Consider the following 576,716-nt stretch of genomic DNA (forward strand, 5'->3'; position numbering starts at 1 on the left):
AGTTATAAAATGTGTGGTCCGCAGAGAGCAAAGCGAGTTTATAGTAGAGTCCCTAAGGGCCCCCTCCCCCCAAGAAAACCCTGAGTTCACCCAGTCACCTTGTCTTAGCTTTATAAACACGAAGCCCTATATAAATGACATTGAAGAAATGCAAAGACATGGTGGCATTAGAGCTACTTTGTAGTAAGCACAAAAGTAACATTTTAATGAGACTTATTTTCTAAGGGGGCAGGAAGGGCTGATGGTTTTTGCAACATATCTCAGCTGATGCCTCCAAGCGAAAACAGAAAAGTCAAATTTCACCACCTTCATCTGAATTGCTTGGAAGGCTGAATTATTTGTGCTTAAAGTAATAGTTTGCTTGCCTAAGAATGGAGTGCATACACCAGCTAGAATAACTAAGGTGCCTTTCCAATAACAACAATCTTAGTCTAGCCTTAAGGAGCAGAAGCTGGATAACAGATTATTTTAAGTAGACAATGGGCTAAAATCTTTAACATCTTTTCTCTTATGCTTTTAATTAGAACGTGTGGAGATCATTCTTTCCCTCAAAATCTAGTTGTAACCAGTTACCAGGAGGCCCTATCTACTATCAAGACTTGTGATGAAGTCAGAGTAACTGAGACGGTGTGGTTTGGGTTCAGGGAGAGGCCTACTGATCGATGTGACAGGGCAGAGGGCCCAGTGGCATCCCCTGTGCAGCAGGTAACCTTGCCACTTTGAAGACACATACAGATTCACTCAGAATGGAATTGTCTATAATAACAAAAAATGAAACAGCTGAAAATGTTTCTGAACAAGAGAATGAATAAATAAATAAATGTATTTCTAATAACATACATTGTGGAACAATTCACAATGAATGGGCTACAGTGACTTAAAACCACAAACAAATTTTAGGAACATAATAGTGACAAAGTGCAAGAGATTACATGTAACATGATGACATTTTTATAAAACTCAAATACCAGGGAAACTAAGCATTGTATCCTGTTGGTTCAAGAATGCGCATATAAGATAAAACCTTTTTTTTTTTTTTTTAAGCAAGAGAATGATAAACACAGCATTCCAATCATGGTTTCCTTCAGGAAGGAGATGGAGCAAACAGGTAGATGCTATAATACACTGATTTTTCAGTTGAGTGGTGAGTTTTATGATTATGTTTCAAAGTTTATCTACGTGCCATAGCTTCTCTTTCATGTACCAGATATTTCATCATCATCATCATCGTCGTCATCAAAAATCCTACAGCTTTTAGAGATGTGGTCTCCCTTTCTGAGAATTAGACCACAACACTTTCACAGAAAGCTCACGCTCCTTCCATTCTTTTTCTCAGCATCTCCCACTCCAGAATGTCTCCTTCCCACCAGTTTCCTGCTGCTCCCCTTCTCTCTGAGCCCCCGCACTTGGACTTTTGGCCCAAGCAGTCCTGGAAGGCTCAGGAACACCCATAAGCACCCACACTCAGACCTGTCCTCCTAAGATCACAGCCTCAATGTGAGCCCCAGGTCCCACTGGCCTGGCAGCGCAGTCTGGACAGCAGACCGGGAGCATGACCGGACCTAGAGAAGCCACAGCAGAGAGGCCAGGCACACAGTTCTGATGCCCAGGCAAAGGGAACGCCGTGGACCTTGTGTTCGGTAAACCCTTTGAGCTAGTTAGTCCAAGAGTATGTACCTTATGTAGCCCAGGCTTGAGTTGATTCTGGACCAGTAGGGATAAAATTGATAAAATTCTATTGTCACATACTCCATTGACTGAACTTGAATTCGTTGTGCCAGGGTTCCGTGAATTATTTAAAAGATTAAACCTTTTATGACAAGCTCCCGAGCTGCCTGTCACACATGCGTCCCGGGAGATTGGATCATGAGTTCCATTTCATCGTTCTTCCCCGTATCCACAGCTTTTGCCGCGTGACTTCTTCACACTTCTTCCCGCCTGAGATGGAGGGGCAATCCCTACCCTTGTGCTGGGGGGACAGGCATGTGACTCGATGCGGGGGCTCTGCCCATGGCAGCCTGCGCACCCCAGACGAGAGCTCCGCAGAGTCGACCCCATCGGAACCGCCCGCAGGCTGGAGCCAAACCCCAGTGAGAGCAGCAGAGCCGCCCCGCCCACCTGCACCTGCGGCGATCGGACAAAGGCTTCTGATCCTTTGTCACTGAGTTTTGAGCGGTTGACATAGCATTGTTTTGTCAAAAGGTGACTGAGACAGTGGTCTCAGGATTACCATGGTTTTCCAAGGAGTATCAAGTGCCACAAGGTCACACTCTTCATCACCCCCACCTTCATCGTCCCTTATCATTATTATTAGAAAAGCGTCATTGCTATGAGCTCTGACGCAGAGTCTGTGAGTTCGATTCTGCGCTTCGCTTCGCTTCTCAAGAACTCTTTAATTCTGGGCAAGTTCTTGCTGTCAGCGCCAGTTTTTGGTTTGATTGTTTAATTTATTTTCCAATTACAGTTGACATACAATTCTACATTAGTTTCAGATGTGCAACATAGTGGTTAGACATTTATAGACCGTATGAAGTGATGACCCCAATAAGTTGAGTACCCATCTGATACCACCATATATCGTTCTTACAGTATTGCTAACTATATCCCCTGGGCTGTGCTTCACAACCCCGTGACTGTTTTCATAACTGACAGTCTGAACTTCCTCATCTGCAGTTGTGTTATCTGCTTACTAGGGAACCTCCCTCCTGGGGGTTCCCAGTGCTCGTTAACACGTTCAATGATCTCAGAAGTTCTGTAGTTAAGAAAGCTTTACATTTCTTTCATCCGATTTTCTCCCAAGTCGTTTATCCATGCAATCCTCTTATTCTCAGAAAACCATTTACTATCTCATGGGACACATATCACTTGGACATGAGAACAGGGTTTTAAGTGTGGCTTAGTGGCCAGAAATGTCGTCAAATGCCCTCCACGCGGGGAAGTCTTTGCCTGGTTCTAACATATTTCTTTTCTAGCAACAATAAAACTTTACTGCCCTTTTCTCATTTTCTGCTTAATGTAATAATGGCCAGCAAGGCCTTGCTTTAATGCTCTAACTTTAAGCATCACGTCTTTGGAAAACTACTCAAATCTGAGACAGAATCCCACCCGTTGAAAAGTGGATTAAAATCAAATTTTTACTGTCTCCATAACTACCAATTTCCCTTCGTTTTTGCAGGTCTATATTCACTGTTTCAAAAGCCAAAGCTTCTTCTCTGAGCCTTTGCCAAACTACCCGATTCAGATGTTCATACTCCTGTTAAATGTTTTTACCAGGCCCGGGAACTCAGGGCGTCCAGAATTAAAATAACCATCAAGTTGAAACTGTTCTTCCTAGTTTCTTCTGTGTGGTTAGTTATAACGCCACTTGGCTGGGACCTGGGCTAGAAATCCCAGGGTTATTGGTCCTTTGTCTCATTCACTTTATCTGTCCAAGCCCAAGCAGTTCCTGGGTCATATAGATTTGACCCTGCCTTGTCCTTTACCTCAGTCACCTATTTAAATATTTTTATACTTCTGAATCTCAGGGTCAGGTTGGCAGACTTTTTTTTTATGTAAAGGGGCAGATAATGGATGTTTTAGATTGTGCAGGGTCATGCGGTCTCTATTGCAACCACTCATCTCTGCCATTGTAGCTGGAAAGAAGCCATAGATAAGAGCAATATATATATATTGTTATATATATAATATATATAATATATATATTATATATATATTGCTATATAATATATATATAAAATAAAGCTAAATGAATGTTCAGGCTGTGTTCCAATAACACTTTATTTACAAAAACAGACCAACTTAACATGGTGGAAGGCTGTAGCTTGCTGGTCCCTGCTCTAGACCAGCCTTATTTTGTCTTTACAACTAAAACTTGCATTTGTTCAGGAACTTACATCTGTGTGTGTGTGCACGCACGTGCACATGCGTGCGTGTGTGAGGCTTTGCAAGCACCCAGCCATGTCACCTAGCTAATACTATCTTGGCTGAAAGAAGAGGAAATTGAACTGCAGGGAATAAGTGACTTCTGAAGATCCCTTAGGTAAGTGGCAGAGCCGGGATTTAAATCCAAGTTTTGTACCAGAAAATCTAATGCTTTGCCCGTGACCACTGGCTCGTCAATGACCTCCCAATCTTCTGCCTCCACCTGCAACATTTGTCCTCACGAATGACCACGTCCATTTCCTAAACGGCAGCCTGCTTGAGGTCATATCTTTGATCAAAGACTTCAAAGGCTCTTGTCTCTCAACTGTGTATAACTCTTTACCTAGTCTTCAACGCCCTCCACAGCGGAGTCACAAATGCCTTTCCAACAATAACTGCATCATTATTGTCCTATTGAAATCATACTTGTCACCCAATTGCTACTTTTTACGCCAAGTTTCCTGTGAAGAGTTTTTAGGTCAACTGTCATGGGTTGCATTCTCTGGGTTGCAATCTCTGAGCCAGAGTGTAGCATGGCGGAGGTTCATTCACAAGTGCCTTTGGGGTCAACACCTGTGGAAGGGAGGGGACAAAAGCAGGAGCTTACCTGAAGCCTCAACGACAGATTTAGCCAACACATAGAGGGGGAATGGTCCCTAAGAGTTCCCCCACATTGAGAGAAGGTGACCAAGCTATTCCATCCATGTCAACCAGTCATTGGATATGAACTTCTCAGAAAGGATATGACTTTGGACAAGGTGGCTCTCTGCAGATGGAACAATCCCTGAAGGGGCTGGTAGCTAAAGATTCTATGTCACCTGTAGCCCCAGAAGTTGGGACAACGAGCATGCCACTGAAAGGAGATTACCCTAGTGTCTACATTACTCATTACACACTTGTTGTGAATTAAAGTTTTGTATATCTTTGCATTTCCATATTTCCTTCTGTTATCCCCTTCTCTGCCAGTTAAAGGGTGCAATGTGAGCTCAGAGGCAAATATAAGTGGCTTGAATCTCAGCTTTGCCTCTTACTCACTGTGTGACCTGAAAAACTCCTGAACTTGATCGGGCTCCTGTTTCCTGCTGTGCGAAGTGATAGTGCCTACCTCATGGCGTTGTCATGAGAATAGCACGGAATGACAAAGTCAGTATGCTTAGCAATCGGAGTGTTTGATAAATATTAGTTTCTCCCCTTATGAGGAATGAAACTCATTTCGGTGCCCACCAAAGCAATTGCCACAGTGCTATAAACGTATAAAGCACTGAATATATCTTTGCTGAATTGAGTCTTTGAAAGCTCCTTTAAATGCATTCCTACTATGATATAAATTGCTCCTTTATAGATGGCCTATTTGTGTTGGGTCTAACCTGGAAACCTTGGAAAAAGGAGATAAAGGAACTTTTGAAGTTTCTTTGTTTATGCGTGAGGCTACTGGGACCACTGGGTAAACATTTCATGAGTGCGTCTGGTTGGAAACCCATCGTTTAAAAACCATCTGTCTTAAGAACCATAGGGCAGCAACAGAATCACAAAGACTTAACCAAGGCCTTTGTTCTCATAGTTGGCAGTGCTAATGACAGTTCTGGCCCTCTCCTTGAGGCTATAATCTCTGTTGCAGCAAACAGCAGTAAATGTCAACTCTGAAAGCCACCCAGCTTGACAACAAATGATTTAAGCACTAAGGGTGACAAGAAGACCATATTTTATTGAGCCATTGGGCTGGCTTTGAAAACTTCCTTGCTGGCATTTTATATCAGATGGGCAAAACCGCCTACAACAGCAAGCAGATGGGAAGTGTCAGCCTGGGCGTTTGTATATATTTTTTTTAAATCTCAGCTTGCAACAGACATCTTTGCAAAGGACAGACACTAGAGCTGATTTTCTACATTAAAAAAAAAAAAGTGAGAATTGTGGACATTCTCAAGGTCCATATCCATCTAAGTATAAAATTGGCTATTACAGCGAGAGATACTATCTCAGTTCTAATTAGAAGCTAATCATGCTTCTTGGATGATATCACTCATAGCTTCTCAAACAAACCCTGAGATTGGGAGCAACTTTTTGATTTATCTGAAAAGTCATTATTTCTATCGAATTTTGCACAGCATGAATCTTACTAACATATCGTGCTTTTTTTTTTTTTTTTAATCACCATTGTTGCCTTGAGTGCAAAACCATAGCAACACAGTTGTGCAAGGCTGTACCTGCAACAAAGGTGCCCAGCCGGGTGGATGAATGAGGCTTGAGCCCACGTTCAGAAACAAGGTCTGGGTGCATCCGCCGCTGGGCTGCATCCGGGAACACATTTCTCTAAAGGCTGACATTCTTGCATTGAATGAAAATAATTTTTTATAATTATATTTTCTTTTATTGTGCAGAAAAGATAAAACATTTTTCAAGAAAATTAGGTGCCCTTTGGTGAAGGAAGAAGGAACGAGGCTGGTATGATTATAAAAGAGGAACACGGCCCTGGCCGGTTGGCTCAGCAGTAGAGCGTCGGCCTGGCGTGTAGGAGTACCGGGTTCGATTCCCGGCCAGGGCACACAGGAGAGGCGCCCATTTGCTTCTCCACCCCACCCCCTCTCCTTCCTCTCTGTCTCTCTCTTCCCCTCCCGCAGCCAAGGCTGCATTGGAGCAAAGATGGCCCAGGCGCTGGGGATGGCTCTGTGGCCTCTGCCTCAGGCACTAGAATGGCTCTGGACGCAACAGAGCGACGCCCCAGAGGGGCAAAGCATCACCCCCTGGTGGGCATGCCAGGCGCATGCGGGAGTCTGTCTGACTGCCTCCCCGTTTCTAGCTTCGGGAAAAAAAAAAAAAGAGGAACACGAGGGATCCTTGTAGTGTTGGAGCGGTTCTGTATCTTGACTATGGTGGTGGACACCCAAATAGGGACATGTGATAAAATTGAACGGGACTTACACATACAGACATGATACTCACATACTAATGAGTACCTGGTAATGAGAGGAAATCTGGCTAATATAAATGTAAATCATCTGGTTGAAAGATATTGTTCTATACTTTTTAAAGATGTTGTTATTGGGGACAACTGGATACAGGGCACATAGGATCTCTATCATTTCTTACAAATGTATGTTATTCTGCAGTTATCTCCAAATAAAACAGTTTAATTGAAAAAAAATAAATAAATACTCCAGACTTCACAACAGGCTATGTCTTCTACAGGGTGGTCTTCTTCTTACTCATGGCAAAGCTTCAACTTGTTCAGTTAGTGAGAAAAGATGAATTGGCTTACCCTGTTTTATTAATAATAACATGTCTTGGCCAGAACTGGAAAGAAATGATTCTTGATCACTGTCTGTGTGCATTACAATAACCTTATCACAGAGATTCTTCCCATTGACATTTAAGAGAGAAATTAAATATGGGTGTGTGTGTTTTAAGCAAGCCCCAAGAGGCAGGAGCTCGAGATTACAAATCTCCCGAAGTGTTTTAATAGTCTGTCAAACTCACTTGACAATGTTTTATCAATTATGGAAGCTATTTCCATAATGATAAAATTAATGGTTCAGAAGGAGACAAAGAATTTCCCTGACATCTAAGCACAGAAGTCCTGGGGGGGGAGGGGGAGGTTGCAGATAAATCAAACCCAGCACTTGCTCTGTGAATGAAAAGAACCCATGTCAAGAGCATACTTTAGTTCCAGAAACATCATTAGCAGAAGAGAAAAACGCAGGGGAAAAGCTCCTGGATGTCAGTTAAAAGGCTGTGCGGACAAAGGAAATAGTAAGTAGTAACGAAAACAAAGTCAGACACCACAGAAAACATGCCCCACTGTGGTTATGTATGACCATGGTTTTCACGCTCTGTAGAGTTTCATTTTGCAAAAACGACGTTCGGGGCCGAGAGAGACACCCCAGAACCGAGAGGAGTATTATCTTGTCTCCTTTCTCCCTGCTTCCTCAACTCCACACTCGGCCCACTTTTTTTTTTTTCTGAAAAAATAAAATCACAGGCACGTAAACCATAAGCACTCTGAAAGAGTATTAAGAAACTGGGGGAGGGGGGAGGGCGGTTGTATTTTTAAAATTACAGTTAACATTCAATATTATTTTGTGTTAATTTTAGGTGCACACGCAGTGGTTAGATATCTGTGTAATTTACAAGTGAGCCCCCATAAGTCCAGTTCCCACCTGGCACCGTGCCTAGGTATTAAAACATTATTGACTGTATACTCTATGCCTAGGCTGTACTTTCATAGGGAACAAAGTACTGTAGCTAGTGACTATCTTGTAACTAACAATTGTACTTCTTCCTTCACCTTTTCCACCCAGCCTCCCAACCCCCTCTCATGGATAAACCATCAGTTTGTTCTCTGTGTCTCTGTGTCTGTTAGAAACCATTGTTAAATGTTTTCCTGTACCACAATATTTCCCTCTTTTCACTGCCTCGTTCTGCCTCCTTTTCTTCCATGCCCATTACCTCTTTCAGATTTATTTAGCTAATGTTTCACCAATGCTGGAGGAAAGTTAAGGATGAGCCCTTGTATCCCTTAAATAGCGTTAATGTTGAGTCAATAAATACACATTAAACAAGTCTGACACAAAATAACATACTTTATTTTCCCAAGCAATTTCAAAGAGGAATAGATCCCCTACACACACACACACACACACACACACACACACACACACAGAGAGAGAGAGAGAGAGAGAGAGAGAGAGTGTGTGAAGGCGCTAAGTGCCCTTGTGCTTCCGGAAGAAAATCAATGGTTTCATTTATTACTGTTAATGCTGGCAATGGGCTTGGCCAGTGGGTGTGTCCAGATCAACCAACCCCAGAGCCTTTCATTACAAACCTCAAGAGGCAGATGGCAGGTGAGCTCTTCCCCATCTGCCATGTTAGAATCACGGAAAACAAATTTTAATCAAAGAAAATGTTTCCTTGCTATTTGAGAATAGTAGGGTTGATTTGGGATTATCTAGGGATCCACTGATTTTGATCAGAAAGATAGTTCAGCAAAGCTGTTTTTGTGAATAGATTTCATTCTTTTGGAGCCTTTGGCCAGGAATCATTGATGTTTCTACCGTGTAGGTTTTCATTTCTGTAGCAAATGGGAGGTTCTGGATGTAAGATCCTCTGAAGGCAGGGACTATTTATCCTCGTATCTGTTGTAAGAACAAATCCTCGAGTCTGAACTGGTCCCAGCTGAATTTCTACACAGTGTGGTTGTGTTTCTCGCTCCCACCCTCTTCTTTTCCTGCTCTCCCTACTCTCTAACCCTGTGATGGTGAACCTTTTTATGAAAACCGCCTACTTTTACAGTTCTGGTCACCCTCCGCCCACGAGTGGGCAGTCCAGCTTTCGTGGTGGGCAGGTAGCAGAGCAACCAAACGGCGCCGCGATTAGCCTACCATGAAAGCTGGACTGCCCACTCGTGGGCGGAGGGTGACCAGACTGCAAAAGTGGGCGGTTTTTATAAAAAGGTTTGCCATCGGGCTCTAACCCTTTCCGCGGATCCTCGTGGCTCTTCAGATCTCACCCAGTCCTTGGTGTCACTTTCCGGGCCTGGCACCCTACGCCCTTACCTTCCACTGCAGCACACCGGCCTCTCGCTTTCCTCGACCACATCCCGCCCTTCCTCCCTACAGGAGGGCCTTCACATCCTTACAGTTTTCCCTGAGCCCCGTGACCAGGTCTTCCCTCAGGAGAGACATATGCGGCACTCACATCCCTCTTGGAAGCCCCCCATCAAGTGGCAATTTTCTATCTATTTGAGAGTTTTGGAAATCAATTCCTGGCTTCTCCACTGGACCACACTCTTCTGGGGGGCAGAGACTGTTTCTCTTTCTTGCTTTGCCCTTAAATCCTCAGCTCCTAGCATTGTGCCTAATATATATATACACAGTGAGTATCCAAGAACTGTGTGTTGACCAAATGCAAGATACAAAAATATATTATTGATGGCCAAGTTTGGGAGTGGGGTGGGATGGTGGGGGAGAGAAGGAGTAGAGAAAATACGGGAACAGAAGAGAGAGAGAGAGAGAGAGAGAGAGAGAGAGAGAGAGAGCATAGGGTGTATCTACATAGTTCCCAAAGGCAAGGAAAGTTCATGTAATTCCAAACACAAGAGAATTGTTCAATGTAAACCAGACTCCTCATGTAAATATGCAAGTATGATTTCATTGTTCATTCATTAAAAATAATAATAATAATAATAATAATAATATATAATATATATATATATATTATATATATATATTTCTTGCCCTGGCTGGGTAGCTTAGTTGGTGAGCATCATCCCAGTACGCCAAGGTTGCAGGTTCTACCTCAGGTCAGGGCACACACAAGAATCAGCCAGTGAATGCGTAAATAAGTGGAACAACAAAGTGATGTTTTTCTGTCTCGGGACTGTTCTCATCTCTCCCTTTATGCCTGACTGCAGAAGTGTGCTTGCCTTCCTGGGACTGTGACACTCACCCCGGGGCAGCCAGGCTGGCCTGATCTGGAGTCGGGTTCTCTGTGGCACTGGCTCCCTCTCAGGGGCACTCCCCCGGACTCTGTTAGGTTCCTGGAGCAGAACCAGCTTGGGTTGGCCATCAGCAGTGCTTCCCAACGTGTTATCTGATAGACTTGCAGTGTTAGGTCCCCAGAAGAAACTTCAAAGTCAAAGTGTTGAGAAATTTTCCGACCCAAAGGCATGCTTCTTCTAAGGATAAGGATGCAATGGAGGTAAAAGTTTGTCTTTGCTTAGCACAATGAAGTTACATCCCTGATATAGTCTCTACATTATTAGGACATTGAACTTAACTAGCAATGTCACTGGCAGTCTTCCATCTCCTGGGAGATGTCATTCAAGGTCCTTGGTGACTCCCCGGGTCTGTTTTAGATGACATGCTTGCAAGAAAAGGTACAGAAGACGAACACCACCACACCACCCTCAGCTATGTACCTCATCGCTCAGTGCCTGTTCTGGAATCTCACTGGTGGCTTCCTGTCTTTCCTCTAGAATGAGACGAATGTTTGTGTTTCTCTTAAGAAGACCCATTAAATCTCAAGACACATAAAAGAACATGCAGTTCCGTGGTAGTCTGGCTTTTAACAAATAAAATAAAAATTTCTAAGTGATGGGAAGGATTGTAACAATGGTGTAAATAGATAAAAGGAAGAAGCCACTGTGCTTTATTATTGCTCTAACATGCTACTAAAAGAAACTCTAATATTGGAATGAAAAGAAATATATAATATTGCCTTCTTCTAAGCTTAAATAAGACAGAAGGAATTCTTTTAAACTCTGAAAGGTTATTATAAGATCCAGTTGATAAGCATCGCTATTAAAGTCCAGGTAAGCAGTTTATTTCAGGCACACATAGGATGCAAGAGTACATTCAAGAACAGCATCCTCTCATAACCTTTTTGCTAGCTATTTTATACAGTCCATGGTTAGCAGTCATTAATTATCAAGTTCTTGACAGAAAACGCCTCTTTTAACATTTATTTGTTCAACTTAATAGTTGGTTATTTGAACACTAGTTTCTGCTTATGGGACTTACTACTAAATCAAACCAGTATTTATTAAGCCTTGGCAAATGATATGCTACACTGATGTCTCTTCTTTTATTCACATCTCTAATTTGTCCTATTGAAAATAGAGCATTTAGAGAGTAAGAGCCTTTTAATAGGACATACACTTGCTATTTAACTCAAGACAGTGGTGACTATTAATGACTGCACATACCTTCTGATGAACACACATAAACACAGAGAGTATGCCAGTAACTTCAATAACAGAAGTCCCACAGTTATGCCTTCGGATTATGATTACTTTAATTTATAAAATGAATGAATATGCTTTAAAAACCCAAAATACAGATGGCTTGCACTTTGTGGTGGACATTCCCTCATCTCTGGCTGCCCTTTCTGCTGGCATTCCAGTTTCCTTTGGAGGAATTACGACATCTAGAGGCAAGTCTCCCTGGAGATGTGGTGTAAGACGTTTTTTTGGCTTAAATTTGCCAAAAAGAGTTTCTTTTGCTTTTAGCCAAGAATTTTAACTGATGTACTTCATGAAGAACAAGAAAAAGAAGCAAATAACTAGTGGTCATAATTTCAGATATATTCACTAACTATTGAAAAACTAAAATAATAATAATAATAATAACAACAACAACAACAACAGCTGTGGTCTATCTTCTGTGATCCAATGGGGGGGAACTTCACTCTTAGGTATATTCGACTTAGGCACCACATTATCTTCCTCTCAGCACTAACTTTTTCTTTAGTTTCTTCTCTAGAAATAGCAGAGAAGAGAACACCATTCCTTCAGGTCAACGACCATGGTGGTGGGAATCAGTGGGTTAATACACTTCATCCTCAGTGTGTTGGATGGAAGGGCTTCGTCAGGACAGCAGGAGGTTGCTACTGGCTGCCCACTGGGGTAGAGGAGGGGAAAAATCAATAGCCACCAGTTTGCCTGGTCAACAGAGTTTTCTAAGCCTTATGGAGTCTGGCCTGAGTTATTTCACTTTTTTTAAATTGAGAGGCATGAACAAAACATTAGCATAAAGTAGTATGCTTCTAACATTAAAGCCACTGCTTCCTATTTATCCCACTCTATTATCTATTCCTGCAAACCCTGCATGCGCAGCCTCTCTCTGACCAGGAGGGTGTGGTTTAGGGTCCTTCCTGTGCCGTTACCATTAGCATCATCTTTAGCATAGGTAGCGAGGCGGAATAACCTGGTACCTGGGAGCCCCCCCCCCCACATATTTAAATTTTGCACAAAAGCACCTTCTCCATGGGCTAGTGATACAATGAGCCATGTCCTCCAAGTATTATTTATTCACGATATGTATGTTGCAGGTCACTGGTTTAACCCTGTCATATTTTAGAGGAGAGAACAGAAGCTAATCCAAAATAATACAGTTAATGTGGATGTGGGACAGAAGACTGGATTTTTATCTCTAGACCTGACTTTCATCTTTTCATCAAAGCCGCTGAACTTGTCCCCCCGGAAATCATTCTGTGACATGGTGCTGTGTACTAGAGATTTAGTTGCTTAATCCTCCAGGCAACACCGCCCAACTGAACCTCTGACCCTGATGGACGTGGTCCCTGTCAGCACTGCTGATGCGGCTAGTGGGCCCTTGCAATGTGGCTAGTGTGACCGAGAAACTGAGTTTTCTCGAACTTTGTTCTGTGCAAATCCAGAGAGTTCCTGCACAGCCTTCCCTCCTTACATGTGTCTGCCTCAGCGCCGTCCTGTTTGCTCCCTGCAGGCTTTGTGCAGCTGTCAGCAGGTCCCCACAGCGGCTGGCCAACCGCGGCTCGCAAGCCACATGCGGCTCAATCAGATTGAGGACGTTTTTTTAAGCAAAGGCCAGCTTAGGAGTACCCTAATTAATTAAGTTAATAACAATGTACCTACCTATATAGTTTAAGTGTAAAAAATTTGGCTCTCAAAAGAAATTTCATCCGTTGTACTGTTGCTATTTGGCTCTGCTGACTAACGAGGCTGGCGACCGCTGCACTGTCTTCTTTCTTGTTCCAGGATCCAATCCAGGATCCCGCGTCGCATTTACTCACAGCGTCTTCTTCCTCTTGAAAAACTGAATATTCAATTCAATTTAATTTCCATTTCAGTGGCCACATGAGGCGAGCAGCTGCTGTCAGGGACAGTGCCGCTGTGGGGCGGACCAGACATGCTCACATCCACTCATCCACTGCCTTCTTTAATTCTGACAACAAACAGCCCAGCGAGGAGCCATGATTCCCTCCTAGTTATGGAGGGGGAACAGGAGGCCCACAGAACTTGTGTCTTATTCTTGTCACATCGCTTGTGAGTGGCGAAGTGGTTGAAAGCTTCCAGAGTTTTCTGACCCTCAGCTGCACAGCTGCTTCCCCGCAGTGACACGTGTGACTTAAAACTCACAGGAGACTCTGATGTAACATTTATTACTAAGATATGTGGGAAAATCTATATGTGTCCAGACATCTTTTTAAAAGCAAACAGCCCTTGGGAGTGGAAAAGGTCTCGGTACTCTGGAAGGATGGCTCCCCTTCTCTCTGACCTCTAGATAGATGTTGGGTCCCAGACCCCAGTCTAGGACCTCGTCTGTATTTACACTCTTTTCCTAAGTGATCTCATTCCGTTCCTTGACTTTAAATAATATTTATAAACTGATGGGCCCCAAATTTATATCTGCAGGCCAAACCTTCTCTTGAAACTCCACCTGCTTCTCTCCCCTAGTCCCGTAAATGTCTAATGGCATCTATAACTGAGAATTCTTGACATTGCACCCTAATGCCCCTGGTCCAGGCTTCTCTAAGCCTTCCCAACTCTGTAGATGGCACTGCTGGTCAGTTACTCAGGCTGAAGCCCTAGTTGTTCTTGATTCCTTTCTTTCTTGTTATCATTTGCAACACCCAAACCATCTGCAAAGGCTGTTTCCCCATGGTAGATCTCTGACCATCCATCTCCTTGAGCCCTACTCTTTTCTCACCTGGGCTGCTGCCACAGCTCCCTACGAGTCGGTCTCCATTCAAATCTTAATAGCTTCTCTACTTAGAACCACCTGAGAGCTTTCCATTGCCCTTAGAATGAAACCCAACCACCAGAGGATCCCTTATCTGCTCCTCTGATTTCATTATCTGTATTCTTCATTCACAACACTCCGGCCAAACCAGACTTCTGTCAAACTGAAATCCTAAACCCACCCCGGAAGAACTTGTCCACCTCAGGGCTTTGCAGCTACTATTCCCTCTGTCGTGAAGTTGCATCTCCAGGTCTTTGCATGGCTAGTTCATGTCAGTTTAACTGTCACCGCCTCACAGAAGTCTTCCCTGACTGTCCACTCGCTCTCTGCCACCTGCTCCCAGTTCTTTTCCTGGTAGCAGTTACCCACTCTCTGAAAGGACCTCACTTGTTCTCTTTGTTCCCTTGGTTATCCGCACCTAGAACATCAGCTCGTGAGACCAGAGATGCCTTTCTATCTTGGGCACTGTCTCTCCAGTGACTGTTAAGTGTTTGGTACATGGTAGAAGCTCAATAAATATCGCAGAGTGAGTGAAGGAGAGAGGCCTCCCACACCAGTATTTATGTGTCGGGCTCTCAGTAGCAATGAAATCCATCCTCATTGCCTGCTAATGATTTTCTGAGTGTCACTTCAGGGTCAGCCCATTACTGGGTCTCTCTCTCTCTGGTGAGGTTAACAAAGTGGTCAGCCACACCTCCCTGGGCCTTACACTCACGTGGACAGCAGGATGACTACGAGAAGTCAGGGTCATGGAATTAGATAAGCTGGGCTAGGCAACACTGCAGTAACAAATACCCCAACACCTCAATGGTTTAGTACAATGAAAATGTTTACCCACATGAACTCCAGTGTGGCCGAGGCTCTCGGTCACCTCTTCTTCATGTGGTACGTCAGCAATCTCGACTGTTTTGATATTATGAATATTAAGATGCTGCCATCACAATAAATAGCTTCCTGGTCTCTCCCCACAGGTGAAGGGAGAGCTGGCGGATCACACCAGCTTCTAAGTGGTTTCACCCAGAAGTGACAAACACCGACTGACCATGGCCCATTAGCCAGAATGGCCCGTTAAGACTGGCTAATTGCAAGGGGCTTGCAACTTGGAGGGAAAATAATTAGCCAGCGGGAAAGGTCTCTGCAACGGCCCAGCCCTGAACACACACAACACGGCGTTCCTCCAGGGGAACGATTCCAATTCCCATCTGAGTCACGGCACCCAGTTAGTTCTAAGTCCAGCATCCCCAGGGGTTATGGCCCCCGTAACATCTGCATCAGGTAAGGATGAACGTCATCATGGTCCAGAGACCTGTGAACTAAAATGAAAAGTGATCCGCCCTTCTCCACTCCCCCACCAAACGCAGTAGACAGAGGATACAGGGACAGGGCAACCACAATACTTTCGGGAAAGAGACGATTGTGAGAGACACACAGCAGTCTCTGGGCAACAATAGAGTCTGGAGTTTCCTACGGCCTTTTTCATTGTCTGCCTTGGTCAAATAGGACATGAGTGATGGGGAACATGCCCATCTAGAGAGTTGCATGCTGTTCTCAGACCATTCGCTGCTTGCAAAGTATGAAGTCTTAAACGGTGTCTCTCAAACCAACAAAAGCTTTCTCCTTGGGTCAGTTCTCTGAGCCAGAAACCAGGCCCCAAGTCCTTTCAGAGAAAGGGTCTAGTCTTTATTTCCCTGCTCTCTGGCCTCCACAGTGCTCCATGCCTCTACTTCGTGGTCCTGTCTGCTTTGGTGGGAAAACCACTTCTCTCAGAGGGTCCTACCCTACATCTTTCACCCACCTGCAAGGTGTTACTGAGCCCCACACCAGCAGCCTGCATTTTCTTCCCCCTGGAGTTGCTTCGGGTCTTGGCTGTGCAGATGTTTTCCCAGCACTATCAGGAACCAGGAAGCGGTCCCTTGGCCAACCGTCTCAGGTCTCCAATTTCCGGCATGCACTTCCTACCTTTCCTGCTTGCAAGCGGTCAGATCTTTCCTGAGCTCGTCCCTTCCTTCTAACACCTGGTCACACGCAGCCTAAAGTGACCTCTTCCCTGGCCCCTCCATGGTTGTTTTCTATCTTGTGGGCAATAGACTACATGCCATGGAGTACCACTTTCCCCCATGTTTGATATTAACGTTGTCACTGTCCATGGCTAAACCGCTGAGGCCACATCACATATCTCTGTTCTGAGTCCTCTTGTAATGGCAGCAGCCCTGGACTAGGTGATGGCCAAGGTCCCTTCAAACCGTCCTGTCCCATGAGTCCTAGATGATACACTCGGGGTGCCCCCAGAGTAAAATCCTGCAGCCGGCACACTGGTGTTGAAAGCATGCGCATTACCCCCATAAAGAAATCCGTGTACAAAGTAAATACTGGCGTCTGTTTTCCTCTTATACCTGCTCGTAAATACAGAGCAGAAGGAGACTCAGGAGGCAGTAGCCCGATCTTCAGTGGGAAGTCTTCGTATTTTTGGTGTAATGGTACCACACCGATTCAGTCCAAGGAGAACAACGAGCAGAGGGCACCGGAAAAGCAGAAGGAGGGAGGGAGGGAGGGAGGGGCCAAGTGCTGACCAGCTTCACGGAGCGGAAACGTTCCTATCGTCAGAGAGGGTGTGGTGGGCAGAGGCAGGGGCTCCTCCTATTCGAGTCTGGCAGTTGCTCAAGCAGGAGTTTATGGCAAGTCTCAGCACATGACTCAGAAAAGGAAGCAGGGTTAGCAGGCAGAGCTCAGGGCTTTAGAGAGCGCTGGAAATGCCAGGCTACCATGACTTTCTTTAGGGGTGTTTGAAATCCGGTTAATCCTGGGCTTTGGAGGCGCCGGAGCCCCATTAAGGGATGGGACTCATGTAGGAACTGGTGGTACAAGTAGAACAGCAATGCCCAGGGGCTATTTGACTTTAGGTAAAGTTACTTGAGCCTTCTGAGGGTCACTCTGTTCATCTGTAAAGTAGGGGTAATAAAAATACTTAGGTTGTGGGGAGAAGTGAATAATATACACCGATAGTATACAGTAAGTGCTCGTAGGTTGCTGGCGCTGGTAATGATGATGCTGATACTAATATGCCCCCGGAGAAGTAACAGAGGTTTCAGTCTCTCTGTACACTGTATGCACCTAGGAGCTTTTAACAACCCAGTACCTGAAAGGCATGTATGTCCCCCTTTAAGTCTGAACGGCGGGGGGCGAGTCAGGTTATCCCACTCTAATATCCCCAATGTGCAGTCCACGTGGAGAGCCATTGGTTAAAGGTCACAGTCTGGGGGAACAGAAATGACTTATTAGAATCAAATACCTCTAAAAGCATTGTACATCACTCAGGCAAAATTCTAAGAGATCGCATTCTAATGTGATGAAGAATGGTCCACAGGCTTCCTGGGTTTGGAACCATCCATGCATAAGATTGTTCAGCAAATATTTACTCATCCCTTTGTTTACTTCCCCCCGGCAAGTGCTGGGGGTTCGTAGACGAACAAGAGGGGAGCTGTTCTTGGGGAGCTGATGGTCCAGTGCAGGGCTAGGCAAGAAATCAACCCCAAACTTGAACAGCCATGGTGTCTGTGGAAGGTGGGTGACAGGAATCTCAGCCATTTTTATCATAGCCAATTTTTTTTGAAAGAAAATACTGAAATTAATGCATCAAAGAGTTGTCCAATTTGGGTTGTATGTGGATATTTGTTGTATTTTTTTTGCACTTTTCTCTGTATTTGAAATATTTTGTTAATGAAGAAGATACTACCTTTTGCTGAGTGCTCTGACAGGCATAAGCTTAGGACCACCCATGAACTAGCCCAGAGTGGGTGTGGGCGAGTGGGAGAGAGGATCACGGAAAACTTTCAAGAAACCATCGACATGCCATGAAGGTATCACAGGAGGATCGCATTTTAGAAAGTTGAATGGGAGATAGCAGAGATTTGCAGGCAGGCATATCATTAGAAGACCATTTGCCCCCGGTGTGAAATCTGTAAGGACTAGACTAAGTCATCTGCAGTGGGCTGTGGAGGAGGCGCATCCAGGGACGCTCTGCAATGAACTAATAAAACTTAGTTCAGGGGTCTCAAACTCGCGGCCCACGGGCCGCATGTGGCCCGCCGAGCAATTTTGTGCGGCCCGCAGACTAATCCACGAAGTTCAAAATATTTTGGATAAAATTAAGTAAGCCTAGGGGCCTACTTGTATTTTTCATTTCTCTAGCATCCTAACTAGATATTAGCTTAGTTAACAGCAGTTGTGATGCGAACTACAGTTTCTGGTCGTTTTGTGACACTGAGTAAACTGCATGTACGATTGTGCTTGTTGTACTGATTTTTTTTTGTTTTCAACTGCGGTGAGAAAAGTGTTGCATAACAGTTGCCTTTTGTAGACCTAGTGCGGCCCGCCGAACAGCTGTGATCTTGCTCTGTGGCCCACATGCTGAGTTGAGTTTGAGACCCCTGACTTAGTTCATACCCATGGGGTGTGCAAGGTAAGCAAGAGGAAGTCTGGAACGCCCCTTGAGTTCCTGGTGTGGGCTTCTGGGTGGACATCGTTCTTGACGCCATTAACTCAGGTAAAGCTGTCAGGACTTTCAGGATGAGCAACAGATTAGAAGTGAGAGGAAGAAGATGCTGAGGTCTTTTGGTGAAATGGTGATCAGGGTATCCCCAAGTCTCGACAGCTACAGAATACATGGGTGCAAGAGGGAGGTCCAGGCTGGAGCCAGAGACATGGGGTCATCAGTGCATCCGGTTCTGCTCTTGGGGACAAGGAACAGGTTCAGACAACAAGGCAACTAATACAGAACCCTTGAATACACCTGCTCTGTAATCATGAGGTTTGGGGCAAAAGAAAATTCTCCCAAAGAGGGCTGAGAGGAAGCGACAGACGAACAGGAGGTAAAATGAGGAAAGAGTTCATACTGAATCCAAGGGAAGAAATGAACGGCGAGCAGAAAATCACCCCAAAGTTTCAAAACCACACAGAAGTCAGTAAGATGATGCCCTTGGAAGTTATCACTGTATATAGCAATCAGTTTGCAGGCTAGTGGTGACTACAGAAGTTAATTCAGGACGCCAGGTCATAGAGGGTGGGCTTAACGCATGCAAGGAACTCATTACCCATTTGTTGAATTGAAATGCACTGGGTTACTGCCATCCAGGACTAGGCTGGAGCCTTGAGGAAGGAGTAGAAGATGCTGGCACAGGAAAAGAGGTCTTTCATTAGGCTTTCCGGTTTGGCCAAGGACCAGTGGTTCCGCTGATAAATCTAGAGAGGAGTCTCCCTTTTCTCCGACTGGCTGAGGTAGCTTTTGCCAACATTCTCCTGTTCGGATCCACACTCAGTAAGTGTCACACCTTTGCCATATATAGAAACAGCGAGCGAAAATAACATGCAGCGTGCGGGTGAATGACTCAGGATGTTTGGCAACGGGATACACAAGCATGTTACCTTTACCGGTGATGGATTAAGGGCCCTCAAGGCAAAGACTGCTGTCTGGTTCTTCCCATTGGCCCCTCCTCCTCCTAGACCTTTGAATAGCTCCAAGCATCCACCAGTATCCACAAACAAATTAAAGCTAGTTTGGGGGCCAGGTTTGGAATGTCCAAAGTTGCCCTGTAGAACTGGGTATGCATGTGTGAGAGAGTTTCACAAACCATTACAGCCAGTGCCTCTCACTCACCCAACTCACTTAATAGCAGGTACTCATGCCCAAATAAGGGAAGAGTCCTTATTTGTCAGCTCTGTGCCTTGTGCCCCAAGAAAATATCTATTGACTGACAGTTGAGAGGGATTGGGGTAGAATCTACTGGCACTCTGAATTTCCTTGAAATATTTTCTGATTTGGTCATGTGAGTTATATCAGTTAGGGTTCAACCAGAGACACAGAATATCCATCCATCATCTATCTATCTATCATCTATCTATCTAATATTCTCTCTTTCCACATATATATCCATTTCTCCTTTCTCTCCCCTCCTTTGGGAAGTCTCAGCTGGGCTTTTAAGGGCTTCCACCCAAATTATCCAGTATAATTTCTCTTACTTAATGTCAATTGAATAGTGACTTTAATGACATCTGCAAAACTCCTTCAAGATTAATGTCTGATGGAAGGACTGGGGACTTCAGCTTAGCCAGGCTGACATCAAAAAGTCTTATGTTGGAGACCTGTGGATGAGTAAAACACTTAGGTATGCGTGCGTGATTGCGTGTGTGCGTGTGTGTAGAGGGATGGGGATCGGGGTGCAGGTGGCTGGAAGTCCTCTGACCTTCTTGGTCTCCCTTTGAATTTGGAGTCTCACAAAATTGTGTTCGGACAAGTTCACTGGTGTCTAATATATTGTCCAGGGAAAGCATGGCCTCAGGCCTGTGACCCTGACACTCTGAGGAACTGCCAGTCTCGTGCTTTAGATGGGTTGCGGGTCGCCAGAACCCGTGGGCAGCCAGAACCAGCAGCCCACCTGAACCCGCAGCACACCCTGCTTCTTCAGTGCTTTGCTGCTGCTCTGTTTCTTCCTCCACGGCTCCCGGCGCGGGTGAATTTCTCCAGAGCGGCGCCAGAGGGCGCCCGAGCTGAGGAAAACACCGCAGGACTTCAGAAGGAGCTAAGCAGGTGCTGCGACAGCGACTCTGGCCGCGGACCCGTGCCCCTAGGGTCCTCCTCTTCCCCAGGCCCCACCTATCAAGGCTGCCACCCTGATGTGCACATTTCAGACGTGGGCAGACGGGACTTCTGGGAGCAAAGAGCTAGTCGATTCGCGCTCTTTAGTAAGGGATGGGAGGGGGCGTGTGCTGGGGAGGGAGGGGACGACCCTGGACGCGGGCGGAGAGACCACCGGGGATGTCTTGCCTCCCTTTCCATACTGTTGGCCTCTACCTCCTGCTCTTGAGACCCATGGACAACTTGTCTCTGTGCTCAGGACGTAGGAAGGCCCGCTGTCCCGGAAGGAAGTCACCTGGAGTCTGCCCCTCGCCCCCGCAGCCTTTCTGAGACCCCCGTGGGCGCGCACAGAGGGGCCCGGCCGCAGGAGAGGTGCCATGGGTCGCGTCAGACTGCAGCAGAGTCTGCAGCCAGGATCCGCATTTGGCCCCCACTTAGCAGCCCTCTCTCATCACTAGTCCGACCCCCTAAAAGTCAGGGGCCCAAACCAAAGAGGCAGGTCTTTTCTTGTAGTTTTTTTTAATCCATAGATTAATAAAGGATGTCTGTTGCAGTTGACTAATGTACCCATCTCTCCTTCCTCCCCCTCCTTAAAAATGCAGGGTCTTAATGAAATGCTTTTAAAAGCAATATAGATTCTGAGGGGAAGAAAAATCACCAGAGGACTTCAACCAAGGTTTTAATACAATGACATTATTAAAAATAATAATGGGCTTGGCTTTTTGCAATACTCAGAGGTGGGCGGTGAACAAGGAGAAGAGAGTAGATCGGACCATTGGAAATGACAAAGAATGGCTGCTTCTCTCCTGACTTGCACAATAGGGACATTTAAACATTCATTGAGCCTGAGCAATAAACACATTTCTCACTCAAACGTAACCGAGGTCAGGGAGGGAAGCCCTGTTCTTCTTTTCTTGTCTGATGTAGGCACCTCGCGGCCTCGGCTTATGTGTGGTTTTGGAGAACACTGACAGGAATGAGGGTCTGGGAGACTTCTCAGTTGTCAAGAAGCTTCTTATATTTCCTACAGAAACTCAACCTCGATTCATTAAGTCACAGAGCAAAGAGAATTAAATGTTGTTGTTTTTTTAAAAAAAACTGCAACTAATCCTGAAACTTAAATGTGGGGGAAAGAATCTCACATATGAAAAGTCTGTGAAATTTTTACTGGAAATGTGCAAAGATGTTGTGTTTAAATATTCTCAGATGAGGAAAAATTGGGATTCCCCACCTCCCCCCCCAAAATAAACCCCAAATAATTTTCATCCATCTATTCCCAGACCTCTCCTCATAGACTTCAATTAAATAAAATAACATCTTTTTTTTTTTGAGTCACTTAGGAAAATATTTATGTATCAGTGAAAGCAAGGCGATTCTTTGAAAGATGTTGCTAATGTATATTTGAGTAAAGCCAAACCTTTATTTATGCTAGTGGTTTTTTTTTCATTGAATCTGTAGGCTCATATTAAGGATTTTTCCTTCCTTTATAAACATCAGCACAGTGCCATAACTTCCTTTATTTGCAATCAGTATATCCCATGGTTAACAAAGAACTTTTTAAAGAAAAAATGTGCCCTAATGAAATTCAGTACTTCTTTATAAAAAGAAAAAAGGATCTTTTATATGCATTTTATATGCACTAAATATATAAGCATAGTTTGTACCTGGTAAAGTTGATTTCTGCTGACGGGGTAACCCAGGTAAATCAACACAGAGTCCATAGCACATTATAGGGTAGACTTTATTGGGTTTTACCTTCAGGTAAAGACTTCTATTAAGAGCGTACAAGTGCCCGCATACCTAACCTGCCTTGTTTTCCACAGTGCTGTATACATAATCTCTTTTAAAATTTTTTTAATCAAAGCTTGCTATATTGAATACATTTAATTGGAATCCAGTGGTTAAAAAATATAAACATTTACTGCGGCTGAAAAGTTTTGATTAGTACTTTCCATTAGCAAGTATTCTCACGTAAACCCTCTAACAGTCTATTTGCATTCAGACAAGAACTGACTTAGCAAAACAGGTGATGCTTTCAACTGTACAAATATATTATTTCCCATAAATATTCCTAATGAAAGAAGTGGTCTGTTTCAGAGGAAGTCACTACAATGAAGACTTTTAAATAATTGGAAAGAATTCGTTCCCAACCTTGATAAGTATAGGCGTGGAGGCTTGAAGGGTGAGTTATTAGGTGTGGAAAGGTAAAGTCTAGAAAACCTCTCCTGTGCACGTTTTCTGTAATGGTCAGATTGAATATTCTTTATTTTTAAAACTCTATGCACGTACATTTTAAAGTAAACTGTCCTAAAGCGTGGCCAAAAGCATCTGTGAAACATTGCCATTCTCTTATGTCAGAATCTTACCCCTCCCCCCCCCCCCCAGCCAATAAAAAATAACTCAAAATACAAAGAAAGGGTGTTTTACCCTAATGAAACGTTTCAGGGAGATGAGAGTTTATGCTGGAATTCCTTGACTTGATTATATGAAAATTTTTAAATAAATGAAAGAAACACACACACTAATATTAATACTTTTAAACAAAATTAAAAGGTAAAAAACATTTAGTTCTCAGAATTTTTGGATTAATTTTCATCCAATGTTTAGCTATTAACTTGGACATTGTTGGTTGACAAAAATAAAAATAAAGACTCAAGATTTGAAAGGGACTTTTTGTTCTTTCTTTCCCACTTATGATTCTTTAATTCAAGAAGGGTGACGTTTTTCTTCAATTGTTTATATTGAAATCTGGAATCAAGATGGGAATATTATACCACTGGCTGTCTCCTAAGGAATGAGTCAGGGCTCGGTGTTTCATAGGTGACAGACCTCTGACCTCCCACACAGTGAAGGATCCCCTGTTAGGGAGCAGCTAGAAGTCAAACTTGAGACTTGTACCAATAGTTTCAGCCTCTTCTCAGAATGAAGTGTGGTGAATGTCTTCATTTTTATTACTGTTGTTAGAGTTTCATAAATTTCTAGCCATCATAACGTTGTGTGTGCTTGCGTGCTTGTGAGTGCATGTGTACATGTGTACGCATGTGCACGTGTGCTGGTGAGAGCTGGGAAGGGGCCACAGGAAGGCAGGACAGCAGGAAAAGAGAGAGGAAGAACTGGGGACCCAGAGAGCCTCTGCTCTGGGACATCGCATGCCCTCCTTCTCTACTGTCTTATTCACAATGGATTTAAAGAAGAGTATTATTTAGGGAAGTAAATGTCCCCTTCTTTCTTTTTCAGAATTGCTCACAGTTATAGGCCACTCTCCATTCTGTTTTGTTATCATTCAGATGTAGTGGTCCTACTCTATGGCTGTCTCTGTGTGCATGAAACATGCACACGACTTTTCTTTCTCTTTGAATATCATTCCTGTTGTCTGACAATGAAATTATGAATAACATCTCTCATTCTTTGTTGCATCCCAAGTGTTCTTTCTTTGCAAAGTTAATACCTCTACATAATGAGTGTAATTCAATGACAACAGCAAACAATACTAATTACAGTGCTATGCATGAGAAGAATATTATACCATAGGAATGCTTCGCAAAACAAAAAAATAAGTGACGCTTCCTGTTAGAATTTTTTGATTTGATTACAGTGAAAAGAAAATGTTCATGTAGTCTAATCAAATAGTAAGCAGTCAAAAGAAGCAAAATACGGAAAAGAATCTCATTTTTGAGGTGAAATATATTTGATTACTATTCATTAAACATTCTACTACCATTTTAAATTTCATCAATTAAATCTAAAAATGACATAACCTGTTACTCTTGTAGGTTAATCAAGGAAAAATAATTAATTCAAACTCTGAAAAGAATACAGTTGTATTACCTTTTGGTATAAAAAGAATTTTTTTCACAGTGTTACTTCCAAGTGGGTTTGGCTGAATTATTATCAATAACTTTCCTTTGTAAGAAATTGCTTCTGTGCATATAAGAAATGTGCTATTACATGCATTGTGATAAGATAATAAACTGTATATTATAATAATAACTTTAAAAAAACCATTTTGTTAAGCAGCTATGATCTGTCTGGCAGTGCACAGAGCAGGTTTACATGTTATCAATAAGAAAGAGGCAGTTTGTCCTCTAAGGCCCAGAGTAGTGGCTCTTTTAAAAGTTCAACTGGCTTCCATGTAATTCAGCTTCCCTATTGTTTTCTTTTAGTGAGAGAGCGGGGCAGTCAGACAGGAAGGGAGAGAGATGAGAAGAATTAACTCATTGTTGCATCACCTTAGTTGTTCACTGATTGCTTTCTCATGTGTGCCTTGACCAGGGGGGGCTATAGCAGAGCAAGTAACCCCTGCTTAAGCCAGCGACCTTGGGCTCAAGCCAGTGATCTTGGGTTTCAAGCCAGCAACTTTTGGGCTCAAGCCAGTGACCATGGGGTCATGGTCGTGTCTATGATCCCACGCTCAAGCCAACGATTCCACACTCAAGCTGGTGAGCCTCGCTCAAGCCGGTGACCTCATGGTTTCAAACCTGGGTCCTCAGCATCCCGGCTGATGCTCTATCCACTGCACCACTGCTTGGTCAGGCTACTTATTATTTTTTTTTAATAAATGGCTTTCAAAAAAAGTGTTCACTCAGCTCCAAAAGACTTTTCACAATTTCTGAATTTGTGAGTTTGAATTAATAGAAGGTTTCCAGAACACTTCCAAATACTCTTTCAGGTGAGTATGTTTGGGCATGTGGTCTTGTCCTTCCTTGTCCCCTTCATGTCGTGAACCTGTCTTTGTCATCTGTACTGATTTTTTGCTCTGTCTTCTCCTGTGAAAGTGTCTTTGAGGACAGACATCTTTCTAGCCACCCCAACATCTCCATCTCATCCCACGGGGTCTGGGAGGAACAGCAGAGCTGCTTTCCTGGGCTTTACCCTTTCTGCTCATTTCCTGTCACAGGAGATGTGATTCTTCCGTGGCAATCTCCGCGGTCACTCACCTATGGCCGCTGGATCGAGAGACTGACATTATTTGGACATCTGTGAAGCAAAAGTCATCCAAGACCCACTCCCTGAAGACTGTTTGCCAAAGAAGCCACAAAAAAAAAAAAAAAGGAAAGGAAAGTGGGACTCTCTGATCATAGCTCTGTTCACTGTGGACAGAGGTTCTGGGAAGAACAGGCGCGCTTCTGAGAGTCCCTGATTGAACAGAGGCTAGTGCTGCCAAGGAATGTTCTTACTTCTTTGACATCTCCAGTGACAGGCTAGATTAAAACCCTTGGTCTTAAATGAAAATCCAACCTTCTGAGAGTGGGTTTGGGTCAGGATTAGGGAGCTCTCTGCTTTGCTGCTTTCTGTCAGCCATCATCCTTCCGGCCAACAAGCCGCCTGGTACATAAGCCACGCTTGGCTTCCTATCATGAGCGTTATGGCTATAGCCCAGGGTCGCCCGAACAATAACTTTCTCTGTCTTTTTTTTTTTTTTTTTTTGATAGTTCTCTTCTGTTTTTCTAACGCAGATGAGGAAGGGTGAGCCTCTGGGGGGAAGTTGCTGTTTCTTTCCTGAGATGCTCAGTAAGGACGATGAATGTGGGCCAGGGTGGGGCAAGGACCCGGCTGAAATCTTGGCAAGAGCCCGCGAGTGGACCCCACCTAAAAGCTGACAGAACACGAGGTCCTGGTCCAAGCTGTTCCGCAGATGTAAGCTGTTGCCTCTCAGCTCCAGCTGATCTGGCTTCGGGGATGAAATGGCATCTTTCCCCGAGGAGTCTCCATTCCTGAAATTTCACCCAGGAGATATGCTGCCGGTGATAACAGCATGTCAGAGCACACAGCCTTTTACACCCAGTCCTTGGGTGACCTCATCACGGGAGACATACCCACAATTCTTCTCGGTTTGTGGCGAGAAGGCTCCTGAGAGGGCGAGATGCTCTTTTCGCTCATGGTGACCACTCTGTGCCCCCCACACATACGGTGATTGGTCTGAGGAGCCTGGCCGTGTGACCTCAGGAGTGTGCGGGGAAGAACTGATGGAGCTATTTATTATTTCACTGGATTACTGCTGAGTGACAAGGGCTCCTTGCATCCTAGCAGGCTGGCATCCATGGAGCATATTTTTAACATGAATTGCAAAAGAAATAACAAAAATATGAAATGGCTAATTAGAGAGCCATTTCGCAAAGGTCCTGCCTGATGACAAGTGTCCTGGTCAGTCTCGCCATTTGCTAATTTGCAAGTGGCATGAACTCAGACTCCATGAATCCAGGGCTCCAGGCTGGGGCGGGGGGCTGGGTGGGGGCAGGGAAGAAAGAAATGGGGCCGAACTACTCACTGTACCTTACGGCATTCATAATGGATTGGGTGAGTTCATTGCATTTTGGAAAGCTCTGGGGGCCGCCTCAGTTTTCGGTGGGAGGTGTGAGCCCATAGTCACATAGCAAGTGATTCTAGCCAACTCTGCTGTTTCTAAGGCTAAAATATTCCCTGCTTAATGTAAAACTCAGTGCCCTTAGCAGATTTTTTTTTCCCTCTTTCATATTAACCGAGCATAAAAACTTGAGTGACTCTTTCCCTACAGTGCAATGAAATATTACATTGTTCTCTGGGAGACTTTAAAAGCCTTCTGAGCAGGTAATCATGCTCCGGAGGTCACATGAGTGATGAAGACCTGAAGTCTATTAATCTGTGTGTGAGTCTACCTTTGGAGTTCACAGCAAAGATGAAAAATGGACAAAAGTGTTTTTTTCCATTACTTGACAGGCTAACACTTAAATAACTTACTGGTTGGGCACCCGGAAGATAACAGCCTAGTAGCCTCCATAACTTCCACAAAAGATCTTTCAAACATTAGGAGGGAATATTATGAATTGCTTTGTTGTTTGCCTTTGACCTACAGAAAAGGGAGAAGATTAGTTCCAGAAACGGAATGGAACGGCACACAAAATAGAAAAGAACACAAAAGGGAGGTGGGTTTCTCTTTTATCTCGACGTGTATGGGCTCGCAAGATGACATCCTAAGTCCTTTTAGGATTCCGTTTTCCTTGGCATCATATACAGACCTTAAGACCTCCGTGTCTTGGTGTTTTATGGAAGAAACTAGTCCAGAGCTGAATGGCTGAAACCAACCATTCTGTCTTGCTAACAGTTGTGTGGGTCAGGCATTCAGGAACGGGTTGTTTGGGCAGCTCACCTCTGATCCATGGGAAGTCAGCCGGGGCTCGAGGAGCCTTTCCAAGATGGCGTCTTCATTCATGCCTCTGGCACCTCTCTGCTCTGTGGTGGTCAGTGGTAGCTGTTGTCCTCTCCTCCTCCTTCTTTCTCCCTTACTCTCTTCTCTGTGTGGCATCTCATCTTCCCAGGTCCCACCACATGGCAGCTGCTTCTTCTTCTTCTTCTTCTTCTTCTTCTTCTTCTTCTTCTTCTTCTTCTTTTTCTTCTTCCTCCTCCTCCTCCTCCTCTTCCTCCTTCTCCGTCTCTCCTTCTTCTTCTCCTTCTTCTTCTTCTTCTTCTTCTTCTTCTTCTTCTTCTTCTTCTTCTTCTTCTTCTTCTTCTTCTTCTTCTTCTTCTTCTTCTTCCTCTTCTTCAATAGCACAGTGGTCTCAGGGCAGGTGGCTTTCAAGAGACAAGAAGTAAAAGCAGCCATGCCACTAAAGAATAATCTCGGTGTCACTTCCATGCAATTCTACTGGTACAAAGTAGTCACAGAGCCCACCCAACATTCAAAGGATATAGACTCTGCCTCTTCTTAACGGGAGATGGCCGAGGTCACCCTTCAGAAGGGTATGGAAGATGGGAGACACTGTTGTCAGGTTTAGAATACGATCTGTTACAATAATAAACAGTCTAAAAGCTGTACTTCAGGATGTTTTGTTGTTATTAAGACTTAACCTATAGAACCTTTGTTTTCCACTGTGATCTCCAAAGTTGCATTTCTATAATAAATCCTGCTTCTTTGGAATCTGTTCCCACTGGGAATCTCCAAGCAAGTCACCTCTGCGCAAGCGTCCCCTCCCCTGTGACACCCATCAGGCACATCCATCATGCCTCTTCCTGTTATGTCACCTGTCAGCCTGCTCTGGGCCCCTCCCCCTCATTCCCATGGAGGGGCTGTGAGTTGAGGCAGAAGCTGTGTCTCACTCATCTCTGTCATTTATAACTGAGCTGTTCTTTCTTTTACTTTCACTCAGTTGAACAGTATTAATTGACTTAGGAAGTATAGAAATGTCACCCTGATCCCAGGAGCTCAGCCCAGTGTGCCCGTTGGCGTTGGTTCAGAAGAGAGAGTACAAGCTGGAAAGAGAAGGGTGGTGTGATCTGTGGGAGTGTTTTGTTCCACGGAGGCCGGTGTTTTCAGACAGAGGTGGGTGAAGAGGCTACAGAGCGGGGAGACCAGCTTTAGCTGTCCCTCTTTACCACCATTCTTACCACACTGATTCCTGGTGGCAGCTCCTAATAGATGCGGCCGCAGTTCAAAATGGACCCACATGGGTTCCTTCTATTAATCAGATGACTGCTATGTGTGGCTCCTCAAATCTTCTTGAGTTGAACTAGACTAAGCATTTGCTGCCTCTGGAGTATCTAGCAGACTTAAATGTAATGAGATATGTGTGTGTGTGTGTGTGTGTGTGTATGTGTTATACATATTTGGATATAGATATACATGCACACATATATACAAGAGACATGTATGTGTGTGTCTATATGAATATAAATATAACCCACACACACACAGAAAAGCTGCTTAAAACATGGAATTACTCCAATACTCCTCAAGTATTGAGAATAGTTAAATGTAATGATATATATGTTTATGCGTGTATGTTACTTCAATATTTCTCAAGTCTAGGTTATCTTATACAGCATTTTACTCAGATATTTTTTTTTCTAAATACATTTTGCCAATAAAAGAATCGTCTAAGGATAAGCCAAAAAGGTTTTTTTTTTCTACTTGAAACTGGGAGCGAACTGAACCCACACCTTCTTCAACTGATAACATCACCGCTGGGAGAGAAGCCGGGGCGTGGTGGATGGCAGATAACTGGCCTATTTCTTTCCAGCAACTAGGGCTTAGTTAAACATTCTCTTCGATGGCTCTTACCAGTCAGAGGATTAGAACCGATCTGGCTGCCAAACACAATCTCTCAGGAGGAAATGATCTGAAAGAAAAATAATTTTCTCCACCTTAAGATAGGAGGCGGGAAATTAGGGAAACAAATTGTTTTGGTCTTATAATTAGTCATTTTTAAATTTCCTATTCAGCACTCCAATGTCTGTTTCTTTCCTTTCGGCTGAATGGGATTTTTTTTTTTTTCCTCAGAGGATTTTAATGTAATTTTTTAGTGTTCTAATCACCTTTGAGATTTGCCAGCTGTCTATAGAATGGAGAGTTTACTTGCGGAATTGAGGGAAATATCGACAAAAGTTGGTACTTGCCAGACAGGAAGCAGATAGGAATGGCCCAGACTGGCAGGGTGAGTGGGCGATCTGCTCTGAGTGGGGTGCCCTGCCGCGGGCTCCCGTGGGCTCCCAGGAGGGTCCGATCCACTAGGAGATTTAGGAAGCGCCTCCTAACTTCAGCACCGTGTCACGTGCCTATCTGGTAAAGATGGCTGACACCAAAGCCAACTGTCAGAAAATGGTTGTTCTGGAGCCCTGGCCAGGTAGCTCAGTTGGTCAGAGTGCCATCCAGACGTGTCAAAGCAGCAGGTTGATCCCCAGGTCAGGCCACATATATATAAGAATCAACCAATGAATGCCTAAGTAAGTAGAACAACAACTCAGTGTTTCTCTCTCTTTCTCTCTCTCTCCCTTCTTCATTCTCTAAAATCAATCATCAATAAAAAGTTTTTTTTTAAAATAAGAAAAAAATTAAGGTTGACTTGGGGGAAAGTGACCCACCCAATCCAAAGGATGGCTGTAGAACCCCTAGAGCTGAACGCAAAGCAGGGAGCCCAACCCGATTGCCTGCGGGAGCACATGGGTGGGGTCTGAGGCTGGCGAGCTCTGCTGGGCTCCCGCGTCGATGGCTCTTCCAGCGCACACTCAGTACCCATCACCATGGGCATGGTCAGGGGCTGTGCTGTGCCGTGCATTTAAATCTATGCTTGCTTTTCAGGGAGTTCGTAAGGTACGTGTTTGTTACACGACTGTTCTACTAATGTAAGAGAAAAGGGAAGACGACAGGCTGCTATCTCTACAAAATATTCTCATGTGTGGGCATCAGAGCCCTTAGGCAGGATTTTTATTTCGAGTGGAGGCTAATTGTGTATGTATGGGTGTGTGTGTGTGTATCTCTGATGTTGTTATAGAGGTTAGTAGCAAACACCTGAGCCCATTTCTGAGCCCTTTCTTAGTGCTCAGCTGTGTGCTAAGCCATATGGGGTTAGAGTAATGAGTGAGCTACAATGCTGATCCCCTAGATGCCAAAATCTGGTGGGGGAGGGGCAAAGACATACAAATATTGATACGAAGCACCATCGATGTCGTAATCTAATGATAATCTAGTGATATGTACATTGATATGAAGCGTGTTGTGATGCGCAGTGAGAGGCTGTGGTTAAAGCACCGTGAGAGTCGAGGGGTAGATCAGTAGATACATTTTAACTGGCAATATCTTGAAAAGAGTTTGTGGAAGAACAGGCTGTGGGCCTGGGCTTGGAGGATGAGTGGGCTTCACAGGCTCACTTGGGGTGGAGGAGTCAGTGGAAAGACTCCCGGCAGAGGAAACTCTGTGAGCAGCACCCAGGGCGAAGGTGCCGGCCATGTATGGGGAAAGGCACCCCTGGGCTGGGGCAGAACGTGAGGGTGGGGAGAAGATGGAGACGATGGACAAGAAAGGTAGTTTGGAGTGATACTAGAGGCCTCGAGTTCCTAAGCTGGGGACATGGTAGAGAGCCACTGAAGATGTCTGAGTGTGTATGCATGAGCATGTGTGTGCATGAGAAAGGGAGAGAGAGAGAAGCAGGGAGGGATAGAGGGATCTGAGCTTTAAAAAGACACTAGGTTGGCAATTAGTGAGACACAGGACATAAGTGGAGGCAAAGAAACCAGTAAGCAGGGTATTGCAGTAACCCAGCTGGAGATAATGAGATTCTTTTTTTTTTTTTTTTCTGAAGCTGGAAACGGGGAGAGACAGTCAGACAGACTCCCGCATGCGCCCGACTGGGATCCACCCGGCACGCCCACCAGATCCTTGCTCCAATGGAGCCCTGGCTGCGGGAGGGGAAGAGAGAGACAGAGAGGAAGGAGGGGGTGGGGGTGGAGAAGCAAATAGACGCCTCTCCCATGTGCCCTGGCCAGGAATCGAACCCGGGTCCCCCGCACGCCAGGCCGACACTCTACCGCTGAGCCAACCGGCCAGGGCTCTGATAATGAGATTCTATGAAAAAAAAGTGGCCATCATTAAGAGAAGGAGGCAGAATCAAGTTTTGTTAAGAAGGCTAAATTGACAGGGTTTGCTAACTAATTAGAATCAGGGGTTAAAGAAGGGGTGAAGGTGTGGGCAACATGTACATAGGCACCATGGCCCCAAGCTAGCCTGAGATGGGGAATGAGAAGAAGGAACAAATTTGCATATTCATGTATTCACTTCTGAATGCACATCGCAAATTCAAGGGTGGGATTCAGCTGGTTCACACTGGTTCAGCTGAAAGGATACCTAATTTTTTTGTTGAGTTCTGTACAACAGTTGTTAAAATGGCACTTGTAATTAGGGTTCTCTCTAAGGTGGGCGCCTGGGCAGCTGCCCAATATGGAAATCACAAATTGACATTCCTTACTCTTTTTTAACATTCACCTGCACAACAGCGTATTCTGAGCGCCCATAGTAACGTCCATTCCATCCACAGATGAAAAAAATTGCAAGTGAGGATGCCAATCAAGAAGCAATATGGAAATATTTTAAATAACAATCTTGTTGGGTTTTTTTTGTCAGGTATTATTTAACATTTTTTCATTAATATTTTAAAACTCTTATAATCTAGTTTTGTGTACCTCTTTTATTGTTCTTATTTAAATATTAAATGCATGAAACAATAAACTACCTTTTGGTATATCAGTGTTTATACTTAGAATGGTCATTAGGGCAGGGAACCGGTTGTCAAATTATTTGAATCTCGCCACTGAGCAAATTGGTATTGAGCATGTGCGGGCACAGAGCTAGGGTCGGGGATACAATTGAAGACTAAGTCAAATATGGCGCGCCAGTGGCACTGGGGAACTGGGGTCAGGAAACTGAGAGGAATCAGGTTTTGCGTTACAGACTTGGGAGTTGTCCTTTTAGAAGCAATCAGTGAATCCAGAGGGTTGAATGGCTCATTAAAGAGGAAGTTCATCAGTGGGAAGAGCTCATAAAATTACCTGATCTTCCAATCCTCAAAATTTCCTTTAGTGTGACTTACAGTTCTTTTACTGAGAAAAAAAACACTAATAAAAAAAAAAAGACTAATTGTTTCAGGACTTATATTTCCCCAGTAAAGAAAAATATAAGAGTAAGCACCTGCATATACATACATATATGTATATATATTATATATACATGTTAATACATATATATACATATACATATAGATTATATATTACCTCTGCCCTACATTCAATGCTACCTGACTTTTCTTCTGATTTCAATGCTACAGATACAAACATTTAATTTTTAAGTATAGTCACCTAGATTTAGTGTCTGTCTCTTGAACGTAAAGTAATAAGAGACAATTAAATGTACCACAGCTTTTTTATCCAGTCATCTACTGAGGGGCACTTGGGCCACTACTTCTCAATCCTGGCTATTATAAACAATGCTGCAGTGAACATAGGGGTGCCAATATTCTTTCTAATCAGTGTTTTGGGTTTCTTTGCATATATTCCCAGAAAAGGAATTTCTGGGTCATAAGGCAGTTCTATTGTTAATAATTTGAGGTAACTCCATACTGTTTTCCACAGTGGCTGCTCCAGTCTGCATTCCCACCAGCAGTGCAGGAGGGTTCCCTCTTCTCCACACCCTCGCCAGCACTTGTCAGAACAAAGGGGGGTGTGGGCAAAGGTAAAGGGATTAAGTGAAAAAGAAACACTCGTTGACACAGACAATGGTGTGGGGATTACAAGAAGGAAAGGGGGTGGGGCGAGATAGAAGAGGGTAAAGGGGGGTAAATGGTGATGAAGGAGACTTGACTTGGGGTGCTGAACATACAGTGCAATATACAGAGTGATGTCCTATAGAATTGTATACCTGACACCTATATAATTTTATTAACCAATGTCACTCCAATAAATTCAATTAAAAATAAAAGAAAATAATTGGTTTTTTAAAAAAAGAGAAGGTTAGACACTACTCTTTTATGGATTCTTGCTGTATTGGCCAAGAGTTTGCTTAAAGGTTTTTATTACTGTAAAAAAAAAAAAATAGAAGACTGGATAAAGAAGATGTGGCACATATACACCATGGTATACTATTCAGCCATAAGAAATGATGACATCGGATCACTTACAACAAAATGGTGGGATCTTGATAACATTATATGGAGTGAAATAAGTAAATCAGAAAAAAACAAGAACTGCAGGATTCCACACATTGGTGGGACATAAAAACGAGACTAAGAAACATGGACAAGAGTGTGGTGGTTAGGGGGGGGGCGGGGGGAGGGAAGGAGGGAGAGGGGGAGGGGGAGGGGCACAAAGAAAACTAGATAGAAGGTGACGGAGGGCAATCTGACTTTGGGTGATGAGTATGCAACATAATTGAATAACAAGATAACCTGGACATGTTTTCTTTGAATATATGTACCCTGATTTATTGATGTCACCCCATTAAAATTAATAAAAATGTGTTTATTTAAAAAAAAAAAGAGAAGGTTAAGTTACAGGATTGCTTTTCAAAAAGCATATGGGCTGACCTGTGGTGGCGCAGTGGATAAAGTGTCAACCTGGAAACTCTGAGGTTGCTGGTTCAAAACCCTGGGCTTGCCTGGTCAAGGCACATATGGGAGTTGATGCTTTCTGCTCCTCCCCCTTCTCTCTCTCTCTCTCTCTCCCCTCTCTATAATGAATAAATAAAATCTTAAAAAACAAACAAACAAACAAAAAAAAACTTCTGTGCAAAAAGCATATGGGGCATCAGGGCTTTGAGCTCGTCAGAGTCCACAGCTTCGGAATCTCTCCTCGCACATCTATCTGCGCGGCAGCCATGGCTAGATTGTTTCCCAGTCCTTGGAGATTGGCCTGATCAGGTTCGCTAATGGTTGGACTTTTCTTGGTATTTGCTTACATAACACTATCAGGACACATGTCTTAAATATTTTATTAGGTTTAAAGGGTAGTTTTTATAACATGGCATTGTACGGCCTGCAGAACGGACTAGGAGAGAGCAAGAAGGGTCTTGGTGTGTACTAAGCGACATAAGTTTCATACACATTCTGATATTAAAAATTTGATTAACTTGATAGCAAGCCTGCAGGTATTAAGACATGGGCTTTCCCTGCGTCGTAAAGACAGCCATTAAAGCGCAGTGCACTTTACTTAAGTGCATCTCCCTCAGCCGGTATAATCGACTGCTGGACATAAAATCACGCAGCCCTGACCTGTGTCTCTGCTGCCCCCTGGCTCTGGAGAAACCGGCACGGGCTAATTGCATGATTTGGCTGTTTGCATACCAAGATGGAGTTAGTTCAAAGGCTTCTTATGATAAGTGAACGCTCGGAAGGGGAGTGGAAATCTATCCATTAGCTGAAAGAGCTGCGTGCACTGTAGGGTGCCGGAGAGCCACTCTATTTGATTATTAAGTGTTTTTTAATCTGAAACTCTTAAGTTAACAAGAATAAAATGAAACGACCCGGGTGCAGAACGTTTTCTTAAACCTTAAAAGGAGAAAAGCAACACCACCGGAGAAACCGGCAGCGTCTCGTCAGATCTTCTCTAGGCGGCTAGCTGGTTATAGAACAGTGTCTGCTTTGAAAGAAAATCTTCTTACATAAATGAGTATTTCAACATTTCTGACCAATTAAAATCACCCTAGGACTCAGGTGTTTCTACAGACTCTTTGAACAATGGGATTCCTCAAGTTTTCCCTTTGACTAAACTGGCTCTGGGGATGAGAGACATGAATCAAGTTGGAAATAATTGCTGTGAGCCTGCTTTAGTTTTGTTTTGTTTTGTTTTTTTCCTGTGAAAGCTCCTTGCTCCCTTGGCCTGGCCTGTCTTTCTGATGAGTCAATCTGTTCTGAAATTAAGTCAGTCATTTAAAAAAATTGAGCGGGAGTCAGAATCACTGGACGGGCTTGTGAAGACACGGATCGCTGGGCCCTTAACTCCCGGAGTTTCTGGTTTAAAAAGTCTGAGGTGGGCGGGGCTTAGATTCTGCACTGCCTACAGGTTCCCAGGTGACCCTGCGGTTGGTCCCAGGATCACACTCGGAGAACCACTGGATTCGGTGATCTCTAAGATCCCTTGGCAGCTAGCTCTAAACAATCTAACACGCTTCATGGAGATATTTCTCTCATCATAACTGATCAACGCAAAATAATGAAACCTCTTCCCATTGTTTATGAATCAGGAAACTATGATCTCTACTAGAAAGCAGATTTTCTTCAAGTCCATTTCCATAGAGTAAATGGCTTCACGGGAGTGCGCCTCGCGAGACTTGTGCACCTGAAACGTTCTTACTGCTTTGTTCATTCACCATCTGTATTTTCATTGTCCCTGATGAGTGTGCTCTATACTTTGCTGTTCAGAAGAACTTTTTTAACATCATTAAGAAAATAAATAAAACTAAGTGACTTTGGGCACTTGGTTTTGGAAACTCTGTTATGTGAATCTCTATTCTAATCTCTTCTTAGTTAATCCTATTTTGGGTCAGTCGAGAAGTGGCCCAGGTACAATTCAGTGAGTCTTATCACCCCATCATTAATGTTTAATGCACAGTGTTTGGATTTAGCGACTATTGTGGAGGTAACCGGATCTCCCGACGCAAAGGGCCTGGGATCGGAGAGGCAGGCTGCCTACCCAGACACAAAAATTAGGCCACGTAACTGGGACAAGGTTGGAAGATTGGAAGGTTTTCATGTGAATGAACTAAAAAAAAAAAAAAAAAAAAAAAAAAAAAAAAAAAGATCAATGTGTAATCAGTGTTAATTTACCTTTGAGGTCCAGTTAAATGTCCTCTGCTTTTCCTGTTTTATTATAAAAATGCATTTTCTTTAAAAGAGAATTTCCTTATTTTGCTTTTTGTATGGACTCAATTTAGAGGAAAATAATATATTCAATTCCTAGGAAAAACAAAACAAAACACAAAACTTTGGCCTCAAAATCAGGATACCTGGTGTCCAGTTTCAGCTGCGTGACCTTGAGTGAGTCATTTAACCGTATTGGGCTTCTGATTCTTTACGGCGGAATGAGAACGTTGAACCAGCTGCTCTCGGAAGGCTCCTCCAGCTCTAAGTCCTACTTTGCTATTACTGCTAATTCCTGTTAGACAAAAGCACAAAAGCAAATGTGCCTGCCTCCCCACCTCCTCCCTCTTTTACTTTCCTTCTTCCTTCCTTCTTTCCTTTTTTTCCTTCCTTCCTTTTGCATTAAGTCACACTGGATTAACGGCTACTAGAAACAAAATTCTCGCTGGGTTATCAAAGTGTAAGTTTACTTCTTGTTCTTGCAAACTATAGCATGGCTGTTTCTGGCCTCTCCTGGGCATCTGTGTGTTCTACATGCTGTGACTCAGAGATCCAGCCAACTTTCAAATGATGCCTCTTCATCCTCCAGGGCCTCAGAATCTCCTGTAAAAGCCTTGTCCGGGGAGTGAAGAGAGAGTCTGGGAGCTCTCACAGAGGTCTTGGGGGCCAGAGCCCTTTCCCTGAGCCATAACTTGCCACGTGGTTTCATCTGGACACGGTGGGCCTGGGAACGGTGCTCCCCTGAGGCTGCCCAGGAGGAAAATGAAAATGCTTGGTGAATGCATGGGATCATCTCATCCGCAGTTCACAGTTCATTCGTTCCACTAAATATTTACTAAGTGGCCACTATGTGCCAAGTGCTATAGTTGACGCCAGGACATGATAAACTACCCTTTTCTTACGAATCTGAATTCTAGTGGGGGAAAATATATACGCATGCATGTGTGTGTGCACAAAATATGCACAAATGTAATACCTATGTGGAATATCTATTTGTAGTAATAATTCTGAGATTAAAAAAATACTATCACAAGGCAATAATAAGTAAATATTTTGAGAACTTATATATCAAATATAATTCTAAAGATAAATATATAGTCACATATTTTTTTCATTTAATCCTTGCAGTGACCCTATGAAGCAGATGCTACTATTATTGTGCCCATTTTGCATATAAGAAAACTGAGGCACAGAAATGGTAAAGACCTTGCCCAAGGTAGGGCCAGAGAAAGTGGCAGACAGGTTGGGGCCAGGGTGCATGTGCTGTACTGCTACTCTGAACAGAGAGATAGATGTTCCTGTAGTGTAGCTGAAACTTTCTTAGAACCCATTCATAACTAATTTGCTGAAGACTAAGGGACACGTGAATGGGAAGACATCATAACATAACTTATTTCTCAGACCACACTTGGCTTCAAAACCTTGATGGTTTCCTGTTGTCTGTAGCTTATGGTTTAAGTTCCTTAGACCCTGGCCACCTTCCTTCAGTTTTCTTCACTCCTCGTCATGCCTGGCCACACAAGACACACCACCTTCCCATGGTGTGACGACCCAGGACATGTATGGCCTTTTGACTATCCAGTTTGACTCACCATTGTCCTGCATCCGAAGCCAGCACTAAGCTAAAGCACCTCTGTGCCCTCTGGAGCACACAATAAATGCTAATTAAATGCTTGACAAATTAAATCAAAGATAGTAAAGTGAGGGCAAGGGAGAGCCATAGATTCTACAGAATTTAAGGGGATCAAGGACTTACCCTAAATAAATGCAATACGATCATGTTTAGATATTCACAACAATTTTCTTGCAAGATGATGTAGTCTAGACTTGTGCACTTGCAACCCTATATAATTTTGTTAATTAATGTCACCCCAAGTAAATTCAATAAAACATTAAAAATAAATAAAGTTATTAACATAAAAAAGCATATTAAAAATGAGAACATGTGAATGCAGGATCTTTCCTTTTTTATTTATTTAAAGGAACATGTGGGCAGATCCTTTTCTGTGAAAGTACAAGTGCCTTACGGGAGACCTTTGAGAACCCCTTGGGTCTATGTTGTAATAATGCTGGTTTCCATATATGAAAGATTCTTAACAATGGCTGTGACTCAGCCTCCCATTGGTGCAAGGAAATGCGATGTGAGTGAAGGCACAGTATCTGACAACATTGAAGATGAAACTTAGTGCTTACAAAAAGCTTTATGACTTAATCCCCAAGTTTAAATAGAACTATTTTCGATGATGATGATGATGATGATGTTTTGTTAGGTCTAACTAGCTAAAAGACTATTTTTCAAATATTGTAATTCATCCAGACATCAACAATTGCCAAAAGGCAGTAGCTTCTAGAGAGTGCAAATCTAAACCCAGACTCTCTGTATTTTTACAATCAGTATGTTTTCTTCTCTGTTGCAGCCCGATTTTCCTGCCTGTTTTGATGAAGTCAGCATTACTGCCATGGGAACAGGTCTCTCACAGTCTCTTGTATTCAATTACTTTAAAAGGGGGCCCATCGCGCTCCAGAGTTTTATGATCTCATAATGAAGATACTTAAATCCCAAACCACAAAGCAGGTTATCTTGATACAAAACTATTTTTATTGGCTAAGAAAATATTTAATATAAAATTAAAATGTGATCCAGTAAGCAGCCAATAACCAACCACAACAGCAAGTGTCAGATAAAAGGACACGTGAAGCCCCAGAGACTCACAAGGGATGATGAAAATTGGGGAAGGATTACAGATGTCTATCTTCAAACTATAACTGTGGGATCATAACAATTTTTTTTTAAACCAATAGTAATGGCTTTGACATTGCAAATGAGTGTGGGATGGGCATTAGAAAGACTCTCTTGGGGACTATGAGTGTACTGAGTGGTCTGAACGTAAATGGAGCAGATGGGGTTGCCATTAGAACAACAATCGTTTCCAGCCTCCACCCCAAATTGTTGTTTCTGTCCCAATTCCAAATATCCTGTCTGATTGTCAGGTTGCGTGTCAGATGACATGTCCGGGTACTTGGTTATAAAATATGACTGTTATGGCCACAAGACCGGGGGGGGGGGGATAGAATGGAGTGTTTTGAGAACAAAGAATAGAACAGAAAGGCAACGACAGAGCATCCTTTCCACAAATGTTTATTGTGCGCCCGTTGTGCGTCCACTGTTCTAGTTCTTGGGTCACAAGGGTGAACAAAATAGAAAATGCCCTTGCTCCTGTGGAGCTTACATTCTACTTGGGGGAAAACAGACAGGCAAACATAACAACTACATATAAATTATGTTAGATGGTGGTGAATGCTATAGAAAACCTAGTCTGGGCAAAACAGATGAGAAAGAAGAGCGAGGGTGATATCATTTCATCTAAGATGGTCAGAAAAGGTTTGACTTGGAGGGAGACAGATGAGCTGTACTGACATTGGTGGGGGAAGGGGGGGTTATTCTGGAATAAATAATGCGTGAAAAGGCATTCCTATGGATGGTGCAAGGGGTGTCGGGAACCTCAAAGGTATTCATGGAGCTGGAGAGGTGTGTGTGGGGGGAGGAAAGTGGTGGGAGATAAGCCCAGGGAATTGACATGGTGGGGCAGTCAGCTTGATAGTAGGCAGTCTGCTTTTGCCCTGAATGAGGGAAGAAGTCCTTGTGGGGTTTAGCAGTGGAGGGGCATGGTCTGACGTTCATTTTCACAGTCTCCCTCTGGCTGTCCGTTAGGGAGAATACGGCAGTAATTCAGGTGAGAGGTGCTGGTAGTTTGGACAGAGCTATAACAGTAGAATAGGTGAAAAATGATGGCTGCAGTCCGGCTGTGCTAATGAATCAGCTATTTAGTGTAAGAGAAAGAGGAGAGTGATTGAAAAACAATTATATAAGAACAAAGAAGAGGAAAGAAGAAAGGAGGAGGAAGGAAAGTAGGTAGATGTCTAGAAACATGCATGCACAGAGGGCTAAGACTATCCTTAGGACTTCTCAGGGGGATGTCCCGCTCTGGGGTCAGGCAAAGGGCTCCAGAATTTGATTGCTTTGAGTAGCAGCCTGTAATTCTTGGTTCCTAAACATAACTTGAAGGTAATTTTATGCTGGCTGCATTTCCTGACTGTTAAAATCTACTAATGCCTAAATGTAGTTTTGTTGTACAGCCAACCCACTGTGCGTGGGACAGGTGAGTAGCCTCAGTTGGGAAATTGGATGGAAGAGAAAGTGGGAATGTCATGAAGGTCTGGGAAGAAGAAAATCTCTCCTTCTTTTGTCCCTAGAGAATGATGACCTTGAAAGAGTAAGTCTTGGCTTACAAGGCATGACTGAGACCATGTGTAGAATAGATATCATTATTCCCAAACCCAAATTTCATCATACAAAGGTTACGTATATTATTTGCATTTGAGTGCTTTATTATATTGGAATTGCAGTGATATTATTAACATTTGTACAAATGCACAAAATCTTGTCTCTTCTTGCTAGAAAGAGATGTAAAAATCTGACCTAGTTGAACAGTCTTAATGAACTCATTGTCCATTGGTAACAATAATGTGTTCACTATGCAACAAAAAGCTTAACATAAAATTAAACATATTAAATGCTGCAGCAAATATTTACAGGTATGTACCCCCAAATTTTTTTCTCCTTCCAGTAAGGAAGGTGGTTGCTTTACAAATAGACAAACAAACACAAAATCTTTGCTGTTTACAATTACAAACAACCCCCCAGTCCAGAACTTAAAGTGACAGCACCTTTTTTTTTTGCGGGGGGGGGGGCTTCCTTAGTTAACACTTACTTTGTACAATGATAAACCTTTCTCTTTTAGTTCTATGTTTGGACAATATTTATATTCCAGTTGTCCTGGAACATTGTGTTTGAATAGAGCCATTTTTCTGGCCCTTTCCAGAAGATCCCAAACCCCATGTCCTCTCCAGGGAGAACATTTCAAAGCTTATCTTTTGTTCTAGACAAACCTCAAAGGCAGAACTCCTCTCTCTGTGAGGCAGGTGTGACTGAGAAGAAGTAGAAGGAAAGAGGGTAAGTAGGTCTTTCGCTTTGTTTTGTTTTCCTGGTTGGCTGGTGGGAAAAGGTCCTTTTTCTTGAACCCTCCCCACTTAACGCACTGTGATACCTTTCATGGCCTTTCCTGGCCTCCTGTAGTGTCTGGCGCATTGTAAGGGGCAAACTTAGTCTAGTGAGCTGAGTGTGTCTCAGATTCTAATGACGTATTTAAAGCTACTTTATTCAGTTCCACATTCTCTGTCCTGAGGCTAATATGATCCTGTAAAAAAAAAAATTCTACCAAGTTCTGTAATATGAAATTCAATGTAAACAAATCTTAAATGGCTTAAGATGAACTTTCTAAATCCCAGCTTCTAGTGAGTTAAATACTGTACGTTGGTCTAAATATAATAATTGATAATTATTGATCCCCCTCAGATGATAAGCTTGGAAAGGTATCAGAGTGCCACTTAAGGACATTAAGCTTTTAACACATGCTGGCAATTTGGCCTCTCCCCCTCCCCCCACCCTTCAACTTATGGTTAAATATTTTTATTTAAAAATAGACAATTTATACGGAAAAAAATATATAAACACTCTTTAAGCAATTTGGCTATAAGCAGTACATCACTGAAAAACTCCACAAGAAATAGTAAAATATTTTGAATGGACATACAATTTTTTTTTTAGTTTCACAACACAATGAGCTAAGAGGTGTTTTTTTTTCTTTTCATTTCTTTGTTTTGGAGTTTACTTGTAAGTTTATTGCTTCAGTGTCTTCTTGTCCTTTCTTAGATTATAATTGTAAAATAGAGGCGCCGTCCTTAATTAGGTTACAAAGCAACATTGTATTTTTGAGATGTGGGAATGAACGAGTTAGGACCACTGTTACTTCAGCAGAGACCACGGCTCGGACCGTAGTCCATCGTGCACCAAAGATGCACAAAAGAGTACGTCTCCTGACTCATTCAGGACACTTTGGTTCGGAGGATGAGATAGGAAGCTTCTTAAGTGTAGCTTAGCTGCTGCCTCACATCTGTTGCATCATATAACATTAAAAAAAAAACAACCCCAAAAACATGCTATGGCAAAAAAGGGTAGAATATAAACTCGCTCTCCTGGGCGTTTTTGTAGCAGGCTTCAACTAGGCAGATGTGAGAAACACACCTTCGCTAGGCTACTAAGGACCGCTCTCAAACGTACCTGGTGCAAATATCCAGTCAAGTCTTGAAAATGACACGGCTCAGAGCCTTGGAGGAAGGGAGGGTGGGTCCGGAGAAGGGGGAGAGGGAAGGCAGATTTGAGGACAGGCAGGAGGTTCAGAAGAGAACCAGAGAAAGGGATCAGAAGAGCTAAAGTGCAATTGTAAAATATAAATTATTTTAAGCAGAAGAGAGGTTCTAAACGGCTACTGTTCGCATAGGCACGGTTTTATTCAAATTTAAACGGGTCGTTTGGTTTTCCTTCTCAGATAAGACTGCATCATGGAGCTTGAATGGCTTAACGCGACAGCGCATTGTTGGAGAAGGGACAGAAAGGGCACTGGAGAAGCTGAATAGTGCAAAGCATTCTAGGAAATTGGGGCGGGGTGGAGAGAAGCAGAGATGAAGTTGTTTTTACACTTTTTACAAGAAAGTGTTCCAGTTACAGTTACGGGTTCCCTTTAACTGAACTCCGCTCCCTAACAGCTTACTTTAAACATGGGAAAAGAAAAAAAAAATGTTAAAAAAAAAACAGAACACAGATTAAAAATATAACTCACAGAGCAAGAAAAATCCTTGAAATTTCTATGCAAAGAGATCTCAGCAAACATTTCCACCGAATGATGGAGAACAGCCCTCTGCAACAGGAAGATACACACGACTAGAGTAGTTTATTATGGACTAATACTTTATAAACAAGTAGATCCTACAGAAGAATACTGTCCAAATGGAATGTTTAAAAATAACATTTATTAATAAATATCTTATAAAATTCTAAATTAATAGATTCCTGCTCAAATTTTACTTTGGTCCTTGAATTCCACTGTATACACACATACATACATATATATTTTTTTTCGTAGATGATTTTTATTAACCAGAAAGAAGCATATTCTATCCTAACTGGATGGCTAGTTTTATAGCAGTTACTGTAGTTACTGTAGCTTAACCTCCCCCCCCCCCCCTCTCCCCAGCCAAAGGCTGGTCTTTTACCGCAGCTGGTTTGATTTCAATGCCGAACTCAACTAACACACTAAAATTGACTTCACTAAGAGGCAACAATCGCCTGGACATTCACCCCTGACGCCTCTCTATTTGGAACTTGAGCTGAGTTTGAGTTCACTGACTGGATAAGCTCCAAAGAGCCTTTGCTCCGACTAAGTCACCCTCATTCCAACAATGCATGCAACGACAGCAGGCACTGGCTCCCACGGCTGCGCTGAGGCAATAACTTGCAAACACGGACGCAGAGGTGGGAGCGGGATGGGTGGGAGGGGGGAGGGGAGACTTCCAACCTAACACCTGGGTCTGACATGAGTGCAATTATCTGTGGCTAGGATTTTCATGATTCCTGTCCCCCCCTCCCCCACCTACATTGGGAAATGTCTTAAGGAGAAACAATTAAGCTGTGAATGCCTCGGTTTAGGGGAGGATTCACCTGGTAGAAACGCTATCGGGTGTACCTATCTAAATTGTTAACTCCCATCGCAGAAGGCAGGAGAGAAGAAGCAGGATTCCCAGGTGGGTTGGCAGTGACTTCAGAGGCAGATGCTGCCAATAAAGTTACCCCACAGGGAAGGGAAGGGCCGCCCTGCAGAGAGAGCCCTCTGCTCCCCGGAGTGGATGCTCCGGAGGTCATCACCACTGATTCATGAAACCATGGATGGGTGACCCAGTCATTCAGTGGGAGACAAAAATGGGATAGAAAGATGTTAATCCAGATTGGCAAAAAGTATCGAGCAAGAGGGAGGACTGATTATTCCCCAGTCTGGAGAAAGCTAGGCCTTTAAGGGAAATCACTTAATATTGATAAGCCCAGGGTTGGATCTGACCAGTGAGCCTTTCTGTTTGGGATTTCAAGCTCTGAGAACTAGCTGGCGTCTTCCATTGACTGCGTTTCCACACTGTTAATGAATACACCTAAAGGCCCTGAGTATAACAAGAAGACAGTTTATTCTAATTATATGTTGAGGCCCTCTTGCTAACGTGTGTGGTTGGTTTGCCTACTTAGCATAAAGAACAGACATAATTGAGCTATATATAATGCACATCAGTCAAACTGTCAAGTTGCTGAATTAAGAAAACTCAGGCAAGTTCTTAACTGCAGAGGCTTTTGGTTTAACAACTAAATATTTCAATCAGGAGGTGGAACGGCAGTAAAGTAAACCATAATTTTAGTGACAGCCCACTCCCTGGGCATTCTGGTATTACCAGTGGATTTTTTAAAAATCCATTTCATTAAGTGCTATGCATGCAGTAAAGAAAGAAAGTTTTTGTTTACTTAAAGCAACAAATAAAGTTAAAAAAACATTTCAATTAGCTCATCTTCCTTTTTAGGGGGGACACATAGATAATCCTAGGCTGGAGTGATGAAAACATTATCTTCCATTTTAATATAGAGATAGAATGTTAACTTCTTTTTTTTTAGTTCCGTTTTAAACGTTTCTTAGGAAACCAGTGAGGTTAAACCATTCAGCTGTTACTGCTGGGATTCAAAGCAAAACAAGACAACACAACTTTGAATTCAGTATTTAAAATACTTAAAAATGATATGTTTGTCTAAAATATAATAGAAAATCCTTTTGTTTGCATTTTTTCTTTTTTCTTTTTTTTTTTTTTCATTTTTGCTTTTGTTTTGATTTTTAGACCATATATCCATTGAGTTTTCTGGATACTCAAAACTTTCTTTTGAAAGCACTGAATACATGAAAAGATTGTTGATAAATATTGATTTAAAAAGTAAGTTAGTAGATAAAACTGAAACTAGTTATAAAAATCATGCTTCACAACCCTCATATTTTCTTTTTTTCTCCAAAATAGATTCTTACACTATAGTGAGAGAAAAAAAAACCACCCTTTTTCTGAACTCTTATAAAAGCTACACCTTTTGTAAAATACTATTTCTTTAAATCCCATGAACACACACACATACACACACACACACTCACACACACATACACACACACTCATGTTAGGCGGTCAAGCATTCAAATGGAGATGAAACATCAGCACCTGTCTAGACTGCTAAAGAGAAACATTAGCCTGGTTATTTGTGAGATGTGATATTAAAACATTAGCACAGTAGAATGGCTTGTTTCAAGGAGGCACAACTGTGGTTTGGAACTATCTTTTTAGAATGGGCAAGTCCACGAAAGTTGTTGAAAATGTAAATCAGAGTTGTTCAGGGGAGTGGAGCAGCCAAATCCATGGGGTCCTGTCTTTAACTGACGTGGGAGGGCGGGAAGTGCCCCACATGGAACGTTAGGCTTTTCCCTCTTTGTTCCTCCACTGGTCCATCTACTTTCACCCACCAGAATAGCAAAGCTGGTTCCACAGACTTCAGAAAAACAAAATAACAGTCGATCTTAGGCTATTAGCAGCTGATGACTGAACAATGTAATCTGTGTAGTGAATAGAGCCCTTCTGAATTATTATATAGTCCATGGATTTTCGACATTATAGACAGGCCATAGAAAACCGGTTGTAATTTGAGGGTGTGATATTATAGCCTCGCGTCCTCATTTGGACTTTCTCAGCAGAGGCTTACACGGACCCTTCCCTAGTGTCCCCACAGCTGGCGTTCAACAGTGCTTCCACCTATGGCTAAGCCACCTTTTATTTGCTCTGATTATTAAAAACCTTAAATCAGGCACATTACACATCTCCTGGTTAGTGTTTTTTTGTAAAACACAAGAGTTGAATGAACTCCAGCTGCAGGTCAAGGGCAAGGGAAGCCATGGCCAGGTCCACATTTCTGAGGTCTGCTTTTATTTTTTCTTTACACATTATTTTCTTCTTTATATGCAATGCTAAAGGGGGGGGGGAAATAAAACAGATGAAAGTAAGAATGAAGAGTAAATAGGGAGCCCAGGAAAGAGTAGAAATGGAGAGGGCCATTGGGCATTTGAGGAAGTGGACCAGGAGAAGCAGGAGGGGGGGGGGAGAAGATGCCTTGTGGTTTTATTTGGACATCAATGGACTGACAACATTTTATAGTAAGAGAAACAAAGTTGTGGAAAAGGCTCTGTGTTTATCTGGGATTCTGATGACATCACAGCACACACTTGACATGCGTGATGATGTCATTGGACTTCTCACCCAGTCACCTTGCATCTGTTGACGTCTAAATATGCCTCGTTTTGGCTAAAAGCTGCGGTTTAACAAGATTCAATGTCTCAGGCAAAGGGTTGAACTGAGAAGAATGAACCCATGGCTATATACAGAAAGAGTTCAGTTTACAAACGAGTAACTGGTACCAGAAAACTGGAGAAAGCACCAAAGCATTTCCCAAGCTGATAGATATTAATTGCATAACTCCCTTTTTTTTTTCTTATATAACTAAGTATAAAAGACAACATTTCCATAGTAACTATAAAAAATGAAAGCCAGTCTTTGAAGAACTGAGGAGTTTTCCAGGTCTGAGTTAATTCTAAAAATGCCCTTAAAAGAAAGGACGCAGGGTACACGGCAGCTCTTCTTGGAGGCAAGGTCTGACCCCTGGTTCTTAAAGAATCGGATTCAGGTCTGTTCGGTGAGTGGTGAGCTGGCTGAGGGTGGAGCTTCCCACCACCTCGCTGACGGCGGAGGACGTGGTGATGGTGTTATGCTGGATGACCTGCTGCTGAGAGCAAGCGGGGACAGGGCTCGCTGGAGGGCTGCTCTCCGGACCTAGGAGAAAACACACACACACACACCAATATAGCTCTTTCATGGGTGACCTCGTGGACTGCTCAGAAAAATACTACTAGACGTTTACGAGAAACAGAAGAGTGTTCACACATATTGTCCTGGGGGTTCATTTTAAAACTTTAAAATGTTAACACAAAGCTATGCCTTCCCAGTTTATAGCTACAAGCAAAGCCAAGCCATGCTTTCTACATCAGCAAAATGATTTGATGTGTTTGCCTCTTGGTATGTGAACTTCCCCATCTTATAGTTTCAAATAGCCATCCATATATCAAATGTGGAAAAATACTCACATGTGGTGGGAGAATCTGTGTTGCTCAATCTAAAAAATTATTTGAAAATAAATTGACCTTTAGCCATGAGTCCTTGCTCCTCCCACCAACCCCTACTCAACTAACATTTAACCAACCTATTGACATTCCAGGTGCAGAAATAGGGTTCTAAAAAAAAAATAAAAGACCCATTTTATGTACTGACAAACTGAGACTAAGTTACTAGTTGTTTGGCCCAGTGAATAATATGCAACATGTCCTGTGGCATTGGATGGGATTCACTCAATGATTCTTTCCCGCCCACAGATTTCTCTGAAAGACCACTGGTCATCGGGCTCTAGCACACCACTTTTCTACTGGCTGCAGAATTGGAATTTGACAGGGTTTTACCATGTGAAATGCCAGGGGAAGTTCAGCCAGAGATGATCAGGAGGTGGTGGGCGTGGCGATGGGTGAGGGTAGGAAAAGACGCTTCCCCCAGTGGAATAATATGGCAGCCATCCAGAATTCTAGTATGATGTCTGCCTGGGTGTAGGATCCAGACTTTACTTTGCTCTTTCAGTATAATCAAATGCAAAATTAGGAGGCAAAAAAAAAACTGAACACTAAATTAAAAAAAAAAAAAGCCAAAAAATAAAAAGTCAGTGACTTACTTAGATATCCTTGCGATTCTTTCTGCATGGCTGTTATTGGGCAGTCTTTATGCGTTAACAACAACTGCTTCAGCTGTGCCACCTCGTTTTTCAACATGGACACTTCATTCTGGGAAGAGACGTATCAAAGGCATATTGAGAAGACCGGTGAATACAAACTTAAGGCCCTGCACACTTTCAGCAATGAGATTGGCAAACTTTCCTTTTATGTCTGAATGACATTAGGAATGTCATTTAACAAGATTTGTATGAAAAAGTGTAGCTTTGCCTTCAATTTCGCCCTCACATTTACCAGGGACTTTCTGAAGAGAGTAGGTTTTAACTCAAGAGCCGGATCATATGAAAAGTGCAGAGCGGAGCATTTAGGTGTGCTGGGACCATGTTACTTGGGTGGGATTCTCCACTCTCCACTTGCTGAGTTACTCTAGCAGGTAACGTAACCCAGCTGAGTTCCAGCGATATTGTTTATAAGATGGGGATAAAACAAGTACAAAGTTCTTTGAGTTGTTGTGAGGATTAAATGAGGTAGCAGATGTAAAACGCTATGACCAATGGCTCGCACATAGTCAATACTCAATCAAGTTTAGCTCTGATGATATCACCTTTACACTGTCTGACAAACTCAGGTTGACATTCAACAGGGGACGGTGAATATGGGGCAACGGAAAGGACTGTGGGGCTTCACCCTGAAATGGCCTCAGAATAAGCGGACTAATCTACCATCAGATATCCCAAAAGTTCCACGTGGGCTAGATAGTTCAACAGAGCACGGCCTGCCGGCCTGACGCCCACTTAGCAGAAGGCACAGAAGCGTAAGGCACGAATGCTGGTCCTCTACGTGAGGGATGAGGTCAGCCCAGGGAAGCAAGGGACAATGAAGTTTTGGGCTATGATAGTTCTGTGGTTTCATTCACTATGTAGTTTGGCTAATTTCAGCCTAGAAACATTTTCCTTTCTCAGTAGCAGGTGTTGTGGACTGTGTGCATGTGCATTTTTCTTAGTCACTTAAATAAGTGTCTCAAATCTCCACTGAATGTAGTAATTCACAAAGACAGGTTCATGGCTTTGTAGGATAAAGTGCTTGGCACCACTGTCTACAAATATAAACTTAGAATAGATGGTTGGTTCCAAGGTGCTTCCACTTGATAAAAGTAAACTATAAACATAGCACTATCTCAAATAAGCCATTTTACAGTTGCGATACATAATACCCTCTCTGGCTAGTGCTCACTTGAGGCTGCCAGGCATTATGCTCGTAGGAGACTTTAAAGAAACAGGCACACAGAAAAGGGTGTTTTAACATTGCTGTCATTAAGTTTTATCTACACTTTCAATATGAACTTGGCTTTTCAGGCATGTATTTATCACCTACAAAAGTGAGTTTGGGATTCCAGAAGTTAATTAAAAATTTTTTTCAAACTTGTTTTAAACAATACATCCCATTTCCGCATCCATTTGCAAAATACATTATAAGCAATTAAACGTTGAGTTAGCATAAAAAACAGAATAAGAAAATTCTCATTTCCAGAGTTTTTCTCTTCTTTCTTCCAAAGTTTACAAAATAATAATAAAAAACTATTTGAGAAATTAGCATTATTAATGAATAAATCACTTAATTGCACAGGGAAATTGCTCTTAAATCTTAGAACGGTTAGGAAGGTGAATGGTACTTCCCACCTCCAAACGGGTATAATTGATAAAGGACCCTGTCAAAGTCAAAATGACCCTTAATTCTGATGTCCGTGGGACAACTTTATTTATAGGACAATTTATTTTAGCCTTAAACACTAATTCTTCCCTCTCTAATTTCAAGCCCATTTAAATGCAGATAGCCATCCCTGCTTAAAACAGCATGTGTAAAGCAAGTTACTTTTAAACCATGATATAGAAGGCAACCCCAGGTTAAAAACAAACAAAAACAAAACTAAAAAGAAGAAAAAGAAAACTAAGGTGTGTGACTATAGATACTTTTTGGCCACAAAATCAAATGTCACATGATTTATATCTGGACTATAGAAATGACACCTCTGAAGTTACAAGTGCTGGACACCTGCCCCCTAAGACACTCTCAGCTGCAGATAATGCAGATGACAGTGCTTAAAAAATAGACTCAAGCTCCAATTTTTAGCGAATCCAGCCACATTTTTCTTCTGTGATCTAGGAAAACAACCAATAAGGAAAGTATTTCAAACAAAACTAAAACAAGCCGGCCTTGCTTGCTTTCTTATGCTTTGGGAACAAAGGGAAAAAAAATCCGCTTTGTGGCCACCTTGGAAAGGTTGATTTTGGTCTCCATTTCTTCCCCTACGACATCCTGGGCAGTCACCTTTTCTAGGCAGTGTTCGACTTCCAGGCACGACGTGTTCTTTGCCCCTTCCTTAGGAAAACACTTGGAATTCCGTTCTTAGGGTTTCTGCAGTTGCAAAGAGCTCACTGGCCACAATACTTGGCACACTCCAGACCATTTCACAATCAACCTTTTGCTTCCACGAGAGGCCACAAGAAAACAGCACCCATCGCCACTATGAACAGCATATGTGGTGTACCAGCCTAGGTTCCAAGCCCCTACAGAGCAGATGACTTCAGTGGCGTTTTTGTCTATGAACAGCAAAGCACTTTATCAATAAATCAACAGATAGTAAGTATAGGAACGGAGGCCCTAGGAATTGTGAGGGTCTGTAAAAATGTGAAAACCTGAAAAGTTCCATGACAACTGGCCATCATTTAAAGATAATATGTGATACAGATATATTCCTTAATGTAATATGTGAGTAATTATGTCATTTAGCTGTGCTATAGTTAGGAAATTAATGCCAATTAATATTCTCAGTAGAGAAAAATAATCAGTCTCTTGTTTAGCTTATATACACATAATTATAATAATGATAAGGGCTAAATAATAATCTAATGGCCACAGAATTGACAGAAATTCATGAGGCAAGTGCCCAGCAGATAAAGGAACTCTCAGCTGAGCGTTGAGAATAATCGAGTTTGGCTTCTCAAGTTGCCTCACCAACCACGTGTAAGATAAGATGGCTGGGCTAGTTCTCTAGTCCTTTATTCTACGAGTGTTTCTGTGTTACCTTCTATTGAGAAAGTTAATGACCTAATAAGCCAATGAAGGACTCAGTCTTGATTTTTTTTTTTTTAATTCATTCGTTAACTACTTTTGGCATAGTCAAATATGCTGATGTTTTAAGTCTCGTATTTTTCTTAAGGGAGCCAGTGCTAGCACCTCCGATGCTTCCAAATCTCATCGGGGCGGATTCCAAAGCAACATTTATAGTTTCACTAAGTGCAAAATTTGGTGTCCATGTGTGTGTCCATACTGTGGAGGGTGTCTAGAGCCTTCATCGAATTCCATTTGGGTTAAGAAATGTCAAGGACTGTGGTCCTGGAGAAAGCAGAGGGAATGGTGTGCTGTGCACATGCATAATCAGCCCGAAGATTCCATCCTGATAGACTGACTGATGTAGGAAATGCACAAATACCAGACTGTATTTTAAATAAAAATCCTTTTCAAGGTAACATAAGTAGAATCACCTTGAATTCATTTGGGAAGAGAACAACCAGATAGCAAATGTTTCAAAATGCATGAAAGAAATGAAATGTGGCCTGCAGCTCTAGCAGGAGAATAACAACCAGGACTCTTGGAGACATTTTCCTTCTCTGAATTATCTGGCTTTATGAATTGAGGCAAATTACCAATTTTTTTTTTTAACTTCCCTGTGAAGGATAAAATAATGGTTTGAGGTTTTCATATAAAAGTGCTTTGAGAAAGCAAAATAGTCATAATCAGTAGTGGTTCTGCTGCTGAAATCGGCCCTTCATTTTTTTAAGCTAGTTTGGGGTTGCCGCCGCTAACAGAGCAGTTAGCCATTTAAGTAGAGTGTTGAGGGCAGAGGGATGCCCTTGGATTCATCTGTCCTTGAATGCCTAGGGTTGCCTGGGGATGAAGTAGTGCCTTCTATAGAGACATTCAATACTACAGTCATGTACTTTAAGCACTCCATGAAGTCCCTCAAAGCTGCACTTAACAGTTTTTGGTTTGGGACATGTCGTTTTGTTAATATGATAAACCCAGAATGCTTTTTTGATGCAAGCAACAGTCCGTTCAAAAAAACAAAACAAAACCCCATCAAAACGGGCCCCGCAGTAGAGTCCTTCCCCCACCTCTGTTTGTAGATTAGCTGAGGCCAGGTTTGGTTCATTCCGAAACAAAGGACTTTCAATTTGTCAAGCAACAGTTCCCATCTGGCCTATTCGCTTGCCAAGTCCCAAACCTGGGCTCATGTGTCTAAAATTTCAGCAGCGACTTAGGCCATGTGTCTTTGTACTAAAAAAGAAAAGCAATTATTTCTGTGGGTGACCAGATGATTTCCATATCATCTATGGAACACAAACAGTCCACTCCCTGAGCCCCCACGAGCAGTTGCTGAATTCAGGGCTGTTCTTAGCTACTCTGTCAGAGAAAAGGATGTGGATTTCTTTAGTTTAAGAACTTTCTAGAACGAAAGGTCACAGGACAAGAGGGTGAGGTCAAGAGAAGACTTGCTTGGGTCCTCATCCTGCTCCTTGCTGGTTGTGTGACTTCGGGGATGTCCTCCTCACGTCCCCCGAGCCTTGGTATATCTCCCTCTATAAAATGGCAGACTGGGTGGTTTCCACTATCTCCCCCATTTCTTCTACCTGCGCTGACCTCCTGGGCGGAGGTGTGTTCCGAGACAAGGACACGGAGTCTGGGAGTTTGGTTTTGTTTGCTTCGGTCTGCTTTTTTCCCATCTGAAACTCTGCAACCCTAACTAGAAGGTTCTATGCTGGAAAACAAATCAAAAGGGGCGGCCGGCCATCTAGACCTTGGCTATTCCATTTGGCTGGAGTTTGTTTGCTTCGCACCTTCCACTTCTGTTGACTTAAAATTTGACTCACGGAACCGGCCTCAGGAGAGACACCTTTCCTTTTTGACAAAGGTCCAGTGAGAGGGGAAGGGTCACGCAGAGGTGGCAGAATCTGCTCCCCTATCGGGCATCCCACAGGGTGCCCCAGTGTGCTCGCCGTCACAGGCACCGACCGGGCAGTGGCTGCAGTTTCTGTCCCTCGGAAGCAAAGCAGTGGTTGGAAAACAGCAACAATTTGTTCTCTTCAGAAACTGTCCCTTCCTCAGGCATGGCTTTAACAACTCCAAATATTGGTGCCTGTTGAATGACTCTAATAGGACCATTTTTTTCCCCCTGGTTTTCAGGAGCTGGAATTCTAGTATTTCCTTTTCATTAGCCATTCTGACCCTAAAGAAATTAAAAAATTCATGGATTTGGGTCTCGTAAAAGGTAAATTTACCTTGTGTGTTTTCTAAAAGCAATAATACACGTGCCTATTGCCAAGTCGTGAACACATCTGACCTCAAAGTCAAACCAGCGCCTCTACTCCACCTGGCTCTCTGCCGTGACCCCTCCGTGTTTTCCTGCACTAGGACCACAGTCAGTGTGCTGGAGCCATTCTGCAAGGACACTTTGGAGTGGAAACTGACTTAAACATCTGTTGGCATCTAATACATGCCAGCTGGCCCCTCCATCTAAGGCAGTGGTTTTCAACCAGGGATGATTTTGCCCCCACAGAGGACATTTGGCAATATCTGGAGACTTCGGTTGTCACAGATCAGGGTGGGATAGTGGCTGCTATTGACACTTAGTGGGTAGAAGTCAAGGATACTGCTAACTGCATGCAACAAACAGCACACAACCAAGAAGTATCGAGCCCACAGGTCAACAGTGCCAAAACAGAGAAAACTTGCACATTTTTGTGGTCTTCTGCAGACCTTAGAACCTGTAGAAATTTGAAGGGTTCCTACCCATCCATCAGCGCAGAACTAAGGCTGTAATATTTGCTAGGTCCACATACAACAAAGCCTTTCTTGACTTAACGTGTCTGCGCAGATAAACTCATTCTGTACTGATTTTACCTCTCCTTACCAATAAGAGTTGTGAAATGGAAGGTCTGATGTTCTAATGACATTTTTTTAATACACATAAAAGTAAAAAGGAGTACTATGAATATTAAAAGTGTTTATCCATGTTCCACCTAAAAGCTCCGCACATACTGCTGCGCCTGCCAGATTCTAGAAGTACAGGCTTTCACGATGCGGTGACTTCCGAGGTGTTTCAGCCCAGCCATCTCATTGTGGCTTGACTCCCTTCAAACACCTTCCTGCCAAGTGGTCAGGCAGCCAGTTCTTGGGACACTCCAGAGATGGGGAACTCATTCATTTATTGGATGGGTACTGAGTGCAGACACTCATAACTCAGCATGCTAACCAGACACTATACTAGAAATAGAAATAGGGGGGTAGCTAGTAGGGGGAGAAGGTAATGAGATACAGCCCCCACCTTCATTGTAGCATATATGCTACTAGAAAGAATTGTTTACTATCTTATTTTTCTTCATATCTGCTATATATATATATATTTCTCAGTATTTTTCTTATGTCTATCACAAATAGAACAATCAATGTAGGGAGAAAAGTAAACACCATTAATTATAATATTCAGTCCACGTATCATCCAAACTTTCTTTGTATATTTTCAGTTTGGATACTGAATGTCCCAAGGTCATTTCTATTAATGGAACTGAATATGCAAAGGCATGGGGGCGGGGGGGGGTTGGTACCCTAATTGCTCCTTTCTAAGGATGCACAGAAGACCAGGTGTGGGAAGGCAAATGTGACCTACAGACTATTGAGAAGCAGCCCTTCCCTGCTTGGGGCTTCACGCCTCTCCTCTGGCCAGTCTCTCCGCCCTGGGATGCACTGGGCCACAGAACCCCCGGCTCTATCCTGGGCTGCCTAGCACATACCTAGCTAGTGCTTTTGCCCCCTACTGACGCATAGTACACTCCTTTTCCGTGTTAGGACAAATGCCCAAACGGCAGCATTTCTACAGCTGGAGAAGCCCCAGGTCCTGGAGTTGCTGCCTCTTCTTTCAAAACACTCCTCCAAGTGGCCTTTATAAAATGTCCCCAGTGGAGCCACCCATGGAAAGCACAAATCACACCAGATTCAAATCTCAGGTTTGAAAATGAGATAGAAACATGCCTCTTCTACTAGAGCAAAACACTAAGCACGAACCTTCCTTTTCTCCATTAAACAAAAATACTGCCTCCTGTAAGCTGAAGCGGCCCTCACCCAGAGGCTATATAGAGCTGCCTTTCAGCTCAAAATTTATTATGTGCCAGGCACTGGGCAAACCGCTTTGCACACATTAGTTCATTTATTCCTCCCAACAACTCTATGGGGTGATTATTCCCATTTTATAGGAGAGGAAACTGAGAGCTGGAGAGGGTAAACACGGCCCGTCATCTCTGAACCCGAGCGTGAGCCTCCGGAGCCCGTGCTCTGGAATAATTTGGGCAGGGTCCCCTCCTCAGAGCTGTGCAGGCACACTGATGTCAGACTGAATGGCTTGTTTTGTTTGGTACCGCGTCCCAGAACGGATAACCCTGGAGGACTGAGCCCGCAGCTGCTCTGGGGCTGATGTGCAGGGTCTCCCTTTAGGTCACCAGCGCCTGCGGGGATGGGACCGGGGCAGGGGGCGGGGATAGGCCCGGGGCATGCCGGCTGCACACAGGGCCTTTGAGTCCCGGGGAAAGAGACAGCGGCCTGCACCTGAAGCTGCATGTTTGTCTGGGTGAGTTCTTCAGCTTTCTTTTCCAGTGACATCACCCAGACCTTCCTCTTCTGTCTGCAGCGGGTGGCTGCTGCCCGGTTCCGTTCCAGAAATTTCCGCCTCCTTTCATCGGGGTCCTCGTCCACCACCCTCCGCCGGCGCCCCCCTGTGGGCTGGGGCGGCTGGATGGTCTGGGTTGGCTGCATCTGCTGTGTCGCTGGTGAAACCTGCCAGGAACGAGAAGGAGGGTGACAGGTTGGGAGGGAGCGCATGGGGGGAGGAAAGAAACCCCGGCCCGTGTTGAAATACCAAGCACAGAAGCATGGGTTGCTTTAGCGAGCATCTCAGACTTGTTTTCTAAGAATAAGTAAACAATGACGTCACAGGAGCTTACGGAAAAAGCAGGGCCGAGCTATCTCCCATGATATTTTGGTGAGATAGAGAAATGATGTGTGAAAAGAGAAGCAAATAGAATTTTCCCTACAGGCATCAGCCAAATCCTGGCAGAGGAAACTTTTTTTTTTTTTTTTGCCTTCAGATGTTAAAAATGGTTTATTTAAGGTACGCTTTAAAAATGGAAAGTGTCAGTATATGGTTGCAGGTAAGAAGGGCGGGGTCACTGTCTTCTGTCATCAGCAGAAAACTTCGCCTGGGGAGGCTGTGAGTGCCTGTCATTCTCATAGTGCGGAAACTGTGTTCCTACAACACGCGTGTGGAGTGTCCTCGCCGCTGTAACTCCCACCAGAAGAACCCTGGCCAGCCCAGAAAGCAGTTAAAATCCTATTTCCACTGTGTCGCGGTTTGAATAAGGTGGAGGGAGTCAGGGGAGGCCTGTCCAGGTGATTAAAAGTAGGCAGGCGATGCTCCAAGCGGCACTGGGCCGCGTTAGACACCGTGCAGGGGTGACAGGGAGGACTGCTGTGCTTCCCGGTTGCTGAAGGAAATCCTAGGAGTGGCAAAGCACTTTATTAAAAAGTTTTACTGTGCTTATAGATTCCTTGTGAGGTTTGCATGGGCTCGCAACATCTAAGGTTTGGGAGAGCCCCACACACCTAGCTTTATTTCCCTCCATGAGGCAGACACACAGCACCTAGTGAAATTTCTACGACGGGCTCTTTATGTGTCTGGACACCGAATGCTTTCGTTAATGCACTGCCTCCTCCCCCTTCTTCCTTCTCAGTAAAGGGTGCTTTCTTTTTTTCTTCTCTCTCTCATTTCTCAGTCACTCAGGCTTATGGCTGTAATACCTATAAAGTTGTTTTTTCAAGAGACATTTAACCTGCTGAAAATAACAGGCAAAAACATCTTAAAACTGAAGTCCAGCAACCTTTTCTACCATATTCCAACCCTGTGATCGAAATCCATCAGAATGGCTGTAATTGCCCTAATAATGGCTACTGGTTGACATCAGCAGACTGCCGGTGATATATTTTAATCCTAAACTCTATCAAACCTTATATGACTAACTGGAAAAGCATCAGGTGCAGGCTTGAGGTTGGGCTGTCTCTCAGTAATTTTATTTCAAGCAAAGACATTTTCTAAAACTCTTTATCGGCCATTCCTTTCCTCCCCACCACAGAGGAATAACAAAATAAACTGCCCAGGGTCTTACCTAAGTGGATACAAAGACGTAACTCTTGTTACTGGAAAAGGTTTAGCTCTTGTCCTTTCAGATGCTAACTTCTGAGCAACCCCTCATCGCAAAGCAAGAGATTAGGAGGGAACTTGCTAACTTGGCTATATCTGTGTTGACCATTTCATTTTGTGAATTAGTGACCTCAAATTGCCATCCCCAGACAGGACTCTCAGGTGGAGGGAGAGTCTGCTCTCTCCAACGCATTCTACAAAACTTGATCTAAGCTCCATTGCAGGGGTCTCCTGTCACTACTGTCTTCTCCCACTCTAACTTTAACCGGTCTTTATCCTCTGTTTCACCCAAAGGGGTAAGTTATATGGTGGCTTCAGATTCAGTCCAAGTTCAGGGTTCAAGGTGTGCTATAATTAAGAGAAATTCCTCGTGTCCACGAAGTGACACAGGACTCTAATATCACATCCTTCTATGCAAAAGAATTCCAAGAAGCCAGGAGAACTGGCAAATGCAACCCCAAGACCACAATGTGTGTCCCTGGTAATTATTGTTACTTATCATTTTATTTTAAAATGGAATTCTGTTGGTATAGATGCTCTGAAAATGTTGACCAAGAAGAGAATGAATTGTGATTTCAAAAAGACAGAATTTATCCCAAATCATCTTCAAATCTCAGAGTCGGGAGGCCCTTAACAAATGTCTTTTCATACTATTCTGATAATTATACAATTAAGCAATATGACAAGCTCTCAGTAATCAGCCAAATTAATACAGTTTAAGAGCATTTTCAGTACTGCAAAAATGATTTTGTTCAAATTTTAACAAGACCAACCTGGACTCTTTCTTTTTCATATAGGATAGAAAAAAAAAATACAACTGTTCTGTGCAGCTAATTATAATAGCAATGAGCTAATTGCATATACAATTGGCCGCTTACTTGAAATGGAGGGAAATTGGCTAACTGGTAATTAGTTAATGAATGTCTTTTATAGTCGAAGAACTGTTAAACTTGTCTGTGAAGCAACTTGTATACCAAGGCAACCAAAACTTGATGTTATCCTTTTCCTTAAAAAATAAGTGCACATGAGAATCCGTTTGCCTGGCTTTGACCTTGAAGCTTTTTTCTCCTCTCTAAATATGTGTCCCACTATGGCATTTGACTGTAAAAGTATTCTGGATAGCAGTTTATTGCTACACTCCTGCTAAACTTCATTGCATACCTTGGATTAGAATTAATCATGTCCAACATGTAATGAAGACTGTGCCAAGGGCCTTACAGATACTTTCTTAGTTCATGTACTCCCAAGACTCTGTAAGCTTAGTCTATTATTACCCCATTCTGCAGATGGGAAGACTGAGGCTTAGGGAAGGTAATCTGACCACAGTCATGCAGGAGGAAATAAGGTGGGAAAAGAATGAAGCCTGCACTGTTATTCACTGTATGGAACACCTCTTAAGAACCTTTGCAAAAGTAAGCTTATCTAGCAAATAAGCTTATCTCCTGAATAGGTTCTCTATTAAGAGTTGCTTGTGGACGATCTGTTTTGTGGCTGGCTGTCCAGGTCTGGAGTGTACATATTAAGGTAGGGGGTTCAAGAACCTAAGAAGCTGCCCAGTGTGAGGTCCAGAGGCAGAAGATGACTAAGTGTCATTTGGTGGCCCCAGATTTCAGACACCGTTCTGACCCAGCTGGCTGGAAGCTGGTGGTGTAGAATGGGTGGAGGGCACTGCCGAAGGTCACCCTGCTTGAAGATCCAGAGTGTCTAGGGCTAGCCATGCTCCCAAACATGCCCTTCATCCACTTACTAAAGCTCTCTCGGGTACACAGACCTGCCTCTCTTCTTGGGCTGGGTGACATAACGTCTGCCTGGTCCCCCAACCCTCTTTCAGCTCTAAATGCTGGCTTTCTTTCTAGCCACTCCTGGTGACTCCCCACCCCTGGGATTTGGCCTCTCGCTTGAACTGATGATCTACAGAGCTTGGCTCTTGTCTGCTCCCTCCAACGCATTTCACATTGAGTGGATGAGTCACCTCTCTTTGCCGTTTACACAGCACCTTATGCCCTGACATCCATTACCGAGCCCCTTTGTCTGTCTCGAATTGTTACTCTTTAGATTTTTAACATCTAATGTTACTTAGAGTATTGCCCATTCTATTTAACTTCCATTTTACCGGAGACAAAATTGAGCCTCTATGGTGTTACGAAGCATCGTAGCTAGACTCACAGTCACCATTCACCTAGTTTCATCCTTTCTTCACATCTTCCTTCATATGCTTAAATTCTCTTTACTCTTCACACTGATCTTTTTTTTTTTTTTTTTTTTTTTTTTTTAGGATTAACTTTGTAATGTACTGCAAAAATACATTTTGGAGAATTTTACATTTACATTTGTCCCTAGAGAGACTAGACCTGAAATTGACTGTATCACTTGCAGAAACTACGATCTGTTGGATCTTATGGGTAACCAGGACCTCCGAGCAAATAATCAGAGCTCCCTAGAGTGTCCGATGGCCCCGTGGGCGTGGGCTGGTTGAACAAGGCTGCCAACGACCCCCCATGAGAGCGTGCACGGTTAATAACAGGATGGGGACAGAGATAACAGAAAGGGTCTCACCTGTGCTTGGTTGCTGGAGTGCAGGGGCGGGTGTGGCGAGGTCTGGTGATGTGCCGGGTGCGCATGCAGGTGGGAGTGGGAGTGATGATGGGGGTGGTTCTGCTGGTGATGGGGCTGCGGATGGGGGTGGTGTGCCGGGTGCTGGTGCTGGTGCGGGTAGGGGTGATGGGCCGGCAGCGTCTGGTGCTGATGCGGGTGCGAGTGCATGTGGTGGTGCGGCGTCTGGTCCTGCCGGGAGCCCATCATTTCCATCATGTGGCCCATGGTGTTCATGTTCCCATTGGACATGGCGGCAGGGTGGTGAGTCAACGCGGCCTTCAACCTCTGGAACAACAACACAAGAGGGGAGCCTGAGGTCAGTCAGGTACACCGTGGAGACTCTGAATTAATTTTTTTTATTATTTTATTTTATTTTATTTTATTTTTACAGGGACAGAGAGAGAGTCAGAGAGAGGGATAGATAGGGACAGACAGGAACAGAGAGAGATGAGAAGCATCAATCATCAGTTTTTCTTTGCGACACCTTAGTTGTTCATTGATTGCTTTCTCATATGTGCCTTGACCATGGGCCTTCAGCAGACCAAGTAACCCCTTGCTTGAGCCAGCGACCTTGGGTCCAAGCTGGCGAGCTTTTTGCTCAAGCCAGATGAGCCCGCGCTCAAACTGGCAACCTCGGGGTCTTGAACCTGGGTCCTCCACATCCTAGTCTGACGATCTATCCACTGCGCCACCGCCTGGTCAGGCAAGAGATTCTGAATTAAAATCATGTGTTTTCAATTCTGTAATATTTTATGGTGCTACTGTTAACATTTTTTTTTTTTTACAAATGTAAGTTTTTAAAAAATAGTGGTAGCTGTATCACTTTTATATTAATTTCCTATTTTCATATGTATTATGGTAGGTACAATAGTCAATGCCAGCCATAGATGTTCCTTAATTCAAGCGTTATAGCAAATGAGCAGGATGCCCTATCAAGATTTAGACATTGTACTAAAAGGTACTTCCTGTTGTCTAATTATTTATCATATCCTATTGATAACTGAAGACAAAGTAAAAATTAAATAAAACCATTCAGCATGAGAATGCCACTGAGCAAAGGGCCCGTCTGATATGTTTTGCAAAAGTCAAAAGAATAAAATGTTTTGGCTTTTCAAAAGCTTTCTCAGACACAGAGGGAAGTGACTACACATTTTGAAATACAGGAACTACTAACATTATGTAAGGGCTTCAAATTAGGTTATAATCCATAACTTTAGGATGCAATACATAGGTCTTTTCCATTTGTTCCCATGATGTGACTCATAGTCCCTCCTTATAATCTAATTTTTCTCAACAGTAACTTTCTTCTGACTTTGGGAAGGAAGTCGGGAAAGTGGAAGAATACGGCTTCTCTAATGGCTACACCAGCAGCCATTAGATTATAGTTAGTATGTTTTTTTAAAAATCTGACATATGGGATAACATTAATAGACTTTCTAAACGAGTCTTAGTCATTTTATTGTTAGAAAAACATACAGCTGCATAGTAAAAATAAAAAAGCAAACAGACTCATACACAAGTAAGCCAGGGTCGGCAAATTTTTTCTAAAAAGAGTCAGTAAGCAAATATATTTGTCATTATGCCTTATGGTCTCCTGTCAGGACAACTCAACTCTGCCGTTCGAGTGCAAAGCACTGTAGGGGGTATGTGAACACATGGTCATGCAGTGTCCCAGTACGACTTTCTTTCAGGACAGCACATCTTCATTTCAAATAATTTTCACATGACCTAAGATGCTATTCTACTTTTGATTTTTAAAAATGCAAAAACGATCGCTAGCTTCTGAGCTGTGCAAATTAGGTCCCAGAACAGATTTGGCCCATGGACCAGCACTTCCTGGCCTTGATTTGAAAAAATATCAGTTGGTAATCATCTTAGTTGCAGTTTCTTCAAAATCGTTTTTTCTTGTACAGAGATAGTTATCATCATATCCTGAAGGGCTTTATGTGCTAAGTACTGTACAATACAGTTCCTCCTCGGAAATGTATCTTCTGCAGAGATGATAGCCTAGTTGGCAAGCTCATGTTGGCTTCATGAAGTATTTATTAGGGAGCTAAAGCCGTCTCCTGATTTGTGTTCCTATCTGATTGATGACAGTGCTGTGTAATCAAAAGGAAGGGTTGTGTTTAAATGATCAAAGCCACCGATGCTCAGCCCTGTACAAAATTAATGATTCTCAACCAGTCAGAATAAATGATTGATAAATACCAACTTTATTCATCAAAAGCTTTAGTTAAACATAAAGAGCCACCACCTGTAAAATAAAAAATGGAGGAAGCGTGGCAGACCTATATGTTAGTATCAGATAGTTACTGAAAACCATTCCTGCATCCTGATCCAGGAACCACTGGGTCCACTTGCCTTCTCTCTCATGAGCAACAGCTACTGACCTTCACCACGATCATCCTGAAGAAGCTGTCTCCTGAATTCCTAGGAAAGATTAGATGCTGGCTATTGTGTATACTACTGATGAACTAAGAGCATACTCCTCACCTCCAATTTTTAGAAATGACTTCATTGTTTTTATAAAAATGCTCATTATAAAACATTTAAGCAATGCTTAAAAGTGCAGTGAAGTCAGCAACAAGTAAACCAAACGCACTGTTTATATTTGGTGAGAGAAGAGCAGTCCAGACAACTCTCTGAATGCACATATAGAGATGGAGGAACAAGGAGACTCATTTCACAACAGTGGGATCATAATAGCACGTGACTTTAAAAGCTTTGGTCAAACACAAATCAGCAAAAGAAGCGAAAATCAAAAGACTCGCTGGGTTTCAGATGTATGGCTTTTTACCTCCAGAAAAGTTTCTAAATGATAGCTCCAAACTTAACAGTGGATAAAATGATGAAAAAAGATTATAGTTAGTATGTTTTTTTTTTAAATTTGACATATGGGATAACATTAATAGACATTCTAAACGAGTCTTTGTAATTTTATTGTTAGAAAAACATACAGCTGCATAGTAAAAATAAAAAAATCAACTACTCTAAGAGTATGAAGTGACAAAGTGAAGGGCCTCCCTCCTGTTCTCTCTCTAAGCTGTAGTCCCATTACTCAGGTGTAACCACCATGTATTCACAGACCTTCCTTTAGCATTTCTAACAGTGCACTTGGGCAAGCCCTTCTTATGATATGTATTTATCATTTCGTATCTTCTGTTTTTTCACTTGAACCACACGCCTTTCACACCTATCTGTATCGGCAAAGGCTAATAGTCATGGCTGGCATTAACTGAGCACTCATTGCGTGCCACTCCTCTTTCTGTGTTTTACAAGTATTAACTCACCTAATCCTCAGAACAACCCTGCGAGGCTAATAGAGAGGCTTAGCCATGTGCCAAGCTCACACCACTGGAGAGGAGAGAAGGTGCCAGAAGGCGTACTGTGCACACTGTGCCAAAAACAGGAATAAACGGTGCTACGCCACCTCCCCATCATCAAAAGGAAAGGCAGAAATAAGAGAAGGGGCGAGGAAAGTGGCCGCGACGAGGTGCCTTTGCCGCATGGTCTAGCGGTAGGCTGTGCGTGTGTTCCCGGCAAGCAGACTGAGATCCAGAAACAGTCTTTCTGAAACTTGGCAGAGGGCAGGTGGATGGTAAGAATTTCCAGGAAGCTCAAATGCAGCAAAGTATCATCTAGGGCTTAGCATGATCACGTCCCTTGTTACAGCTGTAAAGAATGAGTGGATACTTACATTGCCCACCCCACCAACCACAGATCTAATGAGGTCCCTTCTCCTTGCCCTGATGTTTAACTCTTGGATATATGAATGACCCTTCTATGTCTTTCTGATGCTCCTGGGATGAAGGTCGAAGCCTGTGATGCGATCTACGCACAGGCACTGCAGTGTGTGGCTCTTTTTTCCCATCAGCCCTTGCTTTCCCCACGTAAGCCTTTGCGTTTGATCGTCTGCCTGCCAGGAACACTCTTTCCCTTTCTTCGGACACGCTATAGCTTTCAGCTCCAGACTCCTCCTCAGTAAACGTCCCCCTGGTCTCCTGGTGTAACTCAGTCGCTGTTGTTTCATGGTCCTGGTAGAGCCATATCCCTCCTTTTAAAATTCCAGTTGTAGTGATGATTTTTTTTTAAGAATGATTATTTAATTAATATCCACCAACCAGCCAGATTGTAAGCTTCATGAGGGCAGAAACCACAGTGGAGTCTGCTCAGTGCTAAATTCTCAGCTTTAGCACAGAGCCTGATGCGTACTGGGCCCTGAATTCATATTTTTGGCATGTATAAATGAATGGATGTCTGAGTGAATGAATGGGTGAATGCTTGAACAAATGGATGAATGAATGGAACTGCTATCTGAGGCTTATGATGAGGATGCTGCATTTTCGTGTTGGAGCACTGCAGGTGGGATTTGCGTGGGAGGACGATTTTATTAGTCAACCCAGGTAAGCAGAATCAACTACCAAAGTCGCACAGGCAGCTGAGCCATAAATGTTCACTGTCAAAGAGCTCCCCGCTGCACACCCTGCCTGCCGCTAAAAAAAAAAATGATAACAACAACGAAGAAAACATAAACAAACGAAAGGAATGCACATTCACTTCATCTCGATGTGTTTTCTCTGAACAAGTGGCATGGAAAATTGGAAAGATGTTTAGGAGCGGGTCACTATGTCATCCCTTGAATGCTACAAACAACTTTTCCACCTTTAATTAGGAGCAAACGGAGTCTGACAAATAAATGCTCTGTACCAGATTTTCATCTCTCGGATAATTAGCGCTCTGTTAAGGGAAATGACTTGATTGCCTCAAGTCTATTCTTGCATGTTTCACGCCAAGACAATAATCCCAGTCAGGCTTATAACATTCCATTTAACTATTCACTCAACAAATATTTACTGGGCATTGACTTAGGCATATCATTATTTATTTGCCCACTGCATGAAGGAAATGGGAGACGCATAAAACCAAAGCTTTTTCCAAGCAAAGGAGAGGGGAAAAAAAAAATACACACTGAAGTGTTCAAATGACGATTTTTTTTTTTCAAGCACCCCTCAGAGAATCTCAGGACTTTGGGTCGAGTCCAGTCTCCAAGCACCAGCCTACATCATCTCTGAAGGAAGGTGGTGAAGATGAATGGTAGCCGGACTGTTCTGCACATGCCTCATGTGATACATTGGGTCTTCTCCATAGGCTTTCTAAACAGTTTGGGGCACTTCTCAGAGTCCCCAAGAGCCTACGGCTTCCCTGGGCCCTGTTGCCAACAAGAGTTACTGCACTGTAAATCATTCAAATATAGATATTTGTACCCAACTCTCTTACAGATGATAAATGAACAGTAAATGAGTCCAAGCTGTATTTTGCAGAATGATTTTTCTTTTTGAAGCTGAACTGTGTGTCTTGTTTTAAATAACATTCTACCCAACGCCAAGAAAAAGGCAAGGGGGAGAGAGAGAGGGAAATTAATGAGCAAATAAACATATATATATATATATATATTTTTTTTTTTTCAGCTATAAAAACCAGGGCTATTACCGAGGTGTGACTGCAAGAAAGAAAAAAAAAAAAAAAGATTGTTTACTTTCTATCGTCCTCTACCACGTCCATTTATTTGAGAGAGCAAATCAGGAAAGACAGCGAGAAGCCCTGCACAGCTGGTTTCAGTCAGTGGGGGTCATTTCCATCCTTTCTGTGTATTTTACAAGCTCCTTGTTCCCGGCTCCCAATGGGAGGGTGGGCCTGCTGCCGGGGATCTGAGCCCTGCTAGGGAACCAGCCATCCACCCCATCCCAGACCGGGCCTGGCCCCCGCCTTGACGGCCCAGCCTCAGCCACAGCCCCTTCTTAATGGCCAGCTTAGCTCGGTTCTGCAGCACAGCACGTGGTGGGGAGCCTAGGTACACACTTACGCCATCGCCGCCACATGGGTCCATGCATGTGGGCCTGCGTGAGCGCCCACGCATGTGACACGCCCACCCGCATCCGCCCGCGGCAGTTTATCTTCCATTAACAACTTGGTCTCGCCAATTAGAAACATTTGTGGAGCTGCAAAGACGTCTCTCAGTCTTCAGTGCGGCCAATTGCTTATTATGCATTACAGACCCTGAGCAAGCCGAGCTGAATTCAACGTGATTTGAAACTCAGTGGGACTGGGGGTAGGAGAGGTCGGAGCAGTCTTTCTACAAAGGTTTTAATTAAAAACAGCTGTTGGATTTTTTTTCCAAAAAAAAAAAAAAAAAAAATGGGTTAATGTCAAAATGTAGTGCTGCTGAGTTGACCACAAGTAAGAAGCTGTCCATATATATATGGACAAAACCTGGATTCGTATTTCCTTTTGAATACAATATAATTGCTATCAGTGGTCTCCCCAAGGTTTTGCTGTAATGTGATTTCTTCTTTCTTTCTTCCACCCCGTCCCCCCAACATAGGTGATCAGCGAGGTGGTCAACAGAGGCTTCCAAATGGTCCAGATGCTCAAGGTTGTGAAACGGGCAGCCTTCTCTAAAGATGTGTTGCCAATATCAATGACGACTGACACACTCTAGGTATCAGGGAGTTCTGAAAATATGTCTCTGAATTAGATTTTAAAAATTACTGATACTTATCCACTGAATATTATAATTACGTCTGGCCAGTGTGGGTCCCCAAGTGCTTCCCAAACTTGAGTCAAGATAGTGACAGGCAGAAAGAGAACAGTCACATGGTGCTATGGGACAGTCATATACATGTGGAGCTGAAGATTGCCAAGGCCAGAATAGTTGTAATGCCCAGATGCACACTTAGGCTTCAGGGTGTCCATTGAGAATGATCGTGTAACTCTGACAACGTGGTGGATCTTATTTGTATTTATTTTAGGATCATTATTAAGATAATTAACTAAAATCATATCTGGTTTAATTCCTTGGAATAAAATATGCTCCTTTCAAAACTTTCATGAAGGAACTCAGCTCGGATGGTTTCACAACTTAAGTACAGTCACGCGCCACTTACCGTAACGGTGTGTGTTATGTTCTGAGAAATGTGTCGTGCGGTGATTGCACTGTGAGAACACCACAGAGTGCACTCGCACCAATCTAGACAGTACAGCCTTCTACACACCTAGGCGTCGCGGTCCCGCCTATTGCTGCTAGGCTAAAAACCTGTACAGCAAGCAACTTACTGTGCTGAATACTGTAGCAATGACACACAATGGTAAGTATTTCTATATCTCAACATAAAAATGGTACAGTAAAAATATGGTATAAAAGATATACAATGGTACAAACTGTAGAGGGCTCATGCCATCCATGGGGAATGTGACGAAAAAAGGGTTTTTAAGATCTTAATTTTTTATTTCTCATAAAAAGCTGGTATTACCCTCTGGCTACACAACAACTCCACTCTCCCCCACTAATTAGTCTGTATAGCCTTCTGGTTTATAAAGTCTCTTATCCCGTTCTGCTTCCTCACTTGTGGAGGAGGAATTGACTTCAAGGTGGTCGAGCCAGGCTTCTAAACCAAGGCTCCTCACTCCAAGTCTCCTCCTGTTCTTCTGAAGTTCTCTGAAACGGTGACCTCTCCTTTTTTATTTTAGACATCCTTACAACTCACTTCTCCAATAGATTCCTACCTCTTAGCGGAGGTCAGCTCAGATCTTATCCACGGTGGAACCCAGAGCTCAGAAGCATGCCCTTAGGTAGATGGAGGCACATAGAGCCAAGTGGTTTACTTACCCAAGGACCTAAAGCTGCCTTATCGTAGAATCAACTCGCTCCTGCTCTCAGAACTACAGTTTGTTCCAAAATTCACTAAAATGTACAGCCTCTTAAAATGCTCACCGTCCTGCCGTATTATGAAAGACAGTCCCTGAGTTGAAGAGATGCAGGGAAGGAGTATCTGAAATAAAACAACTCTCTAAGTGGGCATCCGTACTTGAAGGCTCACTTTTGCAGAACTGTAATGCATAGATGCCTTACATATTAATATGGAAGCGGTTGGCAGAGAAATTGCTAAGGTTTGTTTGTAGGGTTTGTTTTGCTTTTACCGCCAAAGTTGAATGCATCGCCTAGGACTTGGGTCTGCTTTATCTCACTTTAGCAGCTATACCTGCAGGTGGACAATGGGAGAGTGAATCAAACACTGAATTCTTTTCCTGGCTTCACTTACAACTGTCGGGGTTCCAGTTATCTTACAACTCTTTCATCTCGCTGCTGGCTTAGAACTAAAGGGAAAATGCAGAAGATGTAGCCATCCACTTGGATGATACATAGTCAGCAGAGAGTGTTAAAAGCCCTGGGTAAAGACTCAGTCTCCAGAAAGATCCTGGCAGATTCGTGTCAAGGGATCTAAGAAGAGAAATTTAATGGGGACCCGTGTAACATCTTATGCTTGGATAACAAGCAACACACACAACACACACAACAACACAACAAACACCGGTACTTCCAAAGGAAGCTTAGTGGAGATGGAGTTTGGCCATTAGGTTCCTAACAGAGGATGCAGGGGTTTCATGTGACTTCGTAAAGCACCATGTGTGATTGAATCACATGTCCAAACAACTGGTGTGGCTTGCAGCCACATCAATAAAACTAGACTAGAGAACTTAACGCATAAGAGTGAGAGTCCTGTTCACCTCTGCATGGGCCATGATGTGCGCCACGCAAGTCCCTCCCCCCGCGTTCCTGCCTCCCAGCCCAGAGACGTCACCATCATGTCTAATAGCTATGAGACTTTCTCCACACTTGATCTTAGCCAAAAGGCCGAGAAGGGATTATTATTAGACTTTCTCTTGGGAAGCATCCAAGCATCCCAACTCTCAATCGATGGACATACATGCTATTCCCACTTTTCCCCTCTGTAATCACACCGGAATGAGCATCCTGTTTTCACACATGTCGGCATGTTTACCTGACTGGTTTTGTTTTAATTGAATTCATTGGGGTGGCATTGGTTCACAAAATCATACAGGTTTCAAGTATACAACTCATCAAAACACCATCTGCCCACGTACACCCCCCACCCCAAGCAAAGTCTCTTTCTTTCCCCATTCCCCCACTTCCCCCTCGGACCCCTCTTCCCTCTGGCTTTCACACTGTCATCGGTGTCTATGTGTTTATATATATATATGTTTTTTGCTTAATCCCTTCACTTTCTTTTGTCCAGCCCCCAACCCCCTCCCCTACTAAGCTGTTCTATGGATCTATGCCTCTGTTTCTATGTTGTTTATTAAATTATTTTGTTCATTAGGTTATACATATGAGTGAGACCATATGGCATTTGTCTTTCTCTGCCTGGCTTATTTCACTTAGCATAATGCTCTCTAGGTCCATCCATGCTGTCACAAAAGGTGACATCTTCTTTTTTTTTTATGGCCAAGTACTATTCCATTGTGCACATGTGCCACAGCTTTTATTATCCACTCTTCTACTGATGGGTCCTTGGGCTGTTTCCAGATCTTGGCTATTGTGAATAACGCTGCAATAAAAATAGAAGTGCACATAGCCTTTTGAATTACTGTTCTGGGTTTATTTGGATATATTCCCAGTGGTGGGATTGCTGGTCAAAGACAGACTACTTTAAAAAAGTATTCATATTTTTTTTAAAAATTGATAAATCAATCCATCCAGTGGGTTCCGTTGATGGTGGTGATAGTAGTGAGTGTGTGTATGTGTGTGTGTGTGCGCGCACACACACGGAGGTGGGCATGGGAGTGGGAGCTGGGCTTCTGCTACATGAGATCTAAAAGGAAAAAATTGGGGTGGTGGCACCATCAAGTGTCAGCTTTCCGTGAAAGAGCCTTTGGTTACGTCTCCTTTTCTTATTCTATCCACACCTCCATACCCAGGGGGGATAGTGCCCCAGTCACAGGTTAGGGTCCCCTGTCCCTTTCTGGTCACTGAGCTGCCTCGCCTCTCTGGGATGCCCTCAGTACCAACTTGGCCCTCGCAGATCTTATATCCTTCTGGCTGGCTTCCCTGGCAGTTTTAAAGGTGCTGAATACACAGTGGCTCAGAATAAATATTTGTTGATTGCCTGCCTGCCTGCCGCCTGCAAGTCTCCAGGAGCGGTGCCTGTCCGTGGAATGTCTTTGAAGCACAGGCCTATAATTTTCTCCACAGAAAGCACAGCTTCTGGTGGTGGCTGCCGGCAGAGTAATGCCCTTTGTCTTGCTGGCAAATGCTACTCACCCCCCCCCAAAACCCAGCACCTGCAAGCCTGGGTAATTTTAGGTGAGGGCTGATTTCCAGCTTTTTATAGAAGAAGAAAGTTCTATTGGAAAAAAAAGTAATCCTTTGTTATTTTATTTTGGACGAGCTTTTAATCAGAAACATAGGCGGTAACATATGTTAGAAAAATACATACGAAACATAGAATTCTACATTTATAACTCACTATGGAAAATCCATGCTAATGCAACACTGAGTTTGGGATTTTGATTGCACAGAAGTCAGGAAATTCAGAGTTCAAGTTCCCATAGCACACCCTGCTCCTCATGTGCATCCCAGGACCCTTCCCGAGTCGGGTGACCTAAGTAGTTGGCAAAAAGCGGAGCAAGAAACAGTGAGGGCAAGGATGGCTCCTCACGGCTCCAGTTCCCGTCGTCCCAAGCAAGGTGAATGGCGGTCAACTTTAGCTGCAGAAATTGTACCCTTTTTAATACACAGCAGCCCTTGGTGACCATCGTAGTGGACAATGTCACTGTAATAATACCTGGGCCAGGAAGGAGGTCCAAGGGTTGGCAGTGGCCTGCACAGTGGAGTGGTCAGTTACCATCATCTCCCTGGGTCCTCCGGCAGGTCCCTGCCCAGACATTCCGGCAGCAGCTGTGTGCACTGGGCCCTCCCCCCGCCCCCTCCCTCTCCATCCCAGTAAGTCCCAACTCAGATGCTCAAACTTCTGGATCTCAAAGTCTGACTACGAGGCCCTCGGGGGGTTGGAAGGAGGACTTTCCTGGACACACCTCTGTCTTGTCCGGGGAGACCTGGCCAAGGCAGCTGCTCCATGCGGTCGTCTTCCAGCTTTGTTCAGGTTGTTGGGAGACTGCAAATGTGTGTCAGTGTGTCTGCTAGAGACATCAGGTGTCTGGCCAAGGGGGCCTCAAGCTTATTAAAGGAAAAGAAAATCTCCAGGTGTTTCTCTCCGACTGTGGGGAGCAGACTGTATGAAGTGTGAGCTGTCCTGCCCCGTGGTAGCTATATCCCAGTCTACCTAGCCTGCCTTATGTGTGTTCAGTTCTGGGTGTTTGTTTGTTTTTTTTGGTAAGATCGTAATAGTACCTTCTGCTTCCCCATGGTCTCCTTTTCTTCTGCATCTGGCTCCTGCCTGAACCCCCCCCCCCCACAAAGTGTATTGACACTGATTGGGAGGGGGAGAAGTAGGAGGGGCTTTGGGGGTGGGAGAGAGAGAGAGATTGTCATAAACTCTAATTCTTCAATCTTTTTTTTTTTTTTTTCTGAAGCTGGAAACGGGGAGAGATAGTCAGACAGACTCCCGCATGCGCCCGACCGGGATCCACCCGGCACGCCCACCAGGGGCGACACTCTGCCCACCAGGGGGCGATGCTCTGCCCCTCCGGGGCGTCGCTCTGCCGCAACCAGAGCCACTCTAGCGCCTGGGGCAGAGGCCAAGGAGCCATCCCCAGCGCCCGGGCCATCTTTGCTCCAATGGAGCCTTGGCTGTGGGAGGGGAAGAGAGAGACAGAGAGGAAGGAGAGGGGGAGGGGTGGAGATGCAGATGGGTGCTTCTCCTATGTGCCCTGGCCGGGAATCGAACCCGGGTCCCCGCACGCCAGGCCGACACTCTACCACTGAGCCAACCGGCCAGGGCCATAAACTCTAATTCTTAAATGCCACTTAACCTCCCATGAGGGCTGGCTGGTGTCAGTGGCCCCAGGTGATCGGACTGATAGCCAAACCAACTGGCTGGGACAACTGTACCGTCCCGTTAAAGAAGAGTTCCATGTCCGTCTGTGAACGGTCTGGATTATACGGCGTTCAGTGCAGCAGCTCCGTGACAATGACGACAGTGCGTCTAGATGGTCCCCGGGCTCAGCACGGGGAGAGTCCGCACGGGGAGAGTCCCCAACACCACTTGTGACCTGTCTGGTGTGACTGAGCAGGAAAAACCTGTGAGGGACCCAGGAAGGACGCACATCCTCATTAGGAAAAGCTTCTACCAGCAGCACGGTCTGGGATTTTAGGCAAACCATTACACAGGAAGAATAAAGCTATGCTTGGGGAGGCCAGAGCAAAACCTTTTTTTCTTTCTTTAAATCCTGATGTCTACTTTGAAGACATTTCCAAGAGGCCGTGTATGATTTGTGAAGAATCTGGAAGCCCGAGTACAGAAAGGGGAGCTTTCTCTAGATGATGGTGCAGTCTTTTCAATCCAAGAGTGAGGAACAACTTCTCTTTGAGCTGATGTCCATCCAAACCACGTCGAATACGCATTTTAAAAATTCTGTTAATAACTGGGCACTGAAGAATATCAAGTATTTTCTCCTCTTGTCTAGTTACAGAGTTTTCTTTGAAGTTTTTCATTTTTGTTTCAGGAGGCATAACCAACCAAATACATTAACTACATATATGACACATTTTTCCAGAGTGCTAAACTATCTTTTAACCTCTCAGCTTCAATTGTCACCATGGTGTACAATTCAATAAACCAGAGATCTAAATCTCTGGTTTTACTGCCAACAATGCAAGTAATGGGGTGTGTGTGTGTGTGTGTGCAACCATCTCTTTAAATCACATTGTCACAACCAAGTACCATTCTAAAGATGCCAAACAGAAAGCTTTCTGGTTGATTTATTAATTGAAAATGGCCTGTCTTAAGAATTTACTTTCTAACAAGCTTAAAACATCGTTTTCGTGAGCTGTCTCTTTTTCCAGCTCAAGCAATTTTTTTTTCTGTGTCCAGATAAGCAGCTGCTCACCAGGAACAGACAGGAATACAGTAGCCACATCAGTACCTGCCTTCTAGAGAGAGCAAAGCGCTTGGCAGAGAGTGAGCCTCTGGACGAAGACCATTCCCCATGTTTCGGAGATGCAGGAATTTCCGGTGCAGAAATGCTGTCACCTGCTTGGGAGCCAGTGGGGAAAGGGGACGTGAGCCCGACATTGCCGGTGGTGCAGTCTGACAGCTTGCTTGATTGGGACAAAGATCACAAGTAATGACGAGCATGGTGGAGAAGGCAAGCAGGAAGGAAAAGGGCAAAGGGACAGAGGGAAGGAAAAGAAGACATTCCGGACAGTTGCAAGAGTCGGGAAAACAAGTCAGTTCTAGCCAGAGGTGGACACCACGCTCCACCCATGGGCTCAGATAGTTGTGCTTATTCACGAATAATGAATGGTCAGGTTCATTGTAAAAGAGAAGTGAATACGAGATTGAGTCAAAGCATTCCAAACTCAAAAAAAAAAAAAAAAAAAAAGCTCAATTCCCTTTTTTTAGAGAATGGTCCACCCCACCCTGGTTTCCAGATAAATTCATCACCGAAGTCTATTATCAAGTGGTTTCTTCCTTTCACCAGAGGGCAGCAAGACAAAGTCTGGATGTGGTGTGACAGATAAGGAAGGGATTGAATCCTGTAGGCTTGTTATTTTTTGTTGTTCTTTTTGCTTTTTTTTTTTTTTTTACATGAATAACCTTGTGTATAGGCACCATCCCACTTCTGTAAGGTTTTTAAACCATGCGTGGTTAACCAGAGGCTAACAAAATGGTTAACCAAATGTGTCAGCTGCTAAGCCAAGTGGAAATAGTGATGGCAGAGCAAGCAATGGGGAGTCGTTCTCCCTTTTCTGTGACACACATGACCAGCAGCCAGCCTGACTTTCAGAACGACATCATGTTTAAGGAGCATAGTCAAGGCTGCCGACTCCATGTGGGGAAAGCCCCGCCCTGCTGACCAGGGGAGGGGCCACCTGCATTCATAGACTGCTTCTCCTGCAGAGCACAAGCTGCATCTCTGGGTTCAGATTGAGACATTTTCTCCAATGCGCCCACATTAAATGAGCTCACCATTCAGCTGTGGTCTGAGTAACTGATGGGACCAAGCCCACTGAGGGGGGAGGGTTCTTTTTTAGGGGAAGATGGGTTGTTTTGCTATTTTCCTCTCTTTCTTTTCTTCTGCTCAAAAGTACCTTTTGAGTTTATTCCAAAATGGGAAGTATATCATTATTACGCTTCCTAGGTGGAACACCACATGTTGTCTGCTTTGCCAAAGAGGCCAACTGCCAGTAGACAATTTAGTACAGTTGGGTAAATATACTATTTAGGGAGGACAGTATTTTTAAATGCACTGCATTGATTCCTATTATTTAATAGCTCAAAATTCTTTCTATAAGTAGGAGGGATATATAATAAAATTCAATGTAAACAAACAAATAAATACTATAACTCCTTCAATCAACTCTATTTTCCCTAAAGGGAAAAAAGTCTTTAAATCGGATTCCAACAACAGAAAACATATCTAAGTTTGCTTTTGTTCAACCAATTCAAAGTCTAAAATTCAGTCTGGGTACACAACACTGCTTTCCTTGGTTTCCTTAGATCAGGAGTCGGGAAACTTTTTTGGCTAAGAGAGCCATGGACGCCACATATTTTAACATGTAATTCCGTGAGAGCCATATGACGACCTGTGTACATTACACATTATCCAATAAAAATTTGGTGTTGTCCCAGAGGACAGCTGTGATTGGCTCTAGCCACCCGCAAACATGAACATGAGCGGTAGGAAATGAATGGATTGTAATACATGAGAATGTTTTATATTTTTAACGTTATTATTTTTTTTATTAAAGATTTGTCTGCGAGCCAGATGCAGCCACCAAAAGAGCCACACCTGGCTCGCGAGCCATAGGTTCCCGACCCCTGCCTTAGATGGAAGAATGGGAGACGTGGGCAGAGGGAAAGCGGGTGGAAGGAGACATGTCTTTATTCTTTTAAATCTCTTTTTTCTATCATGCTAGGTCTTCAAATTTTTTTAAAGGAGTCTCAGTTTTTCGCTTAAAGATAGAGTCTGTATCACAGAATAAAATTTAGGGACTCTTGGAGTACATATTCATGGTCCATGCTAATTATGTTACTTGGTACTTATTATTGTAATAAATTGACCTTCAGAAATAACAGTTACTCTTCTCGCTGAGGCCTAATTTGGGGCTTTGGTTTCACATGCAGAGATGGTGAGCCCTCTAAATACACTCTCTTTCCACTCCACATCTCTTTGCTCAGCTTCGATCTTAAGACAGAATTCAGATCTCTGTACCATCAGTTGTCAAGTAAGTGAGTATATTTTCTCTGTAAGGATACCATGACAGAGAACATTCTACTTGGTGCTAATAAAAGGTACTGTGTTTCCAAAGCACTTGTCATTCAAATCCAGTGAATGATCCTGTTGGGAAAACTGATCTATTTTAAAAATGAGACACCACCGGTGAAGTGTGGAGACGGGGTTGGAAGATCATCAGCCTCGTTGATTTCCTTCTAAACGACCAGGTAAGAGGCAAACACCCTTATGTTAAGTCTACTGTGATCTATTTAAACTTTAATGGTTACCAAATAATATCAACTGAAATCCACAAATCTCATGAATCAGACCTACTGATTGCATTAAATAATTCATGAATTTCAACTTAATATTTTTCTGAGTTTCAAACTAATCCGAAGAACACTCCTAAAACATCAAATGAAAAAAACCCAAAAAACAACAACTCAGTGCTCATGTTGCTAGTGACAGATATAGGTGGATTCTGTTTATTCCAAAAAAACAAGGTCGTCAGGACAACTGAGCCAGACACTTCAAAAGCACGTTAAAGTCATACTCTTTAAGTACATTAAGAAAAACAGTGAGGCTACCATTTAGAGAGATTAACATGTCAGAAGCACATCTGAGATTTCAACATCCCGTGCTGCCAAAATATATGCCAACTTAGAAAAACAGAAGACTTAAAGTAACTGAATCTTTCCCTCCTATAAGCTCTTGGGGAGCACGGGTGATGTACAGCTTGGGCTCTGATGCACTAAGGCTGGTTATTAAATGTTCCATGACATTTTATTTTAACCAGAAGAGGGTTTGAACCTGGCTCCACTTCAGCTAGGCTAATGGCAGCCACCCTCCCAAAAGATTCCTTCTACCCTTCCAGCTGGCAAACCTCTGCTTCATTTCCTCCGGTAGGATCAAGATTATCTAAAATGACTGGCTGAGCACAGCAGCTCCTTATTCTGCACTCCCTGGCGTTTGGGGGGAGCTGTTCATTGTTTCGTCGTACATCCGCCGAACATCTACTCTGTGCCTAATAAGACATACAAAGACGATGCTGCTTATTTCCAAAGAGCTTGCTATCCAGTAGATCGCATTGCCTGCAAGGTGCTGTTATGTTACAGATTAAACGGGCTACTTCTAGTGGGATCTTTAGAGCAAGATGAAAGTACTCTCACCTGAATTAGATACTGCTGGGGCTTTGAGATGAACTAGATTTTTAGATTGCAACATAGCAACTATCTGTAGTTAACTCCGGCCTAAACTGGGATATTTGGTCATGGCTCAAGTCAGTGGTTCGCAACAGAGGATGATATTGACCTCCAGGGGACATCTGGCAATATCTGGAGACATTTTGACTGTCACAACTTGGAGGGTGTGCTACTAGATTCTAGGGGTAGAGCCTGGAGTTTCTGCCACACGTCCTACAATGCACGGGACAGCCCCTCACAACAAAAATTTACGCAGCTCAAAATGCCAATAATGCCAAGCTTGAGAACCTCTGCCTTACCCTGATGGTCAGATTAATGAAACCATGACTAAATGGCATTTATCAATCAATTATTTATTTTCATTACTTTGAAAGGGACACCACAATACTGTTGTAATATAGGTATTAAAATGGGCTGGTATCAAAATCTAAGTAAATAGCAAATTTTTTCCCCTATCCTTAATAAAATTCATCAACTCACTCTGGCTTACCACTGGCAGGGGTATTAACAACAACACTGAGCCTGACCAGGTGGTGGCGCAGTGGATAGAGCGTCGGACTGGGATGCGGAAGACCCAGGTTCGAGACCCCAAGGTCGCCAGCTTGCGCATGAGCTCATCTGGTTTGAGCAAAAATTCACCAGCTTGGACCCAAGGTCGCTGGCTTGAGCAGGGGGTTACTGGGTTTGCTGAAGGCCCATGGTCAAGGCACATATGAGAAAGCAATCAATGAACAACTAAGGTGTCGCAATGCACAACGAAAAACTAATGATTGATGCTTCTCATCTCTCCATTCCTGTCTGTCTGTCCCTGTCTATCCCTCACTCTGACTCTCTCTCTGTCTCTGTAAAAAAATAAAAATAAATAAAATAAATAAAAGCAACAACACTGAGAATTTATTTTTTAAAACAATTAGCTCTAATAACTGGAAGTGTTTTTGAGCCCAGTTGGACAAAAATACAGGATAAAATTTCTTTTTTTAAGATTTATTTCATAGACTAAAACAACAACAAAAACTCAGGGTCAGCGAGATTAAAGGCCATTGTGACCAAGTGACAAGTTCAATGTTGAAAGTGAATTAGAGTCTGTGGCTCCTCCTTGCCAGTCCAGGCTCCTCAGCTCCCCAGAAACTACTGCAGGGCTCAGCTGCATCTGGAACATTAAACAAGGAACAGAGATGACATCTGAACGTGCTAGCAGCCCGCATGCTGTGTATTTTCCATTGTGTTGAGTCGGTGTGCTCTGCGGCCGGGCTACTTCTTGTCAGGAGCCACAGTGGCAGTGGCAGCCACTGTGCCACGGGGCAATCAAGGGACAGAGTTTGTTACACACCCAGGCATCTCTGGAGGTGGGTGCTTCTGGGAGCATCTGCCAACCGAGAAGGCAAGGACAAATCCCAGACCTTTGGGGGAGCGTTGACAAGGACATACTGTCCTTGACCGATGGAAGCTGGGGTATTTCTCCCAGTTCTCTTCTCCTGGTTTCCTAAAATGGTCACTGAATTGTATTCTGTTACCTTTCATACACTTCCAGTCCTGGGAAGGTATTTAAAGGGACCTAGGTAGGGACCCAGGTACAGCTTCAGCCCTGACAGTCTCTTCTCAGTAACTTCCTAGATTTGCACATGGAATTTAGCCTGTCCACAGAGAACAGGTATATACTCCGCTTGTCTGCAGGAAAGTAGTGCTGGTGGAATGCACATTAGGTGGTGAATTTAACATTTATACAGTGGTACCTTGAGATATGAACAAACCAACATACGAATTTTTTTTTAAGATATGAGCTGCGACTCAGTCCGTATTTTTGTTTGAGATCCGAACGAAATTCCAAGATCCGAGTCGTGATTCGGGAAGCTGCCGCTCGCTAGTTGGCGCGTTGGTACACGAGTCCAGTATCGGCAGTTTGATATACGAGTTGACTGACTTATGAGCTCGGTCACAGAACAAATTAAATTTGTATTTCAAGGTACCACTATACTTTCAAATCATCAACCCCAATCCAGAGATCCCAATTAATATTCTCATAAAGCAGTTTAGTAGAGAGACTCAACATCTATTTAGTCAAAAAGGGTGGGGAGGGGGACTTTTCTCCCACTCCGATTCTACCTTCCATCTATAAAGAATTTCTATAAAGAGGGGAGCCTGAAAATATGGAAATCAAAGGATCTATATAACTTCCCCTTACTTCTTTTTCCCACTGAAATCTTCTGTAAAATAAATACAAGTTTATGTCATAGAAAAACTTAAGAGTAAATTTTTGGTTTGATGGTACATTACTCACTTTCTTTGAAAGGGCTGGGGAAAGGAGTGTAAAATGGGTGATTGTGAAGCTTCATGCAAGTCGGTTGTCTCCCCTTTCTGTCTTCTGACACTGTTATTAATAGTCTCCTTAAAACTATCACCACCTGTCTCCCTACACCATCGGATCTGCCTCGTGACCAAGGAAATGGAACAAAGCATGAGGCCACTGCTGTGCATGTGTGCGTGTGCGTGTGCGTGTGCGTGTAGGATAAAGACAGGGGAGAGGGCCTGACCAGGCGGTGGCGCAGTGGATAGAGCATTTGACCGGGACGCGGAGGACCCAGGTTCAGAACCCTGAGGTTGCTGGCTTGAGTGCGGGCTCATCAGCTTGCATGCGGGGTCGCTGGCTTGAGCATGGGATCATGGATATGACCCCAAGGTCTCTGGCTTGAGCCCAAAGGTCACTGGCTCAGCTAGAACCCCCTGGTCAAAGCACATATGAGAAAGCAATCAATGAACAACTAAGGTGCCGCAACAAAGAATTGATGCTTCTCATCTCTCTCCCTTCCTGTCTGTCTGTCCCTATCTGTCCTTCTTACTCTCTCTGTCAAAAAAAAAAAAAAAAAAAAAAAAAAGAAGAGGGAAAGGAAAGGGAGGAAGGAACCAGGGCATATAACCAGGTCCCAGAAATAATGCAGAAGTCTGCTCTGAGATTTTCCTATGGCCCTTTAAACAGGATCCTTGTTGGAATTTCTGGATCCTGTCCCGTGGAGTTCAAGTGCATTCTTCAGGGCAGCCAGTTACTGTTCCACAGAGGTGTGAAGGTCTTGGAGTCTCACAAGCACAATACTTCACATTGTGGGCTCAGAATTACTCTAATTCCTCTTTCCACCGTCCCGCCCCCACCCACATTAAGAAGCTGTTGGATCCGCAGAGAGGCCTAGCGCAGCCAGGACTGAGAAGGCCAAGGAAAGTAGCAGAAAGACCTGCACTCAACATTCCAGTGTAAGAATATAATCAAATAGTAACAAGAAGCACCCGTCCCCATTTTTGCCTTGATAATGGTCAAGGTCCGACTTTACCAGTTATTACATGAAGTTTAGCCAAAGAGCTCTGCTTTCCTGAAAGATGAATAAAGTAGCCATGAAGGTACCCCACTTCCAAGCAGCCCCATCTAAAGGTAGTGGATTAAGGTTCCGCTCTGTCTAGGCAGAAAAACACTTCTCGGAAGTGGAAGTATTCGGTGGTAGCGCACGAATCAAACAGATCAAGAACCCCAGCATTTACCCTGCCTACATCTGCGGCCGGTTCCAGATTGTTCCTTGTGAATGATTTGTACATTATCACACAACGCAACGTCCTACAACGAAAGCACTCCTGAGAGAATGACGGTGTTCAGCTGGGATCTTCAACCCAGATGCCGCCCAGCTCTGGTGAACCACCCACGACAAAGCGAGACCACACAGAGAAACCTAACGTCTGCCCGTGGGCTTATCCTGACGGCGACCGTTTAGTTTTCTGGCTTTGAGAAACGGCACTGGGGACCAGCAGAAAGGTGAATGATGAGCAGTCTTCTTAAACTGTCCGGGCCTTTCATAGGTTACCCGATTCTGCGGAACAACCCTGAATACTTTTTTTTTTTTTGTATTTTTCTGAAGCCGGAAACAGGGAGAGACAGTCAGACAGACTCCCGCATGCGCCTGACCGGGATCCACCCGGCACACCCACCAGAGGGCGACGCTGTACCCACCAGGGGGCAATGCTCTGCCCCTCCGGGGTGTTGCTCCGTTGCGACCAGAGCCACTCTAGCGCCTGGGGCAGAGGCCAAGGAGCCATCCCCAGCGCCCGGGCCATCCCTGCTCCAATGGAGCCTCGGCTGCAGGAGGAGAAGAGAGAGACAGAGAGGAAGGAGAGGGGGAGGGGTGGAGAAGTAGATGGGCGCTTCTCCTGTGTGCAGCCAGTGTTTCTCCTGGCCGGGAATCGAACCCGGGACTTCTGCACCCCAGGCCGACGCTCTACCACTGAGCCAACCGGCCAGGGCCTACCCTGAATACTTTTAACGAGAGTGGCTTGCTATCAGGTCTGGGGCTACAAGGGCCAGACACTGAAGAAGAATGCTGCTAAGGGGTCAGGATGGGTGGAAAGTGGACCAGTGCATCAGGCTGCCACTTTCCCTCCCCGAGACTCTGCTAAGCATTCATTCCAGAAAGGCCCCAAAGCTGTTTGGCATTAGAGGTGGGGCAAAAATAGAGCAGGCATCATAACACTTCATTCGTGAACCACATCACACCCTCCAACCTTAATGAGAATCCTGTGGGCTGAAGCCACAGTCTCTGAGCCCAGCCTGCCCTGCCAGGGCAGCACACAGATCTTGCGTTCCCACAGGCCGGCATGGAATTTTAGCATCCCACCACGGCTCTGGGGCTTAAGGATCGTCACCAGGGCAGCCAAATACATTTCTCCACCCACAGCAACTCCATCCTGGACCTCGGCCAAAGCAAGAAGACCAGAGAGGGGAAAAAAATCCTATAGCTAAGCAAACGGAGCAGGAGGGTTGGGAGCAGCGAGAAAGGGCTGAAGTGGCTAATTTGTCCACTTTCCTCCCGCTGCGGTTAAAGCAGTGACAGATAATTTATCACACGTTTTGATTGCACGCCAGCTGGCTGTAAAAAAAAAAAAATAAGAAAGTTGTTTATTAATTCAATTAGCTGGCTTATTTATCAGGGCTGGGTTAGCAGGGGCGGTGAGAAGGCCAAAGGATGCCCGTGTCAAGCTGTATCCAGCAGCCCCTGCAGGCAAGTGGAGACACGCATTCTTGCCCCCCAAGGCTTGGAGGGTCCCTCTCGCTCTGTTTACCCTGAAAGCCTGGTAGGTGAGGAGCTAGCCCATCAATTGTAATGAAATACTAGGGTGGGAAGATGCTCTGAACAGGACAAAGTCATCTGAGTGATGACAGTCATTAGTGTTTATCACCCATTCAAGGGGCCACTTTCAGAGACGATACAGCATCCTTTCGGGATTCACTTTGGTTGTTGCTTTTGCTGTCTTTGTATTTGTTGGTGGTTACTTACACACAAGGCTGCCAGTGTTATCAGCGCTCTGTCCAGGCCAGCGTTGCCCAGGGTCAGAGAAATCATTCATTCCGTAAGGGGTTTATGTAAGAAAATCCACGAAAGGTTTATTAACTGCTGCTTGGTGCCAAGCTCTGTTTGCAGAGCTTTTACTGATGGGACTGTTTGCACTGGATTCTCAGGTGATGGATAAGATTTGCTCTTTTTACCATGAGCCACCTAAGGTCACCCCCAAGCCTCTGAAACCAGGTGTCTCTTGAGGCCTCCTCTTTTCACTGAAGTTGTCCCCCCAACCCTGCTCTTGGTTGGTCTCAGCCAAATATCTACTTGGTGACCCAGACTACACACTTTCTGCTAATCCAGTGTTGGCCAGTAGGAAAGAAGGGGGAGAAAGGAGATGTCTACAATGTTATTATATTATTTTAAAATACCCTAATCGTAAGAATGCACTGTAACGCATACATTTAATTTTGTTTTTATTCAGAATATAAAATTTTCCCTCATTAGCCTTACCAATAAAATGTTTTATCAACTTGAAGGAAGACAGCGTTTGGAGCAATGTATAAGCACACTGACTTTCACATGTAATTCAGAAACAAGTGATATTGCAGATAAAACATGGCAGAAAATAATCTTACTGAATGTGATAAATCTTCTGTTTAATCAAGCAATAAGTGTGATATGCAGATGGTGCCAATGATAAGACCAATGTGGGCACTTTCGTGGGGTCATCGCATCATAAGGGGAAATGTGATTCATGAGCCTCATACCGGGGCTGGGTCTAGGGAGAGGTGAGGGAGACGCCTGTGTATCCTAGTGAATGTCGGGACTCTGGAGGTACAGGATGCTAACTTCTCCACATCATGCTAAGTAAGAGTCAGAGCCTCTTCACTGGTCCACACTAATCACTGATTAGATGGGGGCAAGGGTTTTCCCCACTTTCTGGGACTGTCAATCATCTTTCTCTTCTCTTTCCCCTTCCTTCTCTTCCTTCCTTCTCCCAGGCATGCAGCACCAAGTTTGAGAATGGAGCCAGACCTCAGGCACACAGGCCAATGCACGTAGAAGGGCTCAGAGCAGTGCCACCTCGCCGGGACGCCTTCGGTCTGTCTGCTCCGTGCAACCTGTGGGAGTGCCTAGATTGTCCCTCTTTCTTCACCATTGTCTAACTCAGGCTTCGGCTTGGTGAACTTTGCTTCTCCCTTGACATTTTGTTTGTTTGGTTTTTTTTGTTGTGTGTGTTTTTTTTGTTTTGTTTTTTTTGTGTGTGTGTTTTTTTTACAGAGACAGAGCAAGAGTCAGAGAGAGAGAGAGAGAGAGAGAGAGAGAGAGAGATAGGGCCAGACAGACAGGAATGGAGAGATGAGAAGCATCAATCATCAGTTTTTCATTGCGGCTCCTTAGTGGTTCATTGATTGCTTTCTCATATGTGCCTTGACCGTGGGGCTACAGCAAACTGGGTAACCCCTTGCTCCAGCCAGCAACCTTGGGTCCAAACTGGTGAGCTTTTTGCTCAAGCCAGATGAGCCCGCGCTCAAGCTGGCAACCTCGAGGTCTCGAACCTGGGTCCTCCACATCCCAGTCCAACGCTCTATCCACTGTGCCACTGCCTGGTCAGGCTCCCTTGATATTTTGTTAATTTCTAAAATGCCACATCCTTAATGTGAGCTCTTCTTAATAATACTTCCAACACCTGCTTCCCTCACCTAGAAAACATCTACTGAGCTGAATAAAATCAAATGGGATTAAATCCCATTTTCTTATGAACATTTTTTGCCTCATTAGTTGTGACTGGTTGGGAGTTTCTGCCTTCAAAAATGGGAAGGGAGTTATATGTGGTGACATACTAGTACTTATTTCATTTCTTCTTTTTATTTTCAGATCAACTTAAGTAAAAAAAAAATTTTTTTAACTGATATATTTCACCTCCCTGTAGGTTTTCTCTTATTTTTCATATGTGTTCAAAATTTCCACTTAAGTATGTGGCTTACATTCTGCTGCTGATGGTGTTTCGGCATGGGGCTATGCCAATTTTGTGTGACAATTGTATCTAAAGAGGGCAAGGCCAATATAATGATTATAGTAGCATTTCTTTAACTTTTTATACCTTTAAAATTTTTCTTCAGCAGTCTTGTGTCTAAAGCATTTTCACTGTATTTTCACCAAAATAAAAGACAGATAAAAGTGTCTACGTACACATCTATTTTTGATTAGCAAGTTTATTCACACATAGGAAAAACTGCTGAATTTAAAATCTCACACTGTTGAAACCAAATATTTTTTTTTAATTCAGCAACATCTCTAGTCAAAGTCTAGCTTTTAAACTTCATTTTCAATTTTAAAAAGGTAGAAAGGTCCAAACCCTCTTCCCCAGCAGTCTAAGCACAAGATATATTTTTAGGAAAAAAAAAAAAATCAATTTTTACGCAAAACAATAGACTACTTGATTGATGGGGAATTTCACAAAATAATTCATACCTTCTCTTTGTAATTATCACGTCCAACCCCTCTATTTATTTCAAATGATAAATTACACTTTTAAAAGTAAGAGAAATATTCTAGAAAGTGAGGGAAATACCCTTATATTATGTGGACGTAGGCTTAATGCTGCAGGGCTGGCTTCTCAACGTTTGGCAGGAAAGATTGTGATTCCTCCCTGCACATTGTTTCACCTTCCATATATGTACTTCTTAGATCGACTTCTGGGGTTTGTTTCCAGAAGGTTCTTATGCCTGAACACAGGATTTACACTCTGAACCTGATTCCTTTGGAAATGAAAACAGTGCCCGATAATTACACCCATGCAGATTTGTTAAGACCACATATCAACAGTTTAAAGAGTCATAATTTTTTTTAATTAGAGTCTACTGAATAGCCTTGTGCAAATATAGACTTATAATTTTCATATAAATTAGGCAAATTGGGGTTTTCTCAGAATTTCTCTTCCATTTTCCCTAGAGAAATGCCATCTGCTTTGCTGAATGCGGGATAATTGAAGGGCACTGATCTCTCCAAATGGCTTCATTCATTACTGTCTCAGGGTTCTCCAGGGCGTCTGCCCCTCGGAAGGTCACCCAACTGCACTCCAGCCTCCTATACATTACCGCAAAGCTGACCTATGCCGACTTTAGGATGGAGAATATTTGGAGACACACTGGCAAGAACAAATATTTCTCCCCTTCAGAGTTCAATGTTACAGAAAGAGCATAATTCTATCTCTCAAGCTCCAATTTAATCTGCATTCAGAACGTGGCATTATTTTGGCTAAGAGAGTTTTAATATATTTTACTACTCTGCCATCATAAACATAAACTCTAGTGCCAAGGGGGAAAAGCGGGCTGCAGCTATGGAATGCTGAAAGAAGAGGGGTAAGAAAAGCATTGTTTTGGAAGTTGGCTATACGCGTCATTGTATAGTATTTCAGCGAAGAACAGTCGAAAGGACCACTAGAATCGAAGGACGGGTGATCTAAACAGATTTAATTTAGAATAATTTTCATACAGTATTAATCATGCTTTGGATTGTGGAATGCCTTTCCTATTACTTAGTTCAAGGCTATTTGCTCTGTTGAGAATGGGAAATTCGTGTTTTGTGTGGTGTGGACAGGTACACTAATTTCGGCAGGGAATTGTTTGGATAGTTTAGATCAGTGGTCGGCAAACCGCGGCTCGCGAGCCACATGCAGCTCTTTGGCCCCTTGAGTGCAGCTCTTTGGCAGCTTCCAGAGTCCCCTAATTAAGTTAATAACAATGCACCTACCTATATAGTTTAAGTTTAAAAAACTTGGCTCTCAAAAGACATTTCAATTGTTGTACTGTTGATACTTGGCTCTGCTGACTAATGAGTTTGCCCACCACTGGTTAGGTGATATTCAGCTTCTTCGCCTCTTCGGTTTAGTGGAATAAGTGTCACAATGCAGAGTGAAGTTCCCTTGCCCAAGATGTTGGGAACAATCATATGGGCTGAGAGTCAAATGGGCTGAGGGTAGGACAGCTCCTACCCTCAGGAAACTTCCTGTCTAGTTTAAGGAATAAAAAGTATACACAACAGAGGTGAATAGTCACAAGCCCCAAATTAGTGGAAGGGACAGAAAGTGTCAGAGGAGACAGAGCTGGACAGCATCAAGGGTGGCCAGGAAGCTGAGTCACAGCTAGACGGCGTTCAGCTGGATCTTCCAGGACAGTTTGAGGGGGACAAAGTCCAAGTTTCTAACAAGGCCCGGAGACCTGGCCCAGGTAGCAATCCGAGCTTCTCCTCTTCCGCTGTTGGCTGCCAAGACTCACTATTTACTCACAGTGACCCCAGATGATTACCTGTGTAGGCCTACCCTTCTCTTTCACTAACCAAAACCAGGTTATGCCTTTGGTCGATTTCATCTGTAAAAAGAAAAACATGGTCACTGCCACCAACTGATGGCAGTTGGGGCAAGCGGACCTGGATGAGAGAGTCAGCGTAATTCAGAAAGATGCATTATTTGTGCTCGAAGAATACTTCCCTTCTTCGGCTCAGAGGAGCTACGCAGGAACAAATCATTGTAGTTAATAAATACCCCGGGATAACAAGTCCATTGATCCCATTTCTTTAATTTTTAAACCCTGGTTTTCTTGGTGTCACCACCCCCCTCTCTTCCCCTCTGAAGCTGAGCTGCGAATAGCAGGCTGCGTTCCAAGACGGTGCCCTTTACTCTTCTTCCAGGAAAGAACTTTTCAGATGAGGTCCTAAATGCTCACACAGTATTTAGTGAGCACACACACACCTACACATGGCTGCTTCTTGCCAGCTCCCGACATGGGAATTCTCAGAAGCACACCAAAGTCTCTGTTTGATTGAAATTTATTTTTAATCACATAAAATCCAATTTGGAAAACTGATGCATGGGATTTTCTGAGTCACCAGAAGCTCTTTATGAGATTGCAAATGCATTGAGAAGGAAGAGATCTGTCTTAGCCTGGCTGGTGTCTCACGACAACGGTAAAAGCGATTGGTTTCCTCGGTTTAGAATGAATGAGATGAGTTTTTAAATCTATAAGAAAAAATACGTTATTAAATCCTAACCTAAAGTCAAAATATATTTGATAGATCTGACTCATGCGGAAAAAGCAGAGGAAAAAAGTAGTCAGTATTTTGAAGTAAGTTTATTTTGTTAACTTTCTTTTTCAGTCTCATTTAATTACTCAAATAATATTTATTATTCTGGATCATATTAATTAATTATAACAGTGATCTTTACGCCCAGTCATTTTTGTTGAGTTTGGCAACACATTAGGACATTTTCCATTTCCTTAAGGAGTTTCCAGAAATGATAATGATAAATGTAATTTGAATTCATCTTATACTCATACTCCCCATTACTTGCATGTGATGGAAATAGTCCCTGCTTCTGTAAATGAATTTCATGAGGGAAAACCTGAAGATTAAAAAAAAAAACAAAAAAAAAACTAACCAGTGTTATCTCTCCGACATGATCGGAACCACAGACTTATAACAATAATCAGGTCTAATGACAACTGATAGTCAAATCTTAAAAGATGGAGGAATAATTTCTTATCCCTACATATTTAAAGTGCCCAAAGTCCCCTAAAGGGTTATTTGGCCTCTTTCTATGTATGTACAGTTACTGTAATCCTCTGCTTTTAGGTCAAAACTCTTTGCCTTGTCACTGTTAGAGTCAAATATGACACAACTTTTTATTAATTGGACATTAAATTATAATACAACTGGAAAATTTCTATTTACCAGAAGATGTTTTTCTAGTTCCTACAAATTCTCAGTATTTTCTTATGAAATTTTCTTGTTTCCCATTCTTTCCATGGGAAAAGTAGGTAGGTTTTGTGTGTCCGGGCCATTTTTCCCACCATTATGTGAATACAAGTTAAAGGTATTCACAATTCAGTGTGGAAACATCAACAAACAATACAGAAAAGATCAATAAACTGTCCTCCTTCAGGGGATGGTCCCATAAATCACGCTATATTTATATAAAGACATGTCATTCACCCAGAGAAATTATATTTTTTAAAGACTATTTATGCTTAGAGAAAAGGCCAAAAGAAAATATTCTATTGACAGTAGTCACCATTAAGTAATTGGGTTACAGGTTACTTACTTTTACTTCTCTTTATTTCCATCTATCTTTTCTCTGTATTTCCTAATATTTTTTTAAAAATTTATATTATCTTTCAATCAGATAGAAAATAAATCAGAAGAAAATATAATTTTTAAAATTAACCAAGTATCAAAAAAAGTAAAAGAAACAGTGTGAAGGTTCATATTTGTGCAATAAAAAAAAAGCCTCCAAAACAGAGATGATTCATAAGCCCCAGAATTTGGAGATGGACAAACATCTAAATGCAGGTTAATTTGTCCTCGTTCTGATTGTTTTGCAAAGGTGCTTACCAGTTGTCACACTGTCTTCTTTGTCCCTTTCATTCAACTATGACTCACCTATGCTGTTCTACAATGTGTTACAAGAAAAATTCTACATTTTTAAACCAGGGCTATTATTCTGCTAATTTTTTAAATACCAGAATCATTTAAGTTTGGCAGATAAAATAAACATGGGAGGGAAATTACCAGAAGGCTTTCTCATTACAGTGAAACTATATCAAATTCAGGTTAATGTGCAAATGCAACCTGGAATACGATGATTTCAGTCACAAATCAAAGAGCAAGAATGAAATTGTTAGAGAAATATAAGAGCAGTGCTACCCGGGGAACGGTACAGTTAGTGACGACATTGTTTTAAAATTCAGAGCCCCAAAAAATAAAAAAGAAAGAAAATAGACAAAGTAAAAAATAAAAATAAAGAAAATTCAGAACATGAAATTGGGGACCATAATGATTACAATTAAGCTAGGAACGTCTTTGGAATGTCGACTTCCTTATAAGAATCTACTTACATAAAACAGGGCAGCTGCTTTGGGAAACAGTATGGCAGCACTTCAGAAATGTAAACATAGAGATATCGTATAATCCAGAGATTCTACTCACAGGTAGCAAACCAAAAGAAGCGAGAACACGCACGTCCACAAAAGGTTCAAAGCAGCATTCTTCATAATGGCCAAAAAGTGAAACGAGCAAGTGTCCATCAGTTGATGAACAAAGGAAAAAAATGTGTTCTAGCCACAGAATGGAATATTATTTGACAATAAAAAGGAACAAAGGGTTGATACATAACAAAACATGGATAAACCTTGGAAACATTACATAAGTGAAAGAAGCCAGACACAAAAAGCCACAATACTGTATGGTGCCACCGATATGAAATAACCAACACAAACAAATCCATCGAGACAAAAAGTAGATCATTGCTCGCCAGGGACCAAAGAGGGGCGAGAGGAGTGACTGCGAAGGGATTACTTTTAGGGGTGATAAAAATGTCCTGAATTTGCAGTGTTCATGGTTACGTAAGTTTGGAAATACACTAACACCACTGAACTGTACATTTTTCAAAGGTAAATTTTACGATATAAAAATTATATCTCAGTTTTTAAAAATTGGTTTCAATTCTATCATCAGCCCCCCTATTCTGAAGTATAGTTCCTCCAAGTGAAAAAGCAGAGCTCATACAGTTTTAAATTTTTTTGCAAAATATTTCAATTTATGGGCTAAAATATTTAGAGTTTTATGAATACACTTAGATTAAAAAAGAGAGAGAGAGAAATTAAAAAGAAAAATTCTGGTCATCCCTTGTAAATGAGAAGTGGTTTTTAAGAAAGCGCTGCTTAGCTTCCCAGCTAAGAGAATCAAAAGATGGAACTTAGAAGTTGTGCTCAAAGGACAGTGACATAGAGTCAGCCCCCTCATCTGTGAAAAGGTGGTAACACTTGTTGGCACTCCTAGAGGGATTCAACTGAAAAGGACAAACGTCTACGGATCACCTATTGGGCTCGCACGATGCTAGAAGGCAGAGCAGCACATATCAAGGTGAGCAAAGTGTGGCCTCTCCCCAGGGAGAACGATACAGGCAAGTGCTCTTAAGATACAAGAGGAGTGTCATAATAGTGATTGGGAATAAATTTTACGAGCTCAGATGAAAACACCTGCAACGGTGCACCAACAAAATAAGAAGTAAATGGTGATGACGGAATCCCATTAGCAGTGGAAATTAACGAACTATGAGAATCAAAATGAAAAATCTGATAAACATAAATGTGAGCACCCTAAAAAATCAGGTTTAGGCCTGACCTGTGGTGGCGTAGTGGGTAAAAACGTCGATCTGGAAATACTGAGGTCGCTGGTTCAAAACCCTGGGCTTGCCTGGTCAAGGCATATATGGGAGTTGATGCTTCCAGCTCCTCCCCCCCTTCTCTCTCTCCTCCTCTGTCTCTCCCTCTCCTCTCTAAAATGAATAAATAAATTTTAAGAATTAATTTAAAAAAAATCAGGTTTAGGATACATACAACATAAAAACGTGTATAAAGCTTAAAATATACTAAATTACTACATATTATTAAAACTGTATATGTTCCCTAATATTATATGTCCCTTAATATTTACATATTATATATTTATCTATATTTATGCATTATATATATACATGTATATATATAATTTCCATATGGAAATAATAAATACCAAAATCAGATAATGGTTCTTCTACTTCTCAGAGTCTTCTGAACTACAGGCTGTAGGCAAGTTGGCGACTACTGTATTATTTTTTATACAGTTTTGTATCTATTAAACACTGCATAATAATTTTTCAAAATTAGACTAGAGGAAAATTAGGTCAATATCTATTGGGCGTGGCGGGGAGATAAGGGAAGACTTCCAGGAGGAGGTGCCTGAGCGGGGCTTTAAAGATGCATGATTTTGACAGGCAGAGGGGAGGGGGAAGGCATTGTGGGTGAAGGGAAAAGTATAAGCAAAGAAAAAAAACAACAAGGCTTTAGCATTAGAGACCACAAGGTTTCTTTAAGCCACACGAAGTATTTCAGACCTCAGCTCCTTACAGATTTTTAAAACCACAGAAGACAAAGGACAACATTTTTAGGAACCATGGTGCCAAAAGCCTGATTCGTGCAAAACAAAACACAAGCAGAATCTCAGGCTGTGCTGGGAGGGTCGCAAGCTTGTTTTTCCTTTTTCATAGTGAGAACAAATTGGGACCCCTGGACTATACCACTTGGGAGATGGTGGGAGAATAATTTTATCCACAAGTATTAAGTTGTTGCCTGAGGACAGCTGAGTAAACAGTTTGCTAAAGTCTGTTTTAGGACTGCCAGCTAGTTACACCCATAATTTCATCTCTATTAACAAAAACAACTCGTCCTGTCACAGCGCCCTGCTTTGGCTACCCCGCGGTTCGCAGTATTTGAGTTATGGAGTGTCACTTGAGGAACATTCTATAGCAGTGGGGGCTGTGTTTTGACGTGCTTTCACTACCCGCCCCCACTCCGCTGATTTATGGCATACCGCGCAGAGACCTAAATCAGAAGTAGAAAATACGTGTGAAATAATGCAAAACAGAGTCGCAGGGCTGGCGATTCCATAATTACACCTACAGGGAAAATAGTTATGTAATCCCGTATGGCGGAGCGTAGGTCTTAGCATCACAGATGCCCATAGTGAGCGCGGAATTCTGGGAAGAACACGCAGGGTCTTTGAAGAGGAGCCAAGGGAAAGGTGGCCCTTTCAGAAGGACCCAGAGACAACTTTGAATGGCATTTGGCTTCTAATAATACTGTTTATAGTCTAGGAAATGGAGGCCTGAGGGAACGAAGTGACATGGCCCTGACGAAACGAAGGCCAAAAATTGGACAGAACTCGAGTTATTTACTGTTTCGGCTTAGTCGCGGCTACTACCTGCAACGGCCCTTGGTTTTACCATCAGTTAAAACTCTAAACATGTGAAAGCAACTTATTGATAAAAAACAGAAAACTCTCCAAGTCTTGACAGCAACTCTGAAATGGAAACTAAGTCAACATTTAAAAAACAACAACAAAAAACCCTCATACTGAAGACCATTCATTTAAAAAAAAAAAAAAAAAAAAGATGAAAGAATTCCTCAGTAGTCAAGAATATAAAAATCTCTCCTGCAAGTCTATCAGTTAATGAACAACCTCTAAGTAGAGGGAAATATGAGATAAATGACCTGGGCAGTATTCCAGCTTAAATCTCCATGTTGGAAAACATTCTCCATCCACCTCTATATTGTAAAGCCCTGGCATGGGAACTGAAATGAAAGACGCTAGGAAAAGATTAGGTGACTAAGGTTCTTATAGGCTGACTTCCCTCATTAAAAATTAGCTCTGAATGTAAGTGTTCCCTAAGTCCCTCAAGTCCCTCACCTGGGAGGAGCCAGGCTAGATGAAACAGTGTGAGCTCAAGGGAATGGGGTGTCAATGAAAATAACTCTAAACAATGAAGTCAGGGAAAGATATAGGTTTCTTTAAGACATGGGATGACAAACTACAGCCCTTGGGCCAAAGATGGCCTGCTGCCTGACTTTGCAAATAAAGTTTTATTAGAACGCAATGAATACACGGCCCGTTCATTCATGTATTGTCTATAGCTGCTTTTGAGATACAATGGCAAACTTGAGTACAGTAAGTTACATACACCGTATGGCCCACAAAGCCTAAATATTGATTGTTTTGTTTTTTAGAAACAGTTTGTCTACCTCTGCTTTAGTTTACCAGTTATCTGGAATAGCTTCAGTTGTTAAAAAACTTTTTAGAGTAATAATTAATAAGAATAGCTATCTAACTGGGCACAATCTTTGAGTATTTATGCTTCAACTTTAGAATAAAAACTGACTTCGTGGGTTCTTTTTGGTTATTTTACTCTTCTAATTCAGGGTAAATATATAGTACACATTCAATGAGGCTATAACATTTGAAATTAGGTTCTAACTTTTTTTGTTCAGAATGAATGAATGACAGTAATGATAGGTCTTAAGATGATTTCTTTTTGGAAACTAAGCTGTTATGGAAAATATTAATAAGATATTACAAAGACAATGCCAGAATGTGGGCTTATAGGAGGAATTTGCATGCTTGAAAAGAATAGTAAAAATTTCTAAAGTTCTTTAAACATTGTCTTGTAGTAAGCCATTTAATCCTTACAATAACTTGCACATTAGATATTACATGGTTCATTTTATAATGATGAAATTGAGATCAATGATGTTGAAAATGCTTCCTGTGATCACTAACTAGCAAAATAGTAGACCAGAGCCAATTACCAGGGTCACCTTTAAATCCAAATGCTTCCCGTATTCTACTATACTCTGCAATGACTCATAGAAGAAGGAGACTTGCTTAGGAAAGCCAAGTTCTCTCATCTTAAACTTGAGTGACAAGTCTTAAACTTGGACAAGTCTTTTAGTCTCTCCAGCTATTAGTTAATTTATAAAGAAATAAAAAATAAATGATCACCTTCTACAAAGGCTTTATTGCTTTGCTCTACGAAACTTATAATTGAGAATTTTACTAAATTTAGTTTGAAAGTGTCTTTAAAGGAGAGTTTATCTTCCTGTGTTTCCTTTGTTCATAGCAGTTCTTGCTCCTTTCAAGTGTTTGGTGGGATGATCAGTAGTTTCACGTACGGGCTAAACTCTGTGGTGGAGACACCTGCTTCCGAGGAGACAAGGCTCGGTGATCCTGAGCTCGTAGCCCCTGCTAGTGGCTTTGGCTTCACCCTTACCATGGCCCCTCACGGCCACCCTGCTCCCCACTGATTTCTGACCCAGCTTCCAGCACCTCACGGCTGGCAAGTTAAGCATTTTCTACACCTGAGCCCACAGGTCCTAGTAGTAATTAGCTATCTGAAGTGGAGTAAGTATCTCTAAGGAGAGATTCTGCCAAATTCAGGAAACTTCACCAGCGCCTGCTTTCTGAGGAAGTGCATTTTATAAGTGAAACTACCCCACGACTCTGAAAGTCTAGCCTGGGCAGACAAGGTAGTTGGTTGCCGAAGAAAGTGGGCGAGTTTCGGAATGAGAACTAACCTTTGCTGTCTAGTTTTTACCAGGCTAGGGAGAAAACAGCGGCCTGCCTCTCGTGAGAAATTCTATTGCCAGGGAAACAGACACTCACACACCAGCCAGGCCGAGAAGGCCGAAGAGGTTCTATGACTCCATGAGGCATAGCCACTCGACCTTTATTTTAAATGCCCAGAGAAGAACGTTGTAAGCCAGCAAAATGTCTTCTGCTGAGAGACTGGACCCCACCCTCCCACTCACGCCCCCACCCACAGGGAACCATAAATCAGATATTACCGGCATGGCAAATTGGCAGCCGAAGCTTTTAAACATTACGAAGTGCCAGGTCTGAGCCTCAATACAGATCCTGTTTTGTTTTAGGCATTTGCCATTTAAAAATACACTTGGAAGTTTATGGAAGGGTGAGAGCTATAGATGAAGTGCCCACACAAAGAGACCGGGACATGAGAAGGGCCGTGCTGCTTCCCACATGTGCGAGGAGCCTGACGGAAACCATTTCATGGCTTCACCCAATGGCTCTCTGGGGGGGGGGGGCAGCATCTCCCCATTGAGGATGGGAAGGGGCCCCAATAGGAGGAAGGACTTGCCAAGGCTCAGTTGTGAGTAGCGTCCCCAAGATGGGCTCCCTGGGTAAGTCAACACTCACGGACTGCATATTTCCCTTGAACACACGTGGGGGTGTGAACACAGACTCTGAAGTTCCGTGTCCCCCCCCTCTCCGCACAGGAAGAGCCACCTCTTCCTTCTGCTTACAGAACCACTGGGGCCTCCGAGATCAGTGCATTCGAACGCCCTCTCAGCGCAAAGACGAAAAGTCAGGCAGAGAGGAGGGTAATTCACTCATAAAGAGAAACTAATTTGTAACAAAGCTCTTCTTTTTGGCCCTGCTACTATTCCATGTTTTCTTAAAATTCTTACTTTTATATATTTATTTTTTTAGGTTTTGGCTTTAAATATATATATATTTTTCAATTACGGTTGGCATACAACATTATATTAGCTATAGGTGTACAATCCAGTGATTAGACATTATATAACTTAATAAGTGATTATCCTGATAAATCTCATACCTATCTGACACCGTATGTAGTTATTACAATATTGCCCAGCAAAGCTAAAGGAGTTCATCACCACCAAACCAGGATGACATGAAATGTTAAAGGGTCTTGAAGAAGAAGAAGAAGGAGGAGGAGGAGGAGGAGGAGGAGGAGGAGGAGGAGAAGAAGAAGAAGAAGAAGAAGAAGAAGAAGAAGAAGAAGAAGAAGAAGAAGAAGAAGAAGAAGAAGAGGAGGAGGAGGAAGAAGAAGTTGTTCAAAAATATGAAGAGTAAAATGGCAATAAATAACTACCTATCAACAATTGAATTTAAAAAACAAAATAAATGAACAAACCAAACAGACTCATAGATAAAGCGAACATTTGGATGAATGGCAGATGGAGGGGGGCGGTGAGGGGCTGGGTGAAAAAGGTGAAGGAATTAAGTATAAATTGGTAGTTACTGAATAGTCACAGGAAAGTAAACTATGCATAATTTTTTTTTCCTTTTCTAATGTAAGAGGAAACATCCCAGTTAGTGGGAGAAAGAAAAAAAGTACTGCTGATGTTGCAACTCAAAGTTTAAAGCCTGCCTACATTTTTTGCCCACTGGCCAAAAAAAAAAAAAGAAAAAGAAAAAAAATCAGTAAATTATCAACTCAAAGTATCATCATCGATGTGACTGTTTTCACAAACACTGGGTTTTCTCTCCTTTTTCTTAGAGATTTTTCTGGTTATGGAAACCAAAACAGTAAGTAGACTTATGAATGGAAAAAAAAATGATCATAATGAAAGATCTAAAATACCCAACAAAATGCCCGACACCCGATTCCCTCTTGTGCTTCATTCAGGAAGGTGGGCTAATGGAGAGGCCCTGGGCAGGACTGAAAGAGGACGTGCAAATGCTCTGGGGTTTGTTGCTTCTCTTTCCCCTCTCCCGACTTTGGTGGTGGGATTAACTTCGCCAGCAACTAGAAGCAGGTGCCCTAGGACACCAGACACAGGGTCTCCATAGCTGCCCCAGAGAGCAGAGCAAGGGTTTGTGCCTCTAAGTGGCCACAGTTCTGCTCTCCCCGGCAAGACCGTCAACCAAGTGACAGCTTGAACCCTCATCATAGTTACTCTGCTCCCCTCCCCTTCTCTTCACCAGGTCCCCTCTCTCACAGCTCACTGTTTCACAACTCGCCCCTCCTTTACAAAATTGTCCATCCGAGGCCCCAAATAAGGCGGTTGGGAGAGGTTGTTGCGGGAGCCCTGCTGCAGTCTGAGCTCACGTCCACCTGTCCCAGGCCAGCGAGAGCTCGCTCTAAGCACAACTGTACAAAACCACGGCCCTACTGTCAATGTCTGGCCTAATCTCACCACTGGCAATAATCCCCCTCTTTTGCAGTAATGAAGATGCTTGATTTTAAAGCTGGAAGACTGTTCCGGTGATCCTATTCATATTCTAAACCTGATGATCCCAATTTCCAGCTTCCCAATTGCCTTACCGGACCAAATAATGGACCTCTTCTTTTTGGCTTAATCAGACTCCAGTTGTCTCCATGGGGTCCAAGAAATCACATTTCAGTGTCCAAGGAACCTTCCCAAGCCCTCCTTAATAAGGAGTTAGTTCTCTTCCAAGCCCAACTGCACCATGCACTTGCGTGTATAGTTACTCTGTAGCGGTACAGGACAGGTGCACTGAGACTCCAGAGCATGGCATTTACATGCATGGGAGGTCTGTCAGCCACCAAGGTGCCCACAGAATGAGGCTACGGCTGCTGGCCTGGTCAAAACAGGACTAATTCATCCGACTGAGTTTCAGTAAAAGAAAAGAAAGAAGAAGATAAATGCCTTTTCTTTTTCTTTTTTTTTTTTTTTTACTACTTTACTAACTCCTTCATGGTTGAGATCAAGGATAGATGTGTGTGTGTTTTAGACGACCAGAGAACTGAATTTACAACCAAGCACTTATGGGTAGAGGTCAGCACTTATTGAGAGGCGGGGTCTTCTGAACGGTCTGGAGGAGAGGTCTTGCTTCGCCCATAAGGCTGCTGAGGAGAGGGATGAGACTGATGGAAGTCCAGCCTGGGGGAGAGCTTCTCAACTCAGATCTTATCAACTGGTTGAAACGGTCTCCCTCTGAGACGCCGGCCAGCATGAGGAGCTCATCTGGGTGGGAGGAATTTCTGTGTGATGTCATAAATGATGAGACTAGATTGGAGCGCAGAACCAAATTTCAATGTTTGTAGGATTCTCCTGACCCTTGTCCAAAAGTGACTGCTTAAAACTTAAACTTATTCATAGAAGAACTAAAGCTAGAGATTTTATGAAGGAATCCCTCTCCCCCAAACAGACACACAGTATCCTCAGAAGGTTTCCATTTTACCCTCTGTTCTGCAGAACCTCACTGACTATACAGCAATCTGTTTCACCCTGAGGTAAGATCTGTCTTCTTGCAACTCTAATTCCGTTCTCACACTGCAGATTTTCAAATACTGAAGGTCATTGCTACGACTCAGATTCGATGTTGGGATTCTTTTACTCCTCCTTCATGCAATAGTTTTTAAATTCTTTACCCATTCTGGGGGGACCTGGAAGTCTCCCAAGAATGGGGGGACTAACGCATGGGATATTGAGTGCTTCCAACTGACACCAGTCAGCTTTAAACTTCTCCATCTCCACAACCTCTTACTTCCCTCAAGAATCTTTATTTGCTAACTTTTCGTCCTTCCCTCTGAGGACAGGGAACAAGTGTGCTTCCCCTCCCACAAAAAAACTTCGTGCCCCCCCAATTCCAGAATGTGCCCCTCAAACTCTTCCTCCCAACCCCACTCCTCCACACAATGGAGCCAACTCAAACTTAATTCTACATTTTTACCTAATAAATCTACTATGTGCAAAATCCCAAGATTGCAGAAAGGAGAGTTTTGCTTTTTTTTTTTTATGCTTATGAGAATCTTTTTCAACTGACCAACTCTCAAATACTTTAAGGATATTGGATAGTTTTACCTAAAGGATCTTTCTTCAAATTTTTTCTGTTTTGACAATGAGATTAAACTTTAATGTATTTGTAGCCCACTTGAATGGATGCAAAATCCCTTAAGTAGAGATTAAATTTTAGACGGGTCATAAAAGGATTGATCTTTAGGGAGCTGCTGTCGGTTGAAGAGACTTTAGGCAACACGTTTGCTTCTGTCCTCTCATTGGCAGCACTGAAGCAGGAGCTGGACGGTGTAGATGCTTTGCAGTTTCATCATTTTGAAAGTAACTTCCTTTTCCACGGGAAAAGCCACAGAGATACAGTTCAGGGTGGTGCAAAGGGTGTTTGCCCATTCTCAGTGTGCCTCTCCCCTCACCCCGGGGTTAAAGGTCAGAGACATTCATCAGTCTGTGCCATGTCTGTCCTGATCCCTCTGGGAAATTCAGTCTTTAGGGCCATGCTGAACTGAATGGTTATTTTGCAACATCTCTAGACAGAACCACTGCCAAGTTCAAAATGAACCCAGGTTTGTTGCGATATTGACTAATAGGAAGATTCCCGAGGAGAGAGCAAAGCTCAAACAAAGAAAATAAGGGTATGAATACAGCAATCAAAGACAGCCTGGCCAATCCACCTCTGAATTCCTGTTCTCTGTCTCTCTCTCATGCTCTATGACTTCTCAGTGACATACTGCTTACAGCTAAGACTGGTTCACATAATCACAATGAAAATAAATTAAAAATTCATATATGAGGGGGAGGAAGAATTTAAAAATGGGCTAAGTTACTTGGGTACATAAATCCTGAGTTGTCATTTTAATTTTATACAAATTAAGTCCTGAAGTGAAGACAAAACCTAGGATCCCGGGCAGCTGCCCTTCCAGAATGTTTCTCCCCGCATGCAGTTTAAAACCAAGTGTGCATTACTCTTTGTTACAACAAACACACAAATAAAAGAAGCAGAACTCGACTTCAGTCCAGAAATAGTGTTCAAGCTCTGTGTTTAAACTAGTGCACAAATGACTTGTATTTTCTGCATACTTCATAAGAGATTTAAAGCATGATCATCACCCTGTCTCAGAGCTAGCGTGCCAATGAAACGTTTCATTGGTGAGGAGGCATGGTTGCCCCGCCATTTGCCAGTGGAACGTAATAGGTGAGGAGACCGAAAAGTCTAGAAAATTTCTGATGTCTGGCTGACCTGAAGCCTGACGGAGGGTCTCCCTTGCTCTGATTTAAGGCGTAGGTACCCCTGAAAGCCCTTCCTAGGTCTCCACTTGAACGTTCCCACTCCTCTTTTCTCAGATGTTAGCCATGCTAGACAATTCAACTTCTGAGCTTTGCAGAGGAAACGAGACAGCCATTAGAGAGGGTTCGAGCGATCTCTTTAAACCCCTTACCGAAAACCAAGTGAGAAAACAACAAAAATCCTGGCTGCGAAGTGTCGCTTTTTCTTCTTTTCATTAGACCGTGTTTAATTTCTCATTTATTTAGCCAAATGGTTTTGAAGTCACTTTAAAGAGATGGTTTATAATAACATACAGAAATTGAGTGTAGTAGCTCAACTAATAATATTTGCATTCTTATTATGCACTAGGCATGTGCTAATGAACCTACAAATATTATCACATGTATTTCTTTATTTAGTGTGTATTAAGACTTCCAGTTTACACTCTGGAACACCGGAGCTCCAGGCCTAAGTAACTCATTGAAGGTGTTAAACTCACCTTAGTCTGATTTTAAAGTCCTTGCTTTTTCCCGCTGTGCCACCCAAAGAAAACTGTGATTAAAGTCAGTGAGGACTACCAGTTCATTCTCAAACGGACCTGCACACAGCAATCTGCCACCACTGAGCGGAGAGAGAGCCTACAGCAGGGTGGTGGTCCTGGTGGGCAACATGCTGTATCTGTTACCTTATTTACTCTCTAGCGGCACCTTACTGCGAGCACGCCCACCATAAATACCGCTAGGTTTGAGATCCGGTGCAATTTACGAGAAACAGTTTCTGCTCAAGCCATTCGCATCTTAACCAATATTTTCCTCCCTTTTGATTGCTCGTGCCGACTGGCTTTTTTTCTGGTTGCTATTGTTTTTGTTTCTTCCTCCTTCCCTGTCGACTCATGCCAGGGCCCCACGGGAGACACAAATATAAATGTCTACACAAAGACATGGCGAGGGCAAACGTGATTTTGTGGCATCTGGTTTAATTGAGAGTCGACTACCAAAGGAAGAAACCATGGTTAAATATATATTTAACTGCACATCTGAAATGCATTCGTGTTGCTTTCAATGAAATGTTGGTAAAAAAATAATAATAATAATAGTAATCTTGCATAAAAATTCTCTTCTTTTAAAGTGCTGGATTTGTAAAAGGGTAAACACACTCTTATATTCCTGACCTTTAATAAAAAAAACAAAAAACTCAGATTGTGTTCAAGAAAATGAGACCAGTTGGGTAATGTAAACACGTCCATAGTTGTCTCCACTCTTTACAGTTTCTATCATGACACAAGTGACTACCACCAATAAAACAGCCAAAGGCTAATTCATAATAAATCTGTTTTGGGACCCTTTCAAATATTTTATAATTCAAAATAATGAAAACATCACTCACGTAATTAACAGTGAAATAATCAACTCATCCCTCTCACTATTTTAATAACCAATATTTTAGATTTTTCATGGCTATAATAAGTGGAGAATTTGACTATAAACTTCATAATAGACACATCTTTGAATGACTATGTGAAGGCAAAATTGTGTTTGGGCAGATAGGACACTGGAGTGACTAAAGATGATTTGTGTGACATCAACAGAGTGTACGTGACCCTTCTAAATCTCATTATCCTCAGAAATAAATTATCGACAATAGAAACAGAAGTTACTATCAACACTTACACCTAGACACTAGGAAAAATAATCAAAGAAATCCTCAGTTATTTCTTAAAACATGTAAAATAAGGTTAAAAATCTCATAGTCTATCCATTGAGAGAAACATTTATTTCTAAGGAAAACTGCAGCATTACCAATAAGTAATATTGGCAAAGAGTTTTAAAAAGTGGAAAAGCATACTCTGAAAATAGAAAACAAATAAATTATAGCTCAGACTTTCTTTTAACACACTGGAATCAAACGGTCCAGACCATCCAAAAGGAATATTTGCACTAAGCTAATATTTATACATATAAACCCTCTCGTTTTAGTTTTGATCTTTCTCTTAAACATCATGAATTTTACAGCTTGGCAAAGTGTTGTATTTGCCATCCAAAACCCAACTGACTAATGGTAGACAAAAAGCGTAAACTTCTAGGTCAATTTTCTTAAAAGTTCATCAGGACCTTCCTTGTTTTTCTGCTCCCGCTTGTGTGTAACATTGTGGAATTTCTTATAATGTTAACAGCATCTTATTTATAGTTTTGTTGGAATAAAAGATTTTTTTTTGACAGACGAGAAGGGAGAGTTGAGAAGCACCAAGTCATTGCTGTATCACTTTCATTGTTCACTGATTGCTTCTCATAGGGGCCTTGATTGAGGGCTCTGGCAGGGTCAGTGACCCCTTGCTCAAGCCAGTGACCTTGGGCTTCAAGCCAGCAATATTTGGGCTCAAGCTAACAACCATGGCATCATGTCTATGATCCCACACTTAAGCCAGCAGCTCCATGCTCAAACTGGAGAGCCTGTGCTCAAGCTGGCGACCTGGAATTTCAAATCTTGGTCCTCAGTGTCCTAGGTCGATACCCTATCCACTGCACCACTACCAGTCAGGCTGGTTGAAATTTTTTAAAACAATGCATGACATAAGAAAATATTAGTAAACTTAGGGGTAAATGCAAGTCATTTAGAAAAATGGTTCTATGTCCATTGAATGGATACTGAAGGACACATCTTTAGCACTATGAATTGTATTTCGATACTACCCTTGCCAAGTAAAATAATTATATCATTCCCTTATAAATAAGAAAAAACTTCAGGAAATCATTTCTAATAAAAATGTCTGTTATCCACAATACAGAGTACAGAGATGTGTTGTAGAATTGGGCACCTGAAACCCATATAATTATATTAACCAATGCCACCCCAGTAAATTCAATTTTAAAAAAGTTCATTATTAATTACCAAAACCCCAGAATAAAAGCAGAATAATTTATAGGAATACTGAGAATCCACTGAAACTATATTCAAGGGCCTTTCTTATAAATATTTTCGGGCTTGTGCTGTGGAGTGGCCAGGCTCTGAAGGAAAGTGATACCTTAGAACAGGACCAGCTTTTCAAAGTTCAAGTGTTGTAGGATAATGGAGGAATGGGGGTAGAGGGTGTTTAACTGCATGGGAAACTTCACAGGTTTGACAATATTAAAGCAACAAGCCCAAGATTCTCGTATTACTGAAGACTAAAATTTTCTCCCCATCCCAAGCTCCTAAGAAATAACAGCCTGTCTTGAAAAGCAAATTCTAGAAAGAAAAGAGCCCTCCCTTTGAAGTAGCTCTCACTGCACTCCCCCATGGAGCAGATCTGTCCATATAACGCAGACACATCTCAGAACTTGAACACCTGTCAACTAAGCACAAAGGATGCCGAGGTCCACGTCAAGGATTTTCATGGTTGTGAGAACAAGTATGTTTTTGTATTAAAGAGCAGAAGAGATCATCGGGAAAAGCTCACAGGACCAAAAAGGGAATTTCTGGTGTGGAAGCTCGGGTTGATGAAGACACACAAGCAAAGTAAGGACTCTTTCTGTTACAATTCTCACTCTGTTTGTAGCCCCTGACAACCTGTGTCTTCTCCGGGTAAACTGAGAAGACCACAAACAAGCCCCATATTTACGGTGAACGCTTTTATAAATAAGGTCCTTTGGGATTCTGTATTTATACTAATTAGTGATTACAGCCAAGCATCTCTAACGGGTTGATGACGTCTCTTAGCTCTAACGCAAAATGGAACACTAAAGCTGTAGGAGGAAACAGACAAACGAACAAAAATGTACTGTCTCAGTTTCATACTGTGTCCAGGTCATCTGAGAGTCTCAAAAAGAAAAGGAAATGGTTGAGTGGAAGTTCAGAACAGATAACTACTTCGTTTAAGGGAAGAAAAGTATACTTAGGATTACCACATTTTTTTTTCTTTTGTGTTGATTAGGAGGGAAGTTTCAAGGCACAGAAGGTCCTCAATTCTGGATGCACAGTTATACAGAAATAAAACAGTTGTCAATAAAACGGTCACTGACATTATGTCACATCATTATTTTGCTTTAAGTTCTGTAGCATTAGTTGTTTCAATGGGACATTTGCATTTAATGTGTATAAAATTTCAAGTCCTTGTCAACAACCATAACAAATAAATAGTGAATAGATGTTTTCCAGAAAATTTAAACCACCAAACACAATGTATTGAGAACTCTCAACATTACAAGTGAGTTCATCTATGTGACCTGAAAATTTGAGCACATCATTTTGACATCTACATCTGTAAAATTCTATTCATACAAAATTTGTTTTTGTAAAATAATTGCAAATTATCTAAGGGTTTTCTGTGAAATGGGAGGTGTTTAAGTTAACCAGCCCGCACTGACAATCAAAATAATAGTTTATACCAAATGTGGCAACCAAGTTTAAAAAATACCAATAAATTTGGATTGCATGATTGCAATTCTGCATGGATATTTAGGGAGATCTATAAAGCTTTAATATAAATGACATGGCTGGCAGGGTTACTTTTTTCCCCACTACAAACTTTCTTCCTCAAGAAGTTTAAGAATAAGGTCAGTTTTGCCCTCAACCAGTAATGTTATAGTTTAGGTTCCCATGTTTCATGCTACTTTATATTTTTAAAAGAATGTCTTCTTTATTAAGTGCCCAAGTGTGTTCAGTGCTCCACAGATTGCATTCAGACACATCTGGGGGAGAAACAACTATGGGTGATGCTGGGTTCACAACTCTGAGACCACGTGGCTGGGCCTCACTTAGATTACCCCCAATGCTCCACGCGGTCTGGAGTAACTTACTGGGTGCATACTTATAACACACAAAAATGATAATAGGTAGTATCTTTTATGTAGGGTCACACTATATTATCTTTGTCACAAATTCATTTCTAAAAATTAATTATTCTGCTTCCAAAACCAACCAGAATCACACTATGTATTTTTTAAAATGATTTAATGACTCAAGGAATCATCAAAAATTTCACAAATCTTGGCACGTGTAATTGGCTTATTTTCCTGAACAGATTATTCCCGAACTAAAAGAAATTAACCTTACTCCATACACAAATATTTCCATAAGATAAAATACACACACACACCCCTCACATGTTTAAAGTGGCAATATATAGGAAAAGATATGAACTCTCTCCCAGACTTACAAAATGTTAACTATCAGACTTTCTCCAGCTGAAAAGCCCGTACCTTATTTGCATTTGTGATATTAGTATAATACCATGAGAGAGAGAGAGATCTTTAATTAAGGATTGAGTTTAAATTTAATTAGATCCATATACCGTGTGGCGATTTATACCACGGCCCCCTGTCAGCAGCTAACGAGGTACCCGCTCAAAGTACATTCTGCTGAGACCCCCCTGAAGAATGGGGATGTGCCTGCTGACTCGCCATGTGCCTTGAGCGGAGCCCAGTGACTCTGAGGACAAGAGGGGCCGTAGAGATCTTGTCCGACACTCACGACTTCCCAGGCGAGGTGAGTGGGGTGCAGAGCAGTTAAGAGCCTGCCTGAGGGCTCTCCACTGCTGAACAGCCAATGTGGAAGCCCCTCCACAGTCTCATCCACGCTTTCCCCTGCTCCAGGGAGACCATTTCAAACCTCGCTAAACAACACTATGTGGACATATGTTTCTTTTCATCTTAATTTTTTTCTCCTCTTGAACTTGAGATCATCAGGCATACATACCTGGATGTCCTTTGAATTTATGGGTATTAGAATCCATTTCTTTTGTCTCTCTTTCTAACTCTGTCCATCTTACGCCGTTCCGTGTGCCGTGTCACAGCTCCCCACGTGACCATGTTAGCTTTGGTATAATGTGGGGGAAGCAGGAGGATGTGGACAAAGACAGAGTCTCTAAGGGTCTTCCTGTGAGGTGAGCATCCTGTATGTGATCTATTCTAAGCACAGGGAGACTATACATTCCTGCTACTCGGAAATATTAGGGAAGATTAATTTGTTAGCATTTGCAAAGAGCTTTGAAAATGAAGAGCACTATTATTACACCTAATTAAATTTCTCTCTTACATATTCAGCAACAATTTCATTTGTATTTGTTTCTGTGCCAAGAAAATGGCTTGTAGGCTCACAGAGGTATTAATATGGAAGCTAGTCGTATGTCAGTTTTGCCTCTTTCTTCTTTTCAAAAAACAATCTATTATTTTTTTTTAACCACTTTTTCTTGTCTTTAGACATGGGTCTGCCCCCAAATGAGCACCTTATTCATAAGTCCATGTTCCAGTTTGGAGTGAAATGCTTTTTAATAAATAGTTTGGTTGCACATGGCCAAACAGTCTACCGACAAGGTAAATGCTGATTCACAAAGAGACAGCCACAAATGATAATACGTGCCCTACATAAGTCGTGGCAAGACTGCCCATCAGATGAACACAAACACGCAGAGGCAGCACTGGTGAAAGCAAACCCTTCGGCAGGTCTGAATCACTCCCTCGGATCTTCAAGGTGGTATCATTAATAGGACCTTGTAAACATCTCTCAGCGCTGGTTAGGCTGCTGTCTTAACCTGCAGTAATGCGCAGAGGTGCAGAATAATTCAGTTGGTCTGGCTTTGCTGCCACTTGCAGATGCCAACGGAGTCGCCAGGGAGAGGAGAGAGAGGTGTGTGTGGAAACCCAATCTGATTTAGGAATCAACTCTCCTGTAGGTAATGTTGTGTTCTAATAAAGACCTGGAAATACAGACTCAGAGGGTGTAATTAACAGAGTTGGGAAATCAAAAAGGCGGAAAACTGTTGATAGAGAAGTATTTCTATTGTTCAAGACATGTTTTGTGCGTTAAGGAAACAAAACCAAATTCTTTCTCTTGGCATCCATCCTGAAAAGCACATCAGCTAATGAAGAGGGGCAACAGGGTTGACATCATGGCACAACCAGCAGCCTGAAACTATTCGTATGCGGTTAGGAGCTCGACTCTAGCTTGCTGCTGATGTCATTAGCCAAACTCGCATCAGTGATGTGGATTGGCAAGCCTTCCGCTTCTCCCACATAATAAACAATCGTGGCATACCACAGACAAACACAAACCTGAGCACGTCATGCATTCTGAAAGGTGGCATGGTATCTACGTTCTGAACCGTTCCCACTGCCGGAGCTGCAGAAGCGGAGACAAGCTGGGGTGACGACACATGACCCCCCCCTCCCTGGTTTGGTATTCTCTATCTGAATGCAAGTGAGCTCTCCACCCATCCTGAGCACCAATGAATGGAAATGGTTTTGAAACAAACTTACTTAGCTAGAAATGCTGGCAGCCAGTGCTCTACTGGGTAAACTCTACAGGAAATAAAGAAAATTAAGCCCTCACTTAAAGAATACGGTTTGCTCTGCATAAATGTGATACATTGTTAAAGTCTAATTATGCATCTCTAATTTCTGCAGGAAGGCACGTATCTACTGTAAGAACCACAGAAGTATATTGCATATCGGCTCCGGCTATTGAAAGTCGGAGACAGCATTCTTCAAATACATTATTCTAAGAAATCCCATGTAAGTATAAATAACCAAAGTCAGACTGTACATGTCCGGCAAAAGCAAATGTCAAAATTGGGTAAATTGATATTTTATTGCTTCTTCTCTTTCTTTTGGAGGGATTTTCTTTCTACCTGGAAAGATACACAGTATACCCTTGCCCAAACTCAGCTGCGTCTCCCAATACAATTTTCGTGGCATCTATGTGTTAACAGAAGTATCCTGGGTAGGTATTCCACAAACTCAATTAATCTTTATTTATTGTCAAGCTTGTTTTATTTAAGGAAGAAGAAAAAAATTGTGTGTGTGCCTGTGCGTGTGCACTCACACACAAATAGATGTGTCCATGGTCTGAGTAATCTTCAGAAGTTTCTCTGGCAGTCTTTCCTGCGAGAGAAGCAGTTGACTGAAGCAGCCCCAGGAGAAAGGAGGGGTGCTCGGGACCGAGCCGACAGCTCTTCCGCTGGCCTCCTGACAGTGTGTGCTTTTCATTAATGCTCGGTGGAATTACTGACGTCTCACTTTAAATACACTTTTCTGTAAGTCAACCAACAAAACTAATTAGGAACTGTGAAAGGCTATATTGATAGAGTAAAACTATATAAAACAGTTCTGACAATCCTCCTGGAGGACGCCATATATCATGGGACTTCGTGCTCAACTTTGGGCTCTTTTTGGCTAGAATATAAATAAACTAAAGTAAAATCTCAGGTTTTAAAATGACTTTAAAGAACCACACATTTCCTGAAAGAACCATTTTCAAAGTACATGTAAACATGTTTAATCAGTCTTTACTGCTCTAAGTGGCAGGGCGGGGGGGTGTCGTGGGGGGGCAGGGTTTCACAGGGGCCTGACTCAGTCACCTACAGACGGTGGCTCAGACCCCAGGGGTGTCTCCAGGAGGCTACTGGGTTGATCTGTCTCCCTGAACTGACAAGTTAGTTCAGTCACAACTAAGTTGACTAGCTTTTCCCTTCTCTTCACAGACCTGCCCTCACACTCCGCAGCTACACCCCAGCAAACTGGTAGCTTGAACATGACAGATTCAACCAAGGATAACAACCACAACAAAACCATTCAAGCCCCACAGAAGTTAAGGCGGTCTCGCCAAACCAATGGCCATGCTATCGTTGGCACGGACGCACCTCCGCTGTGACTCCTACGGCCACAGAAACAGCTATTTTCTTGTGTTCATCCTGAGCGCTAGCGAAGGACTCAAGTACGCGGGGGCACAGGTCCTGTGCTGACACTGACTAGCTATTAGGCCTCCCTTAAGCCTCAATATCTTCATTTCTGACAGGGACGGCAGCACAGCGATGACTGCTACTGCTGCTACTACCACTAATGCCGCAACGCCGCGCTCCTCCAACCCCAGGAGCCGCGCTCCTCCAACCCCAGGACAACAACTACTGCTATCCCTGCTGCTGCTCCCAGCACTGCAGTGCTACAGGACCCCAGCAATGCTGCCATGACAGCTACTGTCGCTGCTGCTGCTGCTGCTGCTGCTGCTGTTGCCATGCTAATGCTACTGTAACCCTACACCTACCACACTCCTCCTCCTAGTACTACCACCACCACTGACCCCCACGACTGCCACTATCCTCTGTACCAGGGGTCCCCAAACTCTTTACACAGGGGGCCAGTTCACTGTCCCTCAGACCATTGGAGGGCCGGACTATAAAAAAACTATGAACAAATCCCTATGCACACTGCACATACCTTATTTTAAAGTAAAAAAACAAAACGGGAACAAATACAATATTTAAAATAAAGAACAAGTAAATTTAAATCAACAAACTGACCAGTATTTCAATGGGAACTATGCTCCTCTCACTGACCACCAATGAAAGAGGTGCCCCTTCCAGAAGTGTGGCAGGGGCCGGATAAATGGCCTCAGGGGGCTGCATGCGGCCCACGGGTCATAGTTTGGGGACCCCTGCTCTGTACGTTCCTGACCTTGTACTGCTGCCTATGGTTGTGACAATGACGTAGCAGACGCAGGCATGAGCGCTAGCAATAAAACTCCTGGGTTTAACGTCAGTTCTGCTACTTATTAGCTGCGGGCTTTTACGTAAGCTGTTTCCCCTTTCTGTGCCTCAGTTTCCTCCTCTATAAAACAAGTACGGTGTTAAAATATCCCGTAAGATTGTTGTAACCATTTTAGTGTGCTAATAGCTAAAAAGTATTTAGAACAGTGCCTGGCTTAAGGAAAACATTAAATAACAGTATGCTAAAAAAAATTAGCATGGCTAACTGATAACTGGCAATAATGCAACGTGATGGGTATTAACTGTGTTTAACATGGTACCTGTAAACAACTTATTGCAGACTGTCAAAATTCATTTCTTAACAGTTGATTATACAATCTTAGAAAGCTAAGTGCCTGAACCAATTATCTATAAAACTGTGTATTGAATTCTTGCAACCAGCAATTTAAACATAATGCAAGGAAAGTCAGTTGACCTCTCTCTCTCTCTCTGAAAACTGCTGTCAACTCCCAACAAACATCTCTGAACATCAGTTAGGGCTCTTGCCAAGTTCAAAGTGTATGGCTGTGGCCAATACTAATAACCAACACGGTGCTTGAGGAGAAGCCACTGTGGAGAACACGGGGGAGGGGGCGGTCATGCGGTTAGCAAAGTTTGGGTTCTAAATTAAAATTTCTGGAAAAGAATTCTTTCTAAGTGCCAAATAAGCAGGTCTCCATCCCACTGAAACACAGGGCTACCGAGGCGCAGTTCGGTTTTATTAACAGAAAGGAAGGTGCAGGCCTATCCTGTGACCGTGACCTGCCATTCTATCTCACATCTTATGTGCAGTGTCATAGGGTAACTGACCACGTGCAAGACCAGTAAGTGCTTACCAACAGGCAGATGCATGGCTCAAGGTAAAAGGGGTTTGCACACAGTTGTACTAGATACACTATAACTTTTGGGCTTCTGCACCTCCCTATGCCCTGTACAAAAAGAATCTATAGCAATTAAATGCAAGTTCTTTTCTTTTTGTATTTTTCTGAAGTGAGAAGTAGAGGGAGGGGGCAGATTCCCACATGCGCCCAACTGGGATCCACCCGGCATGCCCACCAGGGGGCGATGCTCTGCCTATCTGGGACATTGTTCTGTTAGTGCCAGAGCCATTCTAGCGCCTGAGGCAGAGGCCATGGAGCCATCCTCAGTGCCTGGGCCAACTTGGCTCCAATTGAGCCTTGACTGCAAGAGAGAAAGAGAGAGATAGAGAGAAAGGAGAGGGGGAAGGGTGGAGAAGCAGATGGGTGCTTCTCCTGTGTGCCCTGGCTGGGAATCAAACCCAGGACTTCCACAGGCCGGGCTGACGCTCTACCGCTGAGCCAACCGGCCAGGGTAGATGTAAGTTCTTTGAGAAGTCAGATGTGTTTATGTTTTTTATGCTGCCAGGGACTGCCAAGGTGCCCAGTGCCCAGTAGGTTTGACTGAATGTTTGCTAAATGAATGAATGAATGAATGGACCGGAAGATCTCTGGAATGCTACATTCAGAAAGACATTCTAGCCGTGAGACTGACAGAAGTGAGATGCTACCTGAGTGATGGCCGGGTCACTGGCGGGCAGCATTCATTTCCTTCTGTTTCACAGTGAGCAGCTGTCAGGACGAGAGTTCTGTAGCCATCAGCAGAAAAGAGCCAAGTTCATCGTGTAATTACGTGAAACACTGCCCAAAGTGGAATTTGTAATATTCCTAATTTAGTGGGCCTGTTTTTTTTTTTTTCTTGTTATTAGCTGATATGTGCTTCTTGCACATCTCTGCCAGATTCGTCTTCCGAAAATAATATTTCATCGTGTCCCTCCTTACGCATAACCCTCAGTGACTCATTACAGCCTCAGAGATAATGACCATTCCCTCAGGCTGGCATTGCAGCGCCGCCACCGTCTGGCCCGCACCCAGTGTGCCCTGCCAATTGGACCTCCCGTCTTTCTCACACGGATCGGCCTCAGCTCAACAGATCGGTCTATCACCAATCCCTGGACACAGACCTGTCACCTGTCATTTGATTCATCTATTCGAGACTTTCTATCTTGAGCAGCTGTTATAGTACAAACAGGGCATCCCCACCTCTCTCTTTATACCATTATCCTCGACTGAAGAGGCCAGAGTGCTTTTCTCCTTCAATGACCCGTTCATTTCCTGCTTCCCTACAGGGGTCGTCAAACTTTTTATAAAAACCCGCCCACTTTTGCAGTGCTGGTCAACCTGGTCCCTACCATGCAACCAAACAGCGCAGCGATTGGCCCATCATGAAAGCTGGAACGCCCACTAGTGGACGGTAGGGACCAGGTCTATCAGCACTGCAAAAGTGGGCGGTTTTTATAAAAAGTTTGACGACCCCTGCTAGCAGGTCGTCTCTCCAAGTCCCCAAACCCGGAAGCACGTTTTCTTCCCCCAAATTTCCATAGTGCTTCCTCTTTATAGCATGCATGTAGCACATTGGTCACCAACTGCTTTGCATTATTAAACATCCTGCTCCCCCACTTAGTGGGGCTATAAACTTCTCCAGGGCGTGGGTCATGTAACCCCGACCACCCTTCCAATACATAACCAAAGTCAACCGTGAGCTTTCATTCTCCCCCAAAATGACTCCTGAAATGTAATCTACAGGAAAGGTAATCTACACAAGATGTGGCCACTTGCAGAATCCATCTTACCTATTCCTACAGTTTAGGGGGGAGGGGGGGGGGCTGGCCTTTTTATGTAATGGTGGTTTATAAGGTCAGACCTCAGGTGAGACAGTTTTCTTGGATTGCTTTTTAAAAGCTGGTGTTATTCTTGGTATCGCAGCACCTATGAGGCAGATACAAGCAAAGGCATGGTGTCCGGATCTTTTTTTTTTTTTTCCTGTATTTTTCTGAAGCCGGAAACGGGAAGAGACAGTCAGACAGACTCTCGCATGCGCCCGACCGGGATCCACCCGGCACGCCCACCAGGGGGCGACGCTCTGCCCACCAGGGGGCGATGCTCTGCCCCTCCGGGGCGTCACTTTGCTGCGACCAGAGCCACTCGAGCGCCTGGGGCAGAGGCCAAGGAGCCATCCCCAGTGCCCGGGCCATCTTTGCTCCAATGGAGCCTCGGCTGCGGGAGGGGAAGAGAGAGACAGAGAGGAAGGAGAGGGGGAGGGGTGGAGAAGCAGATGGGCGCTTCTCCTGTGTGCCCTGGCCAGGAATCGAACCCAGGACTTCTGCACGCCAGGCCCACGCTCTACCACTGAGCCAACCGGCCAGGGCCGGTGTCCAGATCTTTAAAGTATCTTATTATTTAAACTGGAAGCTGCCTGATACCAAGTGGAGAATGAAGGATCCCTCTCCATTGTAGAGCAGGAGGTAAGAAGCTTGGAGAGCTCATTGGGAAAATAAAAAGGGGAGTGTTTCTTCCAACTTCTCACGGCTCTAATAAAGATGGGGTTGGCAAGGGGCTCCTTGCCAGCGTGCTCTTGGCACCCGACTTATTCCTGTAGGTAGAATGTGAACCGACATGTGTCTTCACCCAGTCTTCTGGTGACTCAGCTCGGGGACGTCAGCCTGTGGGGCTTGGGAGGGAGACACCTCGCAGTGGGACAGCATAGGTGCGGCAGTGACCCCACCTGGACCTGTGACTGAGCAGCGAGGAGACGGGAGGCACGATCATTCCCTGTGAGAGCAGGTGACAGAAAGGGCGCGTGCCCGTGGACCTAGCCACATGCTCCTCCTTGTACCTCCGGCTCTCTCCTGGAACACTTGAATCATTCACGACCCCCGGTGCGTCACTCCACACGGGCAAGGGGAGCTGGCGCTGCAGTCCGCGCAGGCACACTGAGTCTGTGGTGTGAGCGCAGCAGCCCTGTGGCTTTAAGAAAGAGCCGGTGCACCCTGCCGCAGAGAAGCCTGTAGACTCAGCTGTGTTCTTACCTCACTTTCCCTTCTGCAGTGACCTCACCCCGCCACAATGCCGCTATTCATGCAGCTGCAGTGGAACGCTGCACACAAAAGTTTCATTTAGTCACATAAACATGAGTATTTAGCCTGTTTGATTAAAAATGAAAGCGAGATAGATATTTCGCCTTCTGCAATTTGATGGGACTTAGTTTTGTTTTTTAATAAGTTCATTTTTAAAGACTAACTTTGAAAAGAATAAGAGAAAAAAACATCTCCCCCTACCTTTTTCTTTCTGAAAAACTGTGTCCCCTGGTAGGGTTAAGCTTCTCTTCTCTTATTTTATATTACAGTTCGTAGATCCCATAGATTTGCTATTTACTCTTAGCAAGTTAATCACAGAAAACCTAGACATTGATTGCTCTTTTTCTTTTCAAAATACAGATCTAATATTAAAAACTTCATTTTATTTACCAACCAGTTCATTATGACTCTATCTGAATTTCTGTGTGTGTGCATATGTATTCACATAAATATTTAGGATAAACTCAGAGAGTGCATGTTTTTTAGTTTCTTTTTTATTATTTTTTATTGATTTTAGATAGAGAGGAAGGGGGAGAGAGAGAAAGAGAGAGAGAGGGAGAGATATGCAGGAACACCAATCTGTTCTGTATGTGCCCTGACCAGGGATCGAACCAGCAACCTCTGCACTTCAGGACAATGCTCTAACCAACTGAGCTATCTGGACAGGGCTCTTTTAGTAGCTTTGAAGGTTGTAACCTATGCTAGGTTGAGAAAAGAATTGGAAAAGAGGTTTCAAAGAATCCATCTCCCTTCAGAACACCTGTGGAATAACTGCTAATTTTAACTTCTCAAAAAAATATTTTTCATGTCAATAGAAGAAGCCTAGAGTTAATAAATAAATAAAAGAAGAAATTACATATAATACGACTGTAACATCTAGTGATAACTTTCTGATGTATTCCTACCAATTCTGTATGTGTGTAAGTGAGAGAGAAAGAGAGAGATTAGGCACATATTATGTAGATAGTTCTATTTCTATTTTTTAAAAACATATATATTATTGTGATCACCTGAGCATTTTCTTATGACATTACTTATTGTTGAAAAACATGATTTTAATTGTTGGAGCCCATCTATTTATTGTATTTCCTTATTGTTGGGCATTTATATTATTTCTAATTTCCCAAGTTGCTCCCTCAACTCTTTATAATAGGACTGCTGTGAATATCTTTGAACAGAAATCCCTGCCTAGGTCTGCAATTATTTTCTTAGCACAGTTACTTTTGGGTGGAACTGAAGGATATAGACATCGTCCATGCTAATGCTGTCCCAGGGCTTGGTACAAATTGTTTTCCAGAAAGCGTAATCATACACATGGCACATAGTGGACATCCTCTCAGCCTATCTACTTTGGCATTAAGTATGTTATATTGTAGAACAGCATCTCTTAAAACATTTTCCACCAAAAAATATTTTTTTCCTAACCTTCTAACTATTTCTGACAATAAATAAATAAAATTCCTTTCGAACAGGACAAAGTGAAAGATAAGCTCTAGTTTCTTCTTTCAGTGACCTGCCAGATATGAGAAATTCTTATTTCTCTAACTGTATAGGAGTTGAGAATATATTCATGCATTATTAGAGAAGACATATGTTATCTTAAAAGAAGACAGTGTACTAGACATTGCCTCAAAAAGTTATATAAACATCAGCATTTATTAGACTAGTTATATTTCAAGTGTGCTAGAACTGAGATTGCTACTTACAATAAAATCCTGGGGTGAATCCTTTGAAAAAGTGAAGCATTCCTTTGCTAATGGAGGAAATTACATCAGAATTTATTTCACAAGTTCAGATTTCTATGTAAAGATTTTTTTAAAAAATAGGGTGTACCTTAGTCTCAAATTATTCTCCCTAGATATAATTTAAAAGGAAAGACAAGAACTTGACAGTGAATACACCTCACAGATGTCACCCTAACCAAGTAGTCAAGGTTAACATCACCAGCAGTAAGGTTTATCCTTATCCTGTAACCCCTCACATGAGACACTAGAAACAGCACAATGTCACCTCTGGGGTGTTCCTCTAACACATGCATAACTGCAATACTCTTGAGAAAACATCAGGCAAATCCAAATTAGGGGACATGTTATAAAATAACTGACAGTTTAAAAATGTCAAGATCATAAAAGACTGAGAAGCTCTCAAAGATATGATGTGACTAAGGAGATACGAAAACTGAATAAGTGAGTGCTGGAATGGAAACATTTACACATAAGTGAGGAAAATGGGAAATCTGAATAAAGTCTGCAGGTTTGCTGATGCTGTTGCACCCATGTTATTGTCCTGGTTTTGATCACGACTATGGTTATAGAAGATGCTGATGTTATGAAGAGCTGGGTGATGGGTACGGGGGCACTCTGCACTATTTTTGCAACTTTTCTGTAAGTCTAAAATGATTCCAAAATAAAAACTTAAAAATTAAAAAAGATTACAATGGTAATAATGAAAAGAAAAAAATAAGATGTATTTATTAGATACTGAAATTTCACATAAAGGAGGCAAGTTCTATCTGGAAGGCACTAGATCCTTCCAGATCCTTCCAGATCCTTCCAGATCACAGGTACCTCCATGACTGAGTAGAAGATCACTGTGTACAAAATGATAATCATGGCAACACTTCAAACAGCATCATGGCTTTTGTAGAATGCTGAGAAAGGCGTCCTAGTGAATCCATACACACAGAGGAGAAGGGACGCGTCTCGTGTCCACCCCGTCCCCACTGGCCCCGGCTCAGTCGGTTTGGACTGCCTAAGGCTTCCCAGGCTTATGAGCAAACCTAGCAGCTTCCTTCGCTGGCTAATGAGAAAGGGAAAAAAATTTCCTTGGTATTTGTGAGATGCCTAGAGAATCTAAACCAAAACCTTTCATCCAGGGGTATAGCATTTAAATTTTGATGAGATCATCAACTATTCCATTTCTACCCCTAAAAAGTTTTGAGATCTGTATGCCACCAGATGGATAATTGAAAGAGTCCATAGGGACAATTAGGCCCATGTTTGGCACAGTCCTGAAAATTGGTGGAAAGCTGAAATTTCATTACCTGATAAATTCATTCCGTAAAAATTAGATTTCAACTCGTGACACTTCAATTACATCGTTAAAATGAGTATTTAATTTGATAATTATTACATGTTAATTAGGTGTAACTGTATCACGGAAAATATATCTTCCCTGGGTTTAATTACCATATTGCAGAAACATCAAAATGAGATTTAATTCATATGCTTTAATCATCTTTTACTAATTAAAATATAATAAGCATTTCCAACTTGAATAAGAAAGAATGACATATCTCGCATTAAGGCTCAAAATGTATTTCTACATATTTCTTATTTTCTTGTACATCAGATATAGATGATATGGTTTAAAACGGTTAACACGCAGCTATTCTAGTCTTTAAAATGAAATTCAGGAGTTTTCTTGTCAGAATTGTGGAATGGAAAAAGCAAGCCCAGACAACTCCAAACAGGATGCTATTTCATACAAAGCTTAAAACAAGCAAAATGAAACAATATATTGTGGGTTTTTAAAAAAAAACAACAAAAAAAACTCATAAATGCATTATAAAACAATTTTTTAAATGTTAAGAAATCATGAGCACCAATTTCAGGATAGTGGTGACTTCCAAGGGGAAGCAGAAAGATGGACTATGGAAGAACACACAGGTAGTTAGAGAGGACTGCTGTCTAGTTCTGGGGCTGAGTAGTGGGTTCATAGGTATTTGTTATATTTTGGTGCTCTATGGCATACAGTATATGTACGCTACATATATTCTCATTTTTAAAATTTGAAGGGCAAAAAAGAAAAAGGTGTTTATTTCCAGTTGAAGTGCTGTCTATTGCTATAGCCAACAGTTAGGAAATATAACCGCTCGCTTGCATATACTGATTTATTATTAAAAGTTACATTTTGGGTCTAATATCATATCTAGAAAAGATATAGTATACTTTTTAATATTGTGCATATTTAAAAAAAATTAGTTGCCAAGAATGATGTCAAATTTCAACTTAGCCAACTTCTTGGCCAATTGGATTCTACTTCTGAGACATGTAAAACTATTTATCTTGCACAAAAATCTGGCAACTGCATTTAACATTTCTTCTACTTATACTGATGTATTAGGTGCCCCTAGCAACCTAATAAACAGAAAATAACCTTGAAGATTGCCTTGAAAAATCAGCTGATTTCATCATTATGAATATTGTTATAATGAGACCTATAAAATGCAGATGGCATTCGATAGAACTCAAAACAATAAAGACTGATTTAAAACCAGCATCTATGGTCTTTTGTTTTAATAAAGGCAACATATAATGAACAGATGGAAACTGATAGAATTTGGCCAGTGTACAAACTGCCTCATAATTTGCAGTATCCAACGATTTCTTGTGTAAGAATAATTTCCTCCAAATTAGTTGTGTTCGAACCATTTCTTTTAACGGCCCCCTTTAAGCAGATGGACCCTCCGACAGGTAGGGCTTGAAGTGGAGGAGGCAAGAGAGACTCAGATCGGAAGAGCACCTTATAAATCAGCCTCACGCAGCACTGAGACATCCATCAGGGCGGTGTGCCCTTTCTCCACTCTGGCAGTCATGAAGTCATGGGCCTGCCATGGGGCTAACATATTATTAAAATAAATCACTGGCCTGAAGATTTGAGTTTAAATGCCAATTAACTCATAAGTAAACGGAAAAGAGCTGACTTGTCTCACCCAGAATGCTGTTCGAAGAGGTTGCTGAAATTACCACTCTGTATTGAGCCATTGGCTTTCACAGGTGCTGAAATACCCAAGGATAAGGACCTAGAGCAGATGCCTTACAAGGCCAGGTGTGGATTCTGCTCATAAACTCCCCAGCCTGATTTTCTTCCTCAAGGATAGTTGTCATTGGCTTAAGGTAGCTTCAGTAGAAATGTGGTAAACTTTTAAGAGCATTAAATCCTCACTGTGAGATGAAACAATAAAACAAAAAACACAAAAAACACAGCCACCTGCTCTGTGGTTACTTTCTCTGTCCCTGCACAAAAGCAGCTGTGACACTAGAAGAAAAACTGCATTGAGATTTTCTTCCCTTCTTTCATTCAGTTCCTTTCCAGGAAGACTCTCGAGAGATGTATAAACTCACTGGCCAGAGGGCCAAGATCTACGAAGTGTTCTAAACTCCTAGTCTCAGGCGAGGTCACAGGCAGGCTCACCCTCCTGGCCTGCACACCGTAGTGAGTCTAGTCTCCATGAGCAGAGGCTTCCTTGCTCAGCAGGCGGCTCCAATGCCAAGTTCTAGCTTCGTTTGTTCCGTGAGATAATGAAGTCTCACTTCTCAAGCACAAAGTGGCTTCCACAAAACCTTCAAAGACTCAGGTCATTTGAAGACGCTTCTCTGGAACTCAGATCCCTCCTGTTTCACAACACTGAGCTCTGATAGCATCCTCCTTGGCTAGGATGCCTTCGCTTTAGTGCCACAGGGTCACACTCAGAAGACAGCCTCTGCCCTCACGATTGCCAAGGCTGGCTTCGAGGGAGGATTTTTCCCTACCTGGGCACTGTTTGTCCTCATGATGACAAACAGAGTTTATAATTTGAATGTTAAAGGAGCCCCACACATCTGTTTGCTTGCCTCATTCATAAAAACCCAAGATGCTCACAGACCTAGGGATTTACCAGGACCTTTGGCTTGCAGAAGTTTGGATTTGCATAGACTTCCATGAAGGCAACCCCGGCCTTGCCTGTAGGAAAACCAAACACTAGACTTCAGCTATTCACTGTCCTGTTCCAAGTGACCTACAGACATGTTATTAAAACATGGTCTATTAAGTCATTATTTTTTATCCAATGCCATCAGGTAACAAACCATAGTCTGAAGCCAGGCGCATGGACACAGGCCCAACTGGAATCCATTCACTGACGCTGTCATTCTGTTCTGGCTTTTTTCCCTATGGGGACAGACACCGCACCACGTGTGAACAGTGATTCTAGAGGGGCCTCTCATATCCGCTGAGCGAGCTTGCTCCTTCAAGGAGGGGTGCTGCTAACAAGCCACGGGGCAAAACTGGGAAACAGAGGCTGTTCTCGCCGTCCATTACAGGCTAGCAGGCTTTGATCTTTGTGTCTGCAAAGTAGGGTCAGGCTCGGCCTCTCCATCATTTACAGGGCAGGCCACGAGCAGTGCGTCGGCCGGACCAGCCCAGCAGTGTCTGAACCACATCAGAGGGAGAACCTGGGGGGGGAAATGCACTGGGGCCGGTCCTCCTGGCCTGGGTGTCCAGCTTCACGTTAGGGCTCAAGCGTGTATTTTCTGCACACTCGGCCTGGGAAGCAGGAAGGTGAGTCCCTTCCCCATGGCAGGTTGCGGCCAGCGGCCAGCAGACCTGCAGGACACTGCTTCCTGGCTTACAGGGAATCCGGAGTGACTCGTTTCGGGCAGAACTCTGCCTCGCTGCACAGAACCACCTGGGTGCTGAGCCGCTCTGCAGTTCTACATGCTCCTTTCTCATTATGGGATTCCTTCTGGCTCGGCCTTAATGAGGAGTGATTGATGTATTCACAAATTATTATAGAAATGCTGCTGCTGAGAATACTTAAAATACAGATGATAAAAGACCATAGAAAGAAAGAAAGAAAGAAAGAAAGAAAGAAAGAAAGAAAGAAAGAAAGAAAGAAAGAAAGAAAGAAAGAAAGAAAGAAAGAAAGAAAGAAAGAAAGAAAGAAATAAATAGAGGGAGGGAGGAAGGGAAGGAGGGGGGAAGGAAGGAAGGAAGGAAGGAAGGAAGGAAGGAAGGAAGGAAGGAAGGAAGGAAGGAAGGAAGGAAGGAAGGAAGGATGGAAGGAAGGGAGGAAGTTTCGCTGAGTCACCGACCAGGACCCCATGAGGGGATGTGCGTGTGGCCCCTTTCTTACTTCCTCTCCGTCTGTCCTTCCTGCTCACATACAATTACACCCGTTTGGCAGCCCTCATAGTAATTCACGGCCGAAGTAAGGACTTCCCCAACTACCCAGGAATAAAGAAGTCTTGCTTCTAAGATGGAAAATGATTGAGAAGATAGGGCTCAGAAAAGAAGGTATAAACAAGTCTTTTTTTAGGTTTGTTTGTTTGTTTTTTGAGAATAAAATGGACTCAATTAGAACTGAAACTCTTTCCTACACACAGGAGCTGGGAGCTGAAGTCCCCACCCCCACTCCTACCCTAGAATCCTCAGAACCGTCTGTGAACCAGCAACGCGTTTTCTCTGGGGATTTCATTACTGAAAGGGCTCATTAGGAAAGACATTAAAATACGAATTACCTCATAAACTATTTAGTTGTGTACCCAGTGGGAGTGTGTACTTACTAGGGCCTGAGCTTTTCACAAATAGAGCTAATCAATTAAGCTTCATTAGAAAACTGAAGGGGTTTTAAAAAGATTGGATAAGTCAGGGACAGCTACAAAAGGACTTGACAGGAAAAAAAACCGGTCTTCTGTAACACAACTGCTAAAGCTAATTAGCAGCTTTTGGGTAGAGCGGGTCATGCAAATGTCCCCGTCTTGGGCCATATCCCTGCAGGTTCGGTACAAGTGCCCAGACCAGAGCTCCTGACAACTTAAACGTGCCTATGAATCACCCAAAGGTCTTATTCCAGTACAGGCTTAGATTGAGGAAGTCTGGGGCAGGACCCGAGAGCCTGCATCTCCCATGAGCTCCCCGCGGTGCTGATGCTGCAGGTTCAGGGGACCCCGCTGCGAGCAGCAAGGTGTCAGGTTATGTAATTTAGCTACAAGACACAATTCCAGAAGACTTCAGGAAGTTAGAATGGGTGGCCACAGACCAATGCCACACCGATTATAAATCTTGCTGCTCTCCATGGTGTGATAGAATGAAAAAGTTACAGGCAGACTGCCCATATAATTTATAACTAAGCTTCCTTTCCCCCCTCGTGTAGCTAGAGAATTTATTTTTGCTAATATTAATGGGGAAACTTTCATGTAACACTATAAAAAGGGGCCCATTGTAAAATTAGCTTTGTGTCTCCGTAGAGACCGACTTCTAAAGGAAATTCTAAGGCACATTTTTAACAGCCGGATGGAAGGGTAGAGATGGTTTTATTTTCCCTCTCAGAACAAGGAAATATTCAGTCGGGCTCTACAATTTCACCTCAAGGGGCTGAGCTAGCGTGGAGCTGGATCCCATACAGGGGGCTCATGCAGAATCTCAGACGAAGGAATGTTCCTGGGCAAGAGGAGGAACCGAAAGTGTCCTGTGCCACACGAAAATGTTAACCCTGAAAGCCCAGACTGAACTGTCCCCGCCGGCCTTTTAGAAAACAGCAGACAGTTCATTATTCACTGACCATGCTACCCTACCCGAAGGAAAACAGCAGCACTGCATCAACATCAGGTCGATCGCTGTGGGGGGTAAGAAGGAACCGTCTCTCTAGTCTAGACAGCTCCGAGCCAACTGCGAGAGCAGCGGCTAGCTGGTGGCGTGGAGCCCTCTGCTCCGGGCCGTGAGCCTCTGTTCTTCCACAGCAGACGGGTCCAAGGTCACAGCAGAGGGACAGCCCAGCAGGGATGAGGGTTTGCCTGTTCTTTCTCAGCTCTCGGAATACAGCTGGGCACTTTGCGGAGGGTCATGGCACTGACACAACACCAAAGACCTCAGCCTATGCCCAGCCATGGCATAGCTCACATGGAGGGGCAGTGGCCCCTCCCCCAGCTCCATGCTGTTCTTTAGGCCTACGAGCTGGTGGCTGAGAACATGACCAAACAAGAGTAAGCATCCCGTTGGGATAGAAATGTAGAGATAAGGCACATGGACCTCAGAATCTATTCCTGGTTCAGGGACTGTGGCTAACAACAAGTTAGGGACTCAGGAGCCCCCCTCCCCACCATCCCCACTACCCATTAACACTCTCCTATTAACAATCACACTTCCGGTCTACTTCAGAGAATAATTAAACACTAGGTATTTGCCAGAACACGGTTGGAAGAGCCATGCAGATTATGACAAACGGACAGCTTTTATCTCCCTCTGAAGTGATGGCACTGGGGTGAGGCAGAGAGGTGCCCAGGGGACAGGACTTTAGGGGACACATTCTAAGATACCTGCAAATGCATTGGTGCAAAGTCATCACCTGCAGGACCCTGAGAGTGGTGCTTTCTTTTATTTTTTAGACTTATTTATTTATTTACTCATTTTTAGAGAGAGAGGAGAGAAAGAGGAGAGAGAAAGAGAAAGGTAAGAAGGGACAGGAAGCATCAACTCCCATAAGTGCCTTTACCAGGCAAGCCTAGGGTTTCGAACCGGCGACCTCGGCGTTCCAGGTCGATGCTTTATCCACTGCGCCAGCACAGGTCAGGCCCGAGTGCTGTCTTAAATTTGTACCCTGGTACCTCTCTTGCCTCACCCTGGTCTTAGCCCTGTCGGGAGCCGATCTCACTCGATTTCGCCGACGCCGTCTCTTCCTGTGGGACCCCTGGATCCCCCCCCGGGGCTGGACCCTGGCATAGTCCCGCCTACAGGATTCGGAAATGAGCCAGTCTGCACGTTGCTGCGTGTGCCGAGGGAGAGCTCTGCATCAGAGGCCAGCCCGGCCCTGCCTGTGGTGCTTTCCAGATCCCCGCAGAACTTCCGCTGCAGTTCAAGGTTTGGTTTTGCAAAGGCAAAATGGTCCAGGTCAGGGTTTTGGTTCAGATTGTATATTTAAATAATTTTCATATTACTATATACTTTTGAAAACTATTATGGGCTGAATCCTCACCTCACCCCTGGCCAATTCATGTTGAAGTCCTAACCCCTAGTACCTATAACTGTGGCTGTATTTGGAGATAGGACCTTTAAAAAAAAAGGTAATTAAGTCATATGGGTAGACTCTAATCCAATGTGACTCTTCCCCTTATAAGAAATGGAAATTAGGACACAGACTCACAGAGAAAGACCCTGTGAAGACACGGGCAGAAGGTGGCCATCAGCGAACCAAGGAGAGAGGCCTGGAACAGAGACTTCCCCCTCAGTTCTCTAAGGGAACCACCTCTGCTGACACCTTGACCTTGGCCTTCCAGCCCTCGTATTGTAAGACAATAAATTTCTGTTGTTTAGGCCACCCAGTCTGTGGTGCTTTGTTGTGGAAGCTCTAACCAGCCAAAACAGAAACAGATAGTTCCCTAAGTGTTCTCATGTCCACTTCCTTGGGTTTGTTTGTTTCTAATTTCTTTTTCTTCCAGAAATTGCCTCGATCACCATGGACACCTAGTCCTAGTACCTTAGGGTCTACACACCATCATCCAAGTCTCAAACAGTGAAAGCAAAGCAAGAAAGAGCAATAGTTAGTGATAGAGGTTGAAAATTTCTCAAGTATATCATTAGAGACGGATGAAGGTGGAAGGCGTAGTAACATGTTTTAAGGAACCAGAGACACCGCTTCTAGGTGGCCAGAGAGTTGTTAGAAAACGTTGGTGTTTTAACGACGAGGAGGAGATGAAGGCTTGTTCTCTATGATGAAGTGAGCATACGACTCGCATAGATTAGCTCAGCACTTGCAGGAGGAAGGTTTCATCTCTCTCTAGGTCATCTCTGTCACTCCTGTCTGGTTTCAATGCTAAAAAGAATCAATCAATCAATTGCTCCGGCATCAAAAAATCGCAATGTATCAATCGAATGTGAGAACAGCAGGCTATAGCTATTTTTAAAGAGCTACGAAGACGTCCATGTCTTACGCCGGCAGAGATGCGTGCCTTTGCTCATGACGAATCCCAGGGACATTGATTTCTATGGTCATATGATCATCATTCCTCTGGTCTCTAAATCCTGTAATGACATGGAACGGCCACAGTGGAGCTCACAGTAATAAAAGAAGAGAGTTCAAAACAATCTTAACTGCAGAAGTATGGAGCTGTCTTTTTGAAAAGTGATACAACTTGACGGGTAACAAAGGCCGTACCAGGGATGTGCTCCCCTCGGAGAGCAATGCGTGTCCTGTTCTTCTCCCTGAAGCCCAGGTGGCTGCCTCCATAGCAAATGAAAAGCATTGACCTCAGGGATTGTGGGTGGGAGGGGGCCCCGGGTGGGAGGGGGCCCCTGTCCCGGACCACTCATTCTTCTCTGAACACATGTAGACGAACTCTTTCAGATACATCGTGGAATAAAAGGCTTTTGTGGGCAGCCCTGGGAAAGTACCCATCTCTGACCTTTCTTGCAAGGAAAACTGTGTTTTGAGTTCTGAATGACTGACTTTTAAACACTCTTTGGGAACACCACTCCCGTGTGAGAGCCAGGCTTGCTGGTAAGAGAATTGTTTGCAGAGGACGCACCTTGGGGTTCCTCCGGAAACCCTCTGGGCCGTGCTCAACCCCACAGCACTTGGGGTAACGCCACAACCTTTAGTCAAGTGGACATCAGTTCCTTTAGCATGGGTGCAGAAAATCCACTGTGTGACCAGGTACTATGTTCATAATGTGTTCTTGGTCTTGAGAAGCACGAAGCATGAAGTCCAGATAGAACGTTGTCCTTTTGAATTCCTTCTGCCTGAATAAATATCACACTACATTTAACTAAATTTTGGAAATTCCATACCAAGTGATAGTGGGGGGGGGGGGGAATCCTCCTTTTCCCCGAATGCCACGCCCTCTTTCCAACTGCCATTTTTAGTTTTTAGAGTTAGATGTATATAAGGTTTTTCCATTGGAAAAAATTGAAGAAGCAAACATGGGTTACCCCATTATAGAGGGGATTTTAAATAATAATCTGCAAAACTGCTTTTCCTTTAGTGTCACTCATCGCTTCACACCGTTTCTAAAGCCCTGATCTCGCCTCGAGTCTCAGCACACCACAGAGCAGGTGCTGTCAGGGGACCTTTCTCTGTCCCTCCCCCAGCTCCTCTTCCAGGAAGAATTCCTTCAGACAGAAGTCTGTGGTTGCCACTTCCCGACCAACAAAGTACATCAGAATCCTAGACATGAAGCCCAGGTGGCTTCTGTGATAAGCAGGACCTCAACAGCACTTGGCAGACAGGGCCAGCAGAGGAGAAACACCAAACAGAAAAGGGGAGTGTCACCATCTGGACCTTCAGGGAACAGCTGCCAGGAATGAGTTATATACGGGTGGATTGTACAATTCAGAGAATAAACATCATACATGTCTATACTCCTTTAGTAGCATTTTCATGGGCTCTGCCAAAGTCATCGGCCCCATAACTCGCCTAGAACTGCTTCAGATCCCCTCACCTATGGGCTTTTAAAAGCTGCTTTTATAGAAGAATCCAGTTTCCAGCCCACTTATCAGCCAGTGATTTGCATAATCCTTAATAACCCCCTCCCCAATCCTTTTTTCAGCCACCTAATGCAAACAAGATCTGGCTCAAGCTTCCCTCAACTAATCCATGCTAAAACCATTTAGGAGGGAGGCTATTCCATGTAAGTTGGCACAGCGGAATAAGCTCCCCATTGTATAAACGCCAGTCTAAGTAGAACGACATTCACGACGATGCCAGTGAAGAGAGCCCCCAGCTTTTCAGTTGCTTGCTGGGCCCTAACTCGGGAAGAACTTGGTGAAACTTCTTCTTTTTATTTATTTATTTATTTTTTAATTCATTTTAGAGAGGAGAGGGAGAGACAGAGAGAGAGAAGGGGGGAGGAGCTGGAAGCATCAACTCCCATATGTGCCTTGACCAGGCAAGCCCAGGGTTTTGAACCGGCGACCTCAGCATTTCCAAGTTGACGCTTTATCCACTGTGCCACCACAGGTCAGGCTTCTTTTTTTTTTTTTTTTTAACCATGGTAAGGAATCTAACTCCACCTCCTTGCCTGAAGACCCAGACCACAAGCAACTTCATAAAGACTGAAAACTGGCTGATTCTACGACCCTCTTCCCAACACCCAATAATCGGGCTCTCCTCTGCACTCACAATATCATTTCTCGGTAATTTTTATGACTCGTACCTTGCCATGTAAGTGCAAGTTATTTAGGGGTTGATACCATGTCTTAGGCATCTTTGCAAAATCTACCACTGCAGCATAAACAATAAATGCTTCTTGAATACATACATACAAATATGTTTTAAAAATAAATTATTAAGCTTTCCTCTTTTTTTTTAACTCTTAATTTTATTTTAGTGAGAAGGGAGAGAGAGAAAGGGGGAAAGGGGCAGGGAGCATTAACTTCCATATGTACCTTGACCAGGAAGCCTAGGGCCTCGAACCGGCGACCTCAGCGTTCCAGGTCGATGCTGCATCCACTTTGGCAAGCTATCCTTTTAATGTGATTTCTTCCCCTGCATCTCCAGGCTTGCTCTGTTTATTCCCCCAGGAAAGCCCTCCTCTCCCGTCCTTCTAATCTGCTTAGGCCAATGTTGTTGAATAAAAATTTCTGTGAGGGCCTGACCTGTGGTGGCGCAGTGGATAAAGCGTCGACCTGGAATGCTGAGGCCGCCGGTTCGAAACCCTGGGCTTGCCTGGTCAAGGCACATATGGGAGTTGATGCTTCCAGCTCCTCCCCCCTTCTCTCTCTCTGTCTCTCTCTCCTCTCTCTCCCTCTCTCTCTGTCTCTATCTCCTCTCTAAAAATGAATAAAATAAAAAAAATTAAAAAAAAAAATTTCTGTGAGGATGAGAATGTTCCTTATCTCTGCTGTCCAATATGGTGGCCACTGACCCCAGAGAGCTACTGAATACTCCAAATGTGGCTAGTGCAACTCAGAACTTAATTTTAAGTTGTATTTTATGTTAACAAACTTAAATTTTAAATGGCCACAAGTAGGTCGTAGCTACTACTGTGTTGGAGTGCGTAAGAGCTTGACTCATCTAAGACTTTTCCCTGAAGGGAACTTGGGAGATCGCATCACCATGATGACCATGAAGGCAGATGGGGACCATACTTTGTGTCTGTCTTTATCATAACATTTATCACAACACACTTAATTGTCTATTTATTTATCTGATTCCCTCCCCAGACTATAAGATCCTAAAGGCTTGAGTTACGCACAGTTTTATCTCCCCAAACCAATATAACATTGGCATTTTAGAAGCACTTGAAGAAGCGTTTCTGAATGAAAGAATGAATAAATGAACGGATGGCTTGGGGGACTGGTGGAATCACATTCCTCCCTGTGTAATAAATCTACAAAGAGCTCTTTTGGAACCAAGTGAGTGGGAACTAACAGATTAACGGTGGTGATGTGACAAACTATCTTTGTCTAAGGAGCATGCGTGGCTCTTTAGCTTATCTCTCCTTCCAAATGCAGGCTCCCTCTCTGTGCGCAACTGGGACTTAGGAACAGCTCACTTAGAGACCCCTGGTCATTAAGCCATGACTCTGTCCAGACTTGCTCTTTAAGAAAATTCCCAGGAGATAAAGTTCACTGCAATGATGGAGTGAGATAAACATGCTTTTGCTGTGATCCCATGTTCTCACATACCCCATACTGGTCTGCAGAACAGCTGGACTCATTCATCAGATCTGAAAATAATCAGGTCTTCACACTCCGTTATCACGGGTATGGCTGTTCCGAAGGGTATGTTGGCAAAGAGCCTTCTTTACCGGGTCTCAGAAACAACCACCTCCGTCCAAGGTCCCGGGGAGCACCTTCCTCCTTCACTGGCGTTTCTTCCAAGCCCACTTGCAGAGCATAAGGAAAGCTCTCATTGAAACTAATAATGATCCTGGGTGTTTTGGAAAAAAAATAAATGCCAAATGTTGGCATGGCCCTGCTAGTGTCATTTTAGGGTACATATTTGAGTCTCATGGCTAGACATAGTCCAAATATTTGTATAATTTAAAGTAATTTGTACAGACATAGTAAAAAGTCTATTTTTAGGCAATGGAATTTAATATATATTCCTTGGTGAGCCTTTGGTCCTTTGTGTAATTTTTTTAACATGAAAATGTTTCATGTTATAAAATGTTTTCATATTTATATGTTTGTGAACAAAGTGTGAAACAGGAACAAGAATTTTAAATTCTAAAATACGCTGCACTGAACTGTATTTTTGAAAGTGCGTTTCTTAATTCTTTAAAACCTTTTTTAAAAGTCATTTTTATTTTCACGTATTTCAGTGAATTGGTGAATTCAAAGCAACAGCTGTATAACTCCCATGGGTCTCTATATCCAAGTCTTTATAAAAAAGCACAGTCATTTAGGGCATTAATCAAAAGTAGGAGCTGAATTCTAAAACTGAGTTTACCACACTTTGCTGAATGATCAAAGGTGAGGTCCTTAATCTCTCTTAGTCTCAGTTTTCTCTTCTATGTATGAGACTATGAACTTTGTACAAGTGTGTTCTTTCTAATGGGTATAAGTGACCATACAATATTCTATTAGTTTTAGGTGATTCAACCTTTAAATACCCTATGACATGATCACCATGGTAAGTCTAGTAACCATCTGTCATCATACAAAGTTATTACAATATTATTTACTACATTCCTTATGCTGCCCATTACATCCATATAGGTACGTTTTAAACATCATGTATTAAACCAGTAAAAGAAAGAGAAGTATACCTGAAAGTAGCAAAAAAAAAAATTTTTTTTAATTTATATATATATATATGGACCAAGCCAGGTACTATGCCAAATGATTTTCCTATTATTACCTCATTTGATCCTCAGAATAAGTCTTTAAGAGAGGCCCTGTTATTATGTCCCTATATCCCTTTTATAGATCCTGGGGTATATTTCCACTACATGGAAATCACAGTGCCACGTGGCCCAGGACCAGCACTCAATGCATGTTTGATTTTATCATATAATTAATTACTTATTTTCATTCATTTGACAAGGTAATATTTTGTGTCAACTGTGTGCAATGATTCACATTTCTCCCCTCAGGGAGCCTAGGTTCTAGTAAGCAGGGGGCAGTTAACAGAAGACTCACTGGACCTTAAAATAATATTCCATTAAAGACACATCATGAGAAGGCAGGGCTCTTTGGAAAAGCCAATAATGCTGGAAAAACAGCAGGCAGCAGGAAGAGAGGAAGGACATAGATGGGACGGACTGACTCCAGAAAAGAAGCCATAGGCATGAGTCTACAGGAGCCGAGCAGGGCTGTTGAAAACAGGACACGGTGGATGTTGTGCATACACTGGGTCACAGCACATTAACAACAACATCACCCCTGGGACTTAAGCTGTTTCACAGTTCCTGTTTAACTGTCTCGCTTGAGAATGGACTCAGCAACATTTAACCACCAATAATGACAAGTTTAATCAATATAAGTCTGTATACTTACAGAGTGACTGGTGACATAAAAAGAGTCAGGGCTGAGTTCTCATAAACGGGGTAAGAGCAGGGTCCATGAAATCCTACCTCAGGGAATGGTGAAAGACTCACACAAAAACCATGGCTGTGGTTTATTTAGACACTCCGGTATAGATTTAAATAGACAACGGCTAGGTTAGGGAAACACAGAAAATGTAGAACAGCCACATATATACTCCTTGAGCAGCTCCTATTTTTGAAATAAATAAATTGAATAACTATAAAAAATCAAAAAGTTTAAGGAAAGTTTTTTTTTAAAACCCTCAAAACACTGTGCTTCTAAATGAAAGTCATGCAAACAAAATCAAGTAAAAAACTAAAGACCTAAATTATTTTAAGGTCTGAATTAGTCCTAAAAGCAAACCATACAATGAGTAAAGTGAGGTAGTAAAGCCAGCTAATTAATAAGAATTTGGAAAATGCAGTAGAGGAGAAAACAATCTGCTCTTATCATTTTAACCCTGGATTCCAATACTAACCCCAATTAAGAGAAATTTCCTTAGAGTACATAAATGTATCAAAGAAAAAAATTAAGTGGCCAAGAAATATAGAAAAAGATGTGCACATTACCCACAACTTAAGAAACTCAAATAAAAATTGGCAAAAATTTTGTTTAAAAAATGATAATGCTTAATACTTCAGCAAATGCTAGAAGATATCTTTCTATATTACAGGCAGGAACAAAAATTAGTATAAATTTTGAAAAATTTGGAAGAATATATACAAAGTCTTTAAAATGTTTATTCTCTTTGAACTAATAATTCTAATCCTAGGAATCTATCCTAAAGGAAATAATGAAAGATATAGTTTAAAAATTTTAGATCAGTTTTTTTTGTTTATTTTTATAATCAATGCATTATTTCTAGTATAGAAAATTTAAATATCAATAAATAGAAATAAAGAGTTAAATTTCTATGTGACACTATAGGACAAATTATACAATTACTAAAATGTTTTCAAAAGATACTTAATGATAATGGGAAAATGCTAATATCATCACATGAAATTTTTAAGAAGCAGGATATAAATCATATATTTATTACAAACCTAACCTTTATATCATATATTACATATATAAACAACAAAAAGGGCAAAGAATATTTTCATTTTATCATATCCCCCAAAGTTTGCCACTATACAGTTGACCTTTGAATGCATAAGTCTGAATTGTGTGGGATCACTTATGCACAATATTTTTTTAATAAATAGAGAGTCAACTCTCCATATCTCTGGGTTTTGCATTCACGGGTTCAACAAACCCCAGTCAAAACCAGTATTTTCCATCATGGTTTAGAATCCACCAATGTTGGAGGGCCCACTTAAGTTACATACGACTTTTACACTGCATGAAGGGGTCAGTACTCCTAATCCCTGCCTTGTTCAAGGGTCAACTGTGTATTAATTTTGAACCAAAAACTACATTGGAATCTTGGGTTTATGTATGTTTTAAAAAGTACTAAAGTCTTGGGTCTGCATCACGGGGAATTCATATTGAAGTCTCAAAATACCTTCATATAAAACCATTTCACCTTCAGGTGATGCCAGACCATGGACCCAGAGGTCGCAGGCAGGCTTCTCTGCAGAGCTAGAGCTCCATGTGGCTGGGGCTGGCAGTGGGCAGATTCAGGAAACTGTGGGCAGGAGTCTCACCTGCTCAAATGTCTCTCTCCCACCCACCCACGGGTCCTGAAATTCTACCACTGGTGAATCAATCATCTGACTTAGATTCTACCTTGTCCCTGAAACTTCAAAACAAAACAAAACAAAACAGCCCACAGTGAGGGGGAGGGGGGTTTGACATATTAAGTCTCAGTAACATCTCCATCTAAATTAGTTTATCAGACTTTCCTTCCTTCCTTCTATGAATGTGCTGGAGAGAACCAACCTTAGGGACATGGACTGAATCAAACTAGCTTCTGTTCTCCAGGGGTCCGCAGGCTAGCAGCGAGGCGCGTTCACAGACAGAGGAATTTAATAAAGATACAAGGAAGAGATAAACAAGGTGCAAATGGAGTCTAACCTAGTAGAAGGCGTGGCTCCTAACTAAGGAAGTTGATAAGACTTCACAGGAGAGGTGCATTCGGTGAGTCTGGAAAAAAAGAGGCCCTGGCTGGTTGGCTCAGCGGTAGAGCGTCGGCCTGGCGTGCAGGGGGACCCGGATTCGATTCCCGGCCAGGGCACATAGGAGAAGCGCCCATTTGCTTCTCCACCCCCACCCCCCCTCCTTCCTCTCTGTCTCTCTCTTTTCTTCCCCTCCCGCAGCCAAGGCTCCAATGGAGCAAAGATGGCCCGGGCGCTGGGGATGGCTCCTGGCCTCTGCCCCGGGCACTAGAGTGGCTCTGGTCACGGCAGAGCGACGCCCCGGAGGGGCAGAGCATCCCCCTCTGGTGGAAAAGAAGTGTAGTTTGCAGAGGCAAAGGAAATAGGATAGGACAGTCAAGGCAGCCAGGAGGAGCCCTTCGGAGGGTGCTGGGCTCAGGGAGTGACCACGGTGTGCAGAGCTGAGTGGAGCGGAAAAGGCTGGCAGCGACACCAGGCCGAACTGAAGCCTTGAGGACCCTGGAAACATGGACACGTTCTCGTGCAGAGATGCCAAAAGGGCAGAGGACGTTCCAGGAAAGGGTGCAAGTGACACGCTCGCCAGCTCTGAACTTCTACCCGAGGGTGGTCCTGCTTGCCGTTGAACCTCAGATCCCAGCTCTCTGTTGCTATCAAGTCACCGCCTCGCCTTCCTGGTTGCATTTTAACTCTCTAGGCTCCAAGGCCACAGCTGGATAAAAATCTTGTCTTCCTCAAACACATCTCTTCTGGTGACTCAAAATATTGTTTCGAAATAAAAAATTCTTGGTGTTTATTTTTATTGTTCGGGACTTAGCTATTCTGAGAACCTAATGATTCATCTTATTCATACTAAGGCAAATACACAACCTAGCTTTCCCAACTAACAGGAGAGAGAGAGAGAAAAAAAGTCAATTTTAAGAGGCTACCAAGGGGAAAGATAGTCTTCCTTACTGTTGGACTTGAAGATTGGATTCCCCTTTTACTTTTTAAGAAAAAGAATTTCAATCTTTAGGAAACCTTTGCCTTCTCTGTGTATTCCAGCACCCCACCCCCTGCCCCCCTCAAGGCGCAAGCTTTCTGACAGACCTTCTGTACTCCCACATAAAAGACCAAATCAAGGCAGAGCCATCATCGCCAAGCGCAGAGCAAACTTTCATTATTAGTTGTGCTGGCAAAAATCTTGGAAAGTGAAAACTACACTGAATTCCAAGAAAAAGACTGAAATATATCTCCTCTCCAAAGCAGAGCTCCCTGTCACTAGATTTGTGAATTTTCTTTTCTTTTCCTGCCTGTTCCGACACAAGCTGAGCTTATTTGCACAGTGTTCCAAAGCAGACCGGGCCACACGTGCGCGCACACGTCCTGTCTGAGGGGCTGTTCCGAACCCAGACCACGGGCAGCGTCCTTGCCCAAATACAGCCGAGTTCAGGCTTGGGAACACCAAGCAAACACAAAAACAGGACACAGCAATGCACGTGCTGGGCCGGATGACAGAGGCAGCAGGCAAATATTGGGATTGTATTTCACCTGTTGCCATGGTTACCAAAACAGGGCGGATACTGGCAGAAAGAGAAAGAACTGAATCTGGGGAGACAATGAGTCCCGGGGGAAGGACTGAATGTGTGTAAGAGGACCCGCTAATGCGGGCAGAGCGAGGACAGCCAAGAAGAGAGACCCGGTGGATGGCAAGGGACAGGCCGATACCCCGGTGTGTGTGCGTACAGAGAGCTCAGTTACCGCTCCACGCTAGCACAGCACAGGTCTCCCAAAGCCCACGTAAGATCCTGGCTGCCCCCAAAATAAACAGCGATGAGACACGGGAAGTCTAGTTTTGCTTGGTGGCGAGCAAAAATCAAGGCAACTTGTGTCAGGTGCCAAGAGATAAAATACTTAGCGTGTACCCGCTCTCTGGGTGACGAATACAGATCGCTTAGTGGTCTTACGTCAAGATCCCCGAGTCTTAAGACAAATTATAGAGAATTTGCTCATTCCTTTGGGCAGTCTGATAAGATTAGTTTCAATTCTCAGTTTGTGTGAAAGTGGGAGGGGGGGAGCTGATTGACTCACTTCTCCCCCAGGGACTTTGCCTCTCTAACCAAACCCTGCAGAAAAATGCTTCAGGAAATACCCCCTTTAGAAAGTTCACTATCACGGCGACTGACAGATGACTTTCCTGTCAATTCCGGACTTAGCACACGAAGAGTGAAAGCTGTATAAACCTGAAACTCAGAATCTGGGCTCTAATCCCCCTTCTTCTGCTAATTAGCTATGTGACCTTGGACAAGTTATTAACTCGAGCTTCAGGACTTTGTTTCATAAAGGAAAGAGGATTTGGCTAAAATAATCCCCAAGCTCCTTCCCTGCCTACGAATTGCCCATGAATCACCTTTGGAATTTGGTGATTCATGGGCAATTGATAATCTCTTAAATTCTCATTTTCAAAACAAATAGATTAAATGTATCATTCCACGTATGCGGGGTTCTGATCCACACCTGGAATATAAATTCTGTTGAAATTTATTCTGTTCTATAGATAGAGAGACAAAGAGCTGCTAGTTCTGGTTAATGATCTCACAAGCTAATCAGTTACATTTTATTTAAAAAGTGGCATAATATAATTCTAAGTTGAATTTTCTCCAGTTTAGATGGGCAAAGAGGCAATGGCATATGGAAGCTAATTCTTCCAACCAACACACGGGAGCTGGGGCTTCTATTCGCTCTTAGAGAAGTGCTGTCACTTTAGTTCTTTAATAACGATAGCTAACCTCAAATTCATCACTTGTCTTGGCCAGACAGCAATATGGACCAGGCTTCTGTCCAGTGTTTAGTTGATAAGGACCGGGGAATATAATAGGCACAGGCTAATAGATGGCTGGGCCTGGGCTATTACTTTGAGGCTCAAAACTTGCTTTTGTTCAGAGTAAATTACCATGCGGACAGCAGGGACAGCATGATACACTAGAAACAGGGCAAGAATTAAAGAAGACCTGGGCTCAGGGCCTGGTTATGCCACTAGGTGATGTTGGAAACGTCACTGACCCTCTCTGCGTCTACAAAATGAGAACGGGAATATTTCCCCGTCAACCCTACTGGGTTGCTAATAAGGCCACCATGAGACGAGGTATGTGGAAGAGCTCTGAGATTTGGAAAGTGCTCTGCTAATACAAATTTAAAGAGTCATCAGCCCCATTGCTGGCAAAACATTGTGTTTTAGGGCCAGGACCAAGGGCCCCTGCCTGGGTTCACACTGCAGCACCGTATTTCATCAGCTCGTATTTTCTTCACAAATTACCCAACCTCTCAGTTGACTCATTTGTAAAATGAGATTAAGAATAGCATTTCTCTCATTGGATTGTTGAGGATTAAATAAGATGATATATTATAAGATGCTTAACACGGTTTCTGCTACATGCACAGTTATTTGATTAATGTTAACAATCACTGTTTCTACTACAGTGTTTTAAAGATCCATTGTATATATATTAGTGAGAATGTAGATTTTTACTGTTGTCATGGAATCTTACATAATTCCTACTTATCTGGATGTTGGAGAGTGTTTTTTCATAGCAGTGAGGTAGGAAAGTTCTGGAACAAAGGGGTCACCTCAGTTCAGTCCATCATTGTGTTTTCATCACTGCTCTAGGGACACATGACTACTGGCACAATTCTGAGCATCATCCTGATACACCAAGGTTGTGGGTTTGACTCCCGGTCAGGGCACATACAAGAATCAACCAATGAATGCATAAATAAGTAAAACAAAAAATCAATGTTTCTCTTTCTGTTTGTTTCTCTCTCTTTCTCCTTCCCTCTTTCTCTCTCTCTCAAATGAATAAATAAAAAATTTAAGAAGGTTAATGAGAGCTTCTTTTTTTTTTTTTTTTTGTATTTTTCTGAAGCTGGAAACAGGGAGAGACAGTCAGACAGACTCCCACATGCGCCCGAGCGGGATCCACCCGGCACGCCCACCAGGGGGCGACGCTCTGCTGCGACCAGAGCCACTCTAGCGCCTGGGGCAGAGGCCAAGGAGCCATCCCCAGCGCCCAGGCCATCTTTGCTCCAATGGAGCCTTGGCTGTGGGAGGGGAAGAGAGAGACAGAGAGGAAGGAGGGGGGATGGAGAAGCAGATGGGCGCTTCTCCTATGTGCCCTGGCCGGGAATCGAACCCGGGTCCCCCGCACGCCAGGCCGACGCTCTACCACTGAGCCAACCGGCCAGGGCCTAATGAGAGCTTCTTTAAAGTCAACAGTATTTTCTGCTTCACCACAAAGCTCCTGAGAAGCAGACAGACGGTTCATTCCCCTCCTTTATCCTCCTACACCTTTAGGAAAGTGAGGCTGGGATGCTTAAAGCAAATAGCCAGCTCGAAGAAGTGCATTTCTCAAGAGCGCCAGAGAGATGTTACCTGGAGACTGTCTCTTCATGTGTATAAACTTCCCAGGCAACTCCATATGGAGCCAGGCTTCTCTGTGATTTATCTGTCGGACAGTGGGTGGCCAAGGGGCACTGTAGGCAAACAGTTATCCAGCCCGATAATTAGGGAGGGGAAAGGCAAACACAAACACACCCAGGTTGACATTCAAAACAAAGTGGAGATTTAACCGTGATTGCTCACTCTACCACCCCAGTTCTTGTCTGCCAACCTGCCAGGGGGGAACCAGAGCCAAGAAGAGAAGTGCTGGTAGTCACTTATCGGTACAACTGCTTTGGAAAAAACATAATTCTGAGAACGAGAATGAAGGCCTGCACTGGAACCAGTTTTGCGTTTAAGTGATGGCTTGATCTCCCTCAGTCTTTACCAGGCTGTGCTGTCCTCGCTTGTAGAATGAAGAATTTGCTCCAGGTCTTTACTCAGTACCCTCCAGTTCTAAAACTCCTTGACTCCAATCTTTTCGGTTTATTTCATTCATTCATTAATACATATATTTATGTGTGCATTCAGCAAACTGTAAACCTAACTGCGGACGAGGTATTGACAGCTGATGGCCCACAGACAGCAAAGCCCGTCCGTGACAGTGGGAGAACCAGCATCCTGACTGCTCTCCTTTCCCAGGAGAGCAGTGCTGTCCTACTGCTGTTTTCTCAGGGACGGACATAGTGCTCTTCTCTCAAGGATCTTTCAAAGAAAATGAATGTAGTCCGCTACTCCTTACGTGCTAATTACTTAGCTGAGCGTTTACCTACTTTTCTTCTCTCCTTCTCAGCCCCCCTCATTGCTCCCTGCCCGCTCCATCCTACCCCCATTTCCACGGCTAGGGCTTGGTTCCTTCCCATAATTTTAATCCAACTCAACTCAATTAAATTCAGTTCTCATTCATGGGGGCCTTTCTCGGTACATGGAGCTTACACAATGCAAGAATGACCCTTCAGGGAGTTTCTAATCAGTCATGTGGAAATAAGAAATGTCAAGATAAAAATGTGTTTGGAGAAAGAATCAGAGAAGCTGGACCAGTCAGCGAGGCCACAGAGCTCTGGTTAAACCAAGGGGGGAGTCCCATGCTACCCACCGCTCCTCATCCTTCCCAGGTTATTTGCAGGGCGGCACCACCCTTCCCGTTCTCGTCTCCCATTTGTCTGTACATATATATATATATAAAACCCCAAAGGATGTGGTTTCCTCGCTGGTTACTGATATCTAGAAGCTATATGATGTATTTTTTTAGATTTTATTTATTCATTTTAGAGAGGAAAGAGCGAGAGAGAAAGAAGTGGGGGACAGATGAGCAGGAAGCATCAACTCCCATATGTGCCTTGACCAGGCAAGCCCAGGGTTTTGAACCGGTGACCTCAGCATTCCAGGTTGACGCTTTATATACTGTGTCATCACAGGTCAGGCCTAGAAGCTATATGATATTTTTATCTAAAGGATAAATGTTGTGATTAAAAAGCTTTGTCATTGGCATCTGAGACATTAGCCTGTGCTAAGTGATGTGTTGTGGGGTGAGTATTTGAACTGCTAGGCCTCAGTCATCTCAGCTGTAAGATGGGGGTGACACCCACGCCCTGGTGCCATTCTGAGGATAAAACCAGGCCACAGCAGCTATACACACTTCTCCCTAGGCTTCCAAACTTAAGGTAAAATCTGGCCAGAGTGGCAGAATCCTCTCTGAATAGTTGTGTATGTGCTATCCTTCATTTTAGTAAGTTTCAGAATGGTTAATAGTCAGCTCATCATGAATGAGACACAAGCCATGTATATGGACAAGTTCCTCCCACCTCCTTTTTAGCTTCTAACCCTATTATGGTTTTCTTAAAAAAATAAAATAAAAGACAAGGAAAACTTTCCCCAAAGCCAGCTAGAACTGGTATAATTCACACAAATAGAAAGAAATACAAATCTACATAATTCCAGAACTCCCTGCACCCAGCAGAGGCTGGAAATGCGTCCCAGTCTGGTTTTCACTTTCCCTGCCCGTTCTGTGTCCTCTTTCTCTTCTTTCTTCATTTCTCTATGCTCACCCCCGTCTTTTCCTCCCTTTCCCGTCTGGATGTCCAAGATGCCCGCCAGGTCTCCTGTGGACTTCCTTTCTAACAGGCCCCGTGTCGATAGAAGGCACTCGCTGATCCCAGGAGTCCGCGAGGAAGAGCCTGTTGTTTTGGATGGTTGGAAAGGGGGAGAGGCTCGCACAAATTTCAGTCTGCTCTGACCCCCCAAACAAAATCCAGTATGCATGTATTCACTAGTGTCATTACGAAGCCATATGTCTGTTGGCTTAATTCTTCAGAACAACCATCCATAAAACTAAATGATAATCTGCCAGAATATGATAAAACCAGCTTGGGCAGATGTGAGTACAGTACATTGAAGTCCCTGCTTGGTACTAATGGACATTAAGTCAGAAGAAGAACACATGTGCTTGATTTAGTCTGTCTCGGGTTAATGTACTGTAGAGTTTATTGGAGACACCGATTTTTATCTCTCCCCCAATAGAAATGGCCGATTTCAGGTAAGGAAAATGGATATATTCTACCAAGCAATCACTAGTCAGGGAGCTTCTAACAAAAGCTGTGCATTTGAAGCAATCCTGTCTTAAGCTCTTGTCTACCTCCAGGACCTCCAGGTTTCACCAGAGATTCAAGATGATGGCTTTTGTCAGTGGCCAAACAGGGAGTGTGAAATGGACACCACTGTCTGCAGCAGAATAGGCCTGCCGTGCTGGGATGTGGGTGACACCTCTCTGGTTTCTCCTGTGCTCTGAGAACACACCCCACAGAGTGCATTCATCACAATAGCCCATGTGTGACCTTTGGAAAAGTCCTTGAAAACAGTGAAACAAGAGTCGTGGTTGAAATCTGGAATTCATTCCCGTCTTACACAGGAAGAAAATTAGGCATGTAACAACAAAGCCCGGAGTTCTCAGAAACCTGGGGAGGCTCTGGCTGACATTAAAATCATAGATTCTTTTTTTTTTTTTTTTCCTTCACTACTTTGTGTTTCATAAAAGCTTTTCTTCTAAGAAACCCAAAGCTGTTAGAAAATACTGTACAGTGAGTAGATGGCAATCGCTGGTTTCTCCAGTGAACAATGCAGGCAGAATAAGAATAGAGATGCTGAGTAATGTATTCAAAGTCACTTACTTCACACTTTTGCAAGCTATTAAGTAAACGCTATTCTTCCAAAATACAAGTGGCCAACACTACCATTTTCCGCTTCGGGTACGTATGGGCTATAAGGGGGTTAGGTGTGGAAGTGTGGGGTGGAGCTGAAGAGCCATGTTCCCTAAGCCGCAGCTCCATCACAGAGTTCATTTGCCTAGATATCATGGGTCTGGAAATATTTATTCACCGAGAACATGAATCAGCAGAGTAGTGTGCTTGCTCAGTAAATTTAACTCAACAAACATTTGTGGGGTAACACTGTTTTCATAAGTGCAGACCAATTCCTTTTAGTCGCCAACTGATCTTATTCCCTGTTTGCCATACCATGTGTTTTTATTTCATATACATATATCATTAGAAACCCATACTCCCTTTGGAAGCGTTTTTCCTTCTCCGCCAGCAAGAAGAAGGACAGGACACTTTGAGTCAAGTGGTAGCATAAAACCCAGTGAAAATCAGTTGGCAGGGAAATGTGGTTTGGAACTGAGTTTTAGAATCCACCTCCAGTTTGTCTGGGAGGTCCCCCCTAAGGGGATACAGACCCCCAACCCAACAGGAGGATTTAGAATAACCCAGCGGGCGGAGTGACATCGGATGCTCAGACCCACAACACTTACTCATGCACATGAATAACTTAATTTTGTTTTTTTCTTAAGTGCCTTCACAGTTCATTTTTTATTTTCCTTAAAAAAAAAAAGTAAATGGCATTACTCTGGTCTCCAAAACAGATGCCAGTTTGAACTCTACTCTGCCAGCAAGTATTTGGTTTGGCTCTGCAGGGCTTGAGTTGAAAAAATATTTGCCAATTCCAAAAAGATTTAACGAGCTTTGCTGAAGATGTCTGTGCCATTTGGCATGTCACAGGGACTGTGGCACAGCAAAGAGAACTCTCTCGACCACAGATTTTATTTGCCGAAGGTAGCCAACACTGGGGGTTCAGTCGCTTCCTTGGGTCAAGAAGCTGCAAGTCAAATGAACAAAGTTTCCAAGAGAAAGTGATCAAAGCAGACGTTAAAAAAAAAAAAAAGCTTGCTGCCATTGAAAATGAACTCCCTTGGTTTTGATGGCTAGTTTCAGAACTGTCAAGAAATCCTCCCACCAGCCATCAAACACGGCCCCTAATGCTGTCAGTCAGCAAACCAAATAAACCTCCAACTTCTAGCCAAAGCGATCTTTCAGTAGCAGATAGCAAAACCTTTGCTGCGATGTATTCTGCTTACTAATCGTGGCGTTAGAATTTAACTATATGAAAATTGAACGACCTACTTCAAGCAACCTCACTACAGGTAACCAGGAAATCCACTTTATATTGCCAAGTTGGACATGCATTGCTTTTTATTAATATTTAGTAGAACATAAATGCATGAATCTATCTATGACTGCGACTGGAATGACGAACCTTACTGCACATAAATGTCCCACGTTAAAAGTCACTCAAGGCTGTCACCTGAAATCCTGTGCCTTCGGTTACCTTGCAAGAAACAAGGCTCTGATCCTTTCCAAACGACGTCAAATCCGACAACTGTAACAAATCAACTCCAAATATTTCCATACTAGTGTGTTTGAAAATCATAAGTACGTTTTCATAGATATAGGGACAGAAAAAGTGGCACTGAAACTGTGACCAACTTGAAGAAGAGAAACTCCGAATTATTTTAAATTTCAAGTTATAAGAATACTTGGGTGTATCCCACCTTAACCCCTATGGAGCACCGGGAACTTCTCCATGTCCCTTTTCCTTAAGGCTATGTGCTGATCCAATGCTCATTACATGATCATCTACTTTAAGGCTCGGTAACAAACATCCTCAAAGAAAGGCCAAGCTCTGCACACGGCCTTTCCACAGAAAGACCTATTCACCAAAACAAAGACGGAGCCGTCTACCCGACTTGAACGAAATGTGGAAGTCAGAGTCGAAATCAAAAGAAAAAAGTCATGAAATAACAAAAGGGTGATTATAAGTGTTATTTACCATTTTGGCTTCTGAATGCATCGGCTGGACCTGGGGAGAGGCACAGGGGTTGCTGAGATTTGGGCCTTGCATTCCCAGGAGATTGGAGTTCACTGACATTTGTCTCTCCATCTAAGAGAAAGGAAAGCAACGGAGTCAGAAGTCTGAGAAAGGCAGTCTAGGTCGGAGACAAAGCTGCATTTCTCTTTCAGATGAATCATGTAGAATTTCTTTGAATAACTGCAGAGAAAGCATGTGGTTTGGTGCAGGGTAAGCAATGCACTCCTGTGCCTTGAACCCAACCACATCAAAGAATCACCCAAACTCACGCGTTCTACAGAAGATGCCTGGAGCCAAGAGAACTACATTGACATGTAGATCATTTCCAAACAAAAGTATGGAATATTTCCACTTTTGCAAACACTCCAGCTACCACGAATTATGTTGATTTTTATAGCTAAAAAAGAATAACATATGCATAGAAAAATGCTGGAAGGATACACACACACACACACACACACACACACACACACACACAATATACTGAATAGTTATCTTAGGTTCTCTGTGTCTTCCCCCCATCCCTAAATTTTATACAGAAACATGAGTCATTTTAGCAATAAGAAAAAATAAAATTAATTTTAAAACCATCGCCACTGGGTCTGCTGTCGTTCTGACTCATAAACACAACTGAAATGATCCAGCCCGGGTACCTGACCCTCGGCCTCTGGTACAGGTCTTCCTCCCTCTTAACCCTGACGTGACTCAACACAGCGGCAGCTTCAGGCCTCACAGTGGGTCCAGGACTTTGGGTAGGTGGAGAAGGCAGCTGAGAGTTTGTATGACATGATCAACTGGTCCCACATCGTCCTGTTGACTTGCCACCGTGTCTAGAATTAACATCATTCAGATACCTGCATTGAAGACCCTGACTGAACAGCTCAGTTGGTGAGAGCATCGTCTCAATACACCAAAGTTGCAGGTTCTATCCCCGGTCAGGGCACATACAAGAATCAACCAATGAATACATAAATTAGTGGGACAACAAATTGATGTCTCTCTCTCTCTCTCTCTCTCTCTCTCTTTCCTCTTTCTTTCTTTCTGAAAATCAATTTTTAAAAAGTGAAAAAAAAAAAGGCTACATTGGGTTCTGGCCTTTATGTTTCCAGGGTGTCCCTGTTAAAAAGTAAATATGTACTGTACAGAAAAATCTCTGTTTCAGTCACGGAAGAATGTGTCAAATGAATATTTTCTGTTCAGTAGAAAATCAGCCCTTCCCAAAGCACTTTCAAAATAAAGCAAATCTACAGGGTGGGGCAAAACTGTGCTTACAGGCCCTGGCCGGTTGGCTTAGTGGTAGAGCGTCGGCCTGGCGTGTAGAAGTCCCGGGTTCGATTCCCGGCCAGGGCACACAGGAGAAGCGCCCATCTGCTTCTCCACCTCTCCCCCTCTCCTTCCTCTCTGTCTCTGTCTTCCCCTCCCGCAGCCGAGGCTCCATTGGAGCAAAGATGGCCCGGGCGCTGGGGATGGCTCCTTGGCCTTTGCCCCAGGCGCTAGAGTGGCTCTGGTCGCAACAGAGCGATGCCCCGGAGGGGCAGAGCATCGCCCCCTGGTGGGCAGAGTGTAGCTCCCTGGTGGGCATGCCGGGTGGATCCCGGTCGGGCGCATACGGGAGTCTGTCTGACTGTCTCTCCCTGTTTCCAGCTTCAGAGAAATACAAAAACAAAACAACAACAACAAAAAAAAACTGTGCTTACAGTTGTTTGTATGAAAAATAATATAATAATTAACAAATAATAATACAAGAATAAACTGTTTGGTGTACTCACAACCGTAAGCCTACTTCTGCCCCACCCTGCACTTTAGACTGAAATGGCACAGAAAACTGAGGTGTTCCTAGGCGGATTCTTCAATGCAAGGGTTTTTCCGTTTGTCAGAAGATGGAAATGGAAACAATGGTCGGAAAGTGTAGGGACCCAGGTTGCTGCTCAGAGTTAGCCTAGGTAGTCTTGGAAAATACAGAGTTCTTTATCACTGAGGGAAAGCTCAGAGCAGCCAGCTGAGAGTGATAGTTAAACTGAATGACCCTTTAATGTCCTTTCCATTGTTTGAGATTCTGTGACTGCCATTCCTGCTGTGCCCACCCCAGAGGCAGGGCGTGATGACCAGGCTGACCTGGGACTTAGCAGAGGGGCCGCTGGAAGCCTTGTCCTGAGCGGCTGGTGGAGGTGCCCTCAGGCCCTATTATCGCAAAACAACCTCAGCCTTAACTTTACTCTGTCTGAATTAATTTATCTGTTCTCTGCAGTGCCTGGATGTGTCAAACTGTTTCAAAGGGAGCTATTGTAAAAATTTTCTACCCATTTTAGGCACTCCTGACAAAACTTCTGATGCATTCCCAATCCAGCAAAATAGAGTATTTACAGTCATATTCCCCCAAATCTCCAGGCAGCCTAGAAACTTTAATTTTTAAAAATTAATTTTTAAATCATTGGTAAAATATACATAAGATTTACCACTATAACAATTTATTTTTTTAATTGAGAGGTGGGGAAGCAGAGAGACAGACACCTGCATGTGCCCCAGTGGGGATCCACTCGGCAAGCCCCTAGGGGTGATGCACTGCCCATCTGGGCTTGCCGCTCTGTTGCTTGGCAATCGAGCTATTTTAGCACCTGGTGAAGCCATGGAACTATCCTCAGCACCCAGGGCCAACTTGCTCAAACCATTCAAGCCATGGCTGCATGAGGGGAAGAGAGAGAAAGAGAGAAAGAGAGAGAGAAAAGTCATGAAGATTGCTCTGAAAAATGCTTATTATTTACTGATAACTCCCACTTTCAAAAGCTGGGGGATAGAACAGTTAGAGCAGCATTTGACCCTTTCTTCTAACTGATGACCTTCTCCTAGAGGGAAATCAAGTCCAAGGGAGCAATTGCTGTCAGTTTTCCAAAGGACAATCGCTCGTTCCGAAGCACAGATTGTCGGGAGGTCCCAAGCTACCAGCCACCATGCAGTACAGAACGTGTGAGCAGCCACTTGCAGTCTCTGGATCCACGGTGGGTCGTGCTTCCCACTTTTTTGGAAAAATTACAGTCCATGACTATTTCCACCCCATGACTCACAAATTAAACAGAATATTGAAAACAGCCTGACTTCTCTATCTGAAAAAAATTGCATATTTCCCTCTAAATGATTATAGGGGTCAGCAAGAGCCTCTTCAAAACAACTATGTGGTGCTTTATTAATAAGGTTCTGTACTGTGCATGTGGCTTTGCTGAGTTGACTCGAATAAAGGGTTAGAAGATGTGGGTGGCTTTGCTGAGCATAAAGCAACATTTAGCACTGCAGGAAAACATCCAGGTAACGGAGTTCACCTTTTGGGGGGGTCTTCTTCTTTTCCCCGGAAACGAACTGGAGAACAGGAGCTAAAATGTCTGCACCTCATTGTAATAACAAATAGATGTTCATATTCCCGAATTATTGAAGCATTTACCTCTTAAGACAGCATATCACAACCCAGTGAACTCCTTAAAGGCAACACCTGCCTTGTCCTTCACCACATCCCAGCATCTAGCAGAGGTGTTGGCCCAGAAAAGGTGCTCAACAAAAGTTCGTGGAATGAATGAATGAACAAATACGTCTCTTTGTTTCAGACCTCACGCCTTGTGGAACACGTGGCACAACAGCACGCACTATACATCAGCTAAGAACCTTACCTTCACCTGCAAACACAGACGTTCTTTCGTACCCAGGGATTCCCGGTTTCCTGGGGCAGGGACTCTGGAAGGCCATGCCCGAAATGCCAGAGTTCTAGAACGCACAGGAGTTGGTGACTTGATACTAAGGAAGAAAAGACCCAGATCTCTAGGGCCTCTGAATTTTAGGATATGCTTTTTAGAGATTCGATATGAATCTTCATTCGTTACACCAGTGTCACTCTGGACCTCGGCTTCTCAACCTCGGGCACTATGGACAATTTGGGCAAAACAGTTCCTTGTTGTGGGGCCGTCCTGTGCATTGTAGAATGTGGAGCAGCATCCCAGGCCTCTACCCACAAGATGCCAGTTGCACTTTCCCCCAGTTGTGACAACCAACAGCGTCTCCAGAGACTGCCCCATATCCCCTGGGAGCCAAAATCACCCCTGGCTGAGAATCACCGGTCGAACCGACACTACCGCTGGTAGCAGGTGTATGAATGAATTCCTGATACAGGGCTGGGACCAGCTGTGCGGAAGCATCCTGACTTTTTATCTAACTGGCTCTGGACTGTGCACCTGGTCCTGGTCCTTTGTTTCTATTCTGAAGCATCAACAGGAGGTCCAGTTGTATGACAAAGAGGAGCAGGTAACAAGTGCCAGGTACATGTTCTCTGGGCCCTTTCAGCCCAAGTGGCTCATTTTTGTCCTTGGGCTTGGTACACAGTTTAGTCAAATATCACTGCAGTGATATTTTTCTGAACAATGCAGAGAATTTCTGAAAGGAGACTAATTTTGAACAAAATGAGTTTAGAGCCTAGACGAAGACAGCTTGTAGTGGAAGTCTTCATGCAATTCGTGGGGCTGCATAAAACCTAGAGGAATGACACTGATGTTACTGTTTTCCTCCATCAAAAGGTAAGTTTACGTTGAGCCTCGCAAGTGAGATCCGCCGCTCGCCTGGCCCAGTTTTGCAAAGACTGTTTCTAGCCTCAACTGCCCAGTATTTACAGTGGGCACATCCATTTCTCTAAGCTAGGGCCACCAAGCTCTTCCCCATTCTCTTGCCTCTACTTAGATGAATGAGCAAACTGCGTCCCCTGCTATAACCTGAGCTGCTCAATGTGAGTTTAAATGGGGGTTCCAGTCACAACTCTTTGCTCACAAACAGTGTGACATCGGACAATCTCTTCAACGTCTTACTCTTCAGCTTTGTATCTGCAAGATGATTAGGTCAATCATTATGGCTTCCATATTCCCTCAAGATTTCTATGATAACAAAATAACGAAGGTAGGTGCTTCCTTAAAATGCTAAAATACTCTGCAAGGCACTGTTGATATTGTCACGAGAGGGTTTCTAATAGAATTGTCATACCGTCTCTCGGGTTTCTGAGGCCTCTTGTGGCCCTGTGAATAACACATGCCACCAAATGTCCACCAATGCACAATGCCAGGGAGGATGAAGCCCGGGCACAGGCCGGGAATCCCATGAAAGGGAGCACAGTGTGCCCTGGAATAATCTCTCTCTCCCTTCTGTGCCCATCTGTTGTTTTCAGAGGAGCAGGTTAACATAATAGTGATGAGTGTAGACTCGGGAGTCAGACTACCTGGATTTCAATCCTGACTCCGTCACCTGCTAACTCTGTGACCTCAGCCAAGTCACTCAGTTTCCTCATCTGTAAAATGGGGGTAAGAACATGCATACCTGGCAGGGTTGTTGTGAGAAAGGAGGGAATGTATGTATCATGCAGAGTGTGGGAGAGGGAGCTCTCGAGCCAGAATGCCTGGGTTCAAAACTCAGCTGTACTGCTGCTCAGATGAGCAAGTGACTTGTCTTACTTTGCCCATCCAAAAAATGGGGTCCTATATTAGCACCTACCTGCTAGGGTCATTTCATGTGTTGAAAAAGTACCTGGAGACTGACTAGCATGTGAGAAGCACTCAACAAACGCTGTCAGAATAATTAATAGAACACAATATGCATAAATACGTTCGAGTTATATATACCATCATTATTATTGTTGTTGATTATTACTCTGAGCCCTGGCTAGACCACTCACTGTCGGTTTAAGGACACTCTGTAAATAGCCCAAGTGTAGACATTGGACTAGTCATAAAATTGTGTCCCTGAACAAATTCCGTTCCCTGGGTGTGGCAAGTTCACTTGTCACCAGCAGGAAGATGAGCCCATGCCTCACCAGGGAAGCACTGAAGGGCAGGAAAGCCAGCAAGATGCCTACGGGCGGACAACTGGGCACCCACAGCCACCTGGCACACAGCACGGCTCTCCATCTGGAAGCCACTTTCTTCCCAGTCAGCCGAAAGCTCAGCTTCTCCTTTACTTTTGCAAATGGGGCAAGACTCAGAGGAAGTAAGGAGCACTTACTGGCATCAGGACGGCGGAAGATCCAGGCATCGTGGGGTTGGGCAGGGTCCCGGGCATGGAGGCTGGCATGGGCTGTCTCTGTCTGTTGTGGATGTGTAGCAGAGAAGATAGAGAGCCTGGGACAGGCCTGGGGACAAAGCAAATAAACAAATGTTACTCCTGGTGCCCTGAGCTGGGGTTCACTGCCTGTTTCTCGTGACCAGAACCAGCCGGGACAACACCATTATATGCACAGCAGATCCGATCCTCTGATGGGAACTGCGTAATTGCGGATATTAGGGAAATAATAACAAATAAAACACAAGTCTGGCTTCCTTTGCTGCTTCCTAGTTAATACATCAAATTCCACTTCATTTCCTGACCTCTGTTTTATCTAACTGATGTTCAATAGACAACAAGCCGATAAATTTTCTAAAAACCCCACATCTTAGCCAAGGGACTTACTGGCGAAAGCCTGTGATGACTGGGAAGTCTGCTCTCGGGAGCACCTTAGAGTCTGAAATGTGTGTACGTGTGTTTTATCCACACTCTCCCACACCTCTGCCTGGAAGCCCTCCTGGCTTTGCTCCGAATACATTCTCACTGTCTGGATTTGTAGAGCCAGTTTCATTCATGGATTCCCAATAGAAATCAATTTTGACTTTTTCACTGTTCTCCATGAGTGGGGAGAAAAACAAAAACGAAAGCCAGAATAGAAACAGAAGCAGCCGGCTGCATTGACAGCACTGTAGCCGCCTTTCTCCGGGCAGGTCTGGAGCGCAGCCCCCAATTTCCAATCTCTCGTTTCATAATAACTCGAGGTGTTAGGCTGTTTGACAGAAACTGATTTTGGCCTGACCTGCAGGACTTGGGGAACATGCGTTTCTCGGGGGAGTTACATAGTTTGAGCTTTTGCTTCAATTTGCCAGGAAAGAAAAAAAATTTAAGGGCCTTAAATTGATTTAATGAGCCAGGGAATATGGGGCTGAGGGAAAAAGGGAATTATTTGTGTTTATTAAAAATGGCAAACAAGTGACCTCTTTGGCTAAATTCTCAATCTCCTGAAGCTTTTGCTCCAGGGAGCTGTATAAATGTCAAACCATTAAGTTAAAGACTTAACAACAAACAAGACAAAATAAACAAGTAAACAAACACACTCCGGGACCTCCGAACTGGTATGTTAACACATTCTATCCTGAATGCCATGGGAGAAACTATTGCTAATAAAATTAATGCATTTTCTTTTTTTGTTTGTTGGTTTTAATTGATTTTTAGAGAGAGAGGAAGACACAGACCGAGAGAGAGGGAGAGAGAGAGAGAAACACCAATTTGTTATTCCACATATTTATACATTCATTGGTTGATTCTTATATGTGTTCTGACCAGGGTTGAACCCACAATCTTGATGAATTGGGGCAATGCTCTAACCCACTGAGCTAGCAGTTCAGGGCTTAATGCATTTTCTTAAAAAATAATAATAAACTCCTCATATTAAGGCTGCAGGCAGAGATGCTCTGTGCAGGCCAACGCCTCCCTGCGCTTCAGGGAAAGACAGCCCCGCCCTGCCCCGAGCCCCATCCGCACACGCAGCACGGGATGTCTCTCCTCCAGGGCTCATTGGCCCCCCAGGTGACTCATGGAGAAGTGGGGGATGGACACGGGGAAGGAGGCCTATACACTCTTGCTTGCAAGGCTGTTATAATTCCAAAGATGATTAAGTTTTCCACTTTTTGCCTGACACCTCCTTTGGAAATACAGCTAGTTACCAGAGTCACACACATCATAAAAGGATTAGTCATAAATTAGTCAATATTTATATGTTTAGGAAGCTGTGTACGTGAAAATGTGAAAGAATAGAAAGCCTTCACATAGTTTGTGTAGATATACACAAATCCTACCCAGTTTGTAAAATAGAATATGCGTATGAGTAGTTACACAGACGGGCAAATGTAAGTAGCTTGTAACAATGAGATGAGTATTTTCAGAACAGCAGATGAAGTACTTGGTTATTTCTTGACATGTGCCCCAGAGACCTTTGGAGTATGATTAATAAGGACTTGGAGGGCCTCTGAAGGCCCTTCAGTTTTTATAGTTCTAGGGAACTCCTGATTTCAAGTGTTCCAGAATTCTATAACAGGTTGTAGCTTCACTGAGTCTGAAGTCTCAACTCATTCAGAGGTAGATACCTCGAGTCGAACAGGTATACCAGGTGGCTCAGTCAACAAACAAGGTTCATTTTATAGTCTCCAGCCTTAATGTTTTTTGGAGGGACATTTACTGAAAATATGATAAAATAGCTGTAAATAAACTATGTCATGCTTAATAATTTTCAGTTCCTCTAAAGACAAGACTAACAATCTGAACTCCCCAGTTTAACAATGAGAGAGATTCATTGAGAGTATCCCTACATATATACATACATATATAATACATATAAATACATAAACCTATACATACATTACATACATATATATAGCCTTCTGCCATGTGTTTGTTTCCCTAGTTACAATGAGACATAATATACTTCCATTACAGAGAGTTAGGAACAAGCAAATTTTTTTACTATGTTGATTGGCAATATCATCCTCATGAACAAAGGGCAACATATTATCATCATTTACATTTTTGTTTCCAACGTGACATATTAATAAAAATATGATTATAAGATTTAATCGATGGGTTTTTTTAAAAAAGGAAATCAATTAAACACTTAATAGTGATGCAAATGGAGATGCTAAAGTAATTAAATTTAAAATGAGTTCTCATTTTTCCTAAGACAGTGGAAGACTCCCAGTGGTATAGAATAATTGGGGAATGGTATGTTTCATTTAATTCAATGTTCTTATTAGGTCAATTATTTCCACACGTGCATAAATCTACTACATTTTAAAATACCAAGTATTCCTTCATTAATTAAGAAAGGCTTTCAAGGTACTGGGTTCCCTTGGGATTATAATAATAATTACCTAATGATGCCAATCAGGCCAATTAGTAATGTATAGTTGAAGAGGAAAAATGGTTATTTGAGAATTCTGTATGTTTGGATTCGAAATAATTTTGAATTATTGTTTTACACAGATTCTGTTTATAATTTCCCCAACCCCACCTAGAAGACTGATGGAGTTTTCTAGGCTTCTTGCTTGAGCTTTTAAAACCACAAAAACTGAAAGAAAAAGAGAATCTATGTCTATCCATCACAGGATAGACAAAGGACTAGACCGAAGTAATTATGTAGCTTGGCCCAGGAAATAATCATTTGTCCAGAACAGTCAGATCACTGAAGCAAGAGGGGTATGGGAATAATTGCACTAATTAATTCCCCTTGTGTATATAGAAATAATTATTATTTAATGTCTTGCACTTGCATAAAACTTTTTATATCGCCCTCATAAACTGCTTCATATTTTTTCAAAATATTTTCACCTCCACGTGACTTGAAACAATGCAATGTGGTAGGTGGGGTCTATTACTCCCATTTTACTCAGAGGGAAGCTGAACTCGAAGCTGTTTAAATTTGACCAAGGTCAGATGGGTCATGAAAGGAAGCACAACTTCTACCCAACTTGCAGCCGAGTTTTCCCCATCACACCTCGATGGATCCCATAAATAAGTTATTATTGAATTTTTACACTAAAATAAATTCACAGCTCATTTCCTTTGATATTCACACTGCTCCCTGGACTATCCAATGAAGTAGTAAAATTCTGCAATACTGCTAATATGAGAAGTCACTCATCCATGAGAAATTATGTTTTCTTCCTTTAAAAAAAAAGAAAACAACAACTTCCCAAACAACACATCAGTTAGACTCTGAAAATAAGATGGCAAATTGCAGTAAAGTTGGGAAAACAGAGAGCCGACAGTCTTTCTCCAGTGCAGGCTTGTTGCCATGAGCTAATAATTCCAGACTTGGAGCAAGCCAAGCCCCTTTTTAATAACCGTATGCCTCTAGGTAAAGTATTCCTGCTAAAAATTATTGAGGCATGGAACAAGGTAAGATGTGTGAGCTCATGTTGGATTGTTCAGTTACTAAACAGAGTCCCATAGCATTAAGAGTTTTCCAACTTGACAGATTATTCCTCTTTATACACTTGTATAAACATACTGCTTACGGCTGAAATCTATGTAAGCTTTTCTTTCAATTAAAATGTCAAGGATGACAGACTGTGTTTTCACTGTCCTTAACAGAATGCAAGGTACCCCAGCAAGCGATTTCATGTCCTCATCCCCCACCCTACCCCCAAAGGATGTTTTCCAGGCTAGGGGTGTCTGCAAAGCGAGGGCCCTGTCTGCCAGTCTTCCTTTGCCCTGGGACGAGCCCATTATCTCTAAGAAGTTAAGGGGGCAATGCTTCCGTGTGGAAGATCTCAGGAGGGTCACTGCAGGCTGCTCTCCTTCCCAGATCTCCGTAAGATCCATGACAACCATTACACTCTCAGGACAGACAAACCTGCCAAGTGTGTGGTCAGGCAAAGGGAAGATGCAAATGATATATATATATATAAAAAAAAAAGGTCAGAAAATGAGAAGATCAACATCAGCATCGAAATCAGACAAAAGACATTTGAGAAACCCTGAGCAAATGAAACACAACAACAAAAGAACGAGGGGGGGGGGGGGACGGCGTAAAGAACGCTTCAAAGAGGTCCCTTGGAAAGAAGTGTGGGCAGGGAGCAGGGGTCCAGAGGCCACTGCTATTAGAGTTTGTCACGCTGGGGCAGGAACTTCCTCAACTCCAGGGCTCCCCATTTCCTCCTCTGTTTAATGAGTGGCTGAGGCTATGGGCCATCTGGAAATCTCTTGAAATTCTAAAATTCAGATTCTAGGCCTTGAAAGGAAAATGAGATGTTCTTAAACAAGCCAGGCGATTGTTCCGTGCTGATAAAGGTTGTCTTCACTGCTCACTGACACTTCCTTAGTGGTCTACCCAGCACCTTGCTCATAGTAGGTGGTCAGTGTCTCTATATTCAACAGAATAGCACTTACTTCCTCACGTCAAGAAAACATTTGAGATGGGAATAAATCCCACGTGGAAGGTGTCCCTAAGAGGTGAGCCATGTTGGGGAAAAAGTATTCTATCCATGTCAGGGACCCACCCCTCTTTTCTCGATCCAAAACAACATAATTTCAGGCACAGACTAGAGAATGCTTTAGGCCCACCACCTTTGTATTTGCTAATGAAAGGAACTGTGTGCTTCCTCTGCTCCTTCCTCCATGAAGTGTGTGTGTGGTGCTCTAACCTGGAAAACTAGTTTGTCTGGGATGGGGAGACCAAAAGGCCAAAGAGGGGAACACAAACTCTTCAATCTTAACAGACAGCAGCTTGGAATGAGAAGTGCTTATTTCCTCATTCTTCTCCTAAGTGAAATTTTAAAATTCTTAGTTTTGTAAAGGAAGCAGATTGTCAGGACAATCCAGTAGAATGTGAAATAAAAAGACAACAGAGCTCATTGTTCCCCTGGATCATAAGTACCTTGTAAAATAGGGTAGTGAAGAGCATAGGCTCAGGAAATAATCTGCCACAGTGGAGTCCCAGCTCTGCCACTTACTAGCTGTGTGACCTTGGGCAAGTTACTTGGCCTCTCTGTGCCTCAGTTTCTTCAGCTGTAAAATGGGGTAATACAGCTGATTACCTCATGCCATTATGAGTGACCACATGTTAAATATATTGAATAAGTTTAATAAAATTAGTTATTATTCCAAAACATTGATCAAATAGCAGATTAATCACTGAACTGCAAACAAGAAACTGGCTTAGGATGGGGCCCTACAGAACACCAATCCTTAGCTTTAATTAAAGAACTACAACTGAATCAATAGAAAAATGTCCTAAATTCCTTGCAAATAGATGATATTTCTTTTAAAACCCTTCCATTTTTGCTTCCACGGAGGCAAATGGGTTCTTCTCAGCCACAATTTTATAAAATCTCAAAAACAGTTTCACATTATTTCTCAGAAAGGATCCTTGAAAATATTTCCTCAAAATGGAACAAAACTAGTTCCAAGGCGATCAGTTCTCCGTCTCTTTCTTTACCTGAAAACAGTGACAAAATTTCAACAGAAGCAATAATTGGGAAAATGAGAAAGCTGCCTGGCCCGTATTTTAAAAGACATCCTACCACCTGTCCCTTTTTCTGAGTGAGCTCACACACTGCACAGCCTCCCTGCCAACTTCCTGAAGCTGGATGGCAAATACAGTACTTCCCCTTTTAATAAATAAGGAATTTACGGTAAAAAAAAAAAAAAAAAAAAAAAAGGTAGAAATATGTAGCCTGAGAAAACGCACCAAAATACCAGCAGAATTCAATTTAAAGGTGTGTTTTCCCTTTTAAAGCGTTCTTATGCTCAAGGGAGGGCCCCCTGCAAAAAAGATCTGGAGTCTTCCTGCGATGACTGCCCCGCCCCCTTTTCCTGTGGTGACACAGATGTTTAGGTGTGCTGAAAGAGAATTTGGCTTTTGTATCTGCTGCCTAACCTCTGCCTCATCCTCTAGGTCCCATCCTGTCTTAAAAAAAAAAACTAGTGAAACTGCCAACAACACACAGCAAACGCTCCAGCTCATGAGAGATCCCAGTAGGGCCATGGCCATCTCCTTGTGACAGAACTTGACACTGCTCCAAGGCCTGGCACCGTCAGACCCCTGGCAGCCTCCCCAGCTCGAGGCCTGGGCTCCTTACACGTGCCACAGTGACTCTCTCCTCGCTTCTCCCTTCCAGCCACAGAGCTCTGACCCTAAGTCATCTCACCGTCTTCTCTGGGCCACCACACTAGGACAGGGCCTTTTTGGGGGTGCTCTCAATGCACCCTGTACTTTTCCCCAGTCATGTTTATCGCCATTTAGTCAATCGATAAGTCAATGAATCCATGTTCGTTAGGTGACCTGGACACCTAATATGGTCATGGGTCAGGCTCAGCACACTGGCATTTCTGAGTGGAAAACTGTTTGGCAACTTAGGCCAATTGCATAACATTTACAAACATTCAATCGGTTGACACTGTGATGATGAACAAAATAGATGTGTTTCATGGTCTCTTAGAGTTTATCATCTCAGCTTCTTAATTATAATTACTCAATTATTTTCAGTGATTTAAAAAAATGGTGTCTGGCCCTGGCCGGTTGGCTCAGTGGTAGAGCGTCGGCCTGGCGTGCAGAAGTCCCGGGTTTGATTCCTGGCCAGGGCACACAGGAGAAGTGCCCATCTGCTTCTCCACCCCTCCCCTTCTCCTTCCTCTCTGTCTCTCTCTTCCCCTCCCGCAGCCAAGGCTCCATTGGAGCAAAGATGGCCCGGGCACTGGGGATGGCTCCTTGGCCTCTGCCCCAGGTGCTAGAGTGGCTCTGGTTGCGACAGAGCGATGCCCCGGAGGGGCAGAGCATCGCCCCCTGGTGGGCAGAGCGTCGCCCCTGGTGGGTGTGCCGGGTGGATCCCGGTCGGGCGCATGTGGGAGTCTGTCTGACTGTCTCTCCCCGTTTCCAGCTTCAGAAATATATATATATATATATATATGGTGTCTGTGCCTTGTTGGCCAATACAGATATTTCTAAAACTTAAGAAAGTGCATGACACCTACTCCATGTTTAATGACTATTTTCTGAATTAATAAAAACATAGATATCAAGGATCTCTTCAACCCCCAACGGACATGGCAAGAACAGTGATTAACAAATTATCTTTGCTAATTAATGAGACAGACTGAATTGATTTACAAGTCATAAGTGAAACTCCAATTTACCTTAACAGTCTGAAATAACCCATTTCTGTTCTTGAAAAGCGTAAGTGGTTAACCCCCCTCCCCCCCCCAAGGTAATCTCTGCTTTTTAAAGTGCCCTGTCAATCAATTAAACTCAAGCTTTCTGGTAAGTTCTGGACCCATTTGTTTTTGCATCAATTAAATTAATTTCCATTTGAAATTCAGTTTTAGGCATTTCATATGAAAAGACCAAGAATAATTCAGGCACGCTCATCTGTCTCCAATCTATACAATGTTTTAACAATTGGACGCCTGCCCTGCAATCAGGTTGCACTTGAAAGTGTTCAGAGCTCTGGGCTCAGAGGCACCAGTTACACCCACACTAAAGTCAGCTAAACATCTCGTTTTTTTTGCTTTGCACTGACTTATCGGTATCGACGAGAACACTTTTGGAATCGTTATCACCAGGGGTGTCAGAGATTTAATTTACCACAGAAGATAAATTTGAGTCTCTTTTTAAATCAATTTTGGACTACTGACGCCTTTGTTTTTTTTTTCAGATGCAGCGTCTGATATCTTGGAAATGGAACTTCTCTCTCTTTAAAGGCAAGCCGGCCTGCAGGAGGGCCGAGGGTAGTAAGCAAACGTCACCCAGCTAAGCAGGGCTGTGTCCTGCCGGAGCCTTGGCTGGGTTTGGGAGCATAGAGGCTGCGCTGCACCTCGTCAGGCACAGGAGACGTTCCCTCATGCTTTCGAGTGCTTTACACAGAGAGGGCAGTAGTAGGAGAGGAGATGTGAATTCATGGCCATTCTGTTAACACTATAAAATCAATCTCTCTCTCTCTTTTTTTTTATTATTTTTAATGACTAATTACTGTACCATTAATTGAATTCATCATGCAGTCAGCCTGATTTGTTTAAATTAACCTGAAACATGGTTGGATTGGTTTCTGATGTATACTACACTACTGTTAGGAAAAGAATCTGTCTTCAAAATCTGATATTTCTTCCTCATAAAGAGCTAAAAAGGGCTCTTTATAAAGGCCCTTTATAAAAGACCCTAAATGCCTGAAGAGTTTGGCTTGAGCCATGGGTCAGACTTAAAGACATGAAGAGATGGTTTTACAATTAGCCAATAACTTCTCAGTTGCATCAATTATTCATAAAGCTACCCTTAGAAAAAGGAAAGTAAATGCAGATCAAGAGGCATACAATAAAAGATGATTTTGAATGTAGGCTGGAATAAATGATTTACATCTGGCTACACGTAAATAAAAAGTTCTTTATAGAGACCTATCTCTAAGTAAAATTTCTTCCTGTGTGTGAGTTGCTAATAAGCTTCCTCCTTGCTTCATGGGGACAAATAAGTAGCCCTCTGATTATGAGCCTTGTCATTTACATGCGATTGCTGCTTGCATTCATCCCCCGTGGATGAATAATTCATGACCACGTTCACTAACACACTGGCCTGGATGTTCCTCAGAGGCAGGGAGCTTACAGACACAACCCCCCTAACTCTAAGTCAGCAGTTCTAGTTTGGTTTCTCCTGGACTTTCAGCCTGTCAGTTATCAAATTTTGACGAGTAATTCATGGTGGAATCCACACCTAACACAATCCCCCAAGACCCATGTTCCAAATATACAGCTTAACTTTGGAGTTCTAACTGCGAAAGACTTCAGCGCCAACGGCAGAGGAGTAAGAGAGGGGGCAGTCTTTCCTTCGATATGAACAATGATCTTTTTAATTAGCATGAAATAAAGATTTCGCTCTTTTGTGCTCTAGGAGTTAGTCATTTGTTATTAAACAGAACAACATCTTTCAGGAGAGGTAGTTCAGGTCCCCTGAATAAGCAGTTGTGTCTTTTTAAGTAGAGGCGTCATCAGCCCCATTAGGACTGGGTCTACACTGAGCGTTCTGAGAATAACAGAACTCCTCCAAATCAGTGAGCTGCCAGGAAAAACATTTTCACTACGGAGTAGTAAATGCCACCTGACCCTACCTGCTAGAGAGCTAAGATAACATTCCCTAAGTGCCTGTGTTGAGCGCTTACGGATGGTCCTGTCGGTGGAGCCTGGGATGGTTAATTTCACATGTCAGGTTGTCCGGGCCACGGGATGCCCGGGTCACCCAGGCAACCTCGACTCATCCTGTGCGTTCTGCCAGGCTCCCGCCAGGCCACCCTCACTCATGCCTTTATCTAGCCCCTTGTTGAATCTCCAGGCAGGCTCCCTTAGGCAGTTATCAAATCCCTCTCCCGGGAGCCCAAATTTATGACTCTCTCCATCCAGCCACTCAGCAGTATTATTTCAGCTCTTTAGGGGGTGGCACTAGGAATTATTAGCTCCACAGATACACTGGCAGAAGAAGGATGTATCAGTGCACGGAAGGGGCGGCTGTGGGCCGCTGTGACGACATGCACGGACTATGCAACCTTAGGCTGCTCAAAGCCCAATTTCACATTTTGTTCTTAATGATAAAGCAACAGACATGCTGACAGGGTAACTTGTACTCCCTGGAAACACAGACCAGGCTTGGCAAGCTCCTCACTCGGTTACAACCTAACAGAGAACTGCAAACCATGGCTGTAACCAAAACCACCCAAAACCAGAGGATGGGGTGTGAAATCCTTAAGAAACCCTAGCTGGGCAAGGGCAGCACATCATGGGGGAAGGGGAGGGGCGTGTACGGAGAAGCTGAGGAGGTTCCAAAGACGCAGAGGAAAAGACTCGAAGGGCAGACGGGAAGACCTCCGCGGAAAAGGGAAAGGAGCAAGAAGACTGGGAGATGGTGATAACGACCTTCAAGCTTTCAAATTACCTTCTTCGGAGGACGGTGACCAGTCACCTTCAAGCACAACTGAAGCGGAATAGTAACAATAACAACACAGCAGCACATGGGATTTCAGTTAGAAGAAAGAATAGCTCCCCAGAACGAATAGTATATGAAACAATTAAATGGCTTACTGAGGTTTTGGAATTTCCTCTTATTAGGCTCTGAAAAAATGGATTCATCCCCGTCTGGCTTGGTTTTCAAGCAGGAGGAGGCGAAACTGGCAGACCTCTCGTAGTCCTGAATTAGGGTCAATGATTTTTCCTTATTCCAATCACAGTGGCTGACGGCAGTGATGGAGATCATGCCGGCCGCCTCCGTTAACCAGCAGAAGGCAGCCTCGTGTGGCTGCTGGGGTGTAGGCTTTGGGCGGCCCAGTGGCCCTGCCATGAACCAAGATTGTGTGATCTGAGCAAGTGATTTAACTTCTCTGATTTCTCATTGGCAAACACAGGGCTATAATATCTACTTTGTAGGTCTGACGGGAGAATGGTCTGATAATCATGAAGGAGATAATATTTCATGAGTGCTTGGCCCTTGGACCATGATTAATTTATATTCTTTTCAAGAGACAACCTATGTGAGAAAATAAAATTGTTGCTAGTGTCATTTTAAAATTCAAAGTAAAGTTATATTGTTCTGAATTTTAGGGTGAAGCGACTTGGGGAGAAGGCCCCAAACACGAACCCTCTCAGAGAGTGTCTTTTCCGGTACTGACAGCCTGGTGTCTTCTCAGGTATCATCTTCTCGGGGAAATCTGCTCTGCTTTCTTTAAGCCAGGCTTGTCCACACTCGGAGAGGTTTGTTGAATGACTTAATGAGGTTGCCTCACTGTCCACGGAATTTCCTGGCACAGTATGCCCATAACGCATCTAAGACAGGCCTCTTTATAAGGGTCACGATAACTTGAAATATTATCCTGAAGGGACACTCAACTTGTAACTGACTTCAGCAAGGGTGTGGGGGGGGAGGGGCGGAGTTTCTAGGAAACTCGTGTGCCCTCTTGTGCAACCTTTCTGGAGCTACTTTTCAAGTTCTCCCACTTTGCAGGAGCACTTATCCTGAAACTAAATTGATATTCATCTGAAACACTTAATAAAATAATAGCAATAAAGCTCATAATAATGATACTTGGCATTTACTAGGTACTTCGCATCCAGATCTCAAAGGGCTTTTTCCACTTGGCTTTCCTATTTTCAAGGCAACTCATGGTCTGGACACACGAGCAAAGCCACTGAGTTTAGCTACGCTGTGGATTGAATTGGTTCTTAGGAGAGGTAGTTCCGGTCCCCAAAGAAGCAGTTCAGAGAGAGATGGTGGCCACACTATGTGCAGAAATACATCCACTACACACAAGCACCCACATCTACGTGCTAAAAGGCAGAAAGTCACATAAAGGCTTTTGGTTCTAAACTTACTTTGCCTGCATTAACTGACTCAGACCTTGAGACCTAGGTTTTCAATTTAATAGATCTGTTCACTCTTCAATCCCCTTCTCAGTGTATTTATAAGTACAACAGGAGCATCTACATCTGTTCTTTGAAGGCATGACGTTTGAAAGGGCTTAGTTTTCCTTTAAGTTCATTCTGTAGGAAATTTTGTTTAGGCTTAAGTGATTAGTTAAAAGCCACATTGGGGTTTATATACAAAACATCTCTTCTAAGGCACTTTCCCTTCCCTGGTGGCCTTGCATTTTGCCAAAGAGAGTGACTTGCTTAGTTTCCCGTATTATTCCCCAGACAGCCCTATTCCTACTCCCAAACAAATGTGGTATTTGGGGGTTTCAAATTTAAAATGTCATTTGGTATCATTTCAGATGTCTTCCTACAGCTTATAAACATCTTCCCCCAGAGGGACTTGGGGTCTGATTTTAATTTGTGGTAGGGTTATGGTCACAGTAAATGTCAATTTTAGCTATTGACAACAAGTCTCTGGTAGAATAGAGGTGGCAGGTGCCTGACAGTACATGGAAAGGACATGTGCACATTATGCGTTGCTCACAGGAGCTGACTAGTCCCTGAGAAACCCCTTCCCTGATCTCTGATGACAGTTTGGTTTCCCCTCGACCCCTGAAACTCAGTCGCTTACCAGAAGGGAAGGACGGAGTGTCCTTTCTCAGGATGTGTTGATCTGAAGATCGATGGTAAAAAGATACAGGGGGCCCTGGCCGGTTGGCTCAGCGGTAGAGCGTCGGCCTGGCGTGCGGGGGACCCGGGTTCGATTCCCGGCCAAGGCACATAGGAGAAGCGCCCATTTGCTTCTCCACCCCCCCCTCCTTCCTCTCTGTCTCTCTCTTCCCCTCCCGCAGCCAAGGCTCCATTGGAGCAAAGATGGCCCGGGCGCTGGGGATGGCTCCTTGGCCTCTGCCCCAGGCGCTAGAGTGGCTCTGGTTGTGGCAGAGCGACACCCCAGAGGGGCAGAGCATCACCTACTGGTGGGCAGAGCATCACCCCTGGTGGGTGTGCCGGGTGGATCCCGGTCGGGCGCATGCGGGAGTCTGTCTGACTGTCTCTCCCCGTTTCCAGCTTCAGAAAAATACAAAAAAAATAAAAATAAAATAAAATAAAAAAAGATATAGGGAAGTAACTGAGCCCTTCGATGTCTGGCTTTGAATTTGAATACCCCCACCAGCACATCACAGCCTCAGACATGGGTTTGCCTGGTGATCTTGGGCCCTGGCCCTCGAGACCTCCCAGCTTCCGTTTCTTCATGTGTCAAGATAAAGTGGCTGAGCCAACACATTTCAGGGACATTTCCAACCCTAAAGTTATATAATTAGATATGATCAAGAATAAGTAACTGACTTATGGAGAGGCTAAGACTACTTATTTTGGGGAAGCAGCGTATCGGTAGTGAGCTTCCCAAAGCTGGGGGCGAAGGGGTAATTCGTCACCGGCCTCCCCTCGAGGTCCCCTTTCCTTGAACAAAGGCAAGCCGCACAGGTCCCAGAGGGCAGGTAAGTTTAGCAAAGCAGGGTAAGAACCTGTAGTCCTGAGGGGTAGGGGGGAAGGCAGTTTCTTTTCCTATATGAACAATACCCTTTTAATTAGCATGAAATAAAGATTTCACTCTTTTGTGCTCTATAGTCTTTTTTTTTTTTTTTAATTTTTGTATTTTTCTGAAGCTGGAAACGGGGAGAGACAGTCAGACAGACTCCCACATGCGCCCGACCGGGATCCACCCGGCACACCCACCAGGGGCGACGCTCTGCCCACCAGGGGGAGATGCTCTGCCCCTCCGGGGCGTTGCTCTGTTGCGACCAGAGCCACTCTAGCGCCTGGGGCAGAGGCCAAGGAGCCATCCCCAGCGCCGGGGCCATCTTTGCTCCAATGGAGCCTCAGCTGCGGGAGGGGAAGAGAGAGAGACAGAGAGGAAGGAGAGGGGGAGGGGTGGAGAAGCAGATGGGCGCTTCTCCTGTGTGCCCTGGCCGGGAATCAAACCTGGGACTTCTGCACACCAGGCCGACGCTCTACCACTGAGCCAACCGGCCAGGGCCAAGTGCTCTATAGTCTTTTGTTATTAAATGGCATAACATTTTTTAGGAGAGGTAGTTCTGGTCCCCAAATAAGCAGTCTGTCATTTCAGAATGTGCCATTGGCCTTACTGGGCCTGGGGGTTCTGAAAATGATAGAACTTCTCCAAATCAGTGAGTTGCCAGGAAAAACATTTTCACTAGTGAGGAGTAAATTCCACCTGACTCTACTGTTTAAGAGCTAAGATAACATTCCTTAAGTGCCTATGTTGAGCTCTATGGATGGTCCTATCTGTGGTACCTGGGATGGTTCATTTCATGTGTCAATTTGCTGGGCCACAGGATGCCCAGGTATCTGGTGAAACATCATTTCTAGGTATGTCTGTGAGGATGCTTCTGGAACAGATTAGCCTCAGATCTGGTGAACTGAGTAAAGCAGACTGCCTTCCTCAAGGTGTGTGGATATCACCCAACCTGTTGAGGTCCTGAATAGAACAAAAGGGGGAGGAAGATTGAATTCTCTCTCTCTGTCTGACTGAGTGAACTGAGGTATCAGTCTTCTGCCCGTAGACTGGGGCTTACATCCCAGTGCTCCTGGCTCACAGGCCTTTGGGCACAGACTGAAATCTGCACCACGAGCTTTCCTAGGTCTCCAGCTGGTAAACAGAAGGTCATGAGATTCCTCAGCCTCCATCCTTGTTGTGAGCCAATTCTTTATAATAAATCATAGATGTGATAGAAGTGCATTAGTGGAATTCAGGCATTAACTTTGATGTCCTTCATCCTCTACTGCCAATCATTGACCAAGTTCTAACCATTCCGTCCCAAAATAGACCTGGAATCCATCCACTTGGCTCTACCCTCACTGCCAAGACCCTGGTCCAAAACACGATCTTCTCTCACTTGGATCTCCCGACAGTTTCTATCTCCAGTTTTGCTCCTCTCCAATCCAACCTCTGCACTGCAGCCAGAATGATCGTCCCGAATCAACAATCTCATCGTGACATTTCGCTGCTCAACATTCTTCCATGGTTTTCCTTAGTATTGAGCATGTAATAAAATCATCCTTTACATGTTCTACCTCTTTAATGTCTATAGTACCACTTCCTCAACTGACTGAATATGTTTCATCCACCCGGCTTTCATTCATTTCTTAGCATGTACCAAGCTCTTTCATACCCCAGGGCCTTAATACATGCCATTGACTTTGCCTGAAATACCATCTACTTTTCTTTTTTTTTTTTTAATTTTATTTTATTTTATTTTTAGAGAGGAGAGAGACAGAGGAGAGAGAGACAGAGAGAGAGAAGGGGGGAGGAGCTGGAAGCACCAACTCCCATATGTGCCTTGACCAGGCAGGCCCAGGGTTTCGAACCGGTGACCTCAGCATTTCCAGGTCAACGCTTTATCCACTGCACCACCAGAGGTCAGGCCCCATCTACTTTTCTGTTGACCAACTCTCATCTTTTTTTTTTTTTTTTTTTTTTTCTGAAGCTGGAAACGGGGAGAGACAGTCAGACAGACTCCCGCATGCGCCCGACCGGGATCCACCTGGAACGCCCACCAGGGGCGACGCTCTGCCCACCAGGGGGCGATGCCCTGCCCCTCCGGGGCGTCGCTCTGCCGCAACCAGAGCCACTCTAGCGCCTGGGGCAGAGGCCAAGGAGCCATCCCCAGCGCCCGGGCCATCTTTGCTCCAATGGAGCCTTGGCTGCGGGAGGGGAAGAGAGAGACAGAGAGGAAGGAGGGGGGGGTGGAGAAGCAAATGGGTGCTTCTCCTATGTGCCCTGGCCGGGAATCGAACCCGGGTCCCCCGCACGCCAGGCCGACGTTCTACAGCTGAGCCAACCGGCCAGGGCCAACTCTCATCTTTTAAGTCTCAGTCTAATATCACTTTCTTAAAATTTTCTCTGACTCCCAAATTAGAGTTGTATCTAAATGTAAAGGGTTGTGTAGCTTCATGTACTTTTCCTTCATGCTATTTCTAATGATATGTTTATAGATATAATTATTTATTGTCAGTGTCTCCCATTAAACTCAGATCACCCTGATGAGAAAGGGTCTATTTATCTTCTGACCGCTAGAGCTCAGATTATTTGGATTTCTTTTGGGCATTGGGAAAGTCTGTGCTTACTTTCCAGAATGTTCTAATCCATTTGGAAGGAGGAGAGTGAAGAATACCATACTATAGCTGGAAGGCTTTCTAGATGTTAAGAGGATCAATCCAAAATAAGTCCCAGCGTATTTGCCTACATGCTATTAGTAATAGAGCTGCCTTTCTGAAGCCTGAAGTTATTTTTTTTTTTGATGAGAACAAAAGCAAAAATGCCAAGTGGAAACATTCATTTCAGGATTTATCATTTTTGTTTTAAGCTCATGCTAAAACACTCAATTGTTCTTACGGTAGTTAACTAATTACCGTTTGTTGTTTTTTTTTGCCCATAGTTTCAATGGCTGAAGCTCTCCAGAGGGTCAAAAATGATAACTTTGATGTAAGATTTCCAAGCATCAAATATATATATATATGCCAAGCAAACCTCTTTAGTTAAAATAGGGTCTTAGGAGCAAGAACTCATCAAGTGCCTTAGATGACTTTCCTTATAAGGCAGAAAATGGAAAAAAGACCTTCTGGTTTTTCACTCAAAAACAAAAGTAAACAAAATCAATGATTTCGAAGTTGACTGAGAGAATTCATTTTCTTAATATGGAATGGGCTCAGGAGAGGCGGGGCCGAGAGGACGTACAAGAATAACTGTCTGCTGCAGACTTCTGGCAAACTCTGGGGCCTATTGGTCCTCAGCCAGTGTTTTTCTTCATAAATGAATTCCACATCTTTATTAAGTTAAGTATTTTTCTCTCTTTTTTTTTTTTATTATTTGAAACATACTTTAAATATTTTGTTTTATGACGTCCTGGAAATTGATACAATTCCTTCCAGATCAAGGAAAATGGAAAAATCAATTATTATTATTATTATTATTTTTGTACATTGAGAGCAATTACACAAAAATTATGCCCCAATTTATCCATTCCTGTGAATATCATTTGACATCATCTGTGAATAACTCAAGACAGCCAGAATTTAAAGGTGTCCTTCTAATGAAAGGAATCAGTTATTTTTCACCAAAGAGCTCTAAATGATTATTAAATAGAACGACACGCCTCGTGTGAGTTGATTTGTAGAAGACTATCTAGTAAAAATGATAGATTTTAAGTTACAATTAGCCTTTCATAGGGAAAATCCTGGCAAGAGCAAACTAAATAAAACACATCAAAAGCCCTAAGTGAGTTTCTAATGTCAGATCTTTACACACACACATTACAGTTTATAATTCAGAGAATGAATCATCTTCTTTTTTTTTTAAGGGTCAAGAAGCTTTTTTAATAGAATGAATCTTCTTAAGGTGAATTTTATCTGACATGGATGGCATGTCAAAGTTGGCCCATTTACAGATGAGTTCATTGGCTTGAACCAAAAAAATGGAGGAATGTGTAGAGCCCTTTAAGTCACAAGTATAGTTGTTGCTGAACAGAGAAAGGCTAGGAAAAGAAGCAAAGCCCAGCCCTTAGCAGAAACCAGAGTTGCCTTCCCCGCTCTTCAAAACCAAGTTCTCAAAACGTCCTAATGGGTTTCACTGTTTTCTTTCCAGTGCTTATCATAATCAGGGAACCATACATTTGCATCCCTAATGGACCCTTTTCAAAAGTGTGTTGACATTTCAGTAGGTTTTGAATAGCTCTTAATGCTTCTCTCAATTTGGGCGGGTGCCCACCCATCTCCTTATATGGGTCTCAACGTATAGACTGTCTGCTTTACGCACGGTAATTTTTTTTTTTTTAATCCCTGAGAACCTATCTTAATTATACTCTTAAAAAAGTGAAAACTCAGAAGTCAGATGACTCAGAAAATAAGCATCTAGCTAGTGATCCACACGCAGGGCAGCATGTTAACTATATCTTTGAGCTCAGGCACGAGTCAAAAGTACCATCCCTTGTGTGGTAAATTCACTTCTTCGAGCTCCTATTTTTATCAAGAGGAAATAGATATAAATAAGACCATTGAGATAAACATAGGTTAGGGGAGAAAGTTGAAATCAAGCAGGGAACTCATCTGAGCAGAACTTCACTGCATTTCCTACGAGGACCAGGGACCTGAAGGGCACTTTGGAAGGGTGATTTCGGTCCCACCTACATTCTGTGGCTTCAATCAAATTTCAATCCAACAGAAACACAACTGAAATTGTTTTTTAAGTTTATATTTTAAAACATTTACTCAGCTCCTGCTATGTTTCAGGAACTGTGCTGGGAGCCTGGAGTGAATAAAAAAGATCATCTCTGGCCTCAAAAAATTCATGATCTATTATTCAGGGAAACAGACAAGTACCCCCCCCCCCACGCAGTCCCCAGGAGGTTTCAGGGGAGGGGTCCTAGAAGAGGAGACACTGAACTGCTCCAGGAAGGATGAGAAGACAGATAGCCCTGCACTGTGTGTGCTCATGTGTGTTCATGTATGTGTGTGTGAGTGTGAGGGAAAGAGGATTTGGTGGTAAGGGCTCCCACTGCACGAGGCAAAGTTGTGAAAGTACCTGAAATACTTTCCGAGAATCTTCTTAAAGAAGATTCTTCTTATTAAATAGTTGCTGTTGTACATTATCTAACACGAGATGAAAACAATCTCTTTGAATGATAACACTCCCAATCCTGAAATCCATGCTCTGTGGCGCGCATCCATTCATGTCAATCCCCGTAGAGATGCCAGAGTGGGAACTGCATCCGTTGAGACTTTGAAAACTCATTTTCCAGTGTTTCCGGTAGATGACTGAGTTACAAACTCAGAGAACCATTTGATAGACTCTACTGCATGAATTTGATCCTTTTTGACTTACAGGGTGTTGGAAAAAGAGAGAGAGGTGCAGGTAAGTGGGCGGGAGGCATTGGGAGCCCTGGGCAGGGGCTCAGCATTTTTCAGAATCAAAGGAGCTCTTTGGGTCCTATTATCCTATGTTAAGCTACGTTGGAAAAGGGAAGAATGGGGGCCAGAATTTGCTCCTACTTTTTCTGATTCTAAAGTCTTTTCCAAGACAGAAAGTTGTATAACTGTGTTTTCTCTCCAGTATTTCTAGTTTTTATTTATTTCTTACTTTGAGCTCAGTAGATTTACATAAGCATGAGATGAGGGCAGGGGTCTATTTTAACTGTCACTGTTACGTAGTATTTTCATTGGAGGTGCTGAAAGTAGTAGTTTTCTGTATTTCTTGTGACTTTCATGCTCCCCCTTTGGGTACTCCTTTTGCAAGAAATTAATTATGGCTCCTGGAAAGTCCCGTCTCAAAGCCTTATGTGAGATGCTGCACTAACACGATAAGAAGCAGATTTCCCTACTACTTTCTAGCACAGAGTAGAAACAGATAGATTTAAAGATAGCTTTCTTTTTTGATCTACATCGACTTTTGCAAAATATATTGTTGTCTCCTCGTTTCTAGCTCGATATATCGGCACTCACCGAGTACAACCTTTCTCTCAGAGGAAAAGAAAAAAAGAAAGGAAGGAAGGAAGGAAGGAAGCAGGCAAGCAAACCTTGGTCATCCTGGCTTCAATATGAAAATGAAACAGGGGACATGAGACAAGGTAGAGTCACAAAGCAAATGGCTCAGCCCAACCCTCATCCCCAACCCTCATCCCCAACCCTCATCCCCAACCCTCATCCGGGCTCTTTCCCTTACTTGCTGTGTGCCGCTAGCTCAAAACCCCCGCCTCCTTGCTTTTGCATATGAAAAATGGAGCTGTAAATGTGTCAGCAGGCTTTTGTCAGCGATAGGTAGTAAATGCTCATTGGAAGGCACTTAGCACATAACATACCCAACTTTCAAAAGATAACCAGTCCCTGTGTCCTTACGATGTCACTCCTGGTTTCCCCATGCCAGCAAAAACTCTAAAAGTATGGAGAAGTTCTAATACCGCTTATGAATAAAAAGCTACAGCAGAATTCAAGTTTCCAAGACTATTCCCAGCAACTTGAAAACCTCAGGCCATACCTTGCCTCTATAATATATAGCATTTCCACACTGTGGCTGACTTAATAAACCAATGGATATTTCCCTCCAATCTGTTTGCTTTTAGTGGACATTTTTTTTTCCATCTCCAAAGAAGCTGGCATTGTAATATCAAACAACCGACTAGAATAACTGTGCATTGCTCTAGACATCAATGAATAAAATATAGCAAATACTGCATATCCCCAGAGTGTATTATTCCACTTAGAAAAATGGTATAATTGACTTTGGGTAGTATAGGGGAGAAAATCCAAGTATTTTTAAGTTGTGGGTTATTTTCTGGTAATTGCTTGACTTGAAACTAGTTTGTCAATCAGACAGTTCTCTTAGCCCTATAAATGGTTTTCTTTGGGGGGGGGGTAGTTATGGAAGGAGAATTGAGAAAATGGCTAAGCCCTGTAGACCTTTCTTCTTGTCATAAAATTGTTGTCAAAAAGATTCGCTATTATGTCTGGGATGGGTGAACTCCGTGGCATTTTGTGTTCAGTAGAAATGTCTCAACCCATTTTTCAAACATTTTGAGGTTTGGCAAAAACCTGAAATCCATCTAGCCAAGCACTTTCCCCCCTTAATTCTTAAACCCATGTGTCTTTCAAGGGAAATTTAATCCGTATGTTTCTGATTCATTTACACTTAACTCATCAAAATGGTGTTTTGTAAGAGCTATTTGATGTTCAAGAGGTCTTATGAGCTTCTCTTTTTCTAAGTCTAAAAAGCCTTTCTTTCTGAGAACCAGAAAATTGTATTTTACCAGCTGTAAGCCAAATGATTTGGGCTATGTTGAAAATCAAGAACCTGCTGAATTTAGGAGGCAGGAAAATAGCAGATACAATGACATAAATAAACGTCCTCACATGGCTGCCGGTTCATGCTCCCACCCAAGGCCTTTCAAACTCCTCTCTCTGAAGGTGCCTATCCCAGGAAGCCTGAGAAGCAGCCAGGCAGCCGAGAACTGTGGTCTTAGAGCAAAGATTCCCAGGGATTCTGGAGATTCCCAAGTGCGAATTCTAGCTCAGAGTCAAAGGGACTGAAACCTGATGTGTTTCATTAGATAAATCTATAACCTAGAGAAATAAATAATCCTCAATTGCCCAAACTAGAAGGGACTTGTGAAATTTCGAGTTTAGTAATTTTTGGATTGTTTCAAAGTCTCCTGGGAGGGAGGGAGATAGGGAGGGAGGGAGGGAGGGAAGACTGTTAAGGAAAGACCCATGGGCCAGTCAGGACTCTGTTTTTCCATATATATGACGATTTTAAAGAAAGTACACTGAGGGTAAACTCAGTTGGAAAACAAATTATTTTCACTCTATATGGGCATGCTAGGGTCTGGGGAAGGAATCTGAGCATTGGGGAAAGAGCTGGCAATATGACCCGGTCTCCTGCCCCTTGTCCAGCATCCCAGTGACCTTTCTACCATGCTGGTGTTTTTCGCACTCTGGCTGCCATTCACTGGTGGGTATCACAGAGAGAAATCAGGGAAATCGGCTTAAACTGACATGACTGGTAGTTTAGAACAGGGGTCCCCAAACTACGGCCCGTGGGCCGCATGCAGCCCCCTGAGGCCATTTATCCAGCCCCCCCGCTGCACTTCCGGAAGGGGCACCTCTTTCATTGGTGGTCAGTGAGAGGAGCATAGTTCTCATTGAGATACTCATCAGTTTGTTGATTTAAATTTACTTGTTCTTTATTTAAAATATTGTATTTGTTCCCGTTTTGTATTTTTTTCTTTAAAATAAGATATGTGCAGTGTGCATAGGGATTTGTTCATAGTTTTTTTTTATAGTCCGGCCCTCCAATGGTCTGAGGGACAGTGAACTGGCCCCCTGTGTAAAAGGTTTGGGGACCCCTGGTTTAGAAAAATGAATGGAATGTAAAATATTGAAGAATGTCATCCACAGTGCAGACTAAGTATTGTTTCATCAAACTGTGCACATACATGTAAACATACACATGTGAGTATATTGGACCGTGACGTACAATATATTTCTTACTGTACTTCATATCAAAAAAAAATTTTTTTTCACTATTTTACTATACAGAAAACTATGTTTCTTTCCCTTTCCCTGGTAGTTCAGCCAATAGCCGTTTTCAATATGCCCCCTTAAAGGGTACATGGGCGCAAAGAGTCAACACGACTCTCCTCCCATCGTGGGGAAAATCTTACAAATCACTGGCCTATTTACCAAAGGTGGCTTCATCCACAGACTGGGAGAAATGGACAAAGAACCAATGTGAGCCAGGCAGAGAAAGGGGAATGGTGACAGATTCCTGGTTGAGAAAGAGTCACGCTCATCTTAATAGGGTTTACAAATGGCAGGAATGATTTCCGACGGGCAGAGTGTGCCACTGTCCCGTGGAAGACCCAGATGTATTAGCACCCGCATCTTTCCAAAGTGCATTTTCCAAGCACTTAACAATCATTAATTAAGTAGAAATATCCTTTCAAGGTCAGGAGGCACGGTAGTTTATCTCTACACAGCGAAGCTTTGGCGACCTTGGGGACACCGAGTGGCCCAGCACCTGGACAATTCCTGTGGGGGGACGAAGCGGATAAGCTGGCTGGGAAGGATCTTGTGATCAAGCCCTGGGATATCAGAGTCGGCTGGCGTCCTTTCAGGGCTGAAAGCCGTCTCTGTGTGAAAGGAGGCAGAGTCCTTAAAACCTCTATGAATTACCCTTGGCTCTCTTTTTTCAGAATCGTAATGAAGTGACAAGTTTTCTGTGGTCACAAAGTGCCTGAGTCTCTTTGGGATTAAAGTGTAAAGTTGGGCTGTGTTAGGAATTGTGGTCTAAAACCGTTCCCTAGGTAGGGAGGAAGAGGGAGGAAGCAGCGAGTTTCAGAGCCCAGAGGTCACATCCTGCAGGTGGGTGGGTGCTGGATCTGGGGTGGCTTCCAAGCTCTGTCCTCATCGGACACAGACACACACTTGGTGCACGGAGGGCTGGTGCGGGGAGAGGGAGGAACGGGGAGGCTGGTGGGGAGCAGAGAGAGCCTGCCTCCTGGCCCTAACCCCCACCTCACTTACGGCCCCTCCCACTAACCAGACACCAGGGACCTGCAGGCTGCAGGCAGCAAGCAGTCTGGTTGGTCTCCCCACTCCTCCCTTCAGACCAGAGGGTGGAGTCTCGCCCAGCACAGTCTTTGAATGACATCAGCTTCTCAGAGTTTGCTGGTCACTGCTCTCAGCCCCTGCACTTCCAAGTCTTTCTCTGTACTATCCCGAACCTCACTGTCCCCAAGAGCCAGACCTCGGAAGAGAACTGGGAAGCATAAGCTGGAGCTTATGGAGTTCCTAGCACCAGGAAGCCCCACCATCAGGCAGAGCGGACGGGTGCTTCTCACTGCATCAGAACCAGGTTCTGGCCCGGCCACCAAACAGCTTTCCAATGCCGGATAACTTGTCACAGCGTTGGGTGACCTCAGCCTCTGAGTCTGAGTCTGTGCGGTGAATGGGTTGGGCTAAAGGCTCCCTAAGGCACCTGCTTATCCATGCATTTAGAACTATAGGATTATTATTCTCCTGCTAAAGGAAGCCCAGGATGGTGAGAGTGAAGCCAAAGCCAGTGACGTTCCCTGTGACCCCTACACTGGGGCTTCCTCTTCGCCCTGGATGGGAGGAAATGGCAAAAAAAAAAAGCAGCCGTGCACTGAGCGAGGGCAAGAGCTGAATGGAGAACAATAATTTGGCTAGGGAGAGGCCCCTGTGTAAACCGTTTTAAGGTGGATGCCGGTGAGAGCCAAACTAAAGGTGAAAACACAACGCAAGAGTAATTTACATCCACATCTGTACTAAGTGAGTTTATTATAATTGCTGCTATTATGATTAATCCCAGAAGAATGAAAAGGGATCAGCCCTGTATTGCAGAGTGTTGCTGAGCTTGCTGAATTGTCATGATAAATAAGGAGGTCGAGAACAGGCAGATGCAAAAGAAACATTGTTTTACGCCATAGAAAGAAGAAATCTTTATTTGACTGAAATGAGTGGGGTGGGGGGGCAAAAAAAAAAAAAGACCTGGCTCTTGTTGGCACTAAAATAAACTGCTTTAGAGTGAGATCTTAAATCTCGTTTTCCGGCCAGTGACGAGATGGTCACATGGGATAGAGCCAGGATTATTATGATTGTTACCTCACCTCTCCTCCTGCTCACGGTCTCACCCTCATTCTGTGACTCGGTTTACCTTTTTGGGAAGGAACCGCTAAACCAGGGGTCCCCAAACTTTTTACACAGGGGGCCAGTTCTCTGTCCCTCAGACCATTGGAGGGCTGGACTATAAAAAAAACTATGAACAAATCCCTATGCACACTGCACATATCTTATTTTTAAGTAAAAAAACAAAACGGGAACAAACACAATATTTAAAATAAAGAACAAGTAAATTTAAATCAACAAACTGACCAGTATTTCAATGGGAACTATGGGCCTGCTTTTGGCTAATGAGATGGTCAATGTGCTCCTCTCACTGACCACCAATGAAAGAGGTGCCCCTTCCAGAAGTGCAGTGGGGGCCGGATAAATGGCCTCAGGGGGCCGCATGTGGCCCGCGGGCCATAGTTTGGGGACCCCTGCGCTAAATGATAGTATGTCTCTCTACATTACTGATACCCAAAATTTCCCCCCAAAGTCAACTGGTCACCATTATTAAATAACTAACATTTACTGTGCCTTCCAGCCCTTATCTCGGGGGTCTGCTTCACAGGGGACGTAACTGAGACTTAGAACCTGCCCACAGACTCAAAAATCACACCCAAAAAGCTAGCAAGTGGCAGAGCCACCGTGTGAACACAGCTCCGTCCGGCTCCGCGATGATTCACAGGGCAGAGTCACACAGGCCATACTGATTTCAGATACCCAGACACCAGTTTTGTTAAGAAGCCTGCTGGGCAGACCTTCCCTTAGCAGGGCCACAGTGCCACAGGCCCGAGGAGGCAGAGGGGCTGGAGACAAGCGGGGGGCCTGGCCCACACGCCTACGGGAGGCCCGGCTCGCCTCTGCCCCGTCTGCACATGTGTCCACTTGAAATGACCTCAATTCTTTTTCTTTTTCTTTCTTTTTTTTTTTTTACCATTTCTTTCTTTCTTTTATTTATTTATTTATTTATTTATTTATTTATTTATATTTTTTTGCATTTTTCTGAAGCTGGAAACGGGGAGAGACAGTCAGACAGACTCCCGCATGCGCCCGACAGGGGGTGAAGCTCTGCCCACCAGGGGGCGATGCTCTGTCCCTCCGGGGCGTTGCTCTGCCACGACCAGAGCCACTCTAGCGCCTGGGGCAGAGGCCAAGGAGCCATCCCCAGCGCCCGGGCCATCTTTGCTCCAATGGAGCCTTGGCTGCAGGAGGGGAAGAGAGAGACAGAGAGGAAGGGGGGGGGGGGTTTGAAGCAAATGGGAGCTTCTCCTGTGTGCCCTGGCCGGGAATTGAACCCGGGTCCCCCACACGCCAGGCCGACGCTCTACCGCTGAGCCAACCGGCCAGGGCTTCTTTTATTTTTTAAAAAAATTTACTTAGAAAATTAAATTTAAATTTAATAGGTGACACTGATCTATAGAGTACATAGGTTTCAGGTGAACAACTCCACAGCGTTTGAACTGCTGATTGTGTTGTGTGCCCATCACCCAAAGTCAAATCATTCTCAAGTCTTGACAGTTCTTTAAAGATCCTTGATTTCCAAGGGAAAATAAAAGTCCCTAGGCCCCTAAAACAAAGTAACTTGTGGTCGCCATTCCAGCTTATACAACACAGCCTCTTGGCCCCATTTTCCACCTCCCCTGAAGGTAGGTGATTGAGCCTATGCATTAATAGATACCTTGGCACTCATATGGAGCCTTTTTATTGTTTTGGTTTTTGGGTGTTTTTTTTTTCAGGCTATGCTTTTTGGACACATCCAATTCTATTTCAGTCATTCTAGACAACAAGAAAAGAACAGAACAATCATAAGGCAGAGTTCAATTTCTGGTCTCATGCGGAGGGCGGGAGTACCACTGATAGCTCAATGAGTCTTGGCTATTGTATAACTGCTGTCGCATTCTCCACAGCGATTTGAACTATTGATTAATTTTTCTTGGGTGCAGCGGTGCTTCATCAATCATTAAATAAGCTCTCCTGCCAGGGTAGGTACAGGAAGGAAAGATGTATGGGCCTGTTATAAAGTGGATGTGTACTGCGCAGTGGACTTTGGAGTGCGAAGACAAGTCAATTTCTGTTTTCAAGGATGGAGAGTCCGGGGCAGGCGCTGTTGCAACCCAGACTCATGAAATACATGCGTCGAAGAGCGCCAGCGCTTACAGCAGGCGTTGTCAACAGCCTAGCGATTCTGTTGAAAAGTCCCGCGTTTCCATGCGGACCCCAGAATTTCCCTTGACCCGGGCCGCATGGATCAGTGCCACCCGTTCTCCTTCCGCCTCTCGGCTAGTCCTGCCTCCCTGCGCCGGAACCGCTCCCTCGGGTCTTTGCACAAACATCTTTTCTGCAATTCAATGCAAAAGGAGCCCCTTGCGAAGGTCAGAAGCCCATGAGAATGAAATAAAAGGAGAGCAGAAAGGAGAAGCCCGTGTGTCAACCCACTGTTTTTTTTTAATGCGGTTCCAGATTTGCCCCCCACCCCCTACTTTCTGTCCGGCACGCGACAGTGTCTCAAGTGCCCACGAATGTCTTCCTCTTCGTTCTGCCTTCCTGGCCAATGAGCACCAAGTCAAACCCGAGACAACATTCTCACCAGCCGCTGGAGACAGCCTCGCGCCCATTTCCAGCGCCGACGCGGTGAGCCCAGAGTGGAACACTTGGTGGACGTCCTGGGCCCACCGCTGTTATATCATTCCACCAACTTCACCATCATAACACTTGCCCACTTGCCCCTCTGGAAAGCCTCATCTCTAAAACACCAATTTTGCCACCAGAAGAGATGTGGGAGACGAAGCAGCAAGCTTAAAAGGTAGCTTTACCCAACGACAGATACTTGTTACACACACACACACACACACGCACGCACGCACGCACATGCACACACTATCCCAAACATAAACCTCCCCCAGTCAAGCTGGGAATGGAATCCAGTTCTCACGACTGAACTCACTCATCTCCATTTCACTGTATTTTCCCATTCACAAAGCCGCAGCGGAGCATGAATGGGACGCAAGGGTCTTTTTTTTCCTCCTACATTGTCGGCGTCTCTCCCTCCACTCAGGTCGCTGGAAATCTGGCAGGTTTGTATTAGTACCGGTTCTCACTTCACTTTAATCAGAGCGGTACTTTGACTTCTGCTTCTGGTACCTGATGTAACCCCAGACCTGCTGGATTTTCTGAATAAAAAGAAGGCATAAGGGGAGAAGGGCTGGGGACAGCAAACAGAAGCCCGAGTGATGCTGGGAACCAGGTGGCCTGTTCGAGTCTGACGTCAGTCACCAGCAGCGGAGACTCCTGCCAGGAGGGCCCTGTCCTGTCATCCCCATGAGGGCAGCAGCAAAGACTTAGTTCCTGTGACCTCACTGTGTGCCCTGCACCTTAAAATGTATTTCTGCCCCTCACAGCTCCACGTGGTAAGCACGGTTATCCTCACGTGACAAAGATAGAAACTATGGCAGAGGAGTTAAGTGGCTTGCCAAAGCCACACAAGTAAGCAGGAGAGTAATTTCAACCATGGCCTTTTGACCCCAAAAGTCATGATCCTCTTTTCTGGAGACCCCACATTCTTATCTGATCAATTGGTGCCTGTTTTCCTGCTGTCATTCCTTTCTTCATGTCACTGTTGTGTCCGCCAGAGAAAGAATGAGGGGGGGGGGCAAGAGGAGGAGTGCTGAGGTCAGCACTGGTTGTGGTTAAGCACAGGCATGGCCGCTGACATTCCTCTGCTCTGTGAGTGGCACACGGAGGGAGTGGTTAGTGTCCCTTCTGCCTTGCCATCAAAGCTTTGCCTCCCCTTCACCTGCTAACAAGTGGAGACCCCTATGGAAAGCAACGCTGCCCACTCAGGCCAGGCCCCTGGGGGTTACAGAACACAGACAATGTCACAGAGATGTCCCGCTGACATCGTGACGCTGCTGGAGAGCCCGTCGGTGATGGAGAGCTAGACCTAGCGTGGACCGGACTCACAGGGTCAGAGCCCATGTGAACGAGGGCGAGTCTGAGCCTTCGCTTTCACACTGATGAAAACAGCACACACACAAATAAGTACGAACAGAGCCGGGGAAGGACGTGTGAGAGCAGTGGGTTGTATCACCGGCGGTACAGTGGTTGTGATATCCTAAGGTAGTTCTGCAAGCGGTCGCCATCGGGGGAAAGTGGGTCAAGGGTACACGCGATCTCTCCGTCGTATTTCTTATAAACCGCACGTAAGTCTGCAGTTATGTCAATTCAAGACCAACAAAAACAAAAACCTCCAAACAAAACAAAACAATCAGCAAATAGTGGAGCTGATGATCCTCACCCCGTCCCCCCACCCCCACCCCCACCCGGGGTTACCGTGGGGATGAAGTGAGGTGAGAGAAGTCTGACTCAGGATCACGGCAGGGCTCCTGCCCGGCCTGCCTCTGTCAGTCACATGCAGGACATTTCTGACTATGGGGAGCAAGTTGGAGTCAAGGCCACATAAATCGTAATGCTCTAAAAAAAGACACCGTGCAGTCTTTATTCCTGAAAAGTCCCAAGCATACATTTAGCACTCATCAAACTTTGCCCAAGGACTAATAACCTTCACTTGTTTTGTTTCAGCTCTGGGTAACCACCCCCACCCCCACCCCCAAAGGCATAGCTGGGGTCCTTCTCTATACACAATTAAGCGGGGTCCATAAATAAATACTTTACAATAAGGCTACCACCCTGGAATTTGGCTGGAGAAGAATAGAGATGTTGTTTGGAAAACATCTTTCCAATAAAGCCCATGTAATTGTGCCTTTCATGGTCTTGGAAGGTTTTAAAATGTCACCTTTAATTTCACTTTAAAAATCGACTTTATGTTACTATTATAGAAACGTATCAAGCAGTTATGCAACCTTTGGGGGACTAAATTCATTACAAATTAACAGTTCTGCATCATATAAGCAAATGAAGCATACACGTCCCCCCCGTATTTTTGGCACTATTTTATACCTCTGAGGGACGAGTGGGGTCTTTCAGAAAAGCTTTCTGGTAAGTGAATAAAACGAACCCTTCATTCTGGCACTCTTAACAGACTCACCTAGGTCATGATCTCTCAGTGGGGACCCTTTGAAAGGTAACATTTGATAACTATAAATTTCACCCCAAGAAAAATCTTCAGGCCAAAAAGCCAAACCAAACTCCAACCCAGCAAACTGGGGAAGGACATGTCCCTTTTCACACTGCCCAGTCATTTGCTTGACACTAATTCACCTTGATTTCAAATGTACTGTTCTCTGAAAACCAGTAACAAATACCTTTTAGCGAGACTTGCCTAGAACACGGACACAAACACAGAACTCTCAGGCTGAAAGGGACTTTGGAGATCACATCAGACTGGTCCCACACGTGGGGGAGGGGTTGACAGCCCACCTTGTCTGCTCCTTCACTTTCAGACAGAGCCCAGGTCATTTCAGTGACTGCCCAAGGTCATCAGGATTGACACTCAAGCCTCTTAACCTCCACCAGATCATGCTGTGTCTTCCAAAAAGTACCTCTGGCTACTCGCCCCCCACCCCTTCCATCTCTTCCCAAAACAAGAGGGGAAAAGATCCATCAGAAGTCATGATTAATTATATCCCAAGCATGCATTAAATAAAAAAATAAATAAACACCTTTCTGGTATGCGCCCCATGCCTTAGTATGCATCCAGCTGTATGATGATCAAGACTAAATGAGCCCCAGAAGTTTTGGAGTCACCACAAGTCAGGGGTCTCGCTCCCTGATTGCAGAGGGCTTCAGTTTCTATCTATCTAATAATGCTGAAATGTTTCCGAAAGCACCCAGCCCAGCCAGTATACCCCAGTACCAAATACATTTCATGAAACACACAGAAATGCGGTGATAATTTTCAAAATGTAAACGTCTCTCTCTCTCTCTCTCTCTGGGTCCACTAGGTCCTTAAAGCATCAAGAACAGCATCATCTGCTCCTCTCTCCATTTATTCCATATCAATTTCTTATTCACGATATTAACTTACTGTTTCTAGACAAATCAACCAAGAAGTGTTCATCATCCCTGCTACAACTGCGGCAGATCATTTCAAAATTAATTCGAGAACAGAGAAGTTTGAAAGACAGCCCTGGATTCAGTTGACTGTCGTAAGATACCACAGAAAGTTAATATTCTCAAGCGAATTGCACTGTCACTGTTAACAGCTGAAATGATAAGTGAAAAACTGCAGCAACTTCTGAGAATCATCACATGTTACTTTAAAAACCTACAGTCTATTCTGAGTAATCAGGGCACCAGCCCAACTCCTCATACTCAGCACAACACACCAAACAGTTTTCCAGGCATTTGCAATTCACCGGCTACACTCAAAAAGCCACCCCCACCTCCCACCGTCAATTCGCTTTGACCTTTTATGAAAAGGCAACCGTTTTAAGCTATATAAGACAGAGAGAGAGAGAGAGAGAGAGAGAGAGAGAGAGGAGAGAGAAAGAGAATCCTGGTGGAAAATAATACACAGCTGTGATAATATCATCATATCATTTTTAAAATATCCTAATATAGTTTTACTTTTAATAATAAAAGATAAAAAAGGGGCGTCTGTGAATAATTAGAGATTGCAGTCTGAAGCCAGTTACAGTCACTGCAATTGATAATAAACTGAAAACCCCTTGAGAGCAGGTAAATGCTTTGCAACCCTGACCCCCTTGCTCTCACATTACTTAACAACCCTGCGGTTCTTGCATTACATCACCATTCAAGCGATTGGTCCCTGCATTTTAACTCTCTCCCTGTCTCCTCTGATTAGGCGCGACACCGCAGCACAGAAACTTCGCCCGAGTTTGCTCTCTCTCGCTCCGCTTTTTATTTGTGGCCTTTCTGCTGCTGTCGCTCTGCCTGGCTCTGCCCCGTTTTCCCCCCCTCAGCCCGGCCTCGGCTCAACTCATTCAGGTCGCCGTACTGGAACAAAAACTCTTATCAAAGTGAAAAGAAATGCCTCCTCGGGACGAGGCGAGGAGCGGAGGGGCTGGGGAAAGAGGAGAAGGAAGAAGAGGAGGAACAAAGACGGGCAGAGAGGGGAGAAGGCAGAGGAGGAGGAGGAGGACGAAGACTCAAGACCAGAAGGCGGTCGGGGCCAAAAAAAAAAAAAATGTATAAAATCAGAAAAAAAGAAAATAAAATTAAAAACAAACCTCATGGACATCACTGAGGCTGAATTCCCTCCTGAGGTGCAGAACATGAGAGCTCTGGAATGAGTGTGTGTAGAATTTGAGCCAAAGCTTAACTAGCCTGAGTGAGTCATATCCTTCCCACTTGATTCCAGGCCAAGCGATGATGTAATGCGCTGGCCCTTCTCTAGCACCGAGCCCTGGCTCTCTCCTCCGCTCACTCTCTCGCTCACTCACTCGCTCGCTCGCTCGCTCTCTCTTTCTCCTGGGCTCGCCCTCCCACCCCCTCCCTTTTAGCTCAGTGCTGGTGAAGTCACCATTTAAATCTGGCAGAACTGAGGCAAAAACTTCAATGTAACCAAAACAGCCCCAGGCCGAGTTCCAGGCTCGGAGAGCCTTCCCGGCGCGATTGCCCTTAGAAACGCGTAAATAGAGGGGGAAACAGTGCCGCCTGGGGTTGGCCCGGCAGCTGCCTCGCGCACAGACGGGGACCTGCGGTCCTCTGGCAGGGGTCCCCGGGTCCCGATAAAATTTTTTTAAAAATTACTGGTTAAGAAAAAGAAAGAAAAAAAAATGCCCGTGTGTTTGGAGAAGGGGAACCAGCCACAGAGACGCACACAGAGATGAGGGAAAGACAGCAGGTTGGAGACCCAGAGGGAACAGACCACTGAGACAGGTGACCTGCCCGGGCTTTGCCTGTAACAAGGTTTCCGTGGCCAGGCGCTGGCTTTTTATTTTTTTCATTTTTTTTATTTTTTTATTTTTTTCCTGGAGCTGGATAGGATTTTCTGTTGCTGCATACCAACCACCAGGCCTCCAGGGATTTCTCGCATCTGACCCCCCTGTCAACAAGGGCAAACCCATTTCTGAGCCAAACATACCGAGAGCTGGGGGATCAGAGTCACTTCTCTGCCCGCCGGCCCTCGTTGGCGCGGAAGGCAAAAAGGATCCGCGTTGGCGCGGAAGGCAAAAAGGACCCCCGTTGCCAAACACAAAGTTTGTCTTTCTGAGATTAGCGCTCCAGCTCGCAGGTGAGCTGTCCACAGAAGAGGGAATGACACCCTGTTCCCCCGTCACACGAAGACCGGCTCTCTGTCCCTGCACTTGCTGAGGGGGGTGGGGGCGGCGGCGTGGGGGGGGGGGGGCAGGTACTGCCTCTGTGTGGCTGGCTGGGAGTTTAAAAGGATGCAGGGAGAACAAACAGTATATGTGTCTCTTTTTAAATTACAGGGTGAGAAAAAACAGCCGGGGGTGTTGGGGGCGGGCAGTCAAACATCACCCCTCACAAATGACAGTGAAGTTCTTTTAATTGTGGAATTCTACCCCTCACTTCACACCTCCTCCGCTCAGGACGCCCCCTGGAACGGCCCAGACACCTGGCTCTTTTTCAGTCTTGCTTTTTAACTCTCTTTTCTCTTCCCCTCACCCTTCATGCCTCCTCCACAAAGAAAAAAAAATTAATTTAAAAAAAAATGAGAAGTTCACTAGAATTTTTTTTTCAAATACCACAAAAGCAGAAGAGAGGCAGGGGGTTGCAATGCCTTTATTTATTTTTAAGTAACCCTAGCCTCTTGCCACCGTCTGGTGCCTCCCCTTGCTTTCGGGACCAGCTGCAGCCAGTAGGTGATTCAAACATTTGTCTCTCTGCACACCGCCAGGCAGGGACAATCCGCCCTCCTCAACTGTGCTCGCAGAGAAATCTCTGAGTTTATCAAAGATGTCTGCTGCTAGGGGACAGGGCTGTTAATCTGCGTCCCTTGGAATTTAAATCACAACTTCAGGGACTATCAACAGTCAAGGTGAAGAGTTAAGCATCGAGGTTTGCCCAACAGCCTGCCTGACCCTGGGACCTGGGGCTGGGACGAGCCTTCTCCAGCAGTCTTCCCTGGAGCACGACATCCCCAATTGATGCTAATGCCCCAGTTTCGCCAGTGACACCTCTGTCCAGGCAGGCAGCTCTGAATTAGAGGTGATCAGCCGTAATTATAGCCGGCGCCACGGACGCCTGTGGCCTGACAGCGGCAAATGCGGTGGTTAGAACGCTGGGTCCACCATGTCAGTGGCCTGTATAACTCACTTACGGCTGACTCGCCAAGCAGCTATCGATTCTTCTCCCGATGCAGGGAATAAATAAAACAAAATCTCCACTCACTCCTGCGAGCCTTCGCACTGCCAGGCAGGTTGACACGGTTTTATACAAACGACCTTCTCCTTTCTGTGAGAGCCTCCCAACCCGACCCGCCTCGATGAATGTACGGCTAAGGGCTCTCACTCTCCCTTCTCCACTCCCCACAGCCTGCCCCAGTTTTCATATTTAAATGTTTTCTTGATAGCATTCTTTGAGGCCTATCCAAATGGATACTACGAGGTAGAGTTTTTCCAATTGACATCCATCGGTCCTGTCATCTCAAAGGGACATGTTCTCTCTAGGAGTTCTCTTAGACCCTGTTGCAGGGGCTGGGCTAAACTGCTCCATAGTACGTCACCCCCAACCCCCCCCACTTTTTCGCTCTATGAAGTAGGTTAAAGGGACCTTGTGCTGTCACTGAAGGCCATGTATAGGTGTCCTGTATAGGTCACCCCCAACCCCCCCACTTTTTCGCTCTATAAAGTAGGTTAAAGGGACCTTGTGCTATCACTGAAGGCCATGTATAGGTGTCCTGGGCCTTCCTTGCAGAATAAACAAGAAGATGACAGCTCTGACCAGAGCCAGGCACAGATGGCTCGTGAGACACACCAGTGTCCAGGCTCCTGTCAGAGGGAGGAAGGGAGGGAGGGAGGGAGGGAGGGGATGAGTGGTTCCAAGGTGGTAGATGTGCCTCTGATCAGGAAGTGAAGTGGTCGGTGGGTCTGGTGTTTCTAGAACCCAGCCAACCCCCCAGGGCCCTGCACCCGGTGATGACGCCATTAAGCCAGCAATGTGCCGAGACACCTTGACATTTCCAATAGAACTTCTCTGGAGCGCTGGTCCGCATTAGGATCCATTTCAGAGTTCAAAGGGGTCTGAGTATTTACAGTTGCATTTGCCGGTCCGCCATTCCCCATCGGGCCTTGTCTCCGGCCGCCCGGGCTTCTCCCCACTTGAAAAGAAACCCTGCTCTCTTCCATTTTCCTTCCTGCGAGCAGCTAATGATAGAGAATATCCTGTTCCCCAAAGGAAATTCCCCTCCGACTCAAGAGCTTCCTTTTCACCCCTCTGGCTCTCTCCTCTTGTCACCTCTGCTCCCTAAAGCCCCCCTCCAAGTCCTCACTGCTCTTCTGAAGAAGGAGGGCTTTGCAGATAGGAGCTGTGAGATGCTGTAATTCCCACGGGGTCCTTCCTAGAAGCAGCCCCCAGCCAGTGGGCCAGGCCTCCAGATTAGCTGGCTTGCTCAGGAATGCTTACAACACACTCCTTTCAGAACGTGTTGCCCCTGGGGAGAGGGTGGTGGGTACCGCGCAGCTGTTCCCTCTAACTCGCTCACAGACTCCCAGCTCCCGATGAAATGTTCGGCTCCAAAGAAGTGGAAACCTCTGAGATTTGAGCTCAGAGTTCAGAACGTGTTTGGACTGTCTCCAAAACAACCCACTAGAAAAGGCACAACTTGAGCCGCAGGACTGAGGGGCTCAAGAGCTGACTAAAGTAAACTTTGTGTGCCTGGGTGAATTTCTGAGCTCAAACATTATGGAAACACACAGCAAATATAAGGAATGATAACCAGTCTTCCTAGAGAGAGCTTTTTCTTTTTCTTTTTCTTTTTCTTTTTTTCTTTTTTTTCCTTTTTGGATTTGAATTTATTCTCCTCAAGGAAAAGCATATCATCTTCTTTCAGACATTCTTTTTAAAATTTAACCCGTGATTCCCACAGTCCCAGCGGAGTTTGAGGGCCTAGATAATTTCAGAGTTAAATAAGCTGTAATGACTATCATATGTACCCAGTCATAAACCCAGTATTAAAAATTATTCAGAAAAAAAAGTGGCATCTCTTCCTTTTTTAATTTACAATAACCAGCCAGGTGGTTTTCGAAGGCCTCCTCAGCAAATTGCTTCCAGGGAACCTTCCGGTCACAGACCGCTGCACACCCACGTGCTGTCGCTCAGCATTCCTTTCGACTTGGGTGTCCCGTGTTCTCACAGTGGACAGGGGCCGAGGGGCTGTCTGTGAACCTGCGAGGCAAATACCCTGAACTGTGCGGGATTAGCCGGTTCAGATGGTCGGGCCTGCCGAGAGCGGCTCTCGGCCACCGCTCCCGGGGCGTCATCAAGGGAGTGTCAGCCCTTGGTTACTTCTATTTTGTACCTACTGCAGCTCCCAGCATCCCAGCCCTGGCACCAAGTACCCTCAGGCAGCTTACTGGCCTTTCCAATGTCAAAACCTATTTGTCATGATCTGAAGTGGTGATGCTGAATGTGATTCAGACAAAGGAATGAATTTCTAATGATGGAGGCAGCAAGAAACCTTAGGGGTGGGTGTTGGGAAGTTAGAAGAGCCTTTTTGATCAGCCCTAAAACATCATCGTTGATTCTGTCTGCCATAGAAGCTTTTTCCTCTAACTTCTCCTTCTTTAAAAATGTGTATATCGCCTGACCTGTGGTGGCGCAGTGGGATAAAGCGTCGACCTGGAATGCTGAGGTTGCTGGTTCGAAACCTTGGGCTTGCCCGGTCAAGGCACATATGGGAGTTGATGCTTCCTGCTCCTCCCCTTGCTCTCTCTCTCTCTATCTCTCCCCCCTCTAAAAATTAATAAATAAAAATAAATAAATAAAAATGTGTATATCATTGTATCACTCAAATCTATCACAGTGTCTGAAAGGCAGGTGATGTTTGATAAATATTTGCTGAATAAATGACTCCACCCCTCAGCTCAGGCATTGCCTTCTCCATGAAGGCCTTGCTGGACTGCCAGGCTGGGTAGCAGTGTCATTTCTCGGGACTCCCGTGGCACCCTGGACCAGATTCTACCCCAGCAATGAGCCAACAATGGAAGTACCTACTGTATTTTTGCTCCATAAGATGCATTTTCCCCCCAAAAAAGTGGAGGGGAAAATGGCCGTGTGTCTTATGGAGCTTAAAAATATAGTATTTTATTAAATATTTTAATACACCATTTGGTTCAAAAAATTTTTTTTCTTATTTTCCTCCTTAAAACCCTAGGTGTGTCTTATGGTTAGGTGCGAAAAATAAGGTATGTCTGTGCCTCTCCTTGTGGAGCGAAAAATACTGTATTTCTGTGCCTCTCTTGCTCAGGAGTCTTTAGCTTCTTTGGGGCAGAGACTGAGCTTATCCATCTCAGCATCCTTTGTACCTGGCAAGTGCCTAACTCACACACAGTAGGTACTCAAGAAATGTGGCTGACCCTGGAGTGGTAGCAACACAGGCTGCTGAGTCTTCTCTGCATATTTCTTCTCCTAAACGTTCTTTTCTCCCTCTTGCATTCTTATTCACACTATTTCTATGGCTTCCTTAAGATCTGGAGCGTCTAGAAGGGCTGGAATAGGAAGAAAAACCCCTGGTTGGCCTTCTCTGTCTCTGCTCCATGCCACATCTTCTCGAAGGGCCGTAGGTTCCCCTGTCCTCTCTTCCCTGGGTCCCGGGGGCAGACAGAAGCACCCTGCAGTTCTCCGAGCAGCTGACACTAGATGATCCTCACCAGTTTCCCACATAAAGCATTCGGGGGATTGAAACTTGAGGTGCGAAGAGCGGACATCCCATTGGTTGAGGTGCTTGTCGCATCCCATTGGTTGAGGACATCCCATTGGTTGAGACACTCAAAGGGGAGGGAGGCTGCCACCAGGACCTATTCATCCCCCCAAACAATGCCTGGGTCAGTTTTAACCCGCAGTTTCTACAGCTCAGGGTGGGGCCTACAGGAAGAAGGCAACAGCAATAGCGGAGGACAGGAGGCGCCAACCTTTGTAGGGTAGAAGCAGATACAGGATCGGAGCCTAACGGTATGGCCAGACTGCACCGGACTCATGTTCCGCTGCTGAGTGGAGCCAGGACATAGCACAGTATTGAACAGGACTGAGTGAGGAGCAATTCTGCTCGGGAGAGGCCGCCCACTGATGAAGCGAGAGAAAGAGCCGTTACCGCAGGCTCTGCGGATGACGTGGTTGAGAGGTGATCTACCAGATTCCCGCTGTTCCTTTAGACAAACTGTGGACACTGGACTCATCAAGGGTCAAAGAAATGGGAGCTTAGGATGCAAAACTGTATGCACCTTTAGGGGCATACAATTACACGACCCTGAAAGTGGGAGCCTCCTTAGCTGTTGAGCTGTAAGAGCCCACCTTCCTGCCCTGGTCAGGCCCTGAGCTGGGTCTTGAGGGCTTACTATTCACTGTGTACTCACCAGCACCCACAGGACTGGTAAAATAACAGCGAGAGAGGCTCTGGGCCTACCTGGCCAGGGGGGAAGGAGGTGAGGCCTGAACTGGACTTTCCTTTGGAAGTATCATGTTCCTCAATCTTTCCATCTCAATTTCATGTCCTTTAGCTGGCCGGCCTGTTTCCCCCTTTATGTTTGTTACTTGTGTGAAACATCAAGATCATGGCCTTCTCTATCCCCTGTGTTAGAATTTGTGGATATTGATTTTTTTCCCCATGTTTTGAAGATATCATAATGATCTCATTGACATATATAATAATGCATACATACAAACACACATATATATATTCACAAATACATATGAATATATGTATACATATACATATACATATACATATGTGAATATATATATACATGTGTGTACATATGCCAATATTTTTCAACATTAGCTCAGCATTTATTGAGCGCATATTCTGTGTGCTGCATTGTGTTAGGTGTCCCACAAATTCTTTTAATCTTTTTAGTAACACTGTAAAATAGGCACTTTCCTTAGCGCCATTCCATGGATAAGGAAACTGACTCCGGGGATTGGGTAACCTGCCTACAGGTCCCAGTGGAGCTGCGACTTGAAGTAAAAGCTGTCTAAGACCGCCTGACCTGTGGTGGCGCAGTGGATAAAGCGTCGACCTGGAAATGCTGAGGTCGCCGGTTCAAAACCCTGGGTTTGCCTGGTCAAGGCACATATGGGAGTTGATGCTTCCAGCTCCTCCCCCCTGTCTCTCTCTCCTCTCTCTCTCTCTGTCTCTCTCCTCTCTAAAATGAATAAATAAAATAAAAATTTAAAAAAAAAAAAAAAAAAAAAAAAAAAAAAAAAAAGCTGTCTAAGACCAAAGTCAAGGATGTGACTGCATCACCTCACTATCCTGTATCAGTGCACTAGCACCTTCCGTCGTCTGGCTGTTCCTGGTGACCTGGTTTGATCTGTGTGTCTAGGAGCAAGCAGTGTCCTGGGCCCTGGAAGTCAGGATGGACCATGTGAGTCTAAGGAGATTCTTGATTCTGATCAGAGAGGTTTTTCCAAAGGAGGAGGGCTGGAGTCAGAGCAGAGGAAAAACAGAGCCCTTTTATGGCATAACATCAAAAAAATAAGAAACGCAGGCATTCCTTCAGGGGACAAGATGGCGGCGTTGCCTGCCTCACACCACTCACCTGGGCTGCACCGCCTTGCAATCCGGTCAGGAGCCACACCATGGGTCAACATGGCCATGTCCAGCCCTGGGGCCCTGCTGGGGCCCTCAGGTGGCTGGTTTCCCCACTTCTCAGGGAGAAGAGCGTGCACCTGTCAGATCCTGACCACCACTCGCCGAGGATTCACATCTGGATTGCTAATCGCTTTGCACATCATAAATTCAAACCACTGGGTGTCTCTGTTCTGAATGCCCCCCCTATCTTTAGCACTGGCACAGAAACGCTCTCTGAAAAAGAGCACTTATGTATTTGGATGAGATAGCCCTCAAAAGATACTCTACTGGCTGTTTTCACTGTTACACATTTTCAAATTTAAACAAACTACAAAAGTAAGAATGAATTTGAAGAGGTTTTGAGGGCATTAGAAATAAAAAGGAAGGCTTACACTCAGGAATTACTTTTGTGGTTTCTTTTCTTATTACAAAGAGCCCAGCTGCAGGACCTTGTGTGAGTTTAAGATTGACCTCCCTTTCCTCTGAGCAGAGAAGTTCACCAGCACTGACTTATCCACGGGTTCTGCATGGAGAATGAGCCCTCCGACACTTTATGCCTGGAGGGGATGAGAGGAATCGAGAAAAAAAATAGACCCCAACACGAAGCTCTCGGGCCTTCCAAATGAAATTATCCATGTTTTTATTAACAGAGCCCCTGAGTTAAAAAGTTGGTTTTGATAAGAGAGAATAAATGAAAGAGAAAACTGCTGACATAATATTTTGGTTTCCAAACTCACTTCCACATTCTACTGTCCCTCTCAGGCCTGTACATGACTGACTGTCTGTACTTACTCTGGAATCTCAGCAGGAAAGGTGCAGTTAATCCTGCCTGATGCTGAAAGTCAGCTCGAAGTGTTAAAAAAAAGAAACCAAAACTGATCACAATGACACTTTTCTACACCCTGGCGTATGTTTCTGTCTTTCTAGCAGTGCAGTACTGCATGATTTATAAATACCTCCCCATTCCTATGAGAGAGAGAATAGATATTATGCTCTACCAGGGGTCTTCCAGCTTGGGAGTGAATGCTCCTAAATTTCTCGTTCTTCGTCAGCTTTAGAACGCCTCCGACCCTGCTGCCAGCGGAACGAACGTGAGAGTCAAGCACATCTGCGCCTGTCCGAGCGTAGTCACCGCCCCGGCCGAAACGCACGCTTTTTTTTCATTTTTCCGAAGCTGGAAACAGGGAGGCAGTCAGACAGACTCCCGCATGCGCCCAACCGGGATCCACCCGGCATGCCCACCAGGGGGCGATGCTCTGCCCATCTTGGGGTGTCGCTCTGTTGCATCCAGAACCATTCTAGCGCCTGAGGCAGAGGCCACAGAGCCATCCTCAGTGCCCGGGCCATCTTTGCTCCAATGGAGCCTCGGCTGCGGGAGGGGAAGAGAGAGACAGAGAGGAAGGAGAGGGGGAGGGGTGGAGAAGCAGATGGGTGCTTCTCCTGTGTGCCCTGGCTGGGAATCGAACCCAGGACTCCTGCATGCCAGGTCGACGCTCTACCGCTGAGCCAACCGGCCAGGGCCTGAACCATCCTTTTAACTGTGAGCAACCCTCCCCCCCCAAAAAAAAATCCTCAAGAAAAAACAAAACAAAAAACAAATAAAACATGTTCGCTTTGTATTAAACTTCAAGTTGTGGTCTTTTATGGGTCAAGAGAAGCAGGCACACCCCTGGCCCGGCACTACAGCCAGCAGACCTGGGAATTTTTCCCTAGCTCGGTGGTTTTCAGACGTGATGATATCCCTAAGGATCTCCAGAGGACCGATCAAAATGCAGAGTTCCAGGTACTACCACCAAGACTGTCACTGTCAAAAGGTGGCCTAAGTATACTTACTTTTAAGCACAACTCCCTAGAGATTTTGATGCTAGTGATGTACAGACCACACTTCCAGAAAGACAGAATCCATCTGGTCCTCCTGTGGTCACAGAAATATCACAAACAGATTAAACAGGAAAAAGAAAACAGATACAACATACATGGTTCTGGTTGTTTTTTTCCTTGCAGCTCAGGATCGAACAGAGCTGTGATTTGCTTTCACCTCTTCTTTTTTAAGGTAAAAAGTGAAATTATCTGCCCTAAGATGATCAAACCTTTAAAAATGGGCTATAGCAGCTTTTCCAAAACAGGATATCTACAGTGGATGGAAATAAAACATATGTGTTCACAGTAACAGAACATCATTGAAACAGTCTATGGAATCATGGTCCTCAGGACCCCTGATAAGATAGAGTTTCCTGACCTGTGCCTGGGGTAGCCAGGCATCTCTCTTCTGTGTTTACTATCAATGCCTCCAGATGTTTACTTTGCAATATTCCCAGTCTCCCACTGAGAGGGCCACAGGGAGGGTGCGTCGGGGAGGGGACAGGACTATTAGTGGTAACTGAAGAGTGAATTGCATGGGGCCAGCCCACTACACCTTTGGCATGAAACTTGGTTATCATCTAGAACTTTAGTTAAACATCAGACAGTGGTCTTGGTTCTGCACGATACAGAATGCTAGAGAATTGTACACAGGGTCCCCTTCTGCGGTGTTCTTATACCCATTGCTTTCTCCAAAGAACGCAATGAAAGTTTTTCAGAAGTCTTTTACTTTCCATATTGTAAAGTGCCACAGACACTTGGGAGGAGAGAGAGGGACAGTCCAGCCACAGACCCACAAGCAAGAGTGACCGGTGAAGGGGAATGAGGCCCATGGCCTGTGAGTCATCGAGGGCTGCGTCTGCTACGTGGGAATTAAGTGTCTGAATTACAATGATAGTCCTTGTATAATTTCTGTTTGACCAACCCTCTGTCATACTAATACTGTCACAGAACCACTGACACAGCCATTGAAACCGACACCACACGCACGCCCAGGGAACAGACAAAGGGAGAAACCTTGGTAGGCGCCGAACGTCTGGGGAAACAGGACCGCAGGAGGCAGCTATGTTCTGAGAGATAAAGGGCAGCGCGAGTATGAAAAACAACGATGGGAACGACCGAAGCAGAGAGGCCTCTTGGAGCACGTCTTCCGTCACTGTCTACCCTTCTCGTCCGGGGCCATCGAGCCTCTTCTATAGTGACACTTGTTGAAGACTGTACATCTCTCTTCACTCAGAGAAGGTCTGTGTTGACAAGGAGACGAAAGCGTCCAAGATTTGGAGCATGAAGAGACATTGATCGTTATTGATGACTCTAATCTTTGAAAAAAGTTGGGGGGGGGAGCAATTCTTTTTCAAGTCCTGGCTACGTTCAGAAACAAATCATCTATAATTGCTAGCAAATTGTCTTTTCCATTTGGTGAGAAAGGGAAGTTGGCTCCCCTCTAAGCAAGCCATAGTCTTTCGCTGTCTCAAATTTGAGATGCCACAGTGCGCACGAGCCCACGTGCACCTTGTCCCAAACGGAAACAGTGTCCGTGATGCACGGTGGCACAGGGTGGCACAATTTTGCAAGGTTAGATGTGTTTGAGTATAGAAGGCCCCATGACCCAGTCTAGGGCAGCTCCATTTTAAAATATCTGGTCAAAGTTTCAGTTATTTCAACAAAGGCTATTTGGTGTGACATGCTATCTCTTGGCCTGGCCAAAAACCTCAGCCAAACGGACATCTTTTTGTTTTCTCTTGTCTCCCCTTTCAGCATCTCTCTATGTTTCCTGATGCTCTTTTGTTCGTAAGTGGTTCCAAGTTATCTGGCAAAAGATTTTAGCTGATAAAGGCACACTTGCTCCCCTGTAAAAGCAGAGAACTCAAGGAAACGGAAAGCGATAAGGTCTCGTGGTGGTGGTGGTATTGTTGACGCCGGGACAGGAGACAGGAGGGAAATGGTTGGGGTAAGCGTGCCGCTGAACTTCTGGTTCTAGGTTTTGGAGAAACGGCAAGAGACAAAACTTACAAAGCCTCAGACCTCAGAAAACCAGCATGCTGATGGGTAGAAAGGGACGATAAATAAGTAAACGATCAAATAAATCATCATCGACACTGATAACCGCTACGAAGACAATAAAACACAAGGGTGAGATGGAGTGTCGGTGTGGCCAAGTCTTGTAGATAAGGTGTTCAGGGACGCCCTCTCCACGGAGACGACATTTTACCTGGGAACCCAATAATGGTTCAGAGGCCTAAGTGTAGGTTTGGAGGAAGGGGTGCGTCGAGGGCACAGCCTGCATGAACGCCCTGAGACAGGAAAGAACTTAGTGTGGAGTGTGCTCCCTGCCTGGAAAGACAGCTATGGATGGAAGGAGAAAGAGACAGGAAAGAGCTAGCCTGGGAAGGAGGGAGGGGTCTTGCAGACCACAACCAAGAGTTTCTATTTTATTCCATCCAAGGCAAAGAGAAGCCACGGGAAGATCTAAAGAAGGGACTGACATCACCTGATTTTTATTTTAAAGACTTTGTATGAACTGTCGTATGGGAAATGGATTGTCGGGGAGTAGGAGTGCAAGTTTGGGGAAGAGCTAAGATTTTGCAATAGTCTCGATTGAGGCCTGTGCTAGGCTGGTAGCAGACAGTGTGGGTGAGAGGAGGTCTGAGCCACGACAGACTGCCGTAAAGCCAGGGGCACGACCTGCTCTGTCCACAGGAACAAGGAGAGGTAACCCGAGAGGACCCTGCAGTGTGGACCCAATCAAGTGGGTAAATGCTGTTGCTATAAACTGCAACGAAGAAGGCGGGGCTTGGGGAGCGGATCAAGAGTTTTGCTCTGGACAAATCAACTCGGAGATGCTGAGTCACATGCAGTTGGAGACATCCAAACGGCACAGGGGCAGGGCCATCTGAGCTCAGTACGGGGGTCAGAGCTGGAGATACGCATAGGGAATCGATTTTGATTGACTGTCTTCAAAGCCACAGACTGGGGGAGTCTCAGAACTGAGTCATGCAGGACATTTCCAGTAAGAAGTGGGCAGAGGGAAGAGGATTAGCTAATGAGGTGTGAGAAAAACCAGGAAGGAGGCAGGGGAGAGTCTTGGAAGTCAGTGTAAGTCCAGCAGTCACTTCGGATGACTGAGAAGTACGCATTTGTTAAGAATCACCTATTCAGTCATTCCTGTAGCTGTGCTGTGCCCAGGGAGAGATTAAAGGGCAAGGCGGAGGCGGCGGAATGAGGGAATGGGCCCTTCGCCTCCCTACCACCTTCCTGCTGACACTCCGCTCCGTTCCCCCGGGGCTGTAAATAACAAGAAATAAATTACTGCAATGCAGAAAATTTGAAGACTTTATTTGCAAGCAATAAAAGATAAGGCACTTAAAAAAAAATTCTACTTGGGGCCAAAAGCTTTTCGATACGCTCTGCCTGGCCACCTTTTCCTTCAACAACTGCTGTTTGTCGAGTGATTTAAATGTGGCTCTAACACCCCGATAAATATATATATATATATATATATAGTTTTTATTAGCAAGAGATAAACTGCCTGTCAATAAGGACTTCTGCTATATTTGTTAGCAATTTGGGGATTGAAAAGAAATAATACAATTGAAATTACCCATGGACATTAGTTTGGAGACTTTCATTTGTGTCAAAGGCTAGGGAGCAAAATTGAAAAGAAAATCCTACATCATGTTTTTTATATTATACAATCAACTTTACGAATGCATGTGATGTTAATGGCGCTAGGACATTTCCCACTTTGAGGTGGACTCAGGATAGTTGGGGAATGTGGGCGGCTCCACTGATTAGAAGAGCTGTCTCTTAGCAGATGCCTTCTAGAGAAATCAGTTGTCCTGGGACAGGTTTTAAAACGGGAAGGTCCTTTCGGAATGTGGATGCTATCCATTGTATAAAACCTGGGAGGCCCTGGATTAAGGAAGAAAAATTTTAAAAAAGGAGAGACGGGAAATGCACTGCCCCCAATTTGAAAAACTAAATAATATATTTTATAATTCAAAGCAAAATTGTGGATGTTTTTAATGAAAATCCTCATATTGTTCTAGGTAAATCCAAATTTTCCTAAACAATAGTGGCATTGGGACTAATTGAGTTTGTCCCTTCCCTGCAGATGGCTTCTACTAACTTAGAAAGGGCAATGGAAGGGAGGTATGGGGTTGGGTGGGTGACGGGGTGCAGAGGGCCAGGGAGGTGAAGCCAAGCGCTGTGATGACTATTTTACATTTGAGGGGACAAGCAGAAAAATATCTTAAAATTTTCAAAGCATTTTCTTCACACAACTTCATAGAGTATTAGGCAATGAAGATTTAAAAATATCCCTTTCCTGATTTTACAGGCGAGAACACTGAGTTACTGAAAAGTTGCCACGTGCTTAAAATCACCCCAACTCCCCCCTTGTACCTGCTCCAGAGCCCCTTCTTGTTACACACTCGGGAGGCCTGCTATCTCTGGATTGTAGACAGTCTCATTCAGCGACTTTCCGGAATTCCTTCTTGGCTTTGGTCTCTTGGGGGTAGAGGCTGCGCCCTGAACAAGATGTCAGCCAAGGGGCATGGAAATGGACCACTGAACTGCAGCTGGGCCCAGGGCATTTCCCCTCCGCGGAGTCAAGACAGCCAGTCTCTGCCAATCAGAGTTGGTCAGAGCCTATTTCCTAGGACATTATTAAATGCCCTGATGTTTTTGTAACCAAATAAATGCATTATGAACAGGACACTTTTCCTATAACATCCTGGATCTGTTCTTAAAAGTGGATTAAAAGCAGTAGGAATTCTGGACACAAGAATGCCAATTTATATGTGATATAAAGCAATCCTTTACCTCATTTAATTCTCCTAGAACTTTTCCCAAGGAGAAAGTGGAGGTCAGGAAGGTGTAATGACTTGGCCGAGAACACAGAGTTATTAACTAGATCCCAGGTTTCTGAACATCCTTTAGCCAGTGGCTTTTCCAAATTATAACTTTTCTTTTCTTTTGGTCTCCTGAATGTGTGCTGTTTTATTTTGAAAACTGATTTTAGTATTTGGTTGGCTGGGGCAGTGAGAACTCTTTTTACCATTTCTATCGTAAAATATATACAACATAAGATTTACCATTTTAACTTTGTTCAAGTGTATAGATCAGTGGTATGAGGTACATGGTTGAATTCTTGAGGTAGCAAAGAATAGCGAGTGTACTAATAATTATTATAAAATAAAAGCTAATTATTAAGTCCTTACTAAATGCCAAGCAATGTGCTAATAGCTCATCGGCAATATCTCCCTAAATTTTACAAGCAAATCTGACTGCAGTTCTTATCCTTCTTTTACAGATGAGGAAACAAAAGTTCAGAGAGGTTAAGTAACTTGCTCAAGGTCACACAGCTGGCAGCCAGCAGAGAGTCCTGTCACAAACCAAGGCAATTTGACTGACACATTCATACACTAATCCACCACACCTCCTTGCTCTTCCTCTGGGCTGCTGTTCAACAAAACAAAGAAGAACTGAAAGGCTCAATTCTTCTTTCTTGGGTTCCCTGGCTGACTTGAGCCCTCACATGTTGACTGGCCTCTGAGCAACTCAAGTGCTATCAGCATGTGAGAAGGAGCACTTGAGACAGGGGAAAAGGCCAAAGCTTCTCGCTTCTCCCCTGACAGTCTGCAAGATTATAATTGCTCTCTTCTAATTGCATCTGGCAACATCTAAGATTGGCCCAGGGTATCCAAATCATGCTTACGCTAAAGCAAATGGCAAGCGAACTTCAGCTTTTCGAGAAGGGATCACGGAGAGCAGGAAACATATTTCTAAATAGGAAGTGTCTGAATTCATTTCGCAACAAATGTCACTAAATGACTCAAGCAATCTCATACACATCTTTGGATAATAGATTGTTGTAGAGAATGTAATTATAATTTCATCAACAAAGCAGGCTGCTATAGACTGGTGGAAAGAGTTCATGCACACCATATAAAAATGAGCCCATATTTCTATATTAGTGAACTTCTATTGTTTGGACTGGTATTGATCTGTGCCCTCAGACTTTTTAGATGGCACATGGGAGATACATAAAATTAAAAACAATGACTTCACATAAGCTATGTATTTTCTCATGTTCTGATCTTTGTATACAAGTATTCATGGGCAAAATAATTTTATATTGTTTGGGGATAAACTGTCCGCTTTTCTTAGTCTGCATTAATGACTATAGAAAACATTTCCAATGACAGAAACACAATAGTCCCTACAACCCCAAACTCAGGTACATGGTTAATGAAGAGATACATTTAAAATTGCCTATTAAAAGGCAGTGAACTTAATAAGCACTTTCCAAATGATGTGCCAATGGTCTTAAATGTCTTACTTTCTACTCATGTATCAGAGAACATTCAGGAAGCTATTAGGATGGAAGAGGATGGCGGGAGAACTCGTAAAGACAGCAAGATGATTGAATAAGAAGGTGTGTTCCATATATGCAATAGAATAATACTCAGGCACTAGAAAAGATGAAATACTGCCATTTGTGACAACGTGGATGGATCTTGAGAATATTGTGCTAAGCAAAATAAATCAGACAGAGAAAGTCAAGAACCATATGATTTCACTCATACGTGGGATATAAAACTGAAAGTAACAAATACAAACAAGAAAAACAAAACAACAACTCACAGACACAGACAACAGTATGGTGGTTACCAGAGGGAAGGGGGTGATGGGGTAGTTTAAGGTAAAGGGGGTCAAATATATGGTGGTAGAAGAAGATTTTACTTTGAGTGGGAACACACCATGCAATATACAGATGATGTGAGACAGAACTGTACACTTGAACCCTAAATAATGTTATTAACCAATGTCCCCCCAGTAAACTTAATAAAAAATATTTCAAAAGGAAAAAAGCAAGAAAAGTAGCCCCAGGGAGCTGGACTCCACATCATCCCCAATGCGTGGGTCCCAGAGCAGCCCCCAGCTCCAGAGAAGAGGTCCATCTTCACCGCCGGCACAGGAAGCAGACCCTCGGGGCAGGTGAAATTACAGAAGCAATGATTTTTGACACAGGACACTGACTTCCAGAGCTCACAGCGAAACAACAAATGATCCTGGAGCTGGGCTTGTCGCCACAGCCAAACCATTCCTCAATGCCCCCGATAGGAGTGTCCTGTGTTGCAGAGAAAAGTCCCATAGTGGTGTTTTGTTACTGTTTCTTTTTATCTTGAAATCATTTCTGATTTTCAGAAGAGTTGGAAAGATAGTACAGAGCCTTCCCGTACGCCCCTCACGGAACTTCTCTTCATGTTCACATCTTAATTTCACCTTGGCATGTTTATCAAAGCTAAGAAACTGACATGGGTGTATTAACCAAACTATAGACTTCATCAGTTTTTTTTCACTAACTTCTTATCCAGGATACTATCATAATGGAGCTGTATGTATGTATGTATGTCTGTATGTATTGAGAAAGAGAGAGAAAGAAACATCAATTTGTTGTTCCACTTATTCATGCATTTTCTGGCTAATCCTCGTATGTGCCCAGTCCGGGGGATCAGACCCACAGCCTTGCTATGTAGGGACGACGCTCTAACCAGTAGGGATAACTGAGCTACCCAGCCAGAGCTCATAATGGGGCTTTTATAATTTTACTCCCTTGATCAAAAACAAGCTCTCAATAGCTAATCTAAGTAAATGTTCTTCCATTATTCGGTTGCATGCTCTATTTTCAGAATCATCTGTCCCTACTCACCGCATGTGTGTCTTAGGCAGTTTGGCTAGCTAGAGCCTCACCAGACGTGTTTGTTTTCTCTGAGTACATCCTGATCTGTGCTACACTTACAACTCAACTCCACACCGTTCCCTCTACCTGTAATACCTTCCAGGGTTCACGGTTCTATCCTTTCCTTCAGGCTCAGATCATGCCTTTTCTACTTCAAGAAAGCGCTCCTAGTTACTTACAGGAGTCAGACGTGTTCTTTCTTGCCTGAGAAGCTCTGTTGCACAGTATTGGAGTATTGGTGCATTTCTTGTGTTGCATACTGGGAAGGGCACTGCCAAATAGACAAAGGACCAGGGCAGAGTGGGAGGACACGGCCGGGCTGCTGAAGGTCAGGAAGAAAAAAGGTCCTGACCCCTGGAAAAGTGAGGTAACAGGAGTCCCTGGACCTAGTGATTTTGAAAAGAAACTTCACACTCTCATCCACTGGTAAAACCCAATGCCTTAGAATGCTTGAGGCATAACAATATACCGTATTTCCCCATGTATAAGACACATCTTAATTTTGGGGCCCTGAAATTTGAAAAAAAAAAAAGTATTACATAAAGTTATTAAACTCAAGTTTTAATCATCATAAAATTCATACAGCTCCTCAAGAGGGAAATGCAAGTAAAAAAATCTACAATGACCGTATAAGATGCACCCAAGTTTTTAGACCTCAAATTTTTCGAAAAAGAGGTGTGTCTTATACATGAGGAAATACGGTAACTTGATTCTGATATACAGTAGATTGAAATCCTATTATAAAAAAATATATACAAAAAGAGTGTCGTCTGGCCTGGGGTGGCACAGTGGACAGAGCATCATCCTGGAGTGCTGAGGTCGCCAATTTGAAACCCTGGGATTGCCTAGTAAAGGCACATACAACAAGCAATCAATGAACCACTAAAGGGAAGCAATTATGAGTTAATACTTCTCATTCCCCACACCTCTCTCTCTCCTCTCTCTGTAAAGTCAATAAATAAAATCTTTAATGTATATATTTACATAAAGAGTGCATTATTTCCTACCTGTAGCATTCTCAGAAGCAGATTTAACAGCGGGCACACCAGTCACAGGGCCTGGGCCTCGACTTCTAAAGGGCCCCGCAAAATCCCAACTTGACACTTTTTTCTCATGTAAGGGGCCCAGTATTTTCTTCTGTGTCTGGGGCCTCAACTGCCTCTGAGCATTCTATTACTTTAATTAAAATAAAACCTGATTTCACCCAAACTATATTTAAAGAAAAACTGGACTCTTTGCAAATGTTTCTGTTTTGATTTTTGTGGGTTTTTTCCCCTCCTTTCCTTGCTATATTAAAGATTATAATAAGTATATATTTTTTTTCTTTTTTTAGGGGAAAACGTGTATGTATCACTGTCTATAGGAATTGCTTTGTACATTTATAATTATGTGTTCATATCTGCATGACTACAATAGATGTTTGGATACTTACAGATAGATAATAGAAATGATTATGAAAAAAGGAATAAAGTTTGACATTCAGAGATGTTTTCAAAATCCAGACAATGAAAAGGAATGTATGACGTGGCCCCTCATATTAGCATGCAGAACGCTGATTTATTTTTCTGCAAATAAAAAGATGTGATATGCTTTTTATTAGTTTTCTTCTATATCTTTTAGCATTCAGTTAGCAAAGAAATTTAATAAAAACTGAGATCAGTATAAAGTGAGATCATGCATTAGACTGAGAAAGGGAAACTTGATGGATTTTCTTTACACATACTTACAATAAATTCTGAAACAAGTCGACTGTAACAAAGATTAAAATGTGAAAAACAAAACAAAAAAAAATGTGTTACAACCTGGCTAGAGAAAATTTTATGAAGAAACTTGATTTCTGTATGTGACTATATTCAAGGCTGGGGAAATTATGCAGGATGATATGTGATTAACAGTATAACTAAAAGGCAGGCATACAGTCTTTAAACCTTTAATTATCTTATACACTGTAACTGTTTTTCTTTTCAATGGTAAAGCAAAAGTTTAGAAAAAACTATTAATAAGAGCCGAATATTTACCACTTGTAGGTTTTTAAAAGCCCAACACATACCTCAGATAAAAGTATAAACATGGACTAATTTCAAGTCCATTGAAGAGATATTTGTTTTTGTTTCCTGGCTTTGTCATTTTAGGGAGATGGGTTGGGTATAACTTCAAAAATAATTGTATGGAAAAATGTTTATTTTATTTGCAAACTTAGAAATATCTTACAAGTTTACAAATAAACAGAACAAATTCTTCTTTTATGTAACAGTGAGGGTTTTTTTTTTAACTGTTTCATCTTTTTTTCTTTTCTTTTTAACATCATCCAATGGGATTTACTTAAAAAATAATTCTAATCCCAAAGAAAATATTTAGGCTGATTTATTCAAATCTTTGGTTTAATATGAATAGAAGCAGTCTAAGCATATTTCATTGAAGAAAGGAAATATGTCCACAGTTCCTTTTGCATATTAAAAAGTGCTTTTTACTCCCAAACCTCAAAACATTCATATCTTTAAGAATTCGAACACCCTCAAAACAGCAGTGTCTAGAGAGGAGCACAGTAGTATCAAAGCCAACAAACAAAATTTGACGGCGACATTGAGCAGACAGGAAGGCAGAGTAAGTGTTTACAAGAACACACAATAAGGACTAAGACCCTTGATGGCTCCGGTGGGCCTTGCAGGGCTTTCCCTAGGATTGAATGGGTCCACCCAGTGACACAGGCATGTGACGAGATTTCAATGGGGTCATGCACCTCTTCTGGACTTATTCAGAGGTGGCTATTCAGGGGCAAGTCAGAACTGTCTATGGGATCCCCAAAGCATCGATTCTTGTGTCACTCTTCATATGAAATATGAAAGCAGATCCCCAAATCCCATCACTGATGATCCAGTCCAAGAAAAACTTGTGATATCCCAGCCCCAATACAGTGGAAGAATTGGGGGCATGGTTGTGAGAGTTCCCGGAACTGGAATTTGGCCTGCATCGGATCAGGACTCTCCAGTTTCTGCTGTTCCCTTCCTGCTCCCCTTCCCTTTCACTGGCCCACCCTCTCCACCCCACCCCCCCACTTCTCACTTTTATTTTAAATTAAAAAAAAAAATTTTTTTTTTAAAGCAAATAGGCTTTGGACTGATTCTCGAATAAGCTGCACCTGCATATATAAAGGAACCGTTAACACCAGGAAAAGAGAGTGATTTGGGACTGACTCAAGGCAGGGTCCTACCCAGTGACTCATCGCTGACACCTCCAGGGTTTCTCTGGAGGTCTCCCGTAAGAACGCTGACCCAGCCCAGCCCTGTTCGGCTTATGAGAACTCAGGCAGAAGGTGGTATGGCCGCCAGCCATATTACTCATTGGGGATATTGAGTCATATACATTTATAAGGGGTGGGCACCGAACATTAAATACCCCTGAGGTGTTTTGAAGCTGGAATGATGCTGCTGCCGAGAGAGTGATGGAGCCCCATGTCTAATTATGGGTCTAACATGCGAGTTTCCTCCTCATAGCATGCGTCTCTTGTTTGTTACATCAAGTTCTGGCAATCACCCCTTGTAACAACATTTACACATTTCCAAATAATAATAAAAAAAAAAAGTTTATTATTTTTTTTGAGAGATGGGAATGAAAAATAAAAAAAATAAAAAAGAAGCAAAAAGTAGATTTCCTTCCACAGTTGAGCCCGTTTGATCCACCACACATATGGGATTTTGTATATGTTTAAGGTGTGCTTGAGACTGGCCTCTGAATTCTACTTGGGCAAGTTAACCTCAGGAGTTAGGTTCTGCCCACGGTAACATGCGTGGCATTCCTTCAGACACTTCTGTCTTGCTTTCCGTTCAGGCTGAACACAAGCTTCAAATAATGGCTTTGCAAGGAGAGGAAGGGATCTTCTATTTGTTATCTCAACCCCTATTTCTTAAGACATTGATTCAGCCATTTCCCCTCCTGCCCCTAGAGGCTTCCCAAATTTCTCTTTCTTACTAAAAGAAAAAAAACAACTGATAGAGCTCGGCTTGTCTGTTTTTTAACCCCCTACCTTCTTTATAAAGTTCCTAAATACGTTCTTTTAAGTTTCATTTAAACTGGGGCATTTGGTAAGTTGATAGTTATAGCATGCTCACAGCTGTGGGAAAAGTGACATAAAAAATAACCAGCTCAGAAAAAATGGTCCATGCACAACATCTTTGAGTTTTTTATGTTTTATTAGCAATTTGGACTCATTACTGTTTGGGGGAGGAAGGAAGGGAGGTAGATGTTTCTGCAACTTGTTTCTTTAATGTATTAAGCAGAGTTTTCCAATCAGGTTTAATGCAACTTTGCCCAGTCCTTTCAGCTGGCTCCAGGAGAGCCAGGAAATGTGGACTGCGGGCCCCCATTTCCACCCCCACGCCCCCCACCCCAATACCTCCTCACTCCTCCCCCAGGACCCTTCTCCGAAATTCATTATCCAGCAGGAGGGGTCAAGCTGAGTATTTCACAGAAGCTTCCCTAGAAAAATGAGATAACCACTTTATCTTAACCTAGTATGCTCTCTGATATTTCCCAGCTTTTGTCTTCTTCTTAGTCTTTGGGCAAAGGCAAGATTACCATTTGCAGCCACCACAGTGTCGCTGTAGTTTTGAAATATGACAGCTAGGAAGAGCTGGATAATATTTAATAGCCTGAGATCACAGACTTCCCTGACATAATATGTAGCCAGGTCTGTCTTTCCTTCATAACTCTCATTATGTGTGCATGGTCTATGACTTCTGGAGAGGATATACTATCTATAAAATTCTCCCCACCACCTGAAAGGGCTGTCCATTTTGTGATGGAAGAGCGTTGATGTAGATGGAAAGAGTTCTGTTCCTAATCTTTCATGCCTCTTGGTGAATCTTTGGAATACAAAAACAAACTGCATGCTGAAATAGCTTTCTGTGGCGAGCCTCAAGAAAATCACCAATTATCACATTTGAGAAAATGTTAAATACACAGGCATCATGTTTTCCAACTCAACTGCTCCTCTTTCCCTGGGAACGCAGGAGTGAGGATGATGGAAAAATGGCAGACATGAGGCACTGGAAGAATAAAATAGGAAAATGCATTTACTTATATCCTCACCCTCTGAGGAGGAAAAAAAAAAAGAAGGAAGAAAGGGAGTAAGGGAGGGAAAAGAGGGAGGGAGGAAAAGAGGGAGGGAAGGAGGAAAGAAAAAAGAGAGGGAGGGAGAAAAGAAGGAAGGAATACAATTGACAGTAGTTTTCATCTTTCCATAGACAACACTATTTTTAAAACTCCTATAAGGAACTTAAACTAGAAAGGATTTGAAATCTGAAATCTTAAATCAGACTTGCAGAATGAGCCGAATGCTCTTTGATTTGATACAGAGCAGGGAGACAAGAATGCTAGTTCCACCTCTACGTACAAGATGACTGGTTCAGCTTTTTTTTTTTTTTCATGACTAGGTTGATAGACCTCAGAAAAAAAGATAGGAAAAGCTAAGTAAGCAGAGAAGTCCTGTGCAGTACCACGAGTTTCTAGGACAATACAGCTCTTCATCGAGGTCCCAGGACCAGCAGCATCGGTGTCACCGGGGAACTTGTTAGAAATGCAAACTCGGGGGGCCCCCCTCTAGACCTGCAAAGCAGCATCTCTGAGGGGGACACCCAGGCATCTGTGTGATTGCCTTATGGTCCTTCTGCTGACTAAGTGTGAGCAATACTGTAGACACTCTTTCCCCCAAAGACTGTAGGCTGAATTCGAGGAGGCAGCGTGATTACCAAGCCCTCGTTCAATGAAATAGCAGTCGTCTACAGCACAAGAAGGAACACAAGACAAGGTGTAGACGGCACATTTATTACAAGCAAATGAGAGAAGAAAGTGGAATAACTGAACACTCGTAGGAACAGAGAAGATTAGAATCATGCCATTTCTAGAAGAAAAATAAATACCGGAAATACATGGGGAAGTTAAGTCACCATTTGACAACAGGCTTTCGGTCTCTGATTTCTCCGTCTAAAACCCAGAAATGGTTCCTATTGAAAAATATAAAAATGGAATCTTAAGCAAAGATTTATGGTCCCACCGTGCCTCCGAGAGCCATTTAGGTTTCACATGCAAGAAAAGAGAGATTCCTTCAGATAACGTCACGTCCACTGTACGGACACGTATAAGAAGCAGATTTAAGTAACAGAGGAGATTGTCATGGTTCAACTAGACTGCTGCCCTCACTTCTGTCTTCCTCTGCAGCAGTCAGGAGGATTAAAATAGTAAGCCTATGGGGTAGGCAAAATCAGCAGATAATGGCCAAGTCATCAAGCGAAGACTCTCTCATCCCTGCATGACCCTCCCAGAGAGAAACAGAAACAGAGCCCGTCCACGGCCGGAAGCTGCAGAAAAGCTTTCTAACACATCTCACAGCATCTGCACTGGCCAGCTGATCGGGGCTGGTGTGTGTGTGTGTGTGTGTGTATCGTTTGTGTGTGCGGGGAGGTGTGGAAGGGTCATCATTTGAAGGTAAGTGCTTAAATCAAACTTCAGAGCGAGATGACAAGTCAGCTTTATGGTTTGGCCCCCAAAGACTTACTGTGGGGAGCGAAAATCAACAACCCCGCGCTGCACAGGCTCGGCGGGCCAAGTGTAACCACGGCCGTTTCCTGCCGGGGCCAGCACGGGAGCCCTCAGCCCACACGGAGCTGGGAGCTCCTCTCTGCGAAGTGAAATCCCGAGCTGCGGAGCTGCGGCGAAGCCACCTGGTGAAGTCACCCACCATGAGAGCTTTTTTAGGGACTCAAGAGGTCACTGCTTCCTTAAAGGCCCAGGTGTCTTGGATGTCTCGTCCAAACCAGGCTGGGTTTATTTCTCACCTTTTCAATCAAGGTTGGTGGCTGACCGGGAGCCACCGGGCACCGTTTGTACTCACTAGGCCCTCAGAAGGATGGCCTGGCTTTCTCCTGCTTGCTCGCTCTTGTCTCCCAGGGCAGTGAGTTTATACTACGTTCTCTCGATGGTCAGGAGGTCTGTGCAGCTGGACGGGCAGCAGGCTTTCCTGCTGTTGTCCCTGGGGGCTGGCATGCGCAGACCTAATGCGAAACACACTCATAGGAAACGGATCCAAACCAGGAAGTCCTTCCCCATGACACGGTGCTTCTGCTCAAGTATAGCATGTCAGTTTCCTTCACACCTGGTGTGTTTGCCGATTGTTACAGGAAAAGCAGTGGTCGTTTATACTGTTTACGATTCGTCTTCAACTTTCATAGTAAATCTTCATGATCTTCCCCTTAAAAAACAATCCATGGCCTGACCTGTGGTGGCGCAGTGGATAAAGCGTTGACCTGGAAATGCTGAGGTCGCCGGTTCGAAACCCTGGGCTTGCCTGGTCAAGGCACATATGGGAGTTGATGCTTCCAGCTCCTCCCCCCTTCTCTCTCTCTGTCTCTCTCTCCTCTCTCTCCCTCTCCCTCTCTGTCTCTCTCTCTCCCTCTCTCTCTCCTCTCTAAAAATGAATAAAACAAAAAACAAAAACAATCCATTAGATTTCAAAAGTTGTGTCAAGGCAGGGGAAGACAGTGGACCAAGCAGGATCCCCACTACAGGGACAGGTGAAGGAGTGTGCCTTAAAGCTAAAACGAGAACGATCTTGAAAATCCAGTCCACTGTTGATACTTAAGAGAAAAAGAAAACTCGGGAAAATACCAGCGCTTTAATGAATTTTGTGACTCTTTCAATAAAGACAGGGAGTTTTATTCATGAAGTTTTGTCTCTCCAAATCTAGCAAGTAATTTATGCTGGCAGATGTACAAACAGCCATGAGAAAAGAGAGTTGAGAAAATTCTGCTTTCATGCAGAAAGAGGGAGAAGGAGTTTCCAAGAACATGGGTTCCATGAGAGCCAGGGGGTGAGGAGGAAGGGCGGGGCACCCAAGGAGAGAATATTTATGGGGAAATCATTATCCGCATTCAGTATATTAATTCAAGAAACTCTGAATGCCCGGTGAAAGTGATACGTATAAGTCATCACAGTTGTGATATAATACACACTATGGAAGCATGGTATGCTATGTTGGAGGACCTCTGAGAAGGTGGAGGAGTTGAGGAGGAAGGAAGCAGTAACGAAGACTGACTGGGGATGCAGCATCTGAAATGAGGTTTGGAAGTTAGGGAGGAAAATACCAGAAGCAGGAGACAATAAGATCCTTAAAAAAAAGGGTTGTTTTCTTCTTCCATGCCCCTAACCCACCCCCATCCCTAACCCCCAGGTTTAGCCTATAGCAAAGGCTCAACTGGTGCTCAGTGAATGAGTGTTGAAAGGCATTCGGACAGAGTCAACACCACCAAAGGAGACAAGGAGTTGCCAAAACGGTTGGCATGTTGAAGGCCTGGCAAGCAACGGAGAATGGCCAAAGGGCAAGGTCTGTGGAGAGAAAAGAGGAGGGAAAGTAAGCTGAAGTCAGACTGTAAAAAGCTTTGTAGGCAGTGACGAGGAGGATGGCCTTTTCCTCTGGAATCCGGAACTTTCCAGTTTGTGTGGTGGGGGAACGAGTTTCACAATTTATTGAAGAATAAGAATGAGAAGAAAATGAGGAGGGGAGAAGGAAAAGAAGAGATATGATTATTTAAATGCATTTAGGAAACATTACGTTAAATGAAGTTATCCACAAATTTTGCTGTGAGGTTTCTCCGTCTTTAATGAAATATTTTATATGCAAGTCAGTGTGGGCAGTACCAGACGGTGGAAGTTATACCTCTTTATAATTATGCATTTCTCTCTACTAATTCAATTAGATGATAAGTTACAGCAGGACAAGGACTAACTTTGTGTTTTGCTCACCATTATATCTCCTGTGTATCACAGAATGCCTAACACATAGTAGGCACTCAAAAAAAATTGTTAAATGGTAGTTTGGCTGGGTATGGAATTTCAGGTTTGAAATAATTTTTCCTCAATGTTCTTTTTAAGGAAAATGGTTCTTTTCTCCCTAGTAACTAGTGCTGCTGACGAAAAATTCCAGGGCACTCTGAATCCCATTCTTCTATTGGTAACCAGGACTTTTTATCCTTCCTCCAAAAACATAAAATTTTCTCTTTATTTTTATAGATAAGCTATAAGTCCCAATAGCTATGTTCTTCTATGCATAGCACATTCTTGATGTTATCAGAAGAACAAAAAACACCATTGATGGAGGAGAAGAAAAAGACCCAACAATCTCAACTCATTAGTATGCAGTTCTTTAATAAGTGTTTGTCCCAAGGCCACCCCTGATCTTTGGAATTGCTGACTTGAAGTATGGAGCATGGTTGAGGGACCCTGGGCATCAGTTTCCTCTATTTTTTCTCCTATGTTCTGATCATATCTTCTAGAATATCTTCAAAATTTCTGACCCAATTGGAGTACCATTTTTCATTTCCCAGTACTCTTATAGTTTTATTGGTATATTCATATATACTTCCCTTATTTCAAAGAGAGGTAGGTATATACATTTGATTTGCCATCTTGAACCACTGTAGCTGTATTTTAATTTTGTATTTTAAACTCACCACTTATTAGAGATATCAAAATCATACTGAAATTTAATTCAGTTCAGTCTAATCCATATTGAAGTAGATTTCTTGTGTAAGTAAATTAGGAGGCAGCCTAACAACTAAAAATAATGGCAAAATATGGTGTCATAAAATGGCATGTATTTATATAACTTGGTTTCTAGCTCCTTCTGCCAAAGAATACCATGAGGATTAACCATTATGATGTTTGGTCACAGGCTTTCGGCTCTTTGCATGCAAGTCATATCTGGCTTCAGGACAGTGTCACAGTGTATTGAAAGAAGAATTAAGAGGCTTCTAAAATGCATTTAGGGAACGTGTTCTGCAGCTGACACCTAAACTTCCACCCTAGTGGCAGAAGTGCCTGTTGCCTCCTTTGGAGCCCGGTCTGCCTTTATTTTGCATAACGCATCCAACATCCTATCGGGTTTTCAAATCTGAACACCATTTCCATCTTGTGAAGTGCCACAGGAACCGATTCCAGCTGCTGAGGGGACTTTCCAGAAACGAAATAATTGTCTGCAAAGGCTTTGCTCATGCGTGCCTAATAAACAGGAAAAATCCCATCCGCCGGGACACTTATTGAGTAGGTTGTTGAAAACATTGACTCTCTTGCACATTTGTGAAAGGAATGAGTCCGTAGGTCAGTGTTTTTTTTTTGGGGGGGGAGGGCAGAATACCAATAAAATGTTCACTCTCATTTTGGAGATCCCTCCACATGAAGACTCATTATAAATGATGACATCTATATCATATTTAGTGCATGTATATGCATATTTAGTGCATATTTAGACTTCAAGGTTAGAGACCTAGCCAATAGAAGGACTATTGAGAAAGCATTCACTTAGTGCAGATAGCCTACAGCATATCTTTGGGCTGTTCTTTTTCCCTTACAACAGGAGGCTCCTATCTCTACCCTGTTTTTCTCCAGTTGTGCAGCAGCTGTCAGCCCTTTCCTTACTCCCCTCCCTGAACTAGAGACTCAACATGGCCTTCCCATCACTCCTTGCTTTAATCAGCTCAGAGCCTGAGAAAGCCAGCCTGCGTCCTCCTGGGAACAGCACGAACTTGCTGGTGGGCCACTTGGCCAGACCTCAGCGAGCTGTCTATTTGATAGTGTCTCTCACATTTCTGTGTGCATGAGTGCAGGCGTGCTTTATTCAAGGATGCCTGAGCTCCCCGGTGCAGCTGCAACGGCTGGCTTCTCTTGCAATGAAGATAATTGCTGTAGGAACAGAACAGAAAACTCTTGCCCCTTCCACCACTGCTAAGTTTCTCTGTCCAATATGAAACTCCAAATAAAAACCAATCCAAATGAAAGGAGCCGTTAACAAAACAAACACTCAAATCAGGTCATGAGCAGAGGTAGAGAGGAGCTTATTGTTTTGACCACAATCCTGTTTCTTTCTGGGTTCATGCAACCACAGAGTTGATTGTGAAATGAGTTTTACTCCTTGACATTGAAATTTTTACCCTTAATCTTTGCAAAACAAAAGTCTGGGGCATACGTGAGAGAGATGGCTCCAGAAAGCAATTAAAAATTCATCCTATCATTTGTCTGGAGCCATAATTATCCCTGGTGTGCAAGTCATGCTCCACCCTTATCAGTGCATTTATTTGTATTGCACGCTCTGCATTAAATAGGACAAAGGTGTGGCGTGAATGATGCTCACAGTCACTAACATATTATTTACGCAAGAGTAACCTGAAATAGACTATAATGTGCCTGCTCAGTGAACAGGCAAGAAATGGAACCTGCAGCTCATCATTTTGTTCAGTCCGTGTTCTGTGTGCAAACAAAGAGATTTATACACACAATAAAGCAATAAAAACATCCTTCAGGATACTTCTATGAATGAGTTTATGACTGTACTCTAATGAGCCATGCTGGCATATATCTAAGCAGCTGGCTTAGGATAGCTGATTGGTTCCACTACCTTACAAAGGAGACACACTGACTAGAATAGAGAGCTTCGGAGCAATTATTTTAAAGTGCAGGCCCAGGGGTGGGGTGGGGGTTGGTGGGTGAGGAGTAGGATTGTAGAGACAAAGGAGACTAAGGATCAACCCGGCTGTAATGCCACCACAGAGAGTTGTCAAAGCAGGCTCTGGCTTGTGCCTGAATTCCTCCTGACCTGACACGTTATATTTGGAAACCGATAGTCCAGAGACATCTCCATGGAACTTTGAACTGGCCACCTACTTCTTCAATATGTGGCACAAAACATTTTTACAACCCCATTCACCACACACTTAAATATGGCAGGTGCAGGCAATGGGGTTGGAGCCTCACAGATGGGGCAGGTGTGTTCTCAGAAGGGATTGTGTGTGCTTGAGATCGTGTCTGCATGGAAATGTATTCTATGCATCCCATGATTCAGAATTCTCTGGAAAAGCTCCTTTTCCCCTATTTTAATTCCCTCCACAGGAGTCTCATGTCATCCACAAGTTGGCTGTCTTACAATACTTAAAAAAAAAAAAAAGAGAGAGAGGATACTAAAAGAGGAGCTAAAATCACCTTATTATGCAAACATACCAGGTCAGAAAATGGGTTGTGGCACCCCCAGGAGGAGGGAAAGCGCTGACCGGACAGAGACGCACTTTCCTAGAGAGGTCTCCTCAGCGCCTCACTCCGGCCGCTCTACCCAGGACGGAGCGTCAGGAGTCTATAGTAACAACCTCTGAAGGTACTTGCAGTGCAAATTCCAATCCGCTTGACTGTGATGTTGGTATCCCCAGTTTTATACAGAGTTTGGATCATTTATACACCATGCTGCTCTGAGTATCGTCTGATTTTAACTCAGAATATTGCCTTTCTTACAGCAAAGGAAGAAATCATTAGATGCCAATAAATGAGCGTGATTTCTTTTTAGTGGTTTATAAGAATCCAGGGCCCAAACCTTAGTACCATATTGACTCTGGAAATGAGGAATGTTATGCCGGACGCCGCCCCGTGCCTCTACACCGTTGGCAGCCTACCACGGGTGACACCATTCTCCAAATGTACAAAACAAAGCACTACAGCGAAGGCAAATGAATGATCCAGAGTCACATGACATCTCAGAGTGGAATGGAGAAGAAAACAGCACGGATGGCTCCCCCCCCCCCCCCCCGCGACTCCCACCAGCCCTGACGCTGTGGTGCTCCCTTGCTTCATAATATATTTATAAGTGCTCCACAATATGTAATAAATCATTATCTATTGATTTAAACAGTGCCATTTGCAAGGCTCCAAGCGCTTTGCTGTATTACATACATAAAGGAATTAAATCACTCCGCCAGCCACTGACGGGCAGGCAGCAGTTAGAAGCCAGGACCATTAGCATGGTGTCAGCAAAACCCCCGCAGCAGGTTGAGGGCTGGGAGAGAAGCGAGTCTCATCGACTCCTGCGAGCAGCCAGTCTGTGCTAATTGCTGGGGAAAGACGTGCTCATGTCGTCTTCGATTTTTAACTCTTTGGATAGAGAGAGAATCTTTTATTTGTATGAATCAATGTTTTTATTAGAGGTCTATTGTGTCTGAATTTCACAGGTGTCATGGATATTGGCTACTACTGCAAAAGGAAAGACAGCTTTAAACGAGGCAGGCACAGCCAGCAAATGGGGGGAAAAATCTACAGGCTCCTCCAGTGACAGGCACCTGTCAGTTTCATCTCTGAGCCAGAAGAAATTCAATATGGTCAGGGCTTGAGATGTTAAAACTCGCTCTAAGGGCTGTGGTGTGCTGAAGCCAGTTGTAACAGCTCTGTGAGCGCCAACGTTAAGTATTCAGGAATCCGGTGAGCACCGCAATGGATCATGGGAGGAGCACAAAAGTGGGTGAGCCCTGCAGACCGGGACTCGACCCAACAGAGAGTGGGTTCACCAGCACACCACGGCTTCTGCACCTCCTCCGGGTGCTTGAGTTTGCACTGGAATCTGCTTTTCACTGCATGCTGAGAAAGGCCCTTTGAACAGCCTACGGTCCACTCACAGGTAGTTGTTATGGAAAAACATCTCTGTACCTGCCTGGCAAATCATGTGAGGCGATGTTCATCGTGTTCTCTTGGAGGAGCGGGAAACTCATATTTTCCCAAACTGTAAATCAAATCAGGAAATGGCTGTGATGGAAATAGCTACTTCTAAAGAAATAAAATAAATGTATAATGAATGTTTTCGCCCGTGTTCAGTCAGGCTAAATAAAACACTACTTGGCTTCACGCTAGAAATTGGAAAGGGCAGGCCATGTCAACACACTGACAAGTTACAGAATTACTTCTGTTCCCAAGAAAATCAATGGCACCTCAGAATCCCATCATCCCGAAGTGCCTCAAAGGGAAAAATGGCACATGTTCACAGACGTAAAAATACCCAGTTCTTCTTTTCAAATGGTAACTCTATTTATGGATGACTCCTCCAGGATAAGAGTCGTTGTTACAGTGGTGCCTTCACATCTTTTGCTTAAAAGAAACATTTTCTATTTGATGTTAACATTTTGCATGGAAATGATCCAACATAATTACCCCGACTCCTGCCAAATCAAACACCTTGGACTACTTATTTTACTATTTTAGTTGCCTCCTAGTTCTAGTTGCATTCATGTCTGGGGGTATATAGAGCTCAATGCCATACCACATCTCATATCGACAAAGATTTTCATAGAAGAAACGAGATTGAATTGGGAATATTCATCATCATATTCTTTACTCTTTGGGTATATGTGCAAAGGCAGCTGGACACCAGTCATCTGCTATCGAGTCAGATTTTCCCTATATTTTTGTGACAGCCTGCAGTGAAACGATGTCTTTGGATAACGTATAGGAGTCCATTCTGTTCATCCCGTTAGCAACAGGCGCCTAAGCCCAAGAGAGTTCATTTTGAGAGAGATGTGGATGTGGGGACAGTTATGGGATAACAGTGTGTTGAGCATCTAATCTGTGTACAAGGCACCTTAAATACATTCTCTCTAACCCTTACAACATTACTGCAAGACATTATTATTCCCCATTTTATAAATGGGGAAACAAGGGCTCAAAGAAAACAGAGGGACCAGACAGAAAATATAGGAGACAGAATAGCCTCTTTCTACTGTATCACCTGTCTCAATATAATGCTACCTTGACTAGATCACAAAACAATACTCTCCCTTCCATGGCTGCTTTCTATAAATAGCCATGTTTCTGACATTTATAAAGTTAGAACCCTTAAGAGTTTAGGTTATTAGAATAAATTTTATTAAAACCATAATTTGAAAACATATCCATTATAGCCTTAAAACAACTTGAAAATGGGAGCTTTCCCATTAGGAATAAAATTATGAATTATGAAATGTTATCCCTAACTCTAACTGTAATAACTATTTTTTTTTAATTTTTTTTTATTTTATTTATTCATTTTTAAAGAGGAGAGAGAGACAGAGAGAGAAGGGGGGAGGAGCCGGAAGCATCAACACCCATATGTGCCTTGACCAGGCAAGCCCAGGGTTTCGAACCGGCGACCTCAGCATTTCCAGGTTGACACTTTATCCACTGCGCCACCACAGGTCAGGCCAATAACTATTATTAAGGTTGGAAAAGTTATTATTTAAAACATTAGATATGAGAAATTAATATAAAATTTGAAATATGATTTGCTCTAAGTTTACCTTTAAGATAAACTTGTTTATTAACTACAGGTATTTCAGAAGCAAGAGATTATTCCATAGCCAAAGTACATAATTTACTTACTCATACCAATTTGTATAACAATAATGTCAATGTATAAAGGATCAGAGGAAGAACTGGAATCCAGCTTATGTGATTCTCATACAGTACTTTCTCTACCGTACCACATAGAACAGTGAGTTTTAAAAGTCTGTAAGCACAAAAGCACAAGAGACAGTTGTAGCACTCTGATAAAAGAACAGAAAATTCCAGATCATTATGTGACCTGCACGGCTCATAATGAAATCAGCACGTTGAATAGGTAAGTTTTGATGGGAGGAAAGAAAAGCTCAGCAAAAGCTTAGATCTGGCACAGGTTGGTACTCATGCCTGGTGAATGAAAGAAGAGCAGAAAGTATTGAAACAAATAGAGAGACCCAGAAGTCTTCCTAAACAGCGGTTCAAGTTCAGTTAGGGCTTATTCCATACAGTTGTCCTTTGGAATGCTCGAGGTATTGGTTCCAAGATCCCACGGGATACCAAAATCCATGGACCCTCAAATCCTTTCTAATTAAAAGGGTGTAATATTTACATAGGGCCTACTTACATTCTCCTGTGCATTTTAAATCATCTTTAGATTACTTATAACACCCAATACAATGTAAACACAATGTAACTGATTGTCATATTATATTGCTTAGAAAATAATGACAAGAAGAAAACGTCTGTACATGCTCAGCATGGACAAAACTGGCCCCAACTACACAGCATTCAACAGCAACGATATAACATTTCTTCCCAAATGTTTTCTGCCCACGGTTGGGTTGTGTGAATCTGTGGATGTGAAGCCCATAGGTCTAGAGCGCCGACTGCATGTTGCTACACATACACTCCTATGATATTGAGAAGGCATTTCAGGAGGCCACTCTTTGAATGTACTCACCAGAAACACTCTTTCTCTGGCTTGGCCCATGTCCCCAAGAATGCGGTTACTGTCTATTGCGTTAGTTTTAGCATAATCTCCACCACGTTCTAAAAAGACGACAACAGGAGTATTCTTCTACATCAACTTTTAGTCACCACTGTGATTTTCAATAAAATTTACCTGGCCCCCATGCTAAACTATAGTTGTTAAAACATATGCTTGTTTTGTAGGTTAGTTTGCCAGGAAGAGTAACTCTGCTTCTCCTACTAATTGAAACAAACAGTAAAAGCAAAATCATGTCTTCCAGCAATAAGCGGTCCCTACGTTCCCGTTCTCGCGTTCCCACCGCGGCTGCTCTGGGTTGCGGCCACTACTGAAAATAACCTGTAAAAGGGGTTTTGTTCCCATTTAGCTCAGGATTTTGCTTTCTGCCATCTTCATGCGAACCAAGTAAACATAACAGAAGACTTTAGACCAAAATATGCCGGCACCCAATAATAAAAGATAATTACAGTCACCACATTTTCTCTTTTTAAAAAGATAATTGAACTTGAGATCTAAAAAGCCATCTGCTACCAAAGGTGTTTATCAGTCTCGGCAAATGCATGCTTAGCTTGGAAAACAATTGGTGATAGTCTTTACTTCGTTACTTAGACATATGTGTTCCAAGAATTTCTAATTTATTTTGTATTGTTGAACAAAACAGCCTTCTGATGATTGTTTTTCTATTAATCTTAACATTAATTTCCTGTAAAAAAAAAAAAAAAAAAACAACAACACTAGGCTAATGCTTCAGAATTCAGAGCCTAGTGCTCTGATATTCAGCTTTCCACTTGAAGGGTTTGAGGCAACGTGAATCTCCGTGATCGAAACAGCATGACTGGGGCCTGGCAGGAGCCATCAGCTCAGGCAGCTAAGTGATGTGTAAATGGAAATGGCCATGCAATTGATTTGACCAAGGGAATCGATACTGCTTAGGAAGAGAGCAGGAGAGTGGATCAGCAGGGTTGTGGTCCCACTCCGTGGCTGGCTGCAAGTAGATACAACTTAACAAAGAACATGTGTGCCAGAGAACCTTGGTCCGGAGAATCGGGGTTTCTGGGTGTGTGCGAAATGTCCAAGTCAACACCTGGCTTGGAGAAGGTATTTGGCAAATGTTACTTTTTCTCCCCACTTTATTCTGGTCACAGAATTGTCCGAGTGTTTAACTGGATTATGCAGTTGCAGTATGGAGCACAACTTCCCTAGGCAGATATTGGGGGCTATTGGTATGTACACCACTCAGCTGGTAGAGACAGACATAAATGGAGCCAAAGAGAGTTACCTACTGGCTTGGCACACTGTGGACGGGTCAATTCAAAAGGAAACGATTGGATGGTTTTCAATTAAGAGAGATCCTTCTGTTACACTTCACTGTTCTTAATAGTATCCTAAGGTTTTCCAGTAACTAGCTGACTAATTAGCTCATTACTTATGACAAGTATTATAATTCTGATATTTTATAGAAAACAATAATGTAAAGGTAAGTAATTTGTTTAAGAACTCACCCTAACACCCATCTATCTATCTATCATCTATCTATCTATCTATCTATCTATCTATTAATTCCTTCTTTCATTCATTTAATCATTTATCCAATAACTATTGATCACCCTCTGTTCATAAGGCACCACAGAGGATATAAGAGATAAACACTATCTAGTCTCCAAAAAGACTATAGGCTAGTGAGAGGATGGTGAAAAAAGTCGCAAATGAAAAGGCAAAACTACCCTTTCTGAGCGGAGCCTAATACATTCCAAGTGGGTTGAATACTCTCAAGTGGCTTGAAGGTTGACCTACACTTGTGCCGTCGCCAAGCTCAGGAGTTGACAAACTTTTTCAGTAAAGTGACATTTTTGCAAACATATGGTCATATGGTCTTTACCGCAACTCCCCTACTAGGCAGCCATAGACAATGTGTCAATGAATGGGTATACCTCTGTTCTAAAAAAACTTTATCTGTGGACACTGACTGAATTTCATGTAAATTTTACATGTCACAATATATCATTCTTCTTTTGATTTTTCCAGTTATATAAAAAGGTACAAGCTGTTCTTAGTTCGTGAGCCATACAAAAATAGGCAGCAGGTTGTCCTAGGTTAAAGGAAGACATGTTGGTGGCTTCGTTTCCCTGGAAAATCTTACTGGTGGTCATAAATTATCAAAGTTTCAGCCACCTGCTGTGCATATAGTTCACCTTTGGACATGTATGTGAAGCCACCCTTACAGTCCACATCTTCCAGGGCAAGCTCTGTGGTCATTCTGCACACTTACTGAAAACAAGCCCATTTCTCTCTGGCGGTTGCAACTGCTTGATGTTGCTAGTCATCTAGCAGTGTTCTCTTTAGACTCCCAAAGCGTGGACACTTCGTTGGTACAGCAAAAGTCTTCAAGGTACAGCATTGATTAGAAGGAGAGCAAAAAAAGAGAAACATCAGGCCTCTTTCTTCTTCTTCTTCTTCTTCTTCTTCTTCTTCTTCTTCTCCTCCTCCTCCTCCTCCTCCTCCTCCTCCTCCTTCTTCTTCTTCTTCTCCTTCTTCTTCTCCTTCTTCTTCTTCTCCTTCTTCTTCTTCTTCTTCTTCTTCTTCTTCTTCTTCTTCTTCTTCTTCTTCTTCTTCTTCTTCTTCTTCTTCCTCCTCCTCCTCCTCCTCCTCTTCTTCTTCTCCTTCTTCTTCTTCTCCTTCTTCTTCCTCTTTTTCCTCTTCTTCTTCCTCTTCTTCTTCCTCTTCCTCTCCTTCTTTCTCCTTTTCCTCCTTCTCCTTCTTCCTTTTCTTTCTTCCTTCTTCTTCTTCTTTCTTCTCCTTTTTCTCCTCCTCCTCCTTCTTCTTTTAAATAAAATGATCCTTAGGTATATTAGAGGCATTCACAGCAATAGTTTAGCAACTCTTGACAACCAAATATTAAATAGGATTTCTTCAAAGCTATCATCTTATTTTTCTTATACTTCAAGAGATCCAGCCCCGAGGGCAACATGGCTTACTCCTTGTCCTTGTTATGGAACTGAGTCAGACTCTCCTTTTCTAAGGTCACATCTCATCGTCTTTCTCTCTCCTCTTCAAATGAAATACTAGTAAGAGAAATGCCATATTTTGGTGCTAACCTACGGTCCTTTCTCACTCTTTGTGATCCTGTCTTTTATCTTCCCACTGAGAATGACCTTCTCTGTATCCTCTCCTGCCCCCTCTCACCAGGTAAAACCTAATTATCTTGAACTCAAAATATTTTATGTTAAAACAGCAAACTTCAAGCTTGCTATGGAATCTCAAATATCTCTTTCAGTTCTGTACTACGAGGGTATGATTTTCATAAGATTTCACCCAGATCTGCTGTATCCAACATCTCTGCTAGCTTACATGGAGCCATTTGTTTCTAAATTTAAATTGGGTAACATTAAATAAAATCAAAAGTCAGTTCCTTGGTCTCACTAACCACACTTCAATTGCTCAACAGTCACATTTCCATCACTGCAGGAACTTTAACTGGACTGCACTGGTCTAGATGGAAGGACATGAAGACGAGCGGTTATGACTGTCCATTTCTTGACTTACTTATAGCAGCCGAGTTATCCTGACCAACTTAGTTCTTTATTTCTCCAGAATAAAATTATAGCTTTTTTTTGAATGATAAACACTCACAAATGTATTAGAAAATATTGCCCTCTGATAATAGGCCAGGATGCTTTTCTCTTTAGGATCAGGAATTAATACAATAATTTTAATCATATCACCTATGGTTAATATATGCTATTTTAGGGAGGTATCCAGCATCCAATCTACCTTTCTCTTTTTTGGAGAATTCTCATTGAATAAGGTCTCAGTGGAGCACACCACGCAGGCTTGGTCAATCACATGTTCCACCCCAGCCTGTGGTTCGTGGTTCTGGGGCAGGTAAAGCCGAGCAAGGGCAGACTGAATCACATGTTCTATGCTGGTGACAGTGTCCAGTAGTGATGGTGGGCAGTGTCCGGTGGCAGCAGCTGTGGAATCCTGGCCAGACTGTGTCTGCTGCAAGCTTTCTAGGCGATGTGGAGCTACTCTGTTCTCTGCCCACTTTATAAAACTGATACCCTTCAGCCTCTGGCTAATTCTGGGAGCCCAGATAGCCTTTGACTAAATTCTTTTATTTATAATTAAGATAATAAGAGTGAGCTTTCTTTTCTCACCACCAAGAATCTCTACTAACACATCACCTATATTGTTTCCACACTCTATAAACAACCTTTACAGGCTAATCTATGTACTTTTTGTCCAAAAAAATAAACCCAGAAGCAACGAATATTGTTATTGTTACCACTGTATCTGGGTTCCTTTAAAAAAAATTATTATCTCTTATTAATTGTAAAATAAATAATATGGCAGCCCAATTAAAAAAATATCTTGTCTGCAAAAGGGTTATTTCAGCCTACAAAGAGAGACAGGCAAACATACAGAAATCACGCATATCAAATGGTTAGCGGTCTTTCCACTCTGCCCTCTGGGTTTCTGTGTCAAAAACACCCTTGCCTCCCTCAAAGATCCCTTTCTTCTAAGTTTGAAAGCTTTGTTCTCTGTTATCCTTGGGTCACACTATCGCGGTAACTGGCACTATCTCTCTTTAAAACACACGAAACAATCCTGATGCGACAGTCACGGGGGGGAGGGGGGGGTGGCCTTTGCCCTGTGAACACAGGCATACCAGAGTCGGTGCAAGCGGGGACGGCTTTGAAAGGTACAGGATGTATCGCCTCCAATGGTTACTTTGAATGCTGCGGGAGATGACAGCCCTGGGCCTTTCCAGGAAGGTGCAACCGATGCTTCTCTTCTCCACTCCTCGCCCTTTCCTTGAGATCTCTGGACTGAAATGCTGCTCACAGAGAACCCAGCTTGGAAGGAAGGATTTTTTTCATTCAAAAGCGAATTCCACGGTGTTTTGGTGTTTTGTTTTTTTTTAGCTCCCTGGCAAAGATATTTTCCCCCCGAACAGAAGCAGCTTCGTTTGCACGTATGCTTGTTTCCTGGCACATATCAACATCACAGAGCCCCTGATTGTGTGGCATCTCAGTCCCCCCTCTGACCACCAGCACACAGACCTCTAAGCATCATAACATATAAGTGAATATTCTCACCAAGACGTGGAAGCAACCACAGTGTCCTGCAGTAGACGGTTGGATAAAAAGGATGTGGTACTAGAGACAGTGGAACAATACCACACAGCCGTAGGAAAATATGAAATACGACCCTTTGCGACAACATAGATGTAGCTTGAGAATATCGTGCTAAGTTATGAAAAAGAACCGTATGATTTTACTCATATGTGGGATCCAAAACTGAAAGCAACAAATAAACAAAAAACAGACAGAAACTCACAGACACAGACAGCAGTGTGGTGGCTACCAGGGAAAGAGGCAACGGGGAGACCAGTAAAGGGTAAAGGGGGTCAAATACATCAGTGGTCCCCAACACCCGGGCTGCAGACCGGTACCGTGGGCCATTTGGTACCGGTCCGCAGAGAAAGAATAAATAACTTACATTATTTCCGTTTCATTTATATTTAAGTCTGAACGATGTTTTATTTTTTAAAAAATGACCAGATTCCCTCTGTTACATCCATCCAAGACTCACTCTTGACGCTTGTCTCGGTCACGTGATACATTTATCAGTCCCACCCTAAAGGCCGGTCTGTGAAAATATTTTCTGACATTAAACCGGTCCGTGGCCCAATAAAGGTTGGGGACCACTGAAATATATGGTGACAGAAGATCTATCTGACTTTGGATTGTGGGAATCAATGCAATAGAAAGATAATATATCTTAGAATTATACACTGGAAACCTATATAATCTTAAGCATTGTAACCCCAATAAATTTAATTTTAAAAAGGATTCGCTCTCTTTCTTCTTTCTCCCCCCCCCCCCCAGGCCTCTCTCTCCGCACATTTCCATATTGTATAATCAATCTAGCTCAGGCACTTACGAACCTGGGATACACATGGCACAGATTCTTGGCTCAGAATAATCTACCAGATTTGCCACAGTATTCTATCACACTAACAACCAGCTTTATCAGAAACCCACAAGCAGCCTGCACACTCCATAAAGGGTTCCCAGAAAAAACAGCTAGAGTTTCATGCTAGCATCCAGGGAGATCACATTTTTAGCCATTTCTTCTCCTTTCTGAAGCTTCAGAGGTAATTAGGATTTTACTGAAGCAGTCATCATACTATCAAGAGACTTATAGTTTGTAGGATAAGGTGAGACAATTATTCTTAGAGCCACCCACCTTTCCATGACTCAACTCCTTGTACTCTTTATTCCTTACATGAAGGCCAGGCCAAAGCCTAGTTTCATGATTCAAGCTGGGTAGAGAGTGGGTAGAAGCAGAACTTGACCTGGAGACTCCCATCTTTGAAAAGTGCACTGGAGGCCCTGGTCGGTTGGCTCAGTGGTAGAGCGTCGGCCTGGCGTGTGGAGGTCCCGGGTTCGATTCCCGGCCAGGGCACACAGGAGAAGCGCCCATCTGCTTCTCCACCCCTCCCCCTCTCCTTCCTCTCTGTCTCTCTCTTCCCCTCCCTCAGCGAGGCTCCATTGGAGCAAAGATGGCCCGGGCGCTGGGGATGGCTCCTTGGCCTCTGCCCCAGGTGCTAGAGTGGCTCTGGTCGTGACAGAGCGACGCCCCGGAGGGGCAGAGCATCGCCCCCTGGTAGGCAGAGCATCGCCCCCTGGTGGGCGTGCCGGCTGGATCCCGGTCGGGCGCATGCAGGAGTCTGTCTGACTGTCTCTCCCCGTTTCCAGCTTCAGAAAAATACAAAAAAAAAAAAAAAAAAAAAATTAAAAAATTAAAAAAAAATGCACTGGACATCTTCCATGTGAAAATAAAGTGTTGGCCACGGACTACTGGAAGAGCCTCCTCCCACGCCCCTTCACGTGCCTGTGTCCTAATAAGCATAAACACTCCCGAGATTCTGCTTGTTAAATGGAACTGGTCATCATTCACACACAAAAAAAGAGTCATCCAGAAAAACTAGTTCAAAGGTAATACTGGTGGGACTGCAATACTAACTAAGACTTTGGAGGAAAAAACTAATAATGAGGATTGGTAGGCACCCTTAATCTTAACCAGGGGTCTCAAACTCGCGGCCCGTGAGCCGCATGCGGCCCGCCAAACAATTTTGTGCGGCCCGCAGACTGTTTTCAACTGCAGTGAGAAAAGTGTTGCGTAACAGTTGCCTTTTGTAGACCTAGTGCGGCCCGCCAAATGGCTGTGATCTTGCTCTGTGGCCCACATGCTGAGTTGAGTTTGAGACCCCTGATAGGTACGCTAGAATCCCTCTGGCCTTTATTTGCCTTTTCTTTTTAATCATCAGTAATATCTGCCAACTAAATTTCAATTGGATCATAATCTTTAGTCTTTTGATTCGCCCTCCCTCCTCCCCTCCCTCCCTAGGTTCATTCCTATGTGATGTCTTTTGTTTCTTAGTTGGCATCAGGGTGAAATGTGTGGGGAATAGGGAGAGAATCGATTGCATTGATGAAGTCTGGTGCCCCAACATGAGCTCGCATCTGAATAACACTCAATTCCCACTGGTGAGCTGCAAATACTTCCTCGGGTGGTATTCTAGAAAGCCTGCGGCAAAGCACTCATGAAAGGGTTTCTATCTTTTGAAGAAAGATGAGCAGCCATCGTTCAGCCCAAGGCTGCGTGTGAGACACATCTACCACCAATACTATTTTTATTACCAAGACCTTCACTGCATTGCGTGGGCTGCTTTCTTACGAAGATTTGCCTCTAGCTTAGTGTAATGATGATGACGGTAAATCCTGATACTTCCTGAATTCTTACCATATGCTAGACGCGTTCCAGCCTCACTGTTTGTACTATCCCATTTAGTCTCTTAACACCTGTTAAGTAGGTACTTTATCCTCCATTACAGATACACAAAGACAGAGAGGACTTAACTAACCTTTCTAAGGTCATTACGGTTCCATTCAATTTAGACAGAATGTGTGCCTGAGGATGTGTGTGTGGGCGGTGGGGAGTGGGGTGGCTGATGGTCACTGTGACAATCAGGCAGACACTATAAATGAATGGAAAATGAAACACGTAGAATGGACCAGGAGGGCCGAATACATGAGAACACCTAGAAATTCAATCCAGGTGCTCCAGCCCATTCAGTGACCCTGGACAAATACGCCATAAAATTAGTTGGAAGATTCCCTTTGGGAGTTTGTAAAGTGCTTTTAGATATCCTCAGGAAAGCTGGTTCCAGGGGGGCAGATCTGTGACACTGCTGGACTCTACAACATAGTCACATCATTACGTAAACCAGGTGACAGGAACAGTTCACGAAGTCTGAAAGTTCAACGCAGTTGCTACTGCAAGCCTTCACAACTTGACATTTGAGAACCGAAGCTTGAAGAATGGGCTTCCTCATAAGGTGTCTAGATCTTTGGGGGCCAGTCAGACCAGGATGAGTGCGTGTGCATGTGCGTGTATGTGTGTGTGAAAAAGCAGGAAGTCAACCCCTCAACAGTAGTGCGCCAACATGAAAAATAAGGGTTAATATCTGCTCCCTTTCCTGTCTCTTTCTGGCAAATATTGAACAAGGTTTTTTTGGGGGGGTTTTCCCCCAAGGCTTAGGCATGCTTCCTTTCAGACTCCCCAACAAAGATGCTACTTATTATATATGCACCCATTTCTATTCTGACTGCATACAAAACCTCGCGAAAAACAGTTCAGTCAGCTAGAACTACAAATCTCTTTCCTAACAGAATTGGGATGAGACTAACACATGAGCCTTCAATTAGACCATTTTCAGCAGAGGGAGTCAAGTTCACATCTAAACTGTACCAGGTAGTCCTAATAAGTATGGTCCCATTGTTGGCCAACATGTCTACTCCTTGACAAATATTAACAGGCTGATTGGCAAACCATATTAAAGTACTTAACGTGGAGAAAAGGCCCTTGTATGTGAAATAGCAAAATAAAGTTCAGCTTGAACGATTTAAAAAAAAAAAAAATGAAGTTGGTAAATGCATGATTCTGTTGCACTAAATAGTTATGTTAGTATTAGTAACAGCTTCTCACTTTCTGGAGTTTTAATTATGTCTCTCGGGACTGGGAGAAGGGTGAGGGCGGGGGATGCAGATTTTAACAGTTTATTTGGTTGCTGTCCCTACCTTTACTGCTGTTGAACTAAAAAAACCTCCACAGGCTAAAATTCTTTACATTGCAAATAAAATAGTTTTTCCCTGGTTTTTATCAGCAGAAGTCCCACAAGGAACCGACAGCCGGTTTATGTCAATGAACAAGACTTATTGTTTTCAGATTTATTTTTTTTTTACAGCAAAAAAAAAAAAAAAAGTTGGTGTTGAGCTTAAAACAAAAAGGCAACAAAGAACAATGAAGACTCTAATTTGGGGTTCCAGCGCAATTGCTGGGTTGAACAGAGGCCGTCGTGTATCCGGCTATTTGTGGGACAACTTGTTAATTTGGGCGTTCTTCTGGAGCTGGCTTCGCGCTGTGACATGTACACCCAGAAACACATACATGCACGTGCACACGTGTGCTTTCTTTTTTACCCGATGGGCAGAGGTGTTTGCTGTGTGTGTGTGTGTGTGTGTGTGTGTGTGTGTGTGTGTGTTTCTGGTTTCTATGATCCAGCCACGAAAACTTTTGGGATACGAATTAGAGGTCAGATAAGCAGAAGGTAAAAAACAAAAACAAAAGAGAAATCTTAAAAGACTTAAGATATTTTATCAGGGACAAAAACAAGGAGGTGACAATACTCCTTGCTAAGCTGCATTTATTAAAGCTTTTCTTATTTTAGTCTAATTCATCACTTCCTTTCTCCTAGAGAAAATGTTGTAGCTAGGAATGTGGGAGACCCAAAGCACATTTATTTTACCAGAAATAAGTGTCTGTACTCCTCCACTTCTGCCATGGCTGGGGATAAGTCCCTTCTGGTAAAGTGGAAAGAGTATGGGTTAGAATCAAGGGACCTGTGTACTGTTCTGGCCCACAGGGAAGTTTCTACGATAGCTAATCCCTCAACTCCTTTGAGAGTAACGGACTGGTGAGGGGACTGCCAGAGTGCAGGATTCCTGGATTCACGGTCTTCTCTTTGAAATTTGAGCCCCATCTTCCATACCCAAAGATGTGTCTCCAGCCATCACCTGATGAGGGAGGGTCGTTTGTCATGACCCTTCACACCCAGTTTCTGGATTGTTCCCTTAGAACTCATTTATCGTCAGGTCCTGAGTTCTACGGGAGTAACCAGGGACACGTCATCTCCTTCAGGGCGTTAACCTGCATTAACCCAAGGTCGTCTGCTTCCAGGAACACTGCATTTCCACTGGGGAGTCTCACGGTCTGACTGCGCCTTATCTCAGAATGGAATTTCAGCCCTGGTCTCGATGTGAGGGTGAAGGCGTAGTTTTGGGTGATGGCTTTCAGAATGGCACTCATCGATCATCTGGGAAAAGCCAATATTCTGAAAGGGACTTCAAGCTGTGCCAAAGATTTAGAATCCTGACAAGTAACCAAATATGCTTGAGAATAAGCCTTGATTTTAATGCATTGTCAGTGAGGCTCTGAGGAAAAACAGAACTAGATATGAACACTAGTTAATATGTTAATAACTAGTGTTACTATCTCAGGGCTACCCTGCTACAGTGATCAATGAACTGAATGTGAGGAACTAATTTTCTCTCTGTACAGCGTGGAAGGAGGTCTTGCTCTGGGGAGCTAGGTAGGAATTATCAGCTTAAAGAAGAGGAGACATGAGTTTCAGGTATTTACAAGAGGCATATAATTTTAAAATGCTGCACTGTCACATTCCCAAATTCAGGGCTCATTTTCTTCCAGCCTGTGGTCAGCTCATATTTCATCATCTCTTTTAATTATGGAGCTTACGGTACGAAAGTTTCTTCCACAGTTCTACCTTATGATCACCATAAAAATTTTTAAAAAGTGTTCTCAGTCTAATTTTTCTCAATCTAATTGTGTTGCAGCTAATCATTTGATAGAAATAATATAAAAGAAGCATTTCCCCCCCCTAAATGATGAAACAAACAGCAACATATCTGTAGTTTGGGGTAATTGTTGAAATTATGTCTGCGTTGTTGCTGTTTTGAGAGATGTTTGGTAAACTCTTCACCAATACCACAGTGTTTGGCATTCTTTTTTAGTCCATAGGTGATCGAAGTCAAAATACCCCAGAGGTACTGTCACTGAGCTCACGCGGTAAAAATGGAACACTTGTGGGTAGCACCAGGCGGAGGCCGGCTGCTCCTCTCCTGTGGGGGCACAGCTGGTGCAGAACCCGGCCCTGTGGCTCCGGCTCCTGATTTACCATCTAGAACCCCACCATCGGGGCTGAGCTCCCCAGCAGGACATCACGCTCACTTGCCCGGAATGCTCGAGCCAGGGTCATTACTGAGGTTAACATTTTCAACCAAATTCTTCCCAGAGCTGACACTGTGAGGCTAGGTTTTATCCAGAGTAAAAAAGAATGCAAAATTCAGGGGGAGGATGCTTCACTTTTATGGCGTGTGTGTGTGTGTGTGTGTGTGTGTGTGTGTGTGTGTGTGTGTGTGTATTCTCAAATGTTTGCAGCGGGGAATGCACAGAGGACCCTGTAACCAGCCCTGGGCTCCCTGTGGTCCCCAGCAGGACGGAGAGGAGCGTGCTTTGATTCCCCAGCACTGTTGCTGACCTCAGGGCAAAGTGCTTTCAAGTGTCAAAAGAACCTTGTTTATCACAAACTTGTTTCTGCGTGAGTTCAAACTTGGTGGAGAACGAGGTTCTCTGACACAGCAGATGAGACAGGCAAGAGTCCTTGTCATCTGCTCTTGCTGAGCGTCAGATAAGGCTCTGTGTGGTCCTGGAGTCCCCGTCGAACGCCCAGCCCGCGCTAGTCAAGTTCCAGAGACAAGCGCCAGACAGGAATGATGGATGCTTTTCTTTCAACGCGCTCACATGCTATGAAAAATTGAAATATGGATCTCTGTTATTGAATTTAGGTACATGTTTATTGCCCATTGCTCATTTTTGAGAAATTAAAGTTATGTAGTTGAGGTAGAACGTAATAAATACCACAAAAGTCCGTATTACTCTTTCTTAGTTCATCTCTCTCGGGACACAAAAATTAAACCTACTGAAATGCTTACTCCCTTTCCAAGAGCTAAAAGGTCAGTCATCGTTTTAACTCAGCACATTTGTTTCAGGGAATTTTGTTTTGTTGTATTCTGATTTGTTTTGAGAAGACACCCATGTTTGCATCAGAAAATTGGACTTATTCGAGAAATGTGAATGAGCAAACAGAGATAAGATGAAGGCCAAGAAACTTGTCAGAAACGCGCTGAGTATCAAGAGAAACTGGACTCATTCTTGCTCAAGTCCAGAGGAGCGTGCTCGGAAGCAGTCACGAAGCACAGCGCGGACACTACCGGGCTAGGTGTGGCCACTACGTGTGCCCAGCTCAATGCATTTATTTAAAGTGTTTTTCAAAAAGTGTGGCCAAATGGACTTCACATAAATAGATGTGCTAATTTTCCTCTTATACAACACACAACCCGGGCAAAAAATAAACGGACACAGACATTTTACTTGTCTGAATTTTGGGAAAGAGTAAGCAAAGTATTCTCTACCTATGGTCTACGCTCCATCTCAGAGGAGACAAGCGCCCACGTTTTGTTTGTAGACTTGTGATATGAGTGGAAAATGTTGACAGGTTATCAGCTTTAGGTCATTCCTAAATAAAATAGACTAATTTCTAAAGGCTATGTGGAGTATATTATTATGAATAGAAGTTATAATCATATAATCAAATTACAGTAGTGTCTTCTCTCTTATTTAAGATTAAGAAAGAATATCTACGCTCCTAGCAACCAGCTCTGCATATATATGTCACCTACATAATCTATATTTCATATATATGTATCTATAGTTCTGTAGTTATAGATGTGTATGTATGATGTGGTTCTTTAAGACAGAAAAGAGAACTCTTTCATCCCACTATCCCTTCCGGGCCAGTGCTTTCCTTCTGCATCCTCACATGAGTAGCTCTTTCTGATTCTTGGGGTATCACCTGAAATGTCACTTTTCAGGAAAGTGTTTCTACTTCACCCTTCTAGATCATCTCTCCCCCCTCCCTTTGCCTTCCACCATTAGTCTTCATTTTAGCATCCTACCTGTTTCCTTCCTAAGGACAGACATCATGACTTGTAATTACATAGTTAAGTGTTTTATCCTTGTTTATTATCGGTCTTACTTGCTAGTCTATAAGCTTCTTGAGAGCAAACTATTAGATCGGTCTCGACATAGGAGGCCCATCATACAGTGCCTAGCAAATGGTAGCCTCTTAAGAGCCATTTCTGGAGTGACTGAATGAATAGAAGTATAGGGCACCACTGAAGCTTGAGATATTCTAGGCTATAACGCATCATGTGATCAAATCTGCATTTGAGAGAAGTCACGAGGGCTGTGGGACTACAGGTGTTAGAGGATAGAGACCACTTGGGAGACTGGAGAAAGGGTGATGAGGAGCTGAACTGAGACAGTGGAGGAGTGAAGATGGATGGACAAGCATGAGACTTTCAAAGTAAGGAAATTATATATAGAATACGAACTGCCAGGTTGTAGGTTATGGAAGTCTGTAGGTATGTAGGTTTGGAAGAGCAGAATCGAGGAAGTCTATGGTAATTTATTCATTCAAAAAATAATTGGGGATATAACTGGCAGGCATAACACCTGTCATCATGGAGTTTATAGTCTAGGAGAAGAGACATTAAACAAATAAGTGTAGCTAAACAATTTATTTCAGCATAGCAGAAGGAAGTGCTACACAGCAGAAAGGCTGACCAGGTGTGTGGCGTTGCCTTCACTGAGGCAGGGAGTACAGAAGGAAAAGCAAATCAGAGGGAGATGGTAAAATCGTCAGTAACGCGGTGTTAATAATCCTTGCCAATCCTTCCATATGTGATGATGATCACATGGGAAAATGCTCTAAACACATTCCATAGATGAAAGCTACTACTTTTCTCCTCTGTGTCCCCCGTTCCCCAAGCAGACTCAGTCCCTCAGAGGAGCAGAGAGCATGAGCTAGAAGCACAAACATGGCTCTGGCCACTAGCTAGCTGTGCAATTTTGCCCTTCATTTTCCTATTATGTCTAATGAAGTGTATTGTGTGAATTTATTTTCCCATTTAAAAAGGTTAAAATATGAGCCTGACCAGGAGGTGGCACAGTGGATAGAGCGTCAGACTGGGATGCAGAGGACCCAGATTCGAGACCCCAAGGTCGCCAGCTTGAGCGCGAGCTCATCTAGTTTGAGCAAAGCTCACCAGCTTGGAAATTAAGTCACTAGCTCGAGCAAGGGGTTACTCGGTCTGCTGTAGCCCCACGTCAAGGCACATATGAGAAAGCAATCAATGAACAACTAAGGTGTTGCAATGAAAAACTAATGATTGATGCTTCTCATTTCTGTCCATTCCTGTCTGTCTGTCCCTATCTATCCCTCTCTTTGACTCTCTCTGTCTCTGAAGAGAAAAAAAAAGGTTAAAATATGAAAGTAAAAAGCCAACACATTAAACTATTTTTTTAAAGGAAGAAATCAGAAGAGATTTCTAAGAAATGATCTCTAAGGTTTCATCCAGTTCTGCAATCTTGTTTTTGTTGCTCAATAACTCTTTGTTGATTTGAGTTGGCTCCTTTGGCATGCTCAGATGATGAGCTGCTGGACACACTTTGTTCATCTCTTCAGAAAGTTTGGCTCCCAGGTCTGAGTTACCTGCAACAATGGCATGGCTTTGGAGCAGTTCACAATTCTCAGGGGAGGTGCCAAGGTACAGGAGGCACCATGTTAACTGGCACATGCCATTTGGCAATGTGACCGGGTCCAGAAAACAACATAAATAAACAAATTTAAACATTAACAGAGACCCTGGAGAGTGGAAAACTGAAATAGACGGGTCCAAAAATAAGCAACCGTAAACTAAGACCAAGATAAACGTAGGTGGATGGTAGATAGATAGATAGATAGAAACATACATACATACATATATACACACACACACACATACATGGATGAAGAAGCACAGATGTATGAAGATGTGATACTGTTGAGTACATTGGGGAGTTTAGGATTTTAAAATGGCTAACCTGTCTTGCTTCTGCAGCTTGTCAGCTGAGCCAAATTTTCTAGTAACCTTTTCATGATGACAAAAAAGACAGAAAGCTCCATCAAAACTAGTCTCCTTATTCAAGTACATGTTAAGTGTTTCTTGCTCCATGAAAACAAAAAACCCCTTTTTGTGTGTTTTTTTTCTTAACTTGCATGCAAATGCATTTCTAACTGATAGAGTGCTTTACTCTATGTTGAAAAGGCAATAGTAATATGCATAAAAGATGAAAAAAATTAAAATATAAAGTTAAAAGGAAGATATTAGAGATATACGCTAAATTCCTCTAAGAGTTCAGGACAAAAAAATGAACCAGAGTTAGGAAGTCAGGGAAGAGCACAAAGCTGGTGGGTGAGTAGTAGAGGGATTTGGTTCATGGGAAAACGAGAGCAGAACCTCATCCTGAAGCTCTAGACATGAGTCACTGAGGGGAACCAGGTTGACAACCGAGGCAATAAGGCAAGATATACTGGAGAGGGCTTGGAAGGTCCTTACCAGTCAGGCCATAGGAAATCGGGTCCATCTAAGGATTTGGAGTAATGAATGATATGATGAACATGGAATTTTATGATGCGGGGCTCATAATAATTTTTAAATAAAAAAACTGTCAAAATGATGTAATGATATATGCTTTAAAATATTTTTCCTTAAGAAGAGAATGAAGCATTTAATGGGGATATATGGATGTCTTTTTGCCCTTCTTATTATAAAAATATCAGTTTAATTTAATTCATGAATATGTTTTCTTATCTACTCAATAGGTCTGAAAGGGAAATTATATGATGAAAGCTTTAGGTAAAAATAGTTTCATATTAGAAAGAAAAAAAAAGCTCCCTTTGGAGTCAAGAGATGCCAGTAGCTGTTCCAGGACAGGCCAGATGGTTAGATAAAAGCTCAAATAAAATTTGCGTGGATTTGTCTGTCACTTAAAAGGCCACCATGAGAAACACCAAGATCACACTTAAAAAAACACTGTCAATCTCAGAAAAAGAGGAGGCTCAAAATGTTATCAATTACCTTCAGTTTAGTTTTTATTCTGGGAATCTTAACTGATCAGACAGCCAAGAAGACAAGCTCAAGTTACAGACTCATTGATTTTCTTTTCACTCTTTTATTTAAGAGCCAGACTCCTGGCTTCAGATAACAGTGACTTAGAGATTTGGTCTCATTTTATAGTCAGCACAGAATTTGTCTTGATCAATAACCAGAGACAAGTTAGATTCTTATCTTTTAGACTTGAAGATGCATGATTATGGGAACCCAAAGAGAGACATATGGCTGCTGCTTCTGTATTTCTTTGGACAAGCTCACGAAGCCCATACATTCATAATCCTTCCTCACACCTTCTGCCAGGAGTCCTCACTATTGTCACTACCATAGTTAAACTCAGAGCTAACCACACACCAAGTGGCCAGCAAATCAAAGGATGCCAGGAACTTCCTGACTCACTCTTTACTTTTTCTTCAGGTGTCCTCAGAAGTATTTTTCTACATGTGAGATAGAGACAGAAGCAAATTTAACTCCTGACAATTCAAGAGTTCGGGTTAAAAGTACATTCAGTAAGGGATTTTGTACATTTCTTTTCTTTACACACACACACACACACACACACATGCACTCACACATGCGTGCACGCACACATGATACTGAATCCTGAGGTTAAATTAATCAAGCTTCTCATTTGTGGGAAACAGCTTTGTTATAGAAGAGTTTTATTATTTTGCTTTTGTATCATCAATATATATTTTTGGAACAGGAACCTATTTTAAAAAATATCAGTGTAGGAAATTAAAATATAGATTGTAGAGCCAGACAGTCTGAGTTTAAATCCTAGTTCTTATACATATTAGTTGGGCAAATTACTTCATTTCTCTGTGCCTTAATTTACTCATATGCAAACAGAAATAATACCAATGCATGCTTCATATGTTTATTATAAGGATTAAATAAACATGTGTAAAGTGCTTGGAGAAGAGTTTAGAAATTGATGAGTGCTGTGGATGTGTTAGCTGTCATTCCTATAATTTGATCTATTGGTACATTCACCACTCAGCCATAGACTACCCATCCTATGATAGATATCATTCTAAAAACTGGGGACACAGGGTGAACAGGACATTATGAACACCTTGAATTTAGGGAGCTTACATTGTGATGGGGGAGGTCGATAATATACAAAGAAATAAACATCATTTCAGAGAAAGAAAACTTGTGAGGAAAACGACTATGGGTGATATCATAGGTGACTGGGGTCAGGGGTTCGCTAACCTTCAAGAAGCTAGACAGAAAACCTTCTCTTGATAACACTGTTGCCGAGACCACAGTTACGTCCCCTGTTTAAGAGACACTAAGCAGAAAGTAGGTCACGACATTCCTCAGTCTCTAAAGATGAGGGGATCACAATAGGTGGTTCTTGCTTTAGCATTTCCAGTGTTCTTTACAAACCAGAGCTATAGTTAAAGATGGTAAACAAAACATTTAAAGATCCTAATATTTGAAAAGTGGAATCTCAGCTCCACTGATGGTTACCCCCAAATCAAGTCAGTAACAGGAGAGGGAATGAAGAATCAGAGAAGGACCCATGTTGCTCCTTTTCCAACATCTCATCCCAGCTCGAGTCAGGCAGTTCGACTCCAGACATCCATGTCCTGTCATCAGTCAACTTCAGGAAATTTTTAGAAATTGTTGCCCAATCTCCAAGGACAGGAGGTGGAGGAAATGGAAAAGTGAGAGAGGGAGGAAGTTCTGCTCCTTGGTAGCTGATGGAAATCAAGGAAAACATTACCGCTTGTGTTTGTTCAGTTCAGACACCTAAAATTTTGGTGAGGGGGATAAAGGCTGTTATCTTGTGGAAATGGAACAAACTTCACTGGGTTGGAATGTTAGCCTTGACTCATATGGGAAGAATATGGTCCAAGCTGTATTTTACAAGTGGCCAATGCCATTTTTCATTAACAATAGTTTTTTTTTTTAAACCTGTGTTTTAGCCTATTTTAGTTGACAATGTGTCCTTATGTGCGCATATATAAATATATATATATAAAATAAATTTTAATTTAACCCTATTTACAAGCCCAGAGACCTAATAATGTCATTTCTAAGGCTGAAATTCTCTCTGCTCTTTACTTGTCAGATGTCACCTCATCTTTTGGACACAGTGTCCTCTGAGAGACTCTCCCTGTCCACTTACCTAAGCAAGGGCTCCCACCCACTCAACTTCCCAAGATAGATCTTTCATTGCTTTCAGAATTCTTATCCCAACTTGCGATTTTATATGTGTTTTCTTAATTCTTGTCTACCTCCCCCACTTGACTGTAGGCTTTATAGAAAGGCAGGGCCTATGTTTATTTTATCTATCAACAGACATCTGAAGCTTCACCAAGTGCACAAACCAGATGATCAACATTTATTGAGTAAAAGAATCCTTCCCACAAACCTGGGAGGTGGTCTTCTTTTAATATATAAATGAAGAAACTAAATCCCAAGGGGTTGAGTGCCTGGCTCAGGGTCACAAGGCTCACGTCTGGTGGAGCTGGGACTCAGGGATTCTGATGCTTGGTTTTTAGGACATAGCACATAGAAAGTGATTCACAAATGACTGTCAAGGGCACTAAAGAGAGATGTGAGGTTTTCAAGTATCCCAATGGGAGTCTGTGATATTGGGACTTACAGTAAGAAATATATATTTGGTGTCTGTTTCTGTTTCTGACAGAGCTTCTAAAATCCTTCAAGTTTCTAAAGTAGGTTTTTTATTTAATTAATTAATTTATTTATTTATTGGTCAATTTAATGAAATGACTTTTGGACTCCCTCTAGGATGAAGCTGGTTGCCAGGAGAACCAGCCATATGTGAGAGGGTTGGGACTTCCAGTCATACCCCTGACCTCTGGGGAAGGGAGAGGAGCAGGAGGTTGAACCAATTACCAATGGCCAATGATCTAATCAGCTGAGCCTATGTAATGAAGTTCCATAAAACCAAATAGGAGGGGTTTAGCGAGCTTCCTGGTTGGTGACCACAAGGAAGTCCCAGGAGAATGGGGCACATGGAGAGGACGTGGAGGGTCTGTGCCCTTCCCCCCAGCATGTCCTATGCAACTCTTCCACTTGGCAGTTTCTGAGTTATATTCTTTTAGAATAAACCAGTAATCTAGTCATTAAAATGTTTTTCTGAGTTCTGGGAGCCACTCGAGCAAATTAATAAGGGTCCTCTTGGAATTTCTGATCTAGATCTAGTTGATCAGAAGCATAGGTATATGTAGTGGTGGTGGAGGGGGTGCAGTCAGCTGGTCCTGAGCCCTTCACCTGTGGAACCTGACACTGTCTCCAGGTAAATAGTGTCAGAAGTAAGTTAAATGGTTGTGCGCCTATGTGGTGTCGCAGAATTGCTTTGGATGTATGAGGGGAAACCCTACACACATTGGAATTGGGGGTGTAGTATTTTTAGAGACAGATAGAAGCAATGACCTCTGGAATCAGCACCCAGAAATCCTTACCATAAAGAATAAGAATCAACAGTCCTACCCAAGACACACCCAGCCAGCTTGAGCTAAGTTGGAAGGTTTCCCTATATCCCTGTGTCTCACTGTTGGTGCTGAATGGTAGTTGAAATTATGTAATTTGGGGCCAGTTTTCTGGCCCTAACCCCAGCATGACCACTGTTGGGCAAATAAATTTGTAAAATTTGATTTTGCTCACTTTTATTGTTAAAAATGGCAGCTTGGCCCTGGCCGGTTGGCTCAGTGGTAGAGCGTCGGCCTGGCATGCAAGGGGTCTCGGGTTCGATTCCTGGCCAGGGCACACAGGAAGCACCCATCTGCTTCTCCACCCCTCCCCCTCTCCTTCCTCTCTGTCTCTCTCTTCCCCTCCCGCAGCGAGGCTCCACTGGAGCAAAGATGGCCCGGGCGCTGGGGATGGCTCCTTGGCCTCTGCCCCAGGTGCTAGAGTGGCTCTGGTCGCAACAGAGCGACGCCCTGGAGGGGCAGAGCATCGCCCCCTGGTGGGCAGAGCGTCGCCCCCTGGTGGGCGTGCCGGGTGGATCCTGGTTGGGCACATGCGGGAGTCTGTCTGACTGTCTCTCCCCGTTTCCAGCTTCGGAAAAATACAAAAAAAAAAAAAAAAAAAAAGGCAGCTGCCCATGGAAACAGCTAATTACCTTCCTGCTTGGGAAGGGACTTTGTTATGCTAAAGTGTGATAGAGGAGGGGTTTTGTGCCAAAAAGTTTTAAGAAGAAGAAGGAGGAGGAGGGAAGAAGGAGGCCATGTTTTAGCAGAGTGCTGAAGAAACAGCCAAGATGGCGGGGTGCTGAAGGAGAAACCAGTTTGTGCAGAGTTTGTGCAGAGAGAAGGAGACGGGGAACTAGAGGTGACTAAGCTAGTAGGGCCATTTGATTGGAGGAAAACCCAGATGTGTCAGTAGCTGTGTGAGTGCTGAATGAGTGGGTTTTGGAGCCCTCTGTGTGTTTGTGTTTACTCGCCAACCAGGTGCGAGGCTAGAATAAAGGAATGCTCCACCAGTTTTTGGCTCCGCAGTTTCATTACCACCTGTCTAAAGCCAATGTGCACCTGCATGCGCATGGACTGGCTCTTGGCTGTGATGGCACAACTCCTGGCCATACAACCACTTACTGGCTGTGTAAATGATCAATGTTTGTGCTCAGTTTTCTCTTCTGCAAAATAGAGGAGATGGTCAACCAGACCTTACTGTGCTGATACCACACAAAGTTTGTGTAGAATACAAGGGAGGTGCTTCATAAATATTGAATCAATACTAAAGGAACCTATAGACGTATCTCTTCTGTGCACAAACATTTACTCTAAGCTAGCAGGGTGGTGATTAAGGCAAAAAAATGGTTGAAAATACATTTGGAATTTTTTAAGACTCTTAGCCATACTATTGTCCTTTTAGATGATAATCCATTTAATCCAGTGATTGCAATCCCCAAGTCATAAACCAAACGGCTTTATGCATTGACCCTTTTGCTTCTCCATGTATCCCTGTATCACTATAGTTTAGAGTGGCTACATTTTTGCAAAGTTTTCAGCTGCTGCATACCCAGCATGTTGCCGTAAGATGCAATATGTCAGGTGAAAATGAAAAACACATGTTTTTTCAGCACTTGGTTTCAAGTATTCTTGGGTTTCCAAAAACCACAGATTTGAGAATTAGATTTTCAAACCAACTGGACAGAAATATAGTTGAAGCTGCAATAAGGAACGGGTAATGAATCAGCTGGTTTTAAAAGTGAGCATCATTTGTTACTTTCACAGATTTGGTGGTACTAGAAAATCAAGACCAAAATAAAATGTTATCAAACTGTGATGTTTGGTCTGATAAAGAGAAAATTGAAGAGAACTAAGATATCTAGCATTTGGGAGAAGGGATACATGAGCTTTATGTTATATCAAATGAGTAAAACTAAATCTTATGTGTAGAAATTCCCCCCCCCCCTCAAAAAGTAATTGATTCCACAGAGGTATTACCTTTTAACAATTCAAGCTGTCCAAGTAGCCATCACAGACACAGAGTGCTGTAGGAATTAGCGAGGTCAAGGTATCACAGAATGGCTTGGGCAGAAGCTGGGAAGACACCTTTCAGGACTTTCTGTAAGTTATCCTTCGGATGGGAAGGTTGGATTGGGAGACCTCTGAGGAGCCTTCTAAACCTAGGAGTCTGAGTGTTCTGAACACATTGTAGAAGTCCGTCTTTTGAAAACTGGGTACCTGGGTCCATCACCGATCCAAAGTTCTATGTTTACAGAAGCATAGTCAACACTGAAGCTTCTCTGAGTGCACATGAAGATTCAATAGAGCAAAGAGCCTTGCACGTGAAGAAGGTCTCTGATAAAGATTAACTTTGGCAATTTATAAGACACAATCCCTCATCCAAAGCGGAGACAACTCTTCAGAATACCTGAATCAGGGAGAGTCAAAGCTTTGAGAAGGCTTGTGACTCCTAAGAATCAAAGGTTGTCTCAAAAGGAGAACGTCGTGGTCCTGTGTGTAAGGGCCCTTCCTAACTCTAGAAGGCCAATGAGTTTTCTGAAAGCAGTGCGATCCGTTCAACCCCGGACTGTGTCCTGCTATCTTTTGGAGCAAAAGTACTCCCTGCTTGCCAGCTGCTTGTTCAACTGCAAATGCAGTTATTTACTGGCTTCCCCGAATCCTCTCTGCTCTGTCTAGAGAGGCCAGAAGGAGCGTTCAGGAACCAACAGCCGCTGAGCAGCTTGGCTGACCCGTACGCCGAGTGCGAGGTTCCAGACAGCTCTCCGAGGGAAGGGAGGAGGTGGAAGGAGGATGGGGCAAGAAATTCGTCATTTGGACTTCCCTCCGGGGCCTGCCCCTGTGTGTGCGTCCTCGGCCACTCTTTCTTAACACACTCCGGTAGACTGATACGAGTCACCCAACCTTTGTGGAACGTGTACTCTGTGTTCACCACTTCTGGAAGGACTTTGCAGGGGTTATCTCAGTTAATCCCTTTATCAATTGATCGGTCTCAGTTTAACTCAACAACCTGTGAGTATTTTTATTATGCCAATTTTTAAAGAAGTAAACTGAGGTATCATTTAGCTTTAGCCCGTGATCGCAGCACAGGTTGAAAGTGATGAACCCACCACTTAAACACAAAGTCTCACTTAGAAGTCTGGGCTCCTAACCATTATCCACTCGTTGGGAAGGAAAGGAGGAGCAGGAGAAAGAAGAAGAATCAGAAGTTAGGCTTTTTTTTTTAATTTGACTGTTTTTAATGTATTTAATCTATCAATGTTCAATGCCTGGTAATGATCCTCCCCCCCCTCCACTCCCCACACACACATACACACACACCAGACTGTATTCCATCAGTCAGGACTGTTCTTCCTGCCTCTCAGCCATTAGTAGAGAGCCTGGCCAATGAGAGGTACTACATCAATGTTTGCTGAGTGAATGAACCCAGCAGAAGAAGCGCCTAAAAGAGTTTTCCTAGGAAAGTCAAAGAAGTGTTATATTAAAAGCACTCATATACAGCGCATTGCCTCTAATTTCTCAGGTGCTACTGTTTGACCCCATGAGTCTGTTCCTTGACCACCACATCCCCTGATCGCCAGGCTACCCAGCCACCCTCCTGCAGGACATGATGTTCTCTGAGTTCACACTGTCCCCTGTCCAGTCCTGTCACCTCTGGCCGCCCACACAGAAGCCGCCGACTTTCTCTACAGTTGTCTCCTTTTTCTCTTGCCCCTTGAGATGCATGAATCCTGGCCATGTCCCTTGGCATCCCAGAGGAGCCTGTTTCTTTCCCTTGGATGCTGAGACATCCTCAGCAAGGTTCTGAGGACAAAGTTGCTTGAGAGATGCGAATCAGAACGATGCGAGGCGGCCAGACCGGAGAGAGACCATGAGCAGACGCGGTGGGTCGCCGTATCAGCCCTGCTAGTAACAGGTTTCGGTAAAGCAACAGGGAAGCTTAGGAAGTCTACGTGACCCTATTGCCTGTCCCGTGAGTGCAGACCACAAAAGTCCCCCTAAATGTCTTTAGGGTCTTACAGATGAGGATATAGGAGAGCCATCCTTACTGACAAGTTGGTGGTGCTGACCGATATCATCGTAATAATAGTTAAAATGAGAGCCATTTCCTTCTCTGAAGCGGGAAGAGTTTCCAGGTCCCTGGGAGGAAAAGGAGTCATTGCCATGTGGTAACAGGTAGGCGGAGAGCTGCATCCATGCCGTTTACTCTGTAAACAAGCTGCTTGGTAAGCGTCGGTGTATCACGTTACAGATGAGGAAGCCGCTCACCTCCCAACGCTCACAGCCACAGTAGCACTTCACACGGAGCCACAACAAACTCTGATTTTTTTAAAAAATTCTTCTCTTTTTTTTATTTTATTTTACTTTATTTTATTTTATTTATTCATTTTAGAGAGGAGAGAGAAAGGAAGAGAGAGACAGGGAGGGAGAGAGAGAGGAGAGAGACAGAGAGAGAAGGTGGGGAGGAGCTGGAAGCATCAACTCCCATATGTGCCTTGACCAGGCAAGCCCAGGGTTTCGAACCGGCGACCTCAGCATTTCCAGGTCGACGCTTTATCCACTGCGCCACCACAGGTCAAACTCTGATTTCTTAAACAGCAGTGTGTGTTAGGCCCTGTCGCGAAAATAATGTCTGGTGATTACTCTAGGTTGCCTTGAGCTGGAGATAAGCGGAGACATCTCAGCCATGAAACACTTTGGACACTTGTAAAGGATGCGGCCAGAGGAGGAGGCCCAGGATGTTGGACGGGGCGGGGGGGGGGGGGGGGGGTTGGAGCCGGACAGGGATGGCATTGCAAATGTGCCATGAACTTCATCCTCTCTCTGTCATTTGGGTGTAACCATAACTAGATAGAAAAAAATATATATATATATATCCTTTTTCCCATTTCTAGAGCATGGGAACTGTAATTGGCCATTTAAATGAATTTTATGTATTTCGGAGCCAAGGCCTTTCAGGGTCTCGGTATTCAGATTTAAGCCAAAAGATTAAATTAGCCCAGTGTTTCTCAACCATGACCTCACGTTTAAAAAAATGCTGATGCCTGGGCTCCACCCCAGAAGAAATGATTCAGACTTTCTGGAGGTGGGCCCAAGCACTGGTGGTTGTTTTTTTTTAAAGCTCCCCAAGTAAGAGCCGCTGGGAGCCATGGGAAAGCCACTTTTTAAATTAATGATGTGAGTACCACTCCATCGAATGCACAGAGTTAAAGCTCAAGAGGACCTGAAAATGCAAGGTGGTCGCACATCCTCTCCATCGGAAGTGGGCTATCAGAATCTCCAGGCTGACAAGAACAAGGCCACTGTGAGGGAGGTTTAGAAACCAATGTGGCCCAGCAGCCAGGGTAAGCAAAAGACAGGGTAAGGAAGATTATTCAAACCATCATGCTAATTATAGAAAGCCAGATGCCCTGGCAGGAGGCCAGGGGCGTGGCAGAAGGAACAGGGGTGGGGGACAGGAGAAATTTTAGGGAATCAGGAATTTAAATAACTTTGGCCGTCAAGGGCTGCAACTGGATGCTGAATTGCTCCTATCTTACGGGAGCCGTGAGCGCACGAACAGTTGAGGACAGAAACCCCCGCCTCCATGCCGGCTGCTTTAGTTTCTCCAGCACAGGGACAGAGAGGAAATGAAGCCTTCCTGGGGCTCTTCTCCCCGAATCCGGTGAAGGGCCCCCCAGGCTCCCTTTCTGAACACCAGGGGGAGTAAGACATATTCAGCCTCATTCTCCAGGCCTCTCAATAGAGCCCGAGAAAGAACAAATTCTTGCTTATAGTTTAGATGCCTTCTTAAATAGGCTCTGCCTTCTTTCTCTGGCTAAAGGTTACAACAACCTATTTTTACTCATTTAAAAGAGTGAATGTCCTTTAAAAGCAATGAAATGATTCTATTCAATCCTACACAGTTAAAAGTGGCACAAAAGGGGAGGGGGGGGCGGTTAAGAGAGCAGATGCTGGCCCAGCTCCGTGGGTTTGAATCCCAGAAACAGCACTTAGTAGCCATGTCACCAAGGGCAGGTTACTTAACCTTTCACGCCTTGGTTTTCCTGTTCGTAAAATCTGGAGTAATAACAGTAATGCACCTCGCAGGAGGGTTGTACTGATTGATGGATTAACACAAAGAAAGATTGGAAAAAGGTCTGGCGCATAGTATGCAGTCAGAGTATTAGCTAGGGCAATTGTCAGAGAATACTAGGACATTTTTACTTGAAATTTTTTTTTTCTTTTTTTTTTTTTTTTTTAATTTTTCTTTTCTAATTTTAATTTTATTTTTATTTATTCATTTTAGAGAGGAGAGAGAGAGGGGGAGAGAGAGGAGAGAGAGACAGGGAGGAGGAGCTGGAAGCATCAACTCCCATATGTGCCTTGACCAGGCAAGCCCAGGGTTTCGAACCAGCGACCTCAGCATTTCCAGGTCGACGCTTTATCCACTGCGCCACCACAGGTCAGGCCTTTACTTGAAATTTGAACTCATCCATACTTCAATCATTCTAAATATTTTTTTTTAATTTTAAAGTTTTATTTATTGATTTTAGAAAGAGAGAAAAGGAAAGTGAGGCAGAGAGAGAGAAACACTGATTTGTAGTTCCCCTTATTTATGCATTCATTGGTTAAATTCTTGTATGTGTCCTGACCAGGGATCCAACCACCAACCTTGGCGTATCAGGAGAATGCTATAACCAACAGAATTACCTGGTCAGGACATGAAATATTTTCTTTTATTAAAAATGATACAACTCAAATAACAGTGTAGGGTATGGCAAATAGTAATTTAAATGACTTTTGTTGTGTATGAGAAATGACACTTGTTTTGCCTTAAGATATTACTATTTGCCATACCCTACACTGTTATCTTAAGGCAAAACAAGTGTCATTTCTCATACACAACAAAAGTCATTTAATCTAGTCATCCTTAATAGGACTCTACAGAAAATAATAAATTATGCTATCATAAAATGGCTAATATATAGTTTAAATGTAAGATAATGAACCCTCAAACAAGGAGCAGGCCATAAAGAAGAGAGACAACGTAATCTGTTAGGATATCATTATCATAAACTTTCCCCAGAGGATATAAGAAATTAGGTGAAGAAAAGCAGCATATGCTACTTAATGATGACTACTTATAAACATTTTTAGTCTGACAACAGCTCAAAAGACTGGAACAGTAGTTACTTCTCTAGAATGCATGAACTTTTATAATGCCACAAGACTGTTTTGATGGAAATAGATTATCCTCGACGATGCTGACATCATTTTGAGAGAGCGAGCAGCCAGGGAGCCAGCCCTGGGTCGGCCTTCCCCGCGCGAGGACCGATGGCACATTTTCCATGGTCGGAGACCACGGAATAAACACTGCTGTAGCGAACATTCCTGGCGACGAGGGAGCACGCCGCCTGCGTGTTTTTCTGTACGAGTGCACATAACTTTTTTCCCCTGTGGACCTTCAGCGAGGCAAGGCAGTTGCCTCGGCCGTATGGAATTCAGCAAACAGAAATACATGACCAGTGACCGCACACTCACATCTGGGAGGTTTTGGCTGACTGTGCTTTGGGGATTTTAACTCCAGCCACTAACAAGGATCTCCTTCTTTTTGACTATATAAGTCAACTCTGAGAGCCACAGGGTAAAGTGAATGTGTTTTTCTTTCTTTCTTGTAGTTCTCTGTCCATGTCCACCAAGCACTGAGAGTGTAAGTAGCAGAGATGGGCTCTCTTGTACCTCTCGTAATTGGAGCTACCCAAGTCGGGCAGGAAATCGGAATGATGGGGGAGGGAGCTGTCTTAAGGAGTGGAGTGGAACTCATCCTTTTCCACTGTCCTGTCACCATGCGTGAAGAAAATGGATAAAGATGTCTGACAGAGAGACAGATCAAAAGATGGCTTGGGCCTGAGCTTGAGTCCAGCTCCACACCTCCTGGCCCTGTGACTTGGCTTCGGCTGCTTAATCTCCCCCATCTGTAAAATGGGGGTAACAACTCTACTTTACAAGGTGGCCATGAGACCAGGAGACTGTGGTGCCCATGAAATGCTTTCTGCTACACTGTATGTGTAAATCCTCCCTAACTCCTGTGAGGTGGATACTAGTGTACTCGTTTTGCTGATGGGCAAGTGAGACTCAGAGCCATTCTGTAACTGGCCCACAGTCGCCCAGCAGGTAAGTGGGGGAAGCTAGGCACGGGCCCTAAAGCTGGTGCTCCTCACCACTGCTCTTTGCACTCATTGGCTCATACCACGAAGTCCCAGAATGTTAGGGCTAGAAGGCTCTCAGGGTATCTGGGCCAGCCCTTCCCTTCCTAGGGGAGAAATAGAATTAAAATTGTTCAAAGCAGATTAGGTCAAACTAAATGACAGTAAGCAAACTCAAGGGTGGGAAGTGGGTACAAGAAATCGGTTCTTTAGATCCTTAGCCCACTGGCTGTTCTTCTGTTGGCTCATATCCCAGCAAAGAAGAGCAAAGAGGAAACTGACAAAAGTTCTCAACTTAAACTCTGAAATAACAAGACTATTGACTGGGGTAAGGCAGAGTAGAGCAGTAAAGAAGGGATCGGGTAGATCCTCTATTCTGTACAAAGTCTGTTGGTTTAGCATCTAAAAATGGTGGTATGAATTACAACCCTTTGAAACTGCAAAAAATTTGAGATTCCTAGGTCTTTCATTATTTACTAATTGTTCATTACATATCTGTTAGCAAAAAATAATAGGTCTTTGTCAAACTAAAGAACAATTAGCTTTTATAAACGTAAATAGAAAAGTGGTCCACAAATTCCCAGATGTTCTTCCTGGTTTCTGACACTGACCTCAACTATACATACATATTCAAAAACTAAAAAGAGTAAATCGAAATAAATGAGTTCCTAAATTCTGCTTTTTTGTCTGGCTTTAGAATTCACAGAAATTGGGTCTGCAAAGTATAAAGGTCATACTTCTCTAACCGGTCTCAGTATTCAATTCACATTTATGTATTGGTCTGTGTATTTGAGAATGCCTTATTGATATGAATTTAATACAAATCTGGTTTAGATTGAATACCTGTAGAGGGCAGCATGCCATATTTATTTAATGGATAGATCGAGAATCTCTACTAATGGTGGTGGATCACCACCACCACCACCACCACCACCATTATCATCATCGTTGTCACTCTTATCAGATTCCTGGAGTTTGAGCTTAAAGAAAATTTCTTTTGCAAAGTTTCAAGGTAGGCAACAGGTAATAATCTTTCTCCCCTTTATGAATGTGAATCATGTTCATTTTTTTCTGACTTACCATTTTACTTACTCATTTGACTGTCCCACTCACACACCACAAAACTCCTTATTATGTAAGATTACTGGCATTAAATTCTGCCATTCTGCTTCTTTATAAGTAATGCAACACATCTGAACACAACGTGCAAAGACCTATCACTGACAGAGAGCCGTGGGCAAGGAAATCGAAGGGAAAGAAAGCTCCTCACCACGATATGTTTCCACTCGCACTGGGGTGTGGTCAGAAACAAACACTCCCTGTGGAATCTGTTTCTTTAAGATTCTAAAAATAAATTGATCTGTAAGTGACTTTGCTGTAATACATACAGTGAGTCAGATCAAGGAGTGAGAGCCATTTATAGAATGTGAACTAAACACTGGCCCGAGACAAGCATTTAACCCTCACCAAACAGAAGTGCCATTTCAGATTGTGCAGAGTTGGATCTAGAAAGCTATTTTGAAACTTAAAGATTCTTTTATTATAACTCCGGCTAAAAATATCAGCACATGACCAGAGGCTACCATAAAGTCAAAACATTTGGTAATAGAACCACCAGTGCGGGAGCGTGTATGTCCATCTGGGGGTGTACGCTTGGCCCGAACATGCCCACACTCACATGCATGTAAGTAGGGACCGTATTTGATGCCAAGTAACAAGTTGTCATTCCATACATTCTTCTAGAACAGGGGTCCCCAAACTACGGCCCGCGGACCACATGCGGTCCCCTGAGGCCATTTATCCGGCCCCCGCTGCACTTCCGGAAGGGGCACCTCTTTCATTGGTGGTCAATGAAAGGAGCACATTGACCATCTCATTAGCCAAAAGCAGGCCCATAGTTCCCATTGAAATACTGGTCAGTTTCTTGATTTAAATTTACTTGTTTTTTATTTTAAATATTGTATTTGCTCCCGTTTTGTTTTTTTACTTAAAATAAGATAGGTGCAGTGTGCATAGGGATTTGTTCATAGTTTTTTTTATAGTCCGGTCCTCCAACAGTCTGAGGGACAGTGAACTGGCCCCCTGTGTAAAAAGTTTGGGGACCCCTGTTCTAGAATGAAGTAGGTGAGAGTGTTTTGACTTATACTGCACAGTGGGATAGAGTGGATTTGTGTGACCCTAAGTATGTCACTCAACATCGCTGAGCCTCCGTTTCCTCATTTGTAAAATGGACATACATAAATATAGTCCCTACCTCAGGAGGTTGATGTGAGGACTGAATAAGATAATGCATAGAAAGCACTCAGACCACATAATAAAGTTTTTAAGAAACATCAGCCACAATTCTGTTCCCTGCAGCCCCGCTAGTCATAGGATGGTGCAACTTCCTCCCCTGAGGGTGCCCCTTTATAGCTGGAGAATGTCTTCAGTCTTGTAAGAAGTTGCCCTGGCATGTCTGATGGCTATAGGTTGGTTAGATTGTCTTTCCCCTCCTGCATGCTCAATGTAATAAATATCTTTTAGGGCAGTGGTCCCCAACCTTTTTTAGGGCCACGGACTGGTTTAATGTCAGAAGATATTTTCACGGACCAGCCTTTAGGGTGGGATGGATAAATGCACAAAATAAAATTGTGTGACTAGCGTAAAAACTGTGGTATTTTTAAATATAATTGTCAAACTTACGAGACAAGCGTCAAGAGTGAGTCTTAGACAAATGTAACAGAGAGAATCTGGTCATTTTTTAAAAATAAAAAATCGTTCAGACTTAAATATAAATAAAATAGAAATAATGTAAGTTATTTTTTCTTTCTCTGTGGACCGATACCAAATGGCCCACGAAGCGGTACCGGTCTACGGCCCAGGGGTTGGGGACCACTGTTTTAGGGACATATGAATGGAGAGATGAAGGGTGTGTGTGTGTGCACGCGTGCGTATGCACATATGTGAGAGAGAGACTGTATGTACATGTACAAGAATTCACGCTGTGACAAGAGGAATTTGCCACTCTTTTTACCTGAGTTTCACTCACAGGCAAACATGTCAACATTGCGTGCACACAGATCTCAAACCTGGCACACTGTAAGGACTGCATTGCAAGGAATATGACTTCATATCACAATGTTCATCACTGACCTCCGCCCTGGTAACAAGAGCTTTTTGGCCCTTGTACAATTAGAATCCACCTGAGACTTCCTAAGCATCTACTTGATTGCACGTTGGCAGCCAGTATTAGAAAACTCCATGTCGGTGTTCAGATGAGTCTTTTCCATTGATAAAGTTTGTTTGGATTACAGGTTCTTCCTCAATTAAAACAGTAATTCAGCCCTTTTAGTTTCCTGTTCACCTCTGGATACTTGTCCTTTATACGTTCAGTTGCAGTCAGAATGTGGGCTGGTATGACGACACCATCCTGTCCTCCAGGTGCGGTTTCAGGGTCACACAGAGCCCCCTGCGTCTGGAAGGCTGACTTCACAGCACACTGTGGACACATTCTGCGTCTCAGGGGGGTGACATCATGGGGCTGGCATGAATTTATCGCTCTTTTAAATGAATGGAACTGGGTTCAATCTACTGACCTTGATCGGGAGGCTAGTGATACAGGCTGTGTAAAAACAAAATAAGACCAAGTAAACAAGGGAAAACCACAGCCTATGCGGCCACTTTGTTCCCAAGGTGACACTACTGAATTTGGTCTGTGAAGGTCTTGTCACATGAATGTCTAGAAATAGCTATGACTTAAACATGGGGGTAGGAGACGACCCATTTAGAAATAAATGGACACATGCCATTGTGGTTGTATAGCGGTTAAAATCTATTTTGGGACAAAAGGGATATTGTAAATATTTTCCTTTATTCATGACGATCACAACTCAAACTTTCTGGGCTCTCAAGTTTTTCAGGAATCCTGCATGCCAACAATATTTCACACACCACCTGACCAGGCAAACATTATTCTATCAGGGGGGAAGAATTCCCTGTGACGCTCTGAGTCCCCAGGGCCAGCCAAGTCCAGATTGTACCTCAAGATAGCCCTGGTCTGGACATCTCCAGGGGCTTCCCCGGGCTCACTGCGCACTTCTAAGGCCACTCGGTTCTTAGGGCCCTCGGGAGATGCTGCCGTATTAGGCATGTGGAAATGTCTGTGTCACTCTTAAATTATTTTGGAAGTAGAGATTTAACATAATTTTTTTTTTGATCAGCATTCAATTCCAAATTTGGGACTAGGTTTAAGTGAAATTCATTTTAGGGACTTCTCACTGGTTTTGTAAAAATGTTAACGCCAGCAAGCATTCCTTTATCTTCAATACCAATGGGATCACAGGCTGCTGCTGCTTTTTTTTTTTTTTCCATTTGATTCTCCCTTTGGGAACAGCATTTCTGTGGCAGAGGACATGACCTCTTGACTCTAAAGTGGTTGGCTGGATAGGCTAATTATTGAATTCAGTCTATAGCCTCCCTCCTCTTGACCACAATGGCTCAGAAGGTCAAAATGAGAGGAGCCTGGGCCAGGTATGGAAAAGTGAAGGGTATAGGCATTTCTCTGGATCTATGGTTCCTAGTATCTTTTTAAGACCAAATACAATTTTTCTCCAGGAATTAATTACCCATGGAACAACTTCATCACCTATGAAAATTCTTCCCGGAGACAACAATACTCTTACATCAGGCACAAGGCCCGAAGGAAGACTTGGAGATATCGAGACACAGCTCTGGTGGATGTGACCTCACAGGAACAGTGGTCTCTAGAAGGCTCCCTTTAATAATGGAAGTCCATCGTAACAGCATTCACTGAGATACTAGGTATAAATGAGACTGCCTTTTCCAAGTGGCTTCAATTATTGAAGAAACAACAGGAATTCTTAACAAGGCAGCTTTTCTCATCAGATGGTTCAAAATCAAAGAACTCAGTATCAGCATAAAGGGCTCTGGACTAGTTATTTTTGGCATTTTCAAAGAGTAGGTTCCTTCTATTTCCGCTACCTCAACAACAGAGAATAAATCAGAGATTTGGCACTGACTACTTCACTGAGCTATTAATTTTTAAGCCTGTCACTGATTGGGTTCCAACTATATGTTTGATGAAAACACTTTCATTTATTATTTATATCAAACAATAATTTAAGAAAATCCATCATTTCAGGGATATCATATCATAATCTGTTTGTTATTGAGTAGGATTTAGTTTAAGATGGAGACTTCTTAGAGATCCAAGTTGGGATTAGTGAAACCATCTTAGCCTACAAATGGCATAAGAAAAACAACTCTCTGGGAACTCACCTAGTAAGGTCCTCTGGTCTTGTTAACAATTAAGTTGTATAAAATAATTTAGCATGTTAATGCTTTTTATCTTCCTATCCAATTATTTCTTATTAACCACTCTCTTATTTAACCATTATCAAAAGATCATTAACTAATGTTATATCTAATTCAAAAATAAACTATTAGGCTTACTCATTGGTCTTAAAAACTGACCAATTCTGTGAGGATGATCTGAATAGCCATATTGGATCATGTTTTTTTCCAATAATTAGAATCAGGGTCAGACCTTTCCAATTATCAGAACCATTTTAAAAATTCTTATTTTATTGTTGTAAGAACACATAACATGACAGCTATACTCTTAACAAAATTTAAGTGTATTATTATACTTTATTAGATATTATTATATATTATATTCCACTTGATTGCCCATTATCATTGTCTAGACATACAATGCTGTACAGATCTAGATCTCTGGTGTTTATTCATCTTGCTTGACTGATGGTTGTGCCTGTTGTTTAGTAACTCCTCATTTCCCTCCCTAGCCCTGGCAGCCACCACTATTGATTCTATCAATTCTACTATTTTAAATACCTCATATAAATATAATCAGCAGTGACTGGGCTTATGTCACTTACCATAATGTCCTCATGGCCAACAGGTATATGAAAAAATCTCCGTGTCTCTAACCATCAGAGAAATGCAAATCAGAACCACAATGAGATATCACTTCACACCTGTCAGATGGCTAGTACTTAAAAGAAAAAAAGAAAGCAAGTGTCGGAGAGGCTGTGGAGCAATTGGAATCCTTGTATATTGTTCATGAAAACACAGCTTAATAGAAAACAATATAGATGTTCCTCAAAAAAAATAAAACTGCCGCCCTGGCCGTTTGGCTCAGTGGTAGAGCGTCGGCCTGGCGTGCAGAAGTCCCGGGTTCGATTCCCGGCCAGGGCACACAGGAGAAGTGCCCATCTGCTTCTCCACTCTTCCCCCTCTCCTTCCTCTCTGTCTCTTTCTTCCCCTCCCGCAGTCGAGGCTCCATTGGAGCAAAGATGGCCTGGGCGCTGGGGATGGCTCCTTGGCCTCTGCCCCAGGTGGTAGAGAGGCTCTGGTCGCAACAGAGGGATGCCCCGGAGGGGCAGAGCATCGCCCCCTGGTGGGCAGAGCGTCGCCCCCTGGTGGGCATGCCAGGTGGATCCCGGTCGGGCGCATACGGGAGTCTGTCTGACAGTCTCTCCCCGTTTCCAGCTTTTGAAAAACACAAAAAATTAATTAATTAATTAATTAAATAAATAAAATAAAACTGCCATAGAATTCAGGAATCCCACTACTGGGTATTTATTCTTTTAAAAAATAGAAATCAGGATCTCAAAGAGATCTTATCACCCCTATGTTTGTGGAAGCATTATTTACAGTAGCCAAGATATGAAAATAACTTAACTGTCCATCAACAGATGAATAACAAAAATGTAGTCTCTACATGGAATGGAATATTATTCAGCCATAAAGAAGAAATTCTCTGATACACAACAAAGAATAAAGTTCTTTTTTCCCGAAAAGCTAACAATATTGCCAAATTGTTTCTTTTCTCTATATAGATTAAATAATATCTCTGACACAAATTATAAGGAATAAGTTATTATACCATCTTAAAAGTTATTACTCTGAGAATCTTGGCTAAATCAAGTCCATTTTATTGTGATGATGCCCAAATGATGGAGAAGTTTAGAAGCTGTTGTCCAATCTCATTTTCAAAAAGTATCTTGCAGGCCCTGGCCCCTTGGCTCAACAGAGCATCGGCCCGGCATGTGGAAGTCCCGGGTTCGATTCTCGACCAGGGCATATTGGAGAAGCGCCCATCTGCTTCTCCACCCTTCCCCCCTCTCCTTTCTCTCTGTCTCTCTCTTCCCCTCCTGCAGCCAAGTCTCCATTGGAGCAAAGTTGGCTCAGGCAAGGAGGATGGCTCCATGGCCTCCACCTCAGGTGCTAGAATAGCTCCGGTTGAAATGGAGCAGCAGCCCAGATGGGCAGAACATTGCCCCCTGGTGGGTATGCCGGGTGGATCCCTGTCGGGCACATGCGGGAGTCTGTCTGCCTGCCTTCCCCACCCCCCATTCTCACTTTGGAAAAATACCAAAAAAAAAAAAAAAAAAAAAAAAAAGCCTCTTGTATTGAGGCCCAAGGATGATCTTTGACAAAAGCAACCACTGGCAAGAAACTCAAAGGACAATACAGTAAACCATTACATTTGTATGGCATGTCACAGAGTTCAGAGTAATTTTTAGAAGCTTTGTAACATGAGATAGGCAGAAGAGTCACTATTTAATACAGCTAAGGCTCAGAGAGGTACCACGACTAGCCCGAGATCACGACTTTAGCACGAACTACAATCCAGGGCTTCCACCACTGTGTTCAGTGCTGTTTCCTTACGATCCTCTGATCCCCACAAAACTTGGAAAAGCCCTCTTGTCCCCAAGGTTTGCTTCATTGTCATCCTGGAGTGACTTGGGCAGGTTTAGATGTGTGGTTTTCTCCCTGAAGAGGACGGTGTCTGTCTAGTATAAAATGGTGAGAAAATAAACAGGCACCAAACAATCTTTTCCTCAATAGCTCTCTTAAAAATCGACCGCCATTCTAGCAGGCAATGAGAGAAAAGTCACTTGCCCAGAAGAGACATTTATCACTGGGAACATTCCTCGTCACAGCCAAGCATTCTCTTGGCTTGGTATATGCTAGAATTGGACCATTCCATACAACTGTGAAGCCACACTGGCTGAAATTAAATCCCACCTCTACGATTTATAAGCCGCAGACCTTCCAGCAAGTTCTATAACTTTTCTGTCCCTGTTTTCCAAATGGTGATGACAATGATCTACCTCACAGGACAATTTAGGGGCTTTAATGAGATAAATGTAAAGTGCTTAGAATAGGACTTGGCAACGTGCCCAATGACAGCAGTTATTTTTATTATCTTAACAAATGAGCCCTTCGATTTCTTTATCTATGAAGTAAAAATAATGGAAAGCCCTGTAAAAGAATACTTGGCCATAAGGAAAAATGAAATACTGCCATTAGCAACAACGTGGATGGGTCTTGAGAGTATCATGCTAAGCAAAGTCAGTCAGACAGCACAAAACAAGAACCATATGATCTCACTCATCTGTGGGGCGTAAAACAGGAAGCAACAAATGAACAGACAAAACAAACAAACAAAACAACTCAAACACAGACAATGATATGGTGGTTATGAGGGTGGGGGGAGGGGAGAGAAGATAGAAGAAGTTAAAGGAGGTCGAATATGTGGTAAAGGAAGGAGATTTGACTTTGGGTGGTGAACACACAATGCAATATACAGATGATGTATTATGGAATTGTACACCTGAAACATATAATCTTATTAACCAATGTCACCCCAATAAATTTAGTAAAATTTAAAAACAAAATAAAATATTTTAAAAAGAATTAGATTAGATCCTGTTTCTAAAAATTCTTTATAAATCATAAAATTCTCTTTAAAAAAATGCCTGCCGTTGTCCTGAACAGAAAGTTGTAATGTCTGAATCATACCCACCTTCTATTGCAAGGAATGTCTCCCTTCTCATCAAATCAAATGAGAAAGAACATCATTTATATGTTGATCCCTAGGCGAACCCCATCAGTAGCTTGTTAGGCAGGAGATAAGGGGTGGGAGGTGCTGTTCGCTAGGTGTGGGAGCTTTACCTAAGGCCTGGTGGGCCTCCACCTGTCAGGATGGGAGGCCTGTCCCAGGTGCGTGTGGCTGTATCTATGGATAGATCTAGAATCAATCTAGATCTATCAGCCCTGCAGGCTTACCTAGGCAAAGCCACAGGCCGCTTGGAGCTCTGAAAAATGGCACAACCACTCATCGTGTGGGTGGTTACTTAGGGGAGCCTGGGGTGACACCAGCCCCCAAATCAGAGCTTCAGCTGAGAGAGAGGCACATGTGTTGATGCAAGGTGAAAAAGCAGAATGAAACCGATTGCTACGGAGTTTGAGATGGCATGCTCTTTCTGACAATGCGGTTGATACAAATGAGAAAAACTTTGAAAATATCTCTTTCTTTAGCATCATGGTCTCACTTGGAGACACACACATGGACTGCACACTCTAATGCAGGGGTCTCAAACTCGCGGCCCGCGGGCCTCATGCGGCCCGCCGAACAATTTTGTGCAACCCGCAGACTGTTTTCAACTGCAGTGAGAAAAGTGTTGCGTAACAGTTGCCTTTTGTAGACCTAGTGCGGCCCGCCGAATGGCTGTGATCTTGCTCTGCGGCCCACATGCTGAGTTGAGTTTGAGACCCCTGCCTAATGCCTCTAAGGAGGACACAGACAGGGATGCCCAGTGGGCCGGCTGTTCCTGGGCCCTCTCCCAGCTCACTGTGTGCCCTGATGCCCCCTCCCTGCTTGCTTCTCCGGCGGAATTTCCATCCAATTCTTCATGGTCAACTCCAACGCCATCTCCTTCCCTGAGCGGTCTCTCCCTCCTCCACCCAGAACTCGTCTCTTCCTGCCTGATCCGCACGAAACTTCCACATACCCAGTTTTAGGGCTATCACAGTCGGCCTGGTTTCATCAGGACTTGTGCAAACTGTCTCTGCCCTACCAGCGTGTAAGGAACCGCTTCTTGTCATCTCTGTGTCACGGTGACACCTCTATCACATGCCGCTCAAAGGAGCCACTCAATCCATATTCATCGGGTGAATAAATAACTATTTGTTGGTGATAATTAAACTGAACTGAGAACTTCATGGCTGCAGGAAAGGCTCAGGATTTGTTAAATGGAGCATTGCTCCCCCCTGTTACTCTCAGGGATGTTTCATAACCTCTCCTGCCAGGAACTGCTCCTATTGTTAAATTATGAAGAGCCAGGGGAGCAGCCGCACCTTCCGTGATTCAGTACCGGGTGAGACTGGGTTCAGGGGAAGCCCCCATTTGCTCCTAGTATCAGAGGCAAGAACTCTCAACTCTGTTTCCCTGCTGCCTCTGTCACGAGCCACTGGGATCCAAATGGTGGATCTGGGAATGGTGTTCTCCTGTTTTCTTCCCCCCGCTCATCCCCTCGACCTGAGTCACTTTTAATTCCCGTACCCAGAGTGGAATATGAGGCTCTGTAATGAGCAAGCAGAACCCACGTTTCTCATTTGGAGCCTGGGACCCGGCTGAAACCAGACTTCACGCTTCTAACCTATGTTCATTCGTCAGTCGTCTGGGCAGAAGGGGAAACCGGGGCTCCGTGGGGGAGGAGTCTGGAAGTAGATCATTGATGGTATTTCTCCTCTGTAATCCGAGGTTAACTTCAGCATGGAGACAATTAGTGCCCTTCAGATGTTCTTCTGAACTGCCTTCCCCTCTCAGAGAGCACCCCGGAAGGAGACAGGCAGAGAGCCGGAGCCTCCTGACAGAAGAGCCGCACGTTGCCCATGAAGCACTCTTGCCAAAACACTGAACCTGTTTCTAAACTGAGTCTAGAAAGGCTGTAATTACTAATTTACAGTAAATACAAGAAACAGAGAAACCTGTTTAATTGGCACTATGGAAATGGAATCAACAATATTTAGATCGTATGAAACTCTACAGGCTCATCAACAAGTCAATTGCATGGAAAAATGTAATTGCGCGTGGCGGGGAAGAGCATGGATCTGTGACTTAAAGGAAGATGTGACATATACAAGAGAATGTTACTCGTTGCTAAAAAAAAAAAAAAAAAAAAAAAAAAAAAAAAATGAAATTTTGCCATGTGTGATAACACAGATGGACCTAGAGGGTATTATGTTAAGTGAAATAACGACATATACTGCAGTTTCACTTTTATGTACAATCTAAAAAAACCCAAACCAAAACATACTCACAGAAACAAACCAAATTGATGGCTGACAGAGGTCGGGGTGTGGAGGGACAGGTGAAAAACACGGTAAGGAATCAAGTCGACAGAGTTCTGATAAATTTGCATGGTGACAGATGACTTCTCCTGGGAACGCACGATATCACTGACTTAGCTTCGGCCTCACTATCTGGACTGTGGGTGACAACAGCAGCCTAGCCTCCGTATGTTTGAACTAACTTATAACCGGGCATTGTAAAACCATATATTCTTCAATGTAACCAAAAGATCATTCCGGAACCATGAGATCAAATCCCCAACGGAGAGCACAAATGACTGCTACTTGAACAAGCTGTAAAATGCCATCCCCCCCCCCCCCAGATGCGGCATTCCTAAGGTAGATCCCAGTGCTCTGGGGTGGCAGGAAGCCCCTCGGGACTGCCGTTGCCCCTGAAAGGATGCGCTGACTTGCCCCTTGGAAAGGTCACCTGTGGCTCCAGGCCACCCCAATACCATTTGTAAGTTACCACTGGGTTCACTACTAAAACTGAGATTTAACGATCTGAAGAAAGAAAAATGTCCACAAATATCTAATGCGCTTGTGCAGATATTCACCGGTAAGATCCTGTCGTGAAATAAAATATGTCATCAGATATGAGCTTCCAAAAGGGACTCAAAGCAGGTAACGACCAGGAAGCAATGAGTTAAAGCACAGCACATGGAGGGACCCAAGCTTACCTCTCGCTCTGTCCTTCAAAACCCCAAGTCCAATGGAGTGATCGTTCTTCATTCAGTTCACATCAGATCAGAATGATCTTTCCTTCTGGGAGTAATGGCTTGGTGACCTGACACCCATGAGTCATAAGAGGCCCTTTGCAAAGGGCCCAGGACAACACGTCAGCCCACATTTCCACCTCAGTGGTGTTTCACACTCTGTCCCCACTAGTCCTCCATCGTCTAGGACAGGCTCTGGGACCTGGCTCCATCAGTGTCCTCCGTGTCAGACCCAATACATTGCAAGGAACCTTAAAAAAATGTCTTAGATGGTCACACATTTGCAACGAGACCTTTCTTCAAGGGGAAAAAATATTTTTAGTTACTTGGCCAAAAGGATCAAAATGCTCAAAACAGTGCGGCCACCACTATTTCATCGATGCTTTGCTGGGGCGCCAGATGAAGACACTTTTCCTTGGGGCCCCAGCGAGCAGGCCCGCATTCCCAAGCCAGGGCGCTCCTCACAACGATGTCTAATAAGGCACACCGACCCCCGGGGCAATTCCAAATTCCTGCACGGAAAGAGGTTGGCTTCTTTTCCCATAATGACCGCATTTGAGGAATGAACTAAATAGCCAAATTTTTCAATACATCTATGAGAAGGGTTAAGCACAAAAAATCCCGTTAAACAATAATGGAATTTGTGTGTGAAACATTACACTCTTTGAACATTTTTGAGAAAGTTACTCTCCTCTTTCCCCTCCGACTAATAACAATTCAACATTATTTAACATAATCCTACTGACAGGTAATTTCTGACGTGAAATTTATTACTGGCTTGCCCTTTGAGGGCATGTTTCGCTATTAATGTTTCCTTTTAAAAGCTACAGCATACATTAGATTCTCATACAGCGTTTCCCCGTGTTTTCCTTGGAAACCCCTACTTTCTGTGGTATTTTACATTGCCCAAGTCTGCTTTAACTCTGTATCCTTACACACACACACACACACACACACACACACACACACACACACCCTCTCCCAATGTCCAGAAATACACTTAACATGGAAGCATTTTCTTCTACCATTATTAAGTTTACCTATAACTGAATAAGCGACAGCATTAGCAGAGCACGCATTTAAATACGTTTCTCTTGTACCTAACCGGGCGCGTGACGGAGTGAGCTACGGGGCTTGCATTGAACATGATCGTGCTGGGAAATGAGACAGCAGCAGGCTGAGGAAATGCCCATATAGGGCCGGCAAAACCTGCAAGCTGACGGCCTGATTGGGGCTTAGAGCCTTTCCCGGGGCAGGACACATGAGACTGCTCAGAACAGGGTTGTGATTCTGACTCATTCAGAGAAATGCCTTTTTTTTTTTTTTTTTTTTTTTACCTGGTGAGTCAGCACGGAGCCAGGTATTTCCCTACCTGTGCTAACCATACAAGGGCATTGCCACCTGCAGGGTCAGCTCCGCTGCCCCAGAAGGAAGCGCACACCAGCGCTGCTTTTTCTGGGGCTGATTTACTGGCATCATGAGCTCATAGGTAGGGTTGATTACGTGGTGTCCTTCCTTGGAAAGGGAGGCATCATCCAATTGGTTCAGTGGCTGGCAAAGCCCCAAGGGGAAAAGTGAAAGAAATATTGATTGATCGATTGATCGATCAATTGAAATAGAATCAGATGTAAACAGTTCCATGACCTCAAAAGACTTCCCCACCCCCTGTTAGTAATTAACCCCTCTCTTCACCTACCATATTTATTTAAAAATAATATTCCGATGATTTATAACAAACACATGAATTCACATGCAGGTTGATTTATGGACATCCTTGTAATTTATCCTTCACATAGTGGCAAGATATATTGGTAAGGAGCTTTGGGGACCCTCAATCCCACCAGAAGTGGGGGAGAGATGTTGCCTGACATCTTCCCTAATGGAGAACCTGTCTGCAGAGACACACACAGAAGAGTAATTCCACCGGGTAGACGCCTGGCTCCTAACTCTTCCTCTGAGTTGAAGAGGAAGATGTCTATCTGCCTCTCAGTGTAAGGAGAAGACCATGTGCCCTTCAGTCTCTCACCTCAACCGAATGCTGAGAAAAGCTCAGACACACTCTTCCCTCCTTGACCCATAGACTCACACACGCGTACCACTTTCTTTTACACACACACACACACACACACACACATACACGAAACAGAGGCAACACAAAAATAGCCAGGACAGTCTGTCCTCCGAGGCGGCTGTTAAATGTCCAGGGCCACCATGGGCCCTCCAGGCCCGGAACTGTGCAGAAACCTGGGTGCAGACCCCGTCCCGAGACTCTGGGCTGACCTGAGGCCCCCGCACGCCAGGGAGGAGCCCAAGTCCTCGGTTACGGGGCCATTAGCAGCTCAGCTGTCCATTTTTCATCTGAAGGAACCTTTCTAAAGGTTGAATTCTTATCTTCGGGAGGCCTGTAAATGCAGTTCTTGTGTTTTCATTGGGTTTATTCAGCCTGGGGGATTTAGGTCCCTCTGTTTAGGCAGTAAATTTTCCCCTTTGTGTGACTGTATGTGGTTAATATACTTAAAAATCCATCAGGCAAGGCTAACAAAAATGCAACCGCCTTCACACAGCAGTTTTTTGGCAAGAATAGAGTCACTCAGGATGGCTGTGCGGCGCTTATAATTGAATTGTGGTCACTAAGCTGAATGCTATCAACTTCTGTGCAAAACCGAAGCCAGATACCCCCGAGTGTGCTTTCACCACCTCCCTGGCCCCTCCCCCAGCTGCCAGCTCCCCCCGTCCACTCGGCTGGCGGAGTGGGACCCAGAAGGAAACCCCGAACTAGTACCCCGGAGACTGCGCTACAGCATCGAACACATACCCCGGAGCGACTCCGGGGTCTGGAAGGACAGAGCCAGGGACCTGACAGCATGAGGTCCAGCCCTGGGAGGCCAGCGAAGGACAGGCCGCCCGAGAAGCAGAAAACTACACAGGTCCTCTAAGACGGCCCTGGACGGCTTCCAACCCAACTCTCGGTTGAGAACAATGCTAACATTTAGCCATTCCAACCAACACTGTCTGACCACCGGGGCCTGGGTTTCAGCGCCCCCTCCACAGACCCCTGCTCGGTGGTCAGCTCAGACAATCCATGGTTCGGGAGCTGACCTTCCCTCCTTCTTCCTCTGACCCCATGTCCCCACTTCTCCGCCATCTCCCTCCCTGGCCCTTGTGCCCGAACCCTGCCAACCACAGGCTGGTGGGCGAGACAGCCGTGGGCTTCCACCAACAAGCACGCAGCCTCACAACTCAGCAACCACTGCTGCCGGCAGGAGACCAAACCACTGCGCCACACACCATCGGCCACTGAACGCAACGAGGTGGCCTTGGTTCGTGGCCTTGGCCCCTGATCGGTCTGAAACAGAAGGAGAAAACCAGCTTAGTAAATGGAGGAGAGACAGAAGAAAAGAAAAAACCCTGCTATACAACTCTTCCTAACCCAAAGACAAAACGAAGACCAAACACACACACACACACACACACACACACACACACACACACACACACACACACACACAAAACCCCACACATACAAGAGAAGTGCTCTATTCAAAAACTACCTGTTTCATTAGGCTGAGGGAGAGCAATATAGTTTCTAACCCTCCCAGGCATTGCACTCACCCAGCAAATACTATATTCTACATGGGCACTTGCTGCACGTAACTATAGTGCCTGGGCTCTTTCTGCGCATAAGCCCGCACCATATGTCATGCAAAGGATAAAAACAAAACAAAACAGAAAAACACTTTAGACTCAACCATCACCCAAAGCAAATTCTCCTGAAAACGTACTCCTGGTGCTCGGGGGCCTGGAAGCAGGTGCCGCAGGGCTTAGAAATTCAACAAGCCCAAAGGCCTCAACGCAAGGGACAAACTGCCCTACAGTCCTGTCACTGAAGAGAAACTAAGCCTTGACTAAAAAGCATGCGTGAAGGAGAAGAGCATGTAGTTCCCAAAAACTGCCGTATTTTTCGGTCCATAAGATGCACTTTTCCCCCCAAAAGTGGAGGGGAAAATGCCCGTGCGTCATATGGAGCAAAAAATACAGTATTTTATTAAATATTTTTAACACACCATTTGGTTCAGAATATTTTTTTTCTTATTTTCCTCCTTAAAGTCCTAGGGTGTCTTAGGGTCAGGTGCGTCTTATGGAGCGAAAAATACGGTAAACGCAGAACTTACTACTCAAGAATTATTGCGCCAGTTTAAAGCACTGCTGCTTACCTCTAACGGTGGTTGCACAACTATCTCAGGCCTCCATTTTTAGAAAAAAATGTATCTGGAAGAAGTTGTACCTCTGACATCCCGTTTTAGAGGGTAAGGTCCAAGAGGAGTTATATGCTTTCCTCATTATAACAGCAGACACAGCATAAAATACAAGGAGGTCATAGATTATGAATAAACTCTAATGATTACAGTAATTGCTATTGATGTTTATGCTAATCATGACAACCTCCCCTTCCCCATTTGAAATGCAGGTAGGTAATTTAAGACAAAATGCAGAGATCCTATTCTTCTCATATTTGAGCCAGGTAACACTTAAATTGACATCTTCCCGCCAGTCCGTATCATTGACCTTGACTGACCTAAAGAGCACTCGTGTCTCACACATGTCAGCCCATCAGGCTGCCTCACACTCTGAGGAACCTCCGAAAAGTAGTCATGATTTCTAAAAAGGAGTGAGCAATGAAATCTGATTTTCCGAAATAGTTTCAGGGTCACCAGGGTAGGTCCCTGTGCCCTCCCTGGAGCTGAGCCTGTCCACCTCGCTGTGGGGAGGGAGGAGGCAGAAAGCCTGGAGTGGATGTGATAGACAGAGGTTTCAGAGCAGCGTCCAGGACGACCAGACTCTGCCTGGCTTGACCACAGGCTAAGTCCGCAGTGTCACATGCTACTTCCCCTTTAACATCCCCCTATTTGTTTGAAATAATAAAGAGAACAATAATTGTTTTTTTTGTTAGTGCCAAAAAGATCTTTCTGGAAATTTACTGCTGATGTCCTATCTTTCTATCTATGCTCCCCTATCCCCACAGCTATAAAAAAAAAAAATCACAACCCAAAGAAAACAGCGAAGTGTAAAATCTGTGAACACACACAAGGAGAGAGGACATTCCTTGTCCTGCCTCCTCTGAGTGAGAAAAGCAACACACGGAACTGAAACACGAAAGGAGTTTGAGCGTGAGTGTCCTTGTGTGTGGGAGAGAGAGAGAGAAATCTGGATGGTGCAGGAGGAAGCCGTACAAGATCTCTTGCTGCCCTAATGTCACGATTAATAAACAGAGCTCACAGCCAGTGACATTACCCAGGAAATACAATGTCCTGTGCTGTTCGGTGTTTGTTTCAAAGGGCCAAGTCTGGAGGAAAACAAAGGAAGCAGAGGGAGGAAGAGAATTCAGTCGTGCTGGACTGCTGTGAGCCCTAAAAGCAAGCCAAACTTCAAGTCGGGCCTTTCTATTCTGTTAGAATATCTTTTCAAGTACGCACATGAGAAAGAAAACCCTATGGGCACGGGTCTCCCTTTGGGTAACTCAGGGGCCTTTATCATTTTATGGTTTTGTAAATAAAAAGACATCAAACCACTTCCTTTCCAATGCATCATAGTTCCAGAGCTTGGTCCTATAACTAACTTAGCACCGTGCACTGTGTTAAAACGCTGAGGCCTGCTGTGGTTTAAGGTTTTTTTTGGATCTATGAGCGGCAGTTGAATTGGGTACAATATTCTCATCAGGCAGCAAAGTGAATCCAGGGAAATGGATTGGATCTTCCCGGCGATGAGTGTGTTGGAGACGCGTGTGCACTTTCCAGTCCCGGAAGGCCTCCTTTGCCTCCAGTGCACGTGTATCTATGAGCAGAGTTGAATTGGGTACAATATTCTCATCAGGCAGCAAAGTGAATCCAGTCTGTTACTATGGATTCAATCCTCCTGGCGATGAGTGTGTTGGAGACACGGTGTGGAGACATTTTACCCATTTGTAAATTAGTTTTATCCTAAAACTCTGACACTAATTCATTCTCTCTATCTGTGAGTTAATTTTCTAGATTCTACATATGAGTGATGCCATACAGCACTGGTCTTCTCCTGCCTGGCTTATTGCACGTAGGGTAATGCCTTCAAGTTCATCAATATTGTTGCAAATGGCAGGATTTTCTGCGTTGCTATAGCTGAACAGTATTCCACTGTGTGTTGATGCCACCTCTCCTTTATCTCACCTGTCAGTGGTCACTTACATTGTTTCCACCTCTTGACTACTGTAAATAATGCTTCAATGCGCATGAAGGTGTAGCTATCCTTTTGAAGCTCAAATATTTTAAATACTAGTTAAAAAGTTACTATTGAGCTAGAATCTGTCTGAAATAGGTCCTAAAAGATAATCAGAAAAATCACAACTTTTCTATTAGTCTCTAAAGCCTAACTAGAAAAATCACAATCTAGTTTTTCAAAGATATTATTATTTTCATTACCAGACAAATCTGTTTCTGACCACCTTATATGAGTAACATAAGATGGCATTCTTGAGACAATTTAAAAAACAGGGACAGAAAAGGGCACACAGACAAGGGACAGCGACACTGCATCCATCTAACAAAGTTTGCAAAGGCTTAACAGGAACCAATCCTGATTAGGAGCATTTTGTAATCAAGAAGCAGAGGGCAAATGAATATGAGCCATTTCCATCTGCTCAGGGACATTTTCTGGGGCTCAGTGGCTGTTCCCACACCACAGCTGGCAGGCACGCCAAAGGTGTCTGCCAGGAAGCTCATACAAAGGGGTGTCATTAGAATCAAGAAAACATGGGGGTAACTCATTGGGGAATTATTTGCACTTTCTTCGTAGGACAACAATCAAATTAGTATGTAAATTTAATTTTACATATTAATTATTAATCGATGTTGTTAAGTCAAAATTATAGCCCTACCTACAGGTATGGAATATCTTAAAAAACAGAATGTAAACATCTCTGATTAAGTAGAACAACCCTGCTTTGTGAGACAAATGGTCTTTCAGTGGGGTAGCATGGACAGTTTAATCTTATGAAATGTATAAGAGGGGGTGTTGTTATCAAAATATTGTCCCAAAATATTGTCAATCCTTTAAACTGAAGACGAGATTAAAGGACAAGGAGGGAGTTGGCAGTAATGCTTTCAAATTGTATTCTAATCACAATTTTAAAAGAAACAACTCTATTGAGATATATATTACGTCATAAAATTTTTCCATTTCAAGTATACTGTCATTGAGTTTTAACAAGTGTCTACCCCTGTGTCACCACCAGCACAATCAAAATATAAGACATTTTCATCCACCAGAAAATTCTCTCATGTCTCCCCTTCCCCTGCCCTCCCCACCCTGAGCCTCCACTGACTTTGCTCTCTGTCTATACAAAGCATTTTGCCTGATCTAGAATTTCATGAATGTGCAATCATCGCAAATGAGTTCTTTTGTATCTGGCATCTCCGATTTCAATTTGCCAAACCCACCATTTTGCTCAGAGCCCTGTGCCCCTCACACGTGTGTCTCGTGGTTAGGAAAGCAGCTTCGACTCTGATAACAAGCCCAGAGACGGAGGAGTGTGCCATCTTTGAGAAAGTCGCTAAAATAGCAGGAAACAAGGAGCAGGAAGCAGCAAGGGTCAATTCCAGTTCATTTCCTTTTGGGGTATTAATTTTAGCACATTGTTTGGGTTTCCCCCAAAAAGATATTTTTGGAATAAGGGAATTCCAAGCATGAAGGCCAAAAATAGAAAAGAAGAAGACCCTTTGGATGCTCTTTCCCATACATGCCTTGAAGTGCTATGTCTTTGAGCAAACAGATAAATGCATGACTTTAAATGAGGGGGGACAGAAGGGTTTTCTCATGATATTGAAAAGAATTTGTGCAAAACACGGAAGTACAAAGCAATATAGATTACTTATTTCTGAATCTACCAATATTTTTTCACTTAAAGGAGAATTTTCTTCAACTTTGTATGTTAGAAATTTTCACTTGCTACTACTTCACACCAAACATGAATACTTTCTTCCCCTTGTTGGGACCAGGCAAGGGCACTTTCGGCTTTGTGATATCCAGTTGTTTAGGGACCTGATACTTTCTACACAAACTATCCCAGTGTTAGAAGAATCCACATTATCAAAATTATTAGGCTAGTCTGTTTCCTGATGTCCTTTCAGACCTTCCTGGGTGACTCAACGCTTTTTTTTTTTAAATGAGGAAAAGTATAAATTATTCTGTGTCCTAAGTCTTCATATAAACATCAGCTCCTGGTTCTATTTTCCTTCAAGCTGCTGTCACATAATGATTGGAAGAGAATATATTAATTCTACCAGGGCCCTGGGGTATAATGAAAGTAATAAATCAATTTACATCATTTTTTTTTAAATAAAGCAAAGGGATAAATTAGTTTAAAATAATTTATTTAAGAGTAATATTCATCATAATGGCCCCAAAGATAGGATTATTTAAATCTATAGTTCTCAAATAGATGGTGGGGGGGGGGGGAGAAGAAAGAAAAACTAAGGCACAAAACAAGGAACAACCAACACGCACGACGTATGTTGAGAAGAACAGCAGAGACGGCTGGGCTGTGACTCCTGTCATCTCATTATTTATTGTGGTATCATTCAAGGAGATATGATTTGCTGGATTCTGGCCTTACACAGAGCAATAATAGCTCCTTGATTGGAAAGATTATCTGACCAGTAAAAGAACTAATGAGTAGATTAATTAAAACAGTAGAGTAGAATGAATATTTAAAAGAAGAAAGTTTTGATTTCTCTGAATGGGAAGACACTACATAGTCGATAGTCTTGCCTTATATATTATCTAATTCTAACCCCAAAAAATGCTTTGTAAATCAACTTTCTAACGTTCAAGAGATCAATGGCCATCAAAATGACCCCTTCACTGACATTTCTCAGTGCTAATTCTTTACCACCCACACATGTGTCTAATGTCAGAAAAGAAACCCAGATCCCACCATAAACATAAACTGTTCCAAATATCTAAAGTCAATGTAAAAGAGAAATTGGATTGATCAGATTTCTTTGGTCTCAGGGGTGCAGGCAGGGGCAATGAGTGCTAGTGTGAAGAACACCCAGTAAAAATTGTATAACTCCTCCTTGATTCCTCGTTTCTTGTGGTGGGGGCTTCCGAAAAGACATAAACCTTCTAGTCTTTTTTTGTTTAAAAAATGTAGGCGGTGGGTGTTTTCCCACCCTACCTGGATTTAAATAACAAAAAGAGTCACATGGAATGCTTTGAAAACTGTGTGTCACAAAAGTGCAGAGGATGACCACCTGTTTATGCACGTCAGCTCTCAAAACACTCTACACTGCGCGTATCCTGTAAGCGCCGCCCTTAAACTTGTGAAACAATCTAGCTCTCAGCCACAGGTCTCCCGAGGAAATGTTTTTCCTTACACCAACAATGCTTAGACCTCTGTGAACACATTTACAAATTACCTAAAGGCCCTTCAATCCACAGCAAAACCTTCCACATTCTGTTTCTTACTTAACCTAAAAGCACAGCTGGCTGTAACTTACCAGCTAACTAAGCAACTAACCAACTAACTAAAACATAGGGGCATAAAGCAGCATGTTCATTAAGTTTACCGGGTTTTGAACCAGAATGGAAAAAGAAATCCAAAATATGGTCAAAAAAGGGTTCCAGACAAATCAGTTATTATTCCTTAAAACCATCACACTCCTTGGAAGATCTACAAGCTAAATACAAACTCCCACACCAGGATGTCACACACATCCAGACTGCAGTCATTGCTCATTAGCGGCCACTGCCAACAAAGACCTTCTTTGAGACAGCTCCCACCTGGTTGGGGCGCCCGAGTTCTGAACAGTCTGCGGTGTGCCCAGGGCACCTCCTCCCCGCTTGCCATCTGGCTGAGATAGGAAGGTCACAGGAACAGTGATAAGGGTGCTGGTACTACATGGAACACGGATTCAAATGAGTGACTGCCCAGTGCCTCTATCAATGTGATCCAAAGGTCTCAAAAGATAGGCAGCAATAAAAAACAAAACAAAATAAAAAAAACATAGTGGGTCATTTGGGCTAAGTTCTCCAAGGCTGTGGAAAAATCATTCTGCATGCTTTTTAGAGCTCACCAAATGACACATAAAGGTTTCTGTCATTGACCCTTCATCAAGTAGCAATGGAATACAGCGGATTTCTGAATGCAGGGGAAGATGCAATTGCTCACACTCAAAGAGCAGTCAGTCTGTCGGTTTTTTCATTGATTATCACGAGTGCCTGAAAGGAACTTACATTATCTTGTCGTGGTCAGATTGTGAAAAACAACTACGTTAAAATCCAATTAGAAATAAACCTCTCTATGATTTTTCAATTTTTTATTTTGAAATAATTATGGATTCACAGGAAGTTTCATGAAAATGTATAGAGAGGTTTTGTCTACTCTTCATCCAATTTCCTCCCATGCTAACATCTTGCTGAACGGTAATAACATATCAAAACCAGAACGTGGACATCGACAGAATCCACAGGGCTTATGCCATCAGTTGCACATGCAGTCATTGTGTAGGTGAATGCATGTGTGTGTAGGTGTTTAAATTTTTTCCATTCTGGTTCAAACCCTATGAAATTTAATGCATGTGTAGATTTGTGTGGTCACTACTGCAATCAAGATATATAACTGTTTCATCACCGTAAGGACACTTGTGACACCCCGTGATGGCTATCTCCAGTTTCTCTGCCAACCCCAAATCCTGGCAACGACCACCTGGCTCTCCAATTGTATAGTTTTGTCATTTCCAGAATGTTACATTAATGGAATTATATAATATGCAATCTTTTGAGATTAGCTTTTTCCATTAACTATACTTTTTCTGAGATCTATCCAAGTTATTGCTCATATCACTTATTCATTATTTACTGCTGACTAATATTCCACAATATGGATATACCACATTTTGGTTAACCATTCACCCTCTGAAAGACATTTGGAAAGACACCCTTATTTTTAAATAGTCCAAATTTGTGAATTCTGACACATATCAAATTAGTAGTATAAAAAGAAAAGATTTTATTCTTAGTGGAAGAAAATATGCTATACCATATCTATTCACAAATTGATTATATAAGAATATTATACATTCACTTTATGGCTTTTAACTTTTGGTGAACATACAGAGTTGTCAAAAACATATCCTAAATTTATTGTATTTAAGAAAGAAAAAACTCTGCTTAAACATATCTTTTCTTGTTTGAGAGTTTTACTTGGTAATTTAACTATAGTAAATGCTTCATACAGGGCCTTCATACGGCCCAGGATTTTAATAGAGGTCTATTTTTCCAGATAGAAGAATTAACCATCTCCGAGACTGCTGAGTGGTTTAGATCTAGCTAGCCTAACTTTTCAGCCATATTATACACTGAAATACTTCCATTACAATTAGAAGGTCTAAGCGTAATCTTTTCTTGTCTGTCATTTTAAGCTCTTAAGACACCATAGATAACAGCGAACATATGGTAAGCACTTGCCATGTGCCCAGTGCTTGTGGGTTAACTCCTCTGTACATTATAAATATCCTTTGAAATTGCCTCTATTATTATTCCCATTCCACAGATGAGAAAACTGAGGCCCAGAGTGGTTGAGTTGCCTTTCTCCTGGTCCCACATTTGGCAAATGGTATGCTCAGGATTCAAACTCACAGGGTCTGGTTCTAGCACCTGTGCCTTTAACCCTATGCTCCCACTACTTCCTCTCCTTCAAAGAGTGCACCCCTGCTGGTCCAGCTGGCTAAATGCTCTTTTCACGTGCAGTCCCCTCCTGCCATGTTTGTTTTACATTGCTCCTATTGTCATGGTTTTTTTCTTGTTATCCTCTATGTTTCTAGAACAATTATGTTACACAACCACCCCCCAAACACACACTAAAATAAAAAGTATTATTAATATGTAGAGCCAGGCATCACCCGCTTCCCCTCAAAGAAAGAGAGAGACATGAAGGAAAGTCCAAAGATCTCCCAAGATGAAGTCCAACATGGCGGTTATCTGAAGGGAGATAATTCATTCCCAGGGATTTTACATGTTCCCTTCCTTTGGTTCCCTTGTTTTGAACCGAATACTCTCAACTAGAAATTGGATAGAGGGAAAGGAAAGAACGTGAAACTCGTATTGGTTAAGGACGACCTTTCACAGAAACTCTAGCAGCACGAAGTGGCTGTTACACCTCCTGGCTGAAACATGTTCATCTGGGTTGAGCTACTTCTTGGTCTGTGTGGTTACTGAGGCCCACAGTTCCTCTGGAGGGGAGCACATACTGGAAGGCCCGAGCATACACACTGAAAACATGTTTTTCCATAGCTCCCCTTTCTGTCCCTCACACCTTTGGCTTTTACACAACATGGACAGCGCTGGTGGTGCAATTCTTCTGCGGTAGCATGTAAATAATCTGCGAAGCCTGCCTCTGCCTCCCCACCAAATCTTGAGGCAAACGAAAAGCTTCAGAAGACATCTGGCCTGCACGATGGCCTCTCTCACATAAACTGTGCGTCAGCCATCTTCTCCTCTGCGTCCCCGTGCCACCGCTCTTTGTTCTCATTTAATTAAATTAAACAGACACAGGCATTCGCCTGCGATAGTGAGTTTTATCACAAAAGGGATTCTTAGGAAAACCATGCTAAGAAAACTCTGCATATAGGAAACTCTCAGCAGGCCCACGTCTCATCCTCACCGGCTGCTTAGGTTGATGTGAATGAAGCACTGTGCCCAGGCCCTTGGCAGGCATGCTGAGGGTATGTCAAGATGGTTTTCCTCCCCTGCTTCTCTGCTTCCTGTTCAGCAGCTCTTGGATTCAAATAGCATTTTCTTTCCAAACCACCAACACAAGTTCGGGAGGTTAGGGAGAGACGAGTGCTACGGAATAGAGGATACAAGGCAAGTCTAGGGACACAGGGATGTGAGAGATGAAGGTGTGGAACTGGAGGTGGCAAAAAAGGAAGAAGGAGGTGGAGTCACCACCCTGTGTGTGCTACTGTCACCCCTCACCAAAGCCCCGCTCCTGCACACAGACTTTTCCCCGTAAACACCGCAGGCCCTACCCTCTCTATGTGGCATGTTTCCTATCAATCAATCAATTATTGATCTCCTGTGAACTTCACAAGAAGTGGAAATGAAACCACAGGTGGCATTTCTATAAAGGCAGGTCAAGTCACAAAAGAATAAACAGTAGACATCTGAAAGATCAGTATGTAATTCTCGTATCTAGACACTGACTAAATATTCTTGACCTGGTAGTTGGCTTACAAGGACAATATGATGATCAAGAAATAAAGTCCTAGGTAAAATAATTTAAAAACAAAAACAAAACGAAACAAAACAAAAAATCCCCGACCTGTTCTAGAACTTTAAGAACCAAAGTTTCTTATTTACAAGCTAGAAATAGATTTTAGAATTTTACTAATTTTCAATAGTGCAGAGCAATGGACACCTGCCATATGCACTTAGGGATTCATCATTTCTAGATGCTGTGCTGGGAAATGGGGTCTGCTTTGGCTAAATGAGGTGTCTCTACAAGAACGTGTGAACGTATTGTCCCCTCTCCCCAATATGCAGTCTCATATTAATAACAGACCAAAATTCTTGTGAATATAATCTTGTAAAATTATTTTAGTATTTCCAGACACTCTAATAGATTAACTTTTAGTTAGTGGGTAATGGTAAAATCCCAGAATATGTATTTATGGGCTTATTTTCATGTTTTTAAAATTAGCATTATTTGAGAAAGAAAATCCCCCCCCCAAAATCTGGGATAATATAACTTATTTGTTACAGTCTCTCTCTCTCTCTCTCTCCCTCTCTCTCTCTCTCTCTCTGTCATCTTTCCTGTGTATACTTCAAATGAACTTAAAATGAAACTTGGAGACTTAAGCTATAGTAATTTAGTTCAAAGCTGGAGCTTCAATCACCTCCTACAGATCAAATTGCCAACACAATTTGAAGAAAAGGGTATGTTTCTAATCTCATGTAATTTACTGTACAAAAGCAAGCATCCTTTTCTTACAGAAAATTCTCATCAAAATCTGTCCACAAAACAGGAGGAGGCTGGGGCTGTATATCAGACATACTGAATCAGAAAAGCTATGAGTTTCAATTTGCCTTTTCTAGGTTGCTTAAGGTAGCAACAAAAGAAAAAAAGAAAGACAGTCAGATAGAAAGAGAGAAAGAGGGAGGGAGGGAAGGAGGGAGGGAGGGAGGGAGGGAGGGAGGAAGGAGAGGTAACCCTTACTTATAAAAAAAAATAATGAAAATTCTTTTCATTAAAATATACCATAGAGATCAAAAATGATCTTGACCCACTTTAAACTAAGACCCACTCTATACTCTTTAGGAAAAACTCACCAATGAACCTACTCTGAGCTTCTAAACACTATCAGGTCACCCACACAGAATGCAAAGTGAGCAAGGCCAATTCAACAGAGCAGTATTCAGATAAAGTAATGATGGATAGAGTGAGGGAAAGAAGGAGTTTGGCCCACAAGATGTTCAATCACTAGTTCTGGGTTAGGGGTGAGTGATATTACACTAGCTTAATGCACTTGCCAGTGCTAATTAACCCAGACACAAGGAATGGCCAAATGCATCAGGAGAAGTTGTTATAATTCTTCAATTAAGTCTAATGATCACAGAAATAATTCACAGGCCAAGTGTTCGATGATGCTTGAGGGTAGCTTTAAAAATATTCCACTACACACAAAAGATCCTTTCAACCCTTAGAGTGGTTACTCATCCTTTTCACACATCTTCTCCTCTTAAATGAGGTGGCTCATTAAAGTGTCAAGTTCATGAATAAATAAGTCTTAGTTCTACCTCCCTTTCTTGTCTTTTCCTTTGATAAGAAATCAACATTTGTTTGCCAGAAATGTATCACTCCAGGTCCATATTCCACTTTCTTAGAATTAAAGTGTCGCGAACAAGTATTGTCTTTTTTTCCCTCCCGTCGGTAGGAAGCAGCTTGATTGGCCTGTTGTTCCTTCCTGTTTTGTTCTTCCTCGCCTTGAAGACCATCCTTCCTCCCATGCAGGCTGGAATCCTCCTCAAGCAGAACCAGAGAGGTTCAGCTAACCCGTGGCTCATCAGGTCCCAACGTCGGAAGTCTGAAGAGGCTCCAGAGTGGAGGCAGAAGTTGATGAGGTCCTAGGATGGGACTAAGGACAGGTTATCCCCTCCCCCTCAACATGGTCCAACACCAAATTCAACGAAGCATCCAAACTGACACTGGATCCTCTCAAGGATTATTTGCACAGAATATGACTTGCACTTAGGCCAGACCTTCCAGGTCCACTGTTTATCTTTTCTGATCCGGAATCAAGTCTCTGTACATTCCCGAGGGCATTGTCGCCATACTTTATTGGTGGAAAGTACACTGAAAATGCCATATTATCCGGAGTCCTCAATGGACATCGGAAAACCGTTGTAGTAGAGTAAGCAGGACGAAAAGATCAGCTTTCCGTTTGCAAAGAGGTGTGCTCTGCTCCTGCACTGCTCCTGAGAGAATGCCCGTTTCTGGTGGCCAAATGTCTATGCTTCATCAGAAAGCAATAACCGAGGATCAAGTGGAAGGCCTCGTGCAACTTGTACTTATCCAACCCTTGGGATCCTGGATTGTCCTGTCAACATGCGTTTCGTAGCTGGGAAAGTGAAGGAGCTGCCCTGCTTACCCTGCCAAGAAGATAATGGAGCCAGTAATTTCAGCGTTTACTCGGGAAGGTTTAACTATCCATTAGCCACATTCTTGACTTCAAGCTAGAACACCAACGCATTTCAGGTTTTAGGCTAAAATCATGGGCTTGGTCCCAGTGCAAAGTTAAGCAGTTGAGTGCGTTGGGACCAGCATCATATGGTCCTATTTTGGCCCCAAGGCTCCCAAGTCATTAGATAAACTGGGATCCTTTCCACTCTGGAAAATCACTATCATGTGCTAGTAACAACAGCAATAATCACAGCTAATACTTTTGCATCGTTAAAGGAACGCAATGCTAAACACTTTACATATGTATTATCTCATTTATTTCTGATGACAGCTGTGCGAATTGATTGCTATTATCCCCACTTTTGGAATGATGTAACTGAGGCAAGACAAGGTAAGCATTCCAAGGTCACACTGCAATTGGGCTGGGCCATCGCAGACGGCGGGGCCGGGACTTGGACCCAGGTCTATCTGGCTACAAGTTCATGCCCTTAACCCATGCAAAAGAGTTCACATATGGCAAAAGGAGCTTGTTTTATTGGATAGGAAAATCGAAAGAGACAATTCTAGTACATTCTCCTTTCAATAATTTAATATGAACTGTTCAAAATGAGCAATTGAGATGCTTCTAAGCATCGGTGACTCAATTCTTTTGGAGCCCAGAGTGCTGTTACGGAAATAAGTTGCAGTATAGATCATACTTTTCCTCTAATATATGCAATGTAAAAAAAAAAAATCAGTTCTGAGATATTTGTGGTGGTTGGCCCCCCCTTTCTTTGTCCTTTAGAAAGAGTAAAGTTTCAGTTTGTTTTATTCAGAGCATCTTTGACTTTGAAGTAATTAACCTTTGTCTGGGTCCCCACTGGCCTGGCTGCTCAAATATTCAGTAAAAGTGATTTTGGGGAGTACTCATGCATTATGTTTAAGGGAATATTCACTCCTGGTATTTCTATGGAGCTGCCACATACCCCAAAGTCTCATAAAAACTGTACCATCTCATCTCTGAGAGGAATCTTCCAGTCAGAAAGATTTGGGGAGGGCTCACTGAACTCCCTACATTTGGGTCCGTGGGGTAGAAGGGTTGCATGACGTTGTGATTTAGGAGGTCTTGGCCTAAAGCGCTGTGGTAGGCATGATGAAAGTGAGGTCAAGGATCAGATTTCCCGAGGAACCCAGAACACCATACCAGAGGTAGGCGTATGATATCCGTCTGCTGAACTTGTGACGCCAGAGAACCAACTGGAGTCACATGAAGACTGGCCTGGCCCTCCGATTTCAAAAGCATCGGTGCCTATCCCCTTTGCTTTGATGGTGTGCAAAATGGGTCTGAAATGCGATCTCTAAATTATTCCCAAAGTTGCTGCTGCCAAAAGAAAGAGCCATAAGCCAGACCCTTTTCCATGTTCAATCTTCATCACCAGCTTTGAAATTAACACCATGTTGGTGGGAAGGGTTGAAAAGGAGAAAGAAGGAGGCCTCTTTTTTGCTCAGACTTTGGCTAAAGTTAAAAGTGATTTATCCCTTCTCGCACAGCTGGGTGCTTGCTATTATATAGAGTGTGAGACAGAAACAGGACCCACCAGAGAAAGTGGGTATACCATGGGGCTTAAGGTATGAGCAGAAAGAAATGTTGGGACTATTTAAACTTTATTTTAAATTAGATCGTTGATTGGATAGACCTATAGAGCCAACACCATCCTTAAAGTTAGAGTGATACCTCCATCTTCCAAAATGTCTCTGAAAATCTTTCCTGACCTTTGTAACAAAGTCAAGCTCCTCTCCGGGATGCATTTCATAGCAACAGGCATGAAGGGTTACAACTTTATCGGTATTTGTATAAATAGTCAATTAATGTCCATCACCCTCACTAAAGTGTGTGTTCCATAATCATGTCTGTTCCTCTCTCCGCTTTTTTTCAGAGCCCAGCAAATACCCAGCACATAATATAGAAATGATTATTTATTATTTACTTATACATAAAAATATATGAAATATGTATAACTTAAAATAGATTTAAAATACATATTTTTTCATGGAGGAGACCACAGACATTGGCTTGTGAGGGAGTTGGCGGGTGGGGGTGCTCAAAAGATATTTATTACATGAGCAGAGTTAGAAATAACTGATGGATGTTTAGGGACTAAACTAGGATATCACAGATCTCTGGCGACTCGCGTGTCCTGAACCATATGAAATTCACAGAATGTTGTGGCCCTGTGTAGCTACAGTGGCTTGTAGAGGCTGCTGAACAGAAATTTTAAATTGTAGCCGAGAACACATACTTAAGGAGGAAAAATTAAACTCTGGAAGTCAAGGCATTTGGTTGCCTGGGCCTCATATATATGAAGGACCCTGTCACAGGTCGGGTCCTCTGAAAGCAGATGCTGAGATAGAGTTTGATATGAAAAATTCTTTATTAGAGAGAAGATGAATTTTTATCCTCAACGTTAATCGAGGTCCTGGACTGCCTTGTTCCATTCACCATGTACTCTCCGATAATTATTTAGCTCCGGTCTGCTGAGCTCCGGGCACACGATGTGCTCAGACTAGCTGGGTGGGTGACACACTGAAAGTCACCTAGGCATGCCACAGAAGGAGGGCAGAGTTGACCCGGGGGGATCAGGACCTGAACACTTTTCTAGAAGGTTAATTATAACTAGACCAATAACTTGAGGAATGTTTAGGAGGCTAGGCAGCCTGTGTTTACCCAGCCTTAAAGAGAGTTAAGTGGGCTGTAATCCTTGAAGCCAGAGTTGTAGCTGGGGGGGTGGGGGGGGGTGGGGAGTAACTAGATTTCTCTTACCTTGAAGTCAAACAGACAGCATATTCATCAAGCGTGTCTGAATCCACTTCTCCCCCTAATAACAGAACCGGGGCTGTGAAAGGAGTTACCTAGCCTATGATACGGTAATTAACCATTTGACTTCATCTATGAGGTTAAGAAGACGAAACCAGGGATACACTTTACTTTTTATTTATACTTTATATTTTAAGTTTCATTCTGGAGCATCTAGTAGGCACCATCGGTAATAGTTTTCATTTTGTAAGGAGAGAGGAGGCATGTTTCTCATATTCTGGAAAGGAGTGTCTGCCAAAACCAGGCAGATGATCCGGGCCTTGCCCGCAGAGGAGACTGACAAGCTGGCTTCCCACTGCTCCGGCAGGAACAGCATTTGGGACTCAGCAGAGTGCCTCTGCCCACCAGCGGTTCTTTGGCTCCCTGCTGCTGGTGATAACCTTTCAGGAGTTCGCAAATAAAGTTTCTTCCTGTAGTTTTCCTCTTTCCCACTTGGCAGGCTTTCTGTCGCTAATGGATCTGAAATCAATGGGTCCTCTCTCCCTTACTCCTTTGGATCTCTGACAAAGTCAGCACATTCTGGGAAGCGCGGCGGGCCGTTAGTTATCACCTACGGCACATCTCACGAGGCTGAGCCCAGGCCGCCACCATCACACCCGCGCCTCTCCCGTCAAGAGCCTGGAGGTACGTGGAAATCAGTTCAATGCACGTTCACCATCTCCTTGAGATTTATTCATAGAAATGTCTCCATCCATGGATGCTGGGGCACACCAACCATTCTTCTGGAGGCATCTTCTCTGTGTGTATAAAATTTAACACAACTAACATAAATGGAGCAAGTATTGTGGCGCACATACTGCAACTGTGGTAAGTAAGCCTGGGTGTGGTTATCACCATCGTTTCTCTCCTGGAGTTCCTAACAGGCTGGGTTGAAGCTTATGCCGTTTGCTCTCCTTATCAGCAGGTGGATTTGCCTTTGAATTGTTAAACCTGCCTTAGTGGTATATGGTGCTTGTGCTGAAGCTAGTCATACCAGAACACCTGGGTTGGAATCCTGGTCCCGCCCTTTATTACCTATGTGACTTCGGGAAAGTAATATAACTTCTCTGTGCTTTTAGTCTCTTCATCTGTAAAATAGGAATCATAATTATATCCCCATTTTACAGATAAGAAAACGGAGGCACCAAGGGCTTCGGTGACTGGGTTAGGTATGTGGCACTGAGTGCACCTGGTACATAGCACACGCCATCTGATCACCATTGTCTCAGCTTCTCATTCTGGGTCACCCCTGGTAGACACGTGGGCCGTTCAGGCTATGGCCCTCAGATCTGGCTTGCCTTCCCCCTCCCCACCTCTCCCAGTGTAAGGCTACGTGACCCGTGCAGGATTGAACTCTTGACCTTGGTAGGCTTAGCACTGGGCCCTTGCCCACGGAGCTAACTGCCTTAGACAGCAGGGGGAAGGCAGAGCTCCTAACTACCACGGTATCAGTTCTAAAGGATGTCAACCCCCTTTACTCCCTCGTCTAAAATCCCTTCAAGATTTAAGTACACCTTCCAAGTTAATCTGTTTCAAACATTTGCTTAAGAAATAAAAGAAGTCAAAGTGCCTGCTGCTACACTCGAAGTTGAAAGTGGGGATACCTGTCTATCCCCCCACTGGTCCTGCATTCTCTTCCCCCCAAGTTCTTTGCAAGGCAAAAAAAAAAAAAAAATTATGTTGGCCACAGTTGCAATCAGCTTTAATTCATTCTTTATTGCTGCTCTGGTTTTGTGTTATTTGAGCTGGTTTAACTGTTAAAAGCGTTTCAAATGTTCACATGGTCTGCATTAGGTTACCGAATTAAAACAGGAACAGCCCACCAAATGTAGCTTTCTGAAATGCAAACCACATGAGTTTGATTTCTTTGTGGTATAACTTTAATTGGGTTCAGAGGTCTCTGAGACTTACCTGTCTATCTGCTCTGCGATGGCCTGCTCTGATAAGACTAACTGAAAGGGGCGGAGGGACCCGCGTTGCTTCCCCTCGGGTTTCAGAGCCGAGGCTGACCACCCTATAGCTTTACCCCACTTATGACCATCCAAACTCAAGTCAGTTGGAAGTCGCCGCGTACCCCGTGGGGCCCCTTCGTGCGCTGTTCCAGCAAGTGTCTGGCACGGTCGGCGCGCCCGGGTCCGCAGCACAAAGTTCAGGGAAACCGCTAACATGTTAGCGACGTGTCCGAGTCGCCACGTCCTCACTCCTTACGCCTCCCGGTGAGCTGTGCCTAGCACGCTTTCTTTTCTGACTCGCTAGAAAAGGGGCTTCAGGCTCAGGTGGTCATTTTTTTGCTCTTCCAATGGCGCTCTGTAGCCGGTCTCCATTGGACCCTGTCCGTCTTCTGGGACAGCTTCCATAGCTTCTAACTTTCCCTAAACCCATCTCCCTTATCACTGCTGAAGGCAAGTCACCATGGACTAGCTTCCTAGAAGAGCTGGACTTCCCTCGTGTGGGTTTCTAAGAAATAGTCCCATGACCTAAGCAAATCGACAAATGTTTTCTGAGTCTTAGAAGCAGGGTACCATGTAAACTGCCATGAACCATGAGGCTTGGGAGGAAAAGAGTGGGGGGGGTCAACTGAATCCGTGACTGATCTAAGCTGGAGGCCAACGCACAGGAGAAGCCAAGAAGACGCCTACATTTTAAGCCAGCCGCTTGCAGAAATGGTATTGTGTCTGAGCAAAAAGGAAACCACAATTTTTATGACTTTAAGCTACAAATGAGGTCCTGGGACAATGTGAAGGAAACACGATGTCCTTTGTCTATGGCTGTTCTTTTACTAAGGCATTAACTCCAGGGGCACAAAACAGAGATATTGCGAGGAAAACCCAATGCTTTGTCTGTTAGGACTAAAAGTAGACATCTCAGATGCGACTAGACAGTGCTCGTTTTCATTAAAACGGTCGAAAAAATACATTTGCACTCTTTCCTCAAAAATTCATCGATCACACAAAATATTCACTTTGGTAATCTGAAAAATGTTAGAGTCTTTCTAAATTGATTGTTCACACATACACACTCACCTCTAACCAGAAACTGAGGTGGTATTTAGGTGGTAATCATGCTAATAGCGGGTGTCATTGAAAATGTATTACATGTCAGAAAATTCTCATCCATTTTCTTACTGAAGCATCACAACCTTATATGATAACAGTATCCTCATTTTAACAGCTGAGGAAACAGAGGCTCTGAGTGATGGAAAGCAGAACTTGCCCAAGGTCAATGTAACACCGGACTGAATTTAGGCTCTATGACGCCAAAGCTGTGTCTCTCATCACCACATACAGCACCTCTCCTACTGTTGCAGCAAGAAGGGACTTTGGACAAGTCAGAGGAGCTGTACACAGAGAGGGCAGGAGGAGCTAATGTAGTCTGTTCACAAAGTGAGGCTTTCCCTGTGCAAACCTCCCCTGCTCCTGCCCCTCTCTGTTCCTTCCTGAGCAGAAAAGATATCAACAGGTAGAGAATCAAGTTCTGTGAATACTTACCGCCTCCTCAATATGCTCACCTTGGTATCGCAAAATCTTTTTCATCATCATGGTTAGTTACTAATAATAAGAAAGGCTCAAAAAGAAAATGATATCCCACATGAAAGGTGGCCATAGATGTACGTGAAATCTGTACATTTCACTCTTTATAAATTGCAACAACAAAAAAGAACCTTAAACACATAATGAGCAGGCAGTGGCACAGTGGATAGAGCGTCCGACTGGGATGCGGAGGACCCAGGTTCGAGACCTCGAGGTCGCCAGCTTGAGCGCGGGCTCATCTGGTTTGAGCAAAAGCTCACCAGCTTGGACCCAAGGTCGCTGGCTTGAGCAAGGGGTTACTCGGTCTGCTGAAGCCCCACAGTCAAGGCACATATGAGAAAGCAATCAATGAACAACTAAGGTGTCTCAAGGAAAAACTAATGATTGATGCTTCTCATCTCTCTCTGTTCCTGTTCGTCTGTCCCTATCTATCCCTCTCTCTGTCTCTGTAAAAAAAACAAAACACATAATGAACTCTATTTAATGACACAGATGCCGAAGGGGTTGGGGGCAGAGCTACTGATGTCTGCAACTTACTTTGAGATGCATGAAAGAATAAGATGGACTGATGTATGGATGGAGGAACAAATACGTGTAAATAGAGAACGAAACGAATACAACAAAATGTTCTTTGTAGAATTCAGGTGATAAGTAAGCAATTCTTCAAGCTTCTTATGTGTTTGCAAATTTTCAGAACAGAACGTCAGGGGGAAAAGTGGCCAGACAGGGAGACTCACATCTCTAGGCTGCTCGTTTCCGGACGCCACTCCTGCGTTAGTTAGAAAGCTGGGCAGGCAGGTGAGGAGAAGTGACATTCCCAGGAAGAAGGCCAGCCTCAGCCTCTTTCCGGGGAAAACGGAGGCTTGGAAAACAACTCCTGGACTGCCTCTAGCCCAGATCCACCATCTTGGGAAAGACTCATGCCAAGGAAAAACAAAAGTCGAAAGAATCAGTAAGGAAACAGTGGAAGTAGAGCATCAGCCTGGCGTGCAGAAGTCCAGGGTTCGATTCCCGGCCAGGGCACACAGGAGAAGCGCCCATCTGCTTCTCCACCCCCCCCCCTTCCTCTCTGTCTCTCTTTTCCCCTCCTGCAGCCGAAGCTCCATTGGAGCAAAGATGGCCCGGGCGCTGGGGATGGCTCCTTGGCCTCTGCCCCAGGCGCTAGAGTGGCTCTGGTCACAACAAAGCAACGCCAGAGGGGCAGAGCATCGCCCCCTGGTGGGCGTGCCGGGTAGATCCCAGTCGGGCACATGCGGGAGTCTGTCTGACTGTCTCTCCTGGTTTCTAGCTTCAGAAAAATACAAAAAAAAAAAAAAAAGAAAAGAAAAGAAAACAGTGGAAATAAGGAGATGCCAGATGTCGATGCCACTGCTCATTGTGTCACAGGCAGAGCTGGAAACAAAAGCTAGAGCTATAAACGGTCCTTTCTGGTTTTGCAACCTAGACCTGGAAGGCTTATGTATCCTCAGGGGAGGGGGAAAACAGATGCTTGCTGAATGAATGAATGAATGAATGACCGAATAAATGATGAATATTTTGTTGAATGGTAGTGAAGAAGGAAAAGAACACGTATGAAACATTCTCTCTCCTACTAATCTCTTACTGTTTAAAATTAAGGAACTGGGCATATGCATAAATTCTTTTGGATAATCTATCCCTACATATACATATAAGCACACCTTCATTCATATTATGCAACGTGTTGGGTGTTGCAGGAGATACAGAAATGAATACAGCACAATCTTTGCTTTAAGGACCTAAGGCCTGGAGGGAGAGACCAACACCAGGTGACTGTCATACAAGGTCTGACCTAGCAAGTTCCGTGACCAACAGAGAGTCCATCTAGTTTTGTTCAAGTCTGACTTTACAATCTACCATAGTTCTTACGTACTATATTCGAGTCACCAAAAACATTACTGCTCCATGTAGGAAATGGCCACATGCTAGAGAAGGCGTGATCCAGGACATCAGAGGCTAAACTTAGAACTCTGTCCAGCACATCAGAGCCCCCGGGAGGGCCTGAGGTGGGTTCTCTATTTTAACAAGCAGGGAGGAATTTTCCCCTTGTGTCAAGAACCTGAGACTTCACAGAGGGGTCAGAGGCCTGCCCCAGAGAACCCTGGAATTCTGGTGTGGAGCGAAGAGGCCCTGTGGCATCTCTCAGTATATACTAATGCGTGCCTGGCCTTGTGCTGGTGAAGGCGGGTGATGGCAAAGTCGTCGGGGAACTGGATGGGGGGAAAAACTCAATGCGGGCCCACGAAGAAATCCTAGGTATTGAAAAGGCGGTAATGTTTTCCACCAAAGGGCACCCAGTTGGAGACTGGTCTGAGCTGGCTCTCGTTTTATAACCTCTCGACACATGTGCGCAGTCAAGGCTGAATTTAAAACCTATACTGTGAACCTTAGGAAAATAAACCACATTAAACAAGCACAAATTGAAAATATTACACAAGAGATTTCACAGGAAATTGGTCCAAATTTAGCCTCGCTCTTTATGTATTTAAGCCTCTTATTCGTCGCTTAGAACTTTATATCAGGATTTTAATATGAGTCTGCCCCCTCCCCCCGCGTGCGCCCCCTTGTCACACCCCCACCGGTCCACCTTCACAATGGCCTGCTTAGTTTTACAAAACCTTTTTTTTTTTTTTTTGTAACTCTCCAAGAATCCTGCTACCTTTGGCCTGCTCCTTCAGCGGTCACTAACACGTGTCCCCAAACAGGACGCTGATGACGCTCTGCGTCCACGGTTAGGTGAGGTTGGCCGTGGACCTGGAAACCCGCTGCAGACCAGAGTCAAGCTCCGTTTCTCCCCTGAAAGCCTGGGACTCCTGCAGGACATTCTCTGTCTGCGTCAGCAGACTCAGCCTCGAGTTGGGCGGATTAAATGACAGCGATCGGGCGGGGCCAATGTCATGAGCAGACAGACAGACAGACCGCTCTCAGCATCCTCTGGTCTCATCTAGAATGCTCTCACACTGCTTCCCTTCCTTCCATAAATTTTTCTTTTTTTTTAATGTTGCGTTTTACTTTCTGTACTGCTCCTCTAATCCTTGTTCGGGAATAAAGCCAAGTGCAGATAAATAACCGAACTAGCCAAAACCCTGTGGAGGTAACGATTCCCCTTTCACAGTCACATCTGAGGCGCTCTTCTGTTGTTGTTATTTGGTCACGGAGCCAGAGGCCGCCAGCCGGGAGCAACGGCTGGACCACACTCTCCACCTCACGTCTGGTTTGTGCCCTCAGACGCGCCCTGGGCTGCTGCCAGGGCACTCTAGCCTGCAGCCCTTCCGAGCCGGGCAGTCGCCAGGTAGGGAAAGTGATCCCAACCCAGAAGGTGGTTTTGTGGGATGGACAAACATGCCGGGACGTCACGCTGGGGTGTCCCCTTCTTTCACACTTCTCGCTACCAGCTGGAATGTGATTATTACCGACGCTCGCTGGCAAACCACTTTTCAGAAGTCTTCATTAAATTAAAACTTGTTTTGTGTTTTGTTTTTTTTTGTTTTTTTTTTGTATTTTTCTGAAGCTGGAAACAGGGAGAGACAGTCAGACAGACTCCCGCATGCACCTGACTGGGATCCACCCGGCACGCCCACCAGGGGCGACGCTCTGCCCACCAGGGGGCGATGCTCTGCCCACCAGGGGGCCACGTTCTGCCCACCAGGGGCGATGCTCTGCCCCTCCGGGGCGTCTGCTCTGTTGCGACCAGAGCCACTCTAGCGCCTGAGGCAGAGGCCAAGGAGCCATCCCCAGCGCCCGGGCCATCTTTGCTCCAATGGAGCCTTGGCTGCGGGAGGGGAAGAGAGAGACAGAGAGGAAGGAGGGGGGGAGGGGTGGAGAAGCAAATGGGCGCTTCTCCTGTGTGCCCTGGCCGGGAATTGAACCCGGGTCCCCCTCATGCCAGGCCGACGCTCTACCGCTGAGCCAACTGGCCAGGGCTTGTTTTGTATTTTGATTGGAACTTCTTAATCATTTCAAAGTCTGAGGCGCATGGTTCATTTTGTCACGCCAAAGGAAAACGCTTGCTATGACCGTGTGAGGGGAGCCCTTGCCGTCATCCTTCTCGGCCTCCACTTCCGGTGGGGGTTACAAAGCTGGGGAAGAGGAGAGTAAGCCATGCGGAGACTTCGACGTAACACCCCAGCTGGGAAGAGGCAGGGGCTGGCAGAAGGCTGGAAGGCGCAATCTCCCTATTGCTTTTACGGGGTTGTACTGCAGGGAATGTCTTTCCAGTTTTAACTATGTCAGGAAGGTTATGAGAACATCCTGCTCCCTCCCAGAGCTCTGAGCTGTTCTGGGGAACCCTCTGCTTCCTCCCCTCGTCCGGCTGCCGCTGCCGCAGCGCCCTGTGCTTTCCTACGGGGCCTTCATCGGGGCTCCAGAGAAGTCCCTGCGTTTGGAAAACACCCAACCAGAAGTCCTGACCAGGAAGGCTGGCGGCCACAAAGAGCGTGAGCGGTGGGAGGTTTCACTTCACATCAACTCAGCGGTTTGGCCGGGGGGGGGGGGGGGGGGGGGGGATGCTTCCCTTCTCTGGTTCCCTTAAAATATTAAGGGAATCAAGGGGATGCGATGCTTTGAGGAGCCCATTGATAAAAGAAAACTTAGGATCACTCTGGAGCCAAAATGCTCACGGTTCCTAAGATAGGATTATTCAAACTAAGGGGCTGGGGGGGGGGGGGGAGGTGCAATAAAAAACCCTTCGTATCTCTTGGATCTGAAGGGTGAACACACTTCCCTGAGTGGAAGTAGGAAGTTTTCTCCTGTTTGAGTAGGGCTCAGTTTAGTCCCACCTCCACAGGGTTGAGCAGCCTACAAACCGTTCCTCAGGGGTGGCTTCACACAGGTCATGTCAGCTGGCTCTTGTCACCCGAGCGGGCCCTCGCTCTGGGTGGCCATCTCGGAGCCCCGCGCCCCCCAACACAATTCTGGTGGTGGGCTTTATGGGGTTTCCCAGAGCATTAGGTTTCTCAGAGCCTGTAAACTCCAGGGCCTTTCCTTTAAATCACTCAGAGCCAGAAAAGGAGGCAGAAGGATGCTTCAAAAAGAATTAAGAGAAGTTAACAGATCAAAAGAACAGTGCTACCACATAAGTAAGCTACTTCCTTGTTCCAAACGTGTATTAGGAGAACAGCAGCTCCAGCCCTGATCAGTCATGAAAATGAGCACCAGGCCGCAGGCGGAGGGACTGAAAGGAATTAGGCACCACCGAAAAGTAATCTCTTGGTGATTAAGTTCAGGGTCTGAAGAAACACACACACACACACACACACACTCACACACACTCACACATGCACACACACATGGCAAAACCAAATGAAAAGCCATCCCCTGGACTGTCCTTACTCAGACCAGTTGCTGGCGCCCTGGCCTTCAATGTTCAGGAAATGTCCTTAGCTGCTAAAAACCTTCTGGAAGGCTGAGGTCAAGAGCTCCCCTACCGACATGCGGTGCTGATCCTGCATTCGCCGTAGATTATAGGTTAGACAGCTTCCCCAACAAAAAACCGCGCGCTGTAGAACCCAGCGGACACCAGCGAGCAGAGCCCGCCTGGCTGAAAAGCCATGCTCTCCCCCGTTCGCCCCCAAGTGGGTTTTTATGGCAGTCTAGGTTTTCAGACCAGGTAAACCTCTAACAACACCTTTCATCCGAAGGCAGATGTGTTGACCTAGAGCCGGCGCCTCTTTGCCTCCTTTCTCTACCAATGCAGAATGAGGGGTAACCCAGCAAACGGTTCCCAACTCCAACAAGATAGCCGTTCTCCAAAGAGTAGTTGTATTTTTATTCTTAGTTAACTTTTTTTCTCTTTAATGTTTTAATCTGCCTTTCTGTTCCAGTTGAATAAAAGGAGAATGGAGTAATAGTTGTATGGGGTTTTTTTTTAATCAATCACAATTAAAATTAATTCCCTAATTATATGAAGACACGTGTATTAGCTTCCTAGGACTGTCATAACTAATTGCCACAAACTGACTGATTGAAAAACAACAGAAATTTATTGTCTCCAAGTTCTGGATGTTAGAAGTCTGAAAGCGAGGTGCTGGCAGGGTGGTTCCTTCTGGAAGCTCTGAGGAGGGACCCCACCCCCGACCCCCGGCTCTGGGCGGGTGCTGGTGAACCTTGTCTTTCCTTGGCTTGAAGATGCACCACTCCAACCTCTGTCTTTGCCATCGCCTGGCCTTCTCGGAAGGACACCGATCATTGGGTGTAAGGTCCGCCCTTATCCAGTATGACCTCATTCCGATTCCAAGCAAGGTAACATTCAGAGGTAGCAGGGTTGTGACTTCAGCATATTTTTTTGGGGGGTGCAATTCGACTCCCAACAACATCGTACAGTAGTTGAAGATGGAAACCCCTGAGTCTTGCCTGTAAGACAGGACCTGCCGAGGCTGGGAAGGAGGAAGGAGCGAGGGGCTGTCCCCGGGGCTTCGCGCTGGGGAGGAGGCTTCCGAGGAAGCAGGCACACCGTCCCTCCAGGTGTGCGTGCAGAGAGGCAGCGTTCGGGCTGGACTGTGGGAGGGGAGACACTGTAAAGAGAGAGACAAACAGTAGCGAAATCTGGAGAGCTAACCAAACCGAGAGAGGAAGACTGCAGACCGAAGGGGCGGGGGGCTACGGCGCCAGGATTCTCAGTCTGAGGACGCTGCCCCCTGGCCCGCCTGGGTCTCGGGGCCTCCGGCCCGGGAGCAGAAGTGTCAGTGGATCGTGTCCATGGAGTGAACGGAAACCACACACTACCCTCTGCGCTTGCTTTCTACTTTTCCCCGGGAGATGAAAACGCAGATTTCCGTGCAGTCCTGACGTCTCTCGTCTTTCTCTTTACAATTTTCTCCCCTCCCACTCCCCTGCTAAAAGTCCTCGCAGGTGTTCGTCCCCAGAAACGCCCGTCACTTCGGAAACCTCAGCTCAGCTCGCGTTGCCGAGCGCATTTCCCGGCCGCCGCCACCGCGGTGACGGCGTCGCTGTCGCTGGCTCAGCGGGAAGCGGGTCTTCCAGATGGCGCCTCCCTGAGCCTGCCCGAGAGTTCAGTGTTTCCCTCACAGTCCGTGGACAGGAAAGCAGCTCCTGACTCTGAGGTTTGCAAACGTTTCCCTCGCTGGAGAACTCTTTCTTCGAAGAAATGCTTATGTGGAAACTCAATGAAATCAAGTCGTGCTCTGGGGGAGGCCAAGCTGGCGGACAGGCTGCCCTGCGGCCCGGTCCCCACGTGGCCCCCACGCAGGCTCTGCGGAGGCCAGGTTAGCGGGCTCGACCTGTCCTCGCTCTAACGGTCCGTCTGTGTAGCATGGCACATGCGCACCACCCTGTCACGTGCTGGGGTCTACCTGCTCGTCTCTGACACCAGGCGGTCGGGACTTTCCTGCGCAGCTGAGAAAATAACTGCTTCCCCAGTGTTGTCATCTGCCAGACTGTGATGTCACTGCTCCTCCCTTAAGCTCTGCCATCTGATGTGACTCTGGGCCCTGACAGTACCCAGTTCCGCGGGGCAGCTCCTCCCAAACTCACCACACACACCTCATTCCGGGACAATTCACAGAATTTGCCAGCTCTTTTCATGGCTTGACAACAGGAAAAAAGGCCTAAAATTAAGTCAATTAATGGAGAGACAGCTTTTAATAGAAGAAACATCAGGCCCATCACTATAGAAACCAATATACCAATTAGACTTTGGAAAACCCGCAGCTCTCCAGAGCAATCCGTTATGGAAACGTGAAGGATCAAGTGCTTTCTATAGAAGTACCATTAAAACAAACACTTCCTATCGGTAGACGAAAAATGACTCAGGACAACAGGATCTCTGGATGAGAAAGGGAACAGTGATGGTTAGGGACTGCAATGAACGATCCACCCCACAGGGCTTTCTGCAAACATGCTTCCTTGCGAAGGTTACCATGGAAAATGAACAAATTAAGGTTCCACCTTTCTTAAATGACATGGCGATAGAGGCCATCTCCTTGGCCTGTCCCTTATGTCCCTAGAACAAGTGGAAGATGAAAAGACACAGTTCTGTGCTCACACAGTCTTGCCGGAAGACAGGCTCCTCCATATCCCACCCCGGACCACAGATTCCTGGAAACCGCTACAGTGAAACTTTCGCTTGTTTCTTATTTATTTATACAGGGCCTTCACCCAAGGAGCCCGTTTAATGATAGTGTAATAGTAAAAGAAGTCACTTTTCAATGATCTTTGTTGCCCACCCTATCTGGACATCACACCTGGGAGAAGGTGTGTACATAGCTGCCTCCATTCCATGTTTGTCACACAGACACGGGGTCTCCCTTCAGACCCGGCAATGGCACATGGGTTGCGCTGACCCTGTCTAGAATCTCACTGGCTTTGGGATGGAGGACAGATTGGGTGTCTGTGGACACAAAATTGACATTCACTGTGCTGGGTCTGAATGCGCCCACTGCAAGCTGTTGGGTCTTTCCTTTCCTTCTTCTGATTCAGCAGCTTTTACTACAAACACCCATCCCGGGAGGAAGAGGTTAAGGGGAGGGGACAGACACCCACACTTAAGGGTGTGTGCTCTTCTGTTTAAGCACCCACAGGCTTAAACTGGTACAGCGACTGGTACAGCCCTTGGCAAGGAGCCAACGAAGTCTTATGGGAACAATAATACATCTGGGAAGACTACCCTGTCGTGCTCTCTTCCCTGTAATGACTCGGTGAGCCTTTTTGCCAGGCCCAGCTTCTGCCGCAAGCACTCCACGGTTCAAGACACCTGGCCGCATTCTACCTGAGGTCCCCAATAAGGGTGTGGGGCTGCCTGTGCGGTTACTTCAAAGTGACAAGGCAAAGAGGAGAAGAAACCATGCAGAATCTGGAGCCTGGAGAGGCCCTGTGTGTGCAAGGAAGCAAGTGAGCCAGGAAATCATAAAGTTACAGTTGCAAATAGTCTCCCTTCTGAATAACCCCACCGCTACAGTTGCAAATAGTCTGAATAACCTCACAGCTCGGCCACAAAATACTCCTCCTGTTCTCCAGCTCCCTCTCCTGCCCTTTCAAGCCCAGCCTCTCACTCAAGACCCACCTTGTTATTTATTTCTCTATTTTTAATTAAAGGAACGCAGCAGCATGAAAAGAACTCTCATCTCCAGACTGAGAAAAGCTAAGAATGCCGGCATCCAATCAGAAAAGCCCTCCAAGCGCCAGCGCTCATTCATGCTGGTTTTGTATCTGATGAACCTTTCATTCAGCTTGAAGCTCAGTGTGTAGGAAACCCAAGGCAGTGAACCAAGAGGGGATGTCGTCCAAACATGTTGAAGCACTTGAGGGTGAGTGCTCGGTCCTTTGTGTTCCGCGGCTCCTGTGAGAAGCCTCTGTCTCAGGCAGGCTCCAAACTGCCAACTAAACGAGGCAAATAATAATTATTCCTAATGGCAATAATAATTATGGAATGCGGTGGACCCAATATAAGGTTGGCTGTCTGTGGCTTCAGTGGGACAGCCAAAGTTTCACACACATTTTTTTTTTAAGCTCTTTCTCTCCCCCACAGAAACACACAGAAACACACATATTTACCAGGAGAGATCTGGACAAACTCACTCCTCTGGTTCCCTGCAAAGAGCATGACTACAGAGGTAAATTAAATAAATAGCAACTATCCGTACAATGAGAGGGATTGGGACATGTATAGTAACTGACACCACACACACACAGACACATACACAGAGACACACACACACACATACACACACACTCACTCATACACACACCCACCTCTCATGTTCTTTTTAGTTAAAAGTTTCATACTTTCTCCAATTCCAGACTTTTAGCCAGAGCCATGGCAAAATGACAGACATGAATAATTTGACGCATTCCTCCCTTCTTTCTCGGAGAGATAGAAAGAAAAGAGAGAGGGAAGGAGGGACAAAGGAAGGACAGAAAGTCAGATGAGTGCCCTCCCACCCTTATTCCACTGCAGCTGTCAATCAAGATTTCCCAGGACATCAAAGCCTCCCTTGGTAAAGTCCCAAGCTGGCAGCCGGTGTCACATCAGGGATCATCTTCTCTGAAATAGTCACCCTCCACCTGAGCCGCTGCCCCTCCCCCACTCCAGGATTTGGCTGTCGCCACCCTCCAGGGACATCAGCATTAGCACTTAGATATCTCCCCTCACATACCAATGATGCCAAAGTGTCAGAGAAATAAAAAGTAGCTCCTTCTGAAAACGTCATCCATCAACCAAATGGTCATTTTCTAGATAATGAGGAATTACTTCAATTTTATGAAAATTGAAGGGGCTAATTTCATTAGGGGGCTAATCTGAATCTACAAGAGTTAAGAGTTTTTTTTGCTTTGTTTTGTTTGTTTTGTTTTTAACCTTTTTATGCTTGTCGGTCAATACAACTGTTCTTTAAAAGTGGTTCCCAGGTGCTGGTATAGTTTATTGTCATGTAAGAGGGAAATTATAAGGGACATTCAGGGCATTATGAAAACCATGCTATGTAGAATGCATCTGGAAAAATTCTTCAAGAGTTTTGAATAAGGTTATATACATGTCAAATGGCCTAAATCATGTTTTAGTAACGCAAAATATTATGAAATGCGCGCGCGCGCGTACACACACACACACACACACACACACACGGGACAATTTTCATTTGGATGCTGATGTTAAAATTCTCCAGTCTTCTTTAACAGTACACAGTTTAGTTTGGATCGCTTTTTTAAATTCATTCTTTCAGTGTTTTAGAGAACCTATAATTTGGAATGTGCATTTCTAAAGCTGCATTTTTTTATTAGTTTTGTCATTAACAATATAGCCTGACTCAACACAGGCTAGAGAAAAACGTTAGAGTTAGACTTCGGTTTCACCAAGTTTGCAGTTGCATCAAAATGGCTACGCTCTTGCTACTCAAAAAATACTAAAGTGGAAGCAGCCTCTATTTTCCATTAATCAAATACTCTACTGCTTCTCCAGGTACGAAATTGAGCAAGATGTTGGGAAAAGTGAGGGAAACATCACACTACGCAGGGATCCCCAGGAGTCTGCCACAGGCTTGGGCTCCAGCCCAGACAAGTTCTGAGAATCACATTTTGTGTTTGACAAGTGTTCATTAGCTTGGTAACTTGGGGGAGCATGTTTGTTGTTGCCGTTATCGTTATGATTATCTGTGTAGAACATGTTTACGGCTTCTACGGACTGAAAAGAACCGACTGGAGGTCAGTTGTTAAGTGCTGTGCCTTTGGCTTGTGAATGACCATATCTGAACCAGTATCTGATGGGTATATGGTTATTCAGGAAGTCATTTCTGGTATTTCAAAGATGCTTGGAGCCATCTGTTCTCTGCAAAGATCTGCACCCCTGCAAAAGCAACTCAAGCACATTCCGGCCTGTCTCTACCCCACACTCACAAGGGTCCTATCATTTTACAGACTTTACCGGCCTATTCACCAGCCAAAATACACTTTGCCAAAGGGGGGAAAACCATAAAACTCCAAATTCTTTTAAATGTGTCTGGTGCCATTAAGAATGTTTATTACTCTACAAGAATTTTATGTTGATCTTTACCAAAAGCACAACATACTTGGCAAATAGATTACTGGATATCCTGCTGAATGTGAATATATCTGTTTTATGGAATTTCTTCTTCTATAATTCATATCAGCCTAGCATAGCAGTGTGTGGTGAGTCACGAATATGAAACAACTTTGTCCCTAAAGCTACAAGAGGGCACTGACTCAATAATCTATTATAGTTTCACTCTTTCTTTTTCTAAGAGGGGAAAGTAGGGCCCCGTTGGGTCAAAGGGCCTGTTTAAAGTCCCAGAGCTTTGGAGTGGCCGAGACAGAATCTCCAGCCATAACTTTACATCTCTCAGTCAGTGGCTTTGCACTGCTTCATTGAAACTGGGTTCCCTGATCAAGGATTGCCTTTACATCCCAAATGCAAGACCAGATTGATGGTGCATGTGCTATTCTCACCCAACCAAAGGTAAAATAGAGTTCTGTCCATAGAGTTTGTATAACCTTCAACTAAATCCTCATAAGAGAGAATATAAAAAGTGATGGTACAGAAGAAAATCCATTTGGTCTAATATAATTGAAAAGCACATGAGAGAACCTGTTGAATCAATGATCTATGACTCCCAAAATGTCCAGTTATATGAATACATGGCGTATGGAACGGGCACCATGGCCCATCTGCAAATTCCTAAAACAGCCCTTCTCACTTAACGCAAAACCTACTTGTCAATCAGGTCATACAGAGTTATTTACATTTTATGAGACATACAGCCTTTAAGACAATGGAAGCTACAGATGATCAGAAATGCCCACTGGGATACTGCTGTGTTACTTAAACATTCTCAGTCTTCAAAAGAGCAAAGGGTACTCCCTGTTCCAAAGGACCAGCTCAGCTGTGTCAAGTTCATTTCTCCAGACACGCTCACCTTGCAGAGCACTGAACGCACTAATCATTTTTCCATGTTAATACCACTCTTGGCATTCTTTAAGAAATGGTTACACTTAGTCCTGGGACTCTCTCTCTCAAAACACCATGCTGTGAGCCATGTAAACCTACATTGGTGAGCCAGCAGCTAGGCATTTATGCTTGTGTCCTCGAAATGTGTCCTTAGAAACAGAAGTTACTGAGCCAATCCCCATGCAGGAACTATGACAAGTACAGAAAGGTGCGATTAATTACTGCACTTTGTATTATGGGAAATGTATACTCTCAGCCCTCAGTGTTTAATTCTATGGCACCTTTTCCAAGGCTTAACCCTAGGAAAACACTAAATATTGATGTAAGCTAAAGTTCTGTGTTTCTGGTCTTCCACAAAGTAACCCCAATAATAATGATGATGATGAGGATGAGGATGAGGATGATGATGATGCCAGGATAGAAGACAGTGAACTGCATGTCCCCATGGAGTTGTCTGGCAAGATCATTGTCCACATTCCTTGCACTGGACTTATTTTGCATCTTTTACTATTGTGCTCCTGTTTCCGGTGTTTTTGTAGTTACATCCCCAACAAAAGCCACTGTGGGCAAAGTGAGCATCAAAGAAATATTTCTTGGTGAGATCAGTCAAAGGAGGGAACTATATGGGGTCACGCGTGCAGAACTGAGCCCACAAAGACCTCGTCTCACCAAGCAGTTTTCAGAATTAAACTTTTTATGAAAATTTCTAGCTTTTTAGTGCTGGATAGGACTTGGAGGATCTTGTGGAGCTACCTCTCATTTCACAGGTGAGGAGACCAAAACTCGGGGAAGTCACATTCATTTAGACGCGTGAGAGAATGTGGTGTTAATGGCCTGGCTTCTAGTTCTGGCTCATACCATTATCATTATGACCCAGGGCAAGGCACTTGCCTCTGAACCTCACTTTACTCAACTGTAAAATGGGTATGTTCCACAGAATTATGAAGTTGTTGATATACACAGAGGAGCTGAGCCTGGAAGTCAGGTCTCTCTGGCTTCTATGTGGGGACCCCTCTCTGACTGGCTTCGTTTTCCCCAGCATTCCCAACCCCTGCGCTGTCCCATCCACTGGGGAGGCGAACACATTCTGGAGCCCAGATCATCTAGAAACTCCTACAAAACTCAGCTCTTGGGAGAAAACAAACCAAAAGAGAAAATAAACCTGAGACAGAAAAAAAAAAGATCTAATGAGGATTCTATTGCTGGGACGGACTTGTGATCAGCTAGTGAACCCTTTCGTGTATAGATAAAGGAACGGAGGCCTAGACAAGTTGAGTACTTGACCCTACGTTATAAACCTTTTAAATGACAGAGCCTGGACTAACCTAAACCCATGACCTCTATTTTTTCCAAGACGCTGCTCTGACCTGACATGGTTTGGCTCTGAGTAAGCTCTTGTTTTCCGGGTGTGTTTTTTCAATATGCTTCAGAGAAGAATCAGTGTCAAGATTTACAATAAGCACAAACTAAATAAGCATGGGCTGTCTGCTCTAGAAGCAGACCCTCATCTGTGCTTATCTGTTCTAAAGTCCGTGTGGAAGGTTATGTACAGAAACACTTGTATGGAAGATTCTGGAACTTTATAAGCAGGACTTGTGTTTCTAAGATAAAATCTTCCTCCAAGAGGAGATCACAGGCAGAGTTGCCTACCCAGAGTATGAATAAGTCTAGAAGTCACACTTCACCTGGCAGGGCACAGGGGTCCTTGTGCAAACCAAGAAGCCAAATGTGGAGCAGAGAGGGCACTCACTCTCTGCTGTGACTCTGGTTTTCTCAAAAATGAGAGAATCTGGCCAGAAGATCTCCCAGGTGCAGGTGCACTCTCTGTATTCACATGCTCAAGACAGCCCCGAGCTCCCTTCTGAGGGCCAGGGAGCTCGGATATATTTCTCCTGAAGGACTGAGGCAGCTGCTGGCAACTCAGAGTGTCCACCTCTGCCCTTGACCACCCCACAGGTGTGTGACAGCCAGACGCTCTCGCACTGTAACCAGATACATGGAGCATTAGCCAGCTCCTGTGCGCAGATGATCCTCCCGAGTGGCCAGACATGCTCACGTGTCTTCCATGGCACTGGCGTGGCTGTGGGCAGGAGCACAGGGAAAACATGTGCTTTGGAGTCCTACAGCCCTGTGTTCAACACTCAGACAGAATGACTTCGAAAAAGCCACTTCCCTTCTTTGGGCAATAAAACAAGTATATAATGTCTGCCTTTCTAGGCTCTTGGAGAATTGCAGGAAACAACATGCAAAACTAGATCAGTGCCTGGTATGTAGTCGATGTTGGAAAAGTGTTCGTTTCCTTCCTTCCTTCCCTTCAGTATCAGCCTGCTAATCAAGGAATTTTTTCTAACAAAAAGTTTGAGCCATTGGGAAATGACCTCCAGTTTTCTCTCCCAAGCAGACTAGCTGTTAGGGAGTGAATGTTTGTGTGCCCCTCCCACCTAACTCATAGGCTGAAGCCCTAAGCCCCATGTGATGGTATTAGAAGGGGGGGGGGGGGGGGCTTTGGAAAGTAATTAGGTTTAGATGAGGTCATGAGGGTGGAGCTCCCATAATGGGATTAGTGTCCTTGTAAGAAGAGGAACAGACACCAGAGCACATATATAAATATTTATTCTCGCTTTACACACACACACACACACACAATTAGGTGAGCACACACACAAGGAGAGAACAGCCATCTATAAGGGAGGACGAGGTTCCACACCAAATACTGAATCTGCCAGCACCTCAACCTTGGACTTTCCGGCCATCAGAACTGTGAGAAATAGATGTCTGCTGTTGAAGCCACCGGGTCTGGGGCATTTTTTTTCTAGCAGACCGAGCTGACTAAGACACCAGCCGGCTGCGCTGCAGGTGCGGGAGGGGCCGGGATGCCTCGACCCAGGCTTGGGAGACCCGAGGCCCCCAGCCCGGCTCTGGCTCCGCCCAGAGCAGCCGCGCGTTCCTGCTCCCCGGAGCGCGCGCCCAGCTAGGCTCTGCTGTGCGGCTCTGCCCCCTTCATCTGGCCGCAATACCATGTGGTATTACAACTTTTGAATGTTAAGAAACCCTATATTTCCTCAAGTATCAGTACTTAATGTTTCGTTCCACACATAAAACTCTGTGAGTGGAAGGCTGCTGGCCCCCTTGTCAGAGGTAATTTCTCAGGGCTCTGCATGGGATTTAACGGGAGCCATATGGTTAAATCCATCAACCCTCCCAGAAAGCATCTCCCCCGAAGGGCCCTCGTAAATGTTCTCAGGGCTGTGAAAGCTCCAGCAACTTTCTAACAATAAAGCAATGTTCATAGCCGTGATATTCAGCAAAACACAAAGCAGGAAATAATGGCTTCTGGTCTGAATTACTCCAGGGGGGGCCTCCAGGCTGTCCTGGGGAAGGGGAAGGGCCCGTGATAACCTGAGACCCGCTGGCCTGCTGCCTCTGCGGGGGAGGGGGGGGAGGTGGCCTGGATGTCCCTTGCATCAGCTTGCGGGGGACAGTGACAGCTGTCCTATGGTAGGCAGTCTTAATCATGCTCGGTTGGCTTGGAGAGTGTAAGAAAACTCTTAATCATGGACTTACACAGCTATGCGCTCACAGAGCAAGCGCATTCCTCCACTCTGCACTGCTTAGTATCATTTAAGTCTTCTGTAAACTGTGGTGGCCTCACTGGCTGACTTCTCTCCATTCTTTCGGTTGTTTGTTTGTTTGTATTTTCAGAGCAACAATGACACAGCAGCCCTTGAACCAATGAACCTCCCCATCTTGATGGACACTTCAAGCAGCAACACTACCTCGTGCAACAAAGCCGCACCACTCTCGGTGGTAGGAAAGGGGCCGCTGCTTTCAACACCAGCAAGTTCTAAGATGTAGTAAGTTTTTCATTATTATTATTATTATTGTTATTATTATTACTCCTATTCCCCTTGGTCATGTCCATTGAGCTCCACCTGGTATCTGTGTGGCCGACGAGGTCAGGGATTGCGAAGAGGAAAGACAGAAGGGGGCAGAGAAAGGGTGAGAGAAGGTACAATTTATGACGAGTATCTGCTCCTTTTTATTTTTATTTTTTTCATAAAACAAGATTTGCTTCTACAATATTTTATAGAAACTTTTGGCTAAGTATCAACTCTATAGGGTCTAGCTACAGCCCCACGCGAAAAGAGCTTACGACCACAGAGCTAATGCGCCCACACACCCCATGGCCATGCCTGTCCCAGGAAACCCGGTATAAAATCAGGGAGGTTTCCAGGCATACATGGCTTCACATATGCATGCTGTTGAACATATTTCCCAGTTTCCCGGCATGTTAACTAGACTATTCCACAATGGGCCAGATATCTTTTTTCCAAGAATCAGTCTCCGTAAGAAACATTTGTATATCCCAGTGTTAGACGAATCACGCTCCCATTGTAAACAATTGCTGCCAACTAATTTTCACCAATAAGCTAACCAGCTTATATATATATGTATTTGTTCGATGTGTACAGATGATTACATTTTTAGATGTTAAATCCAGAGAGAAACTCTGTGACGTATCTTGGCAGTGCCTCCCCGACCCTGTCAGAACTTGGTGATGACATCTACTCTTGCAGAACTCCACACCCCATATTAACCTCAGCGCCCTCCCGAAGAATTACTGGTCATGAATTATCCACTATCGTTTACTCCAAAAGAGAAAAAGACGTCTTCAGGAAAGCTGAGATTTATCAAGATCATAGCCACCATCTCAACTGATTACTGGCTCCTACAAAAATGTCTCATGTGAGAGGAGACAGTGACACAGGGAGAGGGGGCGGGAGGGGGAGGGAGTTCACGCTATCACTACCTGCTCATCAGCTCCCCAGGCTTTGCCGGCTTGATCTGGAATTAATGAGCCTGTTACATGATATCTAATACAAATGACTAGAGTAGAGATTTTGGAATCTGCCACATATTTGGTCCAAGGCTGAATCGATTTCATCTATATTTAACACATGCTTGTTTTCTGTCTCACTTGTCTCCCACAGCCCATGCCTCACTCTTTATTTTATTTTTTTTTTATTTCCATCTGGAAAACTTATCTCCGAAAATGCTACCATCAATCAGCCCCAAGACACCCTTCCCGACAGAGCGTCTGCCAGTTCGACGACATACAAGTAGTCACTAGTTTGGGGATGCCTCCCACACTCTCCAGTGCTGTGTGTTTTTCTAGCCTGCCTAACCACACAAGTGCAATTTGGGATATTTATACTCACCTCCCGTTTCTGTGGGGATCACAGCGCCCCTTGGACAGAACTGGGCACAGGGCACACATGGCGGAGTGTGGAAGGGCGGGACAAGAGTGGCCCGTGTTGCTTATCTACCTGTCAACCCTAGTTCTTTGGATTTTTTTTTTTTTTTTTTTTTTGCATTTCCACCTATTTTTGTTCGGTGCCTGCTCAGAAAGTATGAAAATCGGATGCTCACCAGGAGGCAGACTTTGCCCCTCGTGTTTTCCCTGAGAACCGACACTGCTCCCATTTCCCAGACCCTTGTGTCTTCCAGCCTTTGAGCTGAGGCACGGCGTGAAGGAGGGACAGGGAGGGGGGCAGCAGAAGCCAGCACTGGAAGCAGGGGAGGGGAGGGGAGAGGGGGAGGGGGAGACAGGCGGCCCCTCCCGCTCCACACGGCTCCAGTCGTGAGCGCACCCACTCGCCACAGCAAAAGAGCTCTGTGCGTGGGCACAGGTGGGTCCCAGCCCCTCTGGCTGGATGCAGCTTCAGCGCCAAGCCTGAATGAAGACTTTCATTGCTGTTTGCTGTTTTTGTTGGCCAGTTGCCATGGCAAACATTTGCAGGTGGCTTGGCCAGATTTTGACACTTAAATATTTGAGGTTGTGATAAAAATCAGAATATTACTACAATATGGTTCTGTGCAGCCTCAAAAAAAAAAAAAAAATACAAACTAAAAAAAACCTATCTGCAATTTCAAATGCTCATTTAAAGACACAGTCTCCAGAGGGAACTCATGTTTTAAAATAAGTACTCATTTCCTCTTTGCTGAGAGAAATAAAAGAGTCAACCATCCCCAAATGTTACCACCTAGAGTTTCGCTCTGAATCCACTGGCGAGATGGGTCGGGTTGTTCCTTGCTGAGCCCCCACGATCATCCGGGCAAAGTTTTGAATGGGTCACATGGAGAAAACGGAGATGACAGGATGTGTGGGTTGAAATCAACATGGTAAACACGACAGGGAAGGATCTGAAGAAAAGAAGCCGCCTCCCCCAAGTCTGGCAATGGCACAGAGTCCTAAAAGTGACAATTATGTCCTAGAACACACCAGGAAAGAAGACACACAACACCCCAGGACTGGGAATAAATGTGAAAATGAATTGGGTCAGGAGGTCACAACTTCCAGGGAGATATCCCCACCCACCCAGGGATAGTGACACAGCCCAGAAATGTCACCCAAGTATACAGCCCTGGGCCAGCTGGGTAAATTATTGACAGAGTCAACACCCATCTTAGAATTTAGTGCTAACCCTTAAAAGATTGTTTCACAGAAACCGGCATTGCAGTAACAATGGCCAAACGCTCAGGGCCTCCGAGAGGGTAGCTGGGGGCTGCTGGGGAGAGGCAGGAGAACTCCAGGGGAGAAGGAATGCTGTAAAACTGCTAGTAAACTCGAGCACATTTTATGTTTTTTCCCCTTGAAAGAAAAATAAAATAATTATAATTAGCCGGCCTGACTGTGAATTGTCCGCCCAAAGCCAAGGCCCTCGAGCGAAGGAGCCCCTGGAGATGTGGGTGCTGTCTGTCTCTGACAAAGCCGCCCCGCCCTCTCTCACTGTATTATAGGTTCCTGCTGCAGGCTTGTTCTCCCACAGTCGTCTGAGAAGAAAAGGAATTTTTAACAGAGACACTTGCTAATTTAGTGCTGGCTTCTTCAAACAAAGCCGAGCATTCAATTGGCCGGATTAATTTTCTGTTTCTTGAATGGGAAACCAGACGGACCCACGGCAAACCCACAGCATTGTCATTGCCCACAGCTCTCATTTGCTGAGATGGGTCTTCTTCACAAGTCACCACCCAGCCCGACAGGTCGAGAAGCGTGAGACAAGGTCCCCCTTCCAGAGCATTTGAAGGAGGACAGCCTCCGCTATCCCCAGCGCTCACTCTCGGTGTGTGCATCTTACAGGCATTACAAACAAAGGGGGAAAGACGGACTAACACACCGTGCTACAGCTTTTCATTCTTCTTAACTCGTCACACACGATATTTAACTGAATATCCAAACCAAACTTGGATGCATATCCCAAACCCAGCAGGCTCCCTTTCCTGCTTCAAACAAAGAACCCTGGGAACACAGCGCAACCAGTTTTCAGCATCCAGCTACGGTAGACATTTATCATAGCTCTTTGGCTTAAGTTGTTACCTTTTCTTCCTAAGAACCTGAGTGCTCTTAAATCTTTTTATTTCCTCTTCACTCTGCTCTTGGAGGGTGGAAAGAAGAGACACCATCCTCATTCTGGAGATGAGGAAGTTGGGCCAAAGATTCTGCATTTCTAAGAAACTCCTGGGTAACTCCCACGCTGCCGCTCCTCCGACCACACTGAGTAGCAAGGGGCTTGAGCTATCTATCACACAACAACTCTCAGAAGTGAGAACTCTTTCCATCCCATAATACAGAGTGTCTGCGACTATCCTACCAATTCTACCAATGCCTCAGCATTACCTTCTTACCGAAATGAGAGAGCAAGGGCCAGCTTCCTTCGTTTTTTTTTTTGTTTGTTTTTTTTTTGAAAACTCCAAGAAGGAATATGGACTAGCAAGAAAGGGGGAAGAAACTTCTTTTCAATTCCTCAAGGATTTGTCTCGAGAACAATGCTGTGGTTGTCATAACACCCATGGAGTTTCCTCCAGTCATCTCACAACTCACACATCTTGTTTGAAGTAAGTCACAACAACACAGAATGACTTAACTTTCCCCCTGTCCCCAAAGTCCAAAGTCAGGGTCAAACAGCACCCACCAGCGAATCTCTCTCTCCCTCCTCCCATCAAAAACATCGCGCCAGCCAGGAACACCAACTTCGGTCTCATTCAATCCAACCACTAAAAACAAGAAGAACATCCAGAAGTCCCCTGAGTTCCAGCCAGGCCCCCGAGACGGTCGAGGGGGTCCCTTACCCAATCTGGCGGTTGGTGGAAGGTGCTTGTGTGATGACAGAGCTGGACTGGGGTGACGGCATGGCTTGCTGAATCACAACGCTGGTGTCGTGGTTGGGCATCCGGGTGCTGCCAAGCTGGTGAGCTCCGGGCCCCGCCATGGCCCCACCAACCGTATTATGCATCGAGATGTTCTGCCCAGAGAAAAGAGAGGGGAAAGGTCAGAAAAAGTCAATGTCAATGTTTTATCCTACTCTGAAGCTCTCAAAGGCCAAAATTGGGAACATGGTCATGTCAACTAAATAGAGAGTTATGGCTTTTGGCAAGCCATCGGCTCATTCATCTTGTTATAACTTACAACCCTGAGAAGATGAAAAATAACTATTCACCCTAAGAGGAAAAGCGCAGAAGAAAATACCTTGAAGTTCACTAATCACTCTGCCGCCACCCTGATGGGAGGTTTACATCAGGGACATCCAGTGACTCGGTATGATATATACGGCATTTGAAAATGATTTCTGTGGTATGTGTACAATACTGTGATTTAGTGACAAGCCGCTGGGCATTCTGCTTGGAAGAAGCACACTGGGTTATTTTTTCTTTTTCAGTCCTTTAAGAGAAGCCAGCCTCTATTTTTTCCCCCCCAGGAAACTACTACTTTTCCAAATCATAATCTGGATACTCATGACCCAAGCCCAACAGCCTGGGGAGTATGGGGGACTAGAATAGACAATGGGGTGACACAAGAGCAGGAGTCACAACTTCTGCTGTGTTTCCAGACAATCAATCCATAACAATTTTAGGAAATCACAGAATACAGACCAATGATTGAATATCTCTGTTTGTTTGTTCACTGTCTTTGCCTCTAGAGCAGCGGTTCTCAACCTGTGGGTCGCGACCCCGGCGGGGGTCGAACGACCAAAACACAGGGGTCCCCTAAAGCCATCGGAAATACATACCAAAACACAGGGGTCGCCTAAAGCCATTGGAAATACATACCAAAACACAGGGGTCGCCTAAAGCCATCGGAAAATACATATTTATTATACAATACATTTTTAAATAAAATATGTATTTCTGATGGTTTTAGGCGACCCCTGTGTTTTGGTCGTTCGACCCCTGCCGGGGTCGCGACCCACAGGTTGAGAACCGCTGCTCTAGAGAATGTAGAATGTTTGTGTCCACAATGCTGTCCCATGGTGCTAGAGCACAGTAGGCGTCGAGTCAACGATACGTTGAGTGAACAAACTAGTAAAGGAAAATAAAAATGAGACTACTCAAGTTGCTTCAGGGACCTAACATTTATTTCTGATGACCTGAATACAAGTTTCTTTGTTTAACATTGAAAAGTAAGGTAAAATAGGCAAGCTAAAGGCTGGCTTAAAAGGTGACTTCTCCTAGAAAAGAATGTCACCAGGACAAGAGAGGCGTCATAGAGGCCGAGAAGGGCTGATCCACATGGTGGGGCCAAAATGGAAACATTCAGAACCTAGAACAGAAAGAGGAAGTTCAGGGCAAAGCAGACTAAGTAAGTGGCCTCTGTAAACTGCTCTTCAACCTAAGAGAGCTGGGCAATTTGAGTGGTCAGCTGGACAAGGGGTTTAGGATGGCAGGAAAGAAATGAAGTGCCACTAGCGGTTTTACTGGAGGAAAGTGTGTGTGTGTGTGTGTGTGTGTGTGTGTGTGTGTGTGTCTGTGCTCAGGGTTAGCAAAGAAAAAAGTAGATGTTACCCAGGAGAACTAGAAGTGGTTCTTTGAAGTTCTTCTGCAAAGAACAGGATTTCCTGCACTATGTGTTAAACGATGGTGATAACATTTATGGTACTGGGGGTGGTTGTGTCCATCACATTGCACCTTTCCCGGGTTTCTGATTTCTAACTCCTGACCACACAGTTTGTCAGGAGTCCAGACGGAAACCGGGCACCTGGCTGAGACTGTGAGCCGACTGTGTCGTCGCGGGCTCCCAAAGGCACGAACAGGCTTATATTGATACATACACACACACACGGTCCAGAAGTGCCTCTTTTATACGGGAAGGCTTTTCTGATGTGGGAAAATACTGTGGTTGGTTAAAGTAAGATGAAAGAAAGTGGTGATTTGTTATTGGGGTGGCAATGCAGGGCCATGCTTGACTTCTCTTTATAGGATCTAGAGACATAGAAAATCGGACTAAAAATAATGAAAATAAAAATAATTGTTATTATTTTTTTTTTTTGAAAGTGAACCTTACTCTCCTGGGTCTTAATGAGGGCTTGATGAAGTAAACAATTACAAGTACGTATTGTTCTTTCCAGTGTTGGGATCCTCAAAGATACCCAAATGTTTCATTGTGCTCATAGTCGCCTATATAATAATATAGGACTAAAATAATAGCTCATGACTTCTCTTTTTAGAGTTATTTCCGTTGTGCTGTGCTACCAAAAGTTATCACTAAAGTGGCATGATGTAATCTTTAAAATAATAACCTTTAAATTCACAGACAAGAATATAAAGTCTATGATCTCTTGGAGTTACCTTTGACATCTCTTTTCTACCATCCCCACACATAGTCCCCAAATACTAAATATTCAATGCAAGTATCCTATATTCCAGGGGTCCCCAAACTTTTTACACAGGGGACCAGTTCACTGTCCCTCAGACCGTTGGAGGGCCGGACTATAAAAAAAAACTATGAACAAATCCCTATGCACACTGCACATATCTTATTTTAAAGTAAAAAAACAAAACGGGAACAAATACAATATTTAAAATAAAAAACAAGTAAATTTAAATCAAGAAACTGACCAGTATTTCAATGGGAACTATGGGCCTGCTTTTGGCTAATGAGATGGTCAATGTGCTTCTTTCATTGACCACCAATGAAAGAGGTGCCCCTTCTGGAAGTGCAGCGGGGGCCGGATAAATGGCCTCAGGGGGCCGCATGTGGCCCACGGGCCGTAGTTTGGGGACCCCTGCTATATTTCTTTCCATATTTCTAGCTATCATTCCTCCAACCTACACCCAATCAGCACTATCTCAGGTTTCCCGGACTAGACAGTGGTCTCCTAACGGGTCTTCTGTCCCTCACTCTGGTTTTCCCTTCCTCTTCTTCCCCGTACTATAACTACTCTGCTCTTCTCAAAAGGCAAAGCTGACCATATCTCTATAGCTCTCCCTCGATGCCCCGACCCCAGCCTCCTGAAAGGCTCCCATGGGTTAGAAGACACGGGCAGCATCTCTGTGGTTCCACCGTTCCTCCTCCGCAGCCCACCTCACACCACCGTCAGCCTTGCCCCCGGGGGCGTACTGCACAGAGGGAGTGCTCACAACAATACAGCTTTAGATGTTAAGGTGCCGTATTTTTCGCTCCATAAGACGCACGGGCATTTTCCCTTCCACTTTTGAGGGGAAAACGTGCATCTTATGGAGTGAATGTTCTTTTTTTTTCTTTTTCTTTTCTTTTTTTAGTTGCTGTGGGTTCTCGGACAACTAGAAGAGTATTTGAACATTAAAGTCTCTTCTCATTTGTTAATAACAGTGCTAATGGTTGTTAACACTGCTGTTGAGTTTCCATTGTTGAAATATTATTGTGGTATATTTTATTAAATATTTCAACACACCATTTGGTTCAGAATATTTTTTTTTTCTTATTTTCCTCCTTAAAACCCTAGGTGCATCTTACGGTCAGGTGTGTCTTATGGAGCGAAAAATACAGTACTTGTTCAGCGACGGGCTGGAGAAATAGAGAGGAGCGAGATGAAGAAGAAAGCCACAAACACGGCGTGTAGATTGGAAAGTAAAGCCTTTGATAAAATATCAAATGGGCCGATGGAGGAAAATGCCAAGAGGTGAGCTTCAAGTCTGAGCACTTCGGCTCAAATGATGGGAACGACCGTTCTCTGTCTCCACCATGAAAACCAAGAAAAACTTACTTGTGCTGCAGCACAAATAAGTGGGTTTCATTTCTTCAGAGTAAAACACATGAAATGAGAGAAAGAAGTACGTCTCCTTCTCCCTACTGGAACAGTTTAAGAATCTTCTCTGAGAATCATTAAAAAGAATAAGAAAGACTAGGAAAATACTTGACACCCTCCCCACCAACGTCATCTCTTTGTCTCTGTGATTTCCACCAGAGACAGAAAAGGCTTCTGAAAGTTACTTTCTAACTCTTCAATAACCTCCTTTATCCCCCACATGATATCTGCAAACTCTCCGGTCTCTTTCCCCACACCCACAGGGTAATTTCAAAACATCGTGGAATAATAAACAATTAGGCAAGCATTATCGTTTCATATTAAGGGAGATGGAGTGGTTTTTTTTTTCTTTTAGCATTACATAGTAATTCAAACATGAAATTATTTTCTGAGTTCACATTTTCCCAATTATAGGTTCAAAACCTGTCTTCATTGATAAAAGAACGGCATTTTACCTCCGGATAAATTAAATATCCGATTTCAAAAACACAAAGAGTGACTCTACCTTTCTGACTTACTTCTCTGGGATAGGTGTGTAGATTGGGAGCTGGTGAAACGATGTCACAAAACCAGTGGATGGGCCTCAATATACCCGGAAGGACTGGGGGTGTTCCTCGAAGTTCAGCCTTTGGCCTTTTCTTGTTCAACATATTTACCGACAGCTTGGAGGAAGATGTAAAAATCGTGTTTGTCAACTCTGCAGTTGACACGTTGGGAGCATAGCTAATGTTCTGGATAGTTGACTCAGGTTTTACTTGAGCCAACTGTGTGATCTGGCCTCCAAAAATGCTAACATAAATCTAGGTTGTTGTAAGAGAAGTGCTATGTCCAGATCAAGGGAAGTAATTACTCCCCTCAAGAGCACGTTGAACTGACCACATTTGGTGACCACATTTTAAGGGGGAAACTGACAAATAGGAGGGAATGAGAGCAATGAAGGCATCGAAATGCATCCCAGGAAGGATGGAAAAACTGGGGAATATTTAAGCCTGAAGAAGAGATGACTTAAGAGGGTCACGCTAACTGCTTTCAAATATTTGTGTGATTAGATGTAGTATCTGTCATGCCAGCAGCCATAATTAAAAAAAAAGGGGAGGGTCATGATGATAAAAGCCAATAATAACTACAATGTGAGTACCTATTTTAAAGCAGCCACTATGGTAGATGCTTTATAAACCACTTCTAATCCTCACAATGACCCTACAAAGTAGGCATTATTATCCTCATTTTAAGATGGAAAGAAGAATCAACTCTGAGCCATTACTAACGCCATGCTCTTTGCTTCTGGTCGCTCTCACTCTTTCTGGATTGATACTTTAAAATTATGAATTTGACCTTTTATTTTTATTTTTTGGATAAATTTACCAATATGTAGAGATAGCCAAAAATAGAACGAGCTGCCTTGTAAAGGACTGAGCTTTCGGCACCAGATTAAGCCAGGAAAGATTCATGGCCCTCTGTCAAGGATGTCCCCAAGAGGATTCTTGCACCAGGAGGGAGAAGGCAACTCAATGACCTCCAAGGTCTCTTCCATTGTTAAGATTCTCTCATTGATGATACAGGTTTCATACTTTGGCTTAAATATTGCTACTTCCCACTGATTAGTAATACGTGATAATGTTGAAAATATACTTACTGGCTTAGGGTGCTAGGTGTCTTCTAGTTCAGTCTCATAACCCTCCTTCTAGCAATGTAACCTGGATAAGTCACTCAGCCTCCCTGGGCTCCACAGCCTCCCTGATAAAAACAGGGGGTTGGACGACAAGGCCTCCATGATCTTTTCCAGCTCTGATACTCCCCATAAGTCTCTTTCTATATTGCATTTTATGAGACACTAAATATCCAAACAGACTTTTAAGACTCTGATTCATGAGCCTAGAAACATTGATTTTTTTTCCTCTCTCTATAACCATAAGCTTTTGCAGAAATTAGCCTTTTGAAAATTATAGCTTTCTGCCAGAGGCAGGAGGATCAGGATTCAAGAAACAGATCTAACAAAAAGTAAAATTTCTCAAACAGCCAAGATGAAAGCTCCACAGACTTTCGTCAACCAAATTCTTCCCTCTCTGGTTCAAATTTTTCCACATGCCCTTGGAATTCTTCCTCCCTGCGTGTCCCTTGCTCTCCATTCACTGTTGTTCTGAGACATAAAGGGTGTAAATGGGATGAGAACCAGGGAAATAATGAGTCTTGATTGCATACTCAGTGAGCTGGAGGTAGAGGGGTAATTGTCTTTCTGCATGCTTGGACTTGGAAGACAATATGCAAGAAAACAACCTGATGCATATGAATATACATCCGTGTTCTTACAAATAACTATAATTTCAGGGTGTGGTAATGAAGGATGAAGGAAAGTGGCCCACAAATAAATGTTGGAGCTCACAGGCAAAGTGATGTTGATTCCCATAAGGTCCCCAAATGTTATCTTCAAATCTATAGTCTGTCCAACTGCCAAGGAATGGAGACTTTATGGGTTTCTCTATAAAGAGCCAGGGTCATCCCAACACATGTTTACAAGTTGAGTTGTGCAATCTTGAAATTGTCTGCATCTTAATGATGCCCGGGCAGTTATGAAGACTTTCAGAACTTCTCAGATGTAAACATCCGTGAACCGCATCGAAAAGAGGTTTGAGACACTCACAGAATAACAAAGGCTTCACCTCCTGGGAGAGACGAGGCTCTCTGGAGGTGAGAAGGGGTTCTAGAGGGCCTTCCCTCCCTCCTGCCCGGTGTTCTCAGGAGCTGGAGGACTAACTCATGCAGGTATTTTGAACCCTACCGAGGGTGCGCTGCTCCATGATGGAGGTGACAGTGAGCTATTAGAGGAGACACAGCAGGTGGGGTGGGGACCTCAGGGGCCCTGCAGGCTGCCTCTCTCTCCAGAGCATTCTCCTTAGCATAGTCACACAGTGCAAGATGAACCACGTAAGATGAGAAACCCTCTCTGGCCACCTCTGCAGGAGGGGAAGGGACAGGAGGGCACAGGCCACTGTCACAACTCCAGCCTGGACATGCGCATTTCAATTCTGCTTTTGCAGAGTTGGCTGCCTACCCCTGGAAAATTCTAAGAGAACTAAGGTACAGAAAGGAAACATGAGCACTGGACTCAGGATCAAGTTCACGACAGCTCTGTGTCATCTGGGGCGTGTGATCCAGGTTCTCTGAGCCGTACCTTTCTCGTCTTTAAAGTGGAGACAATCATCAAATGGCCAAGTTCACAGTGAGCATCACAAGAGATGACAGGTTCCAGACTAGGGCCTGACAGGTTCCGGACTAGTGCCTGACAGCAAGTGTGCGCTTCTTTCTTTGTTAGTACACAGCTCAGAGTATGAAGCTCAGTCAGGAATGGTTCATCCTGGTGGCTACTCCCCATGGCTGACATTAGCAGAAATATAATTAAGAGAAACACTTACACAGAATTACCATATGTCAGAAAATTTCATCTTTTCCATCAGTCTAGGAGGTAGGTATGATTATCATCCCCATTTTAAAGATGTGGAAAATGAGGAACAGAGAGGTTAAGTGACTTGCTCAAAGTCACACAGGCAATAAATGGAAGAGCTCAGATCTAAGCAGTTTGGCTTCAGAGCCTGGGCTCTTCCCTACCAAACCATACTGCCTCTATAGTTTCACTGTAAAAAATATTTTCTAGTGGAAAGCGACAAGGCAAAAATATCTATACCTGATACATTTTCTATGAACATTAAAAGACGTTATTAACTGATGCTGGCATGTGATCCTGAGAATGACAATATATCTGTTATACCACTAATTTGGATCAATGTCATCACCACCATCTTTTCATCTAGAAAAGTCTGGGAACACACCATAAATTCATTTCAAAGTGATTGATTAGTGACTCTTAAGACCATGTTGCCTACATAGGCATTTCTAGACTGGTTTACAATGACTAGGATTAGGATTAGGATTAGGATTAGGATTAGGGAGGGAAAGCTGTAGTTCAAAGAGTGCAGGCCAATACTTTTATCAAACTGCTAAAACAAGCAACCCTCACTTGCTCACTCTGCTGTTAGTTCACCTTCCTCAGGAGTTCTGAGAGCTCAGGGAAAGCAAGAGAAAGATCATGTCTCTGATGTTTGGATCAAGTTCAACTCTCAAGAAAAATTCCCTGGCGCCGGGGTGGAAAGGCAGCTCACACACGGACATGACTCTCGGCGGCCGTAGCCTACGCACCCATTTCCCGGAAGCAGGCTCACCTCCCCGCCCCCTTCTCCCCCCACCCCGCCCATTGGGGCTACAGACTTGAGTCTGCAAGATCCAGAGCAGTTACGCTCTCCTCCAACCCCAGACCTCTGTCATCTTTCCTAATACTGGGTTTGAGGCAACGGAGCCCGGAACCATCCCTGTAAGCGTTTTATAGCTATTCATTTAATACTGTAGTAAAATGCTCAAAACAATAAATGTCTTCTCAGGTGCCACCCTTGACTGTGAGAAACAACTTTCAGGTGTCTCTCAAAGATCCTGCTCCTTCCTGTTCGGATTCTCAGGGCTTTGGCCTGCTGTGTTTCTGTTCTCATCTGTCACTTTATTGTCTTGGTTGCTTCTGCTATATGTAATCATTTGAGTAAAAAGGAAGGAAATGGTGCCGCCTCATTCAGGTTACTAGAATTACAGTTGGGCAAATTTCTGTGGTTGATGTTTCTACGGATATCCCGGGAGCTCGAAACTAGTCTAACGCCACTGGAAATGATATTGCACTGGTAAGGTTCCTCATTTCTCAAGAATCAAGAAGAACGTGATTCACTCACAAGTGGGATATAAAACTGAAAGCAACAAATGAACAAACAAACAGACAAAAACTCATAGACACAGACACCAGTACGGTGATTACCAGAGGGGAAGGGCGAAGGAGGAGGTAAAGGGGCGTCACCAACTACATGGTGATGGAAAGAGATCTGACTTCAGGTGCTGAGCCCACAATGCAGTAGATGGATGATGTGTGATAGAACTGTACACTTGAAACCTATATAATTTTATTAACCAATGTCACCCCCAATAAATTTAATAAAGATAAAAAATAAATGAGAGAAAATTACTCTCCCTCCAAAAAAGATGCACATTCCATCTTGGAACCAATCCACTTAAAGACTTCTGCTGGCCATCCATGACCTCCGACATATGCCTTCATGTTGATTGACTTCAGTAGTTTAGTCTAGTCCGGTGGTAGTCAACCTGGTCCCTACCACCCACTAGTGGGCGTTCCAGCTTTCATGGTGGGCAGTAGCGGAGCAACCAAAGTATAGTATATAAATAAAAAGATAGATTTAACTATAGTAAGTTGTTTTGTAAAGATTTATTCTGCCAAACTTAGCGAAAATCTGACATAAAGTACTTGGCAAGTAATTATTATTATATGCTTTCACTTGCTGTAACTCTGCTTTATAAATTTTATAAAGTAAAGTGACTTCCCTACTTTATAAATCACCATTGCTGTGGAACCGGTGGGTGGTTAGAAAATGTTACTACTAACAGAGATAGAAAAGTGGGCGGTAGGTATAAAAAGGTGAACTACCCCTGGTCTAGTCCCATCTTTCCTACATCACCTCTTGGCAGCCCCTCCTCCCTATCACCCCCCCCCCCCCCACTGCTCACGCACACCAACTCCAATGCTTGTTGACTATCCCACAGCATTTCACGTCTCTTTTCACCTTTGCACGTAATATTTCTTCTTTACAGTCAATCCATTCATCAAGGTCCAACTCTGATGCTCTCTCCCCTGTGGAGCCTTCCCTCGTTCCTTCTGGTCCTGATAGTTGTTCCCTGCTCTATGCTCCCATCAGGGTCCTGTCCACACCTCATTAGAGACCATGAGTTGTTTCCACGAGTGGTTCCTCCAGTGAACTTGGAACAGGGGATATGCCATGTTCATCAGAGAACAGCTGGTGTCTTCTCCATAATGTACACTTAATAGATATGCAATCAAGTCAATGCTTCGGTGAATAAATAAACAACGTGTGATCTTGAACAGGTTTACAGCTTCTCTTCGCTTCAGTTTTCTTATTTTGCAAATAGGAACAGCCCTACCATGTAAGATTTTTTATAAGGATCATGTTAAGTAATATAAATACAGAGCTTAGTGCCATGTCAAGCACATTAAATGCCTAACAAATGTTAGTCGCCATTATTATAATTATCCTTGCTATTATCCTGATTACCACCAAGGCTACTCCTACCTCTACACTAGGGTAGAAATACTCGGCCACTAGTTTGTCATCCATCTTATCTCTACATACTTCTCTCAACGCTCCTGTGGCACATTGGTGTATTTACCTGTTTTTAAGATCAATTTCCCCCTTCTAGCTGTGAACTTTGACTACAGAAACAGAGTCTGATTTCGTATCATTGTCCTCAGGGCCTATTACAATGCTTGTCACACAGACATTTGCTGAGTAAAATATATAGTGGGTATCACTCATATTGTGGAAGGAGAAAAAAAATAAGTGCTCTCCTGCATCAATATTCCATTTCAGAGAGACTATGGAGATTTAGGGAAAGATGGGGGTAAAAAGCAAATGAATCTAAAAACTACCTTTATGCACACATGTACATACAACAGAAACAGGAAGAGAGATGTCATCTAGAGCTGATTAGACTGGGATCTGAAGGGCAAAGGGCTAGTCAGCAGGTCTGGGTTTCCATCCGAGCCCCACCATTAAGCACCTGATCTTGTTTAACATCTTCAGTCTGCTGCCTTTCCCTTCATAATGATTCCCACATCTGTCTCTTCTTTGCTATCCCACCAGCTCCAGAGCTTAATCACCCCTCTCCCTGATCACACAACAGCTTCCTACTGCTCTTCAGCCTTCCAATCCTTCTGTTCCCTCCCAGACCACTCCAGACCCCACTATCCAATTAATCGGTGCAAGTCAGCACTTTCCTAATGTCACTCCTCAACTCTAAAACCTCCCAGAGTTCCCCTGTACTTATCAAAGCCCGCTCTCAGCCTTGCCTCGAGGGTCTATGCATTCAGTCACCTCTCTTCCCCTTGTCCCCTATCCAAACCTCCACAGCTCCAGCCCGTACCTCTCTACTCACTACCCAGCCAATGGGTTTCAATTCTCACCTTCACACCTTTGCAGGTTCATTCCCTAGGCCAGGGGTCCCCAAACTTTTTACATAGGGGGCCAGTTCTCTGTCCCTCAGACCGTTGGAGGGCCGGACTATAAAAAAAAAACAACTATGAACAAATCCCTATGCACACTGCACATATCTTATTTTTAAGTAAAAAAACAAAACGGGAACAAATACAATATTTAAAATAAAGAACAAGTAAATTTAAATCAACAAACTGATCAGTATTTCAATGGGAACTATGCTCCTCTCACTGACCACCAATGAAACAGGTGTGGTGTGGGCCGGATAAATGACCTCAGGGGGCCACATGTGGCCCGCGGGCCGTAGTTTGGGGACCCCTGCCGTAGGCCTAGAATTTCTTCTCTTCCTCTCTGTCTAGCTGAATCCTATCATTTAGACAATAACTTTGTTGATCGATGGGTACTGTTTTTTTTCAAGTACAAAATAAGGATAGTACACCCGTGCTTCCTTTGACCTATAAAGTTAAGACAGAGTAATGGGCTTGAAAAGAACTTTTTTTTTTTAATGAAGAGAACTTTAATAACATAACATATTATCCTACAACCCTGCGGTCTCTCCTCTGACACCTCTTAGCTCTTAGAAAGACAAAGACAGCCCTCATCTTCCTGGTGTCACCTCCCTACCTAAAGATATTTTCTGTTATTTTCTACCTCAGCAGCCCAGTCCTCTCCTTTATAGTATGTGTCACAATAGGTGACACTATTATTTCTGGTTCATCACATTATAAACTCCAGGCAGAACAGGACGGTGCCTGTCTTCTTATCCATCCCTACTGCCTCGCTCAGTGCCTGTCCCAGAACTAAGTGACCACTGGCAGAGCAGAACGGATGAATGAATTATGATTTCCGAGGTGATGATATGGGAATAAAGAACAGTCCATTTACAATTTCCTCCTGTCTACATTGGGCACACGAGGCTTAACGAATACGTTAAGCCTGTGATACAGAGACATACCGTTTGCTGATCTGAGTCCACATAAGTCATATCAACAGACAGAGGCCAGCACACAGCTCGATAGTCTCAAATTACCATGTGTTTGGTCAACTCAAACCAGAGCTACTGGTTGAAGAGAAGCAAGATGGGACTTCCCACGTGACCGGAATACAGGACCGGAAAAGCTGAAGCAACATGATTAAGAACAAGCCAGGGCCTGGGGTCCTGCAGCCCCATGTGGGGAGGTGAGGGGATAGCACCGATGGGTCAGCACAGTCACACTTCTGTGTTGCTTCGGGGAAGAAACGGGTCTTGAGTAGCTTGAAAGGGGTGCTAAGCACACAATGAAACTCTGAGAAGTCACACTGAGAACCTGGGATAGTCATGCAAGAGGCAAATGGCCTATTCTAGAATTACTAAACAAATTTCTCTCCCTTCCTTAACCAGAAAATGTAAAGTTACTTAAAATAAGAGTGCATATAAAACGACCACAGGGGTGCTGAGGGTCTATTTCTTCAGTATTTCAAAGAGAATCAAATACTTACTTAATGACCAGAAATATAAACATAGCACTCTCTTAAAAGCTGCTAATGATATACTACAGATCTGAAAAGAGATTTTTCTATTGCGTTTCCTTCTCCAGAGCCACCCCCCAACCCCAGCACCTCTCTCCTGGCCAAGAGCATTGGAGGGCAGGGCTGGCCACAAAGATGCATTTCTGGAAAACTCCCCTGCCTGGAGCATTGGTTAGGCATCTGCATTCCTGAATATTTGGCAACCTTCTGCTCTTCACACAAAATAGAAATGTGATCTTCAGGGAGAAGGAGAATGTGCTACAAGATAGACTTCCTTCTCTGAAACAATAGAGAACTGGCGAGCTCATGAGTCACGGCACTGCTGGTGGAACCCGTCAGGTGGCCCCGCATGAATGGCCTCGCTTTGTAAATTGTTCGGTCCTGCACAAGCCGAAGTTGCTGCCGCGCGGTGCTGACGATGGATACGGATTAAACAGCATGCTTGTGTCCTGGGAAGTGGCTGTTTTGTTGGAGGACAAGCACCCTTAGCAGCCGTGGCTTCCAAGGAATCTGAATCAGAGCTCCCTGCCTTATCAGTCGTGGAGCAAAAGCCAAAGTACATAACGCAGCAGAGCAAACTGATGAGAATTCGCCTTATGTGACGAAATCTTAGCATAAAGAGGTAACAGTTTTGACTTGACCATAGCAAACCAAACAGCACTTGTCATGTAGTGCAGAGACACTGGCGCACATGGGCAGGACAGTTTCCAAAGAAACTTCTGGAAATCCTGTCTGAATATTAAGAGCAAATTTAAAAAAATTTTTTTTTGTTTTTTCCTAGCAGTGACTTGGGTTTTCTGGATCCTTAAAGGTCCCGAAAAGTACAATGGGGGCGAGTGAGGTGGTTTCTATGTTTACAATGCCTACAATGTCCATCCCCAACCTACATGACGTCACCTATTACTACTGATATCACCTAGTACTACTGATGTCACCTATTACTACTGATGTCACCTAGTACTACTGATGTCACCCATTACTACTGATATCACCTAGTACTACTGATGTCACCTAGTACTACTGATATCACCTATTACTACTGATGTCACCTATTACTACTGATATCACCTATTACTACTGATGTCACCTAGTACTACTGATGTCACCTAGTACTACTGATATCGCCTATTACTACTGTGACCACATTTCCTGCTACTCCTCACCTTACCTGCTCTGCTCCAGGCTCGTGCTGACCACCTTGCTGTTCTGCTAACACGTGGGAACCTCAGGTTGGAAGGCTTCTTCCCATGATCCTCACAATTTCCTCTCTTACCTCTTCCAAATGTTTGCTGTGACCTCCCAGTACAGCCTATGTCTGAGGCCTGGCCTCTCTGTGTGAAATTAGAGCTCTGCCTCTGGGATTCCCCATTTCCCTTCCCATATACAACACCCACTCCTCCTTCATGTGTTCTAGTCCAGGATGCCAGGCCATTTCTGGTACCTATTCTTAAAGTAAGAATTTGAGAAAAGAGCCTGACCAGGCAGTGGTGCAGCAGACAGAGCATCAACCTGGGATGCTGAGGACCCAGATTCAAAACCCCGAGGTCACTGGTTGAGTGCGAGGCCACTGGCTTGAGTGTGGAATCATAGACATGACCCCATGGTCACAAGTTGAGCCCAAGGTCGCTGGCTTGAGCAAGGGGTCACTTGCTCTGCTGGAGCCCCCCGGACAAAGCACATATGAGAAAGCAATCAATGAACAACTAAGGTACCACAACTATGAGCTGATGCTTCTCATCTCTCTCTCTTCCTGTCTGTCTGTTCCTGTCTGTCTCTGTCTCTCTCTTGCTTAAAAAAAAAAAAAAAGGAATTTGAGAAAAGAATAATACACACAAAAAGTCTAATGGCTGTGTGTTTATTTTTATCATCAAGGATCTATTTTATGATTTTTTTCCCTTAGATGTCATATTTTAAAAATACTTAAGAGTTATGAATTCATTTTCCTGTACAATTACCTGCATTTTGAAGCTTTCACATTCCTTAATTTCTAAACCCTCATTTCACTCCATTGCTCCATCAGACATTACTGCTCCACAGTGTTCTAGTCAAACCAATATTGATGCCTTAGCTAGTCTGGGCAGACTCGCTGCCAATAAACGATCAGTTGCAATCAGAGACTCTGACTACTGCCTCACTTGGGGTCCCAGCAGAAAACCGATGACACGCTCAAAGTGGGCGATTTGAGGAGTGATTCATAAAGGAACTCTTTGCAAAGGTGTGGGCAGAGTCCAGGGAAGCCACAAGCCATAGCGCGTAGGTGCTGGGGCCAGGTTCAGCAGGGGGCTCTTAGCACGCCCAGGCTCAGAGCGGTGAGAGAAAAGGAAATTCAGGGGGGAGAGGTCAGCAGGGCCAAGGAGGAGGGAGACCTGCGTGGAGAGGACGCCTGGCAGGGGCTGTGGCCTTTGGTCAAAGGAGACAACTAAGGGCCAAGCTGGGAGAACAGACGCTCGGGCCCCCTCTCCCCCTGCTATGGAACCCGGGCCTAGACCCAGTGGGAAGACACAGGTTCAAGGTGCTCGGGAGCGTGGTGGGGACAGGGCAGCTCCGCCCGGCGGGAAAGGGGGAGAATGGCCTGGACGGACAGTCAGGAAGAATGCAGTGCAACTGTGATGTAATTAAGCTTGCATTATTTTCTTTTCAAAGCAATGTATTTGTAATGTAAATTGCTCATTAGGGTAAAGTTATCTGAGAAAAAAATAGGTAGGAAGGAACAAAGTTACCATCACTCTTACATGCAAAAATAATAATATTTTACTGTATCTTTCCAGATATGTTCTCCACACACGCACTCCACAGAATAGTACAGAATACATACATGTAATATCCGTGTGTATATATATAAATAGACAGAGATATCCAAAGGACTCAACAGATCTGAAAACCCAGTTTGGGACCTAAGTGACACATCTTTAACTCCACCTCACCTGTTATGACTTATAAAAAAAAATGTTTGCTGTGTTTTTACTTCCTTTTTTCCCATGTATACCATCTAAGTAAGGGCAGGACTGTCACCAAGTGAACATGCCCCGCATTTACCCATGGGCTTAACAGACTGTAAGGGGACCCATCAACACAACAGAAGGCAGAGCTGAGACGTGCTGGCCCCGCCGCGTGCCCGAGCAGCCCAGCTCCACCCAGGAAGATGAGCCCGGACAAGCACGCACCTCTGCACCCGGCCGCACACCCTGGAAACGAGGTCTCAGTTTCAGGCTGCAGCTCCCAGCTCATCCACACTCCTCCCGGTGAAACGGTCGGGCTTAGGATCGGTGTGGCTTTAGACACCGGAGTCACAGAAAGAAGAATATGGCCCCTGGTGTCTATGGACTCTAAGGCTGAGCTCAGTTCTCCTTTCTGCCGGAGTCACTGGGTGGGAGAAAGTAAGCACACTTAGGAGCTGCCTGTTTGCACCCTGACAGTCGGGATTTACGGGCTGGCTGGCTGGCTAAGTAGAAGCACGAAGGCCAATGAAATCTTTTTGTTTAAATTCTTCTTCCCCAGGAACCTCTCGGCTCTTGCGTTAGGACAGCAAATCTATAGGGCCCGGGTCTTCGGCAACTTGAACATTCTCCCATTTTCTATCTGGAGTTCAGTTCAGTCCTGTGGTGCAACATCTTTACTCACAACTTCAAGGTAGAGCAAATTTACTCATTATTTGATAGTCCCAACAATAATATTTCTAAAACTCAGAAATAGATGACGCGTCGGGGGAGCCCAGGACCCACGTGAGAACCACACGCGTACTGCCGGAGTGAGTGAGTCCTTGGACCAAAGGTCTGCACCTCTCCCTCTGCCTCGATGTTCGTGTCCTTAAGCTGATGACATGCTTTTGTTTTCTTGCTTAAACATATGCTTCTTTTAATATTTGAACGCTGCCCAATTACTCTTGAGGAAACCCAATGAGAGGCCTATGTATAAAGAACTGTCTTTTTATCCTTATTAGTTTACAAGTTGCTTTATAAAATATTCTTCAAATCCCGATAGATAAATTTAGAAATTTAAACCTGCCCTTAAAAGCCAAATAGAATCTCAGTATGAAAAGCCATTTTAAAGGTTTGTGACCATTGGTAAAAAGGCATGCATGCTCAAGGCAGAAGATGAAAGAAAATGTTTGAATTTCTCGTATTAGCCACACCCTGGTAAGCATCTTTGCTGAGGAGCCAGTTTTGTATTTATACAGAACACTGATTTCTCCTAGAAGCTAACTCTCCATCCCCTTTCTAATGGAACAATGTCAATGTTGAGGCATAAACTCGACACTCTCACTTGTTGGCATCGGAGGGGGCCACCTCCAAAGCCTCAGGGCCTCCCTGAATGCCTTGGTGAAGGAGTGCTGACAAGGTAGACACGTGTCCCCCCCCTTTCATCTGTCCCCTCAGTCCCTGGGGGAAAACCAGCGGGAGCTCTTCTCTAAAACCTTGCAGTGCCGATCCAGGGGACGCAGAGGGAAAGGCCGATTTGAGACCAAGTTTTATCTCTACGTAGAGAGAATTCAGGAAATCTATCTTTCTAGCACATTGGGGAAGTTTCTATACACAGGCACACATATACACACGTACGTGCACACATGCACACACATGCGTGTGCATGTGCACATACGCATACACACACATGCGCACACACGCAACAGTGCTTCTCTAATACCAGCTAAGTGCACGGAGCCCTAGCCCCAGCTGAACACAATTCAAGTGGAGTCTGAGAGGGATGGGGGCATGGGGCAGGGAGGATGCTTAGCCAGTAGTAGAAGGAGGAGGGTAAAGAGCTTGTGCTTTTATCTTTTTTTGCATCAATTTTTTGCTTTTTTTTTTTTTTTTTTTTTTTTGTATTTTTCTGAGGCCGGAAATGGGGAGAGACAGCCAGACAGACTCCCGCATGCGCCCCACCGGGATCCACCCAGCACGCCCACCAGGGGCGACTCTCTGCCCACCAGGGGGCGATGCTCTGCCCCTCCGGGGCGTCGCTCTGCTGCGACCAGAGCCACTCTAGCGCCTGGGGCAGAGGCCAAGGAGCCATCCCCAGCACCCGGGCCATCTTTGCTCCAATGGAGCCTTGGCTGCGGGAGGGGAAGAGAGAGACAGAGAGGAAGGAGAGGGGCGGGGTGGAGAAGCAAATGGGCGCCTCTCCTATGTGCCCTGGCCAGGAATCAAACCCGGGTCCCCCACACACCAGGCCGACGCTCTACCGCTGAGCCAACTGGCCAGGGCCAATTTTTTGCTTTTAAATACAGCTGACATGCTGTATTATATTAGTTTCAGGTGTACAATCCAGTGACTGGCATCACATAGTCACCAGGTAAGTCTCCTGATCAGTCCTGTGTCCGCAGGACACCACACATGTTGACTCTGTTCCCTGTGCTGGACTCGGCGTCCCCCTGACTGTCCTGCAACCACCCACCCGTACTTCCTGACCCCTCCCCCCTCCCACCTGTGCCCCGAGCCCTCCTCCCACCTGGCAACCGTCAACCATGTGTTCTTTCTGCTTTGCTTGTTCACTGATTTCATTTTTTAGGTGCAATTGTTGATAGTTATGTATTTATTGCCATTTTATTTTGTTAAAACATTTTTTATTGATTGATTTTTTTAGAGAAAGAGGAAGGCAGACAGAGACAGACAGAAAGACCGATTCATTGTTCCACTTATTCACGCTGCCATTGGCTGATTCTTGTTGTGTGCCCTGACCACGGACCAAACCCGCAACTTCGGCATGTTCAGGACGACGCTCTAACCAACTGAACTACCCAGCCAGGATTATTGCCATTTTATTGTTCATATTTATCTTTATTTTTTTCTTCTTCTTTAAAGAAGACCCTTTAACACTTCAAGTCTGTGCGTGGGCCCTTTAAGGAGAGCTGCCTGGTCCTCCTGTAGCCTCCACCTCACTCAGCCACGATCCCCATTAGTTTATACAGCCAGAAGTTACGGGGACTTCTCTTTCTGACATGGGAACCCTGGACTGGGAGCCCCTGCTCCTCGGCGGGGCCTCTACAGCCCAGATGTCCCTCCTGAATTTGAACTTTCACACATGGGTGTGGGACCAGCCCATTCCACCTCTGCGCCCCTCCTACAAGTCTCGATGTGGTTTCTCCTTAAATCTCTGGTTGTAAGGCTTCCGTTCAGTCAGATTTCAGGTGGTTCTGAATGGTGGTTGTTCTGTAGTTTAGTTGTAATTTTGAAGTGGTTGTGGGAGGATTCAAGCGCTATGTTGACCGATGCCGCCATTTTGACCGGAAGTCCTATGGGCCTTTTTATCTTAATTTCTGTGACATGATCCAATTATATCTAGTCAATAATGTCTTCTAATTACTAGCAGAGAGGAATAATAAAAGATCCCCCTCATATTCAAGTTTTCCCCAACAGCTGGCTTCCCTCCTTGGCTCATTCATATGAACATTCTAGACTCACCTACCGAGCATACCTGGATCTTGAGGCATGTGGAAAAGCCCTCTGGAACTTCCATAGAGTCTGACCCTGTGAATGGCACCAGGGTGGGGCAGAAAGGGACTCTGACCGGCCACCAGGCACAATGGCTATAACCAGAGATGTTAGCCAGCAGAGTGACATTGGCTTTTTTTTGTTTTGTTTTGTTTTGTTTTTGTTTGTTTGTTTTTTTTTGTATTTTTCTGAAGCTGGAAACGGGGAGAGACAGTCAGACAGACTCCCGCATGCGCCCGACCGGGATCCACCCGGCACGCCCACCAGGGACGAAGCTCTGCCCACCAGGGGGCGATGCTCTGCTTCTCCGGGGCATCACTCTACCGCGACCAGAGCCACTCTAGTGCCTGGGCAGAGGCCAAGGAGCCATCCCCAGCGCCCGGGCCATCTTTGCTCCAATGGAGCCTTGGCTGCGGGAGGGGAAGAGAGAGACAGAGAGGAAGGAGGGGGGGTGGAGAAGCAAATGGGCACTTCTCCTATGTGCCCTGGCCGGGAATCAAACCCGGGTCCCCCGCATGCCAGGCCAACGCTCTACCACTGAGCCAACCGGCCAGGGCCTTGACATTGGCTTTGATGTGGCTTTCATTGTTAAGCTTTGTTGGTAACTGAGGGACATGAAAAGGAACAGCGATGAAGCAGATCCGTGGACATGAAAATAAGTACTGTAAAGGGAAACTGGGCCAGTGACAGGAGTGACTGAGTTATCGCCACCCGGTCAGGAATAGAGAAAGGACTTCAGACAGATAAACCCAACACAGGATGCCAAGCATGGACGCAGGCCGAGAGACAGGAAGAAAGAAATTCCAAGTTTGAGGAAAATAGTATCATAAAACTAAGAAGTACCTGCTCCCAGAACAGAGATTTCAATGATACCATAGAGAGTCTTGAATCCAACTCCCTGACTTGACAGAGCAATGGAGGCCAGAGGAGGGAGTTTGACCAGACCAGTGGCCCACATCTAAGAGAAGGTGGAATCAGGACTAGAATCTAGATCTTCCGACACCTAATTCAGTGCTCTTTCCGCTATAATAGATTTAGGGTATGTTATTTCTATGAAATATGGTGAGAGCAATTCTATCTCATGTTCACATTTGGACCTGTATATGTTGGCCCAATGAGTCATGATTTCTTCCTGAGAATGAGAAAAGCTAGGATGAGACAGACACTCAAAAGCAGCAGGAATTAGGGTCGCGTCCGGAGGATAATCGACCCCTCAGCATCACCAGCGGAGGTCGAGAGCGGAGAAAAGGGCATTCTCTTTGATGGTGGACACCCTGGCCTTCGGAGCCTGCCAGTCTCGCACCGGCCGATCAGAATCTCTGACAGCAGCAGACCCAAGAACTCTCTTAATTACCTTCCAGGGACACTTCAAGCCTGCGCAAAGCACAGCCCCGTCATCAGGCCGAGACCCAGCCAGTGTAAGGTACTTTGGAAAAAAAAAAAACAACAACCCAGCAAAGAGCTCCTTTTGTTCTGACAATTCCTCCTCACACTTTAAGTGCCCGGCACAATTAGGGCCATTTATTCTGTGCACACTTGGATAATGCTCTGATAAAAAGCTTAAACTGCAAAGTGTGACTGCCGGGACAGGAAAACACTATGGCCTCTATGGGTTCATATACACATTGTGTCATACTTAATGCTGAAATCATAAACTGTGGAGTTGTGCCCCCTCCGAGCGGCCTATTGTGTGCTTATAAACAGGAACCTGGCAGCCTGTCAGGGGTGCAAATTGATTTCCTTTCCCAAATAAAATTTTAAAAAGCAAATAAACAAGGTTATGTTGGCTAATGAAACATTACATGCCAGGCTGGGGAGAGAATTCTTTTAAAATGTATTTTCTTGAGCGAAGGCAACACAAAGCATCCGTAAAAGGTTCTTTCATAAACAACATGTTTACACAAAAATGCATTACTTAAAAGAAAGGAAAGTTATGGTGCATCTCTCATGATCTATTTGGATTGTGTTTTAAAAAAGAAATTAGGGATGGGCGGGAAGAGGGGGGGAGTCTTGCACGGCTGTAGAATTTGGAAATTGAAGCCACTCAGAAGTAAGATCAAATTGTTCTTGTTTAGACATTTTTTTGGTTTTAGTGTTTTTATAATTTATCATCATGACATAAGTAGCCCACTTTGAGTGTATCCTACTGGCATGAAGAAAGCAGGGAGAGAAAACTGAGCCGTGCCCGCCATGCTCAGATGCATAGTACGAACGGCGAGGCCGGCTGAACGGCAGCAATAGAAACATCTCCTGGGAAGGAGCTCCGTCCCAGCAGAGATGCCCAGACCCGCTGGAAGCAGTTTTAGCGACCTGTGTGTAAGTAGTATCTCCTGGGTCTTGTGTGTCTCCTACATCATCACCACAGAGGATGAATTTCAACCCGGCCCCAGAACCAAAGCCACCCCTCATGGACTGTGAGGCCCAGATCAAACAATCCAGGATCATCTCCTGCCTTCAAACATCTTCCTAATACCTCTCAGCTGACAAGCCCAGGTCGCAGGAACCTGATACACCCCGATGAGCAAAGTCTTAAGGCAACATGACCTGCGGCTGGAAAGGCGGAGGGGCATCTCCAGCTGCCGGCTGAAAGTGGAGTTGCTGGTGGTAGCGTTTGAGCAGAGGCTGTTTTACCTGTTGTTCTGGATCCCAACGAGGGGGTCTTTCTCTCACAGTGACTGTCTGTCATCGAGGGATTGGTTTCTTGCGCTAGAGCTCAGAAGCACAAGATAGAAAGTCTCCTTAATCTTGGATGGCCCTGATAATAACTGAAGAAAAGGAACCCTTTGATCCTCCTCAAGCACATTTTACTCAGGCTTAAAATGTAACTCAGCTAGCTAGCTAGAAAGAAAGAACGAAATACTCAGAAATCTCAAGGTGACCCTGAGATCCTGCAGACCCGAGTGTTGTACCCAGAAGGTTTCCGTGGTGACAGGGCGTAGGGGTCTGGGGGATGGAGTAATACCTGAGATGGCAGGTTGCCCCCTCCCCAGCCACTCACCAAGCGACCCTGGGCAGGTCTCCGGGCCACGTGGAGCTTTCCTTTCTCCGCCACTTTTAATGTAAGGCAAACACTGTCAGTCTGATGGTTATGGTGATTAATGAGGTAACATTTGTAAAATGCTAAGAGCTTTCCAGAACTAAAATGCAAATACTTTAGACCAAATACTCTGGATAATAGTTAAAACACAAAAAGGGTTAGTCACCAGTTGGCTGAGGATATGAACCGGAGAAGGGATCGCAGGAGAAGTGTGTTTTGTAAAAGGATTTCACCAGGGTTGGGTGGGTGGACATCAGGGCAAGAGAGAAACGGGGGTTGGGGGGGGGGGAGAGCTTTAGGGCTTACAGAATCTGAAACAGGAATTATTTTACTACCAAAAGGTGCCATTAACCTTTAAAACTCTGCATCCTTTCAGTAATGCCGAAGATAATTTAATGACACAAAATCTGTTTCTAGACACATAATCCTACAGGATACAATCTAATGTGCCAGAGGAGATTATACTGAAATGTTTATTTCGTAGCCCAAGAAAACGATACAACCCGAGCCTGTGGGGGCCATGTACCAACTGGCTTGGCACTTGTAACCAGTTTGACTTCTCCCATTTCTGGGAGGATCAAATTAATCATAGGCAAATTTGATAACAGATGTGTTTCTCAGCAAATCCACATCAAGCACTCAAAAAGTAATTACCCCCTAAAGCTTGTTGTGCTCCTATGTACACTTGGCACCAGCTAAAGACCTCAGCCGCTTTGTTTTCATCTGACGGGATTGCTAACTCCGCAGGGTGATACTCCAAATGCTGCTTTAGATTATAAAGTCTTAACAGCCCCTCGCTTTAGGGCACTGTGTTTATTGATGCTATGTAAGCAATTTACAGTCCCTTAATAGCGCATTCACCACAATGCTACAGTGTTTAACTTGTTAAATTATATTTAGAGCTTCAGGGAAAATTACCTCATTGGCTTCACTAGCGTGGGTTATTGATAGCACGCAGGAGTTATGGCAGCACCCACCTGTCTGGGGACAGTGACGGGAACATTATTATATAGGCGGGGGTCCAAAGGGGGAGTGCTCAATCCGAGTGGAGAAGTTGAGGCAGTCAAGGATGGAGAGGAGAGATGGGAGAAGGGGGCGCTGGGGAGAGGAGTTAGGGAGGCAGAAAGGGTTGAGGTGAGCAGGCTCAGCATCCGATAGTCACATGTGAAGCTGTAAAGCAAAAAATGGCCACGGACAGCCATTTTGATTCCAAGTTTGATGGAAGCGACCTCTATACCTGGGCAGTGGTCCTATTCCCAAACTCCCTGTCCTTTGGGGAAATGTTGTGGATGTAGGGACCTGGGAGACATATTTCCCTCCAGCTGCTAGAGCCACTCATCCAGCGGGCTTGGTGATCAGCTCTCCGGGGCTAAAGTATTACAAGGGAAATAGTGGGCATGTTTTAAGAAATATAAGGAGAAAGGAGAGGAGGTGTTAAAGAAGAGAAAAGAGGAGGAGGGTGAGAAACAATACTAGTAGCAACAACAGCAAACAGTAGCAGGAGAACACCTGGCCACTTAGTTCAGTTGGTTAGAATATTGTCCTGATACACCAAGGTTGTGGGTTTGATCCCCGGTCAGGACACATACAAGAATCAACCAATGAATGCATACATAAGTGGAACAACAGATTCTCTCTCTCTCTCTCTCTCTCTCTCTCTCTCTCTCTTTCTCTCTCCTGTTCTCCCTCCCCTTCTCTCCCCTTCTCTAAAATTAATAACAATTAAAAAAGAAGCAGGAGTAAACTCTTTATTAGAGTAAAGAGAGACATGAAGCAAGGCTAAAATATCATTGAGCCCAAAGCTTAGTGATGTCATGAGACTTCTTCAGAAAAGCAGCCAAAGGCCAAGGCATTAAAATCCACTGCGAAGGTTAGAGAACAGGCGTGTGAGAGCAACCGAGTGGCTGATGTGCTCTGGGGTCGCCGTGCACATGATACATGCTGGCTCACAAACGGCTGAGGGACTGAGGCAGACCATCCGAAGTGACAAGTATTGCAGTGTGTAACCTCGGAGAAAACAGCGTTTTCTCTCTCCCTACACGTTGGTTCTGCACTCGGGTTCTCGTGCTCAGGATGCATAATACTAATTAATAACCAAAATAAAACAGGAAGTTGACCGTGCAAAAACAACGGGCATCCAGTGAAATAAACAACGTTGTTCACCTGGCTGTTTTGGCTAATATGACTGCCGACAAGGAATTAGGCAGCTAAATAACATGTTGGCTGTATTTCAGAAACCGGAGAATAAAAAGAGGGGACGTGCTTCCCCGTCCATACGCATCTAGTTTCCCATGAAAGGGAAGAACAGCTAGATGTACAGGTGCTACATCTCAGAACGTGATCCCTTCGAGAGAAATTTCAATCTTGAACACCAATCAAAACTTCCCATTCATCCTGGATTGGACAGATTTTAATGTTTGACCTAATAAGTTCCCAAACTGTAGGCTAAGGTGCCCCAGGGTGCTTCACTGAACCCGCAGGGCTGTCTCAAGATCTTTCAAAGCTCGAGGCACACACTGCCGCACTTGACCTCTGCTGGACGCTGCGCAAGCTCAAGGTCATCAGGGTTTCAACATTAGATCATGCCGCATTCCTTCGGATTATATCACATCTTTGCAAAGCTGGGTTTTTGGTGGTTGCCATGATGAAAAGTAAATACCACGCAAAAAGAAGTGTGGGGCAGAAAACAAGGGTGGGGGTGTCCAGTCTGACTCTCGAGTTGGGGAGCTATAAAGGGCCCCAGCATGCGCGCGCACGCGCACACACACACACACACACACACATCCCATTAGTAAATAGTATGGTGATTTAAGAATAAAACTATTCTTTTATTTCCCCTTCCAATAACTGTGTATTATTTATTTCAAATAGCTACTGAGATATTTGTATAGCTTATTAAGCTGTTTGGACCTCACTCCTTAATAGGAGAATGATGTGGTATTTCTTTTGGCCAAGAGATGCCGTAAAGGAAAAAAAAAAAATGACTGAAACATTGATTGCCTGGATCAAAGAGAGTTTGGAAGCCTCCAGTCTAGGGAAAACCAAGAGAGAAAATCATGTGTGCTAATACTTAACAAATGAGTAATTAGAAGGAAAACATAACTTGGGTTAATTGGTCCTCAGTAGGCCATGTGGATCAAAGAGGGTCTGCTATGTTTTCCGAAGTACAGTAGAGATTCAGGTGTTCTAGAAACTATCTACTGTGTTAGCCCCAGTCATGGGGCTCTCTATGCTCTGAAATTTGGAAAGGTCCCAATACATTAAATTTCTGTATGTTTCATTCCACATCCATTTGGCCCCACCAATGCCCTGGCACTCAATTATCCTACTGTAATTATTCCTTCCTTTTAGGTTGGTACTATGAATATCATCTCTCAATGATGACAGTCCTCCTATTACATAAGCCTGAGGCAATTAACTCATCATAGGTGATATTTCACCAATGCTTAAGAACACCACAGAGTTTAGACCCATTGCATTTTGCTGAACTTGGGGTCCAACATCGCAAAATATATTGGAGCATTATGCATTTAATGGTCAAGGGTATGGAATAGGAAGCTCAAAAGGGCTAGAAAAGATAAGGCTGTATGAATCTAAAGGAACCTTCAAGACGCAGAATGTCTCAGCAATAGCCAGTTTTTTCAGGAGTAAAAAAGATCAAGAGAATAGCATCAAATTCATGGGCCAGTTTCAGAGTTTTAACTTGAGTTGCTACCAGAAGAGAGAACTAAAATGCTGATGGCCAAAAACTGACCCTACTCAAATTCCAATAAAAAATCACCTGGAGAATCTGAAGTCTTTTGCTTTGTAACTGGGGAGTAAAAAGAATATGACACGAAATACCAAGTTTCAATTCTTATCTCTAAATATTAACTTTGATGCTATTTTCAAAAAGTCACTTCTCTGCATTTGTTTTTGGACAGGAACGCAGCATCTGTTTTATCCCATTAGGTACTGCAGGGAACCTACAAAAAGTTTAAGATATGATCCCTATCTTCAAGGAGTTGGTAAGACAAACCTTAAACACTTACGAAGTTAAACATCAAAAGAAGACAATGCTAGAGGTATCATTAGTGTGATATGATTACAGGTCAAGTAAATGGTTCAAGGGTCCAGAGGTTTGATGATTAATTTTGTGTCAACTTGGCTAGGCAACGGTGACAAGTTTTCAGTCAAACACCCACCAGTCTAGATGTTGCCGTGAAGGTATTTTTCATTTAAATCAATGGTGGGACTCAATCAGTTGAGGGCCTTAACAACAAAGATTAAAGTTTCTCAAAGAAGAAGAAACTCAGGCTAAAAACTCTGCCTGAGTTTCCAGCCTAGATGGATGGATGGATGGGTGGATGGGTGGATGGATAGATGGATGGATGGATGGATGGATGGATGGATAGATGGGTGGATGGGTAGATGGATGGATGGATGCATGGATGGATGCATGCATGCATAAATAGATGGATGCATGGATGCATGAATGGATAGATGCATGGATGGATGGATACATGGATGGATAGATGCATGGATGGATGGATGCATGGATGGATGCATAGATGCATGGATGGATGCATAGATGCATGGATGCATGGATAGATGGATGCATGGATGGATGGATGCATGGATGGATGCATGGACGGATGGATGCATGGATGGATGCATAGATGCATGGATGCATGAGTGGATGGATGCATGGATGGGTGGATACATGGATGAATGGATGCATAGATGGATGGATGCATGGATAGATGGATGCATGGATGGATGCATGGATGCATGAGTGGATGGATGCATGGATGAATGGATGGATGGATTGACAATTATCTCCTATTGTTTCTGTTGCTCTGGAGAACACTGACTAATACAAGAGGATAAAGAGATGATTGTTGACTGGCTCAGTCAGGGAGCTTTTCCAGTGAAAAGCTGAAATAAAGATGGGTTTGAAGAGCATGTGGAATTTGGATGAGAGTGAGATTCCTAGCTGCCACACTCACTATCAAGGGATGAAGCAATATAATCTAAAGCGACATCGTGGCCTCTTGATCTGCTGAGATAAAACAGATAAGGCACACACTTCAAGTGGATACTATTCCAAAAGGGAAGGCTAGAGAAGTCACGATGGCCCAAAGTAGAACTTGGAGATGTCAAAAGGATTTTTGTGAATACTGAAGAGGGCTCTCACTGAATTCTTCCTCCAGCTCTGGCCGGTGTGACATGGTCACCAAAAGCAGCTTCACTGACCATCGCCAGCATTCCAACAAGTTCAAGCAAAGCAATACCCAGCAATATTCAACAGTATCTTTGCCACTTCCTGTAAACAATGTTTCCTAAGAGCAGGAGTAAAGAAGGAAGGGGGAAGGGCAGGCCTTCTCCACACTCACATGAGTTTCATGCAACACATTCTCAAACTTTTCTAAAAAGGAAAAAAGACATAATCTTAACTTAAAAGCAGCCATCTAGAGAGACACATTCTGAGCCTATGTAACCTAAGGAGTGGACGCCTGAGGATCTGCACTGGAGATTACTTGCCACATATTTCTCTAATATATATACAAATGGGTACAGGTTGTTTTTTTAAGGTGATGCTGACCTTTTGGGGAAGCTACTGTTTCTTTCTGGCTCCATCACAATGTAAAAGTTGTTGACATTTTCCCTACCTCTTTATAGATACACAACGTAAATACATTCTGAGAATAAATAAGAAAGAAATAGCAAACTACAAAATATGAATAGGGATTTAAAAAGAGAAAGTCCAAATGTCCAAAACATATACGGAGAGATGTTGAAACTTGCTGGTAATCACAGAAACGCCAACTGAAATGAGAAGAGCAGAAGGGAGAAAGGTGGGTAATTACTAGTGATGATGCTGGCACGGGGGTCTGGGGACCATATGTGATCCCGGCGTGCATTTCCGTGGTCATTCTGGAAATTAACCTGGACCAACCCAGGGAAATTAAGTATGCATAGACATGTATGCCCATATCCTCATACGGGATTGTGGTCATGACCTAGCCCTTTTCCATTCTCCCGTGCACAAATGGAGGTCTACGTCCCATGTGACTAAATAGTTTAAAGTTACAAGTCAACTGACAAATATGTCTACCTCCTACCTTGCATATGAATATAAATGTATATTCGTAACATAAATTCACATTTGAATTAATAACTCCCAACTCCTATGGGCTCTCAACCTCTAGCTTTGGGCCCCAACCAGCCCCTCTTTTCTTCCCAGCCCTAGCTCTATCCACACCAAGAATGGCCCCATATGCATGCATGTAATTTATAAAACAAGAAACCAAGACTGAGATAATTTACTCAAGATCACAGAATGAGTGCTAGAATCAGGGATTGAATTCAGGTGTCCTGATTCCTTACCTGCACAGCTTAGTTATCCTCAGTGAAAAACAGTTGATCAGAGACTTGTTTGTAAAATAACCCTGAAATTAAGCTTATTAAGGTAGAATGGGTGGTGCTAGACAAGAATTATCACCATAAAGAGATTGGAGCTCACATATTCAAGCTCCAGGCACCTCCTTCTCCCCACCTCCCCTGAATGATCAGGCTTTGGCCACCTTCAGCCCAGGGCATTCTGTCCTTGCAAGAATAGACCTGAATTGGAACCCTCAAACTGTTAGGATAGCAAAATGGTGCAACCACTTTGGAAGACAGTCTGGCAGTTCTTCAAAAGGTTAAATGTAGAGTGACCCAGGACCCAGCAATTCCACTCCTAGATATATTCCTAAGAGATGTTAAAAACTTATGTCCATATAAAAATGTGCACTCAAATGTTCATACCATCATTATTCATAATAGTGGAAATAACCCAAATGTCCATCGACTGATCAATGAACAAACACAATGTGATCTCTCTATACAATGAAATATTATTTGGCCATAAAAAGTATTGATATATGCTACAAAATGTACAAGCCTTGAAAACCTTATGCTAAATGAAAGAAGTCAATCACAAAGGACCACATATTATATGATTCCATTTCTGTGGACAATCCAGAGTAGACAAATCCACAGAGACAGAAAGTAAATTATGGCTGCCTAGGACGGGGGTGTGGGGGGCATGCAGGATGGTGAGTGATGGCTAATGGGCATGAGGTTTCTTTCAGAGGTGATGAAAATGTTCTAAAATTGATTGTGGTGACGGAGAAATGAAATGAGTGGATTCATCCTCTGAAATGCTATATCGCAGTTAGAAGCAATGAAGAAGTCCGCAACAAGAATAGATCTTCAAAAGTGTTGTATGAAAAAAAAGTAATAGCAGAAGATTTATAGCACACTACCATTCAATTAACATTACCCCCACACACACACACACACACCTCTATTTTTTACAAGGATATATGTAGGTTTAAGAACATATAATTAACATATTGGAGTGGGTGACGATGGTTGGGGAGGAGAACGGGAGTGAAGGCTGAAGACAGGAGAGAGGCTTGGGGTACAGTAAGAAGGGGACTTTCCCAGATCGGTGGTGGCAAAGTACCCTGGCCTGAGAAGGTACTTAGCAATGTTGATTAACGCCACTCAGCACATGAAATTGGGATAAAGATAAAGAAAGCAGAAGTTTTTGAAAATATATAGCACAGCAGTGGATGGTCTTTTGCTAAACTTCTGAACGTTTCTGGAAATAGCGTGAGCAGCAGAAGAGCCCCAGCATGGCAGCCGTCCGTCCGCAGGGACGAGGGAGTGCTTCCGGTCCCCTTCTGCACAGGCGGGCGGGCTGCTCGGGGCAGAAGGAACGAAATATCCTTTAGCTTTGCTTGGAAAGGATGAAGTACAGCTTGCACAACAAGTAGGCAGTGAGCGAAGAAGTAATTTGCACAAATGCTGATCCCCCCAGAGACATTCTGGTCAAAAGATAACGCGGAGTCATCAGAGGATCCAGAAAGAGCTCCTAAAAGTTGGTGGAGAAAAAACAACAACAACACACATGCACACACCACCTCTTCTGGTCTTTTTACTCACTCTGTCTTATTTCTTGGTTTGGGTTTTGGCAAGGGTGGGGGGAGTGAAGTGGACCTTTTGGATTTTGTTTTGAAGGAAGGCATTTTTCAAAAATGGAAACTTTAAAGAACTGGATGAGGGCTGTCTCGGGACTGTAATATTGATGGATGCAGTGCTGAAACGAAAACCGCTTCACAGTGACAGACAAAATACTGCCCCCCATTCCTTTATCTGCCTCTCCCTCCCGCCCCATGGCTAAGGCTCGCAGAGCCCGGCAGGCCTGCCAACCAATTACATTATGCTAATCTGCCTGTTACTCTAGCTCCTGCGGGGGCATTCACCGCACGGAGCAGCTCCCAGATTTATATTGTCTCTTGCTGCCTCTGCTCACCAACTGGGTTAATGGATGTGTCCGCCCTGCCCCCACACTTCCTTCTCTGCTTCCAGCCCGGGGGACGCAGGAAACGAAACAACGGTTTACTTTCCGAATGCCAGCTCTGTGCCCCAGGGTTGTGCAGAGGCGATCCTGGGCATTATTACCCTGTACATCTCCCCAGATGACACTTGCTTATCTTAGGAGACCTATCCTCCAAAGAAACGTGTTTTCCTAAGAAAATATGGTGGTGCTTTTATTCTTTTTAATGTACTAGGAGAGTGTGTCAGCCAGCTAAAGCTTCGGTGCCTTACCGTGTACATAGAACCTCGCAGGAAGTCTATCCGAGTAAGAGTTAAATTAAAAAGTCATGCATGATAGGAAATCTAGTCTGTTATTCTGTTAAAAATGAAAGGGTGCTAAGGCTTTGGAAAGTGGGTCAGAACACACACCTGAGTTGTAGACTTTTCTCCCAAAGTCACTAATTCATTGAAAGCCTCTCATAGCCAGCATTCCAGGTGTAAAGCCAGTAGCCAGGGCCAGGGCCACCATCAGAGCAGCCCAGCCCATGCAGGTTCGCATTGGATTTGGACAGTCAGTAAAGAAACAACGGAGCCAAAAACTGGTGGGCCATAGTCTTTAATCCTAGCTTGCACCTGGCAGGCAAGTAAAAATACACACTGGGCTCCAAAACCCACTCACATTCAGTGCTCACAAAGCCACTGACTTATCCAAGTTTCCTAGAATCAAAGGTTTCTAGCTCACCAGCCTTATTCTCCTCAGTTCCCCATCTCCTTCCTTGTCCCAGATACAAACTCTGCACAAACTGGCATCTCACTCAGCACTCTGCCATCTTGGCTGCTTCTTCTGGCCACATGGCCTCTTTCTGCTCTCTGCTCTGCTCCCTCTGCTCTCTCATGCTAATCATCCCAGGAACCAAGAAAGCAAGCTCCCGTTCTGCCCCCATTTTATAGTGTAGATTCAAAACCTTTAATCCAATATACAAAATAGGGAAGTCTCTGATACAAAGTCACTTCTCTGAGGCATGATTGGATTGTACCACCCCACATCAAAAAGGGTGGGAAAGGCTTAATCCCAAAACCAAGCCCCAGGGTACAACGATTCTGCCTGCCCACAGCCAGCCCCCAACACACATTGATATCACCTGGGCAACAGCCTCCACGTGGGCAGCGTAATCTTTAACAAAGTGAGCATAATATATTTATCTGCCCAACACCAGGACACTACCCAATGTTCACAGGTCTCTGGACCATGCCGGATTACCAAGAACCCACCAAGTGTCATATTTCACAATCAATTTCGTTACACAAGATGTTTGCAATCTATGGGACAACAATAAATGCTAAGTTCTGAAAAGACAATAGCCATTAAAAATTCAGCCTCCTCTAAGGGAGGTTACTTCATCAGCTATTGACTGTGAAGCAGTCTTAGAATACTCATAAAACTCACCATTTATCAAGACAGAAATAATCACCTCATTTAATGACCAAGGCACTCGTATGAAGTAAACATGATTCGTCTCATTTTACAGGTGAGAAAGCTGAGCTCTGGTGGGTTAAATAACTGACCCAACATGGTGAATCACGGAGCCGGGACTCAAACTGAGCCCACTCTCTAAACTCATTCAGCCTCTTTCACATCTACCAAACTGCCCTAGGTTGCAGATGGAGAAACTGAGGCCTAGATAAATGAACCTCTCCACACCTCAAGAAACAAAATGGCGGCCCAGAAATGGTCAAGGTTCTATACTGGTGTCCAGGAAGCTGGTTCAGAGCACCTTCCTGAACACCATGTCCAGCCCCTGCCTCAACTCCTCCCAGCCACACAGGAGTGTTAGCATTGCAGGACACTTTTAGAATGTTCTACTTTTATATTGAACACAGAATGTAGGAAGTCATTTCCAAAAAAAAATCAATCGATTTACTTTTGTCTTCAATGGATTAGATGGAGGTCTGTCCTGACAAGATCTGGTGAATGAAAGTCTCTGTCCTCAACCTGCGGTATCTCCTCCTTACACGTTTTGTGATCTAAAACCATATTTGGAAAACAGACTTTTACACGACTGACCTTGGTATGTGGAGGTTACGACGAATGATCGAAAGTTCTTTGTAATGTGGAAAGGCATAGAGTCAGTATTTTAAAATAGCATGGGGCAGATCATTTTATTCAGATAAATAAAGAAGGAGAGCTGGGTAGAGAAATGGATGAACGGGCAAACGAGTGCAGAACGCTTTATTCTGGGATGCTGTGAACTGACGTATGACTAAAATCTTAGGGAGGGATATAAAAGAAACTACTGACAGGCTCACCTGGGGGAGAGGCACTGTGGGAAAAGAGAAGAAAAGAACACCTGCACTGCCTATTTTTTTTTTTTTTTCTGTATTTTTTCTGAAGCCGGAAACGGGGAGAGACAGTCAGACAGACTCCCGCATGCGCCCGACCGGGATCCACCCAGCACGCCCACCAGGGGGCAACGCTCTGCCCACCAGAGGGCGATGCTCTGCCCCTCCGGGGCGTTGCTCTGTTGCGACCAGAGCCACTCTAGCGCCTTGGGCAGAGGCCAAGGAGCCATCCCCAGTGCCCGGGCCATCTTTGCTCCAATGGAGCCTTGCTGCGGGAGGGGAAGAGAGAGACAGAGAGGAAGAAGGGGGGGTAGAGAAGCAGATGGGCGCCTCTCCTGTGTGCCCTGGCCGGGAATCGAACCCGGGACCCCTGCACGCCAGGCTGACGCTCTACCACTGAGCCAACCGGCCAGGGCCTGTCTAAATATTTTTAATGTGCACGTACATATCGCTTCTATTCTTTCAGAACAGCTAACAGACATTTGTCCCAAATAACACAAATAGTTAAATTTCAGATGTTCCAAGGAAGAGGAAGAAAGTAAGTATTAAGGTTCTTAGGAAACTGACAGGAACGTATATGAGAAAACACTCTGCAAACTAAAAAAGAGTCATCTGGTTACAGGACATTCATCCTGATGATCTAGATAATTATGACAATGAAGAAAATAATAATTAGAAGAAGCAGGAGAACAAAGATCCAAAATTGGGGGTTGGGGGTGCCATCGTGAAATGGTAATAGCCAGATGGCATCAGCTGATTTGTTTTTAACAGGATTTAACATTAAGTAATATACCCCCCAAAATGTACACCCAGTAAATTAAGCCTGTAATTCCATCTCGGTGTTATGGTGACATGAAAATCCACTCAAGCTTTTCTGTCGGGGTTTATGAAGTTATCAAAGCCCCTTGATGGAATTACAACACTATTATGTACAGCTGCAGGGACATTACTCCTTATCTTAACAGCAGTTAAGAGCACGGTGGCACAAGTGAACAGCGGGGAGAGGGGACACATATACACACATGTGCACGCACACGCACACGCCACACCCGTCTGCATTAATGATTATTGGCCGGAAGTGCCCAGTGCTACACAGTCCACACTGTCTCTCGCTCGAGATTCAACAGAATTATTCACAGATCACACCGTGCCTGAAACAACCAGTGTTTTATCACCTTCTAGACATAAAAGGAACATTGGCAGGCAGTCAAGTTTTGCTCCCCAGAATCCCTGCCTCCCCAAAGTAACCATAAACATAATAAGCAGTCAAAACGACTTAAGATATTTCAAAATAAATAGCACAAAGGTTATGAGTACAAGGTCTGGATTCAGTTTGGGTTAGAATCTGGCTCTCCTGTGTACGAACTGCGTTACTTTGGGCCCAACTACTTTCCCTTTCTACGTCTCAGTCATCTATAAAACAGAGACAATAATGATGCCTACTCTTGGTTGTTGGGAGGGTTAAGTGAGATAATGATGATTAGATGTTTACAAAAGTGGCTAGATACAAAGAATGCCCTTGTCAAACATGCCTGCTATTAAAGCATCAGCAGCATTATTATCTTCCTTTAGCAGCAAATAAGTGTATTTGATAATCGAGGCTAAACCTAAAACCAGCCTTAAGAGAGAAACCAATGAACTGAAGAATCATGGATGTTCAGTAAGACTCTCAGAAGAAACTAGAAAAAACAGTCAGCATGACACTAACCTTTCAGTTCAACACAAAGAAGAACAAGGACATTTTTAACTGTAGTAGAAGCCATGGAGACAATGTTTAGATGATTTGCTAAAGAGTCACACAAAGAGGGAAGGACCATACAAATAATAGGTGTATACTCTAAAGATCTTGTTAACTTAAAATGTATGAATGCTCACGCACTGCCGACCTTCTGATGGACGACCAGTGCCTTTTCGGAGCGTGCCTCTACTGCTGAGCTCTGCATGCTCTCTCGTGCATAACTACATCCCGGATATCCAGCCAATAATTTCTAGTTTTAGACCTTTAACAGGAGAACAAAAACTTAAAGATCATTTGAGAAGAAATCTGAATGCAGAACCTGTCTGTATTTCTACAAATATATTCACCATCTCTTACGTTCTTGCCCATACTTAATTTGATAGCATTTCTGAGAGATTCTCCTAAATTAAGTCTTTACAAGCATTCAAATTAGATCTTGTTCATGCTCATATTTTATTCATGTATACATTATTTCATTAAGCCGTGGAGTTTTAAGAATAGGTACAACTAGCATTGACGGTTTGGAAATAGAGATACAGCTCTCTGCTTGGAAGGCACATTAAAGAAGCGATAGCCGCAAGCATTCACCACGTCCTGGGCATCAGCACGCCTGTTTTCAGGAAAGGATGAACAGCATCAGTTCATCTGCCGGCTGGGCTCAGCTGGGGGTGGTGGTGGAGGGGTCCACGAAGAGACAGTCTCCATATGCCCAGGAGTATCATGGCAGAGAGCACCACAGCTGGGCTGAAGAGCCGTGGGTGTCTCTCACCGTTTCAATTCTTACTGACATTCGTAAATTTGACCTTACTTTCCTGTTTGCAAACTCTTCTTTTGCCATCAACAGCAGATACAAGCATCAGAGCTGCCTAAGCCCCGGAAGAAATACAAATGTGTGACCAATTGAAGAACCAGAAAAATAAAACGATTTTTAATAAACAGAATTCTGTTATGGCTAAAGGCTTACAACCATTATCTAATTAAATGGCATTTGCACGTGCGGTTAGAGGATGTGTGTAGTGGAGCCCCAGGCCAAACATAAAGCCTCCCACGTTCTCTGACTACAGGACTTTTTCATCCACTACTGCCACGCCCAGATGCCCATCACACTCACAGTCCCGCCTCCCACCGCCCCTCCTCAATCTAAAACCAATACATGCTCTCAGGGGCCAACCTAATAAACTCATTCACCCACAGTATGAACAATTAATGAAACTTAATGTTATCTTTCCCAAAGGGTTGTAGATTAGAACCAATAAATAAAGTATCAAGGTGGCACATTAAAGGAACTAAGGAATAAAATTCTGCAAATACAAGACATCCAAGGAAATTTAGGATCAGAGAAATTATAGCAGCCCCTTTGAAATCACACTAAGCAAGAGACCAGGTGCTCTATATTATAAACACAGGCTGAGAAACTGGCAGCAATATGGTTTTGTAACTGCCCCTTATAAAATATGCTAAAGTCTTCAATGTTTCTTAAAAATACAAACTGGCCTCTCAAGACTCTAGGCTTGATGTCAGACTTCCCTGAAAGACCCCCCATTACAGGAGTACCATGCGTTCCTGGAAGCAGCCATAACAGTTTATGCCCGATGAATGGGAAAGAATGTTGATCTCACTGGCTTTATGACCTGGGTGTCGGTGGGCTGGTAACCAAAAATGTCTGTGCTTATTTTCAGAACTGATACCATGACAGTCCAGCAACTGCCATTTGCCGAGTTCCCACCAGGTGACGATGGTGGATTTTGCCTTTGGAGGATGCTGGGGGCTGGGAAGCTGGGCATATTTTCAGCTCTCTGGGACTCTGCCTTTTACTCAGACTGTAACTGAGAGGCTGAGGTGAGGTTGACCTACTGACTGGGGAACAGACCTGCCCCTGGCCGGAAGGGCATGGGTATCCACAGGGAACACCTGACAACGATGCCAACCGCAAAACCACTTGATTGCAAAATAATCGCTTCTTTCATTTGTATGGAATAAAATTTGAGCTAGGACTATAGGAGGGAACTATAGGACGGGCTGTTGCTACTATCTTGAGAAATACAGTTTTCAAGTTTCTTACTTAGTTTGTACCTTAATCCCCTTGTTTGTAAAACATACATAATAATACATAGTATCGACCTCTTGGAAATGCTGTAAGACTTAAAAATGATATTTAAGACATGCACCTTACAGTTTAGCAGCATTTGAGAGCAGACAGGCAAGGTGGGCTAATCACAGGCAAGGGATGCATATTAGATCCAAAATAATGAGCAATAATATTAATTAATTAATAATAGGTAACATTTACTAAGTACTTACTATGTGCCAGGTACTGTTCAAATAACTTTTAATATATTACTAAATTTGGCCCTGGCCAGTTGGCTCAGTGGTAGAGCATCGGCCTGGAGTGCAGGAGTCTCGGGTTCGATTCCTGGCCAGGGCACACAGGAGAAGCGCCCATCTGCTTCTCCACTCCTCCCCCTCTCCTTCCTCTTTGTCTCTCTCTTCCCCTCCCGCAGCCAAGGCTCCATTGGAGCAAAGTTGGCCCGGGCACTGAGGATGGCTCCATGGCCTCTGCCTCAGGCGCTAGAATGGCCCTGGTTGCAACAGAGCGACACCCCAGATGAGTAGAGCATCGCCCCCTGGTGGGCATGCCAGGTGGATCCCGGTCGGGCGCATGCGGGAGTCTGTCTGACTGCCTCCCTGTTTCCAACTTCAAAAAATACAAAAAAAAAAATTACTAAATTTAATGCTTGTAAGACCTCTTTGAGGAAGATACCGTGACTATCTCTATTTTATAGATAAGGAAACTGAGGCACAGACAAGCAACTTGTCAGTGATGTGTAAAATAACTCTTCCTGTAGGAGTACTAAAAGATGTCAGAGTAAAACTGTCAACATAAAATGCAACAGCAGGTCATTAATTTCAAGCCATAAAAAGTGTCTCAGGCAATTTCAAAGAATTAAAATCACACGGAATATTTTCCCTGATCGTAGTAAATGAGCCAGAATCAATAACAAAAAGATGACTAAAATATTCCCAAATATTTTAAATTGAAATATCATGTTTCTAAATAACTGGTAGGTTAAACATGATATCCCAGTGAAAATTAGAGAATATTTTAATTGGATGATAAAAATACAATACATCACAACTTGTAGCCTATACTAAAGCTATGCTTAGAAGGAAATGGTTTGAAATGCTGTTTGCAAAGGAGGGGTGTAAATATATCTTGACCACTGCCAACGTATTATTATAGACTTGTTATTTCAAGTAGCTGCAAGCATTTTCAGGCAGACCAGAACACCTGCCATGCTGCTGTCTGCGTCAGAATCTCCTGGTTTTGAACACTGGGATTTGATGTAAAAGGAAATTAAAATCCAAAGGTAAATTTTCTCCTTAGTTCCACTAAGACTAAAATAGTTCAAGCTCAGCCCAGAGATGTCTAGGGGAAACATGACATAAAGCTCTCTTTAAAGTTTATAAGGGTCTCTCAATTATGATGATGTTGGACTTCACCCTTTTCTCTCATTCTCTGTCAACTGGAGAAGAGTTTTTAGAATTTTTTTACAAAGAAGACGTTCTCATTTTACCTCGTGATTACCTTGAGAAGTAGAGAGAAGTATTACTATTGCCCACTTAAACCATATTCAACTATTTAAGTATGTAAGTAGGTAGGTAGGTAGGTAGGTAGGTAGGTAGACAGGTAAATCCAAGGTTCCACTGATGGGTGAAGCTTGAACAAGCCTCCGAACTCCAGGTTCAGTGCTCTTTCCAATGCTCTGACACATTGCTAGAGGGGCCAAAACACAGCCAGAGTAGCCTGTGAATTTTTAGTCTGTTCAAAGACTTCGACACGAAGTCTCCTAGACAATTGGCGCAAGTCAGCCGCGGGTCAGGTGAGGCCAGAAAGAGTGAGTCCTCGGGACTTTTTCCTATGGGTTTCTTGCAAAATAAAATTGTCTTCAGTGAAGGGTACCCTAGGATGCTACAGGGGTCTTATTTCCTTCACAGCATAATATAGAGCCAGTGTCTGGTTCGGCGTTAGGCTCACCTGGGTTCAAATCCCAGCTCTACCACTGACCAGCTAGGTGACATTGGACATGCTGCTTAATCTTTCTCTTTTCTCAGTTTCCTTATCTCTGAAATGGGGGTGATAGTAGCATCTGCCTTACACATGTATTCTGTGGTTTGTTTGTTTGTTTTATGAGAAGGAACCCGAAAGCACTCAGAACAGCAGCAACCAGCACACAGTTAAGGTCCCGGTGACAGCATGCCACGCCTGTCGGGCCCTCTTTCCCCCCAAGTCCATCATCACCTCTCACTTTCTCTCGGCTTCAAATTTTTAAAAACCAAATTCTATTTTTGCTCACTCTTCTTTAAAGATAAACATTGGCGTGTGAACCAAAACGTCCCTCTGAAATACTTACATAGTGCCCAGAATAGAGGATTTACAGCTGAGCAAATGATCTTCGCCCTGCTACAAACCCTCTCAGGGAATGGCAACCCAGGTGGCCTCAGCCCAGGACAGGGTCCGCGACCTAGCTAGAGTGACTTATGAAGCCATGGAGGCGGCATCTAGATTTTCCCCCGGTATTTTTTGTAAGTGACATTTAAGAATATTTCACTTGAATTTCATCGCCTTAATTTACAGAGATTTATTAGTGAAGGACCTAGACCTCCCCGCGCTTCCAGGTAGGGACTAACCGGTAGATACGTGGTTAGGAGCCCAAACTCTGCCCGAAACTGCTTCATAGAAAGTATAGGTCGAATGAGGATAAGTAGGTTATTCATATATTGAGCATGAGGAAGAGCTTGAAATTAAGATTGAGTTCTCCTTGCTCAAGACCGACTCCTGTCCTTATTTCCAGCAAATCAGTTATGAGTCGTAAACATAACCCTTCTGTCGTGAGTTCCCGCTTCTCTCACTGACCCCTGCCCATTTTTCCGCTGATAGGCGCGTCAAGCAGCCACCTCCCCTGCCCCGTCAAGTCAGCTCCCTGGGCCGCGTCTCAGTAGACCGTCTCCACTTTCTGCAGCAGGCCTGGCAGTTGGCGCCAACTCCCCGTTCGTTCTGAGGCGTCAACATCAGGTGAGCTGTCTCCGGGTATAATTGTAAATGACCATGTGCTCAAAATAAATGCAGACACTCTGCTATGTTGAAAAACCCAAAGTCTTTAAATGCATGTTTTAGAAACTCCTTCTGTGTTTTGGTGGGGAAGTTCAGGATGGTTGGTTCTAAACATTCATTGAGTTTCAGTGAACATACCATTGTGGAACAATTCAACCTCTCTAAACCTCAGTTTCCTTCCCCGGAAAATGGAGCCAATTCTCCCATCTTGCAAGATGATTCCGTGAAACCATACACATTAACCTTCCAGCACAGTGAGGGTGTGTGGTAGGGCTTAACACAGCGTAGCTCGTACTGTAGGAGGTATGATGGCATGATTAAAGGGGGGCGGGGGGGTACTGGCTTTGAAGAAAAAGAAACCAGGGTTAGTTAGACTCTAGTTTCTCTACTTACTAATAAAGTGACCTTAAGACCTTGACTTGATCTGATGTGCTTCAATTAAGTTGCGACATATATTTTTTTTCTCATTCTTTCTTTATAGATAGGAAACCTAAAGAACATAATTAGGCTTCAAAAATGCAAAATTTCGGCAAAACAATAGTGAGACCCAACCAAGGAGAAAAAGTTAAACTGCTCTGGGCTTCAGTCTCTTCCTCTGTAAAGTGGGCATCAAATAGCCACATTTTAGGATTGTGTTAGAATTGAATACAATTGTGCACATAAATACTACTGATGGGCACGCGCTCACAAGCAATTAGTATATGGCTCAGCACCTGGTGAATACTCCGTGACCAGCAGCAGAGATGATCTCTAATGGTCCTGAGACTATTAATAATGTTAATACGTTAAGACTGATGACCGGCATTAGACTGGAATGCTGGAAGTGAATCTTATTCATGAAATGATTCCAGAACCCCCCGACTGGTCAGGCCAACACACTGCTGCCTTGTGAAGCTGTCAAATCCCATTGCAAGGGACTGGAGGTCTGGGCTGGATCAGGTCTGCCAAGAGCAGGAGCAGAGCTCCCCCACTAGGAGAACCACCGGGCTTCAGAGCCGGTCGGGAAGTCGGTACTTGGCAGGCAGGCAGCAAGGATGACATTCCAGGGAGACGCACCTTGCGGTGGAGGGACAGAGAAGTGGCAGAGGGAGGCGAGGAAGAGCCGAGAGCGTCGGGGGCCTGCAGCCGCCACGTCCTGTTGGCTCTGCGAAGTCTGAAAGGCAGGCGTTTCCTGCTGTTTTCTTGCAACTCTTCTGTCTTTGAAATAGAAAGAGGAAGCTAGAGAGAACCCCAAACTGCTTAATAGAAAGCAGTGTGCCCGACAGACTCCAGGTGCTTTCGAGCGCTGGCCTACCGGTTCCTGGGGCAGACTGCCTGTTGCCCAGATGGGGAAATCGGGACATGCACTGAGGAGTGACTTGCAACAATAAACACTTCGGCTGCAGCCACAACAAAGACTCGGGGTCTCCGAGGGACCCGTTTAGAGCTCTGGGCTCAGAATCTTGATTTGAACTGATGTGTTTCAATTAAGTTGCAACATATTTTTTCTCATTCTTTCTTTATGGATAGGAAACCTGAAGAGCATAATGAGGCTGTAAAACGTGAAATATTGATTAGGAGGACAACAGTGAGACCCGACCAAGGAGAAAAGGAAACACGCTACAGAAGCGGTCAGGCCCACGAGAACAGACGGCATCTTCCCTGAAAACCCACAGCCGCTGTGACAAGGCATATTCTTTTCTTCCTTTCTTCCTTCATTTCTCCTTTCCATTAGTGTCTTCCTTTTTTCTTCCTTCTTCCTTCCCTCCCTCCCTTCCTTCCTTTCTTCCCTCAATCCTTGCTTCCTTCTTTCTTTGTTTCCCTTCCCCTTCTTTTCTCTTCCTTCCTTCCCTTCTCCTTTCTTTTCTCCCTCTCTTGCTTCCTTTCATCCTTCCTTCCTTTCTTCCTCCCTCTGTCTCTCCATCCACCCCTCTTTTTCCTTCCACCCTTTTTTCCTTCCTCTCTTTCCCCCTTTCTTCCTTCTTCCTCTTTCCCTCTCCCCCTCCCTCCATCCTTCCTTTGTCCCTCCCTTCCTTACTTCCTTCTATCCATCCTTCCTTTCTTCTTTCCCTCCCTCCCTCCCTTCCTTCCTCCCTTCCTTCCCCGCCTTTCCTGAAGAAAACAGCCTAACCACGGAGGACTCGGATATCTGCAGCCAGCAGGGACAAAGCCCCCACTCTTAAGCCCACAAGCGTGAGTCTTTCTGCAGGAAGACGTGTGTCCGTTGTCACACCAGGCCTGCCCAGCACGCCTCGCGGACTGCCCCCGTATGACCGTGCTGGGCCTGATTCAAGGAGGGGGTGTAAAGTGGGAGATCATGCTATTGGCAAAGGGTGTGCCTTACCTCGCTGCATAATCACCCAGGACGGGAAGGAACCCCAGAAAGGGGCAGCAACATGTAAGTTCTTCAACAAGAAACAAAGAGTGAATCCCTAAAAATCAGTAAATAACATGAGGGAAGTGATGTGGGACGTCAGGGATTTGAGAACTCAGACCCCGGCATCAGGTCAGTTGAGTTCAAACCTGGGCTTTGCCACTGAGTTGCTAGGTGACCCTGGGAAAGTCACCTCATCTTTCTGACCTTTAACCTCCAACATAGGGTGAACAGCGGAACCGGCCTCAACGCGTTGTTGTGAGGACTGAATGAATGAATATTGGAAGCGCTACATAAATGTTCCTCACGGTGACACAAAGATGGGGACTGAAACCCACCCAGGCCTCTTACACAGGCACAGGCAAGAGAAAGCAAGATAAATGAAAAGAGACAGTAGACAAGAAGAGAAGAAAATATTCTCTTGTTTGAAAATTCTTATATTTGGAGGAAAGTAAGGAAAAAGGAGAACCCCCCCACCCCACCCCCCACACACTGCAATTCCCAGCTGGGAGTGTCATCTCACTGTGGTAATAGTTCCGCAAGAGGTCCCCCAATTAGGGCAGGCCTATAGAGTTTACAAGTGTGTTCTCCCTTCAGCCCTAGTAAGGGGGTCCACATAGCTCGTCCCCCACGGGGAGAGGGCGGAACCTGGAGAGGGCTCTGCAGGGAGGGGACGGCTAAGACACGGGGGCCAGAGCACCCATCCATCTGCCCTTCCTAGAAGCCAGGGCCTCCCCATTCCTCTGAATAAAGAGTTCCTTGTCTTTCAGCATACAGAGTAATCTCTGAGAGACTGCACTCCAATTTGAGAATGAGCCAAGAGCCAGTGGGAAATTCTCTAGCAAATTGGACGAGGAGACAACAATATGAAGGGCGACTGGATCAGAATGCCCTTTTTTTTTTCCCCCTTTCTGGAAATTCCGATCCCTGAGGCCCGAGGCGCTGTTGGTCTGGGATTCTTTTCACCAGAAGTTGTTGGGATAATAACTGTTCTCACAGCAGATACAGATTGGCTTTTACCAGGTTAAGTGGCGGGATCTGGGTCCCCAGAACGTAACTGAAAAACCCTGTTTCAAAAGCACATGTTGGAGTCCAAGTGTGACCTGTTGTTGTAACCCGGAACTGTTTTCACTTGTTTTTTATTTGAAAGGGAGATGTTGACCCAGCCCACGGAGCATCATTTAGAAGAAGAAATGAGGAGGGGGAAGAGGAGGAAGAAAGGGAGGAAGGGAGGAAGGGAGGAAGGGAGGAAGGGAGGAAGGGAGGAGGAAGGAAGGGAGGGGGGAGAAGAGAAAAGAAGAGGGCAGAGGGAGGGGCAAGTGGAGAAGGAAGTGGAGGAGGGAGTCAGAAAGAAGGGAGGAGGGAGAAGGGGACAAGACACACCTCTCAGCACTTTGGCTTTGACGGGTGCCCCACATTATGCTATCTGGTTATTGTACCCAAAAGTAAAAATAGACAGCAGAATTTATAAACTCTTTCAGAACAGAAGAGGAGGCCATCTCTGCCCAATTCTGGGCTAAGCCCATTGAAGGCTTCTTAGAAAGAATAATGTCTTATATAATGTAGAGCTCAAACCCTATAAAAAAATATCCCTTAGCCTCTTGGAAATGATAAGTGGGAAACTTCTTATCAAGCAGAAATTAAAACATAACATCCTTTAGGACAGGGGTCGGGAACCTATGGCTCACAAGCCAGATGTGGCTCTTTTGATGGCTGCATCTGGCTCGCAGACAAATCTTTAATAATAAAAAAAAAACAATGTTAAAAATATAAAACATTCTCATGTATTACAATCCATTCATTTCTTACCGCTCATGTTTATGGTTGCAGGTGGCTAGAGCCAATCACAACTGTCCTCCGGGACAACACCAAATTTTTATTGGATAATGCATAACGTACACGGATCATTGTATGGCTCTCATGGAATTACATTTTAAAATATGTGGCATTCATGGCTCTCTCAGCCAAAAAGGTTCCCAACCTCTGCTTTAGGAAATCTACTTTCTGAGATGAGTTCTTAGTCATATGACTTTCATATGTGATAGGTGTGATCTAACTTTCTGTATGCATTAGGTCATAATCATCATGTAAAGTTCAGGTATAAACAAAAGGACAGGACAGCAACTCTGATGGCACTGCTGGGGCAGGCGATTCTAGTCACTCGGGATCTACGGCCCTGAGCAACGTAGCTTCAGTATCCTTCATATAATTAGAGACCGTTACTTTCCCTGCTAGGTTTATGTCCATGTACTTACAAAGGTTGAAGAAGGTACATTCTCAGAGCACGGTCTTACCTACATTACACAAGTTCTGAGCTCCCGTTTCCTAAAAGGCTGCCTTCTGTCCTATGCGTCCTAATTCAACTATGGGACCTTTCCTGCCCTAAGTGTTACCTTCCTACCCCTGTGTTCTCAAAACCAGAGAATTCTTACCAGGTGCCAAACACAGCCCTAAACTATGGCCTGTATTAGTTCTTTTCAATGAGCTATTACTGTTCCATGTTACAGATGAGAAAACTAAGGTTGAGAGGTACACTAACGTCCCTAATATTGCACAGTTGGTAAAAGCTGGGGTTTGAACACAGATGGTTTGGCTCTAGAACTCTGTGCTCTTCCTGCTGCTCAAGGGGACAAAGTTGCCCCATTAGCCTCATAGTCAACAAATACGTCTATTTTCAGTCACTTTGGCAGTACATTTTCCTATATTTCCTTGAAAAACCAAAGTAAACTAACAAAACCAGGAAACCTTCTTACCCCTCAGCCTGAAGCACTGTTGGTCTGAGTCTCTTTTTCCCTTGACATTGGCTGGACGGTAGATGCTATTCACAAAGGAGGGCCAGATTTACTTTCTGGGGGTTGGGATGCCAAGAGCTGTATTAGAGCACTGCAGCTGCATAACAAACCACCCCGAACACAGTGACTTACAACAATAAACACTGTGATCCCACAGCCTCTCCAGGTCAGGGATCCGGTCGTGGGCTAGCTGAGTGGCTCCAGCTCAGGACGCCGCTGGGGTTGCACTCATCTGAAGATCTGACTGGGGCTAGTAGATCTGCTCCAACCAGGTCACTCATACAGCTCTTGTGATGGGAGGCCACACGGACCTCTCCCTGGCGCCGTTTGAGTGTCCTCACTGCGTGACGGTGGCTTCCTCCAGGTCTTACAAAACCCTGAATTACAAGCAAATATTGGAGACTCGAACTGAACCAGTAGTTTTCCACTGATAACCTTCTAGCCTCGGTTTTTAATTAGGTCTCCACACGCTTTCCTATTGGTCTACTTTCAGAATGCCAATGTAAAGAGAAGTTGGATGCCAATGTCAGATGGTATTAGGGGTTGAATTGTGTCCCTTCCCAAATCCAGATATTGAAGACCTAACCCCCAGTATCTCAGAATGTGAACTTATCTGGAAATAGGATCGTTGCAAATATAATTAAGATAGAGTCTGTTGGGCCTCTCATCCAATTTGATTAGTGGCCTCTAAAAAGGAGGAATTTGCTTGACCTGTGGTGGCGCAGTGGATAAAGCATCAACCTGGAATGCTGAGGTCGCTGGTTCGAAACTCTGGGCTTGCCTGGTCAAGGCACAGATGGAAGTTGATGCTTCCTGCCCCTCCATCCTTCCTTCTCTCTCTCTCTCTCTCTCCTCTCTCTCTCTCTCTCTCTCTCTCTCTCCTTACTAAAGTAAATAAACAAAATTTAAAAAAATAAAAAAATAACAAGGGGCGAAGAAAAAAAAATAACAAGGGGAAATCTGAACAGAGACAGAGTGACAAGGTGAACACTGTATGAATATGAAGGCAGAGATCTGGGTGAAGCGTCTACAAGCCAAGGGACACCCCAAGACCGCCAGCAAAGCACCCGAAGTTCGGAGGCAGGCATGAGAGAGTCTCCCTCACAGCTCTCCAAAGGAACCAGCCCACACCTTGCTCGTGGACTTCCAGCCTCTGGAACTACGAGGCAGTAAATATCTGATGTCCTAAGCCACCCAGTTCTTGGCACTTTATTACAGAAGTCCTAGGACTGTAACACAGATGGTAAGAAGAAAAACTGGGCATCTCTAGTGCCAATAGATCCCTGAAGGACAGGGAGGCGTGGTTATCTGGCATTCACGTTTCGACCAGGGGGTTTTCCTCAAAAGATCATAGTGAGACTCTTTCTTGCTACCAATTTAAAAATAATTTTTTTTTTTTCACCTTCCAAAAGCACATTCCCAAATAAAACTGGCAAAAACTAAGAGTGGACAGTCAGGGTTTCCTGATCTCGCCCAAGAAAGCGGAAATTGTATTACTCTTTCATGACCACAAGGTATTTCCTAAGCTCATTAAGCACATTTTTCCTGCAGAAGATCTTGTCTTAATAAGGCCGCCGCTGCCCGCTTGGGCCGGCCTGTGTCGTCAGACGGGATAAAAGGCAGCAGTGCGGGTGGAGATGAGAGGACACTCTCGGGAGAGTCCCAGCCCTGCTTGTTTATTTTGAGACGCACTTGTGCTCCGACTGGGCCATCACAACTGTGGTCAGAGCATTGGGAATCTGAGGAACACAAACAAAGCTCACTGTGGCAAGGGGCCAGGGTAAAGCTTTCTTCAGCCTCGGCAGGCCGGGGAGGGCAATTTTGCATAGCCTTTTATATGATAATCACAGCTCCCTCGTACATATTGAACTTTGCAGCAAGAAGGAAAAATAAATAAATAAGGCTGACTAATGGCTTGTTTCCCCAGAGGACGCTTTTTATGGGATCATATGTTTTTTCAGCTTTTCAGTCACAGTTTCCTGCTTGGACACTAGGAGCCCTTGACATTGGCTATGGCTCCGTGCACTCTGGAGAGTGGCCCGAGCCACCCCCTGAGTGACCGCGGAGGGGTCCAGCTGGACCACGGCACCTTCCCAGGTCACGGAGATGGCGAACCTTGTCTCCTTCGATGAGCTACACGCAGCGGCAGGCCTTTCAACACCTTCCAGGTCAAGCATGACCCGTTTCATCCGGTGCAGTGAGGAAAACAAGGGTCGGCTGCAGCGGGAGCCTGTGACAAACAGCCTGGAGGCCTCCAAAGGCAGTAACAGCAGCTCTGCATTGCTTTTGTTCCCGTCACATTTGCCACTGCTCCTTTCAGCATGGGGAGGGGGGGGGCGGGACTGGGGGGGGGGGGGGGCTTGGGGAATTCGCCAAGTTTAGATCCCTGCTCTGCCACTGAGACTAAGAGCGGATCATTGAATCACTGAGATTCGTTTCTTATCAGTAAAACCGTAACCGATAAAAACCCGCCTTGAAGAGCGCTGAGGGGGATAAGAGATGGTGGTGGGGTCGCTGGCAGATAGTAGGCGATCAGTTAGCAGTAGCCAGTGTCATTATCAAGTTTCCCCAACTCCCCCACCACCAGGGAAACGTCCCTGCAGATTAACATACGGAAAGGTAAGGCAAAGCCTTTGGGGGCCAAACTTATCTTGAGGTTGGGTTGAATTGACAAACAAGAGACAGACCCGGGCTCCCTGGACTCCGCCTTCCCTTTCTTTCACCACTTCTGAGTGGGAGGAAATGACTCGGGAACGCCTTCTGTTTTGCTGCCCCTGGTAGAGGACCGGGCAGCACGAGGAGACAGGATGGGAGGAGTGAGAGATGATTTCTGTTCTGAGCTCCCCGCCTTGGATTGGGTGGTGTTTGGGGGGATGAAGAGCTGGATGGAAATGCACCACCCTCATACTCTTGGGTAATTGCAGTTTAATTATACTTAGGGCAGTGGTTTTATCATATTAAGTTTTTGGGAAAAGTCACAAGATGAGTCATGGAAAAAATTTTGATAAAATTGTGGAAACTTGGGACATCTGTAATTTTTTTTTTTCCCTTGCCTCACTCCTTTCCTACTTTCTTGATCCACCCTCTTCTGCCTGCCAACATGGCTCCCTGCGAGGAGCCGCTGAGAAGGCCCCTTCCCCGCCCTCGGCAGCTACTCCCGGGCCTCGCCGGAGCAGTCCATCAGCTGAGCTTCCCAGGCAGCTGACCCCTTCCCTGCATTCCGGGGTGGGAACACTGCAGTCTTGCTCCTTCCAGGGACCAGCTGGTCTGGGGACATAACCCATCAAGTCACACAATGATGTTATGGAAACCAGTGGCGTGCGCCAGACTACGGCTTTAGAGTTGCTCGCAGAGAGAACTGGGAATCTGTCGCTTTTCCTCATAAATCACATCCCCCCGCCTCTAAGAGTTTGTTGCCTCAGAAAACTGGACCGTTTCCTCAGTTATGGAAACTTATTGCAAAGTCATTTAATGCTCATCCTTCTCATTGTCTCTCTGGGGTCCAGCCTTGAAGTGACAGACCCTGGATAGCCCTAAAACTGTGAAGGCCCCACCCCAAAGAGATTCCAAGATGGATAATGGTCAGATGATGGCTGAAGAAGTGAAAGAAATAGCATATTCTTTCTTGAAAAAACAAAAACACCTATTCTTCAATGGCAGACCTTTTTTTTTTTAACCTAAAACATTTGTCAAGGTAGCAAGAATTACAATCGCAAACACTCACTTCTTTTTTTTTTTTTTTTTTTTTTTTTAAGATTTTATTTATTCATTATAGAGAGGAGAGAGAGTGAGAGAGAAAGGGAGAGAGAGAGAGAAGGGAGGAGGAGCAGGAAGCATCACTTCCCATATGTGCCTTGACCAGGCAAGCCCAGGGCCTTGAACCGACAACCTCAGTGTTTCCAGGTTAACACTTTATCCACTGCGCCACCACAGGTCAGGCGCAAACACTCACTTCTATAGCACATTGAAGCTCATAAACTACTTTTATATACTTTTAGAATTGAAATGCTAAGCACACCTGATGTCACTGCATCCTCTAAAACAACCTGTTGGTTGTGTATCATCCTCATGAAAATACTCCCCTTGACGATTACAGAACAATGATGCAGACTCAATCATAATCCATATTAGGAAAACCTGCTCACCTGAAGACAGAAACTATAAGCCCCAAGATTCAAGAAATCTTTGGTCACATTCAAAATGTCCTGAAGTATCAGTACATTCAAAGGGAGAATGGGTGGGGCAAATGTCAGCATAGCTCTGACTTGAACTAAACAAACATACTTCTCATTTATTATGTTTCATATACAAGGCACCATATGGGACACTTCACATGTAATTTTGCCTCAACCCTACCATCATTTTGCAAGGGAGATAGAAATGGAGGCTCAGAGGACTTAAGTGACTTGGTGATGCCACATAACCAGTGAGTCCGGATATCTTAACCTCTCTCTACGATAGTCACGCGAAGTAGGTTCCAATGAACCATGGCTCTGTGGGATGTCAGCGGCCGTTCCACAGGGGGGAAAAAGTTCTGGGGTCAAATGACAAGTTAGAAGAATGGTGGGTTGAAGAAGAACTACTTCAAGCCTTTAAAATGTCAATGTCCATTGTAAATCCCCAAGAGAAGGGTCATATTAAACACATGGTGAGCATATTTGGCAAGGGGATTCTTAAGAGTACTATTTTTCTTACAATAGCGGTTTTCAAAGGGTGGTCCCCAGACCAACAGCATCGGCCTCGAGTCTGGAACTTGCCATATCCAAACGTACCGAATTGGTCTAGGGCAGGGCCCCAGAACTTGTGTTTTTAGGGAGTTTCTGGGTGATACTGGTGACGCTGGTGATTCTGAGGCAGGAGTGGTTTTCCAAGGAGGGCATTTTGGTCAACACTGAAAGAGATGCACTTGTGTGACGCTCATCTCTGGATGATGGTTCCAGTCACAGGAGGAAAGACAGAAGGACAGATGCTTACTGGGGAAAAACGTTAGTCTTTCAGCTCTTACTTAGGAAGGAATAATAGTAATTGTGGTGGTGAGAGTCTCAAACTTGTTTGTGGAAAATAGAACTAACCAGGTTGGCACAAAAGAGCCAGGGTGTATGTCATATCTCAACTCTGATTTTCTGACAAGTGGCTGTCTCCTCTGATACATGGTGGGAGAGTCAAGGCTGTGCCACTGTCACTGACTTAGCATTTCACCATTTTTCCTGCTCTCAGTGAGGGTCACTGAGCCCAGATCCAGATTTTAAACACCTGCTGTCACAGTCATAAGGGGTGGATGGCTTAGCTCTGAGTACAGAATGGAGGGTATCGCTTAGTGTGTCCACTTGCAATGAAAAAGGGAAAAGAGGCCCTGGCCGGTTGGCTCAGTGGTAGAGCATCGGCCTGGCGTGCGGGGGACCCGGGTTTGATTCCCGGCCAGGGCACATAGGAGAAGCACCCATTTGCTTCTCCACCCTCCCCCTCCTTCCTCTCTGTCTCTCTCTTCCCCTCCCGCAGCCAAGGCTCCATTGGAGCAAAGATGGCCCGGGCGCTGGGGATGGCTCCTTGGCCTCTGCCCCAGGCGCTAGAGTGGCTCTGGTCGCGGCAGAGCGACACCCCGGAGGGGCAGAGCAGAGCGTCGCCCCTGGTGGGCGTGCCAGGTGGATCCCGGTCGGGCGCATGCGGGAGTCTGTCTGACTGTCTCTCCCCGTTTCCAGCTTCAGAAAAATACAAAAAAAAAAAAAAAAAAAGAAAAAGAAAAAGGGAAAAGAATGAACTGCATGGTCAAGGGCCTGTGCTCCAAGTTCATATGGGCCTGTGCACAAGCCAGTATTCCCTCCTGGGCCCCTCCCCCAGGAGGAGCAGGACTGGCAGGTGGGCAGCCCTGTTTCTGGGCATGGCTGGCCTTGAAATTTCCAGCATGGCCAGCCGCCGTGGCTGCACAGACTTTTTTGCCTGATCAGGCCCAAGATTGACCAAACCATGGACTCAGCCTGAAGGCGGATCTGTCCAGAGAGGAAGTTTATTTTGCTTCCCCAATAATGTTCCATGGTAACTAAGACTCGGGTAGTCCTGAACACCCAGACGTTGAAGGAAGCACGCCTTTCCAGGAAGTTACTCAAATGCCAAAGAAGGAAAGCGAGATGGTATTGGTGTGGATAAGGAACTAAGCATAGGTGAATGTGTTCTAAAAATATTAAGGTTTGCATTTCGATTTGTCCCATGGGAATGTCTATTATTTTGCTCCGAAGAAATCATTCTTAAACATTTTTTCTGACCTGGAAGTCAGCCTAGCCAACATCTGTCAAACCTTCCTAAAAATAAACAGTGGGTATACTGCATTACCTGGGTTGTCAAAGGAAACACTGGGGAAGCCCTGAGATTTGATTTATATGAGAATCACCTGTAACAACAGAAAGCCCATCTCCTGCTGGGTCTGGATCATAGACACCAAACCCGCCTCAGTGTGACTAACGCCTTTGGGAGGTTTTAGTCTCTTGGCCCGTTGCAGTGATGAAAGGGATTTCTGAGTCACAACCTAAAATTCTGGAAAAATTACGGGCATGAGATATTTCCTTAACTTCCCATCCAACGTTTGGCACTAAAGTCTCATCCTCGGGTATCTATACAGTGAAGAAGAAGAGAACAAAAATTACTGGGCTCCTCTATATATGCCAGGGGTCCCCAAACTATGGCCCGCGGGCCGCATGCGGCCCCCTGAAGCCATTTATCCGGCCTCCGCTGCACTTCCGGAAGGGGCACCTCTTTCATTGGTGGTCAGTGAGAGGAGCATAGTTCCCATTGAAATACTGGTCAGTTTGTTGATTTAAATTTACTTGTTCTTTATTGTTCCCGTTTTGTTTTTTTACTTTAAAATAAGATATGTGCAGTGTGCATAGGGATTTCTTCATAGTTTTTTTATAGTATGGCCCTCCAACAGTCTGAGGGACAGTGAACTGGCCCCTTTTTAAAAAGTTTGGGGACCCCTGATATATGCATTACTGTGCTTTACATAGGAAGTGGCATTTAACAATGCCAGCCATGGAGGTAAGTATTTATTATCATCATTGTACCTATGAGAAGAGCGAGACTCGTAATATTAGGTGACTTAACCAAGACTTACCACTGATTCCTACTATTCCCCTCCACACATGCACACGCGCACACACATACACACACACACACACACGCACACACACACTCTACTGGATCGAGGGTTAGAGAATCCTTAGTTTAGCCCTATTATATTGTAGGACACAAAACATTTGTCACACTCTATTATAAGTGCTGGCATTTTGAAGGGATATCCTCTTGATTGGCCCTATAATATCCCAATGACTGACATATATAAAACTTTGTTAAATAAACAAATGAATTTCTAATTCAAAGTTTTCTTGCTTTCAAATCAATATTCTCTATATAGTGTAGCTACTAACTAATAACTATATCACCAGGTATTTTCCACCTTCAGTCATCTTAGGTCCTTCATGAGTTAGCAAATTTCTTGAAAAGAAAATGAATGCTTAGTAAAAGGCACTGGTTCTCCTTGCCTCAGATAAATCAGGTAATGTAACCTTGCTGGATAAGGACATATATTCACCCATTCATATTCATTCATCCACCCAATCCAATAAGTCTTCATGGCGCTTTCTCCACGTGTAACCTACTGGTGCTGGGAGTAACAGAAGGGCGGGGGCAAAGCCCCGCAATAGCATGGTTCCCAGTGCAGACGGTTAGGGGGGTGGAACAGAAAAATCCCAGAACACAAGGTAAACAGTCAGAAGTGCCATAAAAGTTCTTAAAAAGCATTGTGGGAATTCAAAGGAGGCCAAGGTTGGGTTGGGGAAGGGGGGATCAGAGGAGGCTTCGTGGAAGTGGCAGTTGACACAGGCTTTCATGAATGTGTTAGATCTGGTCAAAGAGGAGAGGAGAGGAAGGGGGAGCATCTCCGCCTTCCATGTGGAGATAACCACGCAGGCGAGCACAATGAGGTGGGGAAGCCACTGGTAGCTTTAGAGAAGGAAGACATTTCATTTTCCTGAAGCAGAAAAGACACAAGAAAGGAAACACAAAAGAGAAGACTGGTGAATTAAGTTGGTATCAGATCATGAAGAATATGTAACCAAACAGAGTAGCCACAGCTATCACTATTTCTACTGTACCCAGGACCCCAGAGAAGCTTGGGCCCCGTCAAGAAAACCAAGCCTTCCCCCATACCGTAAGGCTAGCTGCTCCTCCACTAGAATGAAGCTGTGGCACCTAGCCCACCCAGCAAACCACCTGGACCATGTTAAACCCTCAGTTACAGTTGTTTTCTTTCAATTGAATCGAGAGGACACGATAGAAACTTCCAGTGGGGGAAGTTGGAGGGAAGGTGCATGGCAAAGCTTTCCTCTGAAACCCAACATTTAAATATCTAACGCTGACCGCAGCCTACATACCAGCCATTACTCTTGATGCTAATGCCAAAACTCCTATGCCACCCAGAAGTAGTGGTGTAGCAACCCTCTGAAGCCCAGGCAGTGCCTTACCAGACCAGAGCAGCATTCTCCTAAGTGAGCTCTCCTCAGAGTCAGCCATTCAAGCAGCTATTACTCTATTCTAATCCAATGTAGCTCCAAGTACATCTCCGCTCAACGAATGTTCATTTTACTCCAGGAAAGCAGTGGTCAGTCACTAGGACTGGGTGTGGAAGGAGATACCCCACAGCAAGAGGATATTACTCCTAAAATGCTAGAGAACAGAGGATTGTCCCCTGTCTGGTTTGGAACTGGAATGATGCCTTTAGTGAGTAGATCGATCATGGTGAACCTCGTGACTTCGGTGACATTGAGGAATGCATCGCAGTGAGCAAGTTGCCTTTTCTTTCTGAGGATACAGGCCAGCCATGCTGTCTGTGGACACAGCTACAGAACACAGAAGAGTCGTGAGCTGAGACAGAAGCCCACAGAAGAATTTTTAAAGACGAGGATATTGTGGGTGCAGTCAAGATTTTTCCATGTATTTGTGGAGGTCAAGATTTGATGTTTTGTAAAGCTTCTACTCCATATTTTAAAAACTAAATTAGCAACATGCATGTACTATGAGGAAATAAAGACAGGAAGACGAGCTGAAGTGGAAGGAGGCACATGGATTTTCCAGCAGACAGTCCTTTGTATAAATAATAGATCTGTAACTTCTTCGATTTGCGGTTTTCACCCAATTATTTAAACTCTTAAGCTTTAACTCCTTATTATGTAAAATGAGGGTAAAACATCAATCTCTTAGAACTGTTGTGATGATCAGGGAATAATATAAACAAAACTTCTACCACTGTGCCTGACAAATAGTAGGAACTCGATAAATGGTAATGAATTTTACTCACCTAAAATCTCAGTTTGGCCATTGGGTGTTCTATTTTCCCACTGTCTAAATTTGTATAAAATGGGCTTCTCACTGATCTCTGCACATTGTTTTCAGAGACTCATAGAAACGGTCAGTTGGAAAGAAATCTAGCAGTCACGTAATCCAACCTGGATGTAATTGTAGAGGATAAATCAGTATCCTCTCCAAAAGCATCTTTCTGGCATACAAGCTCTCTCTGTGCAGCAGCCCTCCCCCTCACCACACACACCCCCCCATTTGCACGGCCAGAGCCCCAGCAGTCTGAGGAGAAGAGCGATGGCAGCGCTTGGGAGAACACAGACATTTGAAAGCTTCATGGAGTCCACCATTCATACTCACAGGGCACGGCTCTGCTCAAGGGGTATTTACTGTTTGATAAAAAGCCAGTAAGTCTTAAAGGGATAAGTGAGATTCACAAATATATGACTTCTCAGTGGAAGGTAAAAGAAATCCAGTCATTAAGAAAAGCCCATGGCTGTTTTAAAATCTATTCAGTACAGCGACGGACACAGTAGAAAGGGTTATAAATAAACAATAAATCATGCAATTATTACTGTTTGAATTTTGGCAAGATAATAAAAAAAGAGCAGGGGTATAATCAGGAAATAATAGAAAAGATCTGCAAGGCACCCCTGCAATTAGCGATAAACAGAACTTGGCTCCGAGTTGGAGTCCCAATATGGCTCTCATTAAAGAGCCCTGGGACCTGTTCCTGGGCAGACCTCTGCGAGCTCTCGGGGAGAAGTGAGGTAACCGAAACGTCAGTGCACGCGCACACTCACACACACACACCTCTATTCAGATAATCTCTTACTGTAGCATTATAACCACCTGGGCTGAAATTACTACCTTATGCCCAGTGGAGACCAGTCGATGGTCTTCCGAAATTCTAATTGAGATGTTTCCGCTTCTCAGCATTTTGACTCTCGCCTTTGTCATACCATAAACACACACACATGCACACGCACGCACGCACGCACGTGCACACACACAGATGCTGGCACGGTGCAGTGGGCGCCTTCGCTCATTTTCCCTTCCCTCTTCCCTTTCACGTTCTTTTTATTAATGGTGCCTCTTAAAGAGATAAATGCTCCCACACAAGTCATACCACTTAAACAGATAAATAGTCCGCGCTGGAGAGACACAGAGAGCATGGGAGAAAACCCTGTCTTATTAGACTGGAAACAGACACACTATATTAATGCAAAAAAATCAGCATATGGTTCTAATAGGCTTTCTTAAAATGATTTATCAGCTGTGATTAAGCCCTCAACCAGCATGTCTATCTTCATAAATAAAGCAAAAGTGCACCTTGCTCTCAAATGCATCTGCAGTATCTTATTACGCAGCCCTGGACCGTGCACCCCATTTATAACACGGCTCTGGGGAGCCAGGAACTCGTGTGCAGTCACAGAGTGTGTGCTCCGCAGAGGCTGCCAAGAGTTAGGACTCTTATCTCAGAGATAGTCTTACTAAAAATCCATTATAATGAAGGTTTATCCCCTCTTTCTGGGCCACAGAGCTCGGCATTGCTGAAATATGAACAGGTAATTAAAAGGATATGCTTGATTTTACAATGAGCCCAGTGACACAGAATCACCAAACAGCTGTTGGGAAAGGCATTTGGCACGAGGAACAGGTTACCTCTGCCAGGGGGGGCAGAAAAGGAGGACCACTCTAAAAAATCAGACTGGGACTCTTTTTTTCTTTTCTGGGCAGAGGAGGGGCGACTGCAGATATTAGTCATCTTTGTCCCCGGACTTCATTCTCCAGCTGGCTAACGTGTCAAACGGTCTCCGTGGCAGACTTGAAAGAAGGGGACTTCACAGGCACCCTGCGCAGGGAATGAGGAAGTAAGTGCCATGACTTCTGGAGGAAGGTGGAGGAAGTCAGTGAAACCGTGTGAGTGCAGTAAGTCGGACGTGGACGTTTGAACACTGTTACCCGGTCAGCTGGCTCAGCCTCACGGGGCATGGCTCTGCTGGAGTGGTATTTACTGCCTGATAAAAAGCCAGGAAGTCCAGGAGGATGAGCTGAATAAATCCCACAAAGCATCCAAGCAAAGTATCTTAGTGGCTAACTTCCTTTTGAGCCATTCCTAGGATCTGCACAAAGCTCCATTCATACCCTGCCTTGTAAGCCTAGCCCACAGGCACAGATCAGAGGCATGCACGCACCCTGTCCTGTAGGAGCTTTGGGGGGCATTTCCCTACACATCCACATAAATGTATCCAAAGCTCAAGTGAGAGACCTCATACTCTCTTAGAGCAACATACTATGTTGTATGATTTAGGCAGGTTTGCAGTGGTGTGGTGAGATGTTTTCCGGAAGGCAAGTAGGCTTGAGGAAGGACAAAAATGTAAAATCTCATAAGAGAAAACGTGCTTGGCCTATTCCACCAGGGTTGTTAACAGATTATTTTTCTTGTAGAATATGCCGGTCCCTTGGATTAGCAGTAGCACTAGTGGCTGCAGCCTGTGACTGCTGCAGTCCATTAGAGGAACAGCATTAATGAGGTCAAAGCAGCTCCTCTCTCCCGCGATCACAGACTGCACCCCTGGCCCTGGCCAGCTGTCTGGCAACATGAGCCTCTGGTCACAAGGGGGACCGTAGGAGGGCATGTGTTTAGATCCATGCAAATTTATCACCACTGATGATGAGTCAACTCTATATTCGCACCCTGTTGATGGACACACCAGTTGTGCCACCTTCACAATCCGAGGACAGCAAATGTCTGTTAAAGCTGGTGTTGAATTGGACATTAGAGGCAATTCTAAATGATGGTCAGAGTAATGAGGAATCACTCGCATAGTCTGGACTGCCCACTTTGCCTAAAACATGTACTTGTGTGTGTGGGGTGGGGGTGGGGGTGTGCATCATCGTGATACAAATGAGAAACAAATCGAGCAGAGCTGGACCAGGAGCCGGTCCCTCCTCCCGCCGTGCGGGGACGAGACGCTGGGTCTCCGCTGTGTTACTGTCTCTGTGAATGTGGACTTGGATTTCTGTTCCCAAGATCTCTTTTTGGACAGTTCTTTTAGTGAACATTGGGAAAGAAGTCCAAGGTGAGATGCTGAAGTGAGATGTGAATCTGACACCAGCTACCTAAGAACTGCTTTATTTTCTAGTCTCCATAAATTTGAACTCTGTGTATTTATAACTTCAAGGTTGTTAAAAAGGCCCAGCTTCCTGGTGAGAAAAAGAAGTGATGCGTGTCTTTTGGAGAATGGTGGGATGGAGTCCGGACTTCTTGCCCTTGTCTTAAATTCAGAAAACACACACCACCTCGCTTTTCCACAGCCCACTTCTGGGTTGTTGCAAATAGCACCGGAAGTACTGGGAGGCCGTTTTCAGGAGGACCAGCCACACAGAGATAGCACGGTGCATATCGCTCTCGGGCACATCCCACCGCTAAAAGGGCTGCCAGGTTTCTGGACTGTCTTGTTCCCCTCCAGCCACTTGGGGACCAACCGAGTGGGGTTAGAAGGGTGGGGCTCACATGCACTCCAGATTCAAGAGCTCTGTGGATCCTGGGCTCGCCCTAGAAAGGATGCAACGCCCGGGCCAGCCATGCCAGTAAGTCCAGCAATGGCCTCATGTTCATAAATCCTCTGGGAAAGTTCCTAAGCTGTGTGCATAACAAATCATACCAGGAGAAGCCAGGGAGGGGATGAATTCTTTGAGAGTGGCTGTTATTCAAAATGCCCAGCGCTGCATCATCTGTAGTCAATCAACCCGACACCCACCCGAAACATGACTGCTTCTCTTCTTTGGGGACATGACTGCTTGCAGAGCCCAAATAAGCCCCCACCCAAACATAAAGCCACAGAAAAAGGCCGCGCCCGGCACCAACTTAGGCAGGATCCGGTCAGCACTGTGATCAACTTTCAAAGTTTTCTACAAAACAGATGGTGCACCCTGCATGTAACACAGACCCCAGGGATGCCTGTGGCTGCAGCCACACTAAATCTAAAATGCAGCGTTCACCCCACTTCACAGAGAAGACTGGGGAAGTCCCCACAGTGCCAGACAGCGACTGGAGGGCTGGCAGGTGGGAATAGCCCACCTTCTAGGTCCAAACTGTCCAATAAAACTGCTCACACTTGCCTTCAGGTCAAATGTCAAAATGTCATCCACATACACAGCAGCCTAAGTCTACCAACACGAGGTTTATTAGACCATACGTGCTTCGAGGTGCTGCTGAGATGAATCAGAGGTCCGGACAGGTTAACGAAGAGTCTTTTCTATCTCAAAAGGCAGAGAGCAAAGGGAAGCCTGGCAATGTTCTGGAAAGGACTCCAGCCAGTAATCCATCATACCTAGGATGTGAGGACCATCCTAGCCAGAAAATAAAGATAAAAAAATAAGGAGCAAGCAGGTGACATGGTGCGTGGCTGACTTCATCTCCATTCCTACCAGGTGGTGAGCCCCTTCGATTCACCAGAACAACTAGCTCCCCAAAACGTTGATATGCGGTACACATGGTTCAGGAGGGGGGAGCCCCACCACCCCGTGAACTTTCCTAGGCCTGCGGGCTCCGGTGGTAGTTGGGTAAAGCATAAGGAAAACGTCCCGTTGGGTTCTGATGTGAAAATCAGTAATTGCACCACGAGTTTGAGTTGACAGCCAACGTGCTGGAAAGCTGGACAGGAGGAATGCGCGGAATCCCAGTGCCTGCCCTCCGCCTTATCAATATGGAAATAACTTAACGGCGCACAAATGCTGGGGCAGGGATCCCAGAGCAAATCGCTCCCATGCCTGCTCTTAGCTGTACTTAACGTTCACCTGGATTTATGAGATGATGGAGGCAGGAACTCTTGCAACTATTATATTATTTTCCTTTTCCCCTTTTTACAACGTCAATTTTTGCTCGCATCTCTGCGAGGGGCCCAGGCTTACCTGACTCCTAGCGGCAGATGCTTACTGTGTCGTCTAACATTTGGTCCAATTTTCCAAATGTGAGGGCTGTTTTCTGCCTCGAACGGAAGCTTCATCTTTTAGACATTTTGTTTTAATCTGGCCCAGAAAACAGGTCTGTTTTCCTGCTTGCCTTTGGGAACACAACTGCAGGGCATTACCGGAGGACAACCCAGTTTCCTCTGCAGATGCTGACGACGACGCCTGCGTCCAGGTACGCGCCCGCCTCTCTGCGCCTGTCTGGCGCATTGGAAGTCCTGAATTACTCACAGCTGGACGCTGAGTCTGTCAAAGGACAATGCCCATTTGCTGTCGGTGTTTTCTTTGGGTCAATACCTTGAAATTCCAGCCTGGCTGGCTTGCCTGCCTCAAGATAGGTAAGAAATGATTTCAACCCAACCCAACCTGGACCAGAAAAATCACCCTGTTGAGAGTGTCTCCCGCTGCGAAAAGCTGCCTTTTTTCCTCAGCCCTTAAAGCTGAGTTTCATAACTGTTTTAGCAAGGATCCTCCCAGCCAAATAATTCAATTGGGCTAATTGTCAACTGCAGTAAGGCCACCTGGTGGGAAGCCAGGCCAAGCAAGAGGTCCTCACGGCCCAAGTTGGGGTTGATTGTAGTCCCCAGGGAACTTCTGGGCTCACGGTGTTTTTGATTATTTTGGGTTTCTTTTTTTGGGGGGCGGGGCGTCATTTTAGTGCCCCTCCCCCACCCCTGCTTTGGCTCTTTTAAATAAATTCCACGTATAGGATGTTGTAGAATCACGACTGTGTTTAACATCCTCCAACATGCTTTCTTTCCTACCTGTAGCATCTCATGCCGATCCCTCTACCTTTTAACAATGACAACATTTGAAGGAACTTTTAACCGCAAGTGACAGGCAAACATCTTCAAGATTATTATTATTATTATTATTTTACTTTTAAACATTTCAGTTTATTTTCACTTTTTTTTTTAAATGCATTCAGTTTGGCCATAACACTTAATGCTAAGTATTTCTTTAAAGTTAGGCTGGAGGCCAAAAAAATCTTTCTTGGAATTTGTAGCAATAACCCAGTGGGAAGTGATGACGGTCTGAACTTGAGGTGAGGGAAATGGAAAACGCAGACAGGCTCTGAGAACTCTCTCCTAGGAGGCTGTTTGGACCTAGAGAACCGGCAAAGGAGGGAGGGGCGGCCCGGCCACGCCTGCGGTGGGCGGGACCAGGGCCGTCAGACAGGGCACCGGGTCTGCGCTGGGAAGCCCTCAGCACCGATCGAGTGGGGCAAGCTGAGTTAGAAACAGCAGCGTTGTATTCAAATGGGGGTGTCAGAAACAGCCGGGGATTAGAGATGGATGTTCAAGTCCAACACGAGGGCTAGATGTGCAGAGAAAGGGAGAAACTGGGTGGAGCTGATTGGTCAGCTGTGAGGCGACCTGGAGAGCAGGTGGAAACAGGAACCCCCTGCGAGTGAACACAACCAGCAGACGAGGAGACGGAGACCGGAGACCGAACAGAGAGGTCGGGAAAAGCCGGCACCTGGTGCTCCTGCTGCTGGTGCTCCTCAGTGAGTGCCTGTCAACTGTCTTTTCTGTCCCTCTTGATAGTTTATTCCTCCATACTTTAAACAGGGGAAACAGGGCTGGCGTGACCACCTGTAATTAATCCCTGTTAGTGAGCGGTCCAAAATCAAATGATCATTAATCACATGTCCCACATGTCCTATGTGGACCTGAATAGGCTTCATGAATAGGTAAGTACTTTGATCAGTACCATACCCAGTCACAACTGAACAGGAAATACTGGCGCAAGGAACTGTGATGTTATTCTGCAAAATTTCCAACACAAACAGTGAGGCTCCCCAAGTCAATGCCCAGTTTCCCTCGAAGTAATTTTCATGTGACATCGTCAACAGAGGAGATCATCCCAATCTTTGGACCCCATAGCTTCAGGTGGAAACATCAGCACCTCTCACGAGAACACCTGTCACAGCCAGGAATGAATGTAAGACTTTTCTAATTCAAGCTTTAGCCTCTGAGAGCCTTGTGATCAGTTCTTAAAAAGACCTCAGGCAGAGAGGCCTACTACCTTGCCAGAATAAATGTCACGTGATAGCAATTATAAATAAAACCTATGACAAAAAAAAACAACAAACCTAGTTGCTTAATACTGAACTCAGAGCGCAGTAAAACCTGCCACTCACAGGCCGAGACACCCGTCCGCAATTACGGCCGTCATCACCGCTGCTGAAGGCAGAGCCGTGAACTGCCCGATGACTTAGCGTTAGACAGTAAATCCTCAGCCTCCAGCGGTACGATAGGTTCTCTTTCGTGTGAAAATCAGGTCATAAGGACTCATCCATTAAGGTCCACGTTATCCAAATATACAAATTCTCCCAGGGACGAGAGGAACAAACGCCCCGCTCCTCCCTCCAGGGGTCTTCAAACTTTTTACACAGGGGTCCAGTTCACTGTCCCTCAGACCATTGGAGGGCTGCCAAATACAGTGGTCCTCTCACTGGCCACCAATGAAAGAGGTGCCCCTTCCAGAAGTGCAGTGGGGGCTGGGTAAATGGCCTCGGGGCCGCATTGCGGCCCGCGGGCCGTAGTTTGGGGACGCCTGCTCTAAGCCATGGGCCTTCCCTCATCATCAAGTCAAATACACCTGATACAAGTGCTCACTCTCTGCAAGGCGACAATGCATTTTGCTACTTTGAGGAGACCTGGACTTTCCACAAAAATAAATAAATAAATAAATAAATAAATAAATAAATAACACCTAAAAAGCCTAAACCAAAAAGAAATACTGTGAGTTTATTTTATTTCCTACTCCATTTTAAAACTGAGGCGGAGCCTCGGATCACATTGTGATTCGCTGGCATATATGGACAGGGATGCCCAGCTCTCACTAACCCTGTTAGGACTGTATCATCCATCCTAAATCCCAGGAAACTCAAAGACGTGAAATAGCTTCCAGTTTATCCACAGGTGTAGTCGTTCCCCCGAGCGGGGCGCAAGGGCAAAGGCCAAATCAGCGTCTCTCGCAGGGTCCCATCCCACCGAAGTTGGGGGTGATTTACACAGATCAGGAGAAAACTGTAGTGTACTGAAATGGGAAGGAAGAAAGAATCCTTTTTATATAAGGGTTAGAATGTCTAGTCATTGGGATGGGGAAAGAAATAGCTCGTCTCTTAGAACATTGCCAGTGGGGGGTTTCCTCTTCGATCAAACTGACAAAAAAATGGAACAACAACCAATAAAAAACCAGAAAAGATCAAAAAGCAGTCTCATCTACTAGGATTCAGCAAACACGGAGACATTTTTAGTATCTGGATAAAACCAAATTTAAGTTTCGGAATTTTTTTTTTTTTTCTCCAGACTTCTGGAGGACGGAGGGATCGTTTTACACAAATATCATAGAAAACATAACATAACCAGAAACACGCAGCTGTTGCAACTTTGCTGCATTCCGTGTCTTGTCTTTTCCGCCCAGCGCCCCCATGCCTTCCCCAGAGAGCAGCGCAGCAGCTAGTGGCTGATAGAACAAGACTGTGTACCAAAGCAAAGCGGAGCAGAGCGCCTCCCTCTCTGCACCCTCTCTCCCCCGATGGCTGGCGGTGTCGGATAACATGATTTCCAGGTACAGAATTTAATCAGATCGGGCAGCCTACTTTTCCGAGCCGAGGCTGACCTGGCCATGCCCTGTTCCATGACTCCTGTTGAGCTGGGATCCAAGATCTTAAGATTGTAGCTTGTCCCTTGTTCCCATGTGTTAAACAGTCAACACCCTCTGGGAATAGACTGCACTTTTCATCATTTGGGTAGGAATTCTAGAGCATGGAAATGCCCTAATTTGCTATTGCTGCATCAGCATAATGAGTCGGATTTCAGTCCTCTGGGAGAATAACAACACTTAGCACTTACACACAGCACTTTTCATCTTCAGGGTCCTCCACCACGTTAGGTTGGAATGCTGTTATTTCTCTCAGCAAGACAAAGGAGTTAATTTCTAGTCCTTTCAACTCCCCTTCCTTTCTTACACACACACACACACACACACACATACACACACACACACACTTGCACACAACTGCTATCAGATGGTGAAGCTCTCTCTGGCTTCCTAGATATATTTTATTCAATTTTTTTAAAAAGAAAGAAATTTTAAAAATAAAAGAACAATTCACCCTCCTCTTTCTTTCTTTATCTTTTTAAAAAAATCTTTTATTTCCCTCTAATACAGAAGTGTGCCAACGGCCAGACACAGTATTGCGCTCCGTTCAGCATTACTGCAGGAGTTCCCATGCTTGATTCAGTTCTTCATGCCTCATGAGCTGCAGTTTCATCGCTGGCCACTGAGGATAGCTGAATACTCTGTTGTGGAAGATTCTGGAAGGCTCTGCCAAGTTCCTTGCTCAGCCCTTTTCTCTACTTCATCTCTGTTTACTCCTGGCCCAGGTGATTCCAACTGGTCTCAAGTGTTTCAACAACACTGATCTGCAGATGACTCCCAAATTTACATCTCCTGATAGGTCACCACTCCTGAATTACAGACCATATATATCCATCTGCTGGCTCGAAATCTCCATTTAACAATTCTAAAACTAATCCTCTCCACATCCCCCTCGGACCTGCTCCTCCCACAGGCAACTCCATTCTTCTAGTTGCTTCAGCCAAAACTTGAATTTGTCCATCCGTCCTTCCTCCCTCCCTCCCTCCCTCCCCCCTCCCTCCCTTCCCTCTTTTCTTCTTTCTTTCTTTCTTTCTTTCTTTCTCTTTCTTTCTTTCTTTCTTTCTTTCTTTCTTTCTTTCTTTCTCTTTTTTTCTTTTCTTTTTTCTTTCTCTCTCTTTTTCTTTCTTTCTCCTTCCTTCCTTCCTCTTTTTCTTTTCTTTCTTCCTTCCTCCCTCCCTCTCTCCCTTCCTCCCTCCCTTTCTCTCTCCCTCCCTCCCTCCCTTTCTCTCTCCCTCTCTCCCTCCCTTTCTTTCCTTTCTTTTCTTTTCTTTCTTTCTTTCAATTTAATTTATTGGTTTTAGAGAGAGGAAAAAGAGAGAAAGAGAAGAGAGTGGAGATGGAGCTGGAAGCATCAACTCATACTAGTTCCTTCTAATATGTGCCTTGACTGGGCAAGCTCAGGGTTTTGAACCAGCAACCTCAGCATTCCAGGTCAATGCTTTATCCACTGCACCACCACAGGCCAGGTTGACTCCATTCTTTCTACTATCGAACCCTCAGCCAATCCTAGTGACTCCCTCTTCAGAATATATCCAGAATCTAATCCTCCTGCCCCATCTCCATCTTGACCAATATGCCACCATCTTTAATCCAGACTCTTTCAATACTGTCCTCACTGGTCTTTCTCTACTGAGGCCCTCCCAAAGCTTTCTTTCAACTCAGCAGCCAAGGTGACATTTCCAATACATAAGTCAGACTCTCACTCCTCTGCTCAAAACTGTTCCATGGGTCCCCATGTCACTCAGAGTAAAAGCCAGAACCTTCAGGCCTTCCTGGCTCTGCCCTCCCACACCCACTGTTTAGTGTTATTACATACTCTCCTGCAGTCAAACTGGCCTCTTCACAATTCCTGCAACCCACTGAGCACCCTCTAGCCTCAGGGCGTTGTCCTTACTGCTCTCTGCACTTGCAACACTCTTCTCCCAGCAGGTCCCTGGTCCAGGCCTTCTCTAACACACCCACTTACCGCCACGCCCTCCCTGACCACCCCTGTGCCCCTCCCTGCCATACTTCTCTCCATAGCACTTACCATCTTCTGACGTGTTATACATTTCACTGTCTTTACTTGCTTCTTGTTTGTCTTGCCCAGTAGAAGTAAGTTACATGAAAGCAATCTTATTTTCTTTTTCTTACCCGCCTTAGTCAGTAGTGCATTCACCAATGCCTTGGGCAGTGCCTGGCACATGGTGGACACTCAAAAGTATTTCTTGATTGGATAAATAATGAACAAACGTTTCTCATCTGTTTTAGGACATGGACTAACCTGACTTCTAAGCCATGAGCAAGCTTAAATGTATGATGCTTGTGTGTAATGGATGCTTTTCCAAGGGGGAAAAATCTCCTTAAAATTTTTTGAGCTTATACTAATATGGGAAATTGAGGCAACTGTGGAATGTGTTGCCTGCTATTTATGATACAGATATAGATTTGGGGGCTTTTTCCAGGGACCGTGGCGTGTCTCTAGCCTGTCCTCGCGCTATACACACATTTGGATACTTTTGGAAAAGGGTGCTAGGATTACAGATAGTCTGTAGAATATAACTTTCCCCAACGTACAGCCACACGGGCTAAGCAAGGATCAATTCTCTGATTGCTCTTTAATAGAATTTTCTTGACTAAACTACAGCTAGAAATTTAAAGGTGTTGGGAAGGACCAGCCCAATCTTCTGAATATTTTTGTATAAAGTACGTAGAAAGTTCTAGCAGGAACTTTTTTAAACAAATTCTCCAGATAAATTAATACATCTCCCACTTTCCCAAATCATGCTGAGGAAACTAATGCAAGTCTTTTATTAGAATAGAAGACAAGGAGGAAAAGAAACCAGAAGAGAGTTGTGGACACAGAAATAAAAAGAAATCATTTACCTGAATGTGGAGCAGAAGGGAAGAAGGAGAAGACAGCACTCAGTAACTATAAGGGATGCATTCAATAAAGAGATGTATTCCTACACTTTAAGCTGGGGTTGGCTATGATAGAGATATTGGTAGCCGAAGAACTGTGGTCCAAAGGAGGGTAAAACCACATTGGCAGACTGGAGAGCATCTCCTCCTCACTGGCCCACCCTGCGGCTTCCAAAGAAAGGCCAGAGCAGAAGCCATGAACACAGCCGCCTGGATGAGTCACCATGCCCTGGGCCTGGAGGAGATGCCCTCTTGTAGAGCTGCCCGAGGCTGGATCTGACCCATCTGGTGTGAATGAGGCCAAGGAGGAAGATACCACAACAGCCTCAGAGCTGCCCACCTTCCGGGGCATGCAAGTGCCCTTGAGGCTTGTGACAGTGGTCTGCTGAGGGGTCTGCCCCCAAACCATGGGGACAGCTGGCCACAGGACCCCACCCCCATACCGCACACCCATCAAGAAATCAACACATGGCCCTGGCCTGTTGGCTCAGCGGTAGAGCATCTGCCTGGCGTGCGGGGGACCCGGGTTCGATTCCCGGCCAGGGCACATAGGAGAAGTGCCCATTTGCTTCTCCACCCCCCCTCCTTCCTCTCTGTCTCTCTTCTCCTCCCGCAGCCAAGGCTCCATTGGAGCAAAGATGGCCCGGGCTCTGGGGATGGCTCCTTGGCCTCTGCCCCAGGCGCTAGAATGGCTCTGGTCGTGGCAGAGCGACGCCCCGGAGGGGCAGAGCATTGCCCCCTGGTGGGCAGAGCTTCGCCCCTGGTGGGCGTGCCGGGTGGATCCCGGTCGGGCGCATGCGGGAGTCTGTCTGTCTCTCCCCGTTTCCAGCTTCAGAAAAATACAAAAAAAAAAAAAAAAAAAAAAGAAATCAACACATGGCTAAAGGCAACATTTAAAAGAGAGAAAAGACTTCTTTTTTCTACAAATACAAGTCCTTTTTCAACTTTGCTTGCCTAATTATCTTCACTTTTAAAGTTTGAATATTTATACTCTTTCTCAACTCATAAGGAATCAAAATGAACTCACACACACAAAAAAATGGATAGCATGAAAATGTTTCTTAAATGAACAATCAGGACCAGAGGAAATATAAACTGGAACTGAAAATCTAGTCTGGGGGGAGGAAGTAAAATACCCTAATAACCGTGTTCTGAAGAGTTCTCCAAGTTAAGCAGTAAATTTGGCTTCACGTTAACCAAGCAGTCAAAGCAAAAAGAGAAACAGAACCAGTTACATGATTCTCAGGTCCACAAGGAGACAATATTTCAATTCCTCAAGGGAAGCAAACTATTTCCTGGAATTCAGATCTGCAAGACTTTCCTTCCCCGGGACTTCATATAGGAGATCATGAATACAACGCAATGGAGACCTTCTAAAGTCATACCCTACCATGGGCTCCCTAACGCTGTCCTGGGTAAACGTCTTCAGGAACACCGAAGGCTTTTACTTCAGTTAAAGCCACTCTACCAGAAATGAAAACAATATAACCAAGTACACATCTTTTACATTGTACAATTTGATCTAAGAAGCCGACCTCGACTATCTTGAGGAATAAATGAACTTAATCCCTTAGTCTTTTACATACACCATGCTTACCAGAAGAACTAAATTTATTACTCAACCAAGAAAATTTACTATACTTTTTAGTTTGGGGTTCTTCTTTTCTCTTGTCGTTTTCATGGTGTTTTGTTTTTTTAAGAAATCTATTTCAATTGCAATGAGATATCAAGTATACACCTTTTTTTTAATTGAGTTTTTTTTTTAAGTGCTCGGAACAGTGCCTGGCAAATATGTGCTAAATAAGTGTTGGTTTAAAAAGAAAGAGAAGCCTGGGCCAGATAGTTCAGTTGGTTGGAGCGGCATCCCACTACGCCAAGATTGTAGGTTCAATCCCTGATCAGGGCACATACAGGAGTTAGACAATGAATGCATAAATAAGTGGAAGAACAAATCAGTCTCTCTCTCTCTCTCTCTCTCTCTCTCTCTCTCTCTCTCTCCTCCCCCTATTCTTCTCTTTCTAAAATTAATAAACATATATACATATATATATATATATATATATTTTTAAAGGCCCTCATCTCACTGAGATGGTGGGAATAAGAGCATGAAGAATGAATGACAAATTAATTACAAACAAACAAAACGAGTTGATTGAGATTTTATACTGTAACCTTCACCTATTTTCATGATTTTTTCTAAAGCAGTACAGACTGGATACAAGTCCCTGACCATTTGGATGTGAAAACACGACATGAAAAACCTGGTCAAGAGGGATTATTAAAATTTCACATAGAAGAGGATTCAAAGGTTTTGAAACACTTAAAGAAATATCAGAGCCTTTTAAAATTTCTTCTCTGGATGGAACAGCTGGGACTTCAGAACCCCATTACACTCTAGCTGGTCCTTCCTATCAATTAACACTCACATTGTAAGACTGTTCATGGAATGTGTCTAAATTGTTGTTTCGTACATTTTGATCATTCAATAATGCTCTATAAAAACAATGAAAAAAATACTGAAAGGCTTCATTATCACACTTACCTATGACCTCATTTCCTTTCCTTAATCATATAAAAATGATTTGAAAATGCCAGCACAACACTACAATAAAACTGAGTACGTTCTAGAAGAATTCATAAAGTGGATTTTCTACCCTTGTATGAACAAATAATCCACACTTGTAGTTACGCTGTTTGTCTCAATAGAGAGAGATGTTCAATAGTACGACTAGAGAGTAACTGTGAGCCCACTGGCGACCCACTGGGCAGATTACGGACACCAGGCAGCGCCAGCCTGTGACAAAAATCAGAGAAACCCCTCTACTACTGTTATAACGCTTCACCTGTTGCCTCTTTGAGTCTTGTCTTCTGTACTCAATACCCTGTCAAGACTTTCTGGTAAGTATTTAACAAAGTAAAATAACTAATTTTGGACAGAAAAAGGTCTGTGAGTTTATCTGACTCAGGTTCTAGAATCAGGTAATGTGTTGTTGTTGTTTTTTCTTTGCTTGAATTTTATATATCAGATATCAGTTTTTCTCTGATTTTTCTAGCTCCACAGTCTATCACAATCAGGGATTCAATCTTGTTTTTAAACATTAGATACTCGCCAGTAGATAAAAATACTGTTGAAGGGCCAGGCCGTGTCGGCACTCAATGTGCAGGGCCACCCATTATCCGCACAGAAGTCTCTAGCAGGAGTTAGAGGAGACACCTGTCCAGGTGTCCATCCAAGCCGACCTACCCGCTTGCTGCTCTCCTCCTCCTGCACCTTCCTGAGCTCATGCTCCAGGGAGCAGTCCAGCTCATTGAAGAGCCCCACCTCCTCACAGTTCTTCAGGAACCTCGTTGGGGTCGGAGTCTGATCTGAAAACAGAGACCGCGTGATCATTCATGGGAGTTTTTCCTCAAAGGTCAGCGGGAAGCATGCGCTCAATTCACAACTCCCCTCCCCTTGTCTTAATTCAGATGCCGACTGGCCATCCATCCTCTCCCAGCCCTTTAAATAAAAACGAGGACTTGAAAGAAAATAAAACCATAAATTGCAAAGGAGGATCACAATGCGTAGTCGGCTACTGTAGAGGAAGGATTTCTAAACCTCCCTCGGGACAATTTCAGGGGATCCCACCCTTGACTTTCGGGGTTCATGTCATACAAATAACACTGCAATGTGTGGAATCACTTTTTCTAACTGGAAAAAAAAATGATTCAGCTAAAACCGGCCAAAAAAAAATCTGCTGAGTCCATGTTAAGTCTGATTTCAGAAAGCTGGAAGGAAAAAAAAGATGTTGTAAATTTTTATAGCACACAGAAAAGAAACACACAGGCATGTTGATTCTTTTTCCTTAATGGAGGAGAATTTAGCAACTCTATCTCTCATTTTGAGAGTCTCAGGTAATAAAATGTTCCAAGTCAAAGACCTTCAACTCCCACCCATTAAAAATATAATTATTAACTTTAGTTTTCTTTGCTGTAACTAAAAAAAATATTTTGAAAATACTCTTTAAAAGGAATTAGAATTTTATTCATATTTTGACTGTCTAGAGAGCTTACTACATACTTAGAAAACTGGAAGATCTGAAGCCAATCTTTGTGGTTTAATATTTATTAATATTAAGTATTCAAAACTTAACATCTTTTCAGTTGACAAAATTTTTCGCACACATTCTCTGGAATCTAAAGAGCCTATGAGGTAAATACGGTAGGATTCCACCTTTGTAATCATTAAGGACAGTCATCTTCCTTGGTGAAGGTGGACTTGAGTTGACATGAATAAAACCGTGCACACTGTCCCTTACTCGGAAACAGGAGATACAAAAGCCAGAGAGAGCCATGGAGAGAAGTCTGGCCATGCCAACTCTTTTGCAAATGAGGAAAACCGAAGCCCGGAGCGATGAAGAAGGTCTTGTCCAACGTCTCCCGGGTAGATGTGGCAACACCAGGATCATAACCAAGGCCTCGGTGCTATTTCCACTATGGACATATAATATATTACTTCCACCTGAGCCCACGGCAGACACTGCTGCACCGATGCTGGCGCGTGTCCAGCATGACCTACATTCAGTCTCAAATCTCTGCACAGTTCTCGAAGACATCACCAGCCAACTGGAGAGTGCCCTCAAATTAAAACAAATTAGTCATTTCTGTTCTCGCCTTATAAATGCCCCTATGACAAGAAACTAGAATTGTATTTACTTTTCTAAGTCATGCAGAGAGCAGTTAATCCTGGTAAATTATCCACCGAGATGCAAAGAAATAGCTTGATATCCAGGAAGCTGAAAATAGCTTGATATCCCCATCTAATCAGTGCTGCTGAGGCACTGACTCCCTATGGACAAGGGCCTTTCTACCTGTGTAGTAACCACATGGCTGATTTGGATTCCAGTGCAGAACAAGCCCCATCTGCCTCCTTCCCTATGCTCTGCCTGATTTCGAAGATACTGAGCTGTCTTTGCAGTACACAGAGAGCCTCACAGATAACCCTACATTGGGCATAACCAATAAAAGATATGCAAAGGATTGAGCTTAACTGAAAATGGTTTTCTTAGCGCATTAATTAGTTTATTAAGATGCAACATATACACCTATGTAGCCAATAGAGATATATGACAGTTGTGTTGTGTGCTTATAAAAGATTAAATGAGCATTTATGAAGCATCTTGCAGTTTAGCAACATTTCAGCCACATTGTCTAGATCGGGGGTCCCCAAACTACGGCCCGTGGGCCACATGAGGCCCCCTGAGGCCATTTATCCGGCCCCCCGCTGCACTTCCGGAAGGGGCACCTCTTTCATTGGTGGTCAGTGAGAGGAGCACTGTATGTGGTGGCCCTCCAACAGTCTGAGGGACAGTGAACTGGCCCTCTGTGTAAAAAGTTTGGGGACCCCTGGTAGAGTCTAGATCTCATAACATTCTATGAGATAAGTAGGGTGCATGTTGTCTTAGAAATGAAGAAATGAGTTAAATAACTTGCACAAGGCCACACAATTGGCAACCACCTTATCACTATGGAGTCCTCTCCTTCCTATAGACAGAACCCTTCTCAGTCTGAACTGTGTACTTTGTGCAGCTCTCTCCCAGCCTGAAGGACCCTGTTGTATGTGTAAGACAATGCTGACAACCCAGAAATATAGATTTGAAATCGTGTGATTCAGAAGAAATTACCTACCTTCTTTAGACCTCAGATTCCTCATCTTTCAACTAAAGTTCTAAAGTTACACGATTCCTAAAATCACCACTGTAATGGGTTCACTTCAAAAGTGACTGTCAACAACCAAAGTGTCCCTTGATAGAGGATTGGATAAAGAAGATGCGGTACCTATCTACAATGGAATACTACTCAACCATGAGAAATGATGACATATTGCCATTGACAACAACATGGATGGACCGGGAGAACATTATACTGAGTGAAATAAGTAAATTAGAAAACTCTAAGAACTGTATGATTTCACACATAGGTGGGCTATGGAACTGAGACTCATGGACATGGATAAAACTAACATGGTTACCAGGGAGAGGGGGATATGAGGGAGGGGGGAGGGGGAAGGGAGTAAAGAGGGACAAATATACGGTAACAGAAAATGACTTGATTTTAGGTGATGGGTACACAACAGAATCAACGTTCAAATGCTATAGAAATATTTACCTGAAACCTAGGTACTCTTATTCATCAATGTCACCCGGTTCAATTTCATTTTCTAAATAAAATTCTTTAAAAAGTGGCTCTCACTAGCTCAAAGAAACATATAACTATTTAAAGGAATATATAATGAGGATCTAAATGGGAATGCAAGTAACAGCTGCTTAGACACTAACATTCAGGCCAAAGATAAGGACTGGATATACAGATAAAGGAGCTGTCTGAACTGAAGGTGTAAATAAACAAGACCTAAAAGTGGAAATAAAAAAACACGTCTGTGTGGGCGGGGATACAGGTATACATATTCTTCAACTTATCGGGTGCTTATTCCGTGCCAGGCCTGTGCTAAGTAGTTTCTCTGCACCATCTCATTACTTTTCACACCAACCACAGTTAGTAAAAACTACGTTCCCCATTTTACCTATAAGGACACTGGACCTCACCCAGGCCCCATTTAGAAATTGAGTCACATAATCGTATTAGTAATTGGTAATCCTAGCAATCCTCGGTTCTTTTGAAATACCTGGGATTAATGATTTTTAATCCTTCATACAATAGAACAGCATTACAATTCCACGGGCTCCCTACCAACTTGCAGAAACATCTGTGACTAAAAAATCCTGAGAAAATACAACGTAACAGAATTGAAATATTAGACCACCTGTCATCAGTCAGAATTTAGTTCTCCAGGTTTTAACTTTCCTTTTATTCCTCTCTGATTCTTCGTTGGAGATTTACAAGTCGAGCGCCATGGTGCCAGGTGGAGAGAATAGTCACGCTAGAGGCTCCATGCAACTCCTGAACCTTGAGGCAAGTTCGTGAGATGATCCATGAAATCGAATTCAGGTTGGCATTTGGGGGCCAATCCCCAAGCAAAGCTGACGAATGCTTTATGTCTTCTCTAAAGCAGAATTATTCCCAAATACCAGCGCATACCCACCTACACCAGCACAGGAGGTTGAAGAAGCATATAGCACACGGATAGTAATGTCACTGTCTGTTATGGTGGGTCTCTCTACAACAATAGGGAAACAAAAGGGAGGGGACAAGGGGAGCCCTGGGCCATAAACACAGTTGGGTCCTTTTCATCCCTAGAGCAAAAGACCCAGATGAAGGCCCCAGAGTCATAACCAACTGTGACTTTCTTTGCTGTATAATACAGTGAGAGAAAAACAAAACAGATATCGTCTCCACATTTGGAATAGATAAGGTATACTGTTCCTAATTTTTTATTCATTTTCTTCTTGTGAATGAGCCATTTTTTCCAGTTACAACAGGAACCAGACAATGGAGCTTAACTTTTGTTTTAACATTTATTAGAATTAATACAGGGTCTCCAGTTGTCTTTGATCCCACGTGGTACCAGTTCCAAGTAAGCCAGGAAATGTGCAAATCTTCAAAAAGGGAACAGCTAAATCTATCAGCAGCTTAAATAAAAGAGGCAGAGGTTCTTAGCCACATGAATGCCTTGTCAAATAACTGTTCCATCTGAAATTAGACCCGAAGTAAGTGGGTAATGTCCATGGCCATAAATTAAAATTCTTGTAAACCACACCCTATTTAAAACTAAGAGCATACACTCGTTAGCTAGAGCAGCAGCAATTTCTATATCCTGAATGATAGGGGCCAATGCTTTCTTGCTGGATAATAACTAAAGTTTGTTCTGTGGACCACACACTCCAAGGACTTACAGGAACTGGCTCCAGCGGGAACTCAGATCTGAGATGACTGTTTGAGGCCATTTGCTCGCCTTTCTTTGAATGTTTCTGCCTCAGCAAGGACCATCTGAATGATAGAAGGGGATAACCTCAAATCTCAAGTGAAACTGAAAGTTAATAACTTCTGAGTCTGAACTTGACCCGAGTGGAAAGTGTTCTGTGGTCATTCCCTTTGTAAATCTGAGCCGGCGCTGCCCGTGCACCTGCGTGTTACCTTCTCGCAGACAGTTTGCAAATAGCACACCGTGTTCTCAGGAGACACGTGGGGCCGGTGCAAGGGAGCAAGCTTACCACTTCTCCGACTCATCTCACACGTCCCTGGGGATCTGTTTACCCGCCCGACAAGAAAGACTGGCACCGGAAGGATAGACAGACTCCTTCTAACGTTTGTCCTCGTTCGATATCTAACTTCCTTCCTGGAATGGGAAATCTGTGTCTTGAGAGAAGGAGCCCCTCCTCACAGAACTGCTGCCTCCGCACGCAGTTGGGTGAAGGACACATGCCCACGCAGCGATCCTGCTTGTGTATCTATCTACCCGGGAGAGAGCCACAAACTTAGCATTATGATTTAGGAATTCACCCATCCGTTATACAACAGGAAATCCTGTACCACATTACATCTGGGAAGGAAAAACGAGGACAGGGCTAGAACGATGAGAAAAAAGTGGAATGCGCTAAGTTTTCCGATCAGCCCATCGTCTGCCTAGCATCAAGTGCTCCAGCCTGGGCAAGTATGATTATTTCAAAGTCTAAATGACAAGCACAAAGCGAAAGCTTGAAACCTGATTCTTCTTCTAGAAAGTGTTTAGTCTGCTCAAATTTAATAATAGGTTGCTACCTTATTCGGTTTCAGAGCTGCATTTGAGCTATGTGTTTGTCTACGTTTCATTTTCCTCGATGATAAAAAAAATAAAAAGGCAGAGTAAGAAGTCATCAATTAAAAAAAAAAAAAGAATAAAGAAAGAAAAGAAAAAGCATAGTTCCCACCATATATCAAAGGAGAAGAATGTGAAACTCATAAGCAAAGTTTCTTCTCCTATTGGTCTGATATTCTTAACTATAATATTACTAAAAGGACTAAGTAAAGTAATTTTACATCATTTCACATTAAATTGATGGTGGCTAGTAATTCTATAAAAAGCCTCACTAATTCAGACCAGTTATAAAAAAAGATCAGTTTGAATTAGTGACCATTCTAATTATAGGGTATTATTTTAAGGCAATGCATTTTTATTATTTGCATGACTCAATTTCAGCCAGCAAAATTCCCAAGAGGGCACTCAAATCAATAGAGAAAATAATTGGAATTAGTATATCTATTTTAGGAAGAGTTGGGCTTCTCAGAAAAAGTATTTTTCTTAGATACTTTTTACATTCCTTTTATAGTTATATTTATCCCATGAAGTTTTCAGCAATGCTTTTTTTTTAAAAAACAGTATCACTTAGTCCCTGTCTGAATTTTAGTAAAGTCCAAATTAAGAGAGTTTACTTGAAATAAATTTAAAAATGCATAATCTTTTATAGGAGCAATAATTAGTAACAAACGACAAAATTCCATGGAATTTTAGACAGGCTTCTTTGCAATAAACGGGCCTTTTATTGAGTGTAAATTTCCAGTCGGAGCAATGAGGTTCTCTCGGTGACACTGACATTTCTATTTCCCTACATCTGTCTCAAGATGCAGTGCTACCACAAGACAAACCAAGGCAACTCTGGTTTTTTTAACGACAGCTGTGGGTTGCTTAAAAACTGACCTAGACGGGGGTGGTCCAGGTCAGTGAGAGATGAAACGCACTCTTGAATTGTTTGCTGGAATCCATATGTTGTCATGGTGCACAGCTAGGTGACTAGGGGCCATGTCGAGGGGACAACTAAAAAAGGCTCTGACAAGGGCCTTGCTTAGGACGCACACTCCAGAAGACACAGATTTAGAGTTAAATTCAGCAAGTGGATACTCTACATCTACTCACCATCAGCCATGGCCTACCCCGAGTGTTCCGACAGCAATCAAAGCCACAGTCTGAATTCACTTCAGGTGAGCTGAGCTGGTAAAAAGGCGTGTTAATATTGTGAGCTCATGTCTCTGCTGGCCTCACGAACTAACGGATCCAAGGTGACTGCCTTATCAAAACCTGCCCTGAATAGTGGAAACTAAAGCTTAACAGTCCCACTTAGTCACTAATTGCCCGAGTTCTCTGACACTCTTTGTCAAAAGGGATTGTTTCCAGATGGAACAGACTGGAAGCCAGTTTTTTTAAACATAAAAGAAGACTGCAGTTCAAGGCCTCTGAGGTATTCAGGTGAATTATTTAAAGTTCTGTTTTGCTAGATCAGCTAGAAACATGATTGAGATGAGACGCTCCTATAAATGCCAATAGCTACTTGTTGCAATGGACAAGACCATCTGATTTAAAGACACAATCGTTATTCTTCTAAACGCTAATGTGTTAGTACAGCCTAAAACCTTTTGATTAATCTTCTCCACGTGATTGCTTTGAAAGAGATAAGTCAATAATAGAAGATAAAGCAGTTCGGAGATTTATATTCAAACATAAATCTAAGACTAAAACATGTTCTTAGTATGTAGAGCTCACCCAATCTAGGTGTACAGTTAGAGAATTATAGACAGATGGGGACCTTAGACAAACTTCTCATCCTGTTGATTATGTTTCCTCATCTGAAAAAAAAGTGGCCAGAGTTAAATAATCTAATGCCTGTAAAGGAAGAGGCACAATTGCAGGCATAAGATAGGACAATAAATGGAAGCTATTGTTATTAGCATGCTGCCCTCTGGTGCAAACCATGTCCACCACTCTCTATTCCATAAAAATTGGATTAATTTACATAGTGGGAAGTCACTGTGTACTTTCACCATCAGTGGAAGAGGAGGTATATGAGTGTGTGAGTGTGTGTGTGTGTGTGTGTGTGTGTGTGTGTGTGTGATTTACTTACTAACTCAGTTGAGTTTTTTACACCTCAGTTTATTCCCAGATAAATTTGGAGTGAGGTATATTATATTACCTTCCTTTTGGCTTCCCCCTCAAAATGCCCATGGATGATTAAGTAGGATTTGTAACAGAGCCACGAACAATGGGTTTATGATCTGAGGCTGTCTGGTTGATCATGATCAGTAGGTTGGAAACAAATATTCTACTTCATTGCATTCACCATGGTGAGAATTAGACTTACAGTCTGGAACTAGAGATAAGTCCTTATTCTAGACCTAATCCACGGACACAGTTGGGTTCTGAGGGACTATGTTGTCCTTTACAGCGGATGCTCTGTATCAGACGGTGATAAGGAAGATGGAAGGAGAAAGCTAGTCTCTCTTGCCTCTCTTCCGTGTGTCAGCTCAGGGTACAGTCAGCGGCACCATCTGTTCTGTGGTTCTACCACTTCCATTCTCACCGTATTTGGAATTCGAGGAGAAGGCACACCTGAGCCACAGTGCTAAACAACAGGTCTTGGATGAAATGCCACTCTTGCAGACAGGCCTTTCCCAGCCTCCCCTAGGCAGGCTGCTTGCCACTTCTGTACCACTGTCATGTGTTATCTTCATCACAGCACTTGTCGCTCATGGATATTTCTTTGTTGATTTATCTGGAGAGCGGCTTATCTATTATTTCTCCTCCTCCCCATTTCCAATAGAGTATAGTAAGTTCCACGGAAGAGGAACCTCACCTGTCAGGTTCATTGCAGTATTCCTAGCACCTAGCGCAAGAGGATCCTTCTAGGCATTCAACAGTGCTTTTGAATGAACGAACGAGTAAGTGAAGTTGAAGGGTGTTGAAATTTTACCTTTCCTTAAAAGGTAAAACTCAATCAACACCTCTGGTGGGAAGTCCAAGAAGGAGACACATGACTCTATACCTTTAAATGCCTAGTAATCCTACCAGTAAGCTAAATTCATCATCTTCAAAGACAATATTTCTACCATACTCTGTCAACACATAGCACGCGCGCACACACACACACGAAGTTCTCATTTAGAATTTGTTCAGCTATACATAAAGGTGCCCTTTGATTTCCTTCACAGAACTTGGAGACCCTGTAAATAAATGGGGATAAGAATTTCTGACTGGGCAAGATTTGGGAATTTCAGGATGTCTAACTATAATGCCATTAAAGTAGACCCAAACATCATCTTTATCTTTAATACTGAAATTTGATTATATTTTCAAACCAAGCAGATCTAATGCCACATACTAGCTGGTAATTTTGCAACCTGTGTGGAAGTGTAACGTCCTTGATGGATTCCCATTTTGAACTTGGCATCTAAAAACCTTTGATATCACAACTTCACTTACCATGAAATTATCATCTATCAGATCAGAAACAGCAGAAAGTAAAGACTCGTGTCCCTCCTAATATCTTTACTCTGGAAATGAACCACGTGGATCAAATAAGAATAGGAGATGCCAGGCAGGAAGGTTATAAGTCTTTGCCTTCAGATATCAAAAGCATCACCCCCATTTATGTCCCAACTAGTACTGTCGTCCCTTTAGAACAGTGGTTCTCAACCTGTGGGTCGCGACCCTGGCGGGGGTCGAACAACCAAAACACAGAGGTCGCCTAAAGCCATCGGAAAATACATAATGCATATATTACAGTTATGAAGTAGCCACCAAAATTATTTTTTGGTTTGGGGTCACCGCAACATGAGGAACTGTATTGCAGGGTCACGGCATTAGAAAGGTTGAGAACCACTGCTTTAGAATGAGGTTTTTCTGTTTACTGTCTGTGAATAAAAGCAGACTCATCTTAATAAACCACCATGACTGTCCCTTTTACTACCCTGCCTTCTGACATGTCAAAAATCATTTTGAGTAGTAAAGTCCACCTGGCCTACATAAAATGAACTTTGTATCAAAGCTATGAAATTATTTCAGATATTACAACTCTTTGGGTATTTACTGTTGAAGAGTATATCTGTGGTATCTTAAAAACTTCTCTAACTTTAATAGTTTTAACTAATTAAGGGTGAAGTGCTTTTTCCAAAATACAAGTTAACCAGATATACTGAAATTAGTAATGAACATACATACCTACCATACTTTATCTTATCAATTTATGTCAAATTCTAGTTCGTCTAGAATAAAATTTTGTGTCATTGAATATTTCACAAAATTGTCCCAAATCCCAAGAGGGACTTGACAATTTTTACCTTGATGATGCTTGCTGATTTGAGCTTGGGTTTATACTACTTTTATTAGTAGGATATTTCAAATTGTATAAGATCATCTGTCTTCATAACAGGCCACAACATAGGCTTAAAGTACATTAAGAAATAAAACTTTAATGAACCTATTTTTAATAAAGTAGACTCTGAAGCTTTTAATAAATTCAAATTAAATAAATCAAGATATAGACAAGGAATAACTTGGATCATATTTGCAATCACACTCTAATACACTAAAACTAAAATGAGATTTGAGATAATATATAATGAAGCCTTTCCTATAAAACACAAACAAACAAATAACAAAGCAAAAATACCCAAGAGATACCCTATTACAATTAATGCGGACAACACTGGCATATGACCTAGAGTAAACCTCAATCCTCTAAATGCAAGTTAATAATAGCATTGGACTGGCCATCTCTGTATTCCATCCCCGCAAGAAGATTCTACCAGACTATGACCATACAGAATGGGTGGCACTTAATTTCATTAGGAATATGAAATGGCCTCCTACGAGCTTCAACAGAAAGGAGAAGAAAGCAGCAGAAAATGTGCCAATATATCATTCATGCTATTTTCCTTCATGTATTTCTCCCTTCATTCTCTTATCCCAAGTTTGACATAATAAAACTTAGAGGAACTTTTCTCTCACTATTTTTTCCACCTGGCACTGCCAATTATTGGCGGCAGCAGCTTCAGATTAACAAAGATCCAATAAGAATAACTGAAAAACTGCAAGAAATTAATTTAAAACCTGTTTATAGGCATTATATAGAAGTGTTGACACACATGTAGCTACTTTTTTTCAGACCTTCAGATGGCACTTCTCCGAGGGCCCTACTAGCAACATGCCTATAAGAGTCTACATGGGTACTTACCACTCTATTAGTAATATTGCAACATAATTACCACTTCCTGAATAGTCACCTCCCACTCTCCTACCACCACGAAGTCCATTTCAGGGGTTTTATTAGGAAAAAATGAAGGAAGAACTTATAAATTTAAATATTGGGAATTGTAAAGCCTTTCTACCTGCCTACATAAGTTCACTGTTGAGCTATGAGGTTATAGCACAGGTGACTCTACATACAGTTGGGCAATTATCTTCAGTGTCATCTCAAGAGTCACTGCCTTCCTCTTCTTCTCGCCAGAAGAAGCAGGAGACACAGGTGAGCATTTTGTAGACATGATGGGATGCGAAAACACAACATCCAAACACCACTGACAACACAGGACACTCTCGGGTATCAGTCATTGACCCTCCTCATCACGGGGCTGACCAGGAGCTGCTGCTCTCTGCCTCTGCCCAGCATCACGAGAGGGTATTGTATTTGCATCGCTAGCCCAGGAAAGATCAAGATTCAAAATTCATAAGAGTTCATTTTCCACTAACTGCACATCTCTTTCCCACCATCACAATGTCAAAAATTGTATGTTGAACCATCATAAGTGGAATCACTATAAGTCAGGGACCATCTGCATATTGTGCACAGTCCTCTATTTTAGCTAAGTTTTCACGTGTACACGACATTGTGATGTCCTTGAGAATAAGCGGCATATCAATTTTCACACCTTGCATGTCACCCAGAACAGTCCCTTGTGTATTACAGATGCTCAATTAATATTTGTTGCCTGACTGATTACAGGTATGTGCTTTTTAAAAATAGCTATAGGGAGCCAAGTTTTAGAGTAATAAATATTTACATGCCAGAAAATGAGAAGTCACAACTCTTCAATTATTTGAGTGAACACTACATTAGCTGATTACATTTCTGCTTACCATTATTTTAAGCCTCTTTTACACCTTAGAAATAGATATTTTTCAAGGCACAGAATTTGCTAGTAGAAATTGTCCTGTCGTAGGTAAAACAAGTATTAGTGGCTGATCACCCAAAGGCCTCTTTGTCTGACGGTTTCTTACCTGATAACATATTGTCTGTTTTTATTGAGGGAAACTTCAAAGTCATTTCATGCTTGTGCCTATGAATCATCAGATGGTCCTCTGTTGGGAAGCGCTGTCAGACAAATAGAAAGAAAGGGGGTGGGGAGAGGAGCCATTCAGTTTTGTAATATACATTTGCCATTGCAGAGAAAAGATTTACTCAGCATTGCAGATATGATAGTCAAAACAAAAAGCTAGTTCTGAAGAAGTGTGAAAGCATGAGCAAGTAAGATGACACATTATTTTATGTGAGCAGATGTGCTGGAATGTTCCTTTGAATTATACCCAAATAAAGGCATCATTATTTCTGTAGAGTTAACCAGGGCCTTAACCATGCTGCAGAAACATCTGCCTGAATACTGTAAGACACAGAAGCATTTTGCCTCCCGCTATTCTCCGGCTCCCCACACCTTCCTGGGAATTCCTTTTGAAGGCCTTTTATTCTTAGACATAATAATAAAAACTTGAATATAACAAGACTGTGATGAGTCATCAGTAAACTAGACGTTTCCTTAGAAACTTGAGGTTTGTGTCTAAGGGTAGACCTTAAATCTGTGTTTACTTAAAAGATAAAACAGAAGGAGGTGAATAAATAATATTATAAGCATTAAAATAATATATACAAGAGAAATATGCTATGTTTTCAAAGAATAAGAGTGTTAAAAATGAATGTTTGTTTATAATTACAATGAATAACTAACCTGAGAAAAGTAATTCTCCTAGTCATCTATATGTATGAGAAAACCACGTTCAAAATAAGAAAGTGGATTTAGATCTGAGTAGTGCTGGAGTTTTGCAGAACTATTTGGAACTTTTCTCTAATAGTTACTGTTATACATAATGATGTAAAATTAAGTCTAAAGCATAATATTTATTGCTATTACTTATATCACATGAGTATTCTAGACATTATTTATAAATTAACCAAAGATAGGAGAAATGCAATAAAATAATTTTGATTCATGTCAGACTTTAGGAAAGAATTGCATTTCTTGCTTAATTATTTGACATACATATCTATAAGTATACACCTTGACATTGGAATAGTATGTTTCTGTCTATGAAGATCTTACAAACTCATCTGATTTTTTATAATTATACATATGATTTATAGAAATGTGACAAATTATAATTGGTACTCTATACTCTGTACAATGTAGTAACCCAACATTGTATTTTTAATTTTCAAAGAATGGTATTATGTTTGTCAAAATGCTGCCCACAAATATTTTCAGCTGTCTGACTTCTGTTCACAGGGTGGGATTGTATTTCCTGGCCCTCTTGTGATTGACTAGGACCACATGACTAGTTCTGCCCATTGAGTAATAAGTGGAAGTGACCTGTCACCTATTTGTGAGCATCTGATTCTTGGTGCAAAACCCTGTAGCGATCCCCCTCTCTCTCCCCTGTAGCATCATGACTCACAATATTAGAAATAGTGGCCCTTCAATCATCCTAGTCTCTGAAGGATTATGCAGACCATTTCTGAATTCTGAAGAACATCTTTCCAATCTATGATAGCAATGTATACTTGGGCAATTGAAATAAGCCTTGGTTGTTTTAAGCCATTGAAGCTTTAGGGTAATTTGTTATTGTAGAAGATCCTAGCTTTCACTGACTCAGTCTGGTCTGTTTTAATAACTGAACTCCACAGGGTATCTGCTTTATCAAAGCCAAATGAAAATGCAACAAAAGACAACAGACTCTGCTGAACATTTTCAAACCTTTGACAATTTAGAAAACCTTTCAGAGCTCCCTAGTTCCTCTGAATAGTCATTATAAGTTTCAATTACCATTGTTCCTATAGTAAACTCTCTTCTGCAAATAGCATAGTGTATTCACGAGACTGAGGAAATTTACTGGGTTAAATCCTCCGGGATATTCTAAAAGTCGTTCTTCAAATAAATATCACTTTTTATATGCCATTTGTATCATATAAGTTGGAGAATACAGAATTTGCAAAGCATGGTAGTTATACCAATTTTTTGAATATACAGAAGTCTGATTTATAGCGATGTGGATTTTTGCTGCAGGTCTATATACTCTTTTGGTTTTCTAGAACACCTTGTAATGACTACAACTCTGTGACATTACTGTGTGTGGTTTAGAGACATGGGTTGAATTTCTTAGTCTTTCTGTCAAAAACCTTATTATAATTTTTCTGTGAAATATATAATATATATTATATATGCATATATAATCAACAAACAACATAGCAATATCCTTTATTTTGTACCTATAAGCGATTTTTTGGCTGCGTATAATAATAGCCTAAAATAGAACATTAACTAGAATACTTATTAAATATTAATAATTTCCATATCTCATATTGGCTAGAATTACTTTCCAAAAGAGACAATAGGGAACATCTGTGATGTCTTTTTCAATTTGGTAGGAAACTAGCAGCAAAGTATAAATAACCAAAACATATAGTCTCTAACAGAGACAGAGCTGAAACGGGCCACTGGAACCCAAAACGTGATTAAGGTGGAAGGCAAAGGAACGGTGAAATGAATATTGGACTTGGTGAGATGAGAAAGAGGAGGAAAAGCTGTTTCTCTTCACTGCTGGGACAAAGCTAACGCATAAGGAATTGTAACACAGAAAGGACTCCCAGGTACTCCCGGCCATTCCTAATAGAGCAAAGTCTTCTCCAGTGAGAGAGAGAAAGGGAGGGAAATCCTTCCACCTTCCCAATGTAGAGTGATAATTCACATCCACTCCCCTCTCCAATTCCTGGCCATCCTTTCTTCCCCATGCAGGTCCCAGGTCACGGAATGTCACTCAAGTAAACTCCATGATCGCCGCTAACCCTACAGGGATCTCCTAGCCCTCCACCAGGAGACCCTGGGAATCACTGGGCAACTACTGCATTTTCTCAGCTCTTCTTAGAAATACAACTGAAAGGTGCGCCTGTTTCTACAGAAGCTTGTCAGGAAAAAGGAGCACTCCCGCCTTAAACAGAGACAGCAAGCTTTAGGTGCATCTTCATTTTCATTTAAATTTAGCAGGGCATTGAGGACAGAGGTTTCAAGTTCTACCTTAAAATCAAGAAACTAGGTAAATCCTCAGTCCTCCCGTTCATCGACCTTGTTGTGCTCAGTCCGCCCAGCCTGCTCAAGGGAATGACCCCTTCCTCCAGGGAGAACTCCAAGGTCATGTGTCCTTTATTACCACCCCCGCCTCAGACTATAACGTAACGTCACAGATTCCATTTTCCTTTTGTCCTCTCAGAGGAATAAGCACCCCACTCCTGCGGGGGCTTCTCCTCTACACCCCGTTATTTCCCGCCACCGTGCTTCAGCCGCGGGCCTTCCAGCCAGCGCGCTCACTCCCCCTTGCCCTCGACTAAATCCAGCCTGGCTAGCCTCTAATTTAAGAAAGAACCTCTCTCCGGCAGTTCCCTTCTCAGGCTCCCATTATATCACCCTGCTTCCCGTCACTCCCCAGCGCTCCTGAAAGAGCCCTCTATGCTGGCCACCTCCACTTCCTCGCCACCCACTCGCTCGTTAATCCCTTCCCATCTGGCCCCCACCCTGACTCCTCGCTCCTAAGTCGCCGGCGAGCACCCACTGCCAAACCCAACAGCCTCCGCTCAGGCCTCTCACTGTCCCAGCTCCTGCAGCGTCTGACACCAGTGACCACATGTCTGTGGTGCTTATTTATTTATACACTCCCTGATTCCAAAAAGGAGAAGAGATGACTTAGAGCAAAATATAAAAAAAACAGCGGAGAGCATCGGTTACAAGTTGGTGACCCCCTCTCAAAAAGGAAAAAAAAAAAAAAAAGGAGGGGGATGCAAAATGAAAGAAGGCTAAAGCCAAAATGCAAACCATCGGGTGGTCATCCTCAACCTGGGGCGATCTGGGACGTTTAGCAATGCCTGGAGACATTTTGGGGTTTCACCACTGGGGAGTGCACTGGTTTCCGGGAGGGAGAGGTCAGGGATGCTGCTGAACAGCCTGCCGTGCACGGTTTCTGCTCCTGGCCCCGGTTTCTGCTCCTGGCCCCGAGCGTTATTCAGCCACAGGTGTCAATAGTGCCAAGCTAGGGAAATTCTGCCACATGGTCTGATGACCTACGTTCAGTTCTCTTCTCTCTGACTCATCTAAATACTAGCTGTGACTAGCAACCCTTCCTCAGCAGGCTCCCTCTCTGCTGTCCTGCACACCCTGAGCTCACTACAAACCCTCATTGGTCTATGTGGGATCTCTTAAGGATCCTATTCCTTTAAATGCCTGTTCCGTAAAGGAATTCCCATTATCTTCCCCAAGGAAAGTAAATCCCCCTATGATACTTACTCTTCAAGCTGGCCTGCGCTCCTCTTTAATGAAAAATTATAATTCACGAATTGATTGATTATGTGGTTACAAATCTGACGCCTAGACTAGAAGCTTTGGAGGACAGGGATACTTGTGTCTAATGCACATAATAGGCTTCCCAAAATGTGTTGAGTGACTTGAACTGAAAAATATTTAAAGTCACAATTTCACAGCTAAAGCAAAACAGACTACTCAAACGACCTGATTCCTTTGGCTATTGAGACTTCTCCCTAAGGAAATTAAGTGGGACTCAGTTTTACCTTATTTAGGTAAGGCCATTTTCTCCACTCACAATAGAGAGTGCTGATCTAGCAGAATTTTTCCCAGTTACCATATGTATCAACCCATATGTTTCCCCAGTGTTTATTTCAAAACGACCTCCAAAAACCAGCTTGCTGAAAAAGTTTTCATTCAAAATAATTTTCCCTACTACTTTTCTTATTTATAGGTTGCAAATCAATATGCATGGGAAAAAATGCCCTCCCCCCCGAGAACTGGCCAGAACCCAAGCCAGGGACTCTGGTTTTTCAGTCAGCAGCTGAGACCCCCAGCAATGCCACAGAGCAGTCCCTCAACAACATGCCATGTCTCCATGCCATCTTCCTTCCAGAGCGTTCCCAGACCCTCCAAACTCTCTGGGAGAAATCATAAGAAGCGTCCTCAATGGGCATCGCCTCTCATCTGACTCCTAGACATTGCTCCCTGGTGAACTGCCAACCGCTACATGAAGAGGCAGGAGAGTGGGCAGTTTAGGGAAAGTGAGCTTAACTGCCCACATTGGAAAGACGCCTGTGCTTGGAGCTTGTCCCATACCCTCCAGAATGAAGATCTTGGCATAAGAATAACCATGTGTGGTCATTTTCCAATGACTGGAACATGAAGACACCCAAAGGGTCAGGTATAGACCAAGTCACCCTCCAATTCCAAAGCTAATATGCAAAACTCTGATGTAGGTGGTGGATGTTTTCAATGTCTTTCAAAGGGCTAGGTTTCAATGTAATAGTAGTCGTAGGAGCAGCAGTAACAACAGCAACATTAATTGAGCTTATTATACTGAGTATAATTAATTGAGCATTAATTATACTTATACTGCTCACAAAAATTAGAGGATATTTCAAAACGAATATGAAGTGATACAATATCCTCTAATTCTTGTGGCAGTGTATGTGCAGGTTCTATATTAAACTTCATGTAGTATCTCATCTAAATTCTCACACTTCCACTTGATGGGAGCCATTAGAGGCTAAAAGAGGTTTAACCTAGCACAGTAGGTCAACTTCCCCTCTTCAAGTTTAGATAAATAGAAAAACTATATGTTCTGAAAGAATTATCTGGGAGTTATTTATCAAATGGAACAACAAGACAAAAATAGAATTCGACCCCTGATGGTGAGCTATTTCACCAGCAATCCAAAGAACCAGTATTCAAATGACTATTATACAAGCAGACACCCCTCCTTCTCCCTTTCTGAAATAACTGACCGGAACATCTGGTGGGCAAGATGAGTCTGGCTTACTTCCAGGGCAGAGTTATGGGTGGAGATGGTCAACCCTGATGTTTTTGTGGCTATGAGAAAATAGATTCAAACTAAAAAACACCAACAGTGGTGACGATGGTGGTGAGAGAGACTTTGACGACATCTCAGTGAGGAAGTGAAGCCCACAGCAAGCATGATTGCCAAGGGAGAGACGCTTCCCTCTTGGAAGGCAGGTGTGCCCCCTAAGACAGCAGAGGACCCCACACTCACCTGGGAGCAGCCAGGGGCACTGCAGACAAACGGCCTCTCCTGCTCCAAATTCATCTTGGATTCCTCATAAATCTGAAGGGCCATGGGGAGAGGGAGGAAGGAAAACAGAAATCCATGAATACCTCCTGCTTCTACCTGAGAAACATGAGAAAGGCAATTGCCTGGAGCCCCTCTCTAGCCAAGTCCCAAATTAGACGAGAAGAACATGAACACAGGTCCCACGCTGCTAAGGTCCACTAGCCTACCTGCTGTCTGGATTCCTATTTTCTTTTCCAGAGTGCATACTGACTGTACTTTAAAGAAGAAATGCCACGGGCTTGTGCAGCAAGAATCCTGCCCACGGACGACCACCTGGACTGTGTTACTACCAGGTAAGTCCTCACCTGCACAAGTCAACTCCACCTGTCCTTTGGGTTGGCTTCTTGGAAAAGTAAGACAAAGGGCAGTAACTGGGCAGTCATTAGTGTGAGGACCAACCTGAGCAACAGGTCAAAGGATTCATCTATGGTCACCCCACCCACCAGTGCTTCTTCAATATGACCAAGGGATGCAAAGAATTTCTGCAGCCATCTTAGCTAATGGCGTTGGTGGAAGCCGTAGTCTTAAATTCCCTTTCCTCTCAGGCGCTTGATGATGCTTTAGCAAAAGTTATCCAAGTTATGTGAGGGTAGATCAGAAAATACAAAAATACATTACCCTGGGTATTTTGTTAATTTGGTTTTATAGGCTGATTTGAAATTAATATTAGATTAAGGCTACCGTCCTTCTGATGTAGATAAGCTACCTGGATTCGGCAGCTTTGCAGGGAGAATCCTTGTGTTACGAGAATCCAGACAAACGTTAAATTATAGTGTGGTCTTTTCTTACTCGGGGGTTAGGTTCTAAGGTAGATTCATTAGGCAAAAATTAAGCTTAATCAAAATTACTTTTTGCAAATCCTCCCAAAAGCTCATAAAAGTAAAGTATACATGGTTTTGTGACTATCAGTGTATATAGTAGCATATTCTTTTAAATCATAAAAAATACTATGCACGTTTGTTACACAATTTAAATCATTTTCTAAATCATACTTTTGCCAATTTCGGAGTTGAGTGTATATAAGTTGCATGGCTCTGTTGGGGAACTAAACCTCCTGCTTGTCTCTGAGCACAGGAAGCAATTTGCTTCTTTTAAATACTACTTGTAAGTGATTCCAAAGGAGTCCCAGGTCAAAAACAAAAATGAGAAACCACCCAGTTCAAATTTGTCATTATTCTCTTCACCCAAACACTTCTATCACACATAGTCTTTGGGAAATGCATACTTTTGCTTATGTGGGGAAAAAAAAAAAAAAAAAAAAAACACCAAAAAATACCTTGCCTTAAATAACACAGCTAGTCAGATATTTTTTAAAAATTAAGAAATATAAACCCTTTTCATACCACTATGTCTCTTCATTGTACAATTTTCACCAAGCAATGCCTTTTTCAATCTCCATTAGTAAAACTCCCCCTTGGTCAGCCGTCAACACAGCAACTTAGCATAATCTTCCAGCTTCCCTGACTCAGCCGTATTGTTTAAACTCTTTTACTCTATTATAGTGAGAAGAACAACAACAACAACAAAAAAAAAAAAATGGACAAGTATCTTTAGGAGCTTTCACTTGTCCTTGTCTGAGAAAAGTCATGAGCAATTAAAATAACTCCTCATATCTCATTATGCATTTAACTCTGCCATCACTTCTCCTGGAGCATCCCTCCACCTCTCCACTGCAGACGCGGATAACTTACTTCTAAGCCTCAAAATAAAGGTGACTTGAAAGCCGAAAAAGTGATTAAACAAGAGAGTAACTGGGTTATCCATGAATTAAGCATGCCTTGTTCCTCTAGTACAGGTGTCCCCAAACTTTTTACACAGGGGGCCAGTTCACAGTCCCTCAGACCGCTGGAGGGCCGCCACATACAGTGCTCCTCTCACTAACCACCAATGAAAGAGGTGCCCCTTCTGGAAGTATGGCAAGGGGCCGGATAAATGGCCTCAGGGGGCCGCATGCGGCCCGCGGGCCATAGTTTGGGGATACCTGCTCTAGTAAGTCTTTCCAAATGCTTCCCTGCCACGTTTCCGTCTCTGTGGTCCGATCTGCCTGACCAGTGCCAGCCCACTGCATTGCCGCATTTCCCCTCCTGTACAGCAGGGGTGTGAATATCAGTCGTGGGCGCCTTCATTCCTACCTCCACTGATGGCTTAGGAGGCCTGTAAGACATTTCCAAATGATGGAGAGAGGTCTGCGCACTTAAATGTGTGTGTTTGAGAGTGGGAGAAGGTTTTGCAGGCAAGCATTACTGGAACCTCACTTTAATATTAACTATTCCCTATTGATAAAAGAGAACTTGCTGTAAGGTGAGTCTCGGGTACCACATAAGAGCTTTAGTTTACCAAATTAACAAAAGAATGCCAATAATAGTTATATGACTAACCAACATTAAGATGACATGACGGTAAAAATGGGGAAGTTCCATGTGAACACATGTAGAGCTTACATCTGAAAGTAGTCATTAGTAATAACAATTAGATTAATGTCCAACTGACAGAAATGGCCGGGATGGAAAGTGCTGCTGTGGGTTCGTTAACACGCCCAAGTGGGGAAGGAGACTGACCACGCCCTGCCTCCTACATGTGAAAAGAAAGTACTTTTCTACCCTACTCACCACTCTACTCCAACCGCTAGTCTGTCAAAACGCTGACTTTTCCCATAAATCCCAATCCATAATGGTGATAATTTAGCAATTCTGCTTGATGCCAAGGTTAGCTACCTTATAGTAATTATTAGTTATAATTTGCATATGAGCTGCAGCAAATACCATGGAATTATTCTTTGATGCTGGTGCTAGGACAGAACAAAGCCCAGCCATAAGATTTTTTTAATTAAATTTATTGGGGTGACATTGATTAATAGAATTATATTAAGTTTCAAATGTACAGTTCTATAACACATCATCTGTCTACTGCATTGTGTGCGCACCACCCAAAGTCAAATCTACCATCACCATATATTTGGCCTCCTTCACTACCTTCGCCCCCTTCTCTCTGGTAACCGCCATACTGTTATCTGAATCCATGAGCTGTTGTTTATTTGTTTCTCTTGTTTGTTCACTTGTCGCTTTCAGTTTTATATTCCACAAGTGAGTGAAATCATCTGATTCTTTTTCTGTCTGACTTATTTCACTTTAGCATGAGTCCGACCATATGGTTACTCTGTCTTTACGGAGCCTCCATAGTATGGAGGTCGTATCAGATAGTTTAGAGTTCAGTCATCAATATGTTTACCTCTCTCTCATTTTATTATTTTACTTTTTAAGCATAAAGGCTTCTATATCAGTTCGTTACATGCTATGGATCCTGTGGATCTAATGTTTTGGCAACACGGTATTGGGAGAGAGAAAAGAAAAAAACAGTCCTAAGGTAAAACGGCATATGCCAAAATAAAGTAAGTTTTGAGTGAGTGTGCGTGTGTGCGTGTGTGCCTCAGCTGCTCCGACGCTGCACAGTTCCCACACTCAGCCCTAGGTGCACCTCACACCCTCGCTCCTTCCTTTCTGTGTGGGCGGGCGTTTGGGGCAGTTTTGCTGAACGGTGCCACTCTGCCATGCAGGTATCATTATTTCTATCAACTAGTATGATCTGGTCTGAAGAAATTAGTCAAGAGCCATTTTTATGGTCTTATTACTACGGTTCTTTTCGAGCACATATTGTAATAATTATTCTCTCAAACAGACTCCTAAGAAAGCCCTGCGTATATTCTTTTATCATCCATCAAGCAGGGGCAAATGACTCCGACGTGATTTTAGCCAGCCTGCTCTGCGCCGGGGCCTCCCAAGTCAGGCCCCTTCCCCTCGTTCCCCATTTGGCTGTTTTACTGGCTGGGATGTTTTAATGAACCAAGTTGTGTTTGGCAATCGCCGCAGCCCAGACTACACGGCACAGAGCTGACATAGCAGGCATTCAATAAACATTTGTGGAATGGATAATGAATCCTGAATCATCACAGTGAACCACCCCAAACATCTTGCCTTTTCTTGACTCCTATGGCAGTGGTTCTCAAACGTTTTGGCCTCAAACCAAGTTTTCAGTGAGGCAAGAGGTTGTGCAGGCCTCCTCCCACCTGCTCCCAGTTAAAGCCAGAAAAGAAATCTCACCAGATTTAATGGGAAAAAGGAATCAAAGTTGCTTTTGGTCCGAACAATGAGTTAAAGCTAGCTTTCATTACATTTCACATGTAAATGGTGTTGATTCCAGATAAATTCAGTCTGTTAATACTGCCATAGGCATCGAAACCACTGAAGTCCAGTCTGTTAGACATGGGCAGGCTGCTTGTGACCCAGTGCACTTTGAAAAACACTGAGTGAACTCATAGCTTTGGTTAGATATAGCCGTAATTGTGGCCGACTGTTCACAGTGATTTAAAAGTTTCTAAATATTACTACTTTTTCTTCCTCTTTTCCAAAGTTCAGATTCAATGTTCACTTAAATGCCTCATGAGTCTAATTTCCTTTCAAATTTTTTTGGAAAACAACACAAAACCCTAATAACAAACCCTAATAGTGCATAAACTGAGTAGAGGTTTTCCGTAGCTGACAAGGAGATGACAGGATTGATTTACAATTCAAACCCTCAGCTGCCACTGGGTTCGGCTGGCCTCCCAATGAGCAAGAATCTCTTTCATTGTTCATCGTTTGACCCCACAAATTCCTCCTGGTCTAAAATGGGAAATCGTCCACAATAGCTGATGCAATCCATTCAAATGCTTTGCCAGGCACTTAGGGATATCCTTGGAATTACCATTTCATGAATGGCAAACACGCAGAAAACAAATGTTACTAAAAACTTGGATAGCCTTCGCAAGATACTGTAAATATGTATTTTAACTGGAAGGACAAAAGTAAGCTCAAATGGAAAAAAAAAAAATCCTACATCATCTGGTTTGCTATAATCGGCCAAGGGGGATACTTCCCTGTCTAAATCATAGGAAGTTATTACTGATCCTCAGTGAACATTAAATTCCAATCTTAGTGGAATGGTACAAATTTCCCTCCGATAGCAGCAGGCAGAGTAGAGCAGTGATTTGGAATCGTAAGACACTGAAAATGTTGTTTCAGTCTGAAAATCTGGCGTGCCCTTTCATTAACACTTAAAGTTATGGGAACGTGAAAGCTACCAACTGAATCTAAATACAAGTGAGCCCTAATAATGATACTGATGCCTTCCAATCCACTCTGGTACTGTTAATCTGGATATGAACACATTATGGACCTGCACCAGAGGGGGTGTGAATTTTAATAGTGATGTTGACAAACTCTGTCAGCATTTATTACCCTGCTGTGACTGTGGAGAGAGTCTTCCCAGCAGGACTCATGTGAAACAGGCCTCGCTACCTTGCTGAACTTACTAGACGCTAACAGAACTCTAGAGGAGGAAACCGGTCCTTCCTAAAGTGCCAAGGACAGCTGACAGTCAGGAGCATCTGGAGTTAGTCACACTGTGAGGGTCCAGATCCGTCTTACTTTGTTACTAGAATAAAAGTTGCTTGTTAACTAAATTAGTTAAGGGCATAACCAATTTGTATTTTGAGTTTCTGGGAAAAAAGTAGATATCTCTCTCAATGTGTTAGTCAAAAAAGCAAAGACACACACACAATAATAAGCCAACATGCATTCACCAACATCACAGTGGAAATTATTTTGTTCTAAGATGCCTGGTTCTACTTTAAAAGCAAGGACACAGCATGGCTCTCCCAACACAGGGCTAGCTGTTGGAAAGGAATTATGTATTCAATTTGAGGCAAAGACTGTCTTTGGGAGGAATACTGTACCTTTCAGTATCTTATTTGCTCATCTGGAAAACAGGACTATTTTAGTAGAGTATTATAAAACAGGAATATTCAAAGAGCTATTACTTAAAAATAATTAATGGAAGATAATTCAAAATAAGGCAAAAGTAAAACCTTTTATTTTAAATATACCTTTACTTTCAAACCTGAACATTGTAATTTCATATCAAAAAATAAACACCCTTGAATTTCAGTCCAAGATAATCAGTTATTTTGTGTGTGTCTTTGTGTCCCCTCCTGGAACTGTGTGTCTGTCTTATTTTCCTATATCTTCTCTCTCTAAAACTCTGTCTCGCTCTTTGTATTTCTCTGTGTCTTTGTTTTGGTATGTATGTCATTCTCTGTCTCTCTTTGTGTGTCTGTCTGCCACTCACACACACACACACAAGCACAAATACAGACACACACACACGCACACACGCATGCACATTTTATCAGATGTGTCCTCACTAGCTTTACTGGTAAAAAGATCTAGTAGGCTTGTTTCCTGTTTCACTGTTATTCTTGAAGTGGGCTGCAGCTAGAATCTGAATTTCATTGGGCTATTATTATTTGCAGCTGTGTGACCTTTTTAACCCGGCTTTTAAAGTGACATTTCAGCCCTCAAGCTTAAAACGCCTTGAATGCTGCAAAGTTTTCAAACCAGAGATTTACACAAGCAACAAGACCGAGGGAGGCACCGTACCTTCTAAGTGAAAATCTCACCAGAACTTGGGTGAGAATTGGGTGTGTTCCTGGGAAGTTCACAGCCAGAATTCTTCCCCGGAAGTCCTAAAACGTTACACACGCTGCTACGGTTAAATATTACTATTCCATCCATCGTACTGAAAAAATGCTCACCATCCATGGGACTCCCAAAGTTCAGAATCTCACATCCCCAATCAACGATCTGGGGGGTGGGGGCTGGGGGGGGGTGCTGTTTCACACACCATATCATTCTGGGGGACCATCCAGAGCTTCCTCCGAATCAGGCCCACTCTTCCCAGGGGGGAGGATTTTCAAATAGCTTTTGTTTCTGGAGGCTCACCCTGGCTTTCCTTCCCCAGGACGAAGGCGGCCCTGACAGGGCGAGCCGGCAGCTCACATGCTCTCCTGTACTTCTGCAGAGGTTTGTGGTTTTATTTATGTGGCATTTATACTGTGTATGAAAAAACATTCCAGTGGAATTGGGTTTTCATATGTTAGATTCCTCTTTCTTTTTTTCTTTTTTTTTTTTTTTAAGTTTTCCATATGTTTCTCTGGAGAAGAGACCTCTTCTCAAAGTTACTGGCTAATTTCTACCTAGGTTTCACACAATGCGACCTTACCGCTTTCCCATTGATGGCTTTAACAGTTCCGAAGGAGTTGCTAAGCGCCAGTGCTGGGCATTAGAAGGAGTGTTGTGGTCTGCGCCCCAGTGTGCACTCAGGTCCCTGTCCCCCTTCTTGCCCCCATCAAGCAGAGTAAATCCTTTGCAGGGCACACACCCCATCTCTCAGAAACACTTGTTTGACAGAACGTAGAGCATCTCAGGTTTTTTTTTTTGTTTGTTTGTTTTTGTTTGTTTTTTTTTTTTTTCATTTTTCTGAAGCTGGAAACAGGGAGAGACAGTCAGACAGACTCCCGCATGCGCCCGACCGGGATCCACCCGGCACGCCCACCAGGGGCGACGCTCTGCCCACCAGGGGGCGATGCTCTGCCCATCCTGGGCGTCGCCATGTTGCGACCAGAGCCACTCTAGCGCCTGGGGCAGAGGCCACAGAGCCATCCCCAGCGCCCGGGCCATCTTTGCTCCAATGGAGCCTTGGCTGCGGGAGGGGACGAGAGAGACAGAGAGGAAAGCGCGGCGGAGGGGTGGAGAAGCAAATGGGCGCTTCTCCTGTGTGCCCTGGCCGGGAATCAAACCCGGGTCCTCCGCACGCTAGGCCGACGCTCTACCGCTGAGCCAACCGGCCAGGGCGCATCTCAGGTTTTAAAGGAAATATGGAAGGTAATCAAATCAATCACTTGGTTTCTTTCTCATGGGACTGACAACCACCTCAGAAGGTGGGCGGGAGGGCGTGAAGCTCTCCTTCCTACCTCCTCCCAGTTCGAACGGACTGGACGGAAAAGAAAAGGAAAGGAAAAGAATCACAATTGGAACAAGAGGTGATGGCGGGGTGGGTGTCGGGGGGTCTCAACACTGTTGTTTCTACTTTTCCAGAAAATCTTCCAACGCGATTTAAAATAATTGTCCCCGTGAAATCCTGAGATCTAAGGCTACGCCAGCGAAGAAATGAAACGCCCACCTGGGTGGATCCTCAGAGTGGTCAGAAGTGGCAGCAAAGAAATGAAACGCCCACCTGGGTAGGTCCTCAGAGGGGTCAGAAGTGGCGTGCCCCCAGAAAACCTGCAACAGTCCCTCCAGCTCCTTCCTCTCCGCTGTCACTCCACCGGAGTCAAGATGTGCATCTTCACAGAAGGACACCTTCTCAATGGACTGCTTGCCTCTGGATCGTTTTTAGTACATTTTGGGGTGCCTTTGGTTTTTAAACGGTTTTTATGTAAAAATGACTATTTTAAAGTACTCTGAAAAAAAACAACAACACAGCTTTCTAGTCTTGGTTTTGCTCTCCCACATTCAAATGATTTTTATTGGATAGAAATGTTTTCTTTGTATCTTTACTCTAAGTGTCTCTGCCTCTCCAGCAGCAACAATAGTATGTGTTTGGTCCATCAAATATGTGTGCGCTGAAGTCATCATCTTCAGCAGAACGTCTGAGATGTTTTCTTCCTGCGCGTGAGTCTGAGCCCCAGAACGGGAGGCTGTATAAACACGGTGGTGAGCGTGCCAGACCCCTCCGCTTTCCGCGGGGCCTGCTAAGAGGCTGATTCATCCTGCTCTTAAATCTCAGGATTCCCGGTACTGGCTGACTATTAAAAGACATTTGAGCACAGTGGTATTGAACTGGGGGTGCTTTTCTTCCCTCTTGACTCCAGAAGAAAACTAGGCATTCTCAGGTTCTAGCTAAAGTAGCCAGCAGTTGTGTTCAGAGTCACTGTGACATCTCCCGCTGTCAGCTGAATACAAGGTAAAAATACACACGAAGACTTGATGCAGATTCCTAAGACACTATGCTTCAAATGTCAAGCACGTGAACATCTGACAGGGCGAGCAGGTCACTTAAAGGCCATGTTAAAGCAAAAATCCGATGTCATCTGAAGATTCTGTCATCGTTCTAATAAGGTCCCCTTTCTAAATACTAGCCAAGGCACACTTTTCATCTGCCTTCCTAGAGAAGGCATGATTTCCTTGCATGGGTCCAGTAAGGGGATTTGGAAATCTATGAAGCCAATATTTTTTTTTTTTCTTTCTGAAGCTGGAAACAAGGAGAGACAGTCAGACAGACTCCCGCATGCGCCCGACCGGGATCCACCCGGCACGCCCACCAAGGGGCGACGCTCTGCCCACCAGGGGGCGATGCTCTGCCCCTCCGGGGCATCGCTCTGCCGCGACCAGAGCCACTCTAGCGCCTGGGGCAGAGGCCAAGGAGCCATCCCCAGCGCCCGGGCCATCTTTGCTTCAATGGAGCCTTGGTGAAGCCAATATTTTAGTCGTCACTGTTCCTGGGGCACCACTGACATCTCCCTGGGTGCCGGGGACATGAAACAGTCTACGCTGTGCAGAATGGGAAGCCCTGTAACACCGAAGTCTCCCTGCCCAACAGCCAACACAGTGCAGCTTTCGCGAGAGTAACAATAATATCAGCCCCACTGCCCCTGGTTTAGCAGTAAGAAGCAGATAGATAAGAGTGCGGGAAAAAAGAGTAAGGGGAGACAATGAAAACAAAATCAGCATACAGAAGAAGAAATGAAAATAAAGGCCTAAGCGCATGCCCACCTCGCTCTACTTTTCAAAGAGTTCTGAAAGCCTCCAAGAGTTAAGCTTAAGATGACACTGGAGTCCATGCCAATAAAAACTTCATGAATATTCAAACAAGTATGTGAAATGATCGTTCCCGCTCAGAGCGCTCAGAGGGAAGGGGGCTGGGGACGGCTGCCAAAAGCGTAACCACGCATCAGCATACCCGTTTGGCCATCCGTGGAGGAGACTGATGAGTAAGGATGAGTAAGCCCCTATAAACTAGCAAAGATTTTTTTTTTTTTTTGATGAATTACCTACCGTATTCCCCCATGTATAAGATGCACCTTAATTTGGGGGCCCGAAATTTGAAAAAAAAAAAATGTATTACATAAAGTTATTGAACTCAAGTTTTATTCATCACAAAATTCATACACAAAATTCTCGTCCGCACGAAAAAGGCAATGGCAAGTAAAAAAATCTATGACCACTGTATAAGATTCTCCCAGTTTGTAGACCCCAAATTTTTCAAAAAAGGGTGCGTGCGTCTTATACACAGGGAAATACGGTAGTTTGGGTACCCGCGCCCGGGGCTCTCCAGTGAACTGACCACACTGTCTCAAGCAGTGTTGGCTCAAAAGCAGCAGAAGAAGGCCCTGACCCAACAAAGTGGAAATAGGGCTCCTGCTCAGGTGCCTTTTCATTCCTGATAATGACCTGTTAGTTTTATATTATTGCTGAGGAAAACACCATCAAAAAGAGCAGGTTCACCTGACCAGGTGGTGGCACAGTGGATAGAGCGTCGGACTGGGATGCGAAAGGACCCAGGTTCGAGACCCCGAGGTCACCAGCTTGAATGCAGGCTCATCTGGCTTGAGCAAAAAGCCCACCAGCTTGGACCCAGGGTCGCTGGCTCCAGCAAGGGGTTGCTCGGTCTGCTGAAGGCCCGTGGTCAAGGCACATATGAGAGGGCAATCAATAAACAACTAAGAAGTCGCAATACGCAATGAAAGACTGATGATTGATGCTTCTCATCTCTCTCTCCGTTCCTATCTGTCTGTCCCTGTCTATCTCTGCCTATGTAAAAAAAAAAAAAGAGCAGGTTTCTCCTTCCTTTTCTTTTTCTCTCTTTTTATTTTAATTCAAGTAGAGAACATCGCAGGTTTCTAAATTCAGTTTTTTAATGTTGCCGGCATCATCCGATATCAGGTAATAGAACACTCAGGGGAATGTTGGCCTTCTAACCAACCTCTCAGTAAGAAAATTTAATAGACCCCAAAATATTATATATATATAATATAATGTATATACACACGCTCACATATACACACATACACACAAATAAATACATATCTAAATGCATACATATTTAATTTTTTTCTGTTGTGACTATTAAGTTTTCTTATTGAGAAGCTAGGTGGGTATATATATATATGTATGTATTCAAATACACATATTACAGAGATTTTTTTCAACTCCATAAACTAGCTCAAGGCTCCCAACCGATGCCTACACCCTAATGTCACCCAGGGGAGCGTACCAAACTCACCAGGAGGCAGAGTAAGAAAATCCAGGTCCACCTCTGAGCACAAGGTCACCACAGTTCAGGATCATTAAACTGGTATTTGAAAAGTGCAGAAATAAGCTGTATTTTTGAGGGCCACTAAATCGTTTCCATAGACTAGAAAAGTCCTTAATGTCTTTCTCAACTTCCTACGAAACAAAAGAGTCACTCACTGAAGCCTACAAATCCACCGAACCACCCTGGAAAAAGGACACGGAGAGAAAAGGGCTTTTTCGTGCGCCACCACCCAGGAGAGGCTACTCTGCCCCAGACTCCCATTCATCACAAGGTCCCAGCCATTCACAAACAAACGCAGGGGCCAGCTCCTTCGGGCCCCCGGGGCTCGGCCCCAGACAGCAGCGCCATTTTTCAGTCAACACTCCACACCAGCGTGGAAAGGGAAGGAGGATTTTTTAAATGCCCCTGCTCTCTGCAAGCTCGGGCCCCTCCCTAAGCATGAATGCTGTCTCTTTGCTGGGGGGGAGGGGGGTGTAGAGGTCAGGTCCTGGGAAACATCCCCCCGAACCTGGGCTCTTCCAGGGAGAAAGTGAAGGGGGAACCGGTGCAGGCGGCACCCAGAGGGGGTTTGCAGGGAGGCCCATCAGCTGCTGCCATTGAGAGGCTGAGTCAAGGAAGGGGACGGGAAGAGGCAAGCCCCCACGTCCTCCCGGGAAACTGCAGCTGCTCAGGGAGGGAACTCAAGGATCTTCAGAAGCCATTGTTCGCAGGCCGCTCTGGGGGGAAAGTGGCCTGTAGACAGTGATTGATTACCCGGCACGGAGAACTTGTTCAAAAGTGATTCAAGCCTCCGCTGGCGCTGGGGGTAGGATCAGAAACAGAGGACACTGGTCTCATTCATTCATTCTTTCCCCACACTGTCACGGAGCACCTACACCGCATTGGGCCCCCGTGATAGGAACACGAAGGCGCCGCCCGCCGATGCGGCCCTCTGCGCACTGACCGTAGGACAGGGAGGCGGGCCCTGTACAGATGTCGGTGGTGGGAGGTAGGATGTTAAAGGCCGTGGAGGAGGGTTAGCAAAGTGCGAGGAGAGTTCACAGGCCATGAGAAAGCAAGACTGTTTCATTAACTACGTCAAACACCGTCTAATTTTCCTCTCACAGTTAAGTATTTCTCCTAAGATGTCAATTCAAGGCACACACACAAAACTCAGGGCAATGTTTTACTACTAGAAGTAAGGCTTTTTCTTGTTTGTCTTAAATTAGGTTTTATTTTGTGTTTAATCCTGATAAGTAAGACTACATTATTTGCAGTAAGCCTAACTTTGTGGCCAGAGGTCCAGATTATATGTTAGAAAATCAATAAGGACATCTCAGGTCCCTTACTCACTAGCTGTGTGATCCTGGGCAAGTTAACTAACTTCTATGAACATTCTTTTTCTCACTATAAAAAGAGACAATAGTGCTGGCTGGTTGGCTTAGCAGTAGAGCATCAGCCCGGCATGTGGAAGTCCTGGGTTCTATTCCCGGCCAGGACAAACAGGAGAAACACCCATCTGCTTCTCCACCCTTCCTCCTCTCCTCTCTCTCTATCTTTTTCTTCCACTCCCGCAGCCAAGGCTCCATTGGAGCAAACTTGGCCCGGGAGCTGAGGATGGCTCCATGTGCTCCGCCTCAGGCACTAGAATGGCTCTGGCCACAACGGAGCAATGCCTCAGATGGGCAGAGCATCGCCCCCTGGTGGGCATGCTGGGTGGATTCTGGTCAGGCCTATGTGGGAGTATGATTGCCTCCCAGCTTCTTACTTCAGAAAAATTTAAAAAGAGAGAGAGAGAGGGAGAGAGAGAGAGAGAGAGAGAGAGACAATAGACAACACCAGCATTATCTGCCTCGCAAGGATATGGGGAAGGTAGAATGGGATGGTATTTGGGAAAGTGGGTATGAAATGTTGATTGCTGTTTTCATTACAGACTGGCTTTATATATAGTAAGCGTCTGGAGCTGCCGGGGTACTGGACGGCACACGAGTTACATCCACACTTGACAGCACGTGTGAAGAGATCATACTGAAAGATGTCCGAGGTGATGATCTCTAAAGTGATTCTGGCTTTCTACCATTTTCTGATCATCTAGCCATTATCAAGCAAAACCGTATCTACTAACTTTTTACTTGGAGGCTTCCAGGTAGCATGAATTTTCTTTGTGTTCTGATCGAGATACAATGTGAAAAAAATGCTTTGTAAGATGGTCTGTGTTCAAACCCTAGCTCTGCCGCACTGCAGCCAACCTGTGAGCTCCGGGACTGGGTCCCTTGTCCCCGGGGCAGCTACTGCTGGCTGAGCAAGCCAGGGAGCATCCGAAGCCTCACCCTGAGCTGGGAGGAGGAGCCAGAGCTGGCGCTGCACATGAGTTTGTTTACCTTCCCGGAGCACTGCTCCTGACCACAGAAATGCAGGTAACATCCACCCCCTCACTTGCGCCTGGCTACACTCTCCTTGCCGTCCAGACTCCAGTTGCCCTGAAGGTAAGAAAAGGGTGGCATTCAGAGGTGCCTGGGATAGGATGAGAAACACAGTGCCTTCTATCAGTGGGGGCGTTTGGGCTTAGACATAAACCTAACAGAGATTATGACCTGTTTTTACATCTACTCTGTACTTGGGCTATCAAAAAAAAAAAATGGCCCTGGCCAGTTGGCTCAGTGGTAGAGCATCAGCCTGACATGTAGAAGTCCCGGGTTTGATTCCCGGTCAGGGCACACAGGAAAAGCACCATCTGCTTCTCCACCCCTCCTCCTCTCCTTCCTCTTTGTCTCTCTCTTCTTCTCCTGCAGCCAAGGCTCCATTGGAGCAAAGTTGGCCCGGGCACTGAAGATGGCTCCATGGCCTCCACCTCAGGTGCTAGAATGGCTCCAGTTGCAACAGAGTGACGTCCCAGATGGGCAGAGCATCGCCTCCTGGTGGGCATGCCGGGTGGATCCCGGTTGGGCACATGAGGGAGTCTGTCTCTCTGCCTCCCCACTTTTCACTTCAGAAAATTACAAAAAACAAAACAAAACAAAAAAAACAAATCTTTCTTTTAGTATTAAATTTTCGTTAGCAAATTATAATTTCCTGTATCATTCTACTGCTTATTCTTATTCTTGCTCTGGTTTTTTTCTTTACTTCTATCACATTTTTGTTCCCAAAAGATCCCATCGGGTAAAAACATTTTGAAGCAGGCATGAAGGGTTAGTTATCTGTGACAATAAGGAAGTCACAGCACAAAGACCTGGTTATTTCACCCACTTGGGAAAGCAGAGTGGGGACATCTCAGAAGAGCACTGTCTCCCAACCCAGGACGCTGAGAGTCCAGAATGAACAGCTCAAGAACTCTGTCCCTGAGGCAGGCTGTCTCCTGAGGCAGAAAGGTCTGTATGTGTGGAAAGCCTCACAAATTTTGAGTTTTTTAAATGCTTGGGAGTAGTCAAAATTTTACTTAATGTCCCCACTAAAATTTTACTTATCCTGTCCCCACTAGATCCTCCTGTGTGTCAGGTTATTTTTAACCTCAGAAAAGCATTTTTTATCAAGGCTAGAAAAAAAAGTAAAAGCCTTGTTTAGATACAACTTTGATTTATCTTCTCCACTAAGTGCCTCTGAAGGGGACTCGGCCAGGAAGAGCGTTCCAGTGTGACTTAGGATGGCAGAATTCCCAGCCACCTCCCAGGCCCTCTGCGTTCAACCCGCATTTGTGACACCTACATCAAAGGGTGTCTGGTGTTCCGGTATTCCCCCACCAAGGGGATCATTTAAATAGTGACATCAAGCTAATGTTTGTAAGATGCTTCAAGGACCCTGAAGACAAGTGGAAAGCCCTAGTATTATCGTTATTTCTTCATCTGTCCTCGACCGTTTCCAAAGAAACAGAAACAACCACTTAGACAAACACATACACACACACACACACACAAAAAAAAAATCCTCCGGACACCCAAGTTAACCAATGTCTCCTTTCTTCCCAAACCACCAATCAGCCAGTCACCAGGCAAACAGCTCAAGCACCAGGCAAAGAAAACATGTTATTTTTCTGGGCAAGCCTTAACTTCGCTGTCTACAAAACACAGCCCCACGGGGCACATCCCACACAGGGGAGAGAAAGGCTCCCCTCTTGTGTTGGAAACCAATGGTTACCCGTCAACACCTGCAGAAGCTGAGGTCAGGATTGGCCAACCCGCACCTTGAGGTCCAAGTTCGTTTATTCTGGAGCTTTCCTACACAAACCAGGACTCACGGCGTCTCGGCCTCCCCTGCAACATCTCCCATTGCTAATCCTCAAAGAAAGCTCCAGAAAAGAGAGCGTAAGATCCTCATCCCTCAGCCGCCCGACACCCGGCGGACTTGTCAGAATGAGAAAATCTGCCCAAGTCAGTGCTGGATAGAGAGTCAACCTGGATGTCTAAATGTCCCCGAGACAGGCAATTTGGGGTGCTATGGCTAGAAAAAGAAACCAAAAATAAACAACACAACCAGGCTTCAGATAGCCTCTTAAAAAGTGAGACGCTCAGAAGGCCAGTTCCCCAGGGTGCACGAGCCACTTAAAGTCACACCCGGCGCACTTGCCAGATGGTTTCAAAGTCCAAGGGAGGCTCCCTGCCACGGGCCAGGGTCATGGACCCAAAGGTGACAATGAGACACTCCCAAGAACATCTGGCCAAATGAGCCGGGCGCTGGGTCTTTCCAGACAGCGGACAGCGGCCTCTGTCTTCACTCCTCGGCTGACCCGATTCCTGTCCTGGGTTTGGCCAGCCTCAGTCACCCGAGCCCCGGGCAGGGTTAGGGCTTGAAGACAGCTGAGGAGCCACTGTCTGTCTCCCTTATTGCCCCTGTCCTCCTCCAGAGGACTTGCTGGTCTTCCAGCAAGTGCCCCTGAAGGACCTCAGGAGGTGTGCTTGGGGAAGGAGTGGGGAGGGAGACAGCGGAGCCCCCTGCGCTCCAGAGCAGAGGGAAGCAAAACCCACAAGCGCCCAGCTCAAGGAAGCAGCCAAGAAAAACAACGCTTTGGGAAGTCCACTGAAGGCGATAAACAGGGTGACGTAATAGACAGCGGAGGACAGGGGACCTGTGTGAAGGGGGAGGTCAGGTGCACCTCTCTGAGCAGGACGTATTTGAACTGAGGCCTGAAGAACGCAAATGAGTTGCCAGAAGCAAGAAGGAGAGAGGGCGCCCCAAGTGGAGGGCACCCCGAAAGCAAGGAGCTTGGGGTGCAGGAGGGACCGTGGGAAGTCGGGGGAGGTGGGGAGGCAGGATCACACAAGAGGGGCATGTGCTCTAAGAGTAAAGAGAAGCACTGAAGAGGCCCGGGCTGTAGACAGAGGGACTTTGAGAAATTCAACTGTCTGCTCCCCGGTCCTCACATGAAACGTGGGGATCGTCACTTGACTTTGGGGCGACTATGACAATAACAAGGTCACTCTAAATGTCCATGAGCCTGCCTCCTGTCTGGGACAAATGTCTAAGCCACTCTGAATTTTAGTTTCGTCATTTGTGAAATAGACAAACAGTCCCTTTTACACAGAACTGTGCTGAAGCTTGAGGCATCCAATAAATCACAGCTCTGTAGTACTATGTAGTCTTTTAAGAGCATCTGGGTTCAAATCTTGATTCTTTCATTCATTAGCTGTGTGACCTAAGATAAGCACTTAACCTCTCTGTGCCTCAGTTTCTTCATGTCTTGTAATAATGGCACTTACTTCATAAGGATATAAGATTAGATGAGGATTAAAGGAGTTAACATATGTAAACAATTGAGAACAGTGCCTGGGACGTGGGAAGTGCTATGTAACTGCCAGTTCGTATTACTATTATAAAATCTGAGTCTAAAACTTCTGAAAAGCATATGGTTAAATAATCATGTAAATATGGCTTATTTCATGGTGACAAAAATAACAAGCAAGAATAATAGCATGGCATTTTAGCATCACTCATTGGCAAAGACACTAATTTTTGTTCATGTATGAACCTGTTAAGTTTATGTGGCAAAAAAAAAAAAAAAAAAGGTCCTAAATTTTATTTGTTTCCATGTATTTAAACAACAAGCTATAATTTCAGGATAAGCCAGCAAACTCTTAATTGCCTGAGCTAATTTCTCCAGTGAGCATGCTTTGCCAGCGTAGAACAGGATTCAGCCAGCCTGCATGCGTATTTGTTAGAGCAGGGGTCCCCAAACTTTTTACACAGGGGGCCAGTTCACTGTCCCTCAGACCACTGGAGGGCCGGACTATAAAAAAACTATGAGCAAATCCCTATGCACACTGCACATATTTTATTTTAAAGTAAAAAAACAAAATGGGAACAAATACAATATTTAAAATAAAATAAAGAACAAGTAAATTTAAATCAACAAACTGACCAGTATTTCAATGGGAACTATGCTCCTCTCACTGACCACCAATGAAAGAGGTGCCCCTTCCGGAAGTGTGGCGGGGGCCGGATAAATGGCCTCAGGGGGCCGCATGCGGCCCGTGGGCCCTAGTTTGGGGACCCCTGTGTTAGAGGGTGGATCACACAGCGTGGCACGTGTGAAAGGGGCTCAGGTTGTCCATTTAGTTACCAGGTACAATTTTTTTAACAGATTTTTTTTTAATTTTATTTATTCATTTTTTTTAGAGAGGAGAGAGAGACAGAGAGGGAGAGAGAGGAGAGAGAGAGACACAGAGAGAGAAGGGGGAGGAGCTGGAAGCATCAACTCCCATATGTGCCTTGACCAGGCAAGCCCAGGGTTTCGAACCAGCGACCTCAGCATTTCCAGGTTGACGCTTTATCCACTGCGCCACCACAGGTCAGGCCACCAGGTACAATGTTTGGAAGCCTATCTTGTCTGCAACCTCATTCAGTACTGAGGAGACCCAGATGAAAAAAAAGATGTAGCCTCAAGAAATAACGCAGTGATCACAGTGCAGAATAACGTGAGAACTGAGTTTGACCCTGACCCTATCCTTCTGCTCTTTACCATTCAGAGCTGCCTGTCCTTGGGCATGCTACTTAGTTTCTCCAAGCTTCAGTTCCTTCAGCTGCAAAACAGGAATAAGAATATTAATAAACGACTACCTCCTAGGTTTGTTGTGAAGACTGAAGGAGAGGTTGCCTGTAAATCACTGCGCACATGGAAAGCTCTCAATAAATTTAACTATTGCTGTAAGTCCTTCAAAGGAAGACAGACACTAGCTGATGACTACAGGTCCACGTGAAAAGTGAGGCCGAGTTTCAGGGAAGACAAAGAGAGCACAGAAGAGGAAGTGACTTACTTTACCTGCAGGAATCAGGATGTGGGAAAATAGAACCAAGCTATTATTCTTAGCATGTTCTGTCCCCCACTCTGGTGCCTGTCCAGCTGACTGCCCATGATCCTGGGTTGATCTGCCCTATCTTAGACAAGACCCCATGCTCCGTGTCTCTGGTCCCAGACCCAATCAAAGCTCACTCTCATCAGCACTGAATGGTAACATCAAGGTTATCAAGCGTATCTAATGCTTGAGTCTACTCAGCAGGACTCCAAAGCTCTCGCCATCCAGGGATCCAGTGGCGGCTGGAGGACCTGCAGTGACGGTGAACTTGCCCCTGCCAGGGCCTGGCCACCACCTTTAAGAGGATGAATAGCGTTAGCAGACAGGCCCCAGCACTGGCCTTTGGAAACAGGCTGAAACAGGTAAAGTCCTTCCCAGGGATGAGCCAGCACCTCAGGACTGGGGCTTGTTTGTCACAACAGTTCAGGGCCTCAAGTCTATTTCGCTAATAAGCTTTCCTGATCAGCAACTCATGACATCTGTTCAGGACACTGGACACTGCCCCCCGCTCTGTCCCCAGGCTCTGCGTCTGGATCTGCTCTCTGCCACGGCTCCTTCCTAGAGCTCTGACCCCTGACCTACACTGCTCCTCGCAGAAGTGCAGAGTGACCTCCTAGGCCACTCGTCCAACTCCATCTGCTCATTGCTTAAGAACTTCTCCCTCACAGGAAATGAAACCCCACCTCCCTGTAAGGTGCAGTCCATGGACCCGGTCCCACCCTCAGAGCCATCCTCAAGAAGTATCATCTTCCTTTAAGAAGGCAGAGTTTGAACTACGTGCCGGCCCACTCGGAGCCGCCTGCCACTGCCCACCTCTCCTGGGCAGAGCAGACATCTCCACGTCCCTCCTACAGCTTCTCCTGCAATGTTCTCTTGTTAACCCAACCTCTTTCCGAGGCTGCCGCCCTCGCCAACCGGATACGGGCATTCGGCTGAGGAGGGCTTTCCTCATATCCCTGGAAATGTTGCAATTGCAGAGTAGCTTCAATACAGTAGCCCCCAGCAGTGAGCACCATGGGAAATTCTGACCAACAGTGACGTGATCTGGGCCGACTTCTGCATAGCTCGTATCCCTCCTCAAGAGCAACTCCTCCTCTGCATGCAGAAGAAAAGTAAAGAATTACAAATAACACCAGGAGCAGAAGCCCGTTTTCATAAATCCTCCGGGGGCCTTGTGAACAGGCGCTACGTCTGAAATACATGATGCTGGAGTTGCGCCCAAGAACGCACATCAAACAGCAGAGAGAACTTCTCGGAACCAAACCGGGGAAGGATTACATCTTTTCCTCAGATGTACAAAAAAAAAAAAAAAAAAGGTGGACTGAAAGATTGCGCGTGTGTGTGGTGCCTGTGCTGTTGGTCTTAGGATATGAAAAGCTAAGTCAAAAGGAAGGCGGGGAAGGCAACGACGATTTCTCGCCGTGTGTTAGTCCCCATCAGCACCGTGTGGAAGAGGCTCTGTGTCCTCCCTGGCTTCCAGCTGAGAAGACCTGGGAGTAAACAGCTTCCCCAAGGACACAGCTAGAAAGAGGAGAGCCAGGAGCCAGAAAGGCAGCCGCCAGCCTTGCAGCGGCTGTCTGCCCACCACCGGACCCATTTCTTTCTCCCGCGGCTGAACCCGTCCCAAAATAATCAGTAAACATTTCCTACTAGCCAACGATAGATATATTACTGCCTTGAGAAGCATTATCGTTCTCAGTGTTCACAAGGGACCAAGCTAAAAATTTAGAGCTTTTTGCCCCCCCCCCCCCCCGCCATCATATATATACTTAGGGTAAAAATGGTTAAGTAACAGAAGTAGATGAAATTTACCAGAAAGACCCACAAAGCAATCTCGAACCTGTTCGTTTTAATAATGCTTTATTTATATATAAAAATGGAGGTGCTATTATGCCCTTCAGGTCTGTTTTTATTTCACTCCTTCAGCTTGCCCAGGTCTGGCTTTTCAGTTGTCTTTATGTTGGCTGTCGCGGCCCCAGTGAGGGCTGCAGGTCCTGTGAAGTCACTGCCGCCACAGCTGTGCTCGCGCCCGCGCAGAGCGGCCCGAGAAATACGGGCTCTCTGCTTCCTTTTTAAAACCTGACAGTCACACTTTCTCCACTTCAAAGCCACACCATATGACCTCAGCAGGCTGACATAAATGGACACTCATGCGAGAGATTATTCACTCAGTGGCTTTTTCCATATGGAAAAAAAAAAAAAAAAGGAGTCATTTGTTAACCTTTCTGGAGTTTAACAGTTTACAAAGACGTTTTCCATACATTAATTTAATTTGGTTCCTAGAATGATTTATGAGATGTATGTATTTTTTTTTTCTCATTTTGCAGATGACAAATCTGAGGTTTCAAGAGGGAGGGTACTCTGACTGAGGTCACACCACCAGGAACAGGCAGAGCTGGGACTTGAATTCAAGCCCTCTGCCCCCAAATACTAGGCTAGTCTTAGAACAGAACGGAGCAACCGGTTTGCCAGTGCCGTGGGGAAGCATCTGCACCTGCAGAATTAATCTAAGTGCCAATGAGTCCTAAGAATACATTTATGACACAGATACAGAAGTACTGCTCCAGAAGGTCCTGGGTCCGAAGGGGTGGTCCCGTCCCGATAGGGGGTGGAGCTTGCCCTCTCGCCTTGGAGGCTGGAGAAACTGCATTAAGCACCTTTCCAGCATCTTCTGTTCTGGGTCAAGCCGTAAAATTCTCTGTGCTGTGTCCCCAGTCCAAGCGTCCAGCACACCCCCCTTCATCTGAGCTTAGGACAGCCTCTAGGGAATAATTCGGGGAAATTGAAAATCTCCTGCTGTCCTACTCTCTGCTTCTGCCGTACCGCAGTCTCAGGGTCCTTGGAGCTCTCCGGACGCCGCGAGCATCCAGACATCTCACCGCTCTGCATCCTGTCTGTCCCCAGCGCCTGCTGACACTCTGTATGCGGGGGGTGGCTTCAGAACCCCTCCTCTCCCAAGACAAGGATGGGACCATGTGCCCCTCCCAATGGGTCCCACACTAACTGTCCACTTTCTCTGGGTGCAGTTACCTGCCCCACCACCTGCCAACTGCATAACCATTGGGAGCCGCTGTTTCCAGAATAACACAGTACCTCACTCAGACTGTTGTTGTACACGAAACTACATGTGTAAAGTATTCAGTGAAATATCCAACACACAGTAAAGGCTCTATAATGGTGATGATTATCCCAGGCCCTGTGTCAGAGCTGCAGAGCTGGGCCCTGCAGAAACCCTTATTTAAAGAAAAAAAAAAAAAAGTATAACGTTCTTTTTTAAATAATAACTTGAAACAAAAGTACCTATGGTATGAAAAACTGTATGAAAACCAGTTTGATCACTAGATGAAATGGGAAATTTTTAAGAAGGACACAAACTACCAAAAATGACTCAAGTTAATCTGAGTCCATCTATAACAAGTAAAGGGAAGATTGAATCAGTAATCTTCTTTAAATTCCCACAAAGAAATGCTCAGGCCCAGATAGCGTCACAGGCGAGTTCTCCCAAGTATTCTACCAAGTATCTAAAGAAGAATTAACACTGATCTTTCTCAAACTCCTTCCAAAAATAAAGAAGAGAAAACATTTTCCTACTTAATAATTTGAAGCCATTATTACCCTGATACCAAAACCAGGCAGGGGCATCATGAGGAAAACAAAACAAAACTATACACCACCAGCTCTTATAAATATAGACACGGAATCTTGAATAAAATACTAGCAAACCAAATCCAGAAACATAGAAAAAGGATCATACACCATGACCAAGTAGAATTTATCCTAGAAATGCAAAGTCAGTATAACATCTAAAAGTCAATCAATACAGTGCCAATTTAATAGAATACAGAAGGAAGGGGGAGCCACATGACCAACTGCCAAGACAGGGGGAAATAGGCATTTTACAAAATCCGACACCCTTTCATGATAAAATACTAAAAAACTCGGAATAGAAGGGAACTTCCTCAATCTGATAAAGAAACGCTATCTTTAAAATAGCCCACGGCCCTGGCCAGTTGGCTCAGCGGTAGAGCGTCGGCCTGGCGTGCGGGGGACCCGGGTTCGATTCCCGGCCAGGGCACATAGGAGAAGCGCCCATTTGCTTCTCCACCCCCCCCCTCCTTCCTCTCTGTCTCTCTCTTCCCCTCCCGCAGCCAAGGCTCCATTGGAGCAAAGATGGCCCGGGCACTGGGGATGGCTCCTTGGCCTCTGCCCAGGCGCTAGAGTGGCTCTGGTCGCGGCAGAGCGACACCCCGGAGGGGCAGAGCGTCGCCCCTGGTGGGCATGCCAGGTGGATCCCAGTCGGGCGCATGCAGGAGTCTGTCTGACTGTCTCTCCCCGTTTCCAGCTTCAGAAGAAAAAAAAAATTAAAAATTAAAATAGCCACAATGGCTATCCCACGCAATGGTGAAAGACGGAGCCTTCACCCTCCGCATCAGGAAGGGGAGAGGGGAACCGGGTCTCAGCACATCGATTTCACTAGAGACCCAGCAGGACAGTTAGGCTACTAGGAGAAACAAAAGGCATCCAGATTGGAAACGAACAAGTAAAACTGTCTCTATTCACAGATGACATCATCTTGTGTATAAAAAAATACGAAAGAATCCATCAACTTAAAAAACTATTAGGACTAATGAACATGCTCAACTGCTTGTAGGATACAAGTCAATGTACAAAACTCATTGGGATTTTTATACACCAGCAATGAACAATCAGGAAATAAAAGTAAGAAAATGGTTTTACTTACAGTAACATCAAAAGAATAAAGTAATAATAAATGAAGAAAAAAAATGCAGACTTGTATACTGAAAATAACAAGATATCATGGAAAGAAGTTAGGGAATACCGAAATATATGAAAAGACATTCCAAGTTTATGACTTGCCAAGATTAATATTGTTAAATGATAATACTCCCCAAGTTTATCTACAGGCTCAATGCAATCTCAATCAGAATCCCAGATGCCTTTTTTGCAGAAGTTGACAAACTGATTCTAAAATTCATATGGAAATTTAAGGGACCCAGAGTAGCCAAAACAGTCTTGAAGAAGAACATATTTGGAGGATACATCAGTGTACATGAAATACACATAATTCACTACTTAAAAACACACACACTCATTGCTAGACTCTAGTCATGGTGAATTAATGGAAAAGTATGACTACCCAAAGGCATTTATGCAGGAAAATAAATATCACCTATTTTCTACTCTAAACTCAGAATATGAACATTTAACAAATGCTAAAACAAATATCCATCAAAAAAAAATGTCGTGACCAGAAAGAACATCTTGTCTTGTTGATTGATGTCTAATATAATAGGTGCTCCTTAAACAGTGGTGAATTAGAAAACCTTGTCTTGTTCCTGATTTTAGGGCAAAAGTCCTCAGTTTTATGCCATTTAATATGCTGTTAGCTGATGGTTTCTCATAAATGGCCTTTATTATGTTGAGATATTTTCCTTCTATATCCATTTTGTTAAGTGTTTTAAACATAAAATGTTGTATTTTATTGAATGCCTTTTCTGCGTCTATTGATAAGATCATGTGGTTTTTGTTCTTTGTTTTGTTGATATGGTGTATTATGTTAACCGTTTTACGTATGTTGAACCATCCTTGAGATTCTGGGATGAATCCCACTTGATCATGATGTATTATTTTTTTAATGTGTTGTTATATTTGATTTGCTAGTATTTTGTTTAGTATTTTAGCATCTGTATTCATTAGAGATATTGGTCTGTAGTTTTCTTTTTTTGTATTGTTCTTGCCAGGAATACTACTCAGCCATAAGAAATGATGACATTGGATCATTTACAACAACATGGATGGACCTTGATAACATTATACTGAGTGAAATAAGTAAATCAGAAAAAACTTAAGAACTATATGATTCCATACACAGGTGGGACATAAAAATGAGACTCAGGGACATGGACAAGAATGTGGTGGTTACGGGGGAGGGGGGAGAGGGGAAAGGGAGAGGATGGAGGGGAGGGGCACAAAGAAAACCAGATAGAGGGTGACAGAAAACAATTTGACTTTGATGGGTATGCAACATAATCAAATGTCAAAATAACCTGGAGATGTTTTCTCTGAACCTCTGTACCCTGATTGATCAATGTCACCTCATTAAAGTTAATTAATAAAAAAAAAGAAAATTTTAAAAAAAAGAAAGAAAATCAGCCCTAAGATTTTCTGCTCATTTGCATCTGTCCCTTGTACACCTTTCCCCTGTGATCACACCTCTGCCAACAATAGTTGTTTTTATAGGAGCCACATCTCTTCCACACCCCCTCCTCTACTCCTCTTATGCTTTCTCTTCCTTTCTCTGCCACTCTCCCCCCTCTCCTAGCTCTTTCTCTCCTTTCTCACCACCCACATCTGATTAATGGTCACATTCTCTCAATTCTACTTCTCTTAAATCTGTCCACTTTTCTTCGTTCTCACTGCCCCCATCCGGGAAACATCTTCCTCAGCATCCGTACGGCTTCCCTTGGAACAGCTCACAGCACGAAGAGCACGTCTTTGCGAAGCACGCACTGAGCACGGCAGCTCCCAGCTCATCCTCACGCTGCTCCTCCCAGGTGGATGTTGTCCCTGTCCCTCGTTTTCAAAAAGCGAAAATCAAAGACTCAGACAGGCTAAGGCACCCGACCCCCGGTGCTGACAGTCGAGCCTGCTAGACTTCGTGGCCTTCATTCCCACCCACTACACACACCCTCCTGCCCCAGTCCTGCCACAAGGCCGGCCCAGCTGCCAGAGTGATGTTTCCAGCCCTCCGAGCGGAGCACGGCACCCCCTGCACACGGCCCTCCATTGCCCTCACGGTGAATTATGAACTCTTTAATAAGGCTCAGCCTAACCGCGCTCTTCCCGAACCCTCCCGTCTTATTTATTGCCGTTGCCTCGGAGTCCCTTAGAAATCACCTTAGCTGTCACCACCTCTGTGAAGGATACCTCCTCTGAGAAGAAAGAGTTAGGAGACTCCTGCAGGGGTCTGCTAGCCTTTACCCTTATCCCCCGGAAAGCCCTTGAGAGACAGAACATCGAGGTATTCGAATTAAAATGGCAGGCTCCCAAGTCAGACCTGAACTTCGATTTTAGATCTGCAACCTTGTGCAATAGAGCTTCCCTCTTTGTGCCTCAGTTTCCTCGTCTGTAGATTAGGGGTCACAATAGGACTAGCATCAACCTCACTGAGTTATTAGAAAGTCTCAATAAAATAACGGTCACAAAATAAATAAATAATACAGGAATCAATTAGAGACGGTGAGCCCTTACATAGTAACAAGTAAAGACTTTTCTATTTACCTTCTCCCTTTTATCCTTTGCCAACTTTCATTTCCTTTATCTAAATTTCATATTATTGTGTTACTTTACGTTTGTAAAACATTTAATACTCTTTCATAACTCTTCTTCCTCAAAGCAATTCTGTGAAGTAGGCAGGACAAACTCTTTTACAGAGACATCAAATACCTTCCTATGTCGCCAGAACGCAGTGGGACAGCAGTCATTAGTAGGAAGTCAGGCTTAGTAAGAGCAAGAGCAATAGAAGACACAGTGTCAGCAGCAGGAACTGCAGCCACGGGAAAATCATGAGCTCTACTGAGACCACTAACTCACTCCTCTGAGCCCCTTTCCTCAACTGTAAGACGGAGATAATTTCATGTACTTATAAAGATGGCAGTGAGCATTAAAGAAGATAACATACGTGAAGCATCTGTTCACTGCCAGGACCATACTAAACACTCAGTAAGTAGAAGTTAACGATGACCCCATAAGGACAAGGTCACTGAGCCGGTCGAAGCCACGGCCGGCACAAACTCAAAATGGACTAGACACTCTCGTCTACCCGCCTTCCCACCTGAACATAGCCTGGTCGTACTGCAGTCAGGCAGCTCATCCATAAGTGTGCGTTCTGCCTGCCCTCTGCTTCACCCGGAAAAAGAAGGGGGTGGGTGCGGTCGGGGCAATAGTATAGAAGAGGCATTTCATGAAATCCATAATGTTACAATTTCAAATCCCAAAGCCGCCTCATGGGCCCTGCCTTTATGGGTGACTTGAGGAAGAAACACCAGGGCTGCATGACTCTAATCCAACAACTAGCCTCAATTTTCCGGGAACCTTGCAAGGAGTGACGTAAAAGCCTCTGTTCCTGGTTCTTATTCTCTGTGCTCCCCCACCCCTCCCAACCAGAAGGATGGTCAAGACACAAACTCAACTGGATGACACAGGAAATGAAACACAGGAAAACTGGATGACAGCGCAAAGAGAGAGCGGGGTGGGGTTTGCCCAGGGGGCTGCTGGATGTCAGCTCTGAAGACAAACTCCATCTCTAAGAACATGACCACCACCAGGCGCCCGCGCCAATTTTTTGCAGGAGGGCGTGAATAAAGCCCACATTCCGTTAAGCCATTTATGTGGAGGGGTCAGCGAGGGCGTGGTGGCTTCATGAGTACAGTCCATCTTGGCAGAAAGGGTGACAGGGTGTGGGTGTCCCGTCATCAGATCTGCAGGACATCGACCCAGCCCATTACATCAGCAAGAATCACATCACACGGGGAGCATAAGGATGAGGCCCATCAGAGCCATCAATTCCCACAGCAAGGCATTAAAAACCTCTTTCCTCTCTCCTTCCTGGCTCTCTCAGGACTCTCTATGGGAACTGCCATTCCCATGGACCACTATGTCTTACGTTAGTACATTTAACTCCTACAACACCCCTTCCAGAAATGCAATAGCATCCATATTTTACTGGTGACTGAGCTGGGCTCAGCGGGGTACAGTCATTGGCCGTGACCACACAGTTAGTGGTCAGCAAAGTTGAGATTCAAGCCCAGATCTGTCTGAAACCACAGCTTGTGTTTTGGGTTTTTTTCACCAGACTACACAGCTTCCCGAGTAAGTGCCGGATCCCTCTCTGGACATCGCTCTTTCCTGCCTGCCCATTTGGGTGATTATGTAACCTCAACAGAAGTAAAAGGCTTTTATTTTTTCAGATGTCCCTACATCTGAAATCCAACTTTACATAAGCTTTCATTGCATTTTTACATTTTCAAAATAGTGCCTATGCCATTTCATCGCCATCCATTACATAACGAGTGCTATACTGTCAGGTATCTTGCTAGATACAAGAAGATATAAAATAAGCAGGGTCCCAGGCCTTTCCTCAAGACCCAAGACCAAGCCTAACCTTTAAGGAGCCTGAATCTAAGACGAGACTTGTTTGCCTCACTGTCCATATGTCTGTCTTCCTCCGATACCCCAGTGAAAACACCCGGGCTTCTACACGCCCAGAGCACGAGGCTCCCAACTCTAGGTTTCTTTTCTAGGGTTGTCTTGGCTCCCTGCTCTAATCATCTGACTAGTAACACAGCTCACAGCTTCCTCTTAAGGCTGGAGTCGGGCTGTGCTCTTCCAAGTTCCCTTTCCAGGCCCTGAGGCCTGTCCAACGACACAAAATCCCACAGGACAACCCCCCTTCACTCTGTGGTCTTAGTCAGTATGCCTGTTGAGAAGCCCGCCCTTCATGTAGAGTTCCCATTGCGAATCTCTCATAAGGACCATGATCCGTTACTACAACGGGCACCAGGTTTACCTTCACTCAATCTGTCTGGTCAAATACTCAGTTCTGAGGCAAGGGTTTGACCCAGTTCCGAGCCTACCTACCACCAATCCTACCTTTGCAAATGACAGGGTTGTACCCAGCCGAGCAGCTGAGTCCCAGGAAAAGACAGAAATGGGCCCTATATTTCTCTGTTTGAAAGCAAGTCTCCTACAAATTTAAGTTTTTCTGCATTCATCTAATATACCCAAGCATATCGACATAACATCCAATCCTTGGCATGGCCCATTGTCAGGAATTTTAAATTCATTTTGTTTACTTTTCATGTAGCGACTTCTCAAATTTAAAACCAAGTATTAAACTTATTTTGACAGAAGACAGATAAAACTACTTTCAGATCGACCACTCCCCAGTTCCACAAATGGGTATTAACTGCCTATCCCATGCAGGACACAGGGGCGGGCCTTATTCTTGGCATATTGAAGAAATTTGTTCTTCAGTATACGCAGCAGATTCCTGAGATCGGTAGGACAGGCCCAAATCTAGCAACTGGAACTGTAAAATTCAGAATGAATTTTAATGCAAGCCTTACTCAGCGATTGTTCTGACTAGCCAAAACCACGAGGAGAACGTGTCCCAGGCACAATTCTGCAGAGAAAGATCAGGAACACAGGGGTGAGGTCTGCCCACGTGCAAAATGGCAGATGCAGCACCCGTATTTAAGGAAGATCTGTTAAGCTGCCTCTCTGCTACAGGGACATGATCTTTAGTGTTTTTTTCATCTGCTAAAGAACTCCACAAAGACTTTGTAACTCCACTACCATCTAGGGATCTCTCGTGGAGAGAATTATTGTCTTACCAACAGAGTCTTTAAAAGCCGCCTCTTGGCTCAGGATGTAGTGCCCCCATTAGCAAGCAGTCCATCACTAGGAAGCCCCCTCGGCCAAAGCCCATGACTGCCAATGGCCAATCCATAACCATAAGTGAGAGCATTAAAAACAGCGCAGGAGAGATTTGTTTTCCAAGAGCAAAGGAAACAAACTAGGAGACAATTCTCCAAAGACTGAACATTCACAACCAGCAAATGCCTGCTGGAAATTTATATGCTGCGAGTGTAAAAGCAGTGAAATTCGATAATCTCCAAGCCACAGATTTGTAACTTGCACTTATGTAAATATTTATGGATTCTTTGGAGGAAAAAAAAAAAAAATCAATCCTCTCAGCCTTTCTCTTTAGTACATACTGTAGAGGGACATTTTTTTTTTTTTCTTTCTCTCAAGATGAGGATGTTAACTCTGGTTATTGCTTCGGAACATTAAGTCAGCAGCCTGCCCAAGAATAATCTGAATTCCTTTGACGATTCCACACTCACAGATTATATCACATTCGCTACCCAACGCCAGCGAAGGGACGGAGGAAACGTGACCTTCGCCTCTGTGGCCGGGGCCTCGATGGGATGGGGAGGTCAAACGTTGACCAGGTCGGTGACACTTCTTACAGAGTGAGACAGGAAATAAAGGGATCAGGCATTCCTCCATCATTCCTGGGCAGTGAAACGCACGCAACCCTCCACTGGTGTCGGACACCGGCCCACGCAGCCCTTTTGTCCCTGGCCCCTTGGCCACGGCTAGGACCCTAGCCTGCTAACCATCTCCTTCCCACTTATATGCCTCTCTGATCCCTCCTCACATGGCCCTAGGCCACCTTCCTCAGAGCTCATCTTACTGTTTCCCCTCCGCCTGGACGCCCCTCAAAGCCCCAAGCTCGGCCTCGGCTCCTCAGGACAGTCAAGGCACTCTGCCGTCCGGCCCTGACTTCTGCTCCCGGCTGGCCCACGGCTGCACAAATCCTTCATACCTTCAGTCCCAAATCTCTCCCCACTACCCGAGCCTAGCATCCACTTTTAGCATTTCATTTACAAGTAGCGTTTTGCTCCCGCCAGTCAGCAGCACCCTCTCTCCCTTCTCTGTTTATTACAATCTTGTTTCACCTTCACGACTTGGTTCAAATGCCGCCATAAAATAATTCTCACCCCCTTTGCCCCCTCTCATCTACTGCCAGGTCATCATGGACCGCTCCCTTTGCTTGCCTGATCCCCCGCCAGAGGTAAGTACTCTCGGTCTCGTCCATCTCTGCAGCTCCACGGAGTCTTGCCCAGAGCATCCCCCACAGCGGGTACCTCAGAGCATGTCTGTGGATTGACATGTGCCTCAACACGGGCAGCTGATGGCCTTAAACGGGTTTCACGGGAGCTTTGCCTCCCACCCCACCTCTTCGGTCAGATGCGATGTTTAAAGCTTCTGCTCATTATTTAATTAAAAGGACTGAAGGTGCACGTTAGGCAGGTGGCCAGATAAATGCCACTGTACAATCACGTGGGGGGGGGCAGGGGGCCATTCAAAGACAAGTGAGGTGGTGTGCTAAAGCCACTAGGAGGTCATCACTTCAGCGTCCGTGACAGAAAGGGGTGTGGAAGTGGGTACCAGCTTATCCAGCCCTCCGTGGCCTCCAAGGGCATGGTAATAAGGGGAAGGGGGAGCCACGGGTAGGCTGATCATGACCCATCATGACATAAACTGGCCCAGTTTGTTAGGCTCGGGGGGGATGTGGTACCCACAGATTTCGTGAGGGGAGAAGGGGGGTCAACGCAGTTGACACGGATGAGGAGGAAAACTGGAAGAGAAAAGTCCTGGGAGAAGGCTGAGGAATGCTGACCAGATGGCAGCGCCACGGGGATACAGATGTCAGCACTCAGCGTCACAAGTGCCCAGGGGCCCACACTCAGGCTGATCGGACGCCGCAGGAAGCAGGGGCTGGGCCATTGCACAGCTCCAGCCAGGGAGAGCGTGTTGCGCAGGAACGCAGTAGCAGAGAGGTGCCGAGGACACTCTTGCAGGAGTGAGAACAGGAGGTGAGTCTCTATCAGACTGCACTAGCCTGGACCCTATCCTCTCCCAGCAAAAAAGTGTGCAAAGCCTCCCTCACCCCTGCAAGGTGAAGAGGCAGCATTTTATTTACTTTTTAATTGAATTTATTGGCGTGACATTCATTATTAAAATTATACAGGTTTCTCGTGTACAAGTCTATAACATATCATCTGTATATAGTATTGCGTGTTAAGATGGCAGCATTTTAATTTACAGAGATTTTCTTTTGTTTGACCCCCAACTGGAGGAAACTTGCACCTTCAGCCATTTCACGGCTGATAACATGGGAAGTGGCACCAGAAAGAGCTGGAGCAGCGGCTCATACCCTGAGGGCGTTTTGAAAATTGTTGGGTGCTTCCCTGAGGTTTTTCCTATAATTGGAAGGGTACTAGGGGGCATTTAGTGGGTGGGGGGTCAGAGATGCCAACTGCCCCGTAACAGACAAGGCACTTGCTAAACAGATACTTGCCCTGCGCCTATCCACCCAACTCTCAAATGCCATCCATTTAGGAAAAAGTATATACTTAAAATTATATGAGAAAGAACTCAATTCTATAGGTATAAACTAAAACGTATTTTTGCATGGTTTTTAATATATGCTAAAATTTTCAGAAATGCAACCTGGAAAGAAAAAAACTGTATTTGGTTTAATCTGGAACTTTACCAAGAGTTGTTCTCCATTATGAGAACATCAGAGTTGCCAACACAAGGCAACACGGTTGTTGAATTCCAGTACTCACAGGGAAATCCGACACCAAGGTGCAAGACCTGGACCTTCATTACGAGTTCCTGCACAGTAGCACCTAGAACAGGGGTCCCCAAACTTTTTACACAGGGGGCCAGTTCACTGTCCCTCAGACCGTTGGAGGGCCGGACTATAAAAAAATCTATGAACAAATCCCTATGCACACTGCACATATCTTATTTTAAAGTAAAAAAACAAAACAGGAACAAATATAATATTTACAGTAAAGAACAAGTAAATTTAAATCAACAAACTGACCAGTATTTCAATGGGAACTATGGGCCTGCTTTTGGCTAATGAGATGGTCAATGTGCTCCTTTCACTGACCACCAATGAAAGAGGTGCCCCTTCCGGAAGTGCAGCGGGGGCCAGATAAATGGCCTCAGGGGGCCGCATGTGGCCCGCGGGCCGTAGTTTGGAGACCCCTGACCTAGAACATGCGGACTGACGTATCACGCGGGTTTTCCCACGTGCCATGCCCCACCCTGACCCATCCTCTGCCTCTCTCTCAGCTGCTTTCTGCATCAGGCTGCCGAGCTCTAGGGACTGCAGCTCCGAGGCTCCCTGCCCTCCGGATGCCAGCATTCAGCCAGCGAGAGGCAATGGTGGGGAAATGCATCCGGGAGAGGAGAAATGCTGGGGTATTAATTCCTCACTCCCCCTTCTCAGCCTGAAGGTCTGGGTGTGGCTGGCCTCTCTTTTCCAGCTGAGTCCTCACTGGGCTCCTGCAGGCCCCCGGGGAAGGAGGGAGGGTAAGAACTTCCAGCTGTCTCTAGTCTCGGGGTCCCTCACCGTCTTTGGTTGGTTCCCTGTATCCTGCCCTCACATTCATTCAAGTCTTTTCAACTAAACTCTTTCTTACTATGCCATCTCAGATATAAACACGTACCATTTCATCAAAAATGTTTTAAAACCCTGACTGGTATAAGATACATTATTTTATTAAAATTGCATTCTTTTTATATTTAGGGAATTTTTTGTAATCACGTGTCTGGGGTAGTTTTTTTTGTCTATAAGATTTATTGCAAGATTGCAAGGATAATTTATTATAAAATACTTGTCATAAAAAGGGATCATTTTATCTGATGGGGTTAGAGATAATGAAGACACAGGATGGGGAGACAGGACTTTGAGCAACTGCAGGCAAAGAGCTGAGACTGTGCAGTGATGGTAACATCCACGGTAGAAAGAAATCACTCCAAGATGGGCTGGCGTGGCTCCGAGGTGGACCGACAGATGATGCGGGCACGGCAGAGGGTGGGGGCGGGGACGATCTCTTCGTGGAGAGGAGCTGGCAGATAGCGCCCGAGCACGCAGCACGGACATCTGCATACACAACTTGCCATCACTGTAAATGTGTATGTTATCTATGTGTACACTTTAAAACACAGGGTCTGTTTGGGAAACCCTGTGGAGCTCAGGGAGCCTCACAAAACACATCAGCTTTTTTTCTTTTATTAAAGTAAGGCAACTGAACTGTATATAAGTTTAACCCATATTTACATTCAAGTTCCCAGGACCCAGGATGGAAAGACCATGTTAGCTACGCTCTCCAGAGAGTGGTACTCGAACAGGGACGCTCCGACAGGGGTGCCATACTTCTGTACACACACAGCCTTGATCTTCCTCATCCACCTCCCTGTAGATCCACAGCACATGCGCAAACACACGCAAATACACACACACACACACACACACACACACACCATGGAACCTAGAGGTAGATTCGGATCCGACTGTTTTTAAGCTACAACCCCACAACCATCTTCAACTAAGACTAATTTTTCCAGGGCAGGGAATATACATGTATGTATATATATATTTGGCAAGGGACAGAATGGCATCCCAGAAAGTGACTAGAACCCAGATCACTGTCAAAGACCAGGACAGCGTGGGCCTACTTGTTTATGCCCAAACCACAGACAGGCTTGCAGAAAGCTGAATACAGCTGGTATAACTTTAGGTCTGAGGAATGTTAGATGCCAGACACAGTACAGACTAGCTACTTTCCAATGAAAACACTTTAATGAATGCATGAATTGGAGGGTAAGGGGTTCTTTTAGGAGAGGGATTCTCAAGCAGAGCCTCTCCCAATCGTATTCTTACTTCTGCTTCCCTTTTATGCACCCCCTACCCGCTCCGGACACTCAGGCCATAGAGCCCTAGAGCTCCCCAGATCACAGCTGGTGCTGGGCTACTTGTGAAGCCCATCGGAAGAATCAGTACGCCTTTTCTTTTTGCCCAAATCACCTTGCCTGAGGGCGCAAAGAGCTTGGTTCCCCCGTTCAGACCTGGGATTGCTTATAGAGCTACAAATGCTGGCTGCTCCTAGCAGGGGCCCCGCCCCCATGTTTACAGAGCCTTAGGGATACGCCTCGACTTCCTCATCGACTCCAAGCACCCAATCATATCAGAAAGAAAATCCATGTTTCATAAGGTCTTAAGAGTTGCAGAGAATACGTTATAACCCATTTTCAACATTTTGTCAAGACCTGGAACAAATCTGGGGAGCCGGTTCTCCTCTCCTGCTCCCCCAAGTTTCTCTTCTCCCGTCCGAGACCCAACACCAGCGAGAAGGGGATGCAACGCTGTGGTGAGGTGGAGCTGGCCAGATTCAGCTCCTGGAGCAATCCGTATCTGGGGGAAATTATGGTTTAACAGCAACCATCTGAGACATGGCAAATATCTCTTTCTAAATCTATGTTGGGCATTTCCTAATAGCACATTTTCTTCAGCATGAGAAACTGCAAGCCTGGTAAATTATGCATTTCAGTGTTTCACATAATATACAAATCAAGTGTCAGAATGGCAGTTTAGAACAGCAGGTATGACAGTGAACTGGGATAATTTTTGAGATTTTTCCAAGATCTTCCTTAGTAGCTGTTTCTAGTGGCATATTATATAAAGCACTTGGGTACCCACTAATTGATATAAAACCCAGTTAGGCATATTATAAATACCCTTGGGCTTTTTATTATCTTGGTCCAACAGAAAGCATCAGAATCATTATCATCAATCACAACATGATCCATCAAACAAACAGCATCTATTATACTGACATCCTCCTCTGGAAAGAAAACACCAAAAATAAATAAGTATACAAAGAAAATTAAACTCATCAGCAGTATCACTTGATTCTCCTAAAATAATGCTTCTTCTATATCAGCGGTTCTCAACTTGTGGGTCGCGAACCCAGCGGGGTCGCCTAAAGCCATCGGAAAATACATAATGCATATCAGGTATTTACATTCTGAATCATAACTGTAGCAAAATTACAGTTATGAAGTAGCCACCAAAATTGTTTTTTGGTTTGGGGTCACCGCAACATGAGGAACTGTATTGCAAGGTCACGGCATTAGAAAGGTTGAGAACCACTGTTCTATATCATATCCTAGGGTACATATGATTCCATTCCAGTGATCCCAGGATGGCCAAAGATTCAATGTCATCACCGATGGAGCTCACTTCACGGACTAGGTCTTGAAATTCTGACAGTCCCTATGTCGACAAAAACTCAGCAGTATCTGCCTCTGTTTCACTGTGAAGTCTTAGAGGGATATAGGAGGAAGAAGTAAGGAAAAATAAAAACAGAGGAAAAGCTGACAGGGACCTTCTTAAGAGCAAATGACAGGGTTGTTAACCTTGGTCAAATGATGTTACAAATACCGCTTCTGACAGGCCCTCGCATTAAGACATTAAGTCCCCTGGAGAAGGATCCTAATACAGTATTGGACCAAGCAACACACAGAAATCGCCTAGTCTTAATATACACGCTGTTCATTGGTTTTCAGCTTCTAAAGTTAACCAAAAAGCTCAGGAGACACGGTGTGGTTGCAAAACAGAATTGGAAGGTAAATACAATGTGAAAGGAACTAATGAAAGGTGGGAGGTGGAAGGGAGTAAGGCAAAGAAATGATCCTCAGAGGACTCCGAGCTCCATCTTCAGAAACTGGTTGAAAGTTGATGGCACCCAAAATGAAGGTGCCAGTTATATTTAAAGTCACAGGCAACCAACAGAGGGCATAAAAGTAATCATGGAACATCGAGGGAAAGAAGGGTAAGGTTAGAGAGGAATCTGGGCTAAATCCCCATCTTTCTAAGCAGAGACTTCATACATGTTGTAAAAAGATGAGAAAGAAAGAAGCACGGGTACAAGTATATTATCCAGTGTTTGGCAATCATTTCCAGGGGGAAAAAAAAGAAAAGAAACAGAGCTTGTTTGAAAAGATTGCCTCTGGTGAGTGGCCAGAGGAAAGGATGATTTGTGACTTAAATTCTTCTGCATGTGATTGACTTTGCTTCCACGCGCACATATTACAAGGAAGAGGAGGAAGGGGGAAGGAAAGGAAACCTTGCCAAGATGCAGAGCAGGAAAATGCCGTTTTACAAAAGGAGAGAGGGGTTAGCCTTGGCTAGTGGTTGAGAATTGGCAAAGAAGCCAGAGTTTTCCGGCCCTCAGTCAAGGACAGCCGCGAGTAACAGAGAACCCGGAAGAAGGAGGGCACTGCAAGGCCTGGGACCTGCCCTGGCCCTCTCCTCACAACACGACCAGAGCAAGCTGTTTAACCCCTCTGGGCCTCAGTTTCCACACAGGGTAGACGAAATCTTCTCTAACGCCATCTGGTCCCAGGACCCATGTAACTGGGTTTGCATTCAAAGCCTGACAACAGAATCAAGTAAATTCAAAAGAAACACTTTGCACATTGTTGGCTTTTTGTCTGGTTTATGGTTTCAGGATTGGAGTGTAAACCCAGTGATAAACCCTACGAATGTATCAATTCCCCCACCCCTGCTTTGGATTCATCAACCACCGCCTCCTCCCTGAAACTAAAATATTCAGGGCTCGCGTGTTCTGGAAATCACAATTGGCAACAGTCAAACCACCTAAAGAATTCAGAAGGATAAAGGTCCACTTCAATATCTGAAAAATCTTCCAGGTATCATCTCAAGATGATGGCAAAATCCCACTGCTAAACCCGTCCCCTCTGTGTCACTAACACTGAGGGTTCCTGGGCCCAGAAGGAAGTGTATAGTCTGGAGAAAGCAGAGCCCAGGGGCCAGGGATCTTGTTAGAGCCAAATGAACTCTGAGGTATCCAACACTAAGTTAAACAGATCTAAAATAATTGGAAGCAATAAAAATGAAATCACACCTCCCCCCAAGAGTTCACTCCAGTAAAGTTGTATCTTGCTGCTTCTTGTCTCTTTCGTTAGTAGATTCCAATCGGTATAAATATCTGCTCCAAGTCAAAGGAAGAAGCCAGTGGGAAGAAGAGGAGGCCTGAGGTGAGCCGGAGGTGTACCTGAGGCTGGCAAGGAATGTGGGAGAGTTGTGTAATCAGAAGCCACCTTTCGCAAATGCCAGAGAAAATAAAAGATCCTTGAGTCATCAACTTCTTTATCTTGCTCTCCAAGCTGTGACCACCCCCACCTTGCTCCCACAGACAAATGCAAACACCACCCACTCCCCTCCCCCACAGGTGCTTGAACTTGCATGGGGTCCACGTTCCAGTGACATGCGGAGGGAACATCCCCGGGCACTGCTTTCTCTATGTTACAAACATGGTAACGATCAGGGAGGTCAGGCCGACTGAAGCACACAGCTCCATTAAGGGCCGACTCTAGGACACCGAGTTGGTTGGTTGGTGTCTCTCCTTTTGTAGGTCTGTAGCAACTAAAAGAACAAATAGATATGATAGGAACCTCTAGAGTTCAACTCCCTCTGGAAAACATCATCTTCCTTTCATGGAACGGCCCCAGGGGAATGCGCCACTGTAACCCGTCAGATGTGAATGAAAAGACCTGTCAAGAAAAGAATTGTGGAAAATGGAACCAGCATTTTTTTTTGACCATGTACTGTTTACCATATTTCAGAAAACAGACATGCCAGGCATCAGGCTCATAAGTACAATAATAGCAACGGCTGGCACTCATGGAGTGCCTTCTGAGCCCTGGGCTAAGCTGTGATATTACTTAGTTCTCACAGCAGCTCTAGGAGGTGAGTGGGATTGTGACCTCCACTTTCCAGGCGAGAGGTGAGCAACCATCCCAAGGTCAAAGAGTTAGCAAGGGACAGCATCAAGATCCACGCCCGGCCGGTCAGACCCCACTGTCTGTCCAGGCGGGAACAGAGTGGCCTTGCCCCTGAGGCGCTCACACACCTCCGCAGGGGAGCTCCTTCGGCACACACTATGTGGCACACAGTAGGCATCAATAAGCGACATTGTTTAACCCTAACAGCACCCTGGTGAAGTGGGTAGACGACTGCCATTTTATAAAGAATTAGGTTCAGAGATGTCAACCAGCTAGTCAGAGGCAGAGCCAAAGCCAAGGCCCAGAACTGTCTGGTTCTTTCATGCTCTTTGCTCTCAGAGGCACAATGAAGCCGTCACACTTAGCACACCAAAACCATTTGGTTCCTATTTCCACTGGGCCATATTTTGGAAGCTGCCAGTAGCCAAGTCAACCCCAACTGCTCCAGTGTGAGTCCAGTTTACTGGTACAGGGGGGCAGGGGAAGCGCCCCCAAAAAAACAGACCAACCAAAATCAACAGCGAAGAGACAGTGGGCAGAACCCTCAAAAGGAACAACGTGGGAGGGGAAGGCTGTGCTGAAGGCTCCTTTGGAGCTGAGTCTGTCTGGGGGCATCTTGCATCATTCACTCAGAGAAAGGCACCCTGGCTGCCCGGAACGCTCGCTTCTCTGAAGGAGCAGAACCAGGTTAATTGTGAAAGTAACACCTGACACGTTTTGTTGGGTGTTGTTGATTGAGGTTGCTCTGCCGCCGCCACTAAAGGGTCCCAGATATTCAGAGCAAAGGAGCGATCATTCCCTCAGCCTACTAAGAATATTGGGACAATATTGGCTCCTGAACCGCATTTCCATTCTCATTCTGCTCTTCTACTTGACTTCACTGCTAAGGGGCATGCAGTCATTTCCTCTTTCAGCAGCCTGCTCTAGAACCAGGCGGCTCGTCTGCAGAGAGAATTCTATCGCGAGACAAATGGCTCTAGAATCACCTTAGACAGAGAGCGTATGGATACCTTCTCTTCCCTGACCTGACATTTAAGATGAAGAAGAACCAACCCCCTTGGCAGCGATGGCCTCACAGAGAAGAGTCATGGCCCCACTCCGCTGTGGTTTTGGGGTGGCAGAGTTCTGTTTAACATTCTTTCCTTCAAATTCTTCACTAATTAGATTTTTCTCTGGCATCAGAGGGAGTGAAAAATAAGCTGAGGGACCGGGGCCAATAGCTTCAGGTGCTGAGGGGGAGAGGGCCGCAGGAGAGAATTTCTCATTGCAGCACGCTAGTCCAGGACCACAGTGGCAGAGGGGGAAACGAGCATCCAGCCAGGCCCCTCCCCGGCACTGTTTTTAAAGGCACAGCTTCCCCTCTGATGGAGAGATGCCGGGAGGAGAATGTTTCCCGTGGAGTTCCTTGGTTGAAAGGGGCAATGGCGGACCTGCTAAACCTCTCTTTGTTTCTTCCCGCAGTCTGAAGCTAGATACCAACCCTCTCTGTTATTCTGTGCCCACTTATAGTATTTTCCTAAGAAAATGGGCCAACTGGCTCCCTCGGGGGGTTCAGAACTGAGAGAGGAGAGAAGTTGCAACCTGGGAGGCCTTTCTGTGGGATGGAGTAGACCGCTTTGTTTGGAAAAAGTGCTTCTAGTCCTATTGTTGCCAAGATCTTTCTCTTCTCCCCGGAATCCGGCTTTGTAATCACTTAACATTTCCGGGGAGACTGATTCAGGCACATCGTTGGGGACTCCCACAGGCTAGACGGGTGTGAAACCTTCCTCAGGTCATTCAATGGCACCATTATACACACAGAATATAATCCAGATGAATTGGTGGAGGGGGACAGCTGAGAAAAGAGGACCTTCTTAATTTTGTACAGAAACTAAATTATCCCCAAGTCACAACACTAAACTTTTTATGATAGTAATATTTACCATTAACCTAACTTTCAAATCACCCAGAAGCACTGTCTTCTATGTACTGGCAAATATGATCTCAAAATGCCATTCAGACATCTCTCAGGACCTGCCAACATCATCCCCACATCTCAGGCCACACTGCTGCTTTTGGAGCCGAGGGCTGAGGCAGGCTGCAGAGGGAGAGCCTCGTGGCAGGAAGAGCACTTGTCCCAAAGAGTCATTATCATCTTAACAAGGGCTAGTTATCCAGTTAATTACTGTTATGCATCATTGGTCGTTATGTGGGGAGACAAGACAGACAATGGCTGAGGAGGTGAGGGCGTGAGCCGGTTAGTGACTTAAAGACAGTGACAGTTAGTGACTTAAAGGCTGTGACGACTCCCCTTTCCTCCACTTTTTAGCTATTTGATCTTGATACATACAGGTGCTCAATAACTATTTCTGGAATAAACAAAAGACTTAACCTTTCTAATCCCTGATTCCTTATCTGTAAACTGGAGATAATAACAGTTGGAGGACAACTCTCCACAGGTCTCACAGGTCTCTCACCATTCTGTATGTCTTAAAAGCAGAGACACTAATGGCCAGAAATTTCTTAAACGTGTTTGTACAGCAAGACAGTCTTAAAAGTTAGACTAAGTGTGTTCAGGTGGCACAGAGGGCAGGTTTGCTTACTGCCCAGTAAAATTAAGATGCCTGTCTGCAGAGCAAAGGTCAGGCAAGGTTGCTTACCACAACATTAAAAGAGAGTGGTGTTTTTCAAGCTGAGTTTCTCAGCCATATGCCACCCACTGTGTGGTCAGCAGCCACTCGAACCACTCACATCACCCTCGCAGGACTGGGGGGCAACCGGGACTGATGTGAAGAGGAAGCTAATGTTGCTTGCTGGCCATGAGTAAGAACTTTGTTTCTGACCCAGGAGGCTCATATCTTCTGCCAACATCCGTGAAGCTGGTAGGCTAAAATTTATAAGCTTATAAGTTGGGAAAATAGGAGATCTTCACAGTGCTTGACAATGACAGTCTTACCTCAGAGAGTTGTTGTGAGGATTCAATGAGATGAGCATATAAAGAGCTCTTCAGTGTCAGATCCAAAGTCTTCAATTAAAATTGGCTTCTATATTATCCTATGTAAAGAATGATCTTCTAATGTGTGGGTATTTGAACAGCATATTATTATATATGCATTCACTCTGATTATTCAATAAGAGAATGTAATAGAAAATGTAAGTGATCTCAGTGATATGAAGGGACTCTTGTTATGACTCATGATAAACTTTAATATTGGGTCACAACATTACAGTCATTATAATGGCTTCAACCATATACTATACAACTTAGTAGTTAAAACTCATAAAGAGCTTTATATGGGTTTATATTCTATCTGTTCCACTCACAAACTATAAGACCTTGGGGAAATTATGCAAAGTTTATCTTCCCAAATAAAAAAATTAAAAGTATCTACCCTTTACCAGGTGTGATGAGGATTAAACAAAACAGCAATTTGTAGAATGCTTAACACTGAATAATAAGCACTCACTAACGTTGAGTACTTATTGTTTTATTTAAAGAACAATAACATCAAGAGATGTGATTCTATTTGTGGAGCTATATGTGTTTTTCAAAGTACTTTCATTTCATATTAGTTCTTTTAATCCTCCCAGTAATTCTGGGAGGTAGGCAAGACAAATATAGCCCAACTTTACAGATAGGGAAACCGAAGCTAAGGGAGCTTAAGTGGCTTCTCCAAGATCAAAGATCCAGCAAAGGGCAGACATTTTATTTTGTAGAGTTTCTTTTCCGTGATCACCAGGGATTATCAGAAGGTAAGGAACTCTCTGTGCTTTTGAGTAATGGAGCTCACACATTACCAGGAGCTGGAGAATGCATTTGGCCCAGCTTAATGGCTTTATGGGCTCGAAGCTTTCAAACAAATGCAAACTTTTAGTGTGTGTGCATTTAGGTTTTGCCAAGAGTAGATGGCTTTCTATTTTTAAAAAGGAGGGGGGAAAGAACATTGGAAGGTATTTAAATCAAGCTCTAAAGTCTTCTTGGACATCAAATAACTCTTAGAAAACAACATTTTGATGAGTTAAGTATAAATGAATCAAAAACATATGGACTAAATTTCCCTTGAAATACACAAGGGTCTAAAAATTAAAAGGAAAAATGCATTGATAAAATGCGTTTGGGATTTTATTGAAACCAAAACATTTACAAAACCATTACACGTCCAGATCCACCCAACCTCTGTGATCTCTTCTGTTGGCCATGACCAGCCTTCTCGAGCCTCCCTAATAATAATAGACTGCCCAATGTTTCCTTTCTTGTCAAAAAAAAAATCAGTGGACTCCAAGCCATCCACAGGTTTGGATCCTGTCTTTGTGCAGTTGATGAAACACCTTCAGCCCAAATGATGCTAACTCCAATTCCCCTGTATTTTGTAAAATCAGCCTTGATCAAAGGGCCCTGAGTGCCCCATCATATTGAAGGCCTAATAACCAATTTCTGCCTAAATCGTTTTATAAGTGGCTATTAACTTAAGCTTCTAACTTGCAATCCTAAAGCTAGCAAACCGTTAGGTTACTTTCCAGGCTTGTAAAATTAGCCCAAGGTGAATGTAAAAGCTGGGTTAGGGACGGGCACAGAAGAACGGTACAGCTATGCCACCACGGGAACCACTGCGGTGGCTTCCAGGGAGCTGGCAACAAGCCTGTGATATTAACTGAAGCTCTTAATTTAAGGAAACAAAATTAACCAACTAGCAATTAACAAATTATTCTTAAACAGACTTAGCTTAAAAATTAAGTTGAACTACCATGTTTCCATAACTCATCAGGAAAACGCTGACTGGTACTTAAAGTAAACACAACTTACGCAGTTGGTGAGCCCTCCCAGAGCACCCAACCTATATTTAAATAAATCAGCGTTGTCAGACTGGCGTGCTACCCGGAGACTCAGCAGAATTCATGGGCACCTTTATAAGGTTTGGAAATGATTTACTGTCCTGTGAAGATGACAACTGAGACCATTAAGTTTTCCTGTTGGAATGTTCTGCACCCCTGAGACAGGTCAAGTCCACTGAAAGGAAGTTTTTTCCAACTGAAATCCCAGGAGCACGTCATAGAAAGAAAGATGATCCTGACCCACCTGAGTACAGGAAAGCGCTTCTGCATTCGTTCGTTCATTCATTCCTGCACTCATTCAAGAGTAGATCTACTACTCAGTGTTTACCTAGTGGCAGGCATTTTGCTAGACCCTGCGCATACGAAGGTGAATGATACTCAGAATTACTCACACATCACCCAGGCACAGAGAGACAGAAATAATAATGCACCTTGCTAAACTCTACAACAAGGATGCTTTAGAGAGCGCTTTGGGAAGCAAAGAGCTGACTCCACGTGTGGGATTTGGGAAAGCCTTCTCCTTTGCAGGTACCATCTCAGGGGAGAGGCAGTGCGGCCTGAGGGTTAGGAGTTTAGGTCTTGAAGTGACAGGCTGCACAGATTTGAATTCTGGCTCCGCCATTTATTGGCTCTGCAGTTCTGTCTCCAGGCTATGTCCCTCCTCTGCAAAAAATGGCACTTTTTTGCAGATAATGGCAACCACATCACTGTGAAGATTAAATGAGTGCCTTGTACAAAAGTACAATTATCTTAGCCAGGCTTTAAAAATTTACCTTACAAAGATTGAGCAGAGAGCATATTTCAGTTAGCAGAATAGCATGTTTTCAGGCAAGGGGTTTTAAGGCAAGGGTATAGGAAATGTCTAGTAGTTATAAGTATAATTTTAAAAAATCATATAGCAGGTTTATAACATATATATGGAGAGGAATCAGGTGTAGATTAGGGTCATATTGTCAAAGACCTTGTACATCAAGCCAAGGAGGTTAGATTTTAGCCCATGCGTAGTTAAGACCCAACAGAGGTTTCATATAATTAACTTTAATTTCCAGGTCATTCTGCCTCCAATGTAGGGTCTGGGATAGAGAGCACTGTGCGATCCACTCTAGGTGTGGAGACATAGCATCACATGCAGAGTCTGGTTTTCTGTTTTTATTTTGTTTTTGTTTTTATCACAAGTAGAACTGTCTGTAGTCAAGGATAACAACATAGACAGCACTACTTTGGGTTGCTTACCAAGGAAAATTGTGAGGCACACCCAAGCACAGCTATTTCCACATACCTACCTTACTTTCCATGTTTTGGGGTATCTAAATGTGCCTTTCCCTCACTCTTCACAAAATTTGAGACCTGGATTTCAGAACACATTGTTGGAAGTACATTTGTAACTGTTCAGTTGTATTAGTTTTAATGGTATCCGCAAATCACAGGATGTTAGAAGCAGAAGGGAATTTATGGCAATTGCTAAACCTAACTACTCCCCACTTGGGGGTCTCTGGATTCCTAGGTAGTCTGTGAAAGTAATAACAGAGATCAGTTCTATTTTCAACATTTCCAAAAGCTTAACATGTATTTAAACACTTAGTCATGCACCAAAAAGCTCTCACATGCCAAGTAAAATGCCAACTTTCTTGAATTTTGGCTGGAATTTTTTTTTTGATTCAGTATGGTAACATCAGTCATTTCATGTTGATTACAATTTCTGATTGACAATTATAAATCCCTTTAATTTTAAAAGAATATGAATTCATTAATACTAATCAGGTAGAAAACAAAATCTTTCCAATACGAAAGCACGGAACAAGAAAAAGGTTCTTTATGATGAAGACGAACAGGTGGGCCTCACTAATCTCTAGCTCATCCTCCAAAGCTCTTTCCCAATATCCCTCTTTAATAGTAACTTTCTGGTAGAGTCTCCATCCTCATTCTCATTCCAATTTTAGAGCGCAAAACATACTCTTTAGTGTGACTGTCTACCGGAAATAAAAATACAAATCGGCATGTTTGGGGTTATCTAAATGTTAAAGAAAACCCTGGACTTCAGCTCACAAGAGATGAATGAGACAAGCAGTATCCACTCTGGGATGAAATTCTATTACATAACAGCAAATGTGTCTCTAGGTGGTAAGGGCTGTAGGCAATATTCTCATGCTTTGTCTCTTGCACACTCGACCCAGTAAACACTTAAGGCAGTGCATAAATGATGCATCACAATGCATCCCAACCACAAATGGCTTCTGAATAAAAGCCTTTTTGGATAACTGGAAAATATCATGCAGGGACGAATGCCAGTGTTTGTAAATTTACCCTGAGCCTGAAAAAGTTATAGATTCTAATCTTGCAAATGTCTATTCTCTTTATGGTTTCTGAACAGATATAGAACTATAATTCCAAAAACAATCACATACAGAATACTGAACATGGTAATCATTTTGAGTGCCTGCATTTAAGAAAGAGGATATGACATTGTTTCTAGTTAACAGAATGGTAGCTTTAAATATAATTATTAATGATATGACTACAATAATAGCAGTGGCAATTCCATTGTTAGACTGTAGTACGAACTACACCTTAAATTCCCTGTTTTTAGGTGAAATGGGCTGTACTTTTATTGTACTTCTTGGATTCAGTGTCACTAAGATTAGGATTTTGTAGGTACTCAGTAAAATATTTGGTGACACCACTAAACAGCATCTTGTATTTTTTTTTTTTTTTTTCTTTTTCATTTTTCTGAAGCTGGAAACGGGGAGAGACAGTCAGACAGACTCCCGCATGCGCCCGACAGGGATCCACCCGGCACGCCCACCAGGGGCGATGCTCTGCCCACCAGGGGGCGATGCTCTGCCCATCCTGGGCGTCGCCATGTTGCGACCAGAGCCACTCTAGCGCCTGGGGCAGAGGCCACAGAGCCATCCCCAGTGCCTGGGCCATCTTTGCTCCAATGGAGCCTTGGCTGCGGGAGGGGAAGAGAGAGACAGTGAGGAAAGCGCGGCGGAGGGGTGGAGAAGCAAATGGGCGCTTCTCCTGTGTGCCCTGGCCGGGAATCAAACCTGGGTCCTCCGCACGCTAGGCCGACGCTCTACCGCTGAGCCAACCGGCCAGGGCAGCATCTTGTATTGGTGGAAAGTAATGGAAGGACGATTCATAGAGCCAAGGTTTTGTTGGTATTTTCACCATACAGAAACCTTCACCTTAAAAAGAGGAAATAGTGGTTCTCCTGGCAAGCTTTTCTGAATATGTATACAGTATATATGAATATGTATACAGTAAATATGAATATATATACAGTAAATATGAATATGTATACAGTACAGGGGTCAGGAGCACAAGGAAAGGAGGCACCCACAGCAGACAGTGAATGCTGGCTCTCACACTTGGTACATACATGATCTTGGGTAATATCCTCAGCCTTTCAGAGCTGTAGTTTTCTCATCAGAGCAGAGATGACACTTACTATATAAAACAATGTAAGTAAAATATTTCGCATGGTGCCCAACATATACAGTAGTCAGCATTAATCAAAAATCAATTCATCTATTTTCTCTATGTGAACAGGCAATAATATGAAGTGTTTGGTCACCCCCTTAACAGGAACTCATCTATGTCAGTGGTTTTCAACCGCCAGTCCATGAACTCATGCCAGTCTGCCAGAAATGTCGTGACTGTCTTATAGACTCTATAATCTTTATACATCAGGGTGGTTCACTCTTTCGCGTACTGACATGAAATTTCTGGCGAACTGGCACTGGTCTGTGGACCAGTGGTTGAAAAAACACTGATCTATGCCATTCTGCATGGGAGAGTCCTTTCTGTTCATCACGTAAGTATACTTATACACGCTCAACCCCTGGAGCGCTGTAAGAGCTGAGTTCTCTGGCGGATGCTGTCCTACTAAATCAGCAGCATCAAGTCAAAGTGGAGACAAAATTATGACTGGATTGCACCAAACTAAAGACCTCTGCATCATATTCTCCTTCTTAAACTAAGGAAAGGACCATTAGGGATAGTTCATCATTTGCTCTCACAGAACCTTTGTGTGAGCTCGAGGGCATTTTTGGAATTTTATATAACAGCATAATTGTAATGTATTCCCCCAAATCTTATCATCTTGTTAATGCATACTTAAATCTCACAGTCAAATACTGTGACAAGCTGGACTGGTTCCGTTTATCAGTGGCAATGATTAGTTCAAGGATCTTTGAGAATCTCAGTCTTTCCTTTGGAACAGAATGGTAAAAATCAGCATTTGGTTACTTCTAGAAGAAACTCCAGTGGTGGAAAGAAATGATTAACCGCATCCACACCCAGGCAAATAACTGGTCATCGTGAGTCTGAGAACGAAGCTTTGTACTTAGCATATTTAAGGTAGTATATTCACAGTGTCATCCCATTAAACTTAATTTTCTAAATAAAATTATGTTTTTAAAAAGAAGATAGCATATTCAGTCTGAAGAGGAACTGATTTAAAATTTTGTTCCCCCACCGGAAATCCATCTTCTTCAGATGTTCATGCCGCCCCCAACCAAAGGAATAATACACAGATGAGTAATAAACTGGCCCCATTCTGTGTCCACTCCCCAAGGAAAACGTTGAGAAGGAAAAAAAAAAAACCACCCTCTGCTGTTTTCTAACAAACAACACAGGGAGGCTAAGCACAAGCCAACAGATTGTTTGTAGTGGAGGTCTCAGATATGTTTCGGAAACATCGGAAAACATGGGCGACGAGAGGCCATATGCACAAGGCACACACGGACACAGCTCCATAGTAAGACCTCAGCAGCATGAGCAGCGAGGGCAAGAGGCATTGATTTTCACTGGAGAGGCCAGATCGGGTTACAGGAACGCGCACATTTAATTTTTATGAGACTGAAGGCTCACAGAAACAACAACAAAAAATTCCCACTTTGTGACACATTAATGTAACCAGTGAAGGGCAACTTCAAAATAAAGCAAAGGGAAAAGCTTAGTTGTGTTCTCCAAAGGCCTTTGAAAATAAACTGGAATGCCACGGCCGACTCTGACATGTTCTGTGACACTTTTAGTCTCCTGGCTAGACAAATGCTGGATCCGGGTCACATCCCCAAATCCTCTTCTTTATATAAATACACAGAGATGGCATTACTCACCCCTTTTTGGTTTCCCTACAGAATAGCGTTCTTTTTTTTTCTAGATTAATCCGAGAGTCACCAATCCTCCAGCTCTCAGCCCCAACCCCAGAAAAGCAAGTCAGCCCAGCAGAAACGAGCTTTCGTACAGGAGCATCTTCCAACCGAACATCGCTTACAGCGGAGCATTCGGTTCATCTGTCCCCCGAGAGTTACACAGCCTCTCTGCTTACCCTGAAAATAAATATGCGCTCCTCGTTCAGGTAAATGAGATCATTTCAGAAGCCAATGGGACTCCATCACCAGAACGTACCTTTTTTGCAAAAGAAAATAAACGTCTGAAAGGTTTCTCCTGATGAAGATGATGCAGTCGACACTTCATTGAAGAGGCTGGTTACACGGCCCCCATTCACAGGAAGGCCAGCCCAGGAGAAGCCAGAGGCCACGAGAGCCGGAAACATCTGATAACTCTGTTAAATCAACCTTCAGCTCTGGGCATTATGCAACAACTCCCGGGCAAAAATGGAGGGGAGAAGGTCAAAACACACATCCCCATGGACAATCATATGTCTGGAAATATATAAAAACCACCTTACGAAATGACCCTGAGTTGTTCCTAGCCGACACAAAGATTTAAACTATCCACTCCCCACCATGGAGTTCCCTTCATCGGAGCCTCACAAGGGCCTTGTAAGGTAGAGAAGGTATCGTTTTCTTACTTACAGATGGGGAAACTGAGGCAGCATGCAGTTCCCTAAGTATCCAAAGACTAACAGATGGTTATAGATTGTGTCAGGGTAAAAACAAAAACAAACGAGATACAAAAAACAACAGCAGGGAACCCAGGTAATAATTCCAGCGTTCATTCAAGCCCTCTGCTTTTAGAGGAATTACAATACATGACCTCGACGCTTAAGGTGCTTATGACCTAATTAGTGAAATAAGATGCTCACCCTCTGAACTAAACAAAGCCATGGAGAAGAGACCACCAACACCAATACGCATTCTCCTCAGTATTTTCAACTCAGAACCACATTAATTTTATGAATTTATGGAGTGAACCAAAGGAGTCTTAATAAAGCTAACATAACAGTTTCACACTTAACACCGCACAATAAAAGCCAGGGACACAGTTCAGAACATGCCGTTTGCTAAATTACTTATGCCCGCATGACTTTCCTAATGAATATGTAGGCAAACTGTAATGATTGTCCTTACAATTATTTACCAGTGACCAGACTACATGACTCACCTTGAGGGAAAAAGAAGTCAATGTGGTTTAAAAATCAACGGTCTCAAATATTTTGCTGTTTTTATCGCGGTGCGTTGATCTGTGGCAATATGAAATTTTATAATTATTTGTTGGCCTTCCCTTTTCTTGGACCTCCAAATTTCTAGATATTTTCAAGAACCTTTTCAATGTCCATATTTTAAGGAATCCACTTAGCATGGGGCCAAACATGAAGGAGCCGTGAAGATAATGTGCCAAAGGAGTATCCACCAGTAACTGCAACTGGGTGTTGACTGTTGGCATTCGATTAAAATTCTATAAAAGGAATGAAGAAACTAATGATCTAATCGTTATAATAATTAGTAATTATATTTTCAGAGTCTGCAAGAATAATTAATTAGAGCATGCCTTAGAGGTATCATTATCTTCATTATAAAACGCGCCGGCAGAGGGGGAGGGGGCGAGAGCGGGCCCCTGGCCGCGGGCAGGGAGCGGACTGTGGGATACCCGGGATTCCAGAGCCGCCGCGGGCTCCCTAACTCAGACTGCTCTTCCGAAGCCCCGCCGGTCGGCACGGCACCGGGAAGTCCCCTCTTTACGGGGCGCGAACCAGGAGCTGTCCTTTTTCTCTCTCGTCAACTGTTCCTCTCAACTACAGCTAGTGACCCCATTCAGTTCCCAGATGAGATTCTTTTCAGACTGTGGTTTCCTTGGCAGGCTGCCACCTAAAAGTGTAGTTGAATAAAGGGAGATAAGTCGAAGTCTGGATCGTTTAAAGTTTTTATTACAGTAGAAGGAAGGGGGTGGGGGGGAAGGCAGGAAAATACGAGGGAGATTAGTATAACGGAAGCTAGAACAAGCAGAAAAGGCATCACTCTAAGAGGGAAGCGTGTTTACCTCTTTACAAACTCGCGTATAAGCCACTAAGTCAGGAATGAAGAACTGCAAAAAAAAAAATTTTAAGCCTTTTTATACTAAGAGTATGTGGTTATATTTGTGCCTCTAAAATTTGAAGAGAAAAGGTGCATATTCTTCCCATATTTAAAAAAATGTAAATTTCAATAAGAAAACATTAATACTCTGAAAAAAAATGGCCAAAAGGCACAGACAGGCATGAACAGATGATTCACAAATTGCCAAAAAATGAATGGAAATAACGTTCAACATCCCTTTTATCAAATAAAAGCAAATTAAAACAACTCTGGACCTAATAAACTGGCAAAGATCTCTTTTTTAATGGCGATGTCTAAATTCTGATTAGAGGTGGAGTTGGGACAGGCATGATGCATGGCCTTGAAAATGATGAGCAATTGGTACAAGCTGTTTGAAAGCAATTTAGTAAATGTATCAAAATCCACTTGTTGGGCTAATTCCTTTGGAAAAATAAGAGATGCAGATGAAGGGTATTGTGCAAGAAGGTTCATCACAATATTATTTACTAGCAGGAAAAATTTCAAAATAGTCTCTGCATCCAATAATAAGCAGAATGGCTTAAGTAACTTATGACAAATAGAAGATTCTATAGTCACTGAAATATTTTCCAAAAAAATAAATCATGACTTAGGGAAATGTTTACAAAAATAACGCTAAGTACAAAAAATCCAAACACAAAACTGCAAATAAATTATAGCTACATGATATGGTTGGATAAGGACATAGATTATATAAAGGATATCTAAATCACCAACAGTGATTATTTTTTGGTTAGAATTTTCTTTTTTATATGTTTCTGTATTTATTAGGAGTTTTATGTTTTTTTGTTTTTAAATCAGAAAACAGGAGATTTACCTGTAAATTAAAATTTTTAAAAAGAGCATAAGGGAATCCTTGAACTTTTGGTCAAGCCAGTTAAAATTGTTTCAGGAAAAAACAGATACGCTGTTGTTTCTCTTTGGGATATTTTTCTCGGGTCAACTTTAGGGAGTCTTTGGAGGAAAGAGAAGTTACCGAGACCACGACTTGAAATGTCTGTGCTGTCATTTTAAAGTCTCCGATGACACTGCCAAGTTGCCTGGGTACCTGCCGGCTGAGAAAAGAGCCACAGGACTACACACAGGCAACAGCCATAAATGACACAATCGAAAAATGATTGCTGCTCGTTTGGGAAAATATGCACAGAATATGCCAAAAAGACTCCTACAGTGGATGTTTTTCTGAATGAATTTCTTGTAAGTTCTGTCACATAAAACTAATGTAATATGAGGAGTCCCTACGATACGAAGACTTCATTCCAAATGCATCTACCACGTTGCCTTTCCCGTCGCTGGCCCATCGAAATACACAACGCTGCAACTGCATAATTACAACATCCTATTATAAAGTTTCAGTGCTTGTTTTATCTTGGCCCCATGCATGGCATTTAATTAATAGATTTCAGAATCCCTCTTTCAAATACAGTTTGATGCAATAACTAATGCAATTAGAATCACATACACACACACATAAAATCAGAGCTGTTTGCAGACACCCCAAATCCTGCAAGGCTGTCCATTGCATTTGAATTGAAATCTAAACCCCTAACCTCAAAGTCATCTTATAGCATTTGCCCCTTTGCCCACTATACCAGGGGTCCCCAAACTATTTACACAGGGGGCCAGTTCACTGTCCCTCAGACCATTGGAGGGCCAGACTATAAAAAAAACTATGAACAAATCCCTATGCACACTGCACATATCTTATTTTAAAGTAAAAAAACAAAATGAGAACAAATACAATATTTAAAATAAAGAACAAGTAAATTTAAATCAACAAACTGACCAGTATTTCAATGGGAACTATGCTCCTCTCACCGACCACCAATGAAAGAGGTGCCCCTTCCGGAAGTGCGGTGAGGGCCGGATAAATGGCCTCAGGGGGCCGCATGCGGCCCACGGGCCGTAGTTTGGGGACCCCTGCACTATACACACTGGTCACACTGTCTTTATTCTTTTTCTTAACCATGGCAAGCTCATTCTCATAGCACTGGTTTCAATGCCTGGAATGTTCTTCCTCTTAATCTTAAAAAAAATGATGGGACCAGCTTTGTTTTCAGGTGGATTAAAGGTAATTGAGTGAGTGGATATCAATCCCACGAAATGGAAAATTAAAATATTTTTTATTTGGTACTCTTGCTTAGGAAAGACTGACCTTTGTTTACCTCCAATACTTGGAAGGTAACTTTCAAATGCTTTCCTGATAAGTAGGGAGGTTGTAAATGTCCAGGCATGAGCCAGTGTCAGAAGCGAAAGAAAGAACCAGACATCTTTATTGGCGGCAACTCAAAATCTACAGGGCTCTCACGCCAACTTGCCTTGTCTGTCCTAATTATGGTGTCTTAGGGAATAATAGTACTTATTTCCCTTATTTCTTTCATTTTAAATAGTGTGATATTATTAATGCCACACATACAGCATTAACGCATGGTATTGTTTACAAGCCCTGCTGGAGCAGGCAGATGTTGAGATGTCCCCTCACGATGCCAGTCTTCTGGTATACACATGTATAATCTCTTCCCCTGAGTGCAGGCTGGACCTAGTGACTGGCTTCTAATGAATAGAATATGGCATATGTGATGGGATGTCACTTCTAAGATTAGATTACAAAAAAAAAAAAAATCCTCTGACTTCCATCTTTCACTTTCTCCCTCTTGGAATCCTTGCTTTCTCTTGGCCTGCTAACAGCTATGTAAATAAGCCTGGATGTGGATTTTCTGAGGCCTCTAACAGCCATGAGAGTTTGGAATTCCAAACTAGGAAAATAACCTCCCCTAGTTGAGGTTCAAGATCACTACAGCCCTGGCTGACACCTGAATTAAAGCCTGTGAATGACCCTAAACCAGAGGACCCAGCTAAGTCATACCCAGATCTATGACCCACAGAAACTCTTAGTTAATAAATATGTTTGGGAGGGGGGTGTCTTGTTACACAGCAATAGCTAACTAATACATTGTTTACAATCCAACCCATATACTTGATATCTTCTTTTCTATTTGTTAGGATCACAATGAAAGGAAATTTTAGCTCCCTTAATTATGAGGACGAAATCTTAATTTGCATGAGTCAGGAGGATTTTTAGAGCTAGAAATAATTAATCAGGATTTATTCCCACAGGGAATAATACCTATGTTCATTACATCAACCATGAAGCCACTTATAATTTATACAGCATTTAAAAACGTAACTGTTGTTTTCACATTCATAGCCATTTACTCCTTTTAAAAGGCTATGAAGTATTATTACTATCTCCATCTTCCAGGTGAGGAGACTGAGACTCAGCAGACTTTGTGACTTCCACGAAGGCAAGGACGTTCACTCTGATCTCCATTCTTCCCCAGCACCTCACTCTGTGTCTAGCACTGTAAATGCTCAATACATGTTTGTTGAGTGGCTGCCTCCCACAACAGTTTTAATTATAAAGATGATGCCTTTTTTGTCATGCAATTCCCCAACGGACATATCCATCAAGCAATCAATCTCTCTCCAGACTTACACATACTGTGTATTCTTGGAATCAGTATGCGTTTCCCAAACAATATAGGCACCTCCGAAAGCTCGCTCTACTTCTAAAGACGGAAAGAGATCATTCCCTGATGTAATCCTGGTTTTCGTACAGTTCTGCATTGCCAAAGACAGAGACTCCGAGCTCTTTTATGAGCTAGCAACCCTTTTTCAGTAAATCAAATCACTTCCCTCACATATCATTTCTTATAATCTCCCAGGACAAGGCTGGAGACAACAGGCCTTTCTAAGAGCCACCAAAGGAGGTCAAAGAGCCGGCTCGGATCCCCCCCATCCCGCACCCCTCCCTGCTACGCCTGGCCTCTTTCCCCAGATAAACATGGCGAGTAGGAAGTAATGGATCTTGTCAAAGGTCACTATAAAATAACCCCAGGAGATGTTAGATAGAGGTGTCCACAGAAATGCAACCAAGTGCTGACAAGGAAACAGGAGGTAAGGGGATTTTGATTAGGAGGTTTATATAAGCCTTAAATTCCTTTTCTTTTCAAAGTTTCACACTCGGGCGATCGCTCGGTCTTCAGCCACATCCCAGTACAGTAGCTTTGCACATACCGCCTAGTAAAGAAGTGTTTGCTCACAAAAGGTCATGGCACCATTAAATAAACAATTAGTCTACATTTTAAGAAAAGAAAATAAAAAGGTATGATTATTCTTGGAATTATATGATTACACATAGAGTAACTGCAACAAAATAAATAAATCACAGTAATAAACAAATAAGTCATCTATTCACTTAGCAAACATTGAAGAAGCGTCTGTGATATGCCAGCACTACCTGTCTGGAAAATCATGATGAACTAAGCATGCAAGATCTCCGACATTTCAGAATATCAATTCTAGAGGGCCTATGGATTTTAAGTATTTTAATTAAATTAAAAATCACTTAAAGAAATATAAATTTGAAAATTGATAAGGGCTATGAAGGAAGAGTTCAGGATAGCCAGAGTATTTAACAGGGAGATTGAATTTAGATTAGGAATACAGAGAAAAACAGCAATTGTCTAGGTAGGGATAGTCTATGTTGTAGGGAAAGCACGTGCAAAGGCCCTGCAGCTCACACGGCTGGTGTTTTCCAAGACCTGAGATTCTGGTGGGGTTGGGGTGCACTGAGTCAGAGACTGCGTGCTATGAGGTGAGGCTGGCCTATCTGAGGCCAAAGACTCTGATCCTGACTCTGTTCACATCTGCAGCCCAAACTCTTTCCCCTGAACGCCAGACTCAGCATCCCACTGTTTGTGGGACTTCTGCTCACACACAACCTGCCCAAAACTGAGCTCCTCATTTCATCCACCAAACCTGTTCCATGGGCCACATTCCCCATATCAGTTGATGACAGCTCCATCCTCCCAGCGTCTCAGGCCAAGACCTAAGGGTCCTCTCTGACTCCCTTCTTCCCACTACGCCCCATCTGTTGTAAGTCCTTTCTGCCTTACCTTTAAAATAAGCCGAACTCCTCCTCAACCCCCCTCCCACCATCACTCACTCCAGGCCCCACATCTCTGGCCTCCTCACAGTGGCCCTCTGCCACCTGGGCCTCTCCACAGTCTGTTCCTCGACCACAGCAAGGAAGGTATTTAGAAGGGATGGGTTATCTTTCCAAAGGCCTCCAATGGCTTCCTTTATAGCTGAGATTAACATCCAGTACTCATAGCGTGGTCTGCAGGCTTCTACAGGACCTGGCCACCCCCACCTCCCACTCCTTCCTCGCGGCCTCCGAGTCGGCTCCCTTGCAGCTCCTCAAACACACTGGGGCCTGTGTGCCGGCAGCTCCCTTGGCGGGGAGCTCTTGCCAGGTCTCAGCAGAGACAGCCTCTCCACGAAGCAGCTCCCTGCTCACCTCGCCTCTCAGAAGGTCTTCCCCAGCCCCTCCCGCTGGAAGCTGAGCGATCACGCTGCACCCACCCACCGGGCTTCAGCCTTCTCTCTAGCGCTCACTGCTCTCTGATGCGTTCCATACTTGCCTACCGGTATAGAGACCGGCCCGCGGGTCCCTGCCATGCCCTTAGAGCCGGGAAGAGTAGCTAAAGACAGTAAAGCACATCTTTAATGATGCGCTTGGTAGCTCTACCACATGGCCACCTCCAGAAGTCCTTCTGTAATAATACTACAAACTCCCAGGAAATATATCGAGTGTATAACATCTTACTAAGATTGAGGCTCTGGAGAAGTAAGAGAAGTTGCAAGGCGCCTGGCTAGAAGGAGAGGGAAGGAGGGAGGGTGGTAGACAGGTCAGTGTCTGGGGCAGGAGGCCAGCCCTGAGGTCCTGTGACAGGCACTGTGGTGGAACAGAATGTGCGGAGAGAAAGAGGGGCAGAAATAAAAGGAATAAAAGCAATGTGGGCGTGCCTGAAGCAAACTTGGTCTCCATCACAATGTTACCTAAGCTCAACTCTAAAGGACGGTTTTCCAACCAGCGTGAGGGGAGAGGGATTAAGGTCTTCAGAGCACACGTTTCCCTTGCCAAAAGAACGGTCATGTGTTTTCTCTAATCATATGAAAAACTCCAGAGCAAACTTCAATGTCAAAAAATAGGGGATGGTTAAGAAATTATGGTATAGCTACTCGAGGAAATATGATGCATAATCACAGTTTTGAAAACTATGCAGCAATATGAAAAAATGTTTGTGGTATAGTTTTAAGTGAAAGAAACAGAACTTTAAAATGTGTCCCTGAAAGCTCTGACTGGTTAGCTCAGTTAGTTAGAGCATCGTCCCGAGAGGCCAAGGTTGCTGGTTTGATCACTGGACAGGGCACATATAGGAATCAACCAATGAATGCATAAAGAAGTAAAACAACAAATTGATCTCTCTCTCTCTCTCTCTTTCCCTTCCTCTCTCTCTAAAATCAATAAAAATTAATTAATTAATTTAAAATGTGTCTCTGATTAAAACTTTTTAAAAAGTATTTTCACCTCTGGACAAGGAATGGAAAGGAAAGTGAAAATGAACAATCAATGATCCCTTAGGGTTGTGAGATTTTTCTGGGATTTAGTTATCCTATGCCATTTTTGAATTTCCAAAATATTATTACAATAGTTTTTAAGCTACAGGGACATTCACCAACATCCAGTCTCCCAAGGCTGATTCTCTCAGGAACGCTCTCCAGATATCAACGATCTCACGCTGGTAATAGGAAATTCACCGCAAAGAACAATGTTCAAGTACCCTGTAATCCAGTTGTCGTCAAACTTTTTATAAAAACCGCCCACTTTTGCAGTGCTGGTAGACCTGTTCCCTACCGCCCACTAGTGGGCGTTCCAGCTTTCATGATGGGCCAATCGCAGCGCTGTTTGGTTGCACGGTAGAGACCAGGTCTACCTGGTCTACAGTGTAATCTATTCACTCAGGATTAATTAACCATCTACCATGTGTCAGGGGCTAGATGCTAGATTCTCGGGGGGCAATCAAAACTGAGCAAGCATCAGTTCCTGCTGTAATGGAGTTTATAATCCAATAGAGGGAACTTATGACAAACATGAAAATAACCTCAATAAAAAATATTTGGGGGAAATAAATATGAACCAAGCACTAAGGAATTAATTTCACATTCCATTTTCGTTTGGGAGATCAGGAGAGAAGCGTGTCCATGAGCAGAATGGCCAAAGGAGAAGACAAGGTCAGTGATGATCATGAAGGTTCAAGCTGGGGACCCAGAGGATGATGGTAGCCGGCCATGAAATAGGGAGTGTCACAGGAAGTGAGTGGTATAAGGGTGGGTGCTGATGTCTGAACAATCTGAAAATGGAGGCACAGCAGCAATCCATCTAGGAGGAAATGGCAAGGGTAAGTTGGAAGTCGGGGCTCATAGCCTGGGAGATTTTTTTTTTTTATATATTTTATTTTATTTTTTTACAGAGACAGAGAGTCAGAGTGAGGGATAGACAGGGACAGACAGACAGGAATGGAGAGATGAGAAGCATCAATCATTAGTTTTTCGTTGCGATACCTTAGTTGTTCATTGATTGCTTTCTCATATGTGCCTTGACTGTGGGCCTTCAGCAGACCGAATAAGCCCTTGCTCGAGCCAGCGACCTTGGGTCCAAGCTGGCGAGCTTTTTGCTCAAGCCAGATGAGCCCGCGCTCAAACTGGCTGGCAACCTCGGGGTCTCGAACCTGGGTCTTCCACATCCCAGTCTGACGCTCTATCCACTGCGCCACCGCCTGGTCAGGCGCTATATGACTCTTAATAGTTGACTATTCCTGTTACCAGGTTCTATAATGCTCCTACTAACCTTTCTCAACTGTTCATCTTGATATAGTCATCCCAAATATAGAGAAAAGTTGTTGGATCAAAAATCCCCATTTGGCATATATTCTAACTCAGTTTAGCATCCTATATTTTCCTCCAGGTGTTCCTTTTTTAACAGTTTTATTCATATATAATTTACATATCATACAATTCATCCACTTCAAATGTACAATTCAATGGCCTCAGAATATCCACAGAGTTGTGCAACCACCACCGCTGTCAATTTTAGAACATTTCCAAAACTCCAAGAAGAAACCGTACATCCCTTAGCTGCCACCCCTACGTCTTCAGTCCCACCCTCAGACTTAGGCAACCACTAAGCTACCGTCTATCTCTGCGGATTTGCCTATTCTAGACCTTTCATATGAATGGAATCATACAATATGTGGTCTTTTGTGTCTGGCTTCTTTTTCTTAGCATATCGTTTTCAAATTTCATGCATGTTATAACATGTATTAGTGAGCACTTCATCTCTTTTTACGACCAAATGGTATTCCAATATATGGACAGACCACATTTTTTTAATCTAGTCATCAATTGATGAACTTTGGGTTGTTTCCACATTTTGGCTATTATGAATAACCCTGCTATGAATATTTTATGCACAAGTTTTTATATGGATAAATGTTTTCTTTTTTTTTTTTCTAGGTTGTATACCTAGGAGTGGAAGTGCTGGGTCACAAGGCTTATGTTTAACTGTTTGAGGAACTGCCAGACTATTTTCCAATCCCACCAGCAACGTATAAGGATTCCAATTTCTCCATGTCTTTATCAACATTTGTTACTATCTTTTATTATTATTATTATTATTATTATTATTATTATTATTGATGTCCTAGTGGGTGTGAAGTGACATCTCACTGTGGTTTTGATTTTCATTTCCCTGATAGCTAGTGATGTTGGACACATTAGCCATTTGTATGTCCTCTTTGGAGAACTCTCCATTCAAATCCTTTGCTTGTTTTTTAACTGTCTTTTCATTATGGTATGTTTATAGAACAGAATTTTTTCTTCTCTGTTTTCATTTTACAAAGCAGAGGTAGCATATAGTTATAAATCGCCCATCAACAACTAGAAAATCAGATTTTTTTTCTCTCCTTGCATTGAGACATCTATATTCAACTTGGTATGTGTGTTTTGTTATGGAAACGGATGGCTTTTGTCCTTGTCAGTAAATATTAGCACATCAAAACAATGATTGTTAAGCCTGGCAGGGTGACAAACTACAGTTGTATTTAATTCTTTGTTCTCAAGGTTAAAAGTTGATGTTGCCCTTCTGGCATCGCTCTTTCACGATCCTCAGGGACAAATTCAAGGCCAAACCAAGGTCAATGCCCACATTAGCAAATTCATCAATCAGTGCAATATAGATACATCTATTTTAATATGCAGCCCCTTTATTTTTGCTGTGTTTTGCTGGCTTTATCTATACCGTGTAATGTGTGGACTCACACCTCTTAAGATTTATTCTAAGTTTTTCTGGGGGTCCATCAGATGTTTATTTTTAACACAGGCTAAAAAATGTCTGGTTATAATCTACACCACTCCCAACCTGTCAGCTCCCGTGGGGTCCCACTACTACTTGCCCGGGAAATTGCTTTCTCGCTGGGCATGCCCACTTTGATGGGTTGAATTGTGTCCCTCCCTTTACCTCCAAATCCTTAGTACCCTAGAAGGTGACCTGATTTGGAAATAAAGTCTTTACATAGGTAGTCATGTTAAAATGAGATCTTTAGGGTGGATCTAATCCAATATGACCGGTATTCTTATAAAGAGGAGAAATTTAGACACAAAAGAAAGACACTGAAGAGACGGGGAAGAGCCATCTACAAGCCAAAGAGAGGGAGCTGGAACAGCCCTCAGAAGGAACCAACCCTGCTGACACCTTCATTTTGGACTTCTAGCCTCCAGAACTATAAGAGAATAAACATCTGTTGTTGATGCCATCCGGTTTGTGGTCATGTGTTACAGCAGTCCTGGGAGGCTAAGCCACCTGGCCACGCCCCGAGTCCCCTTGCGCACAGCTGCAGTGCTGCTGCCGCCATGGTGGATAGGTGCTTCTCCCTCTGGAGGGTCTACTCCAGAGGTCTCAAACTTGCGGCCCACGGGCCGCATGCAGCCCGCCGAACAATTTTTTGCGGCCTGCAGACTAATCCACAAACTACAGTTTCTGGTCGTTTTGTGACACTGAAAAGTGTTGCGTAACAGTTGCCTTTTGTAGACCTAGTGCGGCCCGCCAGACGGCTGTGATCTTGCTCTGCGGCCCACATGCTGAGTTGAGTTTGAGACCCCTGGTCTACTCACTGACAGAAATTGTCAAAACTGCAATACAGTTTCGTCAAAATTGTCACTGCCTTGCAATACAATGAATGCACTACAGTTTTTAGTTTTCATTGTTGCTCTTTGAGTTTTTGTTCCTATTTTCTGTTCTCTCCCAAGGACTCAATCACAAGAGTATGGGGCGCTGGGCCAGACAGCCCCCTCCTCTAGCACCACAGAGGACAAACCAGACTGCACTGCTGGGTCAGGCTTATCCAGCCTGGCTCTCTCTTCCCTTAGGATGAGTACACGTCCTCTCCCTTCCCGCCGTCTTCCAGTTAATCAACCCCCCAGCCATAGTGATCCGATCTCCTAAGTGGCTTTTGGGCCTGACACCATCGTAGCCCAAGTCACTTCTGGCCTGGACAACCATAGCAACCCCCTAACTGAGCTTTCTGCCTCCAGACCTGCACCCCCTCACTCTCCCTCAACATTCCATTGCCGTGACTTATGTATTTAGTGCCGCTCCTACCGGTAAGCTCTGCGAGGAGAGGAACTGAGTCTGTCTTTGATCATGTGTCCCTAGTACCTGGCAAATAATATGTGCTCAGTAAATGTCTGATGAAGGAAGAGGAAAAGAGAGGGAGGGAAGAGGAAAGGAGGTGAGGTTTATATTCCCTTACCTAAACTAAAGGCTAAGTTGTTTTCATTGATCTCACTTGACCATATCCTGACACTCAGAAAGGCCATCAGTCAATACAAACAGAGATGTCAAATAATGTGTTTTCCAATTAAACTATACAGCTTTCTATACACATGGCCCACCGAGACCCAAGCCAGCCTCCAGAAAAGAGTCATGCGGTACTGTGTGCCTAGCTGCCGTCTTCCCTGGGTTATCCTATGTATCAGAATCACGCCACACACCCATCACCTCTCTGCACAGGTCTGAAGTACCAACGTCCCTCTCGGGTTCTGCACATCCCATTAAGGCACTGAAGCTGCTACACCTAACTTTGAACAAGTGGTCTATACATCCTATTTCTCCATCTGGGGAATGCCTACAAGCAAACCTTAACTCTCCTTTACAAAAAACAAAAAAGAAAGAAAGAAAAATTGTGCTAAAATACCCCTAACAGAAAATTAACTGTGTTAACTTTGTTTAAGTATATAGTTCAGAAGTGGCTAAATATAGTTACACTGTTATGCAACCAATCTCCAGAATCCCGTTCGTAAAAACAAACATTAAATAACTAACACTACGTAAAGGAATACAAGACTTCCTAAAATACCTACTCAATATTAAATAAATATTAAGCATCCATTTACAGCCTTCCTTTTAAAGATTCTATGGTTTTTGTACTTTAGGAAAAAGCAAACAAACCACTTCCTGACTTCCTGGAAAGGGTAACAATGAACCTTGGGTTCAATGATGAACCTGTCTTAAGAACGTCCCGGGACCTGGCCGGTTGGCTCAGTGGTAGAGCGTCGGCCTGGCGTGTAGAAGTCCCGGGTTCGATTCCCGGCCAGGGCACACAGGAGAAGCACCCATCTGCTTCTCCACCCCTCCCCCTCTCCTTCCTCTCTGTCTCTCTTCCCCTCCCTCAGCCGGGGCTCCATTGGAGCAAAGATGGCCCGGGCGCTGGGATGGCTCCTCGGCCTCTGCCCCAGGCACTAGAGTGGCTCTGGTCGAGGCAGAGCGATGCCCTGGAGGGGCAGAGCATCGCCCCCTGGTGGGCGTGCGGGGTGGATCCCGGTCGGGCGCATGCGGGAGTCTGTCTGACTGTCTCTCCCGGTTTCTAGCTTCAGAAAAATACAAAAACAAACAAACAAACAAAAAAAAAGAACGTCTCATCCAAAGGGCATGTCCAGTCCAGTAATTATGTGTAAGTTTTATTAAGGTGACCAATTGTCCTCCTTGAGGGAGGACAGTTCTTCTTTTGTTAAGTTCTGCCCTCTCTCAAAAAGTGTCCTCCTATGTGTCCTCCTTTTTGATATTGGAAGACTAATCTGTAAATGTCCATATTTGATCGATGCACAGTCGATCCATTGTGTGTGATGTGACGTATTTGTATCTAAATGAGTACTTTTTTCTCACAATTATTATTAAAAGTTAATAGGCATGTAAGCATAATTACAACATAAAGGATTACAAAATGTTTTTATTATGCATTTATCATATTATAGTGTATTATTGTTGCAATGAATAAAATATTTCTTTTATTTACAATATTGTTTTTCTTCCACTTATTTTTGTCCTCCTTTTCATTGTAAAAAAGTTGGTCACCTTAGTTTGATCGCCCTGATTTTTGCGAGTGCTTCGGAGGGTCATGAAAGAAAAAGTGTACTCTCGGCCAGTGCCACTTCCAACCAATGGGCCGACGTCGCTGTTTTGTTTTCTTCTTGTTTTGAATGGTTTGGAGATTAGCATGTGTATTTAGCAAAAAGTACAATTTAAAATGACACACTGCTTCATGGTGCCAAAACATGGAGCATCATCATCTCTGATGACGTCCACCAGCACGGTACTGAGAACAGGGGTTGTTAGTCATCTGGCTTCACGAAGCTGGGAGACAGTGTGATCGTAAACAGTGTGTGCTAGACAGGCCTTATGAGAAAAGAAGAGTGTCTTAAACATGGTTTCAATTTTTTTTAATCCAGTAATATCTTTTAATCAACAATGTGTGTATCTAAATGAATATGACAAATAGACTTGCTCAAAAAAGAGGAACATTTTATCCATGGGCATCTTCAAAATAATGACAATCACATTCACAAGTATATATGTTAGTAACATTCTGATCCTCATCGGCCAAGGTTTTAATTTATATACAAGCTTAACCACCATAACCACATATACGTGTGGATATTAAAATTGCTTTAACTTTAGTATAATGCTTAGAAAAGGATCCAAAGTGATCCCTCCCTGGCACTGGTCACAGACTGTATTATTATTAATCATGGCTTGCATTTCACTCATTGAAGACATAGAGGTGCAGATAGAAACTGAAAATGACTAAATCCAACCTTACTAATTATTAGGAAAAAAGAAAAACAGAATATTCAAAAGCAAATGGCTCCAGACCCAGTGTGAAGATGGCACATTGGCATAACAAGAGCTAAATTATTTTATTAAAGATAATTCAGGAGCTAGGGTTAGAGTTTATCTTTCTCTGCGAATGAATACCTAAACTCCTTTGCTTTCAATCCCCCCCAAAAGTTGAACAATTTATATCTTTAATCTCATGGTCACTCCACAAAGTCTTCTAACAGTCAATCACAACGTGGCCTGAAAGAAAGTTTCCCTGGATACAACCAAAAACACAGGTTTGTAACAGATGTCTCCACGCAACATTTAGAACAGATCCCATGTTAAGAAGTTGATATACCCATATGTATTTGTTAACCAATCCAGGGACATGTAGCTAGCCTAAAGCTAGGACCCCAGATATTAGCAGAGAAACCATATAAGTGCAGATAATGCACAGAAAAGCAGCAGAGAGAATGTTAGTTATAAATTCACAGACAGATGCAATAGAATACACACTGGGAAATTCCCATCTGGAAGCCACCAGGGTAGTGCTTATAATAAATGTGAACCCTTTTCTCACACCAGCCAGGCTTCTGACAAACACGCACACAATGCCTACCTAGCCTCAGCTCCCCCAGCTTCCCCATCCATGAAATGGGAATTAAAGCCATGCTAATAAAGAAATTCTTCAAATGAATGACATTACAGAGAATGCAAATATCACCTCACAAAATGTCAAGAAACATGTTGCTTTATACCTAAAAATGGCTTTAAGTCACGTTTAAAAGCACATGGCCAGACAGACATGTACTCGAAACGGCTGCTCTGGGGATAAGGAGAGAGGCTCAGGGTGAAGTGACTCATCAATGCGGGAACGCGGAGGCTCTGGGCAGCATGAAGTCACAAAGACCTTCCCTGAGCTCTCTCCTCCCCTCCAGAAACAAGGCTGTTTGTTGATATCAACAGGAGATGGGTGAGGAATTTGGAAACCATTATTCCTTTTTTGTAGTTGTTCTTTTTATCCTTTAGTGAATGTACAGACTGGCATATTGTTTAAAAAGTATTAAAGGGGAACGTTCTGGTATGCATGGAGAACTATGGATTCTTCTGATATTTTAAAGGATGACAATTAGGACAAACACTTTAAGTCTAGTGGGTTATAACTAATGTCCTGACGTGAGCAAAGGGCAAGTTTGGTCTGTGCAATACATAAAACTTATTAAAAGTATAAAGGAAAGAAACACAAGAAGATGTAGACATCTCAAATGAAGGATGATTTTCCATCCAAAAACAGCAAAAGGCAAGTAGTATCTGGAGCAAAGGAGCAAACTAGCAACACAGCAGAGCTATGCCGATCTTGGCCATTTCCAAAATGGAGGGTTTCTAAGAGGCTTCACGCCAATCAAATCATAAGTTAAGATTTTCTGGAAGTAAATCATTTAAAACATCCATATTTGCAACTTACACAAAGCACAGCTTATCTGAGGTACAAAAATTATCTTTTTAATTAGTCGATCTGTACAATTTTTATTCATTACATTTCTTAGATATGTTTTGTAGCATACGGCACACCTAATACAATCACTTGAACTCTGAACGCAATACTGTACTGCAATCACTCTCCTTAGATACAGTCACAGAGTATTAGAGCAGCAGGTTCCTCAGAGATCAGTTAGAATTGCAGTTCTCGATCCTGGCTACTCTTTAGAAACACTTTTTTTTTTTTTTTTTTTTTTTTTTTTGCATTTTTCTGAAGCTGGAAACAGGGAGAGACAGTCAGACAGACTCCCGCATGCGCCCGACCGGGATCCACCCAGCACGCCCACCAGGGGCGATGCTCTGCCCACCAGGGGGCGATGCTCTGCCCATCCTGGGCATCGCCATGTTGCGACCAGAGCCACTCTAGCGCCTGAGGCAGAGGCCACAGAGCCATCCCCAGCGCCCGGGGCCATCTTTGCTCCAATGGAGCCTTGGCTGCGGGAGGGGAAGAGAGAGACAGAGAGGAAGGCGCGGCGGAGGGGTGGAGAAGCAAATGGGCGCTTCTCCTGTGTGCCCTGGCTGGGAATCGAACCCAGGTCTAGAAACACTTTTGAAGCTTTAAAAAAATATGGAGACCCAGAGCTTCACGTTGAATCAATTAAAGCACAAAAGGGTTGAAAGAACAATATTTCTTATAATAAACTCTACAGGTAGTTACCAGATGGCCAAGACTAAGAACCATCGATATAGAACATAGATTTGCTTTTCCTGACACTATAGTCACTGGCTACACATGGCCACTGAGGACTTGAAACATGACCAGGCCGAATTGTGTGGTAATTGAAAAATATACACCAGATTTCAAAGATTTCGTAACAACAACAGCAAAAATTACAAAGCATCTCATCAACATTTTTTATTTATTATATATTGAAATGAAAATATTTCAGCTATATTGGGTTAAATAAAAGATGTTATTAAAACTAACTTCATCTGTTTCTTGTCACCTTTTTAATGTGGCTACTAGAACATTTAAAATCACATGTGCAGCTCATATTTGTGGTTGCCGCTATTGAATAGTGCTGGCCAAGACCAACACTCTTTTACTACAAATGAAGAAACAGAGGCAGGGAAGCGTAATGACTTCAAGGTGGCACTTTGGGGATTCCCTCTGCCAGTCTCCAGCTTCTCCTGTCGCCATAAACCACTTTATTGCAGAGTTAGGAACGGCAGGGCCCCTGACACCATCAATCGGATTTTGGCCCTTTCTTTCTTTGTCTTGCTAATTGTTTTTTTTCCCTAAGATTTGATATTAAAATCTACTTCCCATATGGAATAAAATGTATCCTCGCCATTGTGCACATACTTGTTATTGTAGGGTTACTCATGAAAGCAGAGTAATGAGAATGGATGTCAAAAAATAAATCCAGAAATACATTACATAAAGAGAATGCAGAGAATGGATGGAAAGGATTATTAAGGCTTTTACTATGTATATGGTCCAGTTCTAGCCTGTGAATGTTTTACCATGATGTAGTTTAATATGTTACCCGGGAAACCCTCAGCATTCTAAGGGTCATCTTCAGCACAGTATCAGTCTCTGCTCAGAATTTAGAAGTTTGAACCTATAATATTGTCTTTCCTCCCAGAAGGACTGTTTTTCTGGACAATGTTGTCATTATAGTGAGGCATGTCAGGCCCTCCATAATAGCACACCCCATCATATCTAGGGACCCTGGAGGAAAATGACTTTCTCTTCAGTACCTTCTACACCCTGGTGCATGGATTACTACCTGGTCATTCAGAAGCCAAACAGCATCTTCACTTACTTAAAGAAGAAAATCTTGTTGGCCCTGGCTGGTTGGCTCAGCGGTAGAGCATCAGCCTGGCGTGTGGGGGACCCCGGTTCGATTCCTGGCCAGGGCACATAGGAGAAGCGCCCATCTGCTTCTCCACCCCTCCCCCGCTCCTTCCTCTCTGTCTCTCTCTTCCCCTCCCGCAGCCAAGGCTCCATTGGAGCAAAGATGGCCCGGGCGCTGGGGATGGCTCCTTGGCCTCTGCCCCAGGTGCTAGAGTGACTAAGGTCACGGCAGAGCGACGCCCCGGAGGGGCAGACCATCGCCCCCTGGTGGGCAGAGCGTCGCCCCTGGTGGGCGTGCCGGGTGGATCCCGGTCGGGCGCATGCGGGAGTCTGTCTGACTGTCTCTCCCCGTTTCCAGCTTCAGAAAAATAAAAAAAATAAAAAAATAAAAAAAAGAAGAAGAAAATCTTGTTTTAATAAAGTGAAATGGTCTTACCAGATCTGGCAAATGAAGACAAAATGTATTTCTTCTAATAACCAGCTAATTCAAAAACAGAAAACAAAAATTTTTGTTGTTGTTGTTGCATGTGATTTTCCCCTTCGGGAAGCCAGCAGAGAGCGAATTGCATAAAACTGGCTGATATGAGTTATATTTCAGAAATCATGCAACACAGGGCTTCACAGTGCAATAATAGAATAAAAGAGACCTGAGTTCTGATAAAAAGCTTTCATGCAAAGAACTGGAAAGGAAACCTACGGGTCAGGCCAAACCACACATACAGTAGATGCATTCACGATTTCTATTGAGATATTCTTGTTCCCCATCCTAAACACGGCATAACCTAAATGTCATCTTAAATCAAATGTTTGGTGCTCTGGAGCCCCCTATATTGCATGCATGATTCCTATTAGCTATGATTAGTCAAGTTTTGCCAGTCAAACCACAAAGAGCATACTTCCAGACTCAAGTCGCTTCTCGTGTAGTAATATTCACCTCTACACCCTCTCATTCCTATACACCAGCCTGGAAAGATAATATGTTACAGATGGAGCTGGGCAAAGGTACATCTGCCGGAATGAAAACACTTGTTGCTCTATTCAACTAAAAGAAAGATTATGGATTTTAACTTTAAATAATTTTTTCAGAGCTCTTCCTCAAAGATGATAAAGAAAAGACAAAAAGTAAAGAAAGTTACTGCTTTATTCTGAGATGGTCTTCTAGACCATTTTTAGCTCTGCTTTGTTTTTTTTGTGCGTGGTTTTGTTTTGTCTCAGATGAAATCTGGATTGTGCAGTTTTACAGGATATGTCTAATAATAATGGTGAAGAAAAGGAAGAACTCTCAAATAAAAAGGCTGATATTAGAAAAATTAACGTCACAGATAAATAAGAATAAACAGAATAGAAACTACAATTTATACCAGGGGGTCCCCAAACTACGGCCCAAGGGCCGCATGCAGCCCCCTGAGGCCATCTATCCGGGTCCCCACCTCACTTCCGGAAGGGGCACCTCTTTCATTAGTGGTCAGTGAGAGGAGCATAGTTCCCATTGAAATACTGTGTCAGTTTGTTGATTTAAATTTACTTGTTCTTTATTTTAAATATTGTATTTGTTCCCATTTTGTTTTTTTACTTTAAAATAAGATATGTGCAGTGTGCATAGGGATTTGTTCATAGTTTTTTTTATAGTCTGGCCCTCCAACGGTCTGAGGGACAGTGAACTGGCCCCCTGTGTAAAGAGTTTGGGGATCCCTGAATATGGTTAGGGCATTTATTCAAAAGATCTGATAAATACACACACACACACACACATATATATGTATGTATACATATATGTCTTTGAAAAGTTAGTGACCAAAAGCTTAAAAAGAGCAGTCCTCCAAAAACCATGAGTTGTGTTTCATTTGTGACAAGGGCATTTATGGTGGCCTGGCTTGCGGAAAGAAACCTGATCGACCTAGAGGCAGAGACTGGGCTGCTAGGCTCCGTGTGCCACTCTTTAGTTCCAGACCTGGGTGAACCAGGGAACACCCTAGGCCTCAGGTCCTGTTCTTCAGAGGGAAGAGGTTCGTTTAGGAGTGAGAAGACCGCCCCCAGCTCCCGCTTTACATTGGCTACAAGCCTTTCTATCTCACCATCCGAAGAATCCTTAGGCCGAAAGGAACTCTTTCTCTCTAGAATTAGTTCAAGCCAAACACCAACATGGTAGTTTTCAGTGCTTGTTAATTTTAGGGTAGAGATTAGAAATGTAAACCTTGAGGAAATAGAAGGAAGCAACTAAAATATGTATTTTTAAAGTGTTAAATGGATCCTGATCTATTTCTCGGAAAAAGATAACTGGGCAATAGAATGAACATGAAGGAAAGAAATAGGGAAATGTCAATGTAACATCTTATACATTCAGGAATTTATCCTAAACTTTCTAAGTTTTATTTTTAAAGTTCCAGAGACTCAAGGGAGCTTCAATTTTTTGCTTTTGTTTCTGGAACAGTGTTATCATAACCCAGACACTTGTAAAAGTGTTTTCTCTCTTTCTCTCTCAAGTTAAATCCATGATTTGTGATTCCAACAATGGAATACTAATGGATCCTCAAAAAAAAACACTAATTGCCCATTTTTTTCCTAATTACAAAATGTAAGACCTCTTTAGTGAAAACATTAAACATGATGTCATTTTTAAAGTGCCAGGGTTTCTTTTCAAAGCAATGCTACAAGATAGATAGCTTATTTAGTTTACAAATAGCAACACAAAAATGTTCTTTAAGTCTGCTTAGCATATCTGAAAGTACTTCTTTCTCACAGTTAAATATTTGAGGCTATTGCCGCCCAGTTTTTTACCTTATCTCAGTTGTATAATTTTCTCAAATACGATTCAGAAAAATAGTCCTAAATTTAAATTTTTAAACACTAATTTATAAAAGCATTGGCTGATTCCCATAATGCAGCTGGTAGTCAAACTGGAAAGATAATGAATCGACTGAGATCATTGTTCCATCTTCATCCAAGAAAGCTGCCTCTAAAAAAAGATCTTAAATTGCTGTAGAAATCCAATTTGTAAGACGCAAAAGAAGCATATAGATGGGAAACACCAGCATGATTGCATTAATTTTGTGACTAACGGCAATGCTTTGAAGTGAAGAAGAAGAAGAGGAAGAAGAAAGATGACAAAAATAACAAGCCCACTTAAATCCCCAATTTTAATTTAACAACAGAACCAGAATAAAACCAACTACAAATACAAAGTTCACATCTTGGAGACCCAGAGAGCATCACCCCTACACACACAAAATATTTTTCAGCTTAATAAGAAGCAAATTCCAATGCTAAGGATATACTGTAGGATGGTGATACATTCTTGTTAAAAAGTAAGTTATAGTAAGAAATCAGAAGACCAGGAACTTGACATCAGTACAAATAGCCACAGACAGTCCATAATTGATTGGTTTGGAATCTGCCTGGGAAACTGACAAGTAGTTGTCATGAAAATCTTCAACTTATTGTAACTGAAAGCTATAAAGGAAAAGTCTCTGACAAACGACCATTCACTTAACCACCTATTTAAATAAAAGCTGCAACACCACAGAGATAGTGAAGTAAAGGCACGGCTGTCACATTTTTGGTGGGAATGTTTTAATAAACTATCTGCTCATGTATAAACTCTATGAGGTCGCAACTGACTTCTAATTTACAGGCAATTTATGGAGATCAGCAACATTAAAACATGAAAAACAATCAGCTTGACGATATTATCAATTAGGCAAATATGTTTGCTATGAGTAAAGTTGAAAAATAAAAATCGCTATGAATCAGTCAGGATTTAAAAATAACAGATTTAAAATGCTAGAAGCAAAGAAAAATGGGAAAACACACTGGGAGGCACAGGTGAGTTCTTTCATTGTGTTCTTTTTCAGTTTTAGAACTAAAGTAATAATAGCTGATATTCAATTAATAACACTTCAGGAGAATACACATCTAGGTTGGAATGTAGAGAATGGGATTTTGTTTTATTTTTCAGCTTGGGGTTTATTTTTTAAAGAATTTTACTTCCTTATAAAAACTTAAGTACTTACTAAAGTAATTCATAAAAGCTCGTGGAATAAGGGAATTCTTACCTGACACATAAACATGCTCATAAACATTATTTTACCCAGGAAATAATGGTCTTATTCACACACACACACACACACACACACACACACACACACACATCCTTCCCCACAAAATGCTACCTAGTCCCAGGAAACTGACAAAAGCAACCTTAAAATTCAGTACAAAACACGAATCCCTCTTCTGAATTCCATCTATGAAAATACAAGATTGACCTCATTCTACCAACTGCAAAGTTCTCCTTCTGCTTAATAAGCATATAAGAAACATCATCTTACCATTATCTGTAGAAAAAAGTCAGCAACGTGTTGCTTCCTGCAGTCACCAAATCAAGGTGTTTGTTTTTTTTTCTTCCTTTCTTTCTAGTCACTTCTTCTTCACCAGCAAGATTGGGAAGAAAACAAATCTGATTATTTGCCTCACTATTTCAGACCACAAGATTGAGAAACTAGCTCTTAGTAAAAAAAAAGAACAGGTCTGGTATTTTACAATCACTTCTGCAACTCAGAGGTGCCTCCTGGACTCTCGTACCTCCTTTCCTCCCTCGTTCTCTACGTTTCTTTTAGTAATGAGACTAATTTTTCCAGTAGCCTTGAACTCCCTAGATTTAACTGACATGGAAAATGTGACTAAAAACTTGTAGAACTGTCTAGCCTCCAACCCTACACAGAATCAACTTTGTTGTAAGTGTTGAAGAACACCTCGCAAGCAGCTACTTGCTCGCTTAGGCTCCTGAGCTGCACAGCACAGAAGACCAGAATAACAGTGCGCCATCTAGTTAGCAAGCTGCACTCTCCATGCTAGAAAGGGGGACACCTTCACATCCTGGGCATTAAAAACTTGTCAGGGTTCAGCTGCTCTAAAGGTCCAATTGTTTATTGAAATAAAAAAAAATATCGCTACCGAGATAATCCACATCTAGTGGATATGGGAAAATTTAGGTTATAATGGCACTACAAACTTTTACATCTAACTTTGATTTACAAGATAAAAGCAAGTTTGAAATTAAAAGGGCTTTCTGTTAATAGAGCTTATTATTCTGAAGACAGGAATGATTTTCTTCGAAAGTTGTCCCTGGGTGCATGCCTATTATCTCTGCCTTTCCCCTTCCACTAATGAGCATTTATCTAAAGAGCCTGTTAATCCTCTGATGTGTGCTTCTGGTCAGAGGTAACAGTTTGAATAAAACCACTAATCACTGATCACTAAATCACTGATCATTAATCACACTCTTCAGTGCCGGTGACCCCAGCCATTTTTTCCTTTAGGTCTATGCCTCACAAACAACAAGTTTAACATTTTAGATGCACATGTATTGTGTGGGGGTTATACTATTTCATCTCTAGATGTGAATAAATAATAAATACTGCCGCACACTTGGGGAAGGATTGTCAATTAGACCCCAGACAGGAGTTTCACAAATGCCCACACTACAGCCTGGCTTTCACTTTGAAGACAGTAGATCTGATTATAACAAAACATGTGTCCTTCAAGAAATTCCCACATACTCAGAATATCAATTTTCCTTTATTTCGCTTTCGCCCACTCCAAATCAGAGAGCATCCAAATCCTCTGGCCCTTCCATCCAAAACCCTGATAGTAATTTTTTACTTGTTTTCTGCTGCACACAACCTCCAAGAGTTTATACTTTTATCCCTTAAGCATGTCACACACAATGTTTTTATTTCAACTGACTCAATTCAATAACTTAGGTATTTAACTTCCTCCTTAAATACAGAAACTTAAGGTTAAGAGAAAGAAAGTAACACAGAGAAATTCATTATATGGTGCTTTGGGTTCAACGGCTCACATTCCCTCACTTTGAAAATGGAACGTTTAATCTTGATCCTTTCAGCTAAATTTGATTTAGTCAGTATCCTCACTTCTTCCCTCTTCCGCTAAGCGTTTGGAGAAAGGCGCTGTGTAAAATTAAGTACTTTGTTTGCAATGGGTGTGTTGTTTTCCTAAATCAACAGAGGGACACAGTATTATCGTAGCGTCTCTAAACATTTCCTGAGATGCCTTTTCTCTCAGGGCTAAGCACTTTCGCCCTGGATTAGAGGGCTCGCTGGTGCCTTTCTTAAATAATAGAAAAGGGCAGATTGTGCCTGCGCTGATCAGGTACCACGCTCCCCTCAGACACCAGAAGCTCTTACCCATACTCCAGGGACAGTGATCGCCCCAGGGAAAGCCGTAAAAGGCGGAGGCGGGGCCAGAGTGATAACGGTGTGGGCGGGAGAGGGGGTGGAGAAGGGGTGGAGGAGGAGGGGTCCTGGAGGAGAGGGCAATGAAGATGCCCAGGGAACTGGCGATTGTACAAGTATGTTGGGGGCTGGAGGGGGAAAGCAGAGTTACTTGGTCAGCATTTCTAAGCCCCCGAACCCTTGAATATCTGAAGCTGTTAATCAAACACTTACTGGCCTGCAGAATGACGTAATGGACCTGTATCCAGCCTTTATTCCTTGACACATGTCAGAGAGGGAGGGAAAAATAAAAAGCAAACACACTACGCGGACTCTGACAAAATACACAAGCAGCCCACTCCGGTTCCTGGCCTTAAACAAGCATCAAGTTTGGGGCGGCACCCGTTCAGGGCAAGTTGGGGAGGGGGTGGACAACGTCTAGGGCTTTATCTAGCTGATCCCCCCCCCCCCAATAATCATTGGCAAAGAAGAAGCGGGATGCAGCCGCCGGAAGAAAACATCTCCTTGGTTCCTTCGCACGTCTTGCCCCTCTAAGAACTTCGTGAAAAGTTTAAGCGGTTCCGTGGAGAAGCTGCCGTAGAAGCTCCGCCGCTGAGAACTGCCACCGCGCCGCTACGGCAAAAGCGGCAGCTGTCATTTGGGGCAGCGGCGGGGAAGAGGGAATGATGCCAGCGAGCACGGGACGGAGGGAAGCAGGAGGCGGCTGGAGGAGTGAACGCAAGCAGAGCCTGGCCACTCTCGAGCCGTCCGCGCCTGGAGCAAAAGCCAAGTGCCCTCCAAGAGCAATGTCCCCTCCGCGGGCGCGCGCCCACCGGCTGCGGCGGGCAGCCCTGCAGGAGAGGTGGCAGCGGTAGGCTCAGCACCCGGGAGAGAGCGAGCCCCCGCGCACCCGCCTGTCCACCCACTAGGTGACCCGGCGTCCTCGCCGCGCCCGCTGGAAGTTTGCAAACTTTCTCCGGGGGTTCTGCCGCATCACCGGAAAGTTGGGGACACGGGGGAAGGTTCCTGGCTCGCCGTCTCCGTTGCCGCCGCCGCTGCCACCGCTTGACCGCACTTCTGGAGCGTTCCGCACCTTGCCAGGTCTCTGGAGGCAAACACACACCCCCGATTCATAACTGTTCCCCGTGTCAGGGAAACACACGCGCGCTCCCACACACGCACGCACGCCGGGCGGACACGGCGCTCACTCCACGTTAGCATCCCTCCAGTCGCATTGGCACGGCGGCCACCGAGACGCGCTCCCGGATGGACACGGCGTGGGTCTCTGGGGTGGCCTCGGGACACAGCAGAATTCCATAGTCCACCAGCAATTGGGGCCGGACTTTCCTCTGGTCCGCCCAAGTGTTTACAAACACAGATCACCCTCCAAAAATATGCATCGCATCTTCCCTACACCTTGCCCTGTGACCTGCCCACTGGACCAAGTAACCTCGGGGCTGCTGCCGAAAACCAACCCCTGCAAACAAGTACGCTGCCGAGATGGCTCCCTCGGCAAGTGCAACAAAAGTGGCTAAATGCAAAAGCCCCAGAAGTGGCCCTGCCATATTTTTAGGAACTTACCAAACAAGTGTGGAGAAGGCAAGAGCAGAGCCCGGGTGAAGGGACCACGTTGGACTGAGCAAAGATTACAATACATTCTATTTAGAGTGCATTACATCACCCCCCCGGTGACGTCACGTGGGATTCCTGAACTTCTAAATCATTGCGGTCCGCTGGGGAGGGAGGGATGGGCGGGGCCGGCGCGCCGAGGGGGCGGGCCCCGCCCCGGCCCCGCCCCGACCCCGCCCCAAGCGTGGACCCTGGTGCACCCGCTGGAGAGCGCGGCTGCCGCGCCGGCGGTGGCGGCGACCGCGCAAGCAACAGCTTGCAGAGCCCAGCGCCGTGTGACACGGCTCCCTGACATTAGCGGTGTGAGTCAGCTTGGAAACAATCCTTAGGGTTTCAGACAGGACTACGGAGGAGGGGCTCTGCTGCAAGGAGGGCCTGGTAGCGGGGAAAGGTGTGGGGAAGAGGGTGGGGGAGAGGTGGCGATGGGGTCTTGAAGGCTGCGGGAAGACTTTCTGCCAAGAGTAATGCAGGACGCTCCCCTCTTCCCTCACCGGCCGATGTCCAGCTCCTTTTTGCCTGCGACAGTCTTGACCTCATTACTCTGTTCCTTGCATCCTGGCTTCTCGCAGCACTCACTCAGCACCTCTAGAACCACCCCCCACCCCGCCACCCATCCAAGGGGATTCCTTTATTGGGTACCCTCACCTGGAATACGCAGGCCCCACCCTTGCCAAGTCCCCTGCTCCTGGTTCTGGGGAGCTGGAGGGAGCGCTGCTCCCGGAGGGGAAAGGTGAGTCTCATTAGAGCCAAGTGAGGCGCCTGATTTAGATTCGGCGTCAGAGCCGGAAGGGCCCTTGGCAATCGCTTCCAGAGCCTTGTCTGTCACTCGCCCAAGCTCACAGGCTGGCAAGTGGCAGAGCCAGGGCCAGAAGGCAGGATCCGGGCGCCTGGTCTGCAGTATCTTCCTGACAACTCCCTGAGAGAGGGAGCCTGGCGTTCTCAGCCCGGCCAGCCACTGTCTCCTTCTCCACCTTGATTTCCATTCAGATCTTCTCCCTGTGCGGGGACTCCGAGGGAAGGCACAGGCTAAATAAACTCCAGCCCATTCTAGACCACCGTTGTTATCCCCGCAGCAGCTCACACTTTACAAAGCATCACGCCCACGTGAACTCCCTTGATTCACACAACGACCCAATACAAGAAGTAGGACACGTGTTATAACTATCCCCCTTTTACAGGTGAGCCAAGGCAGGCTCCAGAAGGTAAGAGGGCAGGTCTACAGTCGCTAGAGCAAGTGGTGGCACGGTACCATCCAACCCGTTTCTAAACCCCAGACCTCAATTGGGCTCCTTTCTAGAACTCCCTGCTCCTCGGTGTTTGATGGTTAGAACCCCTGCTAAGGACGTGTTGGCTGGGAGTCGAAGCTTTGCCTAGGAACAGTTTAGCCCCATTAACTAACAATAATTATTCCTGACATTTATGTAACATATGACATTTATATAGCACTTCTCGTCCCGATGCATCATAACCATGACTGTGCAGTTTGCCAGAGAATCATGACTGGACTGGCCAGAAACTGTAATGCTTTGCCTGGATTGTCACATACTTCTGAGCCGGTTTTGACATAATATATGGGAGAGCTTTGTATTTCCTTCTGTTTTTAAGTGTTTAAACCACTTGAAACAGTGTTCCTAGAGACCATAGGGACTGACGACTGTTGGCTTCTCACAGCCTTATTCAGAGCTCTTCACTGAGTTCTCTATTTGTTCTTTTCCACATGGAGCCCTGAAGGAACTTGCAAAAGGACACCAGTCCTAACTTGAATCTTAACCAATAAACTGTAAATGTGACAGCTCATTTACCTGGGTTTATGGAAGGGAGCAGCAGCGTACTGAGGAGTGGCCCCTTGCCCACGTTCCCACTCGATGACCAGGACAGCCTTCCCCACCTAAAGCGGGCATGTGCCGCCTTCTCCCTCGAAGCAAAAGTGAGCTGGGGGAAGCGCGAACGTGAAGCAGGAAAGGCTCCCAGCTCGACCTATCAGAGCTCAGTCTAAGAGTTTTTCTTTTTCCATCAGATAGGTAAGACCAAAGTAACAGAATGGAAAACTGAATAAGAAAAGCCGAGTGACAATCAAATATTTAAAAACCTGTAGTCAATCAACAAATACACTTAAAACATGTAATCCCAAGTATTTCTTAAACATATATATATAGAGAGAGAAGTTTTAATGCAGGTAGCTCATCAATTTCTAATATTATCCAAATCACTTCTTGATATTTAAAAAATTATTGCTGACTTATTGTTTGCCGTGCTGTTACTAGGTAAACAGTGCCCCATCTGAGTCATAATTGACATAGAAACGCACATGAAATTTTTTCCAATGACTTCCCCAATTACTCGATTATCATTAGGTTACTTGAAGTCTCAATAGATAGGTAGTTTCTCTTAAAATCAGCCATATTGTTCATGGTGCTAATTCCTTTTTTCAGCTTTTGCTGAACTGACAGCAATTTTATTTAGAATTTTCTAGCCATTGTATTACTATTTATTTTACATACCCCAGATCTCTGCTACCAAGTGACATACAAACATTTTTTTAAATGTAAATTGAAGAAGAAAAATAAACAGTGTTTATCAGTGTGGTTTCTAATCTGGGGCTGCCTAAATCAAATCATGGTCCTGCTACTTGAGTTTTAAATAATCTCCAGGTCTCAGTCTACTCGTTTATGTAACAGGAACAGAGGTGATAATTATAGTAACCTGAATGTGTTAAGAATTGTGCAATGTAAGTACTTGCCCTCATTTTTATTAATGAAAGCAATGTGACTGATAGCATGATAGGAGGGCATTCGGTGATTTTAGTGAACTTGCCCAAATAAACGAAAACAGAACCTGTTTCCACATTAACCCCTGCACGCACCACCCGTACCAAGCAGGCTCTCTGTCAAAGCGCGCTAACAGGAGCCCTCGTGTTTGTGGACTGTTTCCTGCATTGCCTTGTACTCACACAGCCTCTTCTAGGATCTCTCGGAGTCAAAGTGCCACGGAGGCTGCAGTGTCCAGAAGTAACCATGCAAGAGCATCTCTAGGGGCATCTCAGCTGGTGGCATTTGCCCACTGGGGTGCCAATACCAGCTCCAGAAATGTCTTTTTCCCCACTAGGATTCTGCCCATTATTGCCTGGGGGACATGTGGGCACAGGGACCTTTACACTAGAGTCAGGGTAAACTGACTGGGGTACCAACCATCCAGGATGCTTCCCTATTCTACTAGATAGGGGCGCAGGCCAGGCACAAGCCCTTTCCCCCAAGGCTCCACATTGGCAGGACCTATGATTGGCTGACTGGCATCTATACTGACCAATGAGAATAGATGAGACCCTCTGCTAGACAAGGGGTTAACCCTTTAGTTGCTGGATCATGGCCAATGCAAGGGAGGGGCCTGAGCATCTGGGCCAGTGTATATCGCACAGAGGTCAGAGCAGTGAGCATTTTCTAACCTCTCTGGAAGCATCTTACTATCTTACCCGTCTTACCTACTGAATATTATGCTTGAGTAGAACCACCCCAAGGTCCTCAGAGGGGGAGGAATACTTGAGCCTCTGGCTTGGGACCTAGTCATTTCTCCACCATTCACCAAAGGTCAGGTCTGCTGAGTGCTGCGGAGATCAAGGAAAACAAGAAGGTCACCTAGGCTCCCAGAGAGGTTCTCAAATTTAGCAGCATAAGAAGTCCTTGGGCCACTTGTTACAATGAGTTTCCTGGGTCAGACTTCCCCAGGGATTTCAGTTCAAAGGTCTGGCGTGGGGCCCAGGATTCTGCATTTGTGATTCTGATTCAGGCGTCTGGGGAACCCACTTTGAGTGACTCTGGTTTAGTAACTTCATAGATGGGCGCTGACCTGAGAGGAAGCTGAGGAGGGAACAGGAAGAGTCTGTTTCCTGCAACACTAAAAATCCCCCACAAAAACTCTGGGCTCACATGCTACAGATCAGTCCTCTAGCTGCTTCCCATAAAGACACACAACCCCCGAGAGCAGACTTCTCCTCGTCTCATCCACACAGACCCTGAGAGAGACCTTTCCCATTTAGTTTTCATTCAAGGCTTTTCGTAACTAGATTAACAGTGGTAACGGGAAAAGTACCGCTGGGTTTGTGGTTGAACCCCTAGCTATGGTCTCACTGTGACGTTTCTATCTCCTCTTACATGGATCTTCCCTAGGTTTCCTCATTATCTCATTTGAAGAGATAAAGATTTTCGAATAAATGGAACTACAACGTGCATCCAATACAGCGACAACCACAACACAACTAACACCCAGCATTCCCTCTGTGCCAAGCCTTGGGCTAAGAGCTTTCTGTGTATTCTTTTATTACTCCTCTAATAACACTATGAGACTGCTGGAACCATTCTCATTTCTCAGTGAGGACTCTGACTCTTAGAGCAGTGAGTAACTTGGTCAGGATGGCACCCCTGGGGCATGGCAGGGGTGGGAGAGGCTCACGGTGCCAGTACCAGCACCTGCCAGAAGTCTGATGGGAATGGAGCATGCGTGTGAGCAAGAGGACATTCCTGCGATAAGCGTGTCCACTGTTCCCTCCAACCTCATTTGCACGTAGCACCCATGACGCCTCCAGAGCACAAATGTCTGGTGGGCTCATGATGCGTGCAAGTTCAGTGAGACACAGAACCAGTAGGAGGTAAGCCTCGCATCCAAGTGGGATGGGGGTGAGGCTGGTGCTAACAGCCCCAAGAGGCCATGCTTTCCTTTGAAACCCAAACTTTCTTAGAACACAGGAGGAAACCAGTGGCATCCTAGGAAATGTAAGAGACCCCTACAGGGAGCCCTATCTTACATGTGTTACAACCCTGTGTTGGGCAACCCACTGCGTACACTGAAAATGGTGACAGAGAAGGAAAGGGAAAGATAGGGCGGCCCTTCCTTTTTCGTTCAGTCTTTCCTTACTCGTGAGTAAACAGAGGCAGTGCTGGCAGAAAGTGTGTGCATCGAGGTGGGAAACAGAGACCGCCGAGTTCGTTTTGTGCAGCGTTTCCACTGCCCTGGTCAGAAACGAAATCCATACACACACACCAGCCACAAAATACAAATTGTATGACCGGTGATTCCACATACAAGTTAGCTTATATGTACATATAACACTGTCACGGCACAGCATAAAGGTGGATGGTAAAATGAATACCAATAATTAATATTTTAATTTTTTGTTACTTGGGATGACATTAAATGACAAATTAAAAGCACCATGACAAGTCAACAGATTGACTACAGAAGAGAGGAAAAGACTTTCTATTTAATAGCTTTAGTGGCACGTTCACCCTGTCTCTTGAACACGGGGCTCTGTATTTTCAGTTTGCCCTGGGTCCCAAAATTACGCAGCCAGCCCAACTACAGACAAATGATCGATGTGGTCCCCCATGCCCCCAGACCCACATTCACCATGATGATGGTAAAGGCAAGATAGGAGGAGCTCTAACAGTCTAAGCTGCGTCGCTGGCTAGGTGGATGACCTCTCTGACCTTCAGTTCCTCGTCTGTAGAATGGAGATATTAGCATCTACCACCTAGGATATTACAAGGATTCAATGAGTTAATGCATGTACAGTGCTGAAGACAATGCCTGGCATATAATAATTACTGGAAAAAAAAATGTTAGATCCTGTTATGCCTTACAAGGTTTGGGGGAGAATTTAATAAAAATAATCCATGTCAAGTGCTTAGCAATATGCGTGGCATTTAGAATGTGCTCGGTAAATGTTCATTACATAAAATTGCATGTAAGCTATAATGTTGAAGTTCCATGGATTCAAATGGAGGAATCAATCCAATTGGTCCTCAAACTAAGGGCCTTTGCATAAGTAATTTGTATTTGAAGGAGAAGGCAGGCAGAATCGGTCCTGGATTTGTGGGCAATACAGCCATTTTGTATAAGCTGATGTTCAGGTTGAAACTTTCACAATTTCCCCTTCTAGATTTGACATCCAATGCATTTTTACACCAACTATTGTGTAATTATTAACTTGTGTGTGGGTCAGATTTTCTAGAATCACATCTAAAAATTCTAAGGTGTACAGCTTGAAAATGCCATGCTCTTGCACTGGAGTGGAGGAGGGGTGGAGGCTTCATTCTAACATGTTTAACATGGGACAGCCTTTTCACTTGACTCAAGCTTGGAAGACCTCATCGGGAAAGCCATCGGTTGCTGATGGCTTGACCTACTCCCAAGAGAGAATTATTATATCCACCACCTTATAGAATATAATGTTTTTCTCTTAAATTTGACTGAAAATCAAAAGCTTCACCAATCCCAAAGGATATTCAAGTGTTAACATCCCTAGAAAAGTTATACTTATCTTAATGCATTCTCTCTTTTTTTGAGAGAGAGAGAAAGAGAGAGACTTGATTAAACAAAAAAAAAATGTACTCGTTTTCTTTTTCCTGCCTTGGTATTCAATGAAAGAGATTGACACCTGCTCTGAATAATGACCCAGAATAATAGCGCTGTGTCAGCGCACTCCAAAAATTTTAGTCATTTCCTCAAGATCAATGGTAAGTGGAAAGTAACGGTTTTACAATAATTAGGATTGTCTTATATATATAGGGAAAGTTCATTTAGACTAAAACATTATTGATATCACATAAATTAATATTGAGCGTGGCCTTGCATGAACTGGTATTTCACATACCACCTCTTTTTATATCATCGTTAACCACATGTTTAACTCATGTACTGCTGACGTGGGAGGTTATTCTCATCTCTTTAGGGGCATTTAGAAGTACCTTATTTAAATGATTCTTGAGAATTTCAGTAGCTTTTAAACCTAATTGATCGGAGATTCCTCCTCATTCTTACACAATACAGACTATTTAAAACCTAAAAAGATCCTCCCAATCTCATTTGAATCATAAGAATTACCTATTGAGGGAGCCAGAAAATATGAAGCTTTCCCACCCCGTCACCTCCCCCACCCCTGGTTCAAACATTCTGTCTGTAGCTCTCCTAACAGTGCCCTTACCTGACACTTAGAGAGAACGCAGTACAAACAGTGCGCAGGGACACTGTGCTGTCTAGAAAGAGCATCTATTTGCAGGACTGCTGTGGCTATTTCATGCTGTGCCCAAGTCTGAGGGGAAGGAAAGAAGACTATGATTTGTGAGCACCCACCCTGGTTCAAATGCACTGTGTATCTATTTCTCATTTAATCCTGACAACTCCGGGTGAAAGATGTTAATACTCCTGTTTTATTGATGGGAGTATTGAAGTTCAGAGAGGTGAAGTATTTTGACCAAGGTCACACAGCTAGTAAGTAAGGCAGCTGGGTTTCGAACCTAATTTGACTCTAGAATCTGACCCTGTTGTCCCTCATATCTTGCTGCAGCCTTTATTTCAAGACACTCCATCTTTTCTTTTGCCCTCCTGCATAACATTACTTTTTTTTGTTGTGTAACCCACCAACACGTGTGTGTGTGTGTGTGTGTGTGTGTCACTAACACGTGTGTGTGTGTGTGTGTGTGTGTGTATGCAGAGGCTGAACACCGCTGTGCCTCTTAGCAATCATTTTGTTGGAAGTTGTGCCCCTTCATAGAGAAACGTAGATGTCTTTGATGAAGAACAGAACATCTTGCATAGCAAACTCCAGGCCATCATAGGTAATCCAGGCATATCGTAGCCCTGTTTGTGTTGGGGGAACTGTGGTTGAGAGAGGCGCACCTGCCCTGAGCACTTATTAGAGAGTGGGCTGCGGAACATGACCTTGACCTCAGCCCCACTGAGAAGACATATCACAGACGGCAGAGAAGGCAGAGGCTGTGGGTGTGGAGGCCGGGAGACACTCAAAACACTGACCGAATTTGCCAGAAGAAGACAATTAAGATTGCTGGAACCCTATTTATTTCTTTCATTAAAATAATTGCTCAGTGGGGAAGAAAGAAAGAAAGAAAGAAAGAAAGAAAGAAAGAAAGAAAGAAAGAAAGAAAGAAAGAAAGAAAAGGAAAAGAAGAAGAAAAAAAAAGAAAAGAAAAAATAATAATTGCTCATCCGTTTTCCCTTTATGGACTCAGATCCGGGGATGCTACATAAAAATGAGAAGGTTTAAATTAGGATGATACCTCAAGAAACACCGGCCTGCTCTTCCTCCCTTAGCCAGGGAGGCCCCTTATGGCCACCCTTTCATTTTTTTAACGGAAATATTTTTTATTGTTTCTACAGATTGTAAAAGTTATACATGCCTGTAAAAACCTCAAATAAAACTGAAGTGCTTAAAATAGAAAGTAAATTTCTCCCTATAATCCCATCTGGAGATAACCCTTATTGCATTTGATGAATATCCTTCCAGAAATTATATTAACATAAATTGCATGAATGTGATTGAACTACATATTTTGTTCTCAAACTGTCTTTTCCCACTTTAAGATTTACTAAGGATATCTGTCCAGGGGAATACAATAATATGGCATCATCCTTTTTCATGGTTATATAAGATTCCATGGTTTGAATATGGTTAATCAATCCACTATGAATGGATGTTCATGTAGTTTCTGATTTGTTGCTGTTATAATCAGTGCTACTTTGGACGCCTATTCATGAAATTATATACATACATGTGATAACCTTTCATAGAAATGGTCGCAGGGCCACAGGCTATGCATGTTTTAAGGCATTGCTACAGACGCTTGATAGTCCTCCAGAATGGTAGCGCCAGTTGACTGTCCAACCTACAATGAGTGAGAGTGCCTCCTGCCCCACACGCTTTTCAATGGGGCATCTTTTAAGAGTAATTAAAGTCAGACATGAGATGTCAAACCAATGAAAGTCTCTTATAAGCAAACTAAAATTGGTGCTTTCTACAGAAAATCTTAGAAATGCAAGTAATTTTAACAACAGACTTCACACTCACAAATCATTGTAACAACAGCGAACCTTGATTATTAGGAATCGTTGTAGGTCTGTCCCATGCATCTCACTCAATTAGGATAAACCTGTGAAGCTAGTATCATTACTATCACCCTGTTCCATTATACAGATGAGGAAACGGAATTAGAGAGAGAGGAGCAGTAACTTGCCTATCAGGCCAAGATGAATGAGGACTGGTTATCTCTTTCCATTTTTTTTTTTATTGTGGTCACAATATATTTACCTTTTTGGCCATTTTTAAGTGTACAATTTGGTGTCATTACGTACATTCACACTGTTGTGTAATGATCACCACTATTCATTTCCAGAACTTTTTCATCTTCCTAAAAGGAAACTTTGTACGCACTAAACAGTAACTTCTCATTTCATCTCCCCCGGAACCGAGATTTGAACTCAATGAAACCTGAGGTTAAAGTCCTAAGGCTTAAATACCAGGGTCTACTGCTTTGAACGGCTCCACCATGGTCCTTCATTGCACATTTGAACAGCCTCAGGTTTTGGTGTTTTCTGTTTGTGAGTAGGGACTTGTGTGGCCAAGGAGTAGCAGCCACAGACTACTTCCAGAGAACGGGGGGCTTCGCGGCAAAGGGGGGTCGTCAGGGCACAAGTCAAGCCTTGGCACTTCTCACTCACCATCACTGAGCTTGCCTGTGGTAGTTCTCATTGCTAAACATGAAGGCCAGGGTTCTGTGTTAAGCTAATGAACCAATTAAAAAAGAGAGAGAGAGAGAGAGAGAGAGAAATAATCACTTGTATCCAGATTCACTAATCCAAATAAACTGACCAAGGGGCAGCTGTGGCACGGATAGAACTTCCCAGGGCAGACCCTCAATATCTCACATCTGGAAGGACGCTGTATCCTCCAGAGACCGGTTCCAACCCAAGAGACAGATGGGATCCTTACGTCTCCTTATCTCTTTATGTTGGTCCCACCCACCCCAAGTTTTGCTTCCCCAAATAGATCCTTCTGGAATACAGCTGCCATCACTCATTCCGCTGTCAAAAGGAGAATGGTTGCCTTTTTAGAGAGGAATACCACTCTGTAAATCAGCCACCAGACACTGTTTAGCCCCTGATGGATGCCACACATCCACACATATGGGCCCTAAACCAAAGCAGTGGATTTTTTTTCTCCCCAATCCACATATTGGATTTTTTTCTCTGAATTTTCAACATATTACACTGCTGTTTTAGAATAAATTCTTCTTGGGAAATCAGGTTTCACGTATCATTTAACCCTGCATTCAAGGCATTGCCTTAACAAGAAAACGCCTCAAGAAAACGTCTGTTTCGGCTTGCGGCATTTAAAATGTATTATAAAGTAATCTGTCTTCATAAAAAGAGACCCAGATTGTTCCCTCTTTTTACATGCATGGCCCAGTGAAATGAATAAGGTCTCAATAGTCCAGAACAGGAGGGGGAGGGGAAGGGGAAAAGAGACAAAAGAGGCAGGTAAAGACGGAGACAGGGACGAAGCAGAAAGGGGTGGAAGTCTTGGCTTCATCTTCACAGTGTTACCTGGTAGTCCTCCGCTTGCCAGAAAGAAGGAGAAATAATAGCATCCAAGACTTATGGTCGTCTTTTAAAAAGAAAAAGAAATTGCAATTAAAATGATTAAACTAAGTAAAACAGACACAGGAAACACAGAAAAAAAATATATTTCCTGTGCACTAAGCCTCTGATCCCATTAAATTCTTAAATAATATCTCCCTGACATCATGACTATAGAAATAACATGTTACTTTTATACTGATGACATCAAGAGATTATATTACTAGTTTATGAAAAAATATGTTTAATTTGCCATTTTTAAATGACACTGATATAGATTAGTATATATTATAAATTAGATACATATGCTATACCAGCTAGGTTTATATTTTATTATAAACATTCCCAACAGGTGCAAAAATACCACCTAAAATAAAACAAAAGATAATGTATCTTAGACAATAAAAGCGTATCAGCCTTAAACCCAAAAAACAGATAAAATACATGTATATTCCCATCATCCCACATTTTTCATTCTCAGGCACAGTGCCATATATCTATAAGCCTTTGTATCTTTTGATTAAAGAAAAATAAGTGTGGAATCATGTTTGCTACAGTCCGCTGCCAAAAGCCCGTGTCTATAATCCATCATTAAAATGTGACAGTGTATGGCTACAAAGAAAGAAAAATCTCAGTCGTCATGCTCATTTGCAAATGTTTCAGGAGCTGGAGATGGTTTGGCAATCCTGCTGTTTCTAGGTTATCTGTGGAGTAACCAGTTCATTGAGCTGATGATTGCCTTGCGCCTGCGCTGCTCTTCTGACTTAGATCTTTATTTTCTGCAGTTGGCGTCGGCCTGTGCTGCGTGGCAAGGAAATGGCAAGCATTCATTCAGCCAGTCCGAATTCCAGAGGTCCAGCCCACCCCCCTCCTTTGCTCTTGCCAATCTGATTTCTGAGAAGTCTGCCAGAGTTGCTACAGAAAAAAAGAAAAAGAAAAGAAGAAGAGAGAGCCACTCCTTGCCCTACTTTACAGACCACTTTATGGAATACTTCCTTTGGTTTGTGATTCTTGGCCCCAGAAGGAAAAAGGGGTTTCGTGCCTTTATTGAAATGAAGCGTCCTGGCTGGATGGCTCACTTGGCTGGAGCATTGTCTTGCAATGCAGAGGTGACTGGTTCAGTCCTTGGCTGGGGCACATACAGAAACAGATTAATGCTTCTGTCTCCCCCTTACTCCCTTCCTCTCTCTGTATTCAATAAGAAATGAAGGCCTGTTTAAGATGTTCCCTGTAATTGGAGCACATCCCACTGCATGTAACACACAATGCAGACCAACCTGTTGCAACCTGGAGAATAGTGCAAGTCAGATATTTGCTATCCAACGGAGCCAATTAGAAAAAAAAAAAAAAAACAGTAGGGGGAACGTGAGTTAACACCAACTCTGTCCTGACACGCACCAAGGCTCTACAGCATGAAGGAAAATTGAAAGCAGAAACGTCAAGAAGATCAGGGAGTAGGTAGGGCCTCTCTTTCTTCCTTTACTTTGTTCCTAGCAAATGCTCATCTTCATTCACTCTGAATCATGTTGCTGGAATGAAGACAGTATGAAAGGGAAGTTCATCCTGGACAGCCAGTGTGGAGACAAACAGCTCTTGACTGCTAGTGAAAATGGCTGTGACCTGCTTTAGAATGGGTTCATTCCCCCTTGAGAGTAGGGGAGTACCCCAAGCTAGTTGAAATCTTGGAATCTAAGATTATGATGAGATCAGTAGACATCATTTAAAAGAGTTTATGGTTTTCTTCCATGAGAACAGCCTAATATCGGCTCTTTTCCAAGGAAAATGTAGGCAGTGTTCTCAAGTACAGAGTAAATTTCATCCTAAAACCTCCAAATAGTTTCCTCCTAAACTCCCCCAGGGAAGTCACTGCAATCCTTTTCTTTCTTCAGAGAAGAGACATAAGCCATATCACTTCAAAGTAGGAAGTAAGATCGTTTTGATGAACATTTCTAAATACTGTGTGTAAAAGTTACTACAATTCAAAGAAGGTAATAAGACCAAACCGGTGTGCGAAAGTGAAACAGGAAAGTGTGATTATTCTTGTATTCCTCCTCTAGAAAAAAACAAATAAATAAAAATGCAAGGGTTAGAAGATGAATATGCAGACACGTTTCTTTTTATGACAAAGTTTTGAGCAACACTGCTCTATCCTTTGTGAAATCAAATCAGACCTGAACACTCAACAGGCATGGCCCAATCACTGAAATACGATGGGCATGTACTCAAAGGTGGGTGAAGTTTGTGCTGCATTTTAAAAGATGGAGGACTCCATTTTAATATGTATTATGTGAGGAAAAAGCAAACCCTTCTTGTAAGGTATTTTTCCCCGCCGAGAAGGAAGGAAGAGGGCTCGAAGCCACAAAGTGTGGACTAGTAAATGGCTTTATTGAGTACAGAGCGCATCCCGCCCGACAAGGTTCCCTGGCCCCGAAGAAAGAAAGATGGAGGCCAGATGGAGGCCAGGGAAGTTGCACGGATTAAACCGCATGGGAGATATTTAAAGGGGTCCCTCTAGGGAAGTCGAGCTAACATGACGTGGTGAAATCCCACTGGCTGGTAGACGGTCGCTTTTTTCCAAACGGTTCCTGTGAAGCCTCTTTTGGCGCACGTGGTTGTGGGCGGTCCTAGCCAAAGTTCCCGGGTCTGAGTTTCCCACGTGACCATCCCCCATTATCCACCGACCTTACATTTCTGAAAAACACCTGTCTCTCCTGACAAGACAGCATTACGTGTCTGAAGGACTAATTCCTCTGAAATTAATATGGCTATTCCAGCTTTGTTTTGGTTAGAGCTAGCTCCGTCTCTCCCTCTCCATCCCTTTGCCTTCAGTCGGTATGTTTCTTCATATTTAAGGTGATGTCTTGTAGACACCATAGAGTTGGGTCTTGTTTATTTTATCTGCTCGAACAATCTCTCTCTTCTAATCAGTGAATTTAGACCATCCACATTTAAAGTGATTATTGATGAGTTGGAGTGATATCTACCATATTTGTGTCTTCTATTTTTTGCCCTTGGTCCTTGTGTATTTTTTTTCCACAGTTTTCTACCTTCTCTGTTTTTAATTGAGCATTTTATATGATTTCATTTTCTCTTTTTTCTTAGTATCAATTATACTTCTTTTTTTACAAAAAAGATTTAGTGGTTTCCCTAAATCTTTGCAATTTACATTTACATTTTATTCCGAGTTCACTCCAACATTATACCACTTCACAGGAGTCCATCTACCTTAGAAGAGAAAAGTCCCAATCCTTCCCTGCCATTCCTTATAACTATGCTTTCCTTTCTCTTTTTGATAAGTTAGAATCACCCAAAACATTGTGGCTGTTATCATTTGCAGCAATTGTTTTCTATCAGATAGTTGTTGAGTTTCAGTCCTGAGGATGGGACTGATGACTTCCAAGTTCTCTACATACCAGATGGGAAGTCAGAAGTCAGTTTTCATTTACATCACAGTGAGACTAGGAGAGAACAGAGGGTGGGTAATTAAAATCTAGTAGAAACAGTAACGAGACTAGAATATACGATCTATCATCAAAATACCAAAGTAACCAAGAGAAGCTGAAGTGAGTGGGAACATGGGTGGACATGGAGCAGAGAAGGGACAGGAGAGCTGCTTGAAAACTAAAGCTTTCATCTGGTTGCTTTCTTTGTGAGATGCAAAGTCTGAAGAAGAAACAAGATTTCTGAGAGGAGAGTCAGAACCAACAGAAATATTCGATGTTTCTCAGCTAAAAAGCATGGCTACTTTGTGGACTGAGAAATATTGCTGTGCTTAAAAGGACAAACGGGTAAACAGAGAGGCAGCCTTAAGCCTGGATTCACTGAAGCTGAAATCGTGTCACAGGACAGACGCTGTCTGAGTTCTGGGGCTGAGGCGTAACCTCACCTAGGAAACCTTTTCAGCCTTGCCAGCCTCCTTTCCCGTATCCCTGAAATTAGGATTTGACTAGATAAATTATGAGATTGTGCTATACTGAAATCCTAAGAGTCTATGAAAGGTATATGTGCAATGGAAATATTGATCTATCATTGCTCAAGAGCAAGAGGGAATTAGAAAGGCCTGAGAGTAAAACCCTACAAGAGAAATATTGCATAATCCACAAGATGGAGTCCCTCCAATTCAATCCTGGGCTGCCGGAAGCAAGGCCATGGCTTACAGAATGAACGTTCCACTTGAGAAGAATCAAAGAAGAGTGAGCCATAGCACGGAGTCCCAGAGGCCAGGGTCTCATGAAGCGTCACGTAGCCCCTCTGATAGAGAATGGGAGAACATGTTTGACATTCTTAACACAGCCACACGAGGAAAGGAAGGATGCCTCCTGGATGGACCTTAGCTAGGATGCAAAGCCTACTGAGAAGTAGACTCCAAAACACAGAAAATAAAAGTTCTCCTTAGAACAGGGAAGATGAAGAGCAGAGAACACTAGGGCAGAAAAAACAGAAGTGGAAACCAGGAAGTAGAGATAGAAGGTTGACTTGTTGTTCTGAAACTTAATGGTAAGAACCACATCCAATGACTTCCGGAGGCCATGGAAATATATCACAAGAATTGAGTGTCCTTGCGGAGGACCCGGGTTCGATTCCCAGCCAGGGCACACAGGAGAAGCGCCCATTTGCTTCTCCACCCCTCCGCCACACTTTTCTCTCTGTCTCTTTCTTCCCCTCCCGCAGCCAAGGCTCCATTGGAGCAAAGATGGCCCGGGCGCTGGGGATGGCTCTGTGGCCTCTGCCTCAGGCGCTAGAGTGGCTCTGGTCGCAACATGGCGACGCCCTGGAGGGGCAGAGCATCGCCCCCTGGTGGGCAGAGCTTCGCCCCATGGTGGGCGTGCCAGGTGGATCCCGGTCAGGCGCATGCGGGAGTCTGTCTGACTGTCTCTCCCTGTTTCCAGCTTCAGAAAAATGAAGAAGAAAAAAAAAAAAAGAATTGAGTGTCTTATAGGTAGCTGCCACCAAAGTGGGCACGGAGGGCCACGGGCCTATTGCCCATGAGAATTGGAGGAAACCTTATACCAGACCTTCTACCATGGCAGCACAGATTCCCCTCTGAGCCGGTCTTTACAGCCAGTTGATCTCATTTCATTTCTTTCGTGTTATATTTATATTGAAGAGCATGAAAATATTTTAAATACAACTTTTATTTACTCACATAATTCTTTTCCAAAAGCTTTATTCAGTGGTATGTAATGGCCTGTTAGTAGTGACAAATTAAACCCAATCAATAGCAGGGAAAGAAGAGGGAGATGGAGGAAAACCATCTGTTGAGTGTTCTGTGTCAGGCACTGTGCTAGGCTACTCAAACGAGGTCATATAATCCTCATGTCACCCTTTGAGAGAGATATGATTGCTCTTCTTACACATGAGAACAATGACAAATTTTTTAGAACACGCATAAACTGTACTTACTGAAATCAATAAGAAGTCTGAAGAACATGCCAACATATGAAAAAAATATTTTTGATAAAATTAGATATACTAAATTTGAAATAAAACAAAACCATGGGATGACACAAATATAATTGTTTAATTCTATGAATAAGTTAACTGAAAAAAAAAATTATCAGCCTGTGTATTAAGGTGACAGATGAGAAACTAAGTGGACTCTTTTCTCTATTTTAAAAATACCAAAAATCAAAGTTATCAACAGACTTGTTAAAAATTCAATTAACAATAAAACAAATACAGCAGGAGGTATGTAATGCATGTTATATTCAACTCTTCTTTCAAAGAGTTAAAAGTGCATAAGGAAAGTCTGAGTACAAATCATAAACTTGACTTGAACTCGGTTGTCAATTGCCAGGGAAAGCATTCCAGACTCTAAGAAACTGTTTGATTTTTTTTTTTCTTCATAGCATCAAGAAAATGCTGGAGGGCGTAGAGGGCCCCTGGCATGTAAATTGCAGCCATCAGGAGAAAACCCCACTGTACTAATAAGTAACGCTTTCGAAGTCATATTCTTACAGTCCCTTGTAATGCTGCCACACAGACAGAGTGAAGACAGGACGGAGAACTCTTCTGGTTTGAAATCAACCAAGTGATGAAGAAGAAAAAGAAGCCCTCTGCCCGAACCCCAAGATGAAAAGCAGGAAGGAGAGAGGTGTCTGAAGGCATCAGGAGAGTTCTGTAAACCAGATACAAGACAGCAGAGTCTCCGAAAGGAGAGATTTCTTTTCAGTGCCACTTTGGGAGCAGAATCAGTCATCTATTTCCTTTCTGGTTTAACAAGATTATTTTGCTCTTCTTTTTTTTAAAGAAGAGCAAAATAATCTTTTCTGTAAAGGTTTGCCAATACGCATTAGTACAGTAAAGAATTGTGTGCCTTTTTATATGAACAGTCTACATGGCAAAATAAAACACTATCTACATGCGCTTTCACACAGAAGAGCAATTAATTAACTTATGTTGGTGAACACTGTTCTCACTGAAACTTATTAAAAGTCTGATTCATCTGCAAAGCCCCAGGCAATCATCAATTGCCTCGTAGTAATACAAAAGAAAAATAAGCTATGGTTATGTTCTCATTTAATCTCCTAAGAAGATCCTCTTTGCCCCCTGTCTTTGTTTGAAAATGTCTCTATTAAGAGTTTTCTTTTTTTAAACCCTCCCATTTGACATGAAATATGTTATGGCAGGGAACTCTGGGAGTAAATTACAGAGCCTCCAGGATACCAGATTAAGAGGAGAAGCTGGACTTTCTCAAAGACACACAAATCATTCAACATGTAGCACAACAGGGCATACAGTGTGTTATCGATGCCGAGTTCCAAGCACCATTGTTAATACAGACCAGAAGAGGAATTGTTCATTAAATAATAAAAGCGGGGGGTGGGGAGGGAACGCTCAGACTTCAGCGCTAAAAAACTAGCAGCAGAGGGATGATGGTTTCACAAGTATTAAACAGCTTAATAGTTATTAGTCTGCTTAGGGTTTTAATTTAATTCTCTCAAATATCAACATAAGGACTTCTAAGCAGAGACTATAGTTTATGAACAATGTATTTTAAAAAAATGTTTAGTATAGTTGACAATATCAATAGCGCCCTCTACAGGAAGTTTCAAGCCCACAACTTAAATTTTCTTAAATTTAGGGGAAAAAAGGCTGAAGGAAAGTGAACATCTGAGAACAAGATGAAATATTTGATAAAACTGATAAAAAGTGAAGAAAAAATTTGAAATGCTGATTATGTTTCCATTTCACATATCAATTCAGGAATTTGTAATTAAGCAAAGCAAAACCACAACCCTCTCTTATTCTATATTTGTGTGTACATGTTATTTTTGTTGATGGCTGTGATTGTTTCTAAACACTCAGTCATTTTCAAGAGGAACTTTGAAATTCATAATTTTATTTTTTCTTTATATTGAAATCTCAAAAACTTATTAGCTTTCCCTAGTCTAAGCTTTGCTAATTGCAGTATTTTACAGCATTACTCAAATTTTTTTCAGGATGCAAATAAAGCTCACCTTTTTGAGAATACATAAATAATTAATGTACATACCTTTCCTAGTATGCTTATTTTCCTTATATGTAGCAGAGATATGTAGCTTGAGGCTGTTGTACATGAAAAAGTCATGGTGCTGATAAAACACACCTGTATGAATCCTAAAAATGTGTCAATAACCACAGATAGTTCTTCTCTGTGATTAGTGGTCTCAATTCCAGATTCAGAGACAGAACCTACCTGAAGACATCGTTATGACTTAATTTTCTGCTCATGTCACCAAAGCCTTGGAAGTGAAAGACACAGGCTTCTTATCTCACAGCTATAATACATCCAATGACCTTGTGACAATGATTTCATCTCACCTTATTTTACCAAGTTATCACAGTTTGGGGGACACTGACTTCTAATTTCAGAGCTGTCTCGAGAGTTACTAGGAATGACACAACAAACGCCAATTCTCGGAGCTGAAGCACTATGACTGTATGTGATCTATGAGGACGTGAACAAGGAGCTCAGAGGCTCGGTTTTGGTTTTCCTTTTTAAAGTCAATTACCTTCTCGGGACCTTAGTTCCTTCATCAGAAAAAAATAATGAAAAACTGCTTGGAGAAAAATTTAGAACTAGATGCTCAGAAATGCTGAATGAAATCTAATAAACATCTTTTTAATAGTTGAGCTATAAGAAAGGAAGGGTAAACAAATAGTGGAACTCATAAGAGCTGGAAAACAGGTGTTAGCTGACTCTACGATTATCCTGTAGGCATTTGCCAATCTTTATAGCCAAGAGGTTTGGGTTTTAATGGCCACACCGGGGCCTAAGCAAGATGGGGAATTGGAACTGAGACCTCATATAAAGCCAAAATAATGAAGGGGTGGGCCTTCGATATAAACCACATAAAGGAAAATAACAAGGAGGTCTTCTGTCTTAGCCTGGGCTCAGAGTTGGAATATTACATCTTCCTTGAAAAGTTATAACCACAGGCCTGTCCTTTGAAGGTTTGGAGTTAAACTGGAACTACCTATGCAATCCGGGAGACCTCAAACCAAGAAATTAACCCAATGTGGACCCAGATGGGTAGTGACTTGCAGGGCCTGGCAGAAATAAACACAGATTCTCTCTGAGGGACTCACCCTCAGCTGAGGCCTTGCAGGATTTACACAGATAAAGCTGAATAGGAACTCAAAATCCAAAATTATGAAGTACACAAGGAAATAGGTCTCATGAGTGAGAGGCAGCAGAAACAATAACAGCTGAACTGGACCACCAAGAATTTTGAGTATTGGAATGGATGATACAGAATATAAAATAACCAACTATGAGATGGTAATGAAATAAATATGGAATAAAAATCCTGAGAAAATAATAAGATACTTTTGAAAGAGAAGGTATATTTGAAAAATAATCAAATATTTAAACAACTAAAAATGCAATTTAAAAGCAAAATGGATAGCTTAATAGATCAGTCATAGTTGAAGAAAGAATTGGTAAAATGGAAGATAACATGTAAGAATTTAACCAAAACACAGGAAAGAGACAAAGATACGGTAACTGTGAAAGAATATTTATGAGAAACAGAGACTAGAATTAGACATTTGATAAATGTTTAATTGGACTTCAAGAAGGTAATGCCAGTAATGATGCCATAGAATTTTTAAGAACAAATGAAAGATATGAATGTTCAAATTCAGAAAGCACAAATCCCAAGGAGGGTAAACTCACACCAAGACCCATCGCTTCAAGTGGCAAAACACCCAAGTCATAAAGACCATATCAAAAGCATCTAGAGGAAAATGATTATTCATAAAAGAATAGTTATACCAGTGCCAGACTTCTCAACAGCAGTAGCAAATGCCATTGACTTGCTGTAGTTAAATAAAATCTGCAAAATGTTGAGCAAAGCAATCAACCTAAAGTACAAAGGGGGAATTAACTCATTTCACACAAACTAAAAGTAATGCTAGAAGACCCTCAATTAAGGAAATTTGAAGGATCCAATTCAGAAAAGATAAGGATCACAAAACAAAGGTCTGAGATACCAGGAAGTAAGGTGGTCAAAGAAAACACAAATAAGTGGAAAAATCTAAATAAACATTTACAGTATAAAATAACAATATTAAAGCTGGGAAAGTGGGACTACAGTATTATATAAGATGCGAGGGGAGAGATCAGAGTAAGCAGATACACAGATACATGTATTTATACAAATACGTAAACCAGATACAATGGAGTGCTTCTGGTACAAGTGAGGGCAGGAGATTCCTGCCAGCTGGGGTCGACGCAGGAGCTGTGACCACGAAGCCATAAGGCCCTAACGAAGGGGCTGGAAACTCACTAGACTTCATGTTACCTGGGAAACCTGACCATGCTACCATTCTGTATCTCATATTTTACTTTTGCAATAATCCTACTTTCCCTCAAGAGAAAGCCATATACTCGAACTTTTTCATTCTCATGCACATAGCTTCTCCCATTGGCTTCAGAGGAAAACAATCTAGTTAAGGGAGCTGCGCAGGAATCATATTCATGGTTACTTGGTTAACTAGTAATGCTGATTACCCAGGAGCAAAATTTTTTATTCTTTTTTTTTAAAATCTGACTTATAAACACCATTTTGCTCAGATAAGTAAGAACTGCTTTCAGAGAGAATCACTACTCTTTATCTTTCAACTATTGAATATATATTTCTAAAATTTAATGCTAAACTAAGGGTACGTATGCTATCATCCTATTTTATCATTTCCCTAACATTATGAGTTATAAGTTTATTATGAGTTTATTTTTTAAAAAATACAGATGGATATAATTAACGAAAGGCACTTCTCAAAGAAAATGGATGTTAATACTTTTATAGCATTAACTAGAGAAATGTTAATTATATAAGCACTGCTATGGTATTTCTCAGTGAATTTGAAATAGTAAAGATCTCTAGATGAAGATAGAAGTACAATTTGAATCTCTCATACATCATTATTGTGGTTTTAACAATGAGGAAGTATTTACAAATTTGAGCTTAAATTGATGGCAGCATTCAATGGCAAAGGGCTTCTCAGGAACACTGATTAACACTGCTTTTGATTTACCTCAATAGGAAAAGTAAAAACTGGAAAATACTTCCCCAGTTGACCTTGTTTTAATGTCTTGCTTTACTGTTGGCACCAAGTATGCTGTTGGCTCTCTGATTATTACTCTACTGTGTTAAAATTTATGTCCTTGTCAGACAGCAGATAGTAAACAGAACTTATGTTCATTCAAATGTTTCCAGGACATTTAAAGGAATAATCTCTCTCGTTTTTTTAGGTTACAAGAGGTAACAACTTTAACAGTAAAGGTACTTTTTAAAATGAAATGATCTGTTTTCAAATATGGAGACCCTCATGCTTGTTTGGGCCTGGTTATCTGAAGGGTAAGCATGGGAAGGCTCGTTGGAAGCATGATGCTACAATACTGGAATAATTATAAGCCGCTGAATTCATGGTAATCTGTTACTGGAATAATTTTAAGCCGCTGAATTCATGGTTATCTGTTGCAGCAGCAATGGGAAACCAATACAGATACCATTCAAAAGGAGATTGTAAAGCTGTCACACTGTGGGCTTTGGAAGGAAATTTGCAGCCTTTTCTTCCTCTCTTATGATATCATACTATGCTTGTTGCCACGAGCCGTAATGCACACTGGGGTGGCCACTGTTATCCTGCGATTGTACTTTTCCAGTTAAAGACATTAGACCTTTTGGCCTCTTTTTCATTCCCAGGGTGTCCAGTGGGTGGCCTGTGATGTCTCCCTGCTAACCTTAAACGATATTTCACCGGGTCTAATAATAAGCACTCAGCTAGGATGGTCATCTGTGCAAATGCCACAAGAAACAGCTCCCAGGGGACCCAGCAGAGTATTCATTTTCCAAAGAGAATTAAAGCCTCCAGTGATAGCAAATAAAACACGGACTCCTTAAAATGTGAAGAGTGATGAGGTTATTTCACCCTTTCATTATGTTTTTAGGGAAAAGCAAAATTTAAATCTTAAGAGGTCTGTATGCCCACTGGACACTTCACAGAAATAGAAATCCAGCTGATGAAATTGATCCTAACTCCCATCCCCAGCTTCTGTCCTCCTGAAATTGGCTACGCTCTTCTGACGAACTTTTCCATTCTTCTGCTAATTCTGTGATCTAGACACTTTGGAGGGATATTTTTTTTCCCTCTGAATCAGCTCTTAGAAGAGGTTCTCAGCTTATCATCATTTTTTCTGGGTCCCCTCTTTCTCACCATCAAGGTCCCATGTCTGTATCCAGCGGCACACTTGCAGGTGTCTGCCTCTTGGGTTCGTTCTGTACAACCTATGCCTCCCCCTGCCTTCATCTCCACACCACGCACTCCGCCTTCTGCAATGGCTCCCTGCTGCTTCCAAGTATACACCCATCTGCTTGGTCTCCCAGGCCTACCAATCTACTCAGCCTTGGTCCCCATGGCTCTCAACGTTTCTTCCCTCTTTCAGACATTTGGCAATTTCCACTGACTCGTTACGTTTAGTTTTCCCTCTTTTTGAGAACCTCGGAGGAATGGACAAAATGGAATAAGACAGTAACCTCTTTCTTTGACAAGTATATAGTTTAATGGGGATGGGGTGGGGGCAGACAGACAAATAAGCTAGTCAGCATTTTAGGTGCAAATGGGGAATGAAGCTCTGTGCACAGACATTTGCTCCACAGTTTGGCTGACCCCTAGTTCTGAAAAACTAGCAAAAGACACTATAATTTGATGATAGACCCATGAGGTAGGTATCATTGCTCCCTGATTTTTTTTTTTTTATTTACACATGAGGTAACAGGTTCAAAGAAATTATGTGAGCCACTCAAGGTCACAGGGCCAGAAAGAAGACAAGCCAAAGGGGCCACAAGTTCCTCCAGTGCCAGCCAAGCAGCCCCGCAGCCACAGACAGCGTAGGTTTGGGCCAGTTTCTTCCAAACCATCTATGCCACCAGTTCCTGACTGCCTGCTGATGTGTGCGTTCTGTTTCCTCCAAGTGCCTGGGATGGCTGTCAAATTTGCATTTTAATAGCCAGAAAGGTTTTCTTCCTCCCCCCTCCCCCCCTCTCTTTCTCTTTCCTTCCTCCCTCCCTCCCTCCCTCTCTCTCCTTCTCTTTCCTACCTCCCTCCCTCCCTCCCTCTCTTTCCTTCTCTTTCCTTCCTCCCTCCCTCCCTCCCTTCCTTCCTTCATTTTTTTTTTGCAGCGATCTAGCACTGTCACATGGAGACCTGGTATCAGCCCACAGCTCAAAGGCATGCACTGTAAATGGAAATAAAGGACAAGAAGGAAAGGCACAATCAGCAAACTGGGTTGAGCAGCTGGAACCGAGGACAGGACAGTCCTGAGCACACACTAGATGAAAGAAAGCATCCACTATACATTCTGCGGGCCAGCTCGCCGGCTGAGAGGGAGACAGAGCACGCACAGCTTTCTGCACTGCGTACCTGCCAACTCCTGCGGCCTTAGAGAGCTTTCACTGGCATCAGACCAGACGTGTTCAGGTTCAATAGCATTTGACAAGGCAACCTTTTTTACAGGAGAAAAGAAAGCCTAGAGCTATGGTTTCCAAACCTTCCCGTGCATCAAAAGCACCTGAATGGCTTGTTAAAGCACAGATTACCGAGCTCCTCCTCTAGAGTTTCTCATTCAATAGATTTGGCTTGAAGTGTTGCATTTCCAGCAAGTCCCAGGCCATACTAATGCTGGTGGTCTGGAACTCTACTTTGAGAACTATTTGCCTAGATCAGTGTATTTGACATTGGCTACACATAGAATCCCCTGAGAAGCTTTTAAAAATCCTGACATCTAGCCCTGGATGGTTGGCTCAGCGGTAGAGTGTCAGCCCAGCGTGTGGAAGTCCTGGGTTCGATTCCCAGTCAGGGCACACAGGAGAAGCACCCATTGCTTCTCCATCCTTCCCCCTCTACTTTCTCACTCTCTCTCTCTTCCCCTCCGCAGCCAAGGCTCCATTGGAGCAAAAGTTGGCCCGGGTGCTGAGGATGGCTCCATGGTCTCCACCTCAGGTGCTAGAATGGCTCCAGCTGTAACGGAGCAACGCCCCAGATGGGCAGAGCATCGCCCCCTGGTGGGCATGCCGGGTGGATCCCGGTTGGGCGTATGTATGAGTCTGTCAGACTGCCTCCCCCCTTCTACCTTTGGAAAAATACACATACACAAAGAAAAATCCTGACATCTATCCACACCCAAACCAAAAGTCCAGACTTCTGGGAATGTGACCTGGACACTAACATTTTAAAAGTTCCAGGTGACTCCAGAGTGGGAACCATTGGCCCTGTGTCTCTGAGAGCCAAGCTTTATCTTTCTTAATAACTCTGGAAGGTTGAGAAGGGGAAGTATCCTGACAGCCACTTTTTCTGAGAGGAGAAAAATGTTTATGACTCTTAGTGGGAAAGCATTTAGCTGTTCTAGACTTTAAAACAAAATAAACTATGGCCATCTCAAAGATAATAGCTTCCAGAACCTTAAAAAAGAAACATTAAGAGTCAACAAAAAAAATTGTGATAAACAAAAGTAATTGCTTTTAAGGAGCAAACGGCTTAAATTGAGGACAGAATATATTAGAGTGGTAGAAAGTGTCTTTATTCAGGCTCTGAGCATCATATAACTTTATCCTTTAACTTAACGCATTAATATTCATCATCACTTTTTATTACTGTGGCTCAGCTAACTTAAAAAGCCTGTTATTTCCCATGTTCGATCCAACGTAAATTTAATTTTACACCATGCCTTTATCATGACAATTGTTCCCATTTTCAGAAAGAATGGAGGAAGTGGATTCCAGAAACTACAGTCAGTTCCGTGGGTTTAATGTCCAAACTCTAGTAACATTCTGAAACTATGTAAAAACCAGAGGGCGGTGCATGCTGGGAGCTGGTCCGGGTTCCGAAAATCAGTCTTTCACCAAAACATTTCCCTTTTTGACAGGTTTACAGGTTGCGGAAAAGAGGGGACTATCATGGACAAAAAATATATCTTGATTTCAGCAAAGAATTTGACATCCTGCAGACAAGAATGACACGAATGACAGTCCAGTTGAGTAGATTTAGAGCTGGTTGAACAACTTTACCCAAGCAACGCCGACTGCTTGATGAATCACTGCCTACCCAAAGGGCAGCCACAATGGCGGACTCCCAAGAGCTAGCTACGGCTTATCCACTCCAAAATTCCCACGATGGATGAAGACACAAGAGACACGCTTATCAAAACTGCAGGTGTGACAAGGCTGGGAGAGAAGCCTAATTCATTAACTATCCAATGAACCAAAAGAGGCAACAGGTCTCAATAATCTAAAAGAACAGGCTGACATGAATAAGAATGAACTTAACAGGGAAGAATATAAAATCATTCATTTAAAAAAATTGATTACAAAAGTGTGAGAGTATGAGAAATTGAGATTAAGAGTAGTTTTGTGAGAAAAAAAAAATCCCAGGAGTTTTAAGTGTCTATAGCCTTAATATATACAATCTAGTGGGTCTCAGCTCTCTTTGAAAATGTAGGAAAGCTAATAACCATCTTATAGATGAGTGCCCATAGTTATAAAATTTTGTCTATATTTTTAGCTGAAACTCATCTGTGACTAGCCGGGTTCACAGACCATAAGTTAAGAACCCTTGAATAGTATAATTGGGCCACCATAAAAACTAGAGCAAGCTATGTGCTTTAACAGAAGTGTAATATCATGCAATGGAGAAAATGGGTCCAAAGGGTTTGGTGCATCTTAATTAGTCTTCAGTTTACAGTATTCAACGAAATGTAGAGACTGAAGAGCTGGAATATACTGAATGGTGAAGGAAATTATGTTAAGTAAAGAGCATTTGAAAAAACCCAAGACATTTATTCTAAAAGAAAAAAAATAGGAGAAATACAATAGCAGTCTTCCAAAATCTAAAGACTACCACTTGTACAAGGGCGCAGACTTACAGTACTCTACAGCAGCGCTATGCAGTAGAAATGTAATGCTGGTCACGTGTAACTTTAAGCTTTTTAATCACTACATTTAAAAGTAAAAAGAAACAGGTGAAATTAATTTTAATAATACATTGCATTTAACTTACTACACCCCAAACAGTATCATGTCAACATGTAATCGGTGTAGAAATTTTTCATAATACATTTTTGAAACCTCATATGAAAACCTCATTTACATACATTACATATGAAACCTCATTTGCACACATTTCAATTCGGATGAGCTACATTTCAAGTGCTCCGTGGTCCCACATGTAGCTAGTGGCTACCATATTGGACAGCACAGCTCTATAGCTCCCCAGGGCAGAAGAGAACCAGTTAAGAAATGTTAAAGAGAGAGACTTTTTTTTTTAATAGAACTATCCAAAAATGAAACAGGTCTCCTTATAAAATGACGGGGTCTCTGTCGCTGGATTTGCTCTAATTGAGACTAGATGACCACCTGTCGAGTGTTCTGTAGGCATTTCTGCCTAGGGTGGGAGCTGGGATAGATAATCCTGAAGTCCATTCTCGTTCTGAGGCTATATTTCTATGATTGTCGTGTTTGGAAATTAAGGTTGTTTAAATCGCCATCTCCATGATACTCTAGAACAAGTGACCAGCCAGCCTCTCCTAAAAAGATCTTACCAATGCATGGCAGGCCTCAGAAACGGAGCCGGCCTGCCCCTGCCCCTGCCCCTGCCCCTGCCCCTTCTGCTGCAGAGCACAGCCTGGATTTCGCATGAAGACTGCCCATCTCCTTGGCTCAGGCTCTGCCATGAGGCTGAGAGAGGCTATTATCGCATTACTGAGCTAAACTCAGTCCGGGAATAATCCACCTAAACCAGGGGTCTCAAACTCGCGGCCCGCAGACTAATCCACGAAGTTCAAAATATTTTGGATAAAATTAAGTAAGCCTAGGGGCCTACTTGTATTTTTCATTTCTCTAGCATCCTAGCTAGATATTAGCTTAGTTAACAGCAGTTGTGATGCGAACTACAGTTTCTGGTCGTTTTGTGACACTGAGTAAACTGCATGTACGATTGTGCTTGTTGTACTGATTTTTTTTTGTTTTCAACTGCAGTGAGAAAAGTGTTGCGTAACAGTTGCCTTTTGTAGACCTAGTGCGGCCCGCCGAACGGCTGTGATCTTGCTCTGCGGCCCATATGCTGAGTTGAGTTTGAGACCCCTGACCTAAACCATGTGTCTAACACATACTATTAATTGTTGCCCTAATCAACCAGTTCATCTTTAGTTCCAGTTTTACACTGAGCAACTTAGCAGAAAATGAAGTGTTCAGGTATGTTAGGAACATAAAGGTACTTCTCTGGAGGGCATCCTAAGGTGCTATTCAAAAGGAAAGCGACCCACAAGGGAAGGCCATTGGCTGTGGTGAGCCAGGCCCCGTCCCGCGCACAGCCCCTGGGGATGGACACGAGCATCCAGCGGTCTGCACGGACTCCACTGGGTGAGGAACCGGCGTCTGAGGAGCCAGCCGCAGGACTTCCGTAGCCCACGCACATCTGCAGCCTGCCGGGAGACGCACGGTCGGAAAGAGGGCGGGCTCTGGAGGCGGACCGCCTGACCTCAAGCCCCACTGGTGCCTCTCACTAGCTCTGTGACCTTGGACAAGTGACCGGTGGTAACCTTGGTCACCTCTAACTCACCCTTTTCATCTGAGGAACTTATCTGTCCCTGCCAGTTATTTTAGTGTTTATAAAACTAAAAAGTCACACCCAGAGTAAGAAACAAATGTAGGGTGGAGTTTGGTTCATTGAAGACACTGTTATAAACAAGATGGACAATCCTTTTTTTAAAAGTACTTTTTCCTAAATGTATGTATATGTATATGTATATGTATATGATAACATTCATTATAGAATAATTGGAAAACATATTAAAGCAGGCGTCCCCAAACTACGGCCCGTGGGCCGCAATGCGGCCCCCTGAGGCCATTTATCCAGCCCCCACTGCACTTCTGGAAGGGGCACCTCTTTCATTGGTGGTTAGTGAGAGGACCTCTGTATTTGGCAGCCCTCCAATGGTCTGAGGAACAGTGAACTGGCCCCCTGTGTAAAAAGTTTGGAGACCCCTGTAAGTATTAAGAAGAAAAATTAGCCTGACCAGGTGATGTCGCAGTGGCTACAGCGTAGGACTGGGATGTGGAGGACCCAGGTTCGAAACCCCGAGGTCACCAGCTTGAGCTCAAACTCATCTGGTTTGCACAAGGCTCACCAGCTTGAACTCAATGTCACTGGCTTGAGCAAGGGGTCACTCGGTCTGCTATACCCCTCTGGTCAAGACATATATGAGAAAGCAATCAATGAGGACATATATGAGAAAGCAATCAATGAAGACATATATGAGAAAGCAATCAATGAGCGACTAAGGTGCTACAATGAAGAATTGATGCTTCTCCTCTCTCTCCCTTCCTGTCTCTCTGTTCCTGTCTCTGTCACAAAAAAAAGAAAAATAAATGACCCATGATCTTACCACCCAGAGCAAACCACTTTTTAACATTTCTCACTTCTATACACATTTTAACATAATGTGCATAATTTTTAACAATCAGCAATTCCAATACACATCTAAGTCCCAAGATAACAAAGAGCAACTTTCTTATTGAAATCTTTGCATTTATGCCTTTCTTCCAACTATCCTGATTGTTGGAGGACTTTACTACATGAGTCTGGACTGACTCCATAAGAGAAGATAGAAGCCTGGTTCTAGTCTAGCAATTAGTAGCAGATAAAAGACTTCTAGAGTTTGAGTCCCAGTTCTGCATTTAACAAATGAGGAAACTAAAGCCCAGAGAACTGAAGTGATTTTCCTAAGACCACTCATCGGGACCTACATTTGGTGAAATTAATTTTAATTTTAATTCATTTTTTGGTGTGTCCTTACCACACATATGCTCCCTCCCACCTCACCACACTGCTTTTTACAGCACGGTTCAACCTTACACATTCTAGCTCAGTTCTGCCGGGTATCTCTATATTTTAAGATCAAAATTAAATGCTTAAATATGACTTATAAAATAGTTGGATGATACTCTGCTTGATAATAAAATAGTCATTTGTTCCACAAAGGGCACTTTCTAAAGCTGTCTTTCCAAAGAAAAAGTTCAAAAGACTTCTTTTTGCAATGTGAAAAATGTCCACTTAATTAACATGAACACTCATATTACTAGGCAATTGAAATGATTTATTCAAAGGGCGTCATCATCATGTCTTAATGCCAATCTATAATAAACAGGAAAAATAAGAGCAATAATACTATCAGCATAGTTAAATATAAGCATCATAAATAATATCTGCACATTTAAGCAATTCACATATCCTTCCTTAATAATATTATAATCTGGAGCTTTTACTTTTCAATGTAATAAAATATTTTGTTAATGTTTAATTTTTGCAATGCTAACACTCTAAGGGCAACTTTTCCTGGTCTGTTTGGACTATTCGTTTCCTTGAGAAATAAGTAATTTAAAAATTACAGAGACACCTCCCCAAATGTAGGGAGCAAAGTTATCCACCACTCCCCACAGTCTCTGGTTCCCATGTTTCTATATTGCCTGCTGCATTGTATTATAACTTATGTGTTGTTTATTAGTAATGTATTTATCTGTCTCTCTCATTAAATCCTTCATCTGCCCTTGCTGTGAGGATGAACCCAGAGTAAATGCCAGCATGACCCAATGTTATCCATTGTCATCATCATCTTTATTATTGGCTTTAAATGCTCGCTGCTGCCCCAAACAGAGTCTGGTACTCTCATAACTAACTGGAAATGTGGTCCTTGGAATACCTGGTGGCTTATTTGTCTAAGTACTGGTCTGTTAAATTGTACCGTTTCAGAAAGAAGAACCTCCCTACCTTCTTACGCAGATTTTTATTACTCATCAGTATGAGAATGGTGTGTGCCAGACTGAGTTGAAAGCACTGTGGCTGTGAGGCTGGCCTGCCCCCCACGGATTTATAGATGATGACTGGGGAAACACGTGAAGACAGTATAGGAGGCGAAGTGCAGAAGCAGAGACACCTCTGTCTAGAAGACCACAAAAGCCACTTTGTTTTTTATTTTTTAGATTTATTCACTTTAAGAGAAAGAGGAAAGACACAGAGAGAAGGGGGGAGGAGCAGGAAGCATCAACTCCCATATGTGCCCTGACCAGGAAAGCCTGTGGTTTTGAACCGTTGACCTCAGTGTTCTAGGTCGATGCTCTATCTACTGCGCCACCACAGCTCAGGCAAAAGGCACTTCAAGTACCAGCCTTTGTCCTGAATGTTGAAGATGGGGCACCTAGAGGGAAGGGTGCCCCAAGTCCCACAGGATGATAATAACAGTAAGTCTTTTATTTTCTCTAATGAAAATGGACAAACAAGGTCATTTCCTGTGTGGCCTCTGGAGAGGATGAAGGCAGAAGGACACTTGACCAGGCCTGGTGCCGCCTGCAGGGGGCACTGAGGGAGGGGGGGGATGAGGTTCACAGCGCCCCCTGCAGGCGGGTTCCAGCTTCAGGCCCCGCCTCCCGGCATTTCTTGGGTCCGTCGACCGTTTTACTGCCGGGTCCCTTTGCCTCTGCTGGTTTTCCTATATCACTGTCTGACACCGTCATAGCATTTCTGCTCCTGCTTTTCTTTGCTCATCCTGTTGTTTCCGTCTCCTGCCATTTATTTTTTTTGCTTCTGCCTCTGCCCCAATCCCTTCGAAGTGCTTCTTTCCTCCACTCGCAGGCATCTAAGTTACCTGCAAGCTATGGCTGCCTCAAACTCCGGGGCTTCCATTCTCATGGCCACTGCCCGTGCAAAAAAAAACTTTTTTTAAAAAGTATCTCTCTTTGCCACCAGATAAGTGTTCGTTTTCTTATTTCTGGGTTTAGCAATGCTCGAGGTGCCAAAGAGCAATTTTTGCATAATTAAAACCTTATATGGCAGCTCTGGGGGATTTTTTACGGCTAATAAATTCTATGAAATACTGTTAATTTAACTCCCTAAATAGTTCAAAATCACTGGAGCTGCGATTGAGATACACACACATGCACACCTTTTATCGTTTACAAAGTAGTTCCCTGCCTTACTCTACTTTTATTTAAGTATGAAATATGTTTTCTATAAAAATAATTTCTTTAAAACACAATGCCTATGACTAATACAATTTCCCCATTTCTACATAGTTAAGGAGGCTCACACTTGTGTGCTCTAGTTTAGTGCCTTCACTCCCGATGCCTGAACCAACAGAATGGCACTATTATACCTCAAAGACCTCACCTTTATGATGTGTTTTATAATTACCAAACTCTCACGTACAAGATTTTATTTACTTCTTTCAACAGCTCTGTATTATTTTTTCCTTCATTTTGCAATTGACAAAAATGAAGCAAAGAGAGGTTGAGTATTATTTCCCGGGCCTCACAGCTTGGCTGGGAGCAGCAGCGGCCACTTGAATGCAAGCTTGGAGACGTTTGGACGAGGGCACAGCCCCCCACCACCACATGTGTCCTTAGAAGACAGAAAGGCTTTATGGTTAAACTCTAGGGCCTTGTCCCACATTCCTCTAAGGAGAAATGTAATGGCTTCTCCTTTCTCTTCTTTCTTCTCCTAATAATAGATAACCCCTCCAACCACGATTAAACTAATGCAAAGAAATGTGATGATTTTCACTTCTAAATAAGGCTCTTACTCTGAGCAAATACAGTAAATATAACCAACAGACTTGACATTACTGGGGAAAAAAATAGCGGCCAGGGTAATAAACCCTGTAAATCAGGGGTCCCCAAACTACGGCCCACGGGCCGCATGTGGCCCCCTGAGGCCATTTATCTGGCCCCCGCCACACTTCCGGAAGGGCACCTCTTTCATTGGTGGTCAGTGAGAGGAGCATAGTTCCCATTGAAATACTGGTCAGTCTATTGATTTAAATTTACTTGTTCTTTATTTTAAATATTGTATTTGTTCCCGTTTTATTTTTTTACTTTAAAATAAGTTATGTGCAGTGTGCATAGGGATTTGTTCATAGTTTTTTTTTCATAGTCCGGCCCTCCAACGGTCTGAGGGACAGTGAACTGGCCCCCTGTGTAAAAAGTTTGGGGACCCCTGCTGTAAATGTTTCCTAGTGGGACATCAAGTGACACCCAGCGCCCTCGCCAGGCTCCAGAGCAGCACAGCCTGAGGTGGGAATTCCTGCACACAACATGTATGGAGAAACTGCTCGTAGGAGAAACGGGTAACGGCCGAGGGAGTCAGGACCAGGAAGGGGAAGGCGGTGGTGTCTGCTGAAGACTGGCTTTCGCCTCAACTGGCGGGGAGATTGGCAGATACAGAAGCTCTGCCCCACTGTTGAGGTATCCCCAGAGTCTGCCTGCCTTGGGGCAAGGGAGCAGGATGTTGTTACCCCACCCCAGTCTGCCGCTGGCCCTGAGACAGGCCAGTAGAAGGAATTCTAGAGGGACTGGATTGAACAATAAATGATAATAATTCAACAATAGTAACAACAATTCAACAACTAACATTCGTTGAACACCTACTGTGTGACAGTCCCTTACCTATATTATTTCCAGTTCTTACAACAGTCTTGAAAGTTATTATTTCCATTTTAAATATGAAGAACCTGAGATATAAGGAGGGATGTGATTTGTTTGAGGTCACAGAGATAGACACGGGCAGTTCTGCCGTTCTGTGATACCAGCTGTGGTTCTAGGTCAACACTTAGTCATGGGATGAGATGGCAGTCAACATTCTTCCCCAGAAATATCACCGGGACAGGCTCCCGTACTAAAAGACAAACAAACAAAATATAGCAAGCAATGAAAATTTCTGCATCCATTCCACAAATATGTATTGAGCACTCGCTACGTGTTTGATGCACTTTTGGCATTGCGATACAGAGACAAGACAGGGAAGATTTCTGCTTTCAAGGAGCTTACATACATAACAACAGAAACAATGCACTTCTAATTGAATACATGCTATAAAAAATAGAAGAATGGGGTAGAGAAGGAAGTAGTCAGAGATGACCTCTTAAAGGAGACATTATGTGAGCCAAGGTCTGAGGAAGGAAAATTAAATAGCAATGGGACAGTCTAGAGAAGAGAATTCCAGACTAATGACCTGGCAAGTACATGGCCCTGGGAAAAAAGGGAAGCTTGGCATATTTAGAATGAAGAGGGACAGTGTGGCTGGAGTTCAGTGAACAAGGAAGACACAGGCATAAAACTGGGATCAAAAACGTAGGCAGAGTCCATACAGCCTTGTAGACCCAGATAAAAGAACAGGGATTATTTTCCAGACAGTGTTTCAGGCAACAGAATGACATGCTATGGCTGACGTTTGGCTGTGATGTGGAACGTGAATCACTTGGGTTGGGGGTGGCAGAGTGAGAGCGGGGAGACCAGCACAGGGGTATCACGGTTATCCAGAGAGTCCTGATGATGATTTCTCTGACTAGGGAGAGAACAGTGAGGCTGGCAGAGAAAATTGATGCTGAATTCGGTCTCATTATAACAATAAGCAGTAGTATCCATAGGTATACAAACTCATTGGGAAAAAAATAAACCCTTTCCAACTCATAGGAATTTATGTTTTTAGTAAAATTTTCCTTTTAGATGAATACTTTTCCATCAAATTTTGTAATATACAATACGTATGTTGTTTTGATCTAGTGCATAAATAACTGTAATAACTGCATCTAATAGAAATGTATTAATATGTAAAGCCTTATAGTAACAGGATTTTTAAAAGCTTTATTTTCAATTTATATACATAATTTAGTTACAGAGAAGTTGGTAGAGTGATAAAATATATTATATGGAAAAAAACTTTTGTATAGAAAGTTGAATGAAAATATAAATTTGAGAAAAGGGAACAATGTAAAATTTCTAAATGTTAAAGAAGTCTGTGTATTTCTTAATGGTTGATGGTATCAAATTTCTACGGTGTTTAGATTCCACTGGGCACATTTAATAAGAGCAATATAACAGTTTTATTTTAAGATGTCAATATTTATAACATACTGGAAATTCTATCCCTAGCAACTATTTAAACTTATAGTGAAAAAATATAGATGTCAACTCTGAAAATGTTCCAGGGTCTACAAAATTTTACAAAATTCTTTTAGGAGCTATATGAGCAAAAATGTTTGGAAACATGTGTAAGCCAAGAGAATAAAAGGTTTCCAAACAGGGTGATCAGCTGTGTTGACTGCTGCTGAGAGGTTAAATGAGAGTCCAGTTGGACGGCAAGAGGTGTTGAACATCCTGATTGGTCAAGGTTTGTAGAGTTAAGAGGCTGGACACTTAGTTGGCATCGGTTGAAGGGAGTATGGGCGGTGAGGGAGAAGAGACTGCAATAAAGACAACTATCAATCAATTTTGCTGTGAAGGGGAGCAGAGAAAGAGGAGCAGTAGCTGGAGGGAGAGGTGGGATCAAGAAGAAGTTGATAAAGAAAGTACTAGAACATGTTCATATGCTGAGGGGAAGAACCAGGCGGAGAAGGACAAACTGATAATGCATGAGGGAAAGAGAACAAGAGGGGCAAAGGGGAGAGGATGGGATCCAGAGCACAGGTGAAGCACGGACGTATCTTCCACTGTCATCGGAAAGAAGGCATAGGCCATGGGTATAGACAGAAGCCAGCACAACTGCGTATAAGTGAAGAGGGTGACGGGTAGTGAAAAGTATTGTAGGATCGGGGACTAGAAGTCTATGATAAGGTTAAAAAATTATTAAAGTAAAAATAATAGAATATATGAGATTGAAGAATAGGAAGCATCAGAGAGAAGGATGTGCAAAACTGATATTTTAGAGGAGACACAATTATTGGTTTGGTCAAGAGAATCGGTGGTGAGGTGGAGTGGAGGAAATTAACTGGAGGTGATGAAGTTACGGAGCTGAGAGCCATGGTATTAGATAGGTCACTCACGTGGATGTTAATGTCACCATGAATACTAACAGGAGTAAAGGAAGAAAAAGACAGTAAACAGATCCCAATCTTATGAAGGGGCATAACTGCGAGGCTAGAAGAAGGGGGCTCTAAGAGAGTGTTACGGGTAGAATAGTAGGACGTCATGAGTTTTAAAGATGGGGGTTTCAGAAAGATGAAGGAAGACAAATAGTTTCTAATGGGTAGTAGGTAGCCAGGAGGAAATCTATCCCATGTCAACACCCTGACGTACACGAAGCATGAGAGAAAAGCAGTCACAACTGGAGACGGATGTCAGATAGGTAAGTATAGGTGGAGCGAGACGGGTGAGGAGCGAGACGGGTTCGAAGACGAGGCGGAGGATTTGAGGGAGTCTGCTGATGACAGACTGAGTGTAAGCGTTCGCAGTGGGAAGACGTGGGAGGGAGTCTGGTTGATGATGGATGATCCAGGGGCTCGTGTTTCCCCTGGTGATATCAGTAGTAATGGGATCTGCCCTGTTGGCAGGACACGCCATTAGTGCATTCTGAAGTCCAGAGGATAGAGCTAGAAGATATGTGGACAGGTGTAGACTCAGCCTCTTCATTTTCACTAATGAAAAAAGCAATAGATGTGGAGGAACTGCTCACAGAGAAACTGCACTTGTGAGCAGTCTCTTCATAACTCATCCTCAAAGGGCTGGATTTGTGTGTTTGTTTCCTTAACATTCCTGCAATTTCGGTATGCGGCCACCAGGGAGTGGTGCCACGATCGTGTGATTTTAAAGCTGCCATTTTCTCTTTTATTCCAGGATCTTTCTGCTCAGGCTTCTGTGGTTTTGCAACAGAAAGTGGTAATATCCAATCGAGGACACATAAACCTATTATGAGATCAACTGAAAATACCAAGCGTTAAACTACTCACAGATAAGACTGAGAGCAAATTTTAGAAAAATAAGCAATTAGATAGATGTTTACTTTTCCATTTCAATTAGCCTAAACTTTTAATTATCAGCCTTATTTGGTTAGAATACCTTTACTACAAACCCTGTTCTTCTAAATACGGAGTCAAAATCTTTTTGTGCATGTTAACTCAATTAAATTGGAAATGATTCATACCAAGGGAAAATGAAAGAAGAAACGAGTACTCGAGACCTACAATAATCCTAACCTCAACTCCTGTGAGATCAGAATTATTATTGTTTCAAATAGTGTCTCTTGTGCCCTTGGAAAACAAAAGTTGCTAAATTTCACACACACTCTTGAATTTCATAGGTTATATTTATAATGAGAAAAGATATAGGCACAATATTCTTTGTCAACTTAAATATGGTTGACAAACTTTAAACCACTAAGCAAGTGTGATTTGTTATTAAGCTATTATTTCAAAACAGAATGTGAAGCCAACAGATTTTTTTCAACCATCACGCTACTGATCCAGAGAAATGACCTAGAAACAACAGTGAGTGAATGTGTCAATTGTTCCTCCTCGTGCTAGTCACTAGCCAATGTCATTGCTTGGCTGGACTGTTCTCAAATGGACACAATATGTAAGTTTTTATTCTATACAGATATTAATATATGGTCTGGCAAACACAAAAGATAAATTAGAAAGAAAAGGATAGCTTCAAATGTGTATTTTATAATAAATATACCATGTACTTCTGAGAATTTGCTTAAATCAATATTTTAAGTCATATTGTTGCCCAACTTTATTAGCCAAATGTAAAGGGCTCACCAGAGAACAAACCTAAAACACATTGCTAATTTATGTTTATTGATAAGGACTTGGCCAGAGGAGGAAGATTCAGCTTTTACTTCGATAAAGAACGTGAGCTGTAACACTTGGAACTGAATATTGCTGCAGTGTTACCAGGGAGAATACAGTTAGAAGCTCTTCCCTGTTTTGCTACCATTCAGGCTGTAAATTCATACCGCCACGCCCTTCTCCTCTCCCAACAGACACAATACCGAAGGTCCTGGGATTCTATTCATTGGGTCATTGATAGGTAATCAGTCAAGAGTTTTGTTTGCCACCAACAGAACCAGTTTGGGGGATGTATTGGAGGGCTATGAGAACCCTGTTGGGTTCACAGAGGGTGATGAACAGAAAACGGCAAAGACGTGAGCCAAGGGGTTCTGTGGCGTGGGGAAGCAGACATACTCGTAGCAGCACAAATGCTAAGGCCAGCATGCTGCTGCAAGTTTACATCTCTTTTTCTTACAATTGAGAGTCGATGTCCTGGCCCTGGCCGGGTAGCTCAGTTGGTGAGAGTGTCATCCCCATACACCAAGGTTGCGGGTTTGATCCCTGGTCAGATCAAACATATACAAGAATCAACCAATGAATGCATAAATACGTGGAACAACAAATTGATGTTTTTTCTCTCTCTCTCTCTCTCTCTCCTTCCTCTCTCTCTGTCTGTAAATCAATCAAAAAATAGAAAAGAGTCAATGTCCTAGAAGAGATGTATTTGCCAAGGCCAGGCCACACGATCACCCCCTGGCAGGTGGAGGGAGATAGCCCCTTGTGCTTTCTTAGAGAAAAGTATCTAGATTTATGATCCTACTAAGACCTCAGATAATTGGGGAACAGAAATTCTCAAGAGAAAACTGGCTATATCTAGAAGAGGGGGAATGAATACTAGGCAGCCAAAACTAGATGGATATTTGCTAACAGAAGCTTAGGAAGGATTGATCATTAAGGATTGCACACAAGTAGGAAGGACTCTGGGAGAGCAGCCACAGCAACACTGAGAACGAGTCAGGCTTCCATGAGCACTTAACACACGCCAGGCACTGGACTGTGATTTAGTTGTGTTACTTTGTTCATCCTGCACAACTCTGTGCAGTAAGTGTTATTGCTATTATTTCTGTCTTGTCTTAAGATGAAAAAAAAGAAACTGAGGTTTATGAAGATAACGCAGGGATTTCTTGGTTTGTTTTTTTCTTTCTTTTTCTTTTTTTTCTTTTTCTTCATTTTTCTGAAGCTGGAAACAGGGAGAGACAGTCAGACAGACTCCCACATGCGCCCGACCGGGATCCACCCGACACGCCCACCAGGGGTGGTGCTCTGCCCCCCAGGGGGCGATGCTCTGCCCATCCTGGGCTTCGCCATATTGCGACCAGAGCCACTCTAGTGCCTGAGGTAGAGGCCACAGAGCCATCCCCAGTGCCCGGGCCATCTTTGCTCCAATGGAGCCTTGGCTGCGGGAGGGGAAGAGAGAGACAGAGAGGAAAGCGCGGCGGAGGGGTGGAGAAGCAAATGGGCGCTTCTCCTATGTGTCCTGGCCGGGAATCGAACCCGGGTCCTCCGCACGCTAGGCCGACGCTCTACCGCTGAGCCAACCGGCCAGGGCCGGTTTGTTTCTTTACCTTGGCACCATTAACACTGGAGCCAGGGAACTCTTTGTGGTGGTGGCTGTCCTGGGCATTGCAGGGTGTGACACAACATCCCCGGCCTCTACCCACCGGGTGCTGGTAGCACTCCACCTCCCAAAGATGACCACCAAAATTTCTCCAGACACTGCCAAGTATCTCTAGGGCAGGACAAAATTGCCCCCAGTTGAGAAAGACAGATGAAATCATTTTTCCACGTCACAACAGGTGAGGATTGCTCCTATACCTGACTAAAACCAGACCCTAAACTGCCAGCCACGTGTGGGACACACATTACAGTTTACAAAGCATTTGCACACGGATTGTTTTCCTGGTGTCTGAGGATACTTCTGTGGGGAAAGGAAGACGAGTTGTGGTGTCTTCATAATTCCCTTGATAAAAGGGAACTTTGTGAAGTCTGTCACTTGCCTAAGCTCTCTCAGTTCTCAACCTGTCCAGTCACCACTCAAAAATCTCTTTTTGGTTTGTGTGGTTTTTAGTTTGGTTTGTTTTCGTTTTTTATTTTTCCTTCAAACCCACTTTTTTTTTCACTGTGCCACAGTTTGACTAAAACAATGGAATTAATTTTAGGAATAAGTTCCTTGATCAATTGTTAAAGAAAAATAGAAATTCTCCTTCGATAATTAGGTTTTACTGTTTTGAAATAATAATAGAAAGTCAAATAGAGTGGAAGAAAAAAGGAAGGGGGAAGGAAAGAGAAAGAAGAGAAAATGAATTCATCTGACTCCTCACTCTCACCAAAAGCAGGCCCCAAATAGAGATCACAAGTCCTTTTGCATCACAGGAGAAAGAACTAAGGGGGAAGAGTCCTTCGGGTTTCATTACAGGGTGGCCCCATATCACTGTAACATGCTGAGGCATTGTTTTATTTCTGACTCAGAGGGAGGACTGACTCACAAATACCACTTTACCACTGAGCCTTTCACTGAAGGTCTCATGGACAAAACCAGGTCAAATGCAAGGCAGCTTGGAGAAAGAGATCAGATGAGCTCATGGCCCAGGGCAGAATGGCTGCAGATGTTTGGGAAGGAAAGACTTCCACAGCTGGGATGTTCGTGACTTCGAGGCAAAACAAAAGTCCTGGCTAATTGGGAACCAAGACAATGCCTAAAGAGGAAACAACACGCCTTGGTTAACCACTAGCGCTCTCAGGTCTTGCTCTGTTAGGAAGTGGGGGCATCCAAGCTATGAGATCCAAGAACCACTGATGATCCTGACACTTGCTGCGTACTATCACTGGCCGACCCCGCCGCTGAAGGTCACGTTAAGCCCTGGAGACCCAGCAGCTGGCCCAGCCCTGGTGAAAGTGTGACTGCTGGCTGGGGGAGTGGGGAGTGGGGGGGGGGGGTCTGAGGGTCGTATGAGCAGGCGACCCAGGTTAAACCAGCTGACAGCTCTTTCTCCTGCCACCCTTATGTCAGAACCCGATGTGGAAGAGCAGACAGAGCCTCAGAGAGTCAGGAGACCGTAGTCAAGCCCCAGCTTTGACTCTCAGTCTTTCATTTCTTTTGGTGTCAGTTTCTTCATCTGAAAAATCTAGGTACCTGCCCTCTTTCCCGGGGCTGTTGAAAGGACCAAATGAAGGTGTGTATGCAGCACACCCAGCATAATGCATGACATACAGTAGGTGCTCAGGAAGGGGTCCACTGGAGAACCCAAAACCCAGGCTCTCTCCTCCACGCCGACCTCCCCTGCTGTCAGTCAGCATGTACTGAATGCAGTTGTGTGAGTGTAAGTTCTGCTCCCCCACCATCCTCAGCTCAGAGCTCCCCAAAATGTCCTCTCCTTGTACTTCAGGGATCTTTCCTTCCTTCTGTGCTGTAGCCACTTCCGAGAATTCTTCAATGAAAGCTCTGACTTAAATGGAGTGGCACTAAACGCTCTTCCAAGCAATTGCTTCCACAATGGGCTCCTGGCACAAACCCCGCGTTTACTTAGTTCTTGTCGTACACAGAACAATTCCAATGCATACACATTATGCCCGCCAAGAGCATTTTCTAACTGATACATATTCATGCACACAAAGCCATTCATCTCTAAACTAGAGAGAGAAAAACTTAGCAGAAAAGAAAAGAAAGATTTGGGATAATATCTCTTTGTTTTTTTTTTAATTGATGAGATGAAAAAAAAGACACTTGGGGTAAAAAAAAAAAAAAAAAAGCTTTCTTAAAAAAAAAATCCAAGTTAACAGAATTCTTAACCAATGACTGCAAATAGCCAAATTCTAAGTAATTCATGAAAATACTTAAATATCTAATTTACTATACCTCCCTTCATCTCCACAAGTTAGATGGCCAGGTCCAAGCTTATTTTCTCCTAGTAAAAGACTTCTATTCTCAAGAAAATAAATAAATAAAAGGAAACTCAGAAACCTATTCGAATTAAACTGTAAAAAGCTGACAGGCATTGAATGTTACTCCCAGAGGAAGTTGCTTTTTGAACAAGACTCTAGACTCATGCTGGAGAAGGTGTGTAGACATCAGGAAAGTGAGAGTTAGGAAGAGGAAACCAGCGGAGCAACCTTCCCATTACCGTGCCCTGGTGAGTAGGAAATATTCTTCCATTTAGGTTTTGCTTCTTGGCCTACACCAAGTATATCCCTTGTTGTGGTTTTAATGACTGAGTTAGGGAAAGAGGAAAATGGGCATGGTCCTGGGCCCCACGGAAGCTTGACTTATTACCTGCTACAAACCAGCTTTCTTCCTCAATCGTAACAAGTATACAGAGCTGTCCACAAGGACCTCAAGTGTCCATGTTCCCGTTCTTTAGAGTAGGAACATTCGGTACCTCCAGGAATGGAGACGTGTCACCAGCCCCTTTGCAGCTAGATATGGCCATGAAACTCGGCTCGGGCCGATAACAAGTGCCATGCGGCAGCCTCCAGGAACCTAATGAAACAAACACTGCCCTTGCAAGTCTCCTCCATCCTAGTGTAAAACGGCATGTTCACCACGCTGAGTTGGGCTGGACCGTCCGTGGGGAAGCAGCCCAGCAGAGAGAGCCAGGCTCCCCGAACCCATGAGCCAGCCCCAGGGCTGCCCTGAGCCCTCTGTCTGTACTTCCCCGTGAGACAGAAAGGAACTTCTCTGTTGTCCAAGCGACTACTCTGGCTTTTCTCTTACCTACAGCCGACTGTAAGCCTAAGACAACAGGTGAGTGGAGGTTAATTCTGCAAGCCTACTGATTGTCCCTTGGGTTTATTCGTGCTGTAGTTCAGCTCATACCTGGGGAAATAATCAACGTGTCTATTACTGCTTCTCTGGTTAAATGCTTGAGTGCCAAACATTGCCCAAAATGATGTCGTAAACTACAGTCTTGAAGTTGAGAGAGCCTCACACACAAATCCGTGTATGCACACACATGCATATGTGTGTTATAATATATGCACCCTTTTCATTGAGATAGCAGCTGCGGAGGTGGAAAGCCTCCTGCCCAGCGTGCCACATCTGGGTAAACTTCAAGAGCCAATTGCCTTTTTCACTTTGTCAACGAGTAGAAAATGACTCATTGTATCTAAGCGGGCTTAAGTGCCCCCTGATTTATTTACCTATCTGCATTCAATTAGAAAAGTGCCGTTATTTTCTATTTATTTATAGACGTCATTTTGGTTATGCCGGTGCTTTACTGTATGTTGTTCTCTTCTCCCGAGCAGAGAGGCGTGTTTACAAAGCCCTTACCCATAATTAGTGTCACTCAGTAGAACAAGGCACCTCTGTTTTGTACCTGCCACAGCTGTCATGCTCTCTTCAGAATGAATTGCACTGATGGACGACTTGAGTCACCCATTTCTTCAGAAAGTAGCATAAAAAGTGTTATTACAGTGGGTCCGGGGCTCAGGGAAGCCATATCAGGTGTTGGGCTCTGTGACAGCCCACGCTCAGAGAGAGCTTCCTCCATTACATTTCCAGTTAATTATTCCAGTTCTTTTCGAAAGCTCCATGTCATAAAAATGTGACATGCAGTCGATTTGGATTAGCTTTATCCCGTCAGGTGATGTCAGACATCAGACAACACGTTAATCAGTGAACTTGGCTTGGGTACTCTATGCATGCGACGACCGTCGGCCATGTTTAAGTGGTGGGGGTGGGGGTGGGGGACGGGCAAAGCCTTTTTATGGGTATATATTTCATTAGATTTCCAATAAAAGTGCCATGTCTGTTTGAGAAAAATATAACATGCCCCACTGCTGGGTTTAATTTTTCTTTAGGTCACATTTCTATTCACATAAATTGCTTTAAGGAAAAGCATGTTGTGAGTAATATATTTTCTCCAAACATGAAGCCCTTATTACAACTTCAAGGTACTTTTAAAAAAAAAAAAAATTATCATGATCCTCTCTACTGTTGCTTCTGGTGTTTTAGATCCAGTCACAGGCCAAACAGACTTCATTCCAATGCCATGCCCAGCGTGGGTGGCAAGCAATGAAGCCACAACCGAAGGAATTCGCCAGGCCTCTCTGTGCCAGCCAGAGCAGGCGCTGCCCTGCCTGTGCATCTCTTATCCCCAAAGGGAGCTGTCTTCCAGTCCGCTAGCATAGTGAGTGCGCTCTAGAAACTTCCTCCTCTTGCATGAAGAATTCAAACAGGGTATACACAGTCAAAATAAAATAGGGAATTAAAAATCTCTTATTCGTTCATGCATGCCACTTCCCCAAGGATGCTTTCTGCTGTGGGTAACAGAAGAGGTCACCAACACTGACTTCAACTATTGGCCCGATAATTGCTTGCTGAATAAGACATTTGGAGGTAGCCAGGCCCCACTGGTTTGAAGAATCTGTGATGTCATCAGGGATCCGGGGCCTTCCATTCTTCTGCCTCCGTGGAGGCATTCATCCTTAAGCATGTCACTTCGTGGTCAAAAGATGGTTCCAGGCATCAGGTGACCTCCTAATGTGTCTCTCCTATTATCAAAAAGTTCAACTCTTGGCCCTGGCCGGTTGGCTCAGCGGTAGAGCATCGGCCTGGCGTGCAGGGGGACCTGGGTTTGATTCCTGGCCAGGGCACATAGAAGAAGCACCCATTTGCTTCTCCACCCCCCCCCTCCTTCCTCTCTGTCTCTCTCTTCCCCTCCCGCAGCCAAGGCTCCATTGGAGCAAAAGATGGCCCGGGCGCTGGGGATGGCTCCTTGGCCTCTGCCCCAGGCGCTAGAGTGGCTCTGGTCGCGGCAGAGCGATGCCCAGGAGGGGCAGAGCATCGCCTCCTGGTGGGAAGAGCGTTGCCCCTGGTGGGCGAGCCGGGTGGATCCCGGTCGGGTGCATGCGGGAGTCTGTCTGACTGTCTCTCCCCGTTTCCAGCTTCAGAAAAATACAAAAAAAAAAGTTCAACTCTTTCCCAGAATCCCATAGCCAAACTGGGTCACATAGCTACTCCTAGGTGAATGGCTGGGAAAGCAGGTGTCTGGACTTTTCATCTCTATGGTAGGATGTGGATAAAGAAGAAAGGAATGGGAATGGTTCATGAGTCAACCAAAAAGCCACAGGGAGGCCCCAGGTAATGCTGGGAGGAATTCACCTGCATTAGCCAGATGGTGGTCTTCTTCCTCCACTTAATTTGGACTTGTAAGCACAGCTTTAACACCCCAGGAATCTCCTCTTCACCCTGCAGTCAGGAAGATCTTGCTAAAACTTTATTCTGAACAAGTCCCTCTTCTGCTAAAAATTCCTCATCACTTCCCACTGATCTCAGAATATAGTTCAAACTCCTTATATGCTTAATAATGTCTTTTTAATGGTTCAATTCTTTTTACCTCTAGAGCATGATCTCTCAAACCACCATCCTTTGTGCTTGATGCCAGTTATTCTGAATTACTTTCAGTTTTCCAATGATACTCCATTCTCTTATTTTTGTGTGCTGCTCCCTGAAATACATTATTCCATACACACGTACATGCACATACACTTTTTCACTTGACTAATCTTTCTTTCTTTCCTTTTTTTTTTTTTTTTTTTTTTTTTTTTTGATGAGATGTAATTGACCTAAAACATTATATTAGTTTCAGGTATACAATATAATGAGTATATATATATAAATAGTGAAATGATCATCACAGTAAATCTAGTTTACTTCTATCACTATACATAGTTACAATTTTTTGTGATGAGAATTTTTAAGATCTACTCTCTTAGCAACTTTTAAATATACAATATAGTTCTATTAAATTCAACATGCTGCCTAATGCATCCTCAAGATTTATTCATTTTATATCAGTGGTAGTCAACCTGGTCCCTACCGCCCACTAGTGGGCATTCCAGCTTTCATGGTAGGCGGTAGCGGAGCAACCAAAGTATAAATAGAAAGATAGATTTAACTATAGTAAGTTGTTTTATAAAGATTTTTTCTGCCAAACTTAGTGAAAATCTGACATAAAGTATTTGGTAAGTAATTATTATTATATGCTTTAACTTGCTATAACTCTGTTTTATAAATTTTATAAAGTAGAGTTACTTCCCTACTTTATAAATCACCATTACTGTGGAACTGGTGGGTGGTTAGAAAATGTTACTACTAACAGAGATACAAAAGTGGGTGGTAGGTATAAAAAGGTTGACTACCCCTGTTTTATGTGGTTAATCTCTCCTGCTCTTCAGCTCTCAGGAGGGTCATATAACTCCTTTGGGAAACTATCCCTCACCCCAAGGCCAAGTTCACTGGCCTTCCCACGGACTTTCCCAGAACCCTAGATTTTCTTATCAGCCTATGGGATCCAGGACAGGACACTGGGAAGAAAAAGAGGCAGTTCTAAAGGAAAGAATAAATATGAGAACAATCAAAAACAATTTTTTATTGCCCTGGCCGGTTGGCTCAGCGGTAGAGCATTGGCCTGGCGTGCCGGAGACCCGGGTTCGATTCCCGGCCAGGGCACATAGGAGAAGCACCCATTTGCTTCTCCACCCCCACCCCCTCCTTCCTCTCTGTCTCTCTCTTCCCCTCCCGCAGCCAAGGCTCCATTGGAGCAAAGATGGCCCGGGCGCTGGGGATGGCTCCTTGGCCTCTGCCCCAGGCACTAGAGTGGCTCTGGTCGAGGCAGAGCAATGCCTGGGAGGGGCAGAGCATGCCCCCTGGTGAGCAGAGCTTCGCCCCTGGTGGGCGTGCCGGGTGGATCCCGGTCGGGCGCATGCGGGAGTCTGTCCGACTATCTCTCCCCATTTCCAGCTTCAGAAAAATACAAAATAAATAAATAAATAAAAATAAAAATAAACAATTTTTTATCTATTTCTTTCATTTAAATTGGTTCAGAGATCCCATTGGAAGTTCGGACGGTAGCTGCCACAGCCAAGCAGGTCAGTGCAGGGGACAAAACGATGTGGTGCCAAGTCAGCTGCCTCGGTTCAAACTCCAGCTTCACCTCCGAGCAGCAGACATGCTTTATGCTAGCTATGCTACCCAGCCTTTCTCAGTTTCAGTTTCCTTGTCTGTGACATGAGGATAATGGCAGCATCTACCCGTGATGGATTGGTTGTCTACTCAACATCTGTTGCCCACCAACCATGATAGCCTTCTGAAAAGGGCAAGAGATGGCTCTAAAGAAAATGGGATATAAAGAAAAGTGAGTGCCCTCTGCTTCCTCTGAGGGTTGACATAAAGAATGCAACCCCTGAAATTGTAGCCGTCATCTTGTGATCCTGACAGGCGCCAACCTAAGACCAAGTCACACGCTGCGAACACCTGAGCAAAAGAACAGAACCTATCCGGGTCCTTACCCGTGCCAAGTCATAACTTCACCGGTCTTGAAACTGCCCTGCTTTTAGATCTCTTATTTCCACAGACAACTCATGTCATTTCTAGTTTGTATTGAATATTTTTCATACTTACAACTGAAAACAAAAAAACTGAGATAATACACATCCACTGTAAGAATAAAAAGCATCAATGCATACAAAGAGCTCAGGGCAGAACGTGGCCCAGAGAAAGCCCTTGAAACACGGTGTCAATCATCATTACCAATCCGGGGACTCCTCTGGGTCAACGAGGAGAGACTGTTCCCAATGCAGCTCAGGCCAGTGCAGACAGCCGTAGAGGATAAATTCCTCAAAGGAAGGAACCTTGTCTGGGTAAAACTCACTAATTTCCATCATTATCCCAGCCATTGCCAAAGACTGTGAAGAATAATTATAATAGAATGATTTCTGGTTATAATATGGCAGTCTCAGAAGCTCTGTGGCTGTCAGATGATACCAGAATATTAAACTTCAAATTGTGTCTATTTGTTTTAATTTTTTTTTTTTTAAAGAAACTAAAATCAGACACGTTAAAACTGGCAATTATAAATAGTTGCATGTGGTTGCCATGAATGGCCCAGTTTTCTAAACTGTTTGATTTATTTGGGGGAATGTTAATTTATATTTGTCCCTTTCACTCATCACTGTCCCTTTATTACCAAACTTTATTACTGTGGACTATAAATTCCTCCGTAGCATATGGACCACATAACTTCTTGGATACCTAATTAACAGGGATTTTTTTTTTTCTAAACTGTAATTATAACAAAATATGGTACATTTAGCTTAATTTTCAATTTAATGCTTGAAGGTGCATAGGAAATTTAGCTCCGTGGCTCGGAGATGGGGCAAGCTGCCATGTATACACTCAATCCTAAAGAGTGGTCTGGGAAACAGATGTTTGTAGGAGCAAAAGAGAGATGAGGATAATGAAAAAGTGTATATGAAATGATATCAATGATTAAAGGCCAGGATGTAGTTCATGCTCATTAATAGACGAGGAGAAAGGCATAGGAAGGGGAAATCTCAAAGTTATCAAAGAACATAAAAGACACTTCATTCTTGGCACAGGCACCTGCCTTCTTCCTGGCTCCTTCGCAGACATCTTTCTTCCTCCTTTGTGCAGCCCCAGAAGTGCGGACCTGCAAACCGCTGGATGTGTGTCCTGAATAGGAACTGACTCCGATGAGTGGGAGGGAACATGGAACACATTGGAAAAAACTAATATTAGACACCAGAGAGTCCTCGGAGTGGTTTTGTAGGAGATGTGTTTCATGAAAATATTTAGGAGCGTGGAAGAAAATCATAGATTACCCAAAAAAAATCTCCGATACCTCTGCATGCATGCACAGGTTCGGTCCCCACCTGTCCCTGCCACCCCAGCCACTTGTCACAGAGAGCGCTGAATTTGTCTGAGCAGAGATGGATATAATTCACCCTTGAATTGCATTTATGAGTGACTTTGGCATGCATTTGACTCTTCTCTTTACATGAAGGCGTCTGATGGAAATTCAGGAAAAGCTCAAAATCCGTGGTAAACGTTGGGGACTCTTTATGTCATACATGTGTCACAAAGTCCAACTCAAACTGCCTCAAGAAAAAGAAGGGGAAAGGTACTGGCTCACGTGATTGGAAAGTCCAGAGATCATTCAGGTAAGGCTTGATCTAGCAGCTCCAACTGTATCACCACCAATGTGGCTTCTCCCCATTCCTCTGCTCTCCGTCCTGCAGTGTGGCCTTTTCCTCAAACTCCCCTGCCCTCTTCTCCCTGCCGCACCCTAAAACCAAAGCCTCTCCCTGGAATCACACAGCGAATGCCTGTCTCCATTCCTACACACGCACACCATGCAATCTAGTCAATTCCATGGAAGAGACAAAGAAATCTCTCTGTTCCAGAAATTCTAGTAGAGGTTTTCCCCCATTTCAATAGATCTCACTGGATTAACGGCCTTTCTCTGAAGCAATTTTTTTTTTAGGATTTTTTTTTTATAAATTTTTATTAATTTTAATGGGGTGACATTAATAAATCAGGGTACATATGTTCAAAGAAAACATCTCCAGGTTATCTTGTCATTCAATTATGCTGCATACCCGTCCCCCAAAGTCAAATTGTCCTCTGTCACCTTCTATCTGGTCTCTGAAGCAATTTTAAGAGAGAGAAAATTCTACCAACACTGCATGGTAAAATGGAGGGAGGGAAGCTTTTCCAAAGGAAATTTGAAGAACTGTAAACCAAAGAAGCAACGTGTGTTGAGCAGGAGTAAGCAGTAACACTGTGTCTACTCGGGTGGCTGACCCTAAGCGGGTGGCCACTCTGGCTCTTCTCAGAAGGTATCATGGAATGGAACACTTTGGAGGCTGTCAGATGAGAAGACAATGACCTACCCTTAAATAGATGTGATACAGATATTATATGGGTATGAATATGTTTCCTTAGTATACTCCTCAGGATAAGCTTTCCTTTTGTGACTCTAAAGCAGGGGTCCCCGAACTTTTTACACAGGGGGCCAGTTCACTGTCCCTCAGACCATTGGAGGGCCGGACTATAAAAAACACTATGAACAAATCCCTATGCACACTGCACATATCTTATTTTAAAGTAAAAAAAAACAAAACGGGAACAAATACAATATTTAAAATAAAGAACAATTAAATTTAAATCAACAAACTGACCAGTATTTCAATGGGAACTATGCTCCTCTCACTGACCACCAATGAAAGAGATACCCTTTCCAGAAGTGCGGCGGGGGCCGGATAAATGGCCTCAGGGGGCCGCATGTGGCCCGTGGGCCGTAGTTTGGGGACCCCTGCTCTAAAGGACAAAAATCGGTACGTTGTCCTAAATCTCCCACAAATGATGGTTGAATGCCTGTATCCATAGGAGAAATACAAGGTGTTAACTTTCCTAATTGCCTCTGTATATAACACCCAGTATATGACTAAAAAGACCTGGTACCTACAGCAAGCATTCATTCCATCAAGTAACTCACCTGCAAATAAATTAAGAATTGGCTATTTTTTGGTAGACATCACAGCTCCCTTTCCCCAGAGCTACCACAAAAGAAACAAAACTCAGAGCTATTTCTCCAGGATTTAGAGCAGAGTCTGTCACATAGTAGAGGTGGATAAATATTTGAATAAATATTCCTTTGACTGAATGAATGACGAAATAAGGTGCAAACAGGTACAAAAATAAAAAAGGACATGGTCACAACCCAAGCCGTACAACACCTCCTGGTGTGTCCTGCCATCACTGGGCCTAAGATCCTTGGCTAAGCAGGTGATCACTCATACAGACATAGCTTAAAAATGCACTGAAGTCGCACTGGGCGAACTTTCATGGTTGGTGCATAAGGACTTGGACCAAAAGTAAAATTAGAAAAGTTCACCCCTGTCCTACTAGCCCTTCCTTCTAAACTTAGGGCCGAGGCTTATACCCTTCTTCTTCTTTTCCCACCACAAAAGGACAGTGGATTGACTAGGGGTGGGGAAAATCTGGATCAGAAAAATCTGTAAAACCCATTCAGTTTTATGTGGGGTTCCAATATGGAGCTAATTTGACTTGAAAATGACAGGAGGCTAAGAATAAACTAATCCATCTCTCCAAGTTTTCTTCAGATAAGAGGGAAAATTGAGAGGCAAACGTTAGCAATAGTCTGTAGGTATTCTTTTACATGTATCGCTACGGTTATAACCACGGCCAGAATACCCTGCGGGGAGCGCCGACGACCTCAGAATTACAGGAGAACCGAACTACAGCTCTCTGCCAGCCGCCGCCGGTGTGCTGTGGACTGTCCTCACTCAGCACAGTCATTGCCACCCCAGAGCCCGGAGCTGCGCAGCAGACGAGAGACCGACCAGGTCCAATGCAATCACCTTGGTAAGCCTGCACCTGGCAATGTTTGTCTGTGGAATTCGGTTTCCTACAATGCATGTCTTTCCCCGGCACTAATACTATCATTTAAGAAACGAGAACAAGAGCTAGGCTGAAGTCAAGGTTGGTTATGCCATAAATAACCCCATGTTCGAAGCAATTTCTGCAGCTGCCTGGTGAGCCAGGCCCGAGTGGCTGGCACACACAGCTGCCATATGTATGGCCCAGTTGGGGAGTGTTTTGTGCATGGAATGTGGCTATTGGCACAACCTTGTTCTGTACCTGGACAGGCTTGAATTGCTGTCTCATTGCCAGGAAACCTAGCAGACCTTTGGGACCCTGTTAGGAAAGAGGCCATATATTTCATACGACTTGTGCGTGGAAAGATGGATGCTGTCAGCAAGCCATTTTTGCCGCCAGATTGGGCATAAGATGAGGATGCTGAGGATTTAGGTTGTACAGAAAGACCCTTTTCACAGACTCTAAGTAACAGCTAACAATAATAATAGCTTCCAGGTACTGAGTGTTTACTATGGGCCAGGTAGTAAGCTGAGCATTTTAAAAGTATTTTTTCCAATTCTCACCACTACCTTGCAAGGGGTGTGTGTGTGTGTGTGTGTATGTGTGTGTGTGTGTGTGATCATTTTATAAACAAGGAAGCTGATGTTCAGAAGAAGACATGCTTAAAGCTCGTAATAGATGCACGATGAGGTGCAGACCTCGTTGTCCTCGGCTCCCGAGCTCTCGTTTTCTCTCCCCGAGTCACGCTGTCTCCTGCCACGCCTGCATCCGCCCATGTGGAATCGGAAGCCACACAGAGAGCTGGTGAGCCGCAGCGCACCAAGCCTCTGGACCGGCCAGCGGGAGCGTGCGGATGAAGAACACAGGCGTCTCAGCACACGGGCACAGCCTGGGCCCCAGCCAGCACAGCATCTCCGTGCCCTCACCTAGAAAAAGACTCTCTTCAGACACCATACCTGCCCGGAGCACCGAGAGGTGGAGGCGGACGGTTTGGAACACAACAATCTCTCGGTGAGGCTAAGTCCTCCCCCTGCTCAGGACGGACGGCTCTGCTAACAAATGGTTTGAATTACAGGGAATTTGAATGCGCTCTCTTTTCTTGGACAGAGTCGATGCAATTATGAAATAACCCCGTTCTGGACGTGTGCTGTCCATATGCCGACGCAGCTGAGTCTTTTCACGAACAGCAGAGACTCCTGACCGTTTCATGCCGAGTCACACCCCCACATGAAAAGTGGACATCCATAATCTGTGAAAGGATTCGAAAGTGAAATTAATGCCCTGGCATTCAAAATTCAAGCTATTGAAATCTAGACAGTTCAAACGGGGGGGCAGGGGGGGAGGAGCAGAGTCAATATTATTTAGAAAAGAAACAACAGCTGCTTAATGATACTTTAGGAATTAGAAAAATCTCCCAATTTGCCAAAATGAGCTAAATGTTGTGACATTAAACGCTGACACTGAAACATGCTCTTGTACGAGTTCCCCACTGCTTACTCACTTCATTTTTTTTTTTCAAGGGAAAAGTTTTCTCAGTATTAAGAATTTTCTATTCTTGGACTCAAGCTAAACAAATTTTCCATCCTTCCTGCCTTCCAAGTGGTATTCAATCAAAGACTACTCAGAGCTATGCAGGGAGGAGACAAGTCTCTCTAAAGATTAATTAATTAATTTTAAAATCTCCTCTGCTCCGGTCTTAAAACACAAAATGGCTGGAACAACACACTGGAAATATCTCACACACAAAAAGAGCATTAATTTAGGCTGAAGGAACAAAATTATATCAATGTTGTGACAAATACTTCTTAAAATTAAAATTGCATATTTGCAGTTGATGAGTCGATTTGACCATTGGAACATTTTTATGGGCTAATGAGCCCCAGGATCATAAGATTCCCCTGTCTTCCTCAGCCTCTCCTCGCTGGGTTCACTGCTCCCCTAATCCATGCAGACTCAGCCACCACTGCCCTCCCCTCCTCTCATCCCACTCAAGAGCAACTGGGTGGAAGTATGCAACTAATCTTGGCCAGTGCCTTCTGTTCTTTCAGATTCCCTCACTCACTCTGACCTCCCTTCCATCAATCCAGTGGGATTTAATATAATACTGTGTCTTCCCTTTTATGTTGATCTAAGTTCTACTGTCCCAGTCCTATCACTCAGAGCCATTGGGCACTCATGTACCCAAGTCATAACTTACTGTGGTGGGTTTTCAGGAAGGAAGGACTTACTCCCCCAGCTGCTCAGCGCATGGCAAAAGATGGCCCTCAGCTGCTAGCCAGCTTTGAGAATTGCTTCTGGTGAAGAAAAGTATCTGGCCCAAAGTTCCACGTCCTTCCAGCAGCAGCCACACCTCATGACCGATCGATGTGGGGATATAAAGGCCTGATCCCTCCCCCGTCTCCCCCTCCAACTCGGGACAATTCTGAGGGCTTCTCTCAAGTTTCCCTGGAGAGTCAGCTAAGGCCTTTGCTAGGACAGCATAACTTCTCTCCCTGTTCAACCCTGTTTCCCATCTCTTCCTTCCAGACGTTGATTATAAGAGCATTCCCAAATAAACCTCCTGCATACTGACTTGCTTCTCAGAATCTACTTCCTGGGGAACCCAACTTATGATGCATTCCTACAGTGACTCCTTCCGGTAACAAGGTGTCCAGCTGATCTTGAGCTTGAACAGAGGCCCCACCTTAGTCCCTCCCCATCTCTGCGGTTTCAGGGCTGGGTTTCTGCTCAGGGTACCATGAGATGGTCTGACTCCTACTGAAAGTCAAGCTGTACCACAGCTGCACAAGACCCTGGATGAGGGCTAGCGATCTGCGCAGCATGTCAGCTTTCTACCCTCCCAGGAAGCAAGCCCTTCACTGCCCCACTGGCCCCATGATGAGTGTGTGCCTGAACCGGGGCAGGATATTGCTTCCTCCCACCCTGCTGAGTTGTGTGCCTGGATCACCCACCAGGCTGAGCCTCTGCAATAACAGAACACCTCCTGGCCCCTCTCTGCACAAAGGGCCTGCCGGGCTGTAACAGGTGACTCTGGACCATCTCTACCTCCTGTCACCACCATTGGACACCCATAACAGCCAACCATGGCAGGCAACAGGTCACGCAGGTAGCCCACTGGGATCTCCAAAGTGTCAACTGAAACTCAGATATTGTTTCGTTCCTCCTGGAACCTGACTCTCAAGAAAGGGGGGAAAGTGACTGTAATTCGGTAAGCTTGGCATCATCCCTCGTCTATTCCAGAACGGGTTATTGACGAGATGAGTAACAAGCAACAGCAAGGGCAAGCGCTGACGGCCAAGAGGCTGTGTGGGTCCACCGCGTGCAAGTCACTATATTCTTGGGGACAATTCCACTTAAAACAACAAGCATAAAAATCACATATGGGGCACCCCTTAACTTTCACATCAGGCACTGTACGAAGTCTTACAGGGAGGAAGAGACAGTAAGGTGTAAGCCCTGTCTTGAGTAGCCAAGAGAAAAGCCAGTACGATCTGACAGATATTGTCTGGGAGGTGAACAATGGAAGACCAATACCCACTGGGAATTTAATACCGAGCAGCAGGGAAGCCTTCTGAGGTGAGGACCAGAGCCCATCTCTCACCTTGTACTAATCAACACAGCGCTCCTATCATAGGGAAATAAAATAAGATCCCCGCTTATTAGGGCTGAATAATGGAGTACAAAACATAGTTCCAGAATGATCTCAGTGGGTTAAAATAATAGAAGAAAAAATCTATTTTTCCCAATAATAAACAAGGATAAATATAAAATCTTAACGTCTAAAAAATTTAAACTACGGCCTAGTGTGCGGAGGACCCGGGTTCAATTCCCAGCCAGGGCACACAGGAGAAGCGCCCATTTGCTTCTCCACCCCTCCCCCTCTCCTTCCTCTCTGTCTCTCTCTTCCCCTCCCACAGCCAAGGCTCCATTGGAGCAAGGATGGCCCAGGCGCTGGGGATGGCTCTGTGGCCTCTGCCTCAGGCGCTAGAGTGGCTCTGGTCGCAACATGGCGACTCCCAGGATGGGCAGAGCATCGCCCCCTGGTGGGCAGAGCATCGCCCCTGGTGGGCGTGCCGGGTGAATCCCGGTCGGGTGCATGCGGGAGTCTGTCTGACTGTCTCTCCCTGTTTCCAGCTTCAGAAAAATGAAAAAAAATAAATAAATAAAATTAAATTTAAAAAAATTTAAACTAAATAAAAATCGATTGTGTGAGAAAAAAATGTTCATGCTATGAGCTCAATTTAAAAGCAGAAACAAGAGCATGCCTAAGCTATGGTTACGGTTATGGTTATGTAAAATTCCCACGTGAATTTTATTTTAAATATATATAATCAATTACGCAAACACAAATGAGGAGCTCTCCACTTCATATTCATTCAGGTTAAAAGACTTAGTGGTTTTAGTTCATTACAAGGTCAAAAGAAGATAGCAATCTGCTATCAAAAGAAGGCAGCACGTACCTCACAAAGCTAATGAAACTACTGGCCACATTAATATAAGTGAATGTTCAAGTTAAAGCAATATTAGTTCCCCTATATTGGTGTGGCCAGATTTACAGTACCTTATGTCGACATGGCTATTTCATTTTAAGAGAGACATTAGTATCCATCCATAGGAGATTGGTTAAATAAATTACAGTAATCCACACAATGGAAACCAGGTAGCTATTAAAATGATGATGTGTAGCTACATTTATTGACATGGAGAAATGCCCGTGACACGCTATATAATGAAGGGAAAAGGCAGGTTACAGAAGAACCTATGTCATACTATCAAGTTTTATATAAAGTCATGTGTGACTGTATTTTTTAACATATTTATATTTTTTAAATGCATGTTTTTAAACATGAAAATATAAGGTCTGCTGGAAAGTTCTGTCCATTTCTATCACAAGTTTCAACACATAAGCACATGTTTATTTGGCGCATGTGTGCCTCTCTATTTTTATCACTTAATGTATACATACTGACATAGCAAATTAACTAAAACAAAGTTGATTCACGTTAGTCTTATGTGTGAAGCGATAGTGTACCCATGGCTACTGATAAAGTTCATTTACGCCACTGTAATTTTTACGAATTTCAACAAGGAAGAAATGCTACAGAAGCATGTCTGTCGCATCCACCATATTCCCCGGACTGAGCACCCTCCGACTATCACTTGTTTTTGTCCTTACAAAATTTTTTGAAGGGCAAAAAATTCAAAAATGAAGAAGATAACAAGCACTGGTTCAATTTTTCACATCAAAAGATAAAACATGGCCTGACCTGTGGTAGCGCAGTGGATAAAGCGTCGACCTGGAAATGCTGAGGTCGCCGGTTCGAAACCCTGGGCTTGCCTGGTCAAGGCACATATGGGAGTTGATGCTTCCAGCTCCTCCCACCTGTCTCTCTCTTCTCTCTCTCTCTCTCTCTCTTTCTCTCTCTCCCTCTCTCTCTCCTCTCTAAAAAATGAATAAATAAAATAAAAAATTAAAAAAAAAAAGATAAAACATTTTTCAAAAATGGGACATACAAATTGCCCTCACGCTGGCAAGAAATCATTAATAATAATGGCAATTATATTATTTAATAAAGTTTATTGACGGTAAGAAAAATTTGTATTTTGTTTTATTCCAAAAATGGACAGAATTTTCAGGTAGACCTTATATAAGATATGGGATTGTTTAGCGTTGGGGAGAGCGAGAAGAAGGGAAGGTGTACATGGTCATTGCCCTCAGGTACTTCCATTTAGCAGAGGAGGCAACAAGCTCAGAGTCACTTCGCACTCTCTGTTCCTACCATGCGAACGTAAACTGAGCTCCTACTGTGTGTCAGTCACCAGGCTACGCTCTAGGAATACACAGATGAACAAGATACTGTGTCTTTAGGAGAGCAGGCCAGGGTAGAGTAGAAGAGAGATGGGGTGTCTCTTTCCTGTGACTGTGACAAGTTACTACAATCATGGTGCCTTAAAGAAAACTAGAAACTCATTCTCTCACAGTTCTGAAGACCAGAAGTCAGAAATCAAGGTGTCAGCAGGGCCACACTCCCAACAGAAGTAGCAGGAGAGGAAGAACCTCTTCCAGCCTCTGGTGGCTGTAGGCATGCCTTGGTTTATAGCCACATCACTCTGATCTCTGTCTTCAGCTCACTTAGGCTTCTCCTCTGTGCCTGTATCAAATCTCTCCCAGCCTTTCTCTTGTAAGGACACTTGTTATTGGATGTGGGGCCCATCTGAATGAATAATCGAGGATGATCTCATCCTGAAATCCTTCATTAAACCTGCAAAGACCTTTTATTCCAAATTAGATTACATTCACAAGTTCCTGGTGGACGACATATCTTGGGGGAGCGGGAGGAGGCATCATTCAATCCACTGTAAATGGCTAAACAAATCATTAAAATGAAATACGCTACAATCTTTCTAGAAGCATGAGCAAAGTGTGGGAGCAAGAGAGGACGGAGAATGAGGGGAGAGGAGTCCTCTGGTATATATATATATGTCTAGGGATTCAGCTACTCTTTGCTCATGTGTCTGTCTGTCATTGCCATGAGACCAGGCATTCTCAGTTAAGAGGGCTCCCCTCCAAGAACAGAAATGGTTCTTAAAGAGAAACAAAAGTTACAGTTCCTCGGAAAAGCACATGTACACGCACAGAACATAAACAGATAGACAGTATGCCTACGGGACTAAAATTTCATGAAGTAGGAGTCGGAGGAGCAACTAGTGGGGACAAGTGTTTTAAAAAGGCTTCTTACGGAAATAATCATAATTTTTAAAAATAAGGTTGAAGAACACAGAACTAGGCCAGAACTTCCACAAAACCAAAGAACACCTCAGTGTGTAGGCAAAGTGCGCAATAACTGTTGGCTCATCAACTGAATAAATAGCTGAAGCCCAGCGAGACAGACTTGAGCTCGCCAGTGATAATCAGCACCCTACAGACAGAACTAACAGGGAACTACGCCTGCCCCACGAGACCGTACGCACTCTATCCTGGAAGTACTCAAACAGGAGCTAAAGGAGGATTTTCATGTGAAAAATGTCAGGGCCGGGATGGAAATACTTGTTAAGTTTCATCAGTGCATGACACGCAAACGTCTCAGTACCATGAACCTTGTTGAGTAATTGCTCAGCTGCTTTGGCTGTCAGACAAACCAAGTCCAAGTATTGCCGAGTCGGAATGTCTCTGACATAAGCCCTAACCATCCCTTCAGAATGTCTACCTAGAAGGAAACACGGCAGCCCATGAAAGCCGGTGCCGTTGTTTTCAACCTGCACTTCTTTGCTTTTGCTACCTCGCTGTTGCTATTCGCTTTTGCAAAGGTCCTTAAGGGTGCTACAAAGTAAACGAATTCACAAAGACTGAGAATCTCAGATAAGGCACACTCTTACTTTCAATCTGTCACTGACTCTATTTCCTGTTTGGTTTAGCTACAAAGCACGGGGAGTCAATTTGGTTAGAGAGAAAGGACCCCACTTGCTAAAAGCGAATTAAATACGGAAAACAAAGGCAAGGCTCCATCTGTAACACTTGCTAAAGGACTGGATTTTTAAAAATGAAGTCTTATATTTACATTAGGGGATGGTTCAAGCCCCCTCCCCCTTCAATTATCCAGAAATTGGGTAAGATCATTGATCAAAGGGTCTATAAATTTGAGTCACTTAGAGCAGCTGGTGTTTCACAGCTGACGTGTGGGATACCAAGGAAACCTTCAAAACAGGAAATATCAGACTCAACTCAAGAGAGCCGGGCTGTGGCGAATTTGTACTTTTCGGTTTCGCACAATGATTTTCAGATGTCTTCTGAAACCCGTGGCCAAGTGAGGGCGGCTTGGGCCACGCTCACCCTTCGCTGGACCTAACCTTGCCCGGTGAGAGCCGGAGAGGCCCCACGGAGTGGCTTTGCTCGCTGCCCAAGCAGCTGAACCAATGGGGAAGGTTTTTCAGATTATTCCGTCCGTAAGCAAAAACAGCTCCGCAAAGCCTTCGGTTTAAAAAGTACTTAAGCATCTGCTCTTGGTTTGCTTTTTCTTCCCCAACCAGAGCCACATGGGATGGTGGCACAGCCAAGGCTGTGAGGTCCACTCCTATCTTCACACAAGGAGAATTTATGCCCCTCAGCCCTGCGGACACCGAAAGATGCCAAGGGCATAAATCGTCACATTCCGTGAAGAGCCCCGCGCTTTCTCACTGACAGAGAGCTGTACCCTTTCATGGTTAAAACCTGACACAAAACTTCTCACTCCGGGGAACTTTTTTTCCAACAGGGGAGGAAAAAGAAATGTTGGCTCTGAAATCTTACACACCATATTCTAGCAATTTGATTTTTTTTAAAAAAAATAAAGAGAAAAAAGGTTAAACAAGTTGGCAGCAGGTCAAAAATATCACCATTCTCATTTTTATAAATGTTTAAAATTTGAATCTGGATTTATTTTCTGAGTGCAGGAGCCTTGGGCCCGGGGCCAGCCTGAGAGACGTCGGCCCCTCGAAGGCTCTGCTGCCTGGTGTCACCCGCTCTGTAGCAGGAAGGCCAGTGTTGAGGGTGACCTCCCCGTAGAGCGAGGCTTCTGGAAACAGGCTCACAAACACAGCCTATCACCTGTTAGCAGCACAACTGTAACCAGATCGATAACAAAGAAGAGTTAGTAATGCAGAAAATAAGGACAAAAGGGATTTCGGCTAGTATGTAGATTCGACAATTGTCATGATTTCAGGATAGGAGAATGGTTGCCCCTATTCTCTGACAAATCCTCCCATATACTCGTCCATATTTATTGATTAGAGGGTGATTAGTCACATAAGAAGTGGATTTTTTTTTTTGGATTGGATTTTTTTTTTTTTTTCTGAAGCTGGAAACGGGGAGAGACAGTCAGACAGACTCCCACATGCGCCCGACCGGGATCCACCCGGCACGCCCACCAGGGGCGACGCTCTGCCCACCAGGGGGCGATGCTCTGTCCCTCCAGGGCCACTCTAGCGCCTGGGGCAGAGGCCAAGGAACCATCCCCAGCGCCCGGGCCATCTTTGCTCCAATGGAGCCTTGGCTGCGGGAGGGGAAGAGAGAGACAGAGAGGAAGGAGGGGGGGTGGAGAAGCAGATGGGCGCTTCTCCTGTGTGCCCTGGCCGGGAATCGAACCCGGGTCCCCCACACGCCAAGCCGACGCTCTACTGCTGAGCCAACCGGCCAGGGCTGGATTGGATTTTTGACTGCACAAAATGAAGAACCACTAAGATCGACCTTTGAATGGTGAGCTTCCCTGGTTACACTCAAGTGTGATATACAGACACCAAATCAGAAATGCCTCTCAGAAAGGACAGTGTCAGTCCCATGACACAAAACTTGGCTGTAGTCACAAAAACTATATTTGCATATCGTTTTCTGAAAATATTACCTACTGCGTAAAGATACAGATGGTGACAGCCAAGGGTCCCCTCAATACCCTAAGCAACGTTTTTCAAAATATCACAGCCAAATTATACCAGGTGCTCGTGAAATTTTTAAATTCCTGATCCTCATCTAAAACATGCAAATTGAATCTCTGGGAGGTGACCTGGATCTGCATTTTAAACTCTCTCCCAAGTGATTAATCTTGATACAGTTTGAGAACCACTCCCTAAAAGCACGGTACTCACTATCCAGCAGGATACACAATACATTCAGATGGACCCCACTTCAACTAGAAAGAGCCTGTACAGTCAACAAGCATTCGGCAAACTTTATTGTTGTCACCATTTGGAATGAGCTTTTAAGAGTCTTTGGGCAGTTAGGGCATCTTAATGGAAAGGGAAAAAAGCCAGGTAGAAACCAGGCCACACCTTCCAAATAGGCAGCACTTAGGCACACACACACCTTGTCTGAAGGCTCGACTCTCGCCAACCAATATTTGAAACTATTTGAAAGTGAGGTCTGTAACTCACCAAAAATCACAGCAGAGACTTTGTCAGACCCTTCTGTGTTTGTCTATCTCAATGGCTCTGTGTTTCTTAGTTCTTTCTTGTGGTCAACCCTAGCCCTGATGTGTCATGAAAATAAAGTTTATAAATTGAATTCTACTAAAAAGGGAGGCTCAAACCAAATGGGGACTTCAGGCGTAGATTGGATACAGTTACGGAAAGTTGCCATCCGAAGAGTGGCTTGTTCTCATCTGTTCTTCAGAGTTCGCTGGCTATTGCGGACAGTTGACTGATTTGCAGGAAATCCTAGAAGCAAATAGAAGATAGGCTCACATGTTTGAGGAGTGTTGCTGTTATTTAAACAGTATGCCTCAAAACAGGAATGCTTATTTTTATTTTTTGATCTTTCAGCTAGTAATTTTGATGGATGATGAGAACAGAAGCTAAATGTAATAAGGGGTCTGAACAAAACCAGACTTGTTTTTTTTGAAAAAGGAAATGGAATATAAAGTAACTCATTTATCCCCAAATTGAGTCTCTAAGAAGCCATCTTATCTACCACAGATCAGTCCTCATAAATAATTTCTAGTATCTGTGTTAGCATTTTTTTTTCTCTCAGGGGGAGGTGTAAAAATGATACCAGGGAAATCATGAAAACCTGTATTTACAGATGTTGAAAATTGAAAGAATGTTTTTGCCAAGACGCTCTAACCAGGACGTGTGGCCACAGTAAATAGAAGAATGAAAGAAAAACTCTAAGCTCGGAAAGGGTCACATTACAAAGGCAACAGACAGACCAAACTGTGGGAGACACGGGGAGGGCAGAGAGAAATGAGAAACACTGTTCATAAATGCCTTCATCAACATGTACTACAGCAGTACATAAATTATTTCTCCAACAAACTTTTAATTCAAATAACCAATTTTTATCAAACACCTACTATGTGCAAGGCACAATACTGACTTGTTGATGAGTATTAGGGCAATCTCTTTCAATTTATTTTCCTTTATAAGAGCCCACTGCATGATTACAATATAGGGATTAGGCCACTGAGTCACTCTGAGATATGACAAAATGCATATTCATAGGTTTGAAGCATTTCTTGGAGCCAAATGTGACTCTTGGATATGGTTAACACACTAACATACCAGAGAGAAGTTAGCACTGTTTGTTTACTTATGCCTACTCTGTGTTCCAGAACCAAAGTCATATAAAGTCTGCCAAGTAAGGTACCTATATGTTTATCTGGCTATATCCACCTGGAACATTCTTTAAGTTGGGACTACAGCAAAGAGTATATGAAAAATGACTGAGCCCTAATTTATAGTAAGAATTACATATAGACCCTGGCCATTTGGCTCAGTGGTAGCCTGTGTGTGGATGTCCCAGGTTTGATTGCCAGTCAGGGCACACAGAAGAACCTCCCATCTGCTTCTCCACCTCTCCCCCTCTTTTTTTTTTTTTTTTTTTTTTTTTTTTTGTATTTTTCTGAAGCTGGAAACGGGGAGGCAGTAAGACGGACTCCTACATGCATCCAACCGGGATCCACCCGGCATGCCCCCCAGGGGGCGATGCTCTGTTACAACCAGAGCCATTCTAGCACCTGAGGCAGAGGGCATGGAGCCATCCCCAGCACCTGGGCCAACTTTGCTCCAATAGAGCCTTGGCTGCGGGAGGGGAAGAGAGAGACAGAGAGGAAGGAGAGGGGGAGGGGTGGAGAAGCAGATGGGTGCTTCTCCTGTGTGCCCTGGCCGGGAATCGAACCCAGGACTCCTGCACACCAGGCGACACTCTACCACTGAGGCAACCGGCCAAGGCTCCTCTCTCCCTCGTCCTTCCTGCTTTTCTCTCTCTCTGTCCCTCTCTCTCTCTCTTCCCCTCTTATAGCCATAGCTCCATTGGAGCAAGCTGGCCTAGGGTGCTGAGGATGGCTCCATGGCCTCTGCCTCAGGTGCTAAGAAGAGCTCAGTTGCTGAACAACAGCGCAACGCAGCACATGGGCAAAGCACTGCCTCCAGTGAGCTTGCCGGGTGGATCCTGGTCAGGGCACATGCAGGAATCTGTCTCTGCCTCCCCTCCTCTCACTGAAGAAAGAAAGAAAGAAAGAAAGAAAGAAAGAAAGAAAGAAAGAAAGAAAGAAAGAAAGAAAGAAAGAAAGAAAGAAAGAAAGAAAGAAAGAAAGAAAGAATTACACATAACGTAAGTATATAGGTATACTTATGTACAACAACTTGAAAATTTAATAAAGATAGATATATCTAGGACAGAGATACACGATCTAGGGTAAGAGCCATGAGAGCAGATATTCTGGCTGTGTTGGTCGTTGGTATATCCACAGCATTCAGCATTATGCCTAACACATGCTAGATATCCAGTAAACATTAACTATGAACAAATGAAAGAACTAATTAATACTTACTAGAAAGTAGTGGGGTCAGAACCCCAACTGGAATGACTTAAGCAGAGAATGTTAGAGAAGGAAGTGGAGACCACAGCTGTAGGCAACTCTCAAGAAGGTTTGCTATGAATAGGGAGCAGGAAAATGGAGTAGAAGCTAGAAGGATAAATGAAGTCAATAAAGGTTTGTATTTTATTTTGTTTTTTTTAGACAGGAGATATCAGAGCACATGTTTGGCTTTAGTTATGCATGACACAGACAGAGTCAGGACATCTGTGATGCAGGAGAAGAGATATTCACAAGAGCTAATGAACTGAAAACTAAGGGACAGATACAAAGGACAAACAACTTTTTGATAGGATGGAGCAAAGACATCATTATGATAAGGAGGAAAGGAAAAGGGTATGGGTAGATTAAGGAGTGGGGAAAAAATAGGAGAATTACTATCTGGCTGCTTCTATTTTCCCAATGAAGAATGAGATGGGGTCACAAGATTAAGAGCAGGGATAGGGTAAGGAGCAGAAGGTACAAAATAGTAATTTTAAAAACCGGGGAAGTAAAGGAAATATGACTGCTGCTGTGTTGCCTGTCCATTTGAAATGTGAGACCAAAAGTTTAAAGTAAGAACAGTTAACGAAACTATGAGGATTTTCTCCAGCCAAGTGCCAGCACAGAGTAGGTAGTGATGGTATTAACCAGGACCGGGGCTCTGGCAGTCAAATTCAGTAGAGATGAGTATCCGAGAAGTAAGGGGGTTAATGTCCTTAACAGTGAAACATGTCGTATAAGCTGAATATGGAGGAAAGTGAGGGCAGTAGGGGCAGTGATTGGAAGTGATGAGTCAGTGATTTGGAAAACTTAACGAGGTCAATAAACTGCTAGTGAGTAAAAGACAGAAGGAGGGGGTCAAGAATTTGGTTTGGGAGTGGATAGCCACAGAAGGTGAAAAACAGGTCCCTGGAGGTGAGATGGTTGAAGAACTGTGAGGTCACTTTTAATTACAAGATCAATTCACTTTGAAATTTGATAATATCTCAGTCTGCTAAATGGCCTCTCTTTTTCCATGTTCCCCTACTCCCTTCCTACGTGTAAAATGCATAACTTAAAAAGAGTAAGATGTAAGGTAAATACTCAGAATAAAAATGTGTTCCCACTAAACAAGTAGACCTGGATTTTAAGAATTTATTTCCCTACCATGCACCAAATTACAGGGAGGGTGGGGCGTTTGTGAAAGTCTACACTTGCCGTGGGAATATTCTTGTGTTTAAAAGAATGTGTGTCATTAGATAGCAAATTTTTTAAAAATTATAATATGTTTAGAGAGAGAGAGAGAGACCACAAAAGAACAGAAAAGCTTTTTTTCCTGACTGTTGGACAAGAGGCTTTGCAATTTCATTTTGTACTGTGCTTGCAAATGCTGTAGCCAGCCCAGGCCATTTCGTCTGATGATTATAATGAAAGGCGGGAGGAAAAAGAGGAGGAGGAGGAGGACAAAAACAATGTTTTTATTAAAAAGTTAGTACTCCTGTAGCACTTACTATCAGGCAGTGTTTCAAGTGCTTTATATGATATAGTAAAACTAATTTAATCCTGTCAACAGTTCTTTGAGATAAGTACTGTAATTGCCCCATTTATATATATGGGAGAGAGTGAGGCCCAGAGAGGTTAAGTGACTTGCCCAGGGTCTCGCTGGTGGTGAGTGGCAGTGCCAGGATTCATACCCAGGGAGTCTCCCTTCAGAGTCTCTAGTTCTCCTCAACCTCCCCCATTCTACTGCGCTACATTATATATCAATTAGATACACTTGTACCTGCATCTTTATTAATCTTGAGAGATAGTATTTTTCCATTGAAATTTCAGATTATGAATTCACTTTACAGTAATTCCCCCCTTATCCACTGGAGATATGTTCCAAGACCCCCAATGGATGCCTGAAATGGCAGATAGTACCAGACCTTATCTAGTACATGATGTTTTTCTCTATTCATGCATACCTAAGATAAGGGCTTTTATTTTGAGAGAGAGAGTGAGGGAGAGAGACAGGAAGGGAGAGAGAGAGGGTGAATGTCATCAACTCGCAGTTGCTTTCACTTTAATTGTACACTGAGCTTCTCAGATGTGCCTTGACCAGGGCCGAGCCAGTGTCTCCTTGCTCAAGCCAGTGACCTTGGGCTTTTCATGCCAATGACCTGTGGGCTCAAGCTGGTGAGATTTAAAATGATGTGGACAATGCCTGGCTCAAGCCAGCGACCCCGCGCTGAGGAGCCCGTGCTCAGAGCCAGCAACTTCGGTGGGGCTTCAAGCCAGCGACCTCAGAGTCCTGGGTCAACGATTTATCCACTGCGCTACCACCGGTCAGATAAAATGAAGTTTACATTATAAAATAAGCCCAAGAAGGGATTAACAACACTAGCTACAATAAAGAACCATTTGAATAATAAACTGCAACAAGAGTTCGGTGAATGTGGTCGGTCTCTCTTCTCATCTCCTTCTCTCTCAAAACACTGCATTGTACCATACTCACCGTTCTCGTGACAACGTGGGATGATTTACCGTCAAGCCTGTTCCTCTGTCTGTGTGACCATCCCTTACTTGCAAGAAAGGGTTTGGTGTCACAGGTTTCAAGGGGTCCCTCGCTGAAGGTTTCCATGTGGCTCAGGGCTTTCTGGTGCAACGCGTCACCATCAACAGGAACACGTTTTCTGTTCGCGTTTTCCGCCCACCCTTTTAATGCCTTTTCCATGTCAACCAAACACCTGTCACAAACTGTGGCCATCACCTTTGCAGTTTGCGGCGCGAGAGCAAAACTACCACGATTTCTCTTTCCTTCACAATTCCACAGGTAGATTTGTAGTGGCTGGAGGTCTTAGCTACCTCAGCACATGCTTTAATTTTTCTTTCCTTATAAAGTCGAGACCCTTCACCTTTTCACTTAAAGGACACTATTCATGGCTTTTCTTCCGCAGTCCGAATTGCCAGCGCCACTATGCCTGTACTTTGGGGCCATTGCTAAGTAATATAAGAGTTTCTTGAACACACGCACTGCGACACTGCCACCACGGGTCTGATAACCCAGACGCCACTGAGTGGCCACCGCCCGGGCGCGTCTACAGCGTGGGGACGCCGGATGGCGGGATAATTCACGGGGCAAGATAGCGCGAGATTTTATCACGCCACTCAGAACAGCCCGTACTGTTTACTTGTGGAATTTTCCACCTACTACTATTTTCAGACTGCCGCTGACTGTGGGTAACTGAAACCTCAGAAAGCGAAACACGGGTAAGGAGGGACAATACTTAGTTTGCCTTCCCACTCAGGCGACTTGATTTATTGCTTAAGGATTGTCACTGGTGTGGAAACCAGCTGTGTCAGGCTAACTCACTTGTACTTCGCCTGATTAGTGGGTGAGCACGTGGCAGTACCATGTGTGGATAGTCTATGTAAAGCTATGAGTGCTTGCGCCCGGAGCAGATTGACTGCCCGCCGCTGCAAGGATCATTTTGCTGTTGGGTTTGCCTGAGAAGCGGTTTCCCCGTCTGCTCCTCCACTGCTGGGAGACTACTAAACGGGAATGGCACAATGCTCTCCAGAGCCTATCGTCTACCCAAATCCATGTGGACCTGCCTGGCCTCCTCCACTGGCATTCCAGTCACCCTGGCCGGATAGCTCAGTTGGTAAGAGCGTCATCCAAATAGGTCAAGGTTTTGGATTTGATCCCAGGTCAGAGCACATGCAAGAATCAACCAGAGTGTATAAATAAGTGAAACAACAATTCAATCTTTCTCTCTTTCTCTCCCTCCTTTCCTCTCTTTCCCTCCCTTCCTTTCTCATCCTCCCTTCTTTTCCTCTCTCTCCCTTCCTTCCTCTTCCTCCCTTCCTCCCTCCCTTCCTCTCCCCCTCTTCTTCTCTTTTTCTCCTTTCCTCTCTCCCTCCCTCCCTTCTACCCTCTCACTCACTTTCTTCCTCTCTCTCTCTCTCTCTCTCTCTCACACACACACAAATCAATAAATAAAAAAAATTTTAAGGATTGTCATCTGGTTTATGAACCCACGACAAATGGAAGTGTTGAATAATCTGGAGTCTATACTGTGAAGCGAGATTTCTGATATTTATAATGTTATATTTGCTTAAATAGACAACAAGCTTAGGCAAGCATAATTTATTCACTCACTAATAATTATCTTGGCTGAGGATCTGGGCCTGCACTTGGCCTGAAATCTTAATAAAAAAAACAATCTTCACCACATTTCCTAAATCCTGAAATAGGTATTTACACAAGACAGATTTTTTATGCAAAACAGGCCATTAGGACTTGGGCAGAATTTGAGCCACAGTTGAGCGGGGAAGGAAGGCCTGACAAGGAAGTCCATGGAGTTAGCCTCTTATGTGGCCAATGTACTTGTATACGTTTCTTTTCAAACCACTGGCTTTTATCTCTGCAACCACCAGCTTCCCTGGGCCAGATCCTCTGGTTTTAAGCACCTCTGGATTCCCTGTTAGGGAATTTTCTCCTTTTTGAGAAGGGAATCATTTTATCCTTAGATATCTACAGCCTTTATAATCTGTGCTGTATACATGCAGTTGGTGTTACATTGAGATTACATTAAAGAAAACAACAATTTGTAGTAGAAAGATTTATAAAGGGGAAATATTTTTATTAGAATAAATATTCAATATTTTTAAAATATAGCTACCGTCCCAGACCCTAGCCACCCAACAACTCTTATCAATTAGCATTGTCTCCAAACACATAGGAAAACACTTGAAAGAGACTATGTAAATAATCATTGAAGAAGCAAATTCCAGGGGTGTTCATTCCTCTCTTTATGGTGCTAATCTTGGATGAAGCGGAAATCGAAAGGCATCCCTGAGTATGGTGGGCTGGGCAACAGGTTTGAAGGGTGAGTTGGAGAGTTCAACCACATTGACCTCCATCAACTCCACATATACCCCAGGAGGATGCATGTAGACTGAGAGCTAGAAGTGGCATTTTCTTGAAGGCTGAAGGTCCAGCCTCTTCTTCATTTGTTCAGAGAGTAACAAAGAAAATGCTGTCTACCTTCCACCAGGAATCTTGAGAAGCACTGGGTAGCATACCTTCACTCCTTTACCCAACGCTGTCCTGCAACTTACCAACACTGAGGGATGAAACCCTCCAAGTGAGGGGTAAGGGGAGTCTGTGTAAATGAGTGGCACAAGTCAGGAATAAATGAAGCATCAGGGATTAATCTGTAAGACACAGCTTTTGGGGGCCTTACCTATGAGTTAGTTGTTTGGTTGCCCTTTAACCCACAGACCAAGTAATACGGCAGACCTAAGAGGGGTTGTCATTTTCTTTTCCTCCCTATGTTTTTTCTTCCCTTCTCTCCCCTGAAGTTTTACCCTCTACCTCCTTGTCCTTTCCAAGCTAGGGTCCAGAACTTAAAGTATGTTCTAGCCCCTGACCTCAAAGGAACTAGAAAAAAAGAGAGGAATGACCTTTAAACCGTGGCTATCTGAATAAGTACAAAGCCACTGCTTTTAGCTCCTGCGTTCTTCTGCCTCCTAATGCACACAGCACAACATCAGCTGTCAGTGCTTCAGGAGTTCCAAGATGCAGGAGGTCAAAGATATTGGGACCATGCCTCTCCCCTTTGCCCACCCACAAGTGTCTTTTGCAGTTTGAAGTTTATGGGAGGCCCCAGGTGTGATCAGGGAGAAATCACCTGTTTGCTCTCTGACATATGGAAAAATGGCGGCCGGAAGTGCATCTCTGATTCAGAGACAGTCGCTGCTGTGCCCACTGTGGTTTCACACTGGTGGGGATTTCTCTGCACTACACTGTCATAGGGTCATCTGAGCGGACTTGGGTAATCTGTACAGGAAGGGGTACACAGCATTTCTCAGCCTTTTGTGTGAGATGCCAGGTTAGCACTGTGCCATGGGGAGAGACTGAAGCAGAGACACAGGCAGCAGAAAGCAAAGAATCATCAGATAAATACTATCAGGGAAGACGGTGGAATGGATCTCATAAAACACAGGATCTCCTTTTGTTTTTGCCAAACGCCTACTTGGGTGTCAGTTTCATAAGTATGCCAGCGTCTTACGTCATGACTTATCTTCAGAATGAGAAGCTGGCATTTTATGAGCGGCAAGGTCATATTTGTTGTCGGCCTTCCTAGGAGCCAGTTCTCCCAACAACTTTGTGGAACAAGTATAATTATCCCCATTTTGAAGATTAGGATACTGAGGCTTGGAGAAGCCCTCAGCACCCAGCTTCCTTCTCCCACATGTGTTCTACACTCTGAATCAACAAGAAATTTGGAAAGTATTTTTAAATGTAACCACAGTAACAGCTGTTGAATTCACCATGCTAAGCAACAGAAACATCTGCTGTAAAAGAGTAAGTAACTCTGCCAGTTAAAGACGAAGAAAGACGAAACGCTCCAGTGGAGTAAATCTCTGGAACCATATCCTGGGGACTTCCTTGGCCATGTTGCTAAACTAAAGCCAGCCTGATGGCAGGAGTGCCCCTGGATGCCCAATGTATGCAGACAGTGCCAGGATCTGGCTGCGCGTTTCTATAGCATTCAAACAAAAACAGGATTTAACTCCCAAGCTCCCGATCCTAATGGATTTTTTTCTTTTCTTTTTTTTTTTTTCTGTTTTTTTTAGACCTACAGTTAAATGATAAACTGTTTATTACTGACATCGCCTTTTCTCCCAGCCCAGCGGTCTCCCAGGCGACCATCTTGGCTCTGGTTTTCCCAGGCATCGTCAGGCACACCGTGGCTCCCATAACTCCCGCGTTTGTCTGCAATTGCTCCAGGCAGATGTCTGAAAATCACCCACTGACAGATTTATGGTCGTCAACCTCTGAAACACCCTCCACCCCCACCCGCAAACCATATCATACTTGTGGGCGAAAGCAGTTGGAGGCCAAGCGCACCAAGTCCTCTCAAGCAAATGCTCAGCTCAGCCCGGGGACTGCCATGGCGCCCCGCCCGCCTGCCTGCCCACCCTCCCCTCCATTTCCCTGTGAACCCCCAGGTTCCCCGGCAACCCGCCTTTTCCTGGCCTGCCTTCTCCCCTCGGATCTGGAAAGACTTGGGTCTCCAGGCTTTTGAAACAAGATTAAAAGGTCTCTTTTATAGCAACTTGCAGGGGGTGGGGAACCCTTCTCAGAGGAGACGTGGTTGGCAGGTAGAAAAACCAGGACCTGTCTCCTTGAAAATCACAGCTGTGTTATCTTTTTCCTGCGCTGATCGCTTCCAGACTATCACTAGGGGCAGCCGGCCAATCAGCCCTCCCTCCGTGTCACAGGGCCCGCTCTGGCAGCGCTCAGTCCTCCGCGGAAGGGAACAGGAACACATTTGCAGAAGTGCAGCCAGGCGATGTGCAGATCCAGGCAGGGAAGACTTGTGAGTGAGTGTGCCCTCGCCCCGACAAGTCTGCACACAAAGGTGAACCAGGAGCCGGTGCGGCAGGAAGTGTACCGAAGCCCGGGGAACCGGGCCAAACACCAAGCTTCCTCCCCGATAAGAGAGCGTGGAGGCTGCAAGGAAAAACAGAAGACAAACACATCCGTGTGAACCTGGCGGTGATGAAACCCGGTGTGGGAGAGCAGAAGCCTTTCCTCAGTGTCTCCCGCCGGCCCCTGGCAAACAGGTTCTCTGCGGAGAAGCCAGAAGCACCTTGTTCTCAGGCTCCCCGGCACCTGGCCACCGCTCAGGTCCGACCCAGGTGCGTGATGAACGGCAGGCAGCCGCCTCTGCTTGGGACGACTGGGCCAGACAGCCCCCGCCGGGACTCCTCCGGAAGATCGGTCAGGACGAGACGTTGGCATGTCCAAAGTTTGTTCAGTGAAGTTCACTACCCGTGGCATGGTCGGAACACAGGTTTATGGGGAAAAGATTTGTGCTCTATTCCCTGTTTTTGGTGACAATGCAAACAAGTTGTGCCCCCAGCGAGCCATTATTTTGTCAGGAACCTTCCGGGAAATTGAAATATACACACAACCGATGGCGTGTTCCATACTTATGATTGCCTGGGACCACTCTAAGCACCAAGGACCAAGTCTGTCCTACTGATTTAAAGGGCTTGGATCAGCAGCTCCCTCGCTGTGCCCTGAGGGGTACCAGTGTCCCACAGGGTAGTGAGAGTCTTGTCATGGAAATACTTTCTATCACTGGAATTAGCTTAGAAAATACCGCCATAAACAAAGGTGAATAGGTTTCTATACAGTGGGGGCTTCATAGCCTTTAATATGCTAATGTACCTGCTAGCAGCATTCGCCAAGTTTATGGACTGCAGAGCCCTTGGTTCACAGCATATGTCCGAAGTCGGCTCTAATTGGACACCTGTGATCCAGGGCACACAGTTGGGGAAGAACTGCTAGAGGCTCTCAGAAAAGAGACAGTGGGGACCTGGGACAATAGTCCCCTCCAGGAAGTGACCGTCTGGTTTTCTTTTCCTTGGGGTAAGGATGTCACTATTCACTGACCCTTACTCCAGACTGCATGAACTATGACAGAGGCCTGTGTTGGTCTCCAGGCTTGAGTGTGCTGAATGTGTCATAGATAGCAGCATTCCAGTGATTCTCACAACAATCTGAGGGACAGGTATCACTCTCCCGTTTTCAATGGACAATGACAGTGAAGCTCAGACATGTTAAGGTCACAAAGGAGCGGTGCTGGAACGCTCTGTACCGAGAGGGACCAAGACTCGCACCCTACAGTTAACAGCCAGAAATCCAGCACCTTAGGTTGGGCCAAGAGGTGCAGATGGGTAATGAGGATGGATGGCCCCATCTCCAAAGGGAAGGCACCTGGGTCCCTAATACTTCAAGTTCCAACTTGGGAAGGCAAAAGAGCGTTGCCCTTTCGCCTTGAAGTATCTTCCTGCAACATGTCTGATTTAATAGGACTTGTTGTTATTAAGACATCCTGCTGCACTTCTGATTATTAACTAGTGGCTTTCACCAAATATACCCAAAACAAACCCATGACCTTTCCTCGCAGAGCTACAAAACTCAGCAGATTCGCCTCTCTTCAAAGGCAGCAGCAAGTGCCTGCCCTTTCCTTAGAAACAAAGATATATTTCCTTAAAAACGAGGCCTTGGCTGAATCTCCACTAAGAAATCAGCCCCTAATAATTCTTTCTGAAACATTTCTGCAAACTTTTATGGGGGTTGCTTTGGCATGGCTAATATTTTTTCAGTGGTGTCAAAGTTTTGTGCTTACCAATTCCTATTAAAATTATATATTTTTGCAGTTCCCAATAAAACTCATTGTATGGTATGCTAGAATAAATCTCAAAATCTCCCTGAAGTGCTAGAAACTTTCAGATATATGTCTATTAAATTTTTATTTGTCGAGCAAGTTGTGTGCGTGCCAAAATATGCATTTCATTGCTAGGATGGTCATAAGTCCACAACACTGTAGCAGGACCACGGAGGAGCGCTGAGCGGTCTATCACTAACCATCCACATCCATCGAGCTGGGAGTGGCTAGTCCAGCCTTCTAAACGAGTTCCTGAGTGGCTGTTCACTTAGGTGTCTCTCATTCCTTATACACATCAGGCACTCAGAATACATTTGTTCAACTGAAGTTGTAATCCCAGGAATAGAAGATCAGATCTTTCCCCCTTAAAATGGTCTAAGGTTTTCATTCTCCTTCTAAAGTATCAAGAGAGAGGTTCTCTTTTACCCTTAGAATGAGGAATGACAAAACAAAGCTAACAAACGTGCTTTGTGTTAAGGCAGAGAGCCTACAGGTAAAAGGGGTGGAGTGACAGCTTCCAGAGGAATACCAGAACTTTCCAGGAGCTGGAGTGTGCCAATGCTATAGGCTATCAGAAGATGGGTGAATGGGCTTATAAGGTAGGGAGTTTTCTGTGAAGCATTGCCTAGATCGGTGGTTCTCAAAGTGTGGTCCCCAGACCAGCAGCATCACCATCATCTGGGGACATGTCAGAAATCAAAATTCTCAGGCCCCACGCCAGAGCTATGGATTCAGAAACTCGGGGGCGGAGGCTTCGCAGTGTGAGCTTTGACAAGCCCTTCAGGTGATTCTGGTGCCGGCTGGAGTTGGAGAAACCCTGGCCTACACTGCCACTTGGCAGGAATAATGCAGAGAGGATTCAACCCACAGATGAGCGATTGGACTTGGTGGCCCTTCAACCCTGTAATTCCGTGAGTCGAGTAAGGTTCTTTGGCATGTGTTATTTCCTTTTTTTAAAATGAGGACCCAACAGCCTGCTAATACTCATGCCTGATCCCTGGGCAGCACTATGAATTATGTAATGGAACTAAAATATATTATCACAGCTGTTATAAGTGCTGACATTGAAATCTCCTTAGAGCTTCAAAAAAAAAAAAAAAAAATACCAATACCTGGCCACCCAGAATCTCTAGAGACATGGCCCCGGGCTCACCTTTTCCAGGTACTTAACATTAGTGATCGCATTTATTAATCTCCACAATAATCTCACGAGACAGGTATAGTACCATTCCCGTTTTTTTACAGACAAAAACTGAGGTTTAAGTGGTTAAGAGACAAGTCCGCATTCACAAAGCCAGTGAATGCCTCCTCGGATTTTGGAGTCCATGGATTCCTGAACCAATACCCCGCAGAGATTCCACCCACCCCAGATTCCCAGATGAGGGGTCCGAGACTCCCCAGAGCTCTTTAGTGGTTCGGCCAGGACTGTAATCTGGTTCTCCAGACTCTCAGACCACAGCTCCTACACCAAACAGCCACCAGAGCAATGCAAAAGCCCTGCTTCCTAATCCTTGGGTTATAAACTCCGGACAAGGTACCTCACTGTGACTATTTTGCAGAAATGAATCTGGTCAAGGGACAAAGGAACACATTTTTTCTTAGAGGCAAGTTTATGGGTTTTTTTTGTTTTGTTTTGTTTTGTTTTGATGACAGAGTCAGACAGAGGGACAGATAGGGACAGACAGGCAGGAAGGGAGAGAGATGAGAAGCATCAATTCTTCATTGCAGCACCTTAGTTGTTTATTGATTGTTTTTCTCATATGTGCCTTGACCGAGGGGGCTATAGCAGACCGAGTGACTCCTTGCTCCAGCCAGCGACCTTGGGCTCAAGCTGGTGAGCCTTGCTCAAACCAGATGAGCCTGCACTCAAGCTGGCAACCTCAGGGTCTCGAACCTGGGTCTTCCGTGTCCCAGTCCAACGTTCTATCCACTGCACCATCGCCTGGTCAGTCTTAGGGCAAGTTTTGCATTAAATGATTCTCTCCCATTTTCTCCATCCTTCCCCTCTTTCCCCAGCCCCCAGGACCTCCCCCTGGTCCATTCTCTTTGCATCTTCTGCTGTATTTGAGCTCCTGGGACATGTTATGACATCTGTGCCCGCCCTCCAGGGCCTAGTGCCTCCTGTTGAAATCTGGAGTATTGTGAAAGCCCACTGCGATTCAGCCACCTCCATGATGTCTTTCTCCCTCCTCTGGACCCCCCAGAACTTGGTTTGAGCCTCTGTGATGGTCCTTATCGCCTTCCTTCTTTACAGCGAGGCACATGCAGGACCTACTGTTTATGGCCCTGTGTCAGGCATGCTGTGACTGCAGGGTCAAAAACCAGACGGGAAGAGGAGGAAGCCAGAACCAAAGAGGTCACGTAGAGCCAGAAACTCTCACCAGGGATGTGGGTGGCTTTGGCAATGATGATTTCCAGAGATCTCAAGGCGATTTCCAGTGGCTGTGAAGGAAGCCTCAGCTTTCCCAAGCCGGGAGAGTCAGTTTCAGGAGGGGCCGGCCTCAGGAGGAAAGGCTCTCTTGGCAAAATCACATCAGGCCGCTCGGTGAAGGGTGACAACGCCAACATGGCCCTCAGACTGGGAAGCCGGTGAGGGTGACGCAGGTTGTCAGCCGAGAGGCCTGGGTCACGGACAAGCCTCTGCCCCAGCAGAGGAAAGGAGACGTGAATCGGGAGCACAAATCAGAAAGCCAAGCAAACCAGCGGGCATGTGTGGTACGATCAGAAGAAAAGAGGAGGGCGGGAGGCTAAGGCTGAGTGGGCAGGTGCCTGGGCTGGTTAACGCCACTCGGATTCATTCAGTATCTATTCGGAGCCCAGTGGGGTATCCTGTATCCGTTCAGTATTCTCCAGAGACACGGAAACAAATAGGATGTGTGTGTGTGTGTGTGTGTGTGTGTGTGTGTGTGTGTGTGTGTGTGCGAGAGAGAGAGAGAGAGGGAAAGAGAGAGAGAGAGAGAAAGCTGGCAAGTCCAAACTCTGCAGGGTGGGCCAGCAGGCTGGAAACCCAGGTGAGCCTGTATTCCAGATTGAGTTCAAAAAAAAAGTCTGCTATAGAATTCTCTCTTATCAGGGTTCTGTTTCTATTGTTGTTCTATTCAGGCCTTCAACTGATTGGATGAGACCCACCCATACAATTATGAAGGATAATGGGTTTTACTCAAAATGCACCAATTTAAATGCTAACATCACCTAAAAATACCCTCGAAGAAATGCCCAGAATAATGTTTGACCGAGTATCTGGCAGCCCACTCAAGTTAACACATAAAATTCACCACCACAAGGGGTGACCAGAAAAAGTCTCAACTAACAACTGGGACTGGAAGATAACGGTAGGTCGTCTACCTGGATGAAAACGAGGGCCCTGATAGGATCTCCGCCGTGGCAGGAGAGAGCCGGCCCAGGCACTGCTGGTGCTGGCTGGAAGGGCTGTGACGGGACCTGGAAAGCAGCAGACAGCTGCACACGCCCTCGGGAGGAGGGACCAGCACTTCACCCCGGGAGCGGGAGCGGGAGCGGGGGCGGAGCATGAACACCGCCAGCTGCCTGGGCTGGCGTCCGGCTCCGCCTCTAGCTAGCTCCGATAAGTTACTCCACCCCCCTGCACCCCAGTCTCCTCCATAAAATGGGAAGAGCAGGAATAGCTAAATCCAGTGGGGCACCCCCTCAGTTCAGTGAGTTAAGTATTTGCAAAGCACACACACAGAAAAAGTACTTGTAAAGCCTGGCACCTTGTAAGTGCTACAGAGCTGCTTTTTAGTATTATTTGTAAGCCTAGAGCGGCTTACGTATTACACTCTACCCAACAGGCATTAGGAAATGTCGGATTGAAATTTTTCTTCAAGTAGTGCAAAGTGAGAAGGAACTAAGCCATGTAAAGACTCCGTCTTACACTTTAGTCTCATGTTTTTAAAAAGGCAAATCTATGTAAGTTACCTAATTAACCCCCTTCTAAGGTTTCCCACATCCTTAGGGAAGAGAGCCAGACCCCTCCCAAGGCCTCTAAGGCCTATGTGATTTGCCCTGGATATGTCTCTAGATAGACTCACCTCTTACCTCCACCCTCCAGGATGCTCAGTCTCCAGTCACCAGCTTTCTCTGTGCCCTGGATTACCTGTAGCGCCATTGCAGGGCTGTTCCCTGTGCCAGCAGCAGCCAGCCTTGGGCCCCTGCCTGTTTACCTGCCGACTCCCACTCATCGTTCAGGGTTCAGTTTAAGAAAGAGGCCCCAAGACCGAGTTAACTGCCTCCATCACGTGCTTCTATAGCCCTCTGCTTTCTTTGTAAACGAGTCAGTGTAGCTGGAATTTGATGTTCAATCATCATCTGTTCAATCTCCCCACTCAGTCTACTCCCTTGGGACCCAACACGGTGCCAAGCACATACTGCTCAACAAATACATGTTGAAGTATTTTAAGAAATCTAAAGGCAGAGGAGAACAGAGGCTCCATCTCCACACATGCTGCAGATGGCTTTTCCAGTCTACCTGAATCATTACCAGCTAGAAGCAGCGGTCATTGGGACTTGGACGTGAGCTGCAAAGTATAGAATTGTGACAACAATTCCAGTGCCATGCGGACTTTTCCTGGATGTGGACTCTTTCTGGACTCCTGCTCCTTGTGATAGCTCCTAATGGACTGAACTGGGGTTGGGTTGCATTCGCAGGGTTTTGGAATGGTGTTGGTGCCAACTTGGACTTGGTGAACATGTTAAGGACACTACTCTTTTATGGATTCTTGCTGTATTGACCAAGAGTTTGCTTAAAGGCTTTAATCACTGTTAAAAAAATACATATATATATATATATATATATATATATATATATATGACTGGATAAAGAAGATGTGGCACATATACACTATGGTATATTACTCAGCCATAAGAAATGATGACATCAGATCATTTACAACAAAATGGTGGGATCTTAATAACATTATACGAAGTGAAATAAGTAAATCAGAAAAAAACAAGAACTGCATGATTCCATACATTGGTGGGACATAAAAACGAGACTAAGAGACATGGACAAGAGTGTGGTGGTTACGGGGGGTGGGGGAGGGAAGGAGGGAGAGAGGAAGGGGAAGGGGCACAAAGAAAACTAGATAGAAGGTGATGGAGGACAATCTGACTTTGGGTGATGGGTATGTAACATAATTGAATGACAAAAGAACCTGGACATGTTTTCTTTGAATATATGTACCCTGATTTATTGATGTCACCCCATTAAAATTAATAAAAATTTATTTATAAAATAAATAAAAAATAAGAAGCAAAGGAAAAAAAAAGAAATCTAAAGGTGACAGGTTTCAGCTCTCAGCTCTCAGTAACTGACTTGTTGTGGCCACCGGAAATGCCTGGTTGAGAAGGATTCAGAAGTTATGTCATACCGTGGCTGAGTGGGAAGTACCTGGTCTAGCTGTGTGTGAAACATCTGATGTAGCTAAGGGGCTCTGGGGGAGGAGCAAGGGTATCTGACACCCATCTCTTTACCTGCAAAGAGTTAACATCTCACAGAACATTGCTTCCGGTTTAATAGCAAACAAGAAGTTCAACGGTGGCTCTTATCTGAATGGGCAAAACCTGCCACAGCCATACTCACACTGCAAGAGCAAACATGCCCAAGTGTCGCCATCTATTAGATGCCAATTTCAGTCATCATTCTCACATCTCACAGGTATTCATAAGTCCCCTTTTATCACTCTAAAATTGTACCTGCCTGTACTGATACTGATTATTTTTTCTACCTCTCTCTTAGAAACTTGTGTCATTGTGAACTGTCAAGGCTTTTGATTCGGGAGTTTGCCCTGGAGGACACCAACTCACTTGGGGCAGAGCTTCGGAAGGGAGCCAGCGTGGTGGAGTAGAAAATTGGCTGAGTTGAGACTCGGACACGTCACCGTTTGAGGGCCCATCAGCTGACTATGAGGGATAGCCCGCCTCCCTTCCTAACCTCCGTGTCCTGTGCAATATGGGGACTTATGAAAGAGTAACACGGTAGGCACTTAGAGAGCATTCAGTAAGTGATAACTATTTATATTTTAACTAATATTCAGTTTGACAGTTGGTTTGTTTCTTCTGACTGTAGACATAAACAGCAACTGTTACAATTAGTGACACTTCGGCTGGCTGCAGCTAGAGCTCAGGAGAAGAGTCTGGCTTTCTCAAACAGGTGGTACAAAAATACCGTACAGAGACATTCACTTGCAGCACTGGTTATAATAATGAAAAACTGCAGTTAATCTAGATTATTATCAGTGCCGGAATGACAAAGCAAAAACAAATTGCACAAAATAATGACTCCGTTGTTTCTTTTAACGTAGATACGTCAGTTTATACACATACTCAGGTACACATGCACACACACACAAAATGTTTTAGATGTGTAGACAAATATCTAGATGGATTCCCACATAACATTAGTTGAACCCTCTGGGAAGCTTTTTATATTTTTGTATCATTTGAATTAATTGACAAGGCAATGTATTACTTCATTAATCAATCAACCAACAAGTAAATGAATGAATGAATGAATGAATGAATGAATAATGGTTCTATACCCAACTTTAATGTGTGAGGGTGGTTTTCCCATACCACCAAGCAGTTCTCCAACACCACCTGGGTGTTCTACAATTCAGCTCACTTCTGATACATATACTGCTCACAAAAATTAGAGGATATTTCAAAGTAAATGTGTGCGTGCAGATACTCCAGTACTTTCAGCCTTTATTTCACCAATGAAATAAAAGTTGGTTTTGCATCTCATTTGCATAATCTAACAACTTTCTTTGACTTGTCATTTGCTTTTCTTATTTTTTTTTCATTTTTTTTTATTTATTCATTTTTTTAGAGAGGAGAAGGAGAGACAGAGAGAGAGAAGAGACAGAGAGAGAGAGAAGGGGGGGAGGAGCTGGAAGCATCAACTCTCATGTGCCCTGACCAGGCAAGCCCAGGGTTTCGAACCGACGACCTCAGCATTTCCAGGTCGACGCTTTATCCACTGCGCCACCACAGGTCAGGCCATTGCTTTTCTGATGTTCTTGTTTAGTAAAAACAATCAAATGCTTCTTTTTTTTTAATCACTTCCTATTCATTTTGAAATATCCCCTATTTTTATGAGCAGGGTAGCATTGGATCCCACAAGGTAAGGGCTCAGACTTACAAGACCCTGCCCCATTCAGATGCCAATTGCAAATCCGGGTTGTCACCTATGCTTCCGACCCACTGGCTACAGATCAAAGGTGGCAATGACCCCCCCTCCTTGAGTTCAATTAATTTGCTAAAGCATCTCACAGAACTCAGAGAAACAGCTGACTTACTGCATTACCATGTTTTTATACAAGGATAATACCTCAAGAACAGGCAGTTGGAAAAAATGGGTATGAGTGAAAGAAGCTGCATGTCCATGCTCTCTCTCAGGGCCCCATCTCCCCGATAGCCACGTGTTCACCAATCCAGACCCTCTGCACCTCACCCATTTGAGTTTTAATAGAAACTTCCTTACTAAGGCATTGATTAAATCATTGGCCACCGGTGCTTGAACTCCACCTCAAGTCCCTCTTGCCTCCTTGGAGGTCAGGGAGTGGAACTAAAGGTCCAACTTTCCAATCAAGTAGTTGGCAGCCCGCACTCTTAGGTGATCTGGGCACTTTCCAAAAGTCACCTCATTGACATAACAAAAGACACTTTTTCTTACTCATCACTTAGGAAACTCCAAGAGTTTTAGGCACTCTGTGCCAGAAATGGTACCAAGACCAAGCATGTATTTCTTCTTATAAATCACAATATCATCATAAAATGTCAATTAGAATTAAAAATAAAGTTGTAGAATAAGTCAAGTGGACAGGTGATATTCACCGCGGAAGGCGAACACCGAGGAAGGCAGGAAAGAGTGGGAAAGCATTGCTCCTGGGAGATCTGAACGGATGAGTCACCAGCACTTCAGTGAAGTCATTTCGGGAGGCTTCAAGTGTCAACAAGTTCTTTCCTGTGATTACAGTCTACTGTGTCACACCAGGAAAGCCTAAAGGGAAGACAACAGCTTTGGGGGTAAGTAGACATTCCTTCTCAAAACTGCTGGAGCAGCTCGACTGAGCTCCAAAGAGAATTCCAAGTGGGAAGCCCTTTTCTCTGCCATCTGCACAGATACTGGAAGGAACAGAGAGGGTTGTCCTCCGGACCTTGTCCAGTAATGGGAAGCGGGTTTTCCCGGGATGTTGTTGTTGTCTGAGGAGACCCAGAGTAGAAGGAAAGAGCAAAAAGTTAGACAAGGGGAGCCAAAAAGATTTGAAGATAAGAGAGCCAAGGGGTGAATTCAGAATTGTGTTCCAACACGAAGGAGCGCAGGGGGGGGGGGGGGACTATGAGAGTGAATTGTGCAAGATGTGGACTTGAACTTCACTGAAGGACAAATGTTACTTATTCCTGGGTTATGTTTTTAGGACGAGATTGGCAACGCACAGCTTTGTGACCTACAACAGGAGACTGGAGAAGATAAACTTTGAAAAAATTTGTCTTTTTTCCTAATTATCTAATTAGATGAGCATGTTACAAATTTGGGAAATATGAAAAAAAAATATCAGTGAAGAAAATCATACATAAATAGACTGTCCAGAGATAATCACTGTACAGGGTGGGGAAAAGTAGGTTTACAGTTGTTCATGTGGGAATTAATAAGTAATAACACGAGAATAAACTGTTTTGCATACTCACCTCTGTAAGCCTACTGTTGTCTCATCCTGTGTACACTTTGGTGTATACACTGTGGTGTATATGTTTCTACAGATGTGTTTATGTTTTTATCAAAATCAGTCACATAGCATTTACCGTCTTGCAGCCTGTTTTTTCCCATGTAATAGTGTATCGTGAAAATGTTTCCACTGGAATGAATTTTTCATGATGTGAGTTTTAATAAGCATATAGTTTTCTATAGTATACATATACGATAACTTATCAACCAGCCCCCAGTTATTGGAGGGTGCAGGGAAGTGGTTAAAGGGAGCAGTTTAGCAGGAAGCAAACAAGAGGTTGTTTAAATGGTCATTTCTTTGCTCACTTGTGAAGCTTGGCATTTTCTACATGCTGGTCATTAGCTGGATTTTCACACATCCCCTAGTCCTATATGAGTTTATAATTAGGACAGAGAGCTTGATGCACGGCCTAAAAGGATTTTAATCAATATGGAACCTGATTATAGGAAATCGAGAATTTAATTCCATATGCCCTTCAAAAGAACAGAGCTTAAGAAATGAGAGACTGACTTGCCATAAATGTGTGACTTACAGAAAACAGAAACTTATCTCCAGACCAATGAACATCCGCCAAGAATCTCTCCTCGTCCTCAAGCCAGTGAACTTACTGCTTGGGCTCTGGCTGGACGCCTCCGTCTTTGTACTTCTTGCCCATAAATGCAGCTCACCCCAAAGCTTCAATGGACACGCCTGTAGCTTGCTACATTTTATGATTCCGAATTGCAATTTCTCTGCTATTCCCGAATAAACTCAACTGCTGGTAATCTGAGCTTGCCTCAGTTTACCTCTGTATTTAGGTTGATGCTAGGATCACATCTTTAACAAAAGACTTTTGGATAAAGCAAACAGGATGAAGCCCTATGTTTATTCGTGCTATCATTATGTATAAATACTATAATACACTATTTAATTTGTACATTTGAGCTGTGTTTCAGCATTTTGAATGCCAGGATTGGAGTCATAAAAAAGCAGCTGTTTTTTTGAGCTATTTATTCTCTTATTAACAATATTGCCTGATTTTTATATTAAAACTATATTTATTTTATTTCACTTTTATTGCCAATGTAAATTAAATGGGTATTTTTCTTTGCATTTATTTCAACTTTATTTTTGAACACTTGCACATTAAATATTATAAAACCCAGTTAACATTAATCAGGTCCACATTTCTCAAATTCTTATTTGCAATAGCATTGAGTTAAATATGTATGTGTATGTGTCTATTTTGGATTGTGTCCATAAGATTTTAGAAAGTGAGAAATTGACCACAGGGAGGCAAAACTGGATATTTATATCAATCCTATTCTTTTACAAACTCATAGAAGTTCTAACACAATATACAATTCCTATTCATCTTCCACAACCATACAAATATTTGTGTCAAACAGCCTAATCAGAAGGCATGTATACATTTATTAGGTGTGCGTATATTTTTACATACGGCAAGGTTAGGAAACCAAAGAGAACAGTCTCTCACGTTAAAATGCTTAAGCATTAACTAGATAAAAGCCAAATAACTCCGCCCTCTTGATTTATTGTTATAGTCTTTTTAAAGAATGTTTTATTGCTTCTTTTTTGCAGTAAAATGAAACTGTAATCATACATTGTTTTCTGTTGGGTTTGAGTTAACGAGGCCAACATGTAAGTGGGGTCCCCAATCTCCAACTGGCATCAGAAATTATGACTATGAAAAAAGTTATGTCTATGAATTAGACTAGTCACCCATTATATTTCCAAGGCTCAATTTCACTTACCCAAACAAATAAAGTTCATTATACGTCTGCTTACGAAATGGACTGTACAAACATTTGAAATTACACAAGCTGCAAATAATTCTGAGATTAGGACTAGCAAATTAGTTTTCTGCTCTGATTTTTTTTTTTTTTTTTTTGATCAGTAAGGAGAGGTGGGGCAGCAGCTCTACAGCCGGCCATCATCCTGAGAACCAGCATAACAGCACTCCCTTTCAAGTTTGATTTTTATAGTAATTGAATCAGCATAATTGGTGGGCAAAGAAGAGGTGATTTCTGTAATTCTTCCGGGTCCAAAGCCAAACAGATGTTGTTGTCTGTTCTCTTAACCTGATTTCCCACATTGGTCTTTAAAGGAGATGCCACAGGGCCTTGTTTCTGTGCTAGAGAGAGGGCTGGCTCTCCATGGAAGGTGACAGGCTGAGCGTGTGTCCAAGGGACCCAACAGACTCCTTAGCAGGACATCCAAGGCACTTCCTGCCTCTCTTGGCGGCAGCCCTCACCACTCTGTTCCAGCTCTCTGGGATTTTGGAAGAGGCATGAAAATGTTCTGGCTCTCGGTCTCTTCATCTATAAAATGATTGGTTGGATACAATGTCTAAGATCTCTTCCAGCTCCAAACTCTATGAAGTTGTTACATTAAAAATCCCATGGTTTAGATAATCACATGCTATGTAGGTGAATTTTTTTAAGTAAACATAACCAAAACACATTAAGTTCACTGTAAATTTTAGCCTTAACATGTATGAATCGCTCCAACTAAGGTTTTTAACTTGTGATATTCATTAAAGAAAATCATATAACCTGACCAGGCAATGGCACAGTGGATAAAGCGTCGGACTGGGATGCGGAAGGTCCCAGGTTTGAGACCCCGAGGTCACCAGCTTGAGCGTGGGCTCTTCTGGCTTGAGCAAAGCTCACCAGCTTGGACCCAAGGTCGCTGGGTTGAGCAAGGGGTTACTCGGTCTGCTGTAGCCCCACGGTCAAGGCACATATGAGAAAGCAATCAATGAATACCTAAGGTGTCACAATGAAAAACTGATGATTGATGCTCCGTTCCTGTCTATCTGTCCCTATCTATCCCTTTCTCTGACTCTCTCTTTGTCCCTGTAAAAAAAAAAAAAAGAAAAGAAAGTCATATATAACGTTCCTTCTAAAACAATTTGACATTAGTAGGTCTTCCCAGTAAAAGCTAAAAACCAATCCCCTTAATCTTCAAATTATTAATGAAATGTTTAATGTAATATGAAATAAACAGTTTTTTTATATGCTGCTTCAAAGCTTGAGGATTCATATTTTAATGAGTTGTATCAGGATATCAAAATTTCACAACTTCATTTAGCTTAAATAATTTTCAGCTTAAATAATATACCACATTTGCCTGACCAGGCAGTGGCGCAGTGGATAGAGTGTTGGACTAGGATGCGGAGGACCCAGGTTTGAAACCCGAGGTTGCCAGCTTGAGCACGGGCTCATCTGGTTTGAGCAAGGCTCAGCAGCTTGAACCCAAGATCGCTGGCTTGAGCAAGGGGTCACTTGATCTGCTGTAGCCCCCTGGTCAGGGCACATGTGAGAAAGCAATCAGTGAACAACTAAGATGCCACAATGATGCTTCTCATCTCTCTCCTTCCTGTCTGTCTGTCCTTATCTGTCCCTCTCTTTGTCTCTCTCTGTCTCTCTTTCACACACACACACACACACACACACAAATAATAAAAATATATCACATTTATTATCAAAGAAATTAAATTTTCTTATTCGCTCAAATAGACTCTGAGCTTATTCATTTAGAAAAATTTCCAGCCCAATCACATTAGTTTCTGAAGTATTTCAAAAACAGTTAAATCAAACAAATCTACCTTCATTCATTCATTCATTTTTTCCTATCCAGCAAACCTCCAAGAGAATTTGTCCTAATGTGAGTTTCTTTTTAAGAATAAATACCAAATCCAAAGAAACTTTTAAAAAAAACTTTATTGAGGAACAATTGACAAATATGATTGTATCTGTTTAAAGTGGACAAGAAGACAATTTGATATGCGTACCCATTCTAGAATGGATATGTATAGACTTTCTGTCACGGTTGGCAGCAGCTCCAACCACATCACTACACCTCGTTCATCCTCCTCTCTCTCCGAGGGGATACTAAACAAACCCGAGTGCGTAAAAACTCATCTCAAGCTTGTATCTTCCAGAGATGGGGATGCTTTCTTTCGTCTAGAGTACAAAGAACCTTTAGACAATAAGGATCGTATTAAAATCTTGATTCCATAGGTCTGGCATTGGACCCCCATCTTCATTTCTAACTTGCTACTCGATGCCACCAGGCCAGCGGCGTCAGCACCACCTGGGAGTTTGTTGGAAATAAACGCAGACTCCTAGGCCCCAGGCCAGACCAGATTCAGAATCTGCATTTCACAAGGTCCTCAAGAGATCAGTGAAAGCGTTAGCATTTGAATAGCATTGGTCTGCTTCAGCTTAGGGATTATTTCCCAATAGGTTTGGGTCAATTCTTAAAGTTTGTTCCCACACACCCTGTCTGGAGTGGGTGAATTGTTCCCCTGTGCACATTCAAAGCATGGAAATCCCCTTCTGACTATTTTACAACAATCCAAAAGACAGCTGAAACAATGGCGCCTGATGCCATGTTTCAAAACTTCAAAAGGGAAGTTTGAGCCACTTTTCTCTGAGAGCAGTGGTCCTCAAATCTGGCCACACCTTAGCATCACCTGTAGAGCCCTTTAAAAAGACCAAAACTCAGCCCTGGCCGGTTCACTCAGCAGTACAGTGTCAGCTCGGCGCGTAGAAGTCCTGGGTTCGATTCCCGGCCAGGGCACACAGGAGAAGCACCCACTTGCTTCTCCACCCTTCCCCTTCTCTTTTCTCTCTATCTCTCTCTTCCCCTCTCACAGCCAAGACTTCATTGGAGCAAAGTTGGCCCGGGCGCTGAGGATTTCTCCATGGCTTCCGCCTCAGGTGTTAGAATGATTCCGGTTGTAATGTAGCAACACCCCAGATGGGCGGAGCATCACTCTCTAATGGGCATGCGGGAGTATCTGCCTCCCCACTTCCCCAGAAAAATACAAAAAAAAAGAGACCAAAATTCAGCCCATACTCCAGAAATTAACCCAGTGTCTCTAAAGCAGCAGTTCTGGGATTTCACAGGCATCTGACTCTCTGAAGGGCACGTGAAAGCGCAGACTGCTGGGCCCCAAACCCAGTCTCTGAATCAGTAGGCTTGGGGCGGGGCCTGAGAGAATGCATTTCTAACACGTTCCCAGGTTATGCTGACGCTGTCTACCTCTGGGCCACACTGAGAACCGCTGTGCAAGGAGTCCGGCCCTGAGGATCAGTATTTTTTAAAGCTCTTCAAGAAATTCTAGTATACAGTCAGGTTGGATAACTACTGTCCCAGAGAAAGATGGGTATTAAAAATGGGAATGGTCTCCCCTACATCTTGTGAAGCCGTTCCATCACATGAAATCATACACACTCACGGTCAACCAGATTGGGCACAGACTGCCCTGAGTTCCTAAACTACTTGGCCAAATGAAATGGTCAGTCTACTAGCATGTGAATCCCTAGTAAGCAGGGACTATGTCTTTTTTTTTTTTTTTTTTTTTACAGAGACAGAGCGAGAGAGTCAGAGAAAGGGATAGATAGGGACAGACAGACAGGAATGGAGAGAGATGAGAAGCATCAATCACCAGTTTTTCGTTGCGACACCTTAGTTGTTCATTGATTGCTTTCTCATATGTGCCTTGACTGTGGGGCTACAGCAGACCGAGTAACCCCTTGCTCAAGCCAGCGACCTTGGGTCCACCCAAGCTGGTGAGCTTTGCTCAAACCAGATGAGCCCACGCTCAAGCTGGCGACCTCGGGGTTTGAGCCCTGGGTCCTCCGCATCCCAGTCCAACGCTCTATCCACTGCGCCACCACCTGGTCAGGCAGGGACTACACCTTTGCACCTCCAGGGACCAAGCACGGGGCCTGGCACGGAAGCCATGTTTAATTACTGTTTACAGAACTAAGTCTTTCAAGGGTCCACCCAGCACAGCCACCTGGAGATGGGCACACATTCTGTCCGAAAAGGACACAACGGCCTGAAATTTTCATTTTTCATCAAGCTGTCTTGACAGCCTATAAATGTCATCAAAACTTCTGAATGTTGCCACAGATATTAGACAAGCAAATTATCTTCTCACAGTCTGTTCAGTCAGCGTGTAAATCTGATACCCCCAGTGGGAGCCGGACGGGAGAGCGGGCTTTCCTGGGGAAGGTGGAAAGCGCTGCTTAGGCAGGCCCCTTGGAGGTAACAAGGAGTCAGAGGTTGAGGAGGGTATGCAGCCCTCCCTGCAGGACTTAAATGAAACACCTAAGGTTGAAAAAATAATAACAAATTTTTTAAAAAGCAGGGTAAAGAACAAAATGGATAGTGGGTTTGACAGAAATAAAAAAAGACAGCACGTTTAAAAATCACATCAAAATGGACCTGGAAAGATTAAGAATCATTGAATTTTTATAATTAATTATCAAAATCTTAGTGCTATAGAGTCTGAACCGATTCTTATAATAGACACTGTGTAAAATCAATTTACAGATAGCTTTGATGTCCATCAGACATATTATCCAGTGTGTATATAATCTATCCTGGCTCCTGAATTGTGGTAGCATAATGTTGCAGGATTCTAAAATATATCAATTTATCCTCGGATAAATGGGGAACAAACGTGTATTGGTTCACCTAGTGCACTTTGGGTAGGAATGCCGATTGGTGCAGCCACTGTGGAAGTTACTCAAACAATTAAAAATAAGACTGCCTTATGACCCCATGATTCCACCCCTGGGTATGTATCTGAAGAATCCCCAAACACTAATTCAAAAGACAAATATGCACTCCTGTGTTTATTGCAACATTATATATAATAGCCAAGATAGGAAGCAACCCAAACGCCAATCAGTAGATAATGGATAAAAAAAAAAACCGTGGGCCCTGGCCGGTTGGCTCAGTGGTAGAGCATCGGCCTGGCGTGAGGAAGTCCTGGGTTCGATTCCTGGCCAGGGCACACAGGAGAAGCGCCCATCTGCTTCTCCACCCCTCCCCCTCTCCTTCCTCTCTGTCTTTCTCTTCCCCTCCCACAGCCAGGGCTCCATTGGAGCAAAGGATGGCCCGGGCGCTGGGGATGGCTCCTTGGCCTCTGCCCCAGGCGCTAGAGTGGCTCTGGTCGCGACAGAGCGATGCCCTGAAGGGGCAGAGCATCGCCCCCTGGTGGGCAGAGCGTGGCCCCTGGTGGGCGTGCCGGGTGGATCCCGGTCGGGCGCATGTGGGAGTCTGTCTGACTGCCTCCCCGTTTCCAGCTTCAGAAAAATACAAAAAAGAAAAAAAAGAGAAAAAAAAGCCGTGGAACATATTTACAATAAAATATTACTTAGCCGTAAAAAAGAATGGAATCTTACCACCTGCAATAGCATGAATGGACCTAGAAGGCATTATGATAAGAGAAGGAAGTCAGCGAAAGACAAGTATCAAGTGATTTCACTTACATATGGAATCTAAAGAACAAAACAAAAAAACAAAATAGAAACAGACTTATAGATACAGAGAACAAACTGATAGTTGCCAGAGGGGAGGGTATTGAGGCACTGGGTGAAAAAGTAAAGGAATTAGAAGTACTAATTAGTGGTTACAAAACAATCATAGGATGGAAGGCACAGGGAATATAGTCAACAATATTGTAATAACTATGTATAATGCCAGGTGGGAATCTGAAATATTGAGGGGGGTCACATTGTAAAGTAGAGGATTGTCTAACTACAATGTTGTACATCTGAAACTAATACAAAATAATGTTGAATACAAACTACCATTGAAAATTTTTAAAAAAATGTTTTAAATGTATATTGGTTCCCAAGGATGTGAGATAGCATAGGCAGAAAGCATCCATTATTTCTCTATTCTTTCGAGGACGAGAAGAAAAGAATATTATCAGCCCTGTCCAATAGAACTTTCTGTGGTAATGAAAATGTTCTCTGTCTGTGTTGTAGAATACAGTAGCCACTAGTCACATGAGGCGATGGATGGAGTAATTGCAATGTGGCTAGTGTGACTGAGGGCCCGAAATTTTAATTTATTTCATTTTAATCAGTTTGAGTTTAAATGTAAATAGCTACACGCAATAGGAGCCTACCATCCTAGAGAATAAAGTCAGAGCCCCTTCATACAAGTTTGTAACCAGGTCCTAAATCTGCCTCTTGCTCCACCACTTACTTACATTAACCAGATAAAAAAAAAAAAAAAGACAAACTGAAACGTATTCCTGTTAATTTCGTATAGAATAACAATACAAAGACTTCCAATGTGAAAGCCACACTCTTTGAAAGGCCACAGACTTCCTCACTTTTATAAACAATCCCTAATAAAAGAAGCAAGCACAATGGGCCGCCGCTTTTGTGTTTATAAATCCCAGTCCTCAGGAGGGAGGTAAAAGAGTTCTTTTAAAGCCTGATCTCTTTACAGACTTCCAATTGTGCCACCCAGTGGCAAAGTGCTTGTTTGAATTTCTGACTCCAGCAGGATCTCTCTCTTCTGGCCGGAAGAATCCTACATAATTAAGATGCTAAGCAGTGCCGGCCAAGATAGAGCAAGTGATGACCGTGGGGGTGATCTACGCTGTCCTCTGCACTGTATTTTTGTCACATTTGTTTCCATCTTAAGTCAATCAATGCAAAACAGCAATTGAAAAATATGTTTAAGAGTCAAGAAAATTCTCTCTGAATTCCCTTAGCCCAAAGTACTTACATTACAAGAAATTTATTTCCCACTCATCAAACTCTATATGAAGGTGTTAGATGGCTCTTCGCCTTTGATTAAGAATTTTTAAAAATAGAACAGTTTTAAAAGTGAGCCAGAAACATTTCGTAACATCTTTTTTTTTTTTTCTGAGAGTTTAAAAACACTTCAACATGAAATTAGATGCAGATGTATAATTTGAGAGTTCATGAATCATCAACTCATGTACATTTATAATTGCAGTAAACTAACGTGTTCCAAAAACCACATTAGTCTCTGGCTATTGTAGCTAATCCTCCAGCAAGAAATTTGAATGGCATGCTAGCATTCCATTTTACCTAGAATAGACTGTCACAGAATTGTATGTACAATTAGCTGGGGTTTTTTTCCCAATTTAGAATGTCCCCAAATGAGGGAAAATGCTCAATATGAAATGCAGGTAAGCTTCTCATAGATGTCAATTCCAAGAAGGAAGTGTCTAAGGAGCAAATAGAGTAACTGTAAATAATTAGGACCATACAGCATCCACTGTGCCTGTAAGATAGGCAGATGGTGCACCCCCGCTTTCCAGGACTCAAGAGGGCCCAAGTCTGCACTGAATTGGGCAGAGAATCTTCCTGAAGCTCAAGATCTCACAAAATGTAACTCCAGGGAACCTTTGAAAGTGACAAAAACTGCAAATCTTCCTTAGGACAAATGCAGATCAAGAGGGTGCACAGACATAAGAAAATAACCTAAGTTAACACGGGACCAGTTGGCACGAGTTGACGCTTTGGTTGGCACTTTAGCAGAAAGATCAAGACTGGCTGGATTCAGGAAGTCTTAAAAGACCTCCAGTGTGGAGAGGGAAGAGTCCCGTTTGTGAGTTCAGATTTGTACTCCGTGAGTAAAGCAAAGGCGTTTGTTAACCTCTTCCGGATTTCTGAGTCCTCAGAGGGGCTCTGCTCCAGATTCTCCAGTGTCCCCCGGGACCTGTCCTTAGGATCCAGCAGGAACCTGGAAAATTTGTTACTTAACACTACACATCAATCCTTAGAGGACTCCACCGCTCATTGCCTGTGACTTGGGGCAGGCCACTCATGCTCTAAGGAGATCTGAAGCTAATGTCAGATTATCCCAGGAGTCCATGTCTCCAAAGGAAGTAGAAACTCTCACATGAGGTTCCTTGGATCCTGGGACAGCACTGAGATAAAGTAGAGGAGAGGGATTTTGCAAGATGTGAGGCTGCATGCCAATTCTGATTTTAGTTAAAGAAGCATAAATTACAAGAAACAGGAACTGAGGAGGTGGGTTCAGCAGTGAAGACTTCCCTAAGAGCTTCCCCACCCCCACCCCAGGTGCCCCTCACTGTACACATTAGGCAGACTTTCAAAGTTCTTATCATACAGCCTAATAATTGCTAATATAATCTTCTGTCTTCACCAAACAAAAAGTCTTATCTTTCGTATTTCCCTTCCCCAAATCGAAGATAGTCCCTGATGCTTCAGAGATGAAAAAATGTTTGTTGAATGCATTACTATTATATAAAGCCTAGGCACTTAGACTCTAAAATAGCAGCACCATTTAAAAAGCTCACTAGCTTCCTTCGGGATATACTCTTTATTCAGAACAGATTAGGAGTGATTTGTAAACAGGATGAAACATTCAGAATTTTGTGACTAAGTAGACATATAACTGGCATATTCTCATGATGTTGATGTAGTTGAGTCAGAGAAAAACAATGCAGCTATTAGAGAATTCATGAAAAAAGCATGCAAGACCTAGCACAGAAGGAAAACAGGAAGGAAGGGGAAGAGGAAGGGAAGGAGAAAAAGAGAAGAGGAGGAAAGGAGAAAAGGAAAAAGGCAGAACAGTCTCATTTGTAGCCTTCAATATTTTAAAATTCTGAATATAATACTAGCAAATAGAATCCAGCAGCATCTTTAAGAACAAATGTGGACTCATACTTCCTGACTTCAAAATTTACTACAAAGCTATAGTAATTAAAACAGTGTGGTACTCTGGCCCTAGCCAATTGGCTCAAAAGTAGAGCATTGGCCCGGTGTGTGGAAGCTCTAAGTTTGATTCCCAGTGCCAGGGCACACAGGAGAAGCGCCCATCTGCCTCTCCACCCTTCCCCCTCTCCTTTCTTTCTATCGCTCTTTTCCCCTCCTGCAGCCAAGGCTCCACTGGAGCAAAGATGGCCCAGGCACTGAGGACAGCTCCATGGCCTCTGCCTCAAGCACTAGAATGGCTCCAGTTACAACAGAGCAACACCCCAGATGGGCAGAGCATAGCCTCCTAGTGGGCATGCTGGGTGGATCCCGGTCGGGCATATGCAGGAGTCTGTCTGTCTGCCTCCCCCCACTTCTCACTTTGGAAAAATACAAAAAATAAAATAAAAAATACAGTGTGGTACTGTTATAAACATAGACATAGAAATCAATGGATTAGAATAAAAAAATCAGAAAAAAACCCTCCCAGATATAGTCAAATGATTTTAGACAAAGATGCCAAGACCATTCAATGGGAAAATTATAACCTTTTTCAACAAATGTGCTGACAAACCTGAAGATCCACATGCAAACGAATAAAATTGGACCCTTATCTAACACCCTATGCAAAAATTAACTCAAAGGGAATCAAAGATCTAAATGCAAGACATAAAACTATAAAATTCTTAAAAGAAAACACAGGGCAAATGCTTCACAACACTGGATATGGCCATGACATATTGGATATGACACCAAAGGAACAGGTTACAAAGAAAAAAATAGACAAATTGAACTTCATAAAAATTTCAAAATTTTGTGCAACAAAAGATTCTATCAATGGAGTAAAAAGGCAACACACAGAATGAAGAAAATACTTGTATAGCATCTATCTGATAAAGAATTAATATCTCAATTATAGAGAGAATTCCTAAAACTCAACAACAAAAACCAAACAACTTGATTATAAAATAGGCAGAAGACTTGAATAGATATTTTCCCAAAGATTAAAAATGGCTAATAAACACATGAAAAGATATTCAATATCACTAATCATTCGAGAAATACAAATTCAAATTATGAGACACCACCTCATATGCATTATAATGCCTACTATCAAAATATATATATATATAATAACAAGTGTTGGCGAGAATGAAAAGTAATTGAAACCCCTGCGCACTGTTGGGGAGGATGTAAAATGGTACAGCCATTGTGGAAAACACGACGGCAGTTCCTCAAAAATTGAAAAATAGAACTACCATATGATTCAACTTTTCACTTCTTGGTACATACCCTCCAAAATTGAAACAGGGTCTCAAAAAGATAATTGTACACTCATGTTCATAGCAGCATTAGTCACAATAGCCAAATGATAGAAACAACCCAAGTGTCCATTGACAGGTGAATAGATAAGCAAAATGCATATGCAAACAATGAAATATTACTCAGCCCTAAAAAAGAAAGAAATTCTGACATGACAAGAAACCTGGGTTCTACCTAGATCCAGCTCTTGATTCACCATTGTCCCCAAACCCCCAAAATCACTGAGATAAAATTTTCCTCTCTCACACAGACAAAAATCGAAAAGGCTGATTTAATGGCATACTATGTTAGAGTAGATGTGTAGAAGCAGGCATTCTCATACCTTGTTGGTGGAAAAGTACATTAATACAGCCCCTGTGGAGGGCAACTTGGCAATGTTTATGAAAATTAAAAATTTACCCTAAGTTGTTACTTGGTGATTCCAATTCTAGTCATTTATGCCTATCAATATACTAGAACATAAGAAAAGTGACATTTCTGCAATGTTATCTACTGCAGATTGTTTGTAGTAATAAAGACAGGAAACAAATCTATCAATGGGGACCTGGTTAAATAAACTCCATTACTTCCACACAATGAAATCCTAGGGAATCATGAAAAAGAATGGGGATGATCTCACTTAATCTGTAGACTCCAAACAAACAAACAAATAGACTCATAGATGCAGAGAACAGAGGGGTGGTTGCCAGGGACAGAGCAATGGAGCACTGGGCAAAATGGGTGAAGGGAACTAAAAGGTACAAACTTCCAATTATGAGATAAATAAGTCCTGAGACCATGATACACAGCATGACGATTACAGTTAACAGTAATGTAATGTGTATTTGCAAGTTGCTAAGAGAATATATCTTAAAGGTTCTCATCACAAGAAAAAAAAATTGTAACTATGGGTGGTGATGGGTGTTAACTAAACTTATGGTAATTATTTCTCAATACATACATACATCAAATCATTATGTTGTACACCTTAGACTAATACAGGGTTATATGTCCATTATATTTTAATTTAAAACACAATGGAATACTACTTAGCCACTAAAAAAAAAGAAGAAAATCTTCCTTTTGCAACAGCCTGGATGGACCTGGAGATTATTCTGCTAAGTGAAATAAGCCAGTCAGAGAAAGACAAGTACCATACGATTTCATTTATACATGGAATGAACCAAATAAACTAACAAAATAGAAACAGACTCACAGAGACGGAGAACAGGCTGACCGCTGTTGGTGGTGAGAGGGCTAGGTAAAAAAAAAGGTAAAGGAACTAAGGAAAGAAAAGAAACTGAAGAGACACAGACAACAGTGGGGGGACTGCAGAAGGAAAAGAGGGCCGTGGCAGGTGGGGGAGGCTAGAGAAGAAATAAATGGTGATGGAGGGAGATTTGAGTAGGAGTGGTGAACACACAACGCAATACGCAGATAATGTGTTGTAGAACTGTGCTCCCAAAACCTGTATCATTGTATTAACCAGTGTCACCCCAATAAATTGAATAAAATTTTAAAAAGTGAATGCAGCAGGACATTTCTCTTCATGCTGATATGCAAGAATCTCTAAGGAACATTATTATCTGAAAAACACATTCAGAACAATAAATGTGCCACCATTTATGTTTGTTTGTTTTTTTGTGACAGAGACAAAGAGAGACAGAGAGAGGGACAGACAGGGACAGAGGGACAGGAAGGGAGAGAGATGAGAAGCATCAATTCTTCATTGCGGCACCTTAGTTTTTCATTGATTGATTTCTCATATGTGCCTTGACCGGAGGGGCTACAGCAGACTGAGTGACCCCTTGCTCAAGCCAGCGACCTTGGATCCAAGCTTGGTGAGCCTTGCTCAAACCCGATGAGCCTGCGCTCAAGCTGGCGACCTTAGGGGTCTCAAACCTGGGTCCTCCACTTCCCAGTCTGATGCTCTATCCACTGCGCCACTGCCTGGTCAAGCTATGTTTTTTAAATAATGAGAGAGAAAACGAATAATGCATATATTTTGACTTTTACATGCATTACTATCTCCGGGGGGACATACAGGAAGCTGGAGACACCTGTGGGGCCAGAGTGGTCCCCAACGAATGGGAGGAAGATACTGACTGCTACCCTTTGTTCTTTTCAAGCTTCTTCAACATGACTGTATTACAGATTTTTAAATTATTTTTTTAAAGAGGTATCTACCCAGACACTGGCTTAAATTATAGAGAGCTGGCATCCATCTCCAATTGCTAAAATGGCAGTTTTATGTTAAGTAAATTCTTCTATTTGACTTTTTCCAAACTGTTGTCAAGACAACGTTCCCTTTCTCCACAACATTGAGAGAATTAGGTGTTAACCTGGCATCTGGACAGAAATAGCTGCTTAATTCCAAGCATAGATGGGTTAGGAAGGCCACAAAGTTATTGTTCTTATAGATTCATGTAACACCTTGTAAATACTTCTTGCCCAGTGGGGGCTCAATAAACGTTGCTGACTCATCTGTCACCGAGAAGCACTATTAACTGAGAAGGACTAACCGAAGTCATTTAATCAGAAAATCAATTTCATTTTCCTTGTCATGGGGAAAATATTTCTGCTAAGTTGAGAAATATGCAGAGGTGATTAAATTGTGTCAAGGATTCAAGTGCGAAGCCCAGAGTTAAAATGGTGTGAACAAAACAGATGCAAATCAATTTGCTTTGCATTACAGTTGGCAGTGTTTAATATACTTAGTCACATATGGAAGTCATGTTTATTATTTGAAGAATATAGTATCGCTTTACAGAGCTTAATATTCAAAGACCTACATTATATTGCTTTTTCGCAATTTCTAGGCCAACGTTTTGGCATTAGGGTTACTAGAACCCTAGAATAATTGCAAACTTGCTTCCCTACCCCTGCACGTCACTTCTTGTGGTCTTAAGACCATGATTGTATCAGATATTAATCTACGACTCAACCACCAAATGGATTTTATTGAAGCTGCTGTAATTCCACCGCCAGAACACATGACAAATAGCCAACATGTCACAGAAGATTTATGTTTGGTTTTGAAACCCATTATCTTTTAGGAAATACTGCATAGTATGATTCACTGAGTGGTAGCAGTCTCATACAACCCAAGGTTTCTCTGTATTGATTTCAGAGCCGTTATTACAAACCCAAGTGTCTATGCTTTGCTCGGCTTGCGCGATTAAAACCAAAATCAGCTTCAGGGATCATTAGCAAGAAATAAATGTACCCTGCAAGACTGAGGATCTCTGACTGGGAATAATGCAGCCTCTCTGTTTGAGGTAAATTCAAGAAGGGGAAATGTGTTGGTTGGACTAAATTGACCAAACAACTGGTTGGCATGTGGCTTTTCATGGCTGGTCAACGATGTGGAACCACTTCAGATCTGTACAATATTAGAGTCTGAAGAGGCCTTAAAGACTCCTCAGTCCAAGCCTCTCACTTCACCCACATAGAGACTCAAGCAAGCGAAGTGACTTGCACACCAGTGCTCCGCCATGCCTGGCAGCTCCGCTCATATGCAATGTGATGATGGGAAAAAGAGGCAACTCAAGGGACCGTGAACACAGCTAGAGCAAGGCCACGGTCCTGTCGACCTTCTCCGTCTGTTTCATTAGGGGAAATCCTCTTGGTTCCAAGAAGGTATTAAACACTTTGAATGATGGAAAGCTCAGGGCTTCGTGATTGGGGTGAGATGAGAGGGAAGTGGAGGCAGATGGCAGCGGTGGGAAATGTTCAAAGTTGCCTCTAGGGACCATTGCAACAGGTTGCTGTGAACCCAAGGACTGTGGCCAAGGTGCAAAGCCTTTGCACCAGCGAGCTAAGCGTCCCAGCTTCCTGTTCTTTAGCACTTGCGTTTTTCTGAGTTTTTGAATCTAACTTCCGTTCTCTGCCTCATTTTGCTAACCCTCTCTTCAGTGTGAGATACAGCTGATCAGTTTCTCTGACTTGCTTCCTTTTCCCTCTTGCTTCCTTGGCCTTACAAGCTACAAGTTTCCTTCTATCGCATGAGCAGTTTCTTATCAATCATATTTTCATCTCTCTTCCTGACCTCTCCTGTCCTCTTATCTGCTTTCCTTACTGAATGGTTAAAATGTCTATAAAAAAAATCATTATTTATCTTTCCTCACCACAGAATGTATCCCTACCTCACACCTTATTCCTTCCTTGTTTTAGTAAATGCATTATCTTCTACTCGGTTCCTCAAACCAAAGACCTAAAAATCATCTCCAGCTTTTCCCTTTCCCTCACACCCAACCCCTATAACCAAACCTTCAATAAATTCCATTAGATTTATCTAAAATATATCTTGAGATTATTCTACCTCACTGCTACTGCACTTGTCTAATTCAGCCTTCTCTAAAGCTGGATTGTGGGCTTTCATTCTTGCCCACCCAACATCCTTCTCAACAAAACAGTCCGAGGATTTTGTAAAATACAAGTCAGATCATGTCACTCCTCTGTTTAGAACAGTTTCCCTCTACTCTTTTTTTGTTGTTGTTGTATTTTTCTGAAGTGAGAAGTGGAAGGCAGACAGACAGACTCCCGCATGCACCCAACCGGGATCCACCAACAGAGATGCCCAACAGGGGGTGATGCTCAGCCCCTCTGGGGCATTGCTTCATTGCAACTGGAGCCATTCTAGCACCTGAGATGAAGGCCATCCTCAGCACCTGGGCCAACTTTGCTCCAATGGAACCTTGACTACAGGAGGGGAAGAGAGAGAGAGAGAAAGGAGAGGAAGAAAGGTGGAGAAGCAGATGGGTGCCTCTCCTATGTGCCCTGGCCGGAAATCGAACCCGGGACTTCCACATGCCAGGCCGACACTCCACCACTGAGCCAACTAGCCAGGGTTTTGTACAGTTGACTCTTGAACAACATGGGTTTGCACTGCAGTCACTTACACATGGATTTTTTCATTAAATACAGTCGATTTTCGTATCCACTGGCTTTGTATCTACAGATTCAACCAACTGCAGATGGAAAATAGTATTTTTATATTCCCAACCACAGGTTCCCAGCCATAGTTTCCCAGCTGTGGATGAAAAACACTGCAGATGCAAAGGGCCATCCTAGAATCAAAAATTCTACTCAGGTTTTCAACTATGCAAGATTGAGCACCATAACCCCTGTTTGTTCAAGGCTCCATTGTACTTGGAGATATAGACTCATGCTCAAAAGATCCCGGGTTTCTTAATTTCCACATCATTGACATCTTGGGCCAGATAATTCTTTGTTCTGTGTTGTAGGATGATCAGCAGCCTCCATGACCTCTCTCCACCAGTAGGACAACTGAAAATGCCCCCAGACATTGCCAAATATCCCCCACTCAGACCCAGACAGCCCTAGAGAAGTGTCTGGGGTCAGGTTCCCTGCACAGGAGGCTCCATGGGAGTCCTCTGGGAACCAGCACTTGAAAGGAGTGAAGGAAGTGGGCCTGGGAAGTGTAATCACCAGGAAGACGTCAGTAGCTTCCTTGGGAAGCCCTGGAGCCCTCCAGGGTTGTCCCCAATCCCGGCAAAGGGCTGAGTCCTCCCTTTTAGTCATTGCATAGGGCAGGACCTTGTCCAGACTCCCTGACACAGATGGCAGTGTCCCCAGAGAACTCAGCTGGGAGCTGTGCCCCTGGCACGGGGAGACTGGGCTCCCCAGTCCTGAAGGGGGGGGCTTTGAGTGAAAAGCCACCATGAGAACTGAAGAGCTTCATCTGCCTCCAGGTCACCGTTGTGAAGATGGAGGGTTTGGTTGTCCTTAAAATACACTGCGAGCAGGCCCCAGTTTCACAATCACAATGTTCTTTCATAATCCAGTGCAGTCACGGTCCAAGAAAATGAGAAAAGGCACGTCTGACCCCAATCGCTTTTTAAATGTATCTAATTTGAATGCCATTTCATAAATTCATAACTTGGTTTTTATAGGTTAGAGTACAGACAAAACTTGTATAAAGCTACCTAAAACCATGCCAACTAGAGCTCTTTTCCAGAACGTGTTTAAAGGCCCCCTAGGAAATGACCCAGTGGCTACTGATTCTGACTTGTTTTGTAAAGAAATAAAGTTAGAAAATTCCCTCTGTCTGGGCCAAAATGAGTATTCCTCAAGGTGACAGGACTGTCCCAAATCATTCCTGGCAAAATGCTTGCTGGGCAGGTTGTGATGGGCTGGGACTTGCCCCTGTCACTGTAATTTAGTCTCTTCCACTCCAAGTGTGATCCTTAAACAGCAACAGCTCAGCACCGAGTACTAAACCTTGTATTAGCTCGTCCAACGGTAAAATCATTTACACAAAGTCACCCAGGTAAACAGCCAGGCTGGGACCCGAATCCGGGTCTGTCTGACAGCACAGTGCTAGCTTCTGTTTCTTCATATAAATACTCTGCATCGCAGAATAGCTCCTTTTCTTTATATGTAAATCTCTAGACTCTGAAACTGCTGAAGAAAAGAAGTATCTTTCCTAGTACTGACTTCTGTTCATCAGCCAGATGCATAGACCTCAGCTGATCTCTTGAAATTTTGACAGAAAGGAGGAGATAGGAAGACATTTATAAAACATTTTCCCATACATTTCTCAGTACCAACAATAATTCCTTGAGGTAGGGAATAGTGTCCTGACATCTTAGGTGACAAGGAAAAGCCCAGGAAAGGGACTTGGTCAATCAGACACTACATGGTGCTGGCTGCCCTCAGCTCAGGCTGGTCTCTGGTCTCAGCACCAACGACAGCGGTTCACGTACTCACTTCCAGTGAGCTAGGGGACATTCTGCCTTCAAGAAAACCCTTTCCAAGATGAGTTCAGTTTGGAAGTTGGCCAGAACTCCTCTTGCACCAGTGACTTCGTGTTTGGAGGCATAGTTACTACTTTGATCTGGCTGTTGTTTCTATGACACCGATAACTAAATAAATATCATATCAAGCTAAAACAGGGTGTAGGAGTGTTTACTGTTGGCTTTACTCTCCACTAATAGTACAAATTGTGCAAGGGAAAGGAAGCATAGAGAAGTACTTTATCTGAGGCCACAGAGACCAGGTAATGGAGTGGACAGAAAGCAGGCGGGACCCATTCCATAGCCCTTAGTGCAAGGTGTTCTGACTGCAAAGTGCAGATAGATTCATGCATGTGACTTTTATTCCACATTGTGAATCATGAAGATTTTACTTGGAATTAAATTCTTGGAATTAAAAAGGAACAGAATAACTCAACAGAGCTGTGGTACACACAGATAAATTGTTTCAGTAAATAAAAGGGAAAAAGAGAAAATGGTGTGACCTTGAACCTTGACAATGTGAATGTGGGCAATAAGGCAACAGGGCAGTGCGTGTGTATGTGTGTTTGTGCGCATGTGTATATGTGTGTATTCAAAGGTAATATTTATTGAAGATATTTATATATATACTATGCATGCTAGGCATTGCTCAAAACACTTTAAATGTATTCACTCATTTAACACTCACAGTAACCTATGAGTTTGGTGATTTTATTTTTCCCATTACAGATTTCTCAGCTAATACATAGCAATGTAGAGAATTAAGTCCAGATCTCCTGGCTCTAGGATCTATACTCTTAACCACCACTGTGTACAAGGACAATTTCCTTGCTAGGGGCAGGACCTACTTTCTGCACCCACTTTATGGGCAAACAGCCCAAGTGGCGCGCAGGTCCCTGGGCTCAGAAGGACCTGCACTGGGTGTAATGCTCTGCTGCCACTGTCTTGAAATTCTTACAGACTTGAACAAGGGACCCTACATTTCTATTTTGCACTGGACCTAGAAGTTACGTGCTCAGTCCTGAATGGAGAATACTTATTAGCCAAACATTCCTTAAGAATGTTAGTTATTTGGGATTTTTATAAAACTGAATGTTTCTTCCTTTGTATCTGTCATCGATACCCTTTGGATGTGCTTGAATTTCCACAACTATCTTAGAAAAATATAAGCTTACAAAGATTTGTCTTTCCCAAAACTCTGAATTCTAATTCACTAATTTGGTAATGTCTTCCCTTTCTCAGACACTAATCACTCTTCAGCCAGGGGCGAGGGCACATAATCGTCCCGAAGACAGGAACCAGACAACCTCTCCGGGTTAAAAATGAGAGTCTTGGCAAAGACAGACAAGGAAGGAGTAGAATGGTCTTCAAAGAACATTTTGTCCAACTCAAAATGCAGAGACAATTCAGCAGTGGGGAGTGCTTTTTAAAAACTAGCCACCATGTAGGAGCCTAATGCAGTGAACAATGTTTTCCTTCCCAAACCCATTGGGCATGATTTTTACGTGTGTTTGGAGGATTGCGGTAGGGCCCTGCTGTATATGGACACAAAGCTATACATTTGATTACAGGTGAACCCTACCCCCAAAGAAAGTGGTCATGGACTGAGACTAGTATTTCAAGAATAAGGTCAGAGGAAACCAGTCATTTTTTTAAAGACTTTTTAGAATGTATTTGTTGAATGGTTTAGGAAACTAAGCATAAAGTCAACCTGTAAATAATAATAATAATAATAATAATAATAATAATAATAATGAATAGGTGCTAAGAAGTCCCCATGAACTTGACGTTTCTTTACTGTTACGTAATACATACCTATTTTACAAACTGCAAAAGACACACAGAGTATACAGGGAAAAAGTACATGTCTACTCATCCTGTTTCCTGTTCACAGTCTGATCCCTTCCCTGAGTGTAATCCCAGTTACTTGTTTCTTGTGGATCCTCTAGGGGTGTCCGGGACTAGCTGTGACCTATCAAAAGAAGAAAAGAAGATGAAAAGAAAGTAGATAAAAAGACAGTAAATGCTTAAACTGGACTAAATCTGAGACGTAATTGGTATTATCAAAATAAATGCAATCTGGGGCTAATAACTAAGGCGATATATTAATCGTGAATGAAGGGTTAAAGTCAAAATGCACAAAATTAAAATGTTTTGCTTTATTTAAATGTAAAGACTATGATGAAAGAAATCACACAAAAAACAGAGAGGGTCTTAGTTTTTCTGGGGTTTTTTTTTTACATTAACCCACATTCCAAAATATGGTAAGCAGGAATTAGCCTGAATTAGAAAAGAGAGCTTGATGCATTTCTTTTCAATTGTACAAATACTCATCGAGTATCTGCAATGTTCTGATCACTTTGCTGGGTGCTTGGGAGGAGGCAGAGAAATAGACACAACCCCTGATGAAGACAGACACAGAAACACAAAATAGTAACAGCTATTAATGTCTATTAGCCACCAGGCCAAGTTCAGCCCTATCACATTTAATCTTCAATGAGGTCGACAAGGCCTAGAAGCCAAACAGGAGTGTCAAAGGTGGAGTGCATCACAGCAACAAGGCAAATGACTTTAACAAGGCAAATGAGGTAAGTGCTTCTGGAAATACAGAGGAGGGGCCATTCCAGTGGGGGGAGGGGGTTATTATTTTACTAATTTGGTTGGTTAGTTTGCACTTGAGAGTCAATATAGGAATTTTCTCTTGATGTACACATTCCCATACCCTTCCTCATTTCTTCTGAATCACCCCCCCCCACCCCACAACCTTCCTCTACCCTCCAAAACAATAACCAATATTGTGCTTATACATGAATAGGAAAGAGGCTTCGCTTGAACCTAACCAAGGAGCCATGCCAAAGGGGAGACCAGAGGAACACAGCTCACCTCGGCCCAAGTAGACCAAGATTCCCAGAGAACCAGAGGAGACCGTCGAGTTCCTGGTGGACAGGTAGCGCAGAAATAAAGTTCTGAGATTCCATATCGTTTTATCTCTGAACATTTTCAAATATATAATAAGACTCATTCACATGTTTTTTTCCATAAATTTAACCCAGATTCCATTTTTCCTACATAATATTTGGGCTACGTGGTAGAATCTGGGGTTGGATTCTCCTACCAAAGTACTGGGATTCCTTTGATGGGAGAAATTGTAGATTTCAGCGTTCAATTCTTACCCAAAATCAGAGGCAAAAAAAAAAAAAATGCTTATGTATAAAAAAAGGAGTCCAGCCAATAAGAGATACAGATAACTTTGAATCATGAGAAACAATGAATGGTCTGGGACTTACAAAATGGGAACATCTTCCCCCTCATAGCACCAGCTTGTGTGGAAGTGGCCGGTAGTGTCTGAGGCTTAAATGACGTCTCATGATTCTGTCTCTGCTTATATTAATTATTCTATTTTTAGTAGAAACAAAACTTTGAAATTCAAACCAAATCTCCCTTATTCACTTCTTCATTTAAATTTTTTAATTACTTTTACTTGTGTAAAATAGGATGATGACACATGTTTCAAATATACATACAAGAAATTTTTTAATAAATCAAAACAAATTAAAGAGAAAACCACAATTAACATATTTGGTATGCATCTTTCCAAAGCCTCTTCTATGCATTCAAGAATGATATAAAAATCTGTATCATTAGTTTTTCCAGAAACATGATCACAGAAATGATATCAATTAATATCTTTCTGCAATATTAGCTTGAGTATCTGCATAATCTTGTTTTAATGTACAAGCTATAATTTATCAAACTAGTCATTTTCAGATACTTCTTTTTCCCCGCATTATTGCTAATATTTATTTTGCAGTTATTTCAGTTGCAATGTAACTAGTCTTAACACACATCCCTAATTATTTTCTTAAAACGTATTACTGTGAATGAAATTGCTGATGGATCAGATAGACACAGTTCTAAGACCTCTGGCCTGTTTTGCCAAATTTATCTCCCTTTAATCAGCCAGCACACATACACTGAGAGCCTGCATGCGGTATGTTCGGTTTGATAACCCAGACCAGAGTCTGGGTTCCAGCGGAGAGGAAATCAGGGGATATTTCAAAATGACTATGAAGCGATAAAATAGCCCCTAGACTTTGTGAGCAGTGTAGAAAGAGTGCTGCCTTTACAAAATTTATTCTAGACAGAGAGAGGCATTAAGCAAATACTCACTTATACTAAATCACTAGGGGAAAGACCACAGCACCATGAGAAAACAAAATGCAGGGACCTACCCTAGGCAGGGCTGGAGGAAGTAACACTGACACTACAGCTGAGCCCTGCAGGTGAGGAGCAGAGGGACAAGCCTCCTGCACGAGGGGCCAGCAGCCTGTGCCGGTCTGGAGAGATCACCATGAAGGCTCTGGGAGGAGTGTGGGGCTGGGGGCAGGGAGCTTCAGTGTGGGGCCAGGCTAATTGCAGAGAAAGCTATCATTGAAGGGTTTTAAGTGGAAGAGTCACATGGTCTGATTTATGTTTTTTTAAAAGATTCCCTCTGGCTGCTATAAGCAATGTAAATAGCAAGACCACTTAAGAGATTAATTCAGGTGCTCAGAGTGTCAATAACAGTGACCAGGAAGAAGGCAGTGGCAGCAGACATGGAGGAACTTAAGATATATTTGGAGGCCAAACCAACAAGCAAAATAGTCACTCAAGTAAAGAAAAAAGACAGTTTTCCTAAACGCTCATACTAATATTTTTATTAACAATAATTAAATTAATTCATACATCAATAAAAAAATAATTAAAATAGAATTTCAATGTTGTTTCCTTTTTTAAGGGCCCATAAGCCCTTAAACATTCTTATGTGCTTATGGGCAATTGGCATTTATTCTTTTGTAACTTGCCTATGGGTCTTTTGAGCTTTTTTTGTCCCCATTGTTACTAAATTGTTCTTTTTCTTGTTGCTTACTTATGTATTAGCTTCCTAGGGCTGCCATATCAGAATACTACAAATTAGGTGGCTTAAAACAACAAAAATTTATTGTCTCACAGTTCTGGAGACTAAAATCAAGATCAAGGAGTTGCAGGACTATACTCCTTCTAAAGCCTATGAAGAAGAATTTTCCTTGCCTTTCCAAGTTTCTGGTAGTCCATGTTTTTCTTGGCTTGTAGCTCTGTTAATCTCTTCTCCTATCTCCACATGAGGTTGTCCCTCTGTCTGTCTATAGCTCCTTGCCCTATCAGGACACTAGTCATATTGAATTTAGGGCCCACCCTATCCCAATAGGAACTTGTCTTAATTAATTATATCTGCAATGACTCTATTTCCAAATAAGGTCACATTCTGAGGTCCTGGAGGCTAGGACTTTGACATATCTTCCTGGGGAGGCAATTCAACCATCAACAACTTGTAATAGATCTTTATACGCTGCAAAACTTTTTCTCAGCTTGTCATCCACCTTTTTAATTTTATTTGTGAGGTCTGGGACATTCATAGTTGGCTTTGATTTTGTGAATTTAATCTATCAACTCTTCTTTTATTCAAGAAATATCTGTGGAGTATCTACTGGTTACCCAAAAGCCAACTGGATGCCCTTGATCCAAAGATAAATGAAATTGAGTCTCTTATCCCAACATGCTTATCCTCTAGACAGGCGTCCCCAAACTACAGCCGGCAGGCTGCATGCGGCCCCCTGAGGCCATTTATCCAGCCCCACCGCACTTCTGGAAGGGGCACCTCTTTCATTGGTGGTCAGTGAGAGAAGCACTGTATGTGGCGGCCCTCCAGTGGTCTAAGGGACAGTGAACTGGCTCCCTGTGTAAAAAGTTTGGGGACCCCTGCCAGAGGTAGACATATAAACAAATACAAGTCACTATGATCACCGCAATAACAGAGATTTGAACAAAGTAGGGCGTGGCAAAATGAGGAACTATCCAGTTGAGTTTGGGTAATTGGGGGAAGGTGCACAGAGGAAGTCCTTGGGAAGTAGTTAAGGAATACCAGCTTTCACTATTTAAGCCTCGAACAGAAAGGCTCTGGCCCGCTCTGCAATAAGCAGGCTACTCAGAGTGTGCCCGGCGAACCACTGCCTCAGCATCATGTGGGAGCTTGTGAGAAATGCAGAATCTCAGACCCCGCCCCAGCCCTACCAAATCGAAGTCTGCATTTAAAAGACCTCTCTGGGTGATTTGGATACACATGAACGTTTGAGAAGAACTTCCCTATTCTTTGGATGTTCTGTTTTCGGGTTTATAGTCACAAGCCTCTGTCCGCAATTGTTAAGGACATAATTAGAAACTCCCCGAGACGCCTTGAGATACAAAGGCAAACTTTTAAACTCTTCCCATGTGTTATGTCAAGATGCTGATTAGTACATCAAATGAGCAGCCTTCACCAAATAGTTTCATAATCCATGGGAAAAGAGAGCCAGTTTGCACATTTTAGGGTAAGCTCAGTGGAAGCCAAGGGGACGGTTTGCTCGAGGGATGACCCTGGCATGACCCTGTGATTCAGACCGAATATAAGCCTCCAAATCCGTGCCCTGGATCAGCTGTTCAAAGGGGATTTGTCTCCTCCGTTATAATTGGTCTCCCACTTGTATTTTGAGCAGGTGGCTCAGGGAAAAGGGAAACTTTGTTTTATTTGTGTAAGCAGTTGAATAAAGGAAACGTCTCTTCGGGAAAGGCGAGAGACAGGAGCAGTTCCCGGTGTGGTAATTGGGTAGAGCCAGCAGGAGGAGGTGGGGTGGTGGAGAGAGTGATGGTGAGAGAGAAGGGAAATGAGAACTGGAGCAAAGAGGAGAGCTCTCTCATCAAAGTATAACAGCTGCTGAGTCACTCAAAACCAGTCTTGTTTACATGAAAGCCAAGTTCAATTCTGTGATGAAAAGAAAAGACCACAAGGTGGATGACAAGGACATGGGAGTCAGATACCAGAGTCTTCCACTAGCATATGTTCCTTAGGAAACATGCAACACATAGGGAGTCAGCCTCCTGACCCTCTGCAGGGTCTGAACTACCTGCCCACAGAACTCCGCCCTTCAGTTAACTCAGCCATGGCTTCTAGTGTATCTTATAGATGCAGAAACGTGGCACTATGTGTTTCTTATATGCTGACCATAGGCATTTAACACCAACAGCAATCTGGGCCACTTTTTATCACTTGCCTTAAAGGCAGCCTACTCTCCAAGTACTTGCCGCTGATTTTAGAGAGAACTTATGGGAATTCATTTCAGTTCAACAAATAAATATTGAGACTTGCTGCCTGCAATGTATAGAGCAGGTCAGGACCACCATGTCCAGCTGGACAGATGGATGCTGCTCAGCTTCCAGCACTCTTTAGAGCTCACACTACACAATCCACCAGCCTACACCGCTGCCCTGGGACATAGAAAAAGAAAAGGTGATTAAGGTCTACATTAAAGAACTGACAATTTAACATAAAAATAAGTAGCTAGGACAATACACCTAGGAGAAACCCTCAATTATTTTTTTATGACCTATAGGGTAAGGGATCTAGAAACTTTAAAATCCACTGATATCATATAATGTGCATAAATATTAGTATTAAGATTGTGGGCCATTTTTTGAATAATTTTTGTTGGATATTTCAAGCTTCTGTTATTTTTGAGTTGCCTCTGTTTAAAATGTATAACCTAGATCTCTATGACTAATTTTAGCTTTCTTGCAAAATGAGAATTTCTGTAGGCAAAAAGTATCAGTGAATAGAACGGTGGGGACACGGAATGCTGTGCCATGCAGAACGTCACAGGCAGCCTCCCTCTGACAGCCACGTCACTTGATCTTTTTATAAAGGAGAAGCTGGCTTTCTAATTTAGTCTAATGATGATTAGTTTCCATGTCTAGCCTATGGACACACAAAGTTTGAAGCAAGAAATATTAAGATATTACAAGCTGTTAGTTCATGGTGAGTATAAACTTATTTTTTAGTACTTTTAAATTTTTATTTTTAAAAATATCATATGCCCCTATCGCACAATTATACAAAATTAATTCAACTTGGACGTAGATCTAAATGTAAGAGTTAAAACGATAAAACTTTCCCAGGAGATGTGCTGTCTTCGGCATATATATACTAAAACTTTCAAAGAAAACATAAGCATAAGTCTTCATGACCTTGGATTAGGGAATGGTTTCTTTTTTTTTTTTTTTTCTGAAGCTGGAAACGGGGAGAGACAGTCAGACAGACTCCCACATGCGCCCGACCGGGATCCACCCGGCACGCCCACCAGGGGCCACGCTCTGCCCACCAGGGGTCGATGCTCTGCCCCTCCGGGGTGTTGCTCTGCCGCGACCAGAGCCACTCTAGCACCTGGGGCAGAGGCCAAGGAGCCATCCCCAGCACCCTGGCCATCCTCGCTCCAATGGAGCCTTGGCTGTGGGAGGGGAAGAGAGAGACAGAGAGGAAGGAGGGGGTGGGGTGGAGAAGCAAATGGGCACTTCTCCTATGTGCCCTGGCCGGGAATCGAACCCAGGTCCCCCGCACACCAGGCCGACGCTCTACCGCTGAGCCAACCGGCCAGGGCCTAGGGAATGGTTTCTTAGAGATGATTCCCAAACCAGAAGTGACAAAAGAAAACATAAATTAATTGAACTTCATTAACATTAATTTTTTTAATGCTTCAAGACACACCATCCAAAAAACAAAAAACCATACCCTACAGAATGGGAAAAAATATTTCAAGTCACTAATCTGGTAAGTAGCTTATCAAATATATCATGAACTCTTACAATTCAATAATAAAAAGACAAATACCCAACTAAAAATGGGCAAAGATTTTGAATAGCTATCTATTCTCCACAAAAGATATACAAATGACCAAAAAGTACATGAAAAGATGCTCAATATCATTGGCCATTAGAGAAATGCAAATTAAAACTACAATGAGATACCACTTTACATATACTGGGATTCCTTTAATCAAAAAGATGGATGATAACAAATGTGGTTGGTTAAGGATGTGAAAAAGAAATTGGAACCCTCATATGATGGCAGTAGGATTGTAAAATGGTGCAGCCCCTGGGGAAACAGACTGGAAGTTCCTCAACAAGATTCCTCAGAGGGTTCAACGTGGGGTTAACGTATGACCCATTCCAATCCCAGGTAGCTACCCAAAATAATTGAAGTACATTTTCACACAGAAACTTGTATTCAAAGGTTCATAGTAATATTATTCATGAATTAAGAAGATGTAATATATTCATATAATAGAATATTATTAGACTCTTAAAGCTCTTACATGAGTCTTCAGGGCACATTCTAAAATGAAGCTTCCAAAAAAGTGCACATGCACACTGAAAGATTTATGAATAAAGCACCATGATATCTACAATGTACCATATTTCCCCATGTATAAAACTCACCCTTTTTTGAAAAATTTGCGGTCTAAAAACTGGGTGCATCTTATACAGTGGTTTTGGCATTTCAAATGCCATAGATCAGTGGTCCCCAACCTTTTTTGGGCCACGGACCGGTTTAATGTCAGAAAATATTTTCACGGACCGGCCTTTAGGGTGGGACGGATAAATGTATCACGTGACTGAGACAAGTGTCAAGAGTGAGTCTTAGACGGATGTAACAGAGGGAATCTGGTCACTTTTAAAAAATAAAATATCGTTAAGACTTAAATATAGCCTGACCAGGCGGTGGTGCAGTGGATAGAGCGTCGGACTGAGATGCAGAGGACCCAGGTTAAAGACCCAGAGGTCGCCAGCTTGAGCGAGGGCTCATCTGGTTTGAGCAAAAGCTCACCAGCTTGGACCCAAGGTCACTGGCTCGAGCAAGGGGTTATTCGGTCTGCTGAAGGCCCGCAGTCAAGGCACATATGAGAAAGCAATCAATGAACAATTAAGGTGTCACAATGTGCAATGAAAAACTATTGATTGATGCTTCTCATCTCTCTGTTCCTATCTGTCTGTCTCTATCTATCCCTCTCTCTGACTCTCTCTGGCTCTGTAAAAAAAAAAAAAAAAAAAAAAGACTTAAATATAAATAAAACGGAAATAATGTAAGTTATTTATTCTTTCTCTGTGGACCAGTACCAAATGGCCCACGGGCCGGTACCAGTCCACAGCCTAGGGGTTGGGGACCACTACCATAGATGGAACTGAGGACGAGGCAATATGTATATGAAGACAGTGATTTGTTATCAGACACAGATGAGGACAAGCTAGTGGATGGTAATTTTGACAGTGATGAGGAGTTGTATGAATTTTATGATGACTAAAACTTGAGTTCAATCACTTTATGTAATAGATTTTTTTTTTCAAATTTTGGGCCCCAAAATTCAGGTGCGTCTTATATATGGGATCAACTTATACATGGGGAAATACGATGCTCTAATATTGTACAGTAATAACAATAAGTGTAAATATATAGAAAGAAATAAAGCAAACAAGACAAGACACTATTTGCCAACTCCTGCTTTAGACTCTCTAAAAACCCTCACTTTATTATATAAAATGATGCGAAAGTATACATTTTCTATCCAAAAAATACTAGAAGGGATTAACCCAAAATGTAAATAGTGACTGTGTCTGGGTGATACGATTATAGGTAAAATTTTATTTCATTTTATTCTTTGGCATTTTCCTAATTTTTTACAACAAACACATACTTCTGAGACATGTTTTTTAAAACAATTATTCATTGTCTACAAGATGAGCGACAGGAAAATATAATTCAGAGATTGCCCATCTGTCCGAATGTCTTCTGGAGCCCAGATCAAATTAAAAAAAAAAAAAAAAAAAACTTCTGAAGATTTCCTTCCTGTTCTGGGATTCTGCCTCCTCACACAATCAAACGCCTGTAACATAATTCTTTTCTATTTGAAAAGCAATCCCCTCTCTCGCTTCACTCGCAAAGTAAATTTCCGAAATTAAGTCCTGTAGGCTGAGGGGCCTCCGCCCCAATCTGGGCAAATGTGATTAGCAATCGCATCTGGTGTTCAGGGAACCGGACTCCCTCCCTGCTCTCCAAGCCTGCAAACGTGAAACGTGAAACACAGTATTTAAAAAAAAAATTGCGGAAGGCCACAAGGGGGCAGAGAACCTGCAACCCACAAGAGGAAGTGGGTTGGCCCAAGGGAGAGCACACTCTTGTAAATTGCCCTTATTATCTAAATCCCAGTCAGAAACCAAATGAAGAAGACTTCGATGTGTTCTGTTCGGTTTGGTTTTTGCTCACTCCCTTCACCTTTTTCACCCCGCCCTGCACCACCCCGCTCCGCCCCTCTGTCTGCTCTCTGTCTATGAGTCTGTTTCTATTGTAGTTTGTTTTATTAGATTCCATATATGAGGAGAATTAAAAATAAACCTCATAGACACAGACAAGTCTGGTGATTCAGAGGGAGAGGGAGTTAGGGGAGAAGCAGAGGGTAAGGGGCAGATAGATGGTGATAGAAGAGGCTTGACTTAGGGTGGTGAACACACAATACAAGATAGAGATGCTGGATTATAGAACTGTACACCTGAAACCTGTGTAACTTTATTAATCAGTGTTACCTCGAAAAATCCAATTAAAAGAAGACTTTGATTTGTTCACATGAAATGGTAATTCACAAAATTGAGTGTGCCCTTTTTTTTGGAGCTTAGATAACTAGGGTCTTTCAAAAAGGCCAAGGCAAATTAGTTTTTTGAGAGGTTTTTTTTTGTTTTTGTTTTTGTTTTTTTTCCTGAAGCTGGAAACGAGGGGAGACAGTCAGACAGACTCCAGCATGCGCCCGACAGGGATCCACCCGGCACGCCCACCAGGGGCTACGCTCTGCCCACCAGGGGGTGGTGCTCTGCCCCTCCGGGGGCCTCGCTCTGTCGCGACCAGAACCACTCTAGCGCCTGGGGCAGAGGCCAAGGAGCCATCCCCAACGCCCGGGCCATCTTTGCTCCAATGGAGCCTTGGCTGCGGGAGGGGAAGAGGGAGACAGAGAGGAAGGAGGGGGTGGGGGTGGAGAAGCAAATGGGCGCTTCTCCTGTGTTCCCTGGCCGGGAATCGAACCCGGGTTCCCCGCACGCCAGGCCGACGCTCTACCGCTGAGCCAACCGGCCAGGGCCTTGTTTTTGTTTTTGTCACGGTCTCGGGTAAAAGGTTCTGGGAACCTTTATACATTTTCCTTCCCCAAACAGGGAGATTCGTTTTAGCTCACAGCAAAAAAAAAAAAAAAAAAAGTTGCTTTGCAAAAAGAGTCTTTTGCATTTTTTTCATATGTAGCAAAAAATCAACCAAGTCAAATTTAAGGAGGGGAAATTTCCATTTATTACAACAACCTCATTTTTTAAAAATCTGGGCATCAAATGGAGACGTCAAAGGATACAGACAAAGAAATAACAACTCAATCTGTTGAGCCATGCTAGCTGTTCTTGCGCACCTGGTTTTACTGCTCCTGGCCTTACTGCACTTCACAGGTATTGCCTGTTTTACACATGGAAAGCAAGACCTTCCACCAGCAAAAGGATGAAAACTTGCTTTATTGCAATAATACTCCCTTTATTATCGTGGAACCAAATCCACAATATCTCCGAGGTATACTAATCGTGTTTCCCAAGTGTGATATTGTGATGTACAATAAGAAATATTTATTTGGTTCTGGTCCCCGATTTTGGCACAGAGCCCCTAAAACCTTTGGAATTTCCTAACCGACTAGAGCGTCCAGGTGTCTTACGTTAATGAGGTCATTTTTGGAAAGCACCTGAGGACTGCGGCTGGTAGCCGGTGGATCTAATGCAATGATTGGAGGGTTGCAATGTTCAGTCCCACGCCCTGCTTTCTCGGGAGAGGGGAGGGGCTGGAAATGAGCTCAGTCACCAATGGCAAATGATCTAATCTTTCGTGCCTGTATAATGAAGCGTCCATACAAGCCAAAGAAGAGGGACTTTGGAGAGCTTCCGGTTTGGTGAACACGCGGAGATGCGTGGAAAGTGCTTGGGAGAGGAAATAGGAGCCCATGCCTTTGCCGCATACGGTGGCCCACATGACCTACGTGTTCGGCAGTTCCTGAGTTATATAGCTTGTTGTAATAAACCAGTAATCTGGTAAGTAAAATGTTTCCATGAGTTCTATGAAATGCTCTAGCAAATTAATAGAACCCAAAGAGAGAGCCCTAGGAACCTCCAGTATATATATTATATATTCACAGGTGAGAACCTGGACTTTGGCCTGGCATCTGAAGTGGGGAGATGGGCAGGGGAAGGCAGCAAACTTGTAGGACTGAACGCTCAGGGTAGATTTTGTCAGAGTGAGTTGAATTAGAGGACATCCAGGTGCTGTCATGGGGAATCGCTTACTGTCGGAACCCCGCCCCCCACCGCCCCAGTTTGGAGACCAGAAGGGAAGGGTTCTGTGTGAGAAGCAAAGGAAACACGCAGGCGGAAAACTGTTTTCCTAAAAGACTAAAGGACACATTTAAAAAATATATCAAAATTTAAGTTTTGCTTTTGCAAGTAGCAAATAATAAACAATAGCTAATGGGAACTGTACCTAACATTTACTCAGCACTAAGTGCCACCGATTATTCCAAGTACTTTTCATGTCTTATTCCATAATCCCTGGGAACCTGGGTATAGATAATACTGCTGTTCCCTTTTCATAAATTCAAGAACTCTTCTGCCTTCCTATGTCTTTCCTGGACATTCCTCAGCTCAGTCCCCCTCTCATTCAAGCTTCCACCTGAAAAGACAAAATCTATGTAAGCTTCCTTATATCAACAAACATGGCTCTTCTGAAATAGGAACAGGCAACTAGGGTCACAAGAGCAAGAGCAAAACCCTTGACCTCACTTCGGCCTCCAGCTGTGTCACAGTTTTCAACTTTCCATCACAGAAAGACTCCTTGGAAGTTTCTATACTTGCTGCCTCCAATCTCCCCTACCCCCTTTTTAAAATGCTTTTATTTCTGAAGTTGGAAACAGGGAGGCAGTCAGACAGACTCCCGCATGCGCCCGACTGGGATCCACCCGGCATGCCCACCAGGGGACGATGCTCTGGCCATCTGGGGCGTCGCTCTGTTGCGACCAGAGCCATTCTAGTGCCTGAGGCAGAGGCCATGGAGCCATCCCCAGCGCCCGGGCCAACTTTGCTCCAATGGAGCCTTGGCTGCGGGAGGGGAAGAGAGAGACAGAGAGGAAGGAGAGGGGGAGGAGTGGAGGAGCAGATGGGCACTTCTCCTGTGTGCCCTGGCTGGGAATTGAACCCGGGACTCCTGCATGCCAGGCCAACACTCTACCACTGAGCCAACCGGCCAGGGCCTAAAATGCTTTTTAACTGTGATAAATACACGTAACAAATTCACCATCCTAACCGTTTTTAAGTGTGCAGTCCAATAATGTGAAGTATAGTTATGTCATTGTGTAGCCAATCTCCAGAGCTTTTTTCATCTCCCCAAACTGAAACTGAGAGAACAACAACTCCCCACTCCCCATCCCCTCTGTGCCACCCCGCCCCCCAGCTCCAGCCCCTGGCAAACACCATTCTGCTTTCTGTCTATATGAGTTGGGCTACTCTTGGTACCTCACATAAATGAAATCATGCAATGTTTGGGGTTTTGTGGCTGGTTTATTTCACTTAGCATTCATTTCTTTTTTTTTTTAACATATTGCTTTTTTTTTTTAATTTTATTTATTCATTTTTAGAGAGGAGAGAGAGATGGAGAGAGAGAAACAGAGAGAGAGAAGGGGGGAGGAGCTGGAAGCATCAACTCCCATATGTGCCTTGACCAGGCAAGCCCAGGGTTTCGAACCGGCAACCTCAGCATTTCCAGGTCGACGCTTTATCCACTGCGCCACCACAGGTCAGGCCAGCATTCATTTCTTTAGGCTTCATCCATTTTGGAGCAGGTGTCAAAATTTCCTTCTTTTTTTTTAGGCTGAATAGTATTCCATTGTGACATACAGGGGTAGGCAAAAGTAGAGTTACAGATGTTCCTATGGAAAATAATACAATAATTAATAACAAGAATTTACAAACTCTGTGTTTCACATACTCACAACTATAAATCTATCTATCACATATATTCCATTGTGATTTATAATATATGGCCTTGTTTGTTCATTCACCCCTAATGGACATTTTTGCCTTAACAAGGCCTTCAGGTAAATCTGATAACAGACCAAACCTTGAGGACCACTGCTCTAAAATTTCCAATGGATTTTTGTTGTTATTGTTCCTTTCCAGACTCTTCCCCTGAAAACCTCCCAGGAGTGGGGGTCTGGCGGTGAAAGTGTGAGGAGCCAGAACTGAGTTAGCTGGTGAGTCATTTCTAAGTGTTGTGCATTGAGAACTCTATGCAAATTGCGAATGTTGACGCTGAAAAGGAAGAGGAAAAGCCTTGAGCTCACCTTTTCCTGCAAAGCCAGAGGGGATGGTTTCAGTCCTGTTATTATGAGACCGACGCGCTACCTACTGCGCTAACGAGGCACCTAGTAGTCGTGTTATTGAAGGTGTCTGCTTTGGATGGCCTCACTGTAAAAGAGATTCTTACGTAAAATTTTCTCTGCAAAAGATTCTATTTCTCAAAGTTACCTTCCTTCTCTGGGGCACTCCTGCACAAAATAAATTTAGAAATTGTTTTTGCAACAGTTACTAATGTCAACAATAATCACCTCTTTTGTTTCAACCTAAAAGGAAGTCTTTGGAGACTTGTTTAGAATTGTATGATATCTCCTGTAGAGATGTATTATATAATTGTAAGACATAACCTTATGAGGTGCAACCAGAAATATAAATAGGTATGTATGAAAAAAATAAACTGAATAATATCAGGCAGACGTGAGACTAAAATTTTCATCCAAAGAATTCTAAATGTCTGCAAAAGTGAATTATTCTCTTGCAGTAACTCCTGCCGAATTATATTAAGTTGTGATTTTTCTGAAATATTGTTTGGAAAATGTGTGCTCCAAGGAAATAAATTCATTGGAAGAGAAAGCATTGCATTCGCCATAAGAAAAGATAGAAGACAAATTAGTGTTTCCCTCACGGAGAGGTTCTATATAAAGAGCTCTGACAGGGAGAAGAGGAAATGACTCCAACAACATGTTTGTGAATCTGAGCAAAATGTTTCTGCTCCCTCAAGTTGAAACAAGTCAGAATGCACCAGTAACTTGGCCTTAACTCATGCGTGATATTATTAGGTGCTGAAGTGAAGTCATTGGTGACTTGGCTTCCTTAATCTGATGAAAATTAATATCCTTCTGACTCATATCCCGTTTCTTTAGGAAAAAAAAAAAAAAAAGAATTTTCTTGTCAATTACTTTGCTCTTTAGTTCAAGGTCTCAGCTTCCGATTTCGTTTATTAAATGGTGGTAGCTCACAATTACTGGGCCGCAGCTCTTGGCCAGACACAAAGAACTGGCTCCCCTGATGTCATTCAGCAGTCCCCGTACCCCTTGTGGAGTGGGCGACACTCCTTCTTTGCAGATGAGGGACCCCGAGATGGGCTCAGAAACTTGCCCCCAAGATCACACTGTGGGCATTAGTCTGACCACTATCAGGAAGTAAAAAGAGATCTCTCTTCTGCAAAGCTCACGTTTCTAACCAAATTTAAAAAAAAAAAAAAACCACACAAATGCCCAGAGATATACTATCCGGGAAGTACTTGCAGAAATGAAGAGAAGTAGTAAATGGAGACTTTAATTCAGTTAAAGGGATCAAGTTTGAAAAGAACACCGTAGTTCCCAGGAAACCACAGGAAGACTGTGTTCTTCAGAAAAAGAAAGGGAGAGGGAAGGAGTTTTCTTCCATGTACTTCCCATGAACTGTACAGGCCTTGGAGGCAGCGGTTCTCAAAGTGTGGTCCATGGGTCAGCGTCACCAGCAGCCCGCAAGAGCTTTCTGGAAAGGACATCCCGATGGCCCGGAATCAGCTGTTGAATTAAGAGCTCTAAGAGAGACCCAGTATCCCGCCTTTAAAAACGCCCTGCACGTGATTCTGATGCAAGTTCCAGTCTGAGAATCACTGCTTTAGAGTTTATTTCGTGAACCACTAGGAACACTTGGCCAACTCTACGTATTCCGAACAACATTTGCATGTTTAAATTTTGGGCCTGTTTACATGCACATTAACATGAACATATTTAAGAGTATTAACCCAGTTCAGCTAAGTGTTCTGCCACCAATGCCTAACCCAATGCATTGATGCATCAGGCTTAAACTAACAATAGCAAACAGTTTTCAGAGACTGACTATGTGTCAGGTGCTGGTCTAAGTGTTTTACATTGATTCACTCATTCAGTCTTTATGACATCCTATGTGTGCCGTTCTTACCCTCTTTTTTATCAACGAAGACACTGAGTCAGAGAGAGGTTAAGTAATCTGCCCAGGTCACAGAGTGAGTACCTGACAGTTGAGATTTAAAACTAGGTCACATATGTTTAGAATCCAGTTCATAAGTGCCAGATTATTTTGAGGCCAAAACTTTTTTTTTTTTTTAAGAAATTTATTTAAGAGAGATCTCAGGGGGGTGGGGGAGGAATCTACCGAGGAAATTTGAATATTGGAGAATTTTAATCCACTCTGTCAAACCAATAAATCTATAAGAGGCAAACTAACAGCATCCTTCCAAAAATATTATTGTGACACTCAAAGAGTCTTCAGAAACTTACGTTATTTCCTTGGGACATTTTGAAGAGATGGTAGGCTCAGTTAATTTCATGGATCTACTGATTTTAAGATTTGATGAGGCTATTTCTGAACCAATTTCATTCTCTTCTCCTGTCACTAAATGATACTATCATCTTCATCTTTAGCAGTGTGTTTATTTCTGAGTATGACACCATGCCAGAAAGCACATTGCACTCTTAGAACAAAGATCCACTCTGTCATATTTTGGTCAGACAAGAAACATAATATGTAATGAGAAAGGTATCACTATGAGCCACATCACTTCTGTTCTCAATGTTTAATTATTGGGGTTATTTTCTGAAACCTTTCTGAATAGCTGATTTACTGGCTTTATATAAATATGAGTTATTGCTTTATTAGCATATACGTAGTTAACCAAGAATAAAGTGAGAGAGTTTTGAATTCAGAGTTTGAAAACCATGGCAGTGGGCCCCTCCCTACACTATGGAATACTAAGGTTCTTGCCTGATTCTAGGGTCAAGGTGCTGGATATCCTGTCCCCCCTCCCCGAAACCTGGGAAGCTTCGTTGCTGTTCTTTTGTAACAAGACTTCAGTTTTCGGGTGACTAAGGAAAAGAGGGGAGATTGAGGATACCAGGTGGGTACCAGGCAGGTTGGTGCCCAGGCAATTCCAAAGCAACAGTCTCTCTGCTTCCAAGAGAATGTATTAGGATTTTGTTTAGTGCAGAAAGGAAACATATACCAAGGATAAATTTATTTAAAACAAGTCTCTTTTGCTTTTTACCTGATGGGAGTGTTTCCTTTGCAAAATCCCCATCACTATTATTCCAATTTTGGATTTTTCAAAACATATATAAACAAAGGTGATCGGCTACTTGGAAGGAGGATGTAATGATGCAGGTCGTTCATTGGGATTACAAAGTAAGAGGTCTCTGGAGTCACTTGTCTCAGCCTGCTTTCTTCAGCCGGTGCTCAATCTTGTGTCCAACCTTCATGTGGACCTTTCCCAGATCCTTCGTGAGGTCTTTGGAGTCTTCTTATTGCCCATGAAAAATGCAGGGCTTTTCCCCCATACGTTGGTAACTGCCAAGGGGCTTGACTTTCTAGGGCCATTCTTGTTCTTGCTCTGGTCCCAACTAGAATATAATCCAAGCATACCATTGTCCTATCCAAAAAATGCCCACAAATGCATTCCCCTGAGACAGAAGATTGGCATGCTTGAGAAATAGAAAGATGATGAACGTGGCCAAGACAGGGTTTCTCAAAGTGCTGTCAGAGACCAGTCTCCAAAAAGATGAGGAATTTGGGCCAGAATACAAATCAAAGTACTACTTTAGCAAGAAAGTCTTGCTCAAAAAAAAAAAAAAAAAAAAATTAGCTGAATTTAGCAGTGTACTCAGTAATGTAATTGATTGTCTAATAGTACTTTTTTTTTTTTTTTTGGTTTTACAGAAATATATGAAGAATATTGGAGAAATATAGCTTAATATTATATATTGTATAATATAAAACATTATTTTGTGGCTTAATAGTTTAAATATATTTAACATCTTTTATTGTTAAAAAGAAAACGTTGATAAGAAAGAATTCAATATTTTGCAAATCTACAATCCAGTAATCACTACTCTTATTTCAATAACATTTCAATCTTTGTTTCTGTATATACAGTGTGTCCATAAAGTCATGATGCACTTTTGACCGGTCACAGGAAAGCAACAAAAGACAATAGAAATGTGAAATCTGCACCAAATAAAAGAAAAACCCTCCCAGTTTCTGTAGGATGATGTGGCAGCATGTGCGCATGCGCAGATGATGACGTGACACCGTGTATGCAGCGGAACAGCCCACGGCCATGCCAGTCAAGATGTGGACAGTACAGAGGAAAGATCAGTGTGTTCTGTGGCTCGCTAAATTCGAATCCGTGACCAAAGTACAACATGAATATTGGCTCGTTTATAATGAAGCGCCACCACATAGGAATAATATTACTTGGTGGGATAAGCAGTTGAAGGAAACCGGCAGTTTGGTGGAGAAACCCCATTCTGGTAGGCCATCAGTCAGTGACGAGTCTGTAGAGGCTATATGGGATAGCTCCCTAAGGAGCCCTAAAAAATTCTGTGCGTGAGCCCACATCGAACTGCACTGAATAGGTATGAAACTGGGAGAGTTCTCCTTTTATTTGGTGCAGATTTCACATTTATATCATCTTTTGCTGCTTTCCTGTGACCGGTCAAAAGTGCACCATGACTTTACGGACACACTGTATATGTTTGTGCTATTTCAGTCATCTGGTACACATACACTTTTGCTTTTGCAGTTAATATCACATCATAGGCATTTTATATACCTATAAAAAGAAATAATAAATGTCATTTTAACAACTGCATAATAGTCAATAGAGAACAATTGACTTAAGCATCTACCTCCATGACATTGATTTCCTTTTAGTCCCGTATTATGAATAACCTGCCTATGAAAATCAGAGTGCATACTGCTTTCCCTTCTTCTGGATTATGTCCTTCAAAAAAAAATTCCCATAATTGAAATACCGAGTACAATAATATCTTAAAATGTGGGTTAAAAAAAAAAACCTTCTTATTTGCTATATATTACTTTATTGCAATATACATATTTAATCATTTTAAATTTTATCTGCAGGGTCTCAAGTACAAGACAATTGGTACCTTAAAAAAAAAAAAGGTTTTTTTTAGAATTCTCAATTCTATAAGAGTTGGTACCCACAAATGAACGTATGCAAAATATTTTCATTACATATATGCATATAGCCGTTCTACAATTCAATTAATTAAATAAGTAATCAAAGTATTGACAGCAACAATTTCTAAGAAACACTAGACATTAACATCTGAAATTTTAAGCACTTAAAAAACAGATGCAATCCCTCAATAGCCGTTGGTCTTTCTGGAGCCTTTCTGGAACCCTGACATGTCCAAGCTCTTGCTCACATGTGCCATTTACCAGGATGAACTCAGGTTGCGACCCCAAGTTCACTCTGCTACAAGCGAGGCCGGCTTGTACCGCTAGAACTGGGAAGAGGCTAAAGGAATCTACCTAAGCATACCCAGAGACGAACCAACCAACCAAATTAGAAAGAGGGAAGCTTTACTGAACCCCATCTAGTTTTTCTTAATAGTAACATTTCGTTTTGATATATTAGCTAAATTACAGAACTGAACACAAAGATTATCTTCTATTTAATTTTTCAAGAATATTAAGATCCTACCCACTCTTTCATTGCTAACAATATCATGCCATTTCAAAATAAGCCTTTCCTTTTCATGAGTTCCTGGTCATCCATAATTGTGACAGGCCCACACAGGTAGAAGAGAGACATGTCAATGACCCTATGTAGGATGCATGATCCCTGTCTCCCGTGGCTTTATTAAAAAAAAAAAAAAAAAAAAAAAAAGAGACATAGTTTAAAGAGAGCCGGGCCCAAAGCCAAAATGTGATTAAATTGGCTTCCACTTCATTCCAGCGTCCCAGCCCGTTTGGCCTTTATCAGCCCTGACATGGAATTTGCTGCATTCTGCAGACGGTTTTTGTAGATACCACACTGAACATTCAATAACATCCTTCCCTCTGTTCTGTGTGTGACTTTGACACTAACCCCTTACTGAATCCAATATGTAAACAGTAGAAAATATCATTTGTCCATGAAATGTTTACTGGCGGGATCCTATAAAGAGTGCACGGAATGCTGCTTTGCCACCAGCGAGGGTTATCATTTCAAACTGTAAATCACACTGTCCTTTGAAGAAACTTCCCAGGAAAGGTTGACCAGAAGTGCAGTGTTAACAGCATTGAATGGAGTAGCTGTTTGTGGACAAAGGCTTCGGGCCCACACTGAGACTGAGAGGCAGTATCATAACCAGCAAGAGGCCCTTTAGAGAGCAGGCTCTCCAACCTTAGTGACTAATCAAAGAGCCCCCACATGCATACAGTGGAAAATACTTCTCACTTCTTCTTTTTTTTTTTTAATTTTTTTTCTCATCTTTTTTTTATTTTCTTATTTATTTTTTGAATTATTTTTATTTATTTATTCATTTTAGAGAAGAGAGATGGAGAGAGAAACAGAGACAGAGACAGAGAGAGAAGGGGGGAGGAGCAGCAAGCATCAACTGCCATATGTGCCTTGACTGGGCAAGTCCAGGGTTTTGAACCGGTGACTTCAGTGTTCCAGGTCGACACTTTATCCACTGTGCCACCACAGGTCAGGCCATTTTAAAGATTTTATTTATTCATTTTAGAGAGAAGAGAGAGAGAGAGAGAGAGAGAGAGAGAGATGCAGGAGATGGGGGGAGCAGGAAGCATCAACTCCCATATGTGTCTTGACCAGGCAAGCCCAGGGTTTCGAACTGGAGACCTCAGTGTTCCAGGTCAATGCTTTATCCACTGCGCCACCACAGGTCAGGCTCTTCGCATTTCTATTAGGTCTCTTCAAGCACATATGCAGGCATCTGCACGGGTGTATACACATGCACACACACACACAAACACACACACACCACAAATCTTAATAACCGTCTTCAAAAGATGAGAGTGATAGGAAAAATTAAGGGCCACGTGCAGTCCGCTGCTATGGTAGCTGGCCTCGCCATTGGCAGACCAGCAGGCTGGTATTGCTAAAGAGAGAACCTTCTTTCTGAGTTGATATCTAAATGAATCTTATTATAAAAATACCTCTTTTCAGGGTTTATCTTTTAAATGTATTTATTGAACAGAAATTTTAAGAAAAAGTAAATAACTAAAACAATATTTCCACTGAAATGTAAAAAAATTAAAGCTGACCTGTCTTATTAGATTTTTTTTTTTTTTTTACAAAGACAGAGAGAGTCAGACAGAGGGATAGATAGGGACAGACAGACAGGAACAGAGAGAGATGAGAAGCATCAATCATCAGTTTTTTCGTTGAGACACCTTAGTTGTTCATTGATTGCTTTCTCATATGTGCCTTGGCCGTGGGCCTTCAGCAGACTGAGCGACCCCTTGCTCGAGCCAGCGACCTTGGGTCCAAGCTGGTGAGCTTTGCTCAAACCAGATGAGCCCACACTCAAGCTGACGACCTCAGGGTCTCGAACCTGGGTCCTCCACATTCCAGACCAACGCTCTATCCACTGCGCCACTGCCTGGTCAGGCTTATTAGATATTTTTGAGATTCATACCTTTAACTCAGTAACATCAATGATTTTTATATTTAGAATCAGGATTTTCTCTGCACTTGGAAATAATCTATCTGATCGTTTGCATGCTACCAAGCAAACTGGCTAATGGGTAGATTGTTTGATTTGTACATTTGTTCATATCCTGATTTAAAAAGAAAGTTCATAATAATAAGTGAGGAAAATTCTGACATTCTCTTTAGTCATCATTTAAGAAGTTTGAATCAAGTAGCTGAAAATATATCCTACATAAATTTCTTTTCTTTTCTTTTTTCAAGTGTGAGGAGGGGAGACAGAGAGACAGATTCCCACATGCTCTCAGACCGGGATCCACCCAGCAAGTGATGCTCTGCCTATCTGGGGCCATTGCTTGGCAACTGAGCTATTTTTTTAGCACCTGAGGCAGAGGCTCCACAGAGCCAGCCTCAGGGCCCAGGGCCAACTCACTTGAACCAATCGAGCCATGGCTGCAGGAGATGAAAAGAGAGAGAAGGGGAAGGGGAAGGGAGAGAAGCAGATGGGCCCTCTTCTATGTGCCCTGGTCAGGAATCGAATCTGGGATATCCACACACTGGGCCAACACTCTACCACTGAGCCAACCAGCCAGGGCCA

General features: G+C 43.7%; 1 protein-coding gene across 3 annotated transcripts; it reads right to left on the bottom strand.

The window, feature by feature from the left end:
* Positions 1–46,139: 46,139 nt before the first annotated feature.
* On the bottom strand, positions 46,140–454,075 carry CREB5 (cAMP responsive element binding protein 5). Of its 3 annotated transcripts, none has more exons than XM_066354151.1 (11): positions 454,065–454,075; positions 380,603–380,674; positions 374,513–374,606; positions 362,795–362,916; positions 293,950–294,122; positions 147,063–147,189; positions 141,003–141,113; positions 60,795–61,118; positions 56,591–56,818; positions 48,934–49,042; positions 46,140–47,990 (listed from the first exon to the last, which is right to left on the bottom strand). In XM_066354151.1, exons 2-11 carry the CDS (start codon positions 380,654–380,656, stop codon positions 47,827–47,829), a joined length of 1,506 nt encoding a protein of 501 aa, XP_066210248.1. In that variant the 5' UTR covers positions 380,657–380,674; positions 454,065–454,075; the 3' UTR covers positions 46,140–47,826. The 3 variants fall into 3 exon arrangements, with proteins under 3 accessions (XP_066210248.1, XP_066210249.1, XP_066210250.1); XM_066354152.1 differs by lacking the exon at positions 454,065–454,075 and adding an exon at positions 394,231–394,271; XM_066354153.1 differs by lacking the exons at positions 293,950–294,122; positions 362,795–362,916; positions 374,513–374,606; positions 380,603–380,674; positions 454,065–454,075 and adding an exon at positions 178,364–178,438.
* Between the last annotated feature and the right edge of the window lie 122,641 nt (positions 454,076–576,716).

Source organism: Saccopteryx leptura, chromosome 12, assembly GCF_036850995.1.
Source record: "Saccopteryx leptura isolate mSacLep1 chromosome 12, mSacLep1_pri_phased_curated, whole genome shotgun sequence".
NCBI lineage: Eukaryota > Metazoa > Chordata > Mammalia > Chiroptera > Emballonuridae > Saccopteryx > Saccopteryx leptura.

Bases quoted from the DNA above. Each gene is read 5' to 3' on its own strand.
- CREB5 (XM_066354151.1), bottom strand. From the start codon at position 380,656: ATGAATTTGGAGCAGGAGAGGCCGTTTGTCTGCAGTGCCCCTGGCTGC. The intron at 374,607-380,602 runs GTGAGTGTGGGG...TTTGTCTGACAG, and splicing joins GTGCCCCTGGCTGCTCCCAG to CGCTTCCCAACAGAGGACCA. The intron at 61,119-141,002 runs GTAAATAACACT...TTGTTGTTCCAG, and splicing joins TGCATTCAGAAGCCAAAATG to AGGTTGAAGGCCGCGTTGAC.